Below are 556,786 nucleotides of genomic sequence, written 5' to 3' on the forward strand. Positions count from 1 at the left end.
TTTTAACCCTAGCTCTGACGGCACTTAGGGAAACCTAGCAACTCTATACATTTTTGACAACTAGACACACAGGGGAATCGAGGATGGGGTACCTTGACTGCCTCCCACCAGGTTCTGTTACCCAGAAACCCTTGCAAACCAAAACAATTGTCAAAAAAACACATTTTCCCCACATTTCTGTGATAGAAAGTTCTGGAATCTGTGTGGATCCCCGAATTTTCACCCACCCCGCGTACCCCAAAGCCTTCTGATAAAAATGGTAACTCACTTGTGTGGGTAGGCCTAGTGCCTGTGACAGGAAACGGCGCAAAACGCAACGTGGTCACACCTCAATTTTGCAGTGAAAAATGACCCTTGTTTTGCACAGTGCCTAGCTGTAGTTTTTTAACCCTAGCTCTGCCGGCACCTAGGGAAACATAGCAAACCTACACATTTTTTAAAACTAGACACCCAGGGGAATCCAGGATGGGGTGACTTGACTGCCTCCCACCAGGTTCTGTTACCCAGAAACCCTTGCAAACCTACAAAATTGTAAAAAAAACAAATTTTCCCCACATTTCTGTGGTAGAAAGTTCTGGAATCTGTGTGGATCCCCGAATTTTCACCCACCCTGCGTTCCCCAAAGTCTTCTGAGAAAAATGGTAACTCACTTGTGTGGGTCAGCCTAGTGCCTGGGACAGGAAACGGCGCAAAACGCAACGTGGTCACACCTCAATTTCACAGTAAAAAATTACCCTTTTTTTGCACTGTGCCTAGCTGTGGTTTTTTAAACCTAGCTCTGCCGGCACCTAGGGAAACATAGCAAACCTATACATTTGTGAAAACTAGACACCCAGGGGAATCCAGAATGGGGTGACTTGACTGCCTCCCACCAGGTTCTGTTACCCAGAAACCCTTGCAAACCTAAATAATTGTCAAAAAAAACACATTTTCCCCACATTTCTGAAAAGTAGACACCCGGGGCTTACAAGGAGGTATGGCTTATGTGCATCCCCTATCGTTTCCTTACCCAGAATCCCTTGCAAACCTCAATTTTTGTTGAAAAAAACTGTTTTTTCACACATTTTTGTGTGTGACAGTGTGGCATCACCGGGCTCACACAAATTTCCTACCACCCAGCGTTCCCCCAGGTCTCCCGATAAAAATGGTGCCTCTCTCGTGTGGGAGGTCCAAGTACCCGCATTTAGGCAAGGGCCCAAAACGTAGTGAGGCGACATCATTTTGATGTCACCTCACTACGTTTTGGGCCCTTGCCTGTCGCGGCTACTTGGGCCTCCCACATGAATGAGGCACCATTTTTATCGGGAGACCTGGGGAAATGCTCTCTTCCAGAAGAACTCAGATTTCTCTTATCTGAGGTTGTGTTTCGTAGGAAACTCAAAACCTGGTTTTTCTCTCGGATCTAGCCTGACGGAGCTCTCTGATGGACCCTCTAGGACTTCACACGTTGTCAGCGCCGGGACACCCCCGTTGGGGGTAGCTGTTCGCGCTTTACAAGTGACTAAATAAATGCTGGGTGGAGGGAAATTTGTGTGAGCCCAGTGATGCCACAACTTTCCCACACCAAAATGTGTGAAAAAACTGATTTATTCAGCTAAATTTGAGGTCTGCAGGGGATTCTGGGAAAGGAAACTTTGGGGGATTCATGCAAGCCATACCTCCCTGGAAGCCCCCGGGTGTCTAGTTTTCAAAAATGTGTAGGCTTGGTAGGTTTCCCTAGATGGCTGGGCCAAAAACCTAGGTGACCCCCATGCAATAGCAGGCGGTTTTGAGATAGGCAATTTTGATGTTGCCTCACTACGTTTGGGGCCTTAGCCTGTCGTGGGTACTTGCCCCTCCTACTCAAGTGAGGCACCATTTTTATCGGGAGACCTGGGGGAACGCTGGGTGGTAGGAAATTTGTGTGAGCCCGGTGATGGCACAACTTTCCCACATCAAAATGTGTGGAAAAGGTGTTTTTTCAGCAAAAATTGAGGTTTGCAAGGGATTCTGGGTAAGGGAACGTTGTGGGATCCATGCCAGCCATACCTCCTTGGAAGCTCCTGGGTGTCTAGTTTTCAGACATGTGTGAGTGTGGTAGGTTTCCCTAGATGGCCGATGAGCACGGGGGCAAAAAACCAAGGTGACCCCCTTTGCAAAACCAGGTGGTTTTGAGATAGGCAATTTTGATGTCTCCTCACTACGTTTTGGGCCCTTGCCTGTCGCGGCTACTTGGGCCTCCCACATGAGTGAGGCACCATTTTTATCGGGAGACCTAGGGGAACGCTGGGTGGTGGGAAATTTGTGTGAGCCCGGTGATGGCACAACTTTCCCACATCAAAATGTGTGGAAAAGGTGTTTTTTCAGCTAAATTTGAGGTTTGCAGGGGATTCTGGGTAAGGAAACGTTGGGGATCCACGCAAGCCATACCTCCTTGGAAGCCCCCAGGTGTCTAGTTTTCAGAAATGTATGGGTTTGGTAGGTTTCCCTAGATGCCCGCAGAGCACAGGACCAATAAACCAGGTGACCCCCCTTGCACAACTAAATTGTTTTGACATAATTTGTTGTTTATTTCTGCAGCGTGAGATTTTTGGCACAATATTACCAGGAAAATGAGACAGAGATTTTTAAGTTTGCAGGACATTGTGGATAAGATAATTTGTTGGAATTCACAAGAGAGGCCTCACCATGTACTCCCATGGGTTAACATCCATATCTGCAGTTGGTAGGTTATTCTTAGATGGAATGTACACCTTGGCAGAGAGACTAAAAAGACAAAGATTCCTGCACAGCCATCTATTCCTCAAACACACACACATACTGGTTGGATTTGGCACGAGGGTGAGTAATGGTTTAGTATATACAATTGTATTAGCAAGTGATTTCACAAAAATGAAATGCACTGTTAATAATTGAAAGGACGAGAACCTGAACCATTGACTCACAGCTCGTGAGCTGTAAAGCCGCGACAAGGTACCAACCTCTTTACAGGCCATTCATACACCTTTCATACGTGTGACACATACAAAACATTCACGCCGCCAGCCACGGGCCCATCACATTACAACACTCACACCAGCAGACAGCGCCATTCAAGGGTGCATCACTTCCACACGCCCACATTCCTGACACAGCAACTACACAAACTGATGGATTGCGTGGAGTGGCTCTCAGCTAGCAGTGTGTGTAGTGACCAGCAGCAAGTTACTACTCACACACCGCCAGCCGACCGTTAGTCCACGCACACCGCCAGCCAAGCACCAGTCCACGCACACCGCCAACCAAGCGCCACTCCACGCACACCTCCAGCCAAGCGCCAGTTCATGCACACCGCCAGCCAAGCGCCAGTCCACGCCCACCTCCAGCCAAGCACCATTCCACGCACACCTCCAGCCAAGCACCAGTCCACGCACACCTCCAGCCAAGCGCCAGTCCACGCACACCTCCAGCCAAGCGCCAGTCCACGCACACCACCAGCCAAGTGCCAGTCCACGCACACCTACAGGCAAGCGCCAGTCCACGCACATCTCCAGTCAAGTGCCAGTCCATGCACACCTCCAGCCAAGCGCCAGTCCACGCACACCGCCAGCCAAGCGCCAGTCCATGCACACCGCCAACCAAGCGCCACTCCACACACACCGCCAACCAAGCCCCACTCCACACACACTGCCAGCCAAGCGCCACTCCACGCACACCGCCAGCCAAGCGCCACTCCACGCACACCGCCAGCCAAGCGCCAGTCTACACACATCGCCATCACATTTAGGATTTTATATAGAAAAAAACCCACAAACAAATTGCAAAAAATGCAAATCTACTAACACAAAATCTGAAACTAAATACATTGCACTAATGCCAACCTTGAAACAGAATCATTTTATAAAACAATACAGACCAGGCAGTTAGTTCCCTTTACCACTCATGGATGCTCCAAAAATTTATTTTACGTGTGGTATGCTCAAAAACAAGCAGGCACACTCAGCCCAGGGTTAGAAGGACACCCTGGGCAGAAAAGGCGAGACTCCTTCCGTAAACCTCTTCGCCAACAGACTCTATATCTCCTAGTGGGAAAGTCTTTTGAAGATGTGGGAGGAATGTAATCAGGAAAGTGGCGATCTTTCAATCGAGCTATATCCTCCACCACTCCAAATCTAGGAACACTTGCCTGTTCCACAAGAACAAGGCTAGCTATCACAGAGTGCTGAAACTGAAGAAATGTCAACTTTGACGCAGGAGAACACTCCTTGAACACAATAAAAGCATTGAAACTTGATAATTCAAAGACATGGATGGCCAACGTCTTATACCAAACATAAGCCTTCCGAATAGCAGTGTAAGGTTCCAACCTCTGATCTACTCTGTCAACACCACCCATGTGCTTTTTGTAGTCTAGAATGCACACAGGTTTGCGCACTTCAGCAACATGACCCCAAACAGCCACAGGTGTAGTACTCTCATCATGGATGGTAGTCAGCATGTACACATCCCTCCTGTCCACAAATTTCACAGCTAGTAGTTCATCACTACGCAAAGAACTGCACTGTCCCCTCTCAAGTTTTTTGCAAACAAGCTCTTTCAGATAACCTTTACGGTTAGAGCGGATTGTGCCACATGCAAAAGTGTCCATTTTAAACAATTCCTCAAATAATTGCACAGCTGTGTAGAAGTTATCAAGGTAAAAATGGTGGCCTATGTTAAACAGTCTTCTAGCAAAATCCCACACAATTTTCTCTGAAACTCCAAAAGTGGACGGACAATCTGGGGGGTCAATAGTAGAATCTCTACCAGTGTACACACGAAAATTAAAAACATATCCTGTCCTACTCTCAGACAACATATACAGCTTAATTCCATAGCGTGCCCTCTTGCTAGGGATGATCTGCCTAAAAACCAAACGGCCCTTGAACAAGACCAAAGACTCATCAATAGATATTTCTTTCCCAGGAGTATAATCTCAGAAAAACGATCTACAAAGTGATCAAGAACTGGCCGAATCTTAAAAAGACGGTCACAGTCAGGGTAATCTCGTGGCAACGCCATAGAATTATCAACAAAATGCAGCATACGTAGCAAAAGTAAATACCGATTACGAGTCATTACTGCAGGAAATATGGCTGTTGCAAACAAGGGGCTAGTAGACCAATATGAAGTCAGGTTCGGCCTCCTTACCACACCCATCAATAAAGTCAAACCCAAAAACTTCTTAATCTCTTCCAGATTTGTGGGAGTCCACCGGGTAGCTCTAGACTGGGACCTAAGTTTGTCACTGTTGTCCCTCAAAAACTGTTCAGCATACAAATTAGTCTGGTCAACAATCTCACCCAAAAATACATCATCCATAAACAACTGAAAAAACTGAATAGGCAAACATTTTTCACAATCCACTCTATACCCTGCATCACCGCTAAAGGCAGGCAACACCGGCCGCACCATGTTTGGATCAACCCAGAGTCCAGCACTTCCAGTAGGAAGCATAGCAGCCTCAGGCTGCAATCCAGATGCCTCTTACACCATCGGCACAGCAGTTTCCTCCTCCAAAACAGGCACTTCATCTGCACTGAGAGTTGCCTCGTCCTCACCAAGAGTACCTTCATCTGCACTGAGAGAACCTTCATCATCCGATGATTCCATGTGAAAACTCACTGCCAGAATCTTCCCCTGCCTCCTCTCCCTCAGAAGCAATGTCAGCCTTATAATAATCATGCTCAGAGGAAGATTCAAGAAGCATACCAACGACCTGCTGAGCAGTCATTCTACGACTAGCCACAATGCTTACTAATAAAGGTAACTTGACAAAAAAGACAACAACAACAAACACTTTGAAAAATAAGTAATAAACAAAAAGCACCTTTATCAAAAACACATATATACTCAAAAATTATACCACTCACTTGCCTGGGGCAGCTAAACTCACCACCACCTATTCGGATCAACAATATCCCCCTAAAAAAGAAAGAGAAAAGAAATACACATAGGACCATGCAAAACACATCACAAAGAATTTCTTGCTCAGAACACTAACTAAATATGCTGCCATTTTGACACCTCTTACAAAAAAATTCATTCATACATTACAATATTACTCATTTGGAGTAAATACAACAAAAATGTTTTTCTTACCAAAAAAATGCAACTATGCAAAACTGCAGAACAACCACTGTCGAAACTGCAAACAGGAAGCAAAAGCTTTAGACTAGAATAAAAAGGAGAAAAAAACATTACAATCACATATGCAAATAATGCACCACACAAATATTCACCCTGTAAAAGGGGAGCAACCCTTGCCCTTGAGGCCACTCCCCAACACAAAAAATTAAAAAACCCTTGTGTCTACTGGCTTCTGCTCCCCTTGGGGGCAGATGGGCCTAAACACTTACTGCTATTCTGCCACCCAAAGAGAGCAGAAATGGCCACAATCATCCTCCCACAAAGGGGGGCGATCCATGTCCAAGGCGCCGCTCCCAAACATAAAAAAACCCTGGTGGCCTAGTGGCACTACAAATGAATTAGTGGGCCCTAGATAAAAAAATGGCAAAAAAAGCTAAACACATAGGCCCCAAAGGAGAGTGCCCCTTGCCCAAGGGGCCACTTCCCAACAAACACTCCCGGGTGGTCCAGTGGGCATTTTTTTATAATTTTATAAGAAATCTGCCCCCCCCCCCCCCGGGGGGCAGGCAAAGCCTAAATTAGTACCCCCATAAGGGCAGCAACCCTTGCCAAAGGGGTCCATCCCCCAAACTAAAACAACATGGCCCCCTAAGGGGAGTGACCCTTGCCCAAGGGGCCACTGCCCAACAAACACTCCCTGTAGGCATATTGTTAATAAAAATTAAGAAATTTTCCCCCCTTCAGGGGGGGCAGACAAATCCAAAATATATATCCCCATAAGGGAGGTGACCCTTGCCCAAGGGGCCGCTCCCCCAAACTATAAAAAACATGGCCCCCCTAAGGGGGTGACCCTTGCCCAAGGGGCCGCTCCCCCAAACAAAAAAAAACATGGGCCCCCCTAAGGGGAGTGACCGTTGCCCAAGGGGCCACTCCCCAACAAACAATCCCTGGTGGTCCAGTGGGAAATATTTTTAAAATTTTAAAGAAATCTGCCCTCTCAGGTGGGCAGACAAAGCCTAAATTATCACCCCCATAAGGGGAGCAACCCTTGCCAAAGGGGGTGCTCCCCCGGGGGGCAGACAAAGTCCAAAATATTGATCCCCATAAGGGGGGGGTGACCCTTGCCTAAGGGGCCGGTCCCCCAACACACAAACACAAGAAAAAAAATCCCTGGCTCTAATGGGGCATTCCTGCTGCACGAGCGCGCAGCAGGAATGCCCCTGTTTCTTCTCCGACACGCAAGAAGCAAATGGCTTCCTGCGCATCGGAGAAGAAAGGGAAACCTCCAATGACGTCAGCGCGTCTCGCGCGCTGACGTCATTGATGACGCGGAAGGTGGGGGGCCGGGGGAGGCAGGGGAAGGTATTCTCCTGCCTTCCCCAGTAAAAATACCCGGATCGACCACCCACGGGGCGAGCGCCAGCACTTCCCCCGTGGGTGGGTGTCATGACGAGCTGGATTCGTCATGGGCACACGGTCACTGTGCTCCATGACGAGTCCAGCTCGTCATATGCACACAAGGGGTTAAGTCGGATTTACCAAGCAATTCAAGGCCACCATCCATGGCCCTGCGTTGCTTGGTAAATCTGGAGTGTTGGACCTGGTCCTTCTTCCAAGGCTAACCCCTAAACTTTACGACACATTTACCCTTTTCTCAAGCCTATTTGGGTTCCCTTTTCGACCTACACGGCACCCCTATGGTCGACCCTTGGGCAGAGCGCATTATTAGTAGAAGGTAGGTCCTGCCCGGGTGAGGGTGGCATGACCTCATAATATTTTGCAGCCATCTTCGTTTTGGTAGCTTTTGATTCATACCCCTTATTATTTATCTGACCCAAGGAACATGGGAAAAATACGAGACTAACATCCCCAAAATCCGAATTACTTAATACACTCTTTAGGAAGAGTGCTCTCCACCTCCTAGGTCTAGAAATAGGACTTCTGGGCCGGGACTGTTCTCCATGCAATATTGCTGGACGATACTGCCAGGATGTGTATTCCCCGTATAGAGATAGTGACAGGGCCTGGGGAAACTCCGCCATCTGGGGTCAGCTGTCTGCCCTTTAGATTAGAGGGGAGGAGTAGTTTCAGGGCTGCGTCCTGTCCTCCACAATACCGACGCCGCTCCCTGCTGGGTGGCTGACGACCCTGCCTTCCTGCTTCAAAGGATGAGGTGTCCCATGACGGGAGCCACCCCCAACCGGGACCCGTGGAGGGGAACTCCCGGCCTACATGAAAGGAGATCAAAGACATTGTCAGATATAAAGGAAGGACGCTGGGACAAGAGAAAGAGACTTGTTGGGGGGAACCACCGAAGATGCACCCCAAGAGCCCTGCTGACGCTGTCGCGGCTCCAAGCTTCCACCATCACCAAGAGCCCTGCTGACGCTGTCGCTGCTCCAACCTTTCGCCATCACCAAGAGCCCTGCTGACGCTGTCGCTGCTCCAAGCTTCCACCATCACCAAGAGCGCTGCTGACGCTGTCGCGGCTCCAAGCTTCCACCATCACCAAGAGCCCTGCTGACGCTGTCGCGGCTCCAAGCTTCCACCATCACCAAGAGCGCTGCTGACGCTGTCGCGTCTCCAAGCTTCCACCATCACCAAGAGCCCTGCTGACGCTGTCGCGGCTCTAAGCTTTCGCCATCACCAAGAGCCCTGCTGATGCTGTCGCGGCTCCAAGCTTTCGCCATTACCAAGAGCCCTGCTGATGCTGTCGCGGCTCCAAGCTTTCGCCATCACCAAGAGCCCTGCTGACGCTGTCGCGGCTCTAAGCTTTCGCCATCACAAGAGCCCTGCTGACGCTGACGTGGCTCCAAGCTTTTGCCATCAACAAGAGTCCTGCTGACGCTGTCGCGGCTCTAAGCTTTCGCCATCACAAGAGCCCTGCTGACGCTGTCCCGGCTCCAAGCTTCCACCATCACCAAGAGCCCTGCTGATGCTGTCGCGGCTTCAACCTTTTCCCCATCACCAAGAGTCCTGCTGACGCTGTCGCGGCTCAGAGGTTTCGCCATCACCAAGAGCCCTGCTGACGCTGTCGCGGCTCCAAGCTTTCGCCATCACCAAGAGCCCTGCTGACGCTGTCGCGGCTCCAAGTCTTCGCCATCGCCTGTGCCCTGCTGACGCTGTCGCGGCTCCAAGCTTTCACCATCACATGAGCCCTGCTGGCGCTGTCGTGGCTCCAAGCTTCCGTCATCACCAGAGCCCTGCTGACGCTGTCACGGCTCGAGCCTGTCGTCCACACTTACTGACCAGTAGCAACGTAGAGTGCGTTCCGTACTCCTGCCCGCGCTGCTGGGGCACCACGAACTGTGAGAACCGAACCGCGAGTACCAAGCGTACTCCTGCCCGCACTGCTGGTGCACCCCGAACCTTGAGGATAGAATCGCGAGTACGAAGCATACTCCGGCCCGCACTACTGGTGCGCCACGAACCTTGATGATAGAACCGCGAGTACGAAGCATACTCCGGCCCACACCAGGGGTGCGCCACGAACCTTGATAATAGACCCGCGGCCTCGTCTTGGGGTACTGTGCGGATTGTATGGTTATGCACCTTATGAGACAGTTATATAAAGAAACCAATCTTTTTACTAGAACTGCTCAATAATGCTCAGACGTGGGTCCTTTGCTTACTTTGCCACTGGATTCAAGCTAGCCTGGCTGATGAGGGGTGTTATCCCGAAACCGGTGCCAGGATGCTTGTTTCCGGTCCAAGGAAGACCTGGGTTGGCAGTTGGGTCTGGACTGTTCCCATGAGGCACAGGGTCAAGACTGATTTACATATGACTGCGTCTGAATTGGGGTGACAAAGTACTTTGATGAATTTTTCCTAGATCTGTGACTGGGGGTGAGTGTCTGAAACTTTCAGCGCTCCTACCATCATCTCCTTGTGTTTGTTTCATCCATGTGATAAATATCAGATACAAGGGAGTGTCTACATCCTGCTCTGGTTACAGAATGTGTTGAAACATATTCTACAAGGTGGCAAATACTTTGCTGCAAGTGAACTATGGTTCATGGTTTATGTTGATTGCACTAAATGTACATTGCACTCTAAATGGCGGAGAAGCAGATCGCCAAGGACAACTAGACAAAGGCGAAAGCTGAAATGCATTTTTGTTTGTGGATCACATTATACAACAAACCTTTTACACCAAAAATAATAGAAAATCCTCTCTCCACCCCTTCAAAATACCTCTTAACCTTACCCATCACTTTTATCTAAACAAAAAGCCTTACTAACCCTTACCTCTACTCTTCCCTTAAATCTAAAACCCTTTACCAACCTATACTCCTACCCATCTCTTAAACCTAAAAGCTCATTACCACCACTTACCCCTACTCACCCCTGAACTTTAAAAAAATCTCTTGCCAACCTTTACTTTTACCCTCCCATAAGCATAATTACTCCTTACCATGCTTTACTCCTACCATTCCCTTAAATAAAAAAATCTCACTAAACCTTAACCTGCCCATCCCTTAAGCCTAAAACCCCCTTACTGTCTACACCATTTACTCCTATCCATCCCTGACCCCTAAAAACACTTACCACCCTTTACTCCTACCTATCCCTTAAATTCAAAACTTTCTTACTACCTTTAACCCGTATCCACCCCTGAACCCTAAAAGGCCATTAACACCTTTAACTTTTACACATCCATTAAACCTAAAAACTCCTTATCACCCTTTACTCTATCAATCCCTTAAACCTAAAAATATGCGAGGCTGAGCTTCCATAAAATCTTCTCAAAACTTTTCAAAAAAGAAGTGTATCCATCTCTGCTGCTTCCTGGACAGTTTTGGGGCGATCTGTCAAGTGAGGCTAAAACACTTTTTCCCCCTGCATTCACCTGTAACATCTTTGAATGAATAGTCTTGAAATAAAACTTCTTGAATGTCAAATCCTTAGGCCAATCTGCTGCTTTCATCATAAAATCTAGGCTTGCATCCAACAAATCTGACTTTGTAGCCATGGATCCTGATTAAAAGAGCTGAGAACCTGTCCACAATAATGTCATCCTGGCCATCACGCATTACACCCAGCCAGAGTAGCCTATGAAACTGGAGCATGAGGTTTCACATATGGAATCAACAGATGCCTTGCTCTACTGAGTCTGACTTTCACATTCTGCCTAATACGTTGTCAGACACTGAACAACACATTACTTAGGGATGTCAGACAAAGCAGGAGAAGAGACAGGGTTGCCATGTTCATTTTTTCGCATCTGAAACTCTCTCATAAAATAATAAGTAGAGGAGTATAGCTAACTTCGCAGAGAGTTGCTTTTAAGCCAAATCTGAGTTATACGTATGTATTTAGTCCGAACTCACAAGTATACATCGCTTGTTTTTGTAGTATTTATAATTTCTGTACTGCGCCACATAATCCTGCTCCGGTTTATGCTAAAAGGTAACCGTTTAATACAATATAGATGTAATACCATATAGAATACACTGCATAACACATACACTCCATAACATATAAATTAAAAACATTGCCATTTACAATGCCAATAGCTCCAACTCCAACAAATGCGAGACCTGTTGCATTTCCAATGCTTGTTTGTAACAGGAACAGAGCACACATGCTGGCTTCCAGTTGGATACAAAGGCAAATTACACAAAGTTCGGCAAATAAAGCGCACGCTCAGGAGATACTTCCAAGTGCAGGTTTATTAGTCTAGTAAGTGCAGGTTTATTAGTCTAGTAACGCGTTTCGACAGACAAGCTATCTTGATCACACCTAATATTTGAGATTATATCTATCTATCTATCTATCTATCTATCTATCTATCTATCTATCTATCTATCTATCTATCTATCTATCTATATATATATATATATATATATATATATATATATATATATATGTATATATATATATATATATATATATATATATATATATATATATATATATATATATATATATATATATATATATATATAATCTCAAATATTAGGTGTGATCAAGATAGCTTGTCTGTCGAAACGCGTTACTAGACTAATAAACCTGCACTTGGAAGTATATATATATATATATATATATATATATATATATATATATATATATATATATATATATATATATATAGATATATATATATATATATATATAGATATATATATATATATATATATATATATATATATATATATATAGATAGATATATAGATATAGATAGATAGATAGATAGATAGATAGATAGATAGATAGATGGATAGATAGATATATATAGATATATATAAAATTGTTTCGATAAATATGCTTTTAGATAATACATTCTCCTGTTCACAGATTTTTAATAAGTGGACTATTTTAATAGTTTTTCTCCTTAATTGTTGTTTTCATGAACGTTGTGACTCCTTTCCAATATGGCTGCCATGTTGTTCTTTTGCTCGGAGTCGCATTTCTCCAGCTAGCCTATCATTTGATCCTACATCCGGCAGGAAACGGCAGTTGCTGGGGTTGCTATGCGGAGGGGTGGGGCCAACATAGGCATAGATTTAAGGATGGAGGTGAACGAGACCAGGAAAAGAGTGATAGCGCTGCAGGTTATTTCGGTTTTATTTATCACGTTTAATGCCAGCTAAGGTATCCTTAGAGGGAGATAGGAGAATTGTTAATGTGTTTATATTAACGCATTGCAAAGTATTTCTACTAGAAAAGTTGTAGAAGGTAACAAGACGATGCGTTGAGTGGTGCAGAAGATTGCTAAACTCTTGTGCATAGAGAATCGTGCTCACTTACACCCACCCCCCGCAATGCAAGTATGTGGCTTTAGCGAATGAAAGTAGGTTGTAAGCAGCCTGCCATTAGTTGTGTGTTGGACAAGTAGAGCGAATCGAAGCGTGGTTGGAAGCAAGTAGAAATTAGCAACGAGGAAGCATTGTTGTGGGTGAACGAGGTCTTCAAAAATTCACATTTTTAGCTTGGCTTACATTTTGCTGCCCTCGGACCACTAATCTAAACGTGTATGCAGAGGCGTAGGTCTCTCTTTGCTTTTAGGGGATGCTGAATATGTCCTGCGGCCTGGAGGGGCACACCAAGCCTGCCTTCTTTACTGACAGTGAGTGGACTCCTGTCCTGTCCTTGTCGTGGGTATAGCACATCGAGTGGTGGTGGCATCACGTCATCATTCAGAGACATCTATATTGTGACCAGACCTTTTTTTATTTGGGTCCATCTAGTTGAGGTGTACAGGGCCACCTGTGTGAAGCCCCACTCCTGTGTTTTTACCCAGATCTTTCTGTTGACCTCTGTTCATGTCCAGCGTGTCTATGTGGTAGCGAGTACAACACATGCATGGTGTGTGTGTGTAAAATGAAGGCCAGCAGGTGCCTTTTTGTATACCCCTGGTCTAGCACAAGGTGAATAGTGAGGGCTATGCACCCAGATAATGGTTTTGTGTTGTCACTCCTTTTGCTGTAGGGGAGATCAAGAGACTGAAGTGAGGAATTTTCTTAAGCATTGCCATTTGGTGGATGGTGGGGGTGAAGGATGTTACTGCGCATTCTGTTGTGAAAGAGGAGGAAGTCTCTAGGTGAGGCCTGGCCTCTTGTCTTTCCCTGATCACTTCTTTAGTTGGGGTTGCCACAGCCATGTACAGAATCCTCACACCTCTTTGTGCCTTTGTTGTGTCTGCTCCAGGATAGTGCTTCTTACTGAGAGAAGCATCACTCTACACAAAGGCTGTCGCTGCACACCAGCTTGGAGGGTACTCATAAATGGAAAACCACCAACTGGCTGCACATTTTCTGACAGTGGATTCACAACCCCTGTGAATCCACTCTGCCCACTCTGTTCCAGTTCCAAGTTCTTTATGACCAGGGAAACGAGTGCCTGACATAGTCCTCAAAGGACAGCTTCAACCAGTGGTGATGTGTACCTGGCAGCAATTAGCCTGGAGGCGAGGCAAATATAGTCCCTATCCTTAAGAGGGGTAAAATAGCTCAAAAAGTGCTGTACGTATTTGAACCTTACCCGAGTCATATTCACGCCACTCCTATATACTGACGAAAGAAGGAACCTGGAACCAGAGAAAGAGTGCCCTAGAGGGGTCAGAGCAGGTGTGGGGTTGGTGCAGTGCCTACAGGGGATTTCGATCAGCGTCGGTGACTTGTTTGTCTTCTTGTAGTGTGTAGTGTTTAGTATAACTGTAGTATTAAAGCACTTTTTTTGTAAAGACAAGCACTGGGCTGCACATTAAAATTATTGTCGACTGTTGAGTGCTGAGCTTGAGCACCCCAAAACTACCTACCAGAGAAGACTGTGAATGCTGGCCCTCTCTACTCTGGGAGTCCAGTGTGGATAGAGGTGGACCAGGTCCAGTTTGTAGAGCCATAGTATGACGGGCACCGAAACATCGCTGGCAAATGTCCTCAACCCTTACAGTTGAGGCTTAGTAGTTTTGCAAGACCTGTGATCCCCCCAGTTGGGGTCTGACAGAGTAACAGTGCGCTCTCAGCTGCCAGCCTTATGTGTCTGTTGGTGAAGTAGGAAGGGCAATGAGGGTGAAACAGGAAGGAACCGAGAAGTGGAATAGAGACTGCCTCATACTGATTAATTTCTACCTCCAATCCTCTGGTAGTCACACTTACCTATGAGCCCATAGCTGAAGAATGGAGGAGAGCTAGGAGGCTACTTGTTATCTTTATATCTGCGACCATCCACCAGTAAATGGGAGATCCAACAATATCAGTTCCAGGTCTCTAGGTATCTGTACCTCAAAAGCTCCATCTCTGTCTGTAATTACCCTCTCCCATTATTTATGGAGGTTTGAGTAGTGTCATAACAAGTATATCAATGTGCCTGTGGCTTTGCACCCTCTCCAGAAGGCATCTGATTTTGTTTTATCCCAATGGCCAATCTATCTGGGGTATGAAACCAGTATGTAAGGATTTCTCCCACTCTGAAACAACTAGCAGCCTCTTAGGCCTTATTGTGTAAGCGCTCCCAGTTTTTGGGATGGATGTCTCGGTCTAATTCTCTTTCCATCACTTTTGCCCCAGTTTTTAGGTCTCGTCCTATTCCATTGCGCAAGGAATGAATAGGACGAAACTATTGGGGCGAAACTAAGAGCTAAACTAAGCTCTCAAAAATGTGGATTTCCAGAAGTGCATGTGTCCCGTGCACGCGCTTCTATCCGCCTGCCTGCCTGGCATCACCACATCAAAGCCAGCCATCTGTTGCTTCCCCAGCGTGGTCCCGCCAGCAGCTTCACTTCAAAGGGATCCGCTCCGCCCCCTGCTGCATCAAAGGCTTTCATTTCGCGGCCGCGTTTATTTGCTCTTATTTCGCAGCCGCGCTTTTTCTGCCCCCGTTAGGTTCGTTTTTTGTGCCTTTCTGCCCCTATTAGACTCGTTTTTTCCGTTTTTTCTGCCCTCTGTTAGACTCGCTTTTTTGTGCATTTTTCTCTTTCATTCTCTTTCATTTCTCTTTTATTCTTTGCTTCTTTTTTGAGTATTTCTCATCCTTTCTTTGCCTATTTTTTGTGCATCTCTTATTCCCTACCATTCACTCCTTGGCGCTTTTTTGTGCTTTTCTCATTTTCTCTCAGTCCCTTTTCTGTGCTTTTCTCATTCTTTCTCACTCATTCTTTGCTGCATTTTGAGCATTTCTCATTCTCTCTCTGCCACTTTTCTAGGCATCTATCGCCCTTTACATCTGAGTCACCCTAGAACACACGCTTTTGTCCCCTTAGGGCCCCATCGCTGGTGGAACACGCACCGCCCCTTAGAATTCAGTCACCCGAGAGCACACGCATGCTGCACTATATGACATCCACCCAAGAGCACACGCATGCTGCACTATATGATATCCACGGGTCAGTGCGCATCGCCGACTGGGGTCCCCACTCACACTCTCCTCCTCTTCGTCATGGCGCCCCCTTGACACCTGCTCTTTGATGTGGAAGCCTTTGCTCAAACAGGGACGTTGTGCTGCTCTTCAGGGCACGGCACGTTCCATGTTCAGATGCTAACCGGGTGCTCATAGCGCGTGGGCTCGTTTCGTGCCCTCGGAGCGGTGCCGCTCAATAGGGTGATAAACACCTGGCTTGCCGTCCGGTTCCTGGCATGCCCTATTAATTACTAGTCCATAGGCATGAGAGCCGAAGAGGGGCGCTAACGCTGCGCCGGTGGCATCTGCTCTTAAAATTTCTATCGGAGCTGGGTTTTTTCTGTTCTGTCTTACGCTACTATCCTTGGGAATGTTGTTGTTACTACAATCTGCAGGTTTTTGGCCTTGAAACACGCCTGGGACATTCTGCAGTTAGTGTTTTCTCACACTTCGTTGTTTCGCAGAAGATGGTTAATGTGTTCTTACTCCAGAGACAACAGAATCGATCTCATTCTGTATTGTTTGATTCTGTGGTGGAGTGCAAGTTAGGAATTTACTAGATTCTCTGAGGGTGACCCTGGAAAGCAGTCCCGGGTCATTGTGGGGGATAGAAGTCTGCCGCAAATGTTACCTTGCTGGTAAAAAATGTCTCCAGCCTGTCTCTATCCCATGGCTTATAATTGGGACTCTCATTTTTATGGTGTTATCTTTTTTCAGATATTGATATTACCAGCTGCATGAATCTATATATTTATTTTTCACTCCCTTTCAGTATTAATCATAATGTGTATTTGTAGAGCGCAAGTTCACCTAAGGTTATCTTTGCGCTAAATAACAGATGTTTGTTACCCAAATCAATGGTACACATTTTATCGACCTCAGAAGCATGAAAGGTGAGTGGACCTGTCGGTATTTGAACACACTGGGCCAGGGACAGACTGATTTGCATATAGCCAGGTTCTGAGCTGGGATGGTGCAGTGAGATAAATAACGGTGATGGATCAAGCCCTGATCTTTGGACTGGGTAAGAGTGGTCTGCTTAATTCAGACACACTGTTCATCACCACCCCCTTTTCTGAATCGGTATTTGAACACAGGCCCCCAAGTGGACGCATTAATCCACTAAGCCACCAGGCTCTGCTGGTTCATATTTATAGTGGGGTTTTTTCTTAGATGAAGCTGTGACTAGTATCTTTCCACATTTATTTAATCAATAAATATGCACTCAGATTTGGATGCCTGGTGGATTTTAGTATTAGGATAATGTCAGATCATGCATTGCTCAAATGGAGTTCACTCATTAATGCCCTTCTCCATCAGTTTACACAGCTATTGGCCTGGCAGTCATGAGTGGAAGCATCGAGAAACACTCAAAAGAAGGTTCATCTTCCATTTTTTAAAATATTTAAAAATAAATCATTTTCCATCTATCAAAATGGGTTAAAACTATATCTATTGTCCTCGCTCTAGCTATTGCCCTCACTCTATCTTTCGCCCTCACTCTATCTATCTAATGCCCTCACTCTATATATCTGTCTAACGCCCTCCCTCCCTCTATCTATCTAACTAACGCCCTCTATCTATCTATCGCCCTCACTCTATCTATTGTCCTCACTCTATTGCCCCACTCAATCTATCTGTCGCCCTCACTCTATCGCCCTCGCTCTATCTATCGCCCTCTCTCTATCTATCGCCCTTGCTCTATCTATCGCACTCGCTCTATCTATCGCCCTCGCTCTATCTATCGCCCTCGCTCTATCTATCTCCCTCACTCACTCTATCTATCTATCGCCCTCACTCACTCTATTGCCCTCATTCTATCATCGCCCTCATTCTATCATCGCCCTCACTCTATCTATCGCCCTCACTCTACTTTTAAGTATTAATTATAAAAAAAAATAAAAGCAATTGTTATTTGTAATATCAATACCTCTAAGTCACGTAAATACTACACATATTGCATTACAAATGCTATAGGTGTCACATTTGCGGGGGTTGAAAATATTGGCATTGTAAATGACAAAGTTATTAATTTTGCGACTTTCAAAACCAACACATAAATAAAAAATGTGTCATTAACAATACCAATAGCTCAAACTTTCCTAATGCGAGACTTATTGCATTGCAAATGCTTGTTTAGCTGTGAAACCAGAACCCATTAAGAGATTGTGTAGATGGGAAATAATAAGGCCATCATTCAACCATTTTTTAAAAATCTGTGAGCGGGCGAATCGTCCTTCTTTAATGAAGGGGTTAATTATTCAATGCATCTCCTGCATATATGTGCACCTTTCCATGAGCCCTCTAAACGTTTTATTGAGCCATGCTGGAACTGTGGGGTGACCTGTTTTCCCTTCATTTCTGATTTTTTTTTTTTAAACTAATGTTTCTGTTGGTTCTTCTGTCTTTGTCTTAGCTTTTACAGATTAAGTAGTTATTTAGTGTTAATCCAGTTAAAGCATTCAGCATCTCCCAGATTGTGCTGTTTGTTATACGAAAGCCCAGAACTGGTTGTCTCGTGTTCAGTGGGGATGGTGCGAACCTGCAACCATTGATGGAACAAAAAGAGGTAGGAGGGTACTGGTGATAAGTTGCAGTGGAGAGCTATAGCCCTGCAAGTGAACGGTGGCACAAAGAACCACACCCTTGCTGCTAACGGTAAGGTAGTTTTACTGGTGCTGTCTTCTATTCAAACTGGTATCACACTGAGGAGGGAGACAGTCCTAAAATGGGGGAGACACATAGTGTGAAGGGATGAACATGAAAGTAAAGGGTTATCTGGTAGCAGTGTAACAGTCTTACAGGTGGGATGTTTGGGTGTTAGTAACTCGAATGTATTGAAGCAAAGCGCCTTCTTACAATCATTGAGGTGATTGACACCTGTGTTTACAGGTGTAAGACAGGTTTATGGAGGTGTGATGGCTCTGAAGGGAGACACATCGGTGACATGCCTGATAGTTTGAGTAGGAGAGATGAGGAGTTGATGGTGTTGGGAAAGAAAGAGGGGTACCATGGCGAGGGAGTTGGGAGTAACTGTGGAGATGTGATGATACAGTAGTGGTTATGGTTGTAAGGTTTAAAGTGGAGTTAGTGACATTCGAGTTGTTATGGCAAGGATGTATGGCTTCCAACGTCTCTGCGGTGGGTATGAGTCACAGTTCTGCAAAGCAAAGAGTTAAGGAAAGGGTGGTAATAATGAGAAATGGGTTGGCATTAGGACTTGTAATGCTATTGAGTATGCCTCTTCTAGTTTCAGTCTGAGTATTATGTTCAGAAGAGCCATAGGAAGACTCTGATGCATGACTTTTGTCTGGGTCTTTGTGTTTCATCTCCAGGCGCATGTCAGAGGCTTCCTGGTGAGGCGAAGATTCCAGCTCCTGCAGCAAGAGTACTCGGACATCGTGCAGGAAATCGAGGGTAGCTCAGCCCAGCTATCCTGGACCGGGTCCTTGATGCCCAGACCTCAGTTCTCAAGAGCAGTACGTTGAAATGATCACCCCAAGTCTGGCTTTAGCCTCACACGCTTTCACATGTATGTATGTTTCTGAGATGACAAATTAAGGCGATGTTCTCTCCTCTTGACAATAATGGAGCCATAGAAGAGATTGACTCGTCAGAGTGGGTATTACCCATATTTTTGACCCACAAATCAGACAACAAATTGAGATAGTGTGAATTTGAGAACATTAAATGTAAAGTTTGTAGTGGACTCTCATTCTTTGCCCAACATCAATGATATAGCATGTATGCAGTAGGGTGCCAAAACTTTTGGCAATTGGTCTACGATCTGCTTATCACCAAATAATTCAGATACCAGCATCAGTAATCTAACTGTGTTTCTCACACAAAGAGGCTGTACAAGTTTAAAAAGGCTGCCTTTTGGACTGGCTTTAACAGCCTCCTTATTAGAGAGAGTAATGTTCCATGTATGTTGGGATGTTCAACCTCTGTCAAATGTTTTTCAAGGGCACATTTTGGTATTTTTAAGAAAAGAAGGGGTGAAGTGTAATTTTTTCCTGAACCAGGTAGATTACCTAGAACATACTGTGTCGAGTAATGGAGCCAAGTATCCTGGTAGGAGCTACTGTAAAATCCACATTACAGGATAATGGAGACTAGTTACTATAGTTTGCTGGTCTCTGTGGATACTACAGCAGTTTTATGTGTAACTTTGCTGGAGAAACGTAACCCTCTGTGTACTAACCACGAAGAATATGGAGTTTGTGTGACTAGATGTACAGCAAAAAGCATTTGAATAGATTCTATGAGTATTACAGCAGGTTTGGTTGCAACTTGGTTGAAAAATTTAACTTTTGAGAGTACTAATCGGGCAACACATGGAGTACATGTGGACAGATTCACAGCAAAAAGGGTTTGAATTGATGCACCCCTCTGAGTCCTTTTTGTGTGGCGGGAAAGTGGGTGCTATCAAAATGATGCTTATTCGTACTGAGCGAAAGTTGTACTTTTGAGGAAATTAGGTGTGGGTGAATGTGGCATTTGCCTCCCCAATATTAAATGTTTTGGAAAGAAGGTATGTGTTGCCAGAATGCAAAGTGATAGCTTTTTTTGTCAGCCATACAGCACTTCCAGAATTGTGTGGGTTTGCCACTTCATTCTGAGATGAGACCAAAATCCCTGAGTATTTTCTCACTGGGTGGGGAATAGAATTCCACTGTACATGTTCCCAGATTTGCCTCCAAATTGGAAAAATACAACTTCACAGTTGCATGCATGCGTGGGAATTTCAATGCAATGGATGTTTGCTTGTTCTGGCAGCCTGTAGAAATGATTTCAACAAAAGGGTGAACTGTGATTCCGAAGTTGATTCAGCCCAGGGAAAAATAACATCATCCTCTTCAGACGCTATCACTGAGGTAGAATGGATGGAGGCAGAAGCAACATAAGTTCTTAACTCTGTGGTTAACTGTTTTACTGTTCTCGACATCTTTAGTTTCTTTCATTAATTTAAGTTTTCTTTCCTTAGTTCAAAAGGTGGCCTTTGAATGAGCACAAGCTGGTTTCAGAAAAACCTGGAAGCCTGAGGGGTGTGCAGGATCTGCTATGCCAATCAAAAACTGTGAATTCTGAGAAAGAAGTGGTGAAGTATTCAGACCCTTTGTGTCAACATGGCACCCATGAGAATTACTTGCCACAAAAGGATGAGGATGTAACAAGACTGAGTCAGGAAGGCGATGCTGAGGCATACTATCAACGGAGGAAGGATCCGGGAGCTTGTGAGCACATAGACTGGCTGCATTGCAGCACTGGAAGCTCGGACTGGAACAGCAGTTTTGCAGACACAGAGACCAAAGATGGCTGCAGAGGTAAAGAAAACTCGTTCCTTTCTTGAGAAACTGTCTGAAATGCATGCTAAGTGGCAATGCAGGAGGAGATGAATGAGCGCAGTATGATATCTTTCTTAATTTCATGAGCCAAACCAGTCTCTCTAATTGTTGTATGACATGGAGAGCACAAACTATGGCTTGGGCTCATTGCTCACTTATTTCATATGTTTGTTTCTTACCAACATTTTATGAAGTATTTAAGCCAATTTGGAGAAGGAAAGAATATACAATGTATGTGAATTCTATACTGTTTATTCGGTCGGGTTATGTTCCTGAAGTCTGAGATTCTTGGTTTGGATTTGGGCATATCTGGAATACGGAGTTGTCTGCCTTGTCAATTGTACATGTGGGTTTGAGCATGCCATGGTTTTATTCAAGTCGCAAGCTCACTCCACTGCTTGTTTGATCCAGTGCTGGCTAACTGGAGTAAACTTGGCCTATCTGGTACTAGGACAGAGTCTGAAGGCTTGCCCAAAATAACTTTAAGCTGGCTCTGTGTACCAGCGTATGTTGGGTCTGTGGTGAATGTGAGCTGGTTTCCTAATGGTAATTGCATTACTCCTGTGAAAGTTAAAGGAAAAGAGAGGAACCATTACTGGAGAGGTAAGCCAAGGGGTGCCTGCATGTATGCAAGCATGCAGAAGGAAAAAGACACATAGGAAGGCAGTGAGAAGTTGTGAAGCACGCTAGATTGCAAATTTCATTTTTTGTTGTAAAATATTGCTATCTTCAGTAAGCACAGTGTGGGGAAAGTCTTTAAAAATGAAGAATATGAAAAAAGAGGGCCTTGTGCAGCAGTGCTATCCTTTCTGCTGTGTTTAGGAAATAATCTGCTGGATTGGAGGACCATGAGCAACACTGCTTACCTTATGCATTCCCTGATATCTGTCCTCCTAGGATTCTTCTGCAGTCCCCTGGGGAACTTAAAGAATCAAGTAAGACCCAGGAATCATTGTAGGGTCTGCTGGGATCATGGAAGGATAACAAATAATCATAGCCTGATATCACATCTCAGGATGGGACACAGCTGCAAGGAATTGGTGATTTTTATTTTATTTTCTTCAAACTGCGCCACGTAACTGGACAAACTCTGTGCACTTAGCGTAGTCCACTACCTTGGGTGTGATTGGAAAAAAGTGCTCAACCAGAACTTGCATGTACACCAACTGTAAGTGAAACAGACCTTGCACTGGGGAAACATTCCTAGTTTTATACAAGAACAATGTGTCATATGTTTACAGGAAACTTGGCAATCTGCACATTTAACCATACCAAATTATACAACACATGAAATTAAAGCAAAAAAATGTCTTTGGAAGGCCAAGTGGAGGGCTGACAATATCAATATGTAACAAACTATATATGACAAGTAAACAAATAAAAACTTCTTCAAAATAAATATTACCAGTTCTTTTAACAAATCAACTCTACAAAGATTTTGATCATCAATATATATTTTCCTCCTCAACTGGTGAAAAACAAGTGTAGGTATCGGACAACACTAGACGAGTTGGAGCAAATAATGGTTGTGTACGATTTTTTTTGTGCTTATTATAACTGGGGACTTTAATAAAATTTGACTGCCTTTTGAATTTGAATTCAAAAACATTTATCAAGCATCCGAGGACCGGACCCGAGTTGTTACCTCGAAACCGGTCCGGTCCTCGGATGCTTGATTCCGTTCTGGGAAGGACATGGCTTTTGTAGTTCGGACTGGACTGTTCCCATGGGGCACAGGGTCAGAGCTGATTTGCATATTGCCATTGTCTAACCCAGGGTGGTGTGGAGTGCAAAAAAACGATGGATTTGGGCCTAGATCTTTGGACTGGGGTGAATGTGTGACATTGATCCACATTCTGTCCATCACCTGTTTTGTTTGCAATTGCCACCATAAGTGCGCTGGGGATGCTCAGACGTGGGTCCCAGGCACTCCACACCACTGGAGTCAAGCTATCCGGGCTGATGAGAGTTGTTACCTCGAAACCCGTCGGGTCCTCGGATGCTTGATTCTGTTCTGGGAAGGACATGGCTTTTGTAGTTCGGACTGGACTGTTCCCATGGGGCACAGGGTTAGAGCTGATTTGCATATCGCCATTGTCTAACCCAGGGTGGTGTGGAGTGCAAAAAAACGATGGATTTGGGCCTAGATCTTTGGACTGGGGTGAATGTGTGACATTGATCCACATTCTGTCCATCACCTGTTTTGTTTGCAATTGCCGCCATAAGTGCGCTGGGGATGCTCAGACGTGGGTCCGAGGCACTCCACACCACTGGAGTCAAGCTAGCCGGGCTGATGAGAGTTGTTACCTCGAAACCGGTCCGGTCCTCGGATGCTTGATTCCGTTCTGGGAAGGACATGGCTTTTGTAGTTCGGACTGGACTGTTCCCATGGGGCACAGGGTCAGAGCTGATTTGCATATCGCCATTGTCTAACCCAGGGTGGCGTGGAGTGCAAAAAAACGATGGATTTGGGCCTAGATCTTTGGACTGGGGTGAATGTGTGACATTGATCCACATTCTGTCCATCACCTGTTTTGTTTGCAATTGCCGCCATAAGTGCGCTGGGGATGCTCAGACGTGGGTCCCAGGCACTCCACACCACTGGAGTCAAGCTAGCCGGGCTGATGAGTTGTTACCTCGAAACCGGTCCGGTCCTCGGATGCTTGATTCCGTTCTGGGAAGGACATGGCTTTTGTAGTTCGGACTGGACTGTTCCCATGGGGCACAGGGTCAGAGCTGATTTGCATATCGCCATTGTCTAACCCAGGGTGGTGTGGAGTGCAAAAAAACGATGGATTTGGGCCTAGATCTTTGGACTGGGGTGAATGTGTGACATTGATCCACATTCTGTCCATCACCTGTTTTGTTTGCAATTGCCGCCATAAGTGCGCTGGGGATGCTCAGATGTGGGTCCCAGGCACTCCACACCACTGGAGTCAAGCTAGCCGGGCTGATGAGAGTTGTTACCTCGAAACCGGTCCGGTCCTCGGATGCTTGATTCCGTTCTGGGAAGGACATGGCTTTTGTAGTTCGGACTGGACTGTTCCCATGGGGCACAGGGTCAGAGCTGATTTGCATATCGCCATTGTCTAACCCAGGGTGGTGTGGAGTGCAAAAAAACGGTGGATTTGGGCCTAGATCTTTGGACTGGGGTGAATGTGTGACATTGATCCACATTCTGTCCATCACCTGTTTTGTTTGCAGCTGTACTACAGTGACAGCCAATAGCAAGGCTCAAATTATTAAGTTATCTTTGTCACTGTGCTTGTGCTGACTAAAATGTGTGTGTGTACTACAGCAAGTCGTTCTATATTACCAAGTTTGTGTTGTTGCGGGCACAGTGCGGCGTGGATGGGGCTCTGTGACTCACAGTAGTTACTGCGGTGTAGTTGATCACATGTATAGAACTGTTAGAGGGATAGGTGTACGTCTACCGTAATGGAGTACGCCGTTACAGTGCAGATGTAAATCATGCAGTGTGCCCATCCATTGTGGTACAGTATAGCAACGTTACTGTAAGTATTGTGGGCTGCAGTGCATTGTCGCACAGAATAATATTTATTGTCCCCTAGACGTCAGTGCAGAATAGCTGCAGCCCAGGAGCACATTGTGCTAGTAGGAGACATAGTTTAACGCAAGGCAGTGTGAAAGAATCTAGCATTATAATTCACACTGGAATACGACTGGCTCAGTCTTTGTGAGAGGAATATAAGAGGGCCAGTGTGCTATGGAAACCTGTATGAGGGAGATATCCCCCAGGACAAAATATTCCCCTTACAGGTTTCCATAGAACACCCGCCCTCTTATTTTCCTCTCACAAAGACTGAGTCAGTCGTATTCTAGTGTGAATTATAATTCTTGAAGGGATCAGTACTTCTTGGCTGTGACAGATCCCACTAGATCCTAAGTGTGTTGATACAAAATAATCTAGCATGTCATGGTGCAGTTTGATAAAGCGCAGTGTCACACAGTGTTAATAGGAGAATCCTCATTGAACAGTTGTGGAACCCAGGGCCTTCATTTAGCATGGGTGGCCGCCAATATAGAGGGGCGCAGGGAGCTGTGTGCATTAAGTTAATGCCAACAGCATCTTGCTTCAGCCTTATCCATGAGTGCATGTTTCTGTCTGATTTTCCAGTTTAAAGTGGTTCTAATCCCTCATTATCACACAGTGGACACTGTTTTTACCATCCCAATACCCCCCCTTGGCAGCTCTTCACCGTCTCACCCCCTGCTGACACACACCAAAGGCGCCAGGGCCAAGTCAGGCGGAGCTCGAGGGGACGGTGACTCTGCCCCGGGCCAAGCGGCCCTCAGAGACACCGCCCCTAAGAAGCTGCTGCACCGACCCTACTAGCGGTCTGTGTGGGTGAATAGCCTGTATATGCTACACTGGGCTATCCCAAAGGTTGTGGCGCCATCTGGACGCACTGCCTTATTTCATTAATTCCCTGGCATGTAGGCACTGGCAGTACTAGACAAGGTCTGAGGGGGGTCCGTCACCTTACTTTTCATTCACTCAGGTGCTGCGTCTTATAAGCCCAGGACCCACGAGATGTTGCCCCATTAAAAGCAGAGTTTTGGAGGGGGAGGGGGGTCTCCCTGTTGGACTCCCAGTCACACCTATCTTTGAGCCGGCGTACTGTGATGTTTCACTCAGTCCGGTCTGGACTCCCCAAACTGTGCTCTCTCGCACCATCACCTGACTGCCCCCCTCTCCTCCTGCCCTCTTGCTGTCATCTCTCCTCTACCTTCCAGCTCATCTTCCTCCCTTCCTGCAAGAACCCTCCAGGCGCTCCCGTAAAGTGCTGTCATTCAGTCCAGTGCGTTGCCAGCGTTTTGGAGAAGCTGCTTTCATCCAACACCCCCTCCTCGCTTTCTAGCCCCCGCCTGTATCTTTTCCATCCCTCTTGCTTCTCCGGGCGCTTCGAAGTAACGCTATATTCTCAAAAGCGCCATCCAAACATTCAACATAACAATTAAACTCGCGCACCAGCCCAAAGCTGTCAAAAAGTGTCCCAGCTGTGCCGTAGAGCGGGTGACTATGCCCATGCTTCTAACAACGTCACGTTAAACAACCGTACCTCTACCCTCCTTTTCAGGAGTTCATGGGCACCCGCTGTCAGGAGGGCATCTCCCGATTTCCCTATAGCGCCCATAAAAAGTTTATGCGTACTGCACAGTATCATATTTATTGATTTAGACGGCTATCAATCACATTAAAACTGTGTCGAAGGCTTTACTCACAGATGTGCATGTTCAATCGAGGTGGAAAGGGTCCTATTTTGGGAGAACACGTGCTGTTTGCAGCGGTAGTCATTCTACAATACTCGAAAAGCAGAGACGCGCATAACAGATTAATGGTGATAGTAAACTGCAGAGCCCGGAGTTAATTGACCAGGCCCTTGTGGAGAGGAGTTATTAGCTAAACCTTTATGTCATCCACCTCGCTGTAATGAACATGTCAGAGCTTGACTCCGCAGGATCCGATTGTAGCAATATGGGGTCCACCTCCTGACCTCACCAACACCCCCTTGTTTTACACAGGGTGTTCAAGTAATCAAGCGAGGGATAATGAGATAACAAAACAATAACCAGGAGGGGAAGGAAGGGGATGGCTGAAATGAGAAAATACACACGGTTAATACACAAGCATTAAACCTACTCTCATTTAATTCTCGCCACCCTCCCTTTGTCCTGTATTCACCTGTATAGTAGAAAGACACTGCTCCACTCTTTGATTAGCACCAAGTACTATCACGTATAATCAGCCCCCTACACGAAACAAAGACACATATTAATGTTATGACCAATAGTCAGATGATTAAGCATAATGGATACCACACCAAGAACCACACCTACACTCCTGGTTTGTTTGAAGTGTGAAATTGTAAATATTCCCAAAGTAAATTTTCCACTCCTTCAGAAGTAGTTCGTTAGAAATAATAAGTGGTTCTCCCACAATAACGTGCTCCAAAGTAAAACGAACTGGTGTTCCTAAATAGAATTCAATACGTGTCGCCACACACTGCACACGGTATGATGTAGCTTCCTACTACCATCATCCGCGAGTCAGTCACATAAGAAGTTCAAATACACCTCCAATTACCATGAGACAAAGTTCCAAGATTACCAGACACGGCAGAATGTAGGGCGCTACCCCACTATCCTCCGCTCTGGGGAGATTGATGATACTTCCTTCCTTCGTCCGCGGATCAAAAGAACACAGTCTTATCTTACTGTGTCACTCCGTGCTAGTAAGGAAAAGATCGAACACGATCACAGCGAGCCCGCTGTGAATCTCAACGGAGGTTCCTCCCTTCTTCCTGCACCGGAAGAACGAGACTCCAGGAAAGAGCGTGGCTGTTCAGTCACAGTCAGCCCTTCGGTACCAGTCGGCAATTGTCTGAAGCGCCGTTCATACGGCCGAGGGAGAACTTCAATCTTTCTTTCTGCTAGGTCCTCAGAAGTCGCTCTGGAATACAGCGACACAACCTTCTTCCAGGAAACTCCAGCAAATACAAATTACGTGCAACGTCTCAATGCCACGCCCCCTCTTTTATTCCACACTGAGCACCGGGAATTCTGGGAGATGTAGTTCTAAACACTAGGCAGGCGCGATAACGTTTGTGAATCCTGACAGTATGTCCCCGTCCCTAGCGCCTCCTAGGACCCGGCTTATCCGGACAACGCTGATGGAAAGATCTCACTGCCCTGGGTGCATGTACATTGGACCATGGCTCCCAGGAATCATCCTCCGCTGTATACCCCTTCCAGGAAACCAGGTACCAGAGTACGCCTCTGCGCATCTTGGAATCACGTATGCTCCTGACCTCGTACTCCACACTCCCATTGCTCATCACTGGCGGAGGAACCGCCCTTTTAGATGACAACGCTGGTTTCAACAACTGAACATGGAACACCGGGTGAATCCGCAGTGATCCGGGCAACTTGAGTTTATAAGCTACAGGGTTGATCTTTTGTACAATCGAATAAGGGCCAATGTAGCGAGGGTGAAACACGCTGCGCAGTTTGAACCGAATGTTTCTTGTCGACAGCCAAACCCTATCGCCCACCGCATACTGGTGGCTCTCCACTCGGTGCTTGTCCTCCCATTTCTTATAAGTTTCCTTAGCCTTGATCAGATGGGCCTGCACTTCCTCTTCCTTAGGTACCACCGGTAAGGTCTGTCTTGATAAAGCATCAGCTTTGCGGTTTTCAGACCCCGGCCTGAAGGTCACCACAAAATTGTATTCCGCGAAAAAGAGCATCCAACGCATCTGTCTCTGCGTTAGATGTCTCGCGGAGGACATGTATTGTAGGTTCCTATGATGGGAATACACTGTGATGACATGACGGGCTCCCCACAAATACTGTCTCCACTCCTGAAATGCTCTTTTGATAGACAGAAGTTCTTTTTCGGCTATCGTGTAGTTGAGTTCCGCCGAACTCAACTTCTTGGATAGATAAGCCACCGGGTGCAACTGTCCCGTTTGTTTGTCTCTCTGAGACAACACTGCCCCGATGGCTTCGTCAGAGGCATCCGCTTCCACCACGAATGGATGTTCCAAATCCGGATGAGCTAATACTGGGGCAGTGATAAATGCAGTCTTCAATTTCTCGAATGCCACCCCTGCCTAACTTGTCCATGAAAAGTTAACCCCTTTTCTTAGCAATCTGGTAATGGGAACAGCCATCTGCGAAAACTGTACAATAAATCTACGGTAGTAGTTGGCGAAGCCCAGAAAACTCTGGACTTCCCTTACATTCTTAGGAACAGGCCAATCCTGGACTGCTTGTGCTTTACGCTCTGACATCTGCAGCCCTCTAGGACTAAGCATCACCCCTAAGAACTCCACATTGTACACACTAAACTCACATTTACTTAGCTTAACATATAAGCTGTGTTCTCTTAACTTTTCCAATACCATGCACACATGTTCAGAATGACTAGTTGTTTCCATGGAGTACACCAAGATGTCATCTATGTATACCACCACAAACAAATCAATATACTCTTTTAGCACATCATTTATGAAGAATTGAAAAGCCGCGGGGGCATTGCATAGACCGAACGGCATAACTAAATATTCATACAACCCATACCGCGTCCTGAAAGCCGTTTTCCACTCATCCCCCTCACGAACCCTGACCAAGTGATAAGCACCCCGCAAATCCAATCGGGTATAAATTCTTGCTTCCCTCACTTGGTCGATCAATACAGTAATGAGGGGGAGAGGGTATCGGTTACGTATCGTGTTTTTATTCAGGACGCGGTAGTCCACACATGCCCTAAGATCACCATTTGCCTTCGCTATAAAAAACAGGGGGGAGGCTGCAGGTGATCTAGACAGTCTAATAAATCCCAAATGCACATAATGGTCCAGATACTCTTTCAAATGATTGGTTTCCGGGACTGACAGTGCATAGACCCGACAGGTCGGTATAGTAGCCCCGTCTACCAGGTCTATGCGGCAATCGTATTCCCGATGTGGGGGCAATGACTCAGCTTGACTTTCACTGAAAACGTCCTCGTAGGCTGTATATTCCACCGGGAGTTTCACGTCCTTTTCTGCAGCAGTAGCTACAAGAAACGGACTGGCCAACACTGCTACCTGAGAGACTTCACTAGCTACCAAATGCTCTTGACAAAACTCCGGCAGGAAATGAATGGTTCTGGATTTCCAGTCTATTCTGGGATTATGGTATGTTAACCAGGGCATTCCCAGAATGATTTCATACTGTGGGGCGTCTATAATGTTCAATTCCAATATTTCTGTGTGCCTCCCTTCATCTACCTCTATAGACACCAACATTTCTGCAGTCTTTTCTGTGATGAGACCTGATTTAATCGGTTGCCCATCGACTGCCAACACTTCCTCTGGGCTATCTCTAGGAACCCTGGATAACTCCAATCGAGAGACCAGCCCGTTGTCTATAAAGTTGCCGGTGGCTCCGGAGTCTAACATCACTAAAACCTTATGGGTTCTGTTATCACTTTCGACCAGCATATTAAGTACCAAATGGGATTCAGTCTCCGTTATCACATTTGTAGACAAGGATGTAAGCTTCCACTGAAGGGTTCCGTTCTCCCCCATCTGCTGGATTTCCCTTCCCTCCACTGTCTTTACTGTTGATGAAGCCACAGCCTTCTTGTTTTTATCCCAACTGTTAGCTCCTTTGTTTTTTACTGGACACTCCCGGACATAATGACCTTTCCTGCCACAATACATACACAATCCCTGGACCCTCCTACTCTCTCTTTCTTCTCTTGACAGGGGTGCTCTTATAGCTCCGATTTCCATGGGTTCTGGTCCTGGTTCTACTACACTCCCTGCTTTGCGTGAAAACCGATCATACCTGTAACTCCCCTTTTCCCATCTTTTCCGATCCCCACCTCTTTCTGACACTCTACTGTCCAGTCTCAGAGCCAAGTTTATCATGTCAATACACGTGGTGGGCTGGGGATCTATTTGAGCTATCACATCCTTAATCTCATCCCTAAGCCCTTGATAAAAAAGAGACATCCGTTTTCCTTCAGGCCACTCGGATTCTGCCACCAGGCGATTAAAGGAAGTTAAATATGTAATTAATTCGCCTCTTCCCTGTTTTAACTCCATCAATTCTTTATCAGCACTTAATGTATTGGCCCTTCGGTCAAACACCTTCTCAAATGCCTTCCTGAAAGCTGTCCAATCAGAAAGTATTGCATCGTCATTTCTGACCAGAGGAACGGCCCAATTAGCGGCCTCCCCTACAAAATATGAAATGGCAAACGCCACTCTGGAATGGTTATTTGGAAACGCAGCCGGTTTGCAGGAAAAATGAAGCAACACTTTGGTGAGGAACACTTGTATCTTACGAGGATCACCTGCATAACGCTCTGGGTTCGCCAAAGGGATAGGAGGGGGAACAGTAACCTGGACTTGAGTGGGACCGGAAGAAAAAGGTTTTTTTGACAATTGTTCCACCCTGTCTTTCAATGCAACTGCCTCAGCCTTAGAGGCTACCAATTCCTGTTGCACCAACACTAACGCACGCAGTACATCATCTAAGGTGGCCATATCTACCACAATCGAACCCGGCGGAGTATAATTCGTGGGCACGTAATTCTGTCAGAGCTTGACTCCGCAGGATCCGATTGTAGCAATATGGGGTCCACCTCCTGACCTCACCAACACCCCCTTGTTTTACACAGGGTGTTCGAGTGATCAAGCGAGGGATAATGAGATAACAAAACAATAACCAGGAGGGGAAGGAAGTGGACAGCTGGGAAGGGATGGCTGAAATGAGAAAATACACACGGTTAATACACAAGCATTAAACCTACTCTCATTTCATTCTCGCTACCCTCCCTTTGTCCTGTATTCACCTGTATAGTAGAAAGACACTGCTCCACTCTTTGATTAGCACCAAGTACTATCACGTATAATCAGCCCCCTACACGAAACAAAGACACATATTAATGCTATGACCAATAGTCAGATGATTAAGCATAATGGATACCACACCAAGAACCACACCTACCCTCCTGGTTTGTTTGAAGTGTGAAATTGTAAATATTCCCAAAGTAAATTTTCCACTCCTTCAGAAGTAGTTCGTTAGAAATAATAAGTGGTTCTCCCACAATAACATGCTCCAAAGTAAAACGAACTGGTGTTCCAAAATAGAATTCAATACGTGTCGCCACACACTGCACACGGTATGATGTAGCTTCCTACTACCATCATCCGCGAGTCAGTCACATAAGAAGTTCAAATACACCTCCAATTACCATGAGACAAAGTTCCAAGATTACCAGACACAGCAGAATGTAGGGCGCTACCCCACTATCCTCCGCTCTGGGGAGATTGATGATACTTCCTTCCTTCGTCCGCGGATCAAAAGAACACAGTCTTATCTTACCGTGTCACTCCGTGCTAGTAAGGAAAAGATCGAACACGATCACAGCGAGCCCGCTGTGAATCTCAACGGAGGTTCCTCCCTTCTTCCTGCACCGGAAGAACGAGACGCCAGCAAAGAGTGTGGCTGTTCAGTCACAGTCAGCCCTTCGGTACCAGTCGGCAATTGTCTGAAGCGCCGTTCATACGGCCGAGGGAGAACTTAAATCTTTCTTTCTGCTAGGTCCTCAGAAGTCGCTCTGGAATACAGCGACACAACCTTCTTCCAGGAAACTCCAGCAAATACAAATTACGTGCAACGTCTCAATGCCACGCCCCCTCTTTTATTCCACACTGAGCACCGGGAATTCTGGGAGATGTAGTTCTAAACACTAGGCAGGCGCGATAACGTTTGTGAATCCTGACAGAACATCTGAGCCGGCTCTGCAGAGATCATTGCCCTTTCTTTTGCACCCTCAGCCCAGAAACAAAAAACTGCCTTAAACCCGCTGATTTCTAATCTCACCGTTCCACAAATCAACCTTGTGTGTGGCTCTGGGTGTGTGTGTGGTAGTAATTGCTGTCTGCTGAGCTCGTCCGTAGGGTACAATAGGTCTCACATTTGCGAGAGATTAAGCTAATGGCAATGTAAATGACAATGCCATTTATTTATCTGTTTTCAAAACTAACACATAAATACAAATTTTGTCATTTACAATGCCAATAGCTCTAACTTTTCCAAAGGCGAAACCATTGCATTGTAAATGCTTGTTTAGGTTTCGGCTGCAAAAAGCTGCGCAAGCAGCTTTTGCAGGAGAAATCTATTGAGTTACAGTATGTGGCTCTGGAACCCGCCCTCTGTTTCATTGGCTAGCTCCATAAATGGAGGCTAGCCATTGGAACAGAGAGGCGTCCGTCATGGCCGGACCAGATTCGGGGGCGTTCCCGAGAATTTTTGGCTTTTGGCTACGTCATGCTACGTCAGCCAAAAGCCGGGAACGCCCCCGAATCTGGTCCGGCCGGGCCGTGCTTGCTGCTGTCCTGCCTTCCTCCGTGTCCCTCCTCCCGCCGTCCCCCATCCCCTCGCTGTCCTGTGCACGTTTCCCGCCGTCCGTGTCCTCTCCCGCCCCCCTCGTCCTCTCCCGCCCCCCTCCCGCCGTCCGTGTCCGCTCCCGCCCTCCCCCCCCCGTGCTGAATCAGAAAAGCCCATTGGTCACTGCCCGATTGTCCTATGGCTAGCGTCGCTGGTAATGGGCAGGGATTTATTCCTCCCCACCTCGGATTTCAAGCCGTTCCCGTCTTCGCCTCTCTACTGCCCAAGGAGTCGCCTCGTCAGTGAAGGTCTTAAGGTTCTGTGTGCCGCGAGTCTCGAGCGGCTTTCCGCTCTCCTTCCGCAGCAGACCCGAGCAGTCTCCAGCCATGCTCCCCCTTGAGGTGCGCTTCGTCTATTGCAGCCACAGTCTCGTCAGCGCCGCCCGCATCAGGCGTCCATTTGTTCACCATCTGTTAGTTGATGTCGCATCCCCGCAGTATGTAGCTCACCTTTTTTGAGCCGTAGCCGCCGCTTAGGATTCCCAACACGTTATGCTGGGGCCACCGGGCAGGGATCACTTTCCGGGCCATTTTGCGTGCTCTGCGTCCCAGCGCCTGCCACAGCCTCAGTCCGCCGCTTCAGTTTCGCTTTCACTCGGCAGGGCCTTGATGTTCCGGTCCACAATTGCGGCTGCTAAAGAATTCAGGCTTGCCGATTTCTGGTCACAACTGGTGCTTGTCGATTTGCTGGCATCAGGTGCACCTTGTTTTGTCGATGAAACCTAGATGTGAAGGATTTTTAAAGGATTAATAAGGGCATTAGCTAGGAGCTCGCCTAGTGCCGTTTCAATCGAGCGGTATGTCTTGTTCTGGATTTGTTGACTACGAAGCTCATTAGTTTGACAGTAAATTGCCATTCCTTAGTCGAATAGTGAGGTGAGTACTCATGTGGCATATACAGAGAAACATTTACGTTTAGAGCATGTTCTAGACTAGTAGTAATTACATTAGAAAATGTTTCTGGAGGACTTAACACTTGCTTCATTGAAACAAAAACTTTTGTACAAATAAAATAAACGAAGACTACCAGGTTGGCGATTCCAGTGCTTTTGATACCATTGATGGAATGTCACGGATCGTATCGTTTGCATAATATGATACCTTATATGTGTACCAATGTTTACTGTTTAGCATTGTTTTTTTTGTGTGGTTTTTTTTTTCCACAATTGCTGTGTATATTTCATTTTGTCCCCTCCTCCAACTTATTGTAAAGCGCTCAGATATCCTTCGGGATCTTGTTCGCGCTATATAAAACTTTATAAATAAATAAATAAATACAGCGTGGTATGACCTTTGATGACACTGAAATCTTAGACAAACCCTAAGGGGTCAAGCATTGCCGGCCTTTGGTCTTGGGAAAGGCAGGCACGTTGATCGATGTGTTCAGAGACAAATAGAAGTGACCAGCGTAATGCCAGGCAACTGTTTGTATACAAGTAGGAATAGTGAGGAACTAACGACTGGAAGGCGGGTAAAAGCTCATATTCGTCCAATGCGAGCTCTATGGGCGGGGTTTGCTCGCAGGTGAGAGCGGAAGAAAATGGCGTCTGTTGGCGGCTCCCGGTGGCAGAACAACTTTACGGTTTTAATTTATATTTTAATACTTCTCGCGGAGGTCTTACTGGCAGACCAGACTGACGAATATCTGAAGCGGGAGCATTCCCTGAGCAAGCCGTACAGGGGTAAGAAATGGCGCTTGTGGACTCGAGTTAAAGACTAAGATGCAGGCGAACTCTGGGGGTAAAGTGGAGTGACGTGAGAAGGGCAGGCTTGCTGTCAGCTGCCGTACCTTTAAGTCCTGTGTACGCTCAAGTATAAGTTATCATTTAACATCGTCCCTGACGAGGCACGGTGGCTTTTTCGGACAGCCGGAGTCCGGTTTTGTAATTTAGATGTGTTTTGACTATGTGGGTAGATCCGGACTGACCATTCTGCCACCCTGGTATTTAAACGTCAGACAACAGGCTAGGTGGTTGCTTTCAGAGAAGGATGGGCTCCCGAGTACCATGGCCTTATTTTAGCAACAATCTCCTGCGGGGTAGGGCTAGAGTGATCGTTTTCTTTAGTGTTGATTTTTGTTCCTAGCCAGACACTGGAAATGGTGTCCGTCTTTTTAACCTTATGGATTTGTACAGAACATGATCTATCTTTGCAAATTATGTACCTTCCCTCCGTCACAGATTACAACATTATCTAGGAACATTTTGCGACCACCCCCTGCAAATTGCCACAAGTCCTGCGAGCTCGGTAAGGTGCTGCGCCGCCTGCACACTCGCCTCCTGCACACTGGGTACAAACTCCAGCCGCCCCTGCACACACTACACCCCTGCCACAAATCGTGCGAACTAGGCATGGGGCTGCTCCATCATTTTTCACGTGTCTGCCATCTGAACTGTTGGTACTCACTTCTGCCCTCACTGTGGACAGTTGCTAACAGTGTAGACCAACCATGTCCTTTGATTGCCATCACTTTCCATTCGTGCTCTGCACTCTTCAGTTATTTACAGAGTCTGGCACAGAGTCTGGCACAGGGACTTATCTTTGAGGTTCTAGTTTTAAATGTCCCCAACAAAGTTGCTCTGAAAAGCTCATGCCTTACATTAAACCTTTTCAAGCCCTTTGGTTGTAAACGGTACAGCAGCTACGCGTTGATTTCTGATGGTTACTCTGTTAAAGAAGCTATTCGTTACTTTACATGTCGGGTTTTACACAGGGATCTGTATTGAAAGTAACCATTGTTAATATTTTTCTTCATTAAATAATTTGACAGGTTGGATTTTTCTACTTCATAGTTGACACCACTAAGAGAAATGTCATAAATAGTCTGTATTTAGAGTGTGTTTCTGTTCTCTTGTTGACAGTCATTAGAATGAGTAATGAGACTCCTTAGCTCAGCTGTCTTTTGAAGGCAAATGATCCTTCGTGGTTTACCCCGAACAGCATGAATCCTCTGTCATGTGGTTAGCCTCACTTCTACACTCGTTAGTCTAAGGTCTCTACTTCTGCTGATGGTCTTAAGAACGTAATACAGATGCTTTAAGGCACAACCATGAGAATGAATTGTCTTTTGTATGTAGGAAAAACCTTTACTATTGGATATGTAATAAATACAATTTTTATCCTTTACACATTTCACTTTAATCACACAAGCTTATCTGCTTTGAGTAAAGTGTACAGGGTGTGTGTTCACTTGCTGTAAGGAAATGCGGTTCTTTCGGAAATATCACATTTAACTTCCTTTCCAGGCTAGTTTACAAATAGAGCTAAAGCAAACCTGTACTATCAAGGCCAAGCTCTGTGTGTGTGTGTGTGTGCGGCTGGCTGTGTGTGCGGCTGGCTGTGTGTGCGGCTGGCTGTGTGTGCGGCTGGCTGTGTGTGCGGCTGGCTGTGTGTGCGGCTGGCTGTGTGTGTGCGGCTGGCTGTGTGTGTGCGGCTGTGTGTGTGTGTGTGTGTGGCTGGCTGTGTGTGTGTGCGGCTGGCTGTGTGTGTGTGCTCGGCTGGCTCTGTGTGTGCGCGGCTGGCTCTGTGTGTGCGCGGCTGGCTCTGTATGTGTGCGCGGCTGGCTCTGTGTGTGTGCGCGGCTGGCTCTGTGTGTGTGCGCGGCTGGCTCTGTGTGCGTGGCTGGCTCTGTGTGTGTGTGTGTGGCTGGCTCTCTGTGTGTGTGTGTGACTCTGTGTGTATGTGTGGGTGCAAATGCAATAGGTCTCACATTTGCGAGAGATTAAGCTATTGCCATTGTATATGACAATGCCATTTATTTATCTGTTTCCAAAACCAACACATAAATACAAATGTTGTCATTTACAATGCCAATAGCTCTAACTTTTCCAAAGGCGAAACCATTGCATTGTAAATGCTTGTTATTTTTGGTTTATATTAACAGCCTCGAGGCAGCCCTCCTGGGCCTTCAGTCAGACTTCCCTAGAGCAAGCACAAGAGTTTTGCCATGCCTACTCTATGCGCATGACGCAGTGCTCATGGCCCGTACGGGCAGAGAGGTCATAATAGACGGTTTTGTAGCTTTTGTTGGTGGGCTGGATCTGTCAGTGAACTTTACCAAGTTGTATGTACTGGTAGTGGGCCCACGGGGTATCTGGCCAAAAAGCTTTAAACCTGGGAATCACACTCTTGGTAGGGTCCCGACCTTTCCCTATCTAGGAGAGTTATTCGATGGCAAGCTAAAGTGGGAAGCCCTCCTAGAAGGGAAACTGAATGTGCTGATTAAATCCTTGGGAGCAATTACTAGTTTTGCGAGTAGATTAGGCTCAGGGGCCCCGGAGGTGATCCTTAAACTTTATAAATCCAAGGGCATCTCAAGAGGAATATATTGAAGTGAAATCTGGGGGTATGTGCCCACATATAGACTACAGGTGGCGGAAAATAAATTTCTGCAACAAAATTTACGAGTCCCCGAGTACATGTGTGGCATTATCCACTGCAAACGGAGGCGCAAGTGAACCTTGCGGGTGCTGAAGGATGGTGACTTCCACTCTGAGATATCAATACCGTTTTGCTGTCCGGGTCGTTACTTAATCTAAAAAGTTATTTACAGCAAAATGAAAAACCGAACGAGGCCACAAGCAGTGAAAGCTTGCTGCGTAAACCAAGTTTACTGTTAACCAGAAACGTATAGAAATTGGTCTTGAACGGTGATCGACCTCCTCCTTCTCGAGGGACCACACACAAAATGATATCAAGAGGTCCCACAGAGTTTGCACAGAGCAGGAAGGCTGAGATTATTTTTTTACATTTCTTTTCTATTTTTTTTCTAAAGCACATAGGAGATCTTGGCAGGAATCGGGTTTGTAAGGAGTAGTCCATGAAAGGTTACATTTTGCCACAAAGAGACAAATATGCATGCACAATAGGGACCACCATATTTCCCATTCAATGTGGTGATTTACATTATTACAGTTAACAAAGGGCTCTGTTAATCTTTAAAATGGGGTCCTGAAGATAATGAGTACATATATGGGTGTGTTCAGATCTGCATCTGTGGTCTGCCCCTATATCACTGGTTGACATGCTGAGTTCAATTAATGAATTCCACCCTTCCAGTGGGACGGAGCGGGGTGGTGCACTTGGAAAGTGAAACAAGTTGGTGGATGCTACCATGGCCTCGTGAGATGTGAATTTTATCGAGCCTTTAACTTTAAAGTAGGCTCCAGAAGGCCAGTCCACATCAGATTATAAAAATTACCACAAACCTATGAAAAATATTCCATTTAAATTCATTGTATGTAAACTTCTCTTAAGTGTATATCGCCACATATGGACTGATACTTAGGTATTTCTCACCAATATTAAAAGGATTCAAAGATGATGAGAGATGATGACAACCCCGAGAGAGAGGAGGGTTCAGTCTATATCAATGCTTCAAAGTATAGAGGGGCTTTTTTTTTTTTGCTTTTTCGAAAAAGGGACTTAACATGTGAACAGTTGTTTATAATCGCAGTAACACACTTCAGTAATGAGTAAAAATGTAGTATTGCACTTTTTCAGACACTTATAGTGGTTGACCTTGAGTGATATCACTCCCCGTTTTACCAAATTCGCAAAGTTGAGTGGGTTTCAGACTTTTTGACTGATTTAGTGCATTTTTTTTAAAACTAATTCTTAAAACACCAGTAATTTAAATATACAATTACCTACTTTCTTGGCATGCTGCTTTTGCATATGTGACTTCCTTGTGGACACTGCTGCGTTGCACCATTTAACAGCCAAAGTAGATGGTACAATTTTAAGTGTGTTTTTAAGCTTTAGAATTAAACTACTCAAAAGAAATCTCGCGTATCTATTGTAAACCAAACATTGTGGTTAATATCGACATTGTTGAATCATTAAATGCCACACCAGTTGCACGTTGATGCCAAGTACTTGAATCGAACGTTAAAGAAAATGTTTTGTGCTTTTTTATTTTTAAATGTTTTTATTAATCAACAGTAACCAATAACACTGGAATAATCACTAAACTTGGGTTCTGGAGCTGCATGCTGTACGGCATAAAGTGCTTTAATGCATCATCAGGTGTAGTAAGTGCTATATAAATGCAATAACATTTATGACCTCCTGAAACTGTGGCCTGGGTTCAGCACTCCTGGACCTATGTTGGGCATCCTGATTTAAAGTCAGACCAAAGCTCGGGGCGTGGCCAACAACGCACAGGTGACACTGCTCGTAGGCTACCAAACTGGCGCTGACGGCCGCCGAACACATTGAGACCGGGAACAGCAAAGAAAGCCGCAATGACCTACGACATTGGGCTGTATCCCTGCTCAGCTGCGTGGGCATACGTTGAGCAGACCACTAAGTAGCGGCGGCCTGGGAGGGGAGCGGACGCTGGAGAGGAGCCTGGCCAAGACGGACAGAGCATTGAGTGTGACCGGCTGAGGTAGATAGCGGGTCGGGACGCCTAGAGGGTCTGCTTGCGAATTCCAACAGCCTGGAATACACAGGCCCCCTAGGAACTACAGAAACCACATTGCACCCCACCCTTGGCCGACAAGTGAAGACTATAGAAACTTCAGGTGGCTATCTCTTCAAGGCTACCACATCATTGAATCTACCCTCTGCCCTTTTTTCTTTTTTACATAGTTTTATATAGCGCAAACTTGACCCGAATCGGGTATCAGATGGCTTTACATAGCACCAGTTGCATTTCATGAGGACACATTCATTTTTGTTAGGCACGGGGAGATTAAGTGATTTGAATCGGAGGATGTTCAGTGTCATCGCCGAAACTCGAACCCAGTTCCCCAGATTCGAGGTTGACCGCCCTAGCCTTAGGCTAACTCCTCCCACCAAAACAGCGAATCACAATGGGCAAAGACAGAACTCAGCAGACACAGTAAACTAAAATGGACCAGTTTTTTGCCATTGGTACAAGACGGGGAGAGAGAAGATCCCCACTTCCCCCTGCTCCCAACAGAAGCTCAGAATGACTTAACGGTGCAGGCGCTGAAGGGCCCCATGGGTGCCCAAATCCTGGAGGTAATCGAACCTCGTGCTTGGCATTGGAAAACAAACGAGACTCCTTCTCTCAGCATGTCAACCTGCTCCAGTAGATCTCTGTAAAGTGGATGAAAGATCCTTGGCTACTGAGGATGTAACAGCCTTACAAGAGGAAGTCCAGACCCAAAAGGCGATTGCTGGCTCATTCACAGAGCTTACCAGGAAGTTTGAGGAGAGAGCCGAGGATGCTGAGGGGCACTTGCGTCGCTGCAGCCCTGCTTTCTGAAGTTCCACAAAGGAGTTGAGGGGTCGACCCCTGAATTATTCTTGTAACGCTTGCTTAAACTGACTGTAAACCCAAATGGACTATCTGGAGGCTTTGTGGTAGAAAGGGCTCACATGTCGCTGACCCCTAGACCCCAGCTGGCTGCACCACCATTTACAATAATAGCAAATCTCATCTGCACATCCTATGGCTGGTACGTGAGTCGGGAGACCCGACATTTGATCATTCTGTTATACGTATATTCCCAGACTATACACAGAAGGTCCAGCGCCTCTGACAGTCATTCACGGCTGTCAAACAAAAACTGAGGGTTATGGAACTGCTTTATATGCTCTTATTTCCCAGAAGTTGAAGGTTCTCCAAGGGGTCAAAGCATACTCTTTTACCATACCCGAAAAGCCATGGGACTGGGTTGAAACTTGGTGGGGAGCAGCACCCTGATATTTGCAAGCCGAGACTCTCACTCCTGGACCCCGAGGAGACATGGACTCGCCTGGCCAGTAGACGCCCACATGGTACCCAAGTGATTACACAGTCTGAACCGCACTTGGTGGTTTGTTCTGACCGAACCTTTGACATTGACGATTGCAAGGTAGAAAGAGAAGAAGCAAGTGCCCCGGTGGAGGTGGTCACAGCGACACCGACGTTGGAATGATAGGGGTAGATGGTAACTGAACTTCTAAAAGATACTACCCTGAGTGACTCCCTATATGGTTGGAGGGCTTAACAGCGGGTCGCAGTATTGAAGTGGACTGGGTTTCCCTGAACCACTATTACAAGTAATTGTGAATCTCCACAGTAACACATGGTGCCGAGTGCAAATGGGGAGCGACAAGGGCTTGTCTAAGATAATACGCACGTCTAACGGCCTTAAACAAGGGTGTCTTTTAGCTCCAATTTTATTTTCTTTGTATTTAAGCGACCTCCCATCTCAATTGCAACAAGGGTTATGTACGCCTCCGAAGATCGCCAATCAACGCATACACGTACTGTTATATGCGGACGACATCGTCATGTTTGATTTAACGCCTTTCGGACTTCAACGCCTTTTAGATACTCTACATAACCACTCTAGAGAAAATTATCTAATCCCCAATACAAACAAAACTAAAGTGGTCGCATTCTCAAGAAAGAAAAAAGGCGTCAAGTACTGTTGGAAACTGGGTGGAGAGAGGTTAGAGCAGGTTGAGGAATATACCTACCTAGGCAGGATTTTTTCTCACAACATGAGCAACATCAAACAAATTAACCATCTAAAAAGGAAATGTGACTTACACGCCGGGGCTATGTCGCGACTGTACTCGGCTACTGGAAATAGACATTTTTCTGCACTTTTAAAAGTTTACAGAGCAAAGATCCCACCGGTTCTGTCGTACGCCTCTGAGTATATTCCCTTAAATCAATGGACATATATGGATTTAAAAGAGGGTAAAATACTGAAAGTCTCCACTTCTACACCAGTGCAGGCACTAAGACTTGAATTCTCAATCACCAGTGCATATGCTACTGCCGTAGCAAATATCATCAGGTGGACATATAAACTTCTTCACTCTAAAGAAGGTACTTTGCGATGCCTGTTAAAGATTGAGACATTTGATAAAGATACCTCACATTTTATCTTTAACAGAAATATGACAGCGGCACTTCAACTGGCAAAAAATTAGCTCAGAAATTTTGTTATCCTGGACACCAGCACAACTCAAACTTTTTTTAACAAACTTTACTCCCAAATTAAGCTATGAGCTTGACCACTTACACTGCACTAATTTATCTGTGTATAAATCTTATGCTAAATCTCTGGAATATAAGCACAAACAGCCTTACTTAGACTATTCTCTGACACATGGTGCAAGGAGGTCAATTATGATGTTGCGTTTGGGTATACTACCTTTGTTATCCTTTACCTCCACTTGGAGACCAGTCAGTTCTCCGTTATGTTCTCTTTGCCAGGGGGGTAATCAGGATCTTGAGCATCTCTTATTTATTTGCCCAAACGTCAAAATTGTAAATGCACGGCTAACATGTCTTGATCCCATCTATCGGACATGTAGGATTGTCACTGCCAAAGAACTGCTATTAATATGCAAAAGGCTGCCTAACGAATTTGTCTGCTACAAAATGTATACATTTTTAAAAGTTTCATTGAAAATGTATTGAATTGTATAAAAATTGTGTGAAAGTTTTTTAAAATTTGTGGTCCTCAAAAGAGTACCAAAACAAATAAAAATACTTTGACTTTGACTTTGTGGACTGGGTTAAGGTGGCCCTGGGAATACATAGGCCCCTCAGGTGACAGCCTTCAGCTTTAGGGAACTGTACTGCTGATTTGGCCGCAGATCACCGGAGCCCCGAAAAACACTTGGGTGAGGAGACCCGAGAAGACTGGGTAGAGACAGCCCTTAAGGAGGAAGGCGATGCAGATCTGGAGAATACTTGACTGGATTGGATGACTGCCATAATTATTATGGTCCCCTGGAATGTACAGGGACAGGATACATTTGTGGAACGGCACAGGGTACAGTCAGACCTGAGGAGTCAGGGGTCCATACAGTATACCTTCAAGAGACTCCTCTTTTAGAGGGGGGGGTACAGAAGCTGGGTAAAATGTGAAGGGGGCAATTGTACTTCTCCACCTTCATCTATGCAAGGGCGGTCCTCAGTTTGTATTGCACCCAGTGCTATGTTCCAAATGTGCTACTTCAAGGCCAAAATTGAGGGCAGATATGTTTTGCTTTATGGTACCATAGACAATAGTGACTTCTGCCTCCTAAATTTGTATGCCCCTAACACAGACGACAAAGTCCTATGCTGCAGTAGAGGTGGGATTGACCTAAATAGACTCACCCTCCGTATGGGCTAATGACTTCAACTGTATTTTGAACGGCTTAGCAGACAGACCCTCCCCTCTCCCCCCAAACCGAGAACGAAACCCAACATGATGTCCCAGCTTAAGGAAATCATGGTGAACCTTAACTCTGTAGACATCTTGAGGAATGCCCACCCTGACTCTAGTTTGTTCTCGTGCTACACCCTGACCCGTGGGGCATACAGCAGACTGGACCAGTTCTTACTCCTGGGGACAATTGCACATAGAGCAGGGTGTTTTCAGTACCTTATGAGGTTGCTCTCTCGCCATGCCCCACTCTTACTGGAGTTTAGTATAGAGAGAACCCAACCCTGTGTCCCCTTGAAGAGGCTGAATCCTGAAACCCTCCAAGTCGAAGCCTATAAAACGGAGATCAGAGAAGCACTGACAGACTATTTTGAAAATAATTGAATGACCTTGACCATGAGGGGAGCGGAGTGGATGCCCTGAAAGTGTTCATACAGGCAAATGCCTCACCAGAACTTGTGGTGCGCGCATGCAGCGGGAAAGTGAAATACAGGACTGCGAACAGCAGCTAGTCAGAATGCAGGTAAATGAACCGGCGAGGGCTCAAGAGTGTGGCCACCAAGTAGCTGCCAAGTGCAGATTCCGAGTCTTATGGGATAAATTTGATTGCTTTACGAGGCGCCGATACCAACAAAACTTCTGTGCTGAAGGGCGTAAGCCTGGGCCTGGCTCCTCAAATGACAACGGCCTCCACCTGTGATCTGAAGATTGTCACATGTTGTGCATATGGCCCAGAAAGGCAATGGGTGGTAGCAGTTTTGGATATTGAGAAGGCATTTGATACCCTCACCTGGAACTATCTCTGGAGAGTACTCCAGGTGATGGGGCTTGGACCACAATTGCTACAACAGACTAGACAGCTATACTCTCACCTTGTGGCATGGATCCACACGGGAGGGGTTGTCTCAGAGGCCATAGACCTTGCCAGAGGGACAAGCAAGGGCTGCCCATTGTCCCCAGTTCTGTTTGCCCTGACCATGGAACCACTGGCAGTGTATCACAGGGATGTGTTGCAGGATTCAGGTATGCAGGTGGGGCACATCACGCATATTGTGTTATTGTATGCATACAACACCCTGGTATACACAAGACAGCCAGATCGGTCAGTCCCAATATTATTCCGGGCGGTGGAGAAGTGTGGTGTGACCTCGGGTCTTCGGATCAGCAAAAATAAGAAGATACTGTTCCTGCTGGGAGGAATGATTGGGGAGACTGCAGTGGAAGTACGAGACTGAGAACTTAAATGAGAAACACGGGCGTTCCAATACTTGGGCATGCCCCATCATCCTCCCCATTGGCATTGGACACAGACGGCCACCCCTACAACATAACCTTGGTGATCAAGTTATACTAACTGTAAAAGGTTTTTCTCCTCCTTATCTTGGGAAAACAGATTTGATATTCTTAGACTCTGCACCGTGCTTTCAGTATCATTAAGTCAACGTGAAACTGATGGTGATGAACTTAGACATTCTTGGTACTTGTTGCTGTAACCAGAAAAGGTGAAATGAAGGTTTTTTTTTTAAAGGAGAGACCAAAGCTTTGCGGGGGCTGAAGATGGTGACTGCCTTTGAGGCAGCATACTGTAGTTCTGAGAGGTAAAAACGATTTGCTGTCCAGGTCATAACTTGAACTAAAAGTTTACATATAGCTAAATAAAAAGCAGGGAAGATTTGCAAATTAATAACAGTTAAATGACTTTTTCTGCGCACAAAACCATTGTTTTGTGAACATAAAACTATTTTCTTCCAAATCAGGCTATATCCAACCCCTTCGGAAAACGCATCAGACTGTTGTCATTACAGCCTACATTTTAAGCAATAAGAGGCCCTTTAATGCCAGCGGTCTCTCATAGCTTCCCTCTTCTGTGCGAGCAGCTGGCTGAGAGCAGTGTAAACTTTCATTTTGTCCTAGTCCTGTCCGACAGCAGTGAAAACAAGGCGAGGCATTCACTCCAGGGCCCACATAAAGCAAACAAGCTGCCAGAGATCCCGAGCCTGACTCCCTCTCCCCGGACCTGATAATTCTCGCCGCACCGAGGCGAGAATTATCAGGTCCGGGGAGATTGAGTCCAAGAGCCGCCGAGGCGGGAATTGAACCCTGGTCCCGGGCCAGACCTCTGCATCAGGGTCTGCCGCTCTAACCATTGAGTCACGCTTCTCCACAAGCACACATCAAAACAAACTGGAGGTAAGAAGGAGCAATGTGGAGAGAGTGAGGGAGGTGAGGGTATTTGAAGGGGTACACAGCATACGAAGAAGAAAGCAAGAAAACGCATGCACTCTTGTGGAGTGCTGAAAGAAAGAAAACGCAGTTGTCTGAAAGTGAATAGTGGAAGGACACAAATGAAGAAGCTATGCTTTCTTAAGTAAAGGAGCTATGCTCCCTGAAAGATACAAAGACAAAATGGTCAAAGCAAGCCATTGAATAAGAGGCAAATGAGTGACAAGAAAACTAACCAATGGTTAGCAACGGGTGGGATACAAGCCTACTGAATGTTCACAAGAGGTCTTTCGCAACCAGATAGCTTTCGCTGTCTGGTAGGCGAAGCCAAATAATTTGTGATCTGTGCTGAGTATGCCCCTTCCATCACGGGGCTGAGGTTTCTGGAAGCAGTAAGTTGTAGGGTACGGTGACCTGCCCACTAAAACACAGTGAGGTTTTAATTTTTTTGTTGAAGCGTAGTAGACAATGGAATACAACATATCTTTTGATTTTTAATGAATAATATGTGGTGTTGGCCAAAGGCTGGCTAGTGCTCTGTCACCTCCATGATAACTACGTCACTGCCCGTGGTCTCTCCATTCACTGTCACGACTGAGGCATACAAAGTTGAATCAACCTAATGGCACCTTGTAATCCATTTCCTTTCTCTCCTCAGCTCCCCCGCTCAAGGATGGAGGTGACGATCTGCCCCGCAACCTTTCGCAGTTGAGACAGTACCGAAGCCACCTGGCCATGGAGATGCTGTGGCTGCAACAGGCGATTGCGAGCCGCAAGAATGTAAGACACTGAACATGAAGGGTGTCTGGGGCGTAACTGTGAGGCTCTGGTGTGAACGGAAGAGCTTGCCTATAGTGCTGGCATTGTACTTTTGGGGGAAATGGAGTCAGAGAGGATGTCTTGGTGTAAGTGAATGAGGCCTTTAATTTTCCTGAGCCTGGTAGCTTGATTGTTGCTGCGAGATCAATGTTGATGCTGTTACTCGATTTGCAAAACGAAGAAGAAAGGTTTGGAGATGATCCCTACTTTGGGATTCTTTTGAAACTTTATTGGTGGGTTATAAAAGTTTCATTGAACTGAATATCAGATGACTTAAATAATGGCAGTTTGTGGGGTAGGAGTTTTAAAATAAATGAGCATTGAAAAAGCGACATTGACAAGTGTAGGATGTGCAGGTGCTCTGTGATTTGACATTTTCTCTTTCCTCTCCTTTCTTTTGCAGTATTTGATCTTGAAGCAGAGTCTCGGAACATGAGAACGCTAGAAAAAATTACTCTGAGAACTTCTGAATTCAGTTCACAATTGTCTAGTCAAGGAACTCGCAAAGAAATAGAATTCCAGCTGCTTGCCAGTTGCCCTTTTGTTGCTGCTGAAATGCCCTCCTTCCCATTTCATGCTGCACAGTGTGATCTGATATACATGCTACTAAGTGGCTGCAGCACCAACTGACGCAAATGAGATCAGGTGACTACTGCACCAACCAGATCCACACATTTAACTTTACTCTAAAGACGCAACTATCCTTTTCATCAAACTAGGCAGGACCGGCATCGGCAGACCTCTGCTACACAAGCCTGGCGTCCCTTGGTCTCATCCTATGCCACACTATGCTTGTTTCAGGAGGTTGACATCTGCAGGAGTTAAGCACTCCTTGGCTGGTATCTTCTGCAGCAGTGTGATAGTTACTCAGAACATATATCTGATCCATCAGTCCGAGCTTACCTTTCACACTCACGCCCTCAGCTGGATGACCGAGCTGCATCTCGACTGCACCTTCCAGATGCACGTACATTGGCCAGTGTTAGTTAACCCTTACTCTGGCACACCAGGCAAACCATTGTTTTTGTACGAACTCTCGGTACAATTACGAGCGAGGCTTAATTGTGACAGTGTGCTTTTTTAACTCTAGAGTATTTTTCTAGTCTGACAGTAGCAGCTTCACTCGCTGTATAGTCTGCTTTTCAACACCTAAGTTTAATTTTCTGGAATAGTAAGACGGAATTGTCAATGAAAGACCTCCAAAGGACTCTGTTCTGCATTGGATTCTCTTGAGAGAATCTTGATTTTTATTCACCAGTTCTCTTATGGTATTGGTGCGAGCTGAGGTAATGTATTTGGAAAATGTCTGGACAGATAACAAACAGCCTAGTTTATTATCTAATTTTATTATCTAAGCTCTGAGGGCCATAGCTGGAGTAAAATCATTCCCTTTCTTGTGCAACTTAATTTCTTACAGTATGTGTTAATCCTCATATTTTTGTGTACAATATTTTTCTTTTGTTAAAATGTTATATAATTTAAACTTCATTTATTTCTAGATGAGATAATAAACTGACTTTAAATACAAACTGGTTACTAATGTTGCTTCTTTGAACATAACTGTTCACTTTGAAATTGTATCTTTCATCAGTCGGCAGAGACTATATCATTGAAAAGTCTCCTATTACCGAGAGTGTCCGAAATCTGTTGATTGGCTGCTGTATGTACCAAAAGCTGGAATTTTCATGGCGTTCACCTCATTGCGCCACTTCTGGTGCAGGGTGCGTTTGTGCCTCGCCTATAGCAAAGGCAACCTCCCCTTTAGGAGCTGGAAGATATGGTGCAAAGTGTGGTCCGACACCCCAACCCAGGTGAATTAACCTGCCTGGGGTTGAGAAGGTTCCTGCACTTGATTCTCTCAGATGCCAACATTTGAGTCTGGAAAATGGCTCTGAAGGGGCCTAACAGGCTTTTCCACAACAGTCTGAGTTTGTTATTGTTTGATTATAGAACAGTTTCTCATTCTTGTTCTCATTAATCTTATCTTTTTAGGTCTTGTAGAGAGACCTATTACCGTCAAACCAGAAAGCTAAAACCAGGCGGATTTTGCAGAGTGCATGTGTGTCCGTGCACGCGCTTTCCATTTGCTTCCCGAGCCGCCTGCCTGCTTCACACATTAAAGCCATCAGCCTCCCTCCCACCTCCCCCCTAATTGCGTTCACTTTCACACCGTAGATATGTGTATACCATGCCTCTGTAGATGGGTCCCTCCCACTCGCTCCCACCTCATCCGCCTCGCACACCACATCAAAGGCTGCTGCCCACCCACCAACCCCCCAAGCCCCCCCAGCAATGCCGAGAGCTTGCGCTGTTTTGCCTGTGTGCTTCGAGAATCGAGACATCTGTGCAGTCAGCCATGTTAATAACCGCACGTCATATATAGTTCCAGTTTGCCACTTGGTTTCGTTGGAATCGAGTTTGAAACGGACCATGATTCATGGCGCTGCATTAACCTTGTTTATTTATATAAATTGCGCAGCAGACCTTAGTTGGATTAATGGCAGCCGTTCCATTCGTTTGTTAGTTATTCCGTGCACCCCACCTCTCCCACTTGTTTTATTTTGGTCCTGCATGGTTTGGTGTTGCGCAGCATTTAAAATATTGAAGTTGAATGCCACTTTTGAGTTTATATTTTATTTGAAAGTATTATTAGTTGGAATCGGAGGCATTTTGTGGGCTTCTCTTCTGTTCTGTGCACTCCCTCCCCCCTGCTTGTTTATTTGGTATTGTAGTCCGTCTTCTACACACGTTGAAACCGTAACTTCCATGGAAAGTTTTTATTACTACAGTTAACAAAAACTAAACTGTGGTCTATGTAGTGCTTGCTAGATCACAGTTTGCCACTTAGGAGCACTGCAAAGAACACATATTCCTACAAATCAACTCGCTCGTGGGCAGCCTTACACAGTGTGTGTGTGTACATAAATGTATGGATTACATTACTGACACTCACTTGCTCTCGCACACCGTAGATATGTGTATACCATGCCTCTGTAGAAAAAAGGAAATGGAATGTTTCAGCAGAATATCTCAATAATAGGTGCCATTTTTGAAGTGCTGTATTAAATATAGTTCATCCATATATATGGGGGCCCTGTCATAGTTGCCTGGTCTGTCCGGGACTGTGGGCCAGTGATTCAGTACCTCCTGAAATGCTGCTTGGTTGTCTAATGCCTTTTGGGTGTAGGCTCGAATCACAATGACTTAATGTGAACGGCGATTTACTTCCCACTGGACCATATATTTGAAGTTCTGTTTTCTTAAAGGAGGCATCATCTGCTTTGCCCACCGTTTTAATTAAATCCATTCTTTTGTGTTTCACTGCACGAGTTTCAATTTAAAATTAATTATAATGCACTATTTTTCTTTAGAGGACCTTACTATGTAGCAAAATTGTCAGACGTTATGGGGAAATGCAAGGATTGTAATATGCGATTGTAACGGGAGAAACCCGTTATTTTTTCCTGTCAAGGAAGTACACGTTATGTCGTTTTAATACCATGTTGGCCAATTATACTATTGCTGTAAAACAGAAATGCCATTGATGTCTCAGGCAGTGTCACAGATAATAATATTAGTATTTATATGACCCACGTCACAAACTTATTAATTTGCAGGAGCTGTTTTTTTAGGTGGTATGACCAAACTAGATGGTTCTCAATTTCTCAGGCTACAAGGATGAAACCTTGCATAGCCCGGCAACTTGCCGGGTGCCTGGATGGGCTCTCCACTCGTCAGTCTTGGAGGCAAGTTAATCTTCTAAATGATTGCATTTCTTTTTTTTTACCAAGAAGCCATAATTAATGCTCGTCCTTATGTTCAGTCACAAATTGTAGATGCTGCTGAACTCGGGTTGTTACTCTATCTGTGTTTCATTCTGAAGGCCTTCATTTGTATGATCACTTACATTAAAGAAAAGCTGACAAGTTACCAAAAATGCGTATCCCTTTGTCAAATATAAAACAAGTAAACATGTGCGTGAGATCTAGGCAGGCACCCCCATAGACGCCTTATTAGGGTGAGGCATAGTCTTTCCGTGCTTGTGACGCACATTTACAGTTCTGAAACTTTATTGACAGACCAGAGGAGCTGGTAAGAAGAGTAGAAGTCTTCTGAGACACCCCCACAGTATACTTCAGAAGCATGCTGTTTTCAGGCATGAGTGTTTCTTTCTTTGCCTACCTACTTTTTAGGTCGAGTAATTTTAATTACTCGAAACCTATTACATCTAAACCAAAGTCTCTTGTTTTGCTTGTTATTGGGCAAAAGTTTTAAAACTCGAAAAGATCTTTTTACCCGAAGTGGTTTGTTACTTGTTAGGTCGATGCCATATTGTGTCTCATCAAGAACACAGAGTGGCTTGGAGTCCACCCATTGCTTACAAGCACCACTAGCGCATCACTCAGCACGACATCACTCAGCAGCAACACAGCATAACTCGGCGCCAACACAGCATCACTCAGCACCACCTCAGAACCAGTGCAGCATATACTCAACACCACAACAGCTCCATCTCCATATCAGTACACCACCACCAGCGCAACCCCCACAGCATTAGCACAGCACCACTTCAGCTTTGGCGCAGCCCACCTCAATGCCAGTGTAGCATCACCTGATGCGCCACATGAGCGCCACTAACCATCACTCAGCACCACCGCAGCACAAACACACCACCTCAGTATCACCAGTGCAGCACCAGTGCAGCACCACCACAGCATAGAAGCACGTGCACCACCTCCGCATCAGCACAGCACCATTTCAGCACCACCTCCTCATCAGTGCAGCACCAGTTCAGCCAAACACAGCACCTGCGCAGCATTAGTGCACCACCACCACAGCCTCACCTCAGCACCAGTGAAGACCCTCCTCAGCAGCAATTCAGCACCAATACAGCAGCCCCTCAGCATCAGGACAGCACCAACTCCGCATCACTCAACACCAGAGTAGCACCACCACCTCAGAATCATTCAGCACCACCTTAGCATCAGCAGAGCACCACCTCCCCATCAGTGCACCACCACCAGTGCAGCACCAACACAGCATCAGTGCAGCACCACCTCAGCATCAGCGCAGGGCCACCAGTGCAGCACCACCAGCGCAGACCCACCTCAGCAGCAACTCTGCACTAAAGCAGCACCACCTCAGCATAGGCTCAGAACCAACTCACCATCACTCAGCATCACTAGGACACCAGCTCTGCTCCGCCTGAGCACGAGTACCACCTCAGCATGACTCAGCACAACCACAGCATCAGCAAACCAAGCACCACCACAGTGCCACCTCATCAGTGCACCACCACCAGCGCAACACCAACTCAGCACCAGCGCAGTGCCACCTCCACATCAGTACACCACCACCAGCGCAGCCCAATCACAGCACCACGTCAGAAGCAACTCAGTACCAAGACAGCACCACTTCAGCATTAGTGCAGCACCACCTCAGCATTAGTGCAGCACCACCTCAGCACAGCAACACCAAAGCATCACTCTGCACAACCTCGGTATCACTCAGCACCACCTCTGCACAAGCACCACATCAGCACCACCTCAGTATTACTCCGCACCAGCTAAGCATTAGCGCACCACCTCTGCATCAGCGCAGCACTATCCGAGCATCACCACAGCACCACATGAGTTCAGCACCATGTCATCATCATCACAGCACCGCCTCCTTCTCATCAGTGCACCACCAGTGCAGCACCAACTCAGCATCAGTGAAGCACCACATCAGCACCAGTGCAGCACCACTTAAGCACCAGTGCACCACCACATGTGCAGCCCCCACTCAGTAATTCAGCACCAACACAGCACCACTTTAGCATCAGCATAGAATCGCCTCAGCACAGCACCAACTCAGCACCAGTGCAGCACCACCACCTCAGCATGGCTGAACACCACCTCAGCATGACTCACCACCACCTCAGCATCGTTCAGCATCACCTGAGCATCACCTCTGTACCAACACACCTCCATCTCAGCACCACCTCAGTCTGTCCTTGGAATCTGGCATCTGTTGAGTCTTCCCTATGTCCTTCTGTTGCTTGGTTTTACTAGTGGCACGCAGCTTTTTGTCCCACCTTTGCACTTAGTGCCACATAATTATATGCTACATAATTACACTGCACTCAATGCAACATGCACTCCAAACAATACCACTCAGCGCCACATAATTACACGCCACACAATTACACTCTACTGAATACAACATACACTCCAAATACCACTCAGTGCCACATAATTACACACCACGTAATTACACTGCACTCAATGCAACATACACTCCAAATACCACTCAGTGCCACATAGTTATATGCCACATAATTACACTGCACTCAATGCAATATACCCTTCAAATACCACTCAGTGCCACATAATTACACACCACGTAATTACACTCTACTGAATGCAACACACTCCACACAGTACCACTCAGTGCCACAGAATTAGATGCTACATAATTACACTGCACTCAATGCAACATACACTCCAAACAATACCACTCAGTGCCACATAATTACACTGCACTCAATGCAACATACACTCCAAATACCACTCAGCGCCACATAATTACATGCCACACAATTACACGATCTATCTATCTATCTATCCATCTATCTATCTATCTATCGCACTGACTCTATCGCCCTCACTCTATTTATTGCCCTCACTCTATCTATCGCCCCTCACTCTATCTATCTATCGCCCTCACTCTATCTATCTATCGCCCTCACTCTATCTATCCATCACCCTCACTCTATCTATCGCCCTCACTCTATCTATCGCCCTCACTATCTATCGCCCCTCACTCTATCTATTTATTGCCCTCACTCTATCTATCGCCCTCACTCTATCTATCTATCGCCCTCACTCTATCTATCTATCGCCCTCACTCTATCTATCCATCACCCTCACTCTATCTATCGCCCTCACTCTATCTATCGCCCTCACTATCTATCGCCCCTCACCCTATCTATTTATTGCCCTCACTGTATCTATCGCCCCTCACTCTATCGATCGCCCTCACTCTATCTATCACCCTCACTCTATCTATCTGTCGCCCTCACTATCTATCTATCGCCCTCACTATCTATCTAGCGCCCTCACTCTATCTATCTATCGCCCTCACTCTATCACCCTCACTCTATCTATCGCCCTCTATCTATCTATCGCCCTCACTCTATTTATCTATCGCCCTCACTCTATTTATCTGTCGCCATCACTGTCTATCACACTCACTCTATCTATTGCCATCACTCAATCTATCGCCCTCACTCTATCTGTCTATCTATCGCCCTCACTCTGTCTATCGCCCTCACTCTGTCTATCGCACTCACTCTATCTATCGCCATCACTCTATCTATCTATCGCCCTCACTCTATCTATCGCCCTCTATCTATCGATCTATCTATTGCACTCACTCTATCTATTGCATCACCACAGCATCACTCGTCCCCACTACAGCATCACTCATGGGCACCACAACATCACTACGCGCTACCACTGCATCACTGAACGCCACCGCATCACTCGTCGCCACCACAACATCACTCAGCACCATCACAGCATCAATGTGTGCAACCATTCAACAACAACTGGTTCAAATATGTTCTCTCAATGTTTCAATCTTTATTACAAATGACACAAAAAGATGTTAATATTTCACTTCTGTTCTTGGATTTTCTTCACAATAAAATGCATTGAACATAATCTTCACAAAAGTTATTTACAAAAGTTTAAAATATTGCCATTATAAATTATAATACCTTTAATTTAAGTATTAATTATTTAAAAAAATTAAAAGCCATTGTTATTTGTAATATCAATACATCTAAATCATGTAAATACAACACATCTTGCATTACAAATGCTATAGGTGTCACATTTGCGAAAGTTAAAACTATTGGCATTGTAAATGACAAAGCTATTAATTTCGCTATTTTCAAAACCAACACATAAATAAAAAAATTTAATTTACAATACCAATAGCTCAAACTTTCCTAATGCGAGACCTATTGCATTGCAAATACTTGTGGGTTAGTGTAAAAATGCCCTGTGCCCATTCTGTAGTTGCATAAATGAGGTCACAAGATACCGGCTAATATTTAGCCCATCCATATAGTGAATTTTTCCTAACCCATCCATATAGTGGACATGCACAGGACATGGTGTAATCTTTGGGTCACCGGTTTGAACTACACTAGGGACCACCGCCTTTGAACTGGATAAAATCAGCATTTAACATTTATGAACCAAGACATGATACAGAAATACTTTACATAAATGGTCCATAATATTTTTAAAGATTTACCACGTTAAGAAAAGGATAAGATTACAGGCTTCGTCGGCCTCCGCCTCGTCCAATGTTTCAAAGTGAGTATCATTTTGTTCCTTACTAAGATGTTGTATTCAGGATGTGGGCATGAAGCTCCACCCATCTGTTTAATTTGCTACTGTCCCTCATCTTTTTAAATGGTGGCTTTTCATTGGTCAATAGGCTATGTAGTCCCTCCTTATTACTGCTGTCTCTTCTTGTAACCTCTCATGAGGACAACCCCTGTTACATGTTACTCCCTACATTTTAAATACAGCCTCAGAGCTTTTAAATACAGCCTCAGAGCACTATACAGTGGTTACTTTACTCCCTAGCACATCTCACATTTATATGAGACCTTCTATAAATTTCCCTTCATCAGCTCCACGCAGGTACAACCTAATCCGGCATTAATATAATAATTCTTTAGTCACATTTCAAAGCTACTAATTTCATATATGGACATAGCTATTTGAATGTACTTGTGGTACTGTCTTGCATGCAATGCATTATAGGTAGGGTGGATTTACCATATATTCTGCAGGGTGCAGTACCATATGTGGCCAAAAGAGGTCCCATGGTACTGCACCCTGCAACATGGCTAAGTAGAAAAAATTGGCATTTATGTCAATAACTCCAACAAATGTGAGACTGACTGCAACATGGCTCGGTAGAAAACATTGCTATTTTTAATGCTAATAAGTCCAACTTTGCAGGCTGCAATACCATACATGGCTAAGTAAAAAAACATTGGCATTTATAATGTCAATAACTCAAACAAATGTGAGACTAATCACATTTCCAATGCAATAGGTCTCACATTTGTTAAAGTTAAAGCTGTTGGCGTTGAAAATGACAATGTTTTTCACTTTTACTTTTTTATACCATTATCAATAGTGCTATGCATATCTATTTGCTATTGCAAATAAAAAACAAAAGTAAGAATATTATTTTCAATGCCAACAGCTCTAACTTTGACAAATTCAAGACTATTCCATTGCAAGTGCTTGTTGATTTTTTCTACTTAGACTTCATTCTGTAAGTGCTGCTGAGTCAATGAATGGCTGAAGTAATACCTAAGTAGATGAAACTATTGACGATGAGAGGAGCATAGTTGTGTATGCAAATAAAATTATGTAATCTCCATTCACCTGTATTTTTCTGTCAGCACTGTAGCCATTCTAAAAACAAAGCAAACTACAATCTGGATAACAATATAATGTGATTATAGAACATTTCACTAGTGTTGGCAATGCTAGCCTTCAATTAAAAAATAGCTCTTTCATGTATTCTTTGTGTTAGGATGGTTTTTGACTTTCACCCTATCTTTGTAAAGTGCTCTGAGGTCCCCTAATGTGCTATTTATATTTGACACTTAGTTGCAAGTGTTCCATCTACATCATAACCAGGGATGGCCTTTAGCATGGCGAGCTGGGCCCACGCCACCAATTTTTTGAGGGGCATATGGAGCTGTGTGCACTAAGGTTATGCCAGCAGCAGCGCCCTTCTCATCTTGCTCCAGCCTTGTCCTTGTCCCTGTCCCAGTCTGTTTGTTTTTGTCTGATTTGCTAGTTTAAAGGGGTTTTAGTCCTCCATTGTCATAGGGTGGGTGATGTTTTAACACCCCTCCCTTCGCCCATGACTCCTGCTCGTACACATCAACACAATGTTCCTCTGCATGATTTAGGTGTGCTGAGGAAGGTCTAGGAATGTTTGTTCTGGGGCCAGTCACTGCTCATCCAGATGCTGACTATTGAACACAAAAAGGACCCACTGCTGCCTCATTTATTTCACTACCATCAGCAAGGGTGCCACATTTCTCCCCGCCCATGCTCGGGGTGCTATTTTAGCAAAGCCCAGCCTTCAGGCTCCCCCGCGGTCCCCATGGGCGCCCTGGGTGGGATGAGGGTACTTGGCCAGGCCCGTTTCGATGGGGCCCCTGGTGCCGCAATCTGTCTGGGAGTGGAGGCAGCACAGCCCACTCCAAATTAAAAATGATTATTTTTTTTTTTTTAAGGGACAGGACTCGGGGAAGTGAGGAGGGGTGGAGTCCCTGGGGCCGAAATCAGCCCCCCTCCCTAGTTTTATAAATTAAATATAATAATAATAATGGCCAGGCCACGGGGAATGGGGTCCCAGTGGCTAAAATCAGCCATGGCAAAGGGAGGCACGTGGCCCCCTTTCTTTGATTAAAGAATAATAATAAAATGGATTATGGCCCCTGGATGGTTGCTGCGCCGCCCCATTCTAAAAATGCACTGGCCCCAGGGAATGGGGTCTATGGGGCCAAATTCGTCCCAGGGAAGAGGGGTAACGACACAGGCCCAGATACAGAGCCACACCCTCTTTCTCTACCACTCTGCGATCGTGCCTCCTGGCATGCTACAGGTTGAGGGATGAAGTCCCCTGGCTACTGAGGGTCCTTAGGGGCCAACAAGACCTCCTCCAGTAAGTCCCACACAGCTGTATTGCTGAGAGGTGGCCATTGGCCACGCCCCCTTTCTCCACCACTCTGCAAAAGCCACTACTACTTAAAAACAAGCATTTACAATGCAACGGTCTCGCCTCTGCAAAAGTTAGAGCTATTGGCACTGTAAATGACAAAATGTTTATTTATGTGTTGGTTTTGAAAACAGATAAATAAATGGCATTGTCATTTACTATGCCAATAGCTTAATCTCTCGCAAATGCCACACACAAATACACAGACCCACACACAAATACACAGACCCACACACACACACACACACAGAGCCCGCCCACACACACACAGAGCCACACACACAGAGCCACAAGGATGTGAAAATAAATTCAAGGACAGATATTACTCCAAACTTTCTACGAGAGGGTACACTCATGATTAACAGATGTCAAAGTAAAAAGTGACCTCACCTGGGAAACAGCCCAAGGCTTTAAAATGTAACCCCCAAATCACTAACCGCTATTAAGAGTCCACCCTTACACAAAGTGAGGCAAGTGCATAATTAGCATGCTGTAACAGGTTTACAAACCCTACCATAAGGGCTCATACACAGCCACATTCACAAGCCACTTTTGAACTACGTATTTGAAGTATTCCGGAGAGATGTGGTACGGTGAAAAGCATGGTTCAGAATGGCCGTGCTCAATCCAATGCTGTACACCAGCTGTTTCCGGTAAATAAATTGGGGAGGGGGGGCAGTTTGAAATTTACAATTATTTTTGATAGGTATTTAAGGCAGGTTTGGGTTGTATTTAATGTGCCTCATGCTGTAACATATTGCTGGTGGTTTTTGGTGGCACACTAGGCTGTGACCTTAAGGCTTTTACAGCTCATAGAAACCATTTTCCAGGGTGTATGTGTTTTTGTAAGGGGAACAAAGCATTCGAATATACCAAGCAATTTTACAAATAAAACCAATGCTTGCCTGTACTCACCCAAGAGTCTGGGGTTGAGGGTCGTGTCGCTGAAATAGCAGTGGTGGTTCCCGTTGTCCTAGACATTGAGATTCAGCCCCCAGAGCCCACCCCAGCCGTGCGGTGCTCTGGGCTGTGCTTCGTGTGGTGGGGTTCGCTGCCCCCAGTCAGGCCAATTCCTCTCCAGAGCCTGCTACAGCTATGCCGGGCCCTTGGACCTGTGTGCTGTCTGGTTCTCCCGCTGGGGAATGCGGTCCCTGTTTCACAAGCCATGCCCCCAGAGACCGCTCCGCCAGTGCGGCGCTCTGGGGGCTGGGGTCGGCGCGGTCCTATATTTGGCCCCGTTGTCCCAGACATGCCAATCCAACCCTATCAGAGCCAGATTACCCGTGCGGTGCTCGGAGGTCTGTGCTTCAGTGCTGGCCGGTCCTCAAGGGGCCTCTTGGGCCCCAGAGATGCTTCATCTCTGCTGAGCTCGGGGGTTGTTGTTGTCATCGTTGGACCCTCGTGGCTCGTGCTTCTGGCCGATAGGGAGCCTTCCTTCCGCATCCTCGTGGAGCCGTGCCTCCGTGACATTGTCGTAGTGAGCCTCTGACTGCATCACAGGGGTGGGGCTGCCCTTCCTTAAATTATTGTTGCAAAACTATACGTAACGTGATTGTTCACTTACTGGATTTCAGGGTAACTGGGCGATGTCACAATTGTGCAGTGTCCGTTTGACAAAAAAGCAGGCTCTGGAGAGGAATTGGCCTGACTGGGGGCAGCAAACCCCACCACAGAGCTGTGTGGATAATAACAGCTGTAAGCCCCGTGCTGAGGTGCATCATCACAGCTGTGTGAATAATAGCTGTGAGCCCATGCGTGAGGTGCATCATCAGAGCTGTGTGAATAATAACAGCTGTGAGCCCGTGCCTAAGGTGCATCATCAGAGCTCTGTAAATAATAACAGCGTCAGCCCCGTGCGCGAGGTGCATCATCAGAGCTGTGTGAATAATAACTGTGTCAGTCCCGTGAGTGAGGTGCATCATCACAGCTGTGTGAATAATAACAGCTGTGAGCCCGTGCCTAAGGTGCATCATCAGAGCTGTGTAAATAATAACTGTGTCAGCCCCTTGCCTAAGGTGCATCATCAGAGCTGTGTGAAAACTGCAAATAAGCAACGTTTTTGAACGGACTGGAGCAGGATGTACAATTCTAAAACGTAGCTGCTGCCATGCTCCGTGTTATGTTTAACAGCTTTGGCCATTTCTGTTTTTTCACCAATATCACTTTGTGATGGGTATACTGAGCCCCATAGCGACAGTATTAAAAGCAAAACGACACGCTGCAGAATGCAACATGCTGTCCGTTAAAAATCCTGGAATGGCTGATGGCAACTGATCATGGAGAAACTTGACATCCTTGTGAAAAGTGAAATAAAAAGCATTTGTGATTTTGATGAATTGCTACTGAGCCGCAATCGGGTTAAACAGTCCGATGGGTAGGAGGACAGAGGTCGCATTTCATGTGCAGATGTGAGCACCTACTGCTAATAAGCTGACATTACCACTCCTCTAAACACAAACAGCATGGTATAAGTAAAAGTACCTCATTACCCAGAACAATCGGAGCCTGCGTGGGGTTCAGTTCCTGCAACACAGTGCCAGCGGTAGCCACCACCGCGCATGGGGTTCAATAACCGAAGCCGCAGCTGAAGCGCTTGATGAGTCAGGAAAATAAGACAATGTTCTGGCGGGGCATCGCGCCTTCAACACCTCTGCTGTGAACGGAGGCACGCATGCTGCCCTCGAGGGGCCCCAATGATAAAGTAATTTTCCAAATTTTCCAGAAAAAAGACCACACAGATTGGTCATTAAAAATGTGCCCAACCATGGCAAGTTTTTAACATATGAAAAAAGAGCAAATAGCTTTAACAATAGACGCGTCACGTTTCTGTTAATAGCTTCACAATGTTTCACTTCTTTCCTTCTTACAGTGTGGACTAGAACAGAATAGCTTTGTTTTCTTTGGTAAAAGGCAAGAAGCAAAAAGCTTCACCAAAAGGCTTTTTCAAACTGTAATTCCCAAAACGTAATTTATTGTATATGGTGTCCATGTAAACTCCTGAAGATACGACAAACTTCGCAGCAAGTAAAACAAGTAATTTGCCCGCAATCCCAAGTTACCGGTCTAGGTTGCTGCACGCTTTCAGGAAGCAGAGTTGCTGGCGGGGGCGAAACCAGGAAGTCAGGCATCCTTGCCCGTGACATGGGCGGGCCTGTGACGCGGCCGGAAGAGGCCGGTGTTGCGCGTTGATGCGGGCTCCCATCATGGAGGGAGAGCGCCGAGGTAGCGTGAAGATCCACAGAAGTGCCCCGCGTGTGGAGAAAAGGAGCTCAGCGAGGCGACTCGAGCACGGTGAGTGGAGGGGGGATATGTGTATATGTGTGTGTGCGCGCGCGTGCGTGTGTGTGAGCCCCGTGAGGAGTGGTGGTGGTGGTGGTGGGGGAGGGGGGTGCGCGTGTGTGTGTGTGTGTGTGTGCGTGTGCCTGCCTGCCTGTGTGTATGCCTGAGGGGGGAGGGGGTGAGTGTGTGCGTGTGGGAATGTGTGAGCGCATGCGTGACTGTGTGTGATTGAGTCTGTGTATGCGCATGCGTGTGTGGTGCCGTGCGCGCCCCCGAAGAGGAATCTGAGACTGCGACGCTCGTGCGTGAGCTCCGTCTCAGATTCCTTCTAACACGCCAGCAACAGATGTCTCGCAGACAGCAGGCTTACGCCTGCTTTTTACGTCTGCGAGACCTAACCATAAAAATTCACTGAAAAATCCAAAGGTTACCGGGATGTTATAGTTAGGAAATGTCTACAAGGGACTTTGTTTTTAGACTCCGTACATATCATTTAGACAATATCTTTTGAAGTTCATAAATCAATTGAACCCGATTGTATCCATAGGATAACTAATGTATTCTAACGTTGTTCAGATAATACATTTAATGAAACATCAAAATAAAATAAAAAGAGGAGAAATGGAAAGAGCACACAGTAAACTGATTATATATGAAAAAAGACCTGTATTTGAAGAACTAACCCATAAAGCCATGACTCACTCATCCATACATGCAGTCACACACACCCCTACCCACCCACACAGACACTCAGAACCCCATAGAGGTACTCAGACATACAGAAACTCGCATGCCCACTCACACACCTATACTGCCACTTAGACACCAACTAACAGACCGATACAGACATTCACACAACCAGTCAATCACCCATATATTCACTGAGACACCTATTCACTCGCATACAGTCAGCCACACACACCCTGAATCGCCCATACAGGCACTCATACACCCGCTGATTATATATTTAACAGTCATAAACTTTTATAAAACAGTCACTGGATGATGTCATCAGTTATATTATAAGAGGGTAGCACTCTCAACACTGAGAGATGTCCTCCGGGTTCCGTAAAGGTCCTTACTAGAAGGTTTCGTAGAAAATAGAAAACTTTAATCAAGAAAGTTGTTTGAATATTTATTCGTATATTTTACTCCTTGTTGCATTCACAAGTGTATTCCATCATCAAATTCCATTTTTGCACTCATATGATCCCAATGCATTTCGGCATTCCAATCATGCCTTCATGTGGGGATATATTCTGTGAACGAAGAAAACGTGTTTGTATTTTACATGGAGTATAGAGTGAAAAAAAACTGACAGAAACAATACATTGCACTATTCCAGCTTTCACCCACAACCATTGAAAGACCATCTGCCATACAGCCAACTTATCAGAGCCAAAAGGATTACTTCGGAAAGCGATCATTTTCAAAAAGAGGTGCAAACCACCCTACAAAGATTTAAATCCCGAAGGTACCCACACCACGTCCTCGACCAGGCCAAACAACGATGTGAAACCAAATCCAGAAGCCAACTATTGTCTAACACACCAACATCTGATAAAGATTCTATCACCGTAGTTTCCAAATATTCAACATCCAGCAACAAATTCAAACAAATCATCAGAAAACATTGGGAAATCCTAAGAATAGAGCCTGATTTCAACAAAATCTTCGATAATCACCCTACCTTTGCATTCACTAGAGCAAAAAACATAGGAGAACTTTTGAAAACATCTCATCAAACCACCGCTGAATATAAAGGAACAATCCCATGCAGAAACTGCAACCACTGCAATAGTGTTATCCAAGGAAATACTGTAAATCACCCAATGAAGGGCAACAAAATAAAGGTTAGAGCAACAGCGACTTGCGATACCAGCAATGCAGTCTACATGTTGAAATGCCCATGCGGCAAAATTTATGTTGGACAAACCCAAAGGAAACTAAAAGTAAGACTTAATGAGCACAAGTCTAACATAAGAAACAAACAACTCAAATCTACTGTTGCGCAGCATTTTTTGGAAGCAGGACATGGCATCAGCCAATTACGATACTGTGTTTTGGAAACCATTAAACAACAAGAAGGTAAAGATAATCACATTGAACTCTTGAGAAGAGAAAACTACTGGATTTTCACGTTATGCAGCATGAAACCGCTCGGCCTTAATGACCGAGTGGAATACCTATGTTACCTTTGATGCGCTGTAATTTCAGCTCAAGAATTTGAATTTGAATTTAAAAGCATTTGTTTAGCGCGCTTATACCCAGCGGTTTCATGGCGCTAAAGGAGCTATTACCAGCAACAGCAACAACAGGGACAGATTAGGCATCAAAAGCTCTGGAAAAGAGGAAGGTTTTGAGATTCTTCCGGAACTCCAAATAGGAAGTTGTGGATCTAAGGGTCATAGGGAGGGACTCCTTACATACGCAGAGTGGTTAACTCGCTATACCACCTTTAGTTTGGTACTTTAACTGAGAGTAATCTATTGTTTTCACTGATTATATTCTCATTTAGGCATGTATATATATACTCTGATTTATATTATTATTTTACCGTCCATATGCTTTATGTTTGAGATTGGAATGTCATCAGTATCACAATCTTACTCAACCTTCCTTCATATTCACACACAGTTTATTCCTGCATGTTACCCTTTTACTTTGATTCACAGTTGCTCCGATTTCTACTCGCAACTAACTAATTTGACCCATAGATGTAACGATTTTTACACGTCCCCTTTAACATTTTCGCCACGCTTCACTTCAACGTCACCCTTTCATTATATATACTTCCGGGTCACAACCTCATCCGAACCCGGTCACAGTTAAGACTGTCGGCGTTAAGGAACTTACTCCGCACATTCACGGTAAGCATCCAACCTATAGAACGGTTCGAAATCAGAGGCAGGCACGCTTGGTAGTCAGAGCACGAGTTTTTCAAAACTCCAGAGCGATACACGCGTTTTAAACCACGCGCAACTTTATATCCTCATTTGCATGCTCACTTTTAAGTACGTTGTATGCCCGAACCGATTGCGATACCAGCCTCACAATGTATACCTTCCTTTTATTTTGACAGTCACTTTTTATTATGATTTTGAGCACGTTTTGGTCCAGTTAAACCCCTCTTTTTCACAGTTAACTAATGAGTTATTAAACACTCTATACTCCATGTAAAATACAAACACGTTTTCTTCGTTCACAGAATATATCCCCAGATGAAGGCATGATTGGAATGCCGAAATGCATTGGGATCATATGAGTGCAAAAATGGAATTTGATGAAGGAATACTCTTGTGAATGCAACAAGGAGTAAAATATACGAATAAATATTCAAACAACTTTCTTGATTAAAGTTTTCTATTTTCTACGAAACCTTCTAGTAAGGACCTTTACGGAACCCGGAGGACATCTCTCAGTGTTGAGAGTGCTACCCTCTTATATTTATTATGCTTCCAGACAGAAGGCGATACTCTGGAGTTCCTCACAAACTGCTTAAAACACTAAACTACGCTGTGCGCCCAGCTCAAAAACCCTTTTATCAGTTATATTATATCATTTGAGATGGCATCAGTGATGTCAATGACCATGTTGTTAGTGATGTAATATGTAAGGTCATAAGCAGTGCATTGCGGGGGTGCGAGTTATAGTTAGCTCACTAACTAGAACTGCTGGATTTCACGGGTTTTGTACGAGTGAAACCTGAGCCTAAATATAACACCCCTATAACCCTTTTTTTCAGTAAATTTCAGTTTCTTTTAATTCCATTTCCTAACTATAATGTCCCTGTCACCTTGTTTTTTTTCCAGTGGATGTATGTGTATATATATATATATAGAGAAGAGTTTTGTGCAAACTTATCTGCTGCGGAGTGCGATCCTACCTCTGGGGACTTTTTTGTGTGACATGTACGCGGCGCTTCCAGGCCGCGAGGATCACGCACCGCCGAAGAGCAATGGAACGGTCTCGCAGAAGTGTAACGTCACGTTCTGATGGGCACAGCAGGTATTGAACTAAAGGCATGTGTAGTCTCATCCGGAGCCTAATGGAGGGCTTAAAATAAAGTGTCCTTACTTGTGGTACTGCGGACAAACCCAATGGAGGGTGAAAATTAGGCTTTAAAGACTCCAACTCCCAAGATGCAACTGGAAACCAATTCCCTAACGGGAGCACACCGGAAGCTGTGCAATCATTGAAAGCATTCAAACTGTGCAATCACTTAATAGCATTCCAGCTGGGACACGGAGCAGCCTTACAAAATGTCTTGTCAGTTACCGGCCTCTGAAGAGAAGCAAGAAGCTTCGAAACGCGTCAGGTCTGTGGACAATGTGTGGGGAAGGGAAGCCACATGCCTAAGAGAAGAGTTTTGTGCAAACTTATCTGCTGCGGAGTGCGATCCTACCTCTGGGGACTTTTTTGTGTGACATGTACGCGGCGCTTCCAGGCCGCGAGGATCACGCACCGCCGAAGAGCAATGGAACGGTCTCGCAGAAGTGTAACGTCACGTTCTGATGGGCACAGCAGGTATTGAACTAAAGGCATGTGTAGTCTCATCCGGAGCCTAATGGAGGGCTTAAAATAAAGTGTCCTTACTTGTGGTACTGCGGACAAACCCAATGGAGGGTGAAAATTAGGCTTTAAAGACTCCAACTCCCAAGATGCAACTGGAAACCAATTCCCTAACGGGAGCACACCGGAAGCTGTGCAATCATTGAAAGCATTCAAACTGTGCAATCACTTAATAGCATTCCAGCTGGGACACGGAGCAGCCTTACAAAATGTCTTGTCAGTTACCGGCCTCTGAAGAGAAGCAAGAAGCTTCGAAACGCGTCAGGTCTGTGGACAATGTGTGGGGAAGGGAAGCCACATGCCTAAGAGAAGAGTTTTGTGCAAACTTATCTGCTGCGGAGTGCGATCCTACCTCTGGGGACTTTTTTGTGTGACATGTACGCGGCGCTTCCAGGCCGCGAGGATCACGCACCGCCGAAGAGCAATGGAACGGTCTCGCAGAAGTGTAACGTCACGTTCTGATGGGCACAGCAGGTATTGAACTAAAGGCATGTGTAGTCTCATCCGGAGCCTAATGGAGGGCTTAAAATAAAGTGTCCTTACTTGTGGTACTGCGGACAAACCCAATGGAGGGTGAAAATTAGGCTTTAAAGACTCCAACTCCCAAGATGCAACTGGAAACCAATTCCCTAACGGGAGCACACCGGAAGCTGTGCAATCATTGAAAGCATTCAAACTGTGCAATCACTTAATAGCATTCCAGCTGGGACACGGAGCAGCCTTACAAAATGTCTTGTCAGTTACCGGCCTCTGAAGAGAAGCAAGAAGCTTCGAAACGCGTCAGGTCTGTGGACAATGTGTGGGGAAGGGAAGCCACATGCCTAAGAGAAGAGTTTTGTGCAAACTTATCTGCTGCGGAGTGCGATCCTACCTCTGGGGACTTTTTTGTGTGACATGTACGCGGCGCTTCCAGGCCGCGAGGATCACGCACCGCCGAAGAGCAATGGAACGGTCTCGCAGAAGTGTAACGTCACGTTCTGATGGGCACAGCAGGTATTGAACTAAAGGCATGTGTAGTCTCATCCGGAGCCTAATGGAGGGCTTAAAATAAAGTGTCCTTACTTGTGGTACTGCGGACAAACCCAATGGAGGGTGAAAATTAGGCTTTAAAGACTCCAACTCCCAAGATGCAACTGGAAACCAATTCCCTAACGGGAGCACACCGGAAGCTGTGCAATCATTGAAAGCATTCAAACTGTGCAATCACTTAATAGCATTCCAGCTGGGACACGGAGCAGCCTTACAAAATGTCTTGTCAGTTACCGGCCTCTGAAGAGAAGCAAGAAGCTTCGAAACGCGTCAGGTCTGTGGACAATGTGTGGGGAAGGGAAGCCACATGCCTAAGAGAAGAGTTTTGTGCAAACTTATCTGCTGCGGAGTGCGATCCTACCTCTGGGGACTTTTTTGTGTGACATGTACGCGGCGCTTCCAGGCCGCGAGGATCACGCACCGCCGAAGAGCAATGGAACGGTCTCGCAGAAGTGTAACGTCACGTTCTGATGGGCACAGCAGGTATTGAACTAAAGGCATGTGTAGTCTCATCCGGAGCCTAATGGAGGGCTTAAAATAAAGTGTCCTTACTTGTGGTACTGCGGACAAACCCAATGGAGGGTGAAAATTAGGCTTTAAAGACTCCAACTCCCAAGATGCAACTGGAAACCAATTCCCTAACGGGAGCACACCGGAAGCTGTGCAATCATTGAAAGCATTCAAACTGTGCAATCACTTAATAGCATTCCAGCTGGGACACGGAGCAGCCTTACAAAATGTCTTGTCAGTTACCGGCCTCTGAAGAGAAGCAAGAAGCTTCGAAACGCGTCAGGTCTGTGGACAATGTGTGGGGAAGGGAAGCCACATGCCTAAGAGAAGAGTTTTGTGCAAACTTATCTGCTGCGGAGTGCGATCCTACCTCTGGGGACTTTTTTGTGTGATATATATATATATATATATATATATTGAGGGTGAGGGGGTGTGAGGGAGAGGGTGGGTGAGGGTGGGTGATGGCGAGAGGGTGGGTGATGGTGGGAGGGTGGGTGATGGTAAGAGGGTGGGTGAGGGGGTGAGAGTGAGGGGGTGTGAGGGTGTGTGTGTGTATATATATATATATATATATATATATATGGTGAGGGTGAGGGGGTGTGAAGGTGAGGGGGTGAGAGGGGGTGAGGGTGGGTGAGAGGGTGGGTGAGAGGGTGGGTGATGGCGAGAGGGTGGGTGATGGTGGGAGGGTGGGTAATGGTAAGAGGGTGGGTGAGGGGGTGAGAGTGAGGGGGTTCCTTGCTTCCTTTTTCATGTGTAACATGTATGTATATACATGTATATATATATATATATATGTATGTATATACATGTATATATATATATATATATATATATATATATATATATATATATGTATATACATACATGTTACACATGAAAAAGGAAGCAAGGAACTCTGGGTAGTTCCAAGTTTTAGGCAGACTTATATGGAGCAACCTACAACGTCACAGACACTCTACATTCTCTCACCTTAAATGTCTGTTTTTCTAGCAAAGTTTTTAAACTTGGGATCAGCACAATGCTATCAACACCGAGCTAGAAAGTGCCATTTTTACAGCAAAGTCTTTAAGCATAGGATTAGTAAGTGCCATCCATGCCATGCTGAAAAATTACAAAAGCCTTTTACCACTCGAGGCACAGTGTTGGAGCTTTGGATTGGTAACAATACCATCTACACCAACCTGGAATTCATAAAAGCAATCCCAGACGGTTGTTTTGCTCTAGTTAGAGCTCTTCATGCCTGCTAGGCTCTGAGCGGAAAGGGTCCCCCGAGAGCCAATTTTAAAAAAATGTTATTGCAGTGCTTAAAAATGAAATGGGGTCTGTCATAAAAATTGAAGAGAGGGATGTGCTGTCCTCCTCCTCCCAAAGCCTCATTGAGATTCTGAGGACCCCATCCCCTGGGGCTGATGTTTGAACATAAGAGGGGTGTACAGCCCCCCTCCCTAGGCAGTTTATGGCCCTGGAGACCCCATTTCCTTGGGCAAATTCATTTAAAAAAAAGTGACGGGGACATGAGTGCCCCTTCCAGAGACTATAGGACCCGGGGAATCCATCTCTGGGACTGAAATACATTTTCTCCGGGTAGGGGGGCGTGTGGTCGCCTACCCGAGCCAGTAGTGGGCCCCGGGGACCTCATCCCCAGGGTCAACATTCAAGTATGGGGAGGTGGGGTGCACGGCCCCACTCCAGAGCCTTAATGGGTCCTGGGGACCACATCCCCAAGGGCCGGCTCTTACACTGTGTCCAGGGAAGCCCACCCGTGGAACACAGTGGTTTCCCTGCCAGCGGGGACAGGGAAAGTGTGTTCCCACCGGGCGGGAGCTTTGAGAAATGCCCCTGCCGGGTGGGAGAAGACATTGGTCTACCATTGCCAGTGCGGGCAGGGAAACTCAAGATTGCTCCCGCCCGGTGGGAGCAAGCAGAAACTACTTCTCCCATTAAGCGGGAGCAATGCCGCCACCCACTTCACCCAGGATGGGTGCATGCAGGGAGCCAGCTGGGCTGCAGGAGCCCAGAGGCTCCTCCCGCAGCCCCCAAAGTAGTGTTCAGTGGGTTCCCCAACCGGGGCACCCGCTCGGGAGCATGAGGCCCCAGTTGATGGACGCTACCATAGGCTCGGAGTGGGGTTGCCTGCCCCCTTCCCTTTAAAAAAAAAAAAGACGACCCTGGGGATGGGGTCCTTGCAGCCCCTAGTGGCATTGAGATGGGAGGTCACATGCCCCCCTCCCCTCTAAATGTATGTTATGGCCCCAGAGGATTTGGTCCCAGGGCTCAAGAGGGTCGGGTCAGGTCAGGTAGGGCCTCATGCCCCCTGCCCTAAAAAAAAAAAGACCCCCACAGACCTCCAACACCCTCACATCCCCTCACCCTCACACCCTCACTCACCCTCTCACCCACCCTTTCACCCTCACCCACCCTCTCACCCCTGTTCACCCTCACACACACTCACCCTCACACACCCTCTCACCCTCACACACCCTCTCACCCTCCCTCACCCACCCTCACCCACGCCCACACCCTCTCCCTGACACACCCCCTCATCCTCACACCCCCTCTTCCTCACATCCCATCACCCTCACACCCCCTCATCCTCGCACCCCCTCATCCTCACCACCACACACACCCTCAACCTCACACCCCCTCACCCTCACACCTCCTCTCACCCACCCTCACTCACCCTATCACCCACCCTCTCACCCTCACCCACCCTCTCACCCTCACACACCCTTTCACCCTCACACACCCTCTCACCCGCTCACACACACCCCCCACCCGCTCACACACACCCTCACACCCCCTCACTCTCACCCCCTCACCCACTCTCTTACCATCACCCACCCTCCCACCATCACCCACCCTCTCGCCATCACCCACCCTCACCCACCCTCTCACCCACCCTCACCCCCTCTCACCCTCACACCCCCTCACCCTCACACCCCCTCACCCTCACACCCCCTCGCCCCCCTCACCCTCACACCCCCTCACACCATCACCCACCCTCACACCCTCATCCACCCTCACACCCTCACCCACCCTCTCACCCTCACACACCCTCTCACCCCCTCACCCTCACACAACCCCTCACCCTCACACCCCCTCAGCCTCACACCCCTCAGCCTCACACCCCCTCAGCCTCACACCCCCTCACAACCCCCTCACGCCCTCACAACCCCTCACACCTCACCCTCTCACACCCCTCACCCCCACACCCACCCTCACACACCCACTCACCCTCACACACCCACTCACCCTCACACACCCACTCACCCTCACACACCCACTCACCCTCACACCCCCCCTCACCCACACACACCCTCACCCTCACACCCCCTCGCCCCCCTCCCCCTCGCACACCCTCTCACCCTGACCCTCACATTCCCACACACCCCCTCACACACTCTCACCCCCTCACCCGCACACACCCCCTCACACACCCTCTCACCCTCAAACACCCTCACCCTTTTCACCCTCACCCCCTCACCCTCCCTCACCCCACACCCTCCCCCTCACACACCCTCACCCCCCCACAACCTTGTAACCCTCACCTTCACACTCGCCCTCACACCTCACACCCCCTCACCCTCACTCACCTTCCCACGCCCTCACTCGCCTTCCCTCACCCTCACTCACCTTCCCTCACTCGCCCTCCCCTTTACTCACCCTTACTCACCCTCACTCACCCTCCCCAGCATAGCATAACAAAACATAGCATAGCATCACAAAACAAAGCATAGGATAGTAAAACAAAACATAGCCTAGCAAAACACAACAAAGCATAGCATAGCATAACAAAACATAGCATAACAAAACAAAGCATAACATAACAAAGCATAACAAAATATAGCATAGTAGAACGAAACATAGCATAACAAAACACAACAAAACATAGAACAAAACATAGCATAACATAAAACAAAGCATAGCATAATAAAGCATAGCATAACAAAACAGCATAGCATAGCATAACAAAACACAACAAAACATAGCATAGCATAACAAAACACAACAAAACATAGCATAACAAAACAAAGCATAGGATAGCAAAGCACAACAAAAAAGCATAACAAAACACAACAAAGCATAGCATAACAAAACTAAGCATAGGATAGCAAAGCACAACAAAACATAGCATAGCATAACAAAACACAACAAAGCATAGCATAGCATAACAAAGCATAGCATAACAAAACATAGCATAGCATAACAAAGCATAGCATAACATAACAAAACATAGCAGAACAAAACACAACAACACAAAGCATAACAAAACATAGCAAAACACAACATAGCATAGCTTAACAAAACACCACAAAACATAGATAAGCAAAATAAAACATAATAGCATAGCAAAACATAGCATACCAAACACAACAAAACATAGCATAGCGTAGCATAACAAAACATAGCATAGCAAAACATAGCATAATAAAACACAACAAAACATAGCATAACAAAACATAGCATAGCATAGCGAAACATAGCGTAACAAAACAAAACATAGCATAACAAAACACAGCATAGCATAACAAAACACAGCATAGCATAACATTACAAATCAAAGCTTAGGTTAGCAAAACATAGCATAACAAAACATAGGATAGCAAAACAAAACATAGCATAGCATACAGCATGACTCCACACCACCACAGCATCACTCATTCGCCAACACAACATCACTCAGCGCCACCACAGCATTTACAAAACTTTAAGCTATTGCCATTATAAATTACAATAACTTTTATTTAAGTATTAATTATTGAAAAAAATTAAAAGCCATTGTTATTTGTAATTTCAATACATGTGAGTCACGTAAATACAACACATAGCATTATAAATGCTATAGGTGTCACATTTGCGAAAGTTATAACTATTGGCATTGTAAAATACAAAGCTATTAATTTTGCTATTTTCAAAAACAAAACATAAATAAAAATGTTAGCTCAAACTTTCCTAATGCGAGACCTATTGCATTGCAAATGCTTGTTCTTTAATGTGGTTGACCTCCAGGACCTCCCCTTTTACAATCCCTTACCCCTATACCCCTACTCACCCCTAAACCCTAAAAATACTCTTACCACCCTATACCCCAACCCACTCCTAAGCCTTAAATTTACCCTTACCCCTATATCACTATCTACTGTATAACACTAAAAATACCCTTACCATCTGTAGCGACAGGGTAATTTGTACCATTTTGGACTGCTGGTGACCATTGTCCACCTCCATCTCAGTATATGAAGATTGGTTCTTTATTTCCGATTTTTATTTTATCTATTTGTGAGGCTTACCTATTGGCTTTGGTATGATTCTATGTCCTTTTACCTCTTTTCGGGCCTAAAGGCCTAAACTAGAGAGCAGCCATTTTGTTTTCCTGCCTCAGTTGTCTGAGGCGCTTGTAGGCTAAAGGCAATGTTTAGTTTTAGCTTGTTATTCACTAGTTAGAAACCGGTGAGGACTGGCCCTTATCGAAGGAATGCGCTTACTTCTCGGGCTCTAGACGCAACTACAGCTGGCCACTGTGGGAGCGTAGGGAGCGCAGGGAGCGCGGGGCTTGGTACAGGAATTCGGTGGAGGCAGGGTGCTTGCTGGAAATTTCTATGAGCAGAGGGCCTTCCATATTATGGAAGAGCAGAGCGTCAGTTGGTTTTTGGAGAGTTGAAGAAGTCAGTTGGTTCCGAGGGTTAGAGAGGACGGCTGAAGAAGTTAGTTAGTCACCGAGATGGAAGACTGTTAAACAGCCAGACTTGGGAGCAGAGATTGAAGTCAGCAGCGGTGGCTATCAGAGTGCTATTATAGATTGATGCAGATGAAGAGACCGAAGAGGGTTCGAGCAGTGGGAAGGTGTAGCAGCTTTGACGAGGCATAGCGGTGCAGACGTGTACCAGCGAGTGCAGAGCAGAGTCCTGGAAGAACCGAAGCGAGAGGAAGAGGGACCAGCTCAGCTGCTGAGACCAGAATGCGTGAGACTATGGTGAGGCGTTCCTAGATAGTGTGCATTATATAATCATTCACTCCTTTTTGCTTTCTAGGTCATGTATAGGTTCCCCCTTGCACTAATAATCCTTCATTCTATATATAAATATACTGCTGTTGCAATGTCTTCTTTGTCTTGCCATTTTATCATCATCTAATAAAGAGACCTCAATGATTTGAGATTACCATTGCATATTGTTTCTTTGGACAGGATTAACCTTTCTTTTTAGCCAGGTGCTGACGTATGGAAGGATGGGCGATTCCCTTCTTACAGGTAACTGATGACGGAAGGAAATGTTTGTTTTGGATAGGAAATAACTTTCAATGGGTTTGATTGGCACTGATAGTTTCTGTTTGGGAAGCTCAGGCCCCTATTCCATGTGTTAGGGAAATTGGCTCTCATCAGATACTCAAATGGTAGGTATCCCAAGAGATCGTCCGTGGTCGGGCGTTAATGAGATCATCCATGGTCGGGCGTTAATGAGATCGTCTGTGGTCGCCCGTTAATGAGATCGTCCATGGTCGGGCGTTAATGAGATCGTCGAGAGACGTTATAGCAATTGCAGAATCAGAGGTGTGGCCAACTCTATGAGGTAAATATAGGATATAGTGTGGATTCCCTATTCCCAGGTGAGTAATTTAGATATAGTGCTTGCAGGTACTGGGATGGGTGGTGGACGTGGCGGCTGGATGTGTTATATTCGATAAGCTGATAACTTGGTCTAAAAATCCGGTCGCTACACCATCCTATTCCCTTACTCACCCTAAAAATACTCTCACCACCCTATACCCCATAACCTATAAATACCCTATGCCCATACCCACCACTAACCCTTAAAAAGGGTCCACCACTGGTTCCACATATGGAGCTGAGTGGACTTTCTCTGATTACGGGGTTTAGGTGTGGAATCTGTCTCTTTCATGCTAGGTTATCATAAGGGCCTCTGGAACTACGCGGTTCTCCTTTTTGTAGTGTTTCCACCTTATTATGGATTTGCCATATAATCCATAATATGCTGCTAAAGGTAACAAAAACAATTTTGTTTCTAGTTCATTCGGATCAAAAGTTAGTATAATTGTAGTGACACGTGTTGCTGTGCATTGTGGGAGGTGAATGATCCATCTCCGATCTTGAATAGTCTTTGGCTACACTGTGTGATGTGAAAGTTTTCTATGGAGTTTACGCCTGAATTTCACTGTGGAGTGTGAGGGGGTTTAATCTCGAGTACGATATGGGAGCTGAGTGGCTAGTCTCTCATGCATAGCAACAAGTAGGGGGAAGGATCTGTTACGATCCAGTGGGGCTAATGTTACCATTCGCTGGAAGAAGGAATGGAAGGTCCAGCCGCAGTCGTAGCCCAAAGGATCTGACAACAAAGTGATGAAGGGGCTGTTCCTAAAAGAAAGGGGGGGGGAAGGAGAGGTGTAGGTCACTAGGGGAGGGGTTGGTGTTCAATTGGACAACCACCCCTGGGTATCCAATGCGTTGGATATAATGGCCTCACACACCCTTGCGAGTGTCATGCTTCATCATAGGCAATGCTCCTCGTGGGGCAGGCGGTGCAATGCCCAATGGGCTCACCTCAAAGAGGGGCTCTTTATCGGAGATCTTTTATCCAACTGCCTTATGGTGAAGTGCGGGTAAGGGGCCAGGAAAGAGTAGAAAGTGTGGGTAAGGGTAAAATGTTGGGCGAGGTACCGGAAACAATTTTATTCTGGTGGTCCTCTGCCACAAGTAAAATCAGGGATAGCCGGTACTCGTGGGAATTATTGTTTCCCAGGGTAAACCGGAGCTATAAGTGCAAAAGGTGTGGTCGACATGTTTCTCGCATATAGTTCGTTGACTGCGATTCTTCAGGACCTATTAGGACACTACTATCTACTAAACATGATCTAGTAAGTATCTGTTTAAACAAAACACTTGGGTTGTACTACCTGTCTGACACTGTTCCTATCTAGAATTGTGGGAGACAAAAAAGAACAAAACAGCAGGTAAGTAACAACAAGTGATAATATAGTGACCAAGGGTACACTGTGCGTGAATGTGAACACACTGTGAGGAGTGGCATACTAGTGGGAAAGGTGACTAGTATGTGAATAAAAGCAATTAAAACCAAAAAGCAGCAATTATCCATTAGACTGTATTATCTAACCTTGGTATAGGTGTCGCTGTTACTCACCTAGTGGTTAGGGTCAATGGGTGTCAACAGTACCCGGCGGATCTAGCATCAGGCATGAAACCAAAGAGTTTGGGCTGGGGAGGGAAGCCAGTGCAGATCAGTAACGCATAATACATGGTGGGTATGCAGGATATAAATTGACTCCTCCCGCCTTGTTGGAAAGACCTGGTAGGTCCAGTGTGTGTGGAAGTGGTTATCATGGGAAGCGCGTGATCACCAGGAGTATAGTTTCATGCTCCTCGTGGATGGGGATTCTTATCTTGTATGGATAACCGTGAACCAGGTTAAGTTAAACCTAGGGGGTACAATGGGTGTTATGATATATCCCACCTATGGCTCTGCTCGGGGGTATCGGTCAATAAGGTGCTGAAGCATTGGAGAGGCCCTTGTTGCGGTCTCGCTTGTTGGATGTAAACAAAGGGTGCCACACGCCGCAAGATAAACCCTGGTCAGGGTGTGATATTAACAAAGAAGCCTCATCGTTATCACCAATCCCTTACGTATAAACCCAGTGTCAGGTCTCCGGTATGGAAAGCTGCGGGAGTGGTGCAGGAAAGGGAAGATGCTGGTTGGGGGGGGGGGGGGGGGGGGCACAGTCAAGTGGGACCCTGAAGGTGCGTATGTGTGGACATAGTGTCCCTACATAGGTCCTCACAAAGGCCCACCAATCTCCCGTCTGTGTCACTTACTTTCGAAAGCCTGTACTGCAGCGTGTTCGCCTAACCTTCGCGCCGGGTCCGGATAGTGAGGACCCGGTCGCCAGCTTCAGGTTAAAGTAGGAAGCTGATTCAACTCCGGAGCAGGAAGTGCGGTGCTATCCGGGTCACGTGATAACAGTCACCAGATTGGCGGCCATGATTGAATGGTGTTTAAGTCGCTATGTGGAGCAGACTATTGGAAGTGGCTCTGTGTGTGTCAGGTTAGCACTGAGTGGTTCGTGAGGCTGATTGATTCTCAGTGGGTCTGTGACGTGGACTCAATGTCCCAGACGGTAAACAGTCATAATATCGATTCCAAAATATAGAATGGACATAATATCGAAGTAAAAATATAGAATGGACAAAATATCGAATGGACACAATATAGTGGTTAAAAATATCGAATTTAAGGTAAGTAATATCGATTTTCAAAATATAGAAGTTAAAATATCGAAGTATACAACATAGGCATTAAATATATCGATTTTTTAATAATATAATTTTTTAAAACGTTTTTTGTATGTTAGTATATGTGTGAAAAGTGTATAATAATTTTTGGAATGTATGTTTAATGTATTTTAAGTAATTAATTTTATGTTATTTAATTTTTGCATAATTTAATTCTGTATCGGGTTGTGGGTTTATAGGGGAATAGGGTGGGAAGTAATTTAATTGTAATTAAATAAATATTTGTATTTATTTATTGGTATTCATTTTAATTTTTGTAAATTTTTTTATTGGTAATTATTTTGTATTAATTGCCAATAATTTGTAATTATTGATTAATTGTTAATTATGGTAATTTTCTAAATTTATTTTTTATAGCGGGTTGTGGGTTTATAGGGGAATAGGGTGGGAAGTAATTTAATTGGAATTAAGTACATAATTTTTTTAATTTATTGGTATTGATTTTAAATTTATTGTTAATTAATTTGTAATTGGTAATTAATGTCTATTAATTGGCAATTAATTTTTATTAATTGGTAATTATTTTGTATTAATTAAATATTTGATAATTATGATAATTGTATTAATGTATTTTCTGTAGTGGGATGTGGGTTTATAGGGGAATAGGGTGGGAAGTAATGTAATTGTAATTAATTACATATTAAAAAAACTTTGTGTATTGATAATTTACTGTTAATTTTTAATTGGTATTAATTTTTATTATTAATTAGTTTTTGTTATTGAACATTAATTAGTTGTTAAATAATTATGAATAGGTTATTAATTTTTAATAACTAATATGTAGTTGTATTTCTAAATAATTATTACATAATATTAAATTGGTTATTAATTTCAATTAATGTTTTATTGGTATTGATATTTAATTTATTTTTAATAATATATTAAATCATTACTTTCCCTACTGTTGCACTCTCTGGAGTGGGAATAGTATTTTTTGCCCCTACGCTATCCAACGCTTTCCCTACTGTTGCACTCTCTGGAGTGGGAATAGTAATTTTTACCCCTACGCTATCCAATGCTTTCCCTACTGTTGTACTCTCCGGAGTGGAAATAGTAATTTTTACCCTTCCAATATTCAACGCTTTCCCTACTGTTGCACTCTCTGGAGTGGGAATAGTAATTCTTACCCCTACGCTAACCAAAGCTTTCCCTACTGTTGCACGCTCTGGAGTTGGAATAGTAATTTTTACCCTCCCGCTATCTAACGCTTTCCCTACTGTTGCACTCTCTGGAGTGGGAATAGTAATTTTTACCCTTATGCTATCCAACGCTTTCCCTACTGTTGCACTCTCTGGAGTGGGAATAGTAATTTTTACCCCTACGCTATCCAACGCTTTCCCTACTGTTGCACTCTCTGGAGTGGGAATAGTATTTTTTACCCCTACGCTATCCAACGATTTCCCTACTGTTGCACTCACAGGAGTGGGAATAGTATTTTTTACCCTCCCGCTATCCAACGCTTTCCCTACTGTTGCACTCTCTGGAGTGGGAATAGTAATTCTTACCCCTACGCTATCCAACGCTTTCCCTACTGTTGCACTCTGGAGTGGGAATAGTATTTTTTTACCCCTACGCTATCCAACGCTTTCCCTACTGTTGCACTCACTGGAGTGGGAATAGTATTTTTTACCCCTACGCTATCCAACGCTTTCCCTACTGTTGCACTCACTGGAGTGGTCATATTAAATGTTACCCTCCTGCTATCCTACGGTAAAATATTGTACATTTTTTTATTAATAACTTAAATTAATTATATCTTAATTTTAAGGTTATTTGAGTATTTTTAAGTATGTTTTAGTTAATTATATTTATTATTTCATTAATTTTAAATTACTTTTAAGACATTTAAAAAAATTCAATATTTTGACTGACTATATTTTTTACAGACTATATTTTGGATTCGATATTTTTGTACTTACCTGTTTGTAGATAGGAATTCGATATTTTGGCATTCTATATTTTGGTGACTATATTTTGGTAAGTCTATATTTTGTCATTCTATATTATGTCAGTGATCCGTCCCAGACTAACGGGACTAGAAACAAAGTAATGTCCTACCCGAGGTCAGAGCGTCCCATTCACAAATGCATACCCATTAAATTAACCAATCCCTTTTCAAGTAACGCTGCATCGAATTTGGGGTATTAGCAGCTACGGGAGCGGTGTAGGGAAAGGAAGGAGGGGGGCAGGGTTGGAAGGGAGCCACAGTGGTGCGGGAACCTGAGAAAATGCGTGTGTTCGCACATAGTGCCCCTTCAAAAGTCATCACATTAGCCCCAAGAAGTCCCGCCTATGTCACTTACTTCAAAGTGCCTGTGCCGTGGCGTGCTATGCCTACCCCTCGCACCGGGTCCGGATAGTGAGGACCCGGTCGTTGGCTCCAGGTATAAGTAGGTAGCTGAGGTAGCTCAGAGGCAGGAAGTGAGGTACTTTACCGGTCATGTGATTATAGTCACCAGAGTGGCGGCCATGATGGAATGGTGATCAAGTAACCATGGGGAGCAGGATGTTACAACTGGCTCGGTGTATATCAGGTAAACACAGAGTGGCAGTAAGGGTTGAATAATGCTAGGCTCGTCTGTGACGTGGGCTACATGTCCCAGATTGTGGGATCAAGAATCAGGGTAGGGTCCAAGTCAATCATTATTGATAGTGAGTATGGGTTTACAGGGCATTCCAGGGAATATCCTCGTTTAATCCCTGGTGATCAGTGGATAAACGATGTATCCATCTTTGTTCTTTCAGGAAGAGGTTACGCTTAGATTGATCCAGGGAAGCCTCAAGAATTAGCCAGGATATTGAGTCTGCTGTATGGTTATGTTCTTGGAAATGTCTGCACATCTTAGTGTTGGTCTTCTTGCAGGGGAAATTACTCCTGTGTTCAGAGATGCAGACTTTTACGGGGCGGGTGGTCATGCCCACATATTGGAGGCCGCACGGGCATCTCAGGAGGTAGATACAGTTCGAGGTATTGCAGTTAGTATGACCTCGTATTTCCCAGCTAAAGGTGTCAGTCAAGAGGATGGTTTTGTAGGTGCTGGTGAACGGGCACACACTGCAAGAACCACATGGGTAATGGCCCTGTACAGGTGGCAGTTGCCATAGGGTGGTTTGTCTTGTTGACTCAGTTTTCTTGGGCCTAGTATGAACCAACATATCCTTTATATTTCTGGACCTTTTGAATGCAAATCTCAGTCTCGTGAAATTCAGTTCACCTGTGTTGAGAATTTGCCAGTGTCGCTTGATTATCTTTTTTAGTTCAGTGGAGGCTGGCGAGTAGGTGGTTACACACGTGAGGAGATCAGTCTCTTGTGTGGTCCTGGTGTTGTATTCAAGCAAGGCACCCCTGTGGTTGTTCTGTGCTCGCTTTCGTGCCCTAGTTATTTCTCTAGACGGGTATCCTCTGTCCCTCAGGTTTCTGGACAAAAGTGAGGACTCAGTTTTATAATCTGAGAGACTGGAGCAATTGCGCCTGACTCGCAAGAATTGTTCGAAGGGTAAGTTTAACCTCAGTGCCTTCGGGTGGTGGCTGGTAAAATGAAGTAGGCTGTTGCGATTCGTTGGTTTGCGGTACAAGGTGGTATCAATTTTGCCCCCGTCTAGCCTTATCGTGAGGTCCAGGAATGCAATTTGGGACGCAGACGCTGTAATGGTGAAATGTAAGTATTCATTCTGCGTATTGAGCCAATTAAAGAACTCTTTGTAAAGGTCTTCTGTACCCTTCCAAAGTACTAGGATATCATCAATGAACCTTTTCCATAGCACTGATGTTGGGGTGGTAAGGGTTTGTAGGTCCATTGATGCATCTAGCCTCGAAGTCTGCCATGTAAAGACAGGCCACCGAGGGGGCAAAAGTGCTGCCCATGGAAGTGACCTGGGTCTGGTGGTAATTATGTCCTTTGAACTCAAAATAGTTTTCTGTGAGGGTTAGAGTTGCACATTCCATAATGAAGGAAGGCGGTGTTGGAGAGTTCCATTCTTCCTCATTGAGAATTCTCTCAATCACCCTGAGTGTGGCCCTCTGGGGAATGTTGGTATAGAGGGCCTCTACGTCTAGGGTGATGAGGAAGTCAACCTGGATGTCCTCCTCTAGGTTGTCTAGGAGGCGGAGGATATCGGTGGTATCCTGAATATATGAAGGTATTTGTTTGACCAGCGGTTGTAAAAAATGGTCACAAAACTGTGAAAGGGGTTCAAGGACAGAGTCAATGCCTGACACGATCGGGCGTCCCGGGACGGGGGTGGTACCCTTATGTATTTTTGGGAGGGTGTAGAAGTAAGGAACTTTGGGTTCCCTCTAAGATAGTAAAACAGCCTCCTTTTTTGAGATCAACTCTTGGCATTCAGCAGAGTGGACTAGTCCCGTAATCGTGGTCATTAAACGCTCAGTGGGGTTGGAAGGGATTGGAGTGTAGTAGCGTCTGTCTCCTAGTTGTCTTAGACATTCAGTTTCATAGTCTACAGTATCCATAAGGACTGTTGCTCCGCCCTTGTCTGCCTGTTTGATAGTGATGGAGCGGTCTCTGATGCACACATGTAAGAAGTATGTTCCTGGCTCCACTGTGGGAGGTGAGGAGTCTATTTCTGATTACACTGGGGTGAGATGCATCTGTCGCTGATTACACTGTGGGGGTGTCTTCCCCCGTGTCACCCTGTGGGAAAGGAATGACGTGTCCCGGATAACACTGTGGGAAGTGGTTGGCTTCTCCCTGGTTACACTGTGAACAGAGGGGTCTGCCCAGGCTTACACTGAGGGAAATTGGGCAGGCACGGCCCGTGCTGGGCGTTATACTGGGGCGGTGACGTCAGGCAGGGGAGGGTCAGGGTGGGGGGTTGTAAAATGGGGGATATGGACCATTAGAGGTAAGTACCGGAAAAAAGAAAACGAATTTCGTTGCCCACGCTATATCACATTTGGCGATGCAGCGTGGGCAATGAAATTTGTTTTTTTTTTTCTTTTCCGGTACTTACCTCTAATGGTCCATATCCCGCATTTTACAACTCCCCACCCTGACCCTCCCCTGCCTGACTTCACTGCCCCAGTATAACGCCTGAAATTCGGGGAGGGGAGGAGAGGTGAGGTGAGGTGTGAGGCTGAAGGTGTGTTCTGAAGCTCGGCGAGGGAAGTGAAAGGTACGTCACTGATTAGTCTATCAGTATCAGTGTTGATGGAGTCCATCTCTGATTACAATCCACTATGTGAGTGGGGGGGGGGGTCTGTCCCTGGTAACAAACAATAGCACTTAAGGTAACCAGGTTTAAGACATGGCGCTCTACTTCCAATTTGGGTTTAAGTAACTAATCCCACAAGTAAATGACAGTACTCAAAAGGGGGAGAGGTTGGTTACCCTGACAACCCAACTTATAGCCACACATATGAGTACATCAATAAACAAAACTTAAATCCTCCCTGAGCATCCTATTAATAAAGATTTCACATATGCAAAATTCAGTGTTCGGTAATTTATTCCGTATTCTTCAGAATCCAAAAGTTCCTCTGTTGGTACAGCACAGATTCTTGACTCCAAGTATTACGTAATCAGAAAAAGTTCCTCGGTTGATACAGCACAGATTCTTACATCCACATATTCAAACATGCAGAAGGGTAATTCTTCATATGTGACCAAATTCCAATGCAGCCAACACGTGTTTCGTCATGGTAATTTAAAGCATCCTTGACTTCATCAGGGCTTAAGAGTCGATAGCCAGAGTGCATTCGTATTGCGCTCTTCCTTGATAGAACACCTCTCTTTCAATCGTGACACTCTTCAATATCTTCATAACATTCATTAGTCGTATTGCTCAATTATAGTTATTCCTCAATATAGTGCCTCGGTTCCAAACAAGCTCATCTCTCATATGTCCGTGTAACCTTCAGGATAGAGCCTCCCACCTCTCTTCTTTAATCACGAGTACGTGATCTTTATTAATAGGATGCTCAGGGAGGATTTAAGTTATGTCCCTGGTAATGCTGATGAAGATAGGGGCATCTCTGGAGTCCTGTTTACACTCTGAGATATGAGGATCAGTCCCGATTACACAGTGGGCGTCTGGGTGCCTGTCCTCGATTACACTGCAGGGTTTGAATGGCCTGTCCCTCAATAAACTGGGATTTGAGTGACATCTCCATGGCCACAGAGGGGTTTGAATGACATATTCCTAATTACACTACGAAGGGTCAGTGGTCCGTCTCTGATTACACTCAGCGATTTGAGTGACTTGTTCCTAATTACACTGTGGGGGCAGTAGCCTGCCCTTGATTACACTCTGGGAGGTCAGTGGCCTGTCCCTGGTTACGGTGCGGAACGTGAGTGGCCTATTCCTGATGACTCTGTGGCACTTGAGTGGCATGTCCCTGGTCAAGCTGAGGTGTGAGTGTTCTAACCCTGATTACACTGTGGGGGCAGTGGTCTGTCTCTCTTCATACTGTGGCATTGAGTGGCTTGTCCCTAGTTACTTACGCAGTGGGGCGTGGGAGGTTTGTTTGATGAAACATTACAAGGTGAGTGGTCTTTCCCGGATCTCACAGTTGGGTGTGAGTGGCAGGTCCCAGATTACACTCTGGACTATCGGGAGTTTGCCCCTGGCTGCAATAAAGAAAGTGAGGGGGTCCCTGAATAAATCATAGGGTCTGCTCCTCTCCTTGTGTGAGAGCTGTCCCTCGAGCCCGGCTCGTGCCCGCAGGGGTGCTCGGCCTCTGGTTACAGGAGGCGTGAGCTGTCACCGGCCCAGCCTGCTATTGACGGCCGGAGTCCATGGTAACGCTAGAGTCGCCGAGCTCCGGGTCCCAGAAACCACAACAAGTGCTGCCTGGGCGAGTAACACAACAAGAGGTGCCTGTGTTTCCAGCCGCACGCCGTCACCTGCTGCGCCACAGCGCCTGGAGTCACGGTCGGGGTCCTCTGCGCCTTGCCCTGGGAGTGCTCCATAACTCGGCCGGGCGCCTTGTGACTCACTCCAAGAGTTTGCCCTCTCTTTGTTCCTGTTGTCTGTCAGTCTGTCCTGATTTGTGGTCTCGGGCGCTCCTTCGAGGCTGGTGTTTGGCTGTCAGGAGTTGCTGCATCTGATCCATTTGTTTGGGGTGTTTACATTTTATTTGGGGGAATCGCTCATAGGTTGGGGATTCCCTGGGGAATGCTCTCCTCAGCGCGTGGTCTCTAGGCTGCTTGACTTGGGGTGCCGCTCACCCACCACAGAACTCTCCGTGCGCCTTCAGAATGGCCTCCAGCGCCACGGACCTCGCCCCTCAGGCCAAGCGGGTTCTGATATTCCGCAATGGGGACCCCTTCCACGGCGGGCGACGTTTGGTGGTGAACCAGCGGCAGTACCACACCTTCGAGGCCTTCCTCACAGACGTGACCAACAGCATCCAGGCGAACACAGCCGTGAGGAACCTCTACACCCCGCGACAGGGCCACCGGGTCACCGAGCTGAACCAGCTGCAGAGCGGCAACCCCTACGTGGCGGCGGGCTTCGAGAAGTTCAAAGGCATCGAGTAAGTATTCGGGGGAGGGGCACCATCATGGCCATCGCTTCCGTATGTTCTGACTGGAATAAGTATGGCGCGTGACCCTCTGGTCTCATATCAGCGTGTGAAACTGTGGTATCCATCTGCATCCCCTGGGGGTGGGGGTGAGAGTGAGTGTGTGTGTGTGCGCGAGGGCGCGCCCACCTGACACCTGAACGTGGCGTGAGCCTGAGTCCCATTGGCCTCTTACTGGCACTGCCTTGGCACACAGATATGCGAATTCCATCTACACCATACAGGCATCTGTTTGCCGGTTCATTATCAAACCTCGACACTGACAGTGGTGTAGGGGGGTGGACAGGGTGGGTGATGGTGTTGGCATTACTATGCAGCCATTTGCCTGAGACAGCCGGGATTGTAAATGGGAGCAAGACAGAGTTGCACTCTGTGACTACGGAAGGTGTTGGGGACGGGCCTGGGCAGTCGATCTCTGAATAGTGTGCTACCCCTGCTAGGGACAGGCGGCAAGACCATATGAGGGCCCGCCCCAGTTTGACCCCTACACCCTCCCAGAATTATCCTCGTTTTGACTAGCAACAGAGAAGACACGCTTCACATGTTAATAGTGACTTGTACGACATGTAAAAGTGGCTTCAAAGAAATAGAACATCAAAAAGCCCACGACTCACAGGGAGCAGTCAGACTCTGACTGTCCATTCAGCTGGGGCAGTGAAGACGCGCTATTCTGAGACGAGAATTGAAAAAACATCCCCAAATATGGACTGGATTAGTCCACCACCCCTTCAGGCCTAACCATTAACGAACAAACAGGTGACCACAAGCACAAGGTTACACTGCGTTTCCATGGGTATAGGTTTTGAGTGTACATTTCCCTTTTCACCAACATCAAAGTTATTGAATAGGGGCAGGGGCGGCCTTAGGCATGTGCAAGCTGTGCACCTGCACAGGGCCACCAAACCCCAGGGGCCACCACACCAATATATATCCTTAATATAATAATCCTCTGAGGATGGTTACATATTTGCATGGGGGCCCCTGGCAGGGATTTGGCGGCCTCCGGCTCTGTTCCACTTCCAAACACCCTGACCACCCCCTCTTCACTGGTCTCCGCGCTCCACCCCGCCCTGACCCCCTCTTCCAAGTTCCCCTGCCTACGCTGCCTGCCCAGGGCCACCATGAGCCTAGAGCCGCCCCTGATAGGGGAGTAGAATTTGACCATCACTTAACAACATGGCAGGCACCCAATGGAAGCCCTTGTAACGCATTTCTTGAATCTTGTAACAGTAGATGAATTGAACCATTTCGTTCCACTACATACAATTTTTACAGTCCGACACCCGGCCAGTTGGCCAATCACAACACCTCCAGATAGTGGTACAGTAATTCACTACACACACATACAGAATCACTCAAAATGGCTTATGGTGAGTCTGACTGCAACAGGTTCCGTTGCAGCAAGGGGCGACTCAAGTGATGTTGCCATCGTGTGTGGGTGAGGCTTCAGCATCCTTTTATTAAAAAATTATAACAATCCTGCAATTGAAATCAATAGAAGGAAACCCTCTGCTGCATCCTGGCTATGTGTAGAATGCCTGAAATGACAAGGCCTTCTTTTGTATCTAGAGTGGTCTGTCAGAGACTGAAAAAGGCTTTGTATTCAGGAAAACAACTCCTGTGTGTGTGCTTCACTAGAACGATTCACTAAGGCATTCTATCTTGCCTCTGTCGTTGGTCCTAGTATGCCTTTAGTCGCGGTTCTCTACTTCTAAACATCCCACATAATGAGAACTTGTGGTAGAAAAGATGGGGTTTTGGCAAGGGCTCTTGGGCATCTACGATAGAGTAATATGATGGCATTCCTTGGTATTTCCTCCAGGACTGGCAATGATTCGGCTTTGTAAATAAGGGAGGGAGATTGTATATGAGCAGGACTTGAGATAATCATGAAACCTGTGGGTGCACTGAAATATTTTACCTGTGGGAATCCTTACTCGTACTCTGCTGCCTCCCTGACAACATTATTCCTCAAACTCCTCGCTAATTGTGCTCTACACCAACAAAACAAAAAAAAGCTCCTGGTTTGAACTGGAGCCTGCCAGGGGGCCCTGAAGAGGAGAGAGGATGCCAGACTGAAATGCATGTATCTTGCAACCTCGAGGTAAGAGGCGCATGGCCTCTGAAAGCCATGGACTTGCGTGCTCCTATGTCATTTATCGCAGCCCCTTACATAGCTCGTTGAAAGACAAATGTCCTTCAGTTACAAGAAAAGGGCTTTCGTTCTGTTGATTCAACAATGCTGATTCTAACGTGGAGTCAAGGATAGCTTTGTGAAGGAGAACGTGGCTCTCATTGGAGTCCATAGTAATGTGAGCAACGGTTAAAATGTGGCCCTAGCGAGCCACAAAGTTTCAGGGTTGAGGTCGAGTCTTCAAGCAGTGTAAAAATGAGCCAGGCTCCCGGACTATTTGGAAATTCAAGCACATTGGTTTGATTTCTAATGAGTTAACATTGCAGGATTTTGGGGATCCTGGAACATCTTATTTCTTTACATGCTATGGACGGGAGCGAATCACCATGTAGATGCAACGCAAAGGCATATGGGCTTCTACACCACTGAATTTATCTTCTTTGCCGGGTATTCTGTTGAATGAGTCAAGGGTTCTTTCATATCGAGGAACAGTCCAGCTCGATGATGCAGATTTTTCTGCAAAAAATGAATATTTCTTAGTACCATTCAGACTTCTTGGTTTCTTAGTTCCCTGATTTTGGACATTTTGGACATTTCCTATAAATGTGTGACATTTTCTAAATTACCCACACATTTTCTCACTTCCTAAGTGTGAAGGCAGAAAGAACGAGTGTAGTACACAACAGAACGAAGATCGAATGACTGAGGCCAAGGACGTGGAGTTTCAATGGCCTCCTCAGGCACTGGCTGAAGTCCTCATCCGCAGTCAGTAGCCCTGTCGATGGCAATTGCCTGCCCCCACAGTCGAAATCATCTCACTGTGCAGAAAACTCCCTTCATTGCTAGAAAATCCGGGCTTGCAGGCTGCAGCTCGAGCACTGGTGCGGCCAAGTAGTGTGGAGCCCAAGGCCCACCCCGCCCCAGCGACAGATATCCGGATACGGAACCGCTGGCATGGATTGGTGTAGTGAAAAGAAGTAAATCCAATCCAGGTAGTTTTCCATGTAGGTTTATTAAGGTAAGGTGTTACACAGGGGAGAGCCCCACCAGGAGCAGCCTCACTGTAAATGTAAATTGATACTTCTATAGCGCACTACTCACCCGCATGGGTCTCAAGGCGCTTGTACGAATACCGCTGTGGAACCCATCTTGGCTTACCCTGTGAGACGTCCACTCCTGGGCACCCCCGAGGTGGAGGCCAGGCATCCTTAGCGTTGTGGGGGCCGTTGTGGAGATTAAGCAAGCTATTGCCCAGAGTTGCAGAGTGGGACTCTGTTGGACTTGGCCTTTTCCCCCCAAAATTTTTCGCTTTTTGCCCCCCTAATTTGAATGACTCCCCCATGGTATTAAATGTGTATGGACCATGTGTGGTAAGAGTTGCCCTATTGTAAAATTAAATGTTACTAAATGGTGTGCAGAAAACAATCCCCATTTAAAAAATGTACCTGACTAAAATGTACTGTGTTCTTAAAATGGATGCCATGGCCATGGGTTTTGCCACTGGCCTACCATAGGTCAGCGGTCTAGATAATATTACCCAGCTACCCCTAGCTTTTGGAGGGAAAGCCTGGCACCCAGGGTGCTCACCCCCTCCCCTAGAACCAGTTTAGGCTAGATTTGCCAACATTCTAGAAGGTCCTGGCACTGCCTGGGAGGAGGGTATAAATGGGGAGAAGTGCCACCAGAAAGTCAGTCAGCGCTGGGACAAAGAAGAGAGGGGACCTGCTGTGAGGTGCTACCGCCACATGGACCTGTGAGTTGGGCCCTGCACCCCTATAAACCCCCCCCCCCCCCGCTGCTGTCCCCATGGGCCCCTGACAAGGGAGGGCCCCTACCCAGGTCACTGATGTTGTTTGGACTGGGTACCACGCCAGCACTGAGTGAAGAAGCGCCCAGGAGGTGAGGAGTGTGCCCCTGAGGAGGACTGTGGGACTGTTCACCCCCCCCCCCCCCTGTGAGGTGTGCTGCCAGGTGCTGTGCTGCAATAGCGCTGTTTTGGGGAGGTTGATGCCCCAACGAAGCTGTGGCCCCTTTGGAAGCTCTGGGCTGTGAGGTACCTATGGTGAAGGGCTGTGGACAGCTGACTGGCGTAAACTGCAGTATCGCCCCCTAAGCGCTGGGAGTCCAAGGACTGATACTGCCTGTGGAGCTGCCTGGGGAGGATTGTGCCCCCAAGGGACTGTGCCTGTGATTGGTGTGGCCCCCGAAGTGCTGTTGGCCCTGAGGACTGTGTGGGCAGAGGGAGGAGTAGTGCGCTGTGAATAGCGCCATTCTCCTGAGGAGAATCACGCTGGAGGAGCCTACCCTCGTGTCAGCGCGCTGTCTGCCGTATAATTAATTAATTAAGAAGGGAGCCTACCCCTTATCGCAGCCGAAGATCACCGTCGCAGCCCGGGCGTGTGTGGGACCCCCCCACTGTGGTGGGTATCGTTGCGGCGGCCCCCGGTACCAGGAGAGGGCCGCCGAAGTGAAGAAGGGGCCGTGCTAGGCCTGAGGCCGCGTCCCTCGTGTCAGGTGACGGGGGCGTCCGGCCGCGTCATTGGCCCGCCCCCGCCAACGCCGCGCATTGATTGGCTGCCGTCCCGGGTAGCTGGGAAGGCGGAACGAAGCCGAGTCTAAGCCCCGGGTCCCCGTGTGGAAGGAGGGGGACCCGGGTGAAGCGCAGTACGGAACCCCCGTGGTTGTGAGGGGGCCCCGTGGGAACGACCGGAGCGGGAGTCCACCCCGCCGGTCTGCGGCCCGGATTGAGGAGGCCGCGAGGAGCGACACCAAGCCCTGGGTCCCCGTGAGGGAGGGAGGACCCAGGCGAAGCACCGTTGCGGGGCCCCCGTGTCAAGGAGGGAGCCCCGAGAGAAGCGACCGGAGCGGGAGGCCACCCCGCCGGTCTGTGCCCCACGCGAGGGGCCGGTAAGGTAGGCGGGGCCGGGGTACACTGCCGGTACCAGCCCGCCTCCCGACCTGAAAGGGACCAGAGAAGGAAGCCCGTTGGGGCCGCACAGAGGTGCAGTGACCCCCCCCCATGGGCCCCTGAGAGGAGAAGAGAGGCCCGAGTGATGCCACAGGGAGGGAGGGGCCTCGAGGCACATTGCCGGTGCCTGCCCCTTCCCCTGGAAAAGAGCTCAGTCTCCTGTTGTGGAGAGCCCCGGGTCCCTGAGTAAGAAGAGGAGCCCGGCGGAGGGCCCAAGACAGGAGAAGTTGTGTAGTGGGGCCCCCATAGTGAAGAGGGAGCCCCGGTTGCAACGCTGAGGCATGGGTGAGGCCTGGTGGGCCCGAGTGACCACGCAGATCACCGGAGGGTCCCGCGACTCGAGGCACATTGTCGGTGCCTGGTTCCCCCCCCACCCCCTGCAGAGGAGACCCCAAAGGAGCCCCGCAGGAGCCATCGAGGAGAGCCCGGTGAGTGGGGCCTACGCTTAACTGTGTGGGGACATAGAGGGCAACGGGGTACATTGTCGGTGCCCGCCCCGGGGACTGTGTTGCCTTGTCAGGTGCCCCGTTTTGCGGAGGGCACCTGTGACTTGGGCTCCAGATTTGTTGAACTGCCCTAACTTTCCTGCCACAAACTGCCCTAACAGACAACTCCGGAGCAAGCCAGTTGCCCTTATGGCATATTCTGGGGTAGAGAGTCTTATTCCCCCTCATCGCAAATTTAGGTACCTACCTTATGGGTTGTCCTGAGGTCCCCAGTTAGAGAGGAAGTCTGGGCAAGGAAATGTCTAAGGGAGTCTAGAGGTAATGAGGGTTGGCTGTTATGTACACCCCGATGTTGATACCCCTAATTTGATGGTAGAGGGAGCCTTATTGATTCCTGGCAGGTGTTCCTGATTTATGAGAAGGGCCCCTACCTGATATTTATGCTGGGCGAAGTATGTTCCGCCTAGGTTGGTCAATGAGTTGGCCTGATGTGTTAATCCAGGCCCTTGTTTGTATACCAGATTGATGGGCCAGATAGGCTGATTTATTGCAGGTGTTCCTGTCCATGTTATGCCGTGATGCCCTAATGTTTTCTTTCCCTAACAGGGGTTGGGTTGGCGATATGGTGCATGAGGTAATTCTATGTTAATGTAGAATTTTGCAATTACAGCCTTCCCTTTAGGATGAGAGTCTGAGTTGGCCCCGCCAGATTGGCCCCAGATCTAATGACATTTTGATTCCATCCTTTTTCTCTTTCAGCATGGACTACTTCCTATGTAAATAATTTCCCCCCTTTATTCACTTGGCTCTGGCGCCATTTGGCGCTCTGTGTGACACTACTGTTTTGCATTCTTTTGCCTTGCAGGTTGGAAACCCTACTAAACTACGTATCTTTTTCCAACTCAAACTGGTGTCCTGCCTCTTTTGTGGTGTGCCTGGTGTGTTGACTGTGGGTACTGCGTGAATGCTTCACATGTCCTCGAAGTTTGGCCTGCCCGCTTGATGCCATGCTACCCCCTTGGAGATTTGGGTAACCCCCATTTCTTACATTGGTGGCGAGCGGTGGGATAGGACTTGTGTTTGCGCAGTACCACAGCGGCCACGGGTGACACTGCAGATAGAGCTTTGGATGTAATCCGAGCCTTGTTGTGGGGATTATTGTTGTTTGCTAAATTGCTTCCTCCTGAAGGTGTTTGACAACTGTGTCCCCTTGGTCCACTGTGGATGTGTCCCGAGAGTCCTCGCCACGATGGGGTCGGTTTATGAGGAGGTGGAACTAATGGAGTACACCGAACAGGAGGTGATAGATTTCCTCCTGGAGAGAGGGATACCCCCAGTAGGGAACATTAGGAGGAATTTCTTTCTCTATGAGGCCCTCAAGAGGGAAGAGCCCTTAGAGATTGATGGGGACTTGTCTGACTACCCCCCGAGGTTTTAAAGGGTCAGTGGGTTAGAGACCAGAGAGAGGGCTCCCCATCCAGAACCCTGGGAGGAAATTACTCCAATGAGGAGGAGGAAGAGTTTAACAGGGCAGAGACGCCAGTAGCTGTGGAGTACACCGAAGATAGGGAGTCTCGCACTGGGTCCAGTCCCGGGGGCACTGCCCCATCCCTTTCCCTGTCCCCAGAAGAGTGGGTAGATAGGAGAGAAGAGAGGGAGTATCAGCTGGCGCTGGCGAAGCTCAGGCATGCCGAGGGCTTAGCGCAGCTGAGGGTAGAAGAGCAGCGACTAGAGACTGAAAAAGTCCTAGCGCTGGAGAGGATGGCGGAGGCGGAGAGGGCCTTCGCCAGAGAGAGATCAGCTCAGGTGGGTAGGTTGTCCCCTGAGAGTGGTTTTAGGAGTCTGGATTCACCGAGGAGGGTGGGATCCAGTGGCGGCAGCGAGTGTAGGTCCAGTGCAAGGAGTCCCACTCCCGAAGCCCAGGAGACCGTGCCTGATTCCCCGGAAGAGGAGGACGGGTCAGTGTTCAGGGGCAGGGGAAAGCTGTCCCATCAGTCCTGAGGAGAGTTCGAGGAGGAGTGTTGGACTGTACTGGAGGATTGGGTGGTGAGGAGAGCAGTGGAGGATCGGGAAGGGCTGTGCCATGCCGTTATCCGGGAGCACATGCTGAGGAGTTGTTTCCCAAGACTGCGCCACCATCTGTTGCAGTGCGGGTTCTCAGACCCCAGGGAACTTGCACGGGAGGCAGACCTCTGGGTAAGTGCCAGAGCGTCTGGGAAGGCTGAGGGGAGTGATCCTGAAGGGAGTGAGACAGGGAGGTGTCCCAAGGTGCCCCAGCTGCGGCCACCGGGCATGGAGTGTTCTTTAAGAGAACCCCAGCTTGGGAGGCTAGGCTGCCCCGATGTGTCATCCAGAGGGAGGGATCCCCTTATGTCAGGAGGACCCGGAGCATCAATAATCAGAGCTCCAGTGGTTCGGGGGTCTGACCAGTCACAGGGTTTAGATCCTGGACTGGGGTTCCAGGTTCAGGGGTTGCCTGACCCGGAGGGTGGGGTTCCTGTAATGCAGGTCCCTACCAAATTGACTCCCAGGGGTACCACTCCCAGTGGGAGGGTGCGGAACTCTGGGAGGGGGTGCAGAGGGAGGAAGGTCTCTTCTCTGTCACCAGCTCAGCCACGGGGCGCAGATCCCGGGTTGGGTGGCCAGGGACAGGAGTTGCCTGCCCTGGTGGGAGGGACATCTGTAACCAGAGTCCCCCCGGAAGTGACTCCCAGGGGTACTTCTCCGGGTAGGAGGGTGCAGAACTCTGGGAGGGGGTGCCGGGGGAGGGAGGACTCGCCCCTGTCACCAGGTCAACCTGAGGGTTTCGACTCCAGGTTGGGGAGAGAGTTGTGTGAGGGTGTCCCCAGGCGTAGGAGATGGAGGAACCCTAGAACCCTAGGAGGAGAAGTAGGGGGAGGAGAGCCTCGCCCCTAAGGGCTGGTCAGTCTGAGGGTGTAGACCCCAGATGGGTGGACCAGTGGCAATTTGGAGAGAGGAGAGTGGTTCAAGAGAATTACAAGCCTGAGGCTAGAGCCTCCCACTCTAGGAAGGAGAAACATCCCACTAGGGAACACCCGTGGGGTGGTTTTGTTGGTGAAGGGAGGGTTGCGAGAGAGAACCATTGGGTTCCAGAGTGGAGGAGAAACTGCAGGTGCTCCTGTAGTTGCAGGCCTGCGTCCACCTTTTTCCGCCCCAACCAGGGAAGCCCATCAAGGCATTGATCAGTCTACCCTGGCTTTTGGCTGGGGGGAGTTGTGTTGGACTTGGCCTTTTTCCCCCAAAATTTTTCGCTTTTTGCCCCCCTAATTTGAATGACTCCCCCATGGTATTAAATGTGTATGGACCATGTGTGGTAAGAGTTGCCCTATTGTAAAATTAAATGTTACTAAATGGTGTGCAGAAAACAATCCCCATTTTAAAAATGTACCTGACTAAAATGTACTGTGTTCTTAAAATGGATGCCATGGCCATGGGTTTTGCCACTGGCCTACCATAGGTCAGCGGTCTAGATAATATTACCCAGCTACCCCTAGCTTTTGGAGGGAAAGCCTGGCACCCAGGGTGCTCACCCCCTCCCCTAGAACCAGTTTAGGCTAGATTTGCCAACATTCTAGAAGGTCCTGGCACTGCCTGGGAGGAGGGTATAAATGGGGAGAAGTGCCACCAGAAAGTCAGTCAGCGCTGGGACAAAGAAGAGAGGGGACCTGCTGTGAGGTGCTACCACCACATGGACCTGTGAGCTGGGCCCTGCACCCCTATAAACCCCCCCCGCTGCTGTCCCCATGGGCCCCTGACAAGGGAGGGCCCCTACCCAGGTCACTGATGTTGTTTGGACCGGGTACCACGCCAGCACTGCGTGAAGAAGCGCCCAGGAGGTGAGGAGTGTGCCCCTGAGGAGGACTGTGGGACTGTTCACCCCCTCCTGTGAGGTGTGCTGCCAGGTGCTGTGCTGCAATAGCACTGTTTTGGGGAGGTTGATGCCCCAAGGAAGCTGTGGCCCCTTTGGAAGCTCTGGGCTGTGAGGTACCTATGGTGAAGGGCTGTGGACAGCTGACTGGCGTAAACTGCAGTATCGCCCCCTAAGCGCTGGGAGTCCAAGGACTGATACTGCCTGTGGAGCTGCCTGGGGAGGATTGTGCCCCCAAGGGACTGTGCCTGTGATTGGTGTGGCCCCCGAAGTGCTGTTGGCCCTGAGGACTGTGTGGGCAGAGGGAGGAGTAGTGCGCTGTGAATAGCGCCATTCTCCTGAGGAGATTCACGCTGGAGGAGCCTACCCTCGTGTCAGCCCGCTGTCTGCCGTATAATTAATTAATTAAGAAGGGAGCCTACCCCTTATCGCAGCCGGAGATCACCGTCGCAGCCCGGGCGTGTGTGGGACCCCCCCCACTGTGGTGGGTATCGTTGCGGCGGCCCCCGGTACCAGGAGAGGGCCGCCGAAGTGAAGAAGGGGCCGTGCTAGGCCTGAGGCCGCGTCCCTCGCGTCAGGTGACGGGGGCGTCCGGCCGCGTCATCGGCCCGCCCCCGCCAACGCCGCGCATTGATTGGCTGCCGGCCCGGGTAGCTGGGAAGGCGGAACGAAGCCGAGTCTAAGCCCCGGGTCCCCGTATGGAAGGAGGGGGACCCGGGTGAAGCGCAGTACGGAACCCCCGTGGTTGTGAGGGGGCCCTGTGGGAACGACTGGAGCGGGAGTCCACCCCGCTGGTCTGCGGCCCGGATTGAGGAGGCCGCGAGGAGCGACACCAAGCCCTGGGTCCCCGTGAGGGAGGGAGGACCCAGGCGAAGCACCGTTGCGGGGCCCCCGTGTCAAGGAGGGAGCCCCGAGAGAAGCGACCGGAGCGGGAGGCCACCCCGCCGGTCTGTGCCCCACGCGAGGGGCCGGTAAGGTAGGCGGAGCCGGTGTACACTGCCGGTACCAGCCCGCCTCCCGACCTGAAAGGGACCAGAGAAGGAAGCCCGCTGGGGCCGCACAGAGGTGCAGTGACCCCCCCCATGGGCCCCTGAGAGGAGAAGAGAGGCCCGAGTGATGCCACAGGGAGGGAGGGGCCTCGAGGCACATTGCCGGTGCCTGCCCCTTCCCCTGGAAAAGAGCTCAGTCTCCTGTTGTGGAGAGCCCCGGGTCCCTGAGTAAGGAGAGAAGCCCGGCGGAGGGCCCAAGACAGGAGAAGTTGTATAGTGGGGCCCCCATAGTGAAGAGGGAGCCCCGGTTGCAACGCTGAGGCATGGGTGAGGCCTGGTGGGCCCGAGTGACCACGCAGATCACCGGAGGGTCCCGCGACTCGAGGCACATTGTCGGTGCCTGGTCCCCCCCCCCCTGCAGAGGAGACCCCAAAGGAGCCCCGCAGGAGCCATCGAGGAGAGCCCGGTGAGTGGGGCCTACGCTTAACTGTGTGGGGACATAGAGGGCAACGGGGTACATTGTCGGTGCCCGCCCCGGGGACTGTGTTGCCTTGTCAGGTGCCCCGTTTTGCGGAGGGCACCTGTGACTTGGGCTCCAGATTTGTTGAACTGCCCTAACTTTCCTGCCACAAACTGCCCTAACAGACAACTCCGGAGCAAGCCGGTTGCCCTTATGGCATATTCTGGGGTAGAGAGTCTTATTCCCCCTCATCGCAAATTTAGGTACCTACCTTATGGGTTGTCCTGAGGTCCCCAGTTAGAGAGGAAGTCTGGGCAAGGAAATGTCTAAGGGAGTCTAGAGGTAATGAGGGTTGGCTGTTGTGTACACCCCGATGTTGATACCCCTAATTTGATGGTAGAGGGAGCCTAATTGATTCCTGGCAGGTGTTCCTGATTTATGAGAAGGGCCCCTACCTGATATTTATGCTGGGCGAAGTATGTTCCGCCTAGGTTGGTCAATGAGTTGGCCTGATGTGTTAATCCAGGCCCTTGTTTGTATACCAGATTGATGGGCCAGATAGGCTGATTTATTGCAGGTGTTCCTGTCCATGTTATGCCGTGATGCCCTAATGTTTTCTTTCCCTAACAGGGGTTGGGTTGGCGATATGGTGCATGAGGTAATTCTATGTTAATGTAGAATTTTGCAATTACAGCCTTCCCTTTAGGATGAGAGTCTGAGTTGGCCCCGCCAGATTGGCCCCAGATCTAATGACATTTTGATTCCATCCTTTTTCTCTTTCAGCATGGACTACTTCCTATGTAAATAATTTCCCCCCTTTATTCACTTGGCTCTGGCGCCATTTGGCGCTCTGTGTGACACTACTGTTTTGCATTCTTTTGCCTTGCAGGTTGGAAACCCTACTAAACTACGTATCTTTTTCCAACTCAAACTGGTGTCCTGCCTCTTTTGTGGTGTGCCTGGTGTGTTGACTGTGGGTACTGCGTGAATGTTTCACATGTCCTCGAAGTTTGGCCTGCCCGCTTGATGCCATGCTACCCCCTTGGAGATTTGGGTAACCCCCATTTCTTACAGACTCCATGATTGGAATAGGCACCGAGGCGAGAATTATCAGGTCTGTGGAATTTTGAGCCCAAGACCCGCTGAGGCGGCGAATTGAACCCTGGTCCCGGGCTAGACCTCTGCATCAGGGTCTGCCGCTCTAACCATTGAGCCACACTTCTCCACTGCTGCTCAGCCCATCTCCAACTGACTGACACTCACACACACAAACATTTACATTCACCGTATTCTCTCACACATACACTCAGGCTGAGCAGCAGCAGCAGTATAACAGTTGGCTTAGCATGAATTGGCTGAGCATGAATCATAGCATTGTGAACTTAAGCCATCTGCCACTAGTTAGGGAGATGTTGAAGAGTACAAGAGGTGGTTTAGCGTTGTAGGTCCTGCTTTTCCATTAGCACACGCTCACCTTATTAGATGGTTGCTCACATCCCCCGGGCCTGTTTGGGAGGACTTGAAATGTCTCCTGTTTGCGCATAGTTCAGATGGCGAATGAATAAATAGGTGTTGTGCATCTTCACATGATGGGCAATGCTGATTCGTGATATATATGAACAGATATGATATCACAGTTTTGACAATAATTGCACGTGTCTAAGAGCCCTTGCTTATTTCAAAAACGATGTATATGACCTTAGCAAAAAAACTATTTTCATGATTATTAGTTTTAATGTTTTTAGACATAATTTTTAAACATTTCTTAAACAGGGAATATTGTACTTTTATACTGTTTTTAAGAATGTTTATAATGCATATTTAATTCTTATGTTAAATTATTAAGAACCCACAGATGTTTTTTAAATAATTGGCCTAAAAAGCATTACTGCAACAGAAGTATTTAGAACTTTGCGAATATTGCACCTATCATCATTATTTTTTATTTTTTACATTTTTTGCTTATTTTTTTGCTCTTTATTTAAAACTGTCGCAAGAATCAAATATTTCGTTTATGTTTACCTCACAACAGCAATCATGTGTAAAGGTGTAGCTTCATAATTGGTCTGGTACCGTTTCAGCTTTGTCATGTGATCAAGCCACCTTGGGTGGCGAAACGCGTAATGGCCGACGAATAAACTTGTGATTCGAGCACCAAAAAACGGGTCCGTGTCTGCTTGCTAAAGGACTACCATGTGGGAGCAGCTTTGAAGCAGTTTCGTGTATATATATATATATATATATATGTATATATATATATACCCACACACATATATATATATAAATATATATAAACACACACACATATATATATATATATATCACCTCGGATCCCCTGGGCTCACGTTGTCACCACAGAAGTCACGGCACCACAGCAGCTAAGTTCAAGTTTCTTTATTAATACACAAACACCATGTGTATTAACAACAGGACGGTATATATACAACAACATGTGGAGCCAATGTGCTTGCTCAGAGGCGTAGCTTCGAGGGGGTGTTTGGGGTGTTAGAACCCCCTAATAAATGTACTACTTAATAAATAGTTGGGTTCAGGAGATTTCAGCCATCTATGGTAACACACACATGTCTATGTTTAGTACGTCTTAAATATGGTTATCATATAAAATACTGTTTTTAAGTACACCACCCCCACACACAATCTGCACTCCTTTGCCTTTTAACCGCCTTTAAGCCCCCCTCATGTGCTGCTTCCCATATAATATTTAACCTGATTAAAAAAAATCTGAAGCTCACACCACCACCCCGAGTCTTACTGACCAAGCCACACCCTGGCCTTGTGCTTGCTAAGATGTCTACATCTTTGCAGACACATTTGGGCATTCTTTTCCAAACATTTTATCTAGCCTCTACCATCACAGAAGAACAGAAGAGGAGTACCTTATACCAATCAGCACACACTGTCTCTGTGCCTGTATGCCTGGAAACGTTTCCTTTACACTGGAATGTGTTACTGGGGTCAGCCTTATAGGGGACTGCTGTCCCTTTACAGACACACGTTTACCTTTGTACTCCAGCTTGTGTCCCCACCATGGGGCCTCATTCGGAATAGACATTATCATACAACACTCAGCCCAGTCAGGAGTTTTCTGGAGCAGATACTTTAAATGTCACGTCATTCAAAGCAGAGGTGGGATTGGTCTGTTGAAATCCGTGTGTCCAATCTCACCTTTTCATCACTTTGTACCTGCAGCTATTTGCACACAGGAGAGAAACATTCCAGCGGAACCCGGAATAAAGATGCTGCTCAGGTGAGTGAGTAGTTACCAGGATGTCACTGCGATTAATGGATGCTGATGGTGTGGCTTAGAATAGTCTGGACAAGGAAGGGGTTGTGTGCGGTATACTGTTCGATGAACACTAACAACGCCTTTATTAATGTCAATATGCGTTTTACTACTTTGATTAATGCATTGCATTTGTCTGCCCACCCCGTTTCATGTCATACCCCCTCTGATGATGAGTCACATGGACACTTGGTTTCAGGTCCATCAACACAGATCAGTTGACACTGTCAATATGGAAAGCACCAATATCAGGGGTGGGAAGAAAAACTGTGGGAGGGGCCTCTCTGACTGGTGTGTCATACAATAGACCTGAACTACAAATCTGAGGATTAGTAAACCGTAGGCCCGGTTATGGCACCACCATGGATGACCACAAACTTCAGGTACAGAGAGCCTCCCTGCGAAACATAAGGGTACACTTACTGCTCAAAGTATTGAGAAAACGAGCTGGGGGAAGGTGGCTAGACCCTGGAGCCCTATGTAGCCAAATGCTGATAATACCTTAACATGTAGGCAACTAATTGTCCTGAGACTTCTAAAATTACCAAGGGGCTTATTTACAAGCCCTTTGCACTGCCGGTAGTCACCTTTTCCCTTATTAAAGTGACTCACATGCGGCGCAAGAGGATTATAAATTAGCCTCCAAGTGCCCAAACACATGCCCAATGCTGCACACTGCAGTGTTACATGAAGATGTAGTTACGGTGCAGTTTCAGACATTAAATGACACCACACACTTTTAAATCTGCTGCCTTCGAGCTTTGCTTTTAGATATGGTTGTTGAAATTGTGTCCCACGGGTCCATTGCTTCGCTGATGACGTTCTTTAATGACTAATAGAAGCCACAAGTAATGAGGTGCACTGGTGCAGCTGGGTGAGGACCTCCGGCCAGTCACGAATGTACAACAGATTTGTGGCTACATAACTTGTGCAATCGCCTAGTTCATCAGTAGTCTGGTGTGTCCCAGAGGTTGCCAGAAGCTGCATGCTGGCAGTTAGGTTTTCAGTGCAAACTATATGAATATCCCCAAAAAACGATCAAGATACTATATCACATTGTGAACATTTTTAATGCAGTCAAACAGCCCATTGCTAGACGCTCCGCAGTGTGCTGTCCCTCGCTGTGGGGTTAGTTCCACCAACATCATAGAGAAACACAATGACCACCACATAAATAGCGTGCAGTAGAAAATGGAAAAAACCCAAAGGAAATCTGTTAGAATGGACTACTTTAAACAATGGTTCCCTCAGGGGATGCTGGTAGCCTCTGTTGCCTAGAAAGCATAGGCTATTCGGATCCCCTGAGGGAACCATTGTTTACTCTAGTTTGCTCTAGTGTTTATTTATCCAGGTTCCTAGGGACACCAGGTAGCCCCATACATTGCCTACAATTGATTTTCGAAACATAGCATGATCTTAGTGGTATTTCCCTTCCATACATTTTTAATTGTTGTCTGATAATCCGTTTCAAATGTCCTGGCATGACATTGCTTGCCTTCAAATAATATTACTACCTATTGTTCTTTTTCCTAATCTTATTCGTCTAAGGATTTATACAGGAGGAAAAAATAGCTTCTCTCTGAAGATAATTCTGTAACGTAACATTGATAATACTGAAATCGAGTAATGTCAAAATACTATCATACAAGAAAGATGCACATAAGCTCTAATTTAATAAAGGCAGCCTGTTTTAAATAGCAACCGGTAATTGTCTTTGCACTTAGTATAAAGTGGCACGTCTCCTTCTACACCCCGCTAGAAAAATAACATACTTTAAAATGTTTCCTTCAAATACAATCATCCTGCCTTTTAAAACAAAAGATATTTTACAAAACAAAATGAGACTCCTTTCAAGTCTTTTTGCCGTTGAATCCACCAATGCGGGAGACTCGAGGTGTCTTCCAAAGGGCCCTTCCACTTTTGTTCCATGAAGTAAGGAGTGTCTGAGCAACTAAGGTCTCCTACTGCCCAGCTCAAAGGGCATCTGCTGCCGAAAGGAGAAGTGATAAAGATGACTCGAGTGTGCAGCAAAGGTGGAGTAGCAAAGTACAGGTCGTGACGTTCCGCTCATAGGGTTACCAACGTGGGTCTGATTCAGACCGACCAGTGATCCCATATCCAATGACCACTTCCTGCTCACCTCACATGCCCTGTGATATGTATCCGCTATCCAGTTTCTAAGCCGCAGTGTCTCCGCCAGCCACATTACAATTCGCTGTCAAAACTGAACAAAAGGCCTAAACCAGTCCAGGACAAACAATACGCCCAGTGTGAGGGGGAATTAGTAAATGGCAACACTCGGGGAGATCCGCACAAAAACATGTAACCAAATAACCCACTCCACACCGCACCAAGCAGCATTCACATGTAAGCAGTGCACACATAACACGGGCTCAAGATTGTTGACTTTACGCAGTCTTGATATAATGTTTAGCTCATTTTCTCCTCAATGCATGCCTTTATCCATTATCAACGTCTGAAAGACACAACAAAACATATAAACAATGCAGGTAAGGGATCACCAGCCTCTTCTCCAATGAGATCTGGGTCTGGGCAATGCAAACCACCCCCTGCTGTTAAAGAATGCTAGGACTGTTAGAATTACGGCCACACCCGGTAAGTCCACATTAGTGAATACCTCACTGTATCAGGTTATTTTACGCACAGTTACATAGGGAACAGCCTCACTAACTTGAAATGCTTCCAAAGAGTCCAACAGAAATACTTCTTCCCAACTCGGAAAGAATTATCTTTCAAATATGATCTTTAAATGTGCCTGGGAAATGCAGGTATTGTATCTTCAAACATAAGCATATCAAAAAATTTCTGAAAAGACACGTTTTTTCAAGCAAATACCCACGTTCCATTTTGGGCAAACACATTTAGGAGAAACTTTTTTTCTTTCTGGAAAAACACTTTTTTTGCCCCAAAATATCATGTATTTGTATACAAACATTCCTTCCATGCCAAGGTATTACCGTCATTTGTAAAGGATGCCGAAAATGGCATCAAGTAGACTTAAATATTCTAGGAAGGCCTTAGTATATCTATAATACCATATACACTACACCCGAGCACACCTATGTGTGTGCTCGGGTGTAGTGTGTAAAATATTAGGTCTGGATCCCTCAGATCCATAGATTGATTAACACCCCAGTGGGTGGGTGTAAAACACCATTTATGAGCACCTCTCACCAAGTGGAATATAAGAAAATAATTTTTCTATGGACTTAGAGAGTCAGTACATGTGCGGATCAAATTGAGCAAATCCACTTTCTTTGTGATATCTGTAATACCAACTGTAATACACAGGCCACAATTGTGCCTGGACCCATAATATGTTAAGAATGGTCATTGCAGTGGTGTAATGAAACTTGAGAGCCACCCCCCCCTGCAAAGTACATTGAGGAGGCCCTACACAATCAGCACCTAGGAAGGAGCTTTCAGGCCAGATGCCCGCCACTCGTACACAGTGCCGTTGGGGGCCCCTGGAGCTCTGGGGCTGTGGGGACTTTGGGGGCCCATCGGGAGACGGGTAGGGGAAAGACCGACCGGAGACATTTTAAGGTGTGATAAAGGCCGCTTTATTGGGAATAGGTGCATCTTAACAAAACCACATCCTTGGCCTTTGCCGTACAAAACTAGTCCTAACTAAATAAACACATACCTGCTCAAACCCCAACCTCCACCCCTAAAAAGTTCCCCCGCAACAACATATCATAGTTACCAATTACCCAAACGCCTGCCTCAACTGTTTTAAAACTCCTGTCAACTGTACACTCCCTCCCCTTCTGTCCATGAAACCTCATTCCTCCTAGCCTACCCCCCCCCTTAACTAGGAAAAGCGCCATCACCAAACCATTTCCAGCACCTGCCCCCAGCGACATCATACCATCAAACCTAACCAACACACCTGCTCCCAACAAAACCCCTCCAGGAACCCCCTTTGTAATCAGACAAAACCCCCCAGACATCCCCCCCACCAAGGCCCTACCTACCTGGGGCGGGCGGGTGGGACAACAACTTTCTACAGCTCAGCTGCTGGGTCACTGTCACCAAAATGGTGCCCAGTGACCCAAAATGGCCGTAAATATATCCTCCCAGCCCAAAAGGAGCCCAACTAGCCCACTCCTACTGGAGGACCTTGCTCTACTTGGCCTACACCTACGAAATAGTGGTCCCACCCACAGAGGTAACCATACCTTAGACCTCATTTTCACTAACGATCCTTCAATTTACTGTCTCCCCCCCAAATCAGTATACTGGTCTGACCACAGCATGCTGGAGTTTTCCTTCATGCAACTCACCAAACCTCCCGAACCTTCTGCTACCAGGAGCATTAAACGTAGACCATGGCACAAGATATCCCCGGAAGCATTCGTAGAAATATGGAAAACTCCAACCTTTTCCGACTCTGATACCCCTGACTTGGCCCTGGCCAAACTTAACAACTCCCTCCTCGACACAATAAACCTCTTAGCTCCTCAAAAACTTACCAACCACTAATAACAAAAAAGAAATCTGGTACACTGAAGCTCTAAAAACTGAAAAACAAAAGTGTAGAAAGCTAGAGAAACAATGGAGGAAGAACCACTCCAGTGAAAGTAAAGAGCTCTATCAACAAGCTGCCTCCTCCTACTACAACAACATAAAAAAGGCAAGGAAAACTAGCTTACAGTCCCAAATAGACGAAGCAGACAATTCTACCAGAGAACTTTATAAAATCCTAAGAAGCTTCACGAATCCCACAGCCTGCGAAAGTCCTGACACTTTTTCGCAGGATCTGTGCAACAAAATATCTCTATACTTCGAGGAAAAAATTGAAACCATCTACAAAAAAATACTGGTCAAACACCCCAACAACATAGAGACGCTTGACGTTCTCTGTTCACAAACCAATGCCGAAACTTTCATTAAGATTCCTGAAATTTCTAAGGACGAGATAAAATCCTTACTAAATACCACAAAAACAGGGTCCCCCCTCGACCTTCTCCCCCCCAGAGTGATGAACATGCTCTGCACTGACCTCTGCCCTTCTATCCAAAGAGTTTTGAACCTTTCCTATATAGAAGGTAAACTCCCCCAGCAATGGAAAGAGGCAGTGGTGAATCCTATTCGGAAAAATGCCACCTCCCCATGGACAGAGCTCTCTAACCTCCGTCCCATCTCTTTGTTGCCCCTCCTGAGTAAACTGACCGAAAAGCATGTTAACATCCATTTGTCCAGGTTCATTGAGGCGACAGGGGGCCTGGACCACTCCCAATCTGGGTTCAGGCCCAACTACAGCACCGAATCTGCTCTCCTCACCGTGACCGATAACATCAAGATGTCACAGGACAGAGGAGGCTCAATGATTCTGGTGCTGTTAGACCTGTCGGCCGCATTTGATACTGTGTCCCATAAGATCCTCATGAGCCGTTTACAGGGAGTGGGCATAGGAGGTCAAGCCCTCTCCTGGCTGGAAAGTTTCCTGTCCGGGCGCTCACAATCTGTCAGCCTGGGACCATATCGCTACTCTTCCAGGATGCTCACGAAGGGGGTGCCACAGGGCTCATGCCTAAGCCCCACATTGTTTAATGTGTACGTGGCCCCCCTTGCTGAGATTGTGAGAAAATATGGATTCACCCCGGTGTCCTACGCTGACGACACCCAGCTTCTTTACCCTTTCCATTCCTTCAACTCCAACGTCAGGGACAACTTTGCGGAAGGAATGAGGGCCATCTCCAACTGGATGGCTGCCAACCGCCTCCAATGCAACGTTGGAAAAACTGAGCTAATGCTTTTTGGAAAAGCGTCCTTACTGTGGTCCCCCGACTGGTGGCCCCTTGACTTGGGACCAGTACCCACCCCTAAACTAACAGTAAAAAATCTGGGGGTGAAGCTGGATCGGGATCTTACCTTGAAGGAACATGTGAATGCAGTCGCTGGGGCATGCTTTCACACCATCGGTCTGTTAAGAAGAGTCTTCCCCTACCTTTCTGACAACTATAGAAAGACCCTAGTGCAGACTATGGTGATAAGCAAAATTGACTACTGCAACGGACTCCTTATTCAAGCCAATGAGAGTGCTATTAATCGCCTCCAAGTAGTCCAAAACACAGCAGCAAGACTGGTCCTGAACGCCCCCCCCAGAACCCCTTCTAAACCCCTGCTGCGTGAACTGCATTGGCTGCCAATACGACAACGCACCAAGTTCAAGATCTGTTGCATTGTCCACAAGTGCTTGTTCGGGAAAGGCCCTGACTATCTGTCCCAAAAGCTACCTTTCTATAAACCTGACAGAGCCTTACGGTCAAGCAACCAACTGCTACTTAAAACCCCTCTTGTCAAAAAAACCAGACAAGGGGGCAGAGCCTTTTCTCTGGTGGGGCCCAAGCTCTGGAATAATCTTCCAACTGACCTCAGACAAACCCATAATCACTCCTCTTTCAGGAAGAAACTAAAAACCGTCTTATTCCAGGAAGAATAAAAATTTCCAAACATCAGTCTTCAACCTCATTCTCTGTTCTATAGCAGCTACTCCATCCTGCGAGCAAAGCGCGGAGATACCTCGTAAGGGGTCGATTCTTGCGCTATACAAGAACATAAAATAAATAAAATAAATAAAGAGCCCAACCAGCCCAAACCTACTTCCTGTCCCCCAGTCAATGTCTTCCCCCCTCCTTTCCTCCCGGGGCCCCAAACTTCCCCGGGGGGGGAGAGCCTCCCTCCGGTCAGCCACCCTCGCAAAGCCCCATTGGGGCCCATCGGGAGACGGGCAGGGGAAAGACCAACCGGAGACATTTTAAGGTGTGATAAAGGCCTCTTTATTGGGAACAGGTGCATCTTAACAAAACCACATTCTTGGCCTTTGCCGTACAAAACTAGTCCTAACTAAATAAACACATATCTGCTTAAACCCCCACCCCTAAAAAGTTCCCCCGCAACAACATATCATAGTTACCAATTAACCAAACGCCTGCCTCAACTGTTTTAAAACTTCAGCCAACTGTACACTCCCTCCCCCTCTGTCCATGAAACCTCATTCCTCCTATCCTACCCCCCCTTAACTAGGAAAAGCGCCACTCAAAAGCTCCATACAGCTTTCGACCCCCCCCCCCCCAGGGCCCTTGCACCTTCGGATACCTGCGCACCCCAACCGCCCGATCCACTGCCTCCTTCAGCTGCACAATATATAGCTCAATCCTGTATCGTGACAAGTGCACACCATCCTCCCTGAAGAAATATACTGTCCCATACCTCATTTCCGAGTGCTCCATCCTACCTACGCCTTCTTTCTCACAAAAACCCTCATCTCCCTGTTAATTTTCCTCCGTGTCCTGTCAATAGCCGCCGGCCTCTCTGCCCCTCTCCAGCACCGCCTAGGAATCAATTCCGACCAAATGATGTAACACCCCACCTACTGCCTCCTGATTTCCATCAAGTCCCTTTTCATTTGCTTCACCAGTGCCAGTCCCTTACACTGCACCAAATCGTTTTCAACCAAATGGATGACTACCACATTCGGACAGACCCCGCCCCGCACCACATTGTTTAAAACCGGCACCAACTCGTGCCAACGCATACCCCCTTTTTCCCTCCAATGACACCTAAACAACTATTCATCCAACTCCAGATTGAGGTTCCTGTGTTTTTCCCATTCGGCCCTCTCCGCTCTCTTAACAAAGGAATGGCCCACCACGTAAATGCTCATCGCTGCCGCAGTCGGCCCGCCACCGTACCTGCAAAGATACATATGTAAGCAATGGGCCAAACTTGTCAACCTCACTCTACCCCCCCACCCCGCATCCTGACGTACGTCCTATAACAGTCCGACTTCCATCGCCCCAGCCGTTTTATCTCCTCTGTACCCCAACCCCGTCGCGCCGCCTCCGTCGCTGCGCCAATGCGCGACCTCCCAGGACCCAGTACCAGCCAAGTGCCTTCTCTGCGCTGATCAGTCTTAGACCGCTGCAAACGCACCGCTACCTCCCGGCCCTGCAACTCCACCTCTGCCCAACGCACCCCCGGCCCCCGCGCAAACCCACCAGCTCCGATATCCGGAAGGCACCAAAAAACATCCATGACATCAACGTTGAAAACAGCACCTCTCCGCCTGATCCCTGCACACCCCCGGTAGGAGGCGCACCAAGCCTTCCAACAGCACTTCTGTAATTGGCCTACGCCGCCGCACTCGCGCCGCCTTCTCTCTCTCCCAACCTTCCAACAGCCGACCCCCCAACTCTCCCGCCGAAGGCGCATAACCCCACCAGAGCTTCCCCATGAACGCCACCCCAGCCAACTTCCCCGCAATCGTCACCCTCGCCTGCCCTTTGTCCATCAGACCGAGCATGAACCGCACCACCTGCTCCTCCCGACGCCACTTGCCACGCCGCCTTACCGCACCCGAACGTAGAAACTCCAACTAAGCCTGCTCATAAGCCCTCCATGTGGACGCCGCCACCGACGCCTTCACCAGTTGAACGACCCGCACTCTCCCACCGTCTAAAGTTCCTCCGGCACCTCTGTCTTGACTGCGTCCCCCTCCGTTGCTAGCCCATGGAACCTCTGCCACTGTGAACGAGACAAAGCATCCACAATGTCATTGTCCACCCCTGGTACCTGCTGGACCTGAAACAGTATGTAATGCTCCAAACACTTCAACACAAAAACGTGCATCAACTTCAGCACTTGGGCCTCCCTCGCGGACTGCCGGTTCACCACCTGCACCACCGACATGTTGTCCACCCTGAACAAAACTCGCTTGTGCACCAGATCCTGCGCCCACACCATCACCGCCACCACCAACGGGAAAAGCTCCAAGAACTCAGTACTCCTTCTCCCCGCCTGCCACTGCGCCGGCCACTGCTCCGCGCACCATCTCCCTGCCCAGTACAGCCCGAAACCTCCGACTCCCGCCGCATCTGACGACATAGTGACGTCCCACTGCCAATCCTCCGGCGACGCCATGGTCACTCCATTCAAACGCTCCAAAAAGGCCAGTCACATGCTCAAAACCTCTCTCGACACTGCTGACAGGCGCACGTGATGGTGTGGTAACCTCAGACCGGACAAAGCCAAACCCAGCCGGCGGCAAAACGTATGTCCCGCCCTGACGACCCGGCACGCAAAGTTCAAATGCCCCAGCAACACCTGCACCTCACGCACCTTCACCTTCCTCCTGACCAACATTTATTATTTTATTTATTTATTTTAGAAATTTGTAAAGCGCTCAGCTACCCCCTACGGGGGTGTGCCGGCGCTGAAAACATGAGAATGTCAGAGAGCGTAGCTGGAGAGGTTCGATGAGGCTAGATCAGAGAAAAGAGCCAGGTCTTAAGTTTCCTTCGAAACAGGGGCTCTGATGTCAAGAATCTGAGTTCCACCGGTAGTAGATTCCACAGTCTGGAGGTGGCCACGGCAAAAGCCCTGCCACCCGTACGTGCCAGACGGAATCGTGGGCAAAGCATAAGGTGAAGATGGTTGGATCAACATGCCCCTCAACAAGTCCACCATCACCACCCGCTTATCCTCCGGTAGGCGTGCTTCCATGGCCGCTGAGTCGAGCTCTATCCCGAGAAAGGAAAGCACTGTGCTGGGAACCTGAGTCTTCTCCGGCGCCAGGGGCACCCCTAGGTAACCCATCAAGCCCGTAAAACTGTCCAGGCGCTGCTGGCAGTCCGTCGAACCGGGCCGATCCACCAGGAAGAAGTCGTCCAGATAGTGCGTCACCGCCTCAGTGCCTGTGCGCCAGGAAAAAGCCCACTGCAAGAAGGAGCTGAATCTCTCAAACAATGCACACGACACGGAGCACCCCATGGGAAGCGCTCTATCCACAAAAATGAGGCCATCAAACTGTATCCCCAGCAGCTGATGATCCGCTGGATGTACCGGCAACAGCCGAAACGTAGATTTCACGTCACATTTTGCCATGAGCGCACCCCGCCCCGCCGCCGTCACCAGCCTCCTCGCAACGTCCACGGACGAGTAGGACACCAACGCCAAATTCCGCCGAAATGTAGTCATTCACCGACGTGCCTTCTGGCCAGGACAAATGCTGAGTCAGCCGAAACTGACCCGGCTCCTTCTTCGGGACCACCCCAATCGGTGAAATGATCAAGTCCGGCAGGGGCGGCTCCTGAAAGGGGCCCACCATCCTCCCTTCCTTCACTTCCTTGAAAAGCTTCTCTCGAACAATACCTTTGTGCGCGTTCACGGATTTCAGATTCTCCGTCCACCGAGCAATCCTAGGACCCTCGTACCCCAGCTGAAAACCCTCCCTGAAACCCTGACGCAGCACGGCCGCATCATCCGCCCCCGGATAAGCCGCCAACAGCGGCTCGAGCCTGTCCAGCCTAACCGGTGTATGAGCCTTTTCCCAAGGCACCGCTCCCCCCCTTCCGCCCCCCTCCCCCCAACGGAGGCCGCGCCCGGCTGCTGTCCCGGTGCGGGCCCTCCCCCGAGCCCCCAGCAGCGCACCACTGGGTGCTTCCTTCCGCACTTGGAGTATTCGTGCCTGAAACGGCACACTTGCCTGAGACAGGACCCCCTATTAAAGTCCCAGCAGGCCCCGATGCTATTCGCACTTCCTGTATCCCCCGACCCCACCCCTCCACGGGTGGGGCGGGCCGTAAAGGGTGGCGCCGCCAGCGGAAGCCCACTGGCCGTGTAGATGGTGCGGCCAAACTTTGCGCCACTCATCGTCTGCTGATACAGGTCCGCGTCCAGTTCTCCCCACTTTGCCTCGGGGTCCGACGCCATGCACGCTCGGAACTCCTCGTCGTAATGCGACCACGCGTAACTGCCTTACGTCACCTGCGCCCGCCGCACCACATCCATATATTTGAGCAACGCAACCGACCTGTCTGGATACTTCTCGCAGTACACACTGGCGTATATCAAGAAAGCCGCCGACCAGTTCTCAATGGTTACAGTCACCTTGAGGCGCCTAGACAACTCCTGCTCCTCCTCCTTCGAACCCTCCTTAGCCATCAACTCCCTGTGCAGCAATTTTAAAATCTCCACATACTCCCCCTTCCAAATCTTTTCTTTAGTCGCCAGTGACAAGTGCGCCCCCAAAGGCTTCGCCACCCCCATGCACGGCATCCTCTTGACTGGCACATCGCAACTCTCCTTTGCCCCGACGCCAGACGTCGCCGACCCCACGGATGCCGCTGCGTCTCCCGTCCCTGCGCTCGCCGTCGCCACTTCGCCCGCTGCCCCTTCCGTCCCCGAACACACCCCCGAATCCACCACATACCTGCCCTTCACCAATCGCACCAAATCCCCTCCCTCCGCATCCGTACCCACAGACACCTGGCCACCCCAAGGCCTGCCTCCACCATCCGCCTCTCCGATCACCTGGCCTCCATGAGGCCCGCCCAAGCCACTCCCCAACCGTGCACCGGCCTTACCTGGCGTCAAGGCTGGCGTCCGCACCGGATCCCGCCGCCTAACCAGTTCCGCTGGGGTGGCCGTCACTCGCGGCACCGACTGCCGGGGGCATACCTGTAAGACGATTCCAACAGCATTACTCGTTTCCCCCTCCCCCTCCCGCAACTCCCCTTCCTCCTTTGACTCCATCTCCCCGCCTCCTTCACCATCCCCCCACTGCGTCGCCCGACCAGTGCTCACTCTGCTCAAACCAGCCTTATCCCTGCACGCTGTCATCAACTCCCTCAAGTCCACACTCTCCCTTCTCCCCCTCTCTGTCTGGTAATCCGGGTATCCATACACATTTTCGCTCCAACCCCGTCCCCCGGCGGCGGTCTCGACCCATCGGGAGGGGGGTGGCAGAGACCTATGGCCATGCCATCCATTGTCCTCACGTACATGGTCCCTCGTTGGAGCGCGACCGCCCGTACAAGGCAGAGCCGGCCTATCCTCTCGGCGGGTTGGAGCCGCATGCTGCTCACCCGAGCCCCCTGCCAACTGCTCCTGCCAAGTAAAATTTGGGGAAGTCCAGCATGCCGAGGAAAACTCACAACCCCAACTCCCTGGCGCGCCCCTCCCCCAAGCCGCCGAATGCCCCCCCGTCGCGCCGGACGCCCCCCCACCCCCCTTCCCCCCAGCCCCACCCCGCGCCCCCGTCCCCCCCTGTAACCCCCAACCCACCGCACGCCCCGCACCCCCATGATCCACCCTGGCTACCCACAACCCCCCACCCCCTCGACTCCACTCACCGCACCCCTCGGGCCTGCCTCACCCCTCCCCCGCTCGCCTCCCCCCCTAGTCTCACCCCCCTCTGCCCTCCGTCTCCTGGCCCCCCCTGGGCGACACCGTCCTGCTGGGCCCAACCATGTCTCCCTCCCCCTCAGACGATGATCCCCAGTCCAAGTCGCTCTCCTCCCCTCTTCCCCCCGCCCCCCCTCCCCCTCTGACTCCTCAATCAGCAGCGGAGAGCCCCCCCTGCTTCCAACTGGCCCCCGGACCCCTCTCCCCCATCCGCACCCTGCGTCGCCCCCTCCCCCCCACCCCCCCACTCCCCACCCCTCCGGAACCAGGCAACCCCCCCATCGCCCCCCCCTCGCCCCACTGTGTCCATTCCTCAACCCCCCGGGAACCCCTCCCCGCTCCCCCCCATCCTGCACCTGGGGCTCCTGCCGCCCTTCTCCCCCGCCAAAACCTCCAGCCGTGCACTCCTCCGCTTGTCCCGGGCACCCCCCCACTCCTCACCGCATTGCCCACCCCTCTGGACCCCTTGCGCCTCCCTCCCGTGTCTTATCCGTCCCCCCCCCGCTGCCCGCCCCCCCTCACCCCATCTACAAACACAAGCGGCGCCTTCTTCGGGCCCCCACGCCCCTTCCCCGGCCCTTTGCCTTTCCCCGGCACACCAGCCGCCCGCCGACCACCACCGCGCGTCACGCCCCCTCCCCTTCCCGCTCCCTCCTCCCTTTGCGCTCTCGTTCGCGGTGGCTCATAGGCCGCCACGGCACCGTCAGCAGCGCGCCACGGGGGCCTTACCCGCACGTCTCCTTTAAGCAGGTCCATCCTGCCCGCCTCTCCTAAGAGGCGCAACGCCTCCCACACCCGAGGGTCCGCGATCGCCGACTCCGCCATGGCCTACTATAAAGCCACGAGACAAACCACAACAACTTTCTACAGCTCGGCTGCTGGGTCACTGTCACCAAAATGGTGCCCAGTGACCCAAAATGGCCATAAATATATCCTCCGAGCCCAAAAGGAGCCCAACTAGCCCAAAGAGCCCAACCAGCCCAAACCTACTTCCTGTCCCCCAGCCAATGTCTTCCCCCCTCCCTTCCTCCCGGGGCCCCAAACTTCCCCGGGGGGTAGAGCCTCCCTCCGGTCGGCCACCCCCGCAAAGCCCCATTGTTACGCCACTGGGTCATTACTGTGCTTGGCTAAGCGTTATGCCGGGAACAAACACAGATGTGCCAGAGATGAACCCCTTAAACTGGGGTGCCCCAGGTAATTCCAATAGTCCTTTTCAGGAGGGCGGCTTCCATGGAGGGGCAGACACTCTCTGTGGGGTAGGTACATAAATCCAGACACACAAACACAACCTATACATAAATGTACAGACAAGCATAAACTCTCACACACGTACATGTAAACATATACACACACATGCATGCATGAACACATCACACCCTTCCACCTTAAACAGGTGAGGTTGTTACTTGTCTTTTGTTCTTAAACGAGCCTTGCTCTCCTCGGTTCTTTAAAAAAAAAATATTTGTATTTATAAAGTGCAATATTTATCCCAAGGGACATCACGGCGCTAGGATAAACGGAAAACTGTTTAGAGTGGGAAGTAGTACATGCTAATTATTTCAGATTGGGAGCCCGAAATCCGAACGAGTCCCTGCTTGAAACCTGAAAAGAACCACATCTTCAATTGCTTTCTGAAACTGACATGATTTTCCATGAGACAAAGCTCCAGTGGGTAGCCGCCTGGTAATAAAAGAGCAATCCCCCATCCTGACCCTTTTGATGCGTGGAATTTTGACCAGAGCGAGCCTGCCGGACCTAAGGTCACAAGCAGGAACATACAATTCCAACTTATCCTGCAGTATTCTAGGGCTAAGTTTATATAATGCTCGATGCGCATGGCAAAGGAGCTTACACTTTGCTCTTTGTCTGATAGGCAGCCTGTATAGATCTTTCAAACAAGCCGAGGCCGAGCTATACTTAGTTTTGTTGCGAACCAGTTTGGCTGCAGCATTCTGTACAACTTGCAGTCGTAAAAAAAGATAGTTGGCCATGCCAACATAAAGCGCATTCCTGCAATCCAGGTTGCTAGTCAGTAGGGCCTTGGCTATGGTTTTCCTCCAATTCAAAGGGATCCACTTGAAAAGGTACCAGAGTAGTTTGATTCTAGCAAAACTTTTGCCACAAAGAGCTCGGACCTGGTCCTGCATGTTTAGTGCATTATCTACCAGGGTTCCCAGATTTTTCACCACATGTTTGGGCATGGGGCGGTGCCCAATGACTGGGCTACCAGGTTGTGTCCTAGACTGAAGATGCAACGCTGTTGTTAACATACTTCCATTTTGACTTCTGTAGCCTCACACTCAAGTGACTCTGCTCTGGCTACTGCTGCCACTTTACTTTCCTGTCCAGTGTTCAAATCTCTTGTGACTGACTCAGCTGCACTGCAAAATGGCCACTATCCACCCCACTTGGCTAAATTGAGAGTAGAGACTGGTGGTCATGATGCAGGCTCTGCACATTGTGTGTGAGCATTAGTGTGGGACCCTGCTATTGGTCTGGCTTGCTGCCGCAACTAGGGTCTGAAGATGAGCCGAGTTGCCTGCTTAAATGTGCCCAGACCCTATGAATTACCTTCTTGTGTGTGCTTCACTTCCACAAGATACTCCCAGGGCACTGGCGAGTTATCAGTAGTTCTGAGCTACTCATTTAAGACCTCTGATCAAGATAAAATTAAGCTCGAGGAAACCTTGAAGGGAATGAACAGTTGAATAAAATGAGTCTCTGGCCTCCAGATCCTGGGAGGACTCTCAGGTGTAGCACGGATACTCCGCAGCCACCGCGCAGAAGTACACTTCTGTGTCTTTAGTCAGTAACCATGATATAGTTTAACCATATTATTTCTTGCCCCTTCGGTTATACAAGGGGTTCTTAGTTTACTCTGACCATTGAAAAAACGTATCTTAGAACATATTAGGGCATTACAAAATAATTACATGAACTTTGCAATGACAAAACACATGAGATTACATCAAGGTTATATTTGGAAAACAATGAAATACTGGGGAATTGCTACGGTACCCGCCAATGAGAGAGGCGGGGACAGAACACTTAAATTAAGACGCCTTGAGTTCAGATTGATCATTAGGTTCAGGACGAAACAACACCATGGTTTGAATGGGGATGAAGAATTACACGTACACTTATAGATGTTGCTGGAGAATAGCTAGAATATATCCATCAGAGGAAGATTAAATATGCAACCTTAACATAATGCATGAAATATATCTGTATAGGACAATAATTGTTGACCAGTAAGGCACTTAGCCAAGAGGAATAGTAGTAGCAAATGATGTTATTGTACTTCTATACAAATAGAGTTGGGTCACCCAATGAGGTATATGCTCCAGTGGCCACAATGCCATCAATAACATGGACCCTGAGGAAAAACATGCGGAAATTAGGATAATGGGACCGTAGTCCCAGATGTGTATGTCAGAATAAACTAAGAACCCCTCGTATAACCGAAGCGGCAAGAAGTAATATGGTAAAACAATATCATGTGCTGGACATATACTTGATCTTAAAACGATTACAGTAATTAATTCATGATGGTATGTGGACATTAATCATCCCATCAATTAACTCACTGTTATTATGTTGAGGTATCACTGTTATTGTAAATACTGATGCAATAATGATGTTTGTTTGTAAAAAAAACGATGGGGAAACACAGATATGAAACTACATACCTCATCAAGGGTTATGTGGGCTTTCATTTATATATGGAAAGTAAAGATGGACAATACTAACCATGAACGAGACCGGTGATGGTGGCAAGCTAATAAATTATCTTTAAATAAATCCCTGGAGTGTGTCATATTGTTTTGCTGAGAAATTGTTATGAGAATTGATTAATCCTCGCCCGACTGCACCGGCCATGCTGCACACTGCCCTCAAATCAATTGGTGGAATATATATTATGTACATATATAATATATATGCTTCTCCCCCAGCTATGCATGCTTGCATGTAGGCTGGTGGGAGAGGTGTGTCCTCATGACCACGCATAGAGAATGGTACAAATATATCGTACGCTGTTGGCGGTATATTGACGATATCTGTCTGGTTTGGAGCGGATCTAGAGAGTCAGCTATTGAGTTTGTTGAAATTATCAACGCTAACAGGCTCAATCTAAAATGTACTGCTACCATCGATAATTCCAGTGTAGAGATTTTAGATGTCTTAATTTACATCAGTGATGAGAAAATACACACTAATCTTCACCACAAGTCCACCACAGGAAACTCTATTCTACACGCTGATACTTCTCATCCACACCATCTCGTAAAAAGCATACCTTACGGCGAATTTGTGCGCATTCGCAGAATTTGCAGTTTGGATGATGTTTCCAAAGAATGTCAACAGGAAGCATTTTGTCGGTTTTTGGATCGAGGATATAAAAAGTCTCACTTGAACCAAGCCCTGACAATAACAAACAGTCTTTCTAGCAAAGTATTATTGCAACCTAAGCAGACTAGGACTACCATCACAGTCGAGGCTCCCATTGATGAGAAGCCGTCCGACTGAGTACCACCTTTTGTTAGCAAGAACACAAAATCTGTAGGATTATCTATTCAGAATGGCCGATCATACTCACTGACATTACTCTGGGTTTCATCCTTCCTACGTTTCCTTCTATTACATTTAGAAGGGCACCCTCGATGAGGGATGCATTAGTCAAGCCTATGCCTAAAGTTATATTGAAAAGCACTTGGCTCAAGAAAATGGGTTTTTACAAATGTAATTCATGTCGTGCCTGCACCTTTGCGACGAATGCAACCCATTATATGACAGCCTTCAGTGAGAAAGCTATTGAAATTAAGGAACATCTTACTTGCTGGAAGGAATTAGCGATTTACAAACTTAGGTGTACCTGTGGGCTCGAGTACATAGGTAGCACTAAGCTTTCTGTGCACAAGCGTATTTATTAGCCTAGGTGGATGCCCACTGTAAGTGAACTTTCTAGATTTGGAAGTCACTGTAATTGATAACAAACTTTGCACTAAACTATACCGTAAACCCACTGCGGGGAATTCCATCTTGCATGCCCGCAGTGGACATCCACCTAGGCTAATAAATAGTATCCCCTACGGAGAATTGCTCCGCATAAAAAGGAATAACACAAGAAAAACTGATTTTGAAAAGTATGCGGGTGAAAGCATGGGAAGATTCTGTAAACGGGGATATAGTGTACAGACTTTGGAAGGAGCTAAGATCAGAGTTGACTCCATAGCCAGAGAAAAGCTTCTAGAAATAGGCACCATAGAGAACAAAGAGGAGGATAACAAAGGAGGTTTTCGGATGATTACCACCTTCTCTAAGGATGCTTCGAAGCTTGGGCTCATGTTCGGCAAACATTGGAGTTTACTCCAAATGGATCCAGTGATCGGAATGGACATTCCGAAAAGACCCCTAATAACATTTCGGAAAGCGAGGTCCCTTAGAGACAGCCTCACCAATAGTTTTATCGGCAAAAAGGCATTGATGGTGCTTTAAGACAGATTTGAAGGGATTCCATCCATGTAAGAAGTGTAAGGCTTGTGTGGGGAGTAACAAAGTTACAACATATCAAGTACCCGGAATGAGGCAGCCTAAAATAATAAAGACATTTTTGACCTGCACCACTCCATACACAGTGTACTGCCTGCAGTGCCCGTGCGGGCTAAAATATGTGGGAAGCACTATCCACCACGCTAAAATCAGGGTACTAGAACACGCTAGGGCCATAAATAATGGGGATTTAACATACCCGGTGGCACACCACTTCAAAGCGCTACACAAAGGAGATAGAAGTCTCCTACCATACTTTTGCTTGGATCATGTACCCCTAAGTCCTAGGGGGGGTGATAGATTGATGACCCTTAGGAGGCAAGAGTCCAGGTACACTATCAATCTTAATACGAAGACACCTGGAGGACTTAATTCACATGAGGAACTGGCTGTACACTTAGGGGAATAATTAATGCAGATTGAAACTGTAACTGGAACTGGTTGATACGAATGTGACTGTAGATAAGGGGTTGTTCTACTTTCTATTCTCTGTTTTCTGTTTTGTGATACTTGAAATTCTGTTTGATGGTCTAATGGGACATTATGGACATTATGGACATGAACGTGCATATGCTCATCTATGAGCGTCATTCAAATGCGGGTGTTTAGAACTCATGAAGGGCGATATGATGAATAATTAGCCCATCTATGGGCACTATGTATAAGTATAAATATATCTGAAAATGATGCATACATTGATTGAACTTTCATGAGGAACATTTCTGAATAAGCCCATCGATGGGCATTATGTGTAAATGAAAATGGTGCCTTCATTGTTTGATGCTATGGCGCGCAGAGGGTTTATTGTCATAGGGTGTAAAACTCTTGCACCGTCTAAGATGGCGACCATGGCTATGACAGTTTGGTCCTTCTACTATGTTCTTGAACTGTTAACTGCAAACATAAAAAACGGCCGTTTCGGCGGCGCCATGTTACCATCGACAAAGGCGAATGCCGAAACGCGTCCGGACACCGTGAGATCGCAAATAAAATCTTAGAGCTCGCCACCGTGAGTGCTTGTCTTTTGTGGTGTATACTACGGAGTTGGGAGCAGTCATATATATATATATATATATATATATATATATATATATATACACACACACACACACACACACACACACGAATCCGGTTTCTGCTCCTTTCTCGTTCCCTCGCCCTGTGCAGTGGATCACTTGCAGCCGGTGGAGCGCACCGAGCATAGTATTTGCAAATAGAGTCAATAAAGCAATCACCATAAAGGAATTGAGGGCATAAAACATTTCCTGGGACGTAAGTCTTGTGTATATTACAGCCACAACAAAATGATATGTAACCTGGTATTATGGTGTTTAAACAACAACTTTTTCTTGTTTGGAAAGGATATATGGAAACAAATACGTGGTGTAGCCATGGGCTCCTGCTTCTCCCCCAGCTACGCGTGCCTGCACGTGGGGCTGTGGGAGGAGCAGGAGCTACCTGGCATTGCTGGATTTGAATTAATCAAATATTGGATGCGCTTTATTGATGATATTTTTTGTGTGTGGGAGGGAGATATTAGCAGTGCTCAGATTTTTGTTGATGCGCTTAATAAGAACCAATCCAACTTATTCTTCACCTCTAACATCAGTGCAAGCACTGCTGAGTTTCTTGATGTTTCCATCAATATTATCAATAATCAGATTATCACTGCCCTCCACAGAAAATCCACTGCTGGCAATAGTATTCTACATGCCAGCAGTGGTCACCCAAAACATGTCATCATGAGCATCCCGCTGGGCGAATTGCTGCGCCTAAAGCGAATATGCAATACTCAGGACAAGTTTGAGGAGGGGGCATCCGCAATGCTTGCAAGACTGGAGGCAAGAGGATATAGTAAATCCTGCCTTGCTACTGCATTGAGGAAGAGTAATGAAAGAACTAGGGACTCTTTACTATCACCTAAACCCCCTGATACTGACAAAACCTCTAATCCCAGCAGACTAATAACTACGTATAGTAGACCGCATCGCAAGATCACATCCATAATAAACAAACACTGGGTAGTTTTAAAAACTGATGGAGTTTTACGTGATCTAACCCCTGAAAAGCCTACAATTACATTCAGGCGTGCGTTCAGCATGCACAGTAAGCTAGCACAATCTAGCCCTGAATTGCCTAGGAGAGATCAATCGTTTGAAAGAAAGGGATTTCACAAATGTTCCTCCTGTCGGGCGTGCAAGTTTGGACAAAATACCACTCATTACCGCACTCCGTTTTCTGATATTGAATTTTCAATTCAAGGCAATTACAACTGCCGTACGGAGTTTGCGGTTTATGTCCTAACTTGCACCTGCGGCCTACGTTATGTGGGCAGTACCGGTGCACAGGTGCATGTCAGAATACTGCAGCACCTTAGAGCTATAGTCAATCACGACGGGGCATACCCGGTGGCGCGTCATTTTAACAGCAGGCATGACAGGGATCTGTCATGTCTTACCTACTATGTCATTGACGCCGTTGCCCCCTTGAGACGGGGGGGGTGACAGTGATAAACTATTACGCCGATTAGAAACGCAGTATATTATCAAACTTGACAGCAAACAACCAAACGGGTTGAATGCGACGGAGGACCTGCACAACTTCCTGTAGGAATCTAGATTTTGTACATACACTCTGCAGACAATACATATAGTGGATACAACGTGAGAACAATTAAAGAATTGTATATAGTTTGTATATATATGAAATTCTGTATTCCAGCACCTATTTTAGGTATCCTGTAGTCCTATCTCTTAAAACAGATCTGTCAGCTTAGTCTTCTGAACAGCACAGCCTTTTTAAACAAACACTTGGGAAAGTTTTTTTTTTTGGTGATTTCGTTACACTGTATATCTACTTAAGCACTCTTTTTTATACACATTTTTGCTGTATATAGTTCGTATATATTTATGATATTGAGAAAAATGGATAATATAAAAATTCTTTTTTGTGAACATGTATATAGGACTATAATGTATATATGTGTGTTTTTTTACACAAAGGTGCTGTTGTTGGTGTCACATGGGTTGTTTCGTGCTAGAGTAACAAACTACATTGCATCGCTATGATTTGCATCTTTATAGTTATGTTTCAAGCTTTGGTTAGTCAATAATCCTATATTCTAAATGGAGTTCTGTGAAGTTTAAAATGCATTCAAGCATATTATTATTTTCAGGCAAACCCCATTAGATATTTGCGCATTCATGCGGCTATTTTTGACACTAAGCAACACGCTACTGTATATACAATCACCTGTACAGAATCCTTGTTTGATTTATGTAAGCACATCAATAGGCTTGCATTTTTGTTTCTATTCAGGATGCAACAATGTTATAAGAACATAGCGTCATAATGCACTGTTCCTTTAAACTATGATTGTTTCTAGCCTATGTTTGTGTTTCAACCATGTGATTCACGTTTGGGAGGTGTGGCCCGGAAGGGTGTGTCCTCACTGCATAGATAAATAAGTTTCCACTTTGTGCAATGTGGTGTGTGAACAAGACTACGTCAGTAGTCGAAACGTTGCATATTGGAAGGCACAAGGATTGAATAAACATCTTGCCTGATGAGCGTGGGGTCTGTCTCTTCTTTCGCCGCTGTGAGTGGAGGTCTGAAGATTTTGCTGATATATATATATATATATATACACACACACACACACACACACACACAAGAATCCGGTTTCTGCTCCTTTCTCGTTCCCTCGCCCTGTGCAGTGGATCACTTGCAGCCGGTGGAGCGCACCGAGCATAGTATTTGCAAATAGAGTCAATAAAGCAATCACTCAGAGGTTTTGCAATTCATCAGAAGTTGGTTTTAATCCAGGTAATGGGTATCACTTGCACACAATGTGACCAAGCTTGCTGTGCAAGCGAAACGTGTTACCTGGATTAAAACCAACTTCTAGTGAATTGCTAAACCTCTGAGTGATCGCTTATTGACTCGATTTGGAAATATATATATATATATATGTATTTTGAACAAAACAAAGACTCCCTCCTACTTCCTGGTCGAAAAGAGAGTCACGGACCCAATCTTCGTGGCAGAAAACAGTTTATTCAATTATAAGCCGTATGACCCGTTTCGGCAAGGGGAATGCCCTTGATCACATAGCGAAAGCGTGGTCCACCTTCTGTTTTTATCTTTGCATAGTGGTATACACCCATAGTTAAAACAAACAAAATATTTGCGCGAAATGTTACAAACAGTCTTTCTTCTAACATCTGCTAGTTTAACCACTGGAGCCATTCTACACATATTGGGCGCCATGTTTGTACATATAGAATTTGTGAAATTGCACTCAATTGTGTTGCACCATGTTATATGTTGCATAAATATATAGATAAATAAAGAGATATATAAATAAATACATGCGTGAATAAAAAGCTTTAAAATCACATTGTGAAACATTATTGAGTATCAAAATGTAATAAATACAGTTTAAGCTAAATATTACAATCCCATCTATGTAATCAGTGATAAAAACCAACTGAAACAATCTTTGCTGCATGAATGCTTTGAGGGATATAGGCATAGAAACTGTGCAAAAGCGCTGTAAACATCCTTATTCAATATTAACATGGTTTTACTTTAGGCACATATATATCTACGTCGCAGATCATATTTATTCGAATATGTTGTGGAGCAGTGCTCCTACTGCTGCATAAATGCCAGACCGCTGATGATACATGAATATATGCCCCAATGAAGCTATTTATTCGTAACGTGGTATTATGTGCCTTTAGCAAAATGGAAAATGTAGATAAGAAACTCAGACTTAAAGTGACTGTATCTCGTAGTAAAATTACGTGCTACCTAAAAATGTGCTGTTGTGCTAATCATTAAAACTTGTGAAGCTTTACTGTTATCATTAGGGTGCTAATGCTGAAATGAATTGCATATAAGGGTTGAATTGTTAAATGCGTAAAATTAAAATAAACGGGGAGGGGGGAATAGCAGCTAAGTAAGAACTGTAACAGTCTTGATGATTCTGATATGTACATTAAAATCTAAAGTCCCTTCAGGTAGCTATATGTCTTATGGGAGCCTCTATATGGTACACTGGTGCAAACAATACATTGTTGCAAATCTCATTTTGTAATATAGCATATGTAGCATGGATTCCTTGATCTTAGGTGGCATGGGAGCTATAAATCATAATCATTACTACTGGGAAGAAAAATTAATTAATTCTAGGAAGAAAAATTAAGGCTGAGCTGTCTTATTTTATGTGCAAATACTGTAAATCATCAAAAGTTATGCAGATCTGCAGTATTGTTCAGCCCTTTCGGATGTTTACTATCTAGTTCCAAGATTATTCGGGATTCCAGTTGTCGTAATGAGCGTTCTCTGTTGCCCCCTCAGCGTGGTTTGAGAACTGAATTGATTACGTAATAGCTGAGGCATTTGAGATCTTTTTGAAGTGCCTTGCAACTGGATATGTGACATCATTGTTTACAATTGCTCGATTGTGCTGTAGAATCCTGACATGTACCTGTAGCTTCGTACTTCCCACATATCTCAAACCACAGGTGCATGTCCGGATATAAACCGCAAAGTCTGTCTTGCCATTGTAGTTGCCTTTGATCTTAATAGGTTTAGCATTGAACGGAGTCTTGTAACTAGTGGTATTGGCACCAAATTTACAGGCTCTACAACTCGAGCTTTTGAAAAATCCTTGTCTCGGCTGTAACCATGTTTTACCTGAATGCACCTCAGGGCTACTCTTTACCAGTTGAGTCCTCATAGATATGCCTCTCCTAAATGTGATAGTTTGACTGTCTGGCAGCTTCCGGTGCTAGCACTGCATCTGTGAGGATTATAGGCCAATTGCGTTTGAGGATAGTTTGAATTTTCCTTTCTTGTTGGTTATAAGTTAGGATCAGCCTGGGTGCAGTGTTTTCCTGTTGTTTCTCCTGCTTTGTCTCATCTGCTGCTTCTAGGAGCATGTCCCTGTTTCTCAATTTGACTTTGGCCTGGGCATCTCTGAAAACTGTCTCACTGTAGCCTCTTTGTTTAAATCTAGTTACAGCGTCTTGTGTACATTTTTCTAGTTCTTGCTCATCATTACAAATTCTTTTGATTCTGAGAAGTTCTCCGAATGGGATACTTCTCACCAGATGCTTTGGATGCTTGCTGGAGGCATGGAGTGTGGAGTTTCCAGCTGTCACTTTCCTGTGTAGTGTAGTGATTATCTGCCCATTTCTGACAAATATCTCTACATCTAAAAACTCTATCTTCTCAGTGTTGATGTTTGATGTGAATTTTAAATTTACAGAGTTGTCATTGATGTTGTTAATGAAACTTTTGGCATTTTCCTCACTTCCCTCCCACACCACAAAAACATTGTCAATATACCTATACCAGTAATTGACATGCTGATTGTACATTTCTGAATGGGTGTCCTTGAGAACCTGCTCCTCCCACCAGCCAACCATCAAACAGGCATAGCTGGGAGAAAAGCAGGCTCCCATTGCATCTCCCCGCAATTGTCTATACACATCTGTGTTGTACAATAAGAAATTATTGTTGAGACACCACGATATGCAATCCAGTAACATGGCATTATGTTTATAACATTCAACTGGTCTCATGTCTAGGAAATATTTGATAGCCTGGAGTCCTGTATAGTGTTCAATACATGTATATAAGGACTCGATGTCAAGGGTCATAAAGATCATTCCTTTCTCCCATTTAATATTTTTGATTTTATTGAGGAAATCCCCAGTGTCTCTCACTTATGTTGGTAAGTCCTTGACCAAACCCTGTAGGAAATAGTCCATGTACTGGGATATATGCTGGCCCATGCTGTTGATTGCTGAGATTATTGGGCGCCCTGGGATGGGTGAAATGTTCTTGTGTATCTTAGGTATAATGTATATTATTGGAATGACCGGATGTTCCACCCTAAGATATTTGAATTCCTCCAATGAGATCATCCCCTCTCTTTTAAATTGATGTAACTTTTTTTCCAGGGAATCTTTGGCTTTATTGTATTCCTTCCAGTTGCTTTTGACATAGCAGGTATCATCCTTTAATTGTCTCTCTGCTTCCGTAATGTACCGAGTCTTTGGCCAGATTATGATGTTTCCACCCTTGTCACTTTTTGTGATGACTACTTCATGGTCTTTGCTGAGTTTTTCCATTAGTTCACGGTATTTGTGTTTATTGTAATTCTTTTTCCGCATTTTGTTGTTTACTTGGTGATTACGTTTTTTGATTTCCTCTGTCACCGTTTCGTGAAAAATGTCTATAGCATCCTTTGGCATGGATGGTATAAATGTGGATTTAGGCTTGAAGGGGCTGCTCCCAGACCCTTGCTGTATAATATCCATGATGCGCAAATGCTCTTGTGTGGATGCTATCATTGTCAAGTCCTCTGTATTAGATTCCGCGGCTATCCGTAGTTCATTTGTGGGTCGCAATAAGGAAATATCTGATACTTGTAGCCCAATTGTGTCTTTGGAATTCGTGGCCTTCTTTGTTGGATTTTCCTTCAGACCATTCTTGATTGTGAAGAACTTTCTTAGTTTTAATTTTCTGATGTAGCTGAAAATGTCAATCCTTGTTTGTACATAGTTGAATTCATTAGGTGGGCAGTATGACAAACCCAGGCTGGGAAGTCTTTTTAGGGCTCGCCTGCTGTGCGCATGCGCATAGCTGGCAAGCTCTATAGGGGCTTAAATAAGCTTTACCTAGACTGGCGATTGACTGGCGATTTGATGCTGTGCCCGTGGCTTTTAGGTCAATGCGCAAGCGCATTGACCTAAAATGCGCGTGCACATCATCAAATCGCCAGTCAATCGCCAGCAGCACTCCTCCCCTGCTGCTTAACACCCTCATGCCGCTCTCCTCACTCCGCCCCCTCCCCTGCCCGCCGTGTCGCATTTCTCATCCCCCCTCCCCACAGCAATGCCCTCAGCCGGCCGGCTTGTATGCCTGTGCCATTTTGTCGTTACACGCATTTATGGTGCGTTGCATTTTGTGGCCGTTGTTTGTGTCTTTCAACAGTCACTGTTATTTACCGTTGTACAACCTCCAGTTTGAAGGGTGATGAAACCACAACACACTGTGCAGCCACCATCTTTCATGCTGGTATGACTGCACACACTGTGATCTCATTGGGTGAACTGGCACGTGCTGCCAATCCTGTGCTGCCATTGAGGGGTTAAAAGGCACAGAATACCACCCTCTATGACACTGTCGAGGATCGAATGACTTTCAATATCATTTCCTATGATGTCTTACTGGAGCTCAAATGCATAGGATGTCCTTTCCTACTAAGTAATTTCCCATGATGTCACAGAGGGGACAATTTGCATATGACCTCACGTTACTTCAGTGAAATAGGTTAATGGGTTTCTTTGACAATTGTACTAATTGTGAAACAGGCATACTTTTCTGCAGATGGTTATACATTGTTAGGTTTCTCTTGTACCAGTATCACTTCCACGCCGTTTCACTATATATGGAACCATCTCTCTGTTGGTGTTCATCTGCTGAGGCTCACACATGCTTTCACAACAGTGTCCTTACATTTGCATTTGAATGCCTGAATTTCAAACCATTTCGGCATGTGTCTGCCAGATTTGCCAACAGCATCGTGTGGAGTTATGTGGGATGTTAGATTACAACCATATGTAATCATATGCAAAGTAGGTGTGCTCCGTGTGATTTCTTAAAGTGAACACACATGCACGCGTGTAAGATATACTTTATCAGTGTTCCATTGTCTTTAGGAACCTTATTCTTTACCTTACATGCTGTTTTCCCCTAAATGACCCTGTACCTACAAACCACCTCCTCATTCGACTCGCATTCTTTCTGAATTAAGCGTCTGTGTGTCTTGGCAGTCTGCAGATGCCAAAGAGCTGCGCGGATGAGTAAATCGAGCAAGCATCTTTGACTTGTGGCTTCAGCTGCGCTTGCCTTTGCCCAGGCTTGTCTTATGTGGCAATCGTACTAGTGATTTATGGTATCAGTTTTCCATTCCATAGCATGTATTATATTTTGGTAGGGTGAAAACAACTTTGCAGCATCTCCAAATATTTACAATCGACGCCCTAGAGACCTTGGTAGAGAACATGTCACTAGAAGTGTGCCTGTTGCACGTACATTCCTTTAACACTTATATGCTAAACAGATATACTCTTCAGCACATCAGCGCTTACAGTCTTCTTTTTATGATGACCTATTGAACTAAGTAATCTTCTATTCATGTACAAGGTGCCTTTTTATGAAGTTAGAGAACCACGCCTGCTGTTCTGTGGCTCGTCGTGGTAGGCATATCCATAAGGGTGAACTGGTATCTATCACCATAGATCACCATAGATAGTGGGTGATCTTTTCTTCATTCAAGAGATGCAATATGTGCGAATATTATTATATGTGTTTTGTATAGGGGGACATTAACAGGGCGGCTTGGTATGAGTTTTTCAGTGTTCATTTATCCATATCCTGATTAAAGTGAGTAGGTGATGTATGGAGAATGCAGGATTTTACCAAAGTGGTGTTATATCTCTTCAATGTACATTATATGTGGATAAACCTTGGATGAATAGATGGATGGATGGATGGGTACACATCCACCACATCCACCACATCCACCACCACATCCACCACATCCACCACCACTTCACCACCGCATCCACCACCACATCCACCACCACATCCACCACCACATCCACCACCACATTCACATCCACCATCACATCCACCACCACATCCACCACCACATCCACCATTACATCCACCATCACATCCACCATCACATCCACCATGACATCCACCGCCACATCCACATCCACCATGACATCCACCGCCACATCCACCACCACTTCACCACCGCATCCACCACCACATCCACCACCACCACCACATCCACCGCATCCACCATCAGATCCACCACTTCCACCACCACTTCCACCACTGCATCCACCACCACCACATCCACCACATCATCCACCAACACATCCACCACCACCACATCCACCACCACCACATCCACCACCACCGCATCCACCACCACCACCACACCGACCACCACTACAGCCACCACCACATCCACTACAACCACCCCCCCATCCACCACTACCACCACCACCGCATCCACCACCACCGCCGCATCCACCACATCCACCACCACCACATCCACCGCATCCACCACCACATCCACCACCACATCCACCACCACATCCACCATCACCACCACATCCACCATCACATCCACCATCACATCCACCACCACATCCACCACCACATCCACCATTACATCCACCATCACATCCACCATCACATCCACCATGACATCCACCGCCACATCCACCGCCACATCCACCATGACATCCACCGCCACATCCACCGCCACATCCACCACCACTTCACCACCGCATCCACCACCACATCCACCACCACCACCACATCCACCGCATCCACCACCAGATCCACCACTTCCACCACTGCATCCACCACCACATCCACCACCACCACCACATCCACCGCATCCACCACCAGATCCACCACCTCCACCACCACTTCCACCACTGCATCCACCACCACCACATCCACCACCACATCCACCAACACATCCACCACCACCGCATCCACCACCATCGCATCCAACACCACATCCACCACCACATCCACCACCACATCCAACACCACATCCACCACCACCACATCCACCACCACCACATCCACCACCACATCCACCACCACATCCAACACCACATCCACCACCACCACATCCACCACCACCACATCCACCACCACATCCACCACATCCACCACCACATCCACCACTTCCACCACCACATCCACCACCACCACATCCACCACCACCACATCCACCACCACATCCACCACCACATCCACCACCACATCCACCACCTCATCCACCACCTCATCCACCAACGCATCCACCACCACCACATCCACCACCACCGCATCCACCACCACCGCATCCACCACCATCGCATCCACCACCACCACCACCACATCCACCACCACCACATCCACCACCACCAATTCCACCACCACCGCATCCACCACCACACCGACCACCACTACAGCCACCACCACATCCACTACAACCACCACCCCATCCACCACTACCACCACCACCGCATCCACCACCACCGCCGCATCCACCACATCCACCACCACCACATCCACCGCATCCACCACCACATCCACCACCACATCCACCATCACCATCACATCCACCATCACATCCACCATCACATCCACCACCACATCCACCACCACATCCACCATTACATCCACCATCACATCCACCATCACATCCACCATGACATCCACCGCCACATCCACCGCCACATCCACCATGACATCCACCGCCACATCCACCACCACTTCACCACCGCATCCACCACCACATCCACCACCACCACCACATCCACCACCAGATCCACCACTTCCACCACCACTTCCACCACTGCATCCACCACCACCACATCCACCACCACATCCACCAACACATCCACCACCACCACATCCACCACCACCACATCCACCACCACCGCATCCACCACCACCACCACACCCACCACCACTACAGCCACCACCACATCCACTACAACCACCACCCCATCCACCACTACCACCACCACCGCATCCACCACCACCGCCGCATCCACCACATCCACCACCACCACATCCACCGCATCCACCACCACATCCACCACCACATCCACCACCACATCCACCATCACCACCACATCCACCATCACATCCACCACCACATCCACCACCACATCCACCACCACATCCACCATGACATCCACCATCACATCCACCATCACATCCACCATGACATCCACCGCCACATCCACCATGACATCCACCGCCACATCCACCACCACTTCACCACCGCATCCACCACCACATCCACCACCACCACCACATCCACCGCATCCACCACCAGATCCACCACTTCCACCACCACTTCCACCACTGCATCCACCACCACCACATCCACCACCACATCCACCATCACATCCACCACCTTATCCACCACCTCATCCACCACCTCATCCACCAACGCATCCACCACCACCACATCCACCACCACCACATCCACCACCACCTCATCCACCACCATCGCATCCACCACCACATCCACCACCACATCCACCACCACATCCAACACCACATCCACCACCACCACATCCACCACCACCGCATCCACCACCACCACCACACCCACCACCACTACAGCCACCACCACATCCACTACAGCCACCACCACATCCACTACAACCACCACCCCATCCACCACTACCACCACCACCGCATCCACCACCACCGCCGCATCCACCACCACCACCACCACATCCACCACATCCACCACCACATCCACCACATCCACCACCACATCCACCATCACCACTACAGCCACCACCACATCCACTACAACCACCACCCCATCCACCACTACCACCACCACCGCATCCACCACCACCGCCGCATCCACCACATCCACCACCACCACATCCACCGCATCCACCACCACATCCACCACCACATCCACCATCACCATCACATCCACCATCACATCCACCATCACATCCACCACCACATCCACCACCACATCCACCATTACATCCACCATCACATCCACCATCACATCCACCATGACATCCACCGCCACATCCACCGCCACATCCACCATGACATCCACCGCCACATCCACCACCACTTCACCACCGCATCCACCACCACATCCACCACCACCACCACATCCACCACCAGATCCACCACTTCCACCACCACTTCCACCACTGCATCCACCACCACCACATCCACCACCACATCCACCAACACATCCACCACCACCACATCCACCACCACCACATCCACCACCACCGCATCCACCACCACCACCACACCCACCACCACTACAGCCACCACCACATCCACTACAACCACCACCCCATCCACCACTACCACCACCACCGCATCCACCACCACCGCCGCATCCACCACATCCACCACCACCACATCCACCGCATCCACCACCACATCCACCACCACATCCACCACCACATCCACCATCACCACCACATCCACCATCACATCCACCACCACATCCACCACCACATCCACCACCACATCCACCATGACATCCACCATCACATCCACCATCACATCCACCATCACATCCACCATCACATCCACCATGACATCCACCGCCACATCCACCACCACTTCACCACCGCATCCACCACCACATCCACCACCACCACATCCACCGCATCCACCACCAGATCCACCACTTCCACCACCACTTCCACCACTGCATCCACCACCACCACATCCACCACCACATCCACCATCACATCCACCACCTTATCCACCACCTCATCCACCACCTCATCCACCAACGCATCCACCACCACCACATCCACCACCACCACATCCACCACCACCTCATCCACCACCATCGCATCCACCACCACATCCACCACCACATCCACCACCACATCCAACACCACATCCACCACCACCACATCCACCACCACCGCATCCACCACCACCACCACACCCACCACCACTACAGCCACCACCACATCCACTACAGCCACCACCACATCCACTACAACCACCACCCCATCCACCACTACCACCACCACCGCATCCACCACCACCGCCGCATCCACCACCACCACCACCACATCCACCACATCCACCACCACATCCACCACATCCACCACCACATCCACCATCACCACCACATCCACCACCACATCCACCACCACATCCACCACCACATCCACCACCACATCCACCATCACATCCACCATCACATCCACCGCCACATCCACCGCCACATCCACCGCCACATCCACCGCCACATCCACCGCCACATCCACCACCACATCCACCACCACATCCACCACCACATCCACCGCCACATCCACCGCCACATCCACCGCCGCATCCACATCCACCACATCCACCACTTCCACCACCACCACATCCACCACCACATCCACCACCACATCCACCACCACATCCACCACCACATCCACCAACGCATCCACAACCACCGCATCCACCACCACCGCATCCACCACCACCTCATCCACCACCGCATCCACCACCACCGCATCCACCACCATCGCATCCACCACCACCACCACATCCACCACCACCACATCCACCACCACCACATCCACCACCACCACATCCACCACCACTGCATCCACCACCACACCGACCACCACTACAGCCACCACCACATCCACTACAACCACCACCCCATCCACCACTACCACCACCACCGCATCCACCACCACCGCCGCATCCACCACATCCACCACCACCACATCCACCGCATCCACCACCACATCCACCACCACATCCACCACCACATCCACCATCACCACCACATCCACCATCACATCCACCACCACATCCACCACCACATCCACCACCACATCCACCATTACATCCACCATCACATCCACCATGACATCCACCGCCACATCCACCACCACTTCACCACCGCATCCACCACCACATCCACCACCACCACCACATCCACCACCAGATCCACCACTTCCACCACCACATCCACCACCACATCCACCAACACATCCACCACCACCACATCCACCACCACCACATCCACCACCACCGCATCCACCACCACCACCACACCCACCACCACTACAGCCACCACCACATCCACTACAACCACCACCCCATCCACCACTACCACCACCACCGCATCCACCACCACCGCCGCATCCACCACATCCACCACCACCACATCCACCGCATCCACCACCACATCCACCATCACCACCACATCCACCATCACATCCACCACCACATCCACCACCACATCCACCACCACATCCACCATGACATCCACCATCACATCCACCATCACATCCACCATGACATCCACCGCCACATCCACCATGACATCCACCGCCGCATCCACCACCACCACCACCACATCCACCACATCCACCACCACATCCACCACATCCACCACCACATCCACCATCACCACTACAGCCACCACCACATCCACTACAACCACCACCCCATCCACCACTACCACCACCACCGCATCCACCACCACCGCCGCATCCACCACATCCACCACCACCACATCCACCGCATCCACCACCACATCCACCACCACATCCACCATCACCATCACATCCACCATCACATCCACCATCACATCCACCACCACATCCACCACCACATCCACCATTACATCCACCATCACATCCACCATCACATCCACCATGACATCCACCGCCACATCCACCGCCACATCCACCATGACATCCACCGCCACATCCACCACCACTTCACCACCGCATCCACCACCACATCCACCACCACCACCACATCCACCACCAGATCCACCACTTCCACCACCACTTCCACCACTGCATCCACCACCACCACATCCACCACCACATCCACCAACACATCCACCACCACCACATCCACCACCACCACATCCACCACCACCGCATCCACCACCACCACCACACCCACCACCACTACAGCCACCACCACATCCACTACAACCACCACCCCATCCACCACTACCACCACCACCGCATCCACCACCACCGCCGCATCCACCACATCCACCACCACCACATCCACCGCATCCACCACCACATCCACCACCACATCCACCACCACATCCACCATCACCACCACATCCACCATCACATCCACCACCACATCCACCACCACATCCACCACCACATCCACCATGACATCCACCATCACATCCACCATCACATCCACCATGACATCCACCGCCACATCCACCATGACATCCACCGCCACATCCACCACCACTTCACCACCGCATCCACCACCACATCCACCACCACCACCACATCCACCGCATCCACCACCAGATCCACCACTTCCACCACCACTTCCACCACTGCATCCACCACCACCACATCCACCACCACATCCACCATCACATCCACCACCTTATCCACCACCTCATCCACCACCTCATCCACCAACGCATCCACCACCACCACATCCACCACCACCACATCCACCACCACCTCATCCACCACCATCGCATCCACCACCACATCCACCACCACATCCACCACCACATCCAACACCACATCCACCACCACCACATCCACCACCACCGCATCCACCACCACCACCACACCCACCACCACTACAGCCACCACCACATCCACTACAGCCACCACCACATCCACTACAACCACCACCCCATCCACCACTACCACCACCACCGCATCCACCACCACCGCCGCATCCACCACCACCACCACCACATCCACCACATCCACCACCACATCCACCACATCCACCACCACATCCACCATCACCACCACATCCACCACCACATCCACCACCACATCCACCACCACATCCACCACCACATCCACCATCACATCCACCATCACATCCACCGCCACATCCACCGCCACATCCACCGCCACATCCACCGCCACATCCACCGCCACATCCACCACCACATCCACCACCACATCCACCACCACATCCACCGCCACATCCACCGCCACATCCACCGCCGCATCCACATCCACCACATCCACCACTTCCACCACCACCACATCCACCACCACATCCACCACCACATCCACCACCACATCCACCACCACATCCACCAACGCATCCACAACCACCGCATCCACCACCACCGCATCCACCACCACCTCATCCACCACCGCATCCACCACCACCGCATCCACCACCATCGCATCCACCACCACCACCACATCCACCACCACCACATCCACCACCACCACATCCACCACCACCACATCCACCACCACTGCATCCACCACCACACCGACCACCACTACAGCCACCACCACATCCACTACAACCACCACCCCATCCACCACTACCACCACCACCGCATCCACCACCACCGCCGCATCCACCACATCCACCACCACCACATCCACCGCATCCACCACCACATCCACCACCACATCCACCACCACATCCACCATCACCACCACATCCACCATCACATCCACCACCACATCCACCACCACATCCACCACCACATCCACCATTACATCCACCATCACATCCACCATGACATCCACCGCCACATCCACCACCACTTCACCACCGCATCCACCACCACATCCACCACCACCACCACATCCACCACCAGATCCACCACTTCCACCACCACTTCCACCACTGCATCCACCACCACCACATCCACCACCACATCCACCAACACATCCACCACCACCACATCCACCACCACCACATCCACCACCACCGCATCCACCACCACCACCACACCCACCACCACTACAGCCACCACCACATCCACTACAACCACCACCCCATCCACCACTACCACCACCACCGCATCCACCACCACCGCCGCATCCACCACATCCACCACCACCACATCCACCGCATCCACCACCACATCCACCATCACCACCACATCCACCATCACATCCACCACCACATCCACCACCACATCCACCACCACATCCACCATGACATCCACCATCACATCCACCATCACATCCACCATGACATCCACCGCCACATCCACCATGACATCCACCGCCACATCCACCACCACTTCACCACCGCATCCACCACCACATCCACCACCACCACCACATCCACCACCACCACCACATCCACCGCATCCACCACCAGATCCACCACTTCCACCACCACTTCCACCACTGCATCCACCACCACCACCACATCCACCACCACATCCACCATCACATCCAGCACCTTATCCACCACCTCATCCACCACCTCATCCACCACCTCATCCACCAACGCATCCACCACCACCACATCCACCACCACCACATCCACCACCACCTCATCCACCACCATCGCATCCACCACCACATCCACCACCACATCCACCACCACATCCAACACCACATCCACCACCACCACATCCACCACCACCACATCCACCACCACCGCATCCACCACCACCACCACACCCACCACCACTAAAACCAGCAACACATACACTACAGCCGCCACTACATCCACTACAACCACCACCCCATCCACCACTACCACAACCACCGCATCCACCACCACCGCCGCATCCACCACCACCACATCCACCACATCCACCACCACATCCACCACATCCACCACCACATCCACCATCACCACCACATCCACCACCACATCCACCACCACATCCACCACCACATCCACCACCACATCCACCATCACATCCACCATCACATCCACCGCCACATCCACCGCCACATCCACCGCCACATCCACCGCCACATCCACCGCCACATCCACCACCACATCCACCACCACATCCACCACCACATCCACCGCCACATCCACCGCCACATCCACCGCCGCATCCACATCCACCACATCCACCACTTCCACCACCACCACATCCACCACCACATCCACCACCACATCCACCACCACATCCACCACCACATCCACCAACGCATCCACAACCACCGCATCCACCACCACCGCATCCACCACCACCTCATCCACCACCGCATCCACCACCACCGCATCCACCACCATCGCATCCACCACCACCACCACCACATCCACCACCACCACATCCACCACCACCACATCCACCACCACCACATCCACCACCACTGCATCCACCACCACACCGACCACCACTACAGCCACCACCACATCCACTACAACCACCACCCCATCCACCACTACCACCACCACCGCATCCACCACCACCGCCGCATCCACCACATCCACCACCACCACATCCACCGCATCCACCACCACATCCACCACCACATCCACCACCACATCCACCACCACATCCACCATCACCACCACATCCACCATCACATCCACCACCACATCCACCACCACATCCACCACCACATCCACCATTACATCCACCATCACATCCACCATGACATCCACCGCCACATCCACCACCACTTCACCACCGCATCCACCACCACATCCACCACCACCACCACATCCACCACCAGATCCACCACTTCCACCACCACTTCCACCACTGCATCCACCACCACCACATCCACCACCACATCCACCAACACATCCACCACCACCACATCCACCACCACCGCATCCACCACCACCACCACACCCACCACCACTACAGCCACCACCACATCCACTACAACCACCACCCCATCCACCACTACCACCACCACCGCATCCACCACCACCGCCGCATCCACCACATCCACCACCACCACATCCACCGCATCCACCACCACATCCACCATCACCACCACATCCACCATCACATCCACCACCACATCCACCACCACATCCACCACCACATCCACCATGACATCCACCATCACATCCACCATCACATCCACCATGACATCCACCGCCACATCCACCATGACATCCACCGCCACATCCACCACCACTTCACCACCGCATCCACCACCACATCCACCACCACCACCACATCCACCACCACCACCACATCCACCGCATCCACCACCAGATCCACCACTTCCACCACCACTTCCACCACTGCATCCACCACCACCACCACATCCACCACCACATCCACCATCACATCCACCACCTTATCCACCACCTCATCCACCACCTCATCCACCACCTCATCCACCACCTCATCCACCAACGCATCCACCACCACCACATCCACCACCACCACATCCACCACCACCTCATCCACCACCATCGCATCCACCACCACATCCACCACCACATCCACCACCACATCCAACACCACATCCACCACCACCACATCCACCACCACCACATCCACCACCACCGCATCCACCACCACCACCACACCCACCACCACTAAAACCAGCAACACATACACTACAGCCGCCACTACATCCACTACAACCACCACCCCATCCACCACTACCACAACCACCGCATCCACCACCACCGCCGCATCCACCACCACCACATCCACCACATCCACCACCACATCCACCACATCCACCACCACATCCACCATCACCACCACATCCACCACCACATCCACCACCACATCCACCACCACATCCACCACCACATCCACCATCACATCCACCATCACATCCACCGCCACATCCACCGCCACATCCACCGCCACATCCACCGCCACATCCACCGCCACATCCACCGCCACATCCACCACCACATCCACCACCACATCCACCACCACATCCACCGCCACATCCACCGCCGCATCCACATCCACCACATCCACCACCACATCCACCACTTCCACCACCACCACATCCACCACCACATCCACCACCACATCCACCACCACATCCACCACCACATCCACCACCTCATCCACCAACGCATCCACAACCACCGCATCCACCACCACCGCATCCACCACCACCGCATCCACCACCGCATCCACCACCTCATCCACCACCTCATCCACCACCTCATCCACCAACGCATCCACGACCACCACATCCACCACCACTGCATCCACCACATCCACCACCACATCCACCACCTCATCCACCACCTCATCCACCAACGCATCCACCACCTCATCCACCAACGCATCCACAACCACCGCATCCACCACCACCGCATCCACCACCACCGCATCCACCACCACCACCACACCCACCACCACCACACCCACCACCACTACATCCACCACCACATCTACTACAACCACCACCGCATCCACCACCACATCTACTGCAACCACCACCGCATCCACCACTACCACCACCACCGCATCCACCACCACCGCATCCACCACCACCGCATCCACCACCACATCCACCACCACCACCACCACATCCACCACCACATCCACCATCACATCCACCACCACATCCACCAACACCTCCACATCCACCATGACATCCACCGCCACAGCACCACCACATCCACCACCACCGCATCCACCACCACCGCATCCACCACCACCGCATCCACCACCACCACATCCACCACATCCACCACATCCACCACTTCCACCACATCCACCACATCCACCACCACCACATCCACCACCACATCCATCACCACATCCACCACCACATCCACCACCTCATCCACCACCTCATCCGCCACCACCACATCCACCACCACCGCATCCACCACCACCGCATCCACCACCACCACCACACCCACCACCACCACCACACCCACCACCACTACATCCACCACCACATCCACTACAACCACCACCCCATCCACCACCACCACCACCGCATCCACCACCACCGCATCCACCATCACATCCACCACCACCACATCCACCACCACCACCACATCCACCAACACATCCACCATCATCTCCACATCCACCATGACATCCACCGCCACAGCCACCACCACATCCACCACCACCACATCCACCACCACCACCACATCCACCAACACATCCACCATCATCTCCACATCCACCATGACATCCACCGCCACAGCCAACATCACATCCACCACCACCACATCCACCACCACCACCACATCCACCAACACATCCACCATCATCTCCACATCCACCATGACATCCACCGCCACAGCCACCACCGCATCCACCACCACCGCATCCACCACCACCGCATCCACCACCACCGCATCCACCACCACCGCATCCACCACCACCACATCCACCACCACTACATCCACCACCACATCCACTACAACCACCACCCCATCCACCACATCCACCACCACCGCATCCACCATCAACACCACATCCACCATCACATCCACCACCACCACCACCACATCCACCAACACATCCACCATCACCTCCACATCCACCATGACATCCACCGCCACAGCTACCACCACATCCACCACCAACACATCCACCACCACCGCATCCACCACCACCGCATCCACCACCACCACCACCACACCCACCACCACCACACCCACCACCACATCCACTACAACCACCGCCGCATCCACCACATCCACCACCACATCCACCATCACCACCACATCCACCATCACATCCACCATCAAATCCACCACCACCACCACATCCACCATCACATCCACCGCCACATCCACCACCACATCCACCACCACCACATCCACCACATCCACCACCACCACATCCACCACCACCACATCCACATCCACCACATCCACCACCACCACATCCACCACCACCACATCCACCACCACCACATCCACCACCACCACATCCACCACCACCACATCCACCACCACTTCACCACCGCATCCACCACCACCACATCCACCACCACCACCACCACCACATCAACCACCACCACCACATCCACCACCGCATCCACCACCGCATCCACCACCGCATCCACCACCGCATCCACCACCGCATCCACCACCGCATCCACCACCGCATCCACCACCACCGCATCCACCACCACCGCATCATCCACCGCATCATCCACCAACGCATCCACCAACGCATCCACCACAACCACCACATCCACCACCACCACATCCACCACCACCACATCCACCACAACACCACCACATCCACCATCACCATCACATCCACCACCACATCCACCACATCCACCATCACATCCATCACCTTCACATCCACCATGACATCCACCACCACATCCACCACCACATACACCACTTCCACCGCATCCACCACCACCGCATCCACCACCACCACATCCACCACCACTACCACATCCACCACCACCACATCCACCACCACCACCACATCCATCACCGCATCCACCAACACCTCATCCACCACCTCATCCACCACAGCATCCACCACCACCACATCCACCACCGCATCCACCACCGCATCCACCACACCCACCACCATCACTTCCACCACCACATCCACCACCACTTTCACCACATCCACAACCACCACATCCACCACCACCACATCCACCACATCACCACCACATCCACCACCACCACCACCACCACCTCTACCACCACCACCACCTCCACCACCACCACCACCACCTCCACCAGATCCACCACCTCCACCACATCCACCACCACCCCCACATCCACCACCACATCCACCCCCACATCCACCACCATCACCACCACATCCACCACCACCACCACATCCACCACCACATCCACCACCACCACCACATCCACCACCGCCATATCCCCCAGATCCACCACCACCACATCTACATGTGTGTGGCTCTGTGTGTGTAGGTGCAAATGCAATGTTCTTGGATTGTCGTCACAATAAAATACACTGAACATAATCTTCACAAAAGTTATTTACAAACGTTTAAGCTATTGCCATTATAAATTACAATAACTTTTATTTAAGTATTAATTATTTACAAAATTAAAAGCCATTGTTATTTGTAATATCAATACATCTAAGTCACGTAAATACAACACACATTGCATTACAAATGCTATAGGTGTCACATTTGCAAAAGTTAAAACTATTGACATTGTAACTGACAAAGCTATTAATTTTGCTACTTTCAAAACCAACACATAAATAAAAAAAGTGTCATTTACAATACCAATAGCTCAAACTTTCCTAATGCGAGACCTATTGCATTTCCAATGCTTGTTTGTGTGTCTGTTAGTACTGTTGTTGATAGGTTTACAATAGTTTTGTCATAACTTGCGCCAATAATTTCTATTTGATTTTGTTTTTTGTTTTTGTACGTTGCTCTCTCCTTGTGACATTCCAACATTTTCTGATACTTGACCTTGTATCCAAAGTCTTAATGTTTTGCGCCAGTCCTTCGCTAAAAAATCCACCTCCTCTCCCAGACTGAGGCGTCTTTCATCCGTACCAGTTGTGTTTCTATTGCTGTCTTGTGAGCCCCTATCGCTACTCAAAGAAGCTGCGTCTGAAACTGACAATGTATCTTTGGATGTTCCTGCTTCCTTTTGCCATCTAGTTTCTGTAGCTTTTGCCTTTTCCACATTATGTTTTTGTTTTTTTAGCATTAGCATATTTCCGTGCAAATGTGTAGATCCTGCCCTGTTCATAATCTGCCAGGTCTCGGGCGAATTTATATGCTTTCTGTGTTTGAATTTTTTCCTCTTGTTTTTTTAAGGCGCGTTTGTATTTCTTGTCTGGTTTTCGCTGTGAAGTCATTAGGTTCTAATTTTTTCAGTTCCTCATTGATGTTGTCAATATCTTTGACAAGATCTAGTCGGTCTGATTCAGCGTATTTTATAAGGATTTGGACAAGGTTCATTGAGTGCAAAAGCGCTGTAAAAATCCTTGTTCAATATTAACATGGTTGTACTTTAGGCACATATATATCTGTTGTGTCGTGTGGGGCACACACAACACAGAGTAGTGCCAGCTTGGGGGTCGTGGGCCTAACCCTAAGGCTTAGTGCAATGATGACACAGACACTGGTGTGCTTTGCTCTTCGTCTTCCACGCTGTCGCCAACTGGCGTACGTGCGTGCGTAGACGCTATTTATTAGAACTGATGTCACGTGACTGTGACGTGTTCTGTCGGCTACGCCACCGACTAGAACACTACATTCCTCCCCAACAAACATAAAACAAAACTTCAATAACAATGCCACAGTCTTTCAATGTGCATGTATATAGTCTGTCAGCCGCAAGAGTTTCTGCATGGCGGAATACTAGTCAGGATAATAAAATAAGAACAGTCTTACATGAAATAGTCTTTCAGGCGACTGGAGGGCCCCGGGTTCCGTCGCAGCCGGTACTGGGACAGTCCTCGGCTCTGGGTCTCACCAACACTGGACTCTTCCTCGACTCCACTGCTTTCAGACACTGGCTCCGGTCCCGGGCCACTGCGATCAACGTCCTCGCTGTCCTTGTTACTACCTCGACGTGGAGTTTCATTTGGAGCAGGGGTAGCTTTAGTGGGATTTGAACAGGTCCATGGGAGCCTGAGGGCTGCTGGGGTCCCTGATTGGTGATGGGGATCTGACCGGTGATGGCGCGGAACCCTGTGCCATCAAGGGTGTCGCTCTGGTTTCTGAAATCTGGTACTTTTAGAAATGCGACACGTTGCGGGTCACCATTTCCCGGCCTCGGGTCGCGGTGATTCGTGTGCCTTTTAGCACTGATCACGGTCCATGGATCGGACTCATAGGGGAGAAGGAATTTGCCACTGGTGACCCTATTCTTCATTATCACCACGTACCCTTGGGCAATCTGGGGTTGCTGGGCCCTTCTCCGTCGACTGGTTTGCGCATGTGATCTTTGGCGGCGGGACTCCACCTGGCATTCATCAGGAGAGGCAGGCTGCCATTGCGGATGGTGAGGTATTGAATCTAGGACCACTCGTCCCATGAGCAAATGTCCGGGAGCAACACCTGTGGTGGAGTGGGGGGTCTGCCGATAGCTTCTCAGGAATGTAAAGATGGCCAGTTCAATGGAGTGGCCCTTTTCATTGGCAATCCTAATGACCTTATTGAGAGTCCGCATGAACCTTTCGGCCTCACCATTTGCTTGCGGCCATCTTGGAGTGATCCGCCGATGCCGGATGCCTAGTGAGTCCAAGTAGTTGGCTAGTTCCTGTCCTTGAAATGGAGGGCCGTTGTCGGTTCGGAGTTCTCGTATGATTCCATGTGCTGCCATGATCTTCTCTAGCTTCGGAATCAGTTCTGCAGCAGTGGTGGTAGACACGATTTCTACCTCCGGATACTTGGAGTGATCATCTATTACTACCATCGTGTGGCGGCCATCAGGAAGACTGCCAAAATCAAGACTAACACAGGTCCAGGGAGAATTGGGCCGTGGTTCCACCAGGATCAGGGATGGTCTGGGGAGTTCTCCAGTTACTTGGCATGCGGCACAGGACCTGACAGTGGTCTCGCCGAGATCATCCATCAATGGAAACCACACCTTTGTCCGAAGGCGCGATTTCGTCTTCACCATGCCTTGATGGCCCACGTGAGCTAGTTGAACAACTTGATCTGTTAAGAATGATGGTATTACCAGATGATGTCCCCGTAGTAGACATCCCGTGTGATCCTCATTCAGCTCCTCTCGCACGTGGTACAGGCTGTCCATTATGCGTTGGGCCTCAGGAGTCAGGATCTTCCACTCCTCTTTTGCCTTGTGCCGGTTTCCTTTCTGCACGGCCACGATGGCTCGCTGAAGGCATTCATCTTTTCTCGTGGCTTCTGCAATGTGTTCTATGGATATGGGCAGCGTGCATGAGCGGGCAGTGATGCACCTTACGTATTCTTCCGTGTCGGCTGCATCCTCCATTTCCTCTCTAGTGGCTGCTCGGGGGTGTCGTGATAAGTAATCGTCAGGGTTGCGGGATCTGGGCTGGTACTCCACCCGGCAGTTGTAGTTTTGGAGCTGTAGCATCCATTTTTAAATGCGGGGCGGCGGTTTGGTAGAGGTCCCAGAGAACAACGCAACTAGTGGTTTGTGATCTGTAGCAACGACAAAAGATTTTCCATATACATACAGATGAAAGTGTCTGCACCCCCAATGTATTGCGATCGCCTCTTTTTCAATTTGGGGGTACCTCTGCTCCGTCTCTGTAAGGGATCGGCTGGCAAACGCCACGGGGGTCCAATCTTCATCCGCTCGCTGACACTGCATCAGAACTGCCCCTAACCCAACAGGACCAGCGTCTACCGCCACCAGTGTTAGTTTCCGTGGGTCAAAAAAGGCCAATGTGGTTGCTGCTGACAGGGCCTCTTTGATGTAACAAAAGGCTTTGTCTTGTTCCGGGCCCCATCTCCATGGCGTGGCCTCTTTGGTTAGTTCTCTCAGAGATAGGGTCAGGTTGGCCAGGTCTCTCATGAATCTCGTGCAATAATTTACCATTCCCAGGAAACTTCGGAGATGGTGGTGGGGGGAGTGGCCTCTTTGATGTCTTTCACTTTCTCTGGATCAGGGTTAACTCCTTCGATTGAGAATGTGTATCCGAAGAATTGTATCTTCCGCTTCAGAAATTCACATTTTCCCGGTGCAGGGTGAGCCCCGCGTCCCGTAGCTTGCGGAGTACTTGTGTAAGGCGATTGTTATGTTCCGGTATGGTTCTCGCGTGTATCATGATGTCATCACTGACATTTATTACCCCGGGGATGTCAGCAATGAGTTCTTTTATCACATTTTGGAAAACCTCCACCGCGCTCAAAAATCCCAAAACTCAGGCGGGTATACCTCCGGAGCCCTAGGTGTGTTGAAAACGTGGTGATGTTACGTGAGGACTCATCCAATACCAGCTGGTGGTAGCCTGATCGCAGATCCAATTTGGAGAACCAGCATGCTCCCGCCATTTCACCTATGAGGTCGTCGATAGTAGGGGTGATGTGGCGCTCCCGCTTGATGGCGGCGTTGGGAAGCCGCATGTCGACGCATATCCGGACCGCCCCCGGCTGCTTGGGTTTCCGCGTGACCACGATCGGCGAAACCCAGGGAGTTGGGCCGGTTACCTTCTCAATTATTCCCGCTTTTTCGAGCTTCTTCAGTTCTTCTTCAACCAACGGTCTCAGGTGAAACGCCATTTTAGTGTGGTGGGTACCTGAGTAGTGTGCCAACACTGTGAGACCTGTCTCTTGGTCAGTTCTTCTTCGACCAACGGTCTCAGGTGAAACGCTATTCGGCGATGCCTCAGAGCTACAGGTTGCACGGTGTTGTCAATGTGAAGGTGGATTTCCTTTCCCCAGAATCTTCCAATCCCCTTGAACACCTCGGCAAAGTCCATCAGTAGTTGTTGAATGGATTCCTGATGAACTCCGAACGCGAAAGATACGACTCCTAGGTCTTCAGCCGCTTTGCACCCTAGCAGCATGCCCTGTCTGTCTTCTGACACGAATACATTGACAGTAACTGAACGATCTCCATGGGATATTGAGGTCTTGAATTTTCCCTTGATCTTTAGGGGAGTGTTTTGTCCATATGCGAACACAGTGATGGCTGACGGAAGTAGCACTGGCGGTGGATCCAGAGTTTTGTACATGGCTGAGGCCATCAGGTTGATGGTCGACCCTGTGTCCACGACAGCCATGACCTCGTGCGTGCCAATCCTGAGGCCACACTGGTAGGCTTCTGGTCTTGCGGGCGACGGTGCCAACCATGTGTACTTTATGCACCGTGCGCTCTTCCCCCTCGTCATCATCCATATCACCATGGGTCTGGTCTCCTTCTGGCACCGCATTTACAACCTGGCGGGGTTTCCGATATTTCTTCGCTCGACAAACTTTTTCGAAGTCATTGAAACGGCCGCAGCCGGAACACCGCTTTCCTTTTGCGGGGCACTGTGCCGATGTGTGTGGTGGTCCCCCGCAGTAACCACACGACTTGGGTTGGCCCGCTGGAGGTGCTCCAAAACCCTTTTTGCCCCATTTCGTCGGGGATTTGACCGTGACTTTGTTGACTGGTTCGGCCTTCACAGGCGCCGAGAGGGTGGCTTCCATGTGCGCAGCCCGGGCCTTCGATAGTTCCTTGGTGCGCCCTAACGTTAGAATATCTGCCAGTGGCTTGCCCGATTCTTCGAGAATTCTTTCCCGAAGTTTGGCAGAGGAGCAGCCTTGGATGATCTGGCCCGAACCTCTTCGGTGACGACAGCAAATCCGCACGTGGACGCCAGGCTCTTCAGGCGCGCATGATAGGTATCTAACGATTCTTCTGGCAGTTGTCGTGCCTGCCGGAATATGAACCTCTCGTAATCCTGGTTGGCCATGGGCTCGAAATGTGCATTCAGGGCGTTAATTAGCGTGTGATGATTCTTGGGAGTAGCCTACACTAAGGTCTTTGCGATGTGGTGGACGTGTTTGCCTCCTAGATGAAGGATCATGGCCCTTTTTTGCTCTTTGTGGACTTTGGTGGCTTCGAAGAAGATTGGTAATCGGTCCACCCAGTCTTTCCACCTGGGGTCTAATGAGGACGGGGAACCCTCCACTACAAATGGCTCAATGGGGGGTATCGTGGCCATGCTGGGACCTGTGCACGTTGTGTTCGAGATGTAAATTGGTTTGTTTCCTTGAACTTGATCGAACGCGCTACTCCTTGTGTCCCCTACCCTTCCGTGGGGTGCTTGCGACCGCTGGCATGGCCAAGTGCTTGTTGAGCGACACCTCGGTTGCCAGTGGTGTTGGTGAAGGCTGTGCTCATTGCCCAGGTGTCCGGGGGTGACGATTCTAGCACCTCAGTGCGATGTCCTGCGCAGTGGAGGAGATCGCCCCTCCCCCGCTCGCCGTGAGCCACGTGGCGCTGGGCTTAGCGTAGGCCAAGACCCGATCCTCGAGCGTGAGGGCCAGCGCACCTCACCTGGTGGCCTCACGCACTGTCACTGCAGTTGCGGTGTGTCGTCCTTCTTCCCTCCGATGCACGGAGACAGCCGCACTTTGGAGAGGGGTCTGCCGGGCACGAGCGCCACGAGCCGGTGGCAAAGCTCGCGTCCGCTGCACAGCAGACGCGGCACTACAACAGCGAAGGCGATCCCATCCTCGTCACCAGTTGGTGTGTCGTGTGGGGCACACACAACACGGAGTAGTGCCAGCTTGGGGGTCGTGGGCCTAACCCTAAGGCTTAGTGCAATGATTGCTCTTCGTCTTCCAAGCCGTCGCCAACTGGCGTATGTGCGTGCGTAGACTCTATTTATTAGAATTGATGTCACGTGACTGTGACGTGTTCCGTCGGCTACGCCACCGACTAGAACACTAAAATATCTACATCGCAGATCATATCCAAAATCTCCCTGGAGGGAGAAAAACGGGACGAACTCGCGTTCTCCTTGTTTTTGCATTTTTTATTACAATCCTTCAGTTCATGGGATATTTAAGGCAGGCAGGCACAGATCTTTATGCGTTTCAGGATAACTTATTCCTTGTTCACGATCAATCTGACTCCAGGGCAACAATACAAATATATTCAACCTAGTGATTACATAATTTCCTGTTTGATGACAATCTAGCCCTAAGCCTTCTGGAGGAAGTAGTTTTTTTTACAATTTTACCACTTTAAAATAAAGTTAAACAAACGGAAATAGTGAAAAATAAAGTAAGAATGGCAATGTCATTATTTTACACGTGATGCACATTTCAAATTCTTGTGTCTAGTTCAGACAATTAATTTCAATAATTCTTCTCAATGGGGGAATAATTTTGGTTATCAATGAAGTTTTACTCCATTCCCAGTTCATTTATAACTGATCATCCTCTTTATTGTTCCTCTAGTGGATTGGCAAAGATTTCACCAGCTGTTTTTAGGGCCGCGCTGCAGTTTTATTTAATCTTGATCCGCAATGTCTTTATCGTTGATAATACATCTGTAAAAAGGAACCGAGGGAAAGGGATATATATATATATATATATATCTAACAATCCTGTCAAATCAGCCACAACGTTTTCACTCGCGCTGCTGCCAGCAAACAGGACACGGACCCAAATATATATATATCACCTAAACTTGGGAACTACCCAGAGTTCTCTCCTTCTTTTTTGCATAATTTTTGCGTCACTCTATGCCTGCAAGGGTATTGTTTTGACTTATACTGGGTGCTCACTTGTGTCTGGACAAAGCTAAACCTCTCTGAAGAGCTGTAATGACAGCGAAACACATGTCAGGGGTTGCTTTTATTCATTTCAGGTTGGCTTGGATGGTATTTTACCAATTCAAAGCTGTAATATTGTGCCTGGAGTAATAAAGGCTTTTGTCATTTTACAGCTCGGCGTGGATAGCACTTTGCTAATCCTATGCTCAAAGACTTTGCTGTACAAATGGCAAAAGACTTTGTCCATTTCTATCTCGGCGTGGATAGCAGTGTGCTAATTCTTTGCTTAAAAACTTTGATAGAAAAGCAGACATTTGAGGTGCGCAAATTTAGAGTGTCGCTGGTGTTGAGGGTGCTCTGTACAGGAGCTGCCTTCCACCCTATATATATATATATATATATATATATATATATATATATATATATATATATAACTAAAATCTGGCACTGTTATTTCCATAGACAAAAAACAACTTTGTGTTAAAGCCATCTTGAAATAAGTCTGCAAATTACTCTGTAGGTGCCATCCTGAGAAGGGCCGCTCATCCACAGTCATTGGTGCCTCCAATACCTGGCATCGAGGAGTACACAGAGACATTGTTTTGTAGTACTGTTTGGTTATCCACAGACCCAACCACTAATAATGAATCTATTACTGTACTACTCGCCGACAAGGCAAAGTAAATGCAAGAGGGCGCACTAACGATGGATCAGTTGAATAATCAGAACCCGGTAATAGCATTTTTTTCTCACTATAGTAAAATTAGGCATGCCAGATTCCATTAACAAGCACATCGGGGTACTTCATTTTGACAAACGGTTCTATAGTTTTTGGAAACGAGGCCATTATACCTCCTCATTAGGGTATGACCCCAAACGGCTTGCTTCTGTTTATCTGTTCACAATTTCTTCCTTTGACCCCACTTTGCCTAATGTTTTTTGAGGATCTCCTAACAGACCCATGAACGACAGCTGTAAAGTTGCTGGCTCCTGGAGGGATTAGGGAGCCGTGTTAAGATATGAGCTTGTGTTAAGATAACACAATGTCACACTACACGAGGAATTGTTCTGCTAGACTGATAAAGGGAAGATGGCCGGGTCCTCAAAGAACTACTGAGCATTTTGATGATGATGAGATGTTTGAGACATAATGCAATGACAAAACGGCAGGATAAATTAGTAATTATTTAGCAGCTTTAAGGATGACACAACTGCAGCGTACTACATGTAGAGTCACTGGTACAATACTCAGCAGTTTAATTCATGATTTAATGGAGGGGTATTCGAGGGATTGTTCTGCAGGTCTAATGACGATAGCATGATCCGGTCCATAAAGAATTGTCCAGCAGTTCTAATGGCAATATGCCACACTGTTGCCAATTACTTGGCTCTTTAGTGCTTTGACATGCAGACGTGTGTGTCTGCAATTGTGGGTTTGCTCAACGAGGGTCATCAATGAGGCTTTGGACAGAATATGCCCCATAAAGTGAGAGCACAGTAGTGGTGGATGTTTGGCTTTCCATCTAGTTGTGTTCTGATGGGGTGGTGGGTCATTGCGACCTGGTAGCCAAACCATGCGAACATGTGCTGCTTTCCGGATTGTCTTTGTGTGGTGTACCACTGCGGGTGTGTTGCTCATGTTAAAGATTGCTCAGCGAGTCTAAGGCCATAATAAGGAAATATAGAGGTGTTCTTAAATAGAGACCAGCCACGAGGAGGTGTGAAGCATATCTGATGATGAAAGGATGACATAGTACACAAGAGATTTTATTAATGGGTTTTATCACCATATGGTAGCATGATCCATTCGGGATTTGTAGAATGGCTCTTATGTCAGTAAGATGGCAGGGACAATAGGAGGGATTCAATGAAGGATTTGAAGATGCTATTTGAGTATGTCCAATAAAGGCTGGATGGTGAGATCCAGGAAAGATTGACAAGCTAGTCAAGGATGAACAACTGGCAAGGTATGTGGTGGATGATTTAGGAAATGCAATAACAGTAACCTTTATAACAAGGATGGAGGGCTGTTTCTTTATCTGGAGGTGCTAGAAAGAATCTAGTTCGCATAAAAGTCTTTGGAGACAGACGAGAAGTAGATGATTGACATTTTTCTAACCAATGCTTCAATCGGCAAGAACACTTCAAGGGCGAGCAACATATGATATGATGGAACATTTTATGAGGGGTTCCTGAACTATTGATCAGTAATTGGGCACATGTCATTTTGATTTGATTTCAGGGCGGAATGGCTATGAATCGAAAATTGAACATATCTGCTCGCTGGAGGAAGAACATCCAGATGCCTTGCATTATACAGTAAGCTTGTCACCCTACTTTGGGTGATGTTGGAGCGAGCTGTTGTGAATGGTGGATGAAAGCACTCATTAAAACGTAAAGATGTGGTACCGGACTCTATTGAGCAATTAGAAATTGTACCTAATGTATATCAACAAAGCACACCACTGCTCCGTGTCAATCTGATAACAAAAACTCACTATAGCAATCCATGCACTGCTTGTGTAATTGGGACACGTCAATACTGAGGCGAGATAAAGGCATCTGGTCTGACTTTGTGGCATGGAACAATATACACCCAGTCTACAAGTAATGTGGTAGGGATTAAGCCAGATTATGAAATGCCACAATCTGCCGCATTTTATTTTCTCACATGTTACGTTTATCTGTGAAGCCATAAGAGAACAGAACAACCTGGGAACTCTGCTTCAGGAACATTATGGGGTTTCTCTCGTCATCGCCAAGTACTTACAAAGGCACATCCAAAACGGTGGGAACTTAAACATTGACAAGTTTCCGGCTCCTTCAGCAGATGAAGGGAGATAAATGAACATGAATGTATGAAAGCTTTTGTGCTGGAGAGTGAGCATTGATTACTGGAGCTAGTTCAGGTTTGAAACCATGCCTGCTGAATGACAGTCACCCCAGGTGGGTAGAGATGTTACAGGGATGCTGGTGGAACAAGCCTACTGGCCTTTACAGAAATGAAGTGCTTCTAGCCAGTCTGTGGGAAGCCAGGGACTAGCTGCTAGCAACTGGTGGCCAAGTGGAACCATGCACTCGGCATGCCTTATTTATATTTACTTAATATTTGGTGCTTCACTTAGATTGGAATGCTATGTGACCGCCTTGTTTGCCTTTATGGGTGGGTTGCCCTGCTGGAAAGGCCCCCATGTACCTGAAGGACAACATCTTAATGAAACACCCTTTCAGGCGTCAGCACTTGACTAGCGTAACTTTAAGCTAATCCTAGAATTAAAACAAAGAGCATGATGAAGGCTGCATATTGTGCTCCAAAACTGTAGAATATTCCTCCAGGAGAGCCATGGTCTCGCCAGGAGGTGATGAGGCTCAGATGCACAATTAAAATACTTTGCCATGATGCATCCACTCCTCGCTCACCCTCTTGTGCTTGGTTACCCAGCTCGAGTTTTGGTGCTAGGTAAGTGTATGATAATGATTATGACGGCATAAGAAAGCTATCCCCTGAGGTCCCTACCTTTGTTTCACAGGAAAGGGACAAGAATAGATCCATGACTACTAGAAAAGGGGGGAGAGGGGGCCTGAGAAGAGTATTATGGGAATATGAGGCTTGGTTTCAGATATCCAACACTGGTCCAGAAGACAAAAAAAGAAAGCCTGGTTAAACCCGGAGTGTTCAGAAGTGTGAATGAGTAGGCAATAAATGTTATGGGACAGTACACCTATGTGCAGCTAAATACAAACAGGGTGTGAGGATCCTGGGATGAATTTGTAGCGTGAAAGTGGTGTTATATGTGACACTGCGCGTGGGGCCTTTCATTACACTTGTTAGCTTACACCTGAAGTTGTACACTCAAACCCGTGAGGAGGGTTTCCTTCAATGCGCCTGTGCCCAGCCGAGACTGTGAAGAATAGACTATCTCTATGTACAACAGATACTATGGGCTCTAGCCTCCTCTGACACCTGTGACGTGTGTATGTGTGTTGAGTCTTGCTTGTGTGCTTCTAGACTTACGCCGCTTTCTCCCTTCTTTGGTTCCAGCGTGTTTCGGAACGGCGACCTCCTGAGCCCGCCATTCCGCGTGCTCCTCTCCAAGAGAACGCTGGCGGAGTGGGAACTCGTCCTCAGCCTGCTCACCGAGAAGGCCTCCCTGCGCAGTGGTGCGGTCCGGAAGTAAGTACCAGACAGGCCCAAGGGCTTCCAGTGCTGTGCAAGTCACTTTGGTTGAGAGAGTTAACCCCTTTCTGGCAGTAAGGTAATTCAGTGCTCCGAGATCTATGTGCAATCTTCAGGTTACGATCGAGAATCCTTGCAGGACTTGCTCAGCATTTCATCTGTCCAGGCTCATTAAAACAAGTAACATTGTTAGGAAACAACAGTGCCTAATATTCGAAAAGCTCATAGAGGAGTCATTATGTGATGTTTGCATGTAAATGTCCCATATTTGTACTTTTCATCTAATCACAGATGGGACTAAGACGGTACCGCTAACTTCACAGGCAGCCTGATGGAATGAATGCCTAGATGAGGTGGCTTGGGTCTGGGAGATTCTGAAGATCAGTCTTTAATGGCACCAGAGAACGCAGATCTTCTGAGTGCAAGAATCTGAGAGACAGAAAACAATTTGATATGTGTCAAATCAAATGGAAACAGAATCTCAATAGGCGTCTAAATACAGAGCGAGCAAGTTGCACCACTTTTTATTCGAGGGTTAGGGATCTGCCGTATCAGAAACTCAAAAATAGGAACATAGGGTCAGGATTTTTGACTTAAAAAGGGAAAAGCTGAACCAGTAAAATGCCATAATTGGGCACATTCACACATGAACAAATATTGCTTTCTTTTCAGGCTGTGTACTTTGGATGGAGTCCCCATCTCTAGCGGAGAAGAACTGAGCCATGGGGAGTACTACGTGGCCGTCGGAGCGGAGAAGTACAAAAACTTACCATATATGGAACTGCTAGTGCCAAAACACTCCACGCACAGGGCCTTACTGTAAGTAAGAGAGTGCAGGGGTCTTGGGGAAATCTTGGGGGGTGGGGGGTTTAGCAAAAGTTCTGCTGACAAATAAGTTAGTGAGACCATGGGGAAACCAGGGAGAGGTCAGCTTCAGCCTGACATTGGCTGAAGGTTAGTTAATGTGATGTTGATAAAGGACAGTTCAAAAAAGCCATGCTGACATAGAGAGGGAGCTAGGGGGATCTGGGGAACTCTGGTAATTCAGCTATGGTCTGGTGACAGCAGTGAAAGCTCAGCCGACATGAGGGAGGTCAGCAAAGGTTACACTGATTCTAGAGGTAGGTCTACTTTAATACACAATGAGGAAGAACACTAATGAGAGGTCAGCTTGGGCTAAACTGACACCCCAGGAAGAGGTCAGCTAGACAGTACAAAGTTGATGGATGGAAATGCATGCATTCACTTCACCTGCAGGGAACACCTCTAAGCATTCCACTGCATTGTGGAGAAGTGTGGCTCACGGTGTAGAGCAGGCAGACCCGGAAGCTGAGGTCAGACCCGGGACCAGGGTTCAATTCCCGACGCGGCAGGGTCTTAAGCTCAAATGTCCACGGACTCGATAATTCTCGCTTCGGTGCCTGCTCTAATCATGGGTTCTCACTCTGCAACTCTGGGCATTAAGCTTGCTTAATCTCCACAACGGCCCCCCTGCGGCGGGATGCCTGGCTTTCACCTTGGGGATGCCCTGTAGCGGCTATCTCACAGGGAAAAGCCAGGACGGGTTCCCAAGGCAACCGCCGGGAAACCTCCGGGTAGCTGTGCGCTCAATAAATGCAATAATAATAATAATTGAGTTTTAGTTCATCTGCACTGCACCATTACAAAAGGGGACCGACCATATGCACATCTGTACTGACTACTCCGCAAAAGCAGCAGTCCATTTCGAACTACTGTGCCACATTCAGGTCTTTAAGTGGGATGAAAAACTGGGGGGATGTCTCTCAAAGGGGCGTGGCTTAAGAGCACTCTAGCTGAAAATCTGTGCTTAACATAGCGTGCCACGCGTCTGGTATTTTGCAGCTTCTATCATCGCATCCAGATATATAATAAAACAAGTAGCATTGCAACCACAAGAAGTCAAGGCTATCGGGTTTGCCAATGGTTGTTAGTTGTGAAAGATAAATAAGCAGCAACCATGGCTTCGTTGTATATAACACTGATAATGCTTCAGTTCTGAAATGATGAGACTGTGAAAGTACTATAGCGAGTCTCTTTGAAGTTAAATCGGAGGCAGTAAAGGGTGGTACTGCTGCAGATGTAAGATTTGTTTTTTATCCTGAAGGTGAGGGCAAAAATAGAGAGCCCGATAGGGACCCGTTCCAGCACCTGTTTTTTTAGAACTGCTGGTGCTGAGCACCGGCAGGACCTGGCCCACTTAAAGCCATGGCCACATCTCTTCTAAACCAGAACATAACCTCAGACCAGGGGCGACTCCTTCTAAAGAGCGGCCGTCAAACTGGTAAGTCGACCACTATGGACAGGTCAGATAGACTCAGGTAGGTGGAAGTGGCCAGGCAGGTGGAAGTGGTCAGCCAGGCACAGACCAACACATACAAAAAGTCAGCTGCGGTTGTGTTTTACTACCGAGAATTAAGCTACAGATAAGCTGACAGCAGATGCATGTCAAATACAGAGCTGCTGAAACCGGGGAGGTCAGCTAGACTTGACACCACAGAATGGTCACGTAGACCAAGGAAAGCCAATTACAATTTTCTGTCAGGAGGAACACACCATTTATGTGCATATTAACACATGGGAAATGTTTGCAAGGTCTCTGCTGGCACCAGGAATATGTCAGCTATGCTCAAGCTGATATGTCTAGATTTCAGCTAGAGTCAAGCTATCAAGAGAGGAGAGCTTGGTCAGGCAGGGCCAGGATCGCAGAAAGCACATATAACCTATGGCTATGCTAAAAGCAGAGACATCAGCTCTTGTTAGGCTGCTTCCAGGAATTTAATGCACCCTAGGAGGAGATTGTGCCTCCATGGTTAGGTAGCAAAAAAAAAAGACACATGATTGTGGCAGAGTAGGCCGTATGCACTAACGGGCCAGGGTGCAATTGGTACACTACCAAGAGCTGGAACCCTGGCACTGAATGAACAGCATCCACCCTCTCCTCACACACCCAAGTTGCTGTTGCAAGAGGTACCAACTCGTCAATGCTGTGACTCCTCATGCAGCCACAGAATAGCTCACTGAGGTCCAGCAGCCATAACTCCTGCTGTCTGCCCTTCTTGGTCAACCCAATCCTACCCACCTCTATGCATGCACCCCAGACACGGACAGCTCACCTCGCTGCTCCCCTTTCATCAGTTTGAGAACGTAAAACAAGCCCGTCATTACCATTCTAGCTGCAGAGCTATCTGCCCCACCGACTTCGGTGTAAATGTACTTGTGGCCAAATACTTGAGAGGGCATGGGCGCCCTCTCCCTATGCCCACTCGGAGCTTGGCACGAGGAAGCATACAGCTGTCCACTGGTCCTGATAACGGGGTTGCTGGACTGTATGTGAATACACGCAGGAGCAGCTAGGGGTGAAAACACTTAGCAAAATGGCCACTCGGATAATGAGGACATAAGATGGAAGACTACATTAGTGGAATGCATTGCAAAAGTGCCTTAATGCAAGGGTATCACCTAGCAGTCTACAGCCAGCCAAGCATGCCGTATGCTCCAAACATCACTTCCAGGTACAAACAGCTCTGCATTTCCAGGCTTCGGCAAAAGAGACTTTGCTATTTGAAACTGGAGTACCAGCCATTTGCAGGCAGAGTGTCAACGTTCCGCCACTGCACCAAATGGATATTTTCCCATTCATGCACTGCAATGGAAGCACTCCTTTGGCAGTGTAAGGGTAAGTGATAGATCCAGATACTTCCTGCTGAGTAATCTATTTGTAGAGTAAAACACTACATTTATCTTCCTCATGTAGCTTAAAACACATTTCATCTTAAACGTAAAAAGGATCTCCGTGGATATAAAGATTAACATAGCTAAGAAATATATTATCAGCTGAAACAAAATGAAGACTTCAAAATGCTGAATTGTTGATTTAACTTTAGGGTAACTATGCTGACTAACCCTTGACAAAGAGTCCCACAATCACGAATATGTATGGCAATGTCCACCAGGCTACTTCTCAACATAAACGTCTTTATTACCATTCAATTTGCCTTAATCTTATCTTAAACGCTGTCGCTTTTTTTAATATATAATTGTTTTCAATGTTACGTCATTGTCAGTGTTACCTCATCAATATATTTCTTCAATAATGTATTAGTTCAATTTGGTTTCATTATTTCCACACAATCCTGTAAAAAGGCCTGTTAGTGCTTAGTGAGGACCAACAGGAAACACCTGTTGAAGCTCCCAAAGAGGACATGCACAACACTGTTGACAGAACCACTGTCCTTAAGATGGTGCTAGTAGGAGTAGCCAATGTTTTGTCGTCTAGTTAATTGAAAGCGCTTAATATATATTAATAAACGTAAACATATTAAAAAAATGAGAGACCTCAACAAGACTGAAAGAAACTGCAGCCGGTCCCATCCAAGCTGAAGGAAAAAGTAGAGGCTAGCCATGCCATGGAAGTTCACTGGCCTAAGACAAAAAGAGATTCAAGAAGCAGTTTCTGAAGATAGCAACATGGACCAGTAAAGTACCAGTATATTAATTGAGGTACTTGGAAGCAACTATTAACAAGCATTGGCAAAACTTATAGGTCCAGCATTAGCCGACAGTCTTTTGGCTTTGACAGTGCCTTATTTTTTCATGGTTTTTGCAAAACTTTATTTGTAGTTTAGCTACTGGGCCCTCCTCAATCTTAAAAAAGTTTTTTCTTGGTCCTCAAAAGCACAGATGTCCTAGGCCTGCCGAATGTGCTGACGTTTCCCCTTATATCGCACAAACGCAGACAAATGGAAATAGCTCTAGGTGCGGCACTGCAAATCAAACGATCTCCCTCGGGCACAGACCGGACACCCATACACCAGGGGTGGCTATTTAGACTGTGGCACATGCTGGGTATGGCACGTATCTCCCTCTCACTGCAGGGAGATAGTGCCTCCTTCGCAGCCCCAAAGGTAAGTATATTATACATATCATTTAGTAAAATCAAAAGGTTCAGGCTAACACCATATCTAAAAATGTTACAGTTCTCCTATATGTTTAGCAATTATACCCAGCGTACAAAACATTCCCCAATTGTTCTAATTACCAAAAGACAGATTAACATTCTCATCAAACAATTTATTTTGCCTCTTAAACAGAGATAAGTACACAAGAGTGGCAACATATCTTCTCTTCTTTAACCACAAAGTCTAGAACGTCCTCAATAAAATATATAATTCTTTTAGGACTGTCTGAAATGAAAAAAAGAAAACAGCAAAATGGTATAATATAAACTAGTACGTTTTTTAACAGAGGACTTAGCAAATTGTCTAGGGTTTGGGTTCATTGAAGGTTTGAAGGGTTGTATACCTTTGGGTTTCTACAAGTAGTTCATGTATAAAGGCTTACAACTCCTAAGGGTGGGCCACTGGTAATTTGGCCCTAACCTTGGCAAGATGCTAAGGTAATTCATGGCAAAGTGACTGCAGAGCCTTGCTGGACCTATAACAAGACCAAACTGTTGTGGCTCTAATATCTACCTCAACCTGCGGAGCTCCACGCGTCTGCATCCAATTTTCAAAGGCCAGTGGAATTCTTCTTTTCAGTCACTCCTAATGATACTGACGGTGTTGGCTATGACATGGTTGATTAGCAGGTCATGGTATTACAGAGAATTCTAAGGCTTTTTTACACCAACAGTGACCCCGAATGCAAGTTTATTAACATATGTGCTTTGGTTTTTGCAGGAACCATCCCGAGAACAGGCGCAGGATACTGAAAGATGGGGTAGGTGATAGTATACAACCTAATCATAGAACAGGCAGAATGTCCTCAAAAATAGGGATGAAAATTGGTTTAGGGTTACAGTGTGAGTGATGGGGTGCAATGAGAGGGTATTATGGTTGGCGGGTATAAAGGGAAGGATGGGATTGGATGGAACAGGCCATAAATAGTTTCAAAGAAAATGGTAAGCAAAGACAGTAGCTGTTATGAGACGGAAAAGAACTTGAGGAAAGAGTATCTCCTAGATGATGTTGAAATATGAATTGGGAGGGATTGGTGGATTCCCAGGTTACACATGGGATGAGAGCCAAGTGGTGCAACGGCTTGTCTTGTTGGAATTACTCTCAGGCGAGATTCTTAATGATTTCCATATATTTGAAAACAATGTTAGTTGTGTTCAAATTATAGGCCATATGATTTTTTGGTCCGCCACCTATACTCACCGAACATATCTGACATTTCTCTTCAGTTCACCAAAAACTACAGCGGTTCTCAGGATGGGGTGAGTGATTCCGCCCTCATCAGTCCTCCAGAACAGGTAAGCGGCCGGAGGATGGTTTCTTGGACTCTGTAATTGATGGATGGATTTCAGTTTCAAATTCCCTGTTCAGAGGTATATGTCCTCCTTACTTTTTGTTTATCTTTCATTGTATTGATGAAGCTTCATTGTAACTTTGGAGTAAATCAACCAGCTTGGAGTGGAAGGAAAACAATAAGCATATTTCATTTAAAAATCAAACCTAGAGAATTTCAGGATCACAGCCTCCTGATCACAAAGCAATAGGGAGGGCCTGGCATCTGCTAAATAAGTATAATGCACTCCACTTAGCAGAACTGAGGTCACCTAAAGCATATAATGCTCTCAAGTTCTGTTTAGCAGAGTGCCCAATAACACTAGACGCCAACAAGGGGGTTAGAGGGATGGGAAGCTAAAGCAGACCGAATCAAGCTCTGGTGTGGAATCAGCCTTTACATCATTCAACTGTAGTCAACTTGCCTACAGTGAGATGACACAATGTGGTAAACCCAGCACCCCCAGCTTCAGACCAAGAATCTGCAGGTCTGTGGAACTGCAAAGGCGTCAAATTAGACACTAGACTCTCAGATGTTTACCTCTGTTACGTCTCATTCGCTGGATGCCCTACCTCTGGTAAAGGAATGTCGGTAGGGAGATATAAATGTTAGACAGCACTGAGAGCAGGGAAGAAATCCGTGTGGCCCATTAGAGGCCAGCATCATCCAGAAAAAAAGAGAGCCATCAGAACAAACTACTATTCTAATGACAGACCCACCTCTGCAACCAAGAAAGATCTGGATGTGATGAAAAAAAATACACCATGCTAGAAACATGTATCGAATGCACTGCATAGCAAAACAGACAAAAGAAAGATGCGAACAATGCAGTTCCCTTTCCTGTGCCCTGGTTAAGTCAGGCCAGAGAAATGTATACATCTATTTTGCAATCCTTAAACCAACATGAAATATGTGATTGCGAATCCTGTGTGGACTGAGCAAACACATCTTAATATGTCATGAATGAAAAGAATATATGTTTCTCCAAGTAAGAAGTGACATCCTAACCTAACTGTTCAAATGTGTCACATTTTGCAGCTAACAGTGTTTGCAACTGTAAAGACAGTGTTTATTTATAATAAAGAAGGCAGGTTCTGAAGTTGTAAGTATGAAGTCTGTGTGGTTTGGCAATTATTGAGGACTCCAGGGCATAGCATGTGAGAGATGGTATTGTAATGGCTGTTCTCTAAAACAATTCTAGTCCACATGTTTCACAACTTATAAATCCCTATGTTGCGTCATCAGGGCTGAAGACAGAATTCAAAAAGATCCCAGATTAACTGCTGTGGAAAAAGGTAGGGCTATGACCTTTTTCAAGATGTGCCCGGCGTTAACCGCCCTTGTACCATTCAAATTACCAAGCAATGAGGCAGGCGCCGGAGACCAGAAGGCAGGAAACAGAAGTTTTATTCCGACGGAGCAGAACACATCAGATCGGACAACAAGGTATCGTCTCGAGGTGCTCTAACAGCCTCTCGGAGGCCTGGCCTCTTATACACTGGTTTATGGCATGTGACCTTTCTTTATTACAATCAGAACATTGTGAACAACAAGGAAAAAGACATCCCCGTAATCCTCGTGTCAATCCCACCCCCATATACCTTCACAATAGAGGTCCTCAACCTGCTGATAAGAGGAGGGGGTCATCACGCAGCTGAGTGTTTCGCCAAGTCTTAGGATGTGTGCGCCTGATCAGATCCCAGGGGGTGGGGAGGCCCTGATCAACAGTGTGTCCTTTGAAGAGGGGCGATTCCATACAATGAGGGGCAGTAAACGGTATCTCCCGGCTTAGGCAATGGCCTCGGACCTGTGTGGACAGTCGGACACGGGGTGAGGGGTCATCAAAGGAGTGGTATTCATGCCGCGTGGACAATCCAGTGCGGAGGGAAGGTTTATCAACAGAGGGGCATTCATGGGAGGAGAGGAGGTGCTGGTCAGGCGCTGGCGTGACTCCCAAGGACAGGGTCATGCGGAAGGGTCATGCTCATGAGAGGGAGGGAGGGGGAGCCAGGGTGCGCGGAGGATGCTTGCTGGGTCAGAGGGGCGCGCTGGCAACTGATCGTGGACAGGGAGACCATGATACCTAAAATGGTTGTCGTGCACGTTGTACATAGGTGACAAGCTGGCGCAGATGATGTTCAGTTCGTAAACTAAAATTCCACACTGCTTGGTTTTAGGAAAAGGGTTCAAGAGGAGAGTAGACAACAGCATGATCAATTCGATGTGTGTACCAAAAAATGACCAAAAGCAGTGTTTGCTAATAGATGGTGATGCAGTGTAGCGCAGAACAGCATAGTCACAGATTGTATCCCAAGGAAAGTTATGACATTTGAAGAATCCTCAGCATGATTAACGGCCATAGTTCAATGGTTTCCTCCATGTGGCTCTTATTAATTATGTGTATTGTTGGCTGGCTGTATATATATTAAGCAAAAGAAATAAGTTTTGTTATAAGCTTTGTTTTATTACATTGCTTAATATTCTTATACAGTGAAATACTCTGGCAAAATCATGATGTGACAACCAGTATATCCTAAACAGCCTTTAATGTATGCTCGCACTGGTAATTTATTGTTACAAACAAAAAGTCATACAGGGTTTCAGAATGCCTTTTCTATGTGGTCACTGTAGATGGACACTCGCAGGGTGCAATCCACAGGAGACGCGGAGGCCGACAAGATCCTGGTGTCACCACCAACAGCTCGAAAATATCAAACTAAGATCAAGAGCCCGGAGGAAGAATCTATCTTCTATGCCAAACCTGTGCGTGCGCGTCCAAATGCGAAGACCAACCCCACCCCAACACTGGAAGTCAACCAAGGTACAGGTAAGCACACAGGGGACAAATGAAGCAGACAGCCAGTGCAGATGTAAACGAGTATAGATACAAGCAGGACATTGATAACCAAGTTAGGGGCCTTCAAACGGGGACCATAGAAGGAGGCAAGCCTTAGAGGTAGCAATGAGTAGCTATGCGCTTTATAATTGGTTCATTCATTCATTCATTCATTCATAGAGCAATTGTACACCCAAGAAAGAAGGCAGAAACCATGATATTTTTGTGGAGAGCAGAACATGGATATTCATGACGATCCCACAAGGATCTTTCATGGTCTCTTGAGTGCACCGGTCAGAGCTTGAATGGACACCGTACCAGAGTACTTAACGCATTACATTCTGGGACATTGCTTAGAGTTTACGTTGAGCATCTTCTGCTAAATCTCTGTCCCGTCCTTTGAAAAGGTTTGCTCAGTTTTTTAAATGGGTTGCGTCAGATTTGCATTACGTTTGTAACGCAAACCTGACAGTTTTCAGAGTGGATTTACTCTACATCTCAAATCATGATTTGCAAAGGAAAGTGACCCAAAGTAATGCAGAGTTGCTCAATGTGCTGCTGGGCATTACTTTGTATTAAGGGGTGTTCAATGGGTGGTTACATGACCGTTCCAATGCAACCACCCATGGGTTTTGATTCAAGTCTCTATCTACAAAGAACCGCAGACAGGGATGTGTGCCAACATACTATGGCTCCTCGAGGCAGGAGCAACTAGGAGAAATTATTTAATTTCTCCTAGTTTTTCTCACTTAGCATGTGTGCTGCATTGTACAGCACACATACACAGTGGAAAGAGCCTTAACGCATAGGTTTAATATTGGAAGGGACCACTTCTAGTTCACAATCTATGCTTCAGACAACACAGATACTCCTGTACTATGGGGCAAGGGTGTGTGCGTTGGTGCATGGCTAACTAAAGTGCACCACTTCAGAAAGAGAGCGGGCTAGCGCCCACCTCCTAGTAGATATGGCGCTGTTCTGCTCTCTCCCTTTTACGCAGCACAACAACTTTACTTGCTGCCCTGAGGTGCATGACTTCTCGATACATCTGGGCCCTTCTGTGTGCTTTTGCAAACTCTAATGCTAGGCGGTCGATAACAAAGGTGAAGGCAGAAAGTCTGAATGTGTAGATTGGCAGTTCTACAGATAGATTTGAAAGGAATCGTGTAATGCAACGGCACATGAAAATCTGCAGTGTTCCAAAATGCAAGCTGCAAAAAATTGTGCACTATCATATTTATGCAAGCCACTTGTCAATAATTTGATCAATCATGCAAATGTTAATAATGTTGAGTATGTATGCTAAATATGTAAGTGGTGTCTGACATGAGATTAGTGCTCAACGCACAACCTCCATCCAGTACCAAGTTCAAGTCATTGTTGCACATATTATTGGTGATTTTGTGGTACGTTGCGCATTGGCAATATGCTCACATTAGATTTTAGTGTTAAAATTCATATGTGAGCAGAAGTTGATCAATGCTATTGTTTACGTCGCATAGTGTTGTGCAACGCTGCATGAACACTCATGCAAAGCTTTAGTAAATCTGGATTGTGCATCTCAGATGATGTATGCTGTTGGCTTCATGCTTCTGACTTACACTGCTCCCTTTCCATAGAGGCCACAAAAGTTTTTAAAGTGAAACAGTCACGCCAAGAAATTGCAGGTGCAGCAGTGGTTTTGGAAGATGAAAACACACGGGTGGAGCTTCCACTGGATCAGGTACCGCTTCATTCACTCATCACTACCAGTCTTAAAGGGGTCAGACTTCTCTAGTTCCTCAGCATCTGTTACCTGTGACTTGAGTGTCTCACCGCCATCCCACCTGCCCACCCTTAAGTTAGACACCTCCAGTGCTCTGACATCTAGTCCCTGTAGCCAAAAGGTCACATGCCCCCACCCATGGTCACCTCGCATGCTCAAACACAGGTTTCAAAGTCCTCCCCAATGACATCCCTGAATCTTCAGCTTTCGGAGTTACACCCACAGTTACCAGCCTCAACAGCCTCCCTCACTGGACCACCATGCCTCTCCCTCCCCAGATGCTAGTTATACACAACAACCACTCTACGACTTCAAATACCAGCATCTCACTTGCTTTTCACCCTTGAGCCTCTGATATTAGGGTTACACAGCCCTCTTAACTGCCGTCTGAGGCCAGAGTCAGACAGTCCTCCCGCCCCCACTGTCGCACAGGCCTTCAACGTGCCCACCCAGCACCTCTAAATAGTGAACCATGATGTCCACTTGATAAACGGATCACAGAAAACCCACACTTCTCTATTAGACTTAAACATTTGGGGCCTCATTTACAAGGTTCTGGCACAGGGCAGTGCAGCAAGGAATCTTGGTGCTGCCCTGCATCAAAAGAAAAGGGAAGGAATGCGCTATATCTATGAAGTATGGTGCTTTCCTGTCCTTCTCCCCTGCCCTGGAGCACAATGGCCTGCCAGGCGCCAATGCAGGCACGATTGTGCCATGGTGCCTGCGTTGTAGGGGTGATTGTTTTTGTGCAGGAAGGGACACCTTCCTGCACAAAAATCATCACAAGAGAGGATTTCCTCTTCCTATGTGTGCTACAGAATGCTGCACCTCCCTTAAGCCTCCCCTGGAGAGCATAGGAATCTGACGCATTCCCCCGTTTACGAAACCTCGTAAATCTGGGAGTGTGCCAGATTCTATTGATCAGGAGCGGCTGGTCCATTTGGGGGAAGGGCCCCGCCCGGCCCCATTTTACCCCGTAGGAACAGTGTCTGTCTGGCTAAACAAAAGTCAGCCTGACAGACAAACTTTCACTTTCACTTTAAGCAGCCATGAGACACACATGCGCATTTAGCGCTGGCTCCAGGCTGCCTAAACTGAACTTTGCTGGGCTGAGAAAGTCACAGCTCCGTTGGGCGTGACTTTCTCAGCTCAGCAAAAATTGCTGAGGTCCTCCCCTCAGTGACGAGGGATAGCGACACTGATTGCCTCGCACCTGGTCACTTCAGTTTTAAGCCCTGAAGCGCCCAGGGTCGAGTGTTAATCAGTGACACTTCATCACAGAGTGCGGTGGGGTCAGTAGTCTCCCTGACCCCATCCCACTCTGTGATGACCAATGGACTGCTGCCTTCCCTCATTAGCTGACCTTAGGTCAGCCAATAAGGGAAGGCAGCAGTCCCAAGCCTCCTGGAACCTCCGAGGCAGAGCAGAGCTGGCTGAAGGTAAGTGTGATTTATTTTCATTTTACATTGGTGCGTGCGTGCATGTATGAATGTGTGAGAAAGAGTGTTGGGAATAAATGTGTTTGTGTGTGTGTGCACGCGCGTGCTCCTGGTTGTGAGTGTTATCTGTATGTGTGTCCCGTCCGCCCCCTCCCCCCAAAACTTACCGGCCGCCACTGCTATTGATGATGCGTGGGAACACCCACAGCAACACCCATGGAATTCCCCTTTTCATGCAGATTAATGGGTGAAAAGGGGCCATATTTAAAAGACCATAAAAAGCCACGCAGGGTGGCTTCTAGTGGCCTTGTAAATATGGGGAGGCCCAAAGAAAGTGACTCACCGGCAGCGCAATGAGCGTGTAAATATGCCCCATAGCATTTAATTTCTGCACATCACACAACCCCCACCATGAGTACTTCAGAAGGTCTAGGGATAAAGTTTGACCTGGCTGTATGAAGCTCTCTTTTGTTTTCAAAGCAAGTTGCAGAGACCATCAAGGAGGAAACGACAAGGAAGAATGCTGCAGCTCCTAAACAGGTACAATGCGGGCGAGTAACGGGTGAGGGTAATGGGAAAGGTTGTGTCTTTCAACATGTGGAGGTAACAGAGGTGCCCTGGGGTGAAGGTTCCCTCTCTGAGATGAAGCGCTTGTGCTCTTTACACAGACCAGCTCGGACCAATGACGAGCAGCACCACAGTGCAGTGTCGCCTGATACTGTCAAAGGGGAGTAAAAGTACCAATGAGCTTTGAGTAATAGGGGTAAAACAGGGATTGGGTTACTATCTGATGGGTTCCCAAAGTTTCCCTCTCCCAGTAGGAAACACAGAATCCGTGGGGGCGAATCTTCCTCTGGGTGAGTGAAGCTTTCTTTTCTCCTCTCAGAGAGCTATAGAAATTGAGGAGGAAGCAACACCGAGGAAGAAGGCTCCAGCTCCCAAACAGGTAATCGTGGATGATAAGGTGTGAGCAACAGGGCATGCAAGTAAAAAAGTGAGAGTACTGAAGGCGTAGGCAATGATTCATGTTAGTAAATGGACTAAAGATGAGGATGCAAATAATGGGTGATAATTACAGGTCTGAGAGAATGGTGAGCGAATATCAGAGGTGAACGAGGGGGGTCAAGTGTATGTGAACAAAGTGATGTTCGAATAACTGGGGTGCCAATAATATAATCTGCTGGTATTGAGGTTGTACGAAAAGTTGCAAGTTAAAGACGGAGAGTGAAGGGGTGATTAACACAGTTAGTAATGGTAGTCTATTTGGCGATTCAGTAACTATTGGTTGCCCTCACTCACAAAATTCCGTCTTGCTCTTCTCAGCGAGTAATAGAGATTCTCGAGGAAGAAGCTACACCAAGGAAGAAAGTGGCTCATCTTAATCAGGTACAGAAAAATAACGAGTTTTATGGAGAAAATACAATAGTGTGAACACTGAAGAGTGCGTAAAAACAGTGGTGCAGTAAGCATGTTGTGAAGAAAGAAAGTTGTGAGTAATATGAGAGTAAGAAGAGTCCAAGGACTGTGGAGCGCGCCTTCAAAACCCCTGGGGCTTTGGTTAAAAAAAAAAAAATATATATATATATATATATATATATATATATATATATATATTAGTATATTAATAGTAGGTCGTTATAATAAGGACCTAGTTTCCATAGAAAAAGCGTTTTTGAATTGCTTATATCTTTGGCGCCGTTTGATGTATCTTCACAAAATTTTCCCAAAAAAGGGCCAGCTGATTCTTGTTGTGCATGGAAAGTTTCGGGGCGATCCATCAAGTGGGGTTTGAGAAAAAAGCAAGGGTCAAATGTTAATCTTAATAGAAATTTCAAACATGATCTCCAACAAATGCGGTTTTTTTAAATGTATATCTTGCAGAGCTTGCAAGTTCGGTGTAAATACCAGTGAGTACTGCTCTGCTTTTGACCCTAACCCTATTAAGATCAGGGATCATTTCACCTGCCGCACGGACTTTGCAGTGTATGTGCTCCAATGTACCTGTGGACTCAGGTACGTTGGTAGTACAAAACTACAGGCTTTTAACCGCATTTTGCAACACCTACGAGCTGTGGTCAATTCGGATGGTAATTATCCGGTAGCCCGGCATTTTGAATTGGTTCATAATAAAAATCTAAACGAACTGAGATATTTCATCATTGATGCGGTGCCCAAAAACATCAGAGGGGGGAACAGGGAGAAAGCGTTGAGACAGCTTGAAAGTAAATATATCTTGTTGTTAGATACCAGAATCCCGAATGGATTAAACACGGGGGAGGACCTTTATTGCTTCCTCTAGTAGGGTGCAGTATCGGGAGCACTGAAATCCTACCTGCCATAGCACCAACTTCTATGAATCTGTTTGGGCAGGGGCAGGGGTAGAATAACTTATAAAATTTAACACCGAGTGGACATGAATGGATATTCTGTCTATAAGCATTGGGTACCCCTGTTTGACCCCGTATCCCTTCAAGCTGTCCACAAACCATGGAAAGGGCACTATGCCATAATATTTTCTAGATGTTATACCCCTGTTTGACCCCGTATCTCTCCTAGCTAGCATTATATCATGTAATGGGCACTTTGCCATAATGTTTTCGATTTGCTATATTACAAGCTGTGTCTAATTTGGTTTTCAGCGTTGATAATATTGTCCAATGCATTTACTTCTGTTAGTGGGTGGCATGTAACCCTTCATAAATAGAGAATTAATTAACGTGCCATCACCATTGTACTCCCCGTATATATATGAGTTGGATACTTGGTTTTATCAAGCACAATTTTGCACATCAGCACTATTTTGCACCTTTTGAAATAGCATATTTTGCACGTTCCCTGTAAATTGAGACTTTTGTATCAATTTGAGACTATAGATTCATAATATGGAGTGAGTCAAGGATTTGATTGGCAATGCACTTTAATCCATAGGTAACAGTATGGAAGGATATATTTTGTAAATAATGTGTAAATATATAAATTTACCTCATCAAGTGTTTATATATGTATATATTAATATGAATTTACTTTGCCTTTTGTATATGGACCATTGTAAATTGTTAATTGGATCTCAGACATTATCTCCGTTCATGAAGTATTTTTTCCATGTCTATGTTTTGCCTAAGTCTCAGTGGGGACACTCACAGTATATAAATTGCACTTATTGGTTCTTTTGGTCATGTGATCAAGGCTGCCGTGTTGCAGCCGAAACGCGTCATGCTGGGGACAGAAGGTCAACAAACCACCTTTAATTTGAAAAAAGCGCAGTTTTTGTGGTCTGTACCTACGTCGTGGAGTCGGTATCTAATGCCGAGGAGTAGGAGTTGGAACGGATATATATATATTAGTATATTAATAGTAGGTCGTTATAATAAGGACCTAGTTTCCATAGAAAAAGCGTTTTTGAATTGCTTATATCTTTGGCGCCGTTTGATGTATCTTCACAAAATTTTCCCAAAAAAGGGCCAGCTGATTCTTGTTGTGCATGGAAAGTTTCGGGGCGATCCATCAAGTGGGGTTTGAGAAAAAAGCAAGGGTCAAATGTTAATCTTAATAGAAATTTCAAACATGACTACAGCCGAACCACTGGACACAATTACACCAAATTTGGTTGAAAGGTAGCTGTTAGTTCAGAAAGTGCCCTTTTTAGGTCTCGCCTAGCGCAGCGCGGATGCGCTGCTATCGGAAAGGGCCTCTTGGAATCTCTTCAGACTTCCAAGAGACTTCTCCCTGTGGGTCGGCCTCCTCCCACACATTCCATTGGCCTTTGCGTGTGGCTTTCAATAATGAAAACATTCAAATGGGCAAAGACGGGTTAATGTCCCGCCTTCCCTCTAAACATTCAATCCCATGGCCTAGGGGTCTCGGGAGCAAGCAGCGGCGCATAGTGTGCCAGTTGCATTCCAGCTGCACTCGTGTGCCTGCCCCCACCACTCCTCTTGTCTCTAAATGTGCTAGACCTTACTCTACACACAAATCGCCAACAATTTGGGTCATCTGTTGAAAATGTTCAAAATGGCTAAGTCATGTTTTGTGGCTTCATTGCTGACACATATTTTCGCTGCCTTCTGTCAACACCGGCTAATGAATAAATGTATCCCTTGATCTTCAAAGGCAGCCAATGCAGACCCATGGATATTGTGGCGAGGTAGATCAGTGGGTTCAAGGCACGGTTGCAGCGACATATGCAGAACAATGACTCGTCATTGCGTTGGGAAATAGCTTTCATTCAAACACCAAACACCAGTGTGAAGTTCGCCTTTTGCTTGGGAAACAGTAGTTTTCTATGAATCTAAAAATCACGTTAACTTGTAATTGGTCAAGTAAAAGAACATTAAACTTTGGCATGGAACATTTTCATATGTGGGCCCTGTGTTGACTTCATCGATCAAACGCCCCAGCAGCTTCCTGGCACGAAGAGCCCTGATTCACTTTGCAGAAAGCGGCAGCCAAGGGCGGAGGCTCGTCTGTTTGAAGAGCGGCAGGAGCCGCCGGCTGCACATTCTTATCCACAGCAGGCATTTCACGGCTCCAGGGAAAAGGTTGGACAGGAAGAAAATGCTTGTAGTCATACAGCACTCTCTGGGAGGGTGGGATGTAAAACTGCCTCAGCTCTAGGTGTGAACCCCATCTGAACATGCATAACTTTTATTTATTTTTATTTTTTTAACAAAGAAGGGAACCATTTTAAGCAACCAGCCTTTTATTTCATATATCCAGGCCATAGATTCGGTTAAATGACTGGCTGACTGGCATTAAAACTCAATCACAGAAGAGACCTCGGGCATGATCGATACCCCGATCAATTCGTCTTCGGACTGGGATGTGGAGCAACTCACAGTCTGCTGTGCCCGGCCACTGCTGCCCTGCGCAACCGGGGCCACGCTGGCGGCTGACCGGGAGTTTATATACACAGACAGCCGCCCATGGGCTCCTGCCCTGGCAGTCCTCCAAGCAATTACAAGACGGGATGGAAGGGGGGGCGACATTGTACAGGGAAAGTGCCGAACGCACAGGTCAGAACTTTACAGTGACTTTAGGGAGGCAGAAAGCAGAGTCGGGTCTTCGTCCGATTTACACAATGTAAATGGCATTCTTGTCTCATCCATTCATATAGATCTGATCAGAGTGACTGCCTGGGACCTTTAACCTACCCAGAGGCACTTTCCAGGAACAAAAACACATTGATGTATGCAATAAATGTCACACGTTTACAAAGCAAACCCCTGGAGTATTTTGGGGGGGCAGTTTGCAGGTACTTCTCAAGTTGTTTCATAGCAGGCGTGCATAACGTACACAGTCCGGTTTCTATCCTTTGATCGTTGGCATACAATCAATAATGGGAAATTAAAACTACAAGTCCCAAAATGCAAAATCAAAACAGGGAAAATCAAAACACAACTCAATGAGAGCACTCCTTACAAGAGAACAGGTGCTGTCTGAACTTGAGAGGCTCCTTATGGCCAAGCCAGATGAGCATGTGCTATACAGAACATGCTTCTTCTGAAATACGCATGACCTAAAATGTTTATTCTGTTGCTTAATGTACTAAGAAAAAATGTCAGGGACTTAAATAGGCGAGCCAGCTCACAGCCTGCCAGTAAATTCGCAACCCACCAAAAGCCGCTTAATGAATGCAACATTGCAAAAATGCTGTGTCCAATCATCCGTTATTCTCCGAGGATCAGATCAAACAGTTGGCCAACTTTTTCCATACGAAAATAAAAGTAATTCAAACTTCTTTTAGAGCGTATGACGGACCTGTGATTAAGGACTCCACTTCGCATGAATGTCAAACTCAGACAGGAACGGCTTTCCTTTCTTGCTTTCCCATATTCCATTAGAAACATCATTAAGAATAATGAAGGGCCTGAAGTCGGGCTCCCCATCGGACTCTTGCCCTGCAAATTTTTAGCCTCAATGGCAGAGATACTGAATCCCTAACAAAAGAGAGGGACCCAAAATCCAAAGGGGTAGGGTACCAGAAGACAAATTGTCAAAAAAGTTTCCCCTTTGGGTGAACTTACAAGTAGGCAACGCTTATATTCACATCATTTCACACATATAAGTTTAAGAAGCAAATATGGAGAAAATTGATAACAACAAATTGAAAACACCTGAGATGCTGTACCGAATTACTCCCCTTCAGAAAAATGCTTAAAACCTGGTTATTCTAGACTCTTCCTCCCGATAGTGTATGTTACCTTTTCTCATGGACTGCAGATAGCGCCAGGACACCCTCGGGTAACAGTCGCACTTTACAAATTAATTAACATAACATAACATAACATGAAGCGCTTGTGCTCTTTACACAGACCAGCTCTGACCAATGACGAGCAGGACCACAGTGCAGTGTCGTCTGATGCTGTCAAAGGGGAGTAAAAGTAACAATGAGCTTTGAGTAATAGGGGTAAAAACAGGGTTTGGGTCACTATCTGATGGGTTCCCAAAGTTTCCCTCTCCCAGTAGGAAACACAGAATCCGTGGGGGCGAATCTTCCTCTGGGTGAGTGAAGCTTTCTTTTCTCTTCTCAGAGAGCTATAGAAATTGAGGAGGAAGCGACACAGAGGAAGAAGGCTGAAGCTCCCAAACAGGTAATCGTGGATGATAAGGTGTGAGCAACAGGGCATGCAAGTAAAAAAGTGAGAGTACTGTAGGCGTAGGCAATGATTCATGTTAGTAAAAGAATTACAGGTCTGAGAGAATGGTGAGCGAATAGCAGAGGTGATCGAGAGGGGTCAAGTGTATGTGAACAAAGTGATGTCCGAATAACTGGGTTGCCAATAATATAATCTGCTAGTAATGAGGTTTTACGAAAACTTGCAAGTTAAAGACGGAGAGTGAAGGGGTGATTAACACAGTTAGTAATGGTAGTCTATTTGGCGATTCAGTAACTATTGGTTGCCCTCACTCACAAAATCTGTCTTGCTCTTCTCAGCGAGTAATAGAGATTCTCGAGGAAGAAGCTACACCAAGGAAGAAAGTGGCTCATCTTAATCAGGTACAGAAAAATAACGAGTTTTATGGAGAAAATACAGTAGTGTGAACACTGAAGAGTGCGTAAAAAGAGTGGTGCAGTAAGCATGTTGTGAAGAAAGTTGTGAGTAATATGAGAGTAAGAAGAGTCCAAGTGACAGTAAGTGTATGAAGGGTATGACTTTCAAGGAAGGTATGGTTAATAGAAACTCAGGAATGAGTGATTGAATAATAAGTGCTGACAATAAAAGAGTAAGCAACAGGGGTTCCAAAAAGAAGTCAGTTAACTAGCGGTAAAATTCTGGTGGATGCACGTTAAGTGAGAGTACAAATAACAGTGTGCCGTAGATATGAGCAAAGGAGTAATCCAATAAATGGGGTCTCTGTCACAGGGAGTACATGCATGGTAAAGGCATATTATATATAGCTTTCTGTGTTAATAAGCCTCGAGGCTTGGCAAGGACTGTTGAGCGCGCCTTCAAAACCCCTGGGGCTTTGGTTAAAAAAAAAAAAAAATATATATATATATATATATATATATATATATTAGTATATTAATAGTAGGTCGTCTTAATAAGGACCTAGTTTCCATAGGAAAAGCGTTTTTGAATTGCTTATATCTTTGGCGCTGTTTGATGTATCTTCACAAAATTTTCCCAAAAAAGGGCCAGCTGATTCTTGTTGTGCGTGGAAAGTTTCGGGGCGATCCATCAAGTGGGGTTTGAGAAAAAAGCAAGGGTCAAATGTTAATCTTAATAGAAATTTCAAACATAACTACAGCCGAACCACTGGACACAATTACACTAAATTTGGTTGAAAGGTAGCTGTTAGTCCAGAAAGTGCCCTTTTTAGGTCTTGCCTAGCGCAGCCCGGATGCGCTACTATCGGAAAGGGCCTCTTGGAATCTCCTCAGACTTCCAAGAGGCTTCTCCCTGTGGGTCGGCCTCCTCCCACACATTCCATTGGTCTTTGCGTGTGTCTTTCAATAATGAAAGCATTTAAATGGGCAAAGACGGGTTCATGTCCCGCCTTCCCTCTAAACATTCAATCCCATGGCCTAGGGGTCTCGGGAGCAAGCAGCGGCGCATAGTGTGCCAGTTGCATTCCAGCTGCACTCGTGTGCCTGCCCCCACCACTCCTCTTGTCTCTAAATGTGCTCAACCTTACTCTACACACAAATCGCCAACAATTTGGGTCATCTGTTGAAAATGTTCAAAATGGCTAAGTCATGTTTTGTGGCTTCATTGCTGACACATATTTTCGCTGCCTTCTGTCAACACCGGCTAATGAATAAATGTATCCCTTGATCTTCAAAGGCAGCCAATGCAGACCCATGGATATTGTGGCGAGGTAGATCAGTGGGTTCAAGGCACGGTTGCAGCGACATATGCAGAACAATGACTCGTCATTGCGTTGGGAAATAGCTTTCATTCAAACACCAAACACCAGTGTGAAGTTCGCCTTTTGCTTGGGAAACAGTAGTTTTCTATGAATCTAAAAATCACGTTAACTTGTAATTGGTTAAGTAAAAGAACATTAAACTTTGGCATGGAACATTTTCATATGTGGGCCCTGTGTTGACTTCATCGATCAAACGCTCCAGCGGCTTCCTGGCACGAAGCGCCCTGGTTCACTTTGCAGAAAGCGACAGCCAAGGGCAGAGGCTCGTCTGTTTGAAGAGCGGCAGGAGCCGCCGGCTGCGCATTCTTATCCACAGCAGGCATTTCACGGCTCCAGGGAAAAGGTTGGACAGGAAGAAAATGCTTGTAGTCATACAGCACTCTCTGGGAGGGTGGGATGTAAAACTGCCTCAGCTCTAGGTGTAAACCCCATCTGAACATGCATGACTTTTATTTATTTTTATTTTTTTAACAAAGAAGGGAACCATTTTAAGCAACCAGCCTTTTATTTCATATATCCAGGCCATAGATTTGGTTAAATGACTGGTTGACTGGCATTAAAACTCAATCACAGAAGAGACCTCGGGCATGATCGATACCCCGATCAATTCGTCTTCGGACTGGGATGTGGAGCAACTCAGTCTGCTGTGCCCGGCCACTGCTGCCCTGCGCAACCGAGGGCACGCTGGCGGCTGACCGGGAGTTTATATACACAGACAGCCGCCCATGGGCTCCTGCCCTGGCAGTCCTCCAAGCAATTACAAGACGGGATGGAAGGGGGGGCGACATTGTACAGGGAAAGTGCCGAACGCACTGGTCAGAACTTTACAGTGACTTTAGGGAGGCAGAAAGCAGAGTCGGGTCTTCGTCCGATTTACACAATGTAAATGGTATTCTTGTCTCATCCATTCATATAGATCTGATCAGAGTTACTGCCTGGGACCTTTAACCTACCCAGAGGCACTTTCCGGGAACAAAAACACATTGATGTATGCAATAAATGTCACACGTTTACAAAGCAAACCCCTGGAGTATTTTGGGTGGGGGAGGGGCAGTTTGCAGGTACTTCTCAAGTTGTTTCATAGCAGGCGTGCATAACGTACACAGTCCGGTTTCTATCCTTTGATCGTTGGCATACAATCAATATTGGGAAATTAAAACTACAAGTCCCAAAATGCAAAATCAAAACAGGGAAAATCAAAACACAACTCAATGAGAGCACTCCTTACAAGAGAATAGGTGCTGTCTGAACTTGAGAGGCTCCTTATGGCCAAGCCAGATGAGCATGTGCTATACAGAACATGCTTCTTCTGAAATACGCATGACCTAAAATGTTTATTCTGTTGCTTAATGTACTAAGAAAAAATGTCAGGGACTTAAATAGGTGAGCCAGCTCACAGGCTGCGAGTAAATTCGGCAACCCACCAAAAGCCGCTTAATGAATGCAACATTGCAAAAATGCTGTGTCCAATCATCCGTTATTCTCCGAGGATCGGATCAAACAGTTGGCCAACTTTTTCCATATGAAAATAAAAGTAATTCAAACTTCTTTTAGAGCGTATGATGGACCTGTGATTAAGGACTCCACTTCGCATGAGAGTCAAACTCAGACAGGAACGGCTTTCCTTTCTTGCTTTCCCATATTCCATTAGAAACATCATTAAGAATAATGAAGGGCCTGAAGTTGGGCTCCCCATCGGACTCTTGCCCTGCAAAATTTTAGCCTCAATGGCAGAGATACTGAATCCCTAACAAAAGAGAGGGACCCAAAATCCAAAGGGGTAGGGTACCAGAAGACAAATTGTCAAAAAAGTTTCCCCTTTGGGTGAACTTACAAGTAGCCAACGCTTATATTCACATCATTTCACACATATAAGTTTAAGAGGCAAATATGGAGCAAATTGATAACAACAATGATAATAAATTAAAAGGTGTACAGTTTATTTCAATATATTAAAAAACATAGAATACAATGTTATACCAGTAAAAATACACATACATTTATACACATATAGTGGGAAAAATAATAAGGAAAATGCTTCCAATTAAAAATGAGGTGAGGACATTAGTCAAAGAATCTAATCAGACTCCAAATCCTATGCTAATATTGTAATTGGAGTAGTTGTATTCCAGAAACTTAATGTGTCACAGCTCAAAATGCATCGACGCGTTTCGGTTTGGCACTTGTTTTTAAAGCCAACACCTTCTTCAGGATTAAAAATTCAATTCCACAACTCATAAAAATCTTTAGGCGGGTCAGACAGAGACCTCAAACCTTCAAACTTGTCCACAATACCATATAATGGTTATCTAATTATAGTTTGTGGATCCTATTGACTTCAAAATAAGCACAGTACGAGGTGATGAGTGAATATGCTTTCCATTTACCTTAGTTCTAAATGCCGAATATGTATGGCAAAGTCCGCTACAGATATCAGTTTGCCGACTTCCACAAAGTTCGTTGGTTTTGATACAAAACGACCAGTTGTCGTCCCCTAATACAGCTAGACCGCCTACAGTCTGCTTCTTATGCGAGGATCGACACCAAACGGGACCAAGGCTTCTCACCCGCCTAAAGATGCCCTGTGATTCTTTAGCAGTATTGGCAGGGACTTAGTAGACAAGCTAAAGTTCTTCAAAACATCTGAGAAATATGTTGAGACTTTACTTCAATCCTGGGAAGTCATGCTTGTACCCACTTTGCCAAGGGGAGCTGTTGGGACAAAATAACAAATAACCCACTCAGTCTACGCCTAACCTGAAACTGGGTCATTCTCAGATATCTCAGAATAATGGTCTACCAGACCGAAGTTGACCTTATAAGGGGAAGCAAGAATAGGGTGCTGATCAAGGCGATATCCTGGACCTATAAGACACTTATTAATAACATCATAGATAATCTGGTAGCTTGGAGGATATAGATTGAGAGGCGGCGCCAATGTACCCGAGAGAGATAGCCATCAAACTGAGATTAAGGCTAATTCACTTTAAAATCCTTCATAGAGCTTACATACCAAGAGCCCGTCTCGATAAAATGGGGCGAGCCGACTCCCTGAATTGCTCTTGGTGTAAGACAGAGACTTGTACGTTTGTACACAAACTGTGGCACTGCTTGCATATACAAAGATATTGGGTCAAGATAATGGGAGAGTTAAGCAAAATACTTGGGTACCAGCTTCCGAAAGATACTAAGTATGTGTTGCTCGGCATACCGTCGGATATAGATCTGCCCAGGAGGAGCCTGGTCTTATGTAACTTAGGGTTGGCTGTAGCTAAGAGAGATATAGCGAAGAGATGGGGTGCACCAGAACTCCCTACTTTGACGGACTGGAGAGTGGGAATGGATATGTACATAGGGACGGAACATGTAACATATAAAGTGAGGGGATGCCCCAAAGGTTTTTCAAGATTTGGCATCCCGGCTTAGACATTATGGACTAGAGCTGGATGATGACCAAGATGGGTCTACGACTCTCAGTTCCCAAATTCAGAGGGAGGAAAATGCTTTCCTGAGATATCTTTTAGGAGTCCCGCGTTCCACATCTACTACCATATGCCACAATGAACTTGACAGATCCCATATCAGTGATCTGATAAAGATAGCGCCAGTCATGCTGTGGTACAAGATTTGGACATGCGAGGACACGACCTTTAATAGGGAAGTAATTCATGACTGCTTGCAGCAAGCCAAGGGCTTTAAACAGCCATGGCTGGCCTACGTTAAAAAATTCCTGATTTCCATCGGCCAACCGGAATTTTTCTCAAACCCAACCTCATGTGCCCAAATGTCAAAAAAAGCACTAAAAGAGACATGTCTTGGTCTACTGGAGGAGAGGAGATATTATCTAGATGGGAATAAGTCTACCATCGTAGCCCATCGCCAGATCCTCCATGATCATGGCCTGCACCCCTATCTGGCGCCAAACTTTTCATGTTATCATAGAATGCTCTTAGCAGGATTGAGGACGGATTCTTTTTTCAGGCTAATAACGTTCCCCGCTCCAAATGACTGGTCTGGGAATTTGATAAAATGCCCATGTGATGGAGTAGCCACTCAGTCGAACATACACTGTATTCTTTTTTGCCAGTACTATCAGTGGGGAAGGAAAAAACATCTGTTGCCACTATTAAAGCTGTGGGCCTGAGAAGTTGTAAACCTGCTCTTCATAGATTGTATCTGCTCCAAGATGAGCTTACTATTGTAGTGGTGATAAAATTCCTGTCGTTCATTATAAAATGTAGAGGAACCATGAGAAGTGACTAGAAGGCTGAGGGTTTGTTGAGTATTATTCTGTGCCTAATAAACACCATATAATACATAAATATGTTATATTTACCTCAACCGTTCCATCAACCCAATGAAATTACTTTCCTACTAAATGTATTTTATAAAAAGTTTTATGGCTTGTAAGATTAGATTAATTGATTGATATATGTAACAAAGTGTATTTGCTGCAGTGATTTCGTTTTAAAAATCAAGTTTTTAATGTTGTGTTTGGTATGTACCTTGCATTGTTCGCTTTTATGGTGTTTTGACAAATACCGAATAAAGTTATTTTTGAATTTGAATTTGAATTTGGGTCTACGACTCTAAACAGACTTCAGGAAGAGATAAATTCTAATGATCATTGATCAGTGGGGGCGGAAGGATGATGTGCTTAGTGGGTATTCACTGACATGATCTCAATGGTGTGTATACTGATGTGGCTAGAATCGCGAGTACTGTGTATACAATGGAGAGATGTGCAATGCAAGGTGACTTTCTATGTGCCAAATGTTTGTTTGATGTGTACAGTAATGAAAGAAAAACAAAAACAAAAAGGGTGCTGTTGAGTGTCAAGGGTTTGTCTGCCCTTTGGAAGCGGAAGCGGCTCCCACTCTCATGTAGCTGGCCCAGCAACATTACGAAAATGATAGGCTTACCCCGCTTTTAGTGTTACTTATCCACAGTTCTGATCAGACTGCTTCAGTGCCTTTTGGGGGAAATCAACACTGTAGGCACAAACTTAAAACGTGGCAGATGCAGACCTAGGATCTTGCTTGGTAAGTTGCAACTGCCCATGATGGAAGCCCCAGGTCTAGAACTGTATTGTGTGTCTGCCCAGCATCAGTGGGTAGCTAGATGGCTTACATGGTATCTTTCTCAAAGGTATGGGAAAAGGGCAGTTCTGACCCAATTGTTGACTGCCCAAGACAGGCATAAGGAGGCCCGAAGCTAGTTGAGGTTGCCTACAACTGTTGGAGCAGGATGCTTCACAAACAAACTTAAAATGGTCTATGCCTCAGACATTCCACTATGGGTCCTTCCTAGATTTGTAAGATTGTGGTAACAGGTGGATAAAGATTTAAGAGTTGGTGTGGGGGAACCACATTAGGAGACTTGGTAAATGAAGATCAACTGCACACTTTTCAAACTTTGAGGTTGGAAATGGATGCTCCAGTACGGCATTTCTTAGTGTTTAGTGCATTCCTAGATCTCTTTAAAAAGTAATGGGGGAGAGAAAGAGCTGTCCAGTAACCACAGATAGGCTTGGCAACACTCCTAACTCTGCAGAATGATGGAAGGGCCTTAACATAATTATATATTAATACTAAGATTTTGTTGATAGGTCAATGTGAGAAATTGGCTATAGACATGGGCAGGGCCTGACAGACAATGCGTGGGTACATGTGATAAGTTACCACCACAGGTATCTAAGAATGTTAGATTTAAGCATAAACAACATACCACACCACACTTATCTCACACTAGAATATTTGCAATTAATATTTCTGACAGTCCCAAAAGAATGCTTGCGGATCCACCTGTTGGAGGTGGTTTAATGCACATGTTCTGTTAGTGGCCCTGATATTGGACACTGGAAGGGCGCGCTCCACTTTACCAATTGACAAGAAAGAAGCTTGACAGCAGCTCCAGAAAACGTATCCTGGGCTTGATGAAAAGGGTCCCGGAGTCCAAATTGGCTTGCAGACTGATAGATTGCTTCATGATACTTATCAAAAAACAATTGGTGATGCAGTGGCAATTCAATCAGGTGTTACAAGTTGCAGTCTAAAGGCAGAGTTGGTGACATAGGCATGGAGAGAAGATTTGGCCATGACTACATGCTGTAGGCTTAAAAAGCAAAACAACAAGCCAGTCAGTAGGATGGAATGAGATGTTGCTTACCCTAATGCACAAGGGCAATAACATGCCCCTTGAAAGGAAATAATGTGGAAAAAGCCTTTGGTGAGAGATATTGTTGATGATTAGAGTATCTTCAAAAGCTGAGTTACAAAGCAACGTGATATGGTACGGAAGGGCTGCAGGGGGTACTGGGTCAAGTGCATGGAGAAAGGTTCCCCAAGATTCATAGAATGGATATAGAGGATGCTGTCGGCGTTCCACAGTAACATAACAGAGACCCATACGGTGCGGTGAAAGCGGGCCACAACAGTTTATTATGAGTTTCACCTGATAAAACAGTGACTGTGGGCAGATGATAGTGGTGCAGATGCAGATCAAATAGTTGCTGCAGGATACTGTCCCAGAACAACCCATTATCATTATGTTGATGCATGTTGAAATAACTCATGTAACTGCACTTGACAAAATGTATAGCTTGGAAAAAATGCAATAAAAATGTATAACAAAATGTGAGTGATTGAGCTTGTAATAGGTTATGTGAATTTATGTACTAAGTAATATAGAATTTCTACAAGAAACTCTGTACATAGCCATAAAAATGAAGGTACATGATTCATTTTAATATTAGACTGGCATAGTTATAGCGTAGGCTGTTTGGTGGGTAAGTGGTGGTATTGACAGTTCCCACACACGTGAAATTATTTCCAGTAATTGATTATCTGTGAAAATTGTAATCTTATTATATATAGTTTTTACTACTCCCAATGAGGCGCTGAAGTATGCTGTTAAGAGGGTATCAGTGGTTATGGAGTTACACTAAAAGTTGGTGAGTCTTGAGGAAGGCCTTCAGGTCATGGAGACGAAGACTGCACATAGCTCTAGATCGGGTGTGTTATAGTCGAGAGGCTACAGGAAGTTTACATTTTTTTAAAATCTTTATTCGTATCAATTTTCAAATTAACAGAATATACACCGGTGGGCCAGGAAGTTTAAGTTTAGTTGGAACTGGAAGGTTTCGACAGTGAAGACTGCTTGTGGGGACTTACTGGGTTTGGGAAAGGTAGTTGGAGGCAGCGCCACTGATGGCCTTAAATAACTGTCTGATTCGTTTGTACTGAGTCCAATTTGCAGCTAATAATTATCCGGTCTGTTAGCAGCAGGATAAGGTATGGTGGGGGTGTGGAGACTTTCGTTTGAAGTTCTAGTAGTGAGTTCTATTGCTTTGTCCAGTGAGGAAAAAGACTACAGAAGAAGGCAACCAAAATGCTGTTTTTAGTCACTTTTACTTAGGACTTGCACAGTCAACCGTGATGGGCTCTATGACAGCACATCTTTTTTTTTTTTTGGAATGTTTTTATTGTATACGTTCAACTTATAGGTAACAATGACAGCATACAGAGAAGCACATAGTGAAGTTAGGTTACATACATCTGAATACTTTGTCGCTATGGAATCAATAGCAATCCGCATTTCTTGCGGTAACCCCTTCGGTAGTACAGTCCCTGCCCGCCCATCCACCCCTACTCATCGTCTGAGCTATCTTCCTCTGAGTCCGGTATTGGGTCATAGATGTCCCCACTATATGTGTTCCAGGCTGCTCAAATTTTAGTCCATCTTTGGGGGCTCCCACGATTGGCATATACTGTCCGTTCTGTTACCATAATCAGATCCATGTCTCTGCACCAGGTCGCCAATGAACTACCAGCGGACATTCTGGAGGGAAGCGTGGCGCGGCTTCCTTTAAGATATATAGAACCGATTTAGACCAATTTATCTCATATCCTGACATCTTCCTGAAGTTATCACATATGTTAAGGAGTCCTGTTATAGAGCGTTCTGGATCCGTGAGGTAAACTAGTATGTCGTCTGCATAAAGCGAGAGACGATCTTTCCACCCTTCCTTCCACCGAATTCCTTTTAGTAATGGAGTCTCTCTGACCAACGCCGTCAGGGGTTCAAGGACCAACGTGAATAGGAGCGGCGACAGAGGGCATCCCTGGCGCGTCCCCCTCGCCAACAGTATCTCGCCTGATATGTGTCCATTCGCTGTCACTCGAGCCAGGGGTTCCGTATAGAGGAGCCGTATCCACGCACAAAATATAGGGCCAAACCCCAGACGCGGTAGGGTCACAAAGAGATACCTCCACTCAACCATATCGAAGGCCATCTTCGCATCTAGCGACAGTATCACTGCCGGTTCTGATAGTGCTGGAGCCTTCGCTGGCGCCCCATGCAGTCATCGGAGGTTGAGTGCCGTGTTCCTATTAGGCATAAAGCCCGATTGGTCTGGGTGTATTAAGCTCGGTAGGTGAGTCATCAATCTGTTAGCCAACAGTTTAGCTAAAATCTTTGCTTCCGCATTCAGCAGAGATATAGGGCGGTAGGAGGTACATTCAGACGGGGGCTTACCAGGTTTCGGGATCGCTACTATCGTTGCCATTCGCTGGTCTAGCGGAAGTTTGCCCTTCTCCAAGCTTTCATTGTACATCGCCAACAAAGGCGAGCTCACGGTTTCCGCCATTTGTTTATACCATTCTATCGGGATCCCGTTGGGTCCCAGTGCTTTGCCCGATTGTATCGATCTAATTGCTAATGGCAACTCTTCAATCGTAACATCTGTGTCTAATTCCTGGGATTCCTCCTGCATTAGCGCCGGCAGTTCTATGTTCCGTAAGAACTCTACTACCTCCGCCTCCGTCACCTCTAATGTTGGTGTGTAAACTACCCTGAAATGTTCTGCCAGTGGGTTTACTATGTCTTCTGGGTTTGTCGTGAGGTGTCCCTTTGTCTTCCTTATGTGTTGTATTCCCTTAGTAACAACAACATACATTTATGGAGGGTCAAAGGGGATTTAAAGACCACACTCTGATACGGCCCCAACAGTACTATAAGACAAAGAGTGTCAGAGGGTCTGGGATAACAAGAACAAGAACGCTAGATGTGCATCTACAGAGGACTTCCAATACCATGCTACATATGAAATTATAAAGACAAGGGTCACCCTTATATTAAACCCAACAGGTGATCATATGAGGATGCCCATCAGTCACCACACGGAACCGCCCTTCATCATTTGGGTTCCTTCTAAGACCACTGATGGTGTTATCTATTGTATTTCTCATGGAGGGCTAAGATTGTAAAAACCCTCTCATGGTCAGATAGATTAACGTGGTCTTGCTTCTCAACTGAGAGGATGTTAAGGAAGGGGACTGATGTCGTAGTGCAAAAAATAGTGTAAAAAACAAGAGAAAATGTGTGTGAAGAAAAATTGGATGAGGGGGTGCTGAACGTGACTTTATTCTGTTGCTACCCACTCTACCAATATTAAAAAGTAGACAGGGACAACCCAATTAATCTTGGATCATCTGATGTATTCTAGGGTCAACATGTTTCTGCAATAATTGACATGAGTTGTCATTGCTTTCATCAGGACCGCTATAAACTGTTTGCTACTACGAACTGGTGCTCAAAGTTATAAATACATTTCAAACCCGATACTTGGATCACCTGTATCCACTAGATGTCTGTATCGGTGGTTTCACCGATCCAAGTTGGAAATTGCCCACTTGGAAGATATATGAACCTCACCCCACCTGGCTACGGCTCAGGGTAAAGGGGAAGCACCGCTCTCTCTGTCGGTACTTCGTATCGGCGTCTGAGCCGAACAGGGAGGTGTCAATTATTGCAGAAACATGTTGACATCATGGAGTAGGGCAATTCTTGCGCACGCAGAGCTTTTTTTACCTCCAGGAAACTTCGCCGGCGCGGAGACTGCCCCCTTGTAAACCTGGGAAGAAGGCTACAGTCGAGTTGAGAATCCTAATTGGTGGGGAGACTCTCGCTGTTTGTAGGATGGGGTCCGGATCCCGGAAGCTGAATAGTCTGGCGAGCACCGGCCTGGGGGGAGCTCCCGGTTTAGGCCTTCTGCCCAGGACTCTATGGGCTATTTCCACCGAGAAGAAACTGGAGAGACCCGTTGGTTACAGTCTCGTTTTCATCAGTTCTTCCACATATAGGTCCATAACTTGAGTTCCTTCGCTTTCCGGAATACCTAGAATGCGGACATTGTTCCTGCGTGAGCGCCCTTCTTGGTCGTCGAGCTTCTCCTTTAGTTGCTAGTTTTCCGCTTCAAGTCGGGATAGGGCTGTCTGCATCTCCATTGTATCTGCAACCAGGGATTTTGTGATTATCTCCACCTCCTTGACTCTGTCCGCCATTTTCTGGAAGCCCGCTCGGAGTAGGGTGACATCCGTAGAGATAGTTCCCACTGTTGTTTGGACACTCGAAAGGGCCGCCATAATGTCCTCCAGCGTCACCTTTTTTGCCCCTCGCCATTCGACCCTTTGCCCGACAAGGCGTGCCCTTCTGGGAGCAGAGGGAGTCCTTTGTCGTAGGCAAATGTATCCAACTTGGCCTGCGTGGTTTGATTCCGTGGGCCCCTGCCCACCATGGCGTCTTCGTTGGTGGGTTATGCGTTGCCCTGTGCGGTGGCCTTGCCTCCCCGGTGTATCGGCCCAGCCGGTCTTCAAGTGTGACGTCCTATACCGGCCTCGATACATTGAGCAATGTTTGAATGGGCTGGCGCACCACTGCGGTCTGACACCTGGATCTCAGGGGTCTGTGTTGGCCCCAATCTAGACTCCGGGCCTGTGCCTTCTGCCTCCTTCCGGGTGTTGTTTTAACCCGGCTTGCTGTAAGTATGCCTTGGGGTTCCTGGGGTTGTGTATCGCCCCCAGCCTGCTGCGTCTTCTTAGCACCTTTCCCCAACGGGGAGGGGGGAGGCGAGGGGAGAAAGCCGGTATCAAATGCGCGCTACCTAGTACAAGGAGCGCCGTCACAGCCGCTGCAAGGTTTGAGCCCTCACTCCCCTCAGGCCGATCACAGTCACCGTCTACCGCCACTCGAGCTCCTGGCTGCTGTGCAGATTACAGGCCTCGCCGCGCACTCACTGCTGTCTCCGTTATGTCTCCCGCGTAGCAGTGAACTGCTGGGTCCCCCGGGAGTGCCTTGGCCGCAGCCCGTCGCGTTGTTGCGGGATATGTCGTCCGCTGTTGGGTATACTGCCGCCTCACTCTGCTGCGTTCCCGTCTCGTTCTCGGGCTCTCAGGAGTAATCTAGGCCCCGGTCTCAGCACTGGTTGTAGGCCGCCTCTGTGCTCACGCGATTTCCGCCGTTCCCCGATACCGGATGTGCCGCAGCTTTACACCGATCGTTGCCGCCCAGCCTCGGACCTCCGCTCAGGCCCCTAGAGCACCGTAATGTGTCGGATATCTGGCCGGATTAATGTAAAGGACTACGCCATCCTCGGAGCTCTTAGACTAAGCAGCCATCTTGCTCGGCTGGTAGCCACGCCCCCATGACAGCGCATCTTTGATAGGAACGTGTACATGTTTAATAGTTAGCACCCTGCCAATAGGCCTGCAGGAGTAAAGGAAACTTCCAGCAGAGTGTCAGCGCCCTGAGTTTACACGGGCTGTTGTGGTTTGGCACTGCTGGCCAAAGCTTACTTTCATCCAGACTTTCAGAAGATTGTCTGCTGAGTGCATGCTTGAACTGGATTCATTCACTCTTGGAGGATCAAATACAGGCATCTCACCTCCGCATTTGTCATTTCAGGCCTATAATGTCACTTGTGGGGTGCCATAAGGTGTCTACATTGGATAAAGACTGGAGGAAAATCTCCTTAAAGGGTTCACTGTCTTGTTCATAAAACACACTTTCGCAGTGCCCCAGTTTTTTGTAATACTATTTTCTGAAATGACGACTATGACCTTGCGGTCTTCCTATGACAACATAAACACTTTGCCATGCTTCAAGGAAGTTAGGCTTTGGGGTCAAGCCTTTTTGGTACTGGCCCTAAGCTTGGGAATTCCTTTACCTCTAACTTGAGACAGATTTCAAATTCGCTCTTTACTAAAGTTATAAAGACTTGGTGATTCTGATATAACTGGGGGGGGGGTTCCATGGCGGGTATTTGGTTAGCACCTAGTGCCGAGATATGCTATGGGCGAATTAGCCGCCTTTTTAAGATCTTTTTCACAGAACAAATAACATAGCATACGTTTAAGGCCATTGATGGCTTGGTCGAGAAAGGCTTGGAAGTTAACTTGGGATTAACTCAGTTTAGTGAAGATGTTCTTAGGAGCGAGGGGTGTGTGTGGAATGGTTAAGGCCATTGATGGCTTGGTCGAGAAAGGCTTGGAAGTTAACTTGGGATTAACTCAGTTTAGTGAAGATGTTCTTAGGAGCGAGGGGTGTGTGTGGAATGGTTGCAAGGAGTGTGATAGTAGTAGCAATGCTGATGGAAGTGTATGATGGCATGATCAGCGGGGGAGGGGTCAATGTTGGCCAATGTTTGAGAAAGGCTCCTAAAAAGGAGAATCAGGTCTAAGGGCTTTCCATGCATAGAATTGCATTCGGTCAAGTCGAATAAATTAGGTGGTGGAGGATGACTTTGCAGGAGAAATAGAAAATCAGGGGATGAGGGGCTGTAATTGGTGAGATAAGGATTGAGAGATTTGGTAATGTGAGTGCCAGGAAGGCTGTTGAAATGAGTAGAAAGGGAAAAACAGACTGTAGTAATGTTACAGGGTAGAACACATATTGTACACAAACCATTCAAATATAAGGATACGGAGGGAGCATGAACAACATAAGTACGGCTAACAGAAGTGTGACATATTTGGAGTGTGAGTAATGGGTAAATTAGCAGGGGTAAGAGTAATTGTTGCAAATAGAAGATAATATGGAGTGCACTGCTAGATAAAGTTATTTGTTTCTTATTGTTGAACTATACAGATTAATGAAGAGGACGTCACACCAAGGAAAAAGGCAGCAACTCCAAATCAGGTACAATAACAAATAAGCATTTGCAATGCAATAGGTCTCGCATTAGGAAAGTTTGAGCTATTGGTATTGTAAATGACACATTTTTTATTTATGTTTTGTTTTTTAAAATAGAGAAATTAATAGCTTTGCCATTTACAATGCCAATAGTTATAACTTTCGCAAATGTGACACCTATAGCATTTGTAATGCAATATGTGTTGTATTTACGTGACTTACATGTATTGCTATTACAAATAACAATGGCTTTTAATTTTTAAAATAATGAATACTTAAATAAAAGTTATTGTAATTTATAATGGCGATAGCTTAAACTTTTGTAAATAACTTTTGTGAAGATTATGTTCAGTGTATTTTATTGTGACGAAAATCCAAAAACGGAAGTTAAATATTAACATCTTTTGGTACATTTGTAATAAAGCTTGAAACATTGAGAGAACATATTTGAACCAGTTGTTGTTGAATGGTTGCACAGTTGATGCTGTGGTGGCGCTGAGTGATGTGGTGGTGAACGAGTGATGCTGTGGCGTTCGGTGATGCTGTGGTAGCCATAGTGATGTTGTGGTGCCCCTGAGTGATGCTCTGGTGGTGCTGAGTGATGCTGTATGCTATGCTATGTTTTTATTTGCTATCCTATGTTTTGTTTTGTTATGCTATGCTTTGCTATCCTATGCTTTGATTTGTTATGCAATGCTATGCTGTGTTTTGTTATGCTATGTTTTGTTATGCTATGTGTTAGACGGGAAACCTGAGGGTCGGCCGAGCAAGGGGGAGAGGCCTCCTGGTGAGGGCCCTCTCCTCGGATCGTACGGACGAGCAACCACCCCCCTACAGATAGACGCCACACAAGAATAGGTTCTTAGCACTTTTATAGGTAGTCTTAAGCAGGTTATGGCAGTAATACAGCAGGAACGGGATAAGGGGATCCCTCTTAGGCTTAGTCTCTGTGGGAAGGGGGTAGCGGGACAGTCTTGGTACCGGTCTGGTACAGGGATGCCTGACGTACAGCTCTCAATCCTCGAGCTGGAGGGTTCTCTGGTATGAGCCGCGGCAGCGCCAGCACGACTCCAAGGATGGTTCACGAAGATGAGCCGCGGCAGCGCCAGCAGGCCTTCAAAGATGGTTCACGAAGATGGGCCGCGGCAGCGCCAGCAGGACTCCAAGGATGGTTCACGAAGATGGGCCGCGGCAGCGCCAGCAGGACTCCAAGGATGGTTCACGAAGATGAGCCGCGGCAGCGCCAGCAGGACTCCAAGGATGGTTCACGAAGATGAGCCGCGGCAGCGCCAGCAGGACTCCGAGGATGGTTCACGAAGATGAGCCGCGGCAGCGCCAGCAGGACTCCGAGGATGGTTCACGAAGATGAGCCGCGGCAGCGCCAGCAGGCCTTCAAGGATGGTTTACGAAGATGAGCCGCGGCAGCGCCAGCAGGCCTTCAAAGATGGTTCACGAAGATGAGCCGCGGCAGCGCCAGCAGGCCTCCAAGGATGAGTTCGTCTCGGTGTCTCTCGACTCCAGGATACAACTGCCTTCCTGCTCTGGAGCTGCCCCAGTTATAGAGCTGGGGCCCTTTGATGTCTGGACCCTCGCACTTGGAGGTCGGAGGGTCTGGGATGGGCGAGTCCAGACACCCAGCAGGGGGGGTGGAGCCAGCGCCCAGGGAGGCTGGGGGCGATCAAAACCAGGCTGATGGGGGTCCATCGAAACGTCTCCCCCCATTGACTTGTCAAGCGGTCTCTTTACCCCCTGGTTGGCTTGTGGTGCCTCGATGTCGGGGCTTTGCTGGGCCTGCAGCTGGGGTTGGGCCGAGGCCACAAGGCCTGGTCGTGGAGGGTCCAAGATGGCGGCTGGGCCGGAGATGAGGTTCCGGGAAAGGGTCCGGACCAGCCGAAAGAGTTGAGGAGATGAGGTCGAGTTCCGTCAGGGTAGAACTGGGGGCGGCCCGGAGGGGCGGCACTCGTGGCATGTGGAAGGTGCCGTTCTTAGCCGGGGAACAGGGGTCGAGGTAGTCCGGGATCCGCCTTGCGGGAGGAGTGGGACCACGCCACGAGGCCAGGTCCAACATGCGTCCCCCCCAGCTGAAGGCAGGGAGAGTCACCCATCGTCTTGGGTATTCTCCTCACCGAGGCGGAAGAAGCGGGACAGGCCATCTGCGTTGGCGTGGTCGTTGCTGGGGCGATGCTCCACAGTGAAATCCATCCCTTGCAGGGAGATGGACCAACGCAACAGCTTCGATTTTCTCCTCGCATCTGCATCAGCCATTGCAGAGGTCGGTGGTCAGTTTGCACCCGGAAGTGGGTGCCGAAGAGGTAGGGCCGGAGCTTCTTGAGGGCCCATACCACGGCGAAGGGCTCCCGCTCAATGGTGCTCCAGCGTTGTTCTCGGGCCAGCAGACGCCGGCTAATGAAGGCCACTGGCTGGTCAACTCCCTCTGCATTGATTTGGGAGAGGACTGCTCCGACGCCGTGATCGGAGGCATTGGTCTGTACTATGAATTCCCGGCTGTAGTCGGGGGCTTGGAGCACGGGGGCGGTGCACATTGCTGTCTTGAGGGTCTCAAAGGCGGCCTGACACTCCGGTGTCCAGTGTACCTTCGTTGGGTGTTTCTTTGACGTGAGTTCTGTGAGGGGCCCCACAATGCTGCCGTAGTGCTTCACGAAGCGCCGGTAATATCCTGTGAGCCCCAGGAAGGCTCGGACCTCTGTTTGGGTGACCGGGGTTCCCAGGCCCGGATGGCGGTGATCTTGGGTTGGAGGGGGGCCACCTGGCCACTTCCCACCTGGTGCCCCAGGTAGGTCACGGATCCTTGGCCGATTTGGCACTTGCTGGCTTTTATTGTTAGCCCTGCCCGTCGGAGGGCGGCCAAGACTTCATGGAGGTGTTGGAGGTGTTCGGCCCAGTGGAGACTGTACACCGCAATATCGTCTAGGTAGGCAGCGCTGAACTCCTCGAGCCCCGCCAGCACCTTGTTCACTAGTATCTGGAACGTGGCGGGGGCGGTTTTCATCCCAAAGGGCATCACCTTGAAGTGGTAGTGGCCATCCGGGGTGGAGAAGGCGGATCGCTCCTGGGCGCCCGGGGTGAGGCCGATCTGCCAGTAGCCTGCAGTTAGGTCGAAGGTGTTCAGGTAGCGGGCGGCCCCTAGGCGGTCGATCAGCTCATCAGCCCGAGGTATGGGGTGAGCGTCTGTTCGGGTGACGGCATTCAAGCCCTGGTAGTCCACACAAAATCTGAGTTCGGGGGCGACGCCAGGGGCGGCGGCCTTGGGGACCAGCACGACCGGGCTGGCCCAGGGGCTGTCGGAGGGCTCGATCACTCCCAGAGCCAGCATCTTGGATACTTCCGACTGGATGCAGGCGCGCACTCGATCGGGAACTCTGTAGGCCCGGTGCCGGATAGGGGGGCTATCCCCGGTGTCGACATCGTGGAGACACCATGGGGTGACCCCGGGGGTGAGAGAGAATAGATCGGCAAATTGCTGTAATAAGTCTTGGCAGTCTTGGCGTTGTGCTGGGGTCAGGGTGGAGGAGAGGTTGACTCCTTCCACGGAGCCGTCTTTTTCTAGGGTCTTCAGGAGGTCGGGTAGGGGCTCGGAGTCCTCTTCAGCCCCACTGTCGGTAGCCATCAGGAGACTAAGTTCTGAGCGAACAAAGTGAGGCTTGAGTCGATTGGCATGGAGGACCCGGAGGGGGTTCCTGAGGGACTCCATGTCCACCAGGTAGGTGACAGGGCCCTTGCGCTCCACCAATTTAAAGGGCCCCGTCCATTTGTCTTGGAGGGCGCAGGGTTCGACCGGGGACATGACCCAGACCTGTTGTCCCGGCTCGAACTCGATGGATGAGGCGTTTTGATCATACCACCGTTTCATGTCTTCTTGGCTGGCTTCGAGGTTGGTTTTGGCAAGATCCCTGAACCGCAGAGTCTGGTTCCGGAGGGTCAGGAGGTACCGGTACACATCAGGAGGAGCACTCTGGGGGGTCACCTCCCATCCTTCTTTGACCAAACTTAGGGGACCCCGGACGGGGTGCCCATACAATAGTTCGAAGGGGCTGAACCCCAGGGACTTCTGTGGGACCTCCCGGTAGGCAAATAGAAGGCAGGGTAGCAACACGTCCCATTGGCGTCGTAGGGCTCTTCCAGACCCATGATCATCCCCTTGAGGGTTCGACTGAAGCGTTCAACCAGTCCGTTCCCTTGCGGGTGGTAGGGGGTCGTTGCCAGAGGGACTACATGTATCTGGAGATGAAGTTCGTACCCCGATCACTGACGACTTCTCGGGGGAAGCCCACCCGCGAGAAGATCCCCATCAGGGCTCGGCCCACCACGGGCGCTGTCACGGTCCGGAGAGGGATGGCTTCGGGATAGCGGGTGGCATGGTCCACCAGGACGAGTATGAACCGGTGACCTTGTGATGTCCGGGGCACCAGGGGCCCCACAATGTCAATCCCTACCCGCTCAAAGGGAGTGTTGATGACCGGGAAGGGTTGCAGGGGGACTTTTATTTTTCTGCCGCTCTTCCCGCTGGCCTGGCAGGTGGGGCAGGCTCGGCAGTGGTTGATCACATTGTTCCTCATCTTGGGCCAGTAGAAGTGGGTCACCAGGCGGCTGTAAGTTTTGTCCTGCCCCAGGTGCCCGGCGAGAGGCACATCATGAGCCAGGTTCAGGAGGAAGTCTCTGAATCGGAGGGGGACTACCAGCACCCGGCTGGCCCCTAGCTCGGCAATCTTCTGCTCACTGTAGAGGAGCTCATTGTCCCAATAGATCCAGTGAGCCCCCGAGGCATCTCCTGCGCTCTGGGCTGCGGCTTGCTGTCGGATCCCCTCGAGGGAGGGACACGTTTTCTGTTCCTGGCGGAACTGTTCTTGAGTGGGGCCACCTTCTTGGCGCCACTGGGCGAGCTCCGGGAGGTCGCAGAGCGGGTCAGCTTCTTCGTCGTTGGGCCCCCTTGGACCAGGTTCCGGGTCGGTGTCTTCAGTGGTTACGGGTGGTGGAGGTTCGGGCCACTCGGGTTCTTCGGTGTCAGGGATGGCGCGGGCGGCCATGGATCGGGTCATCGCACAGACCCATTCAGGGAGGCCCAGCATTCCCAGGTGCTCCCTCCGCTCAACGGTAGCCCAGGGGGAGCTCTCGAGGTCGTTCCCGAGGAGGCAGTCTACGGGGGCATCGTCTCAGACGGTCACCTTCAGCATGCCCGACACTCCCCCCCATTCAAAGGGGACGCGGGCCATCTGGCACAGGCTTTCGGAGTTATCCGCAGATCGTACTGGGCATAGCACATTGGGCAGGATTTGATCCGGGGTCACCAGATGGCAACGGACGGCCGTTACGCTAGCTCCCGTGTCGCAGAGGGCTTCGGCCCGGTGTCCATTAATGGTGACCCACTGGCTGTACTTCTGCGTATTGGCCGGGATGGGGGCCCGTGGGATCATGTCTCTTTCGCCCAGACATACCAGGGACATGGCTGCGGGTTCCCATTCGGGCTGGTACTGTTCACAGTCTTCGACTTCTTCTTCGCCTTGTTCCTCCCCTAGGGAGACGGCGTTGATCTTGTGGTTTAGCGGACCCGTGGTGTTGGATGGTTGGTTTCTCGGACAGTTGGGGTCATTGGCTTAATGACCGGGTCGCTGGCATTTGTGGCAGGTAACGTTCGGGCGGGATCCCGGCCGTACTGGGGGACTTCCTCTCCCGGCCAGGGACGGGGGAGTGCTAGGGAGAGGCACCGTTGCGGTGTCTGGTCCCCGGCCCTGGCCTCCTCCTCCTCCTCGCGGACGGTGGGACCCCTGTGATCCTCGGCCTTGATCTCCCGCCCAGTTTCGGGGGACCAGGGTGCTCTCCCATCGATCCGCTTCAATGGCGAGTTTCCGGGGCTCGGTCAGTTTGCTGTCTGGGAGATGCTGCCTTAGTTCGATGAAACAGTTATTGGAGAGGTGTTCCCATACGATGAGATCGAACAATTGTTCATAGGTGGTGACTTGGCTGCCCTTGATCCACCCTTCTAGGGCTCTGCTAAAAAAGTTCACGTACTCTACCCAGGTGGTACCGGGGATCCTTTTACAGTCTCTGAATCGCTGCCGGTACATCTCGGGGGTGAGCCCATAGCGAGTGAAGAGGGCGGCTTTCATATGTTCGTAGGAGGTCATCTCAGCGTCGGGGAGCTGTAGCAGGGCATCTCTCCCCTCATTGACGAATCTCCCCCACAACCCGGCCCCCCAGTCTTTCCGCGGAACCCGGTGGGAGGTTATAGCTACTTCGTAGGCCTTAAACCATTGCTGGATGTCGTCGTTCTTGTAGTACTCTCGGACGACATCTTTGGGGATGTGGACCTTAGTGTCCACAGAGGGAGTGGAGCTTTGGTTTTCGGAGACGCCGAGGTCCTTGTTTTGTTTCCTAATTTCTAGTTCCTTCAAACCGCGCTCGTGTTCGTACGCGAGTTTCTTCTCCTCCAACTCCCTCTGGCTTTTTTTCTCTTCCCGTTCTCCCTGTAATCGTAGGTGTTCCAGGGCTATCTTTTTTTCTGCTAGTTTCAGTTCCCCATCTAAGCGTAGTCTAGCCAGTTCCAACTCGTGGAGCTGGATCCTCTCTCGTTCTCGGGCCTCCTCGCTAGAGAGGCCCGGGTTCCTCTCTTCCTCGGGGGTTGCAATGTTCTCTGTGATTGTCATGTTTTCGTTTTGTGGAGGCGACGCTCCCGTCTCCACCCAAGTCTGCAGGGCCTGTTTGAGGTCGTATTTGGTACTTAGTCCTGTGGTAGCGATGCCCAAGTCTATGCAGAATTGCTTTAATTCCTTGTGATTGTAGTCTTCCAGCCGTTCCATCTGGAATTTCGCGGTTGTTCCGGCTTCTTTTGTCGTCATGGTCGTTGCGTGTTTTTTCGTCTGTAATAGGGCGAGCTACTCTCCGTACGATTTGCGTCGGCTCGAATCGCGCCGCTGGCCACCAATGTTAGACGGGAAACCTGAGGGTCAGCCGAGCAAGGGGGAGAGGCCTCCTGGTGAGGGACCTCTCCTCGGATCGTACGGACGAGCAACCACCCCCCTACAGATAGACGCCACACAAGAATAGGTTCTTAGCACTTTTATAGGTAGTCTTAAGCAGGTTATGGCAATAATACAGCAGGAACGGGATACGGGGATCCCTCTTAGGCTTAGTCTCTGTGGGAAGGGGGTAGTGGGACAGTCTTGGTACCGGTCTGGTACAGGGATGCCTGGCGTACAGCTCTCAATCCTCGAGCTGGAGGGTTCTCTGGTATGAGCCGCGGCAGCAAATCGCAGGACTCCAAGGATGGTTCATGAAGATGAGCCGCCGCAGCGCCAGCAGGCCTTCAAAGAAGGTTGACAAAGATGGGCCATGGCAGCGCCAGCAGGACTCCAAGGATGGTTCACGAAGATGAGCCGCGGTAGCGCCAGCAGGACTCCAAGGATGGTTCACGAAGATGAGCGCGGCAGCGCCAGCAGGACTCCAAGGATGGTTCACGAAGATGAGCCGCGGCAGCGCCAGCAGGACTCCGAGGATGGTTCACGAAGATGAGCCGCGGCAGCGCCAGCAGGCCTTCAAGGATGGTTCATGAAGATGAGCCGCGGCAGCGCCAGCAGGCCTTCAAAGATGGTTCACGAAGATGAGCCGCGGCAGCGCCAGCAGGCCTCCAAGGATGAGTTTGTCTCGGTGTCTCTCAACTCCAGGATACAACAGCCTTCCTGCTCTGGAGCTGCCTCAGTTATAGGGCTGGGGCCCTTTGATGTCCGGACCCTCGCACTTGGAGGTCGGAGGGTCCAGGATGGGCGAGTCCAGACACCCAGCAGGGGGGGTGGAGCCAGCGCCCAGGGAGGCTGGGGGCGATCGAAACCAGGCTGACGGGGGTCCATCGAAACATCTCCCCCCATTGACTTGTTAAGCGGTCTCTTTACCCCCTGGTTGGCTTGTGGTGCCTCGAAGTCGGGGCTATGCTGGGCCTGCAGCTGGGGTCGGGCCGAGGCCACGAGGCCTGGTCATGGAGGGTCCAAGATGGCAGCTGGGCCGGAGATGATGTTCCGGGAAAGGGTCCGCGCCAGCCGAGAGAGTTGAGGAGATGAGGTCGAGTTCCGTCGGGGGAGAACTGGGGGCGGCCCGGAGGGGCGGCACTCGTGGCATATGGAAGGTGCCGTTCTTAGCCGGGGAACAGGGGTCGAGGTAGTCCGGGATCCACCATGCGGGAGGAGTGGGACCACGCCACAAGGCCAGGTCCAACACTATGCTATATTTTGCTATGCTATATTTTGCTATGCTATATTTTGCTATGCCATGCTTTGTTATGCTATGCTGTTTGGTTATGCTATGCTATGTTTTGTTGTGTTTTATTATGCTATGTTTTGCTATGCTATGTTTTGTTATGCTATGCTATGTTTTGTTGTGTTTGGTATGCTATGTTTTATTGTGTTTTGTTATGCTATGCTATGTTTTGTTGTGCTTTGCTATGTTTTGTTATGCTATGTGTTGTTGTGTTTTGTTATGCTATGTTTTGTTATGTTATGCTGTGGTTTGTTATACTATGCTATGTTTTGTTTTGCTATCCTATGCTTTGTTTTGTTATGCAATGCTATGTTTAGTTTCGCTATCCTGTGCTTTGTTTTGTTATGCTATATTTTGTTGTGTTTTGTTATGCTATGCTATGTTTTGCTGTGTTTTGCTATGCTATATTATGCTATGTTTTGTTGAGTTTTATTATGCTATTTTGCAATGCTATGTTTTGTTATGCTATGCTGAGCTTTGTTTTGTTATGCTATGCTATGTTGTGTTTTGTATGCTATGCTATGTTTTGTTATGCTTTGCTATGCTATGTTTTGTTATGTATACTATGTTTTGGTGTGTTTTGTTATGCTATGTTTTGTTGTGTTTTGCTATGTTTTGTTATGCTATGTTTTGTTATGCTATGCTTTGTTTTATTCTGCTATGTTTTGTTTTGTTGTGTTTTGTTATGCTATGCTATGTTTTGTTATACTGTGCTATGTTTTGTTATGCTTTGTTATGTTATGCTATGCTTTGTTTTGCTATGTTTTGTTATGCTATGCTTTGTTGTGTTTTGCTATCCTGTGCTTTTGTTTGTTATGCTATGCTGGTGAGGGTGTGTGAGGGTGTGTGAAGGTGAGGGGGAGTGAGGGTGTGTGAGGGGTGTGAGAGGGTGTGTGAGGGTGTGTGTGAGGGTGAAGGGGTGTGGGGGTGAGGGTGTGTGAGGGTGAGGGGGTGTGAGGGTGAGGCTGTGTGAGGTTGTGAGGGTGTTGGGGGTAGGGTGTTGGGGTTGTGAGGGTGAGGGGGTGTGAGGGTGAGGGTGTGAGGGGGAGGGGGTGAGGGTGAAAGGGGTGTGAGAGTGAGGGGGGTGTGAGGGGTGTGTGAGGGTGAGAGGGTGGGTGTGGGTGAGGGTGAGAGGGTGGGTGAGGGTGAGAGGGTGTGTGAGGGTGAGGGTGAGGGTTTGTGAGGGTGGGTGAGGGTGAGTGGAGGTGAGGGTGTGTGTGAGGGTGAGGGTGTGTGTGAGGGTGAGAGGGTGTGTGAAAGTGAGAGGGTGTAGGGGTGTGAGGGTGAGAGGGTGTAGGGGTGTGTTAGGGTGAGGGTGTGTGAGGGTGAGGGGTTGTGAGGGTGTGTTAGGGGGAAGGGGTGTGAGGGTGAGGGGGTGAGAGGGTGGGTGAGGGTGTGAGAGGGTGGGTGAGGGTGAGTGAGGGTGAGGGGGTGCGTGAGGGGGTGTGAGGGTGAGGGGGTGCGTGAGGGTGAGGGAGGGTGAGGGGTGAGAGGGTGTGGGGGTGTGAGGGGAGGGTGTGTGAGGATGTGTGAAGGTGAGGGGGTGTGAGGGTGTGTGAGGGTGAGTGAGGGTGAGAGGGTGTGTGAAGGTGAGGGGCATGGTGAGGGTGTGTGAGGGTGAGTGAGGGTGAGAGGGTTGTAAGGGTGAGGGGGTGAGAGTGTGTGAGGGTGAGGGTGGGGGGGATGTGTGAGGGTGAGTGAGGGGGAGTGTGGGTGTGTGAGGGTGAGGGGTGTGAGAGGGTGTGTGTGAGGGTGAAGGGGTGAGGGGTGTGAGGGTGTGTGAGGGTGTGTGAGGGTGAGGGAGGATGTGTGAGGGTGTGTGAGGGTGAGTGAGGGGGAGTGAGGGTGAGGGGTGTGAGGGTGTGTGTGAGGGTGAAGGGGTGTGGGGGTGAGGGGCTGTGAGGGTAAGAGGGTGAGGGTGTGTGAGGTTGAGGGCGTGTGAGGGTGAGGCTGTGTGAGGTTGTGAGGGTGTGGGGTGTGAGGGTGTTGGGGGTTAGGGTGTTGGGGTTGTGAGGGTGAGGAGGTGTGAGGGTGAGGGGGTGAGGGAGAGGGGGTGTGAGGGTGAGGGTGTGTGAGGGTGTGTGAGGGGTGTGAGGGTGAGGGGGTGTGAGGGTGGGGGAGTGTGAGGGTGAGGGGGAGTGTGAGGGTGAGGGGGGGTGAGGATGAGGGGGGTGTGAGGGTGAGGTGGGTGTGAGGGTGAGAGGGTGTGAGGGTGAGAGGGTGTGTGAGGGTGAGGGGGTGTGAGGGTGAGGGTGTGTGTGAGGGTGAGAGGGTGTGTGAGGGTGAGAGGGTTTGTGAGGGTGAGAGGGTGGGTGAGGGTGTGTGAGGGTGAGTGGAGGTGAGGGTGTGTGTGAGGGTGAGAGTGAGAGGGTGTGTGAGAGTGAGGGGGTGTGAGGGTGAGGGTGGGTGTGGGTGTGAGGGTGAGAGTGTGTGAGGGTGAGGGGTTGTGAGGGTGTGTGGGGGTGAAGGGGTGTGAGGGTGAGGGTGAGAGGGTGGGTGGGGGTGTGAGGGTGAGAGGGTGGGTGAGGGTGTGAGGGGGTGGGTGAGGGTGTGTGAGGGGGAGTGAGGGTGAGGGAGTGCATGAGGGGGTGTGAGGGGGAGGGTGTGTAAGGGTGTGTGAAGGTGAGGGGGTGTGAGGGTGGGTGAGAGGGTGTTTGAGGGTGAGAGGGGGTGAGAGGGTGGGTGAGGGTGAGGGTGTGAGAGGGTGAGTGAGGGTGGGTGAGAGGGTGAGTGAGAGGGTGTGTGAGGGTGAGGGGGTGTGAGGGTGAGGGGGTGTGAAGGTGTGGGGGATGGTGAGGGGGTGTGAGGGTGTGAGGGGGAGTGAGGGTGAGAGGGTTGTAAGGGTGAGGGGGTGAGGGTGTGTGGGGGGGTGAGGGTGAGTGAGGGTGGGTGAGGATGTGAGTGAGGGTGTGTGAGGGTGAGGGTGTGTGAGGGTAAGGGTGTGTGAGGGTGAGGAGGTGTGAGGGTGTGTGAGTGTGAGCAGGTGTGTGGGTGTGTGAGGGTGAGGGTGTGTGAGAAGGTGTGTGAGGGTGAGGGTGTGTGAGGGTAAGGGGGTGTGAGGCTGAGGCAGTGTGAGGGTTAGGGATGTGAGGGTAAGGGGGTGTGAAGGAGTGTGAGGGTGTGGGTGTGTGAGGGTGAGTGAGGGTGAGGGTGTGTGTGAGGGTGAGGTGGTGTGTGAGGGTGAGGGGGTGTGTGAGGCTGAGAGGGTGTGTGAGGGTGAGGGTGTGTGAGGGTGAGGGTATGTGTGAGGGGGTGTGAGGGGTTGTGAGGTCGAGGGGGTGTGTGAGGGTGAAAGGGTGTGTGAGGGTGAGGGTTTGTGAGGTGGAGGGAGGTGAGGGTGAAGGTGTGTGAGGGTGAGGGGGTGTGAGGGTGGGTGAGAGGGTCTGTGAGGGTGAGAGGGTGTGACAGGGTGGGTGTGGTTGAGGGTCGGTGAGAGGCTGAGTGAGGGTGGGTGAGGGGGTGTGAGGGTGAGGGGGTGTGAGGGTGAGGGAGTGTGAGGGTGGGTGAGGGTGAGGGTATGTGAGGGTGAGGGGGGTGTGAGGGTGAGGGGGGTGTGAGGGTGAGGGGTGTGTGAGGGTGAGAGGGTGTGTGAGGGTGAGAGGGTGTGTGAGGGTGAGGGTGTGTGAGGGTGAGTGAGGGTGAGTGGAGGTGAGGGTATGTGTGAGGGTGAGGTGTGTGTGAGGGTGAGAGGGTGTGTGAGGGTGAGGGTGTGTGTGAGGATGAGGGGGTGTGAGGGTGAGGGTGGGTGAGGGGTTATGAGGGTGTGTGAGGGTGAAGGGGTGTGAGGGTGAGGGGGTGTGAGGGTGGGTAAGGGTGTGAGAGGGTGTGAGAGGGTGGGTGAGGGTGTGTGGGGGGGTGAGGGAGTGCGTGAGGGGGTGTGAGGGTGAGGGGGTGCGTGAGGGTGAGGGTGAGGGGGTGAGAGGGTGTGGGGGTTTGAGGGGGAGGGTGTGTGAGTGTGATTGAAGGTGAGGGGGTGTGAGGGTGGGTGAGGGTGGGTGAGAGGGTGTGTGAGGGTGAGAGGGGGTGAGAGGGTGGGTGAGGGTGTGAGCGGGTGAGTGAGGGTGAGTGAGAGGGTGAGTGAGGGTAAGAGGGTGTGTGAGGGTGAGGGGGCGTGAGGGTGAAGGGGTGTGAAGGTGTGGGGGATGGTGGGTGTGTGTGAGGGTGAGTGAGGGTGAGAGGGTTGTAAGGGTGAAGGGGTGAGGGGGGTGAGGGTGAGTGAGGGTGGGGAGGTGTGAGGGTGTGTGTGAGGGTGTGTGTGAGGGGGTGAGGGTGTGTGAGGGCTTGTGAGGGTAAGGGGGTGTGAGGGTATGTGAGGGTGAGGATGTGTGAGGGTTAGGGATGTGAGGGTGAGCGGGTGTGAGAGTGAGGAGGGTGAGGGGGTGTGAAGGGTAGTGAGGGTGTGGGTGTGTGAGGGTGAGTGGGTGTGAGGGTGAGGGGTTGTGAGGGTGAGGGGGGGTGTGAGGCTGAGAGGGTGGGTGAGGGTGTGTGAGGGTGAGGGTGTGTGTGAGGGTGAGGGGTTGTGAGGGTATGGGGGGTGTGACGGTGAGAGGGTGTGTGAGGGTGTGAGGGTGAGAGGGTGAGGGTGTGTGAGGGTGAGGGGGGTGAGGGTGGGTGAGGGGGTGTGAGGGTGAGGGTGGGTGAGAGGGTGTGTGAGGGTGAGGGTGAGAGGGTGTGAGAGGGTGGGTGTGGGTGAGGGTCGGTGAGAGGGTGAGTGAGGGTGAGAGGTTGGGTGAGGTTGGGTGAGGGGGTGTGGGGGTGAGTGTGTGGGGGAGGGGTGTGAGGGTGAAGGGCTTTGAGGGTGTGAGGGTGAGGGGGTGTGGGTGATGGGGTGTGAGGGTGAGTGAGGGTGTGTGAGGGTGAGGGTGTGAGGGTGATGGGGTGTGAGGGTGTGTGAGGGTGAGAGGGTGTGAGGGTGTGTGAGGGTGAGGAGGTGTGAGGGTGAGGGTGTGTGAGGGTCCGAAGTAGAGAAATATAAAAGACAGTGGACGTATGGGGTAATGAAGGAGCCGGTGGGGCAATGGATGGGTAGGTCTTGTGCAAAAACAGCAATCGAAGGAGAGGCTGAGCAACACTGGAGGCGGGGGAGAAACATTAGCAAAAGCAACACAGAGCATGTGGGAGGGATGGGAGTTTGGGCACACGAGAAAGCTCGCAAAATAAGGGAGACAGCAACACGGAGAGTGGGACAGGTATTTAAGGGGGAAGCATTGGGCATGTGCTCCGGAAGAATGATGTAGGTGCCAATGTTTTCACATTTATATATATGAGATGGGTCAGCAATGCAGAAGGCATGAAAAAGAAGTTGTGCAAAAGTAAATTTGTTTAAGACGGAGGAGCTGCCAGCAATGTGCTCACTGGTATCCCTGGCTACACTCCTCCCTCGGCACCAAAATTGTTTAAAAAAAATGTTGGGGGGCATATGAGGCAACGGATGAGCAGGTGGAGAGGGTAAAAGCAGCACATGCATGGCAGCAACTCTGGGGCGGGGGAAAAGCTACTGAGAGAAAAAGCAACAGAGAGATTGGAGTTTAACAGGGGAGAAGTACACGAGAAAGAGCTTAGAAAACAAGACCTCAAGTGAGAGCAATAAAGCATTGCTGTGGCGGGGGAGCGCATTCCTTTGAAGTCTGAAGCGGAGGGCGGGGGAGCACATTCCTTTGAAGTCTGATGCCGAGGCCGATGGTTTTTGATGTGCATGCGCCTGGCTCACATGAACTGTGTCTAATCCGCAGCTTGGGGAGACTTTTCGGAAGCCTTACTAGAATCTCGCTGAACAATGCTTACGCATTGCTTCAGCAAGACCAAAAAATGAATAGGGAGGGTAGAGGGTGTGAGGAATGTGGGTACAAGAAAGAGTAAATCTGAGTAATGGGGATGCTAGCTATGCAAATAATACGAGTGTGAATAATGGGCAATAAAAGAATGGGTGCAACTAACTAGGGTGGCTAATACAGCTAGTCTACCAAATGCGAGTTACAGGTAAATAAATAACAGGATGTGAGTAATAGAGAATGAAATAAAGGGCACAGATTGGTGTATCTAAGGCAGAGCTAGTAATGGTGTTGCAAGAAATCGGAGTGCAAGTAACAGCAGGTGTTATGGCTGTGAGGAACAGAGATGTGAGCAACAGTGGGTTGAGTATTTTGGATTGCCCTTGGTGATCAAAGCTCTCTTCTGTTTCTGTCAGCAGATTGAAGAGGTTATCAAGGAGAAGTCAACGCCAAGAAAGAAGGGTGCAGCTCTCAGTTTGGTCAGTGACCAGTACTAGGCAGGGCCTGGTGTATAAGTAATACAGGAGCTGCAAACAGAAGCATGTGTTATGGAGATGCAAGTTATGGGGCAGATGTTCTAGAGGTGTGATGACGCTGGCTTCAAGTAATGTGGTAGCTGGTCATTAAGGGCATTACTAAAGGGCAGTGTTCAACGGATGCAACTAACAGGCGTGTGCAAGTAATGGGTGTGGGTAATGACAGAACCAATATATGGGATGCAGAAATGGGGCTGCAGGTAACAGCAGAATTGAGGTACAAAAGGGTGTGAGTAATGGGGGTATGAGGAACAGCAGTTTGGCACTGGGGATGGCATTTGTAAGTATTGTATTGTAATTGTATTTATATATCACTTACTACGACTGACGAGGCGTTGAAGTGCTTTTTCGGTGAGTAGCACGCTACTCCGGAACCCATAAAGGATTAGTGGTAAATTAGTATAGTGAAACATGAAAGTAATTTGAGTCGTATATAGGTTAGTTCGTTATATGGATTCAGAAGGATAGCGGAGGATAGAAGAGGGAAAAGGTTTGCATTTATATAATGAAGTTCTGGACTATTTGTCTAATGTCCAGAGGTGTCAGGGAAACAACACCCAAAGACCCCTGAGTTCCTTCCTGTCTCGTGCACAAATAAACAGACACGGGCTTCTCGATGGTGGCGTCAGAGACCAAGGTTTATTTACTGCAGGGATACAGAAGTCACAGGAACCACACAAAGGCAGATTCTAGGAGACTGTTCGAATTGTACAAAGTGGTCGCTCCTTATATACATGAAAAATGACTTTAGGCAACATTGTTAAAATATCTTTCATGCCTAGCCCGGTATCCCAAACAAACAATAAACATACACCAAAACGATAATTATTTGCAAGTTTCCAGTATTCGATCAAGCCTTCATGTCAGTTTTCTATTCATAGATCGATCCGCCTCATCGTAAAAAATGTTTCCTCCCCATAGTAAAAGCCCAGAAGGAAAGGAGCAGAGCCAGGTGTAGAAGATAGAAAAGCAGGATAAGAATGCATGAGGGTCATAAAACGGGCACGGCTACTGTCTTCAGTCTCCTAATCGTGATCAGGCCAACGAACACGAGAACCAGTATAGCAGGACTGGCCTCACTGGAAGGGAGGCAGCTTCTGCCAAGTCACGCAGCATCAGCTTTCTTGAACTAAAGCCTACGTATCCCTAACAAGGTGATTCAGCCGGGGTCAACGTTCATCCATTGACTATGTGAGGGCAAGAAACAAGATGGACGCTGTTAGACGGGGACCCGGAGGGTCGGCCGAGCAAGGGGGAGAGGCCTCCTGGCGAGGGGCCTCTCCTTAGATCGTACGGACGAGCAACTACCCCCCACAGATGGACACCACACAAAGATAGGTTCTGTACACTTTTATCGGTATCCTTAGGCAGGTTAAACTTGACAATACAGCAGGGCCAGGATACGATGATCCCTTCAATTCTAGTCTCTGGGGTAAAAGGGGGTAGCGGGACAGTCTCAGTACCATTCGGTACAGGGGTAGTGGGTGTATAGCTCGCAATCCTCGAGCTGGAGGGTTCGCAAGTAGGGGCCGCGGCAGCGCCAGCAGGCCTTCAAGGATAGTTCACAAGGTTGAGCCGCGGCAGCGCCAGCAGGCCTTTAAAGATGGTTCACGAAGAGGAGCCGCGGCAGCGCCAGCAGGCCTTCAAAGATGGTTCACGAGGATGAGCCGCGGAAGCGCCAGCAGGCCTTCAAAGATGGTTCACGAAGAGGAGCCGCGGCAGCGCCAGCAGGCCTTCAAAGATGGTTCACGAGGATGAGCCGCGGCAGCGCCAGCAGGCCTTCAAAGATGGTTCACAAGGATGAGCCGCGGCAGCGCCAGCAGGCCTTCAAAGATGGTTCACGAAGAGGAGCCGCGGCAGCGCCAGCAGGCCTTCAAAGATGGTTCACGAGGATGAGCCGCGGCAGCGCCAGCAGGCCTTCAAAGATGGTTCACAAGGATGAGCCGCGGCAGCGCCAGCAGGCCTTCAAAGATGGTTCACGAAGAGGAGCCGCGGCAGCGCCAGCAGGCCTCCAAGGATGAGTTAGTCTCGGGGTCTCTCGACTCCAGGATACAACTGCCTTCCTGCTCTGGAGCTACCCCAGTTATAGGTCTGGCGCCCTTTGATGTCCGGACCCTCGCACTTGGAGGTCGGGGGGTCCGGAATGAGGGAGTCCAGACACCCAGCAGGGGGGTGGAGCCAGCGCCCAGGGAGGCTGGGGGCGATCGAAACCAGGCGGAGGGGAGCCATCGACCCTCCTTCTTCCATTGACTCGCCAAGTGGTCTCTTTACCCCCTGGGTGGAGGGTGGTGCCTCGATGTCGGGGCTTGGCTGGGCCTGAGGCTGAGGACGACCCGCGGCCACGAGGCCTGGTCGTGGCGGGTCCAAGATGGCGGCTGGGCCGGGGACGGTGGTTCGGGAAAGGGCCCGGGCCAGCCGAGAATGTTGTAGTTACGAGTCTGGGTTCCGTCAGGGAAGAGCTGGGGGTTGACCCGGAGGGCTGCAGGTGGGGGTCTTGTCCGGGGAACAGGGGTAGCAGTAGTCCGAGACGCGCCGTGCGGGGAGGGGTCGGGCATGCCACGAGGCCTGCCCAACATGCGTCCCCCCCAGCTGAAGGCAGGGAGAGTCACCCATCCTCTTGGGTAATCTCCTCGCCGAGGCGGAAGAAGCGGGACAAGCCGTCTGCGTTGGCGTGGTCTTGGCCTGGGCTATGCTCCACAGTGAAGTCCATCCCTTGCAGGGAGATGGACCAACGTAACAGCTTCGGATTCTCTCCCCGCATCTGCATCAGCCATTGCAGAGGTTGGTGGTCTGTTTGCACCCGGAAGTGGGTACCGGAGAGATAGGGCAGGTGGGGGTCTTGTCCGGGGAACAGGGGTAGCAGTAGTCCGAGACGCGCCGTGCGGGGAGGGGTCGGGCATGCCACGAGGCCTGCCCAACATGCGTCCCCCCCAGCTGAAGGCAGGGAGAGTCACCCATCCTCTTGGGTAATCTCCTCGCCGAGGCGGAAGAAGCGGGACAAGCCGTCTGCGTTGGCGTGGTCTTGGCCTGGGCTATGCTCCACAGTGAAGTCCATCCCTTGCAGGGAGATGGACCAACGTAACAGCTTCGGATTCTCTCCCCGCATCTGCATCAGCCATTGCAGAGGTTGGTGGTCTGTTTGCACCCGGAAGTGGGTACCGGAGAGATAGGGCCGGAGCTTCTTGAGGGCCCACACCACGGCGAAGGCCTCTCGCTCTATGGTGCTCCAGCGCTGTTTTCGGGCCAGCAGGCGTCGGCTGATGAAGGCCACTGGCTGGTCCACTCCCTCTGTGTTGATTTGGGAGAGAACGGCCCCAACGCCGTGATCGGAGGCATCTGTCTGTACTATAAATTCCCGGCTGTAGTCGAGGGCTTGGAGCACTGGGGCGGTGCACATTGCGGACTTGAGGTTCTCAAAGGCGGCCTGACACTCAGGGGTCCAGTGTACTTTCGGGGGGTTCTTCTTGGACGTGAGTTCTGTGAGGGGCCCCACAATGCTGCCATAGTCCCTCACGAAGCGCCGATAGTATCCGGTGAGCCCCAGGAAGGCTCGGACCTCTGTTTGGGTGACCGGGGGCTCCCACGCCTGGATGGCTGCGATCTTGAGTTGGAGAGGGGCCACCTGGCCACTTCCTACCTGGTGCCCCAGGTAGGTCACGGACCCTTGGCCGATTTGGCACTTGCTGGCCTTGATTGTTAGTCCTGCTCGCCGGAGGGTGGTCAGGACCTCCCGGAGGTGTTGGAGGTGTTCTGCCCAGTGGCGACTGTACACGGCAATATCGTCCAGATAGGCGGTGCTGAACTCCTCCAGCCCCGCCAATACTTTGTTCGCGAGCCTCTGGAAGGTGGCGGGGGCGTTTTTCATTCCGAAGGGCATCACTTTGAAGTGGTAGTGGCCATCCGGGGTGGAGAAGGCGGATCGCTCTTGGGCGTCTGGGGTGAGGCCGACCTGCCAATAGCCCGCGGTCAAGTCAAAGATGCTCAGGTAGCGGGCGGCCCCCAGACGGTCAATCAATTCATCAGCTCGGGGGATGTGGTGAGCGTCTGTTCGGGTGACGGCGTTCAAGCCCCGGTAGTCCACACAAAATCTGAGTTCTGGGGCGACGCCAGGGGCAGCGGCCTTGGGGACCAGCACGACTAGACTGGCCCAGGGACTGTCGGGAGGGCTCGATTACTCCTAGGGCCAGCATCTTGGAGACCTCTGATTGGATGCAGGCGTGTACCCGATCAGGAACTCTGTAGGCCCTGTGCCGGATAGGGGGGCTATCCCCGGAGTCGACATCGTGGAGGCACCAGGGGGTGACCCCGGGCGTGAAGGAGAATAAATCGGCGAATTGGTGCAACAAGTCTTTGCAGCTGTGGCGTATTGCTGGGGTCAGGGTAGAAGAGAGGTTGACCCCTTCCACGGAGCCGTCTTGGGCTAGAGTTTTCAGGAGGTCGGGGAGGGGCTCAGAGTCCTCTTCAGCCCCACTGTCGGTAGCCATCAGGAGGCTAAGTTCTGATCGCACAAAGTGCGGCTTAAGTCTATTGGCATGGAGGACCCGGAGGGGGTTCCTGGGGGACTCCAGGTCCACCAGGTAGGTGACGGGGCCCTTGCGTTCCACCACCTTGAAGGGCCCGGTCCATTTGTCCTGGAGGGCGCAAGGTTCGACCGGAGACATGACCCAGACCTGTTGTCCCGGCTCGAACTCAATAGACAAGGCGTTTTGATCATACCAGCGTTTCATGTCCTCTTGGCTGGCTTCGAGGTTGGCCTTGGCGAGTTCCCGGAACCTTTGGGTCTGATTCCGGAGGGTCAAGAGGTACCTGTACACATCGGGGGGAGCCTTTTGGGGGGTCACCTCCCACCCTTCCTTGACCAGGCTGAGGGGACCCCGGACGGGGTGCCCATACAGGAGCTCGAAAGGGCTGAATCCCAGGGACTTCTGTGGGACCTCCCTGTAGGCAAACAGGAGGCAGGGTAGCAGCACGTCCCATTGGTGGCATAGGGGCTCTTCCAGGCCATGATCATACCCTTGAGGGTGCGATTGAATCGATCCACTAGTCAGTTTCCTTGCGGGTGGTAGGGGGTCGTAAATTTGTAGGTGACCCCACACTGTTGCCATAGGGACTTCATGTATCTGGAGATGAAGTTCGTGCCCCGATCACTGACGACCTCTCGGGGGAAGCCCACCCGCGAGAAGATCCCCATCAGGGCTCGGCCCACCACGGGCGCTGTCACGGTCCGGATAGAGGGATGGCCTCGGGATAGCGGGTGGCATGGTCCACCAGGACGAGAATGAACCGGTGACCTTGCACTGTCCGGGGCTCCAAGCGCCCCACGATGTCGATTCCCACCCGCTCGAAGGGAGTGGTGACGATTGGAAAGGGTTGCAGGGGGACTTTTAGTTTACAGCCGCTCTTCCCGCTGGCCTGGCAGGTGGGGCAGGCCCGGCAGTGGTTTATCACATCGTTCCGCATCTTAGGCCAGTAGAAATGGGTCACCAGGTGGCTGTAAGTCTTGTCCTGCCCCAGGTGCCCGGCGAGAGGCACATCATGTGCCAGGTTCAAAAGGAAGTCTCTGAATCGGAGGGGGACCACCAGCACCCGGCTGGCCCCAGTTCGGCAATTTTTTGCTCACTGTAGAGGAGTTCATTGTCCCAATAGATCCAGTGGGCCCCCGAGGCATCCCCTGCGCTCTGGGCTATGGCTTGCTGTCGGAGCCCCTCGAGGGAGGGACACGCTCTTTGTTCCTGGCGGAACTGTTCCTGAGTGGGGCCACCTTCTTGGCGCCACTGGGCCAGCTCCGGGATGTCCCGGAGTGGGTCAGGTTCTTCATTGTCAGACCCCGGGGGACCAGGTTCAGGGGTGGTCTCTTCCGTGACGACCAGCGGGGGAGGTTCGGGCCACTCGGGTTCTTCAGTGGATGGGATGGCGTGGGCGGCCATGGATCGGGTCGTCGCACAGACCCATTCAGGGAGGCCAAGCATCCCCAGGTGCTCTTTTCGTTCAACAGCTGCCCAGGGGGCGCTCTCGAGATCGTTCCCCAGGAGGCAGTCAACGGGGGCATCGTCTCGGACGGTCACTTTCAGCATGCCCGACACTCCCACCCCACTCGAAGGGGACGCGGGCCATCTGGCACAGGCTTTCGGAGTTGTCCGCAGACCGTACTGGACAAAGTACGTTGGGCAAGGTTTGATCGGGGGTCACCAGATGGCAACGGACTGCGGTCACACTGGCCCCCGTGTCGCGGAGGGCTTCGGCCCGGTGTCCATTAATGGTGACCCACTGGCTGTACTTCTGTGTGTTGGCTGGAATGGGGGCCCGCGGGACCATGTCCCTTTCTCCTAGACATACCAGGGACATGGCTGCAGGTTCCCACTCGGTCTGGTATTGTTTGCACTCTTCGGCTTCTTCTTCGCCTTGCTCTTCTCCGAGGGCGACGGCGGTGATTTGGCGGTTCATTGGACCCAGGGCCTGGACTGACTGGTTTCTCGGACAGTTGGGGTAATTGGCGTAATGACCGGGCCACTGGCACTTGTGGCAGACAATGTTGGAGCGGAATACCGGTCGCGTCGGAGGGCTTCCTCTTCTGGCCGGAGACGGGGGGTTGCTAGTGGGGGGCACCGTGGCGGTGTCCCTGCCCCAACCCTGGCCGCCTCCTCCCCCTCGCGGACGGTGGGACCCTTGGGAGGCTCTGTTTTGTTCGCCCAGCCAATTCCGGGGGACCTGGGTGCTCTCCCATCGATCCGCTTCGATGGCGAGTTTCCGGGGTTCGGTCAGCTTGCTATCGAGGAGATGCTGCCTTAGTTCAACGAAACAATTATTGGATAGGTGCTCCCACACGATGAGATCGAATAATTGTTCGTAGGTGGTGACCTGGCTGCCTTTGATCCACCCCTCGAAGGCTCGGCTAAAAAAGTTCACATATTCCACCCAGGTGGTACAGGGGATTCTTTTACAGTCTCGAAATCGCTGCCGGTACATCTCGGGGGTGAGCCCGTAGCGAGTGAGGAGGGCAACTTTCATGTGCTCGTAGGAGGTCATCTCTGCATCGGGGAGTTGTAGCAGGGCATCTCTTCCTTCGTTGACGAATCTCCCCCACAACCCGGCTCCCTAGTCTTTTCGCGGAATACGGTGGGAGATCATGGCTACCTCGTAGGCCTTGAACCATTGCTGGATATCGTCGTTCCGGTAGTACTCTCGGACGACGTCTTTGGGAATGTGGACCTTGGTGTCCGTAGGGGGAGCGGAGTTCTGGTTCTCGGGGACGCCGAGATCCTTGTTTTGTCGTCGAATCTCTAGTTCTTTTAAATTGCGCTCGTGTTCGTACGCTAGTTTCTTCTCTTCCAGCTCCCTCTGGCTTTTTTTCTCTTCTCGTTCTTCCCGTAGCCGTAAGTGTTCGAGGGCTATCTTTTTTCCGCTAGCTTTAGTTCCCCATCTAAGCGGAGTCGAGCCAGTTCCAACTCGTGGAGCCGGCTCCTCTCCCGTTCTCGGGCCTCCTCGGAAGAGAGGCCCTCTCGTCTTTCTTCTTCGGGGGTTGCAATTGTTTCCGTGGTCTCGATGCTTTCGTTTTAGGGTGGGGACGCTCCCGTCTCCACCCAAGACTCCAAGGCGTGCTTGAGGTCGTCTTTGGTGCTCAGTCCCGTGGTAGCGATGCCCAAGTCTATGCAGAATTGCTTCAATTCCTTGTGACTGTATTCCTCCAGCCGTTCCATCTGGAATTTTGCGGTAGTTCCGATCTCTTTCGTCGACATTGTTGCTGTGCGTCATGGGGCGAGTTACTCTCCGTACGATTATGCGTCGGCTCGGATCGCGCCGCTGGCCACCAATGTTAGACGGGGACCCGGAAGTTCGGCCGAGCAAGGGGGAGAGGCCTCCTGGCGAGGGCCCTCTCCTTAGATCGTACGGATGAGCAACTACCCCCCCACAGATGGACACCACACAAAGATAGGTTCTGTACACTTTTATCGGTATTCTTAGGCAGGTTAAACTTGACGATACAGCAGGGCCAGGATACGATGATCCCTTCAATTCTAGTCTCTGGGGGAAAAGGGGGTAGCCGGACAGTCTCAGTACCGGTCCGGTACAGGGGTAGCGGGTGTATAGCTCGCAATTCTCGAGCTGGAGGGTTCGCAAGTAGGGGCCGCGGCAGCGCCAGCAGGCCTTCAAGAATAGTTCACGAGGTTGAGCCGCGGCAGCGCCAGCAGGTCTTCAAAGATGGTTCACGAAGAGGAGCCGCGGCAGCGCCAGCAGGCCTTCAAAGATGGTGCACGAGGATGAGCCGCGGCAGCGCCAGCAGGCCTTCAAAGATTGTTCACGAAGAGGAGCCGCGGCAGCGCCAGCAGGCCTTCAAAGATGGTTCACGAGGATGAGCCGCGGCAGCGCCAGCAGGCCTTCAAAGATGGTTCACGAAGAGGAGCCGCGGCAGCGCCAGCAGGCCTCCAAGGATGAGTTCGTTTCGGGGTCTCTCGACTCCAGGATACAACTGCCTTCCTGCTCTGGAGCTACCCCAGTTATAGGTCTGGCGCCCTTTGATGTCCGGACCCTCGCACTTGAAGGTCGGGGGGTCCGGGATGCGGGAGTCCAGACACCCAGCAGGGGGGTGGAGCCAGCGCCCAGGGAGGCTGGGGGCGATCGAAAACAGGCCGAGGGGAGCCATCGACCCTCCTTCTTCCATTGACTCACCAAGTGGTCTCTTTACCCCCTGGGTGGAGGGTGGTGACTCGATGTCGGGGCTTGGCTGGGCCTGAGGCTGAGGTCGACCCGCGGCCACGAGGCCTGGTCATGGCGGGTCCAAGATGGCGGCTGGCCCGGGGACTGTGGTTCGGGAAAGGCCCGGGCCAGCCGAGAATGTTGTAGTTACGAGTCTGGGTTCCGTCCGGGAAGAGCTGGAGGTTGACCCGGAGGGCTGAAGGTGGGGGTCTTGTCCGGGGAACAGGGGTAGCAGTAGTCCGAGACCCGCCATGCGGGGAGGGGTCGGGCAGGCCACGAGGCCTGTCCAACAGATGCCATGTCTAAGATGGATGCAGTGTGTTTTCAACAGAATGCCCTGTTTCTCAGTGAATTCGTGCTTGTAGCACAGCGGAAACATTGCCACATACTAAAGGGATCATTTACGGTTCACTGGTACCAAAATCGTGTCAGTACTACGATACCGAAAACACGGGTTCGGATCGCTACAGAACCTCAGACCGTCCTTTTGCCCTTACATAGGCAATAACTCACTCTATGTCAGAGTCTACCTCTATATTCATCAAATCACTGATATAGTGTTGGAGCATCATTCTATCTCGTAACGTCTTTCCCAAAACAGGCGGCCTCCTTGCGCATGTTGCAGCACAGAGGCCACATAAGGCAGGACCACACTGAACACTGAGACAGCATGAGAATAGGAACACCAACACAACACCAATGACCATCAGAACCTTCCATCCCCATGCAGATAACAGATTCCAAAGCCATCCCATCAGCGACCAATCACCTTTATCTACGTGAATAGAGTCAGCGATCTTGTGTAACTTAGAAATGGCCTCGTACACTGTTGGAGCATTATTAGGAATAAAAACACAGCAACTCGATTGGATCATCTTACATACTCCACCTCGGTCTGCAAGTATTACGTCAAGAACCATACGGTTCTGCAACGTCATGAGGCGATCCGCCTGGAGCTCAGCTGTCAAGTTAATAAGGGCACCTGCAGTTTCAGCAACAGTGGATTCAACTACCCGTGTTAGTTGACGCAAGTTCCTACTATTGGCCATGGGCCCCCTGAACGGAAGGAAACCCTTGAAAAAGTCTCCTGCTTCTTGGCCAGCAGTATCTTCCTTGTCGAAGACACCTCTCCAACTCTGGTCTTGTGATAATCCGGTGCAGCAGTGTATGTCGGAGGTAACAGTTGGGCAATATAACATGAGCCTGAAAAGTCAGCAGGCAGCCATGTATATGCTCTGTCTTGGCCGACAAAATAGGTACCCTTAGAAGCTAAGAATGCAGGGGAAGATTGTGATGGAAAAACGTACGTTTCAGTACAGTCGCTCTTCCCTAGCCGGGCTCTCGGATTCCTCCCATTCCCTTGCAAACAGACTTGACCTTGGTGGGGTACGACCCAAAACGGAGTCGAGCTCTTGCGCTTGTTTTCTCCCAAACTAATGCCATACTCCGTAGCATTCCAACCCATATAAACTCGCAACTCATCCTTGGGAATAAACGGAGTGTTATTGACATCTCTAACCATGTCAGTAATTCCCTTTATCAAGGCTCTATTGGCTGAGTTATACCTAGTGGAACGCGGAGGTCGCGGGGGATAGGTCTCAAGAGCATAAACAAACATGGTCTGAAATGCCCAAAATGATCCATTATAACTAAAGGGCAGAACCAGATAGGGGATACCCTTGTCCATGGTATGTGGTATCAGACCGCACACCCAGCAGTTCGTTGTATTTACTACCAGTTGGTGTCGGTGCAACAGCTGAATGAAAGTGTTATTTATAAACTCAGAGCGTCGAGCTTGCTCATGTGCAGGAAAAGGGTGGAAAGAATGAAGGGAAACAATAGTCGGAGAAACAGAAACATGGGGAGGTACTGTAGAGGTAACAGGTGCAAAAACTAACTGGATACTGAAAACAATTCCGCCCACCAAAGTTATTAAAACAGTCAAAAATGTCAGAGCACATTGCATTATGAAACATTTGCTATGCAGAATTTTGTACAGTTTTGTCTTGCGAGTATTGATAACGTTAACTCGTCGCAGTTCAGGAAGCTCCATCTTCTACAACCGTTCGCAATCGGATGATTTGTACCTGTTAAAAAATGCCTCTGTCTACCCTGGGAGTTCCCAAAATAAACAGAAGAAACCGACCTTGTGTCTGGCCCCCTGCAAGTTAAAACCAGGCACACGTTGCGACCCTACGGTAACCCAGATGGCAAGGTTAAGAGAAATAAAACAAAAAAAATTAATGAGCAAAACTTCCTGACTGAAAAGAAAATGGTAAGATCGATCAGTTTTCTAATAGAAAAGTACTTATGCAGTGTTATTGGTTCCTAAAATGAGAACGCAAGTTGTAACGGAATTTTTCAGTTTGTGTCTGATCTCGAAACAACGGATCTGAAGATGCGGCAATGTTCAAGTCCACAGGTGGCAAATGTTCATTTTGTACAACGCTCTTTACCGGGTTCAAAGAGACAGTTCCTGGTGCAGTGTCAGAGTTCTGTGTTTCAGTTTGTCTGTCCGTTATATACTCTGCATCGCTGAAAGGGATAAGCCTAGGAACAGGTTCTGTCTCGGAACCACCAATTCCCTGTCTAACCCAACTGTCATAGGGGAGTGGGAGAGGCACACGCTTCGTATGGGTAGCGGGCACCCAATTTTTCCTGCCGGCTAGGCGCACAGCAGTTCTTGTGGCCAGGAGCACTTGAAAAGGACCAACAAATCCCGGCTGAAGGTTTCGGGTTCGTCCAAAATTCCTTACGAGGACAAAGTCCCCGGGATTCAATGCGTGTCCTGGACCCTCTGGCAGCTTAGGCAAGGATTCAAATACCTGTTGATGAATAAGACTCAATTTAGCAGTCAGGTCAAAAAGATAATCAATCAACATTGGATATTCGATCTGGTTGAATTCCTTGGGCCTAGGAACTCCCCAAACATTAGCAGGGCGACCAAACACAATCTCATATGGGCTAAGCCCTACTCGAGAATGTACAGTCGCTCTGGTAGACAGTAAGGCCAAAGACAGTGCATCCGGCCAAGATAAACCAGTGGAAGCCTGGATTTTAGCAAGTTTCAGCTTCAAGGTACCATTGTACCCCTCAACCAAACCTGCTGACTGTGGATGATTTGCACTGTGGAATTTTTGCTTAATTCCCAAACCTGCACACACACTTTGCATAACTTTCCCTACGAACTCAATTCCATTGTCCGACCATACAATCCGTGGCATGCCATACCTAGGGAAATACTCTTTGAGGAGGATTTTGGCAGTGGACAGGGCAGTGTTATCCTTTAACGGATAAGCTTCAATCCATCTCGAAAATGTGCAGACTACCACTAGGACATATTTGAGGTTGTTACACCTGTCCATGTGGATAAAATCTAACTGAATCACTTCAAAGGGACAAGACGGGGGAGCAAAGTGACCAGCTGGGGTTGGGGTTCCCTTACCAGGATTATGCATCAGGCATACCATGCAATTTTTCACCACTCTCTCCGCACACTTAGCAATTCCATCATTCTTCCAAATGGGAGCTAACATCTTACTGATGCCTTTCGTACTGATGTGCGCTACTCCATGAGCCATCGTAACCACCGCAAGTACGTACGCATCAGGCAACATCCATCGCTGATGCTCTGACAAATCAATCCAACATCCATTCAAGTCCAATTTACCCATTTTCTCCTTCCATGCATTCTTCTCACTTTCAGTGGCTTCATTCTGGATTGCCTTTACACTTTCAATCGTATTCTCGCACATCCCTGATTCAGCAATCCATCTTGCAGACATGGCAACATACATTCGACTCATCATATTCTTGGCCGTCTCCTTAGCGACCTCATCTGCGAACGCATTCCCACGACCAACGTCATCCGTAACCTTTCGATGGGCACTGCATTTCACAATCGCAACTTCCTTCGGTAAGGTCAGAGATTCCAACAGGTCATTGACTAATTGTCCATGTTGGATCTTAGTCCCATGGGACGTAACAAAACCTCTTTCCTTCCACAAACGACCAAAACTGTGTGCTAAGCCAAAGGCATATTGACTATCAGTAAACACATTCACTCTCTTTCCCTCAGCTAAAACACACGCTCTCGTTAATGCAATTAATTCTGCAGCTTGGGTAGAATTCTGACTCACTCTTGCAGTCTCGACAATCGTGCTCAAAGTTGTAACTGCGTACGCACTAGTCACATCACCATTCTGGAGTTTAAAACAAGATCCGTCCACATACAAAATACCATCTGGGTCCAGTAATGGAGTATCTTTTAAATCAATCTGTCCGTTTGTCTCTTCCTCAGTTCTGAACCAACAATCATGGGGTTCCAAATCACTCGACTCCTGAGTAGTCGGCAATAGTGTTGCTGGATTCAATATGCTGCACCTCTTAATCTGAATGTGACTTGCCAAAAGCGTCAGCTCATAGCCTGATAGTCTAGCACTGGTGAGGTGCTGAGTTTTCGTTCGATTCATGAGTGTATCCACGGCATGTGGAACCATGACTACTAACATGTTGTTCATGACCAATCCAGCAGACTGTCGAATAGACACTGCAGCTGCTGCTGTAACTCTCAAACAACTTGGCAACGCTCTGGCTACCGGATCTAATGTTGATGAGAAATACACACAAGGTTGTTGCTTGTCACCGAATTGTTGCGTCAAGACACTCAATGCGCAACCCTCTCTTTCGTGGACATAGAGCGTAAACGGCTTACTGTAGTCAGGAGTACCCAACACAGGAGCTGAACAAAACGCATCACGCAAATCAGAGAAACTCTGCTGACATTCATCAGAACATGGCAAAGGACTCGGAACACCTTTTCCAGTCAGAGCCACCAATGGTTTTGCCATAAGAGAAAAATTTGGGATCCATTGTCTGCAATATGACGTAATACCCAAAAACGCATGCACTTCTCTTTGTGTGCTTGGTACCGTCATCTGCGAAATTGCTTTAATTCTCTCTGGGGTCAACCTTCTTCCCTACTTTGACAAAAGATGACCTAAATAGGTCACTTCTTGGCAACAATATTGCAGTTTAGAAGGTGACACCTTGTGATGTAAGTCTGATAAATGATACAGCAAAGAAATTGTGGCTGTTTTGCAAGTTTCCTCGTCATAAGCTGCCACTAAGAGATCGTCTACATATTGGATGAGAGCAGCACCAGGAGGAAGCACGAAAGTATCTAAATGACTTTTGTTGGACCTGGCCTCGTGGCGTGGTCCCACTCCTCCCGCATGGCGGATCCCGGACTACCTCGACCCCTGTTCACCGGCTAAGAACGGCACCGTCCACCTGCCACGAGTGCCGCCCCTCCGGGCCGCCCCCAGTTCTCCCCCGACGGAACTCGACCTCATCTCCTCAACTCTCTCGGCTGGTCCGGACCCTTTCCCGGAACCTCATCTCCGGCCCAGCCGCCATCTTGGACCCTCCACGACCAGGCCTTGTGGCCTCGGCCCAACCCCAGCTGCAGGCCCAGCAAAGCCCCGACATCGACGCACCACAAGCCAACCAGGGGGTAAAGAGACCGCTTGACAAGTCAATGGGGGGAGACGTTTCGATGGACCCCCATCAGCCTGGTTTTGATCGCCCCCAGCCTCCCTGGGCGCTGGCTCCACCCCCCTGCTGGGTGTCTGGACTCGCCCATCCCGGACCCTCCGACCTCCAAGTGCGAGGGTCCGGACATCAAAGGGCCCCAGCCCTATAACTGGGGCAGCTCCAGAGCAGGAAGGCAGTTGTATCCTGGAGTCGAGAGACACCGAGACAAACTCATCCTTGGAGGCCTGCTGGCGCTGCCGCAGCTCCTCTTTGTGAACCATCTTTGAAGTCCTGCTGGCGCTGCCGCGGCTCATCTTCGTGAACCATCTTTGAAGGCCTGCTGGCGCTGCCGCGGCTCATCTTCGTGAACCATCCTTGAAGGCCTGCTGGCGCTGCCGCGGCTCATCTTCGTGAACCATCCTTGGAGTCCCGGTGGCGCTGCCGCGGCTCATCTTCATGAACCATCCTCAGAGTCCTGCTGGCGCTGCCGCGGCTCATCTTCGTGAACCATCCTTGGAGTCCTGCTGGCGCTGCCGCGGCCCATCTTCGTAAACCATCTTTGAAGGCCTGCTGGCGCTGCCGCGGCTCATCTTCGTGAACCATCCTTGGAGTCCTGCTGGCGCTGCCGCGGCCCATCTTCGTAAACCATCTTTGAAGGCCTGCTGGCGCTGCCGCGGCTCATACCAGAGAACCCTACAGCTCGAGAATTGAGAGCTGTACGTCAGGCATCCCTGTACCAGACCGGTACCAAGACTGTCCCGCTACCCCCTTCCCACAGAGACTAAGCCTTAGAGGGATCCCCGTATCCCGTTCCTTCTGTATTATTGCCATAACCTGCTTAAGAATACCTATAAAAGTGCTAAGAACCTATTCTTGTGTGGCGTCTAACTGTAGGGGGGTGGTTGCTCGTCCGTACGATCCGAGGAGAGGGCCCTCACCAGGAGGCCTCTCCCCCTTGCTCGGCCGACCCTCAGGTTTCCCGTCTAACATTGGTGGCCAGCGGCGCCATTAGAGCCGACGCAAATCGTACGGAGAGTAGCTCGCCCTACTACAGACGAAAAAACACGCAACGACCATGACGACAAAAGAAGCCGGAACAACCGCGAAATTCCAGATGGAGCGGCTGGAAGACTACAGTCACAAGGAATTAAAGCAATTCTGCATAGACTTGGGCATAGCTACCACAGGACTAAGTACCAAAGACGACCTCAAACAGGCCCTGCAGACTTGGGTGGAGACGGGAGCGTCGCCTCCACAAAACGAAAACATGAGAATCACCGAGAATATTGCAACCGCCGAGGAAGAGAGGAACCCAGGCCTCTCTCACGAGGAGGCCCGAGAACGAGAGAGGATCCGGCTCCACGAGTTGGAACTGGCTAGACTACGCTTAGATGGGGAACTGAAACTAGCAGAAAAAAAGATAGCCCTGGAACACCTACGATTACAGGGAGAACGGGAAGAGAAAAAAAGCCAGAGGAAGTTGGAGGAGAAGAAACTCGCGTACGAACACGAGCGCGGTTTGAAGGAACTAGAAATTAGGAAACAAAACAAGGACCTCGGCGTCTCCGAAAACCAAAGCTCCACTCCCTCTGTGGACACTAAGGTCCACATCCCCAAAGATGTCGTCCGAGAGTACTACAAGAACGACGACATCCAGCAATGGTTTAAGGCCTACAAAGTAGCTATGACCTCCCACCGGGTTCCGCGAAAAGACTGGGGGGCCAGGCTGTGGGGGAGATTCGTCAATGAGGGGAGAGATGCCCTGCTACAGCTCCCCGACGCTGAGATGACCTCCTACGAACATATGAAAGCCGCCCTCCTTACTCGCTATGGGCTCACCCTCGAGATGTACCGGCAGCGATTCAGAGACTGTAAAAGGATCCCCGGTACCACCTGGGTAGAGTACGTGAACTTTTTTAGCAGAGCCCTAGAAGGGTGGATTAAGGGCAGCCAGGTCACCACCTACGAACAATTGTTCGATCTCATCGTATGGGAACACCTCTCCAATAACTGTTTCATCGAACTAAGGCAGCATCTCCTAGACAGCAAACTGACCGAGCCCCGGAAACTCGCCATTGAAGCGGATCGATGGGAGAGCACCTGGGTCCCCCGAAACTGGGCGGGAGATCAAGGCCGAGGATCACAGGGGTCCCACCGTCCGCGAGGAGGAGGAGGAGGCCAGGGCCGGGGACGAGACACCGCAACGGTGCCTCTCCCTAGCACTCCCCCGTCCCTGGCCGGGAGAGGAAGTCCCCCAGTACGGCCGGGATCCCTCTCGAACGTTACCTGCCACAAATGCCAGCGACCCGGTCATTACGCCAATGACCCCAACTGTCCGAGAAACCAACCATCCAACACCACGTGTCCGCTAAACCGTCAGATCAACGCCGTCTCCCTAGGGGAGGAACAAGGCGAAGAAGAAGTAGAAGACTGTGAACAGTACCAGCCGGAATGGGAACCCGCAGCCATGTCCTGGTATGTCTGGGCGAAAGAGACATGATCCCACAGGCCCCCATCCCGGCCAATACGCAGAAGTACAGCCAGTGGGTCACCATTAATGGACACCGGGCCGAAGCCCTCCGCGACACGGGAGCCAGCGTAACGGCCGTCCGTTGCCATCTGGTGACCCCGGATCAAATCCTGCCCAATGTGCTATGCCCAGTACGATCTGTGGATAACTCCGAAAGCCTGTGCCAGATGGCCCGCGTCCCCTTTGAATGGGGGGGGAGTGTCGGGCATGCTGAAGGTGACCGTCTGAGACGATGCCCCCGTAGACTGCCTCCTCGGGAACAACCTTGAGAGCTCCCCCTGGGCTGCCGTTGAGGGGAGGGAGCACCTGGGAATGCTGGGCCTCCCTGAATGGGTCTGTGCGACGACCCGATCCATGGCCGACCACGCCATCCCCGACACCGAAGAACCCGAGTGGCCCGAACCTCCACCACCCATAACCACTGAAGACACCGGCCCGGAACCCGGTCCACCGGGGCCCAACGACGAAGAAGCTGACCCGCTCTGCAACCTCCCGGAGCTGGCCCAGTGGCGCCAAGAAGGTGGCCCCACTCAAGAACAGTTCCGCCAGGAACAGAAAACGTGTCCCTCCCTCGAGGGGATCCGACAGCAAGCCGCAGCCCAGAGCGCAGGAGATGCCTCGGGGGCTCACTGGATCTATTGGGACAATGAGCTCCTCTACAGTGAGCAGAAGATTGCCGAGCTAGGGGCCAGCCGGGTGCTGGTAGTCCCCCTCCGATTCAGAGACTTCCTCCTGAACGTGGCTCATGATGTGCCTCTCGCCGGGCACCTGGGGCAGGACAAAACTTACAGCCGCCTGGTGACCCACTTCTACTCGCCCAAGATGAGGAACGATGTGATCAACCACTGCCGAGTCTGCCCCACCTGCCAGGCCAGCGGGAAGAGCGGCAGAAAAATAAAAGTCCCCCTGCAACCCTTCCCGGTCATCAACACTCCCTTTGAGCGGGTAGGGATTGACATTGTGGGGCCCCTGGAGCCCCAGGCATCACAAGGTCACCGGTTCATACTCGTCCTGATGGACCATGCCACCCGCTATCCCGAAGCCATCCCTCTCCGGACCGTGACAGCGCCCGTGGTGGGCCGAGCCCTGATGGGGATCTTCTCGCGGGTGGGCTTCCCCCGAGAAGTCGTCAGTGATCGGGGTACGAACTTCATCTCCAGATACATGAAGTCCCTCTGGCAACAGTGCGGGGTCACATACAAGTTCACGACCCCCTACCACCCGCAAGGGAACGGACTGGTTGAACGCTTCAATCAAACCCTCAAGGGGATGATCATGGGTCTGGAAGAGCCCTTACGACGCCAATGGGACGTGTTGCTACCCTGCCTCCTATTTGCCTACCGGGAGGTCCCACAGAAGTCCCTGGGGTTCAGCCCCTTCGAACTATTGTATGGGCACCCCGTCCGGGGTCCCCTAAGTCTGGTCAAAGAAGGATGGGAGGTGACCCCCCAGAGTGCTCCTCCTGATGTGTACCAGTACCTTCTGACCCTCCGGAACCAGACTCGGCGGTTTAGGGAACTTGCCAAAACCAACCTCGAAGCCAGCCAAGAAGACATGAAACGGTGGTATGATCAAAACGCCTCATCCATCGAGTTCGAGCCGGGACAACAGATCTGGGTCATGTCTCCGGTCGAACCCTGCGCCCTCCAAGACAAATGGACGGGGCCCTTTAAAGTGGTGGAGCTCAAGGGCCCTGTCACCTACCTGGTGGACATGGAGTCCCCCAGGAACCCCCTCCGGGTCCTTCATGCCAATCGACTCAAGCCTCACTTTGTTCGCTCAGAACTTAGTCTCCTGATGGCTACCGACAGTGGGGCTGAAGAGGACTCCGAGCCCCTACCCGACCTCCTGAAGACCCTAGAAAAAGACGGCTCCGTGGAAGGAGTCAACCTCTCCTCCACCCTGACCCCAGCACAACACCAAGACTGCCAAGACTTATTACAGCAATTTGCCGATCTATTCTCTCTCACCCCCGGGGTCACCCCATGGTGTCTCCACGATGTCGACACCGGGAATAGCCCCCTATCCGGCACCGGGCCTACCGAGTTCCCGATCGAGTGCGCACCTGCATCCAGTCGGAAGTATCCAAGATGCTGGCTCTGGGAGTGATCGAGCCCTCCGACAGCCCCTGGGCCAGCCCGGTCGTGCTGGTCCCCAAGGCCGCCGCCCCCGAACTCAGATTTTGTGTGGACTACCGGGGCTTGAACGCCGTCACCCGAACAGACGCTCACCCCATCCCTCGGGCTGATGAGCTGATCAACCGCCTGGGGGCCGCCCGCTACCTGAGCACCTTCGACCTAATTGCAGGCTACTGGCAGATCGGCCTCACCCCGGGCGCCCAGGAGCGATCCGTCTTCTCCACCCCGGATGGCCACTACCACTTCAAGGTGATGCCCTTCGGGATGAAAAACGCCCCCGCCACGTTCCAGGGACTAGTGAACAAGGTGCTGGCGGGGCTCGAGGAGTTCAGCGCTGCCTACCTAGACGATATTGCGGTGTACAGTCTCCACTGGGCCGAACATCTCCAACACCTCCATGAAGTCTTGGCCGCCCTCCGACGGGCAGGGCTAACAATAAAAGCCAGCAAGTGCCAAATCGGCCAAGGGTCCGTGACCTACCTGGGGCACCAGGTGGGAAGTGGCCAGGTGGCCCCCCTCCAACCCAAGATCGCCGCCATCCGGGCCTGAGAACCCCCGGTCACCCAAACAGAGGTCCGAGCCTTCCTGGGGCTCACAGGATATTACCGGCGCTTCGTGAAGGACTACGGCAGCATTGTGGGGCCCCTCACAGAACTCACGTCAAAGAAACACCCACCGAAGGTACACTGGACACCGGAGTGTCAGGCCGCCATTGAGACCCTCAAGACAGCAATGTGCACCGCCCCGTGCTCCAAGCCCCCGACTACAGCCGGGAATTCATAGTACAGACCGATGCCTCCGATCACGGCGTCGGAGCAGTCCTCTCCCAAATCAATGCAGAGGGAGTTGACCATCCAGTGGCCTTCATTAGCCGGCGTCTGCTGGCCCGAGAACAACGCTGGAGCACCATTGAGCGGGAGGACTTCGCCGTGGTATGGGCCCTCAAAAAGCTCCGGCCCTAACTCTTCGGCACCCACTTCCGGGTGCAAACTGACCACCGACCTCTGCAATGGCTGATGCAGATGCGAGGAGAAAATCCGAAGCTGTTGCGTTGGTCCATCTCCCTGCAAGGGATGGATTTCACTGTGGAGCATCACCCCGGCAACGACCACGCCAACACAGACGGCCTGTCCCGCTTCTTCCGCCTCGGCGAGGAGAATACCCAAGACGATGGGTGACTCTCCCTGCCTTCAGCTGGGGGGGACGCATGTTGGACCTGGCCTCGTGGCGTGGTCCCACTCCTCCCGCATGGCGGATCCCGGACTACCTCGACCCCTGTTCCCCGGCTAAGAACGGCACCGTCCACCTGCCACGAGTGCCGCCCCTCCGAGCCGCCCCCAGTTCTCCCCCGACGGAACTCGACCTCATCTCCTCAACTCTCTCGGCTGGTCCGGACCCTTTCCCGGAACATCATCTCCGGCCCAGCCGCCATCTTGGACCCTCCACGACCAGGCCTCGGCCCGACCCCAGCTGCAGGCCCAGCAAAGCCCCGACATCGAGGCACCACAAGCCAACCAGGGGGTAAAGAGACCGCTTGACAAGTCAATGGGGGGAGACGTTTCGATGGACCCCCATCAGCCTGGTTTCGATCGCCCCCAGCCTCCCTGGTCGCTGGCTCCACCGCCCTGCTGGGTGTCTGGACTCGCCCATCCCGGACCCTCCGACCTCCAAGTGCGAGGGTCCGGACATCAAAGGGCCCCAGCCCTATAACTGAGGCAGCTCCAGAGCAGGAAGGCAGTTGTATCCTGGAGTCGAGAGACACCGAGACGAACTCATCCCTGGAGGCCTGCTGGCGCTGCCGCGGCTCATCTTCATGAACCATCCTTGAAGGCCTGCTGGCGCTGCCGCGGCTCATCTTCGTGAACCATCCTTGGAGTCCTGCTGGCGCCGCCGCGGCTCATACCAGAGAACCCTCCAGCTCGAGGATTGAGAGCTGTACGTCAGGCATCCCTGTACCAGACCGGTACCAAGACTGTCCCGCTACCCCCTTCCCACAGGAAAGTATCTAAATGACTTTTTAATGTTTGGCTGTAAATCGAAGGGCTCTCACAATAGCCTTTTGGAGCGCGTTTGAATCTAAAACTACGACCACCTAAGGAGAAACCAAAAATATCCCTACTTTCTTCGGCTATCGGAATGCTGAAGAAAGCATTCTTCAAGTCAATCACTGAAAACCATGTAGCTGAGGCAGGGAATCAATGTCAGTAATGCAGTGATATCGGGGACCACAGGAAATTGCGGAACCACAATTTTATTAACCTCTCTAAGGTCAATCACAAATCTGTAGACTGGAGGTTTGGAAGGATCAGTGCGTTTCAAAATCGGCAAAACAGGACTGTTGCATATATTTCCTCTAGTTTCTTCTATCACATCTTTCTGTATCAAATCCTGTACGATCAGTAAAAGCGCACGTTCACCTTCATTTGAAATCCGATACTGTGGGATTCCTGGAAATCTAACATTTGCCTTCAAACTCACCAAATAAGGAGGAATTTCGAAAAGACCTACATCATTAGGACCAGTTGCCCAAAGAGTATCAGGGAGAGAACGTAGCTCCGGTGGGAGCTTATCCATTGACAAATACATTGGAGAGATCACTCTCTTACCCAACGTGAGCTGTACTCCTGAAGGAGAGCAGTACAATGTCGCATGCAGGCGTTTTAACAGATCTAGACCAAGCAGATTCTCATTACAACCAGTCGTTAGAATAAGAGGTGCTTCTAGATGACATGGTCCAACAGAAATGGACAAGGGACCAGAAACAGGGCTGTGAACAGGGGCGCCTGAGAATCCTACCGAAACGTTTGTTAAGCCAGACAAAGGTGCGCCAGGGAGTTTCGCATGCATAATTGAACTTTTAGCCGCACCAGTATCCAACAGAAACGGTTCAATCACACCTGATGTGGCTACTTTGACATAAGGTCCACTCTGGTCGACTGGAACTGATACTACTCCCTCTCTTTGCCTATGGCTGTCCTAGTTCTCACTTTGCTGAATTTCTCCATTACCCTCATAATAATCTTCGGCATGGTATTGTTGAGATCTACCCGATGGCACATTCTGCTGATAAAAATAATTAGAGGAACGATCAGTCTGTGGAGGCACAGCACCGCGTCCTCTGCCTCTAGGAGCTTGCCTAATATCACCACGGCCTCTCGGAGCTGGGACACCACTAGTTTGTGGATGCAGCACTGGACACTCATTCTTATAATGACCCTCCTTTTTACAATAGGCACACTGATTCCATGCTACCTGTTGCCGTGGAATACCATAATCAACCCTTTGGGACATTCCTTGCTGGAACTGTGGCTGTTGCTGAAACTGGGGTCGCTGCTGTGAATCTGACTGATTCGAGCGAGGCGGATACGCCTGTTGCAAAAGAACTTTAGTTTTCAAGTCTTTAACTTCTTCTCTGACTTTTCCTTCTCTTCTTTTTCTCTATTTTCGTAATACTGAGCAGTTGTGAGTATCTGTGCTGTCGTCGATACCGCCCATGCACTCTCAGAGTCCTTCAACTTATTACTTAATTCAGATAATAGATTAAACACAAACTTGTCGACAAGCAATCTCTGGCCTCCCTCAGTACTCAGATCTTGACCACTATGGTCTACGAAAGTCTCTTCAAATCTGGTGAAGAAATCAGAGACACTTTCATTCTTCTTTTGCTTGCATGCTGATAATTTATCCCAGTTGACACGTAACGCTGGCATCAAGGTTTTCATCAAATCGATTATTCTGCCAGGCAAAGCAGCAATCAGAGGCTCAGGTTTAGCACCACCAATTTGTTGTGCATCTGCCGCTACAATAGCTGGCCAATCACCTCCTAAGGCAACTTGATGATCCTCATGGCGAATTTTTGCCCAAATAGGCTGTGGTACTACATTGCCAAATAGCATTTCAATGTCTGCCAAATTCATGACACAAGCTTGAACTGTCTGGGTCAACTCTTTATAATAGCCAGCAGGATTCTTACGCGGGTCTGGCAATGCCTGTTTTACTGCTAACACTTCAGCCCGTTTCCACGGAATGTGTATCCACACTCTCTGAAACTGTGCTGGGGCGGCTTGAATACCCAGATTCGCATTAGCTTGAACTGCTTCGCGCCATATCGGCGGAACTTCCCTCATCGGATACTGACCTCGCTTCTTCCTAGCAATCGGAGAACCATCTGAGTCCCTTGATGATCGAAGAGGAGAATCAGACCTGTGTGCTAAAATCAGTTCTATCGCTTCCTTTACGTCCGGACCTACTATCATTCCTGCAGCGAACCTTCGCTGGGTATGTATCAAATCAGTGGGAACTGAATCCAAGTCATCATCATCCCATTCCTCACGCAAAAGGGAACACATCACATCAAATACGTATCGCTGAGTTGGTTCATTCCATTGCATAAACGTCTCCAACACTCTTTGTGCATCATATTTCACAGTTTTCGAAACCCACCTAAGAGCTGTCGAGTCTAGCATTTCTCGTTCCTGGGGACCAGGAAGCTGACTACGTCTCTGTGTAGAGTCAGAAACGGGGGTCTTAATTAAAGACCTGTAAAAAGGAGTTAAAATATTAGTTACAGAGTCAGTTATTTTCCGACGAACAGAAAGCGGAGTCAGAATGTTTACAGAGGTCAGGGACAAGGAAGCTGGAGCAGATGAAGTTGTCAGAGTAGGAGTAGTAGGCAAAGCAGTTTGCGAAACGACAGGCACAGGCGGAATAGGCAACCCAGGAAGAGGGGGTGCCGGAGGAACATTAACCACAGAAAGGACAGGAGCTTGGATCAAAAGAGGAGGAACAACTATTCCAGGCTGACCCACAGCCGGTTGTACAACAGGTGGCAACTGAGGTGCCGTACCACCCTGTGCATACGGTGGAGGTGATCTCAAAAGATAAGACAACAGGGGATCCTTTTCAGGGTCCTTTACTGGCTTAGCAGGACACGATGTCAATGCAGGGTAGCACTTGTCAATCGCCAGATTATGCTCTCTATTCGCTACCTCTATCGCTTTTTCGGTTTCGTTGACATGCAACTGCCTAGCAGACTGCATTAGAGTCAACTCTTTCTCTTTCTGTTCCTTTTTTATTTTTCTTATTTCTCTCTGTCTGGCTTCCTTACGCCAAAAACGGAAAGAATCAAACATTGCCGGCCGGGCTTTCTTCTTAAATAATTTCACTTCCAGATTATCTAGAATTTCAGTTTCGAAGCTACCATGTGGTGGCCAACTAAGGACACCATCTTTCCTGGTGTATCGGACCCATACTTCATTATAAGTGATAGGACCCACACCATGTTTACAGTAGAGCTCATACGTTGGAGTTCGAATCGGAGGAACCGGACACGAGTCCTCCAACCGGGAATCCCTGTTGCAACTTAACCAGGACAGGAAACAATTACTACGGCTAGCCATTGCAAACTAAGGACAAAATTCTAACCAAATGCGCAAAGAACTTAGGCCTACCACGAGTATCCAAATGAACCAATACCAAAAAACCAAAGATTATCTTGACAAGAGCAACCGGTGATAATCTACAAATCCAAAACAAACATATCCAGAAAACAAAAGGATTATCCGTACAAGAGCAACCAATGATAGATCCTTACAAGAGCAACCAAAAGCAACCAAGAGCAACTGAACTGGGTGTAACCCACTTACTACTTAACTGAAATGTCGAAGACGTCACCAAGGAGAACCCGTCTACGTCTCGCCGTACTAAGGTCTGCACCTCAGGTCCAAGACAGGGCGACAGTCAGGGCAGCGGTCCTCTGTAGCCGTCTGGGAACGGGAACCCTCGTGGAAGAGATCGTCGGGCCACTTTTACGACATGCAGGGATCGATGAAGCGGGGTACCTCCCTCCGGAATCTCACACAAAGCTCCTCGAAATCTTCAGGCTTTGGACCGGTACCAGTTGACGTCGCCCTGACGTTGGGCGCCAAATGAGGTTCTGGACTATTTGTCTAATGCCCAGAGGTGTCAGGGAAACAACACCCAAAGACCCCTGAGTTCCTTCCTGTCTCGGTGCACAAATAAACAGCGACACGGGCTTCTCGATGGTGGCGTCAGAGACCAAGGTTTACTTACTGCAGGGATACAGAAGTCACAGGAACCACACAAAGGCAGATTCTAGGAGACTGTTCGAATTGTACAAAGTGGTCGCTCCTTATATACATGAAAAATGACTTTAGGCAACATTGTTAAAATATCTTTCATGCCTAGCCCGGTATCCCAAACAAACAATAAACATACACCAAAACGATAATTATTTGCAAGTTTCCAGTATTCGATCAAGCCTTCATGTCAGTTTTCTATTCATAGATCGATCCGCCTCATCGTAAAAAATATTTCCTCCCCATAGTAAAAGCCCAGAAGGAAAGGAGCAGAGCCAGGTGTAGAAGATAGAAAAGCAGGATAAGAATGCATGAGGGTCATAAAACGGGCACGGCTACTGTCTTCGGTCTCCTAATCGTGATCAGGCCAACGAACACGAGAACCAGTATAGCAGGACTGGCCTCTCTGGAAGGGAGGCAGCTTCTGCCAAGTCACGCAGCATCAGCTTTCTTGAACTAAAGCCTACGTATCCCTAACAAGGTGATTCAGCCGGGGTCAACATTCGTCCATTGACTATGTGAGGGCAAGAAACAAGATGGACGCCGTGTCTAAGATGGATGCCGTGTGTTTTCAACAGAATGCCCTGTTTCTCAGTGAATTTGTGCTTGTAGCACAGCGGAAACATTGCCACATACTAAAGGGATCATCTACGGTTCACTGGTACCAAAATCGTGTCAGTACTACGATACCGAAAACACGGGTTCGGATCGCTACAGAACCTCAATAGCGCTTGCTACCCCTGATGAGGTGTTGAAGCACGTTTTTAGCGAGTAGCATGCTACTCCGGAACCCATAAAGGATTAGTGGTGAATAAGTATAGTAAAATATGAAATTAATTTGGGAGGTGGACATGTTAGTCTGTTATTTGGTTTGAAAAGGATAGTGGAGGGATAGAAGAGGGAAGGATTTAGACATTATTTCTTTTGTTTTTATTTTGGAGGTCATAGCAGTGGGAGGAGGCTTCGGATGAGTAAAAGGGGTGCGGAGGGGAAGAGTCAGAGGGAAGGGTTTAGAAAGGCTTGTTTTGGGGGATCAGAATAGCAAAAGAGGTAAGAGATGATGCAAGGAGGGGTGGAGTCGGGAAAGTTTTGAAAGGGTTATTTTGGGGCTCATTGTTGTGGTATGGGGTTTGCGGTGTATGAGAGTGGAGGTCGAGGATATATTGATAGAGGTATAGGGTGAGAAACAGGGTAGTGCATTGGAAAGAGTAGTAGAAAAAGATTTGAGATGAGTCAGAGATTCGAGGTAGAGGATATATTGAGAGAGGTATTGGGTGAGGAATAGGGTAGTGCATTGGATATGCTCAATTAAAAGAAAAGTAATAATATATAGATCCATAAGTACGTGGAAGGTTTAGAGATGCATAAAGTAAGTATATGTAGATTAAAGATGCATTAAATAAATATATATATATATATATATAATTCTTTTTTTTCTAATTCAATAGTGAAGCAATTGTAGATGAATAGTTATGATAAAGGATTTATTTATTTATACAGTCACTTATATAGGTTAAAAACAGAATAATGTAACTATCCGTGCATTTGTTTCCCAGAGCTAATGAATATATTATTTCTTTTAAAACATCATTATTCCACACGTCTATACAGAGCAACACACATATATAGGTACATATCTTATAGTACAAATAAATGCTTATATACAGAGGGATATGCTGTATATTTCTGTTTGCGTATGGTGCTTATGTGGGGAAGAGCCAATTCTTGAGTAGTTTTCTGAAGATAAGGTGGTTATCTGTAGATCTTTTGTCGGGTCATAAAGAGTTCCATAGTTAGGCTGCTTGAACAGAGAGGGATGTGCCACCCATGTTTTTTTCTTATATCTTGGGATTTTGAGGCAAGGTGCCACTCTAGAGCGGAGGCTCCTTTGTTGAATGTGTTTGGGGATTTTATTCCTGATGAAGAGCGGTCAGGTTCCATGTATCGCTTTGCGAGTGATACAAAGCAGCTTGAACGAGGATCTTTTGGCCACTGGTGGTCTTGCTGTTTTATATGTAGGAGTAATCTGGCAGCCAAGTTCTTAATCTGTTGCAGTCTTTTCATGGTCATTAAAGGTGATCCGTGGTAGAGGCTATTGGTGTAATTGAGTTTGAATAGAACAAGGGAGATGGTAGCTTGGACCTTGAGTGAAAATCCCAAATGGGGGAAGATTTGTCTCAGAGTTTGTAGAGTAACAAAGCTTGATCTTGCTAGTTCGTTCATTCATCGATAGCTTGGAGTCCATGGTCATTTTGAGGTTTCTTACTTCCTTTATACTTTAGGCGTGTTCCCAGGCCAGGTGGTGAGCGGATCATAATGTTTCCAATTGCCACACATGAGTATTTCCGTTTTGGAAGCATTCAATTTGAGGTGGCTCCAAGTCATCTACTGATCCACGCCATGAGACAACTAACAATTGGCGATTTTCCAATATCTTTGGGGCTTTCCAGTTGAAGGAGTAATTGCATGTCATATGCATAGTTATAGAACGTGAGGTGAAATTCATTGATTAGTGCCAGTAATGACTTCATGTAGATGTTGAAAAGCATGGGCGAGATGATAGAGCCTTGAAGGACCCCTGCTTTAGTGGAGTACAGTTTGGATGACAAAGGTGGGGTATAGATGACATTAGTTCTGCTGTGAAGGTAGGATTCGATCCAGTCTAGAACAGTCCCCTCTATGCTTGCTGCATAGAGTCTTTGTATCAGAGTGTCATGGTCAACCGCGTCAAGGTAGCCAAGAGGTCCAAAAGAAGTAGCGCAACAACCCCATTGCGGTCAACTGTGTTCTTCAGGTCATCCCAGATGGCAAGAGGGCAGATTCTGTGCCTCTTTCTGGATAGAATCCAGTTTGGAAGTCTGAAATTATGGCTTGGTCTTCAATGAGTTGTGACATCAGGGCAAATACTGCTCTTTCTATCAGTTTGCCCAGGAAAGGACCATTTGTAATTGGTCTGTAGTTGTCAGGGTTTAGTGGGTCCATGTTTGATTTCTTCAGTAATGGGCAGATGTATGACATTTTTAGTTCTCCTGGAAATAGTCTGGTAGTTAAGGAGTTGTTGATGATTCTTCTTACTGGAGTGGCAGCATAGGTTGTTAGAAGAATTGTCTTGAAGGTGTGCGTGGACACGGATCAGAAGGGCTGCCGGCATGCCTGCGTACTTTGATCAGGTCCATAAATTCATTGTGTGAAATGTGTTGGAAGGACTGGAGAGGCTGGGTTAGAGTATTCATGTATTGTTGTTTTGTAAAGGGGTCAGTGCTGGTACTTTGTCTTTGTTTTAAGTATGAGTTCAACGTGTCTGCTTTGGCCGTGTAATCATTTGGCAGTTTGTCTGGTAAATCTTGAGTAATAGGATAAGCACCTTCTAGGCAATTTGGTTTACGAAATCTATTGAGTATTTTATAGAATTATTTATTTGCACATTTAGCATTTTGAATTCTGTCTGAATAGTATCTTTTCTTTGCTTTTTTGATAGCTGACTTGTATAATCTGTTAATTGTCTATAGGCGAAGTGTGTCTTGATTGGTGTTTGTTTTGAGCCAGGCATGTTGCAGCTTTCTAATTTGTTGTTTTATGTCTTTTATCTCTGTATTTCTCCAAGGTGCGTGTTTTCTTTTGTTATGTTTTGTGGTTTTTAGTGGTATCAGGATAGCAAAAGCTTTCCGTAGCCACTCATATTGTTTTTTAACAGAACTATTTGTTTTCTAGATCTGTACTGGACGTTAACTGTGTTTCTAAGTGTTCCAAATTAAGTTTGTTCCACGGTCGATAGGTGGATGCACGTAAGGTGGTTTTCGGTGCGTCACTTAGTGTTGTTTTATGTTGGAAAGCAAGCAGATGGTGGTCTGACCAAGTGACTGGAGTTATAGTTTGAAAATTAACTAGTTCGCCATTAGCACAAATGACATCTAGGATGTGTCCAGCGTTGTGTGTGGGTTTGTGGACGATCTGATGCAGGTTCAGTGCGTCTAGGCCAGCGATTATTGTTTTCGGATGGGGCATATTGGATTTGTCAAACCAAATGTTGAGGTCACCCAGAATGCATAGGTTGGAGTGTAGTGTTATCATGTTCGTAACCATGTCGAAAAGTGTCTCTGGGAATGTTGCTTTGCTAGGTGGAGGTCTGTGAAGGAGTAGGAAGTTACAGGATTAAGACGGTGTAAGATTGCATCTAGTGGAAAGAGCCTCACAATTTTTTATGATGGAGACGTTGTTAACTTTAGTAATATGTAATGTTTGCCTGAACACAACAGCTAGGCCACTTCCTTTTTTGTCTTTACGATTTTGGGTGATTGTTTGGTAGCCTAGAGGAGCATCTTTATGCAGGACTGGAGCCGTATCATCTCACAACCATGATTCAGTTATGAATAGTATATGATTGGGGGCACTGCCTAAACCCCAGGTTTTTACAGATTGGAACAATGTACTTCTTCCTGGGGGCCTGGTAGGTGGGACAAAAGAACAGAATGTGAAATTCATTTTCTGATTCAGCAGAACAGCCTGGGCAATATTTAAGGGTGGATGGACACCATTTGGACGTGAGGGCTCTAATTGCCAAAGAGCCGTATCTCCATTGGAGATACAGCTTTCTAAGACCAGTAAGTAAGTAACTTTATTGACTGTGCGATTATTTTGAAATCTTTACAGTTTTAAACACATAAACGTCCCCTCCCCCGAGATGCCCTTCTCCCAATAAAACCCTATGTACAACTTTTTTTCAGAACAAAATTTTATTGTTGTTTTGAGTAAGATTGCAAGACATCCACAGTACTCCGAACACCAGAGGAGCTGTGAGTATAAGATCAAAATGCAAAGAATAGCAATCAATACAGTAATCAAGATAAAAACATTGGTATCGAACAACCCTTACCCCCCCAGCCCCGTAAAACTACCCCACCCGGGTCCCACGCTAGCCCCGTTCACGATGTCCACCTAGGTCTAAGCAAATCAGTCTGTACGAAATTGGTAATACACTCTTACCCTCGCCCCGGTCCTCAGAACAATTGTTCACCAGTTACATCCTGCTGTATCGCGGCTCCAGCCACAACCCCCTGTATTCCGCCCACCTCTTCCATATTTTGTAATGCTTTCTGGGGCAGCCACGGGCCTCAAACACTGGACGTTCCAGTCCCATATAATAATCCAATCCCCGTTTCCATACCTCTATCGGGGGAGCCCTAGGGTCTTTCCAGGCGCGGCCCACGTCCCTCTTGGCCACCGTAAGGCCCAGAAGTAGTAAGTGTCGTTTGTAGATGTTACCACCCACTTGCTCCAAGACATGTAGAAGACCCAGCTGCGATGTACGTGGGAGCTGCCAGCCCAGTACCTCATCCAATCAATCCCATACACGCCTCCAGTATCTCTCCAATGCCCCACAGGACCACACCGTGTGAAGGAAGGTGCCCACCTCTCTGCCACATCTCAGACAGGCAATCAACCCGGCCCGCCACAGTCTCTCTCTCGTAAAGTAAGCCCTGTGCAGGTATTTAAATTGGATAAAGCGCAATCGTACAGCGATGGCTGCCTCCCTCGGAGCCGCGAGAGCCTCCCTCCACCCCTCCTCATCCAGTTCTCCTACGTCTCTCTCCCAGGTGGACCGCAAGCTGTCCAGAGAGGGGGAGCAATGAATAACCAGTGACTGATAAATGCAGGATATTTTTGTTTCCACCAGTTCCCCCATAAATAATTTAGCTTCTAGCGGACTAAACTCCGGTAGGGAGTCTAGTCCCTCCAGGGCAGGGGAAATGGCATGTCGAAACTGCAAGTATTTAAAAAATTGGGTATTGGGCATATTGTATTCGTCCCTCAGCTCCTGAAATGATTTAAGCGTTGTGCCCTTCATGACATGTCCCAGTGCCGAGATCCCTATCGTGTCCCAGCCGCGAAACCCTTGCAAGGTCGCCAGAGCCGGTAGACGGCCATTTCGCCACAGCGAGGTCTCCTCAGTCAGCCTGTTCCACCATCCCATGCGGCTAAGCGCTCGACGCCAGACCTGAAAGACAACCTGCTTAACCACTGGGAGCCTCTTCCTCTTCCCCGTCGAGTACAGTAACGTATGTAAAGTATCTGGTTCCATCAAAAATCTCTCTAGGGCATAAGCCGGATCACTCCGATCTCCATACCACCACTCGTTTAGCACCAACAAATGGGATGCTTGATAATAGGTTAGGATATCCGACGACGCCAGGCCACCGCAATACGTAGAAAATAAGCAGGTGCGGAGAGCCACACGTATAGCACCTCCTGCCCAAAGGAAGCGGCCAAGTGCCGAGTTAACCTGGCGAAACCACTGCGGCGAGACAGGATAGGGGTGGTTCTGTAACTGATAGAGCAGACGAGGAAGGGCCACCATTTTAAAAATGGCTGAGCGGCCATACAGGTTCAAGGGCATACGGGACCATGTTTTCATGTCTGACCGGACCCTGTCCCAGACTGGAACAATGTTGCGTTCCCACGAGACTCCAGGTATGTCCGTTAGAAACACCCCAAGATACTTAATACCTCCTGTCGCCTCCTGTGGAGCCGACGCCCAATTGCCAAGTGCCACACCATTTTCCAGGGTCCATAAAGTGGATTTCCTCACATGAAGATGAAGCCCTGAAACCTCTCCAAACACCCTCATAATTTCAAGGACTCTCGGCCCGACCTATTTAGGTCTGTAAGAAAGAACAGCACGTTGTCTGCATAAAGCGCGATCCACCATCCCATGCGGCTAAGCGCTCGACGCCAGACCTGAACGACAACCTGCTTAACCACTGGGAGCCTCTTCCTCTTCCCCGCCAAGTACAGTAACGTATGTAAAGTATCTGGTTCCATCAAAAATCTCTCTAGGGCATAAGCCGGATCACTCCGATCTCCATACCACCACTCGTTTAGCACCAACAAATGGGATGCTTGATAATAGGTTAGGATATCCGACGACGCCAGGCCACCGCAATACGTAGAAAGGAAGCAGGTGCGGAGAGCCACACGTATAGCACCTCCTGCCCAAAGGAAGCGGCCTAGTGCCGAGTTAACCTGGCGAAACCACTGCGGCGAGACAGGATAGGGGTGGTTCTGTAACTGATAGAGCAGACGAGGAAGGGCCACCATTTTAAAAATGGCTGAGTGGCCATACAGGTTCAAGGGCATACGGGACCATGTTTTTATGTCTGACCGGACCCTGTCCTAGACTGGAACGATGTTGCGTTCCCACGAGACTCCAGGTATGTCCGTTAGAAACACCCCAAGATACTTAATACCTCCTGTCGCCTCCTGTAGAGCCGACGCCCAATTGCCAAGTGCCACACCATTTCCCAGGGTCCATAAAGTGGATTTCCTCACATTAAGATGAAGCCCTGAAACCTCTCCAAACACCCTCATAATTTCAAGGACTCTCGGGCCCAACCTATTTAGGTCTGTAAGAAAGAACAGCATGTCGTCTGCATAAAGCGCGATCCTGTCGGACGGCCCAGCCTCCCATTCAAATCCCCTCATCTGCGCGTCTATGCGTACCCACGCCGCAAGAGGTTCCATGGCGAGGGCGAACAGGTACGGCGAGAGAGGGCATCCCTGTCGGGTACCCCGTCCAATAGGGAAGGTGTCCGAGATCGCGCCGGCCACTCGCACCGACGCCGTCAAATCAGTATATAGCAGCCGTACATACGAGAGAAAATGGGGTCGAGATTTAGGCCAGGCAGGAGCGCGTGTAGGTAAACCCAGCTCAGCGAGTCAAAGGCTCTATCGATATCAGCCAACAAAAGCGCCGCCTGAGTTCCGGTAGCTCGCATCATTTCCAAAGCCACTTGGGCCCGCCTAATGTTGTGTCTGGTGGCCCTGTGCGGCATAAAACCGGCCTGGTCAGAATGGACCAGGGTGGTGATCAACGGGAGGAGGCGGTTAGCGAGGGTTTTGGCCAGTATCTTCGCCTCAGTATTTAGAAGTGAGATAGGGCTATATGATTCATGACGATCTGGAGGTCTCCCTGGCTTGCAGAAAACCACTATCTCGGCATGCCTCCAATCACTCGGTAGGCGGCCAGACTCTCTAGCAACATCTAACGCCTTCTTGAAATGTGTCCCTAATTGGAGATGATATTTCCAAAAAAACTCGCACGGGAACCCGTTGGGCCCTGGGGCCTTCCCTGCGTTTAATTCTCCAAGGGCCTTCCCTAATTCTTCTGTGGACAGTGGAATCTCAAGACGACTACGCTCTTCATCAGAGATCCCCCAGAAATGTATCTACAGCCTCTGCTGGGAGGGATTCCCTAGGGGCATATTGTGCCGCGTAATAGCGCGCGAAGCTGTCAGCAATGACCCCTGGATCGGACAGAGAATTTCCGGTCTCATCCCGTAACGCCGGCAGCGTCTGAGTTTGGAACGTGCCCTGGCAGAGTCTATACAGCATTATGCCGGACTTGTCCCCCCACTGGTAGATTCTGCTCTGCGTTGCAAGCCACACCTGGCGTGAATCTTCAAGGTGTAGGTATGCAGCATCCCTCTGCGCCTGCAGCAGCCGTCTTATATCCTCCTCCACCCCCGTCTCCATGCATTGTCTCTCCAGGGTGCGGACACGATCCGCCGCCTTCTCTAGATCCTCCCCTCGCACCCTACGGGCTTTCGCGCACGAGGCTATGTCTACTCCTCGGAGTGTGGGCTTCAGGGCCTCCCAGAGGGTCACATCATCTAACCCCGACCTCTCATTATCATCCCAGTAGTGGGCTATGGCCTCTCGCATATGAGACTGGTAAACGTCCTGTTGCAGGTGCCAGGTAGAGAGGCGCCATCGAAATGGCTGCCACCTCCTATCAAGAAGGATATCGATCGCAATGGGGGAGTGGTCAGAGAGCCCATGCAGTAATATAGCCATTGATTCTACTCTCCCTATCTTGGCGCAGGGAACGAACAGGTAGTCTAACCTTGAAAAAGATTTATGGACAGCCGAGACATAAGTGTATTCCCGGCTATGTGTGTGCTGATGGCGCCATGCATCCTTCCATCCCATGCCCCTCACCATGTCATTCAATCTCGTAGGGGTAGTTACCGGCTGCCCACCACCCGGCCTGTAGCGATACACATTGCCATCCATAACATAATTCCAGTCACCCCCGATCACAGCCAGCACATCCGGAATCTCGGCCCAGACAGTGAAAAGTTTCTCCACCAGAGACCATTGCAACGGGGGGAGCATACACACTACCAAAGACTACCGGCTCACCACCAATCGTTCCTTTAACAAACACGTATCTGCCCTGAGCGTCTACCCACTGTGTAGAGTGGACATAAGACACTGTACGGTGAATCATTACCGCCACTCCCCGGGATCCCCTGACAAAACCAGCGTGGAACACCTGCTGATATCCATAGCGCTGTAAACTAAGGGTCTTGGTACCAAGGAGATGAGTTTCTTGCAACAGTAGGACATCTGCCTTCTCTTTTTTCCCCTGTCGCAGCACAGCGCCCCTTTTGATTTTATCCAGCATGCCCCTTACATTCCAACTCACTATTCGCAGCGCCGCCCTGGGGAGAGCTTTCTGCTTAATTCAGAGACTCTGTCCCTCACCACCCCTTGTTGTAAATATTTTTGTCCACCCTAAGCGTGGAAGGGTATTCTCAGATGTGAGACCCTTGCTCATTGCACCATCAGGATTCAAGCAAACCGGGCCGAAGACGGCTGTAATGCCAGAAACCGGTCCCCGGGAGCTTGTTTCCTTCCCAGTGTAAGAATTGGCTTTTGTAGTTTGGTTTGCCCTGTTCCCATCATGCACTGGGACAGGAACAGACTAATTTGCATCCAGCCAGGTTCTGAAACTGGGATGGTGCAGTGAGCTAAAAAACGGTGTTGGATCTAACCCTGATCTCTTGACTGGGTGAGAGCTTTCTGCTTAATTCAGAGACTCTGTCCCTCACCACCCCTTGTTGTAAATATTTTTGTCCACCCTAAGCGTGGAAGGGTATTCTCAGATGTGAGACCCTTGCTCATTGCACCATCAGGATTCAAGCAAACCGGGCCGAAGACGGCTGTAATGCCAGAAACCGGTCCCCGGGAGCTTGTTTCCTTCCCAGTGTAAGAATTGGCTTTTGTAGTTTGGTTTGCCCTGTTCCCATCATGCACTGGGACAGGAACAGACTAATTTGCATACAGCCAGGTTCTGAAACTGGGATGGTGCAGTGAGCTAAAAAACGGTGTTGGATCTAGCCCTGATCTCTTGACTGGGTGAGAGCTTTCTGCTTAATTCAGAGACTCTGTCCCTCACCACCCCTTGTTGTAAATATTTTTGTCCACCCTAAGCGTGGAAGGGTATTCTCAGATGTGAGACCCTTGCTCATTGCACCATCAGGATTCAAGCAAACCGGGCCGAAGACGGCTGTAATGCCAGAAACCGGTCCCCGGGAGCTTGTTTCCTTCCCAGTGTAAGAATTGGCTTTTGTAGTTTGGTTTGCCCTGTTCCCATCATGCACTGGGACAGGAACAGACTAATTTGCATACAGCCAGGTTCTGAAACTGGGATGGTGCAGTGAGCTAAAAAACGATGTTGGATCTAGCCCTGATCTCTTGACTGGGTGAGAGCTTTCTGCTTAATTCAGAGACTCTGTCCCTCACCACCCCTTGTTGTAAATACTGGGGAGCTCCGAAGCAGGACCTCTAGCCGCCATCAACCGGGAAAATGTGCAGTCGCCTGGGCGCAGGGGAGTGTAGCTGCCTATATGACATGAATCGAACCTGGCGGACCATCGTGCTTGAAAGAGCTGCCCCTATTGTCCCCAAACTCACGCGTCCCCCCACCCCCAAGCCCCGAACCAAACCCCAACCCAACTCCCCAAGTACTGGCCTCCCCCCTCCCCTATACCTCAACAACATTGAAGTATCTGTCGCGGTGTAGGAGCGCCCCAACCCCCAACGGGAGGTCGGCGGCCACCCACTCCAATGGATCCCCATAAACCACACCCTCAACCCCCAACTAGCCCCACCAGGGGTCAATCAACGCCTGTGGAAGACTGGACTGCTGCTACCCTGGGGCAAATGTCCGCCTTACAGTCCGCCCCCCCACCCTCCCCCATCCCGCATCCCATAACTGATAGTCTAAGTCTGTAACACAGGATGGCGGTGCTTCCAGCAATCGTTCATCATCTCTGGCTGGGCCGCTTGTATCCGCTTGCGGATCCCACCCCGCAACACAGCTCAAATAGATAGCTCATGTCCCATCGCCTTTCACGGATCTGCCGTCTGAGTGTCTGGAGGAGCGGTCTCCTCCACAGCGCCCTTCTTGGCGGGGGACCTTTTGGTGGAGCGGGACCACCAGTTGCTCCTACTGCGAGAGCGTCGGTGGGTTTGCCGCGGCGCCGTCGAGGAGAACAAATCAGAATCTCGAGTCGATGGAGTGTGCGGCCGAACTCAAACCGTCTCATCAGCCAACGCGAATACTTCTTCCGGAGAATTGAAGAACAGGGTACATGACTGATAAACCACTCGCAGACGGGCTGGATAAAGTAGAGCATACTGGATTTTGAGGCCCCTTAGGCGAACCTTGGTCTCTGTGAAGGATTGACGTTGTCGCTGCATCAGCTTGGTGTAGTCCGGGAATATCAGAATCCGGTGATTATCGCACATGAGGTTTTCCTTCAAATGGGCTGGTCTAAGGATAGTGTCCCGATCATGATAGTTAAGCAGTTTGGCTATTACTGGCTGTGGGCGCTCTCCAACTGGTGGCTTCGGAGCAAGCGCCCTATGCGCCCGCTCTATAACAAAGCAGCGAGAGAGGGACTCCGGTGGCAGCCAGCCCTCCAGCCATTGAGTGAGAAAGGCCTCCATATTCCCTTTTTCGCAATCCTCCGGAAGTCCAACGAACCGTAGGTTATTGCGCCGAGCCCGCCCTTTGGCATCTTCCGCCAGGAGCGCCAGGCCCTTCTGAATCCCTTCCATGTTAGCAACTTTCTTCTTTAATATTGCCACGTCGTCCTCCACTCCGGTGATCCTTGTTTCGGCCTCGGTGATGTGGGCCACTGCGTTTCGTAAGTCCTGGCGCAATACAGTAACATCCGCACCTACTGCCCCTATTTTAGCATCTAAGGTGTCCCTAGATTGGGTGATAGCCGCCAGGAGCGCAGCATTATCCGGCCGCCGGGGCGGGGGACCTCCGGAGGCCCCGGCCGTCCCACCCGCGCCGGTGAATTTGTCACGGGTGCCTTGTTTCGAAGCTCCGCTGCCGCCTCTGGTCATGGCCTGTAGCCGGTGGGGTCAGTTTGGTAGGGAAGCTTCACTTGTAATCTAGGAGATTTTGCTGTCTCGACCCGGGGGGCCCTCCGCCAGCCGCCCGCCGGCAGGCCCACCAGCTATCCTCCCCACGGGGCACCGGGCTCAGGCGGCCAGGCAATCCACAGCACGGTTCGCCAGACCGAGCAGCCGTCCTCAGCGTTTGTTTCGTGAGCCCCCGATACCTCCTCAGCGTGCTCCAAGCTACCATGCAGCTCCATCAACTTGTGGTCAGGATATATTCGTGCAGTCTCTAGGCCCCGCGTCACCCTTGGCCGCTCAGCGTGGTCTGTCTATGGCCGATGGGACGGCCGAAGGGGGCCCCACGTCGTGGACCGTGCACCGCCCTGCGTTCCCGGTGCCCAGGATCACTGTATTGCAGCTAGGGGGCCCCCCAGCGGGGCGCGCCGCGGCCCGACTCGACCGCCGAGTTCTAGGCCACTTCAATTCAAATTGGGCGCCAACTAGTGCACCCCGCCTCAAGTGCGGCCCACTCGCATCTCAAAGACCCAGTCCACCGCGGCCCGATCTGACCGCCGGGCTCTCCGTGTTATCCCCTCCACTCCACTGCATCTTGAGACTGCCGCCGCGCGCCGCAGTGCACACTCACCGCAGGGGGTCGCGTCTCCCGGCCCAGGCGTCTCTCAGGGTCCCCGCTGCCACCTCCGGTCAGTTGATCGACGCCTCGCCGGCCGCGACCACTCAGCAGCCAGCCGTCCAGGCCCCCCAGTGCAGCGTCGGGGCCGATGATCCACTCTGCCAATGGCCGCTCGCCAGTATCTGCGCCCCGCTCGGGGCCGGGCTGCTGCGCGGCCCCGCTCGGCCGTCAGCCGTCTGCCTGCGCACTCCCCGGGGGCCTCCAAAATCGAGGTCCCGGCGCCACTCCTCAATGTAGGCCGCTCCGCCTCCGGGGCCGATTGCACCCGATCCCTGCCGCCGATGTGGCTCAAAATCACACCGCACCTGCCGGACACCTTCTGCTACTCCTCACAGCCGCGGGACAAGCACGGGTGAGGGGGAGGCAGGATAAATGTCCAAAGGATCAATCGGCGGGACGGAGCTCTTCTAAGCTGCGTCCGCCATGTCTGCTGCCTTAGCCACGCCCCCCCTATGTACAACTTTAAGATAACATAACAAATGTTTTCACTACTTTTTGACCATTAAGACCAGCTGGACTAATATCATCAAAGACACTCTCAAATTTGTAATGGTCTTCCTTTGTAAAAAACGTGCTAGACAAAGTTCCCATTTGGGCATTCGATGAATGGGCAGATAGATTATATTCATAATATAAGTTAACCAGCTGTTTACGCGATATGCTTCTGCAGGCTTGCTCCGGATTAATCCACATAAGTGGGCAGCCTAACCTATCAAATTCCTGTCTAATATATTTTAGCCAGGGGATTTTCCAAGCATTCAGCAGTGTTAATACCTCCGATAGTTCTTGCCTATAGTTGTTGAGCTCTGGGGTTATCCAGAGTTGCCTCCAGAAAGTTAGAGGTTTGAGGCCCAGTTCCTATTTTAGTCGACTGAGGCCCAGGTCCAACCTAAGGAGCAGCAAAGGTGTACTAGATGGCAGTGATACCAACTGCCTAAGAAACTTATTTTCCATGACAGTAATTGCAGGAACACAATTGTGACCCCACAATTCGCCACTATAAATTACTGCCCAGCGTGCCTGCAATTTATAAATTTCCAAAGGTGATCCGGGTTTTACCGAGGATTTGCTTAGAAGTTTGAGGATGCCCCTCGCCTTTTGAGAGAGCTTTAGTTGTGATTTAATTTGGTGTTGAGCCCAGGTCTCCCAGGTACTCAAACGTCTGCACTCTTTCAAGCCGGACTTCTCCTATCGTGGGGTTTGGGCGAGTTGTTTTCGGAGGATTAAAAATCATGAATTTCGTTGTTGATATATTTATTTCCAGCCCCCTATCATGGCAAAAGGTTACAAAACCGTCCAGGACTCGCTGTATACCCATAGGGGTCTTGGAAAGTAGTAGGGTATTATCTGGAAACATGATTGCAGAGATTCCACATCCAGCGAGTCTTGGAGCATCTCTATTGGGGACCTCATTCAGGTGGGGGATTACCCCGTTGACGTAGAGGCAAAACAGGGTTGGCGCCAACACGCACCCCTGCCTCACCCCCCTGCCAACGGGGAAGCTAGATGACAAGTTAGCTTCTTACCCACACCTAACCTGTGCGAAATTCTGAGTGTGGAGTTGAATTATAATGTTCAAAAGAGGGGCAGGAATGCCCAAGTCCGTAAGGACGCTCCACAGTTTCCGGAGCGGATCCAGATCGAAGGCCGTGCGGATATCTACGAAAACAGCGTATAGTGACCCGCCCTCGACCTTAACCGTTTTCCAAAAAAGCATAGTTAATCGGAAAATCTGGTCCGTGGTGGATTCGTTCTTTCTAGAGCCTGCCTGGTACGGGCTTAATATTTCAAACTCCTCCATCCAGTCTAGAAGGCGGTCTAGAATCAGCCTAGCGAAATGTTTCTGCGATACATCTATTAGGCTGATTAGCCTGTAGTTGGCTGGGAGCAGAGGTGATCCCTTCTTGAAAATAGGGACCAGCTCTGCTCCCAGCCAAGTACTTGGAACCGCCATGCCCCCCAGAATTGCATTGAAAATTATCAGTAGGTAAGGAGCTCAGATCCCTGGTTCGTGTTTAAAAAGATCGCCGGGGACCTTGTCCAGTCCTGGGGCTTTGCTAGCAGGGAGATTAGAGATAGCAGCCAGGACCTCACCTTCAGTGAACTCAATCTCGGGCGAGCCAGGGGCAGGGCTGAGCAGTGTATCAGTTAGGGGCAAATCCGTAAGTGATTTGTCCTCCTGATACAAGGTGTGAAAGTGTTCTTCCGACACCTCCGCTGCAATATTCGGCACTACTGCCAGCCCAGGTTCAGCCGATCCAGTGCTCACAATCTGCCAGAACTTCCGAGCATCTTTAACGGCTAAAGCAGACGTTAACTTCACCCAATTCTCACTCTCCCACTCGGTCTTAGCATGATGAATTAATTGCCGATATGCTAGCCTCCTGTGTTTTATGAGTGCCCTGTCATTATTCTGTTTCAGTGCCTCAAGGAGTTTCCTTTTCGCCAGTCTACAGGCCTTATTGTACCAGCTGGATTTAGTTCTAGCTCTTCTCCCGCTGGGACCTGGGGGGGTTTAAAATGCCTGACAAACTATTGACTAATATCCAATTGAGTTCTGCCAGCCTTGCATGTAATTCAGGCAGGGGATTTGATTCCTTTAGGGCGCCAGCAGCCTCTAATACTGGGATAACCCTGGCGTATAGCTCCTCTATTTGATCTGGGTTAGTGACCAGCTTATCCCATCTTACCCTGCGTCTGTTGTTTGTAAGAACAGCCCTAATACCTGCTCCGGACTCCACGGCTGCACTGCCCTTGGAGATGCCGGGCAAGGAAAAGTCTAGGATCAAAGCGTTGTGGTCACTCTCTCCCCTGGGTACCACCCTAAAGTCCTGTATCCTATGCCAAGCGCTGCACTAAACAAAGATATAGTCAAGGCGTGCCTCCCTCCCAGGTTTGTTAAAAGTACACATAGGAGGGTTATCCAACTTTACACGACCGTTACATGCCCTAATTGAGTGGTTCAGTGTCAGGGTCGTAATTTCTACGGCCAATGGTGCCCAAGATCTTACCGAGGGGCCCTCGACTTGTGGGATTTTCCAAACATCGTCCTCCTCCTGGTTTACACCATCTAGGAGATCCTCAAGGGGTTCGAAGTGGGAGTTAAAGTCTCCCCCTACCACAATCGTGACTCCCTCGGGAAACTCACTTAGGAAGGCGGAGAGCTCGTCAATGGCTCCAGACTCGGATGTACCACTCACAGGTCTAGATTAGACATTGACCAAGGCGAGTCTGGAGCCATTCTGCCACTCTAAGACCACACACTGCACATCCTGTGATGCTGTGTCCATAACCCTGGCACTACAGCCCAGATGCACTCCTATCCAAATCATTAGTCCCCCCTGACGGTCTACCTTCCCCCTCCCCCCCCCCCCCCCCCCCCCACCCCCCCACCCCCCCACCTGGCAGCGACCGAGAATGAAGCAAAACCTGATCGGAATTGCTCTTCCCGTGCCCAGGTTTCCTGGAAGAGACATATATCATTCGAGTCTATAAAGGAGCCCCACTCGGGGCAGGCCAGTTTGTTGCTGAGACCTGCCACATTCCAGGAAAGAATTTTTAGTACAGTTGAGCCCGGAAGGGTACATTGGGGTTGCAGAGAATGTTCTTCAACTATAACACCCATCGGGCGGTGGTGCAAGGGTTCTTGGTACAGGGGCCAGTTATCAAGGCTATCCACCGCTGTCCCCATCTGAGCCGTTCTCCCATGACCTGTTTCCTGGGTACTACAGAGATTTAGTGCGACCGCCCCCCTATCTCTACCCCTGGGGCCTTCTTCACTCTGTAGTCAGTCTACCTGATCAAGGCAGCTATACCTGTTGGTGTGTGAATAATCAATGGGCATAAATGCTTCAAAATGGTTATTCCTATACCCTCTGCTTTGAGACCTTAGACCCACCCTGGTCCACCCTTCTTCGAACCCTGGGTGCAATCGACTAATTGAAGGTGGGTAGAAAAACGACAGTGGTAATGGCTGGATTACTGTATCTCCCAGATATGAGAGACAATCTCTGGATTCCTAAAGTTTACCAGGATACAGTCACCTTTAATTTTCTTCGCAGTGTGTCCCACCCACGATACCCTCCGAACCATCAATATTTAACTTTTAATATTGGGGGGAAGGGGCCTATGGATGTTCAACCAACTTGCCACTTTGTTTTTTAAGGAGTCAAAAGTTTCAAGTGCAGGATTGCTTAACTCAGGGACACCGGTTAGAACCACTAAATGAGGAGCAGCCTCTGGAGGTAGATTAACTACATTTTTCCGGTTTGCTCTGCTGGGGTCATGTGCAGGACGATCACCAGTGACCGTGGTCTTCCTTGCCAACCTAGTCAGATTCCTGGCTGGCGCAGACTCTGAACTCTGCACTAGAGAAGGGGGGATTGGTTGCGCAGAGGCAATTACCGGGATGCGAGGGTTGGGTAGGTGTACAACAGCTAAACTTGGAGGGCTAAGTGGTTGATCAGTTACTGAAGACAGGGGTTTAGGTGGGTGGGCAATTGCCGAACTGGAGGGGTTAGTTGGAGAAGCGGCCCCCCCATTAGCCACAGACACTCCCTTGATACTCCCCATACTATTCAGTTGATCCACAATGCCCCCAGTGACCGCCTCTATTGCCTGTAACCTACAATCGATACGGTCAAGCCTAGCCACTATAGGAGCCAACAGAGTTTTCAGAGTGTTACCAAAGGTATGGGTAAGCTGTTCCCCCCCCACCCCCCCATCAGTAGACCCCTCCCCAAATCTGAAAGTGGCAGGCTGCACCACCATCAGAGTTTGGGGGGGTTGGCTGTTGCTATCATTATCATTGACTGGTGGAAGGGGTACCCAGTCCACTGTAGGGCCCGTGATCACAGGAGGAGCGGGGCCATGGTCTAATTTGGCCTTTTTCTCCCCCTTAGTGTGCCCCCCTCGTTTCCTTTTTGGGACAGCCCCTTCTCTCATTCCATGTGACTTGGGTGTACCAGACACACTCACCCCTCCTGATATCAAACCAGTGTCATTAAGTGGGCCTGGTGTGACCTCAGGTATAGCCTGAAGAGAGTCTCTGTGGGCTAGACCTTAACTCATGCAAAACAGTTGTTATCGTCTAGTCAATACTGTCTAAGAGGGCTCTACGGGAAACCTCTGCCTTTTCGGAGGTTTTGGCATTGGCCAGTAGGCGAGGAATGTCTGACACTTTTGATTCCTTGCGAGAGTCGTCTCTCTAAAATGGTTAGTTCATTATTCACCAGTGAGTTAGCTCTGATGATAAAATTGTCCAAAGTACCTGCCACCATGGAAGTTGATGTCGTGGCCTTACTTCTCGTTTCCCTCGGTCTTGAACGGGCTTAAACGGTCCCGCCCTTGGCCCGGTCCCGCCCTTGGCCCGGGCTTCGCCTGGCGCGCCTGCGCGCGTCCCGGAATGATGAGCCAATAATATAGAGAAATAGCGGTGGAGGCGGGAAGAGGAAGGAGCGCTGCCGCTCGGGCTGCCGGTCCTCTCAGTCCCGCCGGTGCTCCACACAATGCCCCAAAAAAGATTCACCAAATGTCTGCCTCCGAGCGGCTCCCGTGAAGCCGGGGCCGCGAGGCGCTGTTTTCTCCTGCCAGGTGCGGTGGGGGCGAGAAGAGGACGGAGCGCTGCCGCGCGGGCTGCCGGTCCTCGCAGTCCCGCCAGTGCTCCACACAATGCCCCAAAAAAGATTCCCCAAAGTTCTGCCTCCGAGCGGCTCCCGCGAAGCCGGGACGCGAGGCGCTATTTTCTCCTGCCAGGTGCGGTGGGTGCGGGAAGAGGACGGAGCGCTGTCGCGCGGGCTGCTGATCCTCGCAGTCCCGCCGGTGCTCCACACAATGCCCCAAAAAAGATTCACCAAAGGTCTGCCTCCGAGCGGCACCCCTGCAATTGGTGTTGGTGCTTTATAACTCGCCTGTTGCACGGGTGCGCATAACAGACACGGTCTCTTCCCCAGTTTCAATATCGCGGGGCACTCAACAGGGATGTCCCCTATCCCCCTTGTTGTACGCAATAGCCGCCGAGCCCTTGCTGGGAGCGCTGTGTGAATATCATGGGTACAGAGGGCTTTTTTTCCCCAAACCCAACTTAATTGTCTTGGCTTATGCTCATGACATGCTTTTGTATGTCTGAGACCCAGACGTCCACGTTGCCCCGGTCATTCGAGATGTATTGCGCTTTGGGGGTCTCTCAGGCTTTAAGATTAATTGGGATAAATCCATACTTTTTCTGCTAACTTCAGCTGCAGAGCCTACTCCTTTTGACTCCAGTGGACGTCTGAGCCGGTTCGCTCCTTGGGAGTCCAGGTCCACTCCGATGCGGACCAAGTAATTGAAGCAAATTACAGCAGAGCTATTGCCAAATTAGGCGATGATATAGACAGATGGATTCGGCTCCCGCTTTCACTGGTAGGGAGGGTCTCCCTAATTGTTAGAAATGGGATCCCTGGCTGGCCAGGGCTTGCGCCACAGTCAGTCAGAGACCACCACTCCTATGTCAGGGCAAGGGAGTTACACGCCAAGATAACCCCTGCTCAACCTATAGGTAACATGGCGCGAGCAGCAAGGCTAAACTTGGAGGCTATGTAGGTTAAGTGTTTGCGCGCGCACCCAGCAACAACACCCAAGGCCCACCACAAAGGAAACTCCACACAAGGTTATATACAAAAATAGCCTTTGTATTATACCAAAACACATTAGATAAAACACACACTTAACAATGTGCCAACAGGCACGGGGAGAATTTACAGGGGATATGTACAAGACAGGGCCACATGGACCACTGTCAGGAATAGGCACTTTTAGAACTTAGCACTGGGTAGAATTAGCACTTAGAACATAGGATATAAATCACTGTAGCACAAAATAGAACATAAAGCACACAACCAGTAATCACTGGTAACAGATAAGTACCACCTACGCAACCCTAACCACCTTAGGAATAGGTCACGCAGGGAACCAGGACCTCACTAGCACCACCTGTACTAGCAAGAACAACCACCTAAGTATCACAATACCTGTAGGGGTATAAGCACATAACTCATGATGCATAACATACATTCAGAGGTGTAAGGAACAAGGCACATGAAGCATAAACAACACATTCAGAGGTGCAGGGAAGGAAAACACATGATGCCTAACACACATTCAGCGGTATAAGAGCAATTGCGCAGAAATCACCTAGGCAGGAACACCAGAACTGTCCCAATGTCAGGGACCTAAACGTAGCAGCTGCCCACGAAGTGCTGGGCAGCTGGAGAAAATGATGGGGCCAACGTGGGAGCCTTGCAGGCTCTGAAGAAATAAAATGTCCCCCTGAGCCTCTCAGGGCTCTAAACAAATGACTGGCCCCTTTGAGCCTGGCTGGGCTCTTTGCACAACAAAATGCCCCCTCTGAGCCTCTCAGGGCTCTAAACACAGAAATGCAGCCTCGCAGGCTCGTCAATGCACAGGAGCGCGTTGAGCCTCTCGGGGCTCGAAAGACAAGGTACTGCCCCCGGAGCCTCTAGTGGGCTCTCTAACCAATAATGCCCCGGAGTTCTCTCAGGGTTTGTAATGCCAAATGCCCTCTTCCCTGATGTCCCCCCTCTCTGGGGTACTTGAGGACAATCGCCCCCGGCTCCACTCACCGGTGTCGGGCGGGGGCGGGAAACACGGGCGCTTTCTCTTCAGGCAGCGCGGGCTCTCCTTCATCACCGGAGCCCCGCCTGCATTTTTCAGCTGCTCAGTGGGGCGGCTCTGGGGAGATGCACCGGCGGGGTGCGTGGCCTCACTCTACCCCCGTCAGCCGGCTTTCACTCACCGGCTTTCTTCGGTGGGGGCTCCTCTCCGCTGCGCTACTTCTGCTGGTGCCGGCCAGGGGGGATGACTCTTCTCCACCAGAGCCTCGCTGCCGGCCGCGTTCCTTCCTCCGGCACTCTTCCTCTGGACACGGGAGCACGGGATGGACTCCCGTCGACTTCCCGTTTCTGGAGGCAGTACTTCTGGGTCGCCGCGGGCAGCGCGGCGGCCCCTTTCAGGTACGGCAGGCGGGGACTGACTTCAACCGAGGGGTTGGCTCCCTCGAGTTGACTAAATAAACGGGCAAATCAAGGCCGGGTGGGCACCGGCCAAAGGGGACGCAGAGTCGGCCAACAATGCGGCAATGCGGCGTGGGCAGCCGCTAGAGTAAAAACTAAAGCGCTCGGAGTGCTAGCAGGCAAATAAGCGCTCCCAAGCGCTGGCACAGCAACCAAATCGCTTCCAGGCGCTAGAAGCAAGGTAAAGCGCTATTAAGCGCTGGGGGCCGAAATCAAGCGCTCCCAGGCGCTATAAGACAAATAAAGCGCTCCTTGCGCTAGAAAGACAGATAGAGCGCTCCCAGGTGCTTTAGGGGAGAATTGAAGCGCTCCCAGGCACTTGGCAAAATCCAGCAAAGTTCTTTGGTGGGCAGGGGGCAAGGCTGGGCCCAGAGCCAGCTCACTGGGCCTCCAGGCAGGGAGGCAATTCAAGTGGCGATCCTCCTGCCCAGCAACAGCAGCAGCCCCCTCAGGATCCTGGAAGAGAACATTTTGTTAGGGGACACAGCCCCTTCTTATACTACTAAATCCTTTGTTCTGGCACAGGGTGAGGGGGAAAACCAGTCGCAGCTGGTTAGTGAGCACTCTTGATGTGCTCAGCCCCTCACTCTATTCACTGGCAGGGCTAGGGTCGTTAGACGCATCACAGGGGGCGGAGCCAGCATTGTGTGGGGAAAGCCCAGCCCTATTCAGGAACCAGGTGCACTCCTCCCTAGCCATCAGCATGCTAATCTCAACACTCACCACCGGGCAGACCCACCCAGACTCCTAGAGCCAGGCTCACCAGCCAGCTCCAGCTAATCACACGCCAGACACATTTTACACTAATATGCCAACTCCTAGAAGTGGCACTTCCACACAAGACACAATCATGCCACATACATCATTGCGAAGCATTCAATCACACGAGTCCGCACATACCAAACTTAAGCCTGCACACCACACTCATCAGAAACTACTAGGGACACAGACATTCCCCTTGCATTCCTATGGGAGGGCAGGCCAACCTTACTTCATGCACTCAGAGTGCGCACGCACTTTCCACTGGGACACAGTGAAAGTGCGCAGAAACCAAAAATCACTACCACCAATTCAGATTCACAAAGCAAAAGGTTTAGGCGTGAACCTGCCAGAAGGGCCAAGTCCAACACTAATGAAGATGGTGGTGCTACCTCGCTTCCTTTTTTTCTTCGTCAATATAGCCATAGTAGTGCCCCAGCATATGTTCAGAGAGCTGCGAACTTTGATGACTAGGCTAGCTTGGGCGAGCAAGACTCCGCAGGTAGCGCTGGACATCCTCACTTTACCTTATGCAGCGGGAGGCTTGGGTGGGTCTGATCTGCAACTGTATTATAGGGTGGCATAGGCTTTGCACGCCCATTGCTGGGTCCATGGCCCGCATGACTTACCACACCTTCAGATTGCAAGGGTTGCTGCTAGCTCAGACCCTTTGCCACGTTTTCTAAATAAGCCGCCTATCAGACGCTTCGGTACACTCCATAGTTCATGCTTGGAACGTGCTGTTTAAGATGCAAGCTGGAGCTCAATTATACTCGCTGTTTTTATGAGTGGAGTGGTGTCAGTGGTTCACTCTCAGCTCAGAGCGAGGGGCTATTAGCTCGTTGAACACTCTTGGCATACACGAAATGGGAGATCTGTTTAAAAATGGTAGGGTAGGATCCTGGGAAGAGGTGGTCGCTGGTGCAACGAGTCCCTCCACACTGACGCAATTTTATTTCTTTATGACTCGCATGCTCTGCGTGCGGTGCTGCGCAATGAACTCCTAGAGCCATTGGAGATCCATTCCCTGTCCATACCATTGCGCTCAAAATTAAACGTTAAGCTAGTCTCTCGTCTCTACGCCTCGTCACAACTTACCAAGACCACTTTATACACTAAGGCGCGGCTGGCGTGGCAAACTGACATCGGTGTCCCACTCTCGGATGATATCTGGAACTACTGCTGTGAGACCACGCGAGGGGTTTCTCTAAATGGCCGTCACAGATTAGCCCATTTTAAGTTCTTACACAGAGTTCATTACACTCCACAGCGATTATATCGGTATGGGCTATGAGACACTGATTGCTGTGAGAGATGTGACATGCCAGGTGCAGTTTTTTTTCATGTTGCCTTGCAGTGTCCCCCTGTGGGGGAGTTCTGGAGAAACATCTTTCAGGCAATAAATGATATTGCTGGGCTGTCCCTCATCACTGACCCCCTAATTGTGTTATTGGGTTACACAAAACCTCTCCGGAAAAATGTTCATAAACTGGTCGCCATGGGTCTGCTCTGGCGAAACGTAGACTTGCAATGCGCTGGATAAGAGGCCCTGTACCGACAATTATAGAGTGGGAAAAATATATGATGCATTGTAATACCCAGTCGGAGGCGTATAACTAATTGCTGCCTCCCTGCAGTCGGCCGAAAAGTTTCTGGGGTCTCTTTGCACAATATCAAATGTCACGTCAAGATAGCAGTGATGATCACAATTGAGTGCTATATATCCTGTTTAGATATTGGGGGAGTGGGAGGACAGAGGTGCTGGTTAGCTCGATGATTGAGCCAATTTTACTGCTGCTACTAGGCACTAAACTGCGGCATTGTTAGAGGCCGATATGGCTTGCTGTTGTTCTGAATCTGACTTATTGTACACTTATCTATCATTGTCTGTTGAGATGTAAAGTCGCTGTATATTGGGTCGATCCTTCTCCTCTATATCCTGCCATATGTGATACTTGATTGTGTGATCTGTTTTATTTTATTTTTTCTGTATTTGTTTTTCTGGCTCAAAAAATCAATAAAAACATTTTTTTTAAGAGGTGTGGTTGTGGGGTTTAGCAGTGGGTGCTGAGACATTGAATGTGCATCAGGTTATTTTGTAGTAAATTAGTGGAGTACATGTGCTGTGAGAATGTCACTCTGGTTGTGGATGTGGTGGTGTTGTGTGAGTGCTGGTGTATATGAATTTTGGCAGCATTGCTGGCCCTGGTCCCGACCAGTCTTAAGCTCAAACAGGCAACTGTCCTTGTCCTCTCCGCCCTTGGCCTTAACGCCCGTGCTGAGATGCCCAAAACCCTCAACTTAACCCCTTGCATGCTAATGACAAGGTGAACTCGTCATGATGCACTGGTTGACCTGTGCTGATGACAAGGTCAACTCGTCATGTATAATGGGAAAATGAGAGAGCCAGCGCAGGACGGGGAAAACCCCTTTGCATCCAAGGTGTTAAATAGCCCTAGTAATGATTGATTGATTGATTGATTTTGATTTGATTTTTCTATTTGTATAGCGCGCGAATGCCCGAGGGCGTCTTGGCGCTGAGAAATCCCAATAGCTCATTAAAGGTGTATGGTTAGAGATGTTTAGCGAAAAGCCATGTTTTAACTTCCTTTCTGAAGGATTTCAGGGATGGACTGGTTTTTATGTCTAGCGGTAGTTGATTCCATGTTCTTGCCGTCTGTACCAGAAAACTTCTACCGCCCCAATTGGTTCTTCTGAATCTGGGTACCTTTATGAGTTTCATTTGACTGGATCTAAGAGGTCTGTTTGGCTCATATAGTTGCAGGTGTGTTTTTAGGAATTTTGATCCGGTTCCGTTTATTGCTTTGTATGCCAAGCATAGTGATTTAAATTGTATCCTGCTTGCGATTGGGAGCCAATGCAGACTTTTTAGTTTATGGCTTACTTTTTCGTATTTTGGTATTTCCAGTATCAGTCTAGCTGCTGCATTCTGCAGGCGTTGGAGCTTAAGAAGGATTTTCTTTCTTGCTCCGGCATATAGGCCATTTCCGTAGTCCAGTCTGAACAAGGCCAATGCTGTCACCACTGTCTTTCGTGAGTCATATGGTATGTATGGTAAAATCTTTTTAATCATTTTTAAGATGTACCATAGTGATGAAGCTAGTTTGCTTGCTTGAGCGTCAAAAGAAAGGTTAGTATCTAACATGATCCCTAGGTTTTTCACCTTTTCTGACGACTCTGGGCATCTTCCCATATCTGTAGGCCACCATATGTTTGTGTCTCCTCCTAGTATCATGACTTCACTTTTGTCGCCGTTCAGTTTTAAGCAGTTCATTTTCATCCATTGGCTGATTTTTGTCATGCAGCATTGGAATTTTTCTGCTGTGTCTTGTACCTCCTTACTTATTGACACTACAATTTGGGTGTCGTCGGCGTAAGATAGAGGGGTGAAGCCGTTGTTCCTTATTATTTGTGCAAGAGGAGCTACATATAAATTAAAAAGAGTGGGGCTCATTGATGAACCCTGCGGGACTCCGCATGGTAGGCTGAACAGATTTGATTTCGCTTCTCCTGATTCAACTGAGAATGTTCTGTTCTCTAGGTAGGAGGCTGTAAGGGCGCAGGCTGAATCATGTATGTTTGCTGTTTTTAACCGAGTAATAAGGATTTCATGGCTGACCGTATCGAAGGCCGCTGATAGTTCGAGTAGTATCAGCGCGGCCTTCGATCCGTTGTCCATTATTTTCCTGAGTTCCTCCACTGCTGTGATCAGGGCTGTCTCCGTCCCATGTTCTACCCGGAAACCGAACTGTGAATGGTCCAGCCAATCTCCGTCCATCAGGTGTTGAGAGAGCTGTTTGTTTAACAGCTTCTCCAGAATTTTTGCGGCAAAAGGGATCCTGGCTATGGGTCTTTAGTTATTGGGATTTTCGCCGTCTAGATTGGGTTTCTTTAACAGTGGTCTGATGGATATCATTTTCCAGTCATCTGGGAAGATGTTGGTATTAATGATTTTGGTGAATAATTTTTCCAGAACTAGGCTTAGTTCTATGGAACAGGCCTGCATGATTCTGGGTGGACAGGGGGTCCGTTGGACTACCTGAGTTGGTGGTGTGGATTTCTTTCTGGATCTGCTCAGCTGTAGGGGGTATGAATCTGAAAGCTAATGTTTGGTCTTGTTGTGTTACAGGGTTTATTGAGTATGATATGTCCTTTACCATTGTTTCGGTATTCTGATTTTTAAAAGAGTCATATACTGATGAGACTTTGTTAACAAAGAAGTCCCCTAGTTTGTTGCAGAAATTTGATGACAGTGCTTCTGGGTTGTTGTTCTCGAACTTTGACCCCTTCAACCAATGGGAACCCTAACCAGTCACAACACTAGCCCTAAACCCTAGAAGCAATAGAACAACATCCTCTTATAGCCAATCACAGCCCTAGTCCTAGAATCAAATCTAAATCCTATATCCAATAGAAGGACTAACACCAGCCCTAGTCCCACCCTACTCCCAGCAGCCAATCACACAAGAACCCCTATATCCTACGTCCAACAGAAAGCTTAACCCCAGCCCTAGTCCCAACCCTATTTCCTGCAGCCAATCATACAGAAAACCCTAAACCCTATATCCAATTGAAAGCCCAGCCCCAGGAACCAATCCAAAATCCTAAACCTATCAACCAATCAGATCACAAGCCCTACATCTATAGAATCACTGACCCAGGAACCAGTTAGTACCCTCAAATACCCAACCAATGAGAACACCAACCATAATCCAATAGAAACACCAAATGCAACCACCAATCAGTGCACACATGTAGCATCCAATATCAGACTATATAATGTCCCTGCAACCTCAGGCAATGTTTACTGGCCAGGGAGTTGAACGCTGCTCCTCAATTCAGAATCTACTAGGAGACAGACAGGCTCAATCCACACTTTGGAGTCCACCAGGTAAGGGCCTAACAAACTAACAATACTGTTTGTGCAAAACTTTACTCACTCTCCTAGCCAAAAAACGAGTATATAATCCCTCTAAAATACAGCCTAAACTAACTACAGATTACTGTTGGCTCAGAGCACACTCTGTTTACTTTCTGATTTATAATATCTCTGTTGCTAAGGGAAAAAGGTGGGGACACTGGTTTAACTCACTTGCTAACACAAAGAGGATTGCTTAACACACAGGTTTGAGCACAGAGCAAGGGAGAAATTAGGAGGGAAAAACAGGTGGTTACGGGCAATGTGAAAAAACAACAAAAAACAACTTTCTTTCTTTTTAGAGAGCTTCCGAGATCATCGAGGAGGAGGCTACGCCATGGGAAAAGGCTGTAACTGATAACCAGGTAAAGGGACTAATGAATGTTGTGTGAGTAATGGGGGTGTTAAAAATAGAATGCGTTATGGACATGCACATTACAGGGGTACGTGTGGGAGGGTCGATTAAGTGGGCTGCTGACTGGTGGTGCAAAGAGGGTGCAAGTGAAGTCATTGGAATGTTGTTTAACAAATACAGAAATGTAGGTAATATTACCATTTTCACAATGGCCAATCGATCAGCTAAGATAGAACTAGATAATTGTAAACAGTTCCACCTCTAAATTGTATCTTCTATTGCACTGACTGCTCTACCATAATTGGTGCGGATGACTATTTCTGGGTCCTGGTGGAACCTGACTCCTTAATATCGAATTGGTTCCGATTGCCATTCTAACGAATAGTCTATGGCATGCGGGCATGTGGTATCAGTCAACAGTATGATTAGGGATTTAGACCAGTTTACATTAAATGTAAATGTAAATGTAAATGTAAATGTAAATGTAAATGTAAGGTGTTTTGTAGCGCGCTCAATTACTACCGGAGTATCCTGGCGCGAATGACCGCTGGGGAACCCGTCCTGGCTTTCCCTGTGAGATGGTCCCATGCTGGGTATCTCCAAGGTGAAGCCAGGCATCCCCGGCGTCTGTGGGGGGCCGTTGTAGAGATGAGGCAAGCTTAATGCCCAGAGTTACCGAGTGTGATCACTGCCCAAAGTGGGCACCGAGGCGAGAATTATCAGTCCGCTGACCCTGGTCCTCGACCCTGCCGCGTCGGGAATCGAACCCTGGTCCCGGGCCGTTCTCAGCCTCCGGGTCTGCCGCCTCTAACCAGTGAGCCACACCTCTCTACAGTCCTTAAGTCCTGATTGTTGCCCGAATTTTATATATTCCCTCAGCAGAGGATTTAAGTGTTGCGTGGAATCACAGACATATACTATCATGTCGTTTGCATATAACGAGATATGCAACGGCCTCTGTGGGAATTGTAGCGCTGAATAATGGTGTCCCTGTCGTATTTTGCACGCCAGTGGCTCAAGCGGGATTGCAATTAATAAAGGTGACAGGGGACAGCTTTGTCGTGTCCCTCTGTTGATCTGTATAGTGTCCGATATATATTTGTTAACTTTGATGCGCGCCGTTGGGGCAGCATACTGCATTTTCACCCATTGCGTAAAGATAGGGGGGAAACCCATTTGTGTAAAACCTTGTGTAAATACGACCATTCCATGGAATCGAATGCTTTAGCTGCATCTAATAAAACCGCAGCAGCTTTGGTATTAGGGATCAAATAATGTGATAGTGCGAACAGTGTTCTAGTATTGTGGGCCGTCGATCGCGATGGAATGGATCCCGATTGGTCTGGGAGGATTATATTGGGCATCAACGGTTGTAGTCGTGTGCAAGCAATTTGGCGATATTCTTCGTATCTACGTTAATGAGGGACAGGGGCCTATAGGAATCACAGTATTCTGGATCTTTGTTTAGTTTCAACAGGGCAATTTACATTGCTTCTCTCAAAGTAGGCGGGAGTAGTTGTTTATTGTGAGCATCCCCGTTCATTTCCACTAGGTGAGGTGCTAATTGATCGGCAAATGTTTTATAGAATTCACATGTGAAGCCGTCGGGGCCCGGTGCTTTTCCATTTGGTAGTGATTTAATAATTGCAGTGACTTCCTCAACTGTAACGGGCAGTGATAGGTATTCCCGCTGCGCATCTGACAGCCAGGCTATCAACACGTCAGTAAGATATTCCATGATTTCCTCTGCAGTGGCAGTTGGCTGTGAGGTTTATAAGTCCCCATATGTTTTCATGAATTCCCGCAGTATGCCCTGTGCATCATACCGCAAAATTCCCTCAGTATTCCTAATCACCTGGACTGTTTGTGGGGTATAACCCGTACATATTTTAGCTGCCGGAGTCCTACCAGGTCCACCTCCCTCCCCGTAAGAACGCGATATTTGACATTTCGTCACATATTTCAGTTCATCATCTGCATATGTTTGAAATTCCGTGAGTACAGTCCTAATTTCCCCCAGCAACTTGGTGTCCTGTGTGCCTTCATAATCTCTCTCCAATGTTCGTAGTCTGTCTTCCCGCATGGAGAGTTATTGCCTTATATCTTTAAGAATACCCGCGGTGGTGCTGATACAGACCCCCCTGATTGTGGCTTTGAAGGCCTCTCCCAACAGGCCCGAATCCTCAGTGGATGGAGCGTCCAGTTCAAAATATTCGGTTATGGCCTGATGTATAGTGTCAGTGTACACTGAGTCCAACAGCGCTGTCGCATTAAATCTCCAGCTGTAAGCTGGAGGTACATAATGTGGTATCGTAAGTGAAAGCAATATCGGATTGTGATCGGATAACGTCCTAGGCAAGTGTGCTATAGTGCTTGTCCAGAGTGATATGTCATCAGTGCCTAGTCAGTAGTCTATATGCGACCGACTGTTGTGTGCTGCCGACGTGTGTGTGGTTTCCTTACGCCCAGGGTAACGCGTCCTCCAGATGGCAGTAAGATACATGTCGGTCATTATATCGAGCAGTGTAGCTAGTGCCCGTTTGTGTGGTTCCATGGATATCCCAGATCTGTCTAGGTCGTCCTGTAAAGCGATATTGAAATCCCCACCCCAAAGTAAGGGGATGTCTCGAAAATCGTTAAGTTTGCGCCACACTCTTTGATAGAAATCAGGGTCATCTATATTTGGGCCATATGTATTTAGCAAAGCGAGTTTTTGCCCTCTTATGATCCCTGTTATCATAACATAGCGACCCTCTGTATCCGTGATGACATCAGTAATGTTAAAGTTCAGGCCCTTCCTAACTAAGATGAGGACCCCCCTGGAATATGAGGAATAGGTAGAACTATGGACTGATTCCGTCCATCTACGACCAATATTATTGGTTGTGCGAGGGGCAATGTGTGTCTCCTGAAGGAGGGCAACATCAACCCTCAGTCTATCTATGTACGCAAAGATTTGCCGAATCTTCCTCAGATTATTTAACCCTCTGACGTTCCAAGTTAGCAAATGCAAATATTTTGGTTGCAATTTCTCAGTGGACATCAGTAGAGCTTAACATTTTGCCCAATGTATCATGTAGTTAATGTTACAAATGTTACAAATATCTTATATAGCGCACGGCTACTCCTAGGAGTGTCCCGGCGCTTTAAAGTAAACCTGTAGTAGAAAACACAACACAACAAATAATCAGAAACGGAGATCAGAAAAAAAGAGCGTATCTAAAGAGCATAGAGCCAGGTTTTAAGGCCCTTCCTAAAGGTCAACAGATTGGAAATACTCCGCAGTGCCACAGGCAGAGTGTTCCAAAGCTGTGGCGCCAACAGCCTGAAAGACCGGCCCCCATTGTGTGCCTTTTTTACTCGAGGGACCACATCCAGGAAAAGAGACTCGGATCTGAGGGAACGGGTCGGGCGATAGAAGGCTAGCCTCTTCTGGAGATATTTCGCTCCTGTGGCATGAAGAGCCTTGTGGGCCAAGGTCAAGGCCTTAAAAACTATCCGCTTCCGGACAGGCAGCCAATGAAGTGACTGCAGGAGGCCGGAAGTTCTGACTCGCCTGTGGAGGCCAAAAATGGCCCGTGCTGCCGAGTTCTGGACCACCTGCAGCCGTTGCAAGAGATACTCCGGTAGGCCGAGATAAAGGACGTTGGAGTAGTCCAATCTCGAGCCAATTAAGGCCTGGACCGTAATCTTCCTATGATCTTCCGGAAGCATCGGCAGAAACTTGCGGAGCATCTTAAGGAGGCCAAAACATGTACCTGTAAGGCCCAAGATCTGTGATCTCAGCGTCAGACCATTGTCGATCTTGATCCCCAGATTCTTGGCTAACTGGGAAAAGCCTGTTGGGGGAAACATGTTGGCAGGCCACCATTCCTGCCAGTCTGGATGCGAGCGGCAGCCGAAGAAGAGTACCACAGATTTATCCGAGTTGCACTTGAGGCTGTTGAACTGGAACCAGTTAAAAACAGCCTCAAGGCACCCACGAATACTCTCTCCATCAAAGTATGCTCCTTTCCCACACGTAAAGAGGAGCTGGGTATCATAGGCATAGGTAATAGCACACATGTTATGGATGTTTGCCTGAAAAGAAGTAATAGCGTTATACATTGTATTAGTACTCTGGATTTCTGCGATGCCTCTCAAGTGCATTGGTCTGTAAAACGAAACCCAACAGCTATCCCCCCTCCCCTCACCCACTTCAGCATCCCAACCATGCCAAAGACATACCTGTCAGAATACAACATTATAACCAAACTTTGGTTGGGGAACACCCACTTGGGGAGTCCGCCCGGTGCACATCTCTTCATTCAACATAGTGGATGTGACCAGGAGTTCGTTAGTTATGCAGACTAGACATGACTTAAGTGTAACTGTTGACAGCCAGAGTGACAGTGGCACACCCACAATGTAAGAGAAGAAAATGGACGGCCCGAATGTCTCTGGAATGTATTGGCCGGCATCGCAGCCTGAAAGTGTCAATAGTTCACTTGCTTAACAACATGTCGCCAATTATCTTTCCAGTCTGGAAACTCAGAGAAGCTGTGCCTCTTACCACACCGGAAACCGTTCAGTCTGAATCTTGATTCTGCTCGTCGGGATTCTTTTCTTTGCGCCTGCAAGTGAATTGCCTCAGAAAAGTCCTGCGCCGCCTATGGTGTGGAGAGGATTGTGGAGCGGCAGTCGTGTGTCACTTTCAGCCGTGCGGGGTAGAGCATGGCGTTCTCGATCCCCAATTCACGTAGCTTCTTTTTCGTCGGGTTATACTCTTTACACGCCAATTGGACCTCCCTGATAATTTATGTTCCGTTTCTCTCTCACCAACCTCAGAATAGTGTCCCGGTCTCTGTAGTTAAGAATGCGGGTGACAATAGGTCTTGGGGTCGCGCCTGGCTTCGTCATTGGGGCTAAGCATCTGTGTGAGCGCTCCACCAGCAGTACTGTCGAGAAGTGCTTCACCCCAAAGATGCTGCGAATCAGTTCCTCCACATATGTTTCCATCTTCCCGGTGTTGGTGTATTCCGGAACCCCTTGTGATTTGGACATTATTCAGGCAGGATCTTGCTTCCAAATCCTCCGCTTTATTTGTAATAACATCCAAAAGTTTCTCAATTTCTGAGCATTTATTGGTCGTGGCGTGAGACTAGTCTTCCACCGCAGTGATTTTGGTTTCGGTCTCTCCCCATGCTTGTCCAGTTTAGCTGCCATGTTGTCAACCCTTTGCGTGATGGTGTCCAACTTGCCATTTATGTCCTGCAGGCTCTGCTATGTGGCCTGCAGCACATGCTCCATGCCACTGGACGTCGTTGGTTCGCTGTCAAATTCAGTGTCTGAGTGCGCTGTCGCCCCTTTGGTGTGCCTTTTTGATTCGAAGAACAGTTTGGTTGGCTGTTTCTCCAGCTTCTCCATGTTCACGTTATTGGACTCCACCAGTCTAGTAAGATAGCAATGATAAAACTGCTGGAAGTGGTGGAACTTTATGGAGATCTTGTTGGGGTCATGTAATGTTGCCTCACCACGCTCTGCACCGCTGTCGCCAAGGTCCAGACAGTCTTCAGCAGAGTGCACAGATAGCCAACCGTGATGCTGTAGACACAATGAGTTGTCAGAGCAAAGGCGGGTTCTTACAACAGGTAAGGCATCCGGGCATAGGTACTACGCAAGTTTGTTCCGCTGAGGGGTGCTACGATATTCCGATCCACCACATGGAATCTGCGCACGACTAGAATCGCTATTCTGGATAGAGGCACTTGGCCAGCAACGTGGCTTACAGCAGGGTAATTTGTGTGTGCACTCCCCCTCCTCAGCATACTCCAGCGCCCTCCGTAAGCCCAATATGATATCCTCCCATCTACGATGTGCCGCAGGGTTGTTTGTTAATTTGCGCCCCAAATATGCCTCACTTGGGAGCGCTCAGGGTAACAGCTGCTCGTGCCCTCGGGATCCAGCATCCACATGGCAGATAGGCTAGTTCCAATACGTGCGCATGGGATCAGATCAGTTGCCAACGTCCCCTTACAAGTAGTAGGATTGTGATCAGTGGTGACGATATTGGGGAGCAGGTGTTTGGGTGTGTCTGAAGTCGCTATCCGCCACTGCATATTATGCCGCAATGCCCCAGTAGCTACCGCCGATATTGCGGGCCGCCATTTTGTGCCAATACAATGCGATCCTTATCTCAATCAACGACACCTTGTACCTCAGTACCTCCGACGGCCCCATGCAGTACCTTGAGAGCAGCTCCACACGCCATGTTTATTCCGCAATGTCATTTGCCGAGCACGCCGCGTTGCACTTCCAGCTCGGTACTGTGATCACATTAATGGAGCTTGGTAACAGAGTGCCGCCATTTTGCGCAGACTTCGGCTCTCTTGCCTCCTCACCGTTACTTCCGCATTTCGGGCTGCAGTGACTTTGAAACAGCCCTATTGTACGCTCACATCAGAGCCTTAGCATTCCGACACCCGCTCCAGTCCTCGTAGGGCGAATTCGCTACCTCTAGTCAATGTTTTTTACAGCATTGCGGACCTGGTCGGTGGAGCGGTCTCAAAAGGCAGCCATTCCGCTGTGCGCCCTCTAGCCCCTCCCCCCCTTTTATATTACTTAGTTTTTTTTAAAAAAACTTTATTTTTGTAGGCGAGGAGAATAAAGCGGCACAAATTATACAATTTACAGACCAGTTGACACGTACAGATCAGATAGGCCAGATCCAAAAAGGAGGTACCCAGCTAGGAGTGGCCCACATCCCGGAGGCAGGGCGGCATCTCGTTAAACCTGCGAGACTATGAAAGGAATATGCTCTTGTGCTCCCAGAATCCCGTGAACAATCTCAATATCGTCGCCAATTTACTTTTATGAAGCTGCACCAACACAAACAACAGCATAACAATAACAAAAAACCTCCCCCCCATGAATGGCATTTGTGGCATTGATGCAATCTCATAAGGAGATGTAGGCAAGGGCCCACTACAAAGCGATCCTCATAGTAGAATGTGGTCGATGGTAATCACAATGACAGATAAGTGTACGCAACAAGGAATATCGGCATGGCCCATGGAACAGCTACACTACCTCATGACAGTCCACCCCGGACCCCTCCCCACCATCATCAGATTCTGAGGAAGCGGGGGAAAACAGCTCTGCACTAGTAGCGTCAGAGTCATCCTCCTCCATCCCCTCGATACACATGGTCCTCCAAGCGAGTAAGTCATCCTGGAGTTTGCCATCCTTGCGTGTGCTCTGCATATGTGTCTCCTCCGCTAAGGCCCATTCCCTAGCGTCCCGCAACCAACTAGTGATTTCAGGCGCCCCCCGTCCCATCCAGGTAATGGCCACCCGCCTCCTCGCCAGAACCAATAGGAGTTGGAGCAATTTGTAGGACAGTCCCCTCTTCCTGGGCTTGGGTACCAGGGCAAGTAGACAGTGAAGCGGTTCCAGTTTGATGGTAAGGTGTGTAATCCGGGCAATGTGTGCCACCACCGCCACCCAAAAGTCATGCACCAAGGGGCATTCCCAGGCTAGGTGAAGGAATCCCGCCCGCGCTGCACTACACCTCGGGCAATTATGGCTTCTATCCGAGGAGATACGGTGGAGGGAGGCAGGTGTCATATATGTGCAATGGAGAAAATTAAAATGTATCAATTTGAAACGCGCATTGCAGGACACTTTACGAGTCAACAGCCCTATTTGCTTCCTCTGGGCCGGGTCTAATGCTATCCCCAGGTCCGCCTCCCAAGCCCTCCAAGCAGGCATCAATGGGGGAGTCGAGTCCCTGCGCATCGCTGAGTAAAGAAGGGAGATTAGTCTCCTACCCCTGCCACAGGACAAGATGATGTCCAGGGTGTTAGTGAGTTCGGGCGCCTCTGGGAATTGGGGCCATGTCGTCCTGGCCACATCCCGGAGACATCCATAATGCAGGTACTGGCCCTCACGCAGTCCAAAGGAGTCCGCTGCTCTCTCAAAGGACACAAACGAGTCGTCCGGATAAAGATCCGCAAGAGTTTCGCAACCGCCCAGGCGCCACTCCCGGAAAGACATATTCGCCTCCATCGTGAGTATTGGGGCCAGGATCCAAAGGGGGAGCTCCCTATGGAATGGCGCACGCCGCAACACTCGCTCAACGAACTGCTGCCAAATATGAGCCGTATGCCTGACGACATAGGGCAGTGCTTCATCGGCGCCCCGACCCTGCATCAGAGCTTCCTGTAGCACCCTTTCCGAGGCCACTCCCGCCAATAATGCCAACTCCCAGTTCTCGGTGTCAGCAAACCATCTGGCCGCCGGGAGAAGTTGTGCAGCATAATAGTATAAATCAAATCTTGGGGCCTCAAGGCCTCCCGCATCCCAACACTGCGTCACCGTGCGCAACGCAACTCTGCTGCGACCACCCGCCCAGAGAAGAGACGTAAGGAGCGAATTCAGTGTACGGAACACCCGGGAGGGCAACGGGCACAGGGCATTCTGCAATACGTAGAGGACTCTAGGGAGCATCACCATCTTGGCAACAGCTAGACGGCCCATAAGGGAGAGAGGAAGCGTATTCCAGAATACAACGGACTTGCGGAGGGCAACAAGAATCTTGTCTATGTTATGAGTTAAGAGAGCCTCATCAGAAGCGGCCACCTGAATACCCAGGTACCGGAACGCCAGAGATTCACACCGGAGGCCCGCACAGTAAGAATCCGCCGTCGGGGCGAGATCCTCAGGAGTCAGTGGGAACACCAGGGACTTATTAACATTCATGCGCAGGCCCGAGGCCGCACCAAAGCGGTCCAAGAGGCGCAACAGAGCGGGGAGGGCCTCCACCGGGGAGGTCAGGTAGAAAAGCGCATCGTCGGCGTAAAGGGAGATGACATTAGTGGTGTCTCCCACCACAATGCCCCATTCATGCAACTCCATTGCGGGCGGATATGGCCAGGGGCTCAATCGCGAGAGCAAATAGAAGGGGGGACAATGGGCAACCTTGTCGGGTGCCCCTCCCCAACGTCCACTCATCAGAGCGGGCTGAACCCAGTCGCACTCTGGCTCGGGGCGTTCTATAGAGGACCCGTATCCATTCCCGAAAGCTGGGACCAAATCCCATCTTGACGAGTACATGCATCAGGTAACCCCAATGCACTGTATCAAAGGCCTTAGCCAGGTCAACGGAGACCAGCACATGGGGAGTGTCCCGCCCCCGGACCTCGTGCAAAATGTGGTTCAAGCGGCGCAGGTTCATCGCCGTATTACGACCAGGGACAAAGCCACATTGGTCAGGGTGGACGAGCTGAGCTACGTGTGGGGCAAGGCGATTGGCCAACAGCTTGGTCAGAATTTTCGCGTCCGAGTTAATCAAAGTGATAGGACGATACGAAGCCGGGTCCGTGCTGTCACCACCCGGTTTCAGGATCATACAAACTTCACCCTGATTCAAGGTGGGCGGGAGGTCACCCGTGCGTAAGGCTTCATTGTAAACCTGTAAAAGGAGGGGGGCCAGGGTGTGCCCGAATGTATGATAAAACTCTGCAGGGAATCCATCCCCGCCAGGGGTTTTGGCTCGTGGGAGGGCGGCTATCGCCGTAGAAATCTCACCTAACGCCAGTTTGACATCGAGGTCTTTCGCCGCCGCCTCAGGGAGGGTCGGCAAGTCGAGGTTTTCGAGGTATAGGTGGTAAGCCTCCTCAGATATAGACCGATCAGCCTCATACACAGTCCGCAGGTGATCCCGTAGAACTGTGAGTACAGCAGCCTCCGAGTGGACCATATCGCCATCGGGCGCCCGCAGGGCCACTATACGCTCAGCCGTAAACTCCCGGCGAAGTATCCTGGCCAACAAACGGCCGGATTTATCCCCCTCTCGATGCAGTCTCTGTCTATATTGGCCCAGCGTAAATCTATCGAGCCGCGTGAGTATATCATGGATCGACCCAAGGGCTAGGCCCTCCACGCGTTGATCCGATGAGTCCGGATCAGGGCGGGCCTGGACGCGCAGGAGCTCAGCCTCCGCAGTTTGCAAGTCTGAAAGCAGTTGTTTCCTGACCCCGTACGTCAGGCCCATGCACGCACCGCGGACAACCGCTTTCAATGCCTCCCATTTAGTGGAATAAGACAGGTCACTTCCCGCCCAGTTAAGGTCCAGATAATCGGACAGGGACGTTGCCACATGGTCCCGGGCGACCTGGTCTTGGAGCAGATCAGTCGGGAGTCTCCACGAGCGGGGACGTTCCGCCTGGTCAGGCCAATGCGCCACACACGTGACCGGAGCATGGTCCGATAGGTATCGGGCCTGGTGTGTGACCGTCAACGTGAGGGAGGAGGGGAGATTGGCCGCCAACACTCTATCTAGCCTACTGCGAGTGCCATGGGTCGGGGAATAACAGGTGTAAAGCTTCTGTGTGGGGTGACACGCGCGCCAGACATCAATCGCCCCGATATTATGCATCACGTCCCGCAAACACGCTGTCATACGGGGCTTAGTTCCCGCCCGAGGCGGATTACGATCCAGTTCATGGTGTAGGACACAGTTAAAGTCCCCGCACCAAAGGAGGGGCGCGTCAAGGCTAGGGGCTACCAGATCCTGCATCCGGGAGAAAAATGCCGGGTCATCCACGTTCGGCGCGTACGTATTAAAGACCAGGAGGACCTTATCGTCCAGTCTGAGCTTCGCCAATATGTACCTGCCTTCCACATCCGCATCAATATATTGGACAGTGCATGGGACCCCAGGGGCCACCCAGATTAGGACCCCCCTAGCGTATGTAGAGTAGGAGGAGTGAAAAAGCTGGCCTCTCCATTTCTTGGCCAGTCGCTGCGCACCATCATCATCTAAGTGGGTTTCCTGTAAACAAGCAACTGAAATCCCATGACGTTTCAGGAAGGTGAGGACCCTGTGTCTCTTAGTGCACGTACCCAGGCCACGCACATTCCACGTCAAGAATTTAAACCCCATGACCACCATTCGTGCCCAGCCGGGCAGTAGCATACACACAGCCTAAGCTGCCGCCAGGAGACCCTTGCCACAGGGAACTTAAAAAATGCATCACATAAAGCAGGCGCCCCGGTAAGTAGGGGCAACATGCGCCAAATGCCAGTGCCATCATTGTCACATCCAAAATCCCACCCCCCAACAATCCCAACATATGAAATTCTGACTGGAACCCCCTTAATCCCCCCACCCACGAGCAATAGGATAGCAACAACCAAAAACGCCACCCCGCCCTTCCCCCGCCAGTGCCAGGACGTGCACAGCCACCCCATTCAACACTCTCCACTCACACTCACACACAACAGAACAACCCAACCCCCACCCTCCCTCCCAGCTCCCCAAAAGACCCAATGAATCCGATCTGTGGACCCGGACAGCTCTCCCCCCCTAAGTCAGCTACGCGGGAGGAGCAGCCCATACACACAGCTACCAGCACTCGCCGCACACTCAACCCAGACTCCAAGTGCGAGGTATCGAGCAGTAAACAATTACTCGCAACATTCATGCTGAACGAGCAGAGGACTAAAGAGCTGGCGGGCCATAGGGACCCACACAATAACAGCAACTGCACAGCAGAGTCAGTGTAGACAGGGCAAGGATCATTCCAAGTCTAGGGTCTGCAAGGCAGTCTCCGGGACCACTGGGGCCGCAGAGTCCACGTTCACCGGCGTCTCCTGCAATGTGTCCGGCACCAATATGTCACCAGGTGCAGCCTCACTGTGCAAACGTTCCCCAGATCCCCCAGGCGAGTTTTCCATCAGGATGGCCCCGTCCGGACCCACCGTAGGCCGAGTCTCAGGAGGACCACGGGATCCAGAGCGCCGATTCCTCCTGCCACGCCGTCGTCTCTGCGGCCTGGTCCCCCACACATCTCGCGATCCCCCTCTCTCACCCGGGGGTAGATCATCTCCTCTGATCTCGAGCCACTCCCATACCTCTGCTGGCGTCTCAAAGAAATGTGCCCGGCCCTGGGAGAGCACCTTGAGCTTAGCAGGGTATAAAAGCATATACTGCAGCTGCATGTCGCGCAACTTCTGTTTGACCCCCAAGTAGGACTTCCTTTGCTCCTGCACCTGCTGGGTGTAGTCGGGGTAAATTGAGATTCGACTGTTTTCAATCATGTGGGGCCCCAATTCTCTCGCCGCCTTGAGGATGCAGTCTCGGTCTTTATAGTTGAGGATTTTTGCAATGAGGGCTCTAGGGGCTTCTCCAGGACGCGGAGGGGGCACCAGGGCCCTGTGGGCCCGCTCCACAATAAAGACATTGGACAATCCACTCGGACAGAGACGCTCACGTATCCAAGTCTCCAGGAATCGTTCAGGGTTTCCTGCCTCCAGCCGCTCCGGGACCCCCAGGACTCGTATGTTACTTCGGCGCGCCCTACCTTCTGCATCCTCGGCCCGTCTCTCCAACGCTCGGGTAGTAGAGGCAAGTTGAGAGAGTGACTTCTGTAGTGACGCTACCTCCCCCTGCAGTTGAGTGATGTTGCCCTCTGCGTCCGAGACTTTATCCGCCACCTTGCGAAGGTCAGTCCTTAACAGGTTCACATCCACGGACACCGTCTCAATCTGGCGTTCCAGGGCAGTGTGTGAACCCTGGATAGCCTGAAGAAGTTCCGCTCTAGACGGCTCCGGCGGCTCCCCGCCCCCATCTCCCGCGCCCGTTTGGCGCGTAATCCTCTGCGGCGGCAGACGAGGGGTAGTGTACTGCGTGATTGTGTTGGGTTGGGTAGCCTTAGGGCCACGGCCAGTCCGGCCCGTCATAGCCGCTGCGCCAAGGGTCGGTGTTCCCAATGGGGCCCCCACTGAAGCCACCCAAGCAGGGCGGAGTATGAGCCACCACAGCGCCGAAGGAACCGGGCAGGCGGTATACGGGTCCACAGGATCAGGACCACAGTGGGCAGTGCAGGTCACAGAGTGGGTGCCACAAGAGCGCAGTGTCACAAGCCCACTTCCTCCACAGAGCAGGGCAGAGCGGGGCACAAATGCACTCCTCTATCTGTTGCCACCGAACCCAAGGGGCCGCCCAAGACCAGCTCCAAAATGGCGGACCGCCGGGGGAGGGCCGGTGTTCGTCCACGGACCCAGCAACACCCCTCCGTGAACTCCCCCGACGTCCCACAAGTGCCGGATATATCGATCTGCTGCAGGGCGCAGGATACTGCTCAGCGGGAGGGGGCACAGGAGTGGCAGAGTCACTGTATAGAAATCCCGGCAAACACAGAGCAGGTCAGGGCCCCCACACGCACCCTCGCGCCACAAGGGGGGGGCCAGGGCAGATGGGATCCACAGCCCCCACTTCCAGTCGAAGGCGCTCCGCTGTCCGGCCGTGTAGCGCTATGAAGCAGAGAGGGGGGGGGGGGCCCTACACACTCCAGCCCAGCGAGGCCGCGCAAGATGGACGGCCCCTTCGTCTTTTCCCCCTCCTCACCGCACCTCAGCAGAGCCTCAGTCCTCCGGCGCCGCAGTCTTCCGATCCTGGGACGGGGATCCTAAGCAGGGGGCCGGCGGGCATCCGATGGCGCACCGAGGCTGGGGTCACCACTTGCGTCCTCCGCCGCCCGGCCCGGTGAGTAGGCCAAAGCCGCGGCGCCGCGTGAGAGAGCACGCCGGCGCCGCCGTCAGGAGCAGCCAGGCCACAGGTCTCGGCGGATTGCCGACCACGGGTCCGTTCCCCCAGGCACAGGAGCTCGGCGGGACTTCCACCGCCTCTCCGACACGCTTTCTCGGGGTCGAGAGGGTCCGGGCAGGAGAATTGAAAGGATTACTGCGGTCTTCGGGACGGAGCTGGTGGAGCTCACGTCCTGTCGGCCATGCTGCTTGGCCACGCCCCCAATGTTCTCTTATATTACTTAGTTAATTCGGAGTATCAGAATGATGAAAATCTCAGACAGCAACCTTAACCATTGTACCCTATCCCTAAAAGAAACTCTGAACACAGCTATACCTCGAATACTCTCAGCAGCCAGAGCTCTAACCTTACATTAACAATAAATCTAAGCATAACCGTTAACATAGCCCTCAGGGCAACCTTAACCTTAAACATGATGCTAACAGCTGCCATAAACGTAAATCTAACAATATACCTAACACTGCCCTAAACACAAACTCACACTTAACTGTAATATATTCATTTAATGGCAAACTAAGAACCATGGAGCATGAGAGAAGCTGAAAATAATGAACTCCGATTTTTTTTAGGGGGGTCGGGGTGGTGAGCGGTTCTGACCCATTGGACCGCATCTGGGTTTATCCCATGCAGTACTCCACATCTGCAAAGCCAATAAGTCTCACTTTGTTATTGGGAGGTTACATACAGGCTTTGATAACCTTTTTTTGTACTCCTTCTCAAAATTGTCACCCGGTATGGGCTTGCATACATAGTGCCTTTCTTGTAATGGACTGTCATGTAAGTGTTATTTTAAAAAACGATTGACAGATTGTGTTGTGCATGCATGTACATGCATAGCAGCCATCATGTTAAAAAAAATCAATGGCCTGGAAGCACATTGGAGGCCTGCAATCAAAGCTGGATCACTTTAAGGTCAAGCCTTCTATACAGCGCATACACTGTCTGTTGCAAGACATAATGTGGACTTACCAAGAACATATGGGGGCTTGAAGCCCGCCCACTGCTTACCATTGGTTGGCTTTCCTGACACTCATTTGCCTGCTTCTTCTTTGTAACCCAGCTCACTAAACTTGTGTTTGTCCCACCCATGCTGGATAGTCTCTTTACTATCTCTTTTGATTGGTTGGCGTCTATGTTTCCACTGCTTGTTTTTCAAGTCCTATGTTATTTTCGGGTTTAGCCCTCCATGATAGTGCATGCATTTTACTGCCATCTCTCTTGTGCACTCCTGTCCCCCTGCATGGTGTTGCTCTCAGTCACCTGTGTGCATCTCCCCGCCTTCTCCATGATGAGCTTGTCCTCTTGTATTCCCACCACACCCTTTGCTTTCTTGCCCGTGTGCTGCTTCCCAGCTGGCTCCACGTTGCTCTCGAACATTGCTTTTGCTGCCAACCCAGGCACTCTGTGTTGCTTCTACCTACTTTCACCTTCCTTCTCTTGCACTCATTTCGCTTTGCTTCTCCTCCCAATTCCCACCATCCATGTTGCTTGCGTCTCCTGTGTTGCTTCCCTCCAACTGCTCCCTCCGGTTTGCGCCCACCCACCCATGCTAATTATTTTCTTTTTTTTGTTCACCGATCAAACCTGTATGATTCTGTAGCACATGCATGTGTGATAATTGCTTGAAGCAGCTGGCTGCATCATTGCCAGTTTTTTTCTTATTTAGACATCATTAGTCTGCCAATTCTTATTAATCGATATTATGCAAACATGTCACTTAAATGCAAAGGTCTCCAGTTGCCTCGATGGGAAGGAGAATGACAGACTTTTTACAGACATAATTCAGAATATATATATATATATCTCCTACTGGCGGTTGCCAGTAGGTAGTTATAGTTAGGAACTAGTTTCCATAGGAAATCCGCAACATTCTATTTGGAATAACTTTGGCGCCGGTTGACGAATCTTCGCGAAATTCTCCAAGAAGATGGCCCGCTCTGCTCCTATCCTGAAAGTTTCGGAGTCCGTGACAGACCCCCCCCCAGCCTCGGCGACCACCACCCCCCGGGGCTTTTAAATGTTGGCAGGGGGCCGCGAGGCGCCCCTCCTGGAGCCTTGTGGTGGCCCTGGGGACCGCCACCCCCCAGGGCCGGCTCCTGCAGTGTCCTGGGGTGCCTACCCCTAGGACACTGTAGTTTGCTATGATAGGGCAGGAGCCTCGTGGCTCCCGCCCTACCATAGCAAACTGCTTTGGTTTTTGGAAGAGAGAGCAGGAAACCTGCTCTCTCTTCCATAAACCAAAGACTATTGCTTTTCTACATGGGGCGCAGCATGTTAGCTGCTCTCCATGTAGAAAAGCAATGCCGGCTCCCGCAAGACGCGGGCAGCCGGCAGGGACCGTGGGGGGATTGGGGACCCCACCATTGTCCCCAACAAAGAGGGCCAGCCCCGGAGGAAGGGGTCCCCGGGGCTAGCAGTGGCCCGGGAGGAGGGCCACGCGGCCCCTCTCCCCAAATCATTACAAAAAAAACATTTTTAACAAGCATTTGCAATGCAATAGGTCTCGCATTATTTACGTTTGAGCTATTAGCATTGTAAATGGCAATTGTTTTTTGCTTTATGCTATAGTTTTTTTTTACATAAAAAGCTACATATAAAATATGTTTTATTAAAGTTATTTATGCAGTATCTAAATTTTGTTTGCATAAAACAGTATAATAATATCTTAGTAAAAAAGTCAAATATTTTAATGGAAATTCACCAAATGTTCATTTATGTGTTGGTTTTGAAAATAGCTAAATTAATAGCTTTGTCATTTACAATGCCAATAGTTATAACTTTCGCAAATGTGACACCTATAGCATTTGTAATGCAACATTTGTATTTACGTGACTTAGATGTATTGATATTACAAATAACAATGGCTTTTAATTTTTTTTAATACTGTGGTGGTTCTGAGTGATAATGTGGTGGTGCTGAGTGACTGTACTCACTGTCACTCTGCACTCACTGTCACTCTGCACTCACTGTCACTCTGCACGCACTCTGCACTCACTGTCACTCTGCACTCACTGTCACTCTGCACTCACTGTCACTCTGCACTCACTCTGCACTCACTGTCACTCTGCACTCACTCTGCACTCACTGTCACTCTGCACTCACTGTCACTCTGCACTCACTGTCACTCTGCACTCACTCTGCACTCACTGTCACTCTGCACTCACTGTCACTCTGCACTCACTCTGCACTCACTGTCACTCTGCACGCACTCTGCACTCACTGTCACTCTGCACGCACTCTGCACTCACTGTCATTCTGCAATCACTGTCACTCTGCACTTACTGTCACTCTGCACTCACTGTCACTCTGCACTCACTGTCACTCTGCACTCACTGTCACTGCACTCACTCTGCACTCACTGTCACTCTGCACTCACTCTGACTCTGCACGCACTCTGACTCTGCACGCACTCTGCACTCACTGTTTCTGCACGCACTCTGCACTCACTGTCACTCTGCACTCACTGTCACTCTGCACTCACTGTCACTCTGCACTCACTGTCACTCTGCACTCACTGTCACTCTGCACGCACTGTCATTCTGCACGCACTCTGCACTCACTGTCACTCTGCACTCACTGTCACTCTGCACTCACTGTCACTCTGCACTCACTGTCACTCTGCACTCACTGTCACTCTGCACTCACTGTCACTCTGCACTCACTGTCACTCTGCACTCACTCTGCACTCACTGTCACTCTGCACGCACTCTGCACTCACTGTCACTCTGCACGCACTCTGCACTTACTGTCACTCTGCACGCACTCTGCACTCACTGTCACTCTGCACGCACTGTCACTCTGCACGCACTGTCACTCTGCACGCACTCTGCACTCACTGTCACTCTGCACTCACTGTCACTGCACTCACTCTGCACTCACTGTCACTCTGCACTCACTGTTTCTGCACGCACTCTGCACTCACTGTCACTCTGCACTCACTGTCACTCTGCACTCACTGTCACTCTGCACTCACTGTCACTCTGCACTCACTGTCACTCTGCACTCACTGTCACTCCGCACTCACTGTCACTCCGCACTCACTGTCACTCCGCACTCACTGTCACTCACTCTGCACTTACTGTCACTCTGCATTCACCGGTCGCGGGGGATATAGACGTCGCCTACTCGTCCATACTTCTCGAAAACTCTTCGAAGTGTTTCGGGCGACGTCCTGTAGGTAAGATTGTCCACCTTCAAGGACGTCATGCCTCCTACGTCAGGCGGCGGCCTGCCGTAACTCATCTCCAGGGAACCCGTGAGAGGCGTCGGGCGGAACCTTAACTATTCAGAAGGTGAAAGTCAGCAGGCGTGGGCGCCTACACTGACAAGAGCTTTGGCCAAAGTTAGTTAAAATAAAAAAATAACCTGAATAAAGTAATTGAGAAGTCAGGCAGGCCGGGGGCGGTACTGCGGGACACCTCTGTGACGTCATTCCCGGGCCGCGCTCTGATTGGCTGCTGGCCCGGGACCTGACGTGCAACCAGGAAGAGGAGCCGGCAGCAGGAAGTGGCGTGAGCATTGCGGCCCCGGGGCTCCCGTGACCAGGAAGGAGCCCTGGATACTGTTTCCCTTTAAGTCCCGGTCCCGAGATGGGGGACCGGGTGAAGACCCGCGGGGCGAAGCGGGCGCACTGAGGAGGCAGGGCTCCCATGTGGAGAGAGAGCCCCGCCGAGCGCTACCACCGCCCGGCCGGAAGTGGCGTGAGCATTGCGGCCCCGGGGCTCCCGTGACCAGGAAGGAGCCCTGGATACTGTTTCCCTTTAAGTCCCGGTCCCGAGATGGGGGACCGGGTGAAGACCGCGGGGCGAAGCGGGCGCACTGAGGAGGCGGGGCTCCCATGTGGAGAGAGAGCCCCGCCGAGCGCTACCACCGCCCGGCCACAGAGAAGCCTTCTGTCTAGCAGCGTGCCCCCGTGATGTGGGGAGAGCCTGCAGCTGCGGAGGAAGGGAAGGTGCCTGGAGACCCGGGGAGCGCCCGCCAGACACCGGTGAGTGGAGCCGGGAGGAGAGGGGCTGGTGTGTGTGGAGGGGTCTCTGTGTATGCGTGTAGGTGCGGCGACGGGGGGTGTGCCTGTGTATGCGTGTGTATGTGCGCATGCGTGAGTGCTGTGTATGCGTGTGGCTGTGATGTGCGCATGTGTGAATGTTGAGACCCTGCAGCTGCCGAGGAAGGGAAGGAGCCTGGAGACCCGGGGAGCGCCCGCCAGACACCGGTGAGTGGAGCCGGGAGGAGAGGGGCTGGTGTGTGTGGAGGGGTCTCTGTGTATGCGTGTAGGTGCGGCGGCGGCGACGGGGGTGTGCCTGTGTATGCGTGTGTATGTGCGCATGCGTGAGTGCTGTGTATGCGTGTGGCTGTGATGTGCGCATGCGTGAATGTTGGTGCGCGTGCAAGCAGCTGAATCCAGCCGGGGAGAAGCGTGTGACAGTTTTTTGTCCGTCATTCCCCCGTGTCAGCTCGCTATAAGTCTCCAGCCTGGACGCATCCTTCGGATGCGATTTCCAGGCGAGACCTAAAAAGGAGGCAGGCTGGCCCCGGGGGATGGGGCCATGCCAGAAGTGGCCAGGGGGGGGGCATGCGGCCCCCCCTCCCCAACAAATATTTTTTTTAAAAGAGGCAGAGCCCCGGGGGTGGGGTCCCCGGGGCTAAAAGAAGCCTCAGGAGAGGGGCCACGCTGCCCCCTTCCACATTTAAAAAAAACAAAACAAAAAAAAATTAGAGGGCAACCCGTGGGGATGGGGTCCCCAGGGCAAAAAAAAAATAGAAAAAGAAGGGGGGCTACACAGCCTCCCTTCTTAACAAAAAAGAAAAACATTGGCATTGTGCTGGAGGCCACGCCCCCTTCATGCAGCACTCATGCAGAGGGGGAACGAATTCCCCTTGAATACGGGGGGTTACTGGGGGCCAACTAGACTACCAGGAACCTCCAGTATGCGCCAGGGGGCTGCGTTGCAGAGTGGTGTTCTGAGGCCACGCCCCTTTTTACACCTCTCTGGATTCAAGGGGAGTTAATCCCCAACCTAAAACGCGCCACAGGGCGCGTTTGCACAGTGGTGAAGGTAAGGGGCAGGGCCGGAGTTCACCTGTGTGCAAACACACCCTGTGGCGCGGTTTAAGTTGGGGAATTAATTCCTTGTCAATCCTGACGGTCCCTGGGGGCCAACTAGCCCACCAGGTACTTTCAGTAAGCGCCACGGAGCTGTGTTACAGAGTGTTGTAAAAAGGGGCTTGGCCTCTGAACACCTCTCTGCAACGCAGGCCCCTGGCGCATACTGGAAGTATCTGGTGGACTAGGTGGCCCCCAAGGACCCACAGGATTGAGGAGGAATCAATTCTCTAACTTAAAACGCGCCACAGGACGTGTTTGCAGACATGTCATCTCAGGCCTGGCCCCCTTCCTTCATGAATGAATGAATGTGCAATTTTAAAGCGCAAACTTAGCCCAAGGGCATCAAGGCGCTGAGAGCAGACATCATGCAGGCAAAACCGATTCTCACTCAAGCCGATCCTCGGGGGAACAGCCATGTCTTGAGGGCTTTACGGAACAGTGAGTGTTCCTGTTGCCCGGAGAGCGAGTTCGGAAGAGAATTCCAAGCACCTGCAGCAGCAAATGAGAAGGCCCCCCCGCCCCATCTTATCTTTTTTACCCAAGGAACAACAAGGAAATTCTTTGTTGCAGACCGCAGATTTCTGGAGGGCACATACTGTTTAAAAATGGTCTTTAAACCCAAAGGGCCCGGCCATAATATGCGTTATGGGTAAGGCAAAGAGTTTTAAACATGATTCTACGATCCACCGGGAGCCAGTATAGCGCCCTAAGGGAGGAAGAGTCCGAATGACGTTTCGGAATGTCCATCACCAACCTGGCAGCAGCATTTTGCACCAGTTGTAAACGTCGCGTTTGGCCTTTATTGATGCCCAAATAGAGGGGGTTACAGTAGTCCAGTCTGGACAGTATTAAAGCAACTACCACTTTTTTCCGAGCTTCCAGAGAGAGAAACCGTGAGATTTTCCTTATGATCCGGATAAGCCCAAAGCAGGTGGCCACTGTCCTGGAAACCTGCAGATTCATGGAGAGGGAGACATCTACCACAACTCCCAGATTTTTCCCATGAGATACCAGGATAGGACAGGCACCAAGGACATCGGGCCACCACTCCCGCGACCAGATGTTAGGACTTTCTCCAAAGACCAAAACTTCTGTCTTCTCTCCGTTCAGTTTAGGATAGTTTTGTACCATCCAGGAAGAGACAGCTAACATACAGTTTTTAAAGTTCTGCGCAGAATCCCTAACATTATGCGTAATAGACATCATAATTTGGGTGTCGTCTGCATAGGACAGAACTTCTAATCCAAAGGACTTCACCACCCCTGCCAGTGGGGCCACATAAATATTAAATAAAGTGGGGCTCAGGGAGGAGCCCTGAGGAACCCCACAGACTAAAGGGGAGGACTCTGAGTGGAAGCTTCCCAATTTAACAGTTTGGGACCGCTCCTCCAGGAAAGAGATAAGAAGATCCAGAGCCAAACCCCCAACCCCTATCTCCCTGAGACGCTCCACCAGTCTCTGGGGAAACAGGGTATTAAATGCTGCAGTGAGATCAAGTAGGATCAGGAGGGTGGTATAACCTGCATCCACCTGCACTCGGATGTTATCCACCACTGCAGTAAGGGCGGTCTCTGTACTATGAAACCTTCTAGAGCCATGTTGTGAACTCTCCAAAATCTCGTTTTTCCTCAGATAGGCACTCAGGTGAGAATTCAAATGAGCTTCGAGGATTTTTGCTGGGACAGGCAGAAGGGAGATGGGGCGGATGTTTTTCATGTTTGACGGGTCTAGCGAGAGGCCTAACCACAGCCGCCTTCCAACTCAGGGGGTACTGGCCTTGTGAGATGGCTAGGTTCAGGACCACAGTCAGGTGGGGAATAAAAGTCGCCTTGGCTACTTTCAGGACCTTGAGGGGGCAAGGGTCCAGGGGCGACCCCGACTTAACTCCCTCAAGTAGTTTCTCGACTAATTCTAAAGTGAGAATTGGAAAGGCAGAGAGATTTGCTGAAGTCACCTTTCTTGGGCCATCACCAGCAGAGGTTTCTAAAAAACCTCCAGGCCTCTTGTTCACGTTTAGGGCCTCCAGCTGAACATAAATGTCCGAAATCTTGGAGCAGAAAAAGGAGGCTAGCCTGTCACAAAGCACCTGGGATGGCTCCACCGCCTCAGGGACCGTGGGTGCGACAATGGAGTTAAATATGTTAAACAGCTCCTTGGGAGAGGACAGGCTCTCTGATAATTTAGAGTAATAGCTTCCCTTTTCTTCAATGATGGCTGCTCTATAGGCTTTCAGAGCATGCTTGTGCGAATCTCTGCCACAAGGTGTCAAATCCCTTCGCCAAAGCCTTTCCTTTCTTCTGCACTCTTGTCTCATCCTCCGTAAACGGTCAGAGAACAAGGGTGCAGAAGGCTTTTTTCTTGCCGAGTAGTACCTTTTTATAGGGGCCAGGGTGTCCATCACAGCTGAGATCTTCTTAGAGAAGATATCAGCCGCCACAGTAGCACTTAGGTGATCCAAAGACTGAAAGTCAGCGAAAGCAGTGGCCACCTCTTCGTTAGAGAACAGATTAAACCTTTGCCTGTCACCCACCTCCTTATTAGCAAAACTAGAAGATCCTGATCTAGTGCCCCTTAGTTGAAATGGGATAGCATAATGATCAGACCATGCACACCCACCACTACCCGTTGATCATTGGAAAAAATTCCATCCAGGGTATGACCCGCCAAATGAGTAGGGAGTTCAACCAGTTGTGTAAAGCCGCAACCATTCATGCAGTCCATGAAAGTTTGTGTATCCGAGTTCACTTTATTTTCTGAATGAAAGTTAAAGTCCCCAAGAAGAGTAAAGTTAGGTCTCTCCAAATAGGGTTCCAACTTATTACATAGATCTTGACTAAACAGGACCCGGGGGGCCTATATCACAGAACCCCTGAGAAACTCTCAGTGGGGGTAAAATTAATTGAGAAATATAAGGCCTGGTATGGATCAAGTGTCGAGGTGAGTGGTTCTGACCTAAAAGTAAAGGTGTCCCTGAGCACAATCCCTTAGCCTCCCCCCCCCCGTTTACCCTCCCTGTCCAATCTAAAAAATCGAAAAACCATCTGGAATGGCCTCTACAAGCCTCGGACTAAAGGACTGGTTAGCCCGGGTCTCAGTTAGGAATGCCCAATTAAAGGGATGTTGAAGAACAAAGTCTTTGAACGTCACATTATTTTTAATAAGGGACCTGGTGTTAATGAGAAAACCATGTAGTGGCTTCCTAATTCTAATGGGGTTTTCTAGATATTTTAAACAAATGGCTACTCACTTCTCCTCCAATACACCATAAGCCACAAATCCTACAGACAGAGGACCCCTTTCTATGCATCTTTTCGATGTTAAGAATCCCACCACCACACGGAAAGGACCTCCTCCCCAGCTCCAAAAGTACCCCCCTTGAATACTTGAGCCTAGGGTAGGAGACTGATGGCATATGGACAGCATCCCTTGCCCAGGGTGCGTTCTTGGCGCGGACGGGCGCAGACGGGCTTGTCTTTGGCGCGCCAGAGGCGCGAGGGGCAGGTCATACTGAATATGTAGGGAGATAGAATTAGCGTACCAGAGCGCCAACCCCCCTGTCTCGCCCCCTCACCAGCTGACCGAAGGAGCAATGGAGCCGCTTTCACCCTCCACTCAAATGGTATAGACCGCGGTGGAACGAGGTGCGCGGCAGGCGAGGGGTAAAGAAATCAGGTAAGCAGTGTGTTACAAGCTATGAGCCACAATATCAGCCAGACAGTAAAATTAAAAAACGTGAGCTAAAAGAATCCCCTAGGACTCGGTATCGCAGGATCAGAGTACTTGCATGCATCAATGCACGATAGGAAGGCAGACTGAAATTTAAAGGTATCGCGCACCAGAGCGCCAATCCCCCTGTCTCCGCCCCCTCACCAGCTGACCAAAGGAGCAATGGAGCCGCTTTCACCCTCCACTCAAACGGTATAGACCGCGGTGGAACGGGGTGCGCGGCAGGCGAGGGGTACAGAAATCAGGTTAGCAGTGTGCTACAAGCTATGAGCCACAATATCAGCCAGACAGTAAATTTTAAAAACGTGAGCCAAAAGAATCCCATCATCAGTGTGCAAACGCGCCCCGTGGTGTGTTTTAAGTTTGGGAATTAATTCTCTTTCAATACTGAGGGTCCTGAGGGCCAAATAGCCCAACAGGTATCTCCAGTATGCCCCAGGGAGCTGCGTTGCAGACAGGTGTTTAGAGGCCACGCCCCTTTTTACACCTCTCTGCAACGCAGCTCTGTGGTGCTTACTGAAGGTACCTAGTGGGCTAGTTTGACCCTAGGGATCCTTAGGATTGAAGGGGACTTAATCTCTCAACTTAGAACTGTGACAGGGCGCGTTTACACAGTGGTGAAGGGAGGGAACGGGGCCTGACGTGATGTGTGCAAACAACCCTGTGGCGCGTTTTAAGTTGGGGAAAAAATTCAACTTCAAACCTGAGGGACCATGGGGGCCAAGTAGTCCACCAGGTGCTTCCAGGAAGCGCCACTGTGCTGCGTTGCAGAGAGGTGGTGCATGCTGTGCCCCTTTTTACATCTCTCTGCTACTTAGCTCTGTGGCGCTTAATGGATGTACTACGAATTCCAATTTACTCACCTGTTATCAGGAGAGACCTCAGTGCTGCATCTTTGAGCCCAGTACTGATCCTCAAAACTAATTCTAACCATAGTTACTAGTAACTTGAATTTCCTTCCATAGGCTAACATTGACTGGTTTCACTTGGAAATTCTTTTAAGTGTGGAGTTTTGGAACTTTAAAATATTCCTTTAAAATCAGCCGAACTACGAATTCTGATTTACTCACCTGTTATCAGGAGAGACCTCAGTGCTGCATCTTTCAGCCCACTACTGATCCTGAGAAGTAATTTGAACCATACTTACAGTAACTTGAATTTCCTTCCATAGGATATCATTGCCTACTATATAAAATATATATAAATTAAATATATATATATATTACAATATCAATATTTTTTTAACATTTTTTTTTCAATTTATAATGAAAATATTTCATGTCATTTAAAAAATAAAATATCTAAAAATAAATAGTTTAAAACAATATAGTAAATCAGTATAAAAAAATAACAATTAATACATTTAAAAATTATTTACAAAACCATTGAAATTCACTGAAAAAACCATAGGTTTCAGCCACGTTATAGTTAGGAATTAGCATTTAAAAAACCTTAGAAATTTACTGAAAAACCATTAGTTTCACACATGTTATAGTTAGCTGGACATTTCACTTATACAAAACCATTGAAATTCCCCTGTTATAGTTAGTTCAGCTAACTATAACTCGCGCGCCCGCAATGCACTGCTGATGACGTCACATATTACATCACTCATGACATGGTCAGTGTCATCACTCATGACATCACTGATGACATCTCAAATGACATCACTGATGACATCATCCTTGTGAAAGAGTGGCAGACCTCCTCTCACCGTAATATAACCTTTGACACATACATTCAAAAATATAAACTAAAATTTTCAAAACAACGGAGATACCAATACCAGTTACAACAACCTATTCAGTAATTCCAAAATCTACATACACATCCACGCATTCACCAACAATTCTATATAGTCACTCATACATGTACTCACTTATCATATATACTCATACACCTATACATCCTGTTACACACCGACACTCATCCATAGAGTTACTCACACACATACTCACACATGCAAATAAACTATCAAACATCCATTTACTTGCATATACAGCTACACACACTACACTTACTTCTACAGAAACGTACACATTCTTACTCTCTTAAACAATGACTTATAGAAACACATACTTATTTATACAGGAACTCTTCCAATCTCTCACTCTCACATATACTCACTTATATACATCAATACTCACATATACTAGTTTAAAACATATATAGTTACTCATAAAGATACTATTGAGACAGTCAATCACTCACTAACACACCCATACACACACTCATCCACCCATACAGTCCTGCACACATGCTGTCTTCAACATACAAGCAGTGAGTCAGTCATTCATGCATCTATGCGCCAAGTAATATCCCCCACCGAACCATACAGACACTCATACTGATACTCAAAAAACCAACTAACCCATATACACACTCATGTAGCTACTCACCAACCCAAGCAGCCACTTATACACAAAGTGAGACACTGATATACAGATATATACATATTTAAACATTACTCGCTAATACATGTATTCACTAAGATACACTTAATAAGTCTGTTATACAATAAATTTTACAAAAAAAACATCCATTTAGACACTTATCTACCCATTTATTCTTCCATCGACCTTTAGATATACATATATAAAAAGTATTTATTTTTCAGAAAAACACATTCACTGGATGATGTCATCAGTGATGTCATCAGTGATGTCACTGACCATGTGAGCGATGTAATATGTGACGTCATCAGCAGTGCATTGCGGACGCGCGATTTATAGTTAGCTGAACTAACTATAACAGGGGAATTTCAATGGTTTTGTACGAGTGAAATGTCCAGCTAACTATAACCTGTGTAAAACCTATGGTTTTTTCAGTGAATTTCTAAGGTTTTTTAAATGCTAAATCCTAACTATAACGTGGCTGAAACCTATGTTTTTTTCAGTGAATATATATATAAAAAAATGTTGGCTGGTTAGTAACCACCAGGGGGAGGGACTGAAGATCGGAGAAACAGAAAAAGGTTTTAAGGAAGTCAAAAGAATAACTTGTTCCTCTAGAACCCAAGCTTACCACTGTGATGCTGCTCAAATTGCACCACTCTCCAAAGCCGACATCTTTCATATATTCACTGCTGCTGTGCCCTGTGCTAGCCTATAGTGACAACCGAGTGTGCTAGGCATGTGAGACTTCGGAAGCACCAATGCTGGGGAACCTCCTTTACATGTCGTTTTTAGGTCGAGGTAATATCCGGTCTGCCGAAGGCAGAACCGGAAGTACCGAGATTTAATGTTTCTTAGTGTGGACTATTTGTCCCACCTCTGTTTTTGCCTCTCTCCCATTGGCTGGCTTCCTAAACGGAGGCCAGCCATTGGAGGAGAGAGCTGTCCTTCCGAATAGGCTCCGTCCTTTTCGGATTTTGAGGTGTGTTCGGTGTTCTTCTTTCCACTTTTAGGCCACGCCCATTCTGAGAACACAGAACACGCCCACAATCCGAAAAATTTCGGAGCTTTGCTCCGCCATTTCTACCCAACCGCCTGACGCGACAGACCGTTTCCCTGCCCCTGCTCTCTCCTCTCCCTCCGTTGTTTAATCCTAGGTCTCTCTGCCTCCCTCCCCGCTCGAGTGGTGACGCGCCCCCTTTCCCTGCTCTGTCCCTGCTCCGGCTCACTTAACACTTAAATAATACAGCTGGGGAGCATATGCGCTGATAAGCGGCAGGGAGGCTTGCGGCCTTTGCCGTTAATCACTGCGAGCTCTGCTGGTGGTGGGCAGGGATTTACCGATGGGGTGCCCTGGAGTGGCCTGCTGTCTTCCAGCTCCGCTGGTGGTGATCCAGCGCGGCGTGGTTCTCCCCTCTTGGTGTGAGACACACTGATGGCTGGAGTGGCGCTCCGGCTTCAGTGCAGGCTGCGGGGCATTGTCTGGCTAACGTGGCATCTTGTGGACTGGAGACGGGGCACGCGTGAAGGCAAGGTTCAGCTCTTTGCAGCTGCGGATCGTCCTGGTGGCACTTGGCTCATTGTGCAGCGGCCTCAGGGTGCACAGGGGCACCCTGGCACAGCCCCCGCCGCTCTCGGGGCGGCATGAACACGGCGTTCAGAGAGCGGGGGACTGGAGGCATGAGTCCGGTGGGAGCTGTGACTAGACGCCGCTGAGGGAACCAGCTAGTTAAAGCTTGCACGGGAAGCCACCCTGGCGCAGAGCAGGATGATGCGGGGACGTGTGCACGTCGGTGTGTTAGTGCACACATCCGTCCGCCTGGAAGAGGGAGAGAGGCGCTAGACAAAGGAACCGGCCGCCTTAAAGATGTGTGCGGTGATCAGTGCCACCTGTGAGGTGGTGGCCGTGTGCGGCACATGGCGGAGGTAATGGACCACGGGGTACAGGCGGTGGCGGGCGTTGTAGAGTCCAGGAGTGCCAGTGTAGAGCCGGTGTTTGTACTCTGCAGACGTGCAACAAAGTGCCTTCCGAGGCACACACGTGTGCATCTCGGATACCAATGCGTCTTGTGCAGCATGTGAGGGGAGGCGGGCTCTAATGGAGTGAGTGGGGTGCACACGCGGTGGGTGAGGCGGTGAAGGATTGTTATTATTTTTTGGGAAAGTGCGAGTAGTCCAGTGCCCTCGGCAGGGTGGGGCGAGAGCACACATTTTGGCATTCCGGGGACGAACGATGGTGAAGTATTCTGCGCTAGCGCAGAAGTGGTCTGGGCGCTTCTTTTTGCCGTCTTGCACACTCACTAACTGGAAATATTTCCGAGTTTATGCATTTTTTTTTCTGACAACAGTAGTCCGAAACACAGTCAGTTACACCATACCCCCCCCCCCCCCATTCCCGGTATGTCGTTTTTCCCAGCTTTTTTGTCCGAAAAATATATATTTACTTGAAAAAATAGTTCGCTTGACCATATGTGCTCAAGACGCCCAAAAGAAGCGCACATACAGGTTCTGCGCTGGCGCAGCGCAGGAGACGCCGCCGGGTGTCATTTGTGGAATGACAGCAACGACAGTGCAATGTCTGTGCAGCGCCTGGCGGAGGTGAACTGAGGTATCCGTGCGCTTGAAGGGAGCAGCGTTTAGGGGCTACCTGGGCCACCCCCTGTGACCACCTCTCAGCCTTCTGTATCTGAAGAAAGAATCCGGAATCGGTGCAGGACATATTCAAGTTATTTATTTAGAACGCTCATGAGCAGGCCCCATCTGCACAGTCCTGGAGAGTGCCAGACACAAGAAAGCAGCAGGTTATTTACATCAAGTGGCTGGGAACCAGTCAGTCGTAGGTGTACATAGACATGATGAATTACCAATAGTAGGGGGTGATTAACAGACTCCAAAATAGATGTGGACCGGGGTCACCACTCAATCTCGAGATACTCTTGCCGCATGCCATGTGAAGCATAACATAAAGGCTAATCGGCCTGTGGTTACAGAATCGGGCAGTTAATCATATATAGGACGTCTGGTTTCTGCAAAGGAAACATGAACTTCAGCAATCCTCTCGCTTTAGCTGGCATGAGTTAATTATAGCAGGGAAGTAAGGATAAATCCATCCTCTCCTTTGCCTCTGCACTCTGACCTACGAGCAATGTACCATGAGAAAGAGGAACCAACATATGCTCTTCGCACTCATAGACAAATGTAAATGTGTCCACAGTTCTTTTTCGTGTAGGGGAACATTCCTGTCTGCTCGGGCAGGAAAATAAGAGTTTAAACGCTCTCCTGGAAAAGGAGGCTAGATGTGCAACGCAATCTATTGTTCCCACAGGGTAGGATGGCAGATTAGGTTGAGGGGGGGCGTTCGTCTAAAATATGCCCTTCTGAAAATCACCAGTGCGATTTTTGGAACACCAGGGAGTCAAACACGAATATTAAACTGTGCACAAAGTTCCAGGCAGTGACGTCCACACCTGCTTCTTTCAAATCTTCAAATCTTAACAGTAGCTTATCTTTCATCTGCTATGTGTCTAGCCACCGGAGTACGCCACGTCTAATAAAAAATGATTCGTGCTGCATTTGTTTTATTTCAGCTGTGTGATGAGAACAGTGCGCTTTTAGTACGGCTGCTGGTACGCCTCGTACCCTCTATTTACATTGATCGCGCCGTACGCCGCCTCATGCGAGAAGCGTGAGGTATAGTGGAGCTTTTCCCTGAAAGCCGTACGAAGCGTACAAAAGCGCTACGAAGCGCCCAGAAGCGCTAGTAAGCACCGTACTTTCCAGGAACTTTACCAAAAGCACTGAACTTGCCTAAAATAACTTAATTTGGCAAATAAGAACTGTGGCATTTTTTAAAACATTACTGGAACCTACCCTGAAGCCTGATGACTGTATTTTGAAGCCTGCTTGGCGAGCATCCGGGGGGAGGGGTCGGGGAGGTCGTAGCCGAGTGCATGGATTTAGGGCGCACTTGTCCTCTGCGCACTGTAGCGATGTTAAATTTGAGAGGACTCCCTGTACTGGTCCGCACTCTTTGTCACTTCACAAAGCTGAGGGACGTCTCCCTGCCTGCCAAGGGTGAACTTGGCGCTGTGCTCCCCAAGGAAAGCTACTGCTGAGCACCATAGGGCCGAGAAGTTAGTTCTTTACAGAGACACTGTCCTGCACTTTTCACGTTTAGACGCTGTTGCGAAAGCAGGGCAGCCTCTCACTTTCACAAGCTTCAAAGCGCTTCAAAAGTGGCCCGGTAGTGGGTTTTTTCTCATCTAAAGGTGTTTGTTGAAATTTTGCTGTAGAATCCTGCTGTTTGCGTGCCCTTTTGCAGAATAAGTGCGTCGGGGTCTTTGCCTATTGGACAAACCAATTCTGTGCACAATTAAGACTGTGTAAAGTCGGGTCCCTGTTTGCTTCGTGTGAGCAGCTTTGCACAGACGTGTTTTGGTGCTTATGTTGCTTGCGAAAAGGACTATTCGTTGCTGGTTGTATTCACCCTGAGATAACCTAGACACACTCCCCCCTGCTTCGCGGCACAAACACAAGTGCATAGCCCTTCTCTGTGCGCACACGCCACACTGACACTTGGATGCATGTTCCTTGGCTGTTACAATTTTGGAAGGTGTGTTATTTGCTGAGGTGGGAGCTGGCCTCTACAAAGGCACCAAAATTGTTGTCAGAAACAGAGTAAAAGGACAACTGCTTAAATAACAGATCGTTCTGTTAAATGTCAAAAGAAACATTAGCCCCCTGGTTCTCCTGCCCCTTCGCTGTGCTTGTTCTCCTGCCCTCTCGCTGTGCTTGCTCTCCTGCCCCCTGGCTGTGCTTGCTCTCCTGCCCCCTCGCTGTGCTTGCTCTCCTGTGTGTGTGTGTGTGGCTCTGTGTGTGTGTGGCTCTGTGTGTATGTGGCTCTGAATTTGAATTTGTATATTGCACAAAGATAAAAAGTCTTTTGACTGTATAAACTTTTCCAGACAAAGAAATATTGCACATTAGTAAAATCTCAAGGAGTCTATAACCAATTAGTAGGACTTCCTATTGCTCACGGCTATTATTACTTGTAGTTCTTGTAGTTATAAGGCTGTTGCAGGGATCTCTGTTCCCCTGATGTATTTAGTTTTCGCTCAGCAGTCTTAAAAGTTTTTGTAAGGGCCGTTTAGGAAGGCTACTATTCTCCTGGTGCGGTTGGTTTTTCGTGTCCTTGTGTTATTTCATTTAATTTTCTGGCCACTATTTCAAAGTATTTAACTGTTCTACAGTTCAACTGAGTCTCATTGGGGTTAAAGCAAAGGATCACTGCTTGCCTGCATGATCTTACACCCTTCTGGTTCCATAGGGGCCGGAGCATGGACCGCCTTACATCCTGTGTGTGTGTGTGTGTGGCTCTGTGTGTGTGTGGCTCTGTGTGTATGTGGCTCTGGGTGTGTATGTGGCTCTGGGTGTGTATGTGGCTCTGGGTGTGTGTGTGGCTCTGGCTCTGGGTGTGGGTGTGTGGCTCTGGGTGTGTGTGTGTGGCTCTGGGTGTGTGTGGGGGCTCTGGGTGTGTGTGGGGGCTCTGTTTGTGTATGTGGGGGCTCTGTTTGTGTGTGTGGCTCTGTTTGTGTGGCTGTGTGTGTGGCGCTGTGTGTGTATGGCGCTGTGTGTGTATGGCGCTGTGTGTGTGGCTGTGTGTGTGTGTGTGGCTCTGTGTGGATAGCTTTTTTTGTAGGTGGCTCTATGTGTGGATAACTTTTTTTGTAGGTGGCTCTGTGTGTGGGTGGCTGTCTGTGTGAGGGTGGCTCTGTGTAGGTGGCTGTATGTGAATGACTGTGTGGGTGGCTCTGTATGTGTGTGTGTGGGTGGCTTTGTGTGTGTGGCTCTGTGTGGGTGTAAATGCAATAGATCATGCATTTGCCAGCGATTAAGCTATTGGCATTGTAAATGACAATGCCATTTATTTAACGATTAAGCTATTAGCAATGTAAATGACAATTCCATTTATTTATGAATTATGATTTTAAAAAAAATGTCATGAGCAATGCCAATAGCTCTACCTTTAATAATGCAGAGACCATTGCATTGTAAATGCTTGTTATGATCCTGCACTGATGCATTCTTCTTTCTTTCTAGACACCTAGAATGGCGAGAGAATCCAGGGCCAGTCAGCATGGGCTGGCCAAGGACACCACACGCACAAAAGTTGAAGAGAAGATGACACCACGTAAGCCTAACACCAAAGGAGCGGGAAAGAGAAGAGCGTCACGTGATTCTGAGGAGGAGAGTGACGTAGAAACCCAGGAGGAAAGAGATCCGAGAGTCTCTCCCGATACCGAGGACAACAGAGACGACGGCCAGGAAGAGTCCAACAACGAAGCAGAGGAGGACGGCGACTGAGGGGCAAGGGCCACTTTGGGGGGGGGGATGGGAGTGCCCTGTCCCGAGGGGCCCAAGCCCACGCATAGGCCAGAACAGCTGCCACTTTACAAGGCTGCAATGCAGGAAGAGTTGAAACCCCCCTCTACAATCCCCACCTTCAGGACACCAATTCTGGAGGTTTTCTTGCATGCTAGAGCTGAAGGGCTTTTCTGGCACTGCTCCTCTAAATTAGACCCGGACATCAGCCTCAAATCAGAAACTATTGTTAGCTATTACATCCTCTTATGTGAGAAATCACCATGCGATAACTACTCCCCGTTGTCGAAAATGGAATGTCCACATGATCATTTGGATTTTGAAAAACTGGATCACTAAAGCTGGAGGAGAGTTTGGGTGGTTCAGCTGAAAAAGACTTCACACTGATCATATATTCTATCTCTGGATAGGTGACCTTTTAAAGACCGGATACTGTGCATGCTGTGGTAAATGTTGCTGGGAGAACAGGTTTTTCTCTGCAAGGGTAATGTTGGATATTTGTGCTCTTTGGGACGGGTGCGATGTTCTCAAACTGCAGGAGGGGGAATGATGGGGATACCTGTTTAGATATCACAGCTCCTTTTAATCTATCATTCAATTTTTCACACAAGAGAAACGGGCACTGAGGCTTCAAAACACCTCTTGACTTCTCGGCCTACGACTAGGGATCGTAAAATAAATTAAGACCATTTGTGTAAAGCGCCCCCTTAAAAGGTTATCCAGCAATTTTAATAATCGATAATATAATTATTCGACTCAATGCTTTTATCAACCTCACAAAGATAAAAAAAAAAAGGCAGAGTCAGCCATGCCGAGAACTATATTTATGAACAAAAATGGCGATGCACTGTACTTTTTGGGGACCTCTGTGGTCAACAAAATGAATGCATTAGCTATCTTTGGAAACTTTGCATAAACTTATAAAATGTGTCCCTACCTACAACAAATTGCCCTTTTCACCCAACTAATAACGGATTGACATACGCGTTTTATTAAAGTCAGACTAATAAGAAAAAAGTACACAAACATAACGTTATTGTCTGGGAGAGAGGTTTTATGAAAGGACCTTATGCATTTAAAGTAGGCACTTTGACTGGCTATCAAGACAAGTTATGCAGATTCTGCCTGAAGTTGAATGGTCTTGTTTTAAAATGGAATGACTGCCCCTACAAGTGGGAGTGCAGTGTACAATTAAATCAAAAGTCCATAACTGAAAGGCACAAATACCGAACGCCCCTTGTCATGAGTGTGATCAACAGCCAGTCCTATTTTATTTTTTTACCAGAAGCACAAGGCATGCTGCGACATGAGGTTTCACCTTTTCATTATGTCTGGGTCCAGAATCCACAACGTGGTTAGTGCTGTGGTGAAAAAACAGCACTAGCTGAAGACTGCGTACATAACCCAGGACCAGTAAAGGCTATGGCAACATGTTGTAGTACTGCAGGCTGTATGTACTGTAAGACGGCTCCAAGCTGCCCCAGCTCCTCATCTCAGCAGCAGCTCATATCTTGGATGATGCAGAACTACAAACAATGGAAAAAGTGGTACTACAAGTCCCAGAGTGCAAAGTTCCTTTGGCTACACCAGGACTGGATGGTGGTGCAACATAGGATATAGGGGTGGAGTGCTGTGGGTGCCATATGTTCCATCTGCTATGGCAGGGCTATGCCAAGTGAAGCCCTGTAGGGTGGAAATGCTTCTTCTCTGCTCGTCCTTGTAAACCCTGCACTCCCCTCTCATACTTGGCCTTTTATTGCCTGTGGTCTTACAGATCCATGAAAGGAGAAACCAGGCCAACATTTAAGTGATAAGTGTTTTGTGTGACCACAGCCACATTTCAGTAACATATGCAGTAAAATATTGGGCGATGCTAACACATCTTAAGCAATCTGGGTTGGTTACTAATGTTAAATGTCCAGGTCTGTCCAAAAGTATAACAGCTTTAATACATATCCTCAGTGCAGGTCGAAAAGTATTTGATAAGCACTAATTAAACAATTGTATAGTTTTGTCCCTGCACTGGCGTCCAAAGACTCTCGATGGTAGGTTTCAATGTTCAGCTTTTCTTCCAACACACTCCTAAAAAAGAATTTTGCCACTATCATCCAATGGACCATTAAGACCTGGCCGCCCACCCACGAGAAATGATCTGAGCTCAACTTTGAAAAGTTGTCATCTATGTCCCCACTGCCTATTCTCTACCAGTCAACCACCAGCCGCCATTTTAGTTCCAACAATGAATCCTTGTACCAGATGGAACCTTTAGAGTCAGGGTTCCCGGCTTATACCCCATCTTTCACAGGCCGTTAGTGCTGCATAGCTCCCAAGCATCACCTTGTCCCAAGGGACACCAGCAGTCATTCTTGGATGCATAGCTTACAGACAGGTGCTTTCTGTGACATGTAGGTTCCTGCTCACAAATCCTAGGATAAAGTGGTGTCGGCTAAAAACAGGATTGTCTACAAATATCACACAAGACAAGGGGCGCTTAGTTGCTATGGTATTGATCTTGTTTATAAAATGTGGAAGTCTATTGTGCCACCCATTACCATATACTGCAGGTTTATGCAGGTGGTTAAGTCAACCAGCGGCTGGGACAAGAGAAAATGAACACATCTGCAAAGTCTGAGAACAGGAAATGAACCCATTGAGTGCCTTTTTTGGTAAAAGGGGAATTTCTGTTGTGAACTGTGAGAATGGCTAGAACTAGACCCCGATGTGCTCAATGTTCCCTATGAATAGGCCAGCTGTGGTGCAAACACCCAGATGCACAGGATGTACATGCACCAATGTGGTGCCCCAAGTTGGACCAGATTCAGTCTCTTACACATAAACATGGCCGAGCACAGCCCGGGCAGGGGATCTTTCCAAGGGGCTCTTCTCCATTGGGTGCAAGGATGGCACAATGTCTAGGACCAGTAGATTTAGATTTATTGGACACCTAGATCTGTTTCAGGCATTCAGAACAGAATAGTTGCTTGAATGGGCCTTGCGCTTGCCGATGAGTTACAAGATTGGGGTTCTACCTCATTGTGCTGGAAGGCACGAGGGGTGGGGGCACAGAGCTGCTTTTCAAGCCTGGTTCAGTTTTGAGTCTTATTGGACACTCTTTGTAACAACCCAAAAGAGATATTTGAAAAAGGAGTACTTTCTACACCTACATTTGCAGCTTGTGCTCAGTTACTAACTGGAAGGTCCCCTAAAGGCAGCTCTCTAGCCCTCCCTCCCAGTGCCTTGAGACTCCCCGGGTGAGTAGCGCGCTTTACAAATTGTCTGATCGATTGATTGAGGCCCGAGCCTGTAAGATCTCTGTATCACGAGAGATAGCTTTGTTTCCCAAACCCTGAGCCTGTAAGATCCTTTGAAACTCAATGGCTAGCTAGTACTGCCCCAGTACTGGGTTTGTAAGATCTGTGTAACCTGAGGGATGTAGGTATTATGTAAAGCCTGAGTCTTTGAGATCTGTGTAACCGAAAGGATAGCGTGTAATATCTGTGTAACATGAGGGATAGCTCTCTACCAATTGCTTGGCCTGCATGATCTTCGATCCCTGCACTTTCAGGCTGTGCCTGCAAGTTATTTCCAACCCAAAAGGTAGATTTCTGGATAAGCCTGTGCAGGAGCCATCTGCCATTTAGAAGTGACCAGTGCCATCTAGTGTGCTCTGATATCAATTTGTTGCAGATCTAGCCAAAACGCTTCTTTTTACCTTAACTGTAAGTTTTAATGCACCATAAAGCCCTCCATGTGATTAACTTATCAATATGCAAAGGCCATAAACCCTGTTTTACTATTGCCTAGGAAATTCAAACTAAAGTCTTCCTACTTCATGTATAGCCTTTCACACAAATGCCATATTTTACTATTAATAAACATATTTTGCAGTTTATTGTGGTGATTATAACTGGTTTTCGTAGAATTGCTGCCAAGGCGCCTCCTTCGAGTACCTTATTCAGGTTAGTTCTTTCTCCGTACTCTAGTGCTCCTCCATGGATATGTGATGCTTGTCAACTGTTCTGCAGATACTGGTGGCCACTCGGAGCTCTGGTCTAACATGAGTGTTTGGCAAACAGCTGTGGACGCCCCAGGTAGAAAAACAAGGTAAATGAGACAGCCTAAAAAAAGCCAAGTGTAACTGCAGGGAGAGAGGCCAGCGACAGCACTCAAATACAAACCCTTTAGTAAAGGAGGAAGGCCATCAAATAAAAGGCTTCAAGCCTGCTTTACCTTCTGTAATTGGACAAATGCTTTCGACAGAAGGGAATATGGAATAATGTATACATGGAGTGTGCCCAAGCTTTAACCCACTCTGTACTACTGTTATTTCTAAATCATTAACAACCCGATCAGAAAAGTTGCATTTAAGGTGAACAATAAATGTTTTAATTTTTGTGAATTTGCCACTACCAAGAAAGCATAGAATCAGCCAAAAATGCCTGCTATTTTTAAAATATACACAAAAATATATCAGGAATAAGAATGTCAGTTTAGCTCCATAAAATATTATTTAACTTCCAACATACAAAGTAGGGAGTACAATAGTCCCACTTGATTGCCTTATCTGGAGGCCTGAAAGCGGGAACTGTGGCAGAGGCGTGATGAGATCGCTCTGCAGGCAGCAGATTCTTTGAATACAAGTTCCTTGCTTCTGCCACACACAGAGTCCAGGAACCCCGCTCCTGATTGCAGCTTCGGGGAGATACTGACAGAACCCTGGGTCTTTTACATACATTTTGCAGGGGGGACGGCGTCCACCCGGGCAAAAAAGTGGGGGGACGCCATCCACCCGCGTGGTACCACGACTCGAGCCCTGTATTTGCACCTCTCGACTGGAGCAAAAGAGACATTTGAATTGATTAATCGGTGCTTGGGTCAGTTCACCTTGCATAGGATGTTTTGCACCGATTGATTAAAATACATGTGTTTTGATTGAATCGATTATATCTAGGTAACTAGCTGCTGTACACGGCCTCCAGATTGCCATTAAGTTTATAGGTGAACTGTTTATGCAAGGCTACTCTGTGGAGTACAAGCACTCATTCTGTGAGTGTGAGTAGAGTGGGCTGGCGCCAGTGGCAGAGGATGCAGATCTTCGCCAATTCCGTGGCTAGACACTGGTGGGTCTGAACGTCTATGTCGGGTGCATCTTCAACATCATGAAGATAGGCGAGGTGTGCCAAGGGGTGGACATACTGGGGGTGGAGCTGTTGCAAGCAAACCCGCACCGCGTCTCAATAGGGCTGCATCATCGGGCAGGTCCACAGTATATGTAACAGATCACACACATTTTTTGCGCATCTCCATGAAGTTGATTTCCAAAAAGCACAAGATCACCTATCCTGTTTTCCAGGAGAAAGTACGGTCTCTAGTCGGATCTCAGGGGAAGGAGTTTGAACATCAAAAAAGCCAAAGGAAAACAAAATAACTCAGAGGTGCGGGCAAAAGTGAATCCAGGCTTCAACAGCGCAATGAACCTAGAGTCAGGGCTACAAACTTGGAGGCTGAGGGCCGTGGACTGATCAAGGATGAAGATTGACTGCATCTCTAAGGGCCCTAGAAGAGGCAGCAGTCGAGTAAAAGGAGCATCCTTACTTTGAGTGGGACAAAGACGGCCAAACGGAGGCACTGACTGAAGATGCAATGGGTGGGGTGTTAAGGGCAGGACCCAGAAGGATCATACAACAAGCAGCAGCTGGGCGGGGGGTTAAATTGGGGATACCACTACTTAATCATGTTAATAATCAGAACAATTCTAGTGACTATTCACTAGAAAGCATGATATTGTTTACCCGGCATGCCTACACGTTGTGTCAGCAGCAGGAATGATTACGCCTATGGATACTGTTAAACAACAAGTAGTAGAGGGACAGCAACATTTACAGTGGTACTGAAGCAACATGTTCAAAGTGGTCAGCAGGAAAGGAATGCATTTCAATAAACTATGCAAGCTTAGATAGGTTAATCTAAAATGCTGTAGAGCTGGACAATGCTGTTTCTACAGTGACAGATGCAGAGACTAATGTGGGGGTCCATTGCAATGAACCTGCAGCAGTTTTGCTGAAATATTTTCCCCTGGGGGAGGGGGGGCATACTGCTAATTTTTTTTGTAAAACTAATTTTGTTTACTAAACAAAGAAATAGGAGTGAAATGGCAAAAAGGGAAGAACCCTCAAAGACATTCAGTAGAGGCAATCCCAAGGGAGAAGGAGGAGGGTAATTGCCTCAAGTAACTATCCCTTAAGGCCAACATTGTTTTAAATGTCGAGAGCAGGGTTGTATTGTGAGCATGTGTTCTAACAAGCATAACAGTGAATTTATGGTGGAAAGGTTTGTGGCCAATCTCGTTTGATATACAGGAAGACAAAATGTTACATTCAATAACTTCATGTTAGTCAACAGGAAGCAGGTATCCAGTGGACACAAAATGTAAACAATCTTTTATACACAATTGTTTGGTTGCTAAAACTCAGCTTGACAAATATCCTGGGATCTGGATTACCTGTGCTCTTCGAGATCAAAGAAATATACCACAGCAGGAATTCCACTACAGACTGGGAACCAAATATTTGGGTCATTTCACAGATACCAAAGTAATTCTTACTGGATAATCTCCAGGTCCACTAGTATTTGTAGACCACCACGGTCTCTGAATAAGAAGTGTGGAATGCCGCTTCTTACCCACAGTTAAGAGTTTGGCCCACCCAAAACACACAATAAAAATAAAACAGGAAAGAAGACAGGTAATGAAAGAGTAGCAGTCTTGTGTCTATATTTGGTTTAGAGAGGCTGCACAACTTATTTGACCTAGAAGCAAGGCGGATAAGAGACAGGAATGTTAGAGCTGTGCAGCATGAAGTTCATCCTTAAGAGGCCCTTCAGTGAGTCACAGAGGAGCTGAAACCAGGGCACGAGGGACTTTACTTTGTTTAGAAAAAAGTATTGCTATACATGATGATACTCCGCACCAGCCAGGAGCATTTGATAGTTACAAAGCCGTTCCAGAAGCACAGGTTCTATAGCTGGTCAATGCTTATTTACGAGGAAGGCAGTATGGGAAAAATACATTTAGAGCAATGGCGATGGCCCAGTATTTAAGAACACATTCAACACTGTTGTAGAGAATGTCCACTTTGCCAACAACTGAACTCCTGCTGGGTTAGTATGTGTATTGTTGGAGCGCCCTTTCAGACAGCTGGAATGGACTTTCATTCCTTCCTTCGTTCTCCATGCCCATAAGTTTAAATGAAAATATGTGATGGCACATTACGAAACCAGGTATCCTGAGGCTATTTTTAAGGAAAAGTCACAATAGCTCAGAGAGCCAATATAGCAATGGAGTTCTTCTTTCTGACTCTTTTTCTGAAAGAAAGTCTTACCGATCAAGGCACACTGTTTGTTTCCAAACTGAGGCAAATATGTCACAAATACATCTGCCTACCAATCACAGATAGGTTGGTGGAACATTATTATGCCACCATTACAAATCTGCAAAAAAGTCATGCATGAAAGGGGAGGAATTGGGAAAAACCGATACCTTTAGTGGTGTTCTTATGACGACCTCTTGAAAAGGCTTTTACGGGGTATTCCCAATTTTGATTGATTTGTGGAAGAAAGCTCTGATTATTAGATCTGGTCGTAAAGCAATGGAACGAGCAGATTAACACTGTAAGAAATCCAGGTTATGTTATGTATGTCAGTAAAAAACATATGTTAACGGTTACACAGATAATAGGAATAAATATGGAGCAAGCAACAACATTATTTACAAGAAAGGAGGTAAACTCAAGAGGGTTCAACCAAATGATTTACTGATACTACAGTTACCCTCCCAGAAAAAATTAAATGTTAGCCAGATGGTAGGGTCCTTATAAAATGTTTAAAAGAATACATTTAAACCATGTGTCCAATAGAGATATCAGGAAAATGAAAAAGAACCAAATCCTATCATGTTAATTCATTAAAACCATTGGAGGGACTAGAGTGTCAATAACAAGAATGCACTCTATTAATAATCACAAAAATTCTATTGACTGTTCGCCAGAAAGCTCTGAGTTCTTTCCTCTGCACATGTACTCCCTTCGATTACTCAAGTGAATCTTAAAAATAGCAATAGTAACGATTCTTACTGCAGTAAATTCACACAGAGCTCACAGTACTCTTAATTTCTTCCATTGATAAAGCATACTAGGCCGCCTTGGTTACTGTTGTGGCTTTCTAGAGAGTACCTTGATTAGTGAAGAGGATAGCTAAAGTAGACATAGATCAAGGGTCACTGAATTGCATCCGCATCTTAACAATGTACCCCTGATTACGGCAGCCTATACCTAAAGAGCACAACTGCCCGTGAACACTGCAGAAGGTGTCCAAAGAGCACACCATCCCCTATAAAGTTGTACTCGTTCGCCCAAGCTCCTCTCGATCGCTGCACTGGATCTCCAAAGAGCACAAGATTCTCTGGAATACTTAGGTTGATTTCAAAGAACACAAGGTCCGACCGCTGTAGTAGATCCCACTCACAGATGGAGATTTCCTTATATGACGTGCAGTAATCCATTCCTAGTACAAGGTCCAATCACTTGTGTCAGACACATCACTTGTGTCACACAACCTTATGATCAAAGTCCCAGATCACCTTGAAGACTGCCGGGGACACTGTCATAGCTCATGTTTCTTTTCATGCCACCTCTCGGTTGCTCAACGTTAGGCTGATTGCACTCACTGAGCTGCAATGATGCACAGCGTGACCCCAACAGTGGCGATGGTCATTCCCAATGCTGCTCCTGCAAAAACAACAGTAGGTCAAGAGAGGCAAGGAAATGCCCCTAGCCATTTACAACATTCAGAAGAACAAGCATGGATAGAACATAACGAATTACAGCATTCATAATGGAAAAAAAGGGAGACACCAGTCACTCACAGTCTTACTGGGGACAGGCAAAAGAAGACACCAGCCATTTACACCATTCCCAGAGATCAACAAGCACTTCATCCCATTGTTGAAGGCAGGCCAGGGAATGTGGCAGATATTCACTGCCTTACTGTGGACAGTGATTGGAGGGCCCTAGCCTCCACATTCCAACAGACAGACAAGAGAACATAAACACTCATAGCACTGTGAAGAGCAAATAAAGGAAGACACAAATCAACTCACGATTATAGTTTTCACTTCAGTCGATTCAGGAAGCTACACAAAACACTCCTATGACAGACACTAACAAAAATATGGCCCACTTAAAGGATACCAAGAAGATTATCATCACTGGGAGGACCTCTACAAGCAGAAGGATCACACTAACTTACGTGTTCCGCCCAGCTCTTCACCCAGCGCCATACCAGTTCCAACAGTGAAGACAGAAGCCAAGGAGTTGCAGATGGGAACGGCAAGAGAGAGGTCTGAAATACAAAGCACAGGGTTTAGTAAAGCCCCGGATGCTGCACTAGGGTGACCAGACGTCAGGGATTTGCCCGAACAGTTCCGTCTTTAGGTCGAGCCTAGCGGCAGCACGCATACCCTGCTCGCTCTGCGGGGCATGCAGTAGTTGTGTATGCTGTGAAAGCCTCGCCTTCTCTCCGCCCATATTTTTGATTGGCTGGTGTTGTTGTCCTTGGTAAATGCTGGCTTCTGATTGATAATGAGGCTTGTTAGTCCCTCCTTGTTACCGCCCTGTCGCCATTTGTTACCTCCCATGAGGACTGGATCTTTTATTTGTGGCGTTACACGGGTTCCTTCATAAGTTGGTAAGCACTATTTTTTTTTATTTGCAGCGCTGTCCGCTTTCACTTTAGCGGCTGCTCTTGTTTATTTAATTAATTTACCGCATGGGCCGAAAGGGAGCATTTCTACTCACTAATATAACAAGCATGTGCAAAGCAATAGGTCTCGCATTTACGCACATTTGAGCTATTGGCATTGCAAATAACAATGCCTTTTATTTTTGTTTTCATTTTTAAAACATAAATAAAAGGCATTGTTATTTACAATACCAATAGCTTAAACTCAGGTAAATGCAAGACCAACTGCTTTGCAAATATTTGTGTTTTTTTTAAGCAGAACGGCCTGCTTTCAATCACTTTAACACAGCATTATCTTGTGTCTTTTTCAACACCACCAAGTACAATGGAATGAAAAAGGATTAGCGAATTAAGTCATGTGAATTCCAAGTAGCACATAATTGTCTGCTAATGGGCTGAAGCTGACAACTGCACATCTGTGTTACATGTCATCTGTACTAAAGCCAACTGACGGGTTGTTTTCAAAAGCCCGTTTTATTAACACCACCACCACCACCAATACCTCCACCACTACCGCCTCCATCAATACCTCCACAACTATCAGTACCACCATCACCAATACCATCACTACCACCAGTACCACCACTACCACCAGTACCATCACTAGACCAACCAGTACCACCACCACCAGTACCACCACCACAAGTACCACCACCACTACCAGTACCACCACCACCACGATTCTCGATTCTTGTTCACTAGTATTAGCAGGCCAGAGCTGCAGCCGGGACCATTCCTCCCTCCCTCCTAAGTGCCATAAAGCACAGCCCGCCCTGCACCAGAAGGTGAAGCCAGGACCCTACTACAGCTGGAGTGTTTATTAGGCCAAAGTTAACAATGATATGGTTACATGGTGTGCAAGGTCAACAAACCAACATAAAATGCAGAGAAATACAGAACTTATACAAAAGGTTGGCAGGGCAGGGGTGTTGGATGTGGGGAAAGGGGATACACGTGAATGATTACAATCATAGTTAGAGACAGTAAAAACAGAGGCCCACATATTCTTTGCAGGATAATTAGTGATCAGGGGAGGAGGCAATAGTTTTAGCTTCTTCCGGAAGCGATAGTCTTAGATTAGTCAGGCATAATGTTATGGGTCAGGGCAGGCATTAGACGAGGAGTTTACCCATGAGGAAGGTTTTGGCCTCCTTCTTAAAGCATGCGAGAGAAGGGATTTTTCTGATGTCGGGTGGGAAAGAGTTCCAAATTCTTGGTGCGGCCCCAGTGAACGCACTATTGTAGATTCTTTTTTTTCTGAAAAAGGCAGGTTGGAGTAAGAGGTTTTTGGCGGACCGGGAATTTTTGCTTCCTCCAGATACCACTAGTTTCGGTGACAGATAGGCAGGGGAGTTTGTGTATAGGGCCTTGTGTGTAATGCATGCCAGTTTCAACTGGATTCTGGCTTCTAGCGGGAGCCAGTTCAGCGCTTTCATGTGTGGAGAGATGTGGTCGAATTTTCCGGTGCCATTGAGTAGTCTGGCAGCCGCGTTGAAGCAGGCTTTTAGAGGTGCTAAAGAGATCTTGGGTAGACCGGTAAGGGTGGAACATCCATATTCCAGTCTAGAGATGACTAGAGCTTGAATTGCCATTATTGGGTTAGGAGCACAGATGAAAGGTTTCAGCTTCCATAGGTAGCTCAGGTGGAACCTGGCTGCTTTGGCCATCGAGTTGATGTGGTCTTGCATGATCAGGTTACAGTCAAGGATTATGCCCAGGGATTTGGCAGAGACCACAATGGTTGGGGGGCAGTTTAGGGCGGTGATGGCCTTGATCCACTTCTGAATCTCCAGGTCCGCTTTTGAAGGGGAGATTAGGAGAAAATCGGTTTTCTTTGAATTGAGTTTGAGTTGGTTAGCAGCTAGCCATTGGACAGTCAGTTTCAGGGTCTCATTCAGAGAGAGGATCTCCTCGAGCGAAGAGATATTGATGTATATTTGGGTATCATCCGCGTACATATGGTAAGAGATGTTGGCAGTGCGAAGAACTTCGGTAAGTGGCTCTAAGTAAAGATTAAAGAGGGTGGGGGACATGGTTGAGCCTTGGGGGACTCCAACCATGACCGGGGTGGGAGCTGATAGGGTGCAGTTGATGAGGAATCTCTGAGAACGGTTATAGAGGAAGGACCTGAACCATTCTAGGACCACACCATCCAGGCCCATTCTGAATTGAAGGCGTTTGAGTAGTTTGTCATGGTTGACCGTATCTAAGGTGGAGGATAGATCTAAGAGTATTGAAAGGCAGGTTTTGCCTTGGTCTAGGGCTTGGAGGGCATCGTCAACAATGTGGAGCATAGTGGTTTCAGTGCTGTGTCCCGGTCTGAATCCAGATTGGAAGTCATTGAGTGGTAAACAGCCTTTACACCGCGGTCAAAACACTGCGGTGCCATTACGACGCGTCTTTTACAACGCAAGTCGTTACCACGACATGCGCTGGAGGGCGCTCTAGACTAAGGAATAGTAGATTTACTATTCCAACACCTTCCCTACTGTATGTAGGCTGGAGTTGGAATAGTAAATCTTACTATTCTTAAGTCCAGCACCCTACAGCATAAGTCATGGTAACGACTTGCGTTGTAAAAGATGCGTTGTAATGTTCCGCGATCTTTTGTATCGCGTTGTAACACCATACAACCCATCAAGTAGGTGGAAGTTGTTGATGTGGTGGCTTAGTTGCTGTTGTACACATTTCTCCAATACTTTGGCTAATAGCGGGATATTGGAAATAGGTCTGAAATTGTCAGGAGAGGCTGGGTCCAGGGAAGGTTTTTTTAAGATAGGGAGGACATGGCCGGCTTTCAAGGGGTCCGGAATCGAACCCTGCTGGAGAGAGGAGTTGATTATTGCATTCCAGCAAGGAACGATGGATTGGGAGGCAGCAGCGAGGCAGTTGGAAGGTAGCGGGTCATTGAAATGGTTGCTTGGGTTTAAGGTGGGGAGGATTTTGGAGATGGAGTCTTCGTCATAGTATTCAAAGTCAGTCCAGCGGGCTTGGTTTTTAGGAGAGGCCATAGGGAGTGGTGCGGAAGAGGGGGGCAGGTCCGGGAAGGGTTGAGAGTAAGTGGCGGCATTTAGTTCAATTTCTAAAGTCGTACTTTTATCTGTGAAGAAAGAGGAGAATTCTTCTGACGATATTAGGGATTTCGGGGATTCTTTCTGTGTTTTGGCCAGTTCATTTGATTAGTGTTTGACCAGGTCAGTTAGCTTACAGGGTCTATTCTTGGCGTTCTCCAATTCCGATCTGAAGTATTCTTTTTTTGAGGTGAGGATGTGTTTGTTGTAGGAGTTTCTCGCCTGGCAGAGCAGTTTTAGATGTGTAGCAGAGGGGTGTTGTCTCCCGTTTCTTTCGGATTGCCGTAGGGATCTCCTCTCTGTGTTGAGGGGACCAGTGAACCAGGGGTTTCTGTCTTTGATTTGAGTTATTTTTAGTTTTAGAGGGGCAGTCCAGAATGTTTGCTATAGAAGACGAGTAATGATCATTGAGGTCGCTGACCGTGGTCATATGTGAGGGGGGAGTAGGTCAGATTTGCAGCGAGCCCTCAGTTTTGGAAGGTCGAGGTTCTTAGTGTCTCTGGTCCAGCGTTTAGGAATCACCGGTTGCGGTGTCTTTGACTTGTGTGTCCCACGTAAGATGAAGGGTATGGAGTGGTGGTCGGACCAGTCACAAGGGTCTATGGAGATAAGCTTGACTGAGGATTCCTTAGAGATGATCCAGTCAAGGATGGCCCCTTTTGAGGGAGTAGGTTGAGAGCAGACTTGAGTCAGGGCTTGGCCGGTTAAGAGGTCCTTTAATGGCATTGACGTAGGGATCTTTAGTGTCATTCCAGTGCAGGTTGAAATCACCTAGGAAAATCTCTTTGGCATTGGGGGAGATCTTAGTTGTGATGATTTCAAGGAGGTGATCGGTGAAAGAGTCCTTAGAGCCTGGAGGGTGGTAAAAAATGTGCATGTTACCGAGATGTAATGAGTTGCTGCAAATGGAGAGTACGAGGTATTCGCAGGAGGCATTGGTGTCCGCCAAGAGTTCTGTGACAAGAAGCGAGGAACGGTAGATGGAGGTAATGCCTCCTCCTTTCCTGTTGGAGTGTCTGTCGAGTCTGGCGATATTGTAATTGGGAGGAACTAATAAGTCCAGGCAAGGGGAGGAGTATTCATTGAGCATGTGGAGAAGTGTGGCTCACTGGTTAGAAGCGGCAGACCCTGAAGCAGAAGTCGGCCCGGGACCAGGGTTCAATTCCCGACACGGCAGGGTCTTGGGTCAATGTCCGCGGACTCGATAATTCTCGCCTAGGTGCCTACGCTAACCATGGGTCCCACTCTGCAACTCTGGGCAATAGCTTGCTCAATCTCCACAACGGCCCCAGCAGCGCCGGGGATGCCTGGCTTCACCTTGGGGGTGCTCTCTCACAGGGAAAGCCAGGACGGGTTCCCCAGCGGTATACAGCGCCAGGACGCCACGTAACGAGGTAACAGTGCGCTTTACAAGTATACATACATTACATTACATTACGATTCTGTAAGTATAGCTAGGTCTAAATATTTGTTCAGGATGAGGTCAGCAATATCAGCGGCATGCTTGACTGCTGAACGGCAATTGATTAAGAGACTAGATAGGGACGGGTCTGGGGGAGTGTCAGGGGTCTGGACGGTCAGGACTACTGGTGCGAGTTGCTTTTCATCACACTTCTGTGGTGGAGGGTAGGAGGCCTGTTGGGGTTGATGGTGACCGTACTGATGGGGTGTCCGGGATTTGTATCTAGTGGGCAAAGGATGGCTTGGGCAGGATTGTGGTCTTGGAGGATGTCTAGGATTTTATTTCCCGTGAGGTCTAGAGGGTTAGAGGAGGCGGTAGTAGAGATGTAGGAGAGTGCAGGAGCTCGGGATTCCTACTCTGAGAGGTGGCAGGGTTGATTGCGCGGGCGAAGATGTCTCAGAGGTAGCGGGAGTGGATGTTTGGACGGTTCAGTGAATGGAGGGGGATGTAAGAGGTGACTTGAGGTTGGCAAGAGAGAGCTCGGCAAGGTGAAGGAGGTTCATAAGGTCCAGAATGGATCTACGAGTGCTCTGAGTGAGTTTAGTTGCTCTGGAGTGCAGAGTTTCTAGATCACTGTAAGCAGGGGGTGCAAGAGGACAAGGAGGAAAAGGTTTAGGAGCAGTCCCAGGGGCAAGTAAGGGTGGGGGGAAGGTTGGTTGGATTGAGTAGACTCCAGGGTCTTTAGTGGCGTACCTAGCTTGCAATTTTGGTGGCTGACTGGTGGGGGGAGGTCAGAGGTCTGGAAGCGGCTCTGTTAGAGGTGCCGGGGGGCGAGTTATAGCGGTGAGGGCGATCATTGTTGGGAGACAAAGGAGGACTAGTTTGAGTTAAGTCCAGGGTCAGTGTGGGCGTACCAGTCTCCCTGTTGGTGTGGGCCGCTGGGAGGGAGGGGATCAAGGGTATAGGGGAGTGTACGTATTCGGGGTCGGTAGGCATGCTGGAGGGATAGGAGGAACTGGAGTGGGAGCCTTTGGAAGGGGGGTAAACGGGTAACTGGGCATAATTGGTTGCTCGGACGGTGGGTCATTGGCGATAGGAGGAGCTGCAGTGGCCACCCTAGGATGAGGGTAGGCGGGTGGCTGGGCAGAAAAGGCTGGTCGACAGTGGGTCAGTGGTGCAGGGGTTAGTTATCCTATTAGTGTCTTGTAAATGGTTTCTGAGGAGGATGAAAAGATCAGCACATTTATTCAGATTATTGGTTGAGGCCTGGATAAGATTTTTTTTTAGAGGGTGATGGTGAGGTGTGCTCGTAGGGTAGAGGAGGGAGCGATTGAGAGTGTGGTGCCGTAAGGAATGTTTCTGGTTGAGCGAACGTTAAGGAGATGCGCCAAAGATTTGCGCCAGGCGGCGGTTCTTCTGGAATAGAAAATGAGGTAATTTATGCAAGTGCTACTGCCCGCATTGAAGCGCAGGTCGAATATCAGCGTTTCAGGGTGTCTTTTTAGGGTGGTGTGTTTGAAGGATTTAGCAGCGGTTTTGGAGAGTTTGGGGGGGTAGACCAGAGTGTAGGAGTTTTTCCCTGACCACGTCAGGTCAGGATGCGGCATGATCGTTAGGGAAAGGCGCTGATGTAAGTAGTAGGGTAAAGTCTAGTCTTTAGAGGATGTCTTCGGCTGAAAGTAGATGAGTCCTGAAAAGCCCTAGTGAAGTAGGGATCTGATGAGGTAGTGATCTACACTTTTAGAGGTAGGTGAGACTTCAGGCAAACAATGTAAACAGAGATGTAAAAAAAAAAAGTTTTGAGGTAGCGCCATCTTATGGTCAGGCACATTAAGGAGAAGTCAGGTTGACTAGAATCATCTCCATCTTAGATTCAGGCAATGATCGGCATGTAGTGTGCAGGTAAAAATGAACAGGTAAACCTCATAGGCCAGCACACATTCGAGGGCAGAAAAGCATTTGATTAATATTTTATATGTGGCGCTTGTGTTTCTACACCATTGGAGGTATGGATTTCAGAAGCGTTGGGAAGTTTGAAGTGCACTTTGAAGCAACGCCATGTTTTAAAATCCCAAAACGTAAATCAAAGGCATTGTCATTTACAATGGCAACAGCTCAAACTCGTGTGAATGCAAGACCTATTGCATTGCAAATGCTTGTTTCACCAGCTGTCCTGACAGATTTCGGGCAAATTTGGCTCCTGGCCCTGTTTTTAGAAGAGGTCGACTAAAAATAGTGAGAAGCACTTTTTTGGGGTGTTCTAAAGCTGTGCTAGTTAGCAGCTGTTATAAGTGAGCAATCTAATTAATAGGTATGATGTTGATTGTAGAAATTGCATTTTATTTATTTTCTTAATGCATCTTCTGTGACCCTATGTTGTTAAAAGCTATAATTCTGCGCCATTCCGTGGGTGAAAATGTGTAGTCCTTATTCTATTTTTCCAAATGTCCTGGTTTTTGGTTCTCAAGATCTGGTCACCCAATGCTGCACTCAGGCTAAGACTGCAGGCATCATGATCTTAAATGAATGGAAATTTAGTGCAGTGCAGAAGAGTTAACTCACAGTAGCTCTAATTTATAGGATCTTATTCTCCTAAACCAATCTAACAGCAAACACTTAATTGATTAATGGCCTGTTCATAGTACCTTGAGAGCTTCGGAACCCAAAATTACGAAGAGTTTATATTCTAAGTTGATCAAAAAACAGGATATATCAAAAGGGGAAAAAATTCAACCACTGTGCTTTTACAGAAGACGCTACATTTCCAATTATGCGCAAGTGAAGATAGTGTATTTTTAACTACATGAACACACTGTATGTAATAATTAATGGCGATTATTGGACCACTGACATGCAATGTAAAAATCACCTGGAAAGTAAAATGGAAACATCAAAGAGGCTTCACTTAGTTTTAAAACATTTGAAAAATGTGCACAATTTGTGCGAGCGTCATGAAGAAACAAACCTTAAAATACTGTCAATTTTACAGGACAATATTGTTCGATGATTCACCTGTAATAGGCAAGACGGGTCATTGTGACAGTGAATTTGGAGCCAAGGCGTGAAAAGGTTTGCTATATATCTATACTACTATAATAAAGTAAAAACTTCCAGGCTTTGAGGCGGGTAAACTCGGGAACCACGGCGCCAATCTACACACCCGATACACCGTTGAAATCATCAGGGTGTGTAGAAGGTTATAGGCTATATAAATATAAAAAATAAACGTCATTTACAATATTTATATTAAATAAAAAGTAGTTACCCCAAAGTAGCGCCGGCCGCAACGTGCGTGCTCACGTTAGGAGCACGGGGAGGAGCGGCGTCCGAGGAGCGGCGGACATAGCGCAGGGCAGGAGCGGTAACGTCAGGAGCAGTGGACATGCCAGCGGCGGTGCGAGCGTACAGGCGGGAGGAGAGCCGGCGGAGGTAAGGGGACCCATGTCGGGTCAGGCGGGGGTCTCTTGATCACACGATTTTGCAAAATCGTGTGATCAAGAGACCGGTTAATGTTAATGTTACCGGATTTCTAAAGCGCATAGCTGCCCGTGAGCGTCCCAGCGCTGAACCATTACAGATGGAATGAAGAGGCGGGGAAGCTCACGGGAACAGCCATGTCTTCAGAGATTTTCGAAATGCCAGCAGGTTGGGTTGTGCACGAAGGTCAGAGGGAAGGGAATTCCACAATTTGGACGCGTTGTACGAAAAACAACGACCTCCTGATCGTGCTCTATTGATCTTGGGTACTCGAGTGAGGTGGGCATTAGAAGATCGGAGGGGTCTGGAGGTGGTATAAGGAGTGACCAGATCTTTAAGTATAGGGGGGGCTTTTCCGTTAAGAATTTTGTGCGTAAGGCAGAGCGCCTTGATGGGTCTCGAAACGCGTAGCGATTATCAAAGAATAAACTTGGTGTTATCTACCCTCGCTCTGAGTGCGCATTGAATCCTTTCTGGGAACCTTTGGATAGATATATATATATATATATCGTAAAATCCTGTCAGCGCGGCCGCCACGTCTTCATCCACGCGATGCCAGCAAACAGGACACAGACCCGGTATTCGTGCTTCAAAATGTTATTTACCCAAAAGTCAGAGACGCATTTCGCAGCGCGAACGCCGCTTGTTCACTCGACCCGATATATATATAGCGTCGCAGCACAATATTTATTTTTGTTCTCAAACAATCGCCGAAGCTTCTCAAGATGCACTCGACAGTGCGTCTGCCATTCGGCATCACAGTTCAGACTGCCCCAGCCATCCAAGTTCGTTATGATCTCCGACGCCTTTCGGTGGCCAAAGTACCACTTTATCAGAGGCATTTCTCCTGTACGCATTGGAGCGCTCTTTGTACTGCATGCTGATTGGTTGAAAAACCCCATTGGGGTCAACCACGTATTCGATTTCTTCATACAGCATGCTGGGATGTGTAGTCACATCGAGCTTTTATTAAATGCCTATAGTAGGTTCCAATGCGAACAGATTTAAGAGAGTCAGTTAGAATCCTTAGTAGGATCTGGATGTGATGGCAGCAGGCACTTTTCATCAAGACGCACTGTGCTGGAAACCGTAGCAGGAAGGTTCCTCTCCCTCAGCCTCTCATTCCTTCGAGATGGTGCATCTTGCACGGGACGGCACCCGTGTCATAACTTTCTCAAACAATCGTTGATGCTTCTCAAGATGCACTTGACAGTGCCTCTGCCATTCGGCATCACAGTTCTGCCTGCCTCAGCCATCCAAGTTCGTTGTGCTGTCTGACACGTTTCAGTGGCCAACGTACCACTTCATCAGAGGCATTTCTCCTGTACGCATTGGAGCGCTCTTTGAGAAGCTTCGGCGATTGTTTGAGAAAAAAAAATATATATATATATACATACATACATATATATATATATTGCATCAGCTTCTTCTCCTACGAGTCCAGTAGATAAAGACACGGCACAGCAATAGTTGACTTTCTCCACTATTTTATTTACACACCATGTGCAAAGAAAAGTGCATCAAATGGACGGTCTACGCGTTTCGGCTTCCTGCCTTCAACTGGACCATATATATATATATATACATACATACATACATATATATATATATATATATATATACACATATTTATTTATATATATCCAAAAAACAAGACGCACCAAAGTTTGGAGGCCCACACGCATCCGTGGGAAGTTTCGTTATTTTCTCTGGCGGCACAGAAAACACCTTTACACACTACAGCAGACATTGCCGTTTCGGGCGTCACTGTGCCCTTTTTCATGGGAAATCAATCTCAATACAGGAAAACATCACGTTGCTCCAAAGGTCCAACTTTTTATTGAGGAGAGAATGGCAGCAGGCACTACTATAGACTTAATTTAAACAACTACAAGTACCATACTGCATAGCGGAGACGCCAGAAGGCGGGACATTTAAACAAAATGTAAAGACTCGTTATGCTGCCTCTCCCTACGTGCCATTTCCCATGAAAAAGGGCGCGGTGATGCCCGAAACGCGTTGGAACTTTGTTGGCGATGTCTGCTGGAGTGTGTAAAGGTGTTTTCGGTGCCGCCAGAGAAAATAAAGAAACTTCACACAGATGCGTTTGGGCCTCCAAACTTTGGTGCGTCTTGCTTTTTGGACATATATATATATATCTGCTGCATGTATATTCACTCTGCCCATGCTGCATCATCTTAGCTGTCACTCTACATGTATTGTATAACTTTGTGAAGCCTGCATGGACCATCTGTAGAGACTCCATGGGAACTCATTGATCTACCATGGCAAGGATGTATAGCAGTATAAACTTTAAGACTTTCAGTGATTGAGTATTGTCACCACACTTTACTGTTGGTAATTGTTTGAGGTTTTTCCCCGCTTGTTATACTCTCAATTGCAGTGGCTGATTGAGAACCCCACAGGTATTGTACTCATGTAATGCTGGACTTCTTTGCTGTAATGGAAGCACTATATGTATGTAATTGTCATACAATGGAAGTGCTGTAAACTGCCTGTGATGATTTTGGAGAAAATAAAAATGTGTTTAAAATAAAAAACGACAGAATGGAATGATTAAACCCAGTACTATAACAGGCTACATTTTACCTGAAACAATTGCAATAAATCTAAATAGGCAACAAAAAAAACAAGTAAGGAAAAAATGAAAGAATCGCAGACACTCAAAAAAAGACCTTGACATTTGCAAATTTTCAATTGTCCCAATTCCCAAAAGGAAGCAGAGGTTCCCAGCACCCCTTTTAATCTCTTCTCAGACCCTATAGAGATTTTAAATATATTCAGAGTATTAACTAAACCCTTACCGAATTTTACATATATACACACTCTCTGCTAGAGCCTCCACTGTTGGTTACGACTAAATCCACATCCTACAGAGTTAAGCAAAAAAAAGCTCCAAGATCTCAAATGCATGACAATTTAACACTGCACACTTCTCAAGTGATAGGTGTTCCCCTAATATCATTATAAAAATCAACAGTGCCTACACAAATTGAATTTGTTGATCTTTTTGGAGTAGGAAATATATTTCTTAATAGATCACAGATATTATTACTTTTATATATGCACCCACAGTTAACAGCTGCTTTAAACACCTATACTAAACTTGTAACTCTACAGAAAAATGTTGCTTAGTCATCTTCACAAGTACATTTGAACTTCAATTATTTTAAACTCTAGTGAATTAAAAAAAATATGTGGTAGTGACATACGGCTTATTCAGGACCCCCAACTAGAAGATGGGCTTTTATCATCTAGAGCAAATATAAAATTTAGCACCACCTCAACCATTGTCTGAACCTACAGTACTAAATAATCCCATAAAGATTGTCTGTGGTTCTTTGGGTAATATTGTAACTATGTCCACTATGGTAAAAAGACATCCCACGGAATAATGACAATGGCTATGATTGGTCTAGGTTAGCAGGTGTTCTTCATTAAAACAATTGTATTATTATAATTTCTACCCTAACGTATTAGTTTGGTGCTGAAATCCCCCTGGGTTCAATGCAAGACCTGAAAAAAGAGGTTGTTTTACCAAACTTTAAGGCCAATATTATATGCCTACAGGAAACCTGGTGCACCACTGACTTCTCTCTTGAAAGTTAATGTACAATTAACAATTAGTTAGTTAACAATTAACAGCCCTACCTCACCCAGCACATTTACATTTACATTTACATTTACATGGGTCGCACGTGTGGAGGGGTAATTGTCCTTTTCTCTATTCATTTAAATGAAATTATAAAACATTATCATTGTCTGATACTCAAATAAATGCACTAAAACTTACTTTCAATGCATCTGGCTCAGATTTTTTTTAAATCAATTTGCTTTTACTTAATGTATATTTCTCACCAAATAACGAGAATAAAAGGAAATTAATTTGATTTTGTAATTTCATTTCATGTTTTATAGTTTTGGCCAGCCTGATTCGATATTAATCATGGGAGATTTTAATGCAAAAATGTCTCAAAATCTACTAGATGCTTTTAGACCGAAACCTTGAGGAAGCCTAGTTGATTCCCACAGGCACCTTCCAGAGCATCTTAAGATAGAACAAAGGCATCCTATTACTCTCAAAACTCAGGCGGGTAGAAAATCCAATAGTTAATGGTCGTCTCAATCAGGACACATAAGATGAACAAACTAGATTTTCTATATTAGATCACATTACAGGGCACTAAAAATCCACTAGCTATTGTGCACCAGATTTAATGTGGACAAGCTATTTTTAGGGCCTACTCGCCCTTTCTGGCAAGCTGAAAATCCTCTAACTTCAGTCACAGAAAGAAAAGTAAATGCAGGAAGACAAACTGACTTTTGACCTCTGTCTCTGAAAGCTGAGCAAATGTGACAACATAACAAGATTTAAAGGCATCTTTATTGCTCACAGAGTGAATGTACTTTGCAAGGAGTTCCCCTCAAGTTTCTTTACACCACTGATGCCAGCAACCCAGTGCATGTGTCTCTGGGTTGAGGGATTGTAGCACACATCAGCTCTAGAGTTGGGGCTCGCTCATCTTCACTAGGCTGGCGGTGGTATCCCTCACCAGTTGCTAGGGATGTTAGTGGTCACTTCAGAGGAGCACTAGTTCAATGGTCTGATTACCACAGTTTACCAAAACACCACATCAGCAAGGTCAGTGTTAAGGGAGGAGAAGTTAAGTAACTATTTTATAAACATGTCTCCTGGTTAATCACATGCAAACTAGTCCTCAGTTTTATATAGCTCCCAGAACCACGTATTTAAGCCCCAAAATGTACCTGCTTCTCAAAGGTCAAATGTCAGTACCGTGCACCAGTCATAGTTGTCAGTGCAGCAGAACACCAGTGGTTTTGGCATCGATCAGAAGGCTGTTCAAACAGGTCCCCTTTAATGCCAGAGCAAAAAAGTGAATCTGTAAGCTTTGCACATCCTAAGCTTTCCAAATAGATCTCTTGGATGTCCGAGCAGCGCAGCTGAACATCAGAGTTTGAGCCAGTCACTACTTATGCAACCATCCACACTGCTGTCGCTGCTCATCCCATGACTAACATGCAGTGTTCTTGTCATTCAGTCCCATTGCTCTTAAGAACTATGTAATTGCAGTTTAACCACATTACAATTCAAGCAGAGAGGAGCCCTGCATTGTCTGAAGGACTGTTATAGGACTCAAGAAGGCCTGACAGTCATGTCATTCATGGCTTAGGGCACAATGGGTGGTGTACAAAAAGGCTACTACAGGGCATAAAGAATGCAACAGAGCCACTGTCCTAACTGCAGCACATTGCTTACTCAAACTAACCCGAGTGATGGAAGGACACAGAGAAAACCATAAAAGTCACAGACATTCCTGTCTTGTTGATTGTTCTAGGTAAAATGTTAGTGGCAGACGCTCTGCTGTGGCTGCATTCTTCTTTGCCGCAGTTTATGTGTCAACAAACGCGCATAGAAATAAACTGCTTGGAGCAATAAGATACATCAAATCAGAAGCAGGGTAACTGTTCCTGAGGGAAAAAGACACAAAGTAGATATCTATGATCTAGACCGGACATTAAGGACACTCACCGGGATTGTCTCTTGTTTCTGTCACATGCTCCTAGAGATGTCATGCTTCATCATCGGGTGGGTGCTCCTCGTCGGGCCAGCACTGCAATGCCCTACGGGTCCCCTAAGGGTCACTTTGGCAGTAAGATACATGCCACGCACACCAGGATACGGCCGTCTCTCCCTCATGTAGAAGCAAGACCCACCTCAACCACAGGCCCATTTTGCCATTTCGTTCATCAAAGTGTTCAACAGATACAGGTTCACAACCAGCTGTGTCTTACTCAATGCCATTCTAGCTACGCTTTGTACAGTACAATACAGACACTGCAGCAACTTGGCCTCCAATACGAAAGGGTACCAGTGTTGCCCTGTTTAACAATCCCTCACAAAATGGCAGCGAAGCAACTACAAAGTCACATGAAATTAGAAAAAATAGCAATACATTATTTTAAGTAATTGTTGAAGAAATCTCTGCTATCATAGAACCACTTAAAGAGACATGGCAAAATTAGCACTGAATAGTCACAGGATTAGACAGCAAAGAAGGAAATGCTACACTCATCATGGAAGCAACTAAAAACAATGAGCTCAAAGTAACTAGCATTACTATCTTGTAAATTATCCACCTTCTATCAAATTCAAATAAAGTTTAACTGAGAATTATCATGTGATAACTAGTTTTTACAGGGCAAATGAAAACACAGCACAATTGGACTTGTATCATACGTATCTTTCATAAGGTCTTCATGATATATTAAACAGGCAGAACATCTTTACATTTTTACACTCAATTGATGAACTTGCCAAATAACTTAAAAAAACATAATAAGTATTAAGTTATTTTTTGTTCAAGACAAGGGCAATGACATTACTTGCACCAGCTGGACCACTAATATCTGGCCTTCCAAAATGTAGTACAGGAGACTTGAGTTGGCAAAATGGGGCATAAGAACACCACCTGTTACCACAAGAAAATACTCACACATATTAAAGCAAGCGAATATATAGGGGGAGATAAAGACACCCAGCTCTGAGCCTATCAAGATTTTAAAAGTGCTGACACTTTTCCATCCAATTAAGTTAACAACCTGCAGGTAAAGCCAACAAATTACCAAGATGCCAAGCGATAGATTTAATATCTATACTAATTGAACATCAAATAGACATTGACCACCCCTAGGGGACCATTCAGACAGCTCATGGAATATTTTACCTTAGAGTGACAATTAAAGAGAGTCAGATTAGATCTAATTTCTTTCCTAACAACATTTCAAATTATTTGACCACAAGAAACCAGGATTACAGTTGATAGTCATATTTCAAATTTCAAGTTATTTAAACTCTACCTTTAAGTAGTTGAATAGGAAGACAAAGTGAGGGCATCTACATCCGGATTACAATTAGCTAGATATGAGGAAGCCCAACCGGCCATTGTAGGGACTTCTTTCATAGGTCTTGTATGTTTTGCTTATACCTATGGCTTGCACAAAACTTTGGAATGTTGTCCAACAATATTCATACTGATTACTGCTTCATCCCTAGGATGGAAAGCAATGCCATTGTGCATATTTCTAACAGCAGCAGCAGCAGTGGATATTTTTCTACTGAAATGATACACTGTCAGCATATTATCAACTGTAGAAATGCTGGAGGCCGTAATAAGTTTGACTTACCTGAAGACGCAAGTGTGAAGTAATAAAGCAGAGACCCACACTGGTTCAACAGGAATGGTATCAAACACTGTAAGAAAAACAGAAGGAGGTTAAAATGTCTGGTTATTTCGTCCCAACTAAAAGATGCTCTCCAGCATAGGTTCTTCTTCAATGCCCAACTTCAGCTCACAATCCACCATGAGACTTTACCTTGTCACAGGCAAAGCCAAATAATTTTAACCTGATTCATACAAAGCCCAAAGACTTTTTTCCAACTCATATAAAGCCCCAAGAGTCCTCTGCTAATGTGGGCAAAGCTCCAAGAGCTTGTCCTGACGCAGGCAGGCACCCATTAGTTGATCCTTGTGCAGGCATTCCCTCAAGGCGTTGCCCAGATGCATACAAAGCCTCAAGAATTACCAGGACACAGGCAAAGTCTCAAGACTTTACCCTAACACAAGCAAAGCCTCAAGACTGACTCAAAGCTACAAAACAGCCTAATTCAGACAAAGCATAATACTTTAATTCGGTTCCTGGAAAATCCCCAAGACCTTACCACATCATATGTAAGGTCATACATTTACCCAAGTTCATGCAGCTGCTCCACACATCTTCCTGACCGAGGAAATGTGCAGAAAGATGACAAAACACTGTGAAAAATTGTAAAACTGTGCCACAGCTCTCACAAAGCCACTACATTGCCTGAGACCAACCCATTCAAGGACATCAGCCCCGATCTCGTGGCTGTCAGTGAAAATAATGTGACGTCACAGTATCTGATAACAAATATTAAAGTGGGTGGGGAGGTCTCAAGGAGGAACATGGGAGCCACGTAACCCAACAACTGGCGCCCTTGGCTACCCTGACCAGCTTGTGACACCCTTGCTTGCTTCTCTCATGTTGATAGTCTGATAATATTCTATTTCATCACTAGGTGAATATGTACTTATCATGCAAGACTGAGGGTGTGTTGTTGGTAAATTACAAGTCGATAGGAGCTGGCAATCATTTCTTGCGAGGACTAAGCCGCTTAACGGGACAATGCATAAAAATCCAAGGCCACCCTTGAGATAGCCCTATACCTGGTGAGTCTCTGCTGGGAAGATGGTACTGAGGAGGGCCAGATATTCACTGTGGCCTATGGGGAATGTGGTCCATGACTTTACTTCTCAACTTGCCTTCGAGCATCATTACTTTGTGAATAGCTTGCAGCATTCCATCCAGGTAAGTCGATGTGCATAGCTTGCAGCATTCCGTCCAGGTAAGTACATTAGCTGTCTCAACCTAGGGAAACCCAATGCAAATCCTTGGGTGACAGAAGACAGTGGTGCCTTTTCGTTTGTGATGTTGGTAACTTGCACTAAGGGTAAGCTATGCTGAATGAAGTGCAGGTAAGAACACCCTGTCAAAGGAAAGATAACTGCAGCCGGAGAAGGTACAAAGATCCCTGACTGTCCTGAGCAAGTAGTGGCATACTACACATCAGCCTCCTGTTTGACATAAACACCAGCCACATGTCGAGTCCTTCATAGAGGCACTTGCATGGCGCAATAATGAAAGTGCTGACTCTATTGATGTGAATAGTATTATTTTCATATCTACAACAAGATTGAGCCCAGGACCTAAACTGGCAGAGCAAAACACTACATTTAGGAAGCTATAAAAGTAAAAAATAACTACATTGATTCTGATCCATGACCACCCTATGAATGATAGCTCAATGACAGAAATCGTGACCAGGAAGCAGAGCAAATCAGACTTTAACCAAAGTTCACGTTGAATTGAATTTCAAGTGAACCAAGATCAGGGACAAAATGATGCTATTGCTACTCTGAGAGCCCCCTTAATGGCTGAGACCCAGAGGGAAGTGTGATTACAAAAGTAAAAAAATTTAAAAAATCAGGAAAAGTTTCATCACATGCTCCCTTCTTCTGGACCTCTATGAGGCCTAGATAAATGAAGACTCATAGGCTGAGGGTGAGATTTCTAATGTCAGATGCTAACCTAGTCGAGAGTAACATTATCGATGAAAAAGATATGAAAGAAGAAGGTAGCCCTCCAAATGAGACTCTTATGATGGGAATACCCGATAGATCATTTTGGCGAAAACTAATTCTTCTAGCCATAGTATCCCTCTAACAAACTACCTTTAATTTTTAGAAGCCTGAATGGCCCAGATTTCTTCACCAGACAAACAAATACAAACAAATGCACTTGTATATGTGCTTGTCTCACACACACGTTTTACTGTCTCCCATAACTTGTTTCCTTTCACATTGCTGCCATTGCCACTTAGATGCCTAAGGACAGCTAACCCTGTTTGCTCAACTAACCAGTGTGGAACGAGTATTTTGCTGCTGCTCCTGGTATTCACAATGTTCCATCTCCAATCTGGCTCTCCTGATGGCTCACTTTTTCTCCTCTTCCAAACACTTTGAGGTTGCTTTGGAGCTACATTCAGCACTGAACAACAACCATCATAATATAGGACAGCTCAGCATGGCATATCATAACATGTCTGTACTCCATTTGAGACCTCCGTGTTTCTGGATGGGCTGCTCCACTCAAGCACCACCAGGGACAAACTCTGTCTTTTGTATACAATCTGATTGGTGCCCATAAGGAAGGAATTTGGGCCGAGTTCATTAACATGAAACTGCGAGCTACAGAAGGTAATAGAAAGTCCAATTGGTCGCACACTGCGTGTCCTACCAGCGTGTTACCCCAAAGCATTATGGTCAATGAAGTAAGCATCAGCGGGTGCGCCTCTGCCAGAGTCTTGAGCAAAAATCACTGTCGCGTTGGCCATCCCTAGACACGTGTTTCGAGGTTGTTACCTCTCGTCAGCAGGGAATAGGCATGTATGTAGGGTTGTTGCGTAGGCTGCCGAAAAATATTCTCAGGTCCGGTACCGCTCGTGACACGCAGGTGCGTAACCAGGGCTCGTCAGCCCCACCGGCTCAAGGGAGCCTGAATATAAAAGAAAGTCCAATTGGTCGCACACTGCTTGTCCTACCAGCGTGTTAACCCAAAGCATTATGGTCCATGAAGTAAGCATCAGCGGGTGCGCCTCTGCCAGAGTCTTGAGCAAAAATCACTGTCGCGTTGGCCATTCCTAGACACGTGTTTCGAGGTTGTTACCTCTCGTCAGCAGGGAATAGGCATGTATGTAGGGTTGCTGCGTAGGCTGCCGAAAAATATTCTCAGGTCCGGTATTTATGACTAAACACAATACGGCTCCCTTGAGCTTTGGGCCGACGGGCACTTGGAAGACGCACCTGCGTGCCGGTTCTGGCATCGAGGCCTTTGACTGTTGTGTGGCGGCCTTCTCTTCCACCCCGAACGATCTTTCTCTACTGATGAGGGAAGTCATCCCGAAACCCGAGACATGTCTCGGGCGATATCCTAAAACCCGGGACATGTATCGGGTCTAGAGATTCATCAGTCCTACAAGTACCGACTTGCACCCACCTGGGTGATCCACTGAAGAACTGCAAGTACCAGAGTCCCGAGGGGCGATCCGGAGGAGGGGCTAGCGGTGTTTGCTCCATTTATGACTAAACACAATACGGCTCCCTTGAGCTTTGGGCCGACGGGCTCTTGGAAGACGCACCTGCGTGCCGGTTCTGGCATCGAGGCCTTTGACTGTTGTGTGGCGGCCTTCTCTTCCACCCCTAACGATCTTTCTCTACTGATAAGGGAAGTCATCCCGAAACCCGAGACATGTCTCGGGCGATATCCTAAAACCCGGGACATGTATCGGGTCTAGAGATTCATCAGTCCTATAAGTACTGACTTGCACCCACCTGGGTGATCCACTGAAGAACTGCAAGTACCAGAGTCCCGAGGGGCGATCCGGAGGAGGGGCTAGCGGTGTGTGCTCCATTTATGACTAAACACAATACGGCTCCCTTGAGCTTTGTGTCGACGGGCTCTTGGAAGACGCACCTGGGTGCCAGTTCTGGCATCGAGGCCTTTGACTGTTGTGTGGCGGCCTTCTCTTCCACCCCTAACGATCTTTCTCTACTGATGAGGGAAGTCATCCCGAAACCCGAGTCATGTCTCGGGCGATATCCTAAAACCCGGGACATGTATCGGGTCTAGAGATTCATCAGTCCTACAAGTACCGACTTGCACCCACCTGGGTGATCCACTGAAGAACTGCAAGTACCAGAGTCCCGAGGGGTGATCCGGAGGAGGGGCTAGCGGTGTGCGCTCCATTTATGACTAAACACAATACGGCTCCCTTGAGCTTTGGGCCAACGGGCTCTTGGAAGACGCACCTGCGTGCCGGTTCTGGCATGGAGGCCTTCTCTTCCGCCCCTAACGATCTTTCTCTACTGATGAGGGAAGTCATCCCGAAACCCGAGACATGTCTCGGGCGATATCCTAAAACCCGGGACATGTATCGGGTCTAGAGATTCATCAGTCCTACAAGTAGCGGTGTGCGCTCCATTTATGACTAGCTACAGAAGGTAATGTTTGGCCTACGTAAACATACAACTCTGCTAAATCAGAAACGTTTGTACATTGTTACACACCACACATCAATTTGCCACAATACTCTTCACTTACCAGTCAGATGAACAAAGAGGAAATGTATTCAGAATAATTAAAAACTAAGAAATACAAATTGTACAAATGTATTCAGATATCATTAAAAACAATAAAAACCATGCATAACATTTTCATCAAAGTCTAGATTATTATCCTGACACCAGCAGGAAAACAAATAGATATGCGAAAATAGTAACAATGTTAATCAATCAATACAATTCATTACATAAAACAAAACACAATTAGGAATATGCTTAGGAAAAATCAGTTCCTATGCCAAGAGAAAAACTACAGTAGTCAAACATAGATCAATTATAGGTAAACAGATATAATTTAAATCATCATTAGGTATAATTGTCTCTTTAGACTTAGTGTAATTTCCTTTTCAAGAGCATCGACGCGTTTCGTGGGCAATTTGTTTAATGCCAACACCTTCTTCAGGAAAACACTGTTTATTCCCAATTATCACAAAAAATATCTGTAATAACTCAAAACAATTGCAATTAAAATAAAAACACAGCTACATCAAAAATACATAACCTCATTGTTCAACCTGATAATGATATTAGTGGCAGAAAAGAGCAAAAAGGGCAAATTAGCAGTCATAACATCCATACACAATACATTCGGAACTAAATGACTGGGCATATGACCTCCGTTAGTAGTAATGCAGGCCGAAAAAATTGTAATAATGGTCTTGCAAAGACATAATTCATGGTACTTAGGAGAGCTCAACTCGATGCACAAATTGTTGTTTCCATCATAGAAAACTAGGATCCCCACCGACCAACACTCTTTAAAGGGTCAGCGGCCCTACATATAACTAATTATATTGTGTCAGACTCGCACACCCAAATTTATCTTGGCTACAAAGGCTCAATAGAATACCTGTAAACTTGGGGCAGAAGCGGCCTCCACAGATAATGGTAACTTTTTGCAAACAATAGTCAGTACCTACATCCAAGCAAGGAGATAAACGGAAAGAGTCCCAATTATAAGTACAGAAAGAATTCTTCTAGCAACTTGACCTAATACCGTACACTGGAGTATGGTATTAAAAACATGTGATTGACGCACCATTATTTAAAAACGTCACAATCAGTATGGCATGCCAAAAACCCTTTTTCAAGGTTACAATCTCGAACTGGAAAAACGAAGAGGCAGTTTAATTTAGCACTAAAGAGCTATTGCCTCAAAAAGGTTCACATCGCCCAAGGCCGGAATGCAATCCAGCCTCTGAATATCCTAATTTCCATACCCCACCTATACTTATATAACAATGGGGGAAGGAGATCTTGATATATGAAACTCTACTTAAAAGATTATATATCTGATTGAGGCAATAGCTTTTTAGTGCTGAATTAAACCATCTCTTCTTTTTTTTCCAGTTCGAGATTGTAACCGTGAACAAGCATTTACAATACAACGGTCTCGCCTTTGCAAAAGTTAGAGCTATTGGCATTGTAAATGACAACATTTTTATTTATGTGTCGGTTTTGAAAACAGATAAATAAATGACATTGTCATTTACAATGCCAATAGCTTAATCTCTCGCAAATGCAAGACCTATTGCATTTGCAGCCACAAACACACACACACACACACACAGAGCCACACACAGACACACACAGAACCACACACGCACACAGAGCCACACACACAGAGCCACACACACACACAGAGCCACCCACACACACAGAGCCACACACACACAGACAGCCACACACACACAGAGCCACACACACACAGAGCCACACACACACAGAGCCACACACACACACACAGAGCCACACACACAGAGCCCCCCACACACACAGAGCCACACACACACACACAGAGACACACATACAGAGCCACACACACAGAGCCACACACACACAGAGCCACACACACACACAGGGCAAAACACACACACAGAGCCACAATGTACAACATGGCTAAAACAATCACATTGACAAAGCCAATAGCTCTTATGTCGGTGATGCCTACTGGGTTTGCCAATGTTTTTTTTTTTGCTGGGACAAGAGTTGTTCCTGCGCAGCCAGAGCCAGTCGACCCTCATCAGCGTGCCGTCTCCCCGGCGACACACCCACAGCCACCCGCCGCCCAGCCAGACGGGGCTGCCGGCCCACCGGACACGCAGGACTCTTCTTCCTCTGCCACGCCACCCGCCAGCGCTCCCTGCGCACAGGTTTGCACGGGTTTCCTAACTGAAGAGAAAGACACGAAAACATGTTTCTAACACAGCCTGCAGCTATCAATATACTGCTCCGTCCTTGCCACTTTTCCAGGGTAGCCCGTGGGTGACGCTCAAACGGGGAAGTGAGATCCGTGTCAGAGAAAACAACAGGCTGGAGACCAGACAGAGTCTCTGGAGTTATCGCAGCCAGGAGGGGTAGACTAGGCGTGACTGGGGCTTTTATGTCACTCTCTACAACTGTGCAGCATGCTTGCTTTCTTTCTCTCGCTCTCTCTCTCCTGCCAGGCTCACTCGTGCCCGCCTCAGTCCTGGGCGCCCTCCCTCGCGACCAGCACTTTAACAGCGGTACAGGAGAGGCAACCCAGCGCTTACACGGCTGAGACTACGTCACGACACCCCATGTTCTCCTGTCTTGCGCTTCTCCCACCCCTTCTCTTTCGTGTTCTCCCCCAAGCCTACTCCCCTACACGAAGATCCCACATTATCCCTGTCATCTCTTTACGGTTCCCCCTCACATTTTCCCTGTACTCTGCCATTTTCTTTCCAATGTCCTCTCTCTCTGCCCTATACCACGCGCCCTGTCCCCGTGCCCCCTCCTTCGCGTGCCCATCGCCCCAGTAATCGCTTCTGGTGTGCCCCTTTATCACCCTGCCCTGTCTCCTGGATAAACTACATGGCGGCGCTAGATGTTGAACTCTCCTCCATAGGGCTGCAGCGCTGAGAGCCGCCCCAAGTCTATCCCACTCGCAATTCTCCTCCCCACCCCCAAAGTGGTGATCGCGGATCGATAAGGGAAATGCTCAAAAACCTTCAAAGTCGGAGATCATACCCTCCAAGTGCGCGTTGAAGGCCGGATCAGACATCTTTCTCACCCTCTCTCGCCCCAAGACAGAAAAAAAGTTTTAAAAACAGTCTCAGAGAAACAAGAACGCCCACACTTTGATTGCGTCCACGAATATTTTCTCTTTTTTCGCCTTGTGCGTTTCCGGCTGGCTTTCTGTGCAGGGACTCGCTGTTTTGTCCTCCGCTGGACACGCTGTGGGTTTCTCCCCCACTCTAGCTGTTTCGCCTTTCTATCTGGCAGAACGGGTAGAGCTGTGCAGGTGTTTGGGGCCCAGGTCGTCAACGAGCCCCCCCCTTCCTGTGTTGCGGGGGACCAGAAATCCAGGGCTGTGGTGCCCAAGGAGCCACGGCTCCTGGGCATGTTTCGTGGCGGGGGCGGTCGCGGAGCAGGAGTGGCATCAGGCGACGTGCAGGTGGACTTGTGTCCGGTTGGCAATGTTGTAGGCGACGGCCGGGTCGAGTACCTCTGGAAGTGCGGGTGGTATCGACGGGGTCAACATAAAATTTTGTCCCATGCCGACCCGGGCTGCCTCGGGTGTGGCCTGTTCATCCGTGCCCACGGTGCAGTGGTAACCTTTAGTTATGTATTTACTCGTCGACTTGATCACTAGTGCAGTTTTCCCACTTCATTACAGAGACTGCCTGGAGGCATGCATGAGCCGTAGCGCAGAACTGCAAGTTGCGGGTCCCGACTGAGGGGTAGAAGTTGCGGGCCATGGGTTGCGACCGCCGGAGGTGTCTGGGCTCGAGGCCCAGGGGTGCTGTTCCCATGGGAACTCATGGGCCCTCCTCGTCACGGCAGGAACCATGGTGCCCCGCCCCAGCAATCAGGTGCCACAAGTGCACGCCGTTTTCCTGATCTCGCAGGAGACCGGACAGATGGGCTAAACGATTTTGAATGATGGTCCAGTTTCAAGAACCGTCGCCAGCTTGCTAATCGTAATAACTGTTCCAATTTTCCAAATAAAATGAGCACATGAACACATAAATAATTGAACATGAGAATCTTAGGCAGTGGCAGTCGGCACAGTAACGATGTTAGGGAACTCTCCGCAGTAGGGGTTGCCACCCACAACGGGGCAAGGCGATGCATGTGACCCATCCTGTAGGTAACAGGAATGCAGCGCGTTCGAAGTTTGTATACCTTGTCAAGTGCAAGCGCTCGCCAGCTCCGTCCCTTTCAGACTGACTTGCTGCTGGCATAAAAGGTTCCTTATCTTCTTTATGGGACCATCTGGACCCATAAATAAGATAAGAAAGCTTTTCCCACAAACGTAAGGCAAGCAACCCAGTTTGAAAAGGACGGGGCTTAGAGAGAAAGAAGAATGTCACTAGGACCTCTTCTCCGAAAGCCGGCCATCGTTTAAGAGGCCAGCCAATGGAAAAGAGGGCGGGGCTTAACCCTCGCTAGTGAAGTTCACTCTAAAACATAAAATCTCACGAGCTCGACTGCGCATGTGCGCAGTATGCCACGCGAGACCTAAAGAGGGTTTTTGGCATGCCATACTGATTGTGACGTTTTTAAATAATGGTGCACCAATCACATGCTTTTTAGAGGTAATACTCCAGTGTTCGATATTAGATCAAGTTGCTAGTAGAATTCTTTCTGTACTTATAATTGGGACTCTTTCCGTTTATCTCCTTGCTTGGATGTAGGTACTGACTATTGTTTGCGTCAAGTTACCTTAATCTGTGGAGGCCGCTTCTGCCCCAAGTTTACAGGTATTCTATTGAGCCTTTGTAGCCAAGATAAATTTGGGTGTGCGAGTCTGACACAATATAATTAGTTATATGTAGGGCCGCTGACCCTTTAAAGAGTGTTGGTCGGTGGAGATCCTAGTTTTCTATGATGGAAACAACAATTTGTGCATCGAGTTGAGTTCTCCTAAGTACCATGAATTATGTCTTTGCAAGACCATTATTTAAAAAATTTCGGCCTGCATTACTACTAACAGAGGTCATATGCCCTGTCATTTAGATCGGAATGTATTGCGTATGGATTTTATGACTGCTAATTTGCCCTTTTTTCTTTTTTCTGCCACTGATATCATTATCAGGTTGAACAATGATGTTATGTATTATTGATGTAGCTGTGTTTTTATTTTAATTGCAATTGTTTTTATTTATTACAGATTGTATTGTGATAAGTGGGAATAAACAGTTTTTTCCTGAAGAAGGTGTTGGCTTTAAACAAATTGCCCACCAAAACATGTCAATGCTCTTAAAAAGGAAACTACATTAAGTCTAAAGAGACAATTATACATAATGATGATTTAAAATATATATGTTTACCTATAATTGATCTAGGTTTGACTACTGTAGTTTTTCTCTTGGAATAAGAACTGTTCAGTTCAGTGAATTTATATTTCGATGATAAAAACCATTATAAAAATACAGGTTATAAAAATTCATTACATTACAATACTGAACTATATATGAGTTTAAAAACATAAAAACAGATACATAACTAGTAAAATTCATATAGAGAATACACATTTTATATCCATCATAGCTTAATCCTGTGTGTTCCTTAGCCTAACAGCAATTTTTAGAAAACTTATCACAGAACATAAAGTGCGAGTATCACTTGCTCTTTGTAAAAAGAGTAATGCAGCTTTAGCATGATGCAATTTTTTCTCTCTTAAAATATCAACTAGGAAACTGCGCCTAGGGGCCTGATAAAAAGGACAAAGAAGTACAAAATGAAGGGTGTCCTGCGGAGACCTATTGTCGCAGCGGCAGGCACCCTTCTGCTCAATCGTTACGGTAAAACCAGAGGGATAAGATAATATATTATGTAACAGATTCAGCCTAAAACGGCACATTAGAAACCTGTCCTGCTGATTGTGAATCAGCCATAAATAGGGTTCCATACCCACCCCGTTGTCAATTAAGGAATGGCCCACTACTGAACGCTTTGATGACTCGGTACCTGCTCTCCTCATGTTATAATTTTCCATCAGCAGTTTCCTGACTAGTGGTTTACAATTGGAGTTTATCGTGGAGGGATTACTAAAAAGAGTATGCTGGCCAATGGACTCTAATGTACTTTTCACAAAATTTAGCCATGGAATATGCAGGCCCTTATCCCTTTGCAGACAATCTGAAACAATTTCTCTACTCAGCCCCGCCTCTGGATTGACCCAGATTCTGAGCCATGCCATAATTGGCCTCATTTTTTATCAAATCTGTGATGTATGGGGTACCAAGTTCCCTATGGGCAATCTCAGGAGGAGTAGCCTGAGAGATCTTTAGGATTGTCAGGAGAAATTTATCTTCCTCCAGCTGTAATTTTTTTGTGTCCATAAAGCCCCAAACCTCGGCACCGTATATAGCCTTTTCCCGTGCTTATCGAGCCATATAAACACATCACTTGTTCGGGAGACCAGCGGCCCAGCCTACATGCAAAATTTAAAATGGCGCCATTTGCAGAAACCAACTTCATACAACGTTCCTCAATTAGGGAGCTAAACTGAATCCCACCATCGAACAAAAGACCCAGGTAGGGAAAAGTGCTTACAGAGTCCAATCTGTGATTCCCTATTTTAAACGTAAATTTCTTAGAGGGCTTTTTACCTGCCACCATGATGAAGGACTTGCTTAGGTTCACCGATAGGTCTAGATTTTCCATGAACTTAACAAAACCGTCCACAAGATATTGGAGACTCCTGCCTGTTCGTGCAAGTAGGACCGCGTCATCCGCGTACAACAGTACCGGAATTTGACGCGTTCCTACTTTGGGGCAGTCTACTTCCATTGCACTGAGGGTATTTTCAAGCTCATTGATGTACAACGAGAATAAAAAGGGTGCAAGGATGCACCCTTGCCTTACTCCACTTGTGCAGGGAAAAGGGTCAGTCAGTCCCCCCTCCCTGCTAAAGCGGACCCTAGCAGTGGTGTTCAAGTGCAATTCTTTTAAAATAATTATGAGACCCGGGTCAATTCCCAAATCAAACATCATGGCCCACACTTATTCCTATTCACATTGTCAAAGGCCGCTGCCAAGTCCATAACCCCATATAGACAGTGCCATTGCTAGCTTTAGTATACTTAGCGGCTAACAAGTACAAATTAAGGCACTGGTCACTGGTTGATTTACCCATTCTAAACCCATACTGTGTATCAGCTATAGTGTGTTTCTCTTCCGTTCAGGCCATAAGACGGTTCAGTACCACCTGGCCTAATATCTTAGCTGAGATGTCAATTAGCGATATAGGTCTATAGCATTTTGGATCATCCCTACTCCCTTTCTTGAAGATAGGGACAATTAATACTGTAGACCAAGATCGGGGGAGGCTTGATTTAATAGCCGCATTTAAAACCCTCGTCAGAATTGGCGCCCACAGGTCAGTGTTACTTCTGTATAGGTCTGGGGGGGTCCCATCGGGCCCTGGGGCTTTATTCGGGGTCAGGCCTTGAATTGCCTTAGTTACCTCTGTTAATGAGAGCTCTACTTCTGAGCACCGTCTACCATCCCAGCCCCCTTCTTGAATAGTTTCCTTGCTATTGTTATAGAGACCTTCAAAGTGGGTGACCCATTGCTCAGGGAGGATATTAGTGCTAATGACCGGAGCATTACAGTCCTGAAAACAGGGACTGTTTACAATCCTCCAAAATTCTGTGATGTTCCCTATTTTCTCCTGCCTCTCTTAAATCAGCCCAGACTTCTGCTTGAAGAGTAGTTTTCCTCTCTTTTACCTTTAGTTTATACCGTTGTCTGCATCTAGCTACTTCGACCTTGTCCCTAGGTTTATCTTTCAGGCTTGCTTTTAAATTCCTTAAAGCTCTAGAACAATTGGTATCAAACCATCTTGGCTGTATACTGATCTTTCTCGGGCCCTTTGCTATCAATAAGGAGTCTGCCAGTTTGGTTAACGACCCAAAAGTCGCCACTAGCTCAGTACCCTCTATTGAAGGATCTAAGCAGTCCTCGACATATTTTTTGCCTTTTTCTAGTAGTTTGCTGTAAAAATCATGCGAGTTGATTTTCGCCCATCTTAATCGCCTCCCTTGGTCCGTGGGCCTCAGAACTATATCTTCATGCTTATTCCTATCCAGGCGACCCATGTAAAATAATACTAGCATTAAGGGGTTATGATCGCTGAAGGAACTCCACTCAGTTCTAGCTTCTAAAATCCAGTTTTTGGCAAAGACGGATATCATTATAAAGTCTATAATAGAGGAGCATCCCCTTCCTTTAAATGTTGGGATAAGCGTGCCCTCAGCACCAGGGGCAATCAGGTCGATCGTGTGTGCCAACGAATGGGAGTCTAGTACCTTAGTTATTACCGTTCCCTCCTTACTATGCTCCAGGTGTGGCCCCTTCTTAATTGGGCACGCATCCCAGTCAGCTGTAACAGGGATCAGGTTTGGACAAAGGTGACAATTTAAATCTCCCAGAAGTACCACAATTGGTTCTCCCCCCTCCTTCCTGTGTTCGGCTTCATAAGTGAGTCTGCCATCTAATTCTTGCAGGATTTACAACCCAGTTCACCCCTTCACACCGCTTTCTTATGAAGTCTCCCACTCTGTTACCCACTTATGCCCATTCCCCCCTCACATCTTTCTGCAATCGTCCATCTGCATATCTCGCACTTTCCCACAATTACAACTGAACATATGTAGCCATCGCTCTGAAGAGAGGCCAAGGACTGGAGGTGCATACAGTCTGTACACATTTAGAACCAAACGGCAGACACTGTGAGAAAGTCGCACTGCCTTCTGTCTCAGCTTGAGAGCTCTCAGTGGTGCACCTTGAACCGCCCACACACATAACCGAGCTCTCTCAGACATCTGGAGGCGTCTCAGTTTAAAATATGCACCATTATAAAAGAGTCATTTGGTGTATCAAAACATTACAGAAACACAACACCTTGAAAAAGCAAATACTCCCAGGGAATGCAAGATAAAGTAAAACATGTGACACGTAAACAGAGATTGCATCGCTAATACGGAATATCGAAATGCTTTTTACAGTCATTGTTGAGAAAACAATTAGGGTTTTTGCTAGTAAAATTACGGACATGAATATAGAGCCAGATAGCAGCCAGTTTTAAAGACAGATTTCAATTGCTACTGGGTTTGAGACTTAGCAAGGCCCACCCCCACCTAAAGTCCTGGTGACAGCCCTGGTTTATTTCGTGTCTGCTATAAAGGTATTCTAACCCATCTCCACACCACTCATTAAGCTGCATTCTAGGACCTCAAAGTTTCACTAAAATAAAGCACTGCTCCCCCGCACAAGCACACAAAGGCAAACATTTTAACCACAGCAATTAAAAGATTGGAAAGACGCCTCGTGCGAAGCCTTGTTTCTCCAACAAGTTCGCCAACCTCATTTGTTACAGTGACTGCCTAGTTAAAGGCTGTTTTGGGAAAGTTAGGATGCACAGAAGTCTCTTCTGCGAGCCAGCTCACTTTCTCGCGCTCCCATTGGTGCAAGCGCGCACACACACATGACAGCTCGGTGAAATGAGTATTAGATTTTTTTCCAAACCTATGGCCTTTTTAATCAGACTCTGTGTGGCTTGTTCACTGAATGCTAGCCCCAAAATAGTGCAGCCTGCGGCGGACCAAACCCCCCTCTCCCAGCTGCGCCACTGCACATGGGTCCATCAGCCTGTAGCTGCAATTTCGTACAACGTGCTCGCGGCACCCCTGGCACCTCATTACGGCGCACCGGGGTGCCGCGGCGCACAGTTTGGGAACCACTGTTATACATGGTTTTTATTGTTTTTAATGATATCTGAATAAGTTTGTACAATTTTTATTTCTTAGTTTTTAATTATTCTGAATACATTTCCTCTTTGTCCATCTGACTGGTAAGTGAAGAGTAGTGTGGCAAATTGATGTGTGGTGTGTAACAAGTGTACCCAAAGGGGGTTTCCCTGTTGACTTTGGTCTTTATTGGCACCCTACCCCTTTGGTTGTTGGGTCCCTCTCTCTTGATTTAGAGAAGATTTAATCAGGACCAGCTATTTTTAGTGACTAATCGCCCTTTCTGGTGAGCTGAAAATCCTCTAACTTTAGTAACAGAAAAAAAGTAAATGTAGGAAGTCAAACTGACTTTTGACCTCTGTCTCTGAAACTGGAGCAAATGTGACCAGATAAGATTTAAAGGCATTTTTATTGCTCACAAAGTGAAAAAGCAATAAAAGATTTCTTTAAATCTTCTTATCTTGTCACAAGTGCTAGCTTTCAGAGACAGAGATCAAAAGTCAGTTTGTATTCCTTTGTTTATTTTTCTTTCTTCGACTGAAGTTAGAGGATTTTGTAAAGTGTACTGTGTGACAATTAAACTGTGCAAATCATATGAAATGAAAGGCTTTAAGATGTCAGGCTTTTTTTAACACAGCACTGAAATAGCTAAGTAAACTGTGCAAACATTTCAAATATATTTCACTAGTTATGAAGACACATTTTTGTAATTCTGTGGTGAAAAAATATGTTTATAGGATCCAAACAAATTAGAACACTTTACTTGGTGGTGGGCAAATTTCAAAATCTTTTGCTGAAACCCAATTTCCAAACATTGTTTATGCGCTATTATCAGTAAAACTACGTTACTTGGAACGTTTTGTGGCCATTTCAATGGAAAATATGCTATCTGTAAATGATAGTGCACTACCACATCATGCTTTAGTAATATATTTATGAAAAGTGAGTTTTTAAACATGAACTGGGAATTATTACTGCTTCAGCCCAGATGAGAATGCTAGTAGTGAACTAAGAGGCAAGCCAGCGATCATGTGTACCCTATATATGAGCTCGATTCTTGCTATACATGGAGCAAAGATTTAGTCTAGTAAATAAAACGTTTTTTTTTCAGCAGAAATAGTGAACTTGCACATTTGAAGGTGCTCTCTTATGTGGTACTAAAGAAAAAGGCAGCTCCATAAGACAAAATATTTGCATAGGATCAGACAATTTGAGACCAGTTCACGGGTCAAACACATTACAGTTAGGTCAAATAGATTATTCAAGTTACTAGACCTGCAGGCCTAGTAACATTTTATGATTTTTGAGCCCTAAGAGGGATTAGTTTGAAGCAGCTGGAGGGGTGGCCAAGAAGATAATGATGGAGCAGTATCAAATTTGGGTCTGAGAAATTGCATTTCTAAATTATTGCAAAAATAAAGTGGTCTCCTGTGAAAGATGGGAGGCACTGTAGGCTTCTAGATCATAGTAGGAGACAATCTATAACTCGAAGTGAAAGGTTTGCTCACTTGCAAATGTTTGAATTAGTTAAATTGCTATCAGATGCCACTGAAACCAATACAGCCTTGGCCTATCACTGAAACATAGATTAATGGAAAATCTGCCAGTGTGGATGGTCTATGGACAAAACTGCAAAGACCTAATATGGTAACATTATCTCAAATTTGATATTTGCAAGAGGTGGACCGGACTCATTCATCACATGATATCATTGTGTTGGAATTGAGCTTTGACATTACTTCAAACCTTGATGTTTGCAATGAGGAGTCCTGTCTCAGTCATCACATATTGTGATGGAATTGAGATTGGAAAAATCGGTTCTTCAGCTTTTTGGGTAGTTCAAAGTAACAGGTACAATGCCTTCTCTGGCTTGGACATTTAGTCTGGACTGTTCCCTTGAGATACAGGGTCAAGACTGATTTGCATATGGCTGGGTCTAAACTGGGTGGCTTGGTGAGCAAAAGAACGATGGATTTAACGCAGATCTCTTGACTGGGGGTGAATCTATGATTTATTCAGCATTCTGTCCATCATTTGTTTATGTAGCACTCAGAAGAAAACAGTGACTCAGTTCCAGAGGAAGAACAAGGAGAAGAAATCTTGTCTATCCTTTTTCTATTAGAGAAAGTAATCAAAGGGTATCATAAAGAACTGGCTATAAAGTGTGTTAGTATTTGGGTTTGAACTTCACATTTCAATACAGATTGTTAAAAATTTTTATTAGGTCTACCCAAGCAAATTTCTGGAGACTCTGAGTTTGCTAAATACATATCTCAAACTTCAGATGAATCAGAATTATTAGAAAGTTATAAGATTTGTAGTGGAAGATTAACATTTCCTAATTTGTACCCACCTATTTCGTTTCAAATCAGATACCAGTGCATTAACCGAAATAATGGCTACAATGCTGGTACGGCTTTATCGGATGAACATTCTCTTATACCCTTTCATGGAAAGGTTGAGATAAATTCTGCTTCTAGGGGTCAGACAGTGGAGGGCATGAAGAGAGCCATACCAGGTATTGAGGGCATCAGTGAATAGCTCTCTTGGGGGCTGGAGATTCAACGCGAATTCTCCCACAATTATGTCAGATGAAAATGGTCTTGGCTGGGATGCAACTCTAGAGAACAGGTTGCTACATGGCACATGGAGATGCAGGAAAGGAGTTCTTCATCACATTAGAAGGAACTAGAGGCCATTTGTTTGGTTTTGTTGGAATATGCAAATGCTGTGTGGAGGAAAGTGGTACTAAACAAAACCAAAGGAGATGATGGACGGAGTGTTAAACATTGCAAGCACTCACCCCCAGTCAACTGATCTGGGTTTAATCCATCATCATTCTTTAGCTCACTCCGCCACCCCAATTCAGAAATGGCCGTATGCAAATCAGTCTGACCCTGTGCCTCATGGGAACACTCCAGCCTGCACTGCCAAGCCATGTCTTCCCTGGACCGGAAACAAGCATCCTGGGACCGGTTTCTGGCTAATCAACCATCATCAGCCAGGCTAGCTTGAATCCAGTGGCAAAGTGAGCCAGGGGCCCACGTCTGGGCATACCCTGCCAACTTAAAGCGAACAAAGCAAAACCAAAGGGGATGATGTACGGAGTGTTGAACATTGCAAGCACTCACCCCCAGTCAACTGATCTGGGTTTAATCCATCATCATTCTTTAGCTCACTCCGCCACCCCAGTTCAGACATGGCCATATGCAAATCAGTCTGACCCTGTGCCTCATGGGAAAAGAACAACCCAACCTGCCAAGCCATGTCTTTTATGGACCGGAAACAAGCATCCTGGGACCGGTTTCTGGCTAACTAGCCGTCATCAGCCAGTCTAGCTTGAATCCAGTGGCAAAGTGAGCAAGGGGCCCACGTCTGGGCATACCCTGCCAACTTAGGGCGAACAAAGCAAAACCAAAGGGGATGATGGACGGATGAACAGTACTAGTTATGACACCTCAAAGTCCTATACCAACCATCAGGAGAACTCACTTTCGGGCACTGACAACGATAACAGATTCCATGTTTCGTGGGTATAGAAGATTTCTATTTCCCTAAGTGCCCCAAAGGAGTTAAACACTCTTTCCTGGAGGTGTCCTAATCTGAGAGCGTTTTCTGACAGAACTTCTTTTGTCCCCAAGGCAGTAGCTGATTTTCATATGCAGCAAGAATTGACTCTGTCTAATACCTACCTCTGAAGTAATGTTATTTCTTGCATACCAAAAGGTGGAAGTGGACAAGGCTTAAATTGGTGGATTGGGTCAGAATAGATTTCTCTAGCAATAGTCTACTGCAGGTTACTAATCACACTGACAATGGTATATTCACATTGAAAACTTAGAAATTCAAGTAATGCATTTATTAACGGTTATTACCTTCAGGGAACAATATACAGGGCAATCTAATAGTTGAGAATTTGTGACAAAGATTTACGCTAAGAAGGCCAACAACTGCAGTGCCAGAGCAGAAACAGCTCTGAAACCATGCCATGGACAAGCGTTACCTGTAGGCCCGTAGGAATGAATGGGAATTACCGAAAAAGAGGGGAAACATTCAAGGGTGGCAGGGTGTCACTTTGACACACTGTTGCACCTCTGAATTGTTCATGGGTGCACATGTGGCACACATACATGCCCTAGGGGCATGTATGTCTGCCACATGGCACTGTTATTACATGCAAAAATTTGCTTTTTTTTAGGGTTTTCATAATTTACCACCAACTTGTAGTTGGTGGTAAATAACGAATCCTTACAGGTGAAAAGCACTCACTTGAGTGCTTCCTACATTTCAGATTTGGTAATTTACCGAATCGGTGTCTAAGAATTAGGTAATTTACCGAATTCTTGAATACCGATTCGGTAATTACCAAATCTGAAATGTAGCCACCTACATCCCAAATGCCTAATACCGGTCGGTAACGGTCGAAATTCGGTAATTTCGGCCGTTACCGATGGGCATTAGGGTACCTACATCTGGCCCTTGGTGCATAGCTCTTTCATTTAAAAAAGAGATTATGTTTGCAAACATAAAGAATAAAAACAGAACCTCTAGTGCAAAATTGAACACATCAAAAACATGTCAGATATTAGTTAAAAAAAAGATATTACCTGCAAGTCAGTTTAAAAAAAAAAGTTACAGTAGTTTGCAATGTGTAGAAGCATTCCGAAAGATTCAAACTTTTCTATAATGGTAAATGGAATAAAAAAAAGAAACATATTCTCTCCGCTAGTCACTGAAAGCCAGAAAAATAGAGAAGAAAGAAAAGGAACGTCTAATTTTCATTGTTTTAAGCAGCTGCTTCTATTATGCTCCGTGACCTCACCTGCCTTTCACCAAAGCTGCTGGCTCTGACAGGAGGCATTCTGATACAGATCTTGACTATAAAAATTCATATTAGTCGAGTTCAGATGTTTTTCCTTAATAATCGGCAACTGGGTTAAATGAAAACATTCAGACATATATATAGCTTCTCAGTGCAGTACCTTGTAATTGAGCACCAGAAACTTCATCTCTTCCAGAAGCTGCAGAATCCAGCGGTCTTTCTTGATCTTTTCCAGTCCCTCACTTCCAGTTTTTAGGAATGGGTTGGTGACACCCCACAGGATCCCGACCAGGACCATGCAAACAAGCTCCACTGGAACAGAAAAACAGAATATTACGTATTACCCCGCTAAAGATTCCTGAACATGTGCTTGTATAGCTGGACACCATAAACTAGTCAAATAGCCATCAGTTCACTCGTGAGTTTATTTCAAGCCCAAGCATCCAGGGGCAGATTGTCCTTTGCCTTTAACACAGGAAGGAGACTGACAAAGAATGGATAGACTTTCAAATTGTCTCTTGCATTTCATTTGTAAAACAATTGGATTCTCCTGACGAGACAGATTTGTGAATACTTCCCTTTTGAAATTTTAGAGATGTTCTGGTTGGAAGTCTAATAGTAGATTTAGTATCTCAACAATGCTGACAATTTGAAGGATAACACCAAAAGATGATGGACAAAATGCTGAATATTGTCAAACCTTTACCCCCGTCACTGATCTAGGTTTAACCCATAGTTTTTGGTTCACTATGCCACCCCAATTTGGACCCAGTCATATGCAAATCAGTCTTGACCCTGATCCCCATGGGAGCAATCCAGCCCAAACTGCCAGGCCAGGTCCTCCCTGGACCACAAAACAAGCATGCTGGGACTAGTTTTGGGTATCATCCCTAATCAGCGAGGCTAGCTTGAATCCAGTGGTCCAAACTGGAATGGCACTCTTCACTAAAGTTAAATTAACGAAAACTGGCTCATGACCGAAAGATAAGGGTGGAGGTGGGGGTTAAGGAAGTATATTGGAAAAATGCAAGAGGTAGAATCCAGAGACTGGTAAACAAGATCACACAAAGCTTGCTGCTACGGAGAAGAGATCTGGGCCTTAGAAACTGAGACATTACAGGAACATAGTAACACTGGAACCAAACACACAAGGCCAGGGAAACTAGTGTTCAGCATCTCAGGGAAAATGTAATACCCAAGAGAGGTAGACAGTGCACCATGGATGGCCAATTAGTAGCCCAATAACTGATAGCAGCTTGTGCTGCTTTTCAACCTCCAAATGCAAAAAGAATAACTGATGTACGGAATGCTGAACAATGTCAAACATTCATCTTCAGTACAGACATCGTGGCCTAAATCCACAGTTTTTTGTGTGCTCATCATGCCATTCCAGTTTGTGCACAGTTATATGCAAATCAGGCTTGACCCTGCTCCCCATGGGAAGAGTCCAGTCTGATCTGCCAAGCCAGGTCCTCCCTGGACAGGAAACAAGCATCCTATGACCGGTTTCAGGGTATCACCCCCACATCAACCAGATTAGCTTGTATCCAGTGGCATGGAGGGCATGGGACCCACGTTCTTGCATACACATCCCACTTGGTGTGACAAATGCAAAAAGAGCAATTGATGGACGGAATGATAAACAATGTCAAACATTCACACCAAGTACAGAGATCTGGGCCTAAATCCTTCAGGTTTTTTCTCATTATGCCATTCCTGTTTCTTCCCAGCCATATGCAAATCAGTCTTGACTGTGCTCCCATGGGAACTGTCCAGCCCGACGTGCCAGGCACAGTCCTCCCTTGACACACGAAACAAGCAAGTTGGGAATTGTTTTGGGGTATCACCCCTCATCTGCCAGGCTAACTTAAATCCAGTGGTCCAAACTGGAATGGCACTCTTTACCAAAGTTAAATTAACGAACACTGGGTCATGACTGAGCAATAAGGGTGGAGGTGAAGGAAGTATATTGGAAAAATGCAAGAGGTAGAATCCAAAGACTGGTAAACAAGTTCACACAAAACCTGCTGCAACAGAGAAAAGATCTGGGCCTTAGAAACAGAGACATTACAGGAACATGGTAGCACTGGAACCAAACACAAAAGGCCGGGGAGACTAGTATTCAGCATCTCAGGGAAAATGTAATACCCAAGAGAGCTAGAGAGTGCACCATGGATGGACTATTAGTAGACCAATGACTGATTATAGCTGATTTTCAACCTCCAAATGCAAAAAAAACAACTTATGGCAAGGAATGCTGAACAATGTCAAATATTCACGCCCAGTACAGAGATCCTGGCCTAAATCCATCAGGTTTTTTCTCACCATGCCATTCCAGTTTGTTTCTAGCCATAAGCAAATCAGTCTTGATCGTGCTCCCCATGGGAACAGTCCAGCCCGAATTACCAGGCCAGGTTCTTCCTGGACCGGAAACAAGCATCCTGGGGCCAGTTTCGGGGTATCACCTCTCATCAGCCAGGCTAGCTTGACTTCAGTGGCATGGAGAGCACGCAACCTTGGCATACCCGTCCCACTCGGGGTGAGGAACAGTGTCAAGACTGATTTGCATACGGCTGGGTCCAAACTGGGAGGCGTAATGAGCAAAAGAACAGTGGATTTAACCCATATATCTTGACTGGGGGTGAATGTTTGATTTATTCAGCATTCCGTCAATCATTTGTTGCTGTAGCCTTTCAACCTCCAGCACAGCTTGTAGTCATCAGAAGCACTCTCGCTGGAATCGGAGCATCTACTAAAGTGTCTGCCAATACTAGAACTCTAGATGGTATAAAGGCGTTATGAAAAATGTTCTTTTTTTAAATTAGATCTACTTTACAGTCCCTGTCGATTCCCCACTGCCAATTTGCAAGATAAGGGAATATCCCCCCTTGCCATTCCTGCAAATGCATGGAAATCCTTTGGTAGGAACGGTGGCTCCTTTTTCTTAAAGAAACTATTGTATGTCTCTTCAAAGGGGGCATCGTTGTAACTTTGGAATATGAGGCATGACTAACTAAATAGATCACTGTTCATGTCACCATGCAAATGTGGACCGTATGTTTCAAAATTACCCAAGAAGCGTGTTTCAAACATCTTGTATCTTCAAGTAACAAGACTTTTGGAAAAGAAGGAACAGTGGGGCATATGCATCAACCTAAATACTGATCGCAAAAGGGCCCCTTCTTTACCTTTATTTGGGCAATTGGGATGCGTCAACCTAAAATCCATTCATAATATAGGTAATCGACAATTTTGTGATTATGTAAATTGAGAATGCTTTATTTCCCATTTGGGATGTATCAAATCCTATCCTAAATGCGACTTCGCATTTAGGAAATGCTAATTACCATCAACTGCAAGTTGATGGTAATTTGCAAAAACTTTGAGAAATGCACAAAAGTGCATTTTTCAAAGTGCCATGTGGCGTACACATATGCCCTTAGGGGGGTGCATCATGGTGGCCTTTAAGGCCCCCTAGCACCCTTTGCAATTTGCAAGTTCCTATTTGGTACTCGCAAATTGCGAATGGCTTCACTTTCATTCCTCTGGCCTCAAGGCCCTAGGAATGAATGGGAAGGCATTCCTTAATAGTGATTCGCACTTTACGAGTCGCAATTAAGGAATTTTAAGGAATCGCAATTTTCTTTGCAAATCCTTCATGCATTGCATTTTGCAATTTCCAAATAGCGAATCGGTAAAATTTGCTATTTACAAATTGCTAAATTTGGGCTTGATGCATGTGCCCCAGTGTTTTTAATTTTCTCTTTAGTTGCTACCTAGTCCTGCTTGAGGAATTCGACTTTTACCCTAAAGTGGGTCTTTCACAAAAGGAACACATTATTAGTACACACCCAGTACCTTTAACCATGTCACTGAAAGGACATTGCTTTTTAATGTTGGACATATCCTGCTTTCACATATTGCACTTTGGGCTTCCATGCACTACTTAAGGTTGAATTGAGTAATAAGAAAATTAAACCTTTCTACCTGTCAATGTTTCCTAACATGTGCTGGCTGTGACATAGCTACAGACATTTCAAACTGCCTCTTGACATTTATTTGTAATCCTCTAGTTACACATCTGAGTGGTATTAATGTTGAAATACTTAAATGTTAACCCAAATGGTCACTAGCTACAGTTTCAGTTTTTAGGTAGAACCTAGCAGAGTGCATGCGCTGCTCTTTGAGGCTTGTTGTATCCCATTTATGGGCATTCAGCACGCCCATCGCTTTTAATTGGCTCCTTCACATGCTTTTCAAAAATCCTTTGCTTTCTTGGTTTATAGCTTACATGTGTCCCTCCTTTTGCTGGTTTGGTCATGCCCTCAAAACTGCTCTTGTTACATGCATTATTTCACGATGGGCCATAGAGGTTAGTGTCGCACACTCCTTATTTTATTTATTTCTGCATGACATTGCACTCTCCCTGCAGCCTTGCCGTGAAGCATATCCATGCTTCAGACAAGCTGTTTATTACCAAAAAGCTCTGCTAATGAGTTGGAGGTGGAGGGGAGTTTTATATCGCAGCTTGCAGCTGATGATCCTTTCTGCTCGCAAAGCTCCCCTATCCTTAATCTTGTCCAGAGCACCCAGTACGTCGCAGCTGCTGGGACAGGGAAAGCCTCTATCGTCTCTAACCACAGGACTCAGATGACATCAATAGCCAGATGTGGGTCCCTGCCTCTTCTGCCTTCTACAAGTTTCTTCCTGGTTTGGGTCCTAGGCCTCAATAATGTCGGCCTCCGTTGCTGGCTGTCCTGGGTCCTAGCTTTTCTAGTTCCTCTATTTCTTGTTGCTGGACCTGGATCGCATCGACTGCCATAGCTGTCTGTTTCCAGTCCTAGCTCCAACAGCTTCTCCTTTCATTATGGTACCTTTTTGTGCAGTACTGCTAGCTGCTTCTCTGGTTCTGTTGGTAATTCCACATTCTAAGGCCTCTGGGCAGTGTTGCTCGCTGCTTCTCTAGTCCCAGTGGTAATTCCCGATTCTAATTTTTCTAGACAGTGCTGCTAGCTGCTACTCTGGTCCAGCCGGCAAATCCTTCATCTGAGTTCTCTAGGCAATGCTGCAGCTGTGCCTCTGGTCACAGTGGTAATTCCCCATTCTTAGCCCTCTAGGCAGTGCGGCAGCTATGTCTCTGTTTATAGTGGTAATTCATCATTCGTAGTCCTCTAGAGAGTGCTGTTAGCTCCTTCTCTGGTCCCAGTGCTAATTCCTCATACTTATGCCTCAAGACAGTGTTGCATCTGCTTCTCTTGTCCCAGTGATGTATCCTCATTCTAAGTTCTCTAGACAGTGATGCAGCTACTTCTCTGGTCCCAGTGGTAATTCCTCATTCTTAGTCCTCTAGGCAGTGGGGCTAGCTGCTTCTCTGGTCCCGTCTGTAATTCCTCATTCTAAGTTCCCTAGACAGTGCTGCTAGCTGCTTCGCTGGTCCTGTTGGTAATTCCTCTTTCTAAGCCATCTAAGTCCTCTAGGCAGTGCTGCTAGGTGCTTCTCTGGCCCCAGTGGTAATTTCTCATTCTAAGTCTTAGACAGTGATGCTAGCTGCTACTCTGGTCCTGTCGGTGATTCCTCATTCTAAGTCTTCAGATAGTGCAGCTAGCTGCCACTCTGGTCCCGTTGGTAATTTCTCATTCTAAGTCCTCTAGACAGTGCTGCTTCTCTAGTCCAGCGTAAATTCCCACATTTTAAGTCATCTAGGCAGTGCTACAGCTGTGTCTCTGTTCCCAGTGGTAATTCCTCATTCTTTGTTCTCTAGACAGTGCTGTTAGCTGCTTCTCTGATACCATCTGTAATTCCTCATTCTTAGTCCTCCAGTCAGTGTCACTGGCTGGTTCTCTGGTCTCATCGGTAATTCCTCATTCAAAGTCCTCTAGACAGTGCTGCTACCCGCTTCTCTGGTCTCATAGGTAATTCCTCATTCTAAGTCCTCTAGACAATGCTGCAGCTGCTTCTCTGGTCCCAGTGGTAATTCCTCGTTCTAAGTGCTCTAGACAGTGCTGCAGCTGTGTCTCTGTTCCGAGTGGTAATTCCTCATTCTCGGGCCTTTGGACAGTGCTGCTAGCTGCTCTCCTGGACCGTCAGTAACTTCCCCATTCTAAGTCCTCGAGGCAGTGCTGCAACTGTGTCCCTGTTCCCAGTGGTAATTTCTCCTTCTATGTTCTTCGGACAATACTGCTTGCTGCTTCTCTGGTCTCATTGGTAATCCCCCCATTCTAAGTCATCCAGACAGTGCTGCAGCTCCATCTCTGCTCCCAGTAGCAATTCCTCATTCTCAGTCCTCTAGGGAGTGCTGCTCGCTGCTTCCCTGGTCCCGTCAGTAACTCTCCCATTCTAAGTCCTCTAGGCAGTTCTGCAGCTGTGTATCTGTTCCCAGGTGTAATTTCTCATTTTTATGTCCTCCAACAGTGGTGTCCGGTAAGTTTTGGAACAGACGGGACATACACACTCACACATACACATAACACTAACAGCCATGCATTCACACTCGCGCACTCATACACAAACACATCCATTCACAACACTCTCCACCAACTATTCATACATGGAATCACACACGGACCAAACATTAATTTAAAAGAAAACACACACTTACCTGCAGCCAGCTCTGCCTTGGAGGTTCCAGGACGCTTGGGACTGCTGCCTTCCCTCATTGGCTGACCTCAGGTCAGCCAATGAGGGAAGGTAGCAGTCCTAACGTCATCACAAAGTGGGATCGGGTCAGTGAGACTATTGACCCCACCCCACTCTGTGATGAAGTGTCACTGATTGACACATGACCCTGGGCGCTTCAGGGCTTAAAACTGAGGTCCTCAGGTGCGAGGCAATCAGTGGAAACAAAGTGGGAGTATAGAGGGAAAGAAAAAACTAGGACGCCCTCCACTCAATAAGTCATCAAGAAACAAATGTCCTAGTTTTCAAGGCAGTTCTCATCTATTGATCTGCAGACATCACTAGTTGTATATCAATTACACCAGAAATTCTCTTATCATGGAGATGTTAGAGTAAAGGATGTCTCAGTCTATTGCCCTTATAAAAACAGCCCAACTCTGATCAACAAACTTAGACCAACACAAAACCCACAATCACCTTAAATGACAACAGAAAAAGGTGAGGAAGGCGAGATGGCACCTCACGGGCGCACCACCAATGGGACCCCTGGCTGGTACTCACCAGGATGGCCCTGTTCTCATCATTGGTGCCATCAAGCCGTAACGGAAACGTGTCTTAAACCCAAAGCAAAAGACAGTGAGTGGTGCAGTGGACACAAATTATATGTGACAAAGCATACAACATTAAACATTTAACATATAATCTACTGTGCAACCAGGACAATAAACTTTACTCATGTTCCTATTTTGTTGCATACAGTACGCACATAAACATAAAAGAGAAGGATGTGAATACTACCAATCGATTCACACCCTACTTACAGCCGACATGTTTCATTGCCTTGGTTTCTATCAGGCAATTTCCTCAGGGCAAACCAATTTAGATGCCACTGCAAAGGACACTGAGCTTTGCGTGCTGTAATAAAACAAACATTGTCGAGGTTACCTGCTGTCCACCCCTGTTCAATTCACAAAGATGCTTTGCACAGTCAAACAACCATGCTGTTGTAAATAATGCAATTAATGCAATAGTTACCCTTCAGTTAGCCTTGCCTCTCATACCAGCGAAGAGGAATTTAAAAAGGAATACAGCCCCCATAGGTGAGCGTGATCCAATCTCCCTTCGGTTCTGTTGCTAAATAAAACAACCAGAAAAACGGGGGTTATACAATCAAAGAACGTCCTTATACCTGCAGTTAGAGGCTTGCTTTTCAAAGTTACATGTTACACGTCTATTTGGAATCTAATTTGCCGATTTTCGTGCCCCTTGATAGGTTGCGGTAGTCATGTGACATCCGCGGCCATTTATAAGCAGTCTCAAGGCAATATTATGTGTACGTCCTGCGAAGGTCTCGCGGCGCTATCTCGATACATTAATTTAAAAGAAAACGCACACTTACCTGCAGCCAGCTCTGCCTTGGAGGTTCCAGGACGCTTGGGACAGCTGCCTTCCCTCATTGGCTGACCTCAGGTCAGCCAATGAGGGAAGGTAGCAGTCCTAACGTCATCACAAAGTGGGATCGGGTCAGTGAGACTATTGACCCCACCCCACTCTGTGATGAAGTGTCACTGATTGACAGGGCTTAAAACTGAGGTCCTCAGGTGCGAGGCAATCAGTGACGCTACCTCTCTTCACAAAGGGGAGAGCCTCATGGATCTTTCCTGAGCTGAGGACGGCACGCCCACAGGAGCAGTGACTTCCTCAGCCCAGAAAAGTTCAGCTCAGGCAGTCAGGAGCCTGCGCGTTTAGCGCATGTCTAGCTCCTGGCTGCCTGAACTGAAAATGAACAGTGTCTGTCAGGCTGACCTTTGTTCAGCCTGACAGACACTATTCGTGAGGGGATAAAGGTGGAGGGACGTGGTCCCTACCCCCAATGGGCCAGCCGTGGCTGTCCTCCAGACAGTGCTGCTTGCTGATTCTCTGGTCTCATCAGTAATTCACCCATTCTAAGCCCTTTAAACAGTACTACTAGCTGCTTCTCTGGTCCTAGTGGTAATTTCTCATTCTAAGTCCTCCAGACAGTGCTGTAGCTGCGTCTCTGCTGTCAGTGGCAATTGAGATCCACTAGTGGCACTTTCAATGTAGTCCCTCAGTATACTTACCATACCATGTATTAGGAACTTGTAGGCAAGCTAAATATACCAATTAGGAATAGATCAATGCAACTATATTTAAAGAAGGAGCAGAGGAACTTTACTATGAGTTAGCAGGGGTAAAGTGCACAGAGTTTTAAATCCACCAAAAATATACGGTCCAGCAAACGCAAAGATTCTGGGGTGTCCATGCAGATAAGGCAGATTTCCTACACAAATAAAGTCAATAACGTTGCCACTAGCAATCAAAAAATTAAAGCATTCCTTTTGCCCAAATCACCTTAAGACTTTAGCTCAGGCCTTGATACTATCATGCTTGGATTTTAGCAATGCTATTATTGCGGGACTGCCCCATTCTACTCTCAACTCTCTACAAGTTATCCTGTTTTCCTCAGCCAGTCCACTAATGTCCCAGGGTCGTTCACTGACATCACTCCTATCAACAACTCATCAACCACCTGGAACGCTACAACTAACTCGATCACACCCATTCCGGCTTTCGAAGCAACTACAGCACAGAGACAGCACTCACCGCTGCCGCAGATGAGATTCGCACCCTACTGGACCAGGGGGAAACCGTCTCCCTCATACTTCTTGACCTCTCACCTGCATTCAATACTGAGTCACACTCAAACTTCATCAAAAGACTGCACAAAGAGGCCTCTAAGGACTGCCACTCAAATGGATATTTTCCGTCCTCACAGGAAGAACACAGAGAGTGAGACTCCCATCCTATACCTTAGAGCCCAAGAACTTGATCTGTGGATTTCCATGAGACTCATCATTCAGCCCAAACCTGTTTAACATCTACATGACACCATTCACCAACATCATCAGAACACATGGCTTCTCCATCATCTCCTACGCTGATAATGCCCAACGCATCTTATAATTTCAGAGAAAACTACAACCACCATAAAAAACTTCAAAAAATGCATGATCAGCGTAGGAAAATAGATAAAAAACAACTGCCTGAATCTCAACTCTGACAAGATGGAAGTCCTACTCTTAAGCAACAGAAGCTCCCGTTAAATCTTGGCCGCACACCAACTCTTACTAATCAGGCAAGAAACCTAGAAATCTTCTTAGATGACAAACTTAACATGGCAGCACCTCCTACTTCCCAGTACGCCGCAATCTTTAAGTGGATTCTCAGGAACACTAGATGCACCATCACTCAAACCCTCGTCAGTAGCAGACTAGACTTCGGGAACGCACTCTATGCTGGAATCTCTAAACTACACAGACTTCACACCATCCAGAACACTGCAGCAAGACTCATCCGAGACCTTTCCCGCTGCACGCACATCACTCCACACCTCAGAGAGCTTCACTGGCTACCGATACACATACGATGTAAATTCAAGCTCCTCATACACACATACAAGGCACTGCACAACATATGAGTTGCATATCTCAACAGACACATGCACTACTACCAACCCAGCAGACTACTGCACTCTGCCTCACTCTCTCTCAGACACACCCCTTGCATCTGTAAAAGCAGAACTGGTGCCACAGCCTTCTGCCACGCGCACCCAAAACCAGGATACCCCACCATTTACACATCAGGGTCTCCTCCTAGCTTCTTGAAATCTGCAAGAAGCTGAAGACCTGGCTTTTCAACTAACCTCCCACATACCTCTCACTCGCCCCCAGTCCCTCACCTACATCTGCTCCAGCACCTGGATACCCTATTCAGTGACAAGCTGTGCTCTACAAATCCAGATAACATAACATAACATTATCATCTTCAACTGGTTGCCAAGAGTGGAACAGAGTTTAAACTGGTATACTTGACCTACAAAGCCCTTTACCTCAATATACCATTTTACAATTACGACTACGTAATCTGGTAGAAAAAGAGGAAGAACTTTCTACTCGTGAAAAACCTCAGATTTAATACAGCGCAAGCAACTCATCAAGTTGTCTGTGGAACTGCCACTGTCTTCTCGATGTCACTGCCAGTGGATCTAACTGTGCATCATGTTGCAGTTAGCACACAAGTGTGGGCGGAATATAATGTGGAATGTGGAACATGTAATGGGTTGAGTTTAAAAAAGTTGCGGGTTGAATGTGCAGACGTTGGGTCAATTAAGTGAAAGGTTGTTTGTTGGTGGTTTCCTGCTGTGGACCTATTTCTTGTCACTAAAAACATTCAAGCAGCTCACTGTGGTTGATCCTTCCCTCTGTCTGACATTGGTGATGAGTGGAGGCAACAAGGGTCATCACAGGAAAGGGTATTGTGGGAGTTGCTGAAGTTCAAGGGACATCATGGAGAAACGGTAATTGGCCAGAACCTAGCATACCTGAACCATCCAGTGGGTGCCATACCAGCAGGCTCCCGAAATATAGGTTTTCCACAGATCAGTAACTCTTGGAACCAGCTCCAGACGACATTGTACCAGGTTCAGGCTTCCTGTCCCAAGGCATCACACTCTTTTCAGTCTGATTGATGTTGGCGGCCATTTCTGGTTGGGCCTCATTATTAATTGTCTGACCGAGGCCACTATACTCCACCGACATTGTGTCACATTGTTGCTGCTAATTTTGTACTGCCACCCTTCCATTTACAGATTCCAATTCTGTTACATAGTCATTGAGTAAACAGGGCTGAGCCGTACAGTTGGTATCTCTGGAACTTGTTGACACATAGGAGGGAACAAGGTATTTGAATGTGATGATGTGCCGCTTCCTCTTAAACCTGTTGGTGTATCAAAGGTAACAAGGTATTTAAAGGGGCCCATTTCATTTTGGTATATTTAGCGTGACCTTAAGAAACAACAATGCAAATTACTTATATTAATACATGATTCACCAGTGATTTTAGGTCTCCTTTCATTACAAGTGCACAATCATACTCCGGATTTAACATTATTGCTTGTTGTAGGCTGCCACAATGTATTTTTCCAACCTACCACATTAGCACAATTATAAAGCGACATTTACCAAGTGTTGCCTTGTGGATTCCCTCTCCAAAGAACCATTTGGTGGGACTTTGAACATGACATTGGCATAAGCGTGCCTTTGAAGCTTATCCTTCAGACAAGTAATCACGTCTGTCTTAGTTTATGTTTCCTATCTTTCTTAATATCTGTGCATTTTAATTTTAATTTTAATTTGAATTGAAAAACATTTATTGAGCGCACTTTTACCGAGCGGTTTCATGGCGCTTTTCAGGTTACGACCAGCAACAGCAGCAAGAGGAGGCTAGGCAGCGAAAGCTCGGAAAAAAGAAAAGTTTTGAGGTTTTTTCGGAACTCTATATAGGAAGGTAAAGTGCGGAGTCGCACAGGGAGAGAGTTCCAGAAAGCTGGGGCGAGAACCGCAAATTTTGCTCCACCAGCTTTCTTCTTTTTGAAACGGGGGGTGACCAGGAGTGCCATATGGGTGGAACGGAGTTCTCTACCCGGCAGGTAGGGCTTGATGGCTGAGCATATAAACTCAGGAGTGGTACCCATCCTGGCCTGATAGGTGAGGCAGCCAAGTTTGAATAAAGCTCGCTCTCTCACAGGCAACCAGTGTAATGCCTGTAGCAAAGGGGTAGCGCGGTGAAATTTGGGCAGGCCATAGATCAGGGGAGCAGCCTGATTCTGCACTAGTTGCAGGCGGTGGATGGCGTAGGCCAGCGCGCCATTGTAGATTATGTTACCATAATCAAGGCGCGAGAGTACCATTGCCATCACGATGACTTTTAATGCCGGGAGGGAGAAGAAGCGGGAGATCTTCCTGATTGTCCTAAGGGAAAAGAAACAGGAGGACATCTCCTGTTCCTCCGTTCATTGCTAAGTCCAACACTGTTTCTCCTCTCTCATTTATGCAAAGGTCGGATCAACCTCCAATGGATTGGGATATCTGCCATCAGGCATTTGTATCTTCTTATGTGGATCATGTTCTAAAGGTAATGACTGCACAACTCGCAGGAAGCTCTCTTTCCTAAAACATCGTTTGGAGGGTTAAACATTTTAAGCATCAACCTCTTTGGTGAATCCTGGGAACATGGATGTTTTCACATCTTTTCTTTTCAAAAGATATACATTTTATTTGAAGTAGCAAAGTGAAGGCGAAACTAAACTAAGATGTTGGACATGTACATTATGAAGAATAATGTGCAATCAAATCCTCATGACAATTAATGGTAAAAAGGTAGATTAAAGTTTATGGGTAACATAGATATGTCAATAAATGCAAATATTAATATAGATGAGGGCTGAAACAACTAGATTTTTTGGTATAAGAGATCTGGGGGAATTGCAGCCCATCAGTAAATAAAAGATACAGTGAAAAGTAAAAAAGAACATCAAGGACACATACGAAAAGGAAAGAGAAATGGTGTGCTACATGGGGAGTATCAAGGGTTTATTCACAAAACATATGTAAAATGTAAGGAGGACCATAGTGTATGAGTTCTGAAAGTGTTAGTATGTTCACTTAAGAGGCTGCAGATGATTTTCATACCTTAAATTCTAATGCAGTAGTAAGCTTAACCAAATAGTGCCATAAAAATGTGTCCCCTATCAGGAACTATCAACATAAGATAGAAAGGCTGCATCTCGCTTGATTGATTTTTGTGTCAAGTCAAGTCAAGTCATAAAATTTGTATAGCGCACTACATACCCAGAGGGTTTCAAGGCGCTTAGGAATAGGAGGAGGATTATTTGTCAAATATCCACGTTTTAAGCTGCTTTCTGAACGCTTGGTGGTTCTGGGTGAGGCGAAGGTATGCGGGGAGTGAGTTCCATGTTTTAGCAGCCAGGTATGAAAAGGATCTGCCTCCCATGGTGGTCTTGTTGATGCGAGGTACAGTGGCGAGGGCTTGGTCGGAAGAACGTAGTTGGCGGGAGGGGGTGTAGAAGGACAGTCGAGAGTTAAGGCAATCTGGTCCGATGTCGTAAAGTGATTTGTGTGCGTGGGTGAGCAGTCGGAAAGTGATCCTCTTATTGACGGGTAGCCAGTGGAGGTCTTTAAGGTGACCAGAGATGTGTTCGTTGCGTGGGATGTCTAATATGAGCCTGGCTGAGGCGTTTTGGATTCGTTGGAGTTTCTTCTGGAGTTTAGCGGTGGTACCTGCGTAGAGGGTGTTTCCGTAGTCCAGTCGGCTCGTGACCAGAGCGTGGGTGACTGTTTTCCTTGTTTCGGAGGGGATCCAGCGAAATGTTTTTCTGAGCATGCGAAGAATGTTGAAGCAGGAAGAGGATACGGCGCTGACTTGTTTGTTCATTGAGAGTGAAGAATCCAGGATGACGCCAAGGTTCCGTGCGTGGTCTGTCGGGATGGGTGCTTTTCCGAGGGCTTCCGGCCACCAGGAGTCGTCCCATGCAGAGGGGGATGTACCTAAGATGAGGACTTCTGTTTTGTCTGAGTTCAGTTTCCGACGGCTTTGTTTCATCCATTCGGCGACTTCTTTCATTCCTTCGTGCAGGTTAGTTTTGGCGGTGCTGGGGTCATTGGTGAGAGAAAGGATCAGTTGAGTGTCGTCCGCGTAAGAGATGATGTTGAGGTTGTGTTGGCGTGCGATGGCCGCGAGGGGGCTCATGTATACGTTGAAGAGGGTGGGACTGAGTGAGGATCCTTGAGGTACGCCGCAGATGACTTCAGAGGCCTCGGACTTGAATGGAGGAAGGCGGACTCTCTGGGTTCTTCCGGTGAGGAACGAGGTGATCCATTCAAGTGCTTTTCCTTGGATTCCGATGTTATTGAGGCGTTGTAGAAGGGTGCTGTGGCAGACTGTATCGAATGCTGCAGAGAGGTCGAGGAGGATGAGGGCGACTGTGTCTCCATTGTCCAGTAGAGTTCGAATGTCATCTGTTGCTGCGATGAGGGCGGTCTCAGTACTATGTTTTGCTCGGAAGCCAGATTGTGAGGAGTCGAGGGATTTGTTGGCTTCGAGGAAGGCGGCGAGCTGGTGGTTGACGGCTTTCTCGATGACTTTGGCCGGGAATGGAAGAAGCGAGATGGGGCGGTAATTTTTGAGTTCGGTGGGGTCCGCTGTTGGTTTTTTCAGAAGGGCGGTGAGTTCAGCGTGTTTCCAGTCTTCTGGGAAGGTAGCGGAGTTGAAGGAGCAGTTGATGACGTCTCGGAGGTGCGGTGCTATGACGGAGTCTGCTTTGTTGAAGATGTGGTGAGGACATGGGTCTGTGGGGGATCCTGAGTGGATGGAGTTCATCAGGCGGATGGTGTCCTTAATGGAGATTGGCTTCCAGTCGTTAAGGGTGTTCACGGGGGGAGGATGGACAGCAGACAGCAGGGTGGGTTGGTTTCCGGGTTGGTTGTCAAAGCTGTTGTGGATGTCTGCAATCTTGTTGTGGAAAAAAGAGGCTAGGGAGTCGCATAGGGTTTGAGAGGGGGTGATGTCGTTGGAGTTGGCCGAGGGATTGGAAAATTCCTTGACGATGTTGAAAAGTTCCTTGCTGTTGTGAGCGTTGTTGTCGAGTCGATCCTTGAATGCTGCTTTCTTGGCTTTTCGGATTAGTTGGTGGTGAGTGCGGGTGGCGTTTTTGAAGGCGTCCTTGGTGCTGGTGGTTGGGTCTTTTTTCCAGGCCTTTTCAAGGGAGCGGCAGAGTTTCTTGGACTTCTTGAGATCATCGTTGAACCAAGAGGCCTGTGTGGCACACCATCCAGGGAAACCATAAATTGGCAAATTGTGTAAGGAAAATAAATTACACAAATAGTATGTATGACAAGTTGGTCACACAGGTCATGAAATCGACATATGATATTCTGGCCAGATTTAGATTTCTTGAGTAGCAAATAATGGCAGGGCTGTTCTTGGGTAGCCCATTAAGAGATGAGCATAAAATTAGATCCAGGTGTTGATCCATCTATACATAATATTAATGAGTGTTGGTAGTGTTAGAGGAAGAATAAGATAGGGTGGTAAGCAGGGAGGCATTAGAGAAGTATTCAGTGTTAAGAATCATTTAATGAGAAAGTAGGCAAGAACAAAGCTTGTAAAACTAAAAGAAAATGATGTGCCTATCAAACAAAAAAAGAAACATCCCTCTACATACTGGGGGAAATCGGTGATGAAAAGATAATTAAGCAAATCTAGTCAAGACTAGGTTTCTCTAATTATTTCTTTAAAGATATCTTGGGAAATCAACATTATGTGTAAACCTCTGCAGTTTAAATAAGTCCATTTGGGTTGAGTGTTGCACTTTGCCAAATTTAAACAAAATGGTGTTGACTCTAGCGGGTGCAAATATATTTTCCATATTAGACCTTTTTAGTACCTACCACCAGGTGCTCTTAATAGAGGAGTCAAACAACCTTGTAGCTTTGGTCACTCCTGAAGGAATGTATTAGTACTGTAGGATGCCCTTTGGCTTAGTAAGCGCTTTGTCAGTGTTTCAAAGTCTCATCATGGAGACATTAAATAACATTGGTGGAGCTGTGGTGTTTTAGGATGACATTTTGATCTTTGGTAAAGATCAATAACATGATAATAATCTCAAGAAAATATTGGCTGGCTGGCGGATGAGTTTGACATTATCTAAATTCAAATTCAGCAGAAAGGAAGTGGAGTACTCTGGACACTTCATAAGTAGTGATCGAATTAAATCTACAAAACCCCTGTTAAGGCCATAGTGAAGGTAACAGTCAAAAGAACAGTTGATATCATTCTTAGGGTTAACTGAGTTCTACACTAACTTTGCAGAGTCATATGCTGATAAAGATGAGCCTTTGGCAAGCCTGTTAAAAAACAAATCTAAAGCTTTTCTGAGATGAGAATGAAGAGTTTGCTCTAGTAGAGCTTAATAATTCAATTCAATTCAGCTTTATTTCGATTTAGGATATAAATCATAAAAAGTGAACAACAATCAATTACAATGCATTTAGATTACAATAAATTCAATATGTACAGCTAAAAAGAGGCGAACCAAGTCTCACAGATGTATAGCTCAATAGGAAATAGAAATACGTTTCTTTGTCACTTGTAAAATCAGCATGAGAAACTTTGCCTGTAACATCTTACTTTTGGTTTTGTTAAAACATAATAAATAATTTTAAAAATACGCTAAAAATTCATAGGATGACTCTCATTGTTAAAGAACAAATAATTAATTTAAAAGCGCTCTATGTCTAACAGTACATTTAAGGAAGTTCACAACAAAATAAGTTATCTTCTCTCCCTCCAACTGCTGCAAAAAAAGAAAGGCTAAGCGACATTGTCTATAGCCAGTTTGCTGTAGCAGTGGGACCAGCCACTTTTTCCTAAAACCATGGAAGAATTTACAAAAGAGAATGGTATGTATAGTCGATTGTGAAGAGGAGTCGTCGCAAGGACAAGGCAGAAGGTCTTTAGCCCAGTTGTTTCGGGTGGGGAATGTGACCAAACGATGAAAAAAGTTCAGCCTGAACCTTACCAGGAGATACCTCTCATTGCTTGTATTGTTAAATGTAAGGTATGGTTGAATAGTGGCTGTCGTTTGTATTAGCAGGGTGAGTTCTACTGTTGGTTTCATAGCCTCTTTCGTTAGTCTGAGTTCCTCTAGGTGGGCTAAACATTTCATTTTTAGCGCCTTTCTTGAAACTTCACTCATTGAGGAGGGGTCATGGTAGTACCTCTCCCATCCCAGATCTTGCAGGAACTTCTTAATGTAACACAGCCACCTGGAATTTTGGGCATTGTCCAACGCTAGGCAATCAGTAAGGATAGACTGTGTAAGAGTAGCTTTATCGGATCTCCAAATTCTATGCCATAATAATATTGGTTCAGCCTTCGCTAAGTCGGTTACATGTGGCAGGCCCAACTCCATATGGCAGGCCATGGTGCCCGTACTCCTTCGGACCGCCAGAAGGTACCTCAGGAAGGAATTTTCCACATTCTGAATTTCTACTGTGGACACAAATCCCCAGAGTCCAGCTCCATACAGGGCCACAGATAGGCATTTAGCATTGTAAATCTTGACTAGTTCGAGGGGAGGTCTCTTACCCAACTTTCTGGAAAAATTACCAAGAGCTGCTGTGGTTCTTAAGAAGAGTAATTTTCGAGTTTCTATAGCAGTTTTCCAGGATAGTTTGTTATCTATTGCTAAGCCAAAGTAGGAATAATTTTGTGTGGTCGCTAATTTTTGGTCATATAGACGAATATCCCTCATTTTTCGTTTATGTCCGGTACCTGCCCTCATGACAAAGGTTTTACTGGTGTTAATTTTCAGGTCAAGACCTGCCATGAAGGTAGAGTATCTGTCCACGCTCTTTTGGAGTTCTAGGGGAGTACGGGCTAGTATGATGGCGTCATCTGCGTAGAGCAGCGCAGGTATTGGTCGGCCGTTCACCATAGGAAGGTCCCGGCATCCCCTGGTCATCGCACCCTCCAAGCCATTAGTATATAGAGTGAAGAGGAGGGGAGCCAGGACACAACCTTGCCTAACTCCTTTTTCCACTGCAAATTCCCCCGTCAGCTTCCCCTCACCCCATAGCGAACCCTAGCTGTGGCATTGGAATAGAGTTCCCTCAAGAACTTGATCAGGTTCGTTGGTACACCCATGTCTCCCAACAAGGTCCAAAGTTTTGAATGAGACACACAATCGAAGGCGGACGAAAGGTCCACGTAAACCATGTACATGTCACCCCTTTTGACATGCACATATTTGTCTATTAGTAGTGTCAAATTCAAAGCCTGCTCGATGGTCCCCAACCCTTGACCGAACCCATACTGGAGGTCAGAGATAATCCTGCCATCGTCCGCCCACTCCTGTAGTCGCTCGAGAATGAGCCGGCCTGCCACCTTTCCCAGCGAGTCCAGGAGTGAGATTGGACTGTAGCAGGTTACCAACCCCCTGTCTCCCTTTTTAAAAATTGGGACAAGTATGGATTTGGACCATGAGGCCAATAGACCTATAGAGCATGTTGCATTCAATACTCAAGTTAAAAGGGGGATCCAAATAGCCATCTGTGCCATAAAGAGGACAATGGGGACGCCGTCTGGGCCCGGTGCCTTGCCACTTTTACTTGCACGCAGGGCCAGATCGACTTGGTTCATTGAGAACTGTAGGTCAATGGGGAATGGGTCTTCAGGTTTGTCAGTAAGTATAGTGTTCTGGGAGGAAAATCATGGGAGGTGGGATCCTCTGAATTGATCTTAAAAATCTTGGAAAAGTGTTGAACCCAGTCCTTTTCCTCTATCACATCTATTTTAGGGTGGTCAGTGTTATTTGCTAAAAAGGGAGACTTAATGACTTGCCAGAAAGCAGCAGAATTTTTAAGAGCGCAGCTTTCGTGCAATTGAGCCCAAAGAAGGGACTTTAGCTCTTTTTTTCTATTCTTTAGGGCGATATTATATTTTTTCCTAAGGGTTCTTATTTCAAGTGGGATCCTGACCGCTTTCCTTAATGCAGTCTTTAGGTCTCGATAAGTGGCCGTACATTCGTGGTTGAACCATCCCTTTTTCGGCTTGGTTTTATGTTTAATTTCTATCCATAAAGCGTCATTTATGGCTTTGATAATCCTGCTGAAGTTAAAAATAAGTTCCTCGTCGGTGGTATCTGGATCAAGGTATTTCAAAATGGAAGGAAAAGCCCCTGTAATCACTTTTGTTGTTATTTCCATTGGGTCTACTTTCCCCCATTTCAGGGCGTATCCATTTAGTCTAATCAGCGTTAAGTTATTTTGATCTAAGATGGAACCCAAGTTATCTTTGGGATTACAAGCTAATGGGCAGGAGATGCTTAGTGGATAGTAGTCACTGAGGGCAATGGAGTGCCTTAAAAATAGTGTATCCCTTGTCCTCTCCCCATTTGAGACCAAGATATAATCTTTTGTTGTTTGGTGACCCTGTCCGTGAAATGTGGGGGCCAATGTTAACTTCTCGTTGTGGAGATTATTTGCTTGGACCAAATTTAGCTCAAACATAATTTCGTTGAGATGGCTTCCAAGAGTACTGTGTCTAAAATGAGATATTGGGTTGCCCTTTCATCAAGAATGCCACAGGTGTTATCGTTACCAGTTAGACAAGGACCCAAGTTAAAGCACCCCCCAGATTACCACTACTTCTCTAGTGGACTTTTTTATATGTGTTAGGAGGATGGAGCGAATCATGGATACCAGGTTTATTGCCTCTTTCTCCGGAAGGTTATTATAGTAGTTCACTATAAGAAACTTATCCCTATTGTTTAAAGTTAGGACGAGAATCTGGAAGCTAGACTCAAGTTTAATGGTGACTACTTCCATCGCTGTCAGGAGATTGGAGACGTAAATGGTTAGACCTCCCTTTGCTCGTCCTCACGTCGAAGGTGTAGCTGGTGAAAAGTAAGTTTTAAACCCTGCAATATTTATTGCGTCGAGTAACCATGTCTCTTGTAGGGCTATGACATCGAAGTTGGAAGTGAATGTCATCTATTCTTCGAATAAGGTTTTAGTACGTTGCCCTGCTATGTTCCAGAATGAGGCAAGTATAAAGGGCCTGGTTTCTCTCTCTTTAGTCCTCCTTTTTCCTGTGTTTGTTGGAGTGGTTTTAATGTCCTGAGGAGGATTGGCGACATAGGATGGTTGATTGATTACCATAGTTCTGGTCGCAAGTTCTTTAGAAGTGACCTGGAGCTCAGTATGCTTTATCTGGGGCTCATAGGAAGTGAATGGACAGTATGACTCAGTATTTTTGGGGAGAACGGTCAAAATACTGTTTTGCGTGACATGTAATATAGGCTTGTGATGCAGTCAATCAACTCCCTCCAGACCCGAAAGACTCGCATAACGGTTTTGAAGGGGTATTGGGTGGTTAGCCTGGAAGTGTTTATTGACTCTATGGTTATAAGTTCTGAGATTAGGTCGAGGAACCAGTAAAGACCTAGGATAAAAATAGGTCATATCACAGGGCGTGATGGATTTATTACCCTTTTCTGGAAACCAGTTTAGGATGTAACTGACTGTTCTATGATCTCTGTAATTGATGACAATTATGTCTCCCTTTTTGTCCTTTATTCTGCTGCCAAGCCATGGAAGACGGCGAACGTGTAGTAACTCGCCGTTTAGGTTTGGAGGAAGGGGACGGTTCTGCCTAAGTTTTGTTTTTTAACTGGGAGTGGTTTTCCCTCTTGCCATCTTCTAGTGTTGGGACTCCTGTTAGGACCACCACTAGTGGGACCGCTTCCGGTGGAAGTTCTACTTGACGCCTAGGCTTTATTAATCTCTCTGGGTTTTTTTTTTATCTTGGTTGCTTTCTGGCTTTCCTGAGTTTGGTATTTTCTCTCTCCTGGGGACCTCTCTTTCTGCGTGTTGTGCGGCGTGGTGTGTTGGTTTGTCGATTACTGGCCTTGGGGGTTTTGATTTATTTGCCTCTATGATTTTTGACTTGTTTTGGGCAATAAGATTTGAGGGTGATGCCGTGGGCGGGATTCCTGGAACAGGCCTAACATTATAATTGATTAGCCCTTTGTTTGCAGCTAATTTCTCCTCTAAGGTACCGAGCCGATCTTCTATTCTTTTTAGTCTCTCTATTAGTGATAATGTTGAGGCTCTGATTAGGTGTTCTATTGTTCCTATTAAGTCCTTACAGGGAGTTTCAAGTGTCAGGCGTGGGGGTGGAGTGCCTGCTGCAGGTATCGTCGTGGTGCTTGGTGTATGGGCTTTAGCGGATTTACCAAAATCAGTGTGGCTAATCTTTTTCCTCTGTGGTTCATTCCCTTTTTTTCTTCGTTTCCTTGGCGGTGAGCCTTGTGCTCTAGGGTGATTGGAATTTTTTGGCTTTTAACGCATGACCTTTACTACAGGTAAGGGTGTATCGGGTATAACTTCTATCTCCGGTGGTAAATTACAAGGAGATGGTGAAACTAGACTGTGCGATACACTGACTGTATCAGGGGTAGGAGTTACATCTCGTAGAAGGATTGGGATACTATTGTTAGTTGTATCTGGGTCCTCATTCTCGACAGGACCGCTAATATGTAATGAGCTGTCTATCTGTGACCAAATAGGGGAGGAGAATTTATTTTTAATCAATTCGACTGAGCGACGTCGCTCAGCTCGTCGTCCTGCAAGTGTGGTCTCCCTTTCGATGTCAGAGGAAATCCTGTATACAAAGTTGTCCAAGGTTCCTTTATTAGCGCCACTTGATTCTTTCGTGTTAGTCAAGGCCATGATGCGTGGGGACAATTATCTGAGACAAAGACAAAGTCGAGCAGGCCTAGGTTAAGGGGGGATAACCCCAGGATAATAGGGGCACAGTCAAACGGACTAGCAATCTAGCAGGCCAATAGTCACTATCAGGGAAGTAATGAAAACTTGGTACCTTGCGATGCAAATGTTTTTGGGTGAGATGTCAGTCAGTGAGTAGGCCCAGCCCGGCCTCCTTCGGCTCCTGAGGGCTACAGAGGGCCAGCCCTTTGCCCGGGCTTAGCCCCGGGCGCTCCAGTGCGCTCCCGCGACGCGGGGGTTAAGAGTGGTTTTAATGCGCCTTCGGGCACTCTAGTGACGGCGTCAGGCTGCACCGCCGCAGGCCGTCACGGGAAAGCGAGTCCTCCGCTCGGCGGCCGCTGGAGTGTAAGGAGCGGAGGCGGGAGGACTCGGGGTGCAGGGCGCTGGTCCCGTTTGGCTCAACAAAAGCTGGTACAAAGCAGGTACAGTCTTGGTCCCAAAAGCAGTTCTGGCAAGGGAGCTTAATAACACTTCAAGCAGTATGTTTTAAACCATTTTTCATCGGGAATGAGTGTATTGTATGTGTATACAGGTAATTGTTCATTGGGGTAGTAATGATGCAATGAGAGCACAGCAAGGAGTGTGTGGAATTATATGGGTGAAAGACACCGAAATTGGCAGAAAGTAATTATTCTGTAATACAGTGTTAGTTATTTGTGTGTGTTCTGCAGCTGAACATTTCTCCCAACAGCCCAATACCATACATGCCAACACACCTGATTCAGGGCGCAAACTGAACATGCGATGATTTGCTACTCTTCTGCGTCTCTGCGGGACCTTCGGGCCCATTCTAGTTCCTGCCGCTCTGTCTTTCCAGGGCGGTTTAGGGGCAATCGTTGCTGCCCGTCCTGCGGCTGGAGGCCTGCCTTGCCGCGTGCCACTGTGCCACGTCTGGTAACTGCTGATGCAAGGCATCTCTGCATGCTGTTGAACACAAGGTCGGTAGGCCGTCATGCCCTGCATATTCATGACCTTTTGGTCAGGGAAAATCCTCTGTGCCTGCTTCTGACGGAAACCTGGCTCGGAGAGGCTTCCCACCCGGATATCTTCTCCTCCATCCCACCGGATTATAACATCTTCCGGCAGGACAGAGCGAAGGGGAGGGGAGGGGGAGTTGCCGTGGTGGTGAAGAAGTGCGTCTCCTGTTCAGTGCTTCCCTCGAACCCTATAGGGAATGCCGAGTCACTTGCCTTCTTGATCAGACTGTCCCCGGGTCAGGCCCTAAAGGGGCTGTTGATCTATAGACCTCCAGGTCCCGTGGGCTCTTTCGTTGAGGATCTTCAGACAGTTGTGTCTGAGTTGGCGTTATCTACTCAGCACTGCTTAGTGGCTGGGGACTTCAATTTCCATCTGGACGTGGCCGATGACCCTGATGCGGCCAAATTGATGGATGTCACTTCTCCGCTTGGTCTCATTCCCTACGTATCAGGGCCAACACATGAGAAGGGGCACACCCTGGATCAGGTGTTTTCATCTGTTCCTCTCGTGGAGGTTGCTACCCTGCAGATGCTCTGGACCGACCACTGGTTGATCAGCTTTGTGGTGCTGGAATGCGCGCGCTCGGATCACAGAGCGCCTACCGTGCTTAAACCGGCCTCGAGAGCGCTTCATAGAGTAACTCCTGACTTGCTCGAGCAGGCACTGCTGAAACACCCCTGTCCTCTCTCGGGGGACCTGGACAGTGATATAGAGACCTTGCAGTGTTGGCTGACCGATCGGTTGGAAGATCTCGCTCCCAAGGTTGTCCCTCGGTCCACGGTGGCCCGGCATTCTGCCCCGTGGTTTACGGAGGCGCTCCGTGTGGCTCGTAGGCAGTGCAAGGTGGCTGAGAGGGCCTGGCGCCTTGCGTACGATGGGGAGACTAAACTTGCCTATAAGGCGGTGTTGAAGGCCTACCATCGGGACATTCTCGGTGCCAAGAGGGTTTATCTGGCTAGGAGGATAGAGGCATCTGCGAACTCCTGTAAGGAGATCTTTACTATTGTGAAGGAGTTTACGATCCCCAGCTCCCGTCCGCCCCCTCCAGCTTCGGCGGACGCTTGGGCCTGCGATCTCGCAGGTTTCTTCACAAATAAGATCAAGGCCATTCAGGCCACCTTCGTGGAGGAACCGGATGGAGGGAGTGGTGTGAAGCTGGCCTCTGGACTGCCGCACACTTCGGTGGCAGTGCTGTCCGACTTCCCCACTGTTTCCAGCGAGGCCTCTCTTATGTTGTTGGCCAACCTCAAATCTGGCTCGCCACTTGATCCCTGCCCCGCCAAATTTTTGGCCGGGATGGCGGCAGTGGTGAACCCCTTAGTCAACCCTATCCTCAATGCCTCCCTGAGGGAGGGGCGGGTCCCTAGCTCTTGGAAAAGAGCGATGGTGATCCCCCTCCTAAAAAAACCGGGCCTTGACACCGAAGTCCTGGCGAACTACAGGCCTATCTCGTTGTTACCTGCACTAGCGAAGCTTACGGAAAAACATGCTCACGGCGCTCTCTCTAGTTTTTTGGAAGCCAATAATCTGCTCCATCCATCTCAATCGGGCTTCCGACCTAATTTTAGTACGGAAACTGCTCTGATTGAGGTGACCGAGATCATCAGGGAGACTCTCGATGCCGGCGGCAGGGCCATGCTGGTCATGTTAGATCTCTCGGCGGCTTTCGACACCGTCCCCCACAAGACGCTTCTAACCAGGCTCTATGACATCGGCCTGAGGGGGACGGTGCTGAGGTGGTTTACTTCTTTCCTGGAAGGCCGCCGCCAGACGGTCTGGGTCTCCCAGAGCTCCGCCGAGATGCCGCCATTGGGAGTTGGGGTTCCACAGGGTTCTGTGTTGAGCCCCACATTATTTAACATCTTTATGTCCCCTCTGGCGGCCTTGGTGGAGGCGTATGGGGCCCAGATCGTCTCCTATGCCGACGACACGCAACTCCTCTTCACATGCGGGAAAGACCAAGAGTTTGTGGGAGAGAGAATCCGGGACTGCCTTGCGCTGGTCTTCGACTGGTTCCAGCGGAACGGTCTGAGGGCCAACTCGGGAAAGTCTGAGATTCTTTTTTTTGGTTGCGTTGCCGATCCGGAGTGGCAGCATTGGTGGCCGTCCGACATGAGTCCTCCTGTACAGTCCTCAGTGGTGGCCAAAAACCTGGGCGTCAAGCTCGACAATCAGCTGTCGCTCCGTACTCACATCCTTGGCTTGGCCGGCACCTGCTACGGACTATTGAAAATGCTCCGCAAATTTTTGCCTTTGTTATCTGAGGAGCACAGGAGGATTACAGTGCAGGCTCTAGTCGGTTCGAGGCTAGATTATGCCAATGCTCTTTTTCTTGGCCTTCCCGATTATCTGGTCCAGCGCCTTCAGGTGGTGCAGAACTCTGCTGCCCGGGCGATTTTTGGTCTAGGGAGACGAGCTCGAGCGTCTGGGTTGCTCCAGTCGCTCCATTGGCTCCCCATCAGGAAGAGGATCCAGTTCAAATCCCTGACCCTGATGCACAAGGCTCTGCATGGTTCAGGAGCGGGATACCTGCAGAGGAGACTGACTTTCTATCGCCCGGCTCGCTCCCTCCGTTCGGAAGCTCTTTGCAGAGCAGTGGTTCCACGGGTGAGGAAGGCTCGTGCGGGAGGGCGGTCTTTTGGCTGCAGAGCCCCCCAGCTTTGGAATCAGCTTCCATTCTCTCTGCGGAGTACGGTTAATTTACTCCAGTTTAGGAGGGGCCTGAAGACCTGGCTTTTTAACTCTTAGTGTGTTTTTACTGCTCACTGTTGCTTCTGTTCAGTTTTTGTTGCTTGTTTTTAGCTGTGTTGTGTTATTTCATTATGAGTTGAGGGTGGAAAGCGTCGGGACACTCCCTGTGAGTAGCTGCACGCTATATAAAAGCTCCATAACATAACATAACATAACATAAGGCTTTTTTCTTTGGTACCCAGGAAAGGAGCTTTTGGCCTTGTCCCGGTGGATTATTCAAAGTGGCCTGTGGTCAAAATGGTAGGGAAAGTTACATCAGAACTGGTAACTGAATTGCTAGAAGATATCTTTTTGCTGGGAAGACATTCTAGAAGAGTTAGTGTCTGATAATGGGCCACAAGTTGTCAGTGTGAAAGTGATGGAGTATATCGCTTAAGGGGGCGTGAATCCACCAAGAATCCAATCGACAAGAAGAATGGTTTACCAAAATGATCAGAGTCTATGCAGTTAGTTGAATAGGAGGAGTCTGTTGGATGAAAACCTTATAGGCTACTATAATCACGGGCCTAATAAGGTTTGTGGGGTGTCTCCTAACAAGTAATTGAGAAGACACAAACCTGCCTCTAGATTCGTTGTGGTGGTTGAAGAGGATATCTGATAATGAATTTGAATCCTAATTTTGTGATGATAAAAAGAGCAGTCAAAAAGTAGAACAAAAACATAAAGAAGGATATGGACAAAAGGAGGCGGAAATGCAGCAAGACTGTCATTAGTGTGGGACAATTGGTTTGAATTAAGTTGCATTCTGAATCAGGGAGGGTTATACCAGTCTGGTCAGATCCAGTAAAGGTTACAAAAATATGAGTGGAGATGAAGGTTGGTGGTTGCAATGTCTGGAATTTCAATATTCCAGAGAAATGACACTTCAGAGGGTTCTTCGTCAAGTAAGGATGGAGGATGAATGCCATTAATGTTTTTCTTGATGTTTCAGAAAGAGAAGTGGAGGCAGGTATGGGTTACTCTTACTATTCCAGCAACAAGTAGACATTATGGTGTTGGGAGTCAGAGTACTGTGTGTGGTGCTACAGTGAATCTGGTGGCACAGAGAACAGAGCAGGGTTCTGTTCTAGCTCTTTGCATACGCGTGTTGTGTACAGAAGGAGCATGCTAGTGAAGTTCCTTGAATATGTGCTAATTTAGTTTAGTTTCTTTTGTTAGTTGTTTCTGTTTGGTTATGTTTTGTGGGGTTCCTAATTGAAGGAGGGAGGTTATGGTAGCATGCTGCATTTTGATTGGACGTCTAGTTGGAATGTGGAACGTGCTATGTGAGTGTGAGAATGTTGCAAGTGGAATCTGCAGGCGCTTGCAGAGAATGCAGAAGTGAAAGGCTGTTTTTTGGTGGGCGCCACTATGAAATATTTTCTTGTGAATACAATTCTTTCTTGTGAATTAACAGCTTACCCTACTGTAATTTCCCCTCCATTCCAACACAAACTCTCGCTACTATCCGTCCAGCAACTGCGCAATATCATACATGCCAACACACCTGATTCAGAGGGGAGAATACCAATTGTTTTAAGCTATCTAAAGCTGCCTCTAATTCAATGTAAGACAATGAAGAAAATAAATTGCCCCAATTGTTTTTCAAAACCTCTTCAGATTTTAACCCCAGAACTGTTTTGTCTCAAGAGGGACTTTGCCCCGTGCACTCAGTCCGCTGCAGCGAGTGGGCTTACAGGAGACTTTCTGTCCCCTGACCCTTGAAAATCACCATATTCAAAGAGGAGAACCTTAATAAAGCTTTGCTATTGCGTTCTAAGGGGTTAGAGCTTGATAAGCACCCGAGAACAGGGGTCCTCTCACAGGCAGAAACACAGTTAGAAAACTTGATTCAGATCAACCAAACCCTGACTCCATGTCCCCCTCTTGGACCTGTTTGCCATCAATTCTGTCATCAGTTTGGGAAAATTAAAGCCCAAAGTGCGGTGGGCCAAGGGGCTGAGAATTTGCTCTTAGGACCTCAGCGGCCTGAAATCCACGTTAAATGACAATGACATCATTCATTACTTTCAAAAGTATGACATGCTCACCTTTCAGGAGACGTGGGCACTCAAGCCAACGCCATTAATTGGATTTATCGAATTGTTCAACCCAGCGAAAAAGAGCAAGGTCAAAGGCAGACCAAATGGAGGAATCCCGACCTAGGTCTCTTCCAAATTATTCCTAAAAATCACTAAATTAGATCCAGCAAAATCCTGGCTGCAATGGGTACTGCTCGCAAATTTGCGCCAAGGGTTACTATTTATTTAAGACTGTTTTTATTGAAGTTTATCAATAAAACACGAATACAGCATTGAAGAAAAAATCCCCTGGGTTAGGGGTTCACAGAAGTTGGCAAAGAGTTTGCAATACATTAGCAAACGGGGTATCACTAACATGTCTGTGCCTTCTGATAGCAAGAGGCGCAAGAGCAGCCCCATAATACAGCAGAGTACTCCAAACGGAAAATGTAGAAGCACTGAATTTATGTACTCAGCAGGTTGGAAACTGCAACTGAATGGGAGCGGCACGAAGCAGGCTAGAGGCAGGTCAAGCTGAGAAGTGGGATATCTTGCGCAAAGCTGTAGTGGTGGTGCGATGTCAGTTAAGGCAGGTTTTGGGAATGCCTGATGTGAGGTTCTGTGCCTCTGGTAATCGACTGATTAGAAAGGGGTAGAGCCTGGAAAAGTCATTAGTGCAGGCAGGCCACGAGTGAGAGAGAGCCCGGGAGGGCCACTGGAGGGAGGCAATCAGACCAGTTAGGTTTACGTGGTGGGACGTCGTCAGGGGACATATGTTGTATATAGTGTGCTAAGCGTGCGTACCTTTCCTGTGAGATTGTGAACTTGCATAGGTAGCGCACCTCTTCCTATCACAGAGCTCCATCCTCTGCTTTCCACATCTGCCCACTGTACCCTGCCATGCTGCCACCGGCGGAGCCCTTCACTGAAGGGTAAGTGTTATTTTGGCAAGTAAGAGGGCCATGCCTGCAAAGTCTGACCTTACCTTGTATTGCTTCTTTCACTTGACAATACCTAAAGCGCAGGCCTCTCAAGTGAATATGCCTGTGAGTGCTGTGACCTCCTGGAGTGCCTTATGTACCGTCCGCCAGAAGGCCACAAGGACCGGGCAGGACAACAGCGTGTGGCAGAGATCTGCATCCCGTGCAATGAAGGTCCACCGTAGGGAAATACCAGTTCACCTGCCCTGGGGTCAAGTACACGCGGAGTGGGGTGGAGAATTGTATATTTTTTAACACAGGTGTTGTAGAGAATTATTGCAAAAACGTTAGAGCTTGCATCCACTCAAAGTAGTTCGGCACCCTCCCCAAGTAATTCTCCCATTTGGTTAGTAGGGGCCCTAAGGAAGTGCCAGTGTGGTCACGCGTCGCTCGGTAGATCCATGTGATCAGGTGACAACCCACCCTCCCCCATGGTAAGGAGTGCTTGGAGGAGAGTGTGGGTCATTGGTTCCTCATCCCGACTTGACCAAAGTGAGATATCTGTTATGTACTTGTCGGCATGTTTGGAATTGTCCTGGAGGGGGTCATAGTCAGCCTGGAGTTGATCAAAGGACAGGAGGTGTCTGTCTGAAAACAAGTCACAAACTGTGACCAATGAACGGTCCTGCCAACTACGTAATTTTGCATCTAAATAGGTCCTAGGATAATGTGGTAGGCCCAGTAGGAGGAACCCTGGTGCATACAGGGGGGGGACTCGTGAGAAGGTGCACTCTAGCGATAAACTTACGGGCCACATGAGCCTTCAAAGGCCGTGGGGAGTTAGGCATACCTTTGGGAATCAGGAAGCTGTGCATTGTATTTATTTTTTATTTATTTATTTTAGTGTGTTTTGATATCGTGCACAGCTACCCCAACGGGGTGTCCCGGCGCTCTACATGCAGACCTTAGATGGTTATTTGAAGCAGAAGTCAATCAGCAGAATAGGTGAGTTTTAAGTGCTCGCCGGAAGGGTTGTTCATCTTTGATCAGCCGGATGGCATTAGGAAGTTTATTCCAGAGGGCCGCTGTCAACACTGGGAAAGCTTTCCCACCTGAGCGGGTTTTCCTGAATCTGGGAACAGAAAGGAGGTTTTTTGACGAGGAACATAGAGTCCTGAAGTTATTATAAGGGATCAAACAAGAAGACAGATATGCGGAGCCTTTACCTTGCATGGCCCGATGAGCTAGTACCAAAGCTTTAAATTCGGCCCTCTTATGCAGTGGTAACCAGTGAAATTCACGGCGGTGGGGGGGCAATGTGCTCACGTAAGGGGAGTCCGGCAACCAATCGCACCGCCGCATTCTGTACTGTCTGAAGGCGATGACTGAGCCCTGCAGACAGGCCAGAATAAAGGCCATTGGCATAGTCCAGGTGCGAAGTAATTAACGCCTGGACTACAATCTTCCTGGTATTACTAGGCAGAAAATGAATGAACTTTTTATCATTCTGATCTTGGCTAGACATGCAGTGGAGACTGTATGCACTTGATGATGAAAAGTAAGGTTGGAATCCCATCTCACTCCAAGATTCTTCACAGAGTCTTTTGGGAGAGGGGGGCACTTAAATCGGTAGGCCACCAAATATTGGGGTCCAATGGAGAAGGCTGGTGGAAAAAGAGATCCTCCGTTTTCCCAGCATTCAATCTTAGGAAATTATTGTCCATCCAGTGGGCAATTGTACGGAGGCAATTTTTTAATGGATCAAATGTTAAGGGGGAAATGTTATTGAATGAAAACATAAGCTGGATATCATCGGCATAGGAGGTGACCTTAGACCTTAGAGGTGATTGTAGATGATGTTAGACGGTTTGGCCCGTGGTAGGTCTCCTCTAGATTGCATCCTGCTAGCCACCGGGCAACCCATTTTAGCCACGCCAAGTAATAGACTACGCACAACAGGGCACCTCAACCTCCCTCTATGATAGGCAGCTTCAGCTTTTTCAGGGCAATATGGTGGCGACTGTTTCTCCAAATAAGTTCTCCTAGTAATGTATCTTGTTTGCAGAAAAAGCCCTTCAACTACTAATAATGAATATTTACATAAATCTATTTAGAAGGAAAAAAACGTCCTCGTCCACAATTTACAATCATCATCATGGAGACCACCGACCACTCAGACACTTATCTATTGATCACAGGCGATTTAAACGTGAATTTATTTGTTACGCATTGACAGGCGAAATCATAACTTTGTATGATATATCACCAAGCTAAAGCAGAAAAATAAATCACTTGGGGGAATCAATCACCAATTACGCACATTAGAAAGCCATTAGACAGCCACAAAGATCTCATTGGCTGACTAAAGGAGGATCAGCCACTCCTCCCCCACACATAGCACTGCATGTTCAAAATCAATACTAGATAATATACACTTGTGAATGGGCCATAGTTTACCCACAATGAATCATTCAGAATTGAGCAGTGGACAAAAAAAGGACCATATCCCACAATGCACCGAAATTAACATTTATTTTCCATCCTCAAGGCAGCTCAACTTGTGGGAACCTCTCCACACTCAATGAGCCTAAAGAGGTTATTGTGGAAGTATTCCCTGGCAAATTCCATTGGGTCAGCGATTGAAGCCTTTTTAGCTAAATCCTTAAACAACCCCCAAAACCCAATCCGTGCATGGGAAAACCTAGTAACAACCTCACTCGCCTGTCAAACACAGGCAACATGTAAAGCCCCCCCGACCGACACGCAATCTGGCAAGACCACCTGGTCTCCCTCCAGTCTTGACCTATTTAACAAGCATTTGCAATGCAATAGGTCTTGAAGCATTAAAGTTTGAGTTATTGCCATTGTATATGACAATGTGTTGCATTACATTTTTAGCAAAGTCTGTATTGGTATATGAAGATGATTTGCAAGATGAAGCAATATTGGCAATAATATTATATTATAATAATATTGTAAGTTACTGTTGTACTTATAAGCATTTTGGTAGCGCATAGTGATGTTGTGGTGGCATGCAGGGCCAACGGTGAGCCATAAGTGAAAAGCCAGTGGCATTAGTGTACAAAGAAGAGGCATGCAGACACAATGGTAAGCCATAAGTCAACAGACATGAAGCACGACCTTAAATACAACACACATAAAGATACATTCAAGAAGCATAACGGTACAAACAACAGGCATAAGGGCTAATACAGGAACATGGAAACACAATCAATATGCATACGTTCACAGAAATGTAGCACGAAGGCATGTACACAAGGGGCATAACAACATAAACAAGAGGCAGGAGGGCAAATACAATAGGCATAGAAACACAATTAAGAAGTATAAGTGCAGAGGCAAGAAGCACAAAGGCAAATACACTAAGCAAGTACACATACACAGGGCCAAGGCACTCTCATATCACCTGGCTCTAAGCACTCTCACATTACCAGGCTCCAAGCACTCTCACATTACCAGGCTCCAAGCACTCTCACATTACCAGGCTCCCAGCACTCTCACATCACCACCCTTTAAGCACTCTCACATCACCAGGCTCCAAGTACTGTCACATTTCCAGGCTCCAAGCAGTCTCAATTTATCAGGCTCAAAGCAGTCTCACATCACCAGGCTCCAAGCACTCTCACATCACCAGGCTCTAGGCACTCTCACATCACCAGGCTGTAGGCACTCTCACATTACCAGGCTCCAAGCACTCTCACATCACCACCCTTTAAGCCACCGTTCATCGTGTGTACAGCACCACCACCTTGAAGCCACCATTCCACGTGCACACAGCACCACCACCTTTAAATCTCTGGTCCTCGTACACACAGCACCGCCACCTTGAAGTCACTGGTTCTCGTGCACACAGCACCACCACCATGAAGCATCTGGTCCGCGCGCACACAGCACCACCACCTTGAATCAACTGGTTCTCATGCACACAGCACCACCACCATGAAGCATCTGGTCTTCGCGCACACAGCACCTCCACCTTGAATCAACTGGTCCTTGTGCACAAAGCACCACCACCTTGAAGCCACAGGTTCTCGTGCACACTGCACCACCACCTTGAAGCCTCTGTTTCTCGTGCACACAGCACCACCACCTTGAAGCCACTGGTACTCACAACAGACATTACCCCCGAATTATCTACACACCACAGTCAACTGCAGTGCATGCTGTCAGGAGGTTGCACCCCAAAACAGAGATATCTCCTGTAGCCCGCTACACACCACCCTGCAGTCACCAACACAGGACAGATCCCCCTGCAGCTGGGGGCGTGGCCGGGTGTCATGGGCCCTGGTGCAAGAGAGGAAATGTCCCCCTGGCTGCTGTTTGAACCATAAGATAGATCAATACTCAGGGTTCAGTCGGAGCCCTCAGGCCTCTGGGTCGCGGTATTACTGCACCTGCTGCACTAATAGACACTCAAACACCCCCCCCCTCACCACCATGGCCAACGACTATCAGAAGAGTCGTTCCTTGCGATCCCCGGTACCCCATACAGCCACCTGCAGGCCTTTATCTGGAGATTTCATCCCAGAAAAGAGGCACGTTGGTGTTCTCAATACTCCAGCGTCCCTTATTGCACCCCAGAAATAATACACAAACCACACCCACCTGATCGGCGCTCTGTCACCCTCGGAATGTTTCAGGTCACCGGCTCTCGTTGTCGCGGTGTCTCATTTATAGTGAAACCATGTGAGCTTTTGAGTTCTGCACAGTTTGTCAAAGCGCGGCGTTCTGCAAGCACACACTCTAGGCGCAAAAGAAAACCACGCGGATCCTGTGGAGATATTCTGACAAAACTTTAGGCAAAGCGCTTGCTGCCAAAATAATAAAAAAATAAAAACACAGTCCGGTCCCTGCGCCCTCCAGTCGGCGAGGCTCTTCTAGAAAGATGTTTTCGACGTTATCTCCAGAACGACTGTACTTTACACCAACTCGATTACCTTAAACCGCGCTCGCTTCTCACAAGGCGTCTTGTAAATAAAAAATAAAAAAGAACGAATTTACAAATATAAATACCTGGGTAGAGGCTAGTGTTGCTGCCTTCCACGTGATTGCATCAGGGACGTGTTCAGATTCAACACTTGTCCAAGTGCGACGGTTCGTCAAATCCTTTCTGTCTGACAGAGAGAATCCAAATAGTACGTCTCAGTCTTCGTGTGTGATCTGAGGCAAGTGAGCTCCAGCAAAGGTGAGCGGCAGCCAAGGAAGAAAGGTGAGTGAGTGACTCACAACTGGCTACGCTCCTTTTTTTCCCCCAAGCCTGGCCCCTCCAACCTCCCGTTAACTCTTTCGGAGGTGGAGTGGCGAAGCAGGTACCAGCTGACACTCGGGCCTCTCCTGTGAAATCTGAAGCTTGCAAGATGGGGGCAGACACCACAAACACGGCGGTTAAAGAAGAATGGGTCCGGGGGCCGGGATTAGGACCTCCTTCCTGCAGGAGCCGCCCTGGGATTTACATGGGCTGTCTGGAGGGAGGGGCGCTTTAGATATGGGCTCACGTTATAGGACATGTGTGACAATACAGACCGTAACAAAGTACAACATCGTAGGCACATAGTGGCTCATTATCTAAATATGTTTAGGCATTTTTACAGCGCTTTTATTATTAGTAGTGTGATTACACCCATGGACATAGGCGTCACTTGTATCTGCCTGCAGCAGAGTCGGTTAGCTGACATTCTGTAGTGTGTGTTATCAGTGCGCGCACAACGTTATCCTATGGGGAAACGCTGCGCGCGGCCAGGTCTTGTCTCCCTTCGTCGTTCTGAGACGGCTGAGACGCAGACTATAGTTCTCTGGCGAGAACGCGCTTCGCGCGTTTATAGCCGAGACCTAAAAAGGGTTCTAAATAGGGAATTACATCTGCTGGCTCTCAACCGCTTGAATCAGGATCTCATTAACAAGGTCAGGGGGATGCATAGACAATACAAAAGTAAACTCTGAGAGCACAAGAAAAAGCACGGCAAAATCTTTTTGGCCAAATTGCATTCTGCCTGCAAAAGCAGCAACTCCAAAAACTTCTGGGAAATAATCTGTAACCTTGTAAAAGCTCAGTAGCTGCAAACAAATCTAACATCTCTGAAGACGCCTGGGCCACATATGTTCAATAATTGTAGCCACTGAGAGGCCCTTAAACCTTAGATGTGGCAGTCCATCAACATGCCAGCTCTGCCCATCTTTTGTTCGGAGTCCATAATATGTCATTTTATCAACAAAAGCAGATTTGACAGAGTGTCCGGCACCAATGGTCTTCTTCTGGCGCTATATAAAGCAAATTCGTCTACATGGGCACAAATTTTAACACCACTCTACAACCATGCAACCACGACATGTCAGATCCCAGACTCATGGCATGGGGCCATCATACACCCAGTATTTAAAGGTAGAGTCCCTTCAAACCCGGGATATTACCGGTAAATCTCTTTGTAGGATAACAACGCAAAACACTCTGGAGGACTCCTCCAAGAGGAACTTCCACTGTGCCAGTAAATCAGACAGGATTTAGAAAATGAATGGGCCTCATCACCAATCTAATGAATATGTCTCACATGATTGACAAAATTAAATCAAATAGCACCTTTCCATATCTCAGCTTTGTAGACTTTAAGGCAGCTTTTAACTCTGTCCCAAGAGTATTCTTAGGGGGGGGGGGAATTGGAAGCACTTGAGATCCCACAACATCTACTCAGAGCCATTATGAAGCTGCATGCAAAAATGTGGGTGCGCATAAAGGTGGGGAATGGGAGTACTGTCTTTAGAATAATTCCAACCACCAACGGCATGAAACAGGGATGCATACTAGCCCCCCCTCCTTTTCAACATTTTTTTGGCTGACCTGGCACCCTCTTTAAATGTTCTCTCTGCCCATCCCCCGAAAATAGGCAGAAAGCATCTGGGCTGTTTGTTTTACGCAGATGATGCACTCCGCATGAGCTAGACAAAAATAGTCCTCCAACGACTGCTAAACACCCTCCAAACATATTGTGATAAAAACCACCTCGTGGTGAATGTACAAAAGACCAAAACAATGATTATAGGGAACAAAAAGGAGGGTGAATGGCTTTCTCAATGGTAGCAAGATTTCCAAAGAGAACACCTACATGTATTTGGCCATTTTAATTGACAGCAGTGGCTCTTTCTTGCCCCCAAAAGAAATACATCTGGAATAGGGCAGGAGCGCTTCCAAGGACCTTTGAAAAACTGGCAAAACGCATGACTGGACCCTCATTAAGGTCACTTTTAGATGTAATCAGGGAAAAATTGATTTAATCTTATATGGGTCTGAAGCCCTGCGTGACAGGTACGCACAGCTTCTTGACAGAATGGTCTCATGTACATATAGGAATACCTTTAGATTACCACACTGAGCATCTCCTTCCCAAATATAGCTGAAGTATTGCCTCACCAGCCACATTGCAATGTGCCAGGGGGTCGTATGTAAGACTCTACCACAAACTTTGCAATTCGAAATCTGAAACTTTAAACCAGGTCCTATGGTCAGAATTGCAGATTTAAGAACTATCATACCAGGCCTAAGTTCATCTTGATCAGTCAATCACAACTTTACAACCAGGGGACCTTTGGCTCTCATCAAATTCCTTATCAATCCTCAAAACTGCCATACAGCGGTTCTCCTCCTCCACTGACAAGAGTAAGTTTGCAAGTTGTTCCCATGCCCACCTTATTATTAACAGCTACAAGGCCCTGCACCTGCAACCCTATTTAGCAGCTGTCCTATCTTTCACAGTTAAACGGCAGCTCAACATGTAGCGATTTGGAGAGTTACAGACTTTAGATTTGGCTCTGAGCTGGCGCAACCGGGTTGGCAGAAAGCAATTCAGGTTATATAATTATCAACAGGAGATAATTGAACATATAACATCCCCTGCCTTGCCCTTAACGGAAACTGAACACAGATATTGGCTGAAACCCATTTTTTTAACAAGTGGGGTCCGGACGGGCAGGAGATCTGTGATCAAGTCCCTGCAAGCCACTGACATCACACTAACTACTTGTTTCGTCAAATTTTTGACTTGTGCAGCAAAGAAACATAATGCTCCCTCGGCTGAGCTCCCTAAGAACGTCTCATGTCAGGATGAGAGTCAATTTAAGCCAGTAATTGGATAATCATTCTACTAAAGTTTATGATATATAACTTGTTCCTTTAGTTATCGTTTTTATGTAAAAAATCTAAATCTAGTGATTTGAAGTCATAAAATATGGAACTATAAGTTGTAAGACTAGTATTTTATGTGAATGAATTATTTTAGCAAATGTGTACTCAATGCTTGTTAATAACTGAGCATCTATAAACAAAGCATGGGATGTAGGGATAATGCCCAGTTTCTTAACCAGTAAATCTTAGTTCCAAGTCCTGATTGTCCTTGTTACAGTCATTACAAAATGATTTCTGACATTCAGAGGCGTGGTATTTTCAGGAAGCATAGTAGGTAGGGTGATGCTGATAGAACCCAAACGATGGGTGGTCTTATACCTCCTTTTCCTGTTCTCTTCTGGCTGAGTTGGGTACACCTCAAACTGGGAAAAGGACAATGGGGACTAAGAATAATTATATTTATCAGTATGTAACTGGGCATTATCCTTAGTCCATCTTGTCCTCGGCACCACCCAACCCCTTTCAGTCCTTTGACAGGGCTTGGATATATACTGGAGGAGCCTGGAAAGCCATGCCCCTCCATGGCACCCCTTATGGGTGGGTGGGTGGAATTTGCATTTTCGGGTCTTCTCGCTTTGTTCGTGTCTTATGACTGCAAGCACCTTATTCGTAATGCACAGGAAACCACCATAAACACTGTTGGGTGTTTCGCTCATACATTTAGGGCCTCATTAGAAGTAACTTGTTAAATTATGACCTGTGTGTAAACCTCGGGTATTTCATGCACCCAAGGCTTTAAGTGGGATGAAAAAACTGAGGGGTCTCTCATATTAGTGTGGTCGATGTAATTAAGGGCATGGCTTAAAACACTTACACTAAAAATCTGTGCTTAGCATATGGTGCTGCCCGACTGGTATTTTGTTGCTTCTGTCCATTTATCCAGATATATAACACAACAAGTAACATTACACTTACAACAAGCCAGGACTATTGGCTTTGTAAATGGTTGTAAATTGCATAAGATGCATAGGCAAAAACTACGACTTTGTTGTATATCATTATGAAAATGTTTCTGTTCTTGTGCGCAAGATTGTGGCGTAAGGCTACAGCTGCCAACTTTCGAAATGAGAAAACAGGATCCCTGACGTCGGGTGAACATCCTGTGATTCATCAAATTAATATGTCCTTGTGTGATGTAACTGGTGCCCATGTTAAGCACTCCAAGTTTGCGCTATACAAAACTGAAAAACAAGTTTCTTTGAAATTACATCAAAAGCAGTGACGGATGGTACTATTGCAGAGTGATTTTTTTTTTCACCCTGAGAGTAAAAATAGATAGCCCGATAGGTATCCGTCTGGGCACCTGCTTTAACCCCTTTGCTGTGGCCGCGATTATACCCGTATGCGGTAAACAAACGAACAGGGCGGGGCCGTGACGAACCCTAGCCGTCATCAGCACACGCCCACCACGGGGCGTGACGGCTGGGGTTCGTCACCAGCATGGGAGGGGTTAAAGAACTGCCAGCAGGGCCCGGCCCACTTAAAGCCCTGAATGCACACGATAATTATGGTTTGCGTTAAATACCTGAAGCATGCCTAAATTACAGCAGGCAAACCCTGCTAAAATTTAACAGGGAAACTGTGTTCTGTATTTATCGTATCATGCGGATTTTGGAACCTTGAACACCAAATCCGCATGGTACTCCCCCTGCCCTGCCAAGTACCACGCATCAGGCGTGATGCTAACGCATTTTTGTGCTGGTGGCCACATCACCGCACTCAAATGCATTAGTCACGCATTTACAAAGCTCCCTGATACACTGGGAGATCATGAGGTGCTCCATCACTAAATAAAAGCCAACTGCGTGGGCAATTCCTGCGATATTTACAGCTTAATATTCTGTTACAGAGGCACTCACTTGTTGCCATGGTGACCCCTTCAAGTTTAAGACTTCAGTCGGAAACATTGTTTCGGTGCTGCGGAACAAAAACAAATTGTGCTCTGATGCCCCGCCCCTCAGAGATTCACGTGTGGCACGGTTTCATTTCTCAGGCTGCTTTATTGTGTCAGAGGGGTCTTCCTCAATCACAAACTATTAAGCGCCAAGCTCACCCAGCCTCAAGTGGAGGATCCGTCGTCTCTGCAGTTAATTTATCCAACGTGGTCAGTGACATGAGAGTGGGGTTGGGTGTCCCCTCCTCCAGCCTTCTGGATTCTGGAGCAAGAGCAGATCAAAGGCTGTGACCGCCATGTCTGAACGAACGTGAATCCACCAGCAGCACTCTGCCTCTAGGTAACTTGGTTTAGCAATAATGCCACGTTTTACTGAATGTTGCACTCCATAATTATGCATTTGTTACATTATTGTTTAAATTCCGTAATCTTTTATTTTTCATGCTGCTCGTGCTCCCGTAGACTGTTGTGTATGTGTGTGGCAGGGTTATACACTGCGCTATCTCGGGAAACATCATTTACCACGAAGGCATTACCACTACTCACGTTTACCACGTGACACTTACCACGCAGGGTGCCTTCCACGCAGGGTTCCTTCCACGACGTCTTTACCACGGGCTAGGGGGGAGACGTGGTATTCCTTGAAGTCGATCAGCGTGGGCATGAGGGGGCAGAGGGAGGGGGGGGGCTCGGAGGGGAGCTTGGGGGGGCTGAGGGGGGGTCTCCCCCCCCCAAAAAAAACAAGCAGATTAGTTTAACAAAAAAAACGGGAAAAAAATTAAAAGAAAGAGGAAAGAGCCTCCCCCAAAGACGTGCCGTGTACGTCAAAAAAACAGTCCTTTTTTTATTTCGGTGTACGTGTTTTGACGTTTGTTTCAAAGGAGGATGGAAGTAAGGGCTCGAGGAGAAAGACGTGCAGGTAAGACGTTTCTACTCGTAGACAAATGCAACGTTGTAAATACCAGCGTGGTAAAGCCACTTGCGAGGTAAAATTCGCGTGGTAAAGCCATGCGTGGTAACTGAAGTCGTGGTATAATCATATAACCCGCTATCTCTGGATCAGATCTCAGACAGATCGCCTCTGCCACCCTGCTCTGAAGCTGCTGTGTAAACCTGTTATTGTGGGCAAAAACAAGAGACTTTGTTTGACTCAAGGTATTAGAGCCACTCCCACGTTTGATGTTTAAGAGAAACAGGGGAACCCTACTCACTAAAAAAACAGGTTAATAGCTATATAGGAAAAACAGTGGTTCCTGTGGAATGATATACTATGAGGTTATGATACATAAGCACAATCGTAATATAGAGGGTTAGATAATGGCAGAGCGCGAAGGAACTACTAATTCCAGTGTAGTGTATTTTATGGATTTTTTAAACAATAAAGTCAGAGTAAACATTATACATCAAAACAACATTTGTGCATAGTGTCCCAAGTGACAAAGGGAACCTAACCCTAACCTCATAACGGCTATGGAACGTCCAGCTCCAGTGCTGGACGTTCCATTGCAACTATGAGGTTCGAACGTTCAATGGCCGACGGCAGCACTCCTGAGGTAGTGGTGCTGTCGGCCGCCGAACGTTCGAAGCACTTAAGAGGTTAGGTGACAATGTGAATATTATATACAAGGTTTCCACGGTTTGTACAAGTCGACCATTATCAAAACAATTCCATGTGAACAGCAACTACATACAAAGATATGTGCTGGGAAAATGGTTCGCTTCTTCTGTTTGTCGACGGCGTTTCGACCCTCAAAACAATGTGGGGTCTCTTCAGGACGACTGATGAAGGGACATCTGAATTTATGATTACGCAGCTTTGTACAAATGATGTGCCACACGTGAAGAATAGAGGAAAAGGGTTTACTCACATGAGGACCTGTCCGGGTACTCAATGTGAGGACAGGCTGTCAATCCAATGGGTTATGTAGGTAGAGCAAAGGGGCTCAATTAATTTTACGCCACAGCCGTAGCGTTGCAGAATCCCTTTGTGGATTACCAGTGACAAAACACTGGGAGTTTCTCTCAGTAGAAGATTAGTAAAGCGGGACAGCGCTCCATGTGTAGATCCAGAAAAAGCAGCGTCAGTCAGCTTGACCAGGTACAATGAGACAGCCCCAAGCCACTCTCCCCGCACAGCATTGGGGTCGGTGTGACAGAGAAGTAAACGTGCATCGATTCAGGCCTGGTAATTTTTTTTTACCATTGTTTCACAGTAGTACACTACCCCAGAGTGACGCATTATAAGAAACTCCAAACCCTTAATATTATTTTGGCTTTATCTTACATTCCCTAAAAGTATTTGCATTCTAATGTAGTGTTTTTATGAAACAGATAGGCCTCTTCTACAGTGCACTGACTTAGTTGGTTGGTTATAGCTGTCTGAGTTAGTTAAAATTTATAGGTGGGTGCTTATTATGGGGTATGATAGAGCGTTGTGTGGCTGAGGCTGAAGGCTTAGAGAGCTTCCTGCAGTGCCTGTCGGTGGGTAAAATAAAGGTGTTCACACTATCCAACCCTTGGCCTCTCTGTAGAGAGATGTTCACATGTCTGCCGATTGTGATTTCTATCTTATATAAAACTGTATGAAGGAGTAATAAGCAGATATCAAAATACTGAGCGCATAAAAAGAAAAGTGTGTTTGAGGGTGAGGAAAGAGAGGGTGGGTAAGTGCATGGTAAAGGGGGCCATACACGTAGTGCTTGCAGGACACTGAAAAATAAGAGGCTGAGGAAAGAGATGATGCAATGTATGCAGAATAATGTTTTCAAAAAGATGCAGAGAAAAACGGAGAGGCCTGTGGCTCATGGTGAAAGACTGCAAATGAAAGCAGCGTGAAACAAGAACAGAAAGCGATCAGATCCTCCGAAGACCAGTAGCCCTTTCACAGATCTTAGTAATGGTTAATTACTGCTTACATTTACTTGCAAGAAAGTATCACTCTGTGTCGCTCATTTGACAGTAGAATTTCACTCATATGCAGGTCAACTGGAATTACGTGGTAGGGGAGGGTCAAATTATGCAGCAGGGTAGAGTAAATTGTGAGGCAGGAAAAGGCAAATTATGCTGCTTATGCGGCACATTTTGTGATAGTACTACTTCAGTATTTTGTCATTTTTAAGCTTGTTAACAGTGTGTGGGCATTTGTTGTGCCTCATTAGTACCAGCTTAACACCCAACGATAGCAATAAACTATATAAAGGGCCTTCCACTGCTCAGCAACACGTGTTGTAGTGTTTTTACTAACTTTTGAATCATTCGAGGTAAAAACAAAGTTGTTTTTTAAATCTGCAGATTATGCAGCAGATGATGGATTATGGTGCAAATGCGGCAAATCTACAATTATGCGAAAATACCAGCACAATCACATAATTCCAGTGGCCATGCTCATATGCACACTGACACCACCAAAATGTCACAATTAAGCGGTCTATAAACTTGGTAGCTATGTTTCTGGTGATTTGCAGCAGTTTTAAGATCTTTTCGAGTTTCTCGTTGCTCAAATGGGTGTAATTTCTGATATTCATAAGTTTCCCTTGTCTTCATTGCTTTATTTTTGCTCGCAAGTTTGTGTCACTCAAAGTCGTTGAATGTCACTCATAATTACACTGAAATTAAGAAAATGTCACACATAAACAATTTGAAACCTTGGCAGCTAGGTTTCCCATAATAGATGTTATTTATCGTTCCTGATAAATAACCAGGGCTTTAAGTGGGCCGGGTCTCAAGGGGTCTGAGCACCGGCAGTTTTTTTCAGGGGGCCTCGAAGCGGGTCGCTATCGGGCTCTGTTTTTGAGCCTTGACACAGGCAGCCCGTTTTTTCTCCCGGACTGCAATGACCGCTGTTTGCTGTCACTGCAGTCCGGAAAAAAGTGCCATGGCTCAAAACAAAGCCTGATAGAGACCCGTTTCGAGACCGCACCAGGCACATGGATGTGCGCTGCTCACACTGTTCACTTCTCAGTAGTAAAGAAGTTACAGCATGACGTCATGCCAGGGGAGCGTTGTGGGGGAAGGGAAATCCTTTAAGAGTAATTTTCTTTCTGGATTTCCCTTCGCTTTCTGAAACTCAGGAGCAGCAACATTATGGTAGGGTCACCAAGGATTTAATTGGAAGCTTTGTCAATATTATATACAAGTTATAGTTGCAGCTTATTTATCTTCTGCAAGTAATAACCATTGACAAAGCCAATATTACTTACTATTGTATGTATGATGTTACTTGTATCAAATATCCGGATCCAATGACGTAAACAGCAAATTACAAGTCAGGCAGCAAACTATGCTAAGCACAGATTTTTTTGCGTAAGTGATTAAAAGCCACGCCCCTAATTACACTGACCACGCCCCTTTGAGAGACCCCCCAGTTTTTTCATCCCACTTAAAGCCCTGTAAATAACTAACCCCGTCTCATCGTTTCAGGAGCGACACTTCAACTCATAATCAAGCCATAAGTGAGAGCTGCAACAGAAACTTGTCATACCTTGGAATAACTACCTATCAAAAACACTAAGCACGGGAAAGCTCTTTCCCATCGGATACTCACCTGCTGATGCCATGTAAACCGAAGCATCAAAAAACACTTCTTTAAACATTCACTTCCGCCTTGAAATTCCTTCCCTCCCTCTTTTCTGTCACATTCTCTCCCGTCTCTCCTCGCAGTCCTGTTTTATTTCATCTTCATTACAAGGCGACAAGGGTTGAAGCCGGGTGCACCCAAAACACGAGTTTCCGTTGCATATTTTAGGAATAGATTTCTTAAAAACGTGACAGTGTTTCATACAATTCTACCCGCAGAATCAAGATGGATTATTAGTCTGACTCCACTCCTGCAGTATTTCGGGAAAGTGACTTTGTATGTGTACGTTAGTCTCGCGCAGCCTTCCTTGGGGTTTTTTTGAGAACATTTTTATTTGAACCATCAAACAAAAAACGCGGAGTCATCTAGAAGACCAGGATCACCCGTCAAACTCGACTACTGGACGTGTCCATTCACCAGCCCAAAATGGCGGTGCTCGAAATATAATCGGTCCATATTGCAGATACTAGGTTGTTTTTAGTCCGTTGTTTATGTCGTTCGTAGTAACCCGGAAACAGTCCTATCTTGCTTCCCTTTTCATCCCGCACGTTAAGTGTCGCAGGAGAGGCCCAAGTTCGGCACCGGCATCATGGTAAGAATGAGGGAAGCAGGGTGGATCATGGGTACCAAACTTAGTGAGAGATGGGCAAAGTGGAGAGAGAACATGGGGTGAATGAGATAAAGAGAAAGTGAGTCTAAACCATACTTTAAATGGCGATCATGTGGGATTGAATACACACATGAAATGTGGGAAAGGTTTAGATAGGTGCCGAATTGTTTAGTGGGCGCCAGGCATATATAGTCTGTTCCAAACAGAACTGTACTGTATTTTTGTATTGATTATACAACAGCATTCGACTTGAAGAAGTGAGGGATGTTGCAAAGATATAGTATATAGACAAATAATTCGATGTCACTAAATAAAAAATTTGCCTTAAATTCGTTTTAGTTGTGTTAGTTCAAATAGGTAATCTGAGGTGAACCAGAATCACAGTCCCTTCAATTCTCAAACTTGCTAAATGAAAATCGAGGGAATGGAGTAACCCTTTAGTCCTAAAATAGGGTATTCTTTTATATACTGACATTATGGCGTCCGTGTGTATCTCCGGCGCGGTTTCAGAGAGATTTCTAATCGGTCGGGGGACCCGTCAGGGTTGCCCGCTGTCCCCGTACTTATTTGCGCTGGCCATGGAGCCCCTGGCCTCTTGGGTACGAATCGACACGCAGCTACGGGGCTTCATGTGGGATGGGGGACTCACTGACAGGATCGCACTCGATGCGGACAACGTCCTCTTCTTCCTCACGGACTTGAGTAGATCGGGCCCCCGAGTATTGGAAATCATGCGCATATTTGGCGAGGTTTTGGGCCTCTATCTTAACCCGCGTAAATCCACCCTATGGGTGACGGGGCGGGTGCGGGCTCTTGGGCGTCAGCCTTGCAGGTGGCGGCCGAGGGCATGATGTATCTTGGCGTGTTCCTGTCTGAGTCCGCGGCGATATCTTGGGAGCACAACCTGATACCGGTATGGGAGAAGGTCCAGTCGGACATTAGAACATGGTCCCGGATGCCTCTTACTATATATGGTAGGTCTGCGATCTTTAAAATGGTCGCACTTCCGCGCCTCTTATATCAGCTGCAGAATCATCCGCACCTGGTCGCACCTCATAGGTTCCGGCAGGTCAATTCTGTCCTGGGCCGCTTCTTGTGGGCTGGGGGTGCCGCCAGAGTGGCGCTGCGTACCTGCTTCCTGTCCACATATTGTGGTGGTCTTGCAACGTCGGACGTGCTGTCGTATTACCAGGCCTCCCATTTCTTAGTGCTGAATGAATGGTGGTACGGAGATGGAGGAGACCCGGCTTACGCCCTAGAGCGCTCGCTGATGGGTGTTAACACGCTGCACACGATCTTATACTCGGCCAGACTACGGAGGCGGTTGCCATGTGCCACGCAAGTGGTTTTTGCGATTTGGCGACAAGCACTGCGTCGCATGGGCTGGTGGGCAGATTGACGGCGGAGACCCCTCTGTGGAATAACGGGCGACTCCCCGCATTGGCCTCGCTAGCGGGGTTTGGCGATGGGATTCTATTGGGATCTCTTCGCTGGGAGATGTTATGACCGGTGTGGCCCTCAAGTCGTTCCAGGAGCTTAGGGACGAATTCCATATGCCCAAAACCCAATTTTTCAGATACCTGCAGTTTCGTCACGCGCTTGCGCCTAGTTTAGTGGGTTTGGAGTCGCTGCCGGAATTCAGCCCCATGGAAGCGAAAGTTTAAATGAGAGACCTCGGGGATAAGAAGGTGTCCCGTATTTACCAAACACTAGTCACTCATTGTTCCTCTTCCCTACTTACATTAAAGGAAGCCTGGGAAAGGGACGTCGGACCCCTAGATGAGGATGATTGGAGGGAGGCCTTGGAGTCCCCGCGTGGGACTTCTATTGCGGTACGTCTCGGTTAGTCCAATTTAAATATTTGCATAGGGCTTACTATACACGGGAGCGGCTGTGGAGAGCAGGCCTGATTGCATCCCCGGAGTGCTTGCGATGTGGTGCTGAGATGGGTACTCTGCTGCATACTGTATGGTCTTGTGCTGGCCTGGCCAGGTTCTGGAATGGTGTATGGAGCTGTCTGTCGGAGGTGCTGGGATGGAATCTTCCCCGTACCCATCGATTGGGCCTCCTCCATGTGCTGGAGGGCGTGGGAGGGAATGTCTACAAGCGCCATCTATTATTGCTGGGCCTTGTAGTGGCCAAACGGGACTTGGCACAAGCTTGGAAGAATGAGCGAGCCCCCCCACTGAACGTATGGAAGGCAGGGCTGGACTATTTTATGGGGCTGGAGTGCCCAGTGTTTGAGGCCAGAGGATGCCCCCGAAAACATTAAAAAATTTGGAAAAGGTGGGCCGAATATAGGGGTTTAACTCTGGAGCCTCCAGCAGAACCTGAAGATGGTCTAGATTTGGACGATAGACTCCAGGCCTAGGGAGGCGCATGGTTCCTAGCTTAATACAAACAGTTACTGGAGGCTCACTGTGATTACGTGCACTGGGTTAGGGAGGGATATGGGGTGGGTAGGTGGGTTGTTTGGTAGCTGTGGGAAGTGGGGGGGCATAGGGGGGTCGTTTTTGATTGGGTTTGCGAGATATTAATACATGTGTTGATATTTGGCAGTGATCTCCTGACTGTGGAGAGCTGTGTATATGCCTTTACCTCATCAATAAATAAAAAACTTGTTGTGAAAAAAAAAAATAGGGTATTCTTCATGGTCTCTTGGATGACTGAATTACACACTGATGTGGAACCTGGATAAATGTTGGGATTTTGGTGCACAGTAGTTTATCATAGAGTATCTGAAATGTTGGTTTGAAGTACAGGAACAGATTTTTTGATGTTACGTAGTATACAGTTTGGCTTTTGGTATCACTGTTGTTTTTAGTATTTCTTACTGTGCCGTAACTGCCAGAATATTTGACTTTCAGCCAAGGGAAGCGAGTGCACAAAAACATCAAGTTATTTCTATTATTGATGATACTGAATCCCAAAGTAACCAAATTAGTGCATTATTAATAAATAAGCTGTTTAAAAAAATAATAAAGTCCTAAGAAATACATCTTGTAACGTTCTGTGTTAACGCAAAATGAAAATCATCCTTTAGCCTGCTTGTCCTATGTGCTGGAAGTGGTGAAAGAATAGCAGTTGCTTAGGAGCTTGGTTCGACCAACGGATGAAGTGATTCATTATGGCTAACACATTTGCCAGTAGTATGAGCTCAGAACATTATGTCAAACTCATTCTACTTTTCAGCCATTATTGCTTACTAGTGTGCATTGACCCAAAATACTGTGCTATAAGTGTAGATTAATAATTGCGTGCTCTTAAAAAATAAATCATAGGTGATATGGAAAGAATTGAAAGCAATGTTTGAAAACCTCATGTGTGAAATTCTATAAGACAGCAGCGAAGTAGAAGCATGACATTTTTTCAGACATCCTTCAGCTGAGTTTGCTGGTTAGGTCCATGGACACAGATTAATCTTCACAGTTCTATTCAGATCTTAAACCTTTGCTTAATTCACTGGATATTGTTAACCATGAAAAAGGCACAGTTTTAATCCTGAACGGAGACAGTCCTGGAGATAACTCTGAACAAGGACCACATCAAATGGCAGTTATCGACTTAGAACTTCACTAGGGATGGACTTTAAGACACTGACCTCAACTCAATTTGTAAAAAAATAAAGTATACTGGAACATGCATGAGTTGAAAGCCTCCTATGAAAAACGTTTGGCATACACGGTGATCAGTCCAAAAAAACTTGAGAAGAAATATATTACACATATGTAATTTTAAAACTAGCATTTCAATTAGTTTAACACTGTGGGAAATCAGACATAAAATGTAGTGGAAATTACTCCTAAATGAGGAACAGAATTACAAAGTCAATATCCAAATATTCAACAATTTAGTGTAAAAAATATTTGCGCAGTACTGACAAAACGTTCCCGATGCAAGATCACAAATTAAGCTCCGGAGATCTAAAAGCACTGCAATAGATATATATCATGGATTTGTTGAAATTGAGTAATTTGAGGAATTTTTTTCTTTGTAGATGAAGGATAGGAGGGATCGTATTGGTGAAAGGAAAAACCAGTCCAATTTAAAACAAATCTTGCTCAGAGACGAGCTAGAAGGCACCAATTTTCTTACTACTATTGGTCAGTGTTTCATTAGAATATGGATTCAACTTACTCTTTACCTTAAGGTATATTTGGATCTAACCAGAAGGAGGTAAAAAGGTCTACAAAATCATCTAATCTACGGATTGTTTTTATTGCCATGCCATGGAAATCCTCTTTAGAAGAAGGCCAAATTGGTGATAAGCAGTGGGGCAGAACACTTTATTTTGTTTTCACTATTCTTATACTGAAGAAAGAATGGATTTCATAATGGCCTCCATTACCCAGACCAGGGCAGCTGTTTGCTCTTCACGTTCACGAGCTAGGAGGTGAAAACTTTTTTAAGATGACTGCATGTGAATGGTGCACAATCTTGAGAACTCGTCATAGTCTTGAAGCCAATTGTGCTCTCCAGGTAACAGGAAATAATGATCTTTGGTCATGACAGCATGAAATCCTTAGTTGGAGATCACGAGTTGAGAAGATGCCCACTGACTTTCTCCTGACTATTGCCAGTTTGAATGTTGCTGCTCTTAACTCTTACTAGACTCGCAGAGGCAGTACTCTGGTTTTCAAAGGGCAATGAAAGAATATTTCAAAGCTATTAATCCTACAACATAAAAAAAAAATATATATATATATATATATATATATATATATCTATCTGTATTTTGGCTAATTTCTGGGTCCCGTCCAAGGGAATCCACAAACCTTGGGTAGCTTTAGAATCCCTGTGATGATGGAAAAAAAGGACGCAAATTTGGCATGGATATCTTATGTGGTCAAAAAGTTACAGGGGCCTAAACGCGAACCACCCCAAATAGCCAAAAAACGGCCTAGCATTGAAGGGGTTAATAAAAGAAAGTTGCGCAGTCGCTTCATTTGCCACACTTCATCTTTCTTCATAGCCGCTGTGCTCTCTCTTACTTTGGGCACCGTGTTCAAGTTTTGTTTACTTTGGGTGCCATGTTAATACAAATCTTGACGCTGTTTACTTCAAGGCTTTTCCTGGGCAGTACGTGAATCGTGCTTGTACATGCTTAGCCAGATTTGTTCTGTACCTTTCACAGAGTAACAACTGTTGAGATGCAGTGCATAGAAGCTGCATTAGAGGGTGCATGTAAGCTATAAACATGCGTACAGTCCTATTCGTCTAAAGTTGCCATCTGCAACCAATTCTGACTTGTTAGATATTGGGTCCTGATTGTAGAGAAACAGTTTCAGAGGCAGTTTGCAAGGGTGTTCTTGAAGTAGGACTGCACGTCATGCAGATTTAGAAAGTTTCTCTAGGAACTCTATAATGGCCAGACAAAAACGATGCGACAAAGTGTAGCCTTTTTTTCTGTCACTGGCGCTGTCATGAAAGCTCCATAGCTGATATGTCTTTCCAAAGACAGTTTTGACAATCCTTGATTGGGGTGTATGTGAAGAGCTGCGTGAGAGGTAGTTGTGACGGTTGCATTTATTTGTATTTTATTTTTATTTTACGGAGGTTTATATAGCGCTAACTTGACCCAAATCGGGTATTGGTTCGCTTTAAATAGCACCAGTTGCGTTACATGAGGGCACATTCCTTTTGTTTTTTTGTTAGACACGGGGAGATTAAGTGATTTGCCCTGATTCACAGGATGTTCAGCATCGTTGCCGAGACTCCAACCTAGATTTGAGGACTACCGCCCTAGCCGTTAGGCTTACTCCTCTCCCTTTGTGGGAATATATGAACACAGGGGGAGCTTGTTTCTTTAAATATCTAAATTAATTCATATCTGTATTTGTAACTTTGGCACCAACAGAAGATCACCGTGCTCGTTTTATTTGTAGCAAACACAGAGCTGGCTGCTGTGAGCAGAGTAATTGAAACAGTATTTCTACTTCCTGCCACTCATTTGTATAATCGGCCGCAGTTGGCCACAGCATAATCACACTACAAAATAAAACAAGCATTTGCAATGCAATAGATCAATAGATGTTGGCATTAGTTTATAAACACAGGGCATTCGCGCAAACATCAATCAAATGTAAGAAGTAGCAGAGGTGAGCACCGCACTTTACCACACAGCATGGCCTCCCTCCTTTATTATTTGTGAATGGCGCCGCTTTCACCTTGTGCACCTTTATTTGTGAAGGGCGCTGCTTTTACTTCCCAGGACGTCTTAATTGTTTGTGAATGGGGCTGCTTTCACTTTGTGAGCTCTACTGCTTTCACTTTAAGAGCGCCTTACTTGTTATCATGTAATCGATGGGCTGTACGGCCAAAAACTTACAAGGTCCCAAAGGCGAGACCCATTGGCTATGCCAATGCTTATAAATAGATTTTCTTTTTTACTTTAAAGGACTTTATTTCTTTGACTGCGTTGCAGTTTGGTTACATACTCATGCAGCAACTCCAAAGTTTTTTCAGAGGACGGCTATGCTGTTCACGCTGAGTTAACTCAGAGTACATTGAAATCTGCTTAAATTGATAGGATCTTCAGCTTATGGAGCGTGGGATCTGAGGTGCAGCTCGTATGCAGAATGTCTTTCTGATATGACCAGTCAGTGGATTTCCATAAAGACATGGTAAACATAAGTAACCCAAATAAGCACACAAAGAGATTTCATGTGCAACATTTGCATCTTTTTGCTGTTACATTACTGCTCAATCTGGTTAACATGAAGACTGCAACACTGTGGTACTGAAAAATGAGTCTGGGTGCCACAGAATTCCTGGGCTTATCCTCTGCATATTTTCAACCATGGTCTGTGCCCCTTATGCACCACAATCTTCACCCATCTCTAAATCTGGTGTTTGTAAAGCGCAAACTACACAACCCTAAGGGTCTCAAGGCACTGGGGGCTGTCAGGGAGATTAAGTGAACTATTGCCGGTAGAGGGGCCTGCCGGCGTTGAAGAGGCCAAGGGATGAGACAACTCCGACCCAGACAGCCGTGCCGAAAGAAGCTTAATCCGGCGCTCCCTCCGGGACTTCGGCTTGAGGTGTTGGCAGGTGTCGCAGTCCGTGGAGTCGTGGTGCTCGCCCAGACACCACATACAGATAAGATGTGGGTCTGTCGTGGACATTTGCCCTGAACAGGTAGTACAGGTTTTAAAGCCGAAGGCATCGCGCACTCTTCCAGACGCGTAGCGTTGAAAAAGGGCCTGAAAACAGGTCAGAGGAATCGCTTACTCCAGATCCACGATGCACACGGAAAAGAAGGAAACTGACATCAGTGCGCCGGGAGGGACTTATATGACCTCGCTGACGTGGACGACGTCGTGTGGCACCGTCCCCCGGCGCACAGAGGTGCTGCTGCAAAAAAAATTCTGGATCCAGTCGGATGCCTGGGGATAATCTAAGTTAAAGAATCTGCGGCTAGACAACGTCTCTACCAGATACATCGTTACCGAAGGTAAGTAACTCGTACAACCATGCTCTGTGCCCCTTATGCACCACAACCCTCACCCATCGCTAAATCCGGTGTTTGTAAAGCGTGAGCTACTCAACCCCAAGGGTCTCAAGCCACCGGGGGCTGTCGGGGAGATTAAATGAGCTATTGCTGAGTTACATGGTGCTGAGCTGAGCTACCGCCAGCACCAGAGATCGAACCGTGAGCCCTATACTCGGGGTTGACCATTTTTGTGGGGGGCCAGCAAAGAGGAAAAAGATTGTATGGTTGTTGCGTTTTGATCTGTACTTGTGGGCAGCTAAAAATCTATTGATTTCTTGTCAATATACCTTATTTATTTTTATATAGTTTTATATAGCACGAAATTGACCCTAATCTGGTATCGGAGCACTTTACATACCAGTTGCATTACATGAGGACACATCCATTTTTTGTGAGGCACGGGGAGATTAAATGATTTGCCCAGAATCACAGGATGGTCAGCGTCATTGCCGAGACTCGAACCCAGTTCCCCAGATTCGAGGTCGACCGCCCTAGCCATTAGGCCAACTCCTCTCCACCTTAACCTCCCATTACACGCACAATTGTTCGGTGACCCCTAAAGATGTTGGTTAGTAATGCATGGCTACTGAAGCTCTGTGTAGAAAACAAGAAACATGTAAGCTTGCTCTAGAATGTAGACAGCAAAGAACAGTTGATATTGCACCAGAAAATGTAAGAAACAGTGATGTTTTTAACCCTTTCCATGCTCATGACGAGCTCAGCTCGTCATGATGCACGGTTGAGCTGTGCTGATGACGAGCTGAGCTCGTCATGAAACACTGGCATCCTGCATTCTTCAGCACAGGAGGGGAAAACACCTAGTAGCGAAGGTGTTAAAAATGAAGGCAACCTGGTTATAGCTGCCTTTTCAAGAGCTGTCTTCAGCGTGGACATGTAGTAAACCTACTGTTGTCGTCATTATTTTATTCTTATCTTTTTTTTTATTTAGAAACCCATCCTACTGCAAGGCCACGAGAGGTCGATCACCCAGATCAAATACAACCGAGAAGGTGACCTCCTCTTCACTGTTGCAAAAGATCCGGTGCGTTTTCTTGTGTTTTATGTATTTCTTGTGTGTTTATATAGTTGTTCGAGGCTAAAAAAAGTAATTCCTTGTCCCTTCTTTGTGAGTCTCACTTCTAGTGGGATGTTTGTTATGCATCCTCCATTCACACACAATTTTCCTCTGGTACTTAACTCTTTTAATATTAATATTTGATTGCTTTCCATTTCAAGTGTTTGCATTCCCTGGTATAGTAATTATTTATAGTAGAATGGTGACTGGTACATTTATGGGACAGCGCTTCTTTGGGGGGAACTGATAAGAATATGTTTCTCGCATAAGAAGGTGCATGTATCTAAATCAATTAACATACAGTGTGATGTCTTGCAATAGATTTCGAAAAGTTACTTAACTGGAGAGTATCTGACACTCTTTATCATTGGCGGAAGCTTTGCAATCAGGTTTATATGTTTGTAACAGCTATTTGAATGTTGTTTCTGATGACCCTAAGCGAATATTCCGGGCAGTTCATGAAATGATATTGGCACGAAGTCTCATCTAACTAAATTTTTTTCCACGTAGGTGACAATGAATTTTGGTGTCTATAAGCAGTCAAGGACCTGCCTCTATCACCCTTGTTTCTTCCCTTTCTTAAACACAATGTGATCACCGAGTTTGCAGAAGTCAATGGTTTTTACTGTTACCCTGTGTTTTCCTTCTGCAGATTGTGAATGTCTGGTATTCTGTGAATGGAGAGCGACTTGGCACCTACAATGGGCATACTGGAGCAGTCTGGTGTGTGGACTGTGACTGTATCCTTTTTTACAAGGAACTTGAACTTTCAACCTTCCTTTAGTCAGTCCTTTACCCCATTCTGTCTTATATTATGTGATGTTTATTTCCTATACACAGTGAATAGCTTCTACATGTGTATATATAGTATAGTATGCATTTACTTTTTGAGTCTAACCACATCTGCTCCTTCTGACATCCCACCTCTGCCCCCACCCGCCTCCGGTCGCTTTTCTATCATTTGTATTTATATGTTATGGTGGAGAAAATCTCCCTGGCTAAACAAAGATTAGTGAACACAAAGCTGGTTGCAGATTCATTTTAAAGTAACTATCCAGTGGTGGGCAGTGCCTGCCACAATCTTGAGCTAATGGTGATATCTCTCTCACAGTTAGTGTATAATGGTGAATGGTTACTCTCTCAAACTGCATGATGAGTGTGATTACTGGCATAAGAACTATATGATGTGTTGTGATTTTTGGTACTAGCACTTTACAATGGGTAATGATTTCTGACACAATTTCTATAATATCAGAATGATTTGTGTCGTAAAACATATAATGGGCTCTGATTACTACCACCACTACTTGGTATTGGCACTGTTATGATGCCATCTTTTGAGGTTTGCAAAAATAACAATTGATGAACAGAATGCAGAACAATGTCATACATTCACCAAAGTACAGAGATCTGGGCCTAAATCCATCGTTTTATTCTCACCATGCCATTCCAGTTTGAACCCTCCCATATGCAAATCAGTCTTGACCCTTCGCCCAATGGGAACAGACCAGCCCGAACTGCCAGGACTGAAAAACCAGGATCCTAGGACCAGTTTCGGGCTTTCAGCCCTCATCAGCCAGGATAGCTTAACTCCAGTGGCATGGAGCGCACAAGAACAATGGATTTAACCCAGATCTCTTGATTGGGGGAGAATGTCTGAATCATTCAGCATTCTCCATCATTTGTTGCAGTTACACTTTTCGCCCAAAGTGGGATGGGTATGCCCAGACGTGGGTCAATTGCTCACTGCCACTGGATTCAAGCTAGCCTGGCTGATGATGGGCGACATACCCTGAAACTGATCCCAGGATGCTTGTTTCCGGTCCAGAGAGGACCTGACTTGGCAGTTCGGTCTGGACTGTTCCCATGAGGCACAGGGTCAAGACTAATTTGCATATGGCTGGGTTCAAACTGGGGTGGCGTAGTGGGCAAAAGAACAATGGATTTAATCCAGATCTCTTGACTGGGGGAGACTGTCTGAATCATTCAGCATTCCGTCCATGATTTGTTGCAGTTACATCTTTTGAGGTCTTCGTTTCTGGTGGGGACCAATGTCCACTGTTGACATTCTAAGTAGTACGTTTTTTGTAGTGCATGTATATCCTGACCATGTTACTGCCTGGTAATGGATATGCACTTTTGTCTGTGCATTAGTGAAAATTTAATCGGATGGTTTCTTTTTTATATATAAACACATGTTTGTAACATCTGTGTGTGTGGAACTAAATCCCCATGCTAGCAAATGTTTTTTTTTTTTTACCTGTGTGCTGCTTTCAGAGGTATAACCGCTCATAGTGAGCAATACTGAACTGCTGGGCGAGAGGACAACAGACAAACAAGTGCTTTAAGTTTGAGTAGGCCTCAAAAAATCATTAACATTTTACCAGACCTTTAGGTTTAGTCTTTGAAGGGGGTGATGAGTGCGTTTGATCAAATTGTAAGTATCCTTAGGCTGAATCCTTGTTCTTATAATAACAATCCGGAGTCCAAGCGATGTAGAAAAAATACTATTATTAAATAAGGTTTAAAACATGAACAGCCGACACGTGTTTCGCCCCCTGTGGCGATTTGCGCCGGGGCTTTTTCAAGGCTATTTACAGTGTCATATAATCGTTGTACAGGTCGTCAAAGAATTAACTTAGTTTCCAAGAACTCTTATTATATGTCACGTTTCGATTTCTCAGGATATAATCCTCGCTTCTCGTCTACTTCCTCCACTCGCGATCGGCCGCTTTCGCGAGCGGAGGAAGTAGACGAGAAGCGAGGATTATATCCTGAGAAATCGAAACTGGACTGGACTCCGGATTCTTATTATAAGAACAAGGATTCAGCCTAAGGATACTTACAATTTGATCAAACGCACTCATCACCCCCTTCAAAGACTCAGTTGTTACAAAACTCAAGCGGTCCAGAGTTTTTTGAGTGTGTTTTCCTCAATACATGAAACGTGAAAACTGATATAGACTTGGGATTTCCTGTGGACCACTCCCTTCCCCTAGAAACCTTTAGGTTTAGTGTCTTTAGTAATCTTCTCAACCTAACTTTAATGCTCTTGACGCTTAAACTGGTCTCAAAATATGATTCTCGGCAAATTATTCTATTTCACTAAGCAGCCTTTTTCTTCGTCACATATAAGAGCACCCAAATATGAGAGTTCAGCATGTCTCCTGTACAAAAAACGAATTGTTTGATCTAACGGACTGAACGTTTGCTCCATATATAATATGAATCTAGCCCACATATATGGTACTCATGACACCTAGCTTGCCACTTAGTTCACTAACAGCATTGTCATCGGGGAATTGGCAGGAATATTTCTCAGTTCCTGTTTAAAAACTCACTTCTAACAAATATTTTACTAAATCATGAAGTGATAGCACACTATAATTTACAATCTGTACAGTTTCCATTGACAACAAAATTTCTCATTGACGTGCAGTTTTACTGAGAACTCCATAGCTTTCAAACGATGTTGTGTGGAGATCGGGTTTCTGCATTTATCGTTTGCACAACACCAAGTAAAGTATTTTGATCATAATAACATCTTTGTTTACATCATGCCCCTGAATTGCAAAAAAACGTAATTCACTAAATGGTGGTATAGTTTAAAAAAAGTGTTCTGTTAATTTACAGGCTATTCAATTGTTGTGTGTTAAAAAATACTGACATCCTACAAACTTTCTTTTCACAATGATTGTCAGACATTTCACTTTGCAAAATCCCCTAACTTTGCAGTCAGAAAAGGAAAAGTAAACACCAGTCTCCATGATAAAAGAAGCAGCAATTTGTAAAAAGACAAAAGTTGACATTTGACCTCTGTCTTTGAGCGCACGGAAAACGTGCCAAGATAAAAACAAGATTTAAAGGCATCTTTGTTGCTCATTCGCTTTCTTAATGACTAGAATTCGCTGTTCCTTGCCAGCTCAAGTTCACTCGCCGTAACGGGACAGTGTAGGAGAGTAGGGTCTGCTTTCCTATGGTCACCCCACTTTTTGCTTCTCACTGGTTTTCGAATTAATGTGGCTGTGGGCCTGCTTATCAGACCCACAGCCCAGCTGCGCTCTCTCTAAATTCACTACAATGTACTTTAGGTGCATTACCAATTGGATACTGGGTCACCTTATGAGCCCCTGTACAGTGTCCTATAGATACCCAGGGCATAGGTGCATCCAAGGCCTACCAGGGGCTGCAGCATGTATTATGCCACCCCTCGCTGGCCACTCACATTGACACAACTGGCTGATCACTCAGTTGGGGCAAGGTTGTGTAATCACCCCTTGCTTAGATATAGTATTCCTATATCTAACCTTGTAGCTAGACACATATACACCTATAAGTCACTCCTATGGCAGGCCTTAACAATCCTGGAGGCAGAGTGCTTGGTTTTATGTGAGATGGTGCTCTAGCATGAGCTGAGCCTGTCTGCAGCTTTCGGAACCATGTCCTTATAGCTGTTCTAGGATATTGCCATACCATATACTCTTAAGTGCATTATGAACCTTGCGGGTAAATGCTAACTCTGGTTTGGCTTTATCAAAACATGTCGAGTAAGATCTCATAGGTTTTGGAATACTACCCCCTCGCCAGTTCTGGCGACGGGGGTAGCATATCGCCCTTCTAGAGGGAGAAGACATGTTGTTCCTACTAATCCCGGTTAAAGTTAACCAGAGCCTCAGCATCACAAAATGGATGCTGCTGCCACAGACACAAGTCTGACCTCCTGCTGCTGGGAGTCCTTCCAGCGAGGGAGGCTTGGACAGTAGGTTTCTTGTCTTGGGAGGTGCTGGCACCACCCCAGACAGGCTCTTGTGTATTGGGGCAGGGAGGGCTGAAAGAAATGAGACCCTGCCTGGGGCGCACAAGATGTCCCATGCATAGTCCAGTTCAAACCGGTGCTGGGGCACTCCAGCCCCAGCTCTGGCGCAAAACTGGACAAAGGGAAAAGGGTGTAACCACTGCCTTCCCTGGTCCCACCCATAGGAGGGACCTAGCAGGTAATCCAGCCCCTAGATTTGGTATATAGGTAGGAGCTGAGTCCCAAGACTTTAGATTTATCCTGACTGAAACTTGAAACGAAACTCTGGACCTTCGACATTCTACCAGAAAATAGAAGACTGAAGAATCTCCCTTGTGGTCAAGGAGTGACCACCCTGCACAAGCAGGCACCATCCAGCGATCAACGGCTTGCTTTGTCGACGCTCCCACCGGAGCCCGAGCACAGAGCCTGACAAGAACCGGACTTCCAGACTTCCAACAGCCCGAGCAGAGACCCGTGGAGGCGACGAGGGACGTGGGACCGGCCATCTTGGAAAGTCAGCGACTTGTTTTTTGTGCAGCACCCGAGGCACCCTCGAAGCTGTGCATTGGGGTCTGAGAAGCCCCAGCCCCGAGCATCATCTGCACCTAAGATCAGCCCTGCACACTCCACGAGTTCTGCGTGGGGCCCTTCTGCATTTTCCTGCTCGACGCGTCTGCCCGGTCACTTGCCCGTTGGCTAGTGGCCATCTTGGCGACGAAACCTTGAATTTACACCGCTCGTCTGGTTGCTCCAGACTGGCCCTTGCTTCCCTGAAAAGAAGCAGCCCATCAGACCATGCTGGTCTGATTAAGAAGCCAACTTCGATTCCTGTGTGGGTTGCCTTTGCCAAGGCTTGTTGACTCCAATCCAGAAGCCGACAGCGAGAGCCTTCGTGGGACAGTCTGGGCCTGACTCCTTGTCGACGCCTCCTGGTCCACGTGGCGGCAGAGACAAGCTTCACGACATCACCTGATTGCTTCGCAACATCGCCTGGTTCCTTCCTGGTCATTGGCTAGTGCCCCAGACTCTGTCCCCTCTGCTTTCAGGTACTCTTCATCCTCGATCCGCCCTTGGATCCAACCGGACACTTCTCTCCTGGTCGCCTGCAGCATCTTTCTTCACTGCTCCATAGGATTCAGCGACGAAACCCGTCACACTTTGACACCTATGCACCCGCTTCCTGTGGGTGAGGTAACGCGAGTACTCTGGTGCTCCTGTGGGTATTGACTATCCAACTGTCTAAGTTTCAAGTAACTTTCATCGAGTCCAGTCAGAAGTTCCCTAAAAGAACTAGTTTCTAACTTTCATTCCCATTCATTCTCTATGGTAACTTGTGTGTGAGTAAAGACTCTGCACATGCCTCCCGTGGGCCTCCTGCTTCCTATCCCTTGGTAGTACAGCGTAGCCCCAGCGATTCCCTAGGCCTATTCATTTTCCGAGCAGTGGTACCTGTACCACTATTTTAGTATGTGGTTTAGCGTGCCCCTAAGGCCCTACTGTATTTTGTGCAACTTATTGTATTTTAATTAAGTATCTTGTAATTTGCTTTTGCCTCTGACCTCATAAAGAGTTCAGAGGGGTTGTCTAGAAATAAATACATATATATTTTATATATATCCTGTGTGGTGTACTTTCAATTGGTATTAAAGGGGTTACATATGGTGATACAGCTGGCTTCACATGCCCTGTTGAGTTTAGCCTAAGACTGCTTTGTCCATGCTACCACTAGGATAGCTGGTCTATAAGGTTGACTTTACAACCATCACCATAAGGGTTGTTTGGACTGGTGCAAGGTGCTCACTAGAATAGTGAACATCATATACCAGGCCAACTTCTCACAGACAGTAGTATAAAAATAGCTTACCCTGATAAAATCATACTCGTCAGTGCGAGTATGTTTTTCGAGGCTTATTGAGGCACATCATTTTTTTTAATTGGGTGCTTTCATGCTCGCCTCACCCTATGTATTTGAACTAGTGGTTACTCCTCCATATCTCAAGATGTGGCTTTAACTGAAAATACACCAGAATACCTCTGCTTATTCTGTCCCGAAGAACTTTAATTGTCCACTTACGGTATTTTTCTTCATTTGGTTTCGACCATGCTGTTATACGTTATACTGTACCTTGCATATCATAGAGGTCTTCAGAAATGGGGCCTTCATAATATATTCACCATCCTTGACTAGTTCTAGGGGACACCCGGCATGTCCTCACTGGCTCCGCTGATAATTCCTGCAGACTCTTCGACTGTGAAACAGGTAAGCAATCAACACATTTTTCTGTGGTTCATCAGTTCTACAGTTTTTGGTGTTATTATGTAGAGTTGATCTTCCTTATTTCTGCACCTGGACTCCCCTTGAGCAGTGACTGGCGACGGGTCTTGGATCGTCTATTGTAGTGTTCTAGTCTCCTCTTACCCAGCTAATAATGATGGATCAATAGAAAGTCTCCTCTTGTACAGCTAGTGATGTTGTTTCAAAGTGGGTCTCTTTGTGTTACAGTGTCGGTTCCCTAGCATATCTTGTGGTAATTTAGGACTTGTTTCTCTTTGCATCATGGTCGACCAGTCAGAGTTGGTTACTCCCTATATAGTTTTTGCTCGTTCAGAGATGCTGTCTTTGTGCTATAGATATTGTCTCAGTGCACAGTGTGTAGCAATAGGTTAAAGGTTGCTAGAGCTAGTCTTGTCTTGCACATGCTTTCTCTCTCGTGACTGGAAATGGTCTCTTCTTACACAGAGGTGACATCTGGTAACAGATGGTCTTTTTGTTATGATTCATCCTTTTTGTGCTCTTCACCCCTTCCATGCTCATGAAGGAATGGTTCCGTCATGAGCGTCGGTTGAGCTGTGCTCATGACGGAACCGTTCCGTCATGAGCCGATAGGTTCATTAGAACCTTCAGCACAGCGCGAAAATTCGCGCCGCGCTGAAGGGGCTAACTGATAACACCTTTCTCAGCTGGATGTGTGTGGTAGGAGCTGGCTTTTTCTGAGGCAAAGTATTTTAAATCAGGCTTGGTGCCACCCCTTGTGCTGTGACATCTCTCCCTGCACAGTGGGTCATAAGTCCTCTTTCATGGTCTTGAAGATGGTCTGTCCCTTCATAGCTGAGGATTTTGTGTCGGTTACGCTCTGGGTAATGAGTCATTGCTTGACTCCTGCACACCAAACAGCTGTAGGTGTTAGGACTGCCACAGACATGCAGCATTAAAAACTGGAATAGGAGACTCGTAGCAAAAAAGGTGTGTTTTTAGAACTCTACATAAACTTTCATGGGTGTGTTTTATAACTATTTTTCTTGCACAGCTCATAGAGCAGCTTAGGCTCAACTATACTGGTTTTTGTTTTTCAGGGAAGCAGCTGGCACTGGTAAATACCAATTCTGCAGTTCGAACCTGTGGCTTCGACTTTGGGGGAAACATCATAATGTTCTCCACAGATAAGCAGATGGGCTACCAGTGCTTTATCAACTTCTTTGACCTGCGGGATCCCAGTCAAATAGGTAAGGAGAGCTGCTGGCAGGCTCCGGCCACGAAGGCTTTATGAATAAGGACCTTTGCATGGTGCCATGACAGAGGCTAGATCAAGCCATTGGTTATCTTGCTTTTGGCATGTCCAGCTATTCTTTAAATATTTTAGCTATGCACTTGTCCAGCATGTGATTCTGTATAAATTCAGATGTTGCACACGTTTTGCAGGTATAATTCTTAAAAATTCAGCCCATGTATGTGTGTAGCCTGTTCATCCTTAGTCTTCATTGCCTACCCACTTCTGTCTATTCCTGCTTAAAGAATGTTGCCTTTGTGTACGTTTGGCAGGTGTTTCTTTCATGATTCATCCCTTGCATCTTCAGGAAGTCTGTACCAGCTTTTGTGGAAAATAGTGCTTCATCATGGATTCCCTGTTCAGATTTGTACTTTATTTTCAGTTGTTTCCCTTTGTTTGCAAGAGTTCGAGGGACTGGGATTGCCCAGTGGCTGTGTGCTCGAAGTGTCCTTCAATGGGAGTCTGGGGAAGGGGGGGCGTTGGAGGTTGCATCTTTGGACCATATGTAAAAAAAATTAGGGATTGCGATTCTTTGTCGAATCTCAATTCCTAATGTTCAAAAACGTACAAATTGTTAATAGCCATTCCTAATGTCGGTGCAGTAGACCTCCCTCATGCACATTTATAATGTAAGTCGCAATTTGTGACTCATTAGGAATTACAGCCATCAGAGGGATGGATCACCATACCATGTCTTTGATTGCCTGTTTTTCTTAAAGAAAAATGGGATGTGTTTGAAAAAAGAACATGAACCGTTTAGGTTTCATTTTTTGAGAGCAGGCGGTGGTCTTTTGAACCACTGCATGCTTTGATTTTTTTTTTCTTCTCAATATTCACAAAGCGGAAAGGCTCACGTGGCTACCCCTTCTAATTTGTGAATGATTACCACCACTCTTGAAGTGTCCGTAAAAAATGAATGTTTTGCAACCGTAATTTGTTTGCAAACCATACAAACCACTGTGATTCGGGAATTAAGAAGAGACGCCCTAAACACAGCTCTTCCAAATACCAAATCTCTAAAAACAAATAGCGATTCGGTAACATATTACTGAATTGCAATTTGTGCTCTGTACATATGTGAAAGTTTTTTTGTGGTTGGTAATGGCCTGATTATGTGAATCGGGCCGTTACCGACTGCAAAATTGCTGTTGTACATAGGGCCTTTTATCTCCAAAATGTTCAGACCAAGTGACAGTGCTTATAAAACCAAAGCAGTGTCTTCTAGGTTTTCTGGGCTTAGATTGTAGCAAGATGAGAAACTTGGGTAATGCTGAGTGTTAATTAACAATTTACTGTTGGATTGGTTGGTTTATATTTTGTCACATGGGGATCTTTCAAGAATTTTTTGACTCCTCGCCCTCCCTCCAACCCACATACTACAAAATGCAGCTCACACATGGAGATGCTGGTGCTGTACTTGGTCGGCGCAGTGGCCAAGTTTGTGATTGCTGCATTGTATTACTTGGCTCTGTACTTATATTGTCAGCTCCTGATTCTCACAGATCAGATCGAATGGGCAATAGCCTCAATCCTTGTGCACCATCCAAGTGTTTCACAACCTCCTTATCAGGAAGCCATTACATTTGTTTGTGCCGGAGAGGGACCATTTTCTAGTTGGGGCCACCATGGTAGTGATCACAACCAATTGATCACTCTGTGGTCTGCTACTGCTTATAGAAGAAGGAGAAGAAACGTTATTGTATAGTTAATTAAAACCATTACAAAAATACAGATATGATAATATACTAAAAACACACTGATGTGAGAGTAATAGAATTTAAAATTGGTAGTAAAAAACAATGTCTTTCTGGGGTAAAACAATGTCCATGGTCAAGATTTTGCCAATGATCTTTGCTTTATCTCAAAATGTTCGATAAATTTGATTGATCTGCAAATGAATTGGGGGTCTGTGGTACATAATGTTTGTATAATCGCAGACCTACAGTTACGTGTTGCAAACTGCTTGAACTTGCTACTGCTTATAGGCCTACCGGGCTAAACTAAGTAGAAAGAAATGTGGGTACCCATAGTAAATATTTTAGGAGGCTATCCATTCAGTCTCGGTGATTTAGGAGTTTACACTGGAGATGAGGGACTTTGTGCTGTATTTCCCAAGCCATCTTTTCCTTTTTCGCAGTTGTTTCAGTGGTTTTAGCACTGTTCTCTACCCCGAATACTCTGTTGGTTAGTTGCTTACAGCAGATATTAAGATATATTGCTTACATTAACCACATAATTCCCCATCAGCCCTCCGTCCTGGTGTGCTTTCCATTTACCCGCCAGTTTGTGCATCATTTTTAAAATTTACATTTTTAGAGGACAATGAGCCATACATGAAGATCCCCTGCAATGATTCCAAGATCACCAGCGCTGTGTGGGGCCCTCTTGGGGAGTGTGTCATCGCTGGGCATGAGAATGGGGAACTGAACCAGTTCAGTGCTAAGGTACATGTTGCAAGAGCATTCATATAATTGGTAAACATTGGGTTAGAGAGAGGGCATAAGAAGGTGTTGAGTCTGCATGAGTGCTGGAGTGTAAGGAAATCTAAATATCTAAGTAGTAACAGTGGCAGCTATGTACTAAAGTAAAGAGAGGCACCAGATTGGCAGGTGTGAGGTCAAGGATTGTGTGTAATGCAAGATATGTTTTGAGAATGGCATTTTGGACCAGGGACGGAGGGTGGTTGTTAGAGTGGCTCCTTCATTTGAGGGAGTAATTTAGTGCCTGTTTGTGGTTGGAGTATCGTTTGTCAGTTGGCTACCTAGAGGGAGGAAATAATTGTGCTGGTTAACTGCAGCAGTCTGTGTTGGTTGGGTTCATTTGGTAGGCAAGGAAGAGCTGTTAATGTGCGAGTGAGTGCATGATGGAAACTGTTTGGGTTGATAAATATGGGTTGGTTGTATCAAGCTAATGCCTGAATCCATGCTCCTAACCCACAGTCTGGCGAGATTGTTGGCAACATTAAGGAGCATCACAAACAGATCAATGACATCCAGACCTCCCGCGACCAGACCATGTTTGTCACAGCTTCCAAGGACAACACAGCAAAGGTGAGAGAAGCTGAGTGTGCCAGTGGTAGTTAGTTACAGTATTGTAGAGCTGTGCGGATTAAGGAGAGTGGTGAGTTCCATTAGGAAGAACGTTCAAGGAGAGGGTAGCAAAGGCGCCACATAGCTCCTGTTGGAGGAGACCGTGACCCAGAACTCGGTGTAAACATTAGGAAGAGTTTTGACAGTAATGGAATAGAAATGTTAAGGTTATTGATGATGAGCAAGTGGAGGTTGCAGTCTTGCGGGTTTTGAGGGTCAAGTGGATGTTACTTGCTCCTAACAAGAAGTGTGTTTATACAAAGGCGCAGTAAAGACCGAGAGAAAGGAACTGATGGCAGTTATGTTAAGATATTTTTATGACAGCCAGAAGCTTAATAAAGAGAAATGTGGTTGCTTGTCACGGATTGACAGCTCGGAGCAATTATAGTGCCTATGTAAATAAGCATGAACTGTTGTAAGGGATAGAGGGATGCTTTGCTCTTGGGATACACACGGCTCTGTTCAACTGCCATGGGTAAATTTCTTTTGTAGGGGTAGACTGATAAAAGGATTGTCAGTGCCTCTCAGTTGCACTGGTTGGACACAGTATTCCTGTAGATAGTGTTCAGGAGATCCAGCTCTGTCTCGATTGTTCTGTCCTCATTATGTCTTCCAAAACGCTTGCGTCACTTGTTTTATTTCGTATCTTCCCCACCACAGCTTTTTGATGCCACATCTTTGGAACACTTAAAGACCTTCCGCACAGAGCGTCCAGTCAACTCTGCTGCCCTGTCACCAATCTATGACCATGTAAGTAACCAGAGGCCTCTATCTGGGTGGTGGACATATTCTTGACAGGCTTATCAAAATCATAAAAAGGTTACCAGACCTGCAAGTCTAGTGACTTGAATCATCTACTCGACCTAACTGTAAGGTGCTTGACCTATAAACCGGTTTCAAAGTGTGATCCTAGGTAAATATTTAATTTATTTTCATCATTATCACATATGAGAGCACCTTCAAATACGTTAGTTCAGCATGTTCGTTATACAAAAAACTCTGATTAATAGAATAAAGGTTTGCTCAATCTATAATACAAATCTAGATGCATATAGGATACACATGACCCCTGTCTTGCCTGTTAGTTAATTAATAACATTGTCATCAGGGTGAGGGCAAGAATGTTTCTCAAATCATGTTTAAAAACGATCACTTTTAATAAATATGTAACTAAAGCTTGAAGTGGTAACACGCTGTCATTTGCAATCAGCACACTTTCCATTGAAATAGCCCCAAAGTTTCCAGGTAACGTGGTTTTACTGATAAAACTAATATTACTGTTCAAACAATGTTGGATATCGAGTTTCTGCAAATATTTATTTGCACATCAAGTAGAATGTTCTGTTTTGTTTTGCCTACTGAGGTAGTGCTCGCGACGGCCGTTGGCCGACGCGCCCGCCCACTGGGTAAATCTTTGTTTGCATCCCACTTCTGACTTGTAAAAAAAAATGCTTCTGTAATTCCTGATATTTTTAATTATTTGTACTGTTTATTTACAGCCTATTTAAATATTGTGTTAAAAAAAACTTACAGCCTTTGTTTCACAATGATTAACAGACAGTTCACCTCTCAAAATACTCCAACTGTAGTAACCGAAAGAAAAATAAAGCCCATTTTTCAGGATTAGATTAACCGCAATTAGTAAAAATACAAACTGACATTTGCCCTCTGTCCTTGAACGGACAGCAAATTTGACAAGATAAAAACAAGATTAAAGGCATCTTTGTTTCTCATTCACTTTCTGAATGAACAGAACACTGGCTCCTTTCCAGATCAAGTTCACTCGCTAGAAAGCACCAGTAAGTACTAAAAATAGCTCAACCGGACTAAAATCTGACTCACCATAGCAAGCGGGCAAGTAGGAGTTTTAGAGGCCTGCTTGATACTTGTAACCTCGCTAATGCGTCTTCTCTGGGCAGTGCTCTACTCACGTTTCTAGTGGTGGAAACTCTGAACCTAGTCGTGTAGTACATCACAGGAAGATCTCTTTTTGGGAATACACTGCTTTTCCTCCGGGCTCCAGGAGCATGGACACAAGAGAAATGGGAGGTATAGGGTCAATTTTGTATTGAAACACTCTGCTTAAAGTCATGATGTTACATATCAACAGTACCACACTGGTCTCCTAAACGAAGCTTTCTTATGCTTTACAGGTGATTTTGGGTGGTGGTCAAGAAGCCATGGATGTAACCACAACTTCCACCAGGATCGGGAAGTTTGAGGCAAGGTATGGTTGACGTAACAGTTCAGTTTGAAGAATGAGTGAAGGGGCATAATTCATAGAGAAATGAAATAGCGATTTAAACTTTGTAGACATGTTCCAGTACCTTCAACAATAAGCTTTCTCCCCTAGATTTTTCCATTTGGTGTTTGAAGAGGAGTTTGGTAGAGTCAAGGGACACTTCGGGCCAATTAACAGTGCTGAATTTCACCCGGATGGAAAGAGGTAAGGGTAGCAGTAATTATTTAAGACCTTCAGATCCCATTTTTAACTACTTTTCTATCAGTATTGGCTCATCATCCTGTAGGAGGATGTTCTCTTTTTCACTTCACTTCTGGGCTACAGATCTCTGTGCTATTTCGGAACTCTGATACACACAATTCTGATACTTTTTTCTACTTATTGTCTGTAGTCCCAGCTTACTCCAGACTTGCTACTTGAGAACAGCTGTCCTATTACCTCTATCCTGCCCTGCAGTGCCCTATGTGCTAATGTAGTACTGTGAGCTTTCTTGCATATCTCTGTTGATGCTTCTGTATCCAGCCCTGCACAATTTCCCTTTGTTTCAGTACTGAGACTTGCACTCAAACATACCATCGATTCAAACACTCGATGTACACACCTCTGTCAAAACGCTTTAATTTGCCATGCCTGAGGCTGCTTTTACACCAGACAGTTCTAGCAGTGCTCCTCATCCTGCCACTCAGTGTCATGAGTCATTTTAAGGACACAGACGGAATTTTGTTTTTTTCTTTTTGGAATTCCTGAAAACTAAAATGATTTATTGCCTCTAAAACCTTTGATGGTTGGTCCTAGGAATGTGACACAGATCTGCAGGTTTTTTTTGGGGTGCAGTTTTAATTGTTACTTTCGAATGTTCTAAATTCAGTAAGTGATGTGTTTTGTAACGGCGATGTTTCCCGATGTTGAGTTTTAGTTCTGTGCTTCTGTCCAGATTCTCCACTTGAGCATTAGTTGTCTTTGGTTCCTTTATGACTCCTTGACATTATTGTGCTCTGAGTACTGTGTTCCATTGCCATCTATTCTCACTTTGTGACATCTCTCTAGTGACTTGTAGATACTAAAGGTGAGTAATCGCTGGTAATGTACAGGATTCTGGGTGGGAGTTACCGGTGGAAATGCTACACAGGAAGTTCTGTGAAGGTGGCTTGAATTCCTTCCCAGTGTTGTGGTTAGGAACACTTAAGTGAAGTTACTGTGTAGTTATTAGTAGTACTAGTGTAAACGTTTTGTGCTACATTGTTTCCTTGGATAGTACCACTGAATCTGCTTAGTATGTAAAAGTGTCCTTCATTCTGGCCTTCTGTCATGGGTGAATACCACTGCCAGGGAGTCCTTTAAGTGTGTGTCCTGGATTCTGACCCTGTGCCATGGGATGGATAGCACTGAAGGGGTGTTGTATGAGAAGGTATCCTTGATTGTGGCTCTCTCATGGGAGGGGAACTAGCAATGAAGAGGTGTTGTATGTGACCATTTCCTGGATTCTGTCCGATTGCCATTGGTAGTAGTGTTGAAGGGAAGTTTTTTGTTAAGGTGTCCTTTATTCTGGTCCTCTCTCATGTGTGATAGCACTGCCAGGGAGTTCTGTGTGCAGGTGTCCTGGAGGCTGATATCATGGTTGGGAGTACTATAAGGAAGTTTTTATGACGGTGTGATGGGTTGTAGGCTAAATGAAGTCCCGGAATCTTGTTGTGGCTATTCAGCACTGAAGGGGAATCTCGTTGAAGGTGGTGTTCTGCATTCTGGGCCAGTGCCTTTGGATGGACTGAAGCACTGAAGGGGAGTTCTGTGTTCTGCATAGGATGATTAGTAGCCCAGAAGGAAAGTTCTGTCTAATCATGTCCTAGATGCTGGATCACTGGCATGGGATGAATTGTAGTTGTGGGGGGGGGGGGGGGGGGCTGTTTGTGAGGGTTGCCTGGATTCTGGCTCATTGTCATGGGATGAGTGGTAGTGCTGGATTCTGGAGCTCTGGTACTGCCAGTGTCCTGGAGTCCTATCATTGAAAGGAATGCACTAGATTCAGCTCCATGTCTCTTTTCTCGTTGCAGTTACAGCAGTGGCGGTGAAGACGGCTATGTTCGGATCCATAATTTTGACTCTCAGTACTTGGAGTTTGAGTTTGAAGTATGATGGCTCAATTTGTGTATTTCTTGTTTCTCTTTTCCAAACCTGACTTATCACTGCGATATTATTACCATATTTACCCTCCAAGGTGTGAAATGAGCATTCTCTGTAATATACTTGGGAGCAGGCGACTGCCAGTGAAGCTGTTGTTTGCACTGGAAACAAAACTCTACAGTAGGCCCGATTTTCAGCTGTACCACCAATGGAGAGAACTTTTATGAACCTAAAAATGTAATGTTTTTTCAGTTGCCTTAATTATCTTGTGGGGCGTCAGGCAACAGTTGTATCCACTCAGCATGGAAGGTAATGTGGAATTAACTAATCCCACTTAAATAAATAAAGTAAGAATTGGTTATCTGTCAGTGACCACATGTTGTTGTAAAGGAACGCTGAGTTGTAATCCAGATATCTGCCAACCGGTTAATTGAATTGAAAGCCGACTGGAATCATTCACAATTGATGTGTGTTTTGTTTGAACTCGACTGTGCTCACTGACTGTAGCTGCCCCAAACTGACTATTGGTGTTGGCAAAGTCCACGTTCTTGACCTCCGTCACTGATCCCTGGTCGGATAGTTGAATTACATTTTAACATCGGATAAATGTGGCTGCAATAAAGACCATTAATATTTGTAATTCATAAAGATCTAAAATATAAATCCATATTTCCTGTCTTCTGTTCCCAGGAACCAAGACCTCAATGTCTTTGTATATTAAAAAAAAATATTGTGTGCATCATTAGAGTTATCTTTACGATTTGTTCACTTGAGAAACGTAATTATTTAACTACCTTTTTACTGCTGTAAATGATCTAATTCCGATTGCTTTTAGAACTTTTTTAAATGAAAAGAGCAGTTGGAAACGAGAACGTGCTTGATATGGTCATTAACATACTTTGACATTTTTTTAACTAAAATGTAGATAAGTATTGAAATATTTGCATCCCCATGTCATTCCTAGTTGTTCGGTCTGGCTTGACTGTGCAACTGTTATTATAACCTATTGTTACCAATTACTTAAAATATACATGCAGTGTGCTCTGGCTTTGCCCAGATGAGTATTTCCCTCTTACATGACGCCATTGGCACTTTGATGTATCATTCCGCCTCCTATGGAGTACTTTCATTCCAATGTTGTATTTCAAATCTACACTAAATCAGTACACATTTAATTTATTTCCCATACCTGCAATTTATATTGAAAGCAATCCCATAAAAAAAGTTTTAGTTAGGATTTATGTGCATGTTTTCGCCGTTTTTCTTTCTTTATATATTTCCACTCTGTGCATTTGCTTTACACAGATGTGGATACCCACTGTTTTTTCCTCTATATGAATTTAGCAGTTTACTCAGTTTCTGATGTATTCATTGTTCTAACTCCTTTGTTTCACGGAAAAAAATTGTACTAAAGTCAGTACCTCTGCCTCTATTGAGCAAACATACGCAAATACAGGCAACTGCAAACGCGGATTTCATGTGCTAGCACAGTAAGGTCACATCTGTTGGTATTGCCAGTGCGTGCATTATGCAGCCTAGGTTCTGTTCATGACGTCCAAGTCATTTATGTTCTTCCTTTGGCAACATTTGCCCTCTCCTGGAAACACCAAGCTAACACCCGCGGTCTCTTTAGGATTGTGCCACCATGCTGCACTCTTGGGCCATTTCACTTTCCAGTAGAGTTGAACTATATGTAGCAGCATTCATGGAAAGATGTAAGAATTCTGTTAATTATTTGGGTTTGGCGGGTGCCCACCTCAAGGAATAATCCTAACCTGGGTGAACCCTTAATGCCACTAAAATAACCTGAGCTCATCTCCTTTGTAGCTATTGCCCAAAGAAGACAGGCTTTGCGTAGTACAATGTGCAAGTTATGCATTACCAAAACAGCAAAATGCACACAATAAAAATCCCGAACAGTTTGAAAAATAGAATAAGAGTTAACAAAGAAAATTCCCCCAAAATACAACAAAATCCAGTAAGGGTAACCGAAGATATGAGTTTTTAAAGTATCAAGTAGAAATAGCGGGCTAAGCACCAATGATTTTCTATGGTTGCAGTAGATCGAGACTTGGGTGCAACTGCATGGCAGACAACAAATGGAGTGCGAATCTGGTACACCAACCTGGCTCATCCTTGTCAAAGATTTTACTTTCTGACTTGTGGCCTAAATTATAAGTTGGGCGGTCAGGGTTACTCCATTACAGACATGACGGATGTCCCGTCCGCCAAATTACAATTACATTTTATCCTATGGAACTTGTAATACGGTGGACGGAATATTCGTCACGTTTGTGAAGGAATATCCCATTCACCAAGATCCAAATTAGAAGTGCATGTAGAAGGCATGAGTTATAGTTAATGTAGTGTGGCGACCGAGATCAGTACACTGTGTATGTAGGTGCAGGAGGTATATTCATTTGAAGGTGTTTCTTTTAAGTGATAAAATTAAGGTATACGTTTTGAATTTCTAATCTTTGTGAAGTTTAAGTTTGGTTTGTGTTGAAAGAATAAAGTTAAACTGATTTATAGGTGGTGCGTACATGATAAATATAAGCTATAACAAGAACTTTAGAATTTAGAATGGATGTGTAGTTTGTTTGGCTTCTATTGAAAGAATGAAGTTTTCCACAATATAACTAAAGTTTAACCTTTAGTTTTAAGAGTCCCCAAACAGGGGCATTTAAAAGCTTTGTGGAAAAAAAGCCAAAGCAACATAAAGTTGTCAGTAGTATTGGATTCTCAGTACATTCAGATAAAAAAAAACATCATGCAGGTGTCTTTAAAAATAAGCTGCTGAATAAGTGGAGAAAATGCAGTGAAGGCCTGTGTTTTTCAATAAGAGTAACAAAAAGGAGAATCTCTAGTGCTGACCTGTATATTTTTCTGGATTTTACTTTGTTTTGTTTGCATTGAGAAAAGTTTACCGTTCTGATCAAACCAGGGCAAAATGTCCCCATCTTTCAACCACCACAATGTGGGCCTTTGTCTGTGCAAATGTAGTGAATTCACGTATTCTGCAGTGTGGACTTCTTTTACAATTGTCACACTGTCCCACGCCTATTAATGCTACAAGGGAGCTTTCTTCAGTATTTTTATATTTCAATAATGTTTATAGTAGTTAGAAACACCTGCTAGGGCAGCCATTGCAACAGAAATACATTATCAGGGCCATCACCATAACCGAAAAGACTACCCAAATAAAAAAAAAAAAACCTTTATAGTTTTTGATTATAAGCATTTCTCCCGGCTTTTTTGTTTTTACCTAAAACGCAGTAGCTCAGAATGCAACATGGAGAGGAAGGAAAATTACCGAGACTGAAAGACAAAGGGCAACAGCATTAAAACCAACCAGATGCTTCCATTCTATCGCCTCTCACCACCACACTTCAGAGATCGCTTTACCCCTAACTTACTTGGGGGAGTATCCTCCCCTATTTCATAGTGAGGCAGGCTTCCATGACGTTAAACAGCCGATTAGCCTTTATAGTATACCCTCTACGATCTGCAGACGTGCTCTAGAAGCACTGCTCTGTGAAGAAATGATCCGCTTACCATTGTGATAAGCCTGCATCTCGTTCAGGAGAATCCAACACATCACCATACTCCTCACAGCTGTGACCCCGATATCTATAGGCCCTGCATACTTCTCCGGTTGTATCGCCTTAAAGAAGCCCTCGCATTTCTACATTTTTATGTTTCAGTTTTGGCATGCCACTCATCGTTTTTTAGGTTTCGCCTGGCGTTCGCTGCGCAGTAGCGTTCGCGCTGGCGAAATCTTTTGAGAAGCAGTCTGGGGCTTTGTCCCGCCTCTCTGTCCCATTGGCTAGCTCCATAAATGGAGGCTAGCCATTGGAACAGAGATGTGTCAGTCATTGTGGGAGAAGATTCGTGGGCGTTCCGGCGATTTTTTTCGCTCTCCGCCCCTTTGTGAACGTCATTGCGGCGGTGGGCGGTGTTTTTTTTGGTTTTTTTTAAGGTTTGTTTTAGTCATTTGTCTGAAGATGGCGGCCGGGCAGTAGCTTACTTTAGAAGCTCCGCAGTGCCGTCTTGAACCAGCGTGTGCCAGTTCCCGCCCCCCCTCCCGCTGTCCGTGTGCCCCTTCCCGCCCCCCCCTCCCGCTGTCCGTGTGCCCGTTCCAGCCCCCCTCCCGCTGTCCGTGTGCCCGTTCCCGCTCCCGCTGTCCGTGTGCCCAATCCCCCCCCCCGTCAAGGCACCTCGGCTTGTTGTCTACTCCGGTCGTCCTCCCTGCGGGGATAACTATTTGCATAATAATTGATTCAGGGAATCTAGCGCTGCAGCGTCTGTGACCCGGTGCTAATAATCAGGAGCCGAGCTGTAGCGCGCAGGGTGGGGCTGGTAATCATTCGCATTGGAGGGGGGCTCGCGCGTGACTTGTGACAGAGGCATACCTGAGAGACACCCCATCATGTACTTCTTTTGAGGCCCCCAGTCTGCATCCTCAGGTGAGTCTAGTGTCCTTGCAGTCAGTCACTCTGCAATCAATTCTCAGCATGGCACTGGGCAGGGTCACGAGCGCCGGGAAAGGGGCAGTCACAGTATTTCACTGGCGCTTCTAGGGTTTGCAAGCGCCTCACTCACATAATTTGGCACTTGACCCCCTCCCGGCTGCTTGTTCCGGTAATGCTCAGGCGCAGCACTGATGTCTCTGCTCCAGCACTGCCTGGCTCTCCATTTTCCCAGCACTGATTCGTGGCCTTGAGAATTCCTGTCTTTAATCATATGAGGGCCATCGGCAGCCCCCGACCTGCCTCCCCTAACAGCCTGGTATCGTTGCTCTCCCCAGCTGCCTGCACTCATCGCTATTATTTACTCATCTCGCTTTGCAGGATCACTTAATTGCGCACAGCGCTGCTATTTATGTAATAATCTCGCACTGTAGAAGCGCTTTATTTGTGTACACCGCTGCTAGTAATTTTAAATATCCCGCTTTGCAGGACCGCTTTTATTGCATACATCGCCGCATTTTATGTAATCATCTCGCACTGCACGACCGATTTAATTGCTAAGATCGCTGTTATTCATTTAGTCTACTCACATTGCAGGATCGTTTTCTTTGTACTTGTTTAATCAGTGTGCATTACAGCGCTGAACCACCTCGCCTGCTAAGTAGCTGCTGATATTATTGTGCCATCGCTTTGTGTTGCCTTGACTGACTTTTATTTCAGTGCTTTCTACACACTTTGCTTTACTTTGGTTGCTTGCTCCGTCCCACGCTGCCGGCCATTTTGCTGTTGATATTGTTGTTGTCTCGCCCTGCCCGAGTCTCCGCCCCGCTCCCGCCTTCCCAGCTGCCCCTCCCCTTCCACTATCCACATATGACAGATGCATTTACGCGCAGCGTCCACGCGCTGCGGTCGCGCCGAAGGTGCGCCAAAGGTAAGCCCGTCCGCGCCCGGACCACGCCCAGCGCTAGACCCCCTGGCCCCCATCCCACCCACCCCACCCGCATTACATACGATGCCTCCACCCTCTCAGCCCTAAACCCCGGCCGACTCCCCAACTGCGCCCAAGCCGCTCCTGGACACACCCATGGACCCTTCACATGCATCTCCTGCAAGTATGACGGCACCAAGACCAGCTCCTCTTCCACGAACACCAAACAGAGATCTGACCCCAACCACCTAAAATGCATCCTGCTCAACACTCGCTCGGTCCACAGACACGCCATCGACCTTTGGAATCTACTAGACACCATCTCTCCGGACGTCGCCTTCCTAACAGAAACATGGATGAACGCCTCTTCAGCCCCAGACATCACCATTGCCATCCCGGACGGCTACAAGATCATCCGTAAAGACCGCACCAAACAAACAGGAGGAGGCATCGCCATCGTCCATAAGAATTCCATCCGCATCTCAACCAGCTCAGATGTCAACCTCGCTAGCGCCGAACACCTTCACTTCCAGATCCACACCGACCCCAAGACCACACTCAGAGGCACCCTCCTCTACAGGCCTCCAGGACCCCGCGCACAATTCAGTGAAGACATTACTGACTTTATCACCCCACACGCCCTCCCCTCCGAGGACTACATTCTATTGGGAGACCTCAATTTTCACCTGGAAAAGAGCAACGACAGCAACGCCACCACCCTTCTGGACAATCTCGCCAACCTCTGACTCAAACAACTTGTTAATACCCCCACTCACTACGCAGGCCACACACTTGACCCCATCTTCACCTCCAGCAAACATATCTCCTTCAGTCACACCACAGCTCTCCACTGGACGGACCACAGCTGCGTTCACTTTTCCTACAAAAAGACCACATCCCACAACCATCCTCAACCTACTCTGCGAAGAAACTGGAACAAAATCACCATTGACCAGATCTCCTCATCGCTTCTTCAAAACCCCCCGCCCCACTCTTCAAACCCCAATCAAGCAACCACTAACCTCACTCAATGGCTAACCAACAGCGCTGACATCCTAGCACCTTTGGAAAAAACGTCAAATCAAACTAGGCAGCAAAAACGCTCCCTGGTTCAACGATGATCTTAAGAAATCCAAGAAACTCTGTAGATCCCTTGAGAAGGCCTGGAAAAAAGACCCAAACACCAGCCCCAGGGACGCCTTCAAAAACGCCACCCGCATACACCACCAACTGATCCGGACTGCCAAGAAAGCCGCATTCAAAGACCGATTAGACAACAACGCCCACAACAGCAAGGAACTATTCAACATTATCAAAGAATTTACCAACCCCTCAGCCAACCCCAACGACATCACTCCCTCTCAAACCCTTTGCGACTCTCTAGCTTCGTTCTTCCACAACAAAATCGCAGACATCCACAACAGCTTCAACAACCAACCCGGAGATCAACCCACCCAACCTTCTGCCGTACCTTCAACCCCCTTGAACATCCTTAATGACTGGAACCCAATCTCCACTGAGGACACCATCCGCCTGATGAACTCCATCCACTCAGGATCCCCCACAGACCCATGCCCTCACCACATCTTCAACAAAGCAGACTCCGTCATTGCACCACACCTCCGAGACGTCATCAATTGCTCGTTCAACTCCGCCACCTTCCCGGAAAGCTGGAAACACGCCAAACTCAGCGCCCTTCTGAAAAAACCCACAGCTGACCCCACTGAACTCAAAAACTACCGCCCCATCTCGCTCCTTCCTTTCCCGGCCAAAGTCATAGAGAAAGCTGTCAACAACCAGCTCGCCGCCTTTCTCGAAACCAACAAATCCCTCGACTCCTCACAGTCCGGATTCCGAGCAAAACACAGCACTGAGACCGCACTCATCGCAGCTACCGACGACATTCGAACTCTACTGGACAATGGAAACACAGTCGCTCTCATCCTCCTTGACCTCTCCGCTGCCTTCGACACAGTCTGCCATAGCACCCTGTTACAACGCCTCAGTAACATCGGAATCCAAGGAAAAGCACTGGAAGGGATCACCTCGTTCCTTACCGGAAGAACTCAGAGAGTCCGCCTTCCACCATTCAAATCAGAGGCCACTGAAGTCATATGCGGCGTGCCACAAGGATCCTCACTCAGCCCCACCCTCTTCAACGTATACATGAGCCCCCTCGCGACCATCGCACGCCAACACAACCTCAACATCATCTCCTATGCTGATGACACTCAACTGATCCTCTTGCTCACCAAAGACCCGAACACAGCCAAAACCAACCTACATGAAGGAATGAAAGAAGTAGCCTAGTGGATGAAGCACAGCCGTCTGAAACTGAACTCGGACAAAACAGAAGTCCTTATCTTAGGTACCTCCCCCTCCGCCTGGGATGACTCTTGGTGGCCAGAGGCCCTTAGAAAAGCACCCATCCCGACGGACCCCGCACGGAACCTAGGCGTCATCCTGGACTCCTCACTCTCGATGAACAGACAAGTCAACGCCGTTTCATCATCCTGCTTCAACATTCTTCGCATGCTCAAAAAAACATTTCGCTGGATTCCCACCGAAACTAGAAAAACGGTCACCCACGCTCTGGTCACGAGTCGCCTGGACTACGGAAACACCCTTTACGCCGGTACCACCGCAAAACTTCAGACAAAACTCCAACGCATCCAGAATGCATCAGCCAGACTCATACTAGACATCCCGCGTAATGACCGCATTTCTAGTCACCTGAAAAACCTCCACTGGCTCCCCGTTAATAAGAGGATTACATTCCGCCTCCTAACCCACGCTCACAAAGCACTTTACGAACTTGGACCCGAATGCCTCAACACACGACTTTCCTTCTACACCCCCTCCCGCCAACTACGCTCCTCCAACCAAGCCCTTGCTGCTGTACCTCGCATCAACAAAACCACCATGGGAGGAAGATCCTTCTCCTACCTGGCAGCTAAAACCTGGAACTCACTTCCCACTCACCTTCGCCTCACTCAGAACCACCTAGCATTCAGAAAACAACTTAAAACTTGGATTTTCGTCCAGTAATTCCCCACCCTTCTTCAAGCGCCTTGAGACCCTCTGGGTATGTAGCGCGCTATATAAATTATCTGACTTGACTTGGCCCCGGCGCCCGCCCTCGGTGGCCTCCGATGACCAGAGCTCTGCCGAGAACAGGGAAGCAGGACGCGGTGCGCTGCTTAAGCCAGCACCTTAAGGCAGATTCCCCAGAGCGCTGTAGTGAAGCATCATTCCTTCCAATTCTAGTCCGTGTAGAAGCGGTATGATTACAGAAGCCTCTAAGAATCCACGACGTCACCCATGACTCGGTCCTTCTGTTCTTTGATTTCCATTGCAAATCTTTGTTTTCGACTCTGTCAGTTCATCTGGATCGACTAAACTGACCCAGGACTACAACTCCCAGAGTGCATTAGATTGGAAAAAGAAAACTCTGGAGGGGAACTCCACAAACCTTGGTGCGGGTTTGGGGGGCCGGCGGCGGGCCACTGCATTGGTTGCTGACCTTTGCTCTACCACTGTTCATTTCTTTGAGAATCCGGCCCGGGCCTGTGTAGCAGTCCTGCAGTGTTTACTCTGCTAGATTTGTGATCACAACATTAGTTGAGTAAAGTGTAGGCAGCTTGCGAATTACGTTGTCAGCATGTTGATCTGCCGGCAGCACAGTGCTGTTTGTGTACCTCTTGGCGCCTGATCTGCCGGCAGCACAGTACTGTTTGTGTACCTCTTAGCTGTTGATGTGCTGTTTGTGTACCTCTCGGCTGTTGATCTGCTGACAGCACAGTGCTGTTTGTGTACCTCTTGGCACCTGATCTGCCGGCAGCACAGTGTTGTTTGTGTACCTCTTGGCGCCTGTTCTGCCGGCAGCACAGAGCACTTCATGAAGCCCCCCTCCCGCTGTCCGTGTGCCCGTTCCCCTCCCGCTGTCGGTGTGCCCGTTCCCCCCCACCCCCCGCTGCCCGTGTGCCCGCTCCCCTCCCGCTGTCCGTGTGCCCGTTCCCGCCCCCCCTCCCGCTGTCAGTGTCTCCTGGATGTGCAGTGGATTGCATGCACACACATGCCCTTGACGAGCCTGAGCGAGCATGCACCAGCTTCTTTTCCTCCCTCGCATCCCGTCCCCTTACACCCACGTGACCCCCCCTCCCCTTGCAGGTTTCCATTTAACATGGAACCGTTGATTAGTAAGAGTGTGACGCTTTACTAGTCTCACTACCTGACACATCCCGGACCCTTGAAACACTACCTTGCAGGGCCTGATTGGATATCTTCCCCGTCCTGCAGACATCGGCATCCCTGCTGCCGATTAGAACCTTCTCCAAAGTAGGCTTACGATGCCCCAGCCAGTACTTTCCCGTGTGCTTCTGCCATACGCGCTGGTAGTTACCCCGGGCCGTTTGTCATCCCTACTCCCAGATTGCAGTCCCACTTCGCATCAGCTGCCTCCTTTGATGTGGACTGGATCGAATCATTCGCCGCCCAGCCACTTCGGATTTACTCCCTACAGGTAACCTCTTGGCTGAGATTTAACTACCTTTTCACGCAGATATCCCCTGTCCTACCCCTATTACTTTCACTGCAGGTCCAGACTCCTGGTTTCCTGCTCCCTCACGGACTTCTCTGCCCCAGTGTCAGCAGGTACCCAATTGCTGTCCCAGGACACCCTGGTCTAATTTGTTTTTCCTTCTTGGCTCTATCTCTATTCATTATCCCTCCCCGACTCCTCCTGATTCTATAGAGCACTTTTCAAGAATTTTATGAACCATCGTCCATTTGCGAGAGATTAAGCTATTGGCATTGTAAATGACAATATCATTAATTTATCTGTTTTCAAAACCAACACATAAATAAAAATGTTGTAATTTACAATGCCAATAGCTCTAACTTTGGCAAAGGTTAGACCGTTGCATTGTAAATGCTTGTTTCTATAACCTACAGATGGCTGCAGTAGGCGAGACACTTGTTCGAACTGGACCACACAGTTGTTGAGAGCCTCCATTCTCTAATCAAACGCCCTTATCGCCATCTCACCTCGTCTCACCCTTGGCAGTGCCAACTCGGAGCACATGGATGGATCACAGCAGCATCTGTTCTTTCTGCATCATGCTGGCCTTCTCAGTGGGTGTCTTTTCTACTGCCCACCACAGCACACAGCATGGGGCAGTGGATCAGTCACTGACTCCCTCTGTGTGAGTTATGGCTTTCTGACCAAGCACTACGTTGTCACCCACACAAAAATAGTCCCCCCCTAGTGCCATAGACTGTGCTAAAAAAAAGACGATTATGGTTACCCTTGCAAGCATACAAGGGTCCCGAAAACTGCCCATCAGAATTCACCCCCCACCCCCTCTAGAGACGTCCTTGGCACAAACTGGATGCCCCCAACCTAGAGTCCAACCTTCTTTCCTCCCGCCCGATATGGTCTAACAACCTGGAGGAAGCTGACAAAGCCTTTAGGGGATGGATTAATAGCTCCCTAGACCTCCAGATCCCCAATAAAATGTCCCGGCCGAAGCGGGTGCAGTCTCAACCCTGGTACACTGAGACGCTAGCCATAGAAAGAAAACGCTGCAAGATTATTGAAAGCGCTTGGGGGCGCTCCTATGACAACTCAGCAAAGAATAGTTATAGGTCTGCCACCAAAGCTTACCACAAACATATTTGAGAAACTAAGGCAGCATTCTACTCAGATTTGATTAATTCCAGTCATAACCCTTCCAAAATCATCTTTTCTTTGATAAAAGATTTGACTAAAACCCCTGAGGGAACCAGCAACTTAATTGCCTCTAACTCACAGTGTGAAGACCTGGCTACTTTCTTTACCAATAAAATCAGGAGATCTATAGCTCGCTGGAAACGAGAAAGCCCCTCCCCACCCCCAACTTAGCGACCCTTCCTCTTGTTTCCTTCGTCCCTTTACATACTCTCCCTCCTATCTCTCATAAAAATCTTGATTCCCTTGCCACTAAGGTTAAATCTGGATCTCCCGATGATCCTGTTAAACCTAACATCTTCTGGCTCTAAGAAGGACTTGTTCTGATTAATAGATCTCTTCAGTCCTCCACTATTCCCAGGTCCTGGAAGCATGCTAAAGTTGTTCACCTGCTGAATAAGCCTTCCCTTGACCCTTCGCGCCCTGAAAACTTCAGACCTATTTCCCTCCTACCGTATTTGGCCAAGATTATGGCGGCTCATGTGAATGCCATACTGACTGACCACCTGGTATCCAATAGTATCCTGGACGATTCCCAAAATGGCTTCTGGGCTAATCACAGCACGGAGTCAGCTCTTATGGCTGTCTCGGAACATCTAAGGGCCGCACAAGATCTAGGAAACACATCTGCCTTGGTCCTGCTGGATTTGAGTGCGGCGTTTGACACGGTCTCTCACGAGATGCTGCTTAAGCGTCTCGGGGTCAAAGACGGGGCCCTGGCTTGGTTCGCGTCCTTTCTATCTGACCGTTCCTTCCAGATCCACGCCCCACCATACTCATCCAGCAGGATCCCCTTGGAATGCGGTGTCCCCCAGGGATCGGCCCTTAGCCCCACATTGTTTAACGTGTACGTCCGCCCACTGGCCCTTCTGGCCAGGGAACGAAAGATCAAAATGATATCTTACGCGGACGACACGCAACTTATCTTCACTTTTCCCAAGGATACCACGCCTGACCAGGCTAAACTTCAGGAAGACATCCTGGCCATCTCTAACTGGATGGCGGAGAAATATCTCCAGTTCAACTCCTCTTAAACAGAGCTACTTTGGCTGTGAGGTGACTCTCGGAAGTGGGACCATCAGTGGTGGCCCCCTTCAATGGGCCCTCCCCCCATTCCTAAGGAGGCTGTTAAGAACTTGGGCGGTTTAATGGATAAGTCTTTGTCCTCCATGCTAAGAAGGTTGAAGGCACTTGCTTTGGGCGCCTGCGCTGTATTAAACCTATTCTGGGCTTATTTGAGCCACCCACCCGCCAAGTTATAGTCCAGCCCCGGGTTCTCTCCCACCTTGGCTACTGCAACGGTCTCCTGTTGGGGGCCAACAAGTCAGTGGTCAAGAGACTCCAGAGAGCCCAGAACGCCGCGACTCGGACCCTCTTTGCCCTCCCCAAACATTGCCACGTTTCTCACCTTCTCCGCCGCCTTCATTGGCTACCGGTGAAACAGAGAATTGAATTTAAGACCCTCTGCCTCACCCACAAAATCCTACACGGCCAGGGCCCTCATATACTACAGGATCTCTGCACACTTTATTTTCCCACTCGTACCCTACGTTCTGCCGATCTCCATCTCGCCCGGACCATCAGAGTAGGCAAGAGCAGAGCGGGTGGCCGATCCTTTAGGTCCCTCGCCCTGGCCCTCTGGAATTCTATCCCCATTGAGGCACGCGCCACTCATAACCACTGGCACTTCAGGAAACTTATCAAAACCTGGCTGTTTGCCTCTACTCAGGGGTTCAATTCTTAGGCCGCTTTCTGTGCTCTATCCCTCTTTCTGTCTGGTTGTCCGCAAGCGCTGGGACGCCACGTTGCTGGGTCAGCCATGCGCTTATATAAGCCCATTTAACATAACATAGCAACCAGCCGTCTTTTAATGTTTTTTGTAATAAACGTTTATATAAACTCCCATTTGAATACTGCAGGTATAGTTAAGATATCCCAACCACATCTCCTTCAGAAAAGAACTTAAAACCTGGCTATTCGATAAATAATGAACCCCCTCCCCAAGCTCCTTGAGACCCTCCGGGTGAGTAGTGCGCTATATAAATTCTTGAACTTGAACTCTCATAGCAATTGAATCTAGGGAGAACAGAGACCTCGTTTCACATCTGCAACAGCCTTGAACCCAACTTCCATCGGCCCAAAAACCATGTGCTTTCCATTTACCGAGTTCAGGGCTGTTCGGGCTACAGAATTAAAGGCCATATGGGCTAAAAGACGTCCCCAGTGTGTGGTGCTGGCCATAGACCTGAAACAAGATACCATACTAATGCACCCATCTAGTCCCTCAGCTTCCCCTCTCTATCTACCATCATTTGGCCCTAATATTGTATAGACATCATCACAGTTCACAACTTTATATTACCATGGTTAGATATTTCAGTCGCAAATATCTTCTGCTTCCATCAGTTAATAAAAACAATGTTGTTTAGAAAAGTCCATGTCTACAGAAAGATTACATTTTCAGTTTTTTTTGCTTTACAAGCTCCGTTTTAATTTTGCTGTGTTTGATATCTGACTGTGGGAAATTAAAGAAAAAGAAAAAAACGTAATTTACAAAACCAACTACGTCGGATTATTTTCGATTGTTTCACAGGTCACTAATATGAACTGTGTAAAAGCTGCAATTAGGTGCCTGAGTTTGAGGTCAAGGATTTAAAGGACAAGTTACTTCAAAATGTTTTTAATTGGGAATTGAACATTCAACAGCATTCTAGAATTACCCAGTCATTTTTTTTCAATGCGCCTTCTGTCTCAGTTTTTCAAGTTAGCAGCTGAAAATTAACACTTTGTAGCTGCTGTCTTTCACCCTCGTTTTGGCACGTTTCAAGTAGAAGAAAGGCACTTGTAGTATATGCAGATGCCAAATCATCTACATAAACTAAGCGAGCCCGTACTCCTCCAGCAGCAAATGAATTCTGAATATTTAATGACTTCCAGCGGCGTAGGATAGATCATTTTTCGAGCACCCCAACCGTGTTAAGAATCTCGGGACTTCTTAAACCAATGGGCTGGTGCCTAAACTATACCTGTCATAGAGATTGCGAGGTAGTAATATTGTACCGCGATCCTTCCTGGGGGGGGAGGAGGAAGGAGAATGTAATTTTTTTTTTTAGAAAACATCTTATCGCCGTGCCCCGCATCTCTGATCAGTCTCTCCTCCGTCGGACTCGGGCTGGAACAGCAACAAGGAAGCACACCAAGGGTCCCCTAGCCAATCACAACGCTGCAAGCATTTTGATTGATCTGAGTGCAGTGGTTTGGTGCTCAGACGTAGACTGGGAGCCTGGGCATGTTGTCCACGCAGGCTGTAATGCAGCCTGTGTGGAGAACATGTAAAGTGCGCATGACTGTTTGGCCGGCCAGGCATTCATGCGAACTTGGAGTGGGAAAACCACTCATCCCCTGTCCTGCTCTGAGGGAAGAGCAGGCCCACCCGCCCGCAAAGTAGTTTTAAACAATAAAATGATAATAACTTATTTTATTTTTCCTATCGTCACTGCTCAAAAGCAGTGGGGCGACACTCCTCCGCCTTAGCGGAGGAGCCGTCACTGAACAGCATTAGCAAGTGCATTAACAGATAAAGAAATCACCAGACCGTCATTGGAATGTCTCTGCCCGACATACTAAGACTTGAAGCTGCCCTTCAGGAAATGTGTATCACCACGCCTGATACCTTTTGTGGGTCGCTTTGCTAAAAAAAAAAATAATACATTGAAGCATTCACTGGATTCCCTCTCTCATTCTTTGCATCCCCGTGGCTTCAGAAAGAATTAGAGGAAGCCCCATGCCAGCAACGATATTTTACTCTACTGAGAAAGTTCTTGGGGCTCGAGTCTCACCTTGTGACCAACCTTAGCCCCCAAAGAAGATGGTCGTTTTACTCATTGCTGACGGAAGCTGACCACTTCTGTTCTTGCCTGTCATGAGATTTTCCCCCGTAAGTAATTTCTTGGAGGCCCATTGTTTCTCTCTTCAATAGTTTAATTCATCCAACTCTGTTAAAGGCCTCACTTCAGTCTTGCATACATATCAGGCAGATGATTAACGTTGCAACTTAATTGAGGCGGTGAAGTGGAAATTAGTTCACATAGAACAAGGGAAAAATCATCCTCCAGCGTCTGAGAGATGTAGATTATGGTACCTGGTGTTGCTATTGCACACTTCTGATGCAAAGTGACTATTTCAGTTGCTGCAGCTCTTAAATGTTTGTTTTTGTTTTGTTTAGCAAATAATATATTGGACCATGTGTGTTAATTGAATTGTTTTTAAACCACTCTGTATGAATGTGACGTAGTTGCAGGTCCTTTAGGGAATGATACATTTTAATTCTGTAATATCGGAATGCAGTGGGGCCCAACTGATATCTGGCGACATGATCCCTGGTCTGTCCGATTCCATTGCTACCTGTAAGGTTGTTACCAAGTTCACACTCAGTCCGGAGAGCTCGCCAAACTCGTGCAGTAGCTGTAACATAAGCAGGACCCAGGTGGTCACAAACAGGGCTGGACTGGCCTTAGCGGCCCAGGGCGTTTCTGGGTTTTGGGCCCCTGAGGGCTGTTTTTGTTACCGGGGACCGGCAATATCGGTCCCTTGTAACAAAATAGGCCAATATCGCCTCTAGCAGACAGCTTGGCCACAGCCCACCCCCAGGGGCCAGACTAGCAGTTTGCCAGGGCCAGTTTCGGTTCCCAGTCCGGCCCTGGTCACAACAAACATTTACAGCAACAGGTCATCTGCATATAGTGATATCAGATGTTTCGTACCCTAATACCTCGGACTGTTGACATACATAGCTCTGCCAGCGGCTCAATAGTGAGGGAAAACTAGAGTGGGGACAACGGGCACCCGTGTCTGATGCCCTGACAGATATAGGAGTCTTACGTGATTTGGTCCATCCGGACATAGGGCTGTGGGATTGGTGTATAGCAGCCGGACCCACACTCCCGACATGGCTCCCAACTGCATTCTGTTCATAACTGCGTCCAGATAGGCCCAGCTGACTGCATTGAATGCCTTTTCTAGATCCACAACCATCAGGCCCGGTAAGTTGTCTCCACCCTGGCCGGGAGCAAGCAGCACATAGTACAAGCGGCGTAGATTAAGAGAGGTATTCCGCTGTGGAATAAATATGCATTGATCACGATAGATCAATGTCTGAATGTGCGGTAGGAGGCGCTTGGCAAATATCTTACTTAAAATCCATGTTTAACATGGACAGTGGGGAAGCTGCTGGTGGGGAAGCTGCATACCCGTCTTAGGGAGGGGAATAACAACTGCATCCCTGGTAGTAGTTGGTAGCTCGTTTCATTCCAGCACTGTATTATACATGTTGGCTAAGCACGGGCCCAGGGACCCAGCAAACGCGGAGTAGAATTACACATGCAGGCCATCTGGGCCCAACATCTTCCCCTGCGCCTTTTCCCTAATGGCCCCCTTGACTTCTTGAGGGCTAAACAGACCCCCAGCTCTTCTGCTGCATTCAGAGTCGGGCCCTCTATGCCAGGGAAGTCAATAAAGCTTCCACATGTTCTTTTGGTTCGGAGGCCCTACCCAGGTTATGTCTAAAGTGGTCCGATATAGTCTTCTGGAGGCACTCCCGATAAGTTATCTTCCAAAGCACTGGGGTGGAGGCGCCAAATGGTGATCGACAGCCTATGTGTGCCCAACCAGATTCCCGTCAGTAGCGTGTTATGGTCCGAGATAGTGAGAATAAGGTATTCAGTATGGTGTACAAACTAGCGAAGAGATGCAGAGCATAAGATCTTATCCAGGCAGACATGGAGGGCATATAGGCTAGAATAATAGGAGTAATTCCTCTCCCCTCCATGGTGTGTCCTCCAAAACTTCAAGCCCCCAACTGGTTATCCAGTGTCTGAACCCCTTCACCATCCTATGTGCCGACGCCCCCGGGAGCTGCGTGGTGGAGCGTTCTAAGGTGATGTCCGCCACACAGTTAAAGTCCCCTCCAATAATCATGTCCCTTCAGGAGAGAGAACCCAGCTGTGTCAATAGACCGGTAGGAAACTGCAGTTGATCCTGCTTAGGAGAGTATACACTTATTATCTAGCCTCCCACCCACCAGCACATATCTACCCCCACCGTCTACTCTGCTATGCGTGACCACAAAGGAGACACCTGCCCGTATCCAGATCAGGGTGCCCTGGACATACGCTAAATACAGCGTGGCGTATACTTAGTCGCTGTACTTCCGCAGTGGTGAGGTGCGTCTCTTGTATGAAAGCTATATGTACTGCCCTACTCCTCAGGAACATGTATATCTTATGTCTTCGGGCCGCCTTTCCCATGGCTCTAATATTCCACGTCAACAATTTAAAAACTCTGCACTTATCTCAGCCAAGGGCATGCATCCTGGCTTAGGGCCCCTCCCCTGGTTCCCTCCTCCCACCCCAACCCCTTGGATAATGAACACATCCACTCCGGAACCCATATAACAAACAAACCAAACCCCAACTCGGAGCAATCTGGCAGCAGACAGTTGCCCAAACGAATGTGTAGCAAAGAACCAATACCCATAGACCTATAGATATGGGTGTGTCTGTGTGGGGATGAATAAGCCATCATTCACCTGACCCATCCTTTCCACACCCAGCCAGCCACATCTTGCATACAGTGGGAACATGGTGAGGTTAGTATTTGAGATCTCCACTGACCACCTCGCCAGGCAGCCCGAGCATTGTTGAAAGGCCAGGCCCCTCACCATCGCTAAAGTCATGGCAAGGAGAAACCTATTTACGTCTACATTATGGTGGTGCCTTTCGGTTACGGCTCTCCTTCTGTTGGATCACCTTACAATCTCTCAGAGGTGGCGCAGTAGTCCCATAGAAGATGGGCACTTCATAATCCTTCTCACAGTACCACCCCTAGTGTATCTGTCTTACCAGTTTACAGGCCCAGGTTCATAGCAGTTTGTCTGCTGTGGCACAAGTTGCATGTTCTGCTTACCCATTGATGTGTCCTCAGAAGTGAAGTCAATGGTGTCTATCTGAGGCATTCCCCGCTTCAGAGTCCAAGTTGTGCTTGCAGGTGATGTCAGTCACTGCCAGCAGGGCAGCTATCTCTACCTGGACCTGCACTGGACCTTATACCCGGCTCATATTAGAGTGGTCCTGGTGTCTCCTCCTCAAGCTCTGCCGTGGGCTAGGTCACCTCTCTGGTGCTGTGCCGTTCCTCCTCTCTGCATGGTACTTGTTTATTACACTACAACAATTCATCGTGACAAGGAAGCGGAGGATCTGTTTAAGAACTTACGTTTGGGTATTACAGTGGGTAAGGTCATAGGTAATACAAAGACCAGTAAGAGAGAAGAATTTGAGACAAATTCTTATGTCTAGAGAAACAAACAAGCATTTACAATGCAACGGTTTCGCCTTTGGAAAAGTTAGAGCTATTGGCATTGTAAATGACAACATTTTTATTTATGTGTTGGATTTGAAAACATAAATAAATGGCATTGTCATTTACAAAGCCAATAGCCTAATCTCTCGCAATGCGACACCTATTGCATTTGACCCACACACACACACCCACAAAACTGGATCACAAGAAGGGAACAGAGGCACACACAAAACCGGGTCCAAGCAGGCAACAGAGGCACACACAAAACCGGGTCGCAAGCAGGCAACATAGGCACACACAAAACCGGGTCGCAAGCAGGCAACAGAGGCACACACAAAACTGGATCACAAGCAGGCAACAGAGGCACACACAAAACCGGGTCGCAAGCAGGCAACATAGGCACACACAAAACTGGACTGCAAGCAAGCAACAGAGGGACACACAAAACCGGACCGCGAGCAGGCAACAGAGGCACACACAAAACCGGGTCGCAACCACACAAAGAATTGCCCATGAATCAGAGGAAACCCTCTAATATGCATTCAGTTGAACACAGCACCATCCCATTTACCCAAGGAAAGGTGTGCTTGTGTGGGAGGGGGAGGGGGAGGGGGAAGGGTGGTGGGCAGGGGGGTACAGTTGTTTCGTTTTCCTAGTTTCCTCAATTATGTCATTCTGTTCTAACCAGAGGGTAGGCAGGTGGCCAGTGGTTCTTTTTTTCCAGAGTATTATCACTACGAAACAAATTGAAATGAACCATCGTTAACGGCAAGCATAACTCCCTAAAGCATGGATAGAAAATAACCTAATATTTTTACTAATTGCCAGTTCAGCAAGAATAGCCAGGCTTTTTACAGCACCGTCATTTGGAGAAAAAAAAATCTAAAGTTGGAACAGGGAAAGACGAGAATACAGTTACTAAACAACATTTAAATATATTTTTGAAAATATTCAGCACCTAGAGAAAATGTCGCTAAACTACAACTTGAGACTAGAACTGAGCTCTCGTCATTGTTTACATTTTGCACAACCACGTAGAAACTTTAAAGGTGTTAAATAGCCTTGGGTGAAATGTTCAACAGAATGGGTGCCAGAATGGACAGACCGGTGTTTACAAGCAGAAAAAGAAAAGTACAAGTTTCATAAGACAAAGCGATCTCTAAAATCTCAGGCTTGGCTGATAGTGTCACATTTGACATGGGTTCACTTATGAGCTACGTGTACAGCGAACGCAACTCGAAGGAGGGTTGTCTTCTTCTCGGTGTCGTATGTAGTTGCACAAGGGGGCATCTAAACACTACGCCCTTAATACCACCCCCTGCACCCTACCAATGTCAGGTTTGTGGGCCCACGGGAGGCTTGCGGGGGCAATCACTGTCCCAATAACTGTCATGTGGCTGTGTTCCTTCCCAGACACATTTGGGGACTCTGGCTCTCTGCTCACCGAACTCAGGACACAGTACACGCGGTTCCAGCACTGCATCTTCACTACGGAGACTGTCACCCCTGTCCGATCACAGCCACCAGCAGCGCCGCCAAGGACTACCAACTTTACGCATGCGCGCCTCGGCCTGATTGGAAATGTAGTCTCCATCTAACCTTTCCAGGCACCGAGAGCTATTGGCCGCAGTTGTAGTTGATGGTCGAGATGAGCACCTAGTAGATGATCATGGCGGCCATCTTGTAATGGTTAACTTTTCACTGTTCAAAGAAAAGACACATGAATGATTTAAAGAGAAACATGTTTTAACGTATTTTGAGTATTTATTCTTGAAACTAGATATAGCAAAAAGACTGTCTAGCCAATCAGTCACCACGGTTATGTAAATTAAACATGCCTTTGCAGTTCTTCGTTCTGCCGTCCATGAGCATTTTGCCATGTTCTTTAATGACATACACATTTATTAGATCCATTTGATCCCGATCAGTCTATATAATTATACCAATGTTACTCCTCGGCCTAATCACCCCTTCCTTCTTATAGGAATAGAAGACGGACTCAAACTGCCCGACCGTGACCAATATCATTTTTTGCCCCAAACGAAGTAACTCACTGGTAGTAATAGCAAGCGCAGAGGACAACAAGGAAAGGCACGGACAGCGGGAGGGGGGGCGGGAAAGCACACGGACAGCGGGAGGGGGGCGGGGAAGACACGGACAGCGGGGGGGCGGTAACAGGCAAATGGACAGCGGGAGGGGGGCGGGAAGGGGCACACAGACAGCGGGAGGGGGGGCGGAATCAAAAGCACTCACCTGGAACTGGACTTCCTGCGGCGGTCGGCCGCGGAATGAGCTGGATGCCGAGACAAAAAAAAAAAAACAACTCCGCCCACCGCCGCATGACTACACAGAGGGAACACCCAGGGAAAAAATCGCGGAACGCCCACGAATCTGGTCCGTGAATGACGGACAGATCTCTGTTCCAATGGCTAGCCTCCATTTATGGAGCTAGCCAATGGAACAGAGGGCGGATTCAAGTCCCCCATACTGCAAAACTAAAGATTTCTCCTGGGGGCGGAGCTAGGATCTCCGTGCCCCAGGCGAAACCTAAAAAGTGCAGAGATGTCAAAATGGTGGGATGGTGCTACCTTAAAACAATACCTTAAGCTTGATGGAATTCCACGTTTTCTGAGGTCACAAATAATACCGCCATAGATGACCTTGAACCTGATTTATTACTCCAACGGGAACGGACTAAAAGCTCTAAGAATCTTATCAATATACTTGAAAATGCTGACAGAAAATCATGAAAATTACTCCAAGAAATTGAGCAGCTTTAACAAGAACTAAAAGCACTTAACTTACCTGAGTCCACAGAATAGAATTATGCTATATTGGAGGATGTTTTGATGAAATTACAAGATGAGATCAAACAAAGGAAAGCAAGGAAACTCAAACGTGATGAAATAGATTACAAAATGGGAGAATTTTCATGTTTGCTAAACGTTTTGATCATTTAGTGAATAAAGACTTGGGCTCAGACAGGAACGGGGGCTCCGCTGTTGCCAGTGAAGTCTCCACATCTTCCAGTAATTTATCTAGTAGTGAAAGTGAAGACCTGGGAGAAGGTACTTCTGAACAGGCTTTGGAAAATAGTTTTTTAAAGGAAGTGAGACGCATAAGGATGGACAACTGAGATACGGGTACAAGATGCAGGGTATTAGATATACAAAAACAAGAAGATGAACTAGAGGACAGGGGTCTCGCAAAAGAAAGAAAGGGCATGCCAATTCGCTCATGGAAGAAGCATTGAACATAGGTTTTTCTGAAAATTTAGGTCAGGAAATCAATGTTGTTAACCTCTCTGATATTTCTTTAACCCTTGATATGCATTCCCTGCTGAGAGATGGTTTGGGGGTTCTGTCCTGTAACAAGATGTGATTGGTATACAGCAAGGATTGATTTGTATACATTTGTTGGATTACTCAAATAAAAAAAGTTTTTTGCAGCAAATCCAAGGAAAGAGCCTCAATTAAGTGTGACAACCGAAGTGAGCAATCTAACTAAACTGGAGGTTTATGACACCATAATACTTTTGTCACTGACTGAAAGTGAGGATGACCCCATGACGATGAACAAGCTCTTACAAGAGCTTGAACTCAACACAGATTTGAGTAAAGAAAGTGGACTTGAAACTAAATCTAAATGGACTTCACAATGGGTAACAACATAGACATTTTTCATAAGGCAATAATACATGAAATTGATAGATGCAGGCAGACGAAAAAATGGAACCCCCTTTTATGACAATCTGATGACACAAGAAAGGCACGCCTTGAAAATCTTAGACTAACGATTCAATGATCAGGGATGCTGATAAAGGTGGTAATATTGTTCTGATGAATAAGACTGAATACGCTAATGAAGTACTTTCACAGCTCAACAACTGGACTTATTATAAAAGTCTTGATAAGAATCCTGTGCCTACAATGACGCTGCTGATCAATAAAACAAGTTAGGCACTGGTGTGATTTGGGATTACTCAGTAATGAGGAGTACCTTTATCTTCTCATTGACCGTCCACGCTTTCCATGTCTATATACTCTTCCCAAAGATACGCAAAGATCCTATAACACTGCCAGGGAGAGCTATTGTGTCCGGAATTGGAGGACCTAGGGAAAGATGATCACAATTTGTTGGTATCTTTTTCAGTCCATTTGTTATAAACCTACTGTTATACATACAGGACACCAAATATATTTTGAACCTACTGACTGATGTGTTATGGGAACCAGGAATGATCCTGGTAGCCACAGATGTGGTCTTCCTCTACACTAACATACAACACGATTTGAGAGCATTGCGATTTTTTTTTTGTTCTACACAACAGACCAATTGAATATTTTGAACACAGAAATTATCTTGAAAATGACTAACATACTTGAGATTAATGTGTTTTATTCAATGGTAATTGGTATAAACAACCACTAGGGACTGCGATGGGTTCAAGATTCGCTCTGTCTTTCGCCAATCTCTTTATGGGATAGTTTGAGGCAGAGCGGACCTGGGGGCCTCAAGGAGCTTGTTGGATTGAATATATACATTGGGGTCGATATATACATGTTGGTCTACTAATTTGGACAGATGCTATACAGAAGTTGAATGATTTCTTTGTATAACTGCACTCCAATGACTATAATCTTTCATTCATCAAATCAAAACAGAGAGAGAGGACTAGATAAGCTAGTCCGGATCCCCTAGGTTATATGTAGATTATCAAGGAGGACTAGCTAAATTGTGAAAAGAGACTCAATGGGTACGTGTGTTGGCAAACCATTTGGTTTGGTCATGAAGCCCTCACCCGCCAACCTAGTTGGTGGCTTGCTTCATCATCGGGCCCACCACAGTGACACCGAATGTGTCCTGGGTGTGCTTCGACTCCAGATTACTGAGGAGCTGGTATACTTGCTGAGCGTGCAGTGTTGGTGAGTGTGAATGGTGAAGATTAAAAGCTATACAGTGGGTCCCAGTACCCGAGGGTGAATGGATAAACTTTAATCACTGGGCCCCTGTTAGCAACTAAAAAGGCAAACGGACGTGTTGGAGTGAATTATGACCTCCTTCGTCCTGTGTGGTCTACATGTTTCAGCCAGGCCTTTTATTTACATCTGGCTTTCCTCAGGACCAATGAGTATGTGAAGGTGCAAATAAATATTTTAAGTGATTGTGGTGTAGTTTAAAAGTGTTGCACTCGCTAAGGTGCGTTACGTGTTAGAGGGGGATTCCCTCTGCTTTAACTTGCTGTTTGCTGTTAAAGCTTCCTTGGGTCACCTGGCAGGGAGAAAAGACCGGAATTGCCGATCTGCGTGCTCCTTAGACCTGTTGTCCTGCTGCGGTGTCCCGAGCAAACGGAGAAACTCGGAGAAACTGTAGCGAGAATACTGAGTTTGTTAGAACTATATCAGACACAGAATCAAGGTTTTCAGAGGGGCTACAACAAACAGACATTTGATAAAGCATCCCTCACCCAGAAGGGGGCCCCTGGGCTTGATAGAAGGCAGAGGGAGTAGGGGAATAAAGCTACAGAACAGTGTAAGGAACACACACCCCTCTGCCCCAGTTTTTACTTAAATTGGTGCGAATATGTCACTGATAAAGCGAACCAGGTCCAACAAACACCATGTCTTCCCAAATTTACTAGCTACACAAAAATTGAAAAAATATTTATGTTTTAATATTATTATTTAGTCCGTGGTACAAAAGGAGATCATTAGATTTAATCACAAAAGGTTAATATTTGGTACCACTTTTATTTTGTTTTGTTTTATCGACACCACTGCTAATCATCCCATGTCTGATAGTATTTTTCTTTGCAATATTTTCTGTTTCGCTCTAATTCAGTACCTCTGTCAGTTTGCAGGACCTTTAACCGACTTCCAGTGTGTAGCATTAAACATTTTGGAAGTGGAAAGGTTAGGTCTAAAAGTGTGTAGTGAGATTTTTTTTTCTTCTACTCATTCATCCAAAGAGATGACTCTTAGAATGCAATAGCCTTCTCTTGTCGGTGATTTCCATCAAAGTGATGATCACCAGTTATCATAGTTCGGATAATTCATGGCATACCCACAACATGTGAAAAAAATTCATCTGATTCCTGGTATCTGGGGAAAGTATTCAACTCTTCTGCAGTTCTGGGAGGGTCTGGTGAGCCTAATTCTAATGCAAAAGCAAAAAATGGCCTTTTGCCCCCAGTCCTATTCATAGTCAATTAGCTCATGTACCTTGTCTAATTCCTGTCATCCTCTCAGAAGGCTAAGATCTTTCTTTAAGTAAGCTACAGTATAGCAGGGTCACATACTGCTTTCCATCTCCTCTTAGCAATGTGTGCACAGTGCATTGTGTTCAGTAGGTCCTGTATCGCCGTTCCTCCATGTTTCTCTAAGCAACCTGGTCAATGGTCGGTAATTTCTCCTTTCTCCCTTGAGTTCTACCTGGTAATCCACCCTCTCTCTGTCCCCCCACTGCCCTCACCCGGAGGGTTTGGTCTTCTGTGTTTGGGGGATTGAGGTTGGTGGGGTGTCTTACAGCCATGGGAATAAACCTCAGTTAGGAGATCCTTGACCCCTTCATCTAAGGGTATGATGTCTGTAGCTCTGCAGCGTCTATAGACACTTGATAACTGGAGATAAAGTGTATAAAGGTTGAGTTTAATACCAGAAAGAAATTGCCTGACAAGGACATGGGGATTGTTGTGTAATAGTTTTGGTCCTGCTAGCATTTCCATCAATACAATTATCCCCATTGCCTATAGTGGCAGTTTTTTCGAAAAGTATAAACTACCCTTTATCGCTGCCACAGCTGCTCTTACATTGCCTGCCACTCTGGCTATTTCTTCCCTATACACCTAGACTCTGTTACCTAAAAGTGTCAGATTCCCATGGTAAGTTAGTGTGTTGCAGTTTCTCTCTTTGTGAGCTTTTTACTTGTCTTATTGTAACTATGCACAATTTCCCTCAGTTCACTATCAACTCAGACATACTGCCACACAACCACATTTACTATTGTGCACAACTTTAAATTAACTTCGCTCAACTATGTTTGAATGGGATAGGCATTCAATGAAATGGTGGGTGCTCTGTCTGATACTGTTAGCAAATACTTTTGTAGCACATACTCTTGTCCATTTTTTAAGATATGCTTGCTAATGGTCCAAAGAAAACTCGGTGAGGGCAGGGAACATCGTTGATAGGTTCCCATTTTTACTGCTTTAGCACTGGATATCACTCTCGTCCATTTGCTCTCTAAATGTGGACTTAGTGCAGAATAAAGTATTCAACTCTACCTAGTCCTTCTCCAGTAGTTTCAATACAGTTGATAGAGATTTCGACCCTAGCTTATCAAATGCTTTCTATAACTCTATTTCTTTGATCACTGTCACTTCTGGGGCACCCACAACTTGGTCACCTCGGAGTGTTATAGTAGGGAGTATGCACCCATTTTGATCAGGGTGTTCTTGCTATGCATACTGTATTTAATATTGTATAATCCATATTCATCATGGACAAAGAGCTAAAGGACTTTTTGAGATATATATGACTTATTGTTCTTGGGGTTACATCTCGGTTTGAGGAGTAATACTATAATTGCTTTGCCTATTGTTTAAGGTGGCATGTCCTGTGCTTTGACCTCATCATGCACTTCAGCAAGACCAGGGATCAGAATGTCCAAGTAAACATAATAAAATGTGCATTGAAGTTTTGCTGTTCCTTTTGTCTTCTGTTTGCCAACCTATCTGTGTCCCTTTTACTCCTGTTCTGTAATTGGTAAATTAGACCTTTCTCCTTGCTCCTTAGTCATTGAAGTTCTATACTTCAATGACCTTTCTCCTTGCTCCTTAGGCATTGAAGTTCTATACTTCAATGACTTCTATACTTGTTCCTAACTGACTATATTGTCTTGTTTGTATAAAATAGCTAAGCATGCAGTAAAAAGTTTTTTAATCCCCATTTGAGAATACAGTATATCACCTTGCTCATTTTTTATTGCCTCTGAGTTTACCACGTGTCTGCTTTACTCAATCCTTCCAGCAACTGACTTGCGATGTCCCCTTCTGTTCCTGCCTGCTCTGGTAGCTCCTGAAATTGGTGTGCTTTTACTTCTCTTGTGTTACTACAGGTTTCTCTTAAATCGTACGAATATGCACATTAATAAAAGGTGCTCTTTGTATTGTGGAGGTTGAGATACCCAATATCATTATCTTGAATTCTTCCCAATCAGTTAGTAAGTTTGATGCTGTGACCTCAGTTTGTGTGAAATAATTAATAATAGCCCCCTGCACTGTTCCCCTGTATGAGGGGTACTCTAGGACTGCAGTCCCCATGTGGGAATAATCCTTCTCACCTGCCGTCTCTGAAAGGATCGTATCCAAAACTGCTACCTGATCACTTCTAGGCTCATAAATGCTACCATTACTTGACACATATCTTACCTTGGTATCTACCATGGAATCATCCTTTCATTAAGGGGGCCCTGGCTGTAACCAGATTAGGATACCTTCTATGGCTATGGAATGGCCGATGTGGAATAATTACCACCCTCCCCCAATTTATTCTTCAATTTTCTACCGTCCAAATTATTAGATGGGATTCTTGTAAGAGTGTGACATAACTTCTCCCTCCTTTTCATCCCCTTAATATTCTAAGAGATACGTTTATACGTGTTTATGCCTACCATGCTGTGGAAAGTGCTGGTGTGCATCTTCTCACCACTACACCCTCTTCTGAGCCCCCGCCACCTTTCTCTGGTGGCATCAGCTATGTGAGCTCCATTCCATATAATCCCAATTAACCCCATCCCTGACTGGGTCAAAAACATCACTCCAGCCATCGTCAGTACTATAACCACTAATAGCATTCCCTATGTCATATTTTGATGTGGGGACAAAGCATGGGAGGCACTACTGATTTGTATCTGCTTTTTGGTGGAACAAGCATCCTCTGCTGCTTTGCTCTCACCTGGTCTGTTACTTACTCCACCATGCCCCCCCCCACACTTAACCCCCCCCCCCGCCCCCTCCATACTGCCTTCTTAGGGATGAGGAGTTGAGACTCAACACTGTTGTGTGTTCCACAATTGTATCAATTACAGCCGGATTTTTCAGCAGACATTGGGGTCCCTTGGTGTATCGCATCCTAGAGTTTCAAGTGTTTTTTCTCTAGCTCCTTGATGCAAGGGCTTAGTTCAGTGCACCAACTTGAATTAACAAATCCATTTGGACTGCGATGTAGATACAACCCACTCAAAAATCTTGCGTGGGAAGTGTTTCCTGCTTGTGGTCAGTCCCATAAATGCGTTCAAGGACGGCAGTGGAACCTAATCTTTCATTAATGAATAACCCACCCAAGGATCACTTGACACAGAATATGCCTTTTAAAATACTTATTTTTAAATTCCTTATCTACTGCACATACTATTGAATGGTAATGTCACAGAAGATAAATATTAAAGCAGTGGTGCATTTCATGAATATCTATATAACAAAAAAGAAGGAGTACCACCATAAAAAAGGCTCAGAGGGCGATTTTCGGTGGGATGAAATTCTAATGAGGAAAAAGAAGAAAGTCCTTCTTTGATTTTAATAAACCCCTCACTCACCGACCTGGTCGGTGACATGCTTCATCATCGGGGCCACCTTGACAGCTGAGTGCCATCAAGGTGTGCTGCGACACCTGGAATACAGTGGAGCGGGTATGTGAGTGATAAATGCAAGAAAAAAAGTATGCGAGTTAAAAATTGTCCTGGTATGGCTTATATGTGAAAAATGTATTCTTAAGACTACTGGACAATGATAAAAACAGTGTGTGTCGATACAATAAAGGTTTAATTATGACCAAGTGTATCTGTAATATATGTGCAAGGTCTACATGTTTCAAACTGAATGGAAAATGCCGGTTTTTCTTCAGGACCAGAAAGGAAATGGGTGGTCAGGGTACACTAACGCCCTGCCATACCTGCAATCCTTTGTTCCCTGTTAACAAAATGAGTTACAGGGCAAGAAAAAAGTAACCCGGGGGTGGTTACGTTAGTAGCAAAAAACCTGTAAAGAAAGAGAATGTATAAGTCACAAAAACTCGTTACGTGCCTGCAACGTAGTGAAGTGACGAAATCTGCTCTCTCTGTGAATCATCCCACACTCAGTTAATGCGGACTATTCAGGTGCGATTGTGCTGCTCAAATTAAGAGACAGTATCAAATTGGCGTGGTGCATCCAATATTGTTTCCTGACACACCTATCAATATAAGTGTGCTTAGTGAAAGAGCGTGACTAGTTTACCGCTCGCTACCATGGAATATAGGTGCGTGGTTAAGCAACATTCATATCCTCGAAAGTGAAAAGGAATATCGACGTGCTATTGCTTCAACATGATCCAAACATGACAATACATGACAAACACTACATGTAACACACAGTATAAGTAAATCGTGCTTACTCCTAATCAGGGGTCATTAGGCTGCACGGGATTAGAGGGGAGGGAGGCCACAGTAGAAGAAACATATTCTGTAAATAAAAGGGGGATAAGCTTAGTACCCGATGGTATGCTCACCGGTACGTGAAAGCTTCTTGAATAGAAAATGGAGGAAATCGCGTTCCTTGCTCATTGCACCATCAGGATTCAAGCAAGCCGGGCTGACGACGGCTGAAATGCCAGAAACCGGTCCCCGGAAGCTTGTCTCCTTCCAGTATAAGAATTGGCTTGGTAGTTTGGTTTTCCCTGTTCCCATCATGCACTGGGACAGGAACAGACTAATTTGCATGTAGCCAGGTTCGGAGCTGGGATGGTGCAGTGAGCTAAAAAAACGGTGATGGATCAAGCCCTGATCTCTTGACTGGGTAGGAGTATTCTGCATCATTCGGAAACTCTGTCCATCACCTTTTCCAAAATCGATTTTGTCCACACTATGTGTGGGAGGGTATACTCAGACGTGAGTCCCTTGCTCATTGCACCATCAGGATTCAAGCAAGCCGGGCCGACGACGGCTGAAATGCCAGAAAGTGGTCCCCGGAAGCTTGTTTCCTTCCCAGTATAAGAATTGGCTTGGTAGTTTGGTTTGCCCTGTTCCCATCATGCACCGGGACAGGAACAGACTAATTTGCATGTAGCCAGGTTCTGAGCTGGGATGGTGTAGTGAGCTAAAAAATGGTGATGGATCAAGCCCTGATCTCTTGACTGGGTAAGAGTATTCTGCATCATTCAGAAACTCTGTCCATCACCACCCCCTTTTCCAAAATCGATTTTGTCCACACTATGTGTGGGAGGGTATACTCAGACGTGAGTCCCTTGCTCATTGCACCATCAGGATTCAAGCAAGCCGGGCAGACGACGGCTGAAATGCCAGAAACCGGTCCCCGGAAGCTTGTTTCCTTCCCAGTATAAGAATTGGCTTGGTAGTTAGGGCATACCCTGTTCCCATCATGCACTGGGACAGAAACAGACTGATTTGCATGTAGCCAGGTTCTGAGCTGGGATGGTGCAGTGAGCTAAAAAACGGTGATGGATCAAGCCCTGATCTCTTGACTGGGTAAGAGTATTCTGCATCATTCAGAAACTCTGTCCATCACCACCCCCTTTTCCAAAATCGATTTTGTCCACACTATGTGTGGGAGGGTATACTCAGACGTGAGTCCCTTGCTCATTGCACGATCAGGATTCAAGCAAGCCGGCCCGACGACGGCTGAAATGCCAGAAACCGGTCCCCGGAAGCTTGTTTCCTTCCCAGTATAAGAATTGGCTTGGTAGTTTGGTTTGCCCTGTTCCCATCATGCACTGGGACAGGAACAGACTAATTTGCATGTAGCCAGGTTCTGAACTGGGATGGTGCAGTGAGCTAAAAAACGGTGATGGATCAAGCCCTGATCTCTTGACTGGGTAAGAGTATTCTGCATCATTCAGAAACTCTGTCCATCACCACCCCCTTTTCCAAAATCGATTTTGTCCACACTATGTGTGGGAGGGTATACTCAGACGTGAGTCCCTTGCTCATTGCACCATCAGGATTCAAGCAAGCCGGGCCGACGACGGCTGAAATGCCAGAAACCGGTCCCCGGAAGCTTGTTTCCTTCCCAGTATAAGAATTGGCTTGGTAGTTTGGTTTGCCCTGTTCCCATCATGCACTGGGACAGGAACAGACTAATTTGCATGTAGCCAGGTTCTGAGCTGGGATGGTGCAGTGAGCTAAAAAACGGTGATGGATCAAGCCCTGATCTCTTGACTGGGTAAGAGTATTCTGCATCATTCAGAAACTCTGTCCATCACCACCCCCTTTTCCAAAATCGATTTTGTCCACACTATGTGTGGGAGGGTATACTCAAACGTGAGTCCCTTGCTCATTGCACCATCAGGATTCAAGCAAGCCGGGCCGACGACGGCTGAAATGCCAGAAACCAGTCCCCAGAAGCTTGTTTCCTTCCCAGTATAAGAATTGGCTTGGTAGTTTGGTTTGCCCTGTTCCCATCATGCACTGGGACAGGAACAGACTAATTTGCATGTAGCCAGGTTCTGAGCTGGGATGATGTAGTGAGCTAAAAAATGGTGATGGATCAAGCCCTGATCTCTTGACTGGGTAAGAGTATTCTGCATCATTCAGAAACTTTCCATCACCACCCCCTTTTCCAAAATCGATTTTGTCCACACTATGTGTGGGAGGGTATACTCAGACGTGAGTCCCTTGCTCATTGCACCATCAGGATTCAAGAAAGCCGGGCCGACGACGGCTGAAGTGCCAGAAACCGGTCCCCGGAAGCTTGTTTCCTTCCCAGTATAAGAATTGGCTTTGGTAGTTAGGGCATACCCTGTTCCCATCATGCACTGGGACAGGAACAGACTAATTTGCATGTAGCCAGGTTCTGAGCTGGGATGGTGCAGTGAGCTAAAAAACGGTGATGGATCAAGCCCTGATCTCTTGACTGGGTAAGAGTATTCTGCATCATTCAGAAACTCTGTCCATCACCACCCCCTTTTCCAAAATCGATTTTGTCCACACTATGTGTGGGAGGGTATACTCAGACGTGAGTCCCTTGCTCATTGCACCATCAGGATTCAAGCAAGCCGGGCCGACGACGGCTGAAATGCCAGAAACCGGTCCCCGGAAGCTTGTTTCCTTCCCAGTATAAGAATTGGCTTGGTCGTTTGGTTTGCCCTGTTCCCATCATGCACTGGGACAGGAACAGACTAATTTGCATGTAGCCAGGTTCTGAGCTGGGATGGTGCAGTGAGCTAAAAAACGGTGATGGATCAAGCCCTGATCTCTTGACTGGGTAAGAGTATTCTGCATCATTCAGAAACTCTGTCCATCACCACCCCCTTTTCCAAAATCGATTTTGTCCATACTATGTGTGGGAGGGTATACTCAGACGTGAGTCCCTTGCTCATTGCACCATCAGGATTCAAGCAAGCCGGGCCGACGACAGCTGAAATGCCAGAAACCGGTCCCCGGAAGCTTGTTTCCTTCCCAGTATAAGAATTGGCTTGGTAGTTTGGTTTGCCCTGTTCCCATCATGCACTGGGACAGGAACAGACTAATTTGCATGTAGCCAGGTTCTGAGCTGGGATGGTGCAGTGAGCTAAAAAACGGTGATGGATCAAGCCCTGATCTCTTGACTGGGTAAGAGTATTCTGCATCATTCAGAAACTGTCCATCACCACCCCCTTTTCCAAAATCGATTTTGTCCACACTATGTGTGGGAGAAAATACTCAGACGTGAGTCCCTTGCTCATTGCACCATCAGGATTCAAGCGAGCCGGGCCGACGACGGCTGAAATGCCAGAAACCGGTCCCCGGAAGCTTGTTTCCTTCCCAGTATAAGAATTGGCTTGGTAGTTTGGTTTGCCCTGTTCCCATCATGCACTGGGACAGGAACAGACTAATTTGCATGTAGCCAGGTTCTGAGCTGGGATGGTGCAGTGAGCTAAAAAACGGTGATGGATCAAGCCCTGATCTCTTGACTGGGTAAGAGTATTCTGCATCATTCAGAAACTCTGTCCATCACCACCCCCTTTTCCAAAATCGATTTTGTCCACACTATGTGTGGGAGGGTATATTCAGACGTGAGTCCCTTGCTCATTGCACCATCAGGATTCAAGCAAGCCGGGCCGACGACGGCTGAAATGCCAGAAACCGGTCCCCGGAAGCTTGTTTCCTTCCCAGTATAAGAATTGGCTTGGTAGTTTGGTTTGCCCTGTTCCCATCATGCACTGGGACAGGAACAGACTAATTTGCATGTAGCCAGGTTCTGAGCTGGGATGGTGCAGTGAGCTAAAAAACGGTGATGGATCAAGCCCTGATCTCTTGACTGGGTAAGAGTATTCTGCATCATTCAGAAACTCTGTCCATCACCACCCCCTTTTCCAAAATCGATTTTGTCCACACTATGTGTGGGAGGGTATACTCAGACGTGAGTCCCTTGCTCATTGCACCATCAGGATTCAAGCAAGCCGGGCCGACGACGGCTGAAATGCCAGAAACCGGTCCCCGGAAGCTTGTTTCCTTCCCAGTATAAGAATTGGCTTGGTAGTTTGGTTTGCCCTGTTCCCATCATGTACGGGACAGGAACAGACTAATTTGCATGTAGGCAGGTTCTGAGCTGGGATGGTGTAGTGAGCTAAAAAATGGTGATGGATCAAGCCCTGATCTCTTGACTGGGTAAGAGTATTCTGCATCATTCAGAAACTCTGTCCATCACCACCCCCTTTTCCAAAATCGATTTTGTCCACATTATGTGTGGGAGGGTATACTCAGACGTGAGTCCCTTGCTCATTGCACCATCAGGATTCAAGCAAGCCGGGCAGACGACGGCTGAAATGCCAGAAACCGGTCCCCGGAAGCTTGTTTCCTTCCCAGTATAAGAATTGGCTTGGTAGTTAGGGCATACCCTGTTCCCATCATGCACTGGGACAGGAACAGACTAATTTGCATGTAGCCAGGTTCTGAGCTGGGATGGTGCAGTGAGCTAAAAAACTGTGATGGATCAAGCACTGATCTCTTGACTGGGTAAGAGTATTCTGCATCATTCAGAAACTCTGTCCATCACCACCCCCTTTTCCAAAATCGATTTTGTCCACACTATGTGTGGGAGGGTATACTCAGACGGGAGTCCCTTGCTCATTGCACCATCAGGATTCAAGCAAGCCGGGCCGACGACGGCTGAAATGCCAGAAACCGGTCCCCGGAAGCTTGTTTCCTTCCCAGTATAAGAATTGGCTTGGTAGTTTGGTTTGCCCTGTTCCCATCATGCACTGGGACAGGAACAGACTAATTTGCATGTAGCCAGGTTCTGAGCTGGGATGGTGCAGTGACCAAAAAACGGTGATGGATCAAGCACTGATCTCTTGACTGGGTAAGAGTATTCTGCATCATTCAGAAACTCTGTCCATCACCATCCCCTTTTCCAAAATCGATTTTGTCCATACTATGTGTGGAAGGGTATACTCAGACGTGAGTCCCTTGCTCATTGCACCATCAGGATTCAAGCAAGCCGGACCGACGACAGCTGAAATGCCAGAAACCGGTCCCCGGAAGCTTGTTTCCTTCCCAGTATAAGAATTGGCTTGATAGTTTGGTTTGCCCTGTTCCCATCATGCACTGGAACAGGAACAGACTAATTTGCATGTAGCCAGGTTCTGAGCTGGGATGGTGCAGTGAGCTAAAAAACGGTGATGGATCAAGCCCTGATCTCTTGACTGGGTAAGAGTATTCTGCATCATTCAGAAACTCTGTCCATCACCACCCTCTTTGCCAAAATCGATTTTGGCCACACTATGTGTGGGAGGGTATACTCAGACGTGAGCCCCTTGCTCATTGCACCATCAGGATTCAAGCGAGCCGGGCCGACGACGGCTGAAATGCCAGAAACCGGTCCCCGGAAGCTTGTTTCCTTCCCAGTATATGAATTTGCTTGGTAGTTTGGTTTGCCCTGTTCCCATCATGCACTGGGACAGGAACAGACTAATTTGCATGTAGCCAGGTTCTGAGCTGGGATGGTGCAGTGAGCTAAAAAACGGTGATGGATCAAGCCCTGATCTCTTGACTGGGTAAGAGTATTCTGCATTATTCAGAAACTCTGTCCATCACCACCCCCTTTTCCAAAATCGATTTTGTCCACACTATGTGTGGGAGGGTATACTCAGACGTGAGTCCCTTGCTCATTGCACCATCAGGATTCAAGCAAGCCGGGCCGACGACGGCTGAAATGCCAGAAACCGGTCCTCGGAAGCTTGTTTCCTTCCCAGTATAAGAATTGACTTGGTAGTTTGGTTTGCCCTGTTCCCATCATGCACTGGGACAGGAACAGACTAATTTGCATGTAGCCAGGTTCTGAGCTGGGATGGTGCAGTGAGCTAAAAAACGGTGATGGATCAAGCCCTGATCTCTTGACTGGGTAAGAGTATTCTGCATCATTCAGAAACTCTGTCCATCACCACCCCCTTTTCCAAAATCGATTTTGTCCACACTATGTGTGGGAGGGTATACTCAGATGTGAGTCCCTTGCTCATTGCACCATCAGGATTCAAGCAAGCCGGGCCGACAACAGCTGAAATGCCAGAAACCGGTCCCCGGAAGCTTGTTTCCTTCCCAGTATAAGAATTGGCTTGGTAGTTTGGTTTGCCCTGTTCCCATCATGCACTGGGACAGGAACAGACTAATTTGCATGTAGCCAGGTTCTGAGCTGGGATGGTGCAGTGAGCTAAAAAACGGTGATGGATCCAGCCCTGATCTCTTGACTGGGTAAGAGTATTCTGCATCATTCAGAAACTCTGTCCATCACCACCCCCTTTTCCAAAATCGATTTTGTCCACACTATGTGTGGGAGGGTATACTCAAACGTGAGTCCCTTGCTCATTGCACCATCAGGATTCAAGCAAGCCGGGCCGACAACAGCTGAAATGCCAGAAACCGGTCCCCGGAAGCTTGTTTCCTTCCCAGTATAAGAATTGGCTTGGTAGTTTGGTTTGCCCTGTTCCCATCATGCACTGGGACAGGAACAGACTAATTTGCATGTAGCCAGGTTCTGAGCTGGGATGGTGCAGTGAACTAAAAAACGGTGATGGATCAAGCCCTGATCTCTTGACTGGGTAAGAGTATTCTGCATCATTCAGAAACTCTGTCCATCACCACCCCCTTTTCCAAAATCGATTTTGTTCACACTATGTGTGGGAGGGTATACTCAGACGTGAGTCCCTTGCTTATTGCGCCATCAGGATTCAAGCGAGCCGGGACGACGACGGCTGAAATGCCAGAAACCGGTCCCCGGAAGCTTGTTTCCTTCCCAGTATAAGAATTGGCTTGGTAGTTTGGTTTGCCCTGTTCCCATCATGCACTGGGACAGGAACAGACTAATTTGTATGTAGCCAGGTTCTGAGCTGGGGTGGTGCAGTGAGCTAAAAAACGGTGATGGATCAAGCCCTGATCTCTTGACTGGGTAAGAGTATTCTGCATCATTCAGAAACTCTGTCCATCACCATCCCCTTTTCCAAAATCGATTTTGTCCACACTATGTGTGGGAGGGTATACTCAGACGTGAGTCCCTTGCTCATTGCACCATCAGGATTCAAGCAAGCCGGGCCGACGACGGCTGAAATGCCAAAAACCGGTCCCCGGAAGCTTGTTTCCTTCCCATTATAAGAATTGGCTTGGTAGTTTGATTTGCCCTGTTCCCATCATGCACTGGGACAGGAACATACTAATTTGCATGTAGCCAGGTTCTGAGCTGGGATGGTGCAGTAAGCTAAAAAACGGTGATGGATCAAGCCCTGATCTCTTGACTGGGTAAGAGTATTCTGCATCATTCAGAAACTCTGTCCATCACCACCCCCTTTTCCAAAATCGATTTTGTCTACACTATGTGTGGGAGGGTATACTCAGACGTGAGTCCCTTGCTCATTGCACCATCAGGATTCAAGGAAGCCGGGCCGACGACGGCTGAATTGCCAGAAACCGGTCCCCGGAAGCTTGTTTCCTTCCCAGTATAAGAATTGGCTTGGTAGTTTGGTTTGCCCTGTTCCCATCATGCACTGGGACAGGAACAGACCAATTTGCATGTAGCCAGGTTCTGAGCTGGGATGGTGCAGTAAGCTAAAAAACGGTGATGGATCAAGCCCTGATCTCTTGACTGGGTAAGAGTATTCTGCATCATTCAGAAACTTTGTCCATCACCACCCCCTTTTCCAAAATCGATTTTGTCCACACTATGTGTGGGAGGGTATACTCAGACGTGAGTCCCTTGCTCATTGCACCATCAGGATTCAAGCAAGCCGGGCCGACGACGGCTGAAGTGCCAGAAACCGGTCCCCGGAAGCTTGTTTCCTTCCCAGTATAAGAATTGGCTTGGCAGTTTGGGCATACCCTGTTCCCATCATGCACTGGGACAGGAACAGACTAATTTGCATGTAGCCAGGTTCTGAGCTGGGATGGTGCAGTGAGCTAAAAAACGGTGATGGATCAAGCCCTGATCTCTTGATTGGGTAAGAGTATTCTGCATCATTCAGAAACTCTATCCATCACCACCCCCTTTTCCAAAATCGATTTTGTCCACACTATGTGTGGGAGGGTATACTCAGACGGGAGTCCCTTGCTCATTGCACCATCAGGATTCAAGCAAGCCGGGCCGACGACGGCTGAAATGCCAGAAACCGGTCCCCGGAAGCTTGTTTCCTTCCCAGTATAAGAATTGGCTTGGTAGTTTGGTTTGCCCTGTTCCCATCATGCACTGGGACAGGAACAGACTAATTTGCATGTAGCCAGGTTCTGAGCTGGGATGGTGCAGTGAGCTAAAAAACGGTGATGGATCAAGCCCTGATCTCTTGACTGGGTAAGAGTATTCTGCATCATTCAGAAACTCTGTCCATCACCACCCCCTTTTCCAAAATCGATTTTGTCCATACTATGTGTGGGAGGGTATACTCAGACGTGAGTCCCTTGCTCATTGCGCCATCAGGATTCAAGCGAGCCGGGCCGACGACGGCTGAAATGCCAGAAACCGGTCCCCGGAAGCTTGTTTCCTTCTCAGTATAAGAATTGGCTTGGTAGTTTGGTTTGCCCTGTTCCCATCATGCACTGGGACAGGAACAGACTAATTTGTATGTAGCCAGGTTCTGAGCTGGGATGGTGCAGTGAGCTAAAAAACGGTGATGGATCAAGCCCTGATCTCTTGACTGGGTAAGAGTATTCTGCATCATTCAGAAACTCTGTCCATCACCACCCCCTTTTCCAAAATCGATTTTGTCCACACTATGTGTGGGAGGGTATACTCAGACGTGAATCCCTTGCTCATTGCACCATCAGTATTCAAGCAAGCCGGGCCGACGACGGCTGAAATGCCAGAAACCGGTCCCTGGAAGCTTGTTTCCTTCCCAGTATAAGAATTGACTTGGTAGTTTGGTTTGCCCTGTTCCCATCATGCACTGGGACAGGAACAGACTAATTTGCATGTAGCCAGGTTCTGAGCTGGGATGGTGCAGTGAGCTAAAAAACGGTGATGGATCAAGCCCTGATCTCTTGACTGGGTAAGAGTATTCTGCATCATTCAGAAACTCTGTCCATCACCAACCCCTTTTCCAAAATCGATTTTGTCCACACTATGTGTGGGATCGTATACTCAGATGTGAGTCCCTTGCTCATTGCACCATCAGGATTCAAGCAAGCCGGGCCGACAACAGCTGAAATGCCAGAAACCGGTCCCCGGAAGCTTGTGTACTTCCCAGTATAAGAATTGGCTTGGTAGTTTGGTTTGCCCTGTTCCCATCATGCACTGGGACAGAACCAGACTAATTTGCATGTAGCCAGGTTCTGAGCTGGGATGGTGCAGTGAGCTAAAAAACGGTGATGGATCAAGCCCTGATCTCTTGACTGGGTAAGAGTATTCTGCATCATTCAGAAACTCTGTCCATCACCACCCCCTTTTCCAAAATCTATAGTAGCAGATTAATAAATTATATATAAGTAAAAAAGCAACATTAGAAATTGCAAATTTCATAAAATGTTTTAAATGTTAAGGCATTTGGCGGAAATTAAGTTGGTATCCTTTGTTTAATTTGTGGGAGCAGCGCAAGAACATCAAACAAATCTAAAAAAAAATGTTGGCTGCAATGGAAGCTCTGGTATGCATCGGCAGAGAGCATTCATTAAAATCAAAGAAGTCAAAGTGATATGCTAAAGTCTCGCATATCGATTTGTCTTTCAGAAATTAGATATATTTTGATGAAAAGCTCCAATTTTCCAAAATTTCGATTCTTGTGTATTTTTACGTTTGTCAATTAAATAAAATATTTCACAATTTGTGTTCTTTTTTATGTGTGTTTGTTATTGTATTTTTGTAAATTGGTTTGAGGTTCAACCCGTTTAAATTATTTAGCTCAGGGTCCTCAGCATAAAGTAATGATTCCGTTGGGGTCCAAAGAAGTCAAAAAGTTAAGAACCGCTGTTCTAAAATATAGAAGGATTGTGACTGGAAATGTTTACATGTCAGTGTAAGAGCTGCCTGTATCAAAATGGCCTAGCATGCCTGAGTACCAGACACCAAATAATTAAATAATTTGTTTATTAACAACTAGAGTAGCTGCTCACTTGACTGTTTTTCCTTAACTCTCTTCACAAATGTATTATACATTAGATGACATTACACTGATTCTAAGCAAAGAAAATAGTTCATAGGTATCGATATGAACATTCTACAAAGTGACTCCTCCATTTATAGAAAGATGTGGAGCTAAGAGTCGGCCATCCTATGAGAGTAATATTCATGTAGCAAAATTGTGTATCTTTTGTATTAAACAATGACACAGTTCGAAAATATGTGGAGTGTGACTTAAATTATTACATTAGTGATTGCATATACTATTGGACTTAAGCTGCAACTTGCAAGCCGAGTGTAAATGTGTGTTATTTCTGTGCTCTCCTAGCATTCATGATTTGATTTGTTTTTAATGAGAAACAACCTAAAATGGATGCTTATAATTACTAGCCACCAAGATTTCTTTTAAAACCCTCCAAAAATATTGATTAAGTATTACCAGTTTTCAGTATTTTATGATTCCCTATGTGAAGAGAGTAACGTTGAAGGAATTCACCAGATCATTAAAGGCACAGCAATTCTGATCCTTTTGGACAGATTGGAATGGTGACAAGTGGTGTAAGGGCTTCTCCTCCAACCCGAAAACCCTTAATTCCCCAAGCTTTATCTTCAGATGCCTTGTTACATGTGAATGTCAACCCTTCAGTCCTTAACAAACCCCCATGGTTTGCTCCAGTCCTACTGAGCCCTTCAGTGCTTTGCAGTCATTTTTACTCAGTTTCTCTGTTTTGGTTTGTAGGGTTTTATACAACATGAATTTATTAATATTGGACTTTTTAGAGCTGAAAATGCAGATACCAGTGTATTTTTAAAGAGAGAAAATAAACACTATTGGTGTGAACTACTGAGGTTGATATCTTGGTAGTTGTTTTCTATGTGGTTCTCTCTGGTGGTGGGAGCGTAGTATCTTTTTTTTCCAGTGAGAAACAATCCCATTTAATTTACCACTTCCCAAAACTACACAGCCTTTCCACAATACCAACACATGGGTGTGAGTGTTCTAAGAGTCAATTTGCTATTGCAACAAAATTCAGACAATCCTTAAGTTGCTATTTGTAGGAAAGTGGAGTATTATGCACTGAGACTGGTTAGGCTTCACTACGCAATACTCTCACAATACCCGAAATAGGTCCTTTGGATTCACATTAATAAATCCCTATGTCAGTCCTGGCTTGGTAGTTTGGTCTGCCCTGTTCCCATGATGCACTGGGCCAAGGACAGACTAATTTGCATTTAGCCAGGTTCTGAGCTGGGATGGTGCAGTGAGCTAAAAAAAGGTGATGGATCAAGCCCTGATCTGTTGACTGGGTAGGAGTGTTCTGCTTAATTCAGATACTCTGTCCATCACCATCCCCTTTTCTGAATTGTTTTCTCCACCATAAGCGTGGAAGGGTATGCTCAGATGTGAGTCCCTTGCTCACTGCACCATCAGGATTCAAGCAAGCCGGGCCGAAGACGGCTGTAATGCCAGAAACCGGTCCCCGGAAGCTTGTTTCCTTTCCAGTAAAAGAATTGGCTTGGTAGTTTGGTCTGCCCTGTTCCCATGATGCACTGGGCCAGGGACAGACTAATTTGCACGTAGCCAGGTTCTGAGCTGGGTGCAGTGAGCTAAAAAATGGTGATGGATCAAGCCCTGATCTGTTGACTGGGTAGGAGTGTTCTGCTTAATTCAGATACTCTGTCCATCACCACCACCTTTTCTGAATCGTTTTGTCCACCATAAGCGTGGAAGGGTATGCTCAGATGTGAGTCCCTTGCTCACTGCACCATCAGGATTCAAGCAAGCCGGGCCGAAGACGGCTGTAATGCCAGAAACCGGTCCCCGGAAGCTTGTTTCCTTTCCAGTAAAAGAATTGGCTTGGTCGTTTGGTTTGCCCTGTTCCCATCATGCACTGGGACAGGAACAGACTAATTTGCATGTAGCCAGGTTCTGAGCTGGGATGGTGTAGTAAGCTAAAAAACGGTGATGGATCAAGCCCTGATCTCTTGACTGGGTAAGAGTATTCTGCATCATTCAGAAACTCTGTCCATCACCACCCCCTTTTCCAAAATCGATTTTGTCTACACTATATGTGGGAGGGTATACTCAGACGTGAGTCCCTTGCTCATTGCACCATCAGGATTCAAGCAAGCCGGGCCGACGACGGCTGAAATGCCAGAAACCGGTCCCCGGAAGCTTGTTTCCTTCCCAGTATAAGAATTGGCTTGGTAGTTTGGTTTGCCCTGTTCCCATCATGCAATGGTACAGGAACAGACTAATTTGCATGTAGCCAGGTTCTGAGCTGGGATGGTGCAGTGAGCTAAAAAACGGTGATGGATCAAGACCTGATCTCTTGACTGGGTAAGAGTATTCTGCATCATTCAGAAACTCTGTCCATCACCACCCCCTTTTCCAAAATCGATTTTGTCCACACTATGTGTGGGAGGGTATACTCAAACGTGAGTCCCTTGCTCATTGCACCATCAGGATTCAAGCAAGCCGGGCCGACGACGGCTGAAATGCCAGAAACCGGTCCCCGGAAGCTTGTTTCCTTCCCAGTATAAGAATTGGCTTTGTAGTTTGGTTTGCCCTGTTCCCATCATGCACTGGGACAGGAACAGACTAATTTGCATGTAGCCAGGTTCTGAGCTGGGATGGTGTAGTGAGCTAAAAAATGGTGATGGATCAAGCCCTGATCTCTTGACTGGGTAAGAGTATTCTGCATCATTCAGAAACTCTGTCCATCACCACCCCCTTTTCCAAAATCGATTTTGTCCACACTATGTGTGGGAGGGTATACTCAGACGTGAGTCCCTTGCTCATTGCACCATCAGGATTCAAGCAAGCCGGGCCGACGACGGCTGAAATGCCAGAAACCGGTCCCCGGAAGCTTGTTTCCTTCTCAGTGTAAGAATTGGCTTGGTAGTTTGGTTTGCCCTGTTCCCATCATGCACTGGGTCAGGAACAGACTAGTTTGCATGTAGCCAGGTTCTGAGCTGGGATGGTGCAGTGAGCTAAAAAACGGTGATGGATCAAGCCCTGAACTCTTGACTGGGTAAGAGTATTCTGCATCATTCAGAAACTCTGTCCATCACCACCCCCTTTTCCAAAATCGATTTTGTCCATACTATGTGTGGGAGGGTATACTCAGACGTGAGTCCCTTGCTCATTGCACCATCAGGATTCAAGCAAGCTGGGCCGACGACAGCTGAAATGCCAGAAACCGGTCCCCAGAAGCTTGTTTCCTTCCCAGTATAAGAATTGGCTTGGTAGTTTGGTTTGCCCTGTTCCCATCATGCACTGGGACAGGAACAGACTAATTTGAATGTAGCCAGGTTCTGAGCTGGGATGGTGCAGTGAGCTAAAAAAAGGTGATGGATCAAGCCCTGATCTCTTGACTGGGTAAGAGTATTCTGCATCATTCAGAAACTCTGTCCATCACCACCCCCTTTTCCAAAATCGATTTTGTCTACACTATGTGTGGGAGGGTATACTCAGACGTGAGTCCCTTGCTAATTGCGCCATCAGGATTCAAGCGAGCCGGGCCGACGACGGCTGAAATGCCAGAAACCGGTCCCCGGAAGCTTGTTTCCTTCCCAGTATAAGAACTGGCTTTGTAGTTTGGTTTGCCCTGTTCCCATCATGCACTGGGACAGGAACAGACTAATTTGCATGTAGCCAGGTTCTGAGCTGGGATGGTGTAGTGAGCTAAAAAATGGTGATGGATCAAGCCCTGATCTCTTGACTGGGTAAGAGTATTCTGCATCATTCAGAAACTCTGTCCATCACCACCCCCTTTTCCAAAATCGATTTTGTCCACACTATGTGTGGGAGGGTATACTCAGACGTGAGTCCCTTGCTCATTGCACCATCAGGATTCAAGCAAGCCGGGCCGACGACGGCTGAAATGCCAGAAACCGGTCCCCGGAAGCTTGTTTCCTTCCCAGTATAAGAATTGGCTTTGGTAGTTAGGGCATACCCTGTTCCCATCATGCACTGGGACAGGAACAGACTAATTTGCATGTAGCCAGGTTCTGAGCTGGGATGGTGCAGTGAGCTAAAAAACGGTGATGGATCAAGCCCTGATCTCTTGACTGGGTAAGAGTATTCTGCATCATTCAGAAACTCTGTCCATCACCACCCCCTTTTCCAAAATCTATAGTAGCAGATTAATAAATTATATATAAGTAAAAAAGCAACATTAGAAATTGCAAATTTCATAAAATGTTTTAAATGTTAAGGCATTTGGCGGAAATTAAGTTGGTATCCTTTGTTTAATTTGTGGGAACAGCGCAAGAACATCAAACAAATTTAAAAAAAAATGTTGGCTGCAATGGAAGCTCTGGTATGCATCGGCAGAGAGCATTCATTAAAATCAAAGAAGTCAAAGTGATATGCTAAAGTCTCGCATATCGATTTGTCTTTCAGAAATTAGATATATTTTGATGTAAAGCTCCAATTTTCCAAAATTTCGATTCTTGTGTATTTTTACGTTTGTCAATTAAATAAAATATTTCACAATTTGTGTTCTTTTTTATGTGTGTTTGTTATTGTATTTTTGTAAATTGGTTTGAGGTTCAACCCGTTTAAATTATTTAGCTCAGGGTCCTCAGCATAAAGTAATGATTCCGTTGGGGTCCAAAGAAGTCAAAAAGTTAAGAACCGCTGTTCTAAAATATAGAAGGATTGTGACTGGAAATGTTTACATGTCAGTGTAAGAGCTGCCTGTATCAAAATGGCCTAGCATGCCTGAGTACCAGACACCAAATAATTAAATAATTTGTTTATTAACAACTAGAGTAGCTGCTCACTTGACTGTTTCTCCTTAACTCTCTTCACAAATTTATTATACATTAGATGACATTACACTGATTCTAAGCAAAGAAAATAGTTCACAGGTATCGATATGAACATTCTACAAAGTGAATCCTCCATTTATAGAAAGATGTGGAGCTAAGAGTCGGCCATCCTATGAGAGTAATATTCATGTAGCAAAATTGTGTATCTTTTGTATTAAAAAATGACACAGTTCGAAAATATGTGGAGTGTGACTTAAATTATTACATTAGTGATTGCATATACTATTGGACTTAAGCTGCAACTTGCAAGCCGAGTGTAAATGTGTGTTATTTCTGTGCTCTCCTAGCATTCATGATTTGATTTGTTTTTAATGAGAAACCACCTAAAATGGATGCTTATAATTACTAGCCACCAAGATTTCTTTTAAAACCCTCCAAAAATATTGATTAAGTATTACCAGTTTTCAGTATTTTATGATTCCCTATGTGAAGAGAGTAACGTTGAAGGAATTCACCAGATCATTAAAGGCACAGCAATTCTGATCCTTTTGGACAGATTGGAATGGTGACAAGTGGTGTAAGGGCTTCTCCTCCAACCCGAAAACCCTTAATTCCCTGAGCTTTATCTTCAGATGCCTTGTTACATGTGAATGTCAACCCTTCAGTCCTTAACAAACCCCCATGGTTTGCTCCAGTCCTACTGAGCCCTTCAGTGCTTTGCAGTAATTTTTACTCAGTTTCTCTGTTTTGGTTTGTAGGGTTTTATACAACATGAATTTATTAATATTGGACTTTTTAGAGCTGAAAATGCAGATACCAGTCTATTTTTGAAGAGCGAAAATAAACACTATTGGTGTGAACTACTGAGGTTGATATCTTGGTAGTTGTTTTCTATGTGGTTCTCTCTGGTGGTGGGAGCGTAGTATCTTTTTTTTCCAGTGAGAAACAATCCCATTTAATTTACCACTTCCCAAAACTACACAGCCTTTCCACAATACCAACACATGGGTGTGAGTGTTCTAAGAGTCAATTTGCTATTGCAACAAAATTCAGACAATCCTTAAGTTGCTATTTGTAGGAAAGTGGAGTATTATGCACTGAGACTGGTTAGGCTTCACTACGCAATACTCTCACAATACACGAAATAGGTCCTTTGGATTCACATTAATAAATCCCTATGTCAGTCCTGGCTTGGTAGTTTGGTCTGCCCTGTTCCCATGATGCACTGGGCCAGGGACAGACTAATTTGCATGTAGCCAGGTTCTGAGCTGGGATGGTGCAGTGAGCTAAAAAAACGGTGATGGATCAAGCCCTGATCTGTTGACTGGGTAGGAGTGTTCTGCTTAATTCAGATACTCTGTCCATCACCATCCCCTTTTCTGAATCGTTTTTTCCACCATAAGCGTGGAAGGGTATGCTCAGATGTGAGTCCCTTGCTCACTGCACCATCAGGATTCAAGCAAGCCGGGCCGAAGACGGCTGTAATGCCAGAAACCGGTCCCCGGAAGCTTGTTTCCTTTCCAGTAAAAGAATTGGCTTGGTAGTTTGGTCTGCCCTGTTCCCATGATGCACTGGGCCAGGGACAGACTAATTTGCATGTAGCCAGGTTCTGAGCTGGGTGCAGTGAGCTAAAAAATGGTGATGGATCAAGCCCTGATCTGTTGACTGGGTAGGAGTGTTCTGCTTAATTCAGATACTCTGTCCATCACCACCACCTTTTCTGAATCGTTTTGTCCACCATAAGCGTGGAAGGGTATGCTCAGATGTGAGTCCCTTGCTCACTGCACCATCAGGATTCAAGCAAGCCGGGCCGAAGACGGCTGTAATGCCAGAAACCGGTCCCCGGAAGCTTGTTTCCTTTCCAGTAAAAGAATTGGCTTGGTAGTTTGGTCTGCCCTGTTCCCATGATGCACTGGGCCAGGGACAGACTAATTTGCATGTAGCCAGGATCTGAGCTGGGATGGTGCAGTGAGCTAAAAAACGGTGATGGATCAAGCCCTGATCTCTTGACTGGGTAAGAGTATTCTGCATCATTCAGAAACTCTGTCCATCACCACCCCCTTTTCCAAAATCGATTTTGTCCATACTATGTGTGGGAGGGTATACTCAGACGTGAGTCCCTTGCTAATTGCGCCATCAGGATTCAAGCGAGCCGGGCCGACGACGGCTGAAATGCCAGAAACCGGTCCCCGGAAGCTTGTTTCCTTCCCAGTATAAGAATTGGCTTGGTAGTTTGGTTTGCCCTGTTCCCATCATGCACTGGGACAGGAACAGACTAATTTGTATGTAGCCAGGTTCTGAGCTGGGATGGTGCAGTGAGCTAAAAAACGGTGATGGATCAAGCCCTGATCTCTTGACTGGGTAAGAGTATTCTGCATCATTCAGAAACTCTGTCCATCACCACCCCCTTTTCCAAAATCGATTTTGTCCACACTATGTGTGGGAGGGTATACTCAGACGTGAGTCGCTTGCTCATTGCACCATCAGGATTCAAGCAAGCCGGGCCGACGACGGCTGAAATGCCAGAAACCGGTCCCCGGAAGCTTGTTTCCTTCCCAGTATAAGAATTGACTTGGTAGTTTGGTTTGCCCTGTTCCCATCATGCACTGGGACAGGAACAGACTAATTTGCATGTAGCCAGGTTCTGAGCTGGGATGGTGCAGTGAGCTAAAAAACGGTGATGGATCAAGCCCTGATCTCTTGACTGGGTAAGAGTATTCTGCATCATTCAGAAACTCTGTCCATCACCACCCCCTTTTCCAAAATCGATTTTGTCCACACTATGTGTGGGAGGGTATACTCAGATGTGAGTCCCTTGCTCATTGCACCATCAGGATTCAAGCAAGCCGGGCCGACAACAGCTGAAATGCCAGAAACCGGTCCCCGGAAGCTTGTTTCCTTCCCAGTATAAGAATTGGCTTGGTAGTTTGGTTTGCCCTGTTCCCATCATGCACTGGGACAGGAACAGACTAATTTGCATGTAGCCAGGTTCTGAGCTGGGATGGTGCAGTGAGCTAAAAAACGGTGATGGATCAAGCCCTGATCTCTTCACTGGGTAAGAGTATTCTGCTTAATTCAGATACTCTGTCCATCACCACCACCTTTTCTGAATCGTTTTGTCCACCATAAGCGTGGAAGGGTATGCTCAGATGTGAGTCCCTTGCTCACTGCACCATCAGGATTCAAGCAAGCCGGGCCGAAGACGGCTGTAATGCCAGAAACCGGTCCCCGGAAGCTTGTTTCCTTTCCAGTAAAAGAATTGGCTTGGTAGTTTGGTCTGCCCTGTTCCCATGATGCACTGGGCCAGGGACAGACTAATTTGCATGTAGCCAGGATCTGAGCTGGGATGGTGCAGTGAGCTAAAAAACGGTGATGGATCAAGCCCTGATCTCTTCACTGGGTAAGAGTATTCTGCATCATTCAGAAACTCTGTCCATCACCACCCCCTTTTCCAAAATCGATTTTGTCCACACTATGTGTGGGAGGGTATACTCAGATGTGAGTCCCTTGCTTATTGCGCCATCAGGATTCAAGCGAGCCGGGCCGACGACGGCTGAAATGCCAGAAACCGGTCCCCGGAAGCTTGTTTCTTTCCCAGTATAAGAATTGGCTTGGTAGTTTGGTTTGCCCTGTTCCCATCATGCACTGGGACAGGAACAGACTAATTTGTATGTAGCCAGGTTCTGAGCTGGGATGGTGCAGTGAGCTAAAAAACGGTGATGGATCAAGCCCTGATCTCTTGACTGGGTAAGAGTATTCTGCATCATTCAAAAACTCTGTCCATCACCACCCCCTTTTCCAAAATCGATTTTGTCCACACTATGTGTGGGAGGGTATACTCAGACGTGAGTCCCTTGCTCATTGCACCATCAGGATTCAAGCAAGCCGGGCGGACGACGGCTGAAATGCCAGAAACCGGTCCCCGGAAGCTTGTTTCCTTCCCAGTATAAGAATTGACTTGGTAGTTTGGTTTGCCCTGTTCCCATCATGCACTGGGACAGGAACAGACTAATTTGCATGTAGCCAGGTTCTGAGCTGGGATGGTGCAGTGAGCTAAAAAACGGTGATGGATCAAGCCCTGATCTCTTGACTGGGTAAGAGTATTCTGCATCATTCAGAAACTCTGTCCATCACCACCCCCTTTTCCAAAATCGATTTTGTCCATACTATGTGTGGGAGGGTATACTCAGACGTGAGTCCCTTGCTAATTGCGCCATCAGGATTCAAGCGAGCCGGGCCGACGACGGCTGAAATGCCAGAAACCGGTCCCCGGAAGCTTGTTTCCTTCCCAGTATAAGAATTGGCTTGGTAGTTTGGTTTGCCCTGTTCCCATCATGCACTGGGACAGGAACAGACTAATTTGTATGTAGCCAGGTTCTGAGCTGGGATGGTGCAGTGAGCTAAAAAACAGTGATGGATCAAGCCCTGATCTCTTGACTGGGTAAGAGTATTCTGCATCATTCAGAAACTCTGTCCATCACCACCCCCTTTTCCAAAATCGATTTTGTCCACACTATGTGTGGGAGGGTATACTCAGACGTGAGTCCCTTGCTCATTGCACCATCAGGATTCAAGCAAGCCGGGCCGACGACGGCTGAAATGCCAGAAACCGGTCCCCGGAAGCTTGTTTCCTTCCCAGTATAAGAATTGACTTGGTAGTTTGGTTTGCCCTGTTCCCATCATGCACTGGGACAGGAACAGACTAATTTGCATGTAGCCAGGTTCTGAGCTGGGATGGTGCAGTGAGCTAAAAAACGGTGATGGATCAAGCCCTGATCTCTTGACTGGGTAAGAGTATTCTGCATCATTCAGAAACTCTGTCCATCACCACCCCCTTTTTCAAAATCTATAGTAGCAGATTAATAAATTATATATAAGTAAAAAAGCAACATTAGAAATTGCAAATTTCATAAAATGTTTTAAATGTTAAGGCATTTGGCGGAAATTAAATTGGTATCCTTTGTTTAATTTGTGGGAGCAGCGCAAGAACATCAAACAAATCTAAAAAAAAATGTTGGCTGCAATGGAAGCTCTGGTATGCATCGGCAGAGAGCATTCATTAAAATCAAAGAAGTCAAAGTGATATGCTAAAGTCTCGCATATCGATTTGTCTTTCAGAAATTAGATATATTTTGATGAAAATCTCCAATTTTCCAAAATTTCGATTCTTGTGTATTTTTACGTTTGTCAATTAAATAAAATATTTCACAATTTGTGTTCTTTTTTATGTGTGTTTGTTATTGTATTTTTGTAAATTGGTTTGAGGTTCAACCCGTTTAAATTATTTAGCTCAGGGTCCTCAGCATAAAGTAATGATTCCGTTGGGGTCCAAAGAAGTCAAAAAGTTAAGAACCGCTGTTCTAAAATATAGAAGGATTGTGACTGGAAATGTTTACATGTCAGTGTTAGAGCTGCCTGTATCAAAATGGCCTAGCATGCCTGAGTACCAGACACCAAATAATTAAATAATTTGTTTATTAACAACTAGAGTAGCTGCTCACTTGACTGTTTCTCCTTAACTCTCTTCACAAATTTATTATACATTAGATGACATTACACTGATTCTAAGCAAAGAAAATAGTTCACAGGTATCGATATGAACATTCTACAAAGTGACTCCTCCATTTATAGAAAGATGTGGAGCTAAGAGTCGGCCATCCTATGAGAGTAATATTCATGTAGCAAAATTGTGTATCTTTTGTATTAAACAATGACACAGTTCGAAAATATGTGGAGTGTGACTTAAATTATTTCATTAGTGATTGCATATACTATTGGACTTAAGCTGCAACTTGCAAGCCGAGTGTAAATGTGTGTTATTTCTGTGCTCTCCTAGCATTCATGATTTGATTTGTTTTTAATGAGAAACCACCTAAAATGGATGCTTATAATTACTAGCCACCAAGATTGCTTTTAAAACCCTCCAAAAATATTGATTAAGTATTACCAGTTTTCAGTATTTTATGATTCCCTATGTGAAGAGAGTAACGTTGAAGGAATTCACCAGATCATTAAAGGCACAGCAATTCTGATCCTTTTGGACAGATTGGAATGGTGACAAGTGGTGTAAGGGCTTCTCCTCCAACCCGAAAACCCTTCATTCCCCAAGCTTTATCTTCAGATGCCTTGTTACATGTGAATGTCAACCCTTCAGTCAGGAGTAAAGTCAAATAAGCTTTATTCGGTTGAAACAAAGCAACCATAAAAGCACAGTACAATTAATAAAATACATTCATATCATACTTAAAAGAAAATACCATGCCAAGGAGTAAATATGTACATACATACAGTGAGTTTACAAAAATATGACAAACAGTTGTTAGATTATACGAGAAAAGTGCAAAGTGCGTTAACAAGGAATTTCATTCATATAAAAAAAGGGGAGTACAACCCTCACTCAATCGGCATATAACCGATCTAAACTAAACATCATTCCCCCACTTAGTGCCGCCTCCTCTGCAATTCTAAGAAGCCCTGGGCTTCCGAAATTTGTTATCAGACCTTTCAAGGATCGAATTATCAGATCAATGCGAATAGTATTTCCAAGTGGATAGCTTTTGGTTGTTGAGTGTATTGTTGCCCCTACAGTAACTATTTCCAGTCTTAAATCTTACATGGGGCATAAATGCGGCTCTGGGGTAAAAATCTCTCAATTCCCTTGCAACTATTGGGCCGTCCCCCCTTTGAGGCTGCCAGCCCAGAAGATAATGGACAACCCGGGGGTCCCTGAAGTTTACAAGAATCAGATCTCCCGCTATATCCTTGATTAGAGGACCCAACCATTTCACCTTTCTGACATTCAGTATTTTCCCGTCTAAGTTAGGTGGAAGGGGCCTATTCTTTGTTAACCAAAAAGATACTTTGTTTGCCAGCTCGGTTTGTCCCTCGATTTTTCCATTACTTAATTCGGGGACACCCGATAGAATGCAAACGAAGGGAGCTGCCTCCGGCGGGAGATCAATTTGATTAGTTTTTCTTAGCCTATAACCATTTTTTGGGAGAGTCCCCACTAAGGGCGTTGGATCTTTGGATGACCCTACTCCTTTATCTGAGTTCAGTGGTATTACCTTTTTTGGGCTACTTCTGTTTGGTGTAGGTTGCCGAGTGTTAGATGGAAATTACTTTTTAGATTTGTTAGGTGTAGATGGCTTGGTTAGGGGAGGGCTGCTTTGTGTCATAATTTTAGGTAGATCGGCAGTGGCTGTGAGTTCAGCTTTGTTAGCATTTACTAGACTTTTTAAGAGGATAGCGTTCGCCTTCGTTGTTTCTTCAATATAGGTAACTTTTTCCTCGATAACCATAATGTTTTTAACCAAAGGGGATATTAAAGATTTAATGATGTGTTCAATCAGGGTCAAAGGGTCAGTTGGTAATGAAGGTAGGGGAGAATCAGAGGTAGAGCGTGCCCTGAATGATTGCGGAGAAATAGTACAAACCGAAGTGGGGCTTGCATCCCGCTTTCTTTTGGTGGGGGGTGTCTGTGGGTTTGTAATAAAAATACAATCTTTTTCTGTAAATGAGGAGTGGTTTCCCTGATGGGTTACTTGGGGGTTAGGTAGTTTGTTAGGACAAGGACTTATATTTAATGGGACACCAGTTGATTCGTTACCCTCTTGAAGCAGGATGTAATTAGTTTTGCAAATGGCATTAAGTTCTTCCAATAGTGATAGCGATTGGCAAAATTTGGTTGTTGCTAAGGGGGATTGATGGTAGACTTTTAAGTTATCCAAGCTCCCGTTTCCAGGCCCCCCACGGGAGTTAGTATTATTTATGACCCCTTTACCATCCATAATGTTGGTGTATTTCGTATATAAGAGCAATATAGTAACAACGACAAACACCAGTAGTGGACCAGAGTACAATGTCATAAGTCCAGATCTGTTAGGCGGAGATGGTATCAAAGCAGTCACGAATATGATTTACCTCCTGTGTCCGGTGGAAGGTAGGACAGTATAGCTGCTCGGTACCTCCCCCTTCGTTGTAGCCAAGAGGGGGGGCCCGTCCCGTCCTCCTCTGGCCTCTGAGGGCCACAGAGGGCCCGCCCTTTGCCCGGGCTTAGCCCCGAGCTCGGTCCCGCGCGCGTCCCGCGTCGCGGGGCCTCCCGTGTGTTTTTGTCCGCCTCCAGGCGCGTCACGGGCGTCCAACCCTTCAGTCCTTAACAAACCCCCATGGTTTGCTCCAGTCCTACTGAGCCCTTCAGTGCTTTGCAGCCATTTTTACTCAGTTTCTCTGTTTTGGTTTGTAGGGTTTTATACAACATGAATTTATTAATATTGGACTTTTTAGAGCTGAAAATGCAGATACCAGTCTATTTTTGAAGAGCGAAAATAAACACTATTGGTGTGAACTACTGAGGTTGATATCTTGGTAGTTGTTTTCTATGTGGTTCTCTCTGGTGGTGGGAGCGTAGTATCTTTTTTTTCCAGTGAGAAACAATCCCATTTAATTTACCACTTCCCAAAACTACACAGCCTTTCCACAATACCAACACATGGGTGTGAGTGTTCTAAGAGTCAATTTGCTATTGCAACAAAATTCAGACAATCCTTAAGTTGCTATTTGTAGGAAAGTGGAGTATTATGCACTGAGACTGGTTAGGCTTCACTACGCAATACTCTCACAATACCCGAAATAGGTCCTTTGGATTCACATTAATAAATCCTTATGTCAGTCCTGGCTTGGTAGTTTGGTCTTCCCTGTTCCCATGATGCACTGGGCCAGGGACAGACTAATTTGCATGTAGCCAGGTTCTGAGCTGGGATGGTGCAGTGAGCTAAAAAAACGGTGATGGATCAAGCCCTGATCTGTTGACTGGGTAGGAGTGTTCTGCTTAATTCAGATACTCTGTCCATCACCATCCCCTTTTCTGAATCATTTTCTCCACCATAAGCGTGGAAGGGTATGCTCAGATGTGAGTCCCTTGCTCACTGCACCATCAGGAGTCAAGCAAGCCGGGCCGAAGACGGCTGTAATGCCAGAAACCGGTCCCCGGAAGCTTGTTTCCTTTCCAGTAAAAGAATTGGCTTGGTAGTTTGGTCTGCCCTGTTCCCATGATGCACTGGGCCAGGGACAGACTAATTTGCATGTAGCCTGGTTCTGAGCTGGGTGCAGTGAGCTAAGAAATGGTGATGGATCAAGCTCTGATCTGTTGACTGGGTAGGAGTGTTCTGCTTAATTCAGATACTCTGTCCATCACCACCCCCTTTTCTGAATCGTTTTGTCCACCATAAGCGTGGAAGGGTATGCTCAGATGTGAGTCCCTTGCTCACTGCACCATCAGGATTCAAGCAAGCCGGGCCGAAGACGGCTGTAATGCCAGAAACCGGTCCCGGGAAGCTTGTTTCCTTTCCAGTAAAAGAATTGGCTTGGTCGTTTGGTCTGCCCTGTTCCCATGATGCACTGGGCCAGGGACAGACTAATTTGCATGTAGCCAGGTTCTGAGCTGGGATGGTGCAGTGAGCTAAAAAACGGTGATGGATCAAGCCCTGATCTGTTGACTGGGTAGGAGTGTTCTGCTTAATTCAGATACTCTGTCCATCACCGCCCCCTTTTCTGAATCGTTTTGTCAACCATAAGCGTGGAAGGGTATGCTCAGATGTGAGTCCCTTGCTCACTGCACCATCAGGATTCAAGCATGCCGGCCCGAAGACGGCTGTAATGCCAGAAACCGGTCCACAGAAGCTTGTTTCCTTTCCAGTAAAAGAATTGGCATGGTAGTTTGGTCTGCCCTGTTCCCATGATGCACTGGGCCAGGGACAGACTAATTTGCATGTAGCCAGGTTCTGAGCTGGGATGGTGCAGTGAGCTAAAAAACGGTGATGGATCAAGCCCTGATCTGTTGAGTGGGTAGGAGTGTTCTGCTTAGTTCAGATACTCTGTCCATCACCACCCCCTTTTCTGAATCGTTTTGTCCACCATAAGCGTGGAAGGGTATGCTCAGATGTGAGTCCCTTGCTCACTGCACCATCAGGATTCAAGCAAGCCGGGCCGAAGACGGCTGTAATGCCAGAAACCGGTCCCTGGAAGCTTGTTTCCTTTCCAGTAAAAGAATTGGCTTGGTAGTTTGGCCTGCCCTGTTCCCATGATGCACTGGGCCAGGGGCAGACTAATTTGCATGTAGCCAGGTTCTGAGCTGGGATGGTGCAGTGAGCTAAAAAACGGTGATGGATCAAGCCCTGATCTGTTGACTGGGTAGGAGGGTTCTGATTAATTCAGATACCCTGTCCATCACCACCCCCTGTTCTGAATCGTTTTGTCCACCATGAGCGTGGAAGGGTATGCTCAGATGTGAGTCCCTTGCTCACTGCACCATCAGGATTCAAGCAAGCCGGGCCGAAGACGGCTGTAATGCCAGAAACCGGTCCCCGGAAGCTTGTTTCCTTTCCAGTAAAATAATTGGCTTGGTAGTTTGGTCTGCCCTGTTCCCATGATGCACTGGGCCAGGGACAGACTAATTTGCATGTAGCCAGGTTCTGAGCTGGGATGGTGCAGTGAGCTAAAAAACAGTGATGGATCAAGCCCTGATCTGTTGACTGGGTAGGAGTGTTCTGCTTAATTCAGATACTCTGTCCATCACCACCCCCTTTTCTGAATCATTTTGTCCACCATAAACGTGGAAGGGTATGCTCAGATGTGAGTCCCTTGCTCACTGCTCCATCAGGATTCAAGCAAGCCGGGCCGAAGACGGCTGTAATGCCAGAAACCAGTCCCCGGAAGCTTGTTTCCTTTCCAGTAAAAGAATTGGCTTGGTAGTTTGGTCTGCTCTGTTCCCATGATGCACTGGGCCAGGGACAGACTAATTTGCATGTAGCCAGGTTCTGAGCTGGGATGGTGCAGTGAGCTAAAAAACAGTGATGGATCAAGCCCTGATCTGTTGACTGGATAGGAGTGTTCTGCTTAATTCAGATACTCTGTCCATCACCACCCCCTTTTCTGAATAGTCCTGGCAGTGTGGCACAGAGCAGGCAGGCATTACTAGAGCATTTCAGAGTACCAACATGGACAATAAATAATAAACACGACTCAAAATAAAATCTGACACCAACTTAAAAAGATAAAGCATTTCACTATTGGAAAACCTTAATGTTGTGTTCAATGGGGCAAAGCACTAGTGACAATCAGTCAGTAGCAGGTCGTTAAGAGTCGGTCAGACAGTAGAGAATGCAAACCAAGTATATTTTATTCAGGTACACTTGAGCGGAGTCCAGTCTGACCGGCCTCCTAGGATTGCTTTAGAGGCACTGACTTCAGCAAACACAGAGTTACATTATGATGTTTTCTGAACCAAGAACGTCCAGCCCCTAATGGATATCTACTAGCAGGTTCAGCTAAAACAAAGAAGTACAGTAAGATGAGTCTCGACTTTGAGACCGGGCACACATTATCTTATTGCCAAGGTCATTCTGTTTGTGTCTATCGCTACACTAGTGAGAGTAGGCCTCCATCAATGGGAAAGGAATGCGTTAATAAGAACAGTGTATTCATTAGCAGAGCAAGGCCTAACCTTGGAGAAATGAACTTTTCCACAGCTGACGACATGATTCAAAATGGCGGCTAAACATAATCAACACAAGAACAAAACACAAACAAAATAGCAAAACATTTTCATTTCATCATCGGCAGCTCTCGCTTGCCAACATACCATTGGTTAGCGCGAGCAGGGAAAAAAACTCTGCTGCGCTACACGCAGCGGAGTTTTCTGCACTCCACGAGCTCGGTGGAGCATGAGGTGCAGAAATCTCTGCAAACTCCGCAAACAGAGCGGAGTTCACCACCCAGGCCAAGTGCAGAGTTGTCCTGGTTGTCCCTGGTGCTGAAACGGGACCCCCTGGTTTGCTGGTTTTTCCACTTAGACAGTGCTGGTGAGGAAACAGGTTGTAAAATCTCGACAAAGGGGCAACTGAGGTGTCTGGTGGAAGGTGCAGGGCGGGTTCCCTCGAGTCTCAGTGTTGAACAAAGATAGTGGTAGCTGGACTGTCCATCAACAAGCCTTTGCAGCGGCAAGCTCAGCCTTTGGTTACTTCGACCCCCTGGACAAAATTGCAGCTGCCTGTAACTTGCTGCAGGTCAGGACTATGTTTCCCACAATGCACTAGACCATTTACTTCTGGGCGGGCCCGATGGCCACTGATTCTTTGGATCCAGGACAATGCTTTACCTGTGGGCTGCAGGGGACTGGTACCTCTAGTTCAAGAGAGTTCTGGAGTTGCCTTTGAATCACAGAGGGGTTCATCAATCCTTTGGAGCCGGTCTCTGGTCCTGGAAGAGTTGCATTTCTGGTGTTGCGGGGTGATTGCCACAGGTGCCGGTTATCGTGCCTTTGCTTTGTGCAGATCCTGAAGTCACAGACTTGGGTCTTGCCGTTGCCCTTGGTTACAAGTCTATCAGATCTGAGGTTCTGGTGCTAAGGGAGCCCCTTAAATCCTAGATTTAGGTAATGTGGGTGTTAATAGCCAATGGGCTACTTGCCCAGAAGCTAGTCTATCCTGAGGTGACCACTTCCTGTAGAGTGTGGCACCTTTTCTACCCAGAAGCCTCTATTCTGCCACTTTTTCAAAATGGGCAGACGTCTTCCTTGGCTGTACAGACCAGGTAGCCCACCCGTGGGGTGTGGCTAGCCTTCTAGGGATGTATACCTATTGACTATCTACTTTTCCCACCTGCCTTGGTTGCAAATGTGCCTGGGTAAGGAGGTTGGCTTTTCCTGCTCTGGGAGGAAGCCTATTAGCATATCAAAGATGGTGAATTCTTTGAAGCTCACCACCCTGATGTGCCACTTCACTAGCCATCCCGTCAGGCAGGCCTTTGTATCTGGCTCCTGAGATTGTTCTCCTGGCAAGGGATCAGATTCCCGTCTTGGCCACACCAGCTGCAGGCTGTCAACGAGGGCACAGGAGAGGCTGGGGCAACCAGGTGGGAAACCTCTAATGTAGCCGCCTGGGTGCATGCCGCATCAAATCTGACCTTGGGAAAAGGTCAGGTTTGATTATACTAGTTGTTTGATACTAAACATGACACCATGGGTCCATAATGGAGCTTGCAACCAGGGTGTGCCCAGGTGCCAGCCCTCATTATCCTATGGCCCCTTGATCACTTATAGTAACTCCTAATGGAAGGGAACTATTAAAGAGACATATACTCTTGCACTTATATGTTTACACTTTTAATATGATGCACCCTGTCTCCTGGGCTCAGGAGGCCTACCTTAGGAGTGACTGACAAATTAAAAATAGTGCTGTGATCTTGCCACTCATGGTGAGGGCAAAGTCGAGTTTGAGCAGTTTACACTGCTCATGCAGTCTGCAATAGCAGGCATGCTATCATCTGTGTACTTGGGCCACTCAGGGTGGCCCAATCGGGGCTTCGGGCCATGGTAATCACTTTAACTCCCCTGCTTTTTTTCAGTTTTATATAGTGCAAACTCAACCCGAAGGTATCGGAGCGTTTTACATGAGCACCATTTAAGTTACAGGCAAACGCATTCATTTTTGTTAGGCACAGAGAGATTATGTGATTTGCCCAGAATCGCATGATGTTGAGCGTCCCTGCAAAGACTCGAACCCGGTTCCCCAGCCTCGAGGTCGACCGCACTAGCCGTTAGGCCACATCCTCTTTCTTTACCAGAAACTTATAAGGGGATTAAAGTCCTTGCCAGTTGGGGTTACCAGTTCACATACATCATATGTAGGGAGAGAGCACGGGCATTGGGACCTGGTTAGCAGGCTGCTGTGCTCTTCCAGAGTCATAACCATCATCATTGGAGAAAAAAGGGTGGGGATGATCATACAAAAAGGACACTTTCCTACACTATTTAAACCCAGGGTCAATGCAATCTAATAAAGTATCCTTTACTGAGTATATTTTTCCTCCGGTCATGTTTTCCCTAGCCATCATTTCTGCGTATCTTTCAACACATAGGACTAGTAATTGCTAACTACATATCCTCAATCCACCAGCCTGTTTTTCACGCCTCTCTATTGTAATTCTGTCATCCTGTGCTAACTCTCCATAGAGGAGAGAAGAGTGAAATGAAGTTGATTGTACAGTACGCAAGAGAGAGGGAATTTCATGGACTTCCTTTAACACTTACAGCTGAGGAAATTAATTTATTGTATGAAATGAATGTGTAAGGTTTCGTGGAAATTGTTGAGGGGAACTAAAGCATTCACATTCCTAATTATCTTAATATTAAATTATCAAATTTCGTTTTGCCTATGTAGCCATGGCAGATTTGGGGTTCTTGATAGCCATCTATAGCTTGCATGGTTTGATAAATATATCTGATTTATATAGGAGGGAGTGGGCGCACACTGACTCACACTCCAGCACTCAGTTTTCCCCGATGCATCATAATAAATGCAGTGCATGATAACACATTCTACGGTGCCAGGCGTTCGTTTTTCACCTTTGTAGGTGCAGCCAGTGCTGTGTATCTCTAGACACGTGTTTCGGGATAATTGTTCTTCTTCAGTAGAGAGTAACTCTTTTTTTGGGAGTGCTGGAGATGCTTCCCCAAGTCTTCTCCAGTCTCCATACCACTCGCTGTGCGCAGGTGCATCAACCAGAGCTCGTCACATCGTTAGCTCAAGGGAGCCTTTTCAAATAGGAGGGGGTGGGCGCACACTGTCTCACACTCCAGTACTCAGTTTGCCCCGCATCATAATGAATGCAGTGCATGATAACACTTTCTTCGGTGTCAGGCTTTCGTTTTTCATTCTTGTTGGTGCAGCCAGTGCTGTGTCTCTCTAGACGCGTTTCAGGGTAATTGTCCTTCAATAGAGAGCAACACTTTTATGGCGGGTGCTGGAGATGCTGCCCAAAGTCTTCTCAGGTCTCAATACTACTCGTTGGGTGCAAGTGCAAAAACCAGAGTTCGTCAGCTCAAGGGAGCCTTTTCAAATAGTAGGGGGTGGGCGCACACTGCCTCACATTGCCCTGATGCATCATAATAAATGCAGTGCATGATAACACTAACATGAACTGTATTTACCATAATGGTAAGGGGCAAACTGTGCTGGGAGGTGAAGCAGTGTGCTCCCACTCCTTCCTGTTTGAAAAGGCTTCCTTGAGCCATTGAGCTGAGGATCTTGTGGAGATGCACCTGTGTGAGGTACTGAGACCTTAAAGGATTGTGGCAGCTTGCTCAGCAATCCCAGATTAAATGTGTTTTTATCTCTACTGATGATGAATGATATCCAGAAACCCATGTCTAGAGATTTACAGCACTAACCTGAATCATCTTTGGTGGAATACTCCAGGAAATATTCAAGTAAGCATGTAACATGAACTGCATTTACCATAATGCTAAGGGGCGAACTGTGTTGGGAGGTGATGCAGTGTGTTCCCACCCCTTCCTGTTTGAAAAGGCTTCCTTGAGCCATTGAGCTGAGGAGCTTGTGGAGATGCACCTGTGTGAGGTACTGAGACCTGAAAGGATTGTGACAACCTGCTCAGCAACCCCAAATTAAATTTGTTTTTATCTCTACTGATGATGAATGATATCCAGAAACACGTGTCTAGAGATTTACAGCACTAACCTGCATCAGCTTTGGTGAAATACTCCAGGAAATAATCAAACAAAGCATGTAACGTACTGCATTTACCAAAATGCTTAGGGGCGAACTGTGCTGGGTGGTGAAGCAGTGTGCTCTCACCCGTTCATATTTGATTTATATGACGTATAAGGGGTTAAGCCTGAACAGCTAGCAGCAATGTCCTTTCCACAGCACTATATGTGGACCAGTAAGCAGGACAACAACATTGAAAGGTTTTTCTTTGCAGTTAAACATAATGTAAAACATGATGTTAATATGTGTGTTAATATGTGGACAAGTTATTGTATGAGCAATGCAATGTTTTTCTCTTATCTATGTTTGGTATTTTACCCATTTGCATTGTTTATTTTTCTCCAATATGGATAAACCTTGTTGCAAGCTAAGACCTTCGTGACCTGCGCTAATGCAACTATCACAGAGCTATGTACAATTGTAGCAGCCTTTGGGATCCAACTATGAGGCTGCTTTGTATTTCAGCAGGACAACTTCTCTCTTCTTGTGAATTTCTAAAGTGCACCCTTGCTGCCAGCCACCCTAAATGATTGCAGCCATCAATGACAAGTACTCCCTTCTATCCATTCAGGTGCACATGTCCTCAACTTGCCGTTCTAAATTAAAGTAGTGTCTTCTTAAATAGTAGATCATTAGTCAGTTTGTTTTAAAGGGGTTTGTTGATTATTCCTAATAAGGGGAAAGGCTCCTTGTATTATTTGTCTCCTGAAATAATGTTGGCTTTAAATATATATAACTTAAGTCTCCTAATGTTACTATCATAAACAAGTTTACAGTAATTAAGTTCCAGGAGACATGGCTTGACCAACACCACCTCTCTAATTAGGTTTATTGCTTTGCTATTTATGCTTCCAAAGGCTGAAGCATTTGCTCTCCAGGAACTTATCTTCTTCAACCTTTATTTAAGTTCATCTAAGGACAAGGCAACTTCTAGGAAGCTGATTACAAACGTCTAACCTGATTTTCGCTGATATTAGAAATGTATTCTTTTCAATCCCCTTAATTACGTTAGGAGGTTGAGACACATGACGTATTATACAAAGGCAACCCTTCCGATGGATACGTGTAACTGCAGAATCTTCACTTTATTAATTTCCACCAGCCGCCATTGTGGATTCAGAAAATTCGAGCAGTGCTCCTGTGTTCCGGTAAGTGGTGCTGAGCGAATCCGCCTTGACGCCATTCCACTCTAAAAGTCATGAAAGGAGACGTATATAAGCACCAACCATATGCGCTATTATTCCTCTTTTTCCATGCCTTCAGATGTGCCTCAAGAGCTCTACTTCTTTTTTCTGAGAAGCAATTGTTTTCTTCCCAGAAATTTTCCAGTGTGCAAGGGAAGTCACCTGCTAAAACGCCAGAATTCAACTTTGTATGGACTGTTCCAAACATATGTCTGTGACAGACCCCCATGAGGTGTGCATCTGATGCTTAGGTTCCTCACACAACCCTGAGGCTCATATGAACATGAAGGCCGCATAGAGGCAAACCTCTGTGTGGCAAAAAACAATAATGCTCTGTGCTAGTCCCACACCAGGTTGAACTTGAGGACCTGCTCCTACTCTTGCTCCTGAAGTAGTCTCTGAAGCAGATCATGCTCATGTTTTAAGTCTTTGGGTAAGTCCAAGAAGCTCAATTGGGACTCTGCCTATTCCTGCCACTCTTGATCTCCAGAGAGGAAGGCCACCATATCTCAGTCTTGCTCCATTCTACTGAAGAACCAATTACATCTCTGGTCCTGATGCATCCAGAGTTACTGGGCCCATCAGCGAGATCTCAACAGGTAGAGGCCTTTCATGAGGCCTTGTTGTGCATCTTGGGCATGTTTCCAGCTCCCTCTGTTGCACCTTTTGGCACCTTCAGTACCATGCCCTCTACCACGTCCCCTAATGCGGTGCATCTTTGGCATGCACCCAGCTCCCACTGGTGTGCCTTTGGGCACCTTCAGTACCATGCCCTCCCCCTAGTGGGTAGTATTGGCCCTAGGAGCTTTTACCCCATTGGTTATTGGGTGCCCAGGAATCCCTCCCACTCACTATACAGTACCAGGAATAAATGTGGCAGTTGCACACACCCACTTCAGAAGAATTCCTGGGCCTATGGTAGATTAGAAGAGGAATAGACCTGCTTAAAGGACTCAGTCAGAAGGTAAAATCTTTGACCAGGAAGAACCGGGTCGGTATATCCATCCCTTTCTCTATTACGGTCAGCCTCAAATTGCACCTAGGGTCCTTGTCTACCAAGGCCATTGACCATCACTGGTGCTTTATGCGTTCCGGTGCTATTTCTACTTAGAAATTTTATAATCCATATCTCCGATTCCCCTGTTTAGATTTTTGTCATTTTGTTTAATACATTTTACTCTGTTTCTAATTCGGTTTGGTATTTTTATTATTTTGCATTTATTTTTGTTTTGGTGCAGCATAAATTCTTTACACGTTGCCCTAAGTTAAGCCTGTCTGCTCTGTGCCAAAGCTACCAGGTGGTTGAGCTCAGGTCAATTTAGTGACTTAGGGGCCAGATGTAGGTAACCAAATACCAGTCGGTTAAGGCCGAAAATACCGAATTTCGGCCTTTACCGGCCTGTATTTGGCTTTTGGAATGTAGGGGACACAAAAACATCTGAATCGGTAAATTTACCAAATCAGTAAATTTACCGATTCGGAAACCTCACCGATTCGGTACATTTACTGATTCGGTAAATTTACCGATTCGGTAAACTTTCCGAATCGGTAAATTTACCGAATCGGTAAATTTACCGAATCGGAAATTAAGAAATGGTAAAAATGACTATTGAGATATAGGTAACCTCTTAAATACCGAATTTACATGAAATTCGGTATTTAAGAGTCAGTATTTACCATGGATTGAAATCAGGTGATAACCAGGTGCAGGCTATAAAAACGGCCCCAAAATGCAACAGTTTCACCAGAATGGAGGCATTCTATGTGATTGCGAGGCGGCTACGGCTACAGGCAGAAGGAGAGAGGGTCTGGAGAAGGGAGGAGCAGGTGTACAGGCAGAGGATCACCCTATTCCAGCTAACTGAGCCAGAGATCCTACAAAGGTAAAGGCTAGACCCCCAAACCATCCTGGACCTTATCAGGGACCTCCACCCACTGTTGGACCACCCAACCCCAAGGGCGCACGCCATCCCACCCCATATGCAGGTGCTGTGCAGCCTACACCTGCTTGCATCTGGGAGTTACCAGAGTGTTGTTTCGGTAGGTGGGGTGTCCCAGAGCTGTGGGTCCCGTTTCTTTAAGAGATTCCTAGACGCCATGTTGCAGAGAATGCGTCACTACATCAGCTTCCCTGCAATGCAAGCAGAACTGCTCAGGACCAAGACAGACTTTTATCAGATGGCGCAATTCCCCAACATTATTGGCTGTATTGATGGCCCCCACATACCTATATGTCCACCTGCTGCCACAGAGTACATTTATAGGAACAGGACGTCCACCCACACCATAAATGTACAGGTGATCTGTGATTCCAAATACATCATTACGGACATAGTAGCCAAATTTCCCGGGAGTACCCACGACTCTTACATCTTCCAAAACAGAGGGATCTACGCACACCTGACAGCGGGGGAATTTGGCAAAGGATACTTGCTAGGTAACACACTGTGTGAAACTCCCTTGATACATATTGCAGATGGATGTGTTTGTGTGCATGTGAGTAATGTTTTTTTTCTTGTTACGAATAGGGAACAGTGCATATGCCCTCCGATCCTTCATCCTCATACCCTACCTCAACCCTTCAACACCCAGCCAGAGGAGATACAACAGGGCACACAAATCGACCAGAAGCATTGTGGAGCACACCTTTGGTTTGTGGAAGAGTAGGTTTCGCTGCCTACATAAAAGTGGAGGGGCCCTCAGTACACACCGGTCACCTGCTGCAAGATGATTGCAGCCTGTGCAATGTTGCACAACCTTGCGGTTAAGAAGGGCACCGGAGTGGATCTCTCGGATTATGAGGACCATGATGACGAGCAAACAGTGCCTGAACCACACACAGCTGGAGTTGCAACACCAACTGATGGCAGACACAGACAGGAAGAGATCACACGCAACTTTTTTAAAGTAAGTAAAGAGACACAGACAGGTGGAGTATGCACCCAACGTAGTATAATTGTGTCACTACGTAGGATTCTAAAGCACAAATGTGCAACACAAATTATTTACATTCGATGATGTGAGTCCTGGGTCACTTCCCCATGAACTGAAATACTCATTTGCGTCCACGCTTACCAGTGACAGTTGTTTGGTGCTCGCTGTGCTCACTTTGCGTTTGGGCTGTAGCCTCAGCGTGGCACCTGCTGCTCCTCCTTGTCTCTACGACAAGGGAGCTTGCCATGCTGCTCCTACTTGTGCTCTCTTCACTCTCTGGCACATCCAGAGCAGCAGTTTGTGCTGTTTGTGCATTTAACAGCGCCCCAAGAGCACTGGTCATCCTGGCCATGCCCCTAGTGACCTCATTACTGTTTTGGATTAGTCCCTCCTGCATGTTTATGCTTCTCCTGCATAGCAGGGATGTGGCTGTGGCCAGCCGGTTGATGGCTTTATTTTGTTCATGCGCACGCTGTCTTTCCTTGAGCCTTGATGCAAATTCGTTGTCTAGTTTGGTGCACAGAAGCTGCACAGATTGTGACATTTCACGCATCCCTGCAGCCATCTCTTTGTTGACATCTTCTAGTTCCCTGATGCCCTTTCCTATGTCTCCCATGTTGTTGTTCAGGTTCCTCATTTGGCATTGGCAAGACATGATGGCTTTTCCCTGCATCCTCTGGATTTTTACCATGCTCCCCTCCAGGCCACGGAACACACTTGAACCCTCCACACGTGCAGCTGCACTACTTTCTTGAACTCTGCGGCGTCTTGAACCAGTATGGCCCACCTCTGCACTGGACTGCAGCGTGGCAGAGCTACCATCCACAGGCAAGGTGTGTGTGTCTTCCCCCTCCATGTCACCTGCTGATGACTCCATTTCTAATAGTGGGGCCACAACATGCCTCCTTCTTGGTGGTGATGCAGGCGTTGTCTCATGCAGTGATGCTTGCATTTCTGGGGATGACAGCAACAGAGGGGATTGTGATCGTTCTGGGGACGCCTGCAACTCTTGAGCAATTTCTGTGTCTTGTGAAGGAGGATGGCTACTTGGCGCACCTGTGTCCTGTGATACGTTCTATGCACTTGGACATGGGTCCTGACTCTCTTCCCTCTTTGGTGCCGTGCCTTCAGTCTCCTGGGAATGCCTGCGAGATGTGACACCTGTGGACATATGAGCGTACATTAGCTAAGCGCTACTGTCTCACAGTCACTACAATTAAATATTTCTCACTTTAGCTTTATTCTTTCTGCAATCATTTCCCTAACTTGCTGGTTGCTGTGCTGTATGACATGGTCTTTCATTCCCTGACTACATGTCCCATGATGCATTGCTCCTGTATAGTGCTAGCAGTACTGGACTGGGGTTCACTTGGCCGCAAAGGGTAAAGGTAAGGATGGTGGTATGGGGGGAATGCTGTGCATGCGTCTTACCTTTTCTGCTTGCAGATCTGGCTGAGCTGTCTACTTCTCCCAGTCCGCAGATGCTGTCAAGTTCTATGGTTAAGGCCACCATCTCCACCAGGTCAGTAAGGGGGGTGCTGGGTTCTTGCCTCCACCAGTTTTGTTTGCCTGCTTGTGGTGTTCAGCCAATTTTTTTTTGTTTGGCTCCTGAAGTCGTAGAATCTCTTTTTCAGGTCCTCTGTGTCTCTGGTAGTCACTCCAACTGCATTCACTTTGTCAAGTATGTCCTGCCAGAGTTTCCTTTTGGCAGATTCTGCCACAGTGAGGGACTGCCTGCCAAACAGTTTTTGATGCACCTTCAACACCTCCTCAACAAGGAACTGCAGCTATATGCTGCTGAATTTCAGTTTCCTCCTCCTCTCCAGCTGCTCTTTGTCTTTGCTGTTTGCCATTTTTCAGTTTTAAAAGTGCACAAAACTCTTTCTGCTGCTCAGGGACTCTCTGCTCCAACTACCTCTCCACCTCTCCAGAACCTTCTTATTAGTTGCAGCCGCTTGCGTAGCCACTTCCTGGTAGGGAGGGGGAGGGTGGTAGCACCTGATTGGCTTCCTACTTAAGTTTCACTTTTGTTTGCTTTCCGATTCGGTATTTACCGAATTGGTATTTCCCATTCATTCCTATGGGCCAAAAGGCCCAAAGGAATGAATGGGGAATTCCGATTCTGTAAATACCGATTCAGTAAATACCGAATGTCCGATTCCAAATTTTACTGAATCGGTATTATTTACCGATTTTTTTTAATCTACATACCATTTACCGATTCTAAAATACTGAATCGGTAAAATTTGGTATTTTAGAATCGGTAAATCTGTATCACCTACTTCTGGCCCCAAGTGTCTTTGAGGGTTCACTCTGACAAGGGCGGTGATTATTCCTTGAGGTGGGTAGTCTCCCACCCAAAATACTAATCCAATTTCTGCAGTGAATGAGATCTTGCCAGCTGTCCCCAAAGACTCCCAGGCTCCTCTAGCGCAAACTGTTCAGGATGGTCGGTATTAGGTCAAATTTGTCATCCCCTCAGGCCTGAATACCATGGATTGCCTGAGTAGGGCTATCAGAACCATTGTGGTGCTTTGACGCTACACCTGGATGCGGTTTCTTGGGAAATGTTCAGGCATGTTTGATTGACATGCCTTTCAACAACTCCTGCCTGTTTGGTATGAAGGCAAATGTTTCCCCTGAGAACATTTAGTAGGGCTACAGCAAGCTACTTGGGCCTTTCAGTTCCAGTCAGGCAATGTCCCTACTAATTTTGTAATTTCAGGGATATGCTATGGGCATGGGGTATCTACATTGTCAGGCTCCCCAACCTGCACAACAGGCTTCCTAACCCCTGACCCCTTGGCCAAAAGAGAACAGCACCAGGGGCAGCATTAATCCCAATGTCCCACCTCCAACCCCCCACCAAAGGGCACAACCACCAAGCCTTTTAGTGCACCCTTACCAGCACACAGCTACCAGTAGGAGGTAGGATTAGATACTTCTTGTGGGGGTGGCAACAAACCCCATCTGAGAAATGGGTCCTGCACATTGTCTAGACGAGCAATGCCCTGCTATTTCTTTTTCAACCCATTGCACCTGCTTCAAATCACTTTACATTTTCTGCCAGGAAGTGCAGGATCTTTTGGCAAAAAGAGCCATAGAGTGCATGGCCTTGGAAGTGAGGACTACCTTGTACCAAAGAGGGATGGAGGCCATCTCCCTATCTTTACCCTCTCAATGCCTTTCTGCACAGGGATATATTCAAAATGATCACCCTGGTTCAAGTTCTTTCGGCACTGGATCAAAGACTGGATGGTGGCGTTGGCCCTGCAGGAAGCTTTTTTTCACATCCTGGTTCTTCTGGCCCACAGACCCTACCTGCAATTCACGGTGGGCCACAAGGACTTTGTTTGCCATGCTCTCTGTAAGCCTCATCAGTGCCCCTCAGGTGTTCAGGACAATGAGGTCTATTATCCCACTGTTTGTTTCATCCTCACTCCTGGATCTCAATGAGGATAGCTTTGAGGATTTTAGGATTACTAATCTCTTACGTTCATCACGCCCACCATGCCAGATGGCATACACAAGCTGTTCAGTGGGACTTGAAGTCTCAGTGGGCATGGGGAACCTTTCAGATTCCACCTAGGTGTCAGAGGAGACCACAAAAGACCTGCAGTGATAGATGCTCTGCCGAAATTGACAGTGGTGACAAATGCATTACTACTGAGTTGGGGAGGTCATCTGAGAGAGAGACTAGTCTCTGGTGAAGACCAGCCTTCATACCATTTTGTTGAAGTTGTGGGCAATTCACTTCATGTTAAGGGCCTTCCTGCCCTACATAAAGGGACGGCTGGTGCAGGTTCTCACAGGCAAAACCATAGCCATGTGCGATCTTTAAAAGGCAGGATGGATGAACCAGCAGCACCTAGCAGGTCATGAATGGCCACCCTGAGATGGCACAGGGCCTCTTCCAAAAATCGGAAGAATTCTGGCTCAATCTCTTCCCACCAACAAGAATGTGCAATGTCAACAATTTTGTACACTGCAGTCCCCAAGACTCTCTCTCGGAGACACATTTTTCCTGGAGTGGAGCACAGGACTCCTGTATTCCAGGCCAGAGTACCCTTTAAGGCCTTGTGTTTCAGCCACAGGATCTTCAATAAGAAAGGTCCTAGCTTCTTGCACCCCCTTCTTACCGCCTATAGACCTGCATGTTGCCTAAGGTCCTTGGGCACAGCAAAGTTGATTGTGCCTAAGGTTCGGAAGGTACGGTCTGGTTGGAGTTCCTTTGGCTTCCTTGCAGCAAAGGCCTGGAATGACCTTCCTGCTGACTCAAGGATGTGCCCGTCGGAGACTCTGTTTCGGAAAAAACTTAAGACGTGGCTTTTCCACAATCCCCCTGGTGGCCGGAAATAGGCCTTCTGTAGCTGTTCCTTGGGGGCTCTGGCTGAAGGGTGGGTGGGTGGTTCTGGTCCACTTTTTGGGTACTTAGTTGGTGTACTAGCGCTGGGACTCTCTGTTGGAGTACCCAGGCGCTCTATAAGCTGTAGAATAATAATAATATGCTTTGCTGCCAGTACATCTCTTGACCCTAGTTCTGAATAAGATGAAGAACGACTGGGCCAAAGTAATTCTAGTGGCTGCCTATTGGGCCAGGAGAATGTGAATATGACACTTTACCCCGCACATGTTTACAATGCGTGCTATTACCCCGCATTTTCTTCTCCGCAAGATTGTTTACAACACAGGGCTTTACATTGCAAACCATTACAACGCCTTCCCCATTACAATGCAAATGTACTATTCTAACTCCACCAGGGAGTTACTTTGGGGAATGCGTTGTAGTGGCTAGCGGTGTAATGCCCTGTGTTGTAAAAGATTTTGCGGAGTCAAAAATGCGGGGAAGTGGCATGCGTTGTAACACAATCGTCGTAAAGGATGTTTAATGGAGAGTGTGGTAGCCAGAATTTCTGGGCTTGGGCATCTGTCGTCTGATCAGAGTCCCACTTCGGGAGGACTTCTCGCAACAGCATGGTCCTGAGCCTGCACAACCTGCACCTCCATCCATGGAGATTGAGTGGCGACGGTTAATCCACTTGGCCTTTTTTCCAGAGCCAGCTGATGTCATCTTGGCACCCATGTATTCTTCAATGCAATTTGTGTACGCTGGATGTTGGGACACGTTTGTGGCTTGTTGCAGTGTCCATCATTTGAACCTGTTGCAGGCAAACATGTTGGATGTGTTATTGTTTACCCTGTTTTTAGCCTGGCAAGGACTTGCTCTGAGCTTAGTTAAAGGTTACCTGTGAGCCCTTTTGATCTTTACATTTGTCGAGCCAACCGTGTTTATTCAAATCACTGGTTTTAATGTGTTTTTTGTAAATGTTTACAACACGGTTCCACTTTAGCCATTCGTGATGCTACAGTGGGGCTTTAATCAGGACCTCACATGTCTAATGTGTACCCCTTTTGAACCAGTACACAGTTATCCATTGTGTCTAATCACTCTCTTCTTGATTATGACAACAACTGTGTTGTGGTGACTGAACTGCAGGCCCTTTTTAGGGTTCGCCTGGCGATCCGCTGCGCAGCAGCGTTCGCGCGGGCGCAATCTTTTGAGAACAGTCTGGGGCTTTGTTCCGCCTCTCTGTTCCATTGGCTAGCTCCATAAATGGAGGCTAGCCATTGGAACAGAGATGCGTCACTCATTCCCCGAGGAGATTAGTGGGTGTTCCGGTGATTTTTACTCATTCCGCCCATTTTCGTGCGTCATGCGGCGGTGGGCGGTTGTTTTTTTTTTCGTATCGGCATGTTGGTTTCATTGTCCGTGTGCCCGTCCCCCTCCCGCTGTCCGTGAGCCCATCCCCCCTCCCGCTATCCGTGTGCCCATCCCCCCTCCCGCTGTCCGTGTGCCCGTCCCGCTGTCCTTGAACCCGTCCCCCCTTCCGCTTTCCGTGAGCCCGGACAGACACCCCGTGCCAAAGGAGGGGAGGCTCCTGCTTGCGATCTGGTGGCAATAGTCCAGTTCTTAAAACGATCCGAGGAGACAGTTACGTACAAGAAGCTGCGCTCCCTTCAGGTTTTGCCAGCTGTGGCCTCTTCCGCCTGGTGGACGCGGTGATGATGGGCATCTACGAGACTCTGGTGTGTCACGGCAACTGGCCTCACCCAAAAGGAGCCGCCATTTTCTACTCGGTGTTCGCTGGTAAACAGTGACGTCAGGGCGCGCGAGCCGTACCACAGGGTATACAGACAAAATATTGAAATTAAAATATCGATATACAATAATATCGATGTTTTAATTTCGACAGTATAGAATATCGATGTCCAAAATATCGACAGACAGAATATAGTTTTTTTAAGTTATGTATGTTACTAATATCGAATTTTACTAATATCGAAATTTTGTTTAGTGTTATGTATTTTATTATGTTGTTTATATGTTTGTTAAACATGTTTTGTAATGTATGTTTGAAAATTTGTAAATTTGTTTACATTTTGCGTTTTAGTATCAGAGCGGGTTGTGGGTTTATAGGGGAATAGGGTGGGAAGTAATTTAATAATAATTAATTAATTAATATATGTTTGTAAATATTTTTAATTAATAATTAATTGGTAATTAATTAATATTAACTAGTTAATTAATTAATATAATTGTGTACATATTTTTAATTATTAATTAATTGGTAATTAATTAATATTAATTAGTTAATTACATTAATTAGAGTAATTTTTTTATATATATAATTTTTTTATTGTTAATTAAGTAATTGGGAAAAATAATATTAATTATTAAATTAAATTAATTACAGCTAATGTGCTAATATATTTACTTTATTGTTATTGTTAATTATTAATTAATTGGTAATTAAATAATATTAATTAATTTTGGGTAAAGGAGTATTTTTAGGGTTCAGGGTCAGTTTTGGGTTTTTGGGTAAAGGGGTATTTTTAGGGTTCAGGGTCAGTTTTGGGTTTTTGGGTAAAGGGGTATTTTTAGAGTTCAGGGTCAGTTTTCAGTTCTTGGGTAAAGGGGTATTTTTAGGGTTCAAGGTCAGTTTTCAGTTTTTGGGTAAAGGGGTATTTTTAGGGTTCAGGGTCAGTTTTCAGTTTTTGGGTAAAGGGGTATTTTTAGGGTTCAGGGTCAGTTTTCAGTTCTTGGGTAAAGGGGTATTTTTAGGGTTCAGGGTCAGTTTTCAGTTTTTGGGTAAAGGGGTATTTTTAGGGTTCAGGGTCAGTTTTCAGTTTTTAGGTAAAAGGTATTTTTAGGGTTCAGGGTCAGTTTCAGTTCTTGGGTAAAGGGGTATTTTTTGGGTTCAGGGTCAGTTTTCAGTTTTTGGGTAAAGGGGTATTTTTAGGGTTCAGGGTCAGTTTTGGGTTTTTGGGTAAAGGGGTATTTTTAGGGTTCAGGGTCAGTTTTGGGTTTTTGGGGTACAGGGATATTTTTAGGGTTCAGGGTCAGTTTTGAGTTTTTGGGGTACATGCGTACAGGGTAAAAATAAAATAAATTTAAATTAAATCAATTAAATGAAATAAAAAAAAAAAAATTTACATTAAATTATTAAGTTTTTAATTTATTTTAAATGTATATGTATTAGTTTTAATTTTGTAATTATGTTTTAATATTTTTATTTAATATTTGTAAAATTATATGTATTTTAAAATTATTTTTACATTATTATTAATACATTTAAAAAAACGATATTTTTAATTTCGATATTTTTGTACTACGATATTAATTTTTCGATATTTTTGTACTTACCTTTATGAAGATATGACTCCGATATTTTTATTTCGATATTTTTGTGTCGATATTTTTATATGTAGATATTCTGTCTGTCGATATTATGTCAGACATTCGACCACAGGACCAGGGAGCGGGTCTTCCTATGCTCTTTGCATTACCTAAAGGCGCATTCTGTCCATGGGGGACGCGCCTGGCTCCGGAACATGACTCCGTCCAGCTCCGGCTGCTGCCATTTTGTTGATCTAGCTGTTGTGCTCTGCCCTCGCCCCCGCCCCCAAGTATGGGAGAGCCAAGCTTTGCAGGGGAACACGCAAGCGGCGCCTCTTTGAGAAGTGTAGAGCCCGCGGCAGTTCATGCCCATTTGAAGTGGTTGAGGACACTGGACAAAGCTCCTTCGAGCCTAGCTAGAGCCCTTGTCGCGATCACATTGCAAAAGTGGTGTTGGACCTAGGGTATCCTAGTCTACATATGGTAGCCTGGCACAGTAGTGGATACAGCTAAACTCAAGGCGTTGGTTAAGTGCTTACAAGTCTCACTCACAGTAACCCAGTGATTAACCACTAAAATAAAAGACACAACACCAGTCTTAGGAAAATACCAGTACCTTTTATAAAAATAATATACTTTCTTGTTCTGGTTTTAAATAGAAGGAATACATAAATAATTTATACAGTTCTCATAGATCTCAAATCACATTCAATACTTTTCCCAGTCAGAATATAAGAATCAAGGGTACATTACATTTGTGATAAATTGCTGTCCATGTTACAATACACTACTCCACTATGGGGTTACAGAAAGGAAATTGCACTCTACAGTTTCAATATGTTATTTAACCACTCTTAGGCAGGTACATTACCCCTTAGCTCTTAGCCTTCTGCTCAACTCAACCGACCACTACCACAGGTGTGGATCTTCTCAGCCTAAACCACCAGTTATGTGGCTAAAAGGAGACAAAGTAGAATTAACAAGGCTCCCCACTGGTCAATTCACCGGCTACACCTTACTGGTGGAGGTTCTGCCACCTTAATGAGTAACAGGCTGTAAAGGTTTTAACTTGTGAACCCGGTGCTCCTACACACCTCTCTCCCCTCTCCTCTGAACTAGTTGAAAGATAGTTTCACGTGGACTGGGCGGATCACTAGCCCAATTCCTCGTATTGTGCTTTCTGGTGGCTTGACAGTTAATAGCCTGGATCTTAGTTCCGCTGATTCGGTGTTTCTAGACACCCGGTGCTGCCGCCTCCTGCTCCCTTCACTTCACCCTGCTTACTTCTTTGGCGAGAACACCGGCGGTAGACGCTCGAGCAAGCTCCAGCCTCCGGCGTCAGGGACGAGTGCTCCGTAGGCGGGCCTGACGAATGTGGGGCCGCCTGGGTCTCCGCGGCCTCACCGGCGAGTCGGCTGGTGCTTTCGCGGTTCCGCCGCTGAGGGGGACGACGCTCTCGCTTCTCCACTGTGAGGCGACCGGCACTTCCCCTCTCGGACCCCGCCTCTTCCGACCGGCGGGGTTGGCCTTCGGGCGCGCCTCCAGTGACGCCGCTTGTTTCCTCACGGCTTCCGGACTCCGCCTCTCCTCCAACGCCGCCTCCCTTCGCCGACACGCAGAACAGCTGGGCACTTCCTTCGCGCTAGAAACAGGCAGACAGCTAGCGCTCTCCACAGGTAGGAACTCCTGTTGATTTCACCGCTGGTCACCACAAGCTGCAAAGCTGACGCGTGGGTTGTGATAGGGTTGCTCCTTAAACCTCAGGCAATCGGCAGAGCCCTGGGTCACCCACAGCCCTCAGGACAGTAGCGCAGGTCACTCACAGGGGTCGCTTGGCTGCAGTTAACAAGGGTCTCCTTATATCACGACCCGGTTTGCAATTTGGTCATAAAGTCTCTGGTCACGCTTTATGGCTGACTTGACAGTGGGGTTTGGTCAGATTGAAAGGGGGCACTTCCCAATAACGCGACCGCTGGCCCACAGGTCGATCTGGTCACTTCTGGTGCGCAATCCTCCTTCGCAAGTCGCCTCTCTCCTCACCGGTCACTCCTGAAACTACTTCAAAATGGCTGCTGGTCACTGGCCTTTTATAGGGTGGCCTGAGACCTGCAGAAGTCACTGGATGCTTCTAGAAGGTTCCTTATGTTAGCCTATGGCCTGTTTTCCAGTAGTGTCCGTTATGGCAGTTGGTGGACACCATTTTAGGTTTCTGGTTGTTCCTAGATTTTCAAGGGCTGACTAGGCCTCATAGGTTATGAGGGAAAAATGGCGTCATAGCCAAGGAACACCTAGCCCCCTGACAGCACTGAAAAATCCTGGTGGACATATATAAAAAATAAAAATAGAAACTCTGGGAGGCTAAGGGGGACAAAAATAAATAATAATGGTTAGAACATCCCCAGAAGCAGACAGGTCTAACACGCGTCCCCCCAGCTGAAAGTGGGGAGAACTACCCAACCCCTTGGGAGTCCTCATCACTAAGGCGGAAATACCTGGATAGACCGTCTGCATTGGCATGGTCCGTCCCAGGTCGATGTTCCACCCTAAAGTCCATTCCCTGTAGGGAGATGGACCACCTTAGCAACTTGGGATTCTCCCCCTTCATTTGCATCAGCCAACGAAGGGGGCGGTGGTCAGTCTGAACTAGGAAGTGCGAGCCAAACAGGTATGGCCGCAGCTTCTTCAGAGCCCAAACCACCGCAAAGGCTTCTCTCTCAATTGTACTCCATCTCCTTTCCCTGGGGAGTAGTCTCCTAGACAGGAAGACCACGGGTTGATCCAAGCCCTCATCATTTAGCTGCGATAACACTGCCCCAATGCCATGTTCTGACGCATCTGTTTGGACAATGAATTCTCTAGCAAAATCAGGGGCCTTGAGAATGGGAGCAGAACACAATGCTTGTTTCAAGGTCATGAAGGCTCGCTGGCAAGCCTCCGTCCAGACTACCCGTCGGGGTTGTTTCTTGGAAGTAAGTTCAGTGAGGGGTGCCACAATGGTGCCATACCCCTTCACGAAGCGACGGTAGTATCCAGTGAGGCCCAGGAAGGCTCGGACCTCAGTTTGAGTCTTGGGGGGCTCCCAGGCGATGATAGCCTCAATCTTTGCCTGGAGGGGCTGCACCGTCCCTCTGCCCACCAAGTGACCTAGGTACACCACCGACCCCTGTCCGATCTGGCACTTGCTGACCTTGATTGTCAAGCCAGCCTGTTGCAGGGCATGAAGAACAGCTTGCAGGTGCTGCACATGGTCCTCCCAGCTGCTACTGAAGACAGCAATGTCGTCCAGGTAAGCAGCAGAAAAAGCTTCCATTCCAGAAAGGACCCTGTTCACCAGCCGCTGAAAAGTGGCAGGGGCGTTCTTGAGCCCAAAGGGCATCACACAAAATTGGTAGTGTCCCTGAGGTGTAGAGAAGGCTGACCTTTCCTTCGCCTCCTCGGTAAGGGAAATCTGCCAGTACCCTGAAGTTAGGTCAAAGGTACTTAAGTATTGGGCAGCTCCCAGCCGGTCAATAAGCTCATCCGCCCGTGGGATGGGATGTGCGTCAGTTTTGGTTACTGAATTCAAGCCTCGGTAGTCCAGACAGAATCTCAATTCAGGTGTGGTGCCTGGTGGGGCAGCTTTTGGTACCAAAACCACCGGGCTAGACCAAGGGCTACCAGAAGGTTCAATCACTCCTAGCTCCAGCATCTTGGCGACTTCACTTTTGATGCTGGCCTTCACCTTGTCCGACAGCCGGTAGATTTTAGACTTCACAGGTGGGCTGTCTCCTGTGTCCACGTCATGGGAGACGGTAGGGAGACGGTGGCAGTGTCTCCCAGACCCGCTGCAGTGCGAAGAGAGCGTCATTACTTGCAAGAGTAGCGGTAATTACAGGGGGCTGCGAGAAGCGCCATACAAACAGACTGATTTTAGAGTCTGTAACATTTTATCTGTTGAACTGTGTTTTACTGTGTTTTTAAATTGGACAGACTCACGTGTTAATTTAAATCAGCTCCTCTCCCTCTAAATCTCCTGGGCTCAATTTCCCGCCTGCCCGCCTCGTTCCGACCCGGCAATAGTGCCGTTGTGCGGAGGGCGGACAGGCAAGAGCCAGGTAGACTGCACTTCCGGTTTCCCCGGAGTTGAGGTTAGCGCTCTAGTGGCTACCTCACTCCGGGCTATTTAGGCCGTCCTGACCATCGAGCCAGCGCGGTAGGGAGACGGTGGCAGTGTCTCCCAGACCCGCTGCTGTGCGAAGAGAGCGTCATTACTTGCAAGAGTAGCGGTAATTACAGGGGGCTGCGAGAAGCGCCATACAAACAGACTGATTTTAGAGTCTGTAACATTTTATCTGTTGAACTGTGTTTTACTGTGTTTTTAAATTGGACAGACTCACGTGTTAATTTAAATCAGCTCCTCTCCCTCTAAATCTCCTGGGCTCAATTTCCCGCCTGCCCGCCTCGTTCCGACCCGGCAATAGTGCCGTTGTGCGGAGGGCGGACAGGCAAGAGCCAGGTAGACTGCACTTCCGGTTTCTCCGGAGTTGAGGTTAGCGCTCTAGTGGCTACCTCACTCCGGGCTATTTAGGCCGTCCTGACCATCGAGCCAGCGCGGTAGGGAGACGGTGGCAGTGTCTCCCAGACCCGCTGCTGTGCGAAGAGAGCGTCATTACTTGCAAGAGTAGCGGTAATTACAGGGGGCTGCGAGAAGCGCCATACAAACAGACTGATTTTAGAGTCTGTAACATTTTATCTGTTGAACTGTGTTTTACTGTGTTTTTAAATTGGACAGACTCACGTGTTAATTTAAATCAGCTCCTCTCCCTCTAAATCTCCTGGGCTCAATTTCCCGCCTGCCCGCCTCGTTCCAACCCGGCAATAGTGCCGTTGTGCGGAGGGCGGACAGGCAAGAGCCAGGTAGACTGCACTTCCGGTTTCCCCGGAGTTGAGGTTAGCGCTCTAGTGGCTACCTCACTCCGGGCTATTTAGCCACGCCCTTCCCATAAGCGCGCAGCGGTTGCGCGCAGGGGGCGCCTTCGAGCGCGCCTAAGAAGCGCCGAAGAAAAGCCCGTCTGCGCCCGTCCGCGACAGGACGGGGCGAGGGGCGATGGCCCCTGACTCTACCCACCAAGTTCTGACCGGTAAGGGCACACGGATAATTACCTACTCGGCCCAAACGCTACTGAGCTATAGACCATCATGGTCATGTAGCACGAACATTCCCTGGCACCAGGTAGAGGGAGGTTTCTCCTGTCTGCAATGCCGGCGTTCATCCCGAAATAGTATTCCCCCCACAGTTCCTAAATCTCCTCCTTTGGGTCTTAGGAGTTTCTTCCTTAATGTACGGTCATTACCTAAGCATCAACATCAAGTATGGGATCTAATCTACTCTATGCAACCAGACATCTGCTTCTTGGTCGAAACATGGCTAAAGCCACATACAGTCACCGCCATTGCCATGGGGATCCCTGCTGGGTATAAAATTAAACATCTAGACCGAGAAATAAAAACCGGAGGCGGTCTTGCTATAATACATAAGGATTGTATAAAAGTCACTATAAGTGAGCAGCACATGCTCCCCCAGTTAGAAATAATGATTTTTAAATTCACTCTTACCAATCATATTACCTGGAAAGGTGCTTTGGTATATCGACCCCCAGGCACTAACACGAATTTTGCTCTTCTTCTTCAAGAAATTCTGGCCCCTCATATCAAATCCAAAGAAGACTTTCTTCTTCTGGGAGATTTCAATACACATGTTGATCTACCCACACACTGTGATGCCACTGCCCTGATTACAGACCTTGCCAACTTAGGTCTGCAGCTACAGAATCATGGACCCACCCATAAAGGTGGACACACGCTAGATCTGCTTTTCTGTAACTGCGCTAAAGTTAGTTGTTCCCCGGCAAAAGAAATAGCATGGACAGATCATTCCATGCTTGAATTCCTTTTGGCTACCCCTATAAAAAAGGTTAAGAGTGCACCTCTTCCCCCTACCTGGCGACGAGAGTGGCACAAAGTCACGGCCAATAAAATCCAGGAATTCTGGATTAATCCAGAAATCTCAGCAAACGACACTGCTGATATGGCCTTAACTAAGCTTAATGTCTCAATCAAGCATGCTATTGACTTTATAGCCCCATTAAAAAAGCACAAACAATACCCAGTGTCCAAGCAAGACAGCTGGTATACCCATGAGTTGAGGGTAGCTAAGCAGAGTTGTAGACGGGCTGAGAAAGCTTGGAGGAAAGGGAAGACCGAGAGCAGTGGAGTAGCCTTCCAAGATACTCAATCCAAGTACTACAAAAATATAAAGCAAGCCAGGAAGCAACACCTAACACAACAGATTGCACAGGCCGGCAACTGCTCTAAGGAGCTTTTCAACATCCTGCAGAATTTTATTAAGCCGACTGCCTGTGACAGCTCAGAGGAGTTTTCACAAGACCTATGTGATGAAGTCTCGAGATACTTTGAGGATAAAATAAATAACATCTACGAAAAAATAGTGGTTGCCAATGCTGCTATAAAATCCTCCAACACTGGCCACCCTTACCCTCAAACATCTGTATCTGGTAACAAATCCACCCTTTCATCCTTTCCACCGATCACTAACACAGAGCTCCTTTCACTCTGCAGCCACATTAAATCCGGGTCGCCTAATGACCTTATTCCAACCAAAATGGTCGGCCCCATGATCCCTATTTTGGGTCCGCACATGTTGGATGTGATTAACATCTCCCTAACTAAAGGCCAGGTCCCGGCAGATTCGAAAAGGGCAGTGGTGAACCTGATCAGAAAAAAGGCATCCTCTCCTTGGACTGACCTCTCCAATTTACGACCGATCTCCCTCCTGCCTCACCTGGGTAAGGTTACAGAGAGACATGTGAACACCTTTCTTTCTCAACATCTGGAAGCGACGGAAGGCCTGGACCACTCACAATCTGGTTTCAGGCCTAACCACAGCACAGAATCAGCCCTTCAGACAGTGACCAACAACATCAGAATGGCACTGGATGAGGGCAGCTCCCTGATTCTGGTGCTGTTGGATCTTTCCGCCGCTTTCGATACGGTGTCTCACACGGTGCTCCTTGACCGCCTAGGTGAGGCGGGCGTGGAGGGAGAGGCTCTGACCTGGATGAAGAGCTTTCTGACTGGTCGTGTCCAAGAAGTTAGGCTGGGCTCCCACAAATCCACACTAAGGGAGCTCAATAAGGGAGTGCCACAAGGCTCATGCCTTAGTCCCACACTCTTCAACGTGTATGTGGCACCCCTAGCCAACCTGGCTAGATCTTTCGGGTTCACCCCGGTGTTGTACGCTGACGACACCCAACTCCTTTTCCCGTTTAAAACTCTCACAGCTGCAACAAAAAGAACTTTTGCAGATGGTATGAGAGCCATTGCAGACTGGATGTCAACTAACTGTCTGCAGTGCAACGTGGGGAAAGCGGAGGTAATGTGTTTCGGGCAAGCAGCGACATATTGGTCATCTGACTGGTGGCCCGCGGAGCTTGGCCCTGTCCCCACCCCCAAGAGCTCCGTCAGGAACCTGGGAGTACTTTTTGACCAGCAACTTACCTTCAAGGGACATGTCAATCAGGTGGCTGGTACCTGTTTCCGGGCTATCGGGATGCTGAGACGAGTCTTCCCCTATATACCAGACCATCATAGAAAAACGCTCGTGCAGGCTCTGGTCATCAGCAGGGTGGATTACTGCAATGGGCTGCTCCTCGGAGCAAACGAGGAGCAGCTCAGTAAATTGCAAGTAATCCAAAACACAGCAGCAAGGATTGTCCTGAATGTTCCAGCTAGGGCTCCTTCAAACCCCCTGCTGAAGAGACTCCACTGGCTTCCAGTGAGGAAGCGAGTCCAATTTAAGACTCTATGCACAATCCATAAGAGCAGGATAGGAGAGGGCCCGAAGTACATGACTAAGATCTTTCAGCCCTATATCCCGGGGCGTTCTTTGCGCTCTACTCATCAGCAGCTCTTACAGACACCAAGAATAAAAAAAACCAGACAAGGTGGCCGTGCATTAGCTTATGCCGGCCCAATACTCTGGAATTCTTTGCCCCCAGAACTCAGATCAATCTCCAGTCATCTGCGTTTCCGAAAGAATTTAAAGACTTACCTATATCCCGATAAATAAATTACCTTCAGTTTCGGCACTCCTTAACTATCATGCTCTCGTAACCTGCACAATCTCGTGGCACAGCAATAGCGCAGAGATACCCCTTCGGGAGTCTAGTCTGGCGCTTTATAAGAATATAAAATAAATAAATAAATAAATAAATGGGTACACAGGTGGGTCCTACCCGGGACAAGGGAGAACAGAGAAGAAAATTGCTCCAGGATCTGGCGGCAATCACTCTGCTGTTCAGGAGTCAGGGATGGCGAGAGAATCACTCCCTCCACCGACCCATCCTTTTCTTGGGACGAGAGAAGATCCGGAAGAGGTTCGCTTTCCTCCTCTTCTGCTCCATCGGTCACCATCATTAAGACAACCTCGGGCCTCTCATGATGTGGCTTGAGGCGATTGGCATGCAGCACCCTGTGGGGCTGCCTCGGGGTCTTAAGATCCACCAAGTAGGTGGACGTACCCTTTTTCTCCAAAACCTCAAAGGGGCCTGTCCAACGGTCCTGGAGGGCATTTAGCTCTCCAGGTTCCATTACCCACACTTTCTGTCCAGGCTCCAGTTCCACTGGGTGAGCGTTGTGGTCATACCACTCTTTCATAACTGCTTGGCTGGCCTCCAAGTTGTCTGAAGCTTGCTTCCACAACTTAGCCATTTGGCTCCGGAAGGCCAGCATGTAGCTCACCACGTCCTGGGGAAGCTTCCTGGGAGTCTGTTCCCATCCGTCTTTCACCAGGCTGAGAGGTCCCCGTACAGGGTGCCCGTACAAAAGTTCGAAGGGGCTGAAGCCCACTCCCTTCTGTGGCACTTCCCTGTAGGAAAACAAGAGACAGGGTAGGAGGACGTCCCATTTCCTCCGCAGGCTCTCAGGTAGACTCCGTATCATACCTTTCAAGGTTTTGTTAAACCTTTCCACAAGACCATTGGTTTGTGGGTGATAAGGAGTGGTAAACCGATAGGTAACGCCGCACTCCTTCCACATAGCCCGCATGTATGCTGAAAGGAAGTTAGTCCCCCTGTCGGACACAACCTCCTTGGGGAAACCCACTCGGGTGAAGATCCCCATCAGGGCCCTTGCCACTGCAGGTGCAGTGATGGTCCTCAGAGGTATTGCCTCTGGGTATCGTGTGGCATGATCCACCAAAACCAGTATGAACCGGTGACCAGCTGAAGTTGGTGGATCCAATGGCCCTACAATGTCGATGCCCACCCTCTCAAAGGGGGTGCTAACGACAGGTAGTGGTTCCAGGGGAGCTTTTAGCTTCACCCCTGTTTTCCCACTGGCTTGGCAAGACACGCACGTCCGACAATATGTATCAGACGCCACTTTCATTCGAGGCCAGTAAAAGTGGGGGACAAGCCGGGCAAAGGTCTTGTCCTGTCCTAGGTGTCCTGCCAATGGTATCTCATGAGCCAGTTCCAAAAGAAAGGCTCTAAAGCATTGAGGGACCACCAAGGCCCTGGATGATCCATGTCCAGGTGCCTTGGGCTCACTGTAGAGGAGTCCATCCTCCCAGTAAATCTGGTAGCTCCCTACAATGTTCCCTGCTGCCTGGGCTTTGGCCTGTTGCCGCAGCCCCTCGAGAGTAGGACACTCCTTCTGAGCTTTGCAGAACTCTTCCCGGGAAGGACCTTCCTCCACATGCCATTCAGCAGGGATGGGTAGGTTCTCCAGGGAGGCAACATTCTCCCCTGTGGACTCCAGATCCACCTCCGCAGGTGACCCGTCTGTCTCACGAGGTGGAGATGTCGAGGCAGGGTCCTCCGGCCTCCTGTCCTTCTCCTCTCTGGCAGCCGGCTGGGCCATTGTTCCAGGCTCCAGCGTAAGTGAACTCCCCCTTCGGGCAGTCGTGGACCTTGTGCTGACACAAGTCCAGTCAGGGGGTCCCAGCATTTCAGAGTGAGTCTGGTACTCCACCCTCCTCCAAGCATTGTGCTCCATATCATTCCCTAACAGGCAGTCAACAGGCACGGCATGGCTTACGGCAACTCGAAGTGGACCTGCAACCCCTCCCCACTCAAAGGGAACCTCAGCCACAGGGTAGTGGCCCAATCTGCCGTCAGCCATTACGGCGGGATGGAGTACATCTGGGATGACCTGCTCTGGAGACACCAGCTGACTCCTTACCATAGTCATGCTGGCTCCGGTATCTCTCAGAGCCTCCCCTCTACGGCCGTTGATGGTGACCCACTGCTCATACTTAGTAGTATTAGAGGGCAGTTGGGTCTTTGGAACCATCTCCTTATCTCCCAGGGACACTAAAGTGACACCCGCCCGCTCCCCTCCGTTACCCAAAGGCATCTCCTCCCCGAGCACTACACTAGTTATTCCCGGGGCTTTTCCTCCAGTGGGAGGGGGTGGTCTTTTTGGGCATCTCACATCTCCCTTATAGTGTCCCACACCACCACACTCAAAACAATGAACAACCCTTGGCTGCTGGCTTTGGCCAGGGGTAGGGTTGCGAGGGGGGTTACTCTTAGGGATGAATCCTCTGCCCCTTCCTTGCGAAGTATTTTGTGGACCTTTTGAGAACTCCCTCTTATTATCCCCTCCCTCTTTCTTCTGGGGGGCGCCCTGGCCATGCTTCTGGGAATCCCCTCCAGTCCCCTTAGCTGACACCCGGGTACTAACCCAGATGTCCGCTTCCTCAGCAAGCTTCCTGGGGCTGGTCAGCTTGCTGTCCACCAGATGCTGTCGTAGTTCGGGAAGACATTTCTCGAGTAGGTGTTCCTTGAGTATGAGGTCATATAGACCCTCATAGTCCCCTACCTCGCTGCCTCTCACCCAACCCTCCAGAGCCTTCCTGGAGTAATCCAAAAAGTCTACCCAGTTCTGCGTGCCTAGTTTGTGGCTGCCCCGGAACTTTTGCCTATACTTCTCAGGGGTCAACCCAAACTTTCTTAGCAGCGCTGACTTCATAGCCGGGTAGTAGGTCTGTTCACTTTGATCTAGGGCCAACAAGGTATCCCTGCCAGTGGGGGGCATGTATTTATATAACCCACCCCCCCAGTGGGCTTCCAAGATCCCATGGGCCCTCAGTGAGACCTCGTAGGCGGCTAGCCATTTTGCAATGTCATCACTGGGTACATAGCATGCCATAATATCTTTTGGTAGGTAAGGTCTGGGTTCCCTGATGTTGGTCTGGGTATCGCTGCCACCATTCTCTGATTTGGGGGTTCTTAGGTTTAGGGCTTGTAAATCCATCTCTTTGATGGTCCGCTCATGCGCCAACCTCTTGTCCTCCCTTTCCATGTCCATCCTGGCTAATTCTATTCTCATCCTCCTCTCTTCCCTCCTATCCTCTAACTCGGAGTCGGTCAAACCCCTCTCCGAGACACTACTGCCCACTCTGGAAGGTGTCCTAGGGCCTGTTAAAAGGTTCCCCCCTCCCGCCTGGTACAGTGTTGCGGTCTCCAGGACAGTGTCCCTGTCACTCCCCTCAGGATCTACTTCCTCCCCGGAATGAGCCTCCACCCATGCCCGGATACTGGTCAGCAGCTCAACTTTCCTGGTGCCTTTCTTAAAAAACACCCCCTGCTGCTGACACCATTCCTTCAATTGGGTCACGGTATAGTTTTCCAGCTCTTCCACATTTATCTCCATTTCTATTTAGAGTATAAACTTTTACCCAGGAGAAATCCAAAAAGTGACCTGGGGTCAACCTCCACCCACCACCAGTAGTTAATTTAGAAAAAGCAAAATTTAGATTAGGAGGGCCGCAGGGAGAAAACTCCAGGTGGGGTCCCGTGGTAGGCACTGCGTTACTCCTAAGTGAGTGTAAGCACAAATCCGTAATCCCACCGCTGAAACACCAATTATGTTGGACCTAGGGTATCCTAGTCTACATATGGTAGCCTGGCACAGTAGTGGATACAGCTAAACTCAAGGCGTTGGTTAAGTGCTTACAAGTCTCACTCACAGTAACCCAGTGATTAACCACTAAAATAAAAGACACAACACCAGTCTTAGGAAAATACCAGTACCTTTTATAAAAATAATATACTTTCTTGTTCTGGTTTTAAATAGAAGGAATACATAAATAATTTATACAGTTCTCATAGATCTCAAATCACATTCAATACTTTTCCCAGTCAGAATATAAGAATCAAGGGTACATTACATTTGTGATAAATTGCTGTCCATGTTACAATACACTACTCCACTATGGGGTTACAGAAAGGAAATTGCACTCTACAGTTTCAATATGTTATTTAACCACTCTTAGGCAGGTACATTACCCCTTAGCTCTTAGCCTTCTGCTCAACTCAACCGACCACTACCACAGGTGTGGATCTTCTCAGCCTAAACCACCAGTTATGTGGCTAAAAGGAGACAAAGTAGAATTAACAAGGCTCCCCACTGGTCAATTCATTGGCTACACCTTACTGGTGGAGGTTCTGCCACCTTAATGAGTAACAGGCTGTAAAGGTTTTTACTTGTGAACCCTGTGCTCCTACACACCTTTCTCCCCTCTCCTCTGAACTAGTTGAAAGATAGTTTCACGTGGACTTGGCGGATCACTAGCCCAATTCCTCGTATTGTGCTTTCTGGTGGCTTGACAGTTAATAGCCTGGATCTTAGTTCCGCTGATTCGGTGTTTCTAGACACCCGGTGCTGCCGCCTCCCACTCCCTTCACTTCACCCTGCTTACGTCTTTGGCGAGAACACCGGCGGTAGACGCTCGAGCAAGCTCCAGCCTCCGGCGTCAGGGACGAGTGCTCCGTAGGCGGGCCTGACGAATGTGGGGCCGCCTGGGTCTCCGCGGCCTCACCGGCGAGTCGGCTGGTGCTTTCGCGGTTCCGCCGCTGAGGGGGACGACGCTCTCGCTTCTCCACTGTGAGGCGACCGGCACTTCCCCTCTCGGACCCCGCCTCTTCCGACCGGCGGGGTTGGCCTTCGGGCGCGCCTCCAGTGACGCCGCTTGTTTCCTCACGGCTTCCGGACTCCGCCTCTCCTCCAACGCCGCCTCCCTTCGCCGACACGCAGAACAGCTGGGCACTTCCTTCGCGCTAGAAACAGGCAGACAGCTAGCGCTCTCCACAGGTAGGAACTCCTGTTGATTTCACCGCTGGTCACCACAAGCTGCAAAGCTGACCCGAGGGTTGTGATAGGGTTGCTCCTTAAACCTCAGGCAATCGGCAGAGCCCTGGGTCACCCACAGCCCTCAGGACAGCAGCGCAGGTCACTCACAGGGGTCGCTTGGCTGCAGTTAACAAGGGTCTCCTTATATCACGACCCGGTTTGCAATTTGGTCATAAAGTCTCTGGTCACGCTTTATGGCTGACGTGACAGTGGGGTTTGGTCAGATTGAAAGGGGGCACTTCCCAATAACGCGACCGCTGGCCCACAGGTCGATCTGGTCACTTCTGGTGCGCAATCCTCCTTCGCAAGTCGCCTCTCTCCTCACCGGTCACTCCTGAAACTACTTCAAAATGGCTGCTGGTCACTGGCCTTTTATAGGGTGGCCTGAGACCTGCAGAAGTCACTGGATGCTTCTAGAAGGTTCCTTATGTTAGCCTATGGCCTGTTTTCCAGTAGTGTCCGTTATGGCAGTTGGTGGACACCATTTTAGGTTTCTGGTTGTTCCTAGATTTTCAAGGGCTGACTAGGCCTCATAGGTTATGAGGGAAAAATGGCGTCATAGCCAAGGAACACCTAGCCCCCTGACAGCACTGAAAAATCCTGGTGGACATATATAAAAAATAAAAATAGAAACTCTGGGAGGCTAAGGGGGACAAAAATAAATAATAATGGTTAGAACATCCCCAGAAGCAGACAGGTCTAACAAGTGGCCTTTCTGAGGGGGGTCGGAACATGCTGTAAGAGTGGTCTGGAGATCTACTCGGAGCGTTTGACAATATGATGGATCCTATGTAAGCACGCTGATTAAAAATTAGTCCTTGATAGCGTTGGTGGCGTTCAGAGACCATGCCCCCGCTAAGCGGTGAAGTTACGACAATACTCTCTGGACTGGGCAGAACGACGTACCACAGTTCCTGTGACTGTCGGTCAGCACAATGCAACGCTCATGCAGACATTGTTGGTCTTGTGATCGGAGCAGAAGAACTAACAAGGTCGTCCGCCCTCCCCGCAACCCCCTGGCTGAGGGTGAGTGATCCACGGGTAGACGAACGACAAGCAGTCTCTGTTTATTGAACTGTTTACATAAGGTATCAAAGTATATTTGAATAATTTGTATTAAATGCTTATACATGTATGTACTTGTACTTCTATTATTGATGCTATTCGTATTTGTGTAAAAAACCAACAGAATGAAGATGCCAGTACTGATATACATGATAACACAACAACTAATGGCTGCCACAGACCTGAACAAATGATCAGAAAAGGGATGACTAATTAATAGTATTTTATTCAGGATATTTACAACATATATCTTCACTTTTAGTTTTTTTTATTTTATATATACAACAAAGTTTACAAAAGGACACATGGGACAAAAAGGTGTAGGCTTACCTTTCAGACATTCATTCAAAAATCAGGCATATCACAAGCAACCACAACAATTATACAACACTTTCGGGAAAAGCGGGGGGAAGGTTTGGGAAAACAATGAAGAACAAATACCAAAGTCTACAAATATTTACAAAACCATTTAAGTTGACTGTTTTGTATGTACATTCTTATATTTACAAAAACATTCCGAACTTTCATGGAGGTATTATATAGTAATGTACAGTGATGTGCTCTTGGCACAATGAATCAGATGCCCAAGAGTTAATGTAGACTGGTAGTGTAGGGCCTACGCGTTTCGAATCCCACTCCAATCTTAGGGGATTCTCTTCAGGGCCATGAGAATTCCTGTACAGGAAAAAAGGAACAGGGAGAGAGGAAGGGAGAAACAATCATAAGTGGCGCAGAGTTTTGGAACAATTGTAATAATTGTAATATACAAACGAGAACCAACACAAGAAGCCTGCCAAGCGATGCAACAACCAGAGATTCGAACGGTATAGGGGCCATATTCGAACTAGCATTTAGAAAAGGACACCCCTCACCTAAGTTAACCTGGGATTTGTAATAGGTCTCTTACTAATTGGCACTAAGCTGACTTTAGGGCCACCACATTATAAACAAGGGCTGGAGCATTTACTTACCTTTAACTGATGGAAGGGCGGGTGTCCTTGTGATAAATAACCACATGTAGTATCACTACGCTGGAGCGTAAAAAACTGCCTATAATAAAAAAGAATATAATTTCAACTCATATGTAAACCTGACAACCTTTCTTGGCGGTAAAGGGTAAGGGCGTGGTAGACTTACCCCTAACTTAATGTCCTCTATCTTTGGGGCTCCTATGTGCACCGGCTGCAGGAATACTCAAATGACGATCAGAAATGTGGAGGAATAATGGAGCCATTTTATGTGAGATGAAAAATCCAACAGATTCGTTAGCGATGTAGCCGAGATTGCTAGGGTACTAGTGGTTGTTTCGGGGTAAGGGGTGGGAGGTGTATAGCAAAAAAGGACCTATAAGTAACAAGTATATTGGCTCCTGTCGAGAACTGTGAGGTAAACTAAACGTGGCTTCTTACCCGATGCGATTGATGCATAGTTTCTATTACTATGTAAAGCCACAGGATATATTACTTCAAGTGGATAGGTGTATAAACCGAATCTCCGGAGTTTTCTGTAAGAATTGGAAAAGAAACACGGAGAATGAAAAGGACAGTGAACAATGTTTTAAGATGACCTACGGAATAGGCAGGGGCAACATGAGTCATATGATCTCACCTGGATATTGCAATGGAGTTGCACGGCAGACGCTTGTTATAAGATGTTATGGCTGAGTATGGTACATGTTGGCTGCGGGTGAATCTCTTCGCTAATTCAAAGGAAAAAACGGAAAGCAGCTGGGGTCAAGATCTAAGCCATATGTCGTAAACACAATTCATAGGCATTAACAGCGAAAACGCTTACTTTGGATCGGGATTCACCTTCTCCGTATTCGAAGGGAGGCTTGTACGAATGAAACACGAGCCGCTGTATAAACAGAAGGAAAACCGGACTATTAAGTGGGGGTGCGGGGTAATGAAGCAAAAATTAGAAACTAACGGGGAGAACCATGGAACTTACTAGTTAGTCGGAGTATCCGGGCATAGTAACGGCGTCTCAATCGGCACTAGTCACTCGCGCATGGGCAGAGAGGCGCGTGTTACGAGGGTGGTCTTTTTAAGGGAACACTATTGCCGGGGCACGCCCAAAAGAGGCGGAGGAAGATTGAAGACACAGTCGCGAACAGGGGATACATTTTAACAAAAAAGCAATAAAGAATGGTGGAAGTATAAGGACATGGTAACGAGCGGGGGATACATAGTAGCGATGTTGGAGGCTGATGGAAAGCGGTGCTCAATGAGGGGCGAGGGATGCCCTATACATATTGGCCAAAGATAGACACAATTAGCTTACAAATCGCAACAGGGGGTCAAGGAATTGGCATTTATATAATATTCCACAACAGGAATGAAACAGGGGTGGCAGAACAAGCTAGAACTGCGGTATTTTCATAGTTTGAAAATTTCACTCAATTCGTTTAGGCCAGACATTGCTGTATCAAATTTAATGATAAGCAATGCCTCTCTTTTGGACAACATGAGGTTCCAATCTCCGCCACGCGGGTCTTTTTCAACTTTTGATATGACCGTCCACTGTAAATCACTGATCTGATGTTGCATCCTTGTCCAATGATTTACCAAAGGTGCATTTTCGACTTTTCTTTTCAACCTTGACTTATGTTGACTGATACGCTGGCGTACTTCTTGATTTGTTTTTCCTATATATAGGCTATTACAGGGGCACTTTATACTGTACACCACAAATTTGGATTTGCAATTGCTGAAAGCGTTACGCTTCCAAGACACTCCATTATGTTGAAATAATGATCCTTCCAATGTAGAGTCGCAGCATAAACAAGTACCGCATTTGTGGTGTCCTGAAATTGGGGGGAGCCCCATAAGGTGACGCAATGTAGGTTGCACTTTGGTTGGCATAGCAGCTCTTACGACATAGTTAGCCACACTGTTCTCCTTCTTAAAGGCGAAAAGTGGATCTTGTTTTAGACTTGCATCCAGATTCTTAACCAAATGCCAATTCTGTGTGATTACACGTTTAAGTTGATTTGCATTAGGGCAAAAGGTAGTGACGCATATTTGGCGTTGTAAGGTGGATTTTTCTTTACGCTCTAAAAGTGTCTCTCTGGGAGTGTACTTAGCTCTCCTCATGCAATTTTTCACTAATTTTTTAGGGTATCCACGATCACATAATTTGGATATTAAATTGTCTGCATGGTGCTGGTAATCTTCATTGTATGTGCAGTTTCTGCGCACCCGCAGAAACTGACCATACGGGAGGTTTTCCCTGAGACTCCTCGGGTGGTTGCTGTCAAACAATAAGGCTTTATTGCGGTCTGTTGGTTTTATGAACAGTATCGTGGCTAGTTTGCCTTCTTTGGGGAATACCTCAACATCCAAAAAGGGAATCCGGGTGGACGAGTGTGCCAGGCTAAACTGGATATCTGGTGTTCTGGCATTTAGCCATTGATGGAAAAGGGACAAGTTATTGCTGTCTCCAGTCCACACCATAAAGACGTCGTCGATGAACCGGAGCCATATACCTATATGGTGACTAAATGGATTATTGTTATGTATGTAGGTGTCTTCATACAACGACATAAAAAGTACAGCCAGCTCCGGTGCAAACGGGCAGCCCATGGCTACCCCTTTGACTTGATAGTAAAATTCATTATTGAAACAAAAGTAGTTTTTTCTTAATGCAAACGATGCAAGGTCAACCAGAAACTTGGTGGGAACTCTCATGGGCCTAGGTCTTGAGTCAAGATAAAAGGTTAATACTGCCACCGCTTCATCCTGTGGGATCTGAGTATATAGGGACGTGACATCAAGAGTAACCAATGTGCCTGTCCCTTCATTAAAGTTGACATTCTCCAACTTGTTGATGAAATCGGTGGTATCCTGTAAATAGGAGACCACCTGACTCATGAACTCTTTTAGAAAGCAGTCCACATATTTGGCAATTGGTTCAAGCAGTGAACCGCATCCTGCCACGATGGGTCTGCCTGGTGGATGATTTTGATTTTTGTGGAGCTTGGGTAATGCATAGAACATCGGTGTTTTAGGGTGTTTAATTTGCAGGTATTCTACTTCCTTTGGTCCAACAAACCCTTGCTCAAAGCCTTCCTGGATCAAAGCAAAGAGTTCATTTTGTAGATCTTGAGTAGGGTCTTTCCGTATTTTACGATAACAACTCTGATCCTCTAGTTGTCTCATTACTTCGGCGGTGTAGTCTTTGGCGTCCCACACGACTATCGCTCCGCCTTTGTCGGCCTACATTATAATTACCGAATTATCGTTTCGTAAATCGGTAAGTGCAGACATTTCGTCTTTGGTGGTATTAAATTTGACAATTTTTTTGTCTTTTTCCATTGCTGAGATGGCAGATAACACAGTTTTTTCAAAAATTACTAGTTCTTTAGGAATCCTATTGGTTGGAGGACAGAAAGTAGATTTATTTCTTAAACCTGTAACTTCAGCGGGACGTTGCAAAGGATTGTCAATGAAAAACATAGTCAGTCTCAGTTTCCTACAGAATTCTATGAACTCTGATTTAAGTTTCACAAAATCTGTCTTTTTTGACGGGACAAAAGTAAGTCCTTTGGCCAGTATACTTTCCTCTGCTTTAGGGAGCACTTTTTTTTGAAAGATTAAAGATAGGTGACATATCTAATTTTTGTAGTGCTGGCGGCGAGTTTTCATTTCCCAAGGGATTGTATACCTCACCCTGCCCCTGGGTCTCGTCTGGCCTCTCGATAAAAAAGGATTCGAAGATTGATTTGACTGTTGTTGATTCGAATTCCAGTTTCGATTCCTATTTGGACGGTTATAACTGCTGCCTGTGTCACTATCTGTGCCTGAGGATGATGTTTCTGAAAACGAGATGAACTGCTTTCTTGATCTCCCCTGGTTTTCAGAGAGATAGCGTCTTGAATCTGACTTAGAATAAAAGTCTGCCTGTAGGTACGGGTATACGTTCTCCAATGAGAAGCCTTTCTTATCTTTCTCAAATTGGTTTGTTTTCTGTGTAACCGTGTAATCTTTGAACTCTTGTATCTCTTTGTTTACTTTTTCTAGCAATGCCTTTGCATCAGCTATAGCTGGGTTAGTGCTGATCTCAGCTTCTAGTTTTGCGATCTCACTCAGTTCCTCTTTGGAGATCCTTACTGCTGTTTCTACTGTTAAGACCATAAGGTCTCTGCTGCACTTGGTCTCAATCAGGGAAAAGCCTTTTTTGAAAATAGGGTCTTCAGTAAATATTACTGGGAACCTACATTGCGTCACCTTATGGGGCTCCCCCCAATTTCAGGACACCACAAATGCGGTACTTGTTTATGCTGCGACTCTACATTGGAAGGATCATTATTTCAACATAATGGAGTGTCTTGGAAGCATAACGCTTTCAGCAATTGCAAATCCAAATTTGTGGTGTACGGTATAAAGTGCCCCTGTAATAGCCTATATATAGTAAAAACAAATCAAGAAGTACGCCAGCGCATCAGTCAACATAAGTCAAGGTTGAAAAGAAAAGTCAAAAATGCACCTTTGGTAAATCATTGGACAAGGATGCAACATCAGATCAGTGATTTACGGTGGACGGTCATATCAAAAGTTGAAAAAGACCCGCGTGGCGGAGATTGGAACCTCATGTTGTCCAAAAGAGAGGCATTGCTTATCATTAAATTTGATACAGCAATGTCTGGCCTAAACGAATTGAGTGAAATTTTCAAACTATGAAAATACCGCAGTTCTAGCTTGTTCTGCCACCCCTGTTTCATTCCTGTTGTGGAATATTATATAAATGCCAATTCCTTGACCCCCTGTTGCGATTTGTAAGCTAATTGTGTCTATCTTTGGCCAATATGTATAGGGCATCCCTCGCCCCTCATTGAGCACCGCTTTCCATCAGCCTCCAACATCGCTACTATGTATCCCCCGCTCGTTACTGTGTCCTTAAACTTCCACCGTTCTTTATTGCTTTTTTGTTAAAATGTATCCCCTGTTCGCGACTGTGTCTTCAATCTTCCCCCGCCTCTTTTGGGCGTGCCCCGGCAATAGTGTTCCCTTAAAAAGACCACCCTCGTAACACGCGCCTCTCTGCCAATGCGCGAGTGACTAGTGCTGATTGAGATGCCGTTACTATACCCGGATACTCCCCGTTAGTTTCTAATTTTTGCTTCATTACCCCGCACCCCCACTTAATAGTCCGGTATTCCTTCTGTTTATACAGCGGCTCGTGTTTCATTCGTACAAGCCTCCCTTCGAATACGGAGAAGGTGAATCCCGATCCAAAGTAAGCGTTTTCGCTGTTAATGCCTATGAATTGTGTTTACGACATATGGCTTAGATCTTGACCCCAGCTGCTTTCCGTTTTTTCCTTTGAATTAGCGACGAGATTCACCCGCAGCCAACATGTACCATACTCAGCCATAACATCTTATAACAAGCGTCTGCCGTGCAACTCCATTGCAATATCCAGGTGAGATCATATGACTCATGTTGCCCCTGCCTATTCCGTAGGTCATCTTAAAACATTGTTCACTGTCCTTTTCATTCTCCGTGTTTCTTTTCCAATTCTTACAGAAAACTCCGGAGATTCGGTTTATACACCTATCCACTTGAAGTAATATATCCTGTGGCTTTACATAGTAATAGAAACTATGCATCAATCGCATCGGGTAAGAAGCCACGTTTAGTTTACCTCACAGTTCTCGACAGGAGCCAATATACGTGTTACTTATAGGTTATTTTTTGCTATACACCTCCCACCCCTTACCCCGAAACAACCACTAGTACCCTAGCAATCTCGGCTACATCGCTAACGAATCTGTTGGATTTTTCATCTCACATAAAATGGCTCCGTTATTCCTCCACAGTTCTGATCGTCATTTGAGTATTCCTGCAGCCGGTGCACATAGGAGCCCCTAAGATAAAGGACATTAAGTTAGGGGTAAGTCTACCACGCCCTTACCCTTTACCGCCAAGAAAGGTTGTCAGGTTTACATATGAGTTGAAATTATATTCTTTTTTATTATAGGCAGTTTTTTACGCTCCAGCGTAGTGATACTACATGTGGTTATTTATCACAAGGACACCCGCCCTTCCATCAGTTAAAGGTAAGTAAATGCTCCAGCCCTTGTTTATAATGTGGTGGCCCTAAAGTCAGCTTAGTGCCAATTAGTAAGAGACCTATTACAAATCCCAGGTTAACTTAGGTGAGGGGTGTCCTTTTCTAAATGCTAGTTCGAATATGGCCCCTATACCGTTCGAATCTCTGGTTGTTGCATCGCTTGGCAGGTTTCTTGTGTTGGTTCTCGTTTGTATATTACAATTATTACAATTGTTCCAAAACTCTGCGCCACTTCTGATTGTTTCTCCCTTCCTCTCTCCCTGTTCCTTTTTTCCTGTACAGGAATTCTCATGGCCCTGAAGAGAATCCCCTAAGATTGGAGTGGGATTCGAAACGCGTAGGCCCTACACTACCAGTCTACATTAACTCTTGGGCATCTGATTCATTGTGCCCAGAGCACATCACTGTACATTACTATATAATACCTCCATGAAAGTTCGGAATGTTTTTGTAAATATAAGAATGTACATACAAAACAGTCAACTTAAATGGTTTTGTAAATATTTGTAGACTTTGGTATTTGTTCTTCATTGTTTTCCCAAACCTTCCCCCCGCTTTTCCTGAAAGTGTTGTATAATTGTTGTGGTTGCTTGTGATATGCCTGATTTTTGAATGAATGTCTGAAAGGTAAGCCTACACCTTTTTGTCCCATGTGTCCTTTTGTAAACTTTGTTGTATATATAAAATAAAAAAACTAAAAGTGAAGATATATGTTGTAAATATCCTGAATAAAATACTATTAATTAGTCATCCCTTTTCTGATCATTTGTTCAGGTCTGTGGCAGCCATTAGTTGTTGTGTTATCATGTATATCAGTACTGGCATCTTCATTCTGTTGGTTTAGTATTAGGCTCAGCCTTACTGATTAGAGCCAGCCCTTTGTTGTTTTTTCCTCTATTCGTATTTGTGTGGCTTGGTTATATTGGGGCTATAAATCCCAGACAATAGCGAGATAATCCGCACCCAGTTATCAGTGTCAGGGTTGTTATGGTTCGTTTGCTCCTTGCTCTGCCTGTTAACATGTTGGCTCCCCCCACCTATAAATAGTCAGGGCTGAAGATATGCCCAAGCATTTTGGAACCAGTGTGCACCCCCTCTTCCCACACACAATAGGTAGTACTATACTGTCTGACGTTTACCAGCTGTTGCGATGTGCGTAGGGATCTGTAGCCGCATACTGCAGTCACAAGTCAACGACTCACTATTCCCAGAGTCAAAAGTGCGATTGTATAAAAGGTCCGAACTGGCTCAAGGTGTCACACCACTAGTGAGACCACTTGGTCACTGTTACTTTATCAAGTCAGTTAGGCTAGTGCAGGTTCCTGGGTACCAATGCTCATAGAAGGTATTCTGGGAGTTGTTTTCGTTTGAGTGGCAGGCCGGATACCAATGGTTTGTTCAGAATAGAATGGAAACATGGCTGTGTTTGCTTCCCTGCCCCCTGGCTGTGCTTGCTCCCCTGCCCCCTGGCTGTGCTTGCTTCCCTGCCCCCTGGCTGTGCTTGCTTCCCTGCCCCCTGGCTGTGCTTGCTTCCCTGCCCCCTGGCTGTGCTTGCTCCCCCGCCCCCTGGTTCCCCTTCCCCTGGCTGTGCTTGCTCCCCTGCCACCTTTCTGTGCTTGCTTCCCTGCCCCCTCGCTGTGCTTGCTTCCCTGCCCCCTCGTTGTGCTTGCTTCCCTGCCCACTCGCTATGCTTGCTTCCCTGCCCCCTCGCTGTGCTTGCTCTCCTGAGTGTGTGTGTGGTTTTGGGTGGGTGTGTGTGGCTCTGGATGGGTGTTTGTGGCTCTGGGTGGGTGGGTGTGGCTCTGGGTGGGTGTGTGTCGCTCTGGGTGTGTGTGTGTGTCTCTGGGTGGGTGTGTGTGTGTGGCTCTGGGTGGGTGTGTGTGGCTCTGGGTGTGGCTCAGTGTGTGGCTTTCTCTGTGTGTGTGGGTCTGTGTGTGTGGGTCTGTGTGTGTGTGGGTCTGTGTGTGTGGCTCTGTGTGTGGCTCTGTGTGTGGGTCTGTGTGTGTGTGGGTCTGTGTGTGTGTGGGTCTGTGTGTGTGGCTCTGTGTGTGTGGCTCTGTGTGTGTGTGTGGCTCTGGGTGTGTGGGTCTGTGTGTGGGTCTGTGTGTGTGTGTGTGTGGGTCTGTGTGTTTTTGTGTGGCATTTTCCAGAGAATAAACTATTGGCATTGTAAATGACAATGCCATTTATTTATCTGTTTTCAAAACCAACACATAAATACAAATTTTTTCATTTACAATGCCAATAGCTCAAACTTTTCAAAAGGCGAAACCATTGCATTGTAAATGCTTGTTAATGTATACTTCCTATACCACCTTCTTTCCTGACAAACTGATGTTAAGGACTTGAGCAGTGTTACTGCCGAAGGTGGTCACACTTTTTCATGTAGGTCACAGCATCACACTTATGACCTTCTCTGCTCCGCCTCATCCCTGGAAAGAGTAAGAGAGACTCCATCATTTGGATCCCCACAGCGCAGGTTTTTGCAGAAATTTTACCATAGAACATTTGGTGGCCAGTAAGCTCTTTGTGGAGTTGTCTGGGCCGAAGAATGACACAACTAAGTATTTCTAAGAAGCAGCCTCCAGAAGGCCTAAGTGCCTACTCCACCAGGGCCAAGGCTGCTACCACTGCATTAGCACACAGAGTGCCTATCCTATATATCAGTCAGGAAAGTGTGGGCATCAGTGCACACGTTTAAAACGTACTTCTGCCTTGACAGTGGGGCCAATCAAGATTGGCTTTTTGCTCATTTGGTCCTATAGAACTTTTTAGTTTGACCCATTCAGCAGGCCCACCACCTTGGAAGGTACTACTTTAGAATCTGTTCACAAGGTGAGGAATCTGCGATTAGAATTATCCATCAGAACAAACAGTTGCTTGCTTAGCTTCGGTAGCACTGTTTCTGGTGGATATTCTGTCTAACCGCATATTGCTTACCACCCTCCGACTTCCCCATTCTGTGGTATCTGCGCATTGGGTTTTTCGAATCTGCTGATGAACTCTACATCAGAGAAACTGATAGAGTTTATAAAGAAACTGATGCCATCCTGCCTGGGTGCTGCTAATATGCAGCTTTGTTTGTCACTTCAGGAGCGGCATGGCATTGACACGGAGTCGCACAGTGCCACCTACCGGCATGCGGGATAACTGCTTTTGAGTTTTCCAGATCCTGTCTGGCACCTGTGTGAAATTCACAAGGTGAGAAATCCGGGGTTAGCTCGAGCATTCACAAAAAAGCATTACCAAAGATAAGTATATTTTTCTTTTGAGACATAGTGTACCCAAGACTACACCCAACACCCCCTTCTGTGCCTGGTTGAAGATGATGTAATTGTTTCTTGACCTATTTGTGGCCTTTCTCAATTTACTGGAATTGGGTTTGACCCTTAACTGTTTGAGTTAAATAAGGATCTTACAACAAATCTCTTCTGTGTTGTTTCTGTCCTACTACACTTGATAAATCTATTTTTTTGGCATCCTGTGCAGTTGATTGAGTTTTTATGCACACAACTATTACACCCTTAAGTATAGGCCCTCTATTGACACAAGACACATTGGGGCCTATTTAAATGCAGCCAGCTGCACTTAACATCTTAGGGACAAACGTAGCTTTTTCCTGTAAATTGTTTTCGGAGTCCTATAATGTCTCTGACACGCTTCAGTTCAGCTTTCAGCCCCACCAGGGCACAGTCTCTTTTCGTTGCTGTGCTTGACCTACTTGTGCCCTCTAATGACAGTGGTACCAGTGCTCTGGTCCTCCCAGCTCTGATGCCTGAGTTTGACACAGCCTCACCTACCATTTTGATGGACTGCCAGTAAGCTGTCGTCCGTGGTAGTCAGTACTGTATTGTTTTTGTTTCTTTCAGGTCTAGCTCAGGTGTTCGTCTTTCAACATTTATCTGAAAACACAGGTCCCACACCTTTGGGCCTCTAAAGGGCTCCTTCTTGTCACTGAGTTTAAGAAGCAGCATTCAACGTGGGTCCCCGAGGGGCAGTCACTCACCGTGTATTTTATCCTTAATAGTATGTAGATAACTTAAAAATGTGCAATGTATCTGGTCCTTCTTGACCTATGCTTGGTAACCTTTGTTAAACATCTACATTGAGTCTCAGTATCAGCACACCATGACCAATGGCTTCCATTTTTACATGTACTCCAGTGACACACAGATCCTCATCTGAGTCAATGGCTGCTTCAAACCATAAGTAGAGCAAGTTGGTGCACCAAGATTGGAGAAGCAGCCACTGTCTCCAACCTGGCTCAGATAAAAGAGAGTTTGATTTACAGTGGCAAGGGTGACCACTGTGAGACATGGTGGGCTCCAGTACGGGGGATCTGCCCGTGCCTCCCAGAGTGATGTAAACTGTGGGGTTGGTTATGGATGAACACTGAAGAAAATCAAAATCAATGTTGCATTCTGGTAACTCAATATATAAATATATTTGACTGTCTATATCTCTCGTAGTTTGGCTGCTCGTCTGGCCACAGGTGCCTTCCGACATGTTCCTCCCCCTCTTCTGCTGCATGTTTTTCACTGATTATCTGCCTCTGCCTGAGTCTTTTCTTTAAAGCTCTTTGCATCCAACCGTTTGTGATATGCTTCTTCTTGAAAAGGAAGGTACCTTGCTGTTCACTGTCACACAGTCTTTTCTCAAGACCAAGCTCACTCTAGAGCCCTTATGTTTCTGGAGCAGCCCAAGGATGAAAGGTCCTTCTTTGTTACGGGCCGTTCCATGTGGAAGAAACTGGTGTTGACCTTAAACTCTCCATGGGATCACACCTGCTTTGGGAAACAATTGAAAATGTGGTCTTGCTTCGTCCCCTAATCCGTTTGGAGTGTGCTTTTGCTTTGTCTAATCTACTTTTAATTCGGGTGGGAGGCCTGGGGCTGCCTGGGCTGACCGCCAAGCTCTTGCGCCTGAAGCTCATGAACACAAACATCCAGACTCCCACCAGGGCCCGACCAGGCAAAACAGGGGTCTAGTGGGAGTGCTAAAACCTATGGACATCTGGGTGACCACAGGGGCATGGGGATTACCCAGAGGCTTGCAGCTGAGATGAGCTTTGGCGTAACATACGCCATCTTGCCGCACAGCGAGTGGCTTGAGGTGGACACCTGTTCCTCAAAGAAAGACACCCTTTGGTTGGATGGAATGGCAAGGGCCACCGCAGACTTGCAGTTGCCCCTGATGTGGGGGTCCCTGATGAGAAGCACCCCAAGAGGACACGAGAAGCAGCAGAGGGAGCGGTGCCGGTATGGCCTTCGCTAGTTAGCAATGGCACGGGCCCCCCGAGTCGCAGGGAGGGAGAGGAGAGACGGAGGCCTGGCGTAAACTTTAGCATCTACAACTAATAGCTTGGATACAGGAGGCTGGCGGTCACTTCAGGAGTGGTAGCCAGAGTTGGATCCAGCATGGCCCTACCATTCTGCCTTGCTGATACTGACCAGCGGTGATCTAGCTCCCCTACTGCTTTCTCCTATTAAATAGTTGAGAGAACTGGGGAATCAAGGGAGGACCCCCCCCAAAATGAAAATGGTATGGAGAAGTGTGGGGGTGCTCACAACCACTGTGCTGTGGAGAGACCACCACGGATTGGTGGGTGCCCTGACCAGCCAGACCCACAAGCAGACTAGGCGACCAGTCCCCCTTGGACTGAGAGGGGGCCAGAGGGGCGACCTCCTTCCTCGTGAAACCACAGTGTCTGCTGGTGGTGGGTTCTGTGGAACCAGAAGTAAACATTGTGGCCAAGTGAGAGGACCTGTTGAGTGATGGATCAAGTCACATATCGACCCCATGATGGTATCATAGACGGGAGGACACTGGGCCTGGAATGTGAAGGAGCAACAATGGTTCACCTGAAAGCCAAGAGACCCCGCTCAGCAAAGGGCCACTCCTGAAAATAGAGCAATAGGACCAACTGGAGAACCACTGACCAGTGTTTGGCGATACACATGGCGACCATAGTGGCAGCGATAAAGGAGAACAAGGAAACTCAGGAACTTAAAATTGAAAAGTGGTACGAGAAGTAAACCTTCTAGGTGCTGACTATTGGAAACTGGTGGACAGAGTATTGGATACAGAATCTACCTTATCTCAGGTTAGGTCAACAGCAACTGAGACCTCCGCCTGCATATGGACATTGCAGAAGGTGGCCATCCTGGCAGAGAAACTGAATGACGCTGTCATAAGCCACCTACCTGGATCCCAGGTGATTCCAATGGTGCAGTGATGCGAATTTATGAATCCTCTCGAGACTTGCCCTTGGATTACAGAAGGAGACACTGCTCTAGTGGCAAATCCTAAGGGGAAGGGGAGAGGATGGAGCGAGCGTGTGGAATCAGAAGATGCTGTGGCTCGTCTACTCCACAGCAACACTGAAGAAGGCATTCACACCAGTCTGGTAAATGGTACAGGCAGATATGTTATCTATCTATAAACAAACAAACAATAAGGCTTTAGTCTAGTATTAGCTATATCTTTAAAGTTATCCTGGCTGGAGCGGAGCCTGTGCCCTCAGTGGGCTCACTGACGACCTGTACTTTACTGGCTATAGTAGCGTGAAAAGACTGGTCCTCAAGTGGCAAAGTTTTCAATTGCTAGGTGGGTATCCGGGAGGGAGTCCTCCATCTCAGACCCAGTAAGAAAGGGTCTGATAGTTCCCTTCCCAGATAGACAAGGAGATAACAGGACTTGTAGAGTGAGAGCAGATAATACAGTCCAGCCATGCATTAACATTGTGTACTGGGGAATAAGAGTAGTACAATCTGGTGTCCGATTGTGGTATCTCCAGGTGTTCGTCAGAGTCCATTGCTGTAGCCAGAGCTGGAAGCTCCTGGCATTGGCCTTGCGAGGGTCCAGGGAGTGGTGGGTGTGAGCAATTCAGGGTGGTATCCAGAATGAAGTTGAAATCTCACCTCCAGTAGCCAAGTCATATGTGCCCACTTAACTAAATTAAAAGATAGTCACTGCAGAAATTTAAGTTGTTTCATGTTCGAGGCATACATGCTACCAATGAGGATGGGATTGCCCTTCAAATGGATCTCTAGGAGGATAAATCTACCCTCTGAATCTTCCTTGTGTGAAAGAACCTCAATGGGGGTCCCAACTCTCACCCAGAGGAGTGCTCCTCTGCCATAAGTGGCAGAGGAGGAGAGGTGTGGCGCCGCGTCCAGGGTGGCTTACTCCGGAATTTGGGGATCGAACCCCAGCCGGCGGCAGATTAGCCCAGTACAATGTGACTCTGGGCAATAGCTTGCTTAATCTTCCCGATGGCCTCCAGCGCCAAGAGACCCTAACGGGGGATGGTTCGCGCTTTACAAATGTGTATTATTATTATGATGATGATGATGATGATGATGATTATTATTATTATTATTATTATTATTATTATTATTATTATTATTATTATTATTATTATTATAAGTGTAGTAATTAGTAGTGTAAACTTAGCCCCTCCATCATTTCGTAGTTGGACCCCCCTCGACATGGGTGACTTTCGGGGCCCAGATCATATCATACGCTGATGACACCCAGCTCCTGTTTACCTGCAGGAAAGGAGAGGTTTTTGACGGCGGCAGGATCAAAGACTGTCTGAGTGCGGTCTTTGCGTGGTTTCTGCGGCACAGCCTGAAATGCAACTCGGATAAGTCTGAGCTGCTTTTCTTTGGCTGTGCCCCTGACCCCGGCTGGAAGTCGTGGTGGCCCCAGGACATGTTCCCTCCGGAGAAGGTGTCCTCCCAAGCTAAAAATCTTGGGGTAGTGTGCGACGACGACCTTTCTTTTCGACCCCACATTATGGGACTATCAGGGAAATGTTTCGGCATCTTAAAGATGCTCAGAAAGTTTCTTCAATTTCTCTCCCTGCAATATAGAAAGACTGTCGTTCAGGCGCTAGTAGGGTCTCGTTTAGACTATGCTAATGCGCTATATGCAGGACTGCCCAAGTATTTACTGGCTAGACTGCAAATTGTACAAAACTCTGCGGCTAGAGCCATATTTGGCCTGCCAAGGAGAGCCAGTGCCTCAGAGCTTCTACATAGGTTGCATTGGCTTCCTATTTCTAGAAGAATTATTTTTAAAATCCTCACGTTGGCTTTCAAAGCCCTTCACTCTGTTGGTCCTAATTATATCAGGAAGCGCATGACTTTTTATGCGCCGCGGAGGATGTTGCGGTCAGCTGAGTTGGCTAAAATGGATGTACCGTCTATTAAACGTGCCCGGATGGGAGGACGGTCTTTCCAATATGTGGCCGCCTGCCGTTGGAATGAGCTCCCTCTCACTCTTCGTAAAGCCAATAGCCTCCTTGCTTTCAGGAAAGAGCTAAAGACCATGCTCTTTTCTGCTTAAATCCTGAGATCGTAGCGTTTTGCAGCCTTTGTGTTTCTTTGTTTTCAGGCCTCTTTGTCAAAGCCCTGGGACACCCCCTGGGGTAGCCGTGCGCTCTAAAAGAAAGGCGTAACATAACATAACATATGGCTCCTGCAGGAATGCTATGTGTACCCCCTTGAGGAATGTGTGGATGTGATAGAGCTTAGTTATGCTTTGCATACCCTGAATGTTCCAGGATAAGACTTTATACGTCTGAATAGTCATAGGTCCCACAACATATCCCCCACCCTTTGATCCAATAGCGGGGCATGCACAATGTTGGTCTGGGGAAAGGTGGTAAAGCAGGGGGAGAACCAACTAGGGAAAGGGCAGAATAGTAACACCAACTACAACACCTGTGGATCAGAGGAGGCAAAAACTAGATTCAACAAAGAACCACAATTCTGCAGGCAGCATGGCAACGGCCTGTCGCCCAAACCAAATAACTAGTAGATCCTGACGAGAAAGACAAAATGAGGTATGTCTTGGTGCTACCTGTGATCAGGGTCCTGATCCGGTCGACAAAAGGACTGGGAAATCCCGAGCCCATGACTTGGCTCGAGAGCAAATGGGGCCAGAATGCTGAAGTTGAATATCACTGGAGGGCACCAGTCGGGTATTGTCTATCATCTTATATGACCTTGTCCGCTGTCTGGGGGGTCACTTTGATGGAGCAAGGATTCGCACGTTATGCCACTTGCTTGTACTCATGAACCTCGAATAACGTTACCGTTATAACCAACACGTTTGTCTTATTAATATTTCACTTTTACACTACACATGGGTATCCCAGTGACGCTTGCCTATGTGTTTACTAATCCTAACTACGCTTGCATCTAAAATGGTCGCTGCTATGCGAGATTCTAGTCTACTCTGCGCATGCGTCGGTCATACCCATGTGATGTGACGCACTTGCAGTTCTGGAGGGAACTTGTCGCTCATGCGCAGTACTGCTGAAGATGGCTGCTTTGTTTCTCACATGCTCTTCGCTTGCACTGCTGCTTTTGCTCAGCCGTTTTGTTCTGCTTAGCTCCTAATGCTATAGTTATTATAAAGTAAGGGATGTAGTATAGCCAATCATGGTATACAGTGTATTCATTTTTTCTGTGTTTCTAAATTGTTTTCGCCTACTTTTCATGTATTGATCTTTGCGGGCCTGGGAGAGGTGCGCCCTTCCATCTTTGAAGCCCGTGCGGTACTAATCACGTGATGAGGGAAAAGAGAGTCATGCAGCAGTGGAAATCCGCCAGCTGGCTGCCGAAGCTAAGATGCTCCTGGGAAAATGACCCGAGACCCAGCGAGAAGACTCAAAACTCATACCTGTATTTGTTACATTGTCGTGTTGTAATGTGTGTGCTATTGTTTTCTGAATTTCTATGCCATGGGAACTGGAATGTAAGGGGTGGGTTCAAAACTTGAATATTTAGTATGGGAAAGTTAAAATTATAGGTGGTGTCATGACCTAACCACCTCTCTTGTCCAATCCGAAGTTGGGGATCCTTTCACTTGCAACATTGGTGGGTGGTACACTGACCCGAAAACAGTATAACTACCCTAGGTTTAGCTAGAGAAATTGTCCGACTTGTCCGAATAGCTGACCTGTCACTGACCCTATGAACTCTATAGGTGATTGATACAGAGAGCTGCGGAGCACTTTGTCCGTAATTTCCACAAATTCAGTCTGGGGTGGAGAAACCTTAAGTGCTGGCGAAGCACTTTGCTAGGAAATTCGAGAACCCAATCGGGGTTATTGGCAGATTCCTTGCAGAGAGGGAGTAGTGAAGGCGTTGCATCCGAAGCTGCAGGTGTTGGTCGTACCATTTGGTGAGCCCAGTCCTGATCCAAATCCTGGCGTGATCCTGTCCTGACTGTCCATGAGCTGTACCTGTTCGACTACTGGCATCCTAAGTCCTTGAGGGTCCTTTCCCGCCTTTCCCAAACTGACCCGTGGCCAGGGTTAGTCTCCGTCCTGTTCTAGGTAAATATATCCTGTGTGGGTGTTTGTCTATCTAAATCTTTTCTCTCTCCCGTCTTAAATAAAGCAATCTTGCCTATGTCAAAATTTCTCTGTCATTAGACTCTCACGTAAATATTTTTCTAGCATGTTCCCTATTTTTCCCTACCTTTAGTCAAACACTGAATTGTTTACATATCTAGTATGTTCCACTCTTACCCTCCCTATAGAAAATAAGTACATCTTGGAAAGTATCGTTTATTCTAAATCGATTAGTATATTCTAAATCAGCATTGCTTAGTATGCTCCCTTTCTTTACCTGCCTTTAGCAACGTTGTGAAAGTCTGTTAGACAAATTTTAGCGTGTTCCTTATTTTTCCCTCCCTTTATTTCTCGAGTTATAGATGATTCTTACTTTGATTCATAGTTATATTATATTTCTGATCTTAGTTATTGATGTTTTGATCTGTGTAAATTTCATTCTCATGGCATTGAATGATGAAGATTAATTAGATAAAGGTGTTTTAAACTTCCTGCGTTTGTGTTTATTACAAAAGTGCAAACAATTTCAATGGTATATGGTATTTTTAGTTTGTGTTATCTTCCTACCCACTGCTAGCTCCTGATCCGTTGAGATCTTAGGTACCTGTGACAAGGAGTGGTAAGTCAGGTACACGGAAATAAAATTAGGGGAACAAGAATTACTGATAGCGGTGTGTAAGTTACCTGACCAATAAAATATAGTGATAAACGCGTTATGGGCCCAGAAGTGCATATTTTGGTAAAATAAGAATTGGGTGACCTGCGCGCTCTATCAGTAATTTTCTGGTAGCAGAGCTATGGTTTTGACTAGTTAAGATAGGTAGATAAAATTAACTTGCTGGTAAAACGTGAAAATCAAAATGTACTGTTAACAATTAATTTTTTTTCTCCTTAAGATCGATCTGCTGAAAAAAGTGTTGCTTTAAAATGTTTTGAAATTGTTTTGAAATTATATTTTATGAAATGCTGCTATATTAAGTGTTTATTAACAAATTGTTAGTGATTGTTATATGTTTTCTGGAAATTCCCCGGGATAGAACAGCGGGTGGTGAGTAGAATCCACTCCGCAGAGAGGTCACGGGCTGTGAGGAAGATTAGTGCATGGTTAGGCAGAACTGGAGGCGCTAATTAGGGTTTTCCGAATGAATAGTTGAATGAATGACAGTAACGGGTTCGCTGATGATACTTCAGTTGTGATATTACCTAGTAAGGGTCACACGAGGAAGGAGTAGTAGGTTCATCGAAGCTTGAGTGATAGCAAAGGAGTTCACTGGTGAAACTTTAGACTTAGTATATATCCCGGAAAGAGTGGATGAGTCAAAGAAGTAACAGGTTCTCTAATGCTTGTGTGAAGGGTAGGCAGAAGGGTCTATCCGTAGTGTATGAAAAGTAGACAGAAGAGGTTTACTTGCAGTAAAACAAATCTTTCCTTTTAGACACTCGAGTACAGGGGCGAATGTTATACGTTGTAAGCTAAACTGAGCACTTGCACTTTAAGAAAAATTCAAAGTTTCCGTTACCTTGTGAAGGAGGGAGTCGGTCGCGGAGCTGCGCTGACGTCACTCTGTGCCGCGCTGGTATTGGTCGAAACAGCGGGTGTGTAACGAAGCTAGTATTGTAAAGGAGGGGTGAGTGCCGGAGCGTGAGACCGCATCTCGCGAAAAAGGCCACGCACCCATTGGTCAGAAACAATTGTAATCATAGTGTTGATTGGTGGTTGAAAAACTGAAAGACGCGTTAGCATTGGAAAAGGATTTGTAAACAAAATACGCAGTTTAACATGAAAATTACGTTACGAAGTATATGTGGTATCCCGAATTTTTACCTGATCCACAACATTTAGGTTTCCGTAAGGATCAGATGCTAAGAGGCAGACCTTATAATATGTACGGAAGCAAGAGGAAAATGACTTTCGCAGACAAAGTTAAGAATTACTTTAAGAAAGATAAGCCCATCAAAACTAGAGAAGGTGTAATTATTCCACCACCTAATACTCCCGCATCATTTATGATGTTTGATAAAGGGTATCATACCTGCGTATGGTTGGAAAATTGGGTAAAGTATACCAAAGACGATGGAATCTTAGCATTTCACCTAGATGGTAACTTTAATAGTAGAATTTTGTTTAATTTGAGGATCCGAATGAATGACTTACATCCCAGACCAAGTTTGACGCAATATGAGGCTTTAGAAGAATGGGAGATTGAGGCCTTGGAGCGAGACAGACCCAGAATGGATAAGGGAATAAGTAAATGGTACCCGAAAATGCAGAGAGAGACCAAAGAGAAAAAGATGAAACAGTGGAGACAGAATATGAATGTCGAGGGACTATTTCCAGTACTTCCTATAGACGAACCTGTAGGAGGAAAAAGGACATAGAAAACCCGACACTTAATGACCATGGGTGATTCGGAAGATGAATACCTGGAGGATTTATTAATGAAAAATCCACCACCATATGATGAGGATTCTAGGTCCCTGAGCTCGGAAAACCCATTCTTCAGACATCCTAGAAGTAGAAGGGCCAGTGAAACAGATACAGCAGGTATAGGTAATAGGCATAATAGTAAAGATGGATTTTGTAGGCCTGATACAACTGTCCCAAATTATAGACCATTCGGTGATGAGAGATCAGGTATGACAGTCCCAACTGCCCCGAGTCTGTACCCTCCTTTAGTTCAACAAGTAATACATGACACACCAATTGAAAAAGTTTTACACAAACGAGAAAAGGAAGCCTTAGTTAAACAGCGAAATGAACTCATTCAGACAATAGCTCAGATAAATCCCAGTCCTGAAGCTCTGACAATTCCAGTAACTATTGGTCCAGTTGTTCCTCTTTATGGGGATAGACAGGCTAGTACAAAAACTTCAGTTATTACACCAGCTGTAGCGCAGCCCAGAAAAGAGCCTCTCATAGTTGATGATCAGGCAAGTGAATGCGAATCTGTGAACTCCCTGATGGATCTGCCCATAAGGGAACCGGAAAGCAGTGTACCACGGACGAGAACTCAGACTAGTGCAAAGGAAATCCTGATAGAAACAGCTTCAGGTACTCAAATCGCCACAGTAGTGACTCCGGCAGAACTAGATCGATGGACTCGAGAATTGGAAAAAGAAACTCCTCAGCCCAAACCATTAGATATTTACAATCTAAGAATAGAGTTGGAAGAACTAATGGCTGGAAACGTGGGACTAGACAGATTGAACACCCTTAGTGAGGAAGAATTATTATTCATCTGCAAAAGTATTACCAGAAATACCAGAGTGTTCCATGAGAAATTAATGGACACAGCAGCTAATATGGGAATGGATGTTAGCAGATCCAAAGTATTACAAAGGCCCTACAGAGCAGACTTTTCTGACAAGGATTTAGAAAACATGAACGTGTCAGGGAAAAAGGTACAGATAAGAGAATTGTTGAATCTATTACAGAAATGGGGAGATTTAGAAAAATGGAAAGCCAGATGGGTAAAGAAAAAGGAAGACAGTAAGGCCAGACAAAGAACTTCTGAATATGTTCTAAAAGAACTCGATAAGGCAGAGACTTTGTATCCCATGAGAGAAGTGCCAGGTGGGAAATATGTACATGTACCATGGTCCCGACAAGATATTGTGTCATTTACGAATGATTTTCCGAAATTACGAGAGAAGCCTGTAGAGTGGTATAGACAGGTTGAAAGATTTGTAAAAGTTCAAAAATGTCTTTTGAAGGACATAGATGGATTCTTCGACATTGTAGTTCCTGTAGATTTATGGACAGAATGTAAAATTGTAGTTGATTGGCCCAGTGAGTAGTATGAAAGAGACTCAAGAACCGGAGCTCCATCCCCGGAGGTGATGAGAAAATATGACCAAGTAATACTGTATTTGAAAGGAAAAGTGCCCGCCAAATAAACTGATTGGACCCGCATAGATAGAACTACCCAAAATCGTGATGAAACTGTTCACTCATATTATGAACGACTGTTACAAGTGTTCAAAACTTACAGTGGAATAGATAACATTGAAATGAAGTATATGACCCATTTTATTTATCGATTCGTGTTAGGGCTAAGACCCGAGATTTCCCAGTGGATTAGAGATAATAAAATCTGTTGGCAAGGAAAACCTATAGATGAGGTCCTGAAATACGCTAAGTATTGTGAAGATGAGATGGAAAATAAACGGAAAGCACTAAAAGAAAAAGTCATGTGGGCACAAGTGAAATTGCCAGAACAACAAGAAAAGCAGTTAGGTAAAATGAATAATAATACCCTGAACACAGACCCTGGGGGAGGAGGGAAACCCCGAGTAAAAATGAGTCAAGAGGAAGCCAGGAAGAAATTCCCCTGTCACAGGTGCGGTCAGATAGGGCACTGGAGAGACGAGTGTCCCATGCTACAGAATGGTAATGTGCAAATTAATGATTTAAATCCACAGGTGCAGAAAGAAGGGCCACGAAAGACCCAGCAACAGGTAAAACAGAATCAGTTGCCTCGTTCACCTAGACCTAATTATAGGAGCAAAGCTCAGCAGAATGAGGAGGTCAAGGTATGGGAAGGAAGGGAGGATAGAAATGCAGCAACTTCGCAATTCCTGTTGAATGATACATTTCTCTGTGATGAACTTTACTGACGGGGCCTGAGGGGGGAGGACGAGGAGTGTGTACTTGGCGCCTCCTTACCGGTAGACCAGACAGGGCCATACATTGAAGGAAAGGTTGAAGGAAATGACGTCACCTTTCTGTTGGACACTGGTGCTACCCGTTCTACTGTGAGAACAGCAGACGTTCCAAACCTACCCCTCTCGGGAGAAGCAATCCAAGTAGTGGGTGTGTCAAATCAGATAATTAGTACCCCTGTAACTGAGCCCATGGAAATTTCAATAGGGAATTTTAAAGAGATGCACAGATTTGTCGTCTGTGATTCCAGTCCTGTGAACTTATTGGGACGTGATTTGCTGTGCAAAATGAACTGTACCATCTTTTGCACACCTAAAGGCGTTGAAATTCAGACCCCAGATGAAGACGGACTGTATAAATTAATGTTAATAAGGCCTGACTCAGAAATTAAGAAATTGACAATACAAGACTTACCTAAAGAGCTCCAACAGACAGTGAATCCAGAAGTGTGGGATTTCACTGGAAAAGATGTAGGATTGATGGCAAATGTAGACCCGATTCAAATAGCCATAAAAGCAAATGCAGTCTACCCAAATACCAAGCAGTATAAAATGAGTGCAGAAGTGAAAGCAGGAGTTGCCATTGAAATAAAAAGATTGCTAGAAGCAAACATCATACAAGAAGTAATGAGCAGTCCTTGTAATTCACCCATAATTGAAATCAAAAAGCCTAGTGGGAAGTACAGGGTAGTGCAAGACCTGCGCAAGGTGAACAAGATTGTTGTCCCTTGTTGCCCTATGGTGCCAAACCCTGCAGTGATTTTGTACCAAATTCCATGGAATAATGGATGGTTTACCGTCATTGACTTATGTCACGCATTCTTTTCAATCCCATTGCATCCAGACAGCAAATTTCTTTTCTCATTTGAATTTGACAGTCATGTCTATGTCTGGAATCGTGTTCCTCAAGGGTACACAGAAAGTCCTTCAATTTTCAATCAGATTTTGAAAAGATGCCTTGAATCATTAGTCTTACCTGGAGAATCAGTTTTGGTCCAGTACATAGACGACCTCTTGGTGGCGTCTAAAAGTCGGAACGACTGTGTTACTGATACCATTGCATTGTTGAATCATTTAGGTAAAGGAGGATATAAAGAATCACCAGACAAATTACAGTTCTGTACAAACTCAGTGAAATATCTGGGGCACCAGATAGAAAAAGGTATCCGGAAAGTTACTTCAGAAAGAATCAGGATAATTCGAGACATGGAATTACCAAATACTCAGAAAGAAATAAGAATGTTCCTGGGAGTAGTAGGATACTGTAGACAGTGGATTGTGGGATTTGCAGTCCTAGCAAAGCCCTTAATAACAAGCATTGGAAATGCAATAGGTCTCGCATTAGAAAAGTTGGAGCTATTGGTCTTGTAAATGACAAATGTTTTATGTATTTGTTGCTTTTTAAAGTAGCTAAATTGATTGCTTTGTCATTTACAATGCCAATAGTTATAACTTTTGGGAATGTGACACCTATAGCATTTGGAATGCAACATGTTTTGTATTTACGTGACTCAGATGGCAGCTCTTGTCGTTAGGCCACATCTTTAGAGAGCAGGAGAGTGCAGCAGGGGAGACAAGCATAGCACTGCAATAGGTGTTGCATTAGGAAAGTTTGAGCTATTGGTATTGTAAAGGGCACTTTTTTATTTATGTGCTTGTTTTTAAAATAGCGAAAATAATTGCTTTGTTATTTACAATGGCAATAGTTTTATGTTTCGCAAATGTGACACCTATTGTAACACAATATGTGTTGTAGCACTGAGTGGTGTGAGGGTGAGTGGTGTGAGGGTGAAGGGTGTGAGGGTGAGGGGTGTGAGGGTGAGGGGTGTGAGGGTGAGGGGCGTGAGGGTGAGGGGGGTGAGGGGGGTGAGGGTGAGGGGTGTGAGGGGTGTGAGGGGTGTGAGGGTGAGGGTGAGGGGGGTGAGGGTGAGGGGGGTGAGGGTGAGGGGGGTGAGGGGTGTGAGGGTGAGGGGGGTGCGGGTGAGGGGGGTGAGGGTGAGGGTGAGTGTGAGGGGGGTGAGGGTGAGGGTGAGTGGGGTGAGGGTGAGGGGGGTGAGGGTGAGTGGGGTGAAGGTGAGGGAGTTGAGGGTGAGGGGTGTGAGGGTGAGGGTGAGGGGAGGGGAGGGAGGGTGAGGGGGTGAGGGAGTGTGAGGGAGAGTGAGGGTGTGGGTGAGCGGGTGTGAGAGGGTCAGTGAGGGGGTGTGTGAGAGGGTGAGTGAGGGGGTGTGTGAGGGGGTGTGTGAGAGCGTGAGTGAGGGGGTGTGTGAGGGGTGTGTGAGAGGGTGAGGGTGTGTTAGGGTGAATGAGGGTGAATGAGGGGGGGTGAGGGGGGTGAGGGTGGGGTGTTGAGGGAGTGAGTGTGAGGTTGTGAGGGGTGAGGGTGAGGGGGTGAGGGTGAGGGGGTGAGTGTTAGGGGGTGACTGTTAGGGGGTGTGAGTGTTAGGGGGTGTGAGCGTTAGGGGGTGTGAGTGTTAGGGTGTGTGAGGGTGAGGGTGATTGAGGGGGTGTGAGTTTTCGGGTGTGTGACGGTGCGTGAGTGTGAGTGTGTGTGAGGGTGAGTGAGGGTGTGCGAGGTGTTGTTACACAGAGGGTGTGTGACGGTGTGTGAGGGTGAGTGTGAGTCATTGGGAGTGAGTGTGAGTGAGGGGGTGTGAGGGTGTTGTTGTGAGTGTGAGGTGAGTGAGCGTGTGTGATGGGGTGTGAGGGTGAGGGGGTGTGAGTGTGTGTGAGTGTGAGGATGAGTGATGTTGTTTGCGTCTGAGAGTGTGTAAGGTGTAGTGAGTGTGAGAGTGTTGTGATGAGTTTTAGGGGAGAGTGTGTGTGTGAGGGTAAGGTGTTTGAGGATGAGGTGGTGTGTGTGTGAGGGTGAGTGAGGGTGTGCGAGGTGTTGTTAAGCAGAGGGTGTGTGACGGTGTGTGAGGGTGAGGGTGTGTGAGGGTGAGTGTGAGTCATTGGGAGTGAGTGTGAGTGACTGTGAGTGAGGGGGTGTGAGGGTGTTGTTGTGAGTGTGAGGGTAGTGAGCATGTGTGAGTGTGATGGGGTGTGAGGGTGAGGGGGTGTGAGTGTGTGTGAGGATGAGTGATGTTTGCGTTTGAGAGTGTGTGAGGTGTAGTGAGTTTGAGAGTGTTGTGATGAGTTTTAGGGGAGCGTGTGTGTGTGAGGGTAAGGTGTTTGAGGTTGAGGGTGTGTGTGTGTGAGGGTGAGTGAGGGGGTGTGACGTTTCGGGTGTGTGACGGTGTGTGAGTGTGAGTGTGTGTGAGGTTGATTGAGGGTGAGAGAGGTGTTGTTAGGCAGAGTGTGTGTGACGGTGTGTGAGCGTGAGGGTGTGTGAGGCTGAGTGTGAGTTATTGTGAGTGAGTGTGAGTGAGGGGGTGTGAGGGTGATGGGGTGTGAGGGTGAGGGGGGGTGTGTGTGTGAGTGTGAGGGTGAGCGAGGGAGTGTGAGTGTGAGTGAGTTGTTGCGGCTGAGAGTTAGCGTGTGTGAGGGTGATGGTGTGAGGGTTATTGTGCGTGTGTGAGGGTGAGGGGATGAGGCTAAGGCTGTGTGAGGCTGAGGGGTGTTGATGGTGATAGAGTGTGAGGGGTGTGAGTGGGTGCGGCTGTCCGGTGTAGTGAGTGTGAGTTTGTTGTGAGGGGTGTTATTTTTTGAGGGGAGTGAGGGTGTGTGAGTGTGTGTGAGTGTGAGGGGGTGTGAGTGTGTGTGAGTGTGAGTGTGAGTAAGTGGGTGTGAGGCTGAAGGTGTGTGATGGTGTATGAGTGAGATGTTGTGTTAGGGTTATTGAGGGTGTGTGAAGGAGTGTGATAGTTTTGGTGTGTGAGGGTGATGTTATGAGTGTGTGTATGTTAATATTAATTATGTAATATGTGTTGTGTTTAAAAAATGTGATATATGTTCCCTTTGTATTTCTCCTGTCTTATGTGTATATTTGTATGTAATGTAACTGTGTATGTTTTGTACTAACTGTGTGGTGTTATGTGTGTTTAACGTGTTTGTGGAGTCCCGTATTATTATTTATTTTTTAAAAATGGCCGACGCAATGCGTCACCTTGACGTTGGCTACGTTAGCGGTCTAGTTTTTTTTGTGTTGTGAGTGTTTACGTTTTTTGACGTTTATTTTTACCCAATCGGAGCGCGACGTTTTTGACGTTGCGTTCCGATTTGCTTACGTCAACGGTGGAATTCCCCAGAGATCGAGAACGTTGGTGCGCGGAAGGCGTGTTCTTGTCCCTGTGCTGTTGCTGCGTCGTTTGACAGGTAAGAATGTATTCCAAATTAGTTTTTTATGTAATGTAATGTAGTATATATACTATGTTTAAGTTAAAGACTGAATAGGAGGGTGTTTTTATAACTTGAGAAATGTATTTTTTTCGATCGTAATATTTGTAAATGTTTGTAATGTAATGTAAATTAAAGTTATGTTTTTAATTGTTGATATGTAATGCATATGTTTTCTTAAACTGTAATGTAATGTATTTTTTGCTGTTTTTTGTTATTTTACGTACAAGAGCTGTTATTAGAACTTTGAAGTGCTATTTATTTTTGTAATATATTTATGTAAGTTGTGTTTGCATTTTTTTTTCTTGTGATGCTGAAGTAGCCGGATTATATGTTATTGACGTACTTGATGTATGAAAGGAAACTTTGTGTATTTGCTGACTTTATTATCCCTAGCAATGTATTAAGAGGATGTACAGTGATGTAATGTTTTTTTTTTGGCGTTTTGTGAAAGAATAGTTTTATTTTCGTAATATTTTTCTTAGATGTAATTCGGTGTGAATAACTGCTATTGTTTTATGCGTACGGCATTTTGTGTAACTTTTGACCATTGTCTTTAATCCGTCCCATTCTCCGGATGAATAGTGCTTGTTTATTGCCCCAATCAAAACTTGGCTGTTTCACTTTTGTCTTTGTACATCCTCGTCCTCGCTTCCTGGCACATATTTCTATTTGTTTTGTTGGTGTAATATTGGTGTAATATTGTACGAATGTTATTTGCTTTTTGGCCCGAAGCCTGATCAACACCCTTGCATGCTGTAGCTCAGTTTTGGGAAGTATATTTTGTGTGTAACGTATCTGATGCACTACTCCGTAGACCCCCTTTTTTTCGGTCCTAAAAGTGGTTTATGTCTATGAAAATGGCATAACATTCATCAATTTGCAGAGTGGGTGAATGATGCAGAGTGGGTGAATGATGCAGAGTGGGTGAATGATGCAGAGTGGGTGACTGAAGCAGAGTGGGTGACTGAAGCAGAGTGGGTGACTGAAGCAGAGTGGGTGACTGAAGCAGAGTGGGTGACTGCCGCTTGTGGATGTGTGTTGCAATAGGTTTTGCATTAGGAAAGTTTGAGCTATTGGTATTGTAAAGGACAGCTTTTTTATTTATGTGCTTGTTTTGAAAATAGCGAATTAATATGTTTGTTATTTACAATGCCAATAGTTTTATATTTTGCCAATGTGACACCAATTGTAACATAATATGTGTTGTGAGGGTGAGTGAGTGTGAGGGTGAGGGGTTGAGGGTGAGTTGTTGAGGGTGAGTGAGGGTGATGGGTTGAGGGTGAGTGAGGGTGAGGTGTTGAGGGTGAGTGAGTAGGAGTGAGGATGAGTGAGGGTGAGGCGTTGAGGGGGAGGGGTGGAGGGTGAGGTGTTGAGGGTGAGTGAGGGTGAGGGTGAGTGAGGGTGAGGTGTTGAGGGTGAGTGAGGGTGAGGTGTTGAGTGTGACTGAGGGTGAGGGTGAGTGAGGGTGAGGGTGATTGCGGGTGATGTTTTGAGGGTGAGTGTGGGTGACTGAGGGTGAGGGGTTGAGGGTGAGTGAGGGTGAGTGAGGGTGAGGTTGAGTGAAGGTGAGGGTGAGGTGTTGAGGGTGAGTGAGGGTGAGGGTGAGGTGTTGAGGGTGAGTGAGGGTGAGTGATGGTGAGGGTGAGTGAGGGAGGGTGATTGAGGGTGAGGTGTTGAGGGTGAGTGAGGTTGAGTGTGAGTGAGGGTGAGGGGATGATGGTGTGAGGGTGACGGTGTGAGGGTGAGTGTGAGTGAGGGTGGGCGAGGGTGATGGTGTGAGGCTTATTGAGAATGTGTGTGGGTGTGTGAGGATGTGTGAGAGTTTGTGAGGGCGGGTGTGTGTGAGGGTGGGGGTGTGTGAGGGTGGGGGCATGTTAGGGTGTGTTGTTGAGGTCATGAGGGTGAGTGTGGGTGAGTGAGGGTGAGGGTGAATGAGGGTGAGGAGTTGAGGGTGAGTGAGGGTGAGTGAGGGTGAGGGTGGGTGAGGGTGAGTGAAGGTGAGGGTGAGGTGTTGAGGGTGAGTGAGGGTGAGTGAGGGTGAGTGAGGGTGAGGGTAAGGTGTTGTGGGTGAGTGAGGGTGAGGGGTTGAGGGTGAGTGAGGGTGAGGTGTTGAGGGTGAGTGAGGGTGAGGGTGAGTGAGGGTGAGGGTGAGTGTGGGTGAGGGTTTGAGGGTGAGTGTGGGTGACTGAGGGTGAGGGGTTGAGGGTGAGTGAGGGTGAGGTTGAGTGAAGGTGAGGGTGAGGTGTTGAGGGTGAGTGTGGGTGAGTGAGGGTGAGGTGTTGAGGGTGAGCGAGGGTGAGTGATGGTGAGGGTGAGTGAGGGAGGGTGATTGTGGGTGAGGTGTTTAGGGTGAGGGTGAGTGAGAGTGAGGTGTTGAGGGTGAGGGGCTGAGGGTGAATGAGGGTGAGGTGTTGAGGGTGAGTGAGGGTGAGGTGTTGAGGGTGAGTGAGGGTGAGTTGTTGATGGTGAGTGAGGATGAGTGAGAGTGAGTGTGAGTGAGGGGTTGAGGGTGAGGTCTTGAGGGGGAGTGAGGGTGAGGGTGAGTGAAGGTGAGGGTGAGGTGTTGAGGGTGAGTGAGGGTGAGTGAGGGTGAGGGTAAGGTGTCGTGGGTGAGTGAGGGTAAGGTGTTGTGGGTGAGTGAGGGTGAGTGAGGGTGAGGTGTTGAGGGTGAGTGAGGATAAGGGTGAGTGTGGGTGAGGGTGAGTGAGGGTGAGGGGTTGAGGCTGAGTGAGGGTGAGTGTGGGTGAGGCCGAGGTGTTGAGGGTGAGTGAGGGTGAATGAGAGTGAGGGTGAGTGAGGGGGTTGAGGGTGAAGAGTTGAGGGTGTGAGGGTGAGGGTGAGGGGTTGAGGGTTAGTGAGTGTGAGGTGTTGAGGGTGAGTGAGGGTGAGGGTGAGTGAGGGGGAGGGGTTGAGGGTGAGTGAGGGTGAGTGAGATTGAGAGTGAGTGAGGGGTTGAGGGTGAAGGGTTGAGGGTGAGGGGTTGAGGGTGCGTGAGTGTGAGGGGTTGAGTGAGGGTGAGGGGGAGGGGTTGAGGGTGAGTGAGGGTGAGTGAGGGTGAGGGTGCTAAAATAACGACACCCTTAAAGTGGTGTCGTTATTTTTATTAGGAAAATTGTGAGCATTGCTGAGGATGCGGCCCTTGAATGGGTCTGTGGGTAGTTTTAAATGCAGGAATTGTTGTTGCTGGGTGTGTACGTGTTGTAAATACAGAACTTTGCTGCGGATGCGTCCATTAATGTGTGTGTGGCTACTTTTAAATCCTGTAATTGTTGATCATGGTGTGTGTGTTCGTGTTGTAGAATGAGAAAGATGGTGGTTATCCCAATGAAGGCAACATCGGAAATCTTTCACTGAAGGCAACATAGGAAATCTTTAGTTTGTGCAAGCGTCGACGTACAATCCCCCAATTTTACATACCACGCTCTAGAGGGAGGCTGTGAAATAGTAGGCAAGGGTAGGTGAAGGGTTGAGGGTGAGTGAGGGTGAGTGAGGGTGAGGGTGCTAAAATAACGACACCCTTAAAGTGGTGTCGTTATTTTTATTAGGAAAATCGTGAGCATTGCTGAGGATGCGGCCATTGAATGGGTCTGTGGGTAGTTTTAAATGCTGGATTTGTTGTTGCTGTGTGTGTACGTCTTGTAAATACAGAACTTTGCTGCGGATGCGTCCCTTAATGTGTGTGTGGTTACTTGTAAATCCTGTAATTTTTGACCTTGGTGTGTGTGTACGGGTTGTAGAATGATAAATATGGTGGCTGATTTGTTTGGCAATACATAAATGTAGAGACAGATGTGGCGAAATGTTATGAGCTGATGTATGGTGCTGAATGGGTCAGAGGCTGGATGCAATATTTGCCATCAAAGTTGTGTTGTTATTTTTATTATGAAAATCGTGAGCATTGCTGCGGAGGCGGCCCTTAAATGTGTCTGTGGGTAGTTTTAAATGCTGGAATTGTTGTTGCTGTGTGTGTACGTTTGGAAATACAGAACTTTGCTGCGGATGCGTCCCTTAATGTGTGTGTGACTACTTGTAAATCCTGTAATTGTTGTCCTTGGTGTGTGTGTACGGGTTGTAGAATGATAAATATGGTGGCTGATTTGTTTGGCAATACATAAATGTAGAGACAGATGTGGCGAAATGGTATGAGCTTATGTATGGTGCAGAATGGGACATAGGGTGGATGCAATATTTGCCCTTAAAGTGGTGTCGTTATTTTTATTAGGAAAATCGTGAGCATTGCTGCGGATGCGGCCCTTGAATGTGTCTGTGGGTAGTTTTAAATGCTGGAATTGTTGTTGCTGTGTGTGTACGTGTTGTAAATACAGAACTTTGCTGCGGATGCGTACCTTAATGTGTGTGTGGATACTTGTAAATCCTGTAATCGTTGTTGTTGGTGTGTTGCAAGCATTGGAATAGTTGTAATAAGTTTATGCCAATGAAGACAACGGATTGAATTTTTAGTATGTGCAAGCGTAGACGTAAAGTTCCCCATTTTTCCATAGGGCGCTCTAGAGGAAGGCTATAAAATAGGAGTTAAGGTGAATGGGGATGAGCCTGTTGTTTTTATGAATGTAGTACACAAGTATTTTTAAATTAAAAGTATCCATCCCTCTTGTGACTGGCACTTTCATTCACTTTTGTGTTTGTGCGCTGTAGTATGAGCTTATGTGACTTAATGCTGTTGTGTGTGTACGTGTTGCTGGCGTTTATAATAATTAGTGTATGTTTCGGAACAAGCATGTAGTCAAAAGAGCCGTTGTGGGTGCATAACGTCTAAATGTGCACAACGAGCATGCTCTGTGTTTTTGTTGCGTTTGTAGGATCAAAGGTTTGAATCCTTCCCTTGCCCCAAGGAAAAGTCACACTAGCTGATGTGCGCGACTTGGAAGTGTGAATGTTTGAATGTGTATGCAGATGAAGTTTCGACATTGGCGCGACAGTAGACTTCCCTGGGCAACTCCCTTAATCGCACATAAGAGTTCGCTCTCAACTGACAAAGCAAACGCCATTTTTTTTTTCCCTTCCTGTAATTCGACTTCAACTGTCTGCTCCAAGTTACCCTTACAAATGGCATATATAAAGCTGTCAAACTATAAAAAGTTTACCTTTTAAAAGTACCACTCTTGTAATATCCATGCTCAAACTTGTGACGTTATGTTTATTATGAAAATACAGAACTTTGCTGAGGATGCGTCCCTTAATGTGTGTGTGGCTACTTTGACATCCTGTAATCGTTGTTTTTAGTGTGTGGGTACGGGTTGTAGAATGATCAATATGGTGGCTGATTTGTTTGGCAATACATAAATGTAAAGACAGATGTGGCGAAATGGTATGAGCTTATGTATGGTGCTGAATGGGACAGAGCCTGGATGCAATATTTGCCCTTAAAGTGGTGTCGTTATTTTTATTAGGACAATCGTGAGAATTGCTGAGGATGCGGCCCTTGAATGTGTCTGTGGGTAGTTTTAAATGCTGGAATTGTTGTTGCTGTGTGTGTACGTGTTGTAAATACAGAACTTTGCTGCGGATGCGTCCCTTAATGTGTGTGTGGCTACTTTTAAATCCTGTAATTGTTGTTATTGGTGTGTGTGTACGTGTTGTAGAATGAGAAAGATGGTGGTTATCCAAATGAAGGCAACATAGGAAATCTTTCAATGAAGGCAACATAGGAAATGTTTAGTCTGTGCAAGCGTAGGTTGTAGAATGAGAAAGATGGTGGGTATCCAAATGAAGGCAACATAGGAAATGTTTCAATGAAGGCAACATAGAAAATGTTTAGTCTGTGCAAGCGTAGACGTACAATCCCCCAATGTTAAATACCACGCTCTAGAGGGAGGCTGTGAAATAGTAGGCATGGTATGTAAACTATAGGAGTTTTGTTAAAAAAACATCACGTTTCCAGACGCCATTTTCTCCCTTACTGTAATTCGACTTCAACTGTCTGCTCCAAGTTACCCTTCAAAATGGCATGAGGGGTTGAGGGTGAGGGTGAGTGAGGGTGAGGGTGAGGGTGAGTGAGGGTGAGGCAGAGGTGTTGAGGGTGAGTGAGAGTGAGGGTGAGTGAGGCGTTGAGGGTTAGTGAGGGTGAGGTGTTGAGGGTGAGTGAGGGTGACGGTGAGTGAGGGGTTGAGTGTTAGTGAGGGTGAAGGGTTGAGGGTGTGAGGGTGAGGGTGAGGGGTTGAGGGTTAGTGAGGGTGAGGTGTTGAGGGTGAGTGAGGGTGAGGGGGAGGGGTTGAGGGTGAGTGAGGGTGAGTGAGAGTGAGGGTGAGTGAGGGGTTGAGGGTGAAGGGGTGAGGGTGAGGGGTTGAGGGTGAGTGAGGGTGAGTGAGGGTGAGGGGTTGAGGGTGAGTGAGGGTGAGGCGTTGAGGGTGAGTGAGGATGAGGGTGAGTGTGGGTGAGTGTGGGTGAGGGTGAGTGAGGGTGAGGGAGGGTGAGGTGTTGAGGGTGAATGAGGGTGAGGGTGAGTGAGGGTGAGGTGTTGAGGGTGAGTGAGGGTGAGGTGTTGAGTGTGACTGAGGGTGAGGGTGAGTGAGGGTGAGGGTGAGGTGTTGAGGGTGAGTGAGGGTGAGTGATGGTGAGGGTGAGTGAGGGAGGGTGATTGAGGGTGAGGTGTTGAGGGTGAGTGAGGGTGAGTGATGGTGAGGGTGAGTGAGGGAGGGTGATTGAGGGTGAGGTGTTGAGGGTGAGTGAGGGTGAGGGTGAGGTGTTGAGGGTGAGTGAGGGTGAGTGATGGTGAGGGTGAGTGAGGGAGGGTGATTGAGGGTGAGGTGTTGAGGGTGAGTGAGGTTGAGTGTGAGTGAGGGTGAGGGGATGATGGTGTGAGGGTGACGGTGTGAGGGTGAGTGTGAGTGAGGGTGGGCGAGGGTGATGGTGTGAGGCTTATTGAGAATGTGTGTGGGTGTGTGAGGATGTGTGAGAGTTTGTGAGGGCGGGTGTGTGTGAGGGTGGGGGTGTGTGAGGGTGGGGGCATGTTAGGGTGTGTTGTTGAGGTCATGAGGGTGAGTGTGGGTGAGTGAGGGTGAGGGTGAATGAGGGTGAGGAGTTGAGGGTGAGTGAGGGTGAGTGAGGGTGAGGGTGGGTGAGGGTGAGTGAAGGTGAGGGTGAGGTGTTGAGGGTGAGTGAGGGTGAGTGAGGGTGAGTGAGGGTGAGGGTAAGGTGTTGTGGGTGAGTGAGGGTGAGGGGTTGAGGGTGAGTGAGGGTGAGGTGTTGAGGGTGAGTGAGGGTGAGGGTGAGTGAGGGTGAGGGTGAGTGTGGGTGAGGGTTTGAGGGTGAGTGTGGGTGACTGAGGGTGAGGGGTTGAGGGTGAGTGAGGGTGAGGTTGAGTGAAGGTGAGGGTGAGGTGTTGAGGGTGAGTGTGGGTGAGTGAGGGTGAGGTGTTGAGGGTGAGTGAGGGTGAGTGATGGTGAGGGTGAGTGAGGAAGGGTGATTGTGGGTGAGGTGTTGAGGGTGAGGGTGAGTGAGAGTGAGGTGTTGAGGGTGAGGGGCTGAGGGTGAATGAGGGTGAGGTGTTGAGGGTGAGTGAGGGTGAGGTGTTGAGGGTGAGTGAGGGTGAGTTGTTGATGGTGAGTGGGGATGAGTGAGAGTGAGTGTGAGTGAGGGGTTGAGGGTGAGGTCTTGAGGGGGAGTGAGGGTGAGGGTGAGTGAAGGTGAGGGTGAGGTGTTGAGGGTGAGTGAGGGTGAGTGAGGGTGAGGGTAAGGTGTCGTGGGTGAGTGAGGGTAAGGTGTTGTGGGTGAGTGAGGGTGAGTGAGGGTGAGGTGTTGAGGGTGAGTGTGGATAAGGGTGAGTGTGGGTGAGGGTGAGTGAGGGTGAGGGGTTGAGGCTGAGTGAGGGTGAGTGTGGGTGAGGCCGAGGTGTTGAGGGTGAGTGAGGGTGAATGAGAGTGAGGGTGAGTGAGGGGGTTGAGGGTGAAGAGTTGAGGGTGTGAGGGTGAGGGTGAGGGGTTGAGGGTTAGTGAGTGTGAGGTGTTGAGGGTGAGTGAGGGTGAGGGTGAGTGAGGGGGAGGGGTTGAGGGTGAGTGAGGGTGAGTGAGATTGAGAGTGAGTGAGGGGTTGAGGGTGAAGGGTTGAAGGTGAGGGGTTGAGGGTGCGTGAGTGTGAGGGGTTGAGTGAGGGTGAGGGGGAGGGGTTGAGGGTGAGTGAGGGTGAGTGAGGGTGAGGGTGCTAAAATAACGACACCCTTAAAGTGGTGTCGTTATTTTTATTAGGAAAATTGTGAGCATTGCTGAGGATGCGGCCCTTGAATGGGTCTGTGGGTAGTTTTAAATGCAGGAATTGTTGTTGCTGGGTGTGTACGTGTTGTAAATACAGAACTTTGCTGCGGATGCGTCCATTAATGTGTGTGTGGCTACTTTTAAATCCTGTAATTGTTGATCATGGTGTGTGTGTTCGTGTTGTAGAATGAGAAAGATGGTGGTTATCCCAATGAAGGCAACATCGGAAATCTTTCACTGAAGGCAACATAGGAAATCTTTAGTTTGTGCAAGCGTCGACGTACAATCCCCCAATTTTACATACCACGCTCTAGAGGGAGGCTGTGAAATAGTAGGCAAGGGTAGGTGGAGGGTTGAGGGTGAGTGAGGGTGAGTGAGGGTGAGGGTGCTAAAATAACGACACCCTTAAAGTGGTGTCGTTATTTTTATTAGGAAAATCGTGAGCATTGCTGAGGATGCGGCCATTGAATGGGTCTGTGGGTAGTTTTAAATGCTGGATTTGTTGTTGCTGTGTGTGTACGTCTTGTAAATACAGAACTTTGCTGCGGATGCGTCCCTTAATGTGTGTGTGGTTACTTGTAAATCCTGTAATTTTTGACCTTGGTGTGTGTGTACGGGTTGTAGAATGATAAATATGGTGGCTGATTTGTTTGGCAATACATAAATGTAGAGACAGATGTGGCGAAATGTTATGAGCTGATGTATGGTGCTGAATGGGTCAGAGGCTGGATGCAATATTTGCCATCAAAGTTGTGTTGTTATTTTTATTATGAAAATCGTGAGCATTGCTGCGGAGGCGGCCCTTAAATGTGTCTGTGGGTAGTTTTAAATGCTGGAATTGTTGTTGCTGTGTGTGTACGTTTGGAAATACAGAACTTTGCTGCGGATGCGTCCCTTAATGTGTGTGTGACTACTTGTAAATCCTGTAATTGTTGTCCTTGGTGTGTGTGTACGGGTTGTAGAATGATAAATATGGTGGCTGATTTGTTTGGCAATACATAAATGTAGAGACAGATGTGGCGAAATGGTATGAGCTTATGTATGGTGCAGAATGGGACATAGGGTGGATGCAATATTTGCCCTTAAAGTGGTGTCGTTATTTTTATTAGGAAAATCGTGAGCATTGCTGCGGATGCGGCCCTTGAATGTGTCTGTGGGTAGTTTTAAATGCTGGAATTGTTGTTGCTGTGTGTGTACGTGTTGTAAATACAGAACTTTGCTGCGGATGCGTACCTTAATGTGTGTGTGGATACTTGTAAATCCTGTAATCGTTGTTGTTGGTGTGTTGCAAGCATTGGAATAGTTGTAATAAGTTTATGCCAATGAAGACAACGGATTGAATTTTTAGTATGTGCAAGCGTAGACGTAAAGTTCCCCATTTTTCCATAGGGCGCTCTAGAGGAAGGCTATAAAATAGGAGTTAAGGTGAATGGGGATGAGCCTGTTGTTTTTATGAATGTAGTACACAAGTATTTTTAAATTAAAAGTATCCATCCCTCTTGTGACTGGCACTTTCATTCACTTTTGTGTTTGTGCGCTGTAGTATGAGCTTATGTGACTTAATGCTGTTGTGTGTGTACGTGTTGCTGGCCTTTATAATAATTAGTGTATGTTTCGGAACAAGCATGTAGTCAAAAGAGCCGTTGTGGGTGCATAACGTCTAAATGTGCACAACGAGCATGCTCTGTGTTTTTGTTGCGTTTGTAGGATCAAAGGTTTGAATCCTTCCCTTGCCCCAAGGAAAAGTCACACTAGCTGATGTGCGCGACTTGGAAGTGTGAATGTTTGAATGTGTATGCAGATGAAGTTTCGACATTGGCGCGACAGTAGACTTCCCTGGGCAACTCCCTTAATCGCACATAAGAGTTCGCTCTCAACTGACAAAGCAAACGCCATTTTTTTTTTCCCTTCCTGTAATTCGACTTCAACTGTCTGCTCCAAGTTACCCTTACAAATGGCATATATAAAGCTGTCAAACTATAAAAAGTTTACCTTTTAAAAGTACCACTCTTGTAATATCCATGCTCAAACTTGTGACGTTATGTTTATTATGAAAATACAGAACTTTGCTGAGGATGCGTCCCTTAATGTGTGTGTGGCTACTTTGACATCCTGTAATCGTTGTTTTTAGTGTGTGGGTACGGGTTGTAGAATGATCAATATGGTGGCTGATTTGTTTGGCAATACATAAATGTAAAGACAGATGTGGCGAAATGGTATGAGCTTATGTATGGTGCTGAATGGGACAGAGCCTGGATGCAATATTTGCCCTTAAAGTGGTGTCGTTATTTTTATTAGGACAATCGTGAGAATTGCTGAGGATGCGGCCCTTGAATGTGTCTGTGGGTAGTTTTAAATGCTGGAATTGTTGTTGCTGTGTGTGTACGTGTTGTAAATACAGAACTTTGCTGCGGATGCGTCCCTTAATGTGTGTGTGGCTACTTTTAAATCCTGTAATTGTTGTTATTGGTGTGTGTGTACGTGTTGTAGAATGAGAAAGATGGTGGTTATCCAAATGAAGGCAACATAGGAAATCTTTCAATGAAGGCAACATAGGAAATGTTTAGTCTGTGCAAGCGTAGGTTGTAGAATGAGAAAGATGGTGGGTATCCAAATGAAGGCAACATAGGAAATGTTTCAATGAAGGCAACATAGAAAATGTTTAGTCTGTGCAAGCGTAGACGTACAATCCCCCAATGTTAAATACCACGCTCTAGAGGGAGGCTGTGAAATAGTAGGCATGGTATGTAAACTATAGGAGTTTTGTTAAAAAAACATCACGTTTCCAGACGCCATTTTCTCCCTTACTGTAATTCGACTTCAACTGTCTGCTCCAAGTTACCCTTCAAAATGGCATGAGGGGTTGAGGGTGAGGGTGAGTGAGGGTGAGGGTGAGGGTGAGTGAGGGTGAGGCAGAGGTGTTGAGGGTGAGTGAGAGTGAGGGTGAGTGAGGCGTTGAGGGTTAGTGAGGGTGAGGTGTTGAGGGTGAGTGAGGGTGACGGTGAGTGAGGGGTTGAGTGTTAGTGAGGGTGAAGGGTTGAGGGTGTGAGGGTGAGGGTGAGGGGTTGAGGGTTAGTGAGGGTGAGGTGTTGAGGGTGAGTGAGGGTGAGGGGGAGGGGTTAAGGGTGAGTGAGGGTGAGTGAGAGTGAGGGTGAGTGAGGGGTTGAGGGTGAAGGGGTGAGGGTGAGGGGTTGAGGGTGAGTGAGGGTGAGGGGTTGAGGGTGAGTGAGGGTGAGTGAGGGTGAGGGGTTGAGGGTGAGTGAGGGTGAGGCGTTGAGGGTGAGTGAGGATGAGGGTGAGTGTGGGTGAGGGTGAGTGAGGGTGAGGGGTTGAGGGTGAGTGAGGGTGAGTGAGGGTGAGTGTGGGTGAGGGTGAGTGAGGGTGAGGGAGGGTGAGTGGTTGAGGGTGAGTGAGGGTGAGGGAGGGTGAGTGGTTGAGGGTGAGTGATGGTGAGAGTGATTGAGTGTGAGGGGTTGAGGGTGAGTGAGGGTGAGGGTGAGTGAGGGTGAGGCTGAGGTGTTGATGGTGAGTGAGGGTGAGTGAGAGTGAGGGTGAGTGAGGGGTTGAGGGTGAAGGGTTGAGGGTGTGAGGGTGAGGGTGAGGGGTTGAGGGTTACTGAGGGTGAGGTGTTGAGGGTGAGTGAGGGTGAGGGTGAGTGAGGGGGAGGGGTTGAGGGTGAGTGAGGGTGAGTGAGATTGAGAGTGAGTGAGGCGTTGAGGGTGAGGGGTTGAGGGTGAGTGAGGGTGAGGGGTTGAGGGTGAGTGAGGGTGAGGGTGAGGGGTTGAGGGTGAGTGAGGGTGAGGCGTTGAGGGTGAGTGAGGATGAGGGTGAGTGTGGGTGAGGGTAAGTGAGGGTAAGTGAGGGTAAGTGAGGGTGACTGTGGGTGAGTGTGGGTGAGGGTGAGTGAGGGTGAGAGAGGGTGAGGGTGAGTGAGGGTGAGAGAGGGTGAGGGGTTGAGGGTGGGTGAGTGTGAGGTGTTGAGGGTGAGTGAGGGTGAGGCATAGAGGGTGAGTGTGGGTGAGGGTGAGGGTGAGTATGGGTGAGGCTGAGGGTGAGTGAGGGTGAGGGTGAGGGTGAGTGAGGGTGAGGCTGAGGTGTTGAGGGTGAAGGGTTGAGGGTGTGAGGGTGAGGGTGAGGGTTTGAGGGTTAGTGAGGGTGAGTTGTTGAGGGTGAGAGGGTGAGGGTGAGTGAGGGTGAGGGGGAGGGGTTGAGGGTGAGTGAGGGTGAGTAAGATTGAGAGTGAGTGAGGGGTTGATGGTGAAGGGTTCACGGTGAGGGGTTGAGGGTGAGTGAGTGTGAGGGGTTGAGGGTGAGTGAGGGTGAGTGAGGGTGAGGGTGAGGGGTTGAGGGTGAGTGAGGGTGAGGCGTTGAGGGTGAGTGAGGATAAGGGTGAGTGTGGGTGAGGGTGAGTGAGGGTGAGGGGTTGAGGCTGAGTGAGGGTGAGTGTGGGTGAGGCCGAGGTGTTGAGGGTGAGTGAGGGTGAATGAGAGTGAGGGTGAGTGGGGGGGTTGAGGGTGAAGAGTTGAGGGTGTGAGGGTGAGGGTGAGGGGTTGAGGGTTAGTGAGGGTGAGGTGTTGAGGGTGAGGGTGAGTGAGGGGGAGGGGTTGAGGGTGAGTGAGGGTGAGTGAGATTGAGAGTGAGTGAGGGGTTGAGGGTGAAGGGTTGAGGGTGAGGGGTTGAGGGTGCGTGAGTGTGAGGGGTTGAGTGAGGGTGAGGGTGAGGGGTTGAGGGTGAGTGAGGGTGACGGTGCTAAAATAACGACACCCTTAAAGTGGTGTCGTTATTTTTATTAGGAAAATTGTGAGCATTGCTGAGGATGCGGCCCTTGAATGGGTCTGTGGGTAGTTTTAAATGCAGGAATTGTTGTTGCTGGGTGTGTACGTGTTGTAAATACAGAACTTTGCTGCGGATGCGTCCATTAATGTGTGTGTGGCTACTTTTAAATCCTGTAATTGTTGATCATGGTGTGTGTGTAGGTGTTGTAGAATGAGAAAGATGGTGGTTATCCCAATGAAGGCAACATCGGAAATCTTTCACTGAAGGCAACATAGGAAATCTTTAGTTTGTGCAAGCGTCGACGTACAATCCCCCAATTTTACATACCACGCTCTAGAGGGAGGCTGTGAAATAGTAGGCAAGGGTAGGTGAAGGGTTGAGGGTGAGTGAGGGTGACGGTGCTAAAATAACGACACCCTTAAAGTGGTGTCGTTATTTTTATTAGGAAAATTGTGAGCATTGCTGAGGATGCGGCCCTTGAATGGGTCTGTGGGTAGTTTTAAATGCAGGAATTGTTGTTGCTGGGTGTGTACGTGTTGTAAATACAGAACTTTGCTGCGGATGCGTCCATTAATGTGTGTGTGGCTACTTTTAAATCCTGTAATTGTTGATCATGGTGTGTGTGTACGTGTTGTAGAATGAGAAAGATGGTGGTTATCCCAATGAAGGCAACATCGGAAATCTTTCACTGAAGGCAACATAGGAAATCTTTAGTTTGTGCAAGCGTCGACGTACAATCCCCCAATTTTACATACCACGCTGTAGAGGGAGGCTGTGAAATAGTAGGCATGGTATGTAAAGTAAAGGAGTTTTGTAAAAAAAAATCACGTTTCTAGTGTTAGTATTTTCTTTGAGTGGGATTTTTTTTTTGGGTTTGTTGTTGTTCTCGGGATAACACCCGGCTCGCATCCTGCTGTTCTAAATTAGCACATCCCCAAAGGAACTTCACAAGTGATTACAATCTTAACGACGGCACTTAAAGTACTCTAGCATCCTGTAGTTTTGTTGACGAAAGCCTTGGAGTCTGTGGCGTGCCTGTGTGTTTATGTAAATGGAATTGAAGAGTGGTCCGAGCAGGTCCGACGTATTGTTGGGGGTTAGGGCAGGTTGCGAGGACTGTTTAGTCACGTGGATGTGCTAGAGGCTCTGTGATGTCACGCTGTGTCAGTGGAGGGAAATAGTAGGCCCGCTGAATGGGACTGAGTCTGTGTCTTTTATTTCGTTTATAATCATGTCAAAAAATTATTATTTTTTTAGGTGCAATGCTATAGATACCATCGCTAATTTTTGCGTAGCACGCTGTAGAGGGAGGGGAGGAAATAGTAAGCCCGCTGAATGGGAGTGAGTCTGTGTCTTTTTTTTGTTTATAATGTCAAAAGTCTTTTTTTGGTGTTGTGAGAGCCTGGCTGTGTGCAGGGACAGAGAGGGGAGGTGCTGGCGTCTGGGGAGGGGGAGTTGAATTGCGAGCCTGGCTGTGTCCGGGAACAGAGGGGGGAGGTGCTGGCGTTTGTGGGTTGGGGAAGAGATGTCGAAGGCTGTAAAAAAGTTTGTTAACAAATAAGTATGTTTCATTGTCCCAAAAAAAGAGATTTGTGCAAGTTAGAGTCCAAGACGAAAATAATTTTTGCTGGCCAATAGGTCTTGTTAATGGTAAGACTTTCGTGTGGCAGACAGTTTCGCAAAAGACAAACAGTGCTAAAGTGGTGGTAGAGACAGTGGGGAGGGGGCGGATCCGGAGGTGCGTCGTGAGGGGGAGTGAAATTGCGAGCCTGGCTGTGTCCGGGAAGAGAGAGGGGAGGTGCTGCCGTTTGTGGGTTGTGGAACAGATGTCGAAGGCTGTAGAAGAAATGCGACACAGCAAGCAGGGGAGGGGGCGGAGCGGGGGTGTGGGAGGGATGCGCCTGAGGTGAAAAACATGCAAGGCAGGCGGCTGCAGGCAGGCATTTATTTCCAAAACGTTTTTTATGCAACATAACTTTGCCTTTAAACACTAAATACATAATATTACTGTTATACTGTTACTATATAAAAAAAAAATTTAGAAATTTGATTTCGGGATACAATTTTTCGTGAATGGTATGTGTCTTTGTTAGCAGCGGGGAGAGGTGCGACACGGCAGGCAGGGGAGGAGAGTAGGAGGAGGAGGGGAGAGGAGAGTAGGAGGAGGAGGGGGGAGGAGAGTAGGGGAGGCACGGCCTAGCGGCCGTGCTATCAAGAAGTGAGGGGGCGGAGCTGGGGGAGGCTGTGACACAGAGAGCAGGCAAGGCAGGCGGCTGGGGGCATGTGCACGCGCTTGAAGCTCATTACGCATGCGCATTGAGCTTAAATTTCTCGTGCACTGCAAGGAATCGCCACGATTCCTTGGAAGTTGGATAAAGAGTGGATAAGCCCCCATAGTCTCGCAAGCTCGATGCGCATGCACATCGACAGGCGAGACCTAAAAATGACCAAGAAAGGAGCAAAGGATCCAGTTGAGTGGGATGATGAAAGCATGACATCTTTTGTGAAATTGCGAGACTGTATATGCACAGCTCCTGCATTGGGAATGCCTGACTATTCAAAAGACTTTGCCCTGTTTTGTGATATACGAGACAATTGTGCACTCTCAGTCCTAACACAAATTCATGGTCTGACTAGACGTCCAGTGGCATATTTTTCTGCTACCTTAGATCCAGTGGCTACTGGATTGCCTGGATGTCTGAAAGCAGTAGCAGCAACTTGCATGAGTCTTGAACAAAGTGAATCCATTGTTATGGGACATCCGGTAAGTGTGTATGTCCCACATGCAGTTGTAATCCTACTGACCCGAACCAAGACTCAGTACCTCACACCTAGTCGGCTGACTAAGTATGAAAGAATCCTGGTGGGAGCAGCAAATGTAGCCATCACTAGATGTAATATACTGAATCCAGCAACACTATTACCAGATACTCTGGCTGCAGAAGTCAAAGAAGAGGTTGAGCATAACTGCATTGACCTGACTGAATTTATCACAAAACCACGCCCAGATATCAAGGAAACAGCCTTGCCGGTAGAAGATATTGAATTGTTTGTAGATGGCTCATGTTTAAGACATAGGGATGGAGGTCTAAGTGCTGCTTATGCTGTGGTCACTCTAGAAAAGACAATAGAAGCATCCTACCTATTTGGAGTAAAGTGTGCACAAGTAGCCGAATTGGTTGCATTGGCAAGAGCCTGTAAAAATGGGAAAAACAAAAGAGTAACCATATATACTGATAGCCAGTATGGTTACGGGGTTGTGCATGATTTCGGCCAATTATGGCTGCAAAGAGAATTCATGACTTCCTCGGGTACCCCTATCAGAAATGGAAAAGTGGTACAGAACCTACTGGAAGCAATCCAGTTACCAAAAGAATTGGCAATGGTCAAGTGTGCTGCTCACAAATCTGGCAATGATGATGTGACAGCCGGAAACAGATATGCTGACCAAGTAGCCCAACATTGTGCACGACATAAAATGTCATTGAATATCAATTTGGGGGGAGTCGGAAACAGCTGCCAACTTATGGTGTTTGAGGATGTATCAACTTGGGAGGAACTGAAAGGGTTGCAACAGGCAGCAGAACCAGAGGAAAAGGAAAGATGGGAAAAATCTGGTTGTCGACCAAGGAATAAAGATGGTGTCATTGTCTGTAGTGATGGTATGCCTGTGTTACCAGACAGCATGATTGCTCCTATCGCCAGACTGATACATGGAGACACACACATAGGGAGAGATGCGATGGTCCGTGTTTTCAAACAGATATGGTACAATTTGAAGTTCAGGAACATTGCAGAGGCACTTTGCCAGAGGTGCTTAACTTGTCAGCAGTTTAATCCTGGGAAGAAAACAGTGGTGTTACCAAGTACAATTGGAAAGGCAGAGGGTCCTTTTATCAGACTACAAGTTGGCTTTATACAGTTACCCCGTTGTAAAGGAATGAAGTACGTCCTTGTCATAGTCTGCCTATTCTCAAAATGGGTGGAAGCTTACCCAGCTAAGAAAAATTATGCGATTACTGTAGCCAAGTTGTTACTAAGGGAACTGATACCTAGGTTCGGTTTTCCGGTCACAATTGAATCAGACAGAGGTGGGCATTTTGCCAATGACGTAATAACTCAGCTCTGTGAAGCATTCAAAATTACCCAAAAACTGCACTGTGCATATCATCCAGATGCTTCTGGAGTAGTAGAACAGCTGAATGGCACTATAAAGTCAAGACTGGGAAAAATGTGTAACTCTACCGGATTCAATTGGATAGACGCTTTACCCCTTGTCCTGATGGGACTGAGAAGTATTCCAGACGGAAAAACAGGCCTGAGTCCCCATGAGATACTGATGGGAAGAGTGATGCGGCAGGCATGGGTACCAGGACACAAACTGCTAAGTATTTCTGATGATTTGGTACTAGAGTACTGCAAGCAACTGGGTGACCAAGCTCGTTCTATCTCTCACCAGATTGGGGAAGACGCCGTCGCCAGGCCAACAACTCCAGTCTATAATCTGAACCCAGGTGATTGGGTTGTTCTAAAGAAACACACCTGGTCGAGTTGCCTAGCACCGAAGTGGGGGAAACCGAGACAAGTGATTCTTGTCACCACAACTGCGGTAAAGTGTGCAGGTGTGCCAAAGTGGATCCATGTCAGTCATACCAAGAGGGTGACAGAAGAAGAAGCAACTGAGGCTGAAGGTTGTGCAGCTAAAGGGTCTCCAGACGTTGCTCCTGAAATAGCTGATGACGAACAACCGAGCACCGGTCAAGACGAGTGGGTCCCAGCAGACGATCTGACTCTCGCTCCAATAAGAACTCGAAGATACACCTACTTAGATAGAGAGTGGGATAGTGAGGATGAGACAGGACTAGAAGGAGATAATCAGATAATCGAAATCCATGTCAAATCTGATGAGGAGGAAGGTCAGATAGGGACAGGGCAGGTTATCAACACACCTCCAAGAACTCCAGAGACTGAAAAGGGACAGTTAGAAATTAGGGCTGAAATTCATGCGGAAGAAAATCAAGGGTTCGAAGTGTATGAACAGGATCAGATAGAAATAGACGAATGTGTTCAGGAAACAGAATTTGAAGCAAACGAAAGTCAAAATCAGCTTACACCTGAACAAGGCCAGCTTAGTAACCAGGCAGAAGAGACTGAAATAAGACCTGGAACTAGTCAGACAGGAAGGGAAGAAGACAGTGTTGAAACAAATGTGCCACAACTAAACGAAAATAAACGACCATTAGAAGAAAGAAAAACCACAGTGCCAGTTAAAAGACTCATAAAGAAGAAGACTGAAATTAAGATTGAAAACTGTAGAGGAAAAGCTAGAAGACAGGAAAAGGGCCTCCAGTGAAAAAGCGAGTGCTGGAGCCAAACCTAAAAGAAGAAGTAGCAGACTAAAAAGACAAAACGAAAAATATCGGAGTCCCGAATGGACTTACCTAGTGCTAGAGGAATTTGAAGACCTCGAGATAAGTGAAGAGAGTGATGAAGAACTGATTACTGACCAAGTTTCCGAAGAAGAAGACCCAACCTGAAAGTTACCCTGTGTAAGCCACCTGTGTAAAGTTACAAAGAGGGGTTGGAAAACTTCTTTTGAGCCACAATGTCTGATTCTAATGTGAATGGAAGACCTAGAAGAAATTGTTGTAAAACATGCTGTAAAATATGTTTGTGTAGTGTAGCAATAGTACTGATATTATGGATAGGACTAACAATTTCAATAACGTTCATGATAAGTAAAGACTCTAACCTGTATCCTACTAAACTAGTAACAAAGGTCTTAGAAGTTCTGCCGACAGAAGAGACACCACGAAGTGTAGAAAGACGCGAGAAAACATTTAGTCTTAGACAGACAAAAATAGACGTAGATGCATCAGATGAGGGAGGACTACATTATCACATAATCAAAACAGAACATATTTAAATGTATTAGCAAACCTTTTAGTACACTATGTAGAAGCCATGGAAATAGAAGACTGCTATGTCTGTATGAAGCTACCCACTTCTGTAGCTGAAGGTGTGACCTATCACCATTTACCCCTAACCTATGGAATTTCCTGTAGTATTTTAGCAAGCTTATTTTATAGAGGAACTTTACAGTATTATTATTCTAACTCTGACGTAATCTTTTCGGAACTTCCTATTCGTGGAAACCTGAATATTGTACATACAAAGAGTGATGTGACACGTTATATGGGAGAATACTTTCTGACGATAGGTACTATAGATTTAGGTGAAGCACACAGAGATAACTTGACCTGTTCATTACATGAACAAGAGAAAATGTTTCTAAATATGGCAGAGAAAAGAAGGGAAAGTTTCCAAAGAAAGGCCAATGATAAACGACAGAAAACTCCTAAATGGGCAGAAAACATTGAAAGCACCTCGAATGGTGAAGCAAACCCTGCACTGTTACTGGATTTCGAAAGAAAAGGGAAACTTTGTCTTCATAGAGAAAAGAGCAAGTTATTATAATAATATATTCATTGGTTCCAGTGAATGCAAACACAATTACAAGGTAATTGGAGGTTGGGGTTTCAAAAATGGGTCAGAACCTGTGTTTCCCGGAATTTATTATATATGTGGAAACAAAGCTTATTTCAAATTGCCGGATCACTGGTATGGAAGCTGCTATTTTGGAATTGTCTTCCCGAAAATATACCATGTGAATGACGCCGCTGGAAGCAATGAAAATACTAATGATTTAGTGCGTAGTAGAAGAGAAAGTGTAGGAGAAATTTTAGGTGATATATTTAGTGCATTGATACCTGGAGTGGGAGTGGTTCTGAATACACACTGAATTTGCAAATTGTCTGCAGTGGTGGATCGGTTATCAACTGACACTGCTGCTGGTTTCCTACTGGTCAATACTGAAATGGTTGCGATCAGATCAATGGGTTTACAAAATAGACTTGCTCTTGATACCTTATTGGCAAAAGAGGGCGGAGTCTGTAGAATGTTGAAAGCGCAACATTGTTGCACCTACATTCCTGATAAAAGTGTTGAAATTAAGAAATATGTAAGAAACATAACTAATTTGGAAAAGGAGCTCAAACCACTGGAGGTTGTCAGTGCCTGGAAGAGACTGACTAGTGTCTCTCCTCAGTAGGTAGTTGGTTTTCTAACATAGGTAAAAGTCTCGTGAGTAAAATACTGATGCCAATAGCAAGAATAAGTTTAATTGTAATAATAATAATAATTTGCTGTAAATGTTAAAAATGCAAAAAGAAGTATGCTGTGAATAAGAGAGGAGTGAAACGGAATGTTGATGAGCTTGAATTGGAAGAGCTGAATAATCAGATCTATAAAAGAATGAAGAATTACCATCCTAATAAGGATGCAGAAAAAAGGCTCAACAAAAAGTTTGTAGAAATTGAAATGGGTGAAATGTGAAAGAGAAAGTTGGCATCTGGTTCCATTAATAGTGATGATAGTAAATATCATCAAAGAGGGGATTGATGGAGCAAGGATTCGCACGTTACGCGACTTGCTTGTACTCATGAACCTCGAATAACGTTAACGTTATAACCAACACATTTGTTTTATTAATATTTCACTTTTACACTACACGGGGGTGTCCCAGTGACGCTTGCCTATGTGTTTACTAATCCTAACTACGCTTGCATCTAAAATGGTCGCTGCTATGCGGGATTCTAGTCTGCGCATGCGTCGGTCATACCCATGTGATGTGACGCACTCGCAGTTCTGGAGGGAACTTGTCGCTCATGCGCAGTACTGCTGAAGATGGTCATGCAGCAGTGGAAATCCGCCAGCTGGCTGCCGAAGCTAAGATGCTTCTGGGAAAATGACCCGAGACCCAGCGAGAAGACTCAAAACTCATACCTGTATTTGTTACATTGTAGTGTTGTAATGTGTGTTTTCTGAATTTCTATGCCATGGGAACTGGAATGTAAGGGGTGGGTTCAAAACTTGAATATTTAGTATGGGAAAGTTAAAATTATAGGTGGTGTCATGACCTAACCACCTCTCTTGTCCAATCCGAAGTTGGGGATCCTTTCACTTGCAACATTGGTGGGTGGTACACTGACCCGAAAACAGTATAACTAGCCTAGGTTTAGCTAGAGAAATTGTCCGACTTGTCCGAATAGCTGACCTGTCACTGACCCTACGAACTCTATAGGTGATTGATACAGAGAGCTGCGGAGCACTCTGTCCGTAATTTCCACAAACTCAGTCTGGGGTGAAGAAACCTTAAGTGCTGGCGAAGCACTTTGCTGGGAGATTCGAGAACCCAATCGGGGTTTTTGGCAGATTCCTTGCAGAGAGGGAGTAGCGCAGGCGTTGCATCCGAAGCTGCAGCTGTTGGTCGTACCCTTTGGTGAGCCCAGTCCTGATCCAAATCCTGGGGTGATCCTGTCCTGACTGTCCATGAGCTGTACCTGCTCGCCTACTGGCGTCCTAAGTCCTTGAGGGTCCTTTCCCGCCTTTCCCAAACTGACCCATGGCCAGGTTTAGTCTCCGTCCTGTTCTAGGTAAATATATCCTGTGTGGGTGTTTGTCTATCTAAATCTTTTCTCTCTCCCGTCTTAAATAAAGCAATCTTGCCTATGTCAAAATTTCTCTGTCATTAGACTCTCACGTAAATATTTTTCTAGCATGTTCCCTATTTTTCCCTACCTTTAGTCAAACACTGAATTGTTTACATATCTAGTATGTTCCACTCTTACCCTCCCTATAGAAAATAAGTACATCTTGGAAAGTATAGTTTATTCTAAATCGATTAGTATATTCGAAATCAGCATTGCTTAGTATGTTCCCTTTCTTTACCCGCCTTTAGCAACGTTGTCAAAGTCTGTTAGACAAATTTTAGCGTGTTCCTTATTTTTCCCTCCCTTTATTTCTCGAGTTATAGATGATTCTTACTTTGATTCATAGTTATATTATATTTCGGATCTTAGTTATTGATGTTTTGATCTGTGTAAATTTCATTCTCATGGCATTTAATTATGAAGATTAATTAGATAAAGATGTTTTAAACTTCCTGCGTTTGTGGTTATTACAAAAGTGCAAACAATTTCAGTGGTATATGGTATTTTTAGTTTGTGTTATCTTCCTACCCACTGCTAGCTCCTGATCCGTTGAGATCTTAGGTACCTGTGACAAGGAGTGGTAAGTCAGGTACACAGAAATAAAATTAAGAGAACAAGAATTACTGATAGCGGTGTGTAAGTTACCTGACCAATAAAATATAGTGATAAATGCGTTATGGGCCCAGAAGTGCATATTTTGGTAAAATAAGAGTCGGGTGACCTGCGCGCTCTATCAACTTGTGGAGGTGTACCCATGTCTGACAGGGAGAGGGCTTGGGGGCTTCAGGTCTCCGACAAGACCAACAAAGAATCTGAATGGTGAGAACACTCTGCCTCCAGAGCCGATTGATGGCTGCATTGAGCTTGCTCAGAAGAAGGTGTCCCCGGGGCCAGTGGCTGTCTAGTGGGGCCCTCTCACCGGTGACTGGGGCAGATCCTCTGGCGCCCAGAGGGTTCCTGCCAATCGGACGGCTTAATCCAGTTAGGTTTTGATGTTTCCAGCCAGTCCCAAGCGTTGGAAGGCTCCTCAAAAAAAGATTTATTATCTTGTATCACTATCAGCTTAGAGATGAACAGGAGGGCATATATGAAGCCCAGGTCCCTCTTTTAGCATTTGACACCCAAGAATGACACCAGTGACGTTGGGCCACCAGGGTGTAATCCCGAAAGAGAAGAATCCAGTGATCATTCAGAAGGATCGGGTGCGATGGTCGGGCAACCCTGAGAATTGCATCCCGATCTTTTGAAGTATAGGACCTTGGCTACAATTGGGTGCAGTGGGGCCTCAGACAGGGGGTACCTGAGAGGGACTCGGTGGGCAATTTCGATGGAGAAGAACGTAGTGAGGTCCGTGGCCAGCACCAGGTCCCAAATCCATCTCTCCAAAATGTCCACCATGTTGGGGCCTTCAGTACCCTCAGGAAAGCCAACTATGCGAATTTTGCTGAATCTAGTTCTCACCTCAGCATCCTTGGCCCTCACCTCCAGGAACTGCATTTGCTCCTTCAGGTCCTACAGCTGTTTTTGGAGGTCAGATGCTGAGGTTAGAGGCCGGCTAGGGACCTCTCAGTGGCAGTTACTCTTTTAGAGAGCTGTCTATTGTCTTGACGAAGGAGGTTGATGTCCTCTGCCACCATATCTACCTTGGTTTCCAAATTGACCCTGGAGGTCTCAATAGCGGTTAAGATGGCATCCAATTTATTCTGAAGAGAGGTTTCTTCCAAAAACCTCTGGGATCCAGTTTGAGGATCTCGTGGCATACTCCATTGATTTTTGCAGCTTCATGTGCCCTATCCCGTGTGTGGGAGTGTAGTGAGGAGGTGTATAGGTCCTTTGGCACACCAGTGTCCAGACATGCTAGATGGTGCAGCCAGGCTTGGTATCCATCTCTAGAGCCACCCAGGAAGGAATTCAGGAAGAACTCTCTCTGCAACCCCTTCTCTAACTGGCCAGGCAATAGTGTTCCCGTTGGGTATATGGGTTTTCCATCAGAGCAGGGCCCACTTTGCCCTCCGTGGGCAAGAGGGTGGGCAGCACACACAATCCCAGCAGGTCCAAGCGGCTGCCTGAAGACAGCCAGAGGTCCATCTGGGGGACCCAACAGGAGGTCCTAAAGGCAGATGACCAAGCCCCCCTTCCACAGCATGGCCCACATAAATGCACAGCTGTGGTTATGCAGGGTAGCATGGTTAGCCCTGTCAAGGTTGCAGGAGAGTTTGTCCCAGACACCTGAAGTCCCCACTCATGCCTCTGCTCACCATACTCCTCAATTTGGCTCCAGCACAACCTGCAGTACCAATATAGGCCCTAGCCACCACAGCAATCTGGGCTGCTGCGGGCGAACTCCAGCTCTCTCTGGGCCACCCCAGAAACCCAGTCCGCCCCAAGGGGGGAGCCCCACGTACCCAGGGTGCATCTCTGGCGTAATTTTGCACCCCAACAAGGTGAGGACCCGCTCCACTGAGCTTGCCCTGGGTCCTCCGGCATCTATGCTCGGGCCGGCCTCCCTGGAACACCAAGGCATCAGGCGGCTGGGCCTCTTCTCGCCGGTTTCAAATTATGTCCAGCGAGTACCCCTCTGCCTGTCATTCATAGTTGTGGGTCACCCTGGGTCTGGGGAGTGTGCAGCGCCACCCCCTGCCGCCTTCTCTGCTTCCGAGCCTCATGACAGAGCCTGGATATGTCCCCGCGGGGGAACCTCCTCAAAATCCAGAAACCCCAAATGGGTCTCCGGTGTTCCCCTCTTCAGGATGTCAGGCCTAGTTCGTCCAGCACATGAGGATTGTGAGAAATTACAGGCCCTTTCGGGGAACACCATTCTTGCATTTCACCATGTTCCTCATTTCGCCCACATCCCCGTCTACAAGGCCACAATATGGGGGTGGGGTGATAATAGCAGGTAGAGTAGAGGGCAAAAGAAGGAGATTCCAACGCTGCTTAGAATTAGAAAGGGAGGTTATTGAACTGGAAAAATACTTTATCCTGACGCAATGAGAAGATAAGCAGACAAGCATGCTCCTCATAACAGAGGAGTACCACCCCTTAATTGTAGATGAAGTCAAAACGACACTTCTAGCCAAATTGAAACGTTTATATGAAGTATGGTATAAGGCGGGGAAGCTCCTGGCATGGCTCAGTAATAGAGATAAGGACATGAACCATATCTGGAACATTACAGCTCCTGATGGCTCAAATAAAACAGGCAGTGGGGATATAACAAACGTAATGTCTGATTATATGCAGAACTTTTATGCAAACCAATTGATAACACCAGAGCAGAAACTGCTGGCCTCTATTCAGGACTGCCCTTATAGTCAGCTGGAGCAGTCTAGAGCCCTAGAGTTGGAAGATGATCTAACACAAGAAGAAATACTCCTAGCACTTGTACAGCTACACTCTATAAAAAACTCCGGGCCTGAATGGACTACCAGCAGAATGTTTTAAGAGAATGTCAGGTGAGCTAGTAGCCTACTACACGAAATGTACATGGAAGCATTAGCAAATAGACTACAGGGTGTGATCTCAGAACAGTACACCCAGACCAGAAAGGTCAACTCTATTAAATCTATGATGCCTCTACAACAATGTTAGAACAGCAAACAGGTTGCTGGCAATCATGTTTTTGAATGCAAATAAGGCATTCTATTCAATAGAATGGTACTTCCTGTTCAACATCATGTAGAAAATGGGAATCGGACCAAACTTTCTATAAATGGACCCAGCTCTGTTACACGAACCCCAGAGCAAGACTCAAGGTGAATGGTATCCTGTCCAGGTAATTCCCCATCCAGAAGGTCATGAGACGGGATGCCCCTTATCACTTATGCTACTGGCCCTCTCAATAGAGGTTCTAGCTGAGTGGATCCAAGTTGATGCCCAGATATGGGATTGGCAATGGAGTGACTCCTTGGAAAATCAAGTGCCATTTTATGCCAATGATATCCAGCTATATATCGTGGAGTCTGAAGCATCCCTAGTACTACTTAGAGAAAGGTTTACAAAATATAGGAAGTACTTGGGCTTGGGGATAAATTAGAAGAAATCTCAGATTTTTTTCCAAGGAGAAGCCAGGCAGCTCAATGAATATTTCCTCTGTCACTGAAGGTTATTACTCCGCACTGAAAGTAACTGAGATTATGGATATCTAAGGAGGAACGAACCCACTATGAGGATTACCTGGCCTCGGTCCTCCAGAGACAGGAGAAAGATATAAAACAGTGAAGAGCCTTGCCACTCTCTGTCTTTACCTATATATTGGAGAGCAGCCTGTATGCCATCTGTTGTGGGCCACTTTTTTGGAGTGGTTGTTTTGAATCAAATAATTTACTTATGTCTGAGGCTGAGGGATTGTCCTACTCAGAAGAATAAATATTAAAGATAGCAGTAGGTCCATCACTTTTGGGTAATAAAACCCCACAGATACAATCTCCCTATGAATCTGACATAAATCAACTTGAACGATTAAAGAAAAAACTAGTTCGCTCTGAGTTACATGCTAAATTTCTAACCAATTGTTTAAATGCCAATATTATTCCAACAGGGCATCAAATTCGTAATATACCTATAATCTTCACAGAAGATGAAGACTTCAAAATAGGTTTCAGCTTTTCAGCCAATCGATGTTCACGCACTTGGATGGTGCTCAGCATCGAAACAGCTCTTAGAATTATTAAAACATTAACTAAAGAGATTGATTCTCTTGAAAAGAAAATCACAGGAGATTCAACAATTACTAACAGTAAATTTCTCCTAGATAAGGTGCAACAAACTATTCATGATTTTGAGGCATTCAATTCACGTAAAAAAACAACAACAACAAAAAAAACTGAAAAATTACATAACGATATAAGACGCTATTACAAAGAAAAGACATATCCTTACCTGAATAAAGACTTTTACATCTCACAGGGTCAGAACCATCAAACTAGAAAACGGGAGACTTTTTCTGAAACGAACTCAGAATCAGGATGCAATAAATCATTTGAGAACAATTCTAGACACTTTGATCAACAACCATCTACCTCACATCAGACTTTTTTAGGTCAGGACCGCAGGGGTTCAGGGCCACCGCAGAGACATCAAGCCCCAAGGAGAGGATGGTATCGAAACCAATATACACCAGGGTTTCGAAAAACTCGCAATCAATACTACGAGTGGTAAAACCAAATCAAACCATTCCCATCTTTAATCTATCCTCACATATTTTGTCTGAACAGGAGACCGTAGTGTTATCAGTAGGTCTCAGTTTTTTTCCAACATATAAGAATGACCTTTTTCAAACCAAATTAGAGATATATAGATTTTTTCAAACAGTGAGCCTAAAGAACTTTTTTGCGAATAACACCTGCACATCCCATGATGGTATTACAGGCTTAAGAAACAACTCAACCTTTTTTCCAATGAATCTCTTTAAAGAAAAAATGAGATACCATTCCAATTTCCCCAAAGAACATCAGGAGGCCCTAAAAAATCTACAGTCCCTATCAAATACCGTTATAAAACCTGCGGATAAAGGGGGTGGAATAGTGTTGTGGGATAGAAATGACTATAATAAAGAGGCACTAAAACAATTGACAATACCAACTCACTATAAAGAACTTAAAAGCAATCCCACTGATCGATTAGCAAAGGTGATTGCATCATTAAGCAAATTGGGATTGGAAGGAGGCTGGCTGAACGATAAAGAAGCAGCCTTCTAAATTAATAAAACACCTACGGTGCCAGCAATCTACATGCTCCCAAAGGTGCACAAAAATCCTACAGAACCACCTGGACGCCCCATAGTCGCAGGTTGTAATTCAATTCTGAAGCCTTTAGCTCAGTATTCTGACTTTTTTATTAGGCCCTTAGCCGTCAACCAGACATCCTATATCAGAGACACCATGGCTGTGATCAATGATGTAGAAAACTTTGATTTTGATCCTTTGAATGACTTTCTTGTCACAATGGACATTGAAAGTCTTTACACAAATATCCCTCAAATTGAAGTTCTGACAATTTTAACAAATCTGCTGGACACACGACCAAGGCCCCATGAAGTCGCTACTGACTTTATTATCGACTGTGTAAGAATTTCACTCTGCGAAAACTTTTTTCTATTTGAAAAGACCTTTTCTAAGCAACTTAAAGGTGTTGCAATGGGCGCAATTTATGCCCTGGATATTGCGAATATCTATGTGGCCAATTTTGAAAATGAACACATCTGGCATGTATCTAACCCATTTTCTAACAACATCAGAAAATGGCTTAGATACATAGACGATGTCTTCATGGTATGGCATGGCACTCAACCAATTACACGATTTTCATCTTTGGTTGAATGGAAGAAGCCCCCACCTCCAATTCACACTTGATCATGATAAACAGGAAATTAATTTTTTAGACATTATCATTAAGAATGATGTAAACAACCATCTATATACGTCACTATACACAAAGCCGACTTCAAGAAATACCCTTCTAAGCTACCAAAGTCATCATCCCCAGGCACTCAAAGATGGACTGCCATTTGGACAGTCCTTGCGGTTACGCAGGAATTGTACTCTTAAACAGGACTACTTTGTAGGAGCAAAGAAACTCAAGGATAAATTTAAAGCCCAGGGATACCCAGCAAAATTAAAAGATCATTAAAACGCGTGTGGTTTAACAACCGAGAAACGCTACTCACAATCAAAGAACGAGAAAAGAAAAATAATCTGGTTTGTGTCTCCACCTTTTGTACCCACTCTAATGCCATTAAGAAAATAATATCTAAATAGTGGAATCTATTGAAAGGTATTCCAGAATTTATTCATAAACCAATGTTTGCATTTAAGAGGGGAACCAATTTGCAGGATAGATTGGTTCATGCCTATGATGATAAAACCTCAAGTGACATCATAGAGAAAATGAGACAGTTGGTCCCATTAGTTGGCCATCTTAAATGCAATATGTGCCGAGCCTGTGACACAACATCTACAGTTAAATCGTGCAAAATCAATGACTTAAACCTAACGGCTAAGTCATTCTCTAACTGTAACACGGCCAACGTAGTTTATTGCATTCAATGCCCTTGCGAATTGCATTATATCGGTAAAACTATTCAACCGATCAAAAAACGTATCCTACAGCATCAATCACGTATATGCTGTCTGAAAGAGAATGCACCTTTGGTAGAACATTACCAACGACAAGGTCATAAAGTAAAAGATATGCTATGGTGGGTTCTAGAAGTAATCAAGCCTTCCAAAAGACAGAATAATGTAGATAAGATATTATCACTCAGGGAAGGTAAATTAATTTGCATCGCTGACACAGTAAATCGCGGCCTCAATACCACCGTCGAGTGGCATACTTTGGCCTGCATTAAGTGAACACTGCCCCGTCATGCCATCGTCTGGTTTTTAAGATGTCTGTATAAACAACTGTGATTTCAATATAAAAATAGGTATTATCAGAATGGCTAAATGTATTTCTTGGTCTCAGATTTACAATAGTAAGGTCTGTTGGAATATAGAGATTTGATTGTGTCATCTTTGCTTGGAATTATGTAAACTATTGTCTTTTCATTGATGTACACAGTGCAAATTAAGGCATGTACCATCACTAATTCTTGATTTAGTTATAAATGTTTTACATTGTGAATATATTATCAGAAATACAATACCAAGTGGGATATTCATTGTGTATACAAGCATAAAACATCTTTAGAAAATTTAGTATTAATATACCACAAAATAATGTACTTTGATTCTTAAGATACCAACAAAATGTTTAAAAAACGTGAAATATTTTTATAAATATGACTCTATGCCTTTCTGTAGGCCATGAACTGTTTGCTCCCCTTTTTTTAGTCTTTTTTCAATAGTCATTATTTAACCTATCCTAAAAAGTCTGCTCTGACAGAAACTAACCGTCCTAAAGATCTATTACTATATCGGTTATCTCACAACACTTAATAATGGCCGACGCATTAAACAGCTACACTGAGATGGCCGCCATGCGATATTGAAGTCCTCTTTCCATCTCCAAACGACCTATATAACGTTGTGTTAACCTCGGGGCAGTTACATGCCAATTCTCTGAATGGCACGTTACGCTTCGAGTGATCCAAGAAAGACATAAAGTTAAGTAAGGGGCTAATCTTGCATAGCTTTAGTAACTTAAAGATCAGCATTTTGAATAAAATTGGTTTCCCACTCTTTATCCTAGAATTAACAATTCTATTAAAATTAGAACACCGTCTTCGTGCAGAGTTTTACAACTACTCCAGGAAGACATCTGGTGTGCCTACACAAGAAATTCATCATCCTGTGTCCCTTTATATAACTACATCAGGTAATATAATGTCTAGGGTTTTGCTTAAGTTACTTTATTTTAATCTTTCACAAAGGATAGCAACATTTAAACTCTACTACTCTGTCTTTTAAGCAACGCAAGACAGAACAGTTTCGTCTACTCTTTGAAAGGCACGACACAGCTTGATAAACAAGAGGTAATTTTCATAATCCCGTATTTAAAGTAAATACTAGAGTTTAAAATGAGTGAATAAACAAATCGCTTGGCAATAAATTGTGTTGTGACCAGTTTATAGTCGATTAAAAGACCTATTTAAAAAATTCTCTCAGAAAGATACAATTTTATCGATTCAGGAAAGGACAATAGTTTCATTTGCTTTTCCTACATGATGTTGAGCAAATCTTTGAATTATTTACATTTATAAATATTCGCTCTTCATATTAACAGATGTTTTAAACTAGATCTGCGGATACATAAAGGCGGTGCCCTTCCTCTCTTCACCCAGGTGGAATTTACTAACGCCATCTAACTGCATACCAAGGTAAAACCCAACCGAAAGCTTACCTTAATATACCTTAAAACTGGCTAAATCACAATAGGCCTGTTACTATATGAATGTCCCTTGATTTGGGTTTGGAACAATTTTTCAGAAAACAAAGGTATGCCAAGTTCAAGTCTGATCCGTTCTATATTGACCTGAAAGTCTGAAAATGAATGCATGCAAATATAAGAGAGCCATAATATAAGAAAGTCGACTCAAAATTGGATAAGACCATAATAAGCTTGTTACTATATGAATGTCCTTTAATTTGGGTTTAGAACAATGTTTCCATATAAAACAAATGTACGTTAAGTTGTCCTCGGATATGTTTCATATTTATCTGAAACTCTAAAAAGTAAATGTATACGAATTCGTACATGTCTCTCTGGTGTTAGAAATGTGAATATGAAATCGACCGTGTATATGCTAAACTTGATTGGATGAAATCTTGCATTACATATGTATAGTTCCAAAAATAATATTGCCAAAAAAGTTGTTTTTATTGCTGAAGATGGGTAATATATATGCTTAATTGTTTTTTTTAAGTAATTCATTTAATGTGAATAAGGAGTAATACTCTCTTTTTCTACATTACAATAGGGGTCAACTGTAACATTTATTTCTGTCCTGAAGATGGTCTCGTGCATGACAACGTAGAGACCGAAACGTCGACTTATACCTTCTCTTCTATGATTTATTTTTAATTAATAATTTGAAGAAAGGTGTCTCTTAAGGTCACAGTGAGGTCACCTGAGTAATAGTGTTACCTATCTGTTGCATTTGTATACATTGTTTATATTTGTACCCTGTAATTCATTTGATCAAGATAAAATCATCTATTTTTCTATATACACCCTCTCAGCTTTTCCTTTTTTATATGACTTCTTTGACAGCATGTGTAAGTTTACTTAATACACTGTAGGAGTAAACTAAATGATACAGATTTAGACGCTACCATAGATTCAATGGTGTCAAGCTAATTAAGAATAGGAATTATTTTCCAAAAAGGAAAGGTGTCTATTCATTTGACCCGTATAAGTTGAAATTCTCTGGCAAAGAGACAAAATATTGTGAAATAAAATCCTTTGAAGGCATACATACCTGATCATTGTATGCCATCCCGCAACAGATTATTACCATTCCTGTTTTGGTTGGATGACCCATCACATATTGCTCTATCCACTCTTCAAAGATCAGTGTCAGAGGGGGTATAGCACTAATGCACATCCATAAATACTATAAAGCAGCACAGGTTCTTATAGTGAATAAGTGGCATACGCACCACTGGAGGACACAGCATTTAGGATGGACCGAGAAAAATGGGACAGAAAGGTTACCTCCACATATAATATGGAGGGAAGATGCCAACAGCCTCCCCACCAGCTACTGTAACAGTTGAATCCATATGGCATACATTTAAGAGAAAAATAGGGTGAGAGAAGAGATAAACACCCAGAACTCCTCTGTGGTCAGAAATGATACTTTACCTGGCGACTGACCTACCAGGCTTTAAACAGTGGGGCGTGATTGGTATCTCTGCATTAGACAATGTGTGGGATGCAAATAGCACAGTGCAATTCGAACATCCACTGGCAGAATATGATATTGCCACAATGCAGATATTTGAATCTCTGTAATTATGCCACACTCTACAATCAGCGGCGGCTATTCCGTTATGGCAGAAGAGAGTCGCCCCCCCTGCTGAGATCCAGCAGAGGCAAACATGAAAAATAAAATGACAATAAAACTATTTTATTATCATTTTATTATTCTCATGGAGCCAGAGCCAGCAGAGTCTAGTGTGGGGAGGGACCATCCTAACGAGAGAAGCAGGGAGGAGGTGTAGTGCGCACTATAAGTGCACATGTCGGTTTGACTGGGTGTTTTAGGACGGCCAAACCGACATGTGCACTTATATTTCTCCAACCTAGCTCGTAGGCCCTGAGCGAGCGTCAAACACGGTGCTGTTATCATGCTGGTAAATAGTATTATCAGCATGAGAGCAGCATCTTGATTGACATCTGGGAGCCTGCGCAGTGTGCATCAGTCCGTGGACTGCCAGGATCTGGTGTTGAGGCAGGAGCAGGCGGCTGGCAGCAGCAGGTAAGAACCCTTTTATTTTAATTTTCCGTTATTTGCCCCCACGGCCTTCTGCCCACCACTTGTCATTAGGAGCATCTGCCACTGTCTACAATCAGAATCCCCAGAGAGGAATTAAACTAATAAAGACTCCGCCACTCCCCACCACCCCCAGAAAGAAGATCATTGGACAGATACATGACTACAAAAGTCTGTTGCAGCGATTATATGTGGTCTCCATTTTACTTTTCTTTTTTAGCTTAGCATATTTTTGTGATGATGGTTTACACATGTTTTTCACTAACACGAGAATGTTCTATCCATGCCTTTATTTTTTAGTAGACATAGTTCTATAGGCTGTCCTGTTAGTTCAAGGACAACACATATCAGAAAGTGCTGTCCTTGTTATTATGCGTTTGTAGGAGAGGTCTTTATCCCTTTCGACTAAGTAACATTGTTATTCTTTTTCTTTAGCAGAATGTAATATGGCTGATATTTTATTATTTTTACTGTGCCCGTGTTTAAGTCAGTGAAAGGCACTTCACACTGGAATTATCATGAATGCTGCAGAAAGCTGCAAATGAGATTCAGCCCTGCAGGCCATGACATTTATTCCAAGGAAGATAACTGCGTAAGGAGAGATGAGTGCAGACTTGCATTGTTAATACATTGAGGCTGTCTTTCTGAGATTTTATACCAAGGTATGGTGTTAGATCCTTTCAAATAGGTCTGGCAGAAGCATACTTCCAATTTGCTCTTGTTAGAGTAGAAGTATTGTTGCTAGATAGGAGTAACATTAGAAGCAATAAACATCGTTGAATTGTTTGTGTTTTTCACCAGTCTAATAATGTTTATAAAATGATGTGCGTATCCATTTGATAATCGCAGTTCACATTTTATTTACAAGAATTAGACCATTTCAATAAACATTTGGAAATGCATTATTGTTGCTTTTGTTTGTAACACTTGGGGCATGAAAAGGTGACAAATGAAAGGATTAGATCTGTTTCCACAATTCCTTGGGAATCAGAGTGGTCATGGTCAACGTTACCAACAACATCGTATCTCTGGAAGGTTAGGAGTTTAGATGTGGTACTGTGAGCTAGCCAAACCAACATTTTCTGATGATATGAGTAGACTAATTCTCTATATTGTGATGTTTTGTTGATCTAATACACAGTCCTACTAAATTCTTGGGAACTGTAATACAAGGCATTTCCCTCATGTATGCTACATTGATGAGGAACATGCAGGAATACTTATCCCAGTTAAGGGCATGCTGGCAGAGGGACTTGGAGGAACAAGATGATGACTGGGGGAGTCCCTACAATTCCCCAAAGAAGTGACCATAAGACCAAGCTTCTGCTTGATTCAACTAAAAATCCAACAAAGAATTTACTATACCCCAATACATCTACACAGAATAGGCGGAGCCCAAGACAACCTATGCCCCCAACACTGCCATCAGCAGGGTACACTCCTTCATACCTTGTGGGATTGCCTAAAACTCTGGCCCGTCTAGAAGTCACAGGAGTGTCTATTGATATGAATTCCCCCCCCCGGCACTGTGGTGTATGTGGGCAGAATCTGAAAGGACATCTTACAATAAACTACGGATTAATTTGGGATACATAGTAATAAAGAGAGTAATCGCCCAGAAATGGTTGTACTACATCTTATCTGAGACTGCAAGACTGGGCAGTGGGAATGGAAATATGCAGGATACAAAAATAAATAAATGGTTAACAAGAGCCGAGCTGCCCTCAAAAATTCAACAAGAATTTGCAATGCAATAGGTCTCGCATTTGCAAAGTTTTAAGCTATTGACATTGTAAATGACATTGTAAATGGCAATGCCTTTTATTTATCTGTTTTCAAAACCAACACATAGATAAAAGGTTTGTTATTTACAATGCCGTAACTCAATACCATTGCAGGAGAGAGACACATAGAGCTCCGCCAGTGCGCCTCGATCTTACCCTATTATTCTTGTACTGGAACGAGCACCTGAGTCCACTGTTGCACCACTCCTACAATTCCAGTAATGTAACAAGAACACCGTACTATCCTAGTGCTGACGACCCACTGTGTGCTCTGCCAGTGCCCCTCAATGCTGAGCCTTGCTATTGTAATTCTGAGGCTAATTCACAGCTCTGCCAGAGCTATCCCTGCCATGCCACAAAGACCCACATGCAGCTCTCCCGTTGCATTTCAATCTTGGACTGCAGCCCCCCATTTGATTCCAGCTCTGACACCACACACTGTTCTTTTAATGCACCTCCTTCCAAAACGTACACCCCTGCCGTTCCATTATATACAGCTTCCCACGTGTACCTGCAGCTGTGAACCCATACACTGCTCTTCCAATGCACCTCAGTCCTAACTTACACTACCCACTCTATTTCACCTAGATGAAATATAGCTCCCCCAGTCTACCTGCAGCTCTGAGACCACACGCTGCTTCTCCAATACACCTTCTTCCTAACTTACACCAGCCCGCCACTTCTTCACATGCAGCTCCCCCAGTCTACCTGCAAATTGGACCCCACACGCTGCTTCTCCAATGCACCTGCTTCCAAACTTACCCCACCCCGCCATTCAATCAGATCGAGCTCCCCCCAGTGTACCTGCAGCTCTGAGACACCACGCTGCTCTTTTGCGGCACCTCCTTCCTAACTTCACCACCCCTGCCTTTCCACCACATACAGCTCCCCTAGTGCACCTGAAGCTCTGAGACAACTCTGCTTTTCCAAAGCACCTCCTTCCAAACTTATCCCACCCCGCCATTCCATTATATATAGCGCCCCAGTGTACCTGCAGCACCCCCATTTTATTCCAGCTCTGAGACCACATGCTGATAGTATACAGAGATCAGTTACAGAAAGTAAGTAGATATGATCCGGATGTTAATTACTTTATCAGTGCGTTTACATAGCGCCACAAATTATGACCTCGCTGTAATGCACGTAGCTGCCTTCCTGTTGAAGGGGTTGTAGTTTAAGGCACAGAAAAGTAACCGTTTTTAGGACTTAAAATAAGCACAAATCCTTCCTCAGGCGAGCCTTACCTGTTCTTCTTGGCGACGGCGTGCCTGTCTGTATGTTATAAGCACTTCTTGCAGAGGTGTAAATTTCGGGGTACAGAGGCTCCTTGGTGACCAGATGCGCAGGTCTATTTTTTGGGGTGCAAGGGCTCCTTGGCAGTTAGTGCTCACAGCTCCGATTCGGGCACTCACAGAGTGCCTGTCTGCTCCAAGGAGCCTAACAGAAGGAGAGGCGCTGTAGCTTGCAGAGAAGCCCGGCCGAGCCCCTGGTTCCTGCTTCTGCCGAAGGAGGAGCTGAGGTGCCCAGCACAGGTGAGACCCGGCCCATTTAAAGCCCTGACTGCGCATGCGTTCCATTCTGCCAGCTACTTCAGAGAAACAGCCTTCTATGTGTAAAGTAAAGGACTTGTCTGTCCCTGTGAGGCATAAGCTGCCTCCACAATGCTGGTAGCCTTTGTGGCCCCAGAGCGAGATATCACTCCACAACAGGTGTTTTTTGTAAACTTATTATTATTATTATTATTTATTTGGCGCACAAATCATCCCCAGAGGGATCTCTCGGCGCCCGGGATGCAGACGGCAACATGCAGAATCATCACACTAAAATAACCAAGTTTAAAAAAAATTCTTAAAGATCATGAACGTGGGACAAGCCTGCAAATCTTCTGGTAGTAAATTCCAGTATTTGGGGGCCAAATAGGAAAAGGCACGCCCACCCATCCTAGCCTTTTTAATTCTTCTTAACTGCCTGGTTGGAGTGTACCATCTTAGTCTTCTCATTAGATATTCTGGTCCTAAACCGACCAGGGCTTTGAAGACCAGACACAAGAGTTTAAAGACTGCTCTTTTCATCATCCGAAACCAATGCAACTCACTCAGTAATGGAGAAGAGGGAGTGCGTGCAGGCTTATTCAGAGCTAAGCGCGCCGCCGTGTTTTGAACGACTTGGAGCTTAGAGAATAAGTCTTCCCTCATCCCCACCAGCAAAATATTTCCGTAGTCAAGTCTACTAACTAGAAGTGCCTGTATCAGAACCTTTCTGGTGGAAAGAGGAATGCAGGGGAAGATCTTCTTTAGCATGCGCATCAATCCGAAGCATTTGCCAGATAGAGTTTTCACATGCTCCTCCATGGATAATTTACAGTCGATTAGCACGCCCAGATTTTTAGCCCATTTTTGGGGGGAGGGAACTTCTCCTAGTTCCGCAGTCCATAAATGCTCAGCTTTCCCGAACAGTAGGATCTCAGTTTTATTTCAGTTCAATTGCATGAAGTTCTTTTTCATCCACGCGGCAATTTTTGTCATACATAGCTTGAATCTGTCTCTACTCACTCCTGGATCCTTCTCTATGGGGACGATAATATGCGTATCGTCGGTGTAAGAGATGGTGTGAAACCTGCACGATTTAATAACAGAGAGCAGGGACGACACGTAGATATTGAACAGCGTGGGACTTAATACAGAGCCCTGAGGCACTCCCTTGTCCACAATTGTAGTCCTGGACACAAAAGTGTCCAGTTGTACACATTGAGATCTTTCAGAGAGGAAGCTCTGTATCCAATCCAAGGCCCTCCCCATGACACCAATCTCTCGCAGTTTATCTAATTGGATTCTGTGAGAGATGGTGTCAAAGGCCGCTGATAAATTGAAAAGAACCAGCATAGTGGGGGTCCCTCCATTCAACAGCAACCTGATCGTATCTGTCACCTCTGTTAAGGCAGACTCCTTGCTGAATCCAGCCCGGAAGCCTGACTGCGAGGGGTCAAGGAGGTTATGCTGTTCCAGGTAATCTGAAAGTTGACGATTCACCAGGGACTCCATCATTTTTGAGCACCCTGGAAAAAGAGAGATGGGCCTGTAATTTTGTATGTCCTCACGATCTGCTGAGGATTTCCTAGGCAAAGGTTTAATAAATGCCTTCTTCCATTTCAGAGGGAACTAGGCAGATGTTAAAGACAAGTTGCAGATTTCCTTAACTAGGTTAACCAGTTCCAACCCAAAAATTAGACATGATGTGGGTAGGAGCCACATCAGCAGGAGAGCCTGACTTGATGTGTTTTAGCAATGAAAGGAATTGCCCCCTCGTTATGGTTGCAAAGGTCTCCAGTTATGGCTGGTAAGGCTTATCTGGGACCGGGATTTCTGCTGTGTACTCAAAATCCTGCTTGAAAGAATTATAGATGTTATCTATTTTACTTATAAAATGCAAGACTAGCTCATCGCAATATCGTTGCGACGAGGGACAGGGACGATTGCTGACTCTTGGAGCAGTACATTCCTTAAGGACTCTGAAGAGTTCTTTGGAGGAACCCTTGGCTTCATCTATTCGGGTGGCTAGGTATGATCGCCTTGCTATATTATAGTTCCTGAGATCAGCCCTGTGTGATGTGTTATAGGCCAGTCTGTCTTCCTTTGAATTTGTTTTCCTCCATTTACGGTCTCTGACTCTGCATACAGCTTTCTCTGACTTCAAACTGTCAGAGTACCAAGGTGCCGGAGTAAGTCTTTCACATATGATTTTTGTTTTGATAGGGGCAATAATATTAAAGGCCCTAATCATCTCTGTCTCGAGTTTAGTTATGGCTTCATTGACGTCTTTACACTCACTAAGAGATGGTGGGGAAAACAATAAGCCAAATGTTGTTGGTGTTATTTTCCTCCATTGTCTGCGAGTGTCTTCGCGTCCTTGAGACTGACTTGGACTTCTATGGGCAGAGAAAGAGAAACTTATCACCAGATGGTCAGACCAACTCACTGCCTGAGGAGGTTCAGTTATGAGGTTTAACATATTAGTAAAAATATTGTCCAGTGTATGGCCTGCTATATGAGTTGGCTCACATACTTTGGGTTTAAAATCTTACATGTCCATGGCTGCCAAAAGATCTCCTGTATCGCTATTAGTAATGGTATCAAAATGGAAATTAAAATCCCCCACAATAAAAAAGTTTTCGGCATATAAAACATATGGGGCAAGGGTTTCCAGTAGTGTAGTACAAAAGATCTTTTTGTTTTCACCCGGAGGGTGATACACTACCGCCCTATTATCTTCTGACAGTGAGCAAATTCCATCAAGAGGATCAACAGCTCTAAATTAGGTGTGGAGATAGTGTCCAAGATTTTTAGATTCAAAGTGGAGCGAGTGGCTATCACCAGCCCTCCCCCTTTTCCCTCATCTATCCAGTCTTACTACAGTGTATTCTGAGGGAAATGCAATTGCTAGAGAAGGTGTAGAATGTGTCTGGAACCAGATCTTTGTGAATAAACACATATCAGGTTTGCGGATATCTAAAAAATCCCAGATTTCTGTGGCATGCTTAGATATGGACCTCACATTAATATATAGGCAGTTGACTATAGTGTCCAGGCCATTTATAATCTGGGTGGCTCTTTCTACTTTAGGCTCCAGAACTGAATGTGAGCTAGTGGACGGGCTGCTGATGGAGCCTCAGATTGTTTGTGCTTGACCTGCTCTCCATTTACAATGAGGGCAGCACCTAGGCAGATCTTCATTTAGACAGGTCCTGCCTTCGCAGCTCTGATTGCGCGTGATGGTCCTTACCTCCAGCTGCTCCTCCTTAGAGTAGGTCCGGGGCGGCATAGTTATATCTTAAAAAAAGGAAGAGATTCCTGCCAGCGCCATGCGCGGACGGGTGCAGACAGACTTGCTTTTGGTGTGCCCGCTGCGTGCGTCCGCTGCGCGCCTGTGGAAGTGGTGTTTTTATGCAATGAGGTGGCCGAGCACTAGAGCACTGACCAACCAAAATGGCAGCCGATTTCAGTGCCACTCGGAATGGGTTACCTCTCCCCACTCAAACGGCCATTTACGGGACCGCGGTGGCCCAGAGAGACCCTTACTGCCCCCTTACAGGCAGAATGCCCAACACAATCACCAATTTTAACACAAAGTAAGTGCTCCCAGACAATTCAATAAAAAACTATTTTTAGATTAGTCTATAAAAAGACAGGTATTACAAATTCGCAATTTTTAAAAGCAGACACATGCTACAAATGCATTCGGGACAAACACACTAGCGATTTAAAGAGATGATAATATGTGAGGTGCCTGCAGCTCCGCTGCGCGCCCGTGTAAGTGGTGTTTTTATGCATTTAGGCAGCCGAGCTAGAGCGCTGACTGACCAAAATGGCGCCCGATTTCAGTGCCACTCCGAATGGGTTACCTCTCCCCACTCAAACGACCATTTACAAGACCACGGTGGAACGGAGAGACCCTTACTGCCCCCTTAGCGATCAGTGGCCGTCAGATTGTTCTTGCGGAAAGGGATTCGCAGATGAATATTTTAATTATTATATATCATCCACTCTGACAGTGAGTTCTTTGCTTAGTTGCCAGAACAACAAACACCCTGATGATAATGACATAATGATTGTAAGAGCCAAGTTGTCAAACAGGTGGTGGGTGGGGAGGTGCTAAGCCAACATTCATTTAGAAACTGGGCCAGGACCGAGAAACTCGGATGCAAATCGTTAGTTTAGAATGACCTCCTAACATTACTTGCTAAAAAACCCAGGGCCCTGACAATAACGCCCTTTCGAGATGAATCCGAAGTATTTGTGACATGAGATTCTGTATAGTATTCATCGTGGTACAACAAACTCTGAAAGCATCTTTAATCTTTCTATAATTTATATATTGTTTTTAACCAAAGCGCTTTGATAGACAATTTGTGTATACAGTTATTACCCAATCGAAATAGAAACTCATTTAACTGACCACGGAAGAATGAACGACCCAGTCGACTTTACACACAAATTCTGACAGCAGGCACTCAACATGCTGAACTGTCTCCCTAGATTTACAGGGTAATCTGTGTCTAAAAAGACATTTGAATTTTATGATGGGGAGAGGGTGTGGCCTAACAGCTAGACCGGTCGACCTCGAAGCTGGAGAGCCGGGTTGGATTCCCAGCAGGGACGCTCCACATCCTGTGGCAAATCCCTTAATCTCCCCGTGCATCTGGTGGTCACTAACACGCTCTGAAACCTTCGGGTCGAGTTCGCACTATATAAAACTTGGAAAAGAAAAAGAAGGTTGCTTTAGAATTCGCTGTTTTCTTCCTAATTTTGTTCAAGTTCCTTGCTGTTTCAGTGCGTTCTTTTTATGCTCGTGCATCAGAGATTGCATTGAGGACTTACTATGACTTATTATGATTTACTATTTACGTTGTCATTTGTAGACAACTGAGGCCCAGCTTGAAATAATGTATTTGCTCTTCTCACCGGGTTCGACGGCGCAGCAGACCCAGTCACACAATGAGGCCCTCGGCACCCGTCTCGCCATGGATGCTTTGAGCCTGAGGGGACCTGAGGCAAGACTCTGGGTGACTTTGTGGCTCGGTTGGCGCTCCTCACTTCCAGGACGTGGCAGTTGGTGCCCAGTGCAGGACATGCACAACTGGGCTAAAGACTAGAGGGCGGGTCTCCAGGCTTGAGGTGCTGCTGCTGTCCGGGAAATGGCGTATGCGATGCGCGAAGTACCTGGGAAGGCGGGCCCTGTCCCTGGTTTGCCTCCTCCCGCTGCTGTGTGCACAGGGGCGGCTGCCGCCCGGCGTCTGAGGAAGACACCTGCGGTACCAATGCGGGCAGGAGTGCGTGTGAGGTACCCGCAGCCCGCCCGGACCGGGCGATCATCGGTTGGTCCTGCGCTCGTTGGCCTTGGCATTGCACACACACTATGCCATGTATGTAGAGAGGCCCGTGCCCCCCTACTCTGAGGACTACAGAAGAGCAGTTGCCGACTCCCTGGATAGCCACTCCACAGTAAACAACCAACCTGGGCCCTGTCCGGTTCCGCAGCCTTCGTCTAGGGGCAGCCCGTTACATAGAATGGCACTCTTGCGTTTTGCGGGGTTCTTCAATGGTGAAATAGTTGTATTATATTTTTTTCTTCTAAAACTAATATGCGTGCAGTCAGTCAGATCAACAATTCTATGTGCACCTCACCTCACCGGTCAGCCAGGCTGCTAACAGTGAGTGTTCACGCACGCGCCCACCGCATTGACGGGCCGTGGAGGCGAGGGGGGGGGGGGAGTGAAAGTAACGCTGCATGATCTCACTCACAGTGGATGCTAGCGCGTGTCCACACGCGCGTCCACATTTCCAGTCCGTCTCTTGTGCGTGCCCATCTCTTGTCTCGCATGAGAGACAACTCCGTAACAATAGGTCTGGCTAGGCGACAGCGCTTCGCGCTGCGTCGCCAGGCGAGACCTAAAAAGGTATAGGGAGGGTAGATCACATTGACTTATAAAGACAAACAGTGGAGAGGATAAGAAAAAGAATGGGTGAGGGGGACATGGATTATGCAGATGATGATAAAGAAACAGGAAGGGCACCCGCTTCAGAAACCGTGAAATAAAAATTTTGCTTAATGAGAAATCAGGGTAAAAATGAAGAGAATGATATGTGCAACCTGGAGGGTCAAAGGAAGACGTGAGGGAGAAAAGTTTATATCCAATGTAGCTGCTCAGTTGCTTTTTTAAAAATTATTGATAATCCTATGTTATTTAAAGATCATTAAAATGCTTCGTATGGAGAAGGAGTTAACAGTATTTTGATTGTGATGCACAGGAACAACTTCCTCTGCTGATGCTAGTGAGCCAGGTGCTCCAAAACCTGTTTAAATAGCAGAGAAACATCCTGTTGCCATGGGTGGGGAGGAATCAGAACCCTCAAAACATGCAGAACCATTAAACTGTTCACAATCCTCTCGTTCTTGCAATGAAAATGCTTTGTGACCATTGGGTAGTCTCTAGTTGAATGGTGATCATGGTTCAGGGATGACGTTCATCCAGTGTTTTGGATTTACTTCCTGGGTGGCAATCGCGTACTGGGACACACTCTTTTTCTGGAATATCCTGAATCTGTGATCATCTCTACATGCTAATTTTGATAATTCTGGCTTTTTGGCACTTTAGTATCTTGTCTGAGGTAGCGACTATGGGTTTTCACCTTGGGCAGCTGGGGATTGAATCTATTTCTTGAGCATTGAGGATGTAGTGTTGCTGGCAGAGACAGGTGGCATGTTGTGATTTTAACTTAGGAACTAATAAACAATTCCTTTAGTGTTGTTCTTTTCCATTTCAGCAATGCATATAGCCTGAGTTAGAGTCTTCTTAAAGCTCTCAACTTTTCCCTTAGGTTGGGTCAATAGAGGTCTTATGTTTAGTTCAATGATTCTCAAAGACTGAAACTATGACTTGAATTACTTTCCCTGAAATAGTGCGCCTTTGTCGTTCTAATTGTTGTCAAGAGATTATGTGTCAATAGTATTTTTTCCAGTTTGAGTATTACTACTTCTACTGAGGTAGATAGAACTATCTCTACTTGCAAGTATTTACTGATGTCCTCTACTAGAACAAGGAGGTGACAACTCTTTGGTACATAGGCGAAGTCCACTCTAGTCCACAGCTAATTTGAAATTTCTTGAGAAATGATTGGGGAATGCGACTTTTCAAGCTTACTTGCTGGAGAAAGTAAGCAGCAACCCATCAAGTCATCAATGTACCTGTTGATAGCCTTAAACCATATTTTCTGGTGGATTTACAACCTGCCTCACATGCACGCGCACAATTTTAATATATTAGATATTGGCTTCATGGGCATGGACAATTTGTAGACGGCTCGCTGTTCTTTGTGCACTTGCAATGCGACTGCTTCTGTTAGATGGGATTCCAGTCTTTGTGTTTAGTGTCACTCTGCAACCATCAGGCTTTCCTCTTCCATAGTGGCGCCTTTCATGTCTTACAAAGACAGTGGCTTCAGCCTGAGCCACCCTACATTATACACACACATCCTGTGTCATTTGCCTGAGCCATGTCTTTTGACATATCTTTCTTTGGCTGCCTACAGAGGTAATTAAGCATGTTATTACTCCCAAATGTGTAGCCTTTTAGTAAGGTGTACCTTTCCTGCCAATGGCAATGCACACTTATCAATCCTAGGTGGGGAGGGCATTGATGATGACCCCTGAAACAGCTGAATTATGGTCTGTGTAAAACCTGAATTGGTTGCCATCAAGATGCGGGTGAAAATGGTTGCATCCGCATAGATATTGTGACAGACCTCTTTTGGATGTGAGAACATTTCTTTTCAGTGGTAGTGAAGGATCAGTTGGTGTGGGTGGTGGTGCTCAATTCTCATTGTCCTGTTTGGAGAGGGCAACTCTGAACCTAGTGGGGCTGGGGCCCACAGTTACCACTGTAGGCTTTCGAGCTTCACAGTATTTCATTGTCATCTCTAAGAATGGCATTTTATGTATTCTGAAGTGAGATTTCTTTTTTTTTAGTCCAGTTTGATTCCCACGTGGCGTTGGCCTTCGGAAGACCATGTAGTGGTTTGGGCATTGATATCAAATCAGACGATCTGTAACGTGCTTTGCGTGCTGTGTTCTGTTAACACGCCCTGTTCTGCAACATTTGATTTATGTGACTTGCACTTGCCTACTGGGACTGTGGGGCGGGACTTCCGGGGTGCAAGGTCAATCATGGATGAAGCTGCCTGGCTTAGGCTCAGATGTGGCTAGTGTATTAGTGGAACCCTCATGCTCAGCCTCTGAAGACCATAGAACAATTGTCAGGCAGATGAAGTAGTCATCCACTGCTTTTCTTTGTGTTGGGCAGCTCACTGAGCTGTACATTGAAGACATCGACTGACACTTTTGTTGCTTATTTTACTAGGTCAGGGTAACCTTTTCATATATAGCGTTTGCTATGGTGCTGAATTTTGTTAAGAGCAGCCAGTGCAGCGTCATCATCATTAGCTTAACCGGTTGTATGACAGAGGCACACAGTGCTAAACCACGCATGCCTCTACAACACTACCTAAATCACGAATGCGTCTGAACAGCACATTCCTTTACCATGCTTGCCTTTACCACGCTATTTTGTGCTAAAGGCATGACTGGTATAGATATATGTGGTAAAGATCACACCCTATGCAGCCTGCCATTAGCCCTAACAACTACCAGACCCTGAGCCCTTAAAACTAACCCGACCCCCTTGAGCTCGAAAAACTACCCTGACCCCCCCAAGCCCTAAAAAACTACCCGCGACCACCTCCAAGTGCTCAAAACTACCTCGACCCCCAGAGCCCTAAAAACTACCCTAATCCCTAAAAACGACCTCAAGCCCCCCGAACCATATAAAGTACCCCAACCCCTCCCTGAGTCCTAAAAATTACTTGACCCCCTTTGAGCTCTAAAAACTCTCCCCGAGCCCTAAAAATGACCCTAACCCCCCAAGCCCTAAAAACCACCCCAAGCCCTATAAACCACCCCAACTCCACCCTTAGCCCTAAAAACTACCCCGACTCCCGCTGAGCCCTAAAAATGATTCCGACACCCCTAAGCCCTAAAAACGACCGACCCCAAAAACAACCTGACTCCCAACCCTAAAAACAACCTTGCCCGAGCCTTAAATCTGAGCCCTAAAAACGACCCCAACCCTTAAAAGCTACCCCACCTCACCTAAAACGTGACCTCAGCCACACTTACCGCACTGCGTCCTCTCCCAATCCTTCCTGTTCCTGAGCCCGCCCATCTCAGCATCCAGACTGCACATTGCCTTAACCACACATATGTGTGGTTAAGGCAAGCGTAGTTGCGCTTTTCCCTCTTGACCGATTGCTGGGAATGTGAGGAAACTCTTGTGCACTGGTTCACCTGCCAGTGCAGAAGTATTTCTTTTTTAGTAGTAGTATCCATCTCTTCGATGTATGCAAATTCGCTTTTTAGTCTTGCCACCCACGGAAGGACGTCATCTAGGTATGAAAGAGGATGGGGAGAATGGCATTTTGAAAGTCTTTATGGGCCTTGATTTTGCATGGTGGGCACGCAGGAGGAGAACGCATCCTTGCCAGACCTAGTGATGTAAGCTGCACATTGCTCTTGTAGATTGCAGCCAATAGCCGTGTGGATTGAACTTGCTGAGGTGAAACCCAGGTCCATGAGCAGAAGAATTACCAACAAAACTGTGGAGTTGTTCTCCAATACATCAAACACCAATCCCCAGATGTCACCCTACTCCAAGAGACACACTTAATCGGTAAGAACTGCAAGGCACTCAACAGATGGAGGTACACAATGGTGGCACATGCCGGCTTCACCTCCGGCTAACGAGGGGTGGGCATCCTACTTAAACTCACCTTCCCGCTCAGCATCAGGCACACCTAGACCGACCCACTGGGGCGCTACCCAGCGGTCTCGGGACAATGGGAGGGGCACACCCTTACACTACTAGTAGTCTATATTCCACCAGGTCTCCAAACCCAGTCATACAAAGATCCTGGAGCATTCATACTCTCCCTTCCTGAGGGGCAACTCAACGCAGTTGTATCGGGCTCATTTGACCGACATCCACCAGGAGACACCAGTGCAGGGCACAACTGGCTCTCAAACTTCCTTGAGGCCTTTGGCCTCACGGACCTCTGGAGGATGCGTCATCCTGGCCTCCAACAATACACATTCTTCTCGGAATCGCCTGCACCTTCTCTAGAATAGACTATATCTGTATGCCTATACAACAAAACACAATCACACAAGACACCAGACACTTGGCGAGGGGCATTTCTGATCACTCCCCTTTGTGGGTCCATCTAACAAATGGGAAAAAAGGGTAGGCTGTGTAGCACCCATTAACCTATGGTATCTCCACAACCCCGAAATCAAAGTTGCGCTCACCCGAACCCTTGACAACTACTTCCAAGACAACGAAGGCACAGTTGACTCCCCCACAACCCTCTGGGAAGCGTTTAAAATGGTACTTAAGGGCAAAACCCTCTCGGCCATGGGCTTGCGCAAAGAAAAAGATAAAGTGATGACTACTATTGAACATGACCTCCTTCGCCTCGAGGGGGCAGCAAAAGACGGGGAGGATCAGGCTGCTCTTCATAATTTGCAACTCAATGCGGCTGAATACAAAGCAGTGGCAACTGACACTGCCAAAACCCTCGCGAGGGACAGGATGGACGGCTATACGACCAAGAAGACAAAGCAGGCAAGCTGATCGCTTGGCTGGACAAGAAAGAGAGGGCAAAAAGACTGGTGCCAGAGCTCAAGAATAGTTCTGGTCCTGTACTGACGGAACCCCATGACATAGTGCTTGAGTTTGCTACCCATTTTAAATGAGTGTATCAGAGTAGCTCGGAACTACCGAAGGAGGACTCCTCTGCACTACTTGCAGACATCCAATTGCCCATCCTCGCTGACTCTTATAGGTAAGCATTAGAGAGTGCACTGACTAATGATGAACTGGCTACGGCGATTAGAGATCTCTGGCCGGGGAAAGCCTTGGGCCTAACGCACTACCCATTGAGCTTTACAAACTTAATCCTGAAAAACTGGCCCCACACCTTAAGAACATGATCGAGGACTGTAAAGAACTTGGCATACTCCCGCGAGATCAACATATCGCAACGTTGGTGGCCATACCTAAAGAAGGGAAACCGAAAGATGAGTGCACTTCCTATAGACCGATCTGCCTATTAAATGCAGAACCCAAAATCCTTGCTAATCTACTGGCGAACCGGCTAGGACAAGTAAAAGACACACTGGTTCATCCCGAGCAATCGGGCTTCATGCCACACCGAAATACCGCGCTCGATCTCCGAAGCCTTCATGGAGTGGTGGGGCGTCAGGCCACCATCCAGGGAGACGCAATAGTGGTCTCGCTAGATGCCACAACGGCGTTTGACATGCTCAAATGGGCATACCTGATGGCGGTCCTTAAAAAGTTGGGCTTCTGACCCAATTTTATCGGATGGGTGCGGCTTCTTTACACTGATCTGTTGGCCCAAGTGGTAGTAAACAATAACATTTCAGAAGTGTTCACTCTCGGCAAGGGGACGCAGCAGGGATGCCTCCTCTCGCCCCTACTCTTTGTCCTGTCCCTCGAGCCAGTAGCGGCCTGGATATGGAGGGATCCTTCCATCAGGGGACTTAAGTGGGCTGAGGGATAGGAGGATCAAATCTCACTTAATGCGGGCGACATCCTTCTTTATCTTGCCTCCCCCGGGAAGTCAATGAGGGAGGTCCTGGATATTTTCACAAATTTTGGGAGAAACTCTGGCTACAGAATTAACTGGAGCAAGTCGCTGTTATATGTCTTGCACGGAGAACCCCCATCCTGCCGAGGGACTGCCCAATCCAGACAGCAACAGACAGATTTAAATATCTGGGTATTTTCATCACATCCGATGCTAAAATCCACTATGAGCGGAATCTCCTTCCACCCCTGCAGAGGCTCAAACGAGACCCTGCTACCTGGAAGACGCTGCTACTATCTCTACTGGGACGAGCAGCGCTTTTTAAAATGATGGCATTGCCGCGTTTCCTCTATGCCCTCCAGAACTTCCCAGACCCTGTTCTACCCAGGTTCTTTAACCCCTTCGCTGCGGCGGCTATTCCGCCGCAGCGCTAAGGGGAGGTGGGAGGGGTGGGTCGCGCGGCGGTCCCATGCTTCTGACGAAACCGCTCCGTCACGGCTCGCGGACGAGCTGTGCTTGTGATGGAACGGTTCCGTCACAAACCCGCCCGCCCATTAATCAGTCAGCGCAGGCGCAGAATTCGCGCCGCCCAGGCGCGGCGAGCGGGCCGTGACGGAACCGTTCCGTCACAAGCACAGCTCACCCGTGGCTTGTGACGGAGCGGTTCCGTCACAAGCATGCAACGGGTTAAAGACATCGAAACCACCCAAAGAGATCTACTGTGGGATGGTAAACCGTGCACAGCACTTCACAAACTAACGCTCGATTGGTATGACGGAGGTATAGCACTCCCTGACATTAAAAAATATTACTGGGCAGCACATCTTTCAGCCATCAGCCATTGCATTTACTGCAGTGGGGACGACCCGGGTTACAGGATGGACAAATGGGTATTCCCAGGTGGCGGCTTCATTAGGGCGCTCTATTCTAGGCCCAACAAATATTTTCTGACAGGGCCCACACAACATTCAGTCCAACTCTGGCACACAGTAAATCGTAGCTTAGGATGAGCCCAAAAACTCACGCTCGCCACTTCACTGTGGGACTCCGAGTGCCTGGGTACACTAGGGCGAACCAAGGCCTTTTGACAAGTGGGACCTAATTGGGCTCTCCTGCACCAGGGATCTATGGGGAACAAGCGGGGTGGTCTCATTTGCTTCACTCCAACAGACACATGAGCTAGCAGACTCTGAATATTTTAGATATGTACAAGTCAGACACTCCCTCCAATCTAACATCCCGGCGGGGTCCTCCCTTCCGGAGTCTTCTCCTCCAGAAGATAGACTGCTGGATGGATACTTGCCAGACAAATCTATCTCCCTCATATACAAAAAGCTAATACACAACACCCCGGACCCATTAATATAATTGAGGGACAAATGGGGGCGGGGTGGCCTGGAGTTGAATGATGAGGAATGGCAGGAGGCATTGTTCTCTCCAAGGGAGGTCGCTATCTCAGCCAAACTGAGGCTGGTCCAGTTAAAGATTTTACATCAAGTATATCTCTCTGGCCCTAGGCTGGTGTTGATAGGCAGGAGTAAGGAAGAGCTGTGTAAAAGACAATGTGGCTTGGAAGGCTCCTTTTTTGCACATTATTTGGGAGTGTGCATTAATTCAAACCTACTGGATAAAAGTGCACAAATGTATGAGCACAGTCTGGGAAGTGGACATTAGACTCGAAGCCAAGAGATGTCTCCTGAATGTCTGGGACCCCACGGACCTCAACACCAAGGGCAAACTCTGGGCAATGCTTGGTCATATGGTAGCCAAGCGGAACATCGCCCGTCGGTGGGGAGCGGTGGTACCACCAACGCTGAGCGCACGGATGGCAGATATGGACTAGTGTATGTTAAGGGAGAAGACGGTATATGTAGCACGTGGCTGCCCCCGAAAATGGATTGCGCTGTGGACTAAATGGAATGTTTATCGTGGTAATATTTGTGAGCCCCCAAATGTCCCCACCTTTGACGAACCATTGCCACCTTGATATGTATAGATAGTGAACATCTTGTCCTACCACGCCTGATATCATGTACCATGTAACTGCTTGATTTGCGAAAATGTGACACTGCTGCTACGAATCATTAACTGTATGCAATGAGATTTCCATCTGACTTGTTCAATAAAAAAATGTTTTTAAAACAAAACAAAAAACTGTGGAGGTCACTTTATGCGTAGAAAATGCATGGTTCACACTGGCTACTTGACTTAGTGACTTAACATTACTGCACACAAGTCATATATTTGCTGGTGATGATTTCTTTAGTAAGGTTAAGGCTGGCCACGGTGCTCAAAAGTCCCTCGTTTATGTCTTGCCACTTATCGTGATGTCATATAGGTGTACAGTGGCACTGTCATTCCCTCTGATCTGGCTCCAGCCTCATGGGTTTCCCACACATGATGACATTTCTGGTGATTTTGTTTTGCTATTTGGGTTTGAAACCCAAAGGATAAAGCACTACTCATTTTGGTTACAGAATGTTGGAAAATATGAGAACAGCTTATAACGGAAGTGGCAGGCAGGAGTACAACATGTCTGTACATGTGGAGTCCGCAGCTCAGGTGTAATAGCCATTGTGCTTTGCAGCAGAGGTGTCCACTCTTCCTAGTGATTTTCTTCTGTCCCACTTTTGTCATCCTTGCCTCCCAGGTGTCTCACAATGGCATGCAAAGGACCCTTCCCCACACTAAGCACCGCAAGGACAGCCAA

The 556,786-nt window shown here is 47.2% G+C and overlaps 4 protein-coding genes and 1 pseudogene across 7 annotated transcripts; 3 read left to right on the plus strand and 2 right to left on the minus strand.

The window, feature by feature from the left end:
- The first annotated feature begins 12,560 nt into the window (after positions 1-12,560).
- IQCC (IQ motif containing C) lies at positions 12,561-47,942 on the plus strand. Its single transcript, XM_086955670.1, has 5 exons — positions 12,561-12,641; positions 19,263-19,406; positions 20,915-21,254; positions 46,259-46,380; positions 46,823-47,942. Exons 1-5 carry the CDS (start codon positions 12,561-12,563, stop codon positions 46,853-46,855), a joined length of 720 nt encoding a protein of 239 aa, XP_086811796.1. The 3' UTR covers positions 46,856-47,942.
- Positions 47,943-82,742: 34,800 nt separating this feature from the next.
- Positions 82,743-286,435, plus strand: DCDC2B (doublecortin domain containing 2B). Its single transcript, XM_086955671.1, has 18 exons — positions 82,743-83,441; positions 97,586-97,643; positions 148,139-148,215; positions 149,939-150,070; positions 150,746-150,892; positions 155,773-155,812; positions 156,279-156,347; positions 159,014-159,209; positions 160,838-160,941; positions 162,903-162,962; positions 163,309-163,368; positions 163,746-163,808; positions 168,953-169,012; positions 169,357-169,419; positions 183,720-183,770; positions 198,220-198,279; positions 250,296-250,358; positions 282,264-286,435. The coding sequence occupies exons 1-18, from the start codon at positions 83,164-83,166 to the stop codon at positions 282,525-282,527; spliced, it is 1,845 nt and encodes a 614-aa protein (XP_086811797.1). The 5' UTR covers positions 82,743-83,163; the 3' UTR covers positions 282,528-286,435.
- A 3,904-nt stretch (positions 286,436-290,339) lies between these two features.
- Positions 290,340-370,222, minus strand: TMEM234 (transmembrane protein 234). Of its 4 annotated transcripts, none has more exons than XM_086955672.1 (7): positions 369,761-369,873; positions 334,286-334,384; positions 334,072-334,165; positions 326,796-326,947; positions 307,518-307,584; positions 291,849-291,941; positions 290,340-291,328 (listed from the first exon to the last, which is right to left on the minus strand). In XM_086955672.1, exons 3-7 carry the CDS (start codon positions 334,085-334,087, stop codon positions 291,264-291,266), a joined length of 393 nt encoding a protein of 130 aa, XP_086811798.1. In that variant the 5' UTR covers positions 334,088-334,165; positions 334,286-334,384; positions 369,761-369,873; the 3' UTR covers positions 290,340-291,263. The 4 variants fall into 4 exon arrangements, with proteins under 4 accessions (XP_086811798.1, XP_086811799.1, XP_086811800.1 ...); XM_086955673.1 differs by lacking the exon at positions 369,761-369,873 and adding an exon at positions 337,653-337,777; XM_086955674.1 differs by lacking the exons at positions 334,072-334,165; positions 334,286-334,384 and having other exon boundaries at positions 369,761-370,222.
- A 74-nt stretch (positions 370,223-370,296) lies between these two features.
- EIF3I (eukaryotic translation initiation factor 3 subunit I) lies at positions 370,297-395,431 on the plus strand. The gene is made up of 11 exons (XM_086955676.1): positions 370,297-370,385; positions 378,845-378,937; positions 379,623-379,710; positions 385,963-386,028; positions 387,123-387,272; positions 389,633-389,760; positions 390,256-390,366; positions 391,066-391,155; positions 392,559-392,632; positions 392,759-392,851; positions 394,699-395,431. The coding sequence occupies exons 1-11, from the start codon at positions 370,383-370,385 to the stop codon at positions 394,778-394,780; spliced, it is 978 nt and encodes a 325-aa protein (XP_086811802.1). The 5' UTR covers positions 370,297-370,382; the 3' UTR covers positions 394,781-395,431.
- Positions 395,432-458,399: 62,968 nt separating this feature from the next.
- LOC147730843 (uncharacterized) lies at positions 458,400-459,449 on the minus strand (annotated as a pseudogene).
- Between the last annotated feature and the right edge of the window lie 97,337 nt (positions 459,450-556,786).

Source organism: Lissotriton vulgaris, chromosome 2_1, assembly GCF_964263255.1.
Source record: "Lissotriton vulgaris chromosome 2_1, aLisVul1.2, whole genome shotgun sequence".
NCBI classification, from domain to species: Eukaryota; Metazoa; Chordata; class Amphibia; order Caudata; family Salamandridae; genus Lissotriton; species Lissotriton vulgaris.

Excerpts from the sequence above, each read along its gene's own strand:
- DCDC2B (XM_086955671.1), top strand. The coding sequence starts at position 83,164 with ATGGCCTCCAGCGCCACGGACCTCGCCCCTCAGGCCAAGCGGGTTCTG. Across the intron at positions 148,216-149,938 it reads CAGATGCCTTGCATTATACA|CGTGTTTCGGAACGGCGACC; the intron begins GTAAGCTTGTCA and ends CTTTGGTTCCAG. Across the intron at positions 163,809-168,952 it reads AAGTGGCTCATCTTAATCAG|AGAGCTATAGAAATTGAGGA; the intron begins GTACAGAAAAAT and ends TTCTCTTCTCAG.
- EIF3I (XM_086955676.1), top strand. Across the intron at positions 378,938-379,622 it reads TCACTGTTGCAAAAGATCCG|ATTGTGAATGTCTGGTATTC; the intron begins GTGCGTTTTCTT and ends TTCCTTCTGCAG. Across the intron at positions 391,156-392,558 it reads TGTCACCAATCTATGACCAT|GTGATTTTGGGTGGTGGTCA; the intron begins GTAAGTAACCAG and ends TATGCTTTACAG.
- TMEM234 (XM_086955674.1), bottom strand. The coding sequence starts at position 369,809 with ATGTTTAAAGAAGTGTTTTTTGATGCTTCGGTTTACATGGCATCAGCA. Across the intron at positions 326,948-369,760 it reads GGTTTACATGGCATCAGCAG|TGGAGCTTGTTTGCATGGTC; the intron begins GTGAGTATCCGA and ends TTTCTGTTCCAG. Across the intron at positions 291,942-307,517 it reads CTTCACACTTGCGTCTTCAG|ACCTCTCTCTTGCCGTTCCC; the intron begins GTAAGTCAAACT and ends TTTGTATTTCAG.
- IQCC (XM_086955670.1), top strand. The coding sequence starts at position 12,561 with ATGCGGAGGGGTGGGGCCAACATAGGCATAGATTTAAGGATGGAGGTG. Across the intron at positions 21,255-46,258 it reads GACCAAAGATGGCTGCAGAG|CTCCCCCGCTCAAGGATGGA; the intron begins GTAAAGAAAACT and ends TTCTCTCCTCAG. Across the intron at positions 46,381-46,822 it reads CGATTGCGAGCCGCAAGAAT|TATTTGATCTTGAAGCAGAG; the intron begins GTAAGACACTGA and ends TTTCTTTTGCAG.